The sequence below is a fragment of the Ovis aries genome, chromosome 2 (genome assembly GCF_016772045.2).
Source record: "Ovis aries strain OAR_USU_Benz2616 breed Rambouillet chromosome 2, ARS-UI_Ramb_v3.0, whole genome shotgun sequence".
Taxonomy (NCBI): domain Eukaryota; kingdom Metazoa; phylum Chordata; class Mammalia; order Artiodactyla; family Bovidae; genus Ovis; species Ovis aries.
Genome location: NC_056055.1, coordinates 7,311,660 through 7,888,375, shown reverse-complemented (window position 1 = coordinate 7,888,375; position 576,716 = coordinate 7,311,660). Strand labels below are relative to the sequence as shown.

The window sequence follows — 576,716 nt, the reverse complement described above, 5'->3', positions numbered from 1 at the left end:
ATGTTTTTTATCTCATTTATTGCATTATTCATTATATATTGCCTCTTTTTTATTTCTTCTAGATCCTTGTTAAATCTTTCTTGCATCTTCTCAGTCCTTGTCTCCAGGCTATTTATCTGTGATTCCATTTTTATTTCAAGATTTTGGATTATTTTCGCTATCATTATTTGGAATTCTTTATCAGGTAGATTCCCTATATTTTCCTCTTTTCTTTGGTTTGGTGGGCATTTATCTTGTTCCTTTACCTGCTGGGAATTCCTCTGTCTCTTCATCTTGTTTATATTGCTGCATTTGGGGTGGCCTTTCTGTATTGTGGCAGTTAGTGGAGTTCTCTTTATTGTGGAGTTTCCTCACTGTGGATGGGGTTGTATCAGTGGCTTGTCAAGGTTTCTTGGTTAGGGAAGATTGTGTTGGTGTTCTGGTGGGTGGAGCTGGATTTCTTCTCTCTGGAGTGCAATGAAGTGTCCAGTAATGAGTTATGAGATGTCAGTGGTTTGGAGTAACTTTGGCAGCCTGTGTATTGAAGCTCAGGGCTGTGTGCCCATGTTGCTGGAGAATTTGCTTGGTATGACTTGCTCTGGAACTTGTTGGCCCTTGGGTGGTGCTTGGTTTCAGTGTAGGTATGAAGGCGTTTGATAAGCTCCTATCAATTAATGTTCCCTGGAGTCAGGAGTTCTCTGGTGTTCTCAGGATTTGGACTTAAGCCTCCTGCTTCTGGTTTTCAGTCTTATTTTTGCAGTAGTCTCAAGATTTCTCCTTTTATGCAGCACCATTGATAAAACATCTAGGTTAAAGATGAAAAGTTTCTCCACAGTGAGGGACACCCAAAGAAGTTTACAGAGTTACATGGAGAAGAGAAGAGGGAGGAGGGAGTTAGAGGTGATCCGAATGAGATGAGGTGGAATCAAAAGAGGAGAGAGCAAGCTAGCCAGTAATCACTTCCTTACGTACGCTCCACAGTCTGGACTGCTCAGAGATGTTCACAGAGTTATACAGAGAAGAGAAGAGTGAGGAAGGAGACAGAGGTGGCCAGGAGGATAGAAAGGGGGAATGAAAAGGAGAGAGATCCAGCCAGTAATCAGTTCCCTAAGTGTTCTCCACCATCTGGAACACAGAGAGATTCATAGAGTTGGGTAGAGAAGAGAAGGGGGAGGGAGGAGATAGAGGCGACCTGGTGGAGAAAAAGGAGAGTCCAAAGGAGGAGAGAGCAGTCAAGCCAGTAATCTCGTTCTCAAGTAAAAATGGGTACTGAAGATTGGGTTCTTAAAGGTACAAAATTGATAACAAATACCAAAAGGCAAAGATTAAAAATCGAGAGTAGAGATTGGATTTTCAAAAATACAATATTAAAAAAAGAAGAAAAAAAAGTCACAAAATTATGAAGTTTGCTTTAAAAAATAGGGTCTTTTTTTGAAAAGTAATAGTAGGTTATAAAAATGAAAATTAAAGGAGTAATAGAGGACTTAAAAGTTTTTTTAAGTTTAAAAAAAATGATCGTAAAAATAGTAAAAATATATCTAGGACTTTCTCTGGTGATGTTCTGGGCAGTGTGGGGTCAGTTCATTTTCAGATAGTTCCTTGGTCCGCCTTATATTTCTCAAGATCTATAGGCCCCTTCCTATGTAGTTGGTATTGACTACAGGGTTTTAATCTATTGCACCTGTCACTTCCAAGGCAGTTCCCTCTGTTTTAGCTTCTTCTGTTTGCTGGTCTCTTCAGTGTCCAATTCCCGCCCTGACACAAGAGGAGCTGGTGGTGGACACTTTTTTTAGGCTCACTTGTTCAGTCGCGCTGTGGGGAGGGAGGGATGCTACAAACAAATAACACTGGCATGTGCTCGCAGTGTCTCAGCCACACTGGGCCTGCCCCCGCTCATGGCACATGTGCCCTCCCTGCCCACACTGCTCAGGCTCTAGGTTGCTCTGCCGGGAATCGTCCAGGGCTGGCCCTGGGGCTGCATGCACCTCCCAGGTCTAAGCCACTCAGGTTCAGACACTCGGGTAGTCCTCAGAGGTGCAGACTCCGTTGGGCCTGCATTTTGTGCCCTTCCCAGGTCCGAGCAGCTCAGGTGATGAGGTGTTTGGCAAGCACGGTCGCTGTGACTTATCGCCTCTCCTGTCCCTGCTGCTCGGTTTCCTGGGTGTACAACTGGCGCACCTTCTCAGGCAGATGTTGACTGTCCAGAACCCCAAGAAGTCTTAGTTAGCAAAGAAGCCTGCTTGCAGTTTGGTACATAATGTCTCTCTGGGGCCGCGATTGCCCGCTTCTGGCTCTGGCTGCCTGTCACCGGAAGGGGATGGTCTGCAGCCGGCTATCTCTGTTCAGTCCTTTGTTCTGTGCACAGTCCTGGCGGTGTCTTAGGTTAGAGCTTTTTGCGTGGTAGCTATACCACAGTCTGGTTTGCTAGCCCAAGATAGTTTGCTCTGATTACCCTCGGGGCATTCAGGCCGGATCCTTACTCTAAGCAATGCAGCCCCCGCTTGCTAGTGGCAGATGCAGGCATCTGCACTGCTTCTCTGCTGGGGCAGTTACCATTGATCTTGTAATCTGTGGGTTTAAATTATTTATTTATTTTTCCTCCCTGTTATGTTGCCCTCTGTGTTGCAAGGCTCGCCACAGACTCAGCAGTGAGAGTGTTTCCTGGTGTTTGGAAACTTCTGTCTTTTTAAGACTCCCTTCCTGGGATGGAGCTCTGTCCCTACCTCTTTGGTCTCTTTTTTTGTCTTTTATATTTTTTCCTACCTCTTTTCAAAGGCAATGGGCTGCTTTTCTGGGTGCCTGATGTCCTCTGCCGGCATTCAGAAGTTGTTTTGTGGAATTTACTCAGCGTTTAAATGTTCTTTTGAATTTGTGGGGGAGAAAGTGGTCTCCCCATCGTATTCCTCCGCCATCTTAGGACCGCCTCCTCATTGCTACTTAAACACAGAATTTAGGAAAATAGCAAAGCATAGTGGCTAGAATACAATAACTGCTCAAAAGATGACAATTATGAACAATAATAATTGTTAGACACTAGGAATGTAAACGTCATTAAAATTATATGATTTACCCAGAATTTCATAAGTCTAGGTATTAAACTCTGAGTGCTTCCAGTAAATAGATGGATGTGAAAGTGAAGTCGCTCAGTCATGTCCGACTCTTTGCAACCCATGGACTGTAACCCACCAAGCTACTGTGTCCATGGGATTCTCCAGGCAAGAATACTGGAGTGAATAAATAGATAAAAATAACTCTTAAGCAAACTATGTTCTACATCAGCTCTGTCCATTAGAAATATAAGGTGTACAACATATATTAATTTTCCTAACATCCATATTTATAAAAAAAAAGCTACTGAAATAAGTAACAGTAAATGAGATTATGTTAATAGCATATATTATTAACTCAATACATCTAAAATACTATCATTTCAACACATCAAGTGTTTTGTATTCTTTTTAAAAATACTTTGTCTTTGAAATTTAGGGTATTTACCCTTAAGTAAGGTAAGTAAAGTAATGCTCAAAATTCTGCAAGCCAGGCTTCAGCAATATGTGAACCATGAACTTCCAGATGTTCAAGCTGGTTTTAGAAAAGGCAGAGGAACCAGGGGTCAAATTGCCAACATCTGTTGGATCATTGTAAAAGCAAGAGAGTTCCAGAAAAACATCTATTTCTGCTTTATTGACTATGCCAAAGCCTTTGACTGTGTGGATCACAATAAACTGAGGAAAATTCTGAAAGAGATGGAAATACAGACCACCTGACCTGCCTCTTGAGAAACCTATATGCAGGTCAGGAAGCAACAGTTAGAACTGGACATGGAACAACACTGGTTCCAAATAGGAAAAGGAGTACATCAAGGCTGTATATTTTCACCCTGCTTATTTAACTTATACACAGAGTACATCATGAGTAATGCTGGGCTGGAGGAAGCACAATAGCAATAACCTCAGATAGGCAGATGACACCACCCTTATGGCAGAAAGTGAAGAGGAACTAAAGAGCCTCTTGATGAAAGTGAAAGAGGAGAGTGAAAAAGTTGGCTTAAAGCTCAACATTCAGAAAACGAAGATCATGGCATCTGGTCCCATCACTTAATGGGAAATTGATGGGGAAACAGTGGAAACTGTGTCAGACTTTATTTTGGGGGGTTCCAAAATCACTGCAGATGGTGATTGCAGCCAGGATATTAAAAGACGCTTACTCCTTGGAAGGAAAGTTATGACCAACCTAGATATCGTACTGAAAAGCAGAGATATTACTTTGCCAACTAAGGTCCGTCTAGTCAAGGCTATGGTTTTTCCAGTGGTCATGTATGGATGTGAGAGTTGGACTGTGAAGAAAGCTGAGCTCCAAAGAATTGACGCTTTTGAACTGTGGTGTTGGAGAAGACTCTTGAGTCCCTTGGACTGCAAGGAGATCCAACCAGTCTATCCTAAAGGAGATCAGTCCTGGGTGTTCATTGGAAGGACTGATGCTATAGCTGAAACTCCAACACTTTGGCCACCTCATGCAAAGAGTTGACTCATTGGAAAAGACCCTGATGCTGGGAGGGATTGGGGGCAGGAGGAGAAGGGGACGACAGAGGATGAGATGGCTGGATGGCATCACCGACTTGATGGACATGAGTTTGGGTAAACTCTGGGAGTTGGTGATGGACGAGGAGGCCTGGTGTGCTGTGATTCATGGGGTCGCAAAGAGTCAGACACGACTGAGCAACTGAACTGAACTGAAGGTAATCAAACCATCTGGTTTCTCTAGGACTCTCCAGGTTTTCACTTTGAAAGTCTTTATCCTGGAAAGCTTCTTAGAGGCAGTTGTTTATAGCACATCCTTATTTGAACTCTAAGCTATAATCAGAAATAGCTGATCTATATATTTCATCCAATTCACAGTTGGGAGATTCACAGATCAAAGTTCTTCAAATGTACTGGAAAGTAATTGAATTGAACATCCATTGTTTCATTATAATTACAACTTATAAATGTAGTTCCTCAGTCTTAGTAGCTTTTAGATGTTCAAATAATGCCTACTACATTGGGCAATGCATTTATCTCCCTTTCTTAAAAAATTACACATCAAATAAGCTATGCCTTCTGGAAATTTACCCTTCTAAACTTTTCAAGTACCATCCTGGAACTGAGCAATGGGATTTCTTATTGTACTATATATATATTACTGAGCAGTATTATACATTAATATACAGGACATTACAGAGATGTGAGCACTGCTTTAAAGATGTACTAGTATGCATTGTAATTTTATAAAGTGTTGACTTAAGGAGCATCCCTTTGAAAAGAAAAATGGATGAAATGTGGTGACAAAGGCAGAAATATAAAGCATCAGTAAGTGTAAGTTGTGGGGGAGGTAGGTATAAATAAAGCGTGTGTATATTCATTCATTCTATGATGGAATTACCAACAGCAAGCCAGGTCTCCTGGCTCTGTGATGAGAATGCTAAAGACAAAACTTGGTGTTTTGTTTTGTTTTGTTCTTTCCCCATCTGGTCTGACTTCACACCTCTTGCAATATCATGGACTGAGCCTCGAGAGACCCGCAGTTACTGTGAACACATAGCGACACTGCATTAATTATAACAACAACAGCAGTATACCAATCCGTAGCTTGGATTGAAACTGATGAATTCTAAAGGATAAGAACTGAGATAGATCTAAGCCAAACACGTCTAGTATCCAGTTAATGGTAATGGTGGCTTAGAAAGGGAACAGATAAGCTAGGAGTTGCATTCTCTGTGGAAACGGGAAGTATAGAGTTACACCTGCAGGAACCTGGGAACCTTCTGTGCTGCCTGCTAAGTCGCTTCAGTCGTGTCTGACTCTTTGTGACCCCATGGACTGTAGCCCACCAGGCTCCTCTGTCCATGGGATTCTCCAGACAAGAATACTGGAGTGGGTTACCATGCCCTTCCCCAGGGGGGAACCTTCTGCACTGCACATAAAGTCGGGGCCCTGAAACAATGCTCAATCTATGTAATTAGGGGACAAAGATCTTCCTCTAACTCCAGTAAAGTGGCAAGAGAGCTCATCTTCTGCCTGTGCTCACAGAGGGAAAAGCAAATGCATCTACAGTGAGAATTTGGAAAACCCAGCATGTGCCATGCATGCATTTGAGTCAGGATATATGTTATTCACATGAAATATGGATCACAAGGAGGGAAATAATGCAAAAAAAAAAAAAAAAAAACAGTCTTAAGACCATAAACCTCATGGTTTGGGCAGAAGCAAATAAAATAAACCACGCTGTGAAGATGCTTCCAAAGCCTAGAGGACATGTGCGTCCCATTGACAGAGGGGATAGACTGTGGCGGAAAGACCACCACGAAAAATAAACACATAACCCAAAAATACAAATTACTGGAGGAAATGATCTACTACGTGGGAGATCAACAGAAACAACAAAGCATAAAATTAATACCCCAAGACACTGAAATTACAGAACATAAAAAAGAGGCTATCAAATAAATACATTTTAAATGATTAAAGAGAACATAGATGGAAACAAATTAAAATAAAACAAGAGCTTATCAAAAATGAATAATTAGAATTTGAAAATGTATATTGTAAAAGAAAAATATGTATATAATTTTAAATTTTAAAAAATGTCAGTGTCTGTGCCCAACAGATTAGCCACAGCTGGAGAGAGAAGTAAAGACCTAGAAGATCAAGTTACTAAGATGGAAGTGAAGCAACAATAAATAGAGGTGAATAAAGAAAAAAGAGGTGAAGAATTTGGACCAGAAACTTAGAAGTTTCAATATTTCATACTGGGGATATATTACTAATATTTTGAAGCAGTATGTGGCACATTAAAAGTACTCTAGAAATATTTGCTGAAAGGATGAATGAATAGAAATCCCCGAAAGAGAAGACAGATGCTATGTGCCTAAAGAGTGAAATTAAAGAGATAATAGCTGTGAACTTCTCGGAACTGGAGAGAGTTATAAGATGTAAGTTAAAGAAATTTAGGGAACCCTAAAGAGGAAAAATCATAATCAACATACACTTAAAAACCACAGACACAGTAAAAATCTTATAAAGCAAACAAAGGAAAAAATAATATCAAAAACAGAAGCTAAATGTTTGGTAGAATTACTAGCAACAATAGAGGCTAGAATTAAATAATACACAACATTCCAAACAATAATTTTAAGCCAATTATTCTATAAGACCTCAATGTTATTCAAGATTGGTAATAAATTGAATATAATTTCAGTAAAGGCTGAAGGCTTACAAAACATAAAAAGAAAAGTGCTGGTAAAGGTTCTGTTTCAGAAAGCAGCAAATTGTATATAGAAGGAATTAGAAATGCACATGAAATAATAATAAATTACTTGATACATAGGTAAATCTAAATAAACAAACATAAATAATATTAACTAATGTGAAGTAATGAGAAATAAGGTGAAAACAAAGTATTCCAAAACAATAATATGAAAGATTAGGGTGAAAGATATTCCCATTTGAATGCAGAGTTCCATCAAATACAAAGGAGAAATAAGAAAGCCTTCCTCAGTGATCAGTGAAAAGAAATAGAGGAAAACAATAGAATGGGAAAGATTAGACATCTCTTCAAGAAAATTAGAGATACCGAGGAAACATTTCATGCAAAGATGGGCTCCATAAAGGACAGAAATGGTTGGACCTAACAGAAGCAGAAGATATTAAGAGGTGGCAAGAATACACAGAGGAACTGTTCAAAAAAAAATCTTCACAACCCAGATAATCACAATGGTGGGATCACTCACCTAGAGCCAAACATCTTGGAATGTGAAGTCAAGTAGGCCTTAGGAAACATCACTATGAACAAAGCTAGTGGAGCTGATACAATTCCAGGTGAGTTATTTCAAATTGTAAAAGACAGTGCTGTGAAAGTGCTAGACTCAATACACCAGCAAATTTGGAAAACTCAGCAGTGGCCACAGGACTGGAAAAGGTCAGTTTTCATTCCAATCCCAAAAAAGGCAATGCCAAAGAATGCTCAAACTACCACACAATTGTACTCATCTCACATGCTAGTAAAATAATGCTCAAAATTCTCCAAGCCAGGCTTCAGCAATACATGAGCCATGAACTTCCAAACATTCAAGCTGGTTTTAAAAAAGGCAGAGGAACCAGAGATCAAATTGCCAACATCCGCTAGATCATCAATAAAGCAAGAGAGTTCCAGAAAACATCTATTTCTGCTTTATTGACTATGCCAAAGCCTTTGACTGTGCGGATCACAATAAAGTGTGGAAAATTCTGAAAGAGATGGGATTACTAGAGCACCTGAGCTGCCTCTTGAGAAATCTGTATGCTGGTCAGGTAGCAACAGCTAGAACTGGACGTGGAACAACAGACTGGTTTCAAATAGGAAAAGGAGTACGTCAAGGCTGTATATTGTCACCCTGCTTATTTAACTTATGTGCAGTGTACATCATGAGAAACCCTGAGCTGGATGAAGCACAAGCTGGAATCAGGATTGCCAGGAGAAATATCAATAACCTCTGATATGCAGATGACACCACCCTTATGGCAGAAAGTGAAGAGGAACTAAAGAGCCTCTTGATGAAAGTGAAAGAGGAGAGTGAAAAAGTTGGCTTAAAGCTCAACATTAGGAAAACGAAGATCATGGCATCCGGTCCCATCACTTCATGGGAAATAGACGGGGAAACAGTGGAAACAGTGGCTGACTTTATTTTTCTGGGCTCCAAAATCACTGCAGATGGTGATTGCAGCCATAAATTAAAAGACACTTACTCCTTAGAAGGAAAGTTATGACCAACCTAGACAGCATAAAAGAAGCAGAGACATTATTTTGCCAGCAAAGGTCCATCTCTTCAAGGTTATAGTTTCTCCAGTAGTCATGTATAGATGTGAGAGATGGACTATAAAGAAAGCTGAGCACCAAAACATACTCAAAATATCCAAATGGAGCACTCAGAATCATTTGCACCAGGCTTGGTTATGTTTGATGTGTGGGCTCCACATAAATTAAATGGGAAAAAAAAAAAAAACCCTTCTTGACCATATATCCACATGCAGTAATCTACTGAAACAATGAAAATGTTCCATTTTTAAAACAGATTGTGACAGTAGATAAAAAGTGGATACTGTACAATAACGTGACACAGAAGAGATCGTTGGGCAAGTGAAGTGGACCACTACCAACTGCACCAAAGTCTGATGTTCATCCCAAGAAGCTGACATTTTGTACATGATGGGATTGGAAAGGACTCTGGTAAGAACTCCTTCCAGAAAAACCAGACAATGAGTTCCAACAAGTACTGTTCCCAATTAGACTGACTGAAAATAGCACTCGATGAAAAGTGTGCTGAATTAGTCAACAGAAAATGCATAATCTTCCATCAGCATAATGCAGCACCATGTGTCTCTTTGATGACCAGGCAAAAACTGTGATAGCCTGGTTGGAAAGTTCAGATTCATCCACCATATTCACCAGATGCTGTACTTTTGAATTTCTATTTATTTCAGTCATTACAAAATTCTTTTAGTGGAAAAAAATTTTCAATTCTCCCGAAGACTGTAAAAGGCACTTGGAATAGTTCTTTGCTCAAAAAGTAAAAAGTTTTGGGAAGATAGAGTTATGGAGTTACCTGAAAAATGGCAGAATGTTGGAACGAAACAGTGAATATATTGTTCAATGATGTTCTTGGTGAAAATGAAAAAATTTGGCTTTTATTTTTGTTTAAAAACCAATATTTACACATACATATAGTATATATGTACTTTCACACACATACACCTTCAAAATTATTAGAGGAAATGAAAGAGAATAGACAGAATTTCATCAGTCCAAATGAAGACAGGAAACAGAGACAGAACAAACAAACAAAAAAAACAAAGGAAACACATATCGTAGAACAAATACTACTATAAATACATAGTAGAAAAACAGGTGTGAAGTCGATAATCACCATTTAAAAACATCACAGGGTCGATCAGGGAACTCAGACAAGTTTCAGAGCTGTGTCTGCATCTTGAAGAATTTGACATTTGTTTCATTTCAGATTCTATATAATCCCCAATGTATTTGGCCAGTCTCCCTTTATCTTTTTTAAATCCCAGGTGTAATTTAAGGAAAAGTTGAATTTCTAGATTTAATTCACCAAATGCGATTTTCTATAGGATACTTGATAGCTTTTAAAAACAAACATTAAAATGATTTTTTTTCTTTCCTTTCAAACACCAGAAGGTTATAAATTAATAGATTTTGGTTTGGTTTAAAGAATACAAAGCCTCAATTCTGAGAATTCTAAGTATAGATAAAACATATTTGAGCTTTGTGGGCTGAGATACATATATGCTATCTGCATTTGGATGTGTTTTAGTTTCCATCATTCCCAGCCGACCCCACTCCAACACTTGCCAAATCTGTCTTCAGTTTACAAACAAATAAAACAGTGATACTCCTGAACAGTGAAAACTAATTACAAGTAACATTATTTTAGATCCATGGTTTGTAGAAATCTGTGCTTTAGAAAGTCTTTATATTCTTTTGTGTCTCATAAAAGTTTCTGGGTTAGAATCGTTATTTAGAATTTGTGCTCTAAACTATTTTTCCTATTTAAACTTTGAAATTGACTTTTTTCCTGTGCAGAGTCTTTTATTAATTTGTTGGTGAGAGAAGGTATTCAGGAACTTCAAGGTCCTATTTCAGAAAACAGTGATAACTTAAACAAAATAGTTTTAGATTTATAGAACAAAATAAAAGATAATACAGAGAGCTTGTGTATATCATTGTCTATTTTCTCCTATTAACATATTTTGTGACTAGGATGCATTTGTCACAAGTAAGAAACTTAGTTGGTACCTGACTATTAATTAAATTCTTCCCTTTATTTAGATTTCATCAGTTTTCCTTAATATCCTTTTCCTGTTTGAGAATTCCATCCAGGATACCACATCATGTTTAGTTGGCAAGTCTCTTTAGATGACTCTGTCCTGCGGCAATTTTTCAGACTTTCCTTGTTTATGATGACCTTGACAGTTTTGAGGAATACCACTCAGGCATTTTATGGAATGTCCCTCCATGTGGATTTGCCTGATGTTTTTCTCAGGGTCGAACTGGGGTTTGGGGCATTGGAGAGGACTTCAGAGATGAAGGGCCATTCTCATCACATCACATCAAGGGTGCATGCTGACAACATGATTTATAACTGAGGGTGTTCACCTCAGTGACCCAGCATACATAGTGTTTGCCAGGTTGGAAATGGATTACTTTTCAACAAACTCCTCTTTCTTATTCAGAGAGGCTTTGGGGGAGAGGTTTGTGATGTCTGATCTTGGTTCAGGGAATATAAATTGTTAATCCTGGTCCTGCCATCAATTTCCTGTGTTACTTCGCTTCTTCAGGTCTCAGCTGTCACCTATGGGGTTTAGAGAAAACACCGAAATATCTTAGATTCTGTGTTCTCACCTTTTTTATATATTTTATTTAATTGGAGGATAATTGCTTTACAACTTTGCGTTGATTTCTGCCATTATTTTTATCCCATTTTGTCAGAGTCCTGGTAGAAAGAAAGATGAGTAATTTGAGAATATGGTAAAGAAAGTATTGTCAGAGGTGTGAGTGGGGTGTAGGGGAAAGTCAAGATTTAGCACAGCCCTCTGGGTCCTATGCCAGCAGGGTGCCTACATCGCACCTAGAACTTAAAGAAGGGAGGACAGAGTGCTTCTGGGGTCCATGAGACGCAGATGCTTACACCACAGGGGAAGGCGCCAGAAAGGAGCTGTGCCATCATCCAAAGGACACAGCCTTGCCTATGACAAACCTGTAAGAAGGGAGAACCAATTTCCTGATTTTAGGCTGCTCTCTCTCTCTAATCTGGATGAATCTCACCTAAAGCTAGAAGGCAAGGAAGCCCTGAAAGGTAAGACACATGGGGCACAGGAAAGGGTGGGGAGGAGTAGAAAGTGTACCTGTATCTGGATGACCAAACCAAAGATAGGTTTATTGAACACTGTGAGTTACAACCGAATCAACTCAGCCCAGCAGGTAACATGCCCAGCGGAATTCAGTAGTTTACAATAACTATCACTTAAGTATTTGCAAAGACAAAGGACCCAATGAATTTGCAAACAGCCCATGTTTATGTAATATAGTTCTAATGATTGCAGTTTGCTGTTTAGTTTTCAATCATCTCAGACAAAACGTGTGATTTCTCTTCCCTATCAAAATTTGAAATACATGCAAACAATTCCAATGGGCTATTTCTCCAGCTAGATAGTCCAAGTTTCTTCCAGATGAGGTGGACAATTAGATCAGGTTACACTAAAGAGTCACCCAAGTCTAGGATCTGTAATTCCATGTGAATACAAACCACTTCCTTGGAAAGATTTATATCCCTAAGATCCATTAATGTTGCACTGAGAATTAACATAAGGAGAAGAAGAAATGAACAGAGGTTAAAAAATAGAAGATTAAAAAATAGAAGTTTAATACCTATATCAGGGCAACATCAATCAAAATGGCAAAGGAGAAACTTAAGTCCCCCTTGTGAATTAGGAAACTCAAAATTGCACTAGATAGGCAAGTGTCCATTGCATAGAAATGATTCCACTTTCAATATAATGCTAGGCACAGAAAATGTATAGGTGAAAGAAACTTTGCAAAAGTTGTTTTACATTCAGCAAAGCTTTAATATTTCTTATACCACTTGCATCACTGTAATATAGACATTATTAGGCCCATCTCAATGATGAGGAAAAAGAAGCTCACACATGAAGCACCTGGCCCAAAGTCACAGCGTTCTAGTACAGGGCCAGACATATATTTGACACTCAGCAAGCAAATCTGAAGGAGTAAAGTTTAATTAGCTTAAGTGCTGAGCTAATCTAGAAAGGACTGACCAACATGCGCTACTTTCTGGCACAGTTGCTGCACACAGGGAGAAGTCAGCCAGGGTTCCTCTTCCATGTTCAACCCAAAGAGGCTCATTTGAACCCCTGAATGAAAATAACTTTTATATTCACTAATGACTATAATTCTTTCTATTACTAAATAAATGGGATGAACAAGAGAGTTCTTACGAAGCCAGATAGCATTTGCAAATGGGCTAGTGTGACTTGACGGATGGATCTGGAACCCAACGCCAAGAGCAGAGAGGCTGAAACCTGCAGGTGTCGGCAGAAACTGACTTCTGAGCCATTTCTCTTTCTTTGGAGGGTGATAATCTGGGCTTTTTAAGTGATTAGCAAATCTAAAAGGTGCTCTTGTTTTCTCAGTTTGTGTATAAGAATCAGCTACCTGCTGGAAATTTAGCAGGCCTTTTCTTTCTCCACCTACCTAGCTGTAGTCTCCCTCTTTACTTTGAGGACTGTCAAGCAGACGGATAGAAAGTCATGAAACCTAAGAGATTCAAAGGACTGACTTAGAGAATAGGATCTCTGTTTCTGCTGGGAGCTAGAAAAATGAGAAAAGTCAGAGCAGAACTATTTTTACAAGCTGCGCATTGTTTATACTGCTGAGTATTTTTAAAAGGATTTTGAGTATTTTAAGGAAAGACTGGACGTTTTAACTACTATATCATGGTGGGTACAATGGAAAAAAATCTTGATTTGGAGTTAGTCCTAGGTTTGGTTTTGAACATATCACTTATTTTGGTTTTTAAGCTTTGGGCAATTTTCTTTGTAACCTCTCTATGTCTTATATGAGAAAGAAAATCTGTTTTAAAATGTACCCTTTAGTCCAGTGGTTCTCAATCTTGACTGCTCATTAGAATCTCCTGGGGAGCTTTAAAAACACAGATGCATGAGTCAATTAAATGCTTATATGTGGGACAAAGGTATTAAAAAATACTACCCGAATGTAGATTAAGAGTAAGGGTAGACAAGGAGAGCTTAACCAATCAGAATGAAATGGTCAGTTTCTCAGGGACATAGGAAATTGCAAGGTTTACTCTAAACCCCCGTGAATGGGGAAGTTGAAGCCCAGGAAGATTCCCAAGTTTATATAAAATCACACAATTTAGATTTCAGGTCTTCTGAAATCTGGGTCATAATATTTTCTAAAATATTATAAACTTGGCCTGAGTTGCACATAAGCTACCCAGAGCAGAAAACAGGGTTTGAGACACCTACGCCTTTAATAGTAATAATACTAAGCAACACAAGAGGCAGCTTGGCAATGAGGTTATCCTCTACGATGCCTGCACTCTGATCACCAACGTATCAAACCTTGGATTTGGCTTAAACCAAGAGCCACAGTCTCTCTTGTCCACCAAGTTTAGGCAGGCAACGGACCTGGAACAAGACAGGACAGGTAGATGGAAGCCAGGATGAAGTGGAGGGTCCGCTTTTTGAATTCAAATATTTAACAGATTTCAGAACAAGCAGAACAAATTGGTGACCCGAATTCCCCCTTGTAATGTGCTGGCTTACATCCCTCAGCTTCAGACTCCACCAGTGTGTAACACTGGATGCTAGACTGTAGGAAGAGCCGGACAGCGTGATATGGTTCAGAGTTTTGTCTCTCATCTGATATTGTTGCATCATCTGTTTTCTAGATCCAAGGAAACCAGAGGCTGGGGAGACTGAGTATTGGGCCAAGCTCTCAAGGCCAGACAGATCTGGGGCCACGTGGCCCTGAGCAGCGAACCCTTGGAGGGTGGGGAAGGGGCTGGGGGAAGAGGGTGGGGGAGGGAATGGGGGAGGGGTGGGGGAGGGGATGGGGGAGGGGTGGGGGAGGGGATGGGGGAGGGGTGGCGGCGGCGGCCCCCCTAGCGGGGGCAGGCCTGGAAGGTCCCAGGTTGGGAGAGTGAGAACCAGGACAGAAGCCTTGGTGGTCCCCACCTCATGCTCTTCTGGGCATTGTCAGAGCCTAAGACCTGGAGTTAGAAGAGACAGCAGTTCAAACCCTTGTGACACACGTCCAAGCTAGGAAGCTGTGAGTTACTTTCTCTTTACTAAGTCTTTTTTTTTTTTTTCACTATAAAAATGAGAATGAGAAAACTAGTTACCTCATAATCGTACTGTGGGAATTCAATAAAGTAATGCATGTTAAATGTTTAGCTCAGTGCCAAGTGAAGTTTTTATGGTTTAACTGCTTTTTTGTTATCGTAGTTGCTGTTTTGCTGTGCAGTATCACTTCCCGTTCTGAAGAATGAACGTTCAGAGTGCCCGATGTTTTCAAGGACCAGATAGTTTTAAACTGGTGTTCTCCTCCTGCAGGGGTAGCCTCTTTGCCATCCGCAAGCCAATGTGCTTGAGTTCATCAACTGAGAGTTTCGTATGTGGCACATTCTAACCTGCACCTTGGTGTCTGGAACTAGGGTATCACAGCTTTGGGGCTGACTGCTGTGTGGCTGTGGAGAAGGCAATGGCACCCCACTCCAGTACTCTTGCCTGGAAAATCCCATGGATGGAGGAGCCTGGTAGGCTGCAGTCCACGGGGTTGCGAAGAGTCAGACACGACTGAGCGACTTCACTTTCACTTTTCACTTTCATGCATTGGAGAAGGAAATGGCAACCCACTCCAGTGTTCTTGCCTGGAGAATCCCAGGGATGGGGGAGCCTGGTGGGCTGCTCTCTATGCGGTCGCACAGAGTCAGACACAACTGAAGCGACTTAGCAGCAGCAGCTGTGTGGCTAAGGCCAGGAATTTGCTATATGGCTTCCCTTCCGTCTCCTATTCAGAAGGGTCAGTGCAGTGGTAAACAGGAGGAAGTCTGTGGTCTGGATGAGAAGGAGAAGTGCACTCATTGGACCAAGGAAAGATGATGGGACCAGCAGAGCGGAAGCTGGGGCAGTGGGCTCCACCCCATCCAGTTCATGCAGCTCCTTGGAGAAGGATGAGGTTGGGGAGGGCGGGTGGAGGAGTTTGGTCTCTGTGGCCACCCACCCAATTCCATGTTAGAATGTAGCCATGAGGGGGGAAAAAAGTGCTTTTAAGAAAAAAAAAGCATCAGAAGCTTGAGAATGTTCAGACCTCCTAGACCCTGGAAACAATGACATCCTTTCCCCATAGCCTGAGCGAGAGGACTTTGGCCTGGAAAACTGGCAAATTTCCTTTCCGTCGCTGTCTCCAGTGTCTTGTCCCGGCCTCATCCCATCTGTCATTGTCCTGCAGACATAAGGAAGGGCATGTATGTGTGGAGTGAGGGGCGGACACGTTTTCCAAGCCTCCAGGGCACCCCAGACCATGTTACAAGAGAATACTCTTAGTGTTTCTAAACTGTATGAGGCTTCCAAGGTCCCTGAGACTTGGACTTGAAAGAAAACCCCGATAGCCCATTTATCGGCTCCCCAAGCACTCCCTGCCCTCGGCCCTCGGCTGGCCTGGCTGCTGTGTTGAGACCATCACACAGCCGCCTGCTTGTCCCCAGTGCCGTCCTTGTTGAGAACCACAAGGTGGCATTGCAGATTCAAGTGAAGCCACAAACCTTCCTGCTCCAGGTGAGGCTCCGGCGCTCCACACCTGGGAGTCAAGAGAACATCTGTCCCCATCTGCTCATTCTCCAGATGGTCACGCTGAGGCTCAGAGACAAGGTGTAACCTGCTTGGAGAGTTACGGCATAGAACAGAAGTCTCCCAAAACTGCTCAGGCAGGGAGATGCTTGACCGAGTGTTAGGTACCAAGATAATGAAATGTGTCCCTTCAGTTTAGTGAAGTGTAAAATACATCCATGTGATTCCTAAATAAATAAATAACTTCCTTGATTCAAGTGGGTACAAGAAATTAGAGCATAAATGCCTCAAGGGCAGGGGTTATACCTACTTCACTTGTCACGTTTAAGATCCTGGAACCAGCATTCAGAGTATTGATTTATGGTCCCTAATACATGTTAGATTCTCTCCTTTTGATAGCTTTTTCATCTTCAGACCAGATTTCTAGAAGTGAATGGGGCAGCATTTGCTTTCCCCTTGATCTCTCATCAATTCAGTTAACACATGGTTACTGAGACCCTCCCAGGTCCTCAGACTGGGCTGTGCACCTGCCGGGAGCCTGGCCTTGGGTTTGGCAGTGAGGAGGTGCCCTGCTCTTGTGGGTTTACTGTTGTCTCATGCCCTGACTTAAAGGGTTTGAACAGGGATGTTTTGAATTCTTCCTTCTTTACCCACCTTTGGTTTCTCCCCAGAATTTGGGGTCCAAGCTTTGTTTCTGATTCTTGGGGAAGCAAGGTAATCTCTGAAGTCCAATGGCAGAGTCTATTCCCCTGGATAAGACCTACAGCATCGCTACTGATATGTTACATGGGGATGCCCCTCATTCTCTCACTCTCTGAGGCACCTTGAGAAGATCATTTTTTCTTTCAGTCTCAGGTTCCCTGTGTCTAAAATTTGCTCAAAGCTGAATATGCTATGCTATAGTTCTAGATCATTTAACACCATGCCTTCATGAAACTTGTTAGCAATTGGAACTTCTCCCCCACTGCTTCTGCTTGGGTTCCTTTTCACCAAAACATTGGCTGTCCAATGAGGGGTCCCTGATGACTGAATCTGGAATGTGTATTCTTTGGAAAGCTCTGAGGTTGGGGCTTGAGGGAAAAAGAAATGCCATCATGCTGTTTTAGAGAAATTCTCTTCCATCAGAGGAAAAAGATCAGTGATTCTCAGGAGGAAAAATGAAAAAACATATCATGTACCCAGAGGAAGCTTTGTTGCTGTTGCGTATTTTAATGCTCATGTAAACCAAAGGATCCTGCTTGGGACCCTGCATGTCTTAGAGTGATGTTCAAGGGGAGACAAGAACTGGTGATGTTCAAGAGTAGATCAGATTTTCTAATCCAAAACTTAATAATCCCTACAGGTAAAAATCTCATAGTGTGAAAACTCACCCAAGTTGGAAAGGGTACTAAATTAAATGGTCCATTTACAGATGTGAGTAAAGCATCCTTCCTTCCTTGGACTACACTCTAGGTTAGGTTTCTCCAGGCTCCAGGGAGTTTTGCTGACTGGGTCCCAATGCCGCCTGCCATCCCCACCCCACCTTCCGCTCTCCAAGTTTAGAGTATTTTCCATTCTCTCACTCGTTCCTCGCATGACATGGTTTCCAGGCACAAATCCATCTAACTCCAGGGTCCCCATGTCCTTTCTGAAGCCTGATGGCCAGCACTGTATGGTCCCCTATGACAGCCCCCATGCAACATATTTTGCCCTTTCCTGTGCTAAGCAGGACAGCAGGGAGACGAGGGAGACCTGGCCTGTGTCTTTGAAGAGTACATCGTACAAAACAAAGGTATCATGTATCTGTAAACACAGAAAACAGAAACAAAAAGCAAGAGGCTTAAAGTAGTTTTCCATGGACGGGACAGAAAATAGCCCATATAACAGACACGGAGTTCTTAGCACATCATTTGTATTGTCAAGTTTCTGGATGTTCTTATTCTGTTCCTAATATTTCATTAAAATGGGTGTCTGCATTTATTGCCAATGAGTGTCACCCATATGAATATTAAAGAGAGCTCTGTTCCCAGAGGAGAGGCTAGTTAAATCCTTCCTTTTGTCTGCCTCCTTTTCTTTCTTGTAAGTCAGGGATGGCTCAGTAGTGGGAGCAGAAAATTTGCTTCTCTTATCCCTTTCTTTTGTATGAATTGACACAGCTGGGACTCAGGCAGGAAATGGTGCTTGCCCTCAGCCCAGGATGGACCAACATGCTGGATTCTTCTTGTAGAGGAACTTACCTTTGCAACAATGCTTGTTTCTTTTTTGTGCTGATTGCACTTGTGAGATGGTCAGACTGAGAAATGCAATGCCCTGGAGACAGGGTGTGAATGCTCCTGCTTCATGATGGGCTATCTTTGGTGGCGGAGTCCTGCTGCAGGCTCTTCAAGGCTTTGGTGGAGGGGAGAATAATTCCTCAGCTAATGCAGAGGCCCTGGGCTTTTCTTGTAACTAGAGCAGAGCCCACTCTTTACTGTAAGTTTGTAGGAGATACTGCCAGTTGCAGGGCAAGGCTATAGGCATCTTCTTGATTCCTCCTTATGACAGTCATGCAAGGCAAGGGGGAATATCAGTTTATACTCGCAGAGACTGAACCTGTGTGCCTGTAGGAGGTAAGTCCCAATCAATGCAGGAAAGACCAGGCAGAGAAGGAGAGGCTGTAGTTAAACTCAGAATTTCTGACCTCAGAGCTTCGATAAGTCTTCATGTCCTATATCTGCCCCGTTGTGCATGACGTTACTATTAGCAAAGCTCTAGTCACATAAACCCAGCTCCTTTATTCCTCATAACCGCCATATGGGGTTGAGATGACTATCCCTGATTTTCTTCCCTTCATGCATAGGAGAAATTGGTCAACTGTATAAAATTGAAGGGTGCAGTACTGTCCCTGCTTCTGTCCCTGGAAAAAACTCCTTCTGTTGGCTGTTACTGTCTCAATAGCTTTCCTTCAAGCAAGTTCTTAATTTAAGAAAATAATCATATTGCTGGTGATGGGGCACAACATAAGTGAGAAAGGGCACTTTATTCATTCTATCAGCTCAACCTGTAGTCACTTGTACATGTAAAAATTACAGATGACAGTTTGTCTGTGAGTCTGACACCCTGAATCATAAACAACCCTCTTGGGTTTTGCTGAAACAGCAGGAACAATGTGTGTCCAATTGCTGGACAGGTAAATAGTTGGGGCTGAGACCATTAGTTATCAGCTTAAGTAACATTCACTCCACTCAGCGGGCAGGGCTCCCAGATTTCCCAGAGAACTTATGAAAGTCTGTGTGTGGATGGCATCAGACCCTGTAATTGGAATAAGCTCTTTGAAAAAATATATGAAAATCACCAAAGCATCTCATCCTATATAGTTTGATGGATTCAATAGCATGATATAATTAGATGGGGCCTTAACCATCATCAAATTCAAACATTCCTAGAAAGGGAAATGAATTGCCTAGGATCCCATAGCAGGTTAGTTGCAAGGCTGGATCTCTTGATTCCTAAGGACGACCCTCTTTGAGTTACTAAGTGGAGATGTATTGAACCCCAACACATTTTGGTGTTAAGGATAAAACAAAATTAACTTGTGGACTGCAGTCCAGCTCAAGAAGAAAGCAGGGCAGTAAATAGAATTACAGTACATCCCACAGAGTCTATAATAATATAGAATGATAATAATAGCTAACCCATTTTAAGTGGAATATCTTGTATGGGCCTCAGTACTTGGAACGATCCCAAAAGTGGGTGTATGCTTATTTTAAAGATGTGGAAGTAATCATCTATACAGACACTGAGTATTTACCCAATATTATGTCCAGTAATATATACTCATAATAAATATATTACAAGTGGAGTAAATCATGGAGTAATATATGTACTCGTGCTTCCCTGGTGGCTCAGAGCTTAAAGCGTCTGCCTCCAATGTGGGAGACCCGGGTTCGATCCCTGGGTTGGGAAGATCCCCTGGAGAAGGAAATGGCAATCCACTCCAGCATTCTTGCCTGGAGAATCCCATGGATGGAGAAGCCTAGTAGGTTACAGTTCACGGGGTCACAAAGAGTCGGACACAACTGAGCGACTTCACCTCACCTTAATATATATATATATATATATATATATATATATATATATGTATAATAAAATTACAAGAATATCAAAAACTTTGGATAACCAGAGAAAGAGAAATAACTATATTGACTTAGGAGAAAGGAGTAAGTGATACCTGAACTGAGTTTTCAAGGAAAGCTAGTACTGAGGCAGGTAAAGAAGGGAAAAGGATACTAGAGACTGTGCATTGGTGTAAAAATTATTTGATGGTGACTGTAATAAGGTTAAGAGGCATACTGCTAAACATTAGAGCAAGGGCTAAAGACAATGAAGTGAGTGATATGATGTAGCCAATATTGGAGACGAAAGGTAATCCTAAAAGTCACTCATTAATTCCATGAAAAGGCAGAAAAGGAAAAAAAAAAGTGAAGAGCACATTAGATTCCAACATGATAGACTTAAACCCAAACATATCAATAGTTACATTAAACATGAATGATTTAAAGATAAAAACACTCCAATAAAAAATCAGAGATCATCCATTATATTAGAACATGTCAGATCCAACCAAAATTGCTGACTGTGAGTCCTTAAAGTAACACTTTAAGTCATTTTTAAAAAACATACAGGCTGAAAAGTAAAAGGTAAAAGTATAAGTAAAAAGTATAGAAATATATACAAACACTGACTATAAGAAAACCAAAATGGCTATGTTAATATTAGTCAAAATAGACATTAGAAAAATGGAAATTCTAGAGATAAAGAGGGATGCTTCACCATGGCAGGCAAGTCAGTTAATCTAGAAGACTTAACAGTCCTAAATGTGCATTCATATAATAATAGAGCTTTAAAGTATACTAGATCAACTGATAAAAGTGGAGAAGCATACAAATCCATGTTGGAGACTATAACATTCCTCTTTTAGTAACTGATAGAACATGTAGACAGAAAATCAGTAAGAGCGTAGAAAACTCAAGCAACACTATTAACAGTCATTCTAATTGGCATTTATAGACCACTCCACCCAACAACAGCAGAAAACACATTCTTTTCATGTGTACATAGATGTTCACCAAGATAAGCCATTTACTGGACAATAAAAAAGCATCAGTACCTTTTAAATGACTGGATGAAAACCAAGGGTAGCATTTAGATCTGTGCTTATCTTTACCATAAACTGATCATATCTGCATTATGTCAGTAGAATTAATAAATTAATATTATTGCAATTCAAGCCTGTTATTCTGTTAACACATTGTGTGACTTTTGGCAAATTTCTCTGTATGTCTAAACCTCGATTTTTCCAAAATTATTTGGTATTAACTAGACAATGTTTTCTTAAATTATTCTCTACTTTTTGTTTATGAATCCAGCCCCTTGCACAATGCCTGTCATGTAGAAGGACATCTCGATAAATATTTGTCCAAAAAGAATGAATAAGTGATTATTCTGATTGAAGAGATGTTTGATGGACTCTGCTTCATTTCATCCTTTACTTTTCTGACATTTAAATATGCCTTCTTTCCAAAATGCAGTAGACGGGATTGGAATTCTTGGTCCTTACATAACTACTTACCCCTTGTTAATTTATTGTGAACTATGATGGAGATGCAATTCAAGCGCAGTTTTCAGTTCATGCTTTAGGAGTCACAGTCTGATGTCTTTAGGTAAATGGCAGTAATATAAATGTTTATTGGACCAGTAAATGTAAGTAATGTTTGTGAAATGACAGGTAACAATAATGGAGCTCTAACATTTAGACTCTTGAGAGTCCGTTGGACTGCAAGGAGATCCAACCAGTCCATTCTGAAGGAGATCAGCCCTGGGTGTTCTTTGGAAGGAATGATGCTAAAGCTGAAACTCCAGTACTTTGACTACCTCATGGGAAGAGCTGACTCATTAGAAAAGACTCTGATGCTGGGAGGGGTTGGGGGCAGGAGGAGAAGGGGACGACAGAGGATGAGATGGCTGGATGGCATCACCGACTCGATGGATGTAAGTTTGAGTGAACTCTGTGAGTTGGTGATGGACAGGGAGGCCGGCTGTGCTGCGATTCATGGGGTCACAAAGAGTCAGACACGACTGAGCGACTGAACTGAACTGAACACTTCAGAGTAACAAATTTTACACCTAACAAATTCATTTGTCCCAAGCTATGTAGTATATCTTACAAAGTCTATTTTGCTATTGAAAGCATGAATTCCATAATAATGGGGAAAGTATCACTAACAGTGTACCAGTTGTTTTAGGAATTATAGTAAAATGTTATGACTTTGCAACTATTTTTTTAAACTCAAATGATTATTTTTATTAATAACTGACATTCTTTTTGATAAAACAATGTTGTAATATACATAAATTTTACTATTTAAGCAAAACCTGATACTGTAATATTCTGTCCACCTAAGTAAATTAAAAAATTTAAAGGACAAACTTATATACAGGGTTCACACTATAAAGAGAAATGTAGGTAGGCCTTGGAGAAAGAAGACTGGACCCCTGGACCACCAGTCTGTTTTGAAAAGCTGGTGCAGACCTGAGATAACTTTCTCCCTTAGGTAGACCAACTGGAAAGCCCACTTTACCTGAGTGGATGGCGTGTCAGGCAAGCACAGGGCTTGGTGAGGGAGAGGTCACTGTTTTATGAACTTAGGTTATTTGCAACTGTTTTCGACCTATTCTTGGGGTGAAGAATATTTAACTCAGTATTCTTCAAAGTAAATTCTCCAAAACCATAGTCACATGGGCTGTAAATGTTATAAGGAAAGAAGGAAGGCAAGCACAGCAGTTCTTTTAAAGTTCTGGAAACACTGACTTAAATACTCACAGGATATCAGAGATCTTGAAGTATGTTAACGTGCATTATAAATTTCAAAATGATGAAGAGAGGGGAGCATCTTATAAAGGACTGACTTCCCAAACATTTTACCATGCTTATCAGTGTCCTGTGGCTGCAACAAATTACAAGTGTAGTGGCTCACAGCAATAGGAAATTATTCTCTCACAATTCTGGCATATAAAAGTTTAAAAGCTATGTATCAGCAGAGCCACCTTCCTATGGAACCTGTAGGGGAGAATCCGTCCTCTGCTTCCTCCAGCTTCTGGTGGCTGTTGGTATTCTCTGGTGTGTGGCAACATCACTCCGATCATGCTTTCTGGCCCATTGCTGCCTCCTTTGTCTTTTTTCTCTGTCCCCCTGACTTAAACTCGTATTAAGGATATTGTCACTTTATTTAGGGCCCACCTAGATAACCCAGGATAAGCTACTCTTTTGTCAAACCTTAACTTGCTGTTCAGTTGCTGAGACATGTCCGACTCTTTCATGACCCCGTGGACTGAAGCACACCAGGCTTCCTGTCCTCCTCTATCTTCTGGAGTTTGGGCAAATTCATGCCCATTGAGTCAGTGATGTTATCTAAACATCTCATCCTCTGTCACCTGCTTCTCCTTTTGCCTTCAATCTTTCCCAGCATCAGAGGTTTTTCCAGTGAGTTAGCTCTTCACATCAGGTGGCCAAAGTATTGGAGCTTCAGTATCAGTCCTTCCAATGAGTATTCAGTGTTGACATCCTTTAGGATTAACTGGTTTGATCTCCTTGCTATCAAGGGACACTCAGGAGTCTTCTCCAATGCCAATGGAAAATATTAATTCTTTGATGCTCAGCCTTCTTTATGGTCCCACTCCCACATCTGAGTTACATCTTTTGGGATATATTATAGTATTCATTTTTCTACCTCATAAGGTAATATTCACAGGTTCCAAGGGTTAGGAAGTAAGCATATCCTTTTCAGGGCCACCTTTCAGCCTAGTACACCGTGGAACCGTTTCAAGGAATTATCTTCTGTTCATATATCGCTCAACAAATATTTTGAGCTGCTACCATATGTCAGGAACTATTGTAGGTATCACAGATGTATCAACAAATAAAATTTTAGTAGAATAAATTTTAGAGCACTCTGTGAGGTTAAGAAACATGATTTGAAAATGCTAAAGATTCCTCCAAGCATGTGAAGTGTTACATAAATAATGTAATATATCTTTTCTTTCATTTAGACATTTAGCTAATATTATTGGAATTTCTTATATTTATCAGGCACTGGTATATAGTAGAAGTGGGTGAATACCTTCATGAAGCTTGATGCTACTTGGAAATATAGACATATGCATAAAAGTCATACCCAGAGTAAAAAGAAAATCTATTAGGATCAAAAGCAAGAAAATAAATTCTTTTTTAAAAATTGAGATATCAAGTGGGCAAAATAAAAGAATTGAAATAGAATTCTCAAGATGAGTGAATGGCAGAATGGATAATTAGAGGTGTTGAGCATCTTTTCATATGTTTGTTGGTCATCTGTATGTCTTCCCTGGAGAAATGTTTATTTAGGTCTTCTGCCCACTTTTTCGTTTTTCTTTTTTTTTTTTTAATTGAAGGATAATTGCTTTACAGAATTTTGTTGTTTTCTGTCAAACCTCAACCTGCATCAGCCATAAGTATACATATATCCCCTCCCTTTTGAACTTCTCTCCCATCTCCCTCCCCATTCCACCCCTCTAGGTTGATACAGAGCCCCTGTTTGAGTTTCTTGAGCCACACAGCATATTCCCGTTGGCTGTCTATTTTACATATGGTAATATAAGTTTCCATGTTTCTCTTTTCCTACATCTCACCCTCTCCTCCCCTCTGTCCACGTCCAAAAGTCTATTCTCTATGTCTGTTTCTCCATTGCTGCCCTGTAAATAAATTCTTCAGTACCACTTTTCTAGATTCCGCATATATGCATTCAGTTCAGTTCAGTCGCTCAGTCGTGTCCTACTCTTTGTGACCCCAAGAACCGCAGCATGCCAGGCCTCCCTGTCCATCACCAACTCCTGGTGTTTACCCAAACTCAGGTCCATTGAGTTGGTGATGCCATCCAACCATCTCATCCTCTGTTGGCCCCTTCTCCCCCTGCCCTCAATATTTCCCAGCATCAGGGTCTTTTCAAATGAGTCAGCTCTTCGCATCAGGTGGCCAAAGTATTGGAGTTTCAGCTTCAACATTAGTCCTTCCAATGAATACCCAGGACTGATCTCCTTTAGGATGGACTGGTTGGATCTCCTTGCAGACCAAGGGACTCTTAAGAATCTTCTCTAACATTACAGTTCAAAAGCATCAATTCTTCAGTTCTCAGGTTTCCTTATAGTCCAACTCTCACATCCTTACATGACTAGTGGAAAAACCATAGCCTTGACTAGTTGGACCTTTGTTAACAAAGTAATATGATATTTATCTTTCTCTTTCTGACTTACTTCATTCCTTATAATAGGTTCTAGGTTCATCCACCTCATTCGAAATGTGACTCAAATGTGTTCCTTTTTATGGCGAGTAATATTTCATTGTGTATATATGCCACAACTTCTTTATCCATTCATCTGTCAATGGACATCTAGGTTGCATCCATGTTCTATAAATAGTGCTGTTCTGTAAATAGTGCTATAATGAACAATGGGATACACGTGTCTTTTTAAATTTTGGTTTCCTCAGGATATATGCCTAGAAGTGGGATTGTTGGGTCATATGGTGGTTTTATTCCTTGCTTTATAAGGAACCTCCATAACGTCTTCCATAGTGGCTGTATCAGTTGACATTCCCACCAACAGTGCAAGAACATTCCTTTTTCTCCACATCCTCTCCAATATTTATTGTTTGTAGACTTTTTGCTGATGGCCATTCTGACCACTGTGAGGTGATATCTTATTGTAGTTTTCATCTGCATGTCTCTAATAATGAGAGATGTTGAGCATCTTTCCATGTGTTTGTTAGCCATCTGTATGTCTTCTTTGGAAAAATATCTGTTTAGTTCTTTTTCCCACTTTTTGATTGGGTTGTTTGCTTTCCTGGCATTGAGGTATATGAGGTACTTGTATATTTTGGAAATTAATCCTTTGTCATTTGTTTCATTTGATACTATTTTCTCTTGTTCTGAGGGTTGTCTTTTCATTTTGCTTATAGTTTCATTTGTGGTGCAAAAGCTTTTGAGTTTAATCAGGTCCCACTTGTTTGCTTTTGTTTTTATTTCTCTAGGAGGTGCACCCCACTCCAGTACTCCAGTACTCCAGTACTTCTGCCTGGAAAATCCCATGGACGGAGGAGCCTGGTAGGCTGCAGTCCATGGGGTCGCTGAGGTCGGACATGACTGAGCGACTTCACTTTCACTTTTCCCTTTCATGCATTGGAGAAGGAAATGGCAGCCCACTCCAGTGTTCTTGCCTGGAGAATCCCTGGGATCAGGGAGCCTGGTGGGCTGCCATCTATGGGGTCACACAGAGTCGGACATGACTGAAGTGACTAAGCAGCAACACCAGCAGGAGGAGGTGGGTCACAGAGGATCTTGCTTTGATTTATGTCATCAAGTGTTCTGCCTATGTTTTTATACTTTCTGGTCTTACATTTAGGTCTTTAATCCATTTGAGTTTATATTTGTGTATGGTGTTAGAAAGTGTTCTAATTTCATTCTTTTACATGTAGCTACCTAGTCTACCCAACACCATTTATTGAAGAGGCTGTCTTTGCCCCATTGTATATTCTTGGCTCCTTTGTCAAATATAAAGTACTCATAGGTGCATGGGTTTATTTCTGGGCTTTCTATGTTGCTCCATTGGTCTATGTTTCTGTTTCTGTGCCAGTAGCATACTGTCTTGATGACTGTAGCTTTATAGCTACAGTAGCTTTATATTCAGATTTATAGTATAATCTGAATCAGGAAGGTTGATTCCTCCAGCTCAATTCTTCCTTCTCAAGACTGCTTTGGCTATTTGGGGTCTTCTGTGTTTCCATATGAATTGTGAAATTTTTTGTTCTAGTTCTGTGAAAAATGTCATTGGTAATTTGATAGGGATCACATTGAATCTGTAGATTGCATTGGGTGGTATAGTCATTTTTACAATATTTATTCTTCCTATCCCGGAACATGGAATATCTCTCCATCTGTTTATGTTGTCTTTAGTTTCTTTCATTAGTGTCTTATAATTTTCTATGTACAGTTCTTTTGTCTCCTTAGGTGAGTTTATTCCTAGATATTTAATTCTTTTTGTTGCAATGGTGAATCAGATTGATTTTTTAATTTCTCTTGCTGATTTTTCATTGTTAGTATATAGAAATGCAAGTGGTTTTTGTGTTTTGACTTTGGATCCTGCAACTTTGCTGCTGCTGCTGCTAAGTCACATCAGTCATGTCCAACTCTGTGTGACCCCATAGACGGCAGCCCACCAGGCTTCTCTGTCCCTGAGATTCTCCAGGCAAGAACACTGAAGTGGGTTGCCATTTCCTTCTCCAATGCATGAAAGTGAAAAGTGAAAGTGAAGTCACTCAGTTGTGTCCGACTCTTAGCGACCCCATGGACTGTAGCCTACCAGGCTCCTCCATCCATGGGATTTCCCAGGCAAGAGTACTGGAGTGGGGTGCTATTGCCTTCTCCAGCAACTTTGCTAAATTCACTGATTAGATCTAGTAATTTTCTAATATTATCTTTAGGGTTTTCTATGTACAGTATCATGTCATCTGCAAACAGTGAGATCTTTACTTTTTCTTTTCTGATCTGGATTCCTTTTATTTCTTTTCTTCTCTGATTGCTATAGCTAGGACTTCCAGAATTACGTTAAATAATAGGGGGGAAAGTGGACACCTTTGTCTTGTTTCCTGAGCTTAAGGGATATGCTTTCAGTTTTGTTATTTGGGAGATTTTTGATCACAGCTTCAATTTCAGTGCTTTCAATTGAGTTGTTCATAATTTCTATTTCTTCCTGGTTCAGTCTTGAAAGATTGAATTTTTCTAAGAATCTGTCGATTTTATTGCCATAGAGTTGTTCATAATAGTCTCTTATAATCCTTTGTATTTCTGCATCGTCTGTTATAACCTCTCCTTTTTCATTTCTAATTTTGGTGATTTGATTCTTCTCATTTTTTTTTTTTTTGGATGAGTCTGGCTAAAGGCTTGTCAATTATGTTTATCTTCTCAAAGAACAAGCTTTCAGTTTTATTAATCTTCACTATTATTGCTTTCATTTCTTTTCCACTTATTTCTGCTCATATCTTTATGATTTCTTTCCTTCTACTAATTTTTTTTGGGGGGGTAGAGTTGTTCTTCTTTTTCCAGTTGTTAGGTGTAAAGTTACATTGCCTATTCAATGTTTTTCTTGTTTCTTGAGGTAGGATTGTATTGATATAAACTTCCCACTTAGAACTGCTTTCACTGCATCCCATGGGTTTTGAGTGTTTTCATTGTCATTTTTTTAAAAAGTTTCCCTTTTGATTTCTTCAGTAACCTGTTGGTTATTTAGAAACGTGTTGTTTAATCTCCATGCGTTTGTGTTTCTTACAGTTTTTTTTCTGTAATTGAGATATAGTCTCATAGTGTTGTGGTCTGAGAAGATGCATGATACTATTTCAATTTTCTTACGTTTACTGAGGTTTGATTTGTGACCCAAGATATGCTCCATCCTGGAGAATGTTCCATGTGCACTTGAGAAGAAGGTGTATTCTTCTGCATTTATATGGAATATCCTGACGATATCAATGAGATCCATCTCATCTAATGGATCATTTAAGACTTATGTTTCCTTTTACATTTTCTGTATTGATGATCTGTCCATTGGTGTGAGTGGGGTATTAAGGTCTCCTATTATTTATTGTGTTACTGTCAATTTCTCCTTTTATGTCTGTTAGTGTTTGTCTTATGCATTGAGGTGCTCCTATGTTGGGTGCATCAGTTCAGTTCAGTTCAGTCGCTCAGTCATGTCCGACTCTTTGCAACCCCATGAATCGCGGCACGCCAGGCCTCCCTGTCCATCACCAACTCCTGGAGTTCACTCAGAGTTGCGTCCATTGAGTCCGTGATGCCATCCAGCCATCTCATCCTCAGTCGTCCCCTTCTCCTGCCCCCAATCCCTCCCAGCATCAAAGTCTTTTCCAATGAGTCAACTCTTTGCATGAGGTGGCCAAAGTACTGGAGTTTCAGCTTTAGCATCATTCCTTCCAAAGAAATCCCAGGGTTAATCTCCTTCAGAATGGACTGGTTGGATCTCCTTGTAGTCCAAGGGACTCTCAAGAGTCTTCTCCAACACCACAGTTCAAAAGCATCAATTCTTCAGCACTCAGCCTTCTTCACAGTCCAACTCTCACATCCATACATGACCACTGGAAAAACCATAGCCTTGACTAGACAGACCTTAGTCGGCAAAGTAATGTCTCTGCTTTTGAATATACTATCTAGGTTGGTCATAACTTTCCTTCCAAGGAGTAAGCGTCTTTTAATTTCATGGCTGCAGTCACCATCTGTAGTGATTTTGGAGCCCCCCAAAATAAAGTCTGACACTGTTTCCCCATCATAGATATATACAATTGTTATGTCTTCCTCTTGGATTGATCCCTTGATCATTATGTAGTGTCCTTCCTTATCTCTTGTAATCTTCTTTATGTTAAGGTCTATTTTGCCTGGTATGAGGATTGCTACTCCAGCTTTCTTTTGCTTCCCATTTGCTTGGGATATATTTTTTCCACCCTCTCACTTTCAGTCTCTATGTGTCTTTAGGTCTGAAGTGGGTTTCTTGTAGACAAAATATATATGGGTCTTGCTTTTGTATCCATTCAGCCAGTCTGTGTCTTTTGGCTGGAGCATTTAATCCATTTACATTTAAAGTAATTATTGATATATATATGTTCCTATTGCCATTTTCTTAATTGTTTGGGGTTGATTTTGTAGCTCTTTTTCATTCCCTCATATTTCTTGACTATATAAGTCCCTTTAACATTTGTTGTAAAGCTGGTTTGGTGGTACTGAATTCTCTTAACTTTTGCTTGTCTGAAAAGCTTTTTATTTCTCCATCAATTTTGAATGAGATCCTTGCCAGGTACAGTAATCTTGGTTGTAATTTTTTCACTGTCAGTACTTTAAATATATCCTGCCATTCCCTTCTGGCCTGCAGAGTTTCTGCTGAAAGATCAGCTGTCAAGTGTATGGAGTTTCCTTTGTATATTATTTGTTGTTTTTAATTTGCTGCTTTTAATATTCTTTCTTTGTTTTAGTCTTTGTTAGTCTGATTAGTATGTGTCCTGGTGTCTTTAGTCTTGGGTTTATCCTATATGGGATTCTTTGTGTCTCTTGGACTTGATTGACTATTTCCTTTTCCATGTTGGGTAAATTTTCAATTATAATCTCTTCAAAAATTTTCTCATACCCTTTCTTTCTTTCTTCTTCTTCTGGGACCCCTTAATTCAAATACTGATGCATTCGATACTGTCCCAGAGGCCTCTGAGACTGTCCTCAGCTATTTTCATTCTTTTTACTTTATTCTGTCCTTCAGAAGTTATTTCCACCATTTTATCTTCCAGCTCATTGATTCATTCTTCTGCTTCAGATATTCTGCTATTGATTCCTTCCAGAATATTTTTAATTTCAGTAATTGTGTTGTTTTTCTCTGTATGTTTATTCTTTAATTCTTCTAGGTCTGTGTTCATTGATTCTTGCATTTTCTCCATTTTGTTTTCAAGGTTTTTGTTCATCTTTACTGTCATTATTCTGAATTCTTTTTCAGGTAGTTTGCCTATTTCCTCTTCATTTATTTGGACTTCTGTGTTTCTATTTGTTCCTTCATTTGTGTAGTATTTCTCTGCCTTTTCATTATATATATTTTTAACTTATTGTGTTTGAAGTCTCCTTTGTCCATGTTTCCAAGTTGAATTCTTTCTTCCTTTTGGTTTTTGCCCTCCTAAGGTTGGTCCAGTGGTTTATGTAAGCTTTGTATAGGGTGAGATTTGTGCTGAGTTTTTGTGTGTTTGTTTGTTTTTCCTTTGATGGGCAAGGCTGAGCTAGGTGGTAATCCTGCCTGCTGATGATTGGTTTGTATTTTTGTTTTGTTTGTTATTCAGATGAGGCATCCTGCACAACCACCAGTAGGCATTCTATTGGTGGTTGGGTGCTGCTGGGACTTGTATTCAAGTGGTTTCTTTTGTGTGAGTTCTCACTATTTGATACTCCCTAGGCAGAAGAGCCTGGTAGGCTGCAGTCCATGGGGTCACTAAGAGCTGGCACGACTGAGCGACTTCACTTTCACTTTTCATTTTCATGCATTGGAGAAGGAAATGGCAACCCACTCCAGTGTTCTTGCCTTGAGAATCCCAGGGACGGGGGAGCATTGTGGGTTGCCATCTATGGGGTTGCACAGGGTTGGACATGACTGAAGCGACTTAGCAGCAGCAGCCCACAGCAGCAGGATTAGTTCTTGGAGAAGGAAATGGCAACCCACTCCAGCGTTCTTGCCTAGAGAATCCCAGGGGCAGGGGAGTTTTGTGGGCTGCCGTCTACGGGGTCACACAGAGCTGGCCACAACTGAAGTGATGCAGCAGCAGCAGCAGCAGCAGCAGCAGCAGCAGCAGCAGCAGCAGCAGCAGCAGCAGCAGCAGCAGCGTTAGTTCTCTGGGGGTCTAGGGTCTTGGAGTCAGGGCTCCCACTCCAAAGGCTCAGGGGCTTGATCTCTGGTCAGGAACAAAGATTCCACAAGTGGTCTGTTATGGCATTAAGTGAGATTAAAACAAATACCCCAAAATAAGAAACCAAAGATGAACCCCAGACAAATGGCAGTTACAAAATCAGGCAAATAATAATTAAAATAATGGAATATACACATATACATATACACACATAAGCAATGTCAAAACAGTCCAACTAAAATAAAGTACAGTAGACTGACCTAGCAAACAAAGGCAATCAAAAATTATATTTACCAGTTAAGAACAAAACTAACTAAAGCACAAATCAGAAAACAAAACTAAAGCAAGATGCCAATTGGAGAATAAAGCAATGAAAACAAAACTGACAAATATGTTGAAGAAAGGAAAGGAAGAAAGAATTAGATATGCAGAGTTAAATAGAGGTAGATGAAGAAGATTTATTCCCATAAAGATTAACTGCAAGGGGAAAATAACAGTAGGAAAGGCAAACAAAGAAATAAATATGGAAAGAAGATAATAGGCTTAAAGTTTAAAAATTAAAATTAAAAAAAGAGAGAGAAAAGAAAAAAAAAGGAAGAAGAAAGAAAAAAAAAAAAAGGAAAACTCCACAGAACTGCAAAAGCCCAATGAACAGCCAGAGGTTTAAAACAACAATAAAAAGTGTGACTGAATATACGCATATACATATATACTCATGAGCAAAATCAAAACAGTCCAACAAAAATAAAGTAAAATAGATGGACCCAGCAAAACAAGGAAACCAAAAATTATATCTACCAGAACAAAACTAACTAAGGCACAAACTAGAAAACAAAACTAAAGTAAGGTGCCAGTTGGGGAATAAAGCAATTAAAATAAAACTAAGAAAATGTTGAGAGGAAAGGAAAGAAAGAAAAGAAAGAATAGATATGCAAAGTTAAACAGAAGTAGATGAAGATTTATATACATTAAAGGTTAATTGCAAGGGGAAAAGAACAGTAGGAAAAGTAAACAAAGGAATAAATGTATAAAAAATAATAGATTTAAAAATTTTAAAAAGAGAGACAGAAAAGGAAAACTCCACAGAACTGTAAAAGACCAACATAGAGATGCAGGTTTATAATGAAAATAAAAAGTGTTACTGAATATAGACATACACTTATAAGCAAAATCAAATAGCCCAACAAAAATAAAGTACAATAGATTGACCTGGCAAACAAAGGAAACCAAAAATTATATTTACTAATTAAGAACAAAACTAACTAAAGCACAAACTGAAAAACAAAACTAAAGCAAGGCGCCAACTGGGGAATGAAGCAACGAAAATTAAACTAACAAATATGTTGAGAGGAAAGGAAAGAAAGAAAAGAAAGAATAGATATGCAAAGTTAAATGGAAGTAGATAAAGAAGATTTATGTACATTAAAGATTAAGTGCAAGGGGAAAAGAACAGTAGGAAAAGCAAGCAAGGGAATAAATGTAGAAAAAATAATAATAAGTTTAAAAATTAAAATTTGAAAATAAAGAGAAAAGGGGTGAAAAAAAAAAAAGAGGAAAACTGCAAAGGCCCAACGTAGAACCAGAGGTTTATAACAACAATTAAAAATGTGATTGAGAAAAGAAAAAAAAAGCTTAAAAGTTTTTTTTTTTAATTTTTACTTTATTTTACTTTACAATACTGTATTGGTTTTGCCACACATCAACATGAATCCACCACAGGTGTATGTGAGTTCCCAAACATGAACCCCCCTCCCACCTCCCACCCCATATCATCTCTCTGGATCATCCCGGTGCACCAGCCCCAAGCATCCTGTATCCTGCATCAGACATAGACTGGCGATTCATTTCTTACATGATATTATACATGTTTCAATGCCATTCTCCCAAATCATCCCACCCTCTCCCTCTCCCTCAGAGTCCAAAAGTCCACTCTACACATCTGTGTCTCTTTTGCTGTCTCACATACAGGGTCATCATTACCATCTTTCTAAATTCCATATATATGTGTTAGTAGACTGTATTGGTGTTTTTCTTTCTGGCTTACTTCACTCTGTATAATCAGCTCCAGTTTCATCCATCTCATCAGAACTGATTCAAATGTATTCTTTTTAATGGCTGAGTAATACTCCATTGTGTATATGTACCACAGCTTTCTTATCTGTTCATCTGCTGATGGACATCTAGGTTGTTTCCATGTCCTGTCTATTATAAACAGTGCTGCGATGAACATTGGGGTACATGTGTCTCTTTTATGACCCAGTAATCCCACTTCTGGGCATACACACCGAGAAAGCTTAACAGTTTAATTTGATTTCATACTACTAATAGAATTGATAACTACAACAGAAGAGGGGAAAAAGGAAGCGTGTCCAAAAGAATCTGCAGAACAAGTCAAAACGTATGAATAATAAATGTGTTTTCTTGAGTCACTGCTGTGAATGTCCTTTCCCTCGCTGGGAGTCACAACCCACCTCACTCCCTAGGAGGCCCTCCAACACTGTGCTGGTCTCTGGACCTGCTGTGGGGACAGCTTAGATTCTAATCTGGTCCTACTCCTTTGTCTTGCTTGCCTCCAATGTCCGCAGCTATCGGAACTAGTGAGTTTTCTTTTGTGGGAGCTCTCAATGTCCTTTTATATATTCCATAGACACAGAGTCTGGCTAGTTGATCATGTGGATTTAATCTGCAGCTTGTACAGCTGGTGGGAAGGTTTTGAGTTTTCTTCCTTAACCACACTGCCTCTGGGTTTCAACTGTGGTTTTATTTCTACGGCTGCATGCGGGTCGTCCCCTGGGGATTGCTCCTGAGGCTGCCCTGACAGACTAGGGTTTGCCCCTTTGAGGGCCAGGCATGGAGGTAGTGCAGCTGCTTGGATCACAGGGGTTCTGGCAGCACCAGATACTCAGAGGAGTTGGAGGCTAGGGCAGCAGGAAACATAGTGCTCTAGGAGGGTATGGAACCAGTATTGGCCAGGACGCTCCAGTATTCTTGCCTGGAGAATCCCCCTGACAGAGAAACCTGGCAGCCCACAGTCTATAGGGCCACAGAGAGTTGGACAAGACCGAAGTGGCTCTGCATGAATAGACGCAAGATTTTTTTTGCCTGTGGCAGCTCTGCACCCATGAGAGTCGAGAGTGAAGGTGGCACCGCTGCTGGGCTTTTGGGGACCCTAGCGGTGCAAAATGTTCAAGGACACAGACTGCCTCCAACCCAGGAGTTATGACCCTATCAGAGTCTTTTTTCAAACCTCTTGTAGCTGGCGATCAGGCCTCTTTGGCTAGATTTTCTCCATAGAGAAAACTCTAGCTCTGCCCGTTCAGGCACTTACAGGGCTCCCTTGCCTGGGGTCCTTCTTTGTTACTTGGCGAGTCAGGCGCATAGAAGGGCTCCCCTGACTGGGGTCCTACTCTGTAGATGGGCCCACCAGGCACTTAAAGGGGTACCCTGGGTGGGGTCCCACTCTATATTCAGTGTGTCAGGCATTTGATGGGCCAGCCTCTCTGCTGTTCAGCTGCCAATGCTAGTAGATGGAGAGAGAGAGGCTACGGTGATGACTCCACCCCCTACGCATGACTCAGCAGTATTGCCTGGCTTCTATGACTGCCCAGCTCTCCTCCACAGGCATTTCCTACAGGCATTTCCCACCACAATCTCCTCCCTCACATCCCCATGATCCATCTCTCTGCAGTCAACAGCAGCCCTCACCCTGGGATTGCTCCACAGTCCCTAAACTCCAGCTCCCAGCCATTGTGCCTTTCCAGGGACCTGCGTCCCTGTCCAGGGTATGTATGGCTGTGGCAAGGACTGTGTGATTCTCATTCCATTTAGGCTGCCACAGATCAGTTGTTTCACTCTCAGCCTTAAATGTTTCTCCTCTGACTCAGTTGCCTCAGTGTGGGGATCAGACCCCTACTTCAGTTCCCCCACCTGCTGAGGGCGTGTCCAGTCCTACTAAGACACCTGTTTTTCCCCTTAGTTCCTTCATCCTACTGAATTTTGCATGGTTCTGTATATTTTCTGCTGGTCAGATACTCCTTTCTGCTCTCAGCTGGTGTTCTGCTTGTACTTCTGTGTCTGAAGGTGTATTCCTGATGTATCTGTGGAGAGAGATGTACTCCACATCCACCTACTCCTCCGCCACCTTGTTCTCTTTCCACATTTTGATTATTTTAAAAATATTGAACTGTATAAACTGTTTATATATTTTTGGAAATTAACCCCTTTATGTTCACATCATTTGCAAATATTTTTCACATGCCATAGATTATCTTTTCATTTTCTTTATGGTTTCCTTTGCTGTGTAAAAGCTTTTAAGTTTAATTATGTCTCATTTGTTTATTTTTGTTTTTGTTTCCATTCCACTAGGAAACAGATCCAGTAAAATATTGTTATGATTTATGCTAAAGAGTGTCCTGCCAATGTTCTCTTCTAAGAGTTTTAAGGTGTCAAATCTTATAGTTATGTCTTTAAGTCTTGAGTTTATTTTTGCGTTTGGCATAAGGGTGTGTTCTAACCTCATTGATTTACATGTGGCTGTCCCAGCTTTCCCAACACCACTTGCTGAAGAGACTATCATTTCTCCATTGTATATACTTTCCTTGTTTGCTTAAGAGTAATCGACCATAGATGTGTGGGCTTATTTCTGGGCTCTCGCTTTTGTTCCGTTGATGTATATGTTTGTTTTTGTGCCAATACCATGCTGTTTTGATTACTGTAACTTAATAGTATGGTCTGAAGTCTGGGATGCTTACTCTTCCTGCTTTGTTCTTTTTCCTCAGAATTGCTTTGGTAACTCTGGGTCTTCTGTGATTCCTATAAATTTCAGAACTATTTGTTCTGTTCTGTGAAAACAAATAATCCAGTTTTTAAGGAAGCATTTTATATAGAAAATTCTGAGTGCTAAATAATGTAGATAAAGAAATCAATACAAAGGAGAAGCAAAGAAATAAATAACTCATCATAGTAAAGCACAAGCAAAAACTTCAGAAGAGAGAATTATGTGCATTTCTAGATTAAAAATATATGACTTACAATTAATAGGAAATCAGGTTGAAATCAACATTCTTTATATAGTAGTAGATTCAAGAGGAGAGTGGAGAAGTATTTAGCAGTGTTTTATAAAAAGCGTACGTATATCAAATTCAAATGCAGAAATTAAATAAACAGTCTTAGGTATACAAAGCTTGGAAATTGTAATGCAAAAATAATGTCTTTGAATATACTTTTATAGAATGTATTACAACAAGTAGATAATTATCTGGAGAAGAATTGGGAAACAATATTAATTACTTTAGCAAAAGTTTTTATCTTAATGATATGTCTCTCACAAATAAAAATAGAAGAAAAGGGAAATATATAGGAATTCAGACTAAAACTCAACATGATATAGTGAGGGAGTAGAGAGGGCAAGTTCAAGAAAGAAATGAATGGGTTAAAGTGTTTGTCTTGATCAGAGGAAGATATATACATTGAAATTTTAAGCATTGATGACAAAAAGAAAACAATTATAAATCTTAATAAATTGATTCTAACTATCTGAAAAAATTTCAATAAAATATGTAACTTTCAAAAACAGCAAGATGAAATTTATTCTGGCCATTGGATAGTTTGAAAGGAGAAATGCAAAGGAAAAAAAATGCATGGCAAATATAAAGTACAAAATAAAGTTGCAACATAAATGGCATTGTATCAGTAAAATGATGATACATTAAACGTGTATGGTTTAAATTCATAGCTTAAAAGTCAGAGATTTTTCTGATTGCATTTCTTATGCCAAGATTCAAGATTTTTTATCTTTCAGAGAAAATTTTTTAACAAATGGATGTAAAGAGTGTGCACAAAGATAGAGAAAGAAGTATATGAGGAAGACGTGTACCACAGGAGGCTGAGGTAGCAGTTTCATAATAGATAAAGATAATCTGAGATAAAAGTGGGCATAAGAATTTAATAAAAGCATACTTGAAAGAACAATATATCCAACAGCTACAATGTTTATAAAGATAAATGCACCTAAGATAGACTCAAGATTAATAAAGCAACACTAGCAGTACTCTTGCCTGGGAAATCCCATGGGTGGAGGAGCCTGGTAGGCTGCAGTCCATGGGGTCGCTAAGAGTCGGACACGACTGAGCGACTTCACTTTCACTTTTCACTTTCATGCATTGGAGAAGGAAATGGCAACCCACTCCAGTGTTCTTGCCTGGAGAATCCCAGGGACGGGGTAGCCTGGTGGGCTACCGTCTATGGGGTCGCACAGAGTCGAACATGACTGAAGTGACTTGGCAGCAGCAGCAGCAGCAGCAGCAGCAGCAGCAGCAGCAGCAGCAGCAGCAGCAGCAGCAGCAGCAGAACTATAGGGAGAAATAAATGTGGGGCTACTTTGTAGGTTGAGATTTGTTCACATTCCTCTATTAGATTAAGTAGACTTTAAAAATAGTTTTAAGTTGTTAAAAATATGCTTAATATGTATAAACTGTATGTGTAGATTCTATAGCCAACAAAAAGCATGCATTTTTTTTTCCACGTGTAACAGTATCAAAAATTGTGCTGTGCTATGCTAAGTCACTGCAGTCATGCCCGACTCTGTGACCCTATGGATTATAGCTCATCAGGCTGCTCTGTCCATGGAATTCTCTAGGCAAGAATCCTGGAGTGGGTTGCCATGCCCTTCTCCAGAAGTCAATTGACATATTTATTCATAAAATGTCTGCGGTTGTGGGGAAGTAGAACTAACTTAGATGTCAATTACCAGCAGATTGGATAAATTAAAAAGGAGAGGGTACTCATGATGGAGTAGAGTTAATCAGAAGAAATAAGTTAGATGCCCTTGGAGGAATGAGGTTAGCTATTGAAAGCATAGTATTTATTGAATAAATTAAGAAATACAATACAATAAAATAAGCAGGAAATTCATAATTTTATTTCTGTAAGTGAAAATTGCATACATATAAAATATTTTTCAAGATTGACTCTCTATCTAAGGAAACATCAAATACACTATTTTGTGTGTTTTGGGGAAGAAAGGGAAGAGGAAGGAGAGAAAATAAGTAGAACATAAAATATAAGGTAAAAGAAAGCAAGTGTGGAAAAGAATCAATTATAATTACGATGAAATAAAAAGTGATATTGACTCAATTATATGCCTTATCTGAGGTTGAAAAAAAGCAACACAACACAGGCAAACAAAAAAATCTGAATATAAATTTATATAAGGAGTATGTAAAGAGGAAAAATACACAGATTAAAAGTTAGGAAGAAATAGACCAATAGAGTTATAATATTGTATGTGTATGGCAGGGATGGCTGTGTACGCATGCTTCCAGTTGGTGATATATAGATGTAATATCTTAATTTTTCCTTTATTTTTCACATTTTTTCCATTAAGCCTTTGTTCCTTATATAATCAGGAACAAGAGAAAAAAAAAAGACAAAAAAGAAAAATCTGTGCCTAAGGAACCATAGTCCATTTTGACATGTTGGTTTTTAATGTCATAACATATGAAAGAAACACAAAATGAATTAGAAGAGATCAAACAGACAAAGAAAATAGCTGATGAAATTATTGAACCAAATACTTAAGTCAAAACAAAGTCATAAATTGTTGACATGCATATTCCCCAGTCCTGAAACCAGTGCACAAGCAAACCTGACTACCTCTAAGAGCGAGTTTTTGCTGTGCCATTAGCTTCATCTGTAGCATATATCAAGAAAAACATTTCCCCCACCCTCTTTAGTTTAAGATTTAAGTAAGGAGCCCTTGGTTCTCTCCTGAAGGGGCCTCATCACTGAGGCTAAAGTTTAAAAAGAGTATCATTACTAAGCCTTCAAAAATGGTTGTGCCAGTGATGACATGGAAAAAAACAAAACATGTGGTACTTTCTAAAGAAATAATACTTTGGAAAGAATAATTCCCTGAAGTCAAGTCTCAGCTATTTTTAACTTGCATGAACTATTTAAAAAAAAAATCAGACTTTTGAACCTAAATCAGGATATCCAATTGATACTCTTGCAATTATGCTGCCTTGGGTCACAAAAAGAAAAGCCGTAGCCATCTTGGAATTCTAAGAAATTCACAAGTTTAGAGCACTTCATCCGTAGAGACGTTGACAGGCCTTTTTAAATCATGATGAAAGCAGTCTCATCCCAGTTGTTGTTATGGTATCCTTTAGTACAGATAGAATCCACTAGGACTTTTCTGGGCTGTAAACACTAAGGAATAGTTTCCAGTCATAGTACTTACTTTGTCTCAACAACATGGGTATCACATTTTATGCTCCTTGAAAAACTCTTTACATTTTTCGTCTTTCTTAAACAATTATCCTCTTACTCCTCTTATCCACCTCCGTCTCCCCTTCCTCCTTCTTCCTCTTTTCAAAGAAAACTACCATCAGGGCCAGCACCACTACTGATGTCACTATTTTCATTATTTTAGTGGATAATGTTGAATGTCATCTATTGCCCGTATTGGTTATATCATTTTCATAGACATAGCTAAGGACTTACATGCATCCTGCCCCAAGAGCCTCCCAAGAGCCTCCCAAGACCCACCTAAGATAGATGGGTTTTGAATTTCATATTCAGTATAAATTTCATATGAGGTATGCAATGCTAAATTCTTTACTTACGTAATTCCATAAAATATTAAGAACACCCCATGTGTTACATCTAATTAGACCATGATACAGATGAGATAACTGAGCTTAGAGAATATAAATACATTTCACCTGTTCAAAGAGTTACACAAAGATGCACTCAGGAAGTGAGACAGAATTTGTGCCATGCTGAAGTCAGTATTGCTTCTACTGGATAGTATTGCCTCCAAGAAAAGGCAGGGACCTAAATTAAGTGGCAAGAGCTTGGGTTTAAAATACATTTATGTCAAGTGTAATTGGCTTTCCACTTCAATGCATTGACATTTCTTTGCAATATCATTTCAGCTCACCATGGAATGAGAGATTATTTTTAGCATCCAGACTTTTAAACATTCCCTGTGTATTTCTTCACCTGGACAATATGTGAAGTCTCTGTTATTTGATTTGTGTCTTCCAAGCCTTCGTTAAAAAAATAACTAATTCTTGTGAAGATTCATATGAACTCGTTATAAAATAATGGCTGGAAATTTCTTCCCAGTGGTATGCAGAAGATAACAGTTCAGTTGAAGAAAAGTTTATTGAGTATCTATTTTGATAAAAGCACTGGGAAACCTTTGGGGACAGAGAGGAGAAGAAAATCATCACTGGTCTCAAAAGGAAGAAGCAAACAAAAACAGAATCACAATTAAAATTCAAGAGGTAGGCTCAGGGATCTTTTTTCTTTTTTTAAATTGAAGTATATTTACTTTACAGTGTTGTGTTAATTTCTGCTGTACAGCAAAGGGAATCAGCTATATGTCCATATAAACCTCCTCTTTTGGGGATTTCCTTCCCATTTAGGTCATCGCGGAGTACTGAGTCAGGCTCCCTGTGGTATACCGTCAGTTCTCATCAGTTATATGTTTTATGCATACTAGTATATATATGTCAGTCCCAGCTTCTCATTTCATCCCACCCTCCCCTTCCTCCCTTAGTAGAAATACATTTGTCCTTTATGTCTATGTCTCTATTACTGCTTTGCAAATAAGTTCATCTATAACATTTTCCTAGATTTTATGTGTTAATATGCAATATTTTTTTTTTCTCTTTCTGACTTCACTCTGTGTGACAGTCTCTAGGTTATCCATGTCTCAGCAAATGGCAAAATTTCAGTCCTTTTTATGCCTGAGTAACCTTCCACTATATATATATATATATATATATACATACATACATACCACATCTTATTTATCCATTCCTCTACTAGTGAACGTTTAGATTGCTTCCATGTCCTGGCTATTGTAAATACCGCTCCAACGAGTATTGGGGTGCTTGTATCTTTTTGAATTATGGCTTTCTATGGGTATATGCTCAGAAAGCTCAGGGATCTTTGCCAACACAGTAGAGGAGTTTCTCCCCTACCCTAGATGTGCAGGGTGAGAGAGGATGGTAAATAATTTTCCCTGAACAAAGTTACTGATGCTGGAACTTAAATAACAGGAGAAAGTCAGCTGGGTGAAAAAAAAGAGAGGAAAGTCCTTAAGGGAAGTACTGTTTAAAGAAACACACTGAAAATTTAGAAGGATGTGGCTAGATGGATTGGTCTTGTAGAAGGTTAGTGAGAAATCATATTGAAAATGTAACACAAGGACCTGTAAAAGGTTCTGTCCATGAGACTAAGACACCAGGCCTGAATTCTTTGGACTACTGGAGCAAGGAGCACTGTGATGGGACTGTGGTCTGGAGTCATGAGATCAGTAATGTCCTTCATTATATGGAGGAGGAAATCCCTCTATATGGAGTCCCAGATAGAGTTAGTCTCTTAAGTTTCACATTGATGTCATTGGCAGAGACAAGTCCATAATTCATATTCTGTTGTGTATTCATTTAACCATTCAATAAATAGATATTAAGAATTTATAACAATGGGAAGGATAATGTAAGACACGTGTCTTGCCTTCATAGATGTACCTACCACTCAGTATTTTTAAATCACTGCCATTTATTGAGCTATTATTATGAACCAGAAATGTGAAGAGCCATTTCATTAAACTCTGGCTTTAGCTGCACATCCCCTATTTCCCACTAGAATCTGAATTTGCAAGAGCAGGTAACCTGTCTGTCTTGTTTCACTGAGGGATTTTCAGAGATGAGAACCATTGCTCATGTATAATTGGAGTTTGAGAAATATTTCTAAGTGAAATAAATCACTTTATTCTTTAGTCCTTTTGTTTAGTCCTTTAGCCCTTTCCCTTTTTTTTTTTTTTTTCCTTGAGATAAGGAATTCTGTCAACTCCCATCCAGTCATCCTGGCTTTGGCCATGTCTTCCCTCTTCCTGTTCCCCATTCTATCCCACTCTCTGAGCAGCTGGGGAAATAGCCACAAATATAATCTCATATGCAAAGAGCTTGGTCTTTCCTCCTCTGACACAACGGCCAGATGTGAACGAAGAAAAATGTGTGTCCCAGTGGCCTCTTCTAAGCAGGAAGGCAGGCCGTCATGGCATAGCTGTGCAGGGGCTGTGAATTCCAACACCAAGGAGAGAGGGCTTTAAGGGGATGTGCCATTCTGGGATTCCCACAGGTTCCCAGGGGGCTCTGGAAGAAAGGCTACATGTGCATCTGAGGGCCGTGACATGGGTCCACCTCCCAAAGCTGCAAGTCTGGTATAAAGACTGAGATGTGTGTCCTGGCAGAGTGCATGCTGCTATTTGACCCTCTGTAGGTTTCATCTGGGACCGAAGCCTGCTTTTCCAGGGTTCCAACTCATATTTGAGACCCCTTGACCTCCTCTTCTTTCTCCACCCTTCTCTCCCTGTCTACCAACCCTCCCTGCACCCGTGTTCTCTAACTTCTCATGAAATACGATGTTGAAAATAATAAAACAGACTTTGGAAAGCTGTGGAGTCATAGGGTCATAAAATTGCACAGAATCTAAAAGGTCGCCGAGCCTAATGTCCCTCATAATGCAGGGGAAATGGTCCTTTAAAAGTACTTTAAAACATGGAAAATTGAAGAGACAGGAACAGAATCAGTCATTTATTAATGAAAGGTTTCGTTTTTAATCTCAATGCATGGTCTAGTCATACCTCAGAGTGCAGAGCACCTGGAAACATGCTGGTTAGGTTTTATTAGCCTACAAATATCCAGAGTGATCAATGGGGTGGAGGGTGGAAAAAGAAGAAGCCTTCTCCTTCTTGGTAAACAAACATGGGATAAGCAAAGTTTTTAATTTGACTGTGCTCAGAGCTGGCTGTGGAGTGAATAATTTACAAAGTAAAGGGCAAGACTTTGCAAATAAATGGAAAACTTTAAGTAAACAAAATCACAGTGCCCCCTGACCTCTTTTACCGCAAAAGATTCTGAGGTTTTTTTAAAGTGACTAAAATACACAGGACTCAGAATGATTAGAATCTATTGAATTATCAAAAGAATATGTCCAACTTTTTGATTTTTGATGAGCTGATGAATGTAAAGTGGTCTGTTTTGATGTTGTTATAGATTTTTTTTTCTGTTTTTGTTTTATTTTCCCCTGATTACTGGTGAGGTAGAGCATACTTCCCTAATTTTTAGGCCATTGTTGGTTATTAAGATTTCCTCTTTTGTGAATTGACTATTCATAACCTTTGTCAATCTTAACTGACATTGATTTTTCAAGTTTTTTTTTCTGTGTCTTAGATATAACTCTCTTGTCTGTTTCTGTATGAAATTTTTATAATTAATTATTTTTTAAAGACAGCTGTATCAAGCCCATGGAACCATTTATTGTCCCCTAAAGGGCTTCCCTTGGTGGCTCAGATGGTAAAGAAATCTGCCTGCAATGTGGGAGACCTGGGTTTGACCCCTGGGTTGGGAAGATCCCCTGGAGAAGAGAGAATATCTACCCACTCCAGTATCCTTGCCTGGAGAATTCCATGGGCAGAGGAAACTGGTGGGCTACAGTCCACAGAATCACAGAGTCGAACATGACTGAGCAACTAAGAGGGCTTCCCAGGTGGTGCTAGTGGTAAGGAACCTGCCTGCCAATGCAGGAGACAGACAGACACAGGTTTGATCCCGGTGTCAGGAAGATCCCCTGGAGTAGGGCATGGCAACCCACTGCAGTATTCTCACCTGGAAAATCCCCCAACAGAGAAGCCTGGTGGGATACAGTCCATAGGGTCACAAAGAGTAGGACACGACTGAAGCGACTCAGTACACACACAGGGTGCCTAAGTTCACACAGCTAAAAATCACCGAGGTTAAGGTGAAAAATTCAGATCTCCTAGTTCTAGGTCCTTCTGTCTGCTGAGGGCAGAGGCTGTGTTTTGATGGATTATTGTGTCCTTTGCTTCTGCTGATGCATCAATTCACTAACAGAGCCACACAGTGTCTTCTATGGTATAAATTGTCCTATGGAAACTGTATTAACTTTCCCCCAGCCTTTAAAGGCTGAGAGGATGAGAGCTGTGATTAGTGAATTGTAAGTGCAAGTCTCTATAAACTAATATGATGCAGGAAAGCTCAGATGTGCATATCAATTATTGAAGGCCATTTACATAAGAATCCCTTGCTCAACACAGCTAAGAATGGTCATTTCAATATTAATAATAATGATAATAATAAAGTTTGTATTTTCCCTTCTTCCCTAAATAGCACATATAAGCCGTATTATTTGCTTCCCTCAAACATGTTTTCCCCAAGTGTGTGTGGTGTGTGTGTGTGTGTGTGTGTGTGTGTGTGTGTGTGTGTGTGTGTGTGTTTCTTTTTGGTTTTGTGTTTCTCAGAGTGAAGAGAGCCTCCTGGGATGCTGACAGGAGCAGTAGATGCTTCATTCTGGATTGTGATCTTCCCAGGGACTGTTGCCCAGTCCTCAGCTCTCTGAGGCCCTTGCTCATCCCGGGGCCCGCACATAGCACTGCCCTTAGAACCGGAAGAGAAACTCGCTGCTCAGCCACTTCCTCCTGGCTCCATCCCTCCCAGGTCCCCTCTTCCCAGGATAATAATCCCGTCATTAATTTTTTTTTTTTCACACGGAATGACCCTCCTTTCCATCCCATCGTTGCTTATTGAAATGCCACATGGAGACTTGGCTCAAGTGAAAACTTAATGGCTTTCCCACCTATTGTTCCTTTCCTTCGGAGAAGGCACTGGTGACCCACTCCAGTACTCTCCCCTGAAAACTCCCATGGATAGAGGAGCCTGGTGGGCTGCAGTCCATGGGGGTCACTAAGAGTCAGACACGACTGAGAGACTTCACTTTCACTTTTCACTTTCAGGCATTGGAGAAGGAAATGGCAACCCACTCCAGTGTTCTTGCCTGGAGAATCCCAGGGACAGAGGAGCCTAGTGGGCTGCCGTCTATGGGGTCGCACAGAGTCGGACACGACTGAGGTGACTTAGCAGCAGCAGCACTGTAATCCATGGCAGCCAGCACACCATGGCAGCTACCTGGGAAGGCCTGGCCCACGCTGGTGAGTCTGCAGGCTACGCCCCTGGTAATGGTCTTGTTCCCTCCTTGGTGAGAGTTGTGCTCATATTGCAGAGGATATGCTGTCTTTTCCTACACGCAAGAGATATAGCTTTTGTCCAGGGCTTCAGCCACAGATGATGACCACAAGGGCAGTTTTCCACACCCTTCTCATGACCTCAGCAGGTGGGAAACACTGATCCCAAAGGGAGGGTTATCACAGAGCACACAGGGTAAATTAGTGCTCACTTATCCCACCAACATCTATCAAGCCCCTTCCTGTTACATGGCCAGGAATATGAGGGTCAGGGTGGACCCTGGACTCATGACGCTTACTATTGATGGATATAGTGAGTGAACATAGTCCCTGGCAGGTTGCAAAGAGTCAGGCACAATGTAGTGACTGAACAACAACGAACAGATAATAAACCACATAATTAAGTAAAGTATATAGCGTGTAGGATGGGAGAAGTGTTACACAGAAGAACAAAGCTGGGAAAGCGTAAAAGGATTCTATGGCAATGTTCAATGGAATGGTCGTGATGGACCTGGTTGAGAAGAGGTCTTTTGAGCAGACCCCTGAGGAGGGGGGTAAGTGAACCAGGCATATATCTAGGATATGTTCCCTGTAGCTGAGGAATGACAAGTGCAGAGACCCTGGCATCAAAGCAAGGTGGGGGTGGGGGTGGTGGTGCAAATTGGAGGACAGTCAAGGAGGCCAAGGGAACTGTTGTAGATAAAGAAAAGAAAAGGATATTGAAGTCTAGGGGAGGCTGATCAAAGAGAGCTTTGTAGGTCATTTTGAGGACTGGCTTCTGCTCTGCGTAGGATGGAAAATTTAAGATATTTTTTAAGCTAAGGAGAGATGTCATATGATTTATATCCTAAAAGAGCCACTTCGTCCGCTGAGTTGAAAATAGGGAGACCAAGTGGCAGCAGAGAGACTGGTTAGGAAGCTTCTGTGATGATTTAGCAGGAGAAAATGGCATCGTGGACCATTCTGCAGAATAAAAGCCACAGAAGGAAAAGAAGCGCAGAGATGCTGTATTATCTACGGATGATGCAGTATCTATGCGTGGACTGGATGGGCATGGGGATGGATGGGGAGGGAGGGGAAGATGCAGGGGGAGAAAAGGTGTCAAAACTGGCTCCAGCATCAGCAGACTGGAGCAGTTATTTCCTGAGATGGGGAAAGTGCAGGAGAGAGTGCTTGTGGAACATATATACAGAAGACAGTTTGGTTTTAGTCACGTTATGTGTGTGATACTGGTTGGGCATCCATGTGGAGACAGTGATCAGGCAAGTCTGAAGTCTAGAAAGCAGGTCTGAATTGGAGAAATATGTCTGTGATTCATCGAAATATCTGCCCCACTCCCACCCCCTGCCACCAAAAATTAATAATTGAGTCTGGATGAGAAAATTTCCAAAGACTGAACATTTCAATGTTCAGAAGTTCTAATAAGGAGAACCTAGAAAAGGAGACTGAGAAGATGTGAACATTAATAATGTCAGGAGAGTTTGATATTTCAGAAATAAGCAAAGTTGATATTTCAAGAGGAAGTTATCACAGGGTACTGTGTTAACAAGTTGGTCACGGCTTCTCAAGGAAGTGCAGCTAACCGCTTGGTCACTTAGGACGTCTCCAGAGAGGTTCTACAGGAAACCAGTACAATGCAAAGTAGTCTGTCAAAAGCAAAAAGGAAAAAGGCATTTATCCACTGGCAACCTTCTGTCTTCCATTGAGAAAAGTCCTTCCTGTGGCCATTACCTCTCGGTTGGACTACCCAGCCTATCTGTCTATGAAAACAGAGGCTTTGTGGGGCCTGTCATAGCTTAAGCTCCCAGGGCTCTGAATATGGTGGACCCAATGGAAATCACAGCCGAAACCTGACTCTCACCTGCGGAGAGGCGATAAAATGACTCTGTAACCATAAGGATATTATGAGCCATCAGCAGGACCACTGCATGTGGAAGCAAGCAACTGGCTCAGTGTCAGGAGGCCTTCAGAGCCACGTAGATATGGAATACAGCATAAACTGGGTTACGCATTTTATGAAGGCTTAGAGATTCCTTCGTTAATTCCTGTGTCTTTCTCTCTTCTGCTGACATCAAACTCTTCTTACTCATATTCATACCCAGTCTGTATATCATTTCTTTCAGAAAGCCTTCCCAAACCAGTTCAGCTTTTCTTCCTCTCTTCTTTCTTAGTGACCACACTTGATTTCAGATTCAATACCAAGTTTGGCTCTACCAGCTACCAGCCAGGTGAACCTGATTTGACCGTCTTTCCCCTCTGAGTATCAATTTAATTATGAATAGGCTAGGAAAAATTGTTCACAGTCTCGTTTGGAAAGACTTTATTGAATTACAGCATGTGATAATATTTTGATAAACCATAACATTGTACATTATTATTTTGACTGTTCCATCTTTATTTCATGTGTTTGAGACCTTGAGGCTAAGGATCACACTCTTTCTTTTATCTGTCTCCCCAATTCCCAACACAGTGATAAGCCTCTCAAAGAAAACTTTTGGCCTGACCTGACGTGGAAAAGAAAAAAAAAAAATTACAGATCTTTTGCTTCAGTTCCTTTTTGGAACTCAGCTAACCATAAATAAATAAATAAGCATATGAAAATAAACTACAAACCAAACTACACGCTTTGCCCTGAACTATGTATTTGACTTTATAAATCGAGCCTCCCTCTTTTAAAACTGAAATATGAAACACTGTGTGTGATGTTTTTTCCCCTTTTAAAGACAGAGCTGCGGTTGCAGAAATAGTTTAATATACTTCATTGCATTTCCCCTGCAACTGTGCCAATTCTGATTACATGTTTCCAGATGCTGCTGTGTTGTGGTTCTTCATCACTACCTGGCCAAGGAGCTGAATGGCTTGTCTGTCTCAGCAGCTCTGGCCAGGAGCAGTCCGGTGATATGTGCTCTCGGTGGGAAAAAAAAAAAAAAAAAAGCCTGTGGAGGATTGTCTGCCCTGGGGTCAGTGTTCTGGAAGCCTCTGGGTCCCCACCCTCCGCACCTGTACCTGATGCATGAGAGCCAAGAGACTGGGGGAGATGTTGAACCCACCAAGAGAGGACAGCCAGCCACAATCCTAAAACAGATTGAATAAGAGAACTCATTCCTTTCCACCAAGTTTTCTGTGAGATATTTCATGGGAATTGCTACTTGAGAGGTACACGGAGCCAACCTGGGGCCTGGCCAGCCACAAACAGGGAGCTTAAAACCTTCACGGGCTGACTCCTGGTCTACATGCAGAAAACCCTGAGGAGCAGGGACCTCTTCTAAAGTCCTCCAGCCTCTGGGCTTTCTGCAGAAGTGTGAGAGTGGGCGCAAGAAAGCGCACTGTCTGAGTGCAGGGACTTGAATTATAATTCTACTTCAGCCATCCATCCATGGTTACCTGAGACAAGCTGATTTTTCTCTGTGGAGCTTAGAAGCCCTGTCTGTAAACTGGGGAGACTTGAGTTTCTAAGGCACCCTTTAATTCTTCTCCTGTGAGCCTCCAGTATCGTGCTCTGTGGAGGGGAACAACAGTGTGGTAGGCGGACACAGCTTCCAGGTTGGGGCCACTCACCCTGGATTCTCATCTGCTCTAGTCCTTACCTCCCTCTGGAGCTGAGAAGTCAGCCACGTTGCCCCCTTCCTGAGCCCAAGTTCCCCCAGATGTAGGCTAGAGGAGGAACTGAGGAGACGTACCTCGCTCTGTTTTGGTGTCCTGGCATCCTGTCCCACCACACCTTGTCGTTTTAAAGGAAGGCTGTACCTTACAACCCATCAGCTCCCATACCGCAGGACGAGGAGACCTGTGGAAGCTTCCTTGGGGGACTCAAGGATGCTTTCTTTGAACTTTGTTTTCCCGGATCCTTTTGTGCTTGCTAGAACTTCTACTCCAGAGAGAGAATTCGTCTGCAGTCCTAACCACAGGGATGGAGGGAAAGGGCCTCCTTGAGGTGGATCAGAGTCTGCATCTTCTGTCCTTGGTTTGTCCTTATTGGTGCAGCAGAGGGGTAGCAGGTGGACCCCAGAGGGGGGCTCCAGTCTCAGGACTTACTTTCTGACTCTCCCATTTATAACGTGCTGTCAGATCACGTGTGCGTTCAATGCCCGCTCCCTGCATCACATTTGGAGTTCCAGCCCAAACACACTTGCTCAGATTGCTCTCATTGTCTAGAAAACCTGCGCACCTTGTCCTGCCCCACTGCCTTCAGTGACAGCCAGCCATGACCACGCTGTTGTTCCTACTGCTGCTATAGTAACAATAAACACTCGCACTTGTGAATCATTATGGGAAAGCCAACGCAGTGTGATTTATATCCATATCTCATGTATTCCTCATACCTATTCTGTGGGTAGGTTCTAATTCCTCCCCTCATAGCTCAGTTGGTAAATCATCTGCCTGCAATACAGGAGACCCGGGTTCGATTCCTGGGTCAGGAAGATGCCCTGAAGAAGGAAATGGCAACCCATTCCAGTATTCTTGCCTGGAGAATCCCATGAACAGAGGAGCCTGGCAGGCTATAGTCCATGGGATTGCAAGAGTTGGACATGACTTAGTGACTAAACCAGTACCACCTTTTATGGGTCTAGAAACCAAGGCTGCTGCTGCTGCTGTTGCTGCTGCTAAGTCGCTTCAGTTGTGTCTGACTCTGTGCAACCCCATAGACTGCAGCCTACCAGGCTCCCCCATCCCTGGGATTTTCCAGGCAAGAGTACTGGAGTGGGTTGCCATTGCCTTCTTCAAGAAACCAAGGCAGACGGAGGCAGAGTGATGATGTAGTGGCTGAGATCAGACTTCCTGGTGGGGTCTGAATTGTCTGTCCTGCTCTGCAGTCCTGTGTTTAATGCTTGGAATTTTTGTGTTGCTGCTGATTCACAGAGATAGCTCTTACACCCATGATATTTCCTCAGTTTAAATTCCATGTATAAAAAAAAAAATTCCATGTATAAATGTCTCTGTACCTCTCACCTCAGCTGGTGTCCGGTAAGTAATCAAAAGACAGTAATTCCAGGGGTCTCCTATAATCACCACAGCAGATTGGAGGAAAACAATGTTGAGATGTTAAGAATCTTCTCAAGGTCACACAGCTAATGTAAATGACAGAGCTGGGTTTCAAACAGAAGCCAGCAAGACTATAAATTCCATGTGGTTCTGAGTCAGCACCAAGTACCTGTGTAAACCTCAAGCTTTTTTTTCTTCCCCCTTAAACTTTGGTGGGGAAAGCATAAGGCAGAAATTAGGGCATGGCAAACTAGGAGTAGCAAGAAAAAGCAAGGTGGATCTAGAGGCTTCTGGTGGTTTCCACATAGGCATTTTGTTAGCAGTATTGGAGGGAGCAATGTGCATACAGAGAATTCTTTTCGCATCCAAGTGAACATCCTCTCTCTTTTAAGTATGTATTAATTAGAGTCCAAATACCTCCATTCTATTCATAGCCCAGTGCTTTAATTACAATGGACTCTCGGTTAAACCTTTTGGGTCAGTTCTCTGTTATCCTTTACCCCCCATCCTCTTTTCAACACAGTGAGAAGAATAATGCATTGAAATGACTTTCTCTAAAAGAAAAGAGGGCTTCTCTTGTGACTCAGCTGGTAAAGAATCTGCCTGCAATGTGGGAGACCTGGGTTCGATCCATGCTTTGGGAAGATCCCCTGGAGAAGGGAACAGCTACCCACTCTAGTATCCCGGCCTGGAGAATTCCAGGGGCTGTATAGATGAATATGAACACTGTCATAGTCATATTGAAGTTACAACCTTAATGACCAAGAGAGTCATTTTCCTCGTCAGCCTGGTTCCAAGCACCTAGCTTTAAAAATATTGTTATACACACACACACACACACACACACACACACACACATACATACATACATATGTTTATATATAGATTGTGTGTGTGTGTGTGTGTGTGTGTGTGTGTGTCTGTGTGTAGTCACCCAGTCATGTCTGACTCTTTGCAAGCCCATGGACAGAATACTCCCAGCCAAGAATACTGGAGTGGGTTGCCATTTCCTTCTCCAAGGGGTCTTCCCAACCCAGGGATTGAACCTGAATCTCTTGTGTCTCCTACATTTGCAGGTGGGTTCTCTACCACTGTGCCACCTGGGAAACACAGATGTATATAGTTATAAAGTAATATTAACAACACTAGTCATAATCACTCTTAACCATTTTCTATGTGCCAGATACCATGCTAAAACAAGTATATGCATTATTTTATTAAATGTAATCAACATTCTATTAAAAGGTACTTTTATTATTCCTACTGTTATATAAATCTATAGTTTCTAGGTTTAGAAAAGCAAAGAAATTTGCTCAAGTTTGCAGCTAGTGAGTGAACAAGTCTGGAAACTTTTTGGCCCAGAGGCCAAGTTCGAAATTATTAACATAAACTGATTGTCTTAGTGAAAAAGGGGATGATAATTCATAGCCATAAGATCATAAAGTTGGGCCTCAGCGGAGTTAATCCTATGAAAGTAAACATCCATCCTGTTAGCAGAATAAGAAAATGTGTGTGTGAATGCCTTTGAATTCTCTTTTTTTTAACGAGTTAGGAAGATGCAGGTGGCCTCTCCAGATGTCCTAGAAGTCCACAGCAGACAGTATACCTCAGTGATCCCTGGCAACAGATATTAATGCCTGTTTAATTTCAGTATCACTCCATAGTTATTCTGCAAAGCTCTTCTAATGCCATGGTGTTTTGTGAGGTCGCTCACTCAGACGGGGAGCTTTCCGCATAGAAAGTTCAAACGCCTTGCTTCCAGTCATGGAATTAATAAGCAGCATGGACATACACAGGCTTCCCTGATGGCTCAGTGGTAAAGAATCTGCCTGGCAATGCGGGAGATGCAGGTTCAATCCCTGGGTCAGAAAGATCCCCTGGAGAAGGAAATGGCAACTTACTCCAGTATTCTTGCCTGGGAAATCCCATAGATAGAGAATCCTGGTAGGCCGCAGTTCATAGGGTTACAAAAAGTGTCGGACATAATTCAGAGACTACACAACAACAAACTGACATGGGCACGCTCCCATGTGTAAACAGATAGCTAATGGGAATCTGCTGTATAGCACAGGGTGCCCAGCTCAGTGCTTTGTGGTAATCTAGAGCAGTGGGATGGCGGTAGGGGTGAGAGGGAGGCTCAGGAGGGAGGAGATATATGTATACTTATAGCTGATTCATGTTGTTGTACAGCAGAAATCAGCATAACCTAGTAAATCAATTATCTTCCGATTAAAAATAAATTAACAAAAAACAGCAGCATTCTCAAAAGTGTCAAAGTCCAGTTACAAGTCAAATCCTTACCCTGTATATTTCACCTTATACACTGCTCTATGTCAATTATGTCTCAATAAAAATGGAAAAATGTTTTAAAGTTAAAAACAATAGGCAAAGCCAGGAACTAAATCTTTGTCTTCATGTCGTGGGTACGAGACTCTCTTGTTTTGCAAGTAAGAAAAGAGTTTGAGAGATTTTAAGTGCTTCTTGACCAATATTACAGTCATTTGGTGTCAGAGGCAAAGCTACTTACTAGAGACACTGGGTATAATCAGAGCAAAGCACGGCCTTGAGTAGTTCATCAGGAATATGTTTACACTATCCTGACCTTTCAAGAGAACTGAATGCTGTTTTAGGTACCAAACATCATCAGAGATCTAGATGATGAAACTCTGGTGCAAAGGCTCAGATTATGTAGCTCCTCCTGGATGTAGGGAAAGGATGAAGAATTTCCCCTCCTCATAAATACTCAAAAATGAGATCCCAGGAGATATGAGAGTTAAGATTGTGATCTTGAGCAGTTTTCTCTACAAGATTCTGAGATCCATCACTAAAGCTTTTCATGATGTTAGAGTTGGATTTTAAGTATGAATTCAAAGGGCAGAAACCACTGTTTGTGAGTACATGTACTAACATTTTCAACCCAAGTAGAGTCCAGATCACAGGGGAAGAAGTCTGAGGGGCAGTGATATTTATGCCATAAAGTGTTAGTTGTCTCTCTATTTTATAAATTCCATTCCAGGATGAAACATTCAAGTTGTGGAAATATAAGAGATCAGTTTCTCTTATCAATGACTACTATTGCTAGGCTGAGGCAGGACCTAGGCTGAAGACTTAGTCTTGTCCTGAGCTTTCTTGTGGAAGGTCATTTGGGATGTCAGTTCCAGACTTGTTTGTACCCTAGACAGAGAGAGAGAGAGAGAGAGAGAGAGAGAGAGAGAGAGAGAGTGTATGTTTATTCTATCTTGGTGATTTTTTCCAGAAGCTCATTTGGGATGTCAGTCCCAGGCTTGTCTGTATTGTGCGTGTGTGTGTGTGTTATTTTATCTTGGTGGTTTTTTCTAGACTGATTCCACTAATTGTGATTTCCATAGAGAGAGAGAATAAAATGCCAGCCTCCCTGGCAGCTCAGCTGGTAAAGGGTACACCTGCAATGTGGGAGACCCTGGTTCAATTTCTGGGTCAGGAAGATCCCCTGGAGAAGGGATAGGCTACCCACTTCAGTATTCTTGGGCTTCCCTGGTGGCTCAGACGGTAAAGAATCCACCTGCAATGTGGAGGCCTGGTTCAATCCCTGGGTTGGGATGATCCCCTGGAGAAGAGAATGCCTACCCACTCCAATATTCTTACCTGGAGAATCCCCCGGACATAGAAGCCTGGAGGACTACCGTTCATGGGGTCACAGAGAGTCAGACATGACTGAGCAACTAAGCACAGCAAGTGTGTCATTGGCTGATCTTGTGGAGGGCACGGAAGTGAAGAGGGGTGTGCAATAGCATGGGGATCCTCCGTCTGAGCAGAGGCAGTCAGAGGAGGTGGGCAGGGGAGGCCTTGCGTTGTGGGTCAGTCTCGGCTAGGGCAGTCAAGGTGCCACCCCGTGGTTATTTTCTCCATGTGCCACACAATCTGACTCCTTGCAGCTCCTCATACAACAGGCATGTTTCTACCTCAGGACCTTTGCACCGGCTGCGACCTGTATTTAAAACAACTTTCCCCTAGGATGGCTCCCACACCTCCTTCAACTCTCATGGAAAGGTCATTTTCATTGACTTAATGAAGCTCACACTGACCATCTATTTTTAAAATGAATCTTGCACTCTTCCTCAAAATGTTCTTGGTTTCCCTCAGTACTTACAACTTGCTAACATATCTGTCATCTCTCTCTCTGTCTAGCTATTTCATGAGCCCTTTGACTGAAAGAATGGTTTTTCCCCAGTTCTCAAACCAGAGTGAAATGCTGCACTCAGAACATTGGAAATATTCCGAAATTCCCTGTGTTCTTTCTATCTCATCTTGTGGAGATAGTGTTTGCCAGGAGTCCAGTGGCTATGGTGGAGAAGGAAAGGGCAACCCACTCCAATATTCTTGCCTGGAAAATCCACGGACAGCCCATGGGGTTGCAAGAGTAAGACACAGCCTAACAACTCAACAACAATAATCTACCTACCTACTCCCTGTCTATATGTAAATAAATAAAGGCGTTTGTATATATGTATACATACACAATTGCCTTTAGAAGATGTACTCTGAAAGAGAAAAGAGTTTCAGCTACTTTGTTCACCAATGAATCCCGTACATACAAGATAGGCTTGGCACAGGCTGTAGGCACTCAGACATTTGTCAAAGAAATAATTTACTTTACATTGTTTCCTTCTATTACTTTCCATTATTATGTGAAACCATTATGTTTTTATTATATCTATAAGGTAGTTTTTATTATGCCTTTAAAATGTACCTTTTTTTAAAAAGTCATTGATTTTCAGAACAGGCTCAGGGGATGCGATTGTGCCTTCCCCCAAGTCATTTGCATTTTACAGACACATACTGAGTTGAATCACACAACGCATTTGAGGAGTAAATAAATGTTAAACTGATGTTAAATAATCTTTAAGGAGAAAGAGTGGAAGCAGAGGGGCTTCTTTGCACATATAACTTCCTGGGAGCCAGGCATTGTCTTATACCATTTTGCAAGGAAAAACCTGAAGTTTGGAAAAATTAAGCTTGTTACACAGGTCATACAGCTAGTAAAAAGAAGAGACATCGGATTTGTTATCCCTGACCCCAAAGCCTATGGCTGCCTATACTGCACCATCTTCAAACTACGAATTCTCTAGAGATGGTTCAGTTCAGCTCAGTCACTCAGTCGTGTCCGACTCTTTGCGACCCCATGAATCGCAGCACGCCAGGCCTCCCTGTCCATCCCCAACTCCCGGAGTTCACTCAGACTCACGTCCATTGAGTGAGTCAGTGATATCATCCAGCCATCTCATCCTCGGTTGTCCCCTTCTCCTCCTGCCCCCAATCCCTCCCAGCATCAGAGTTTTTTTCCAATGAGTCAACTCTTCGCATGAGGTGGCCAAAGTACTGGATTTTCAGCTTTAGTATCATTCCTTCCAAAGAAATCCCAGGGATGATCTCCTTCAGAATGGACTGATTGGATCTCCTTGCAGTCCAAGGGATTCTCAAGAGTCTTCTCCAACACCACAATTCAAAAGCATCAACTCTTCGGCGCTCAGCCTTCTTCACAGTCCAACTCTCACATCCATACATGACCACAGGAAAAACCATAGTCTTGACTAGATGGACCTTTGTTGGCAAAGTAATGTCTCTGCTTTTGAACATACTATCTAGGTTGGTCGTATAACTTTTCCTCCAAGGAGTAAGCGTCTTTTAGTTTCATGGCTGCAGTCACCCTCTGCAGTGATGGAGGTCATAGACAGTTGGTGTGGTGCATATGGCAGTGTGCCAGACAGATATTCTCCATTAAAATTAAAGGACTCATGTGCCCAGGTGTTGAGGTTGCCGGTCATTGTCAGCTGTCCAGCTACCAGTGGTCCTCCATGGAAGGGAGCCTCCAAGGTTGCAGGGTGAGGCCACATCCAGAGATTCTTTCATGTGGGGTTCAAAGGCCAGGCCCACTTGCCTCAAGGGGAGTGACTCTGAAGGGTCATCCTAGCTCCAGACTTCCCTGGTGGGGTCAACTGAGGCCTTTGTTTTAACTACATCACAGCCCAGTCTCTCCTCCTGCTCAGTTCTAACACCTTCACTCTCCATAGATTTATCTCCAAAAGCACTTTCTAATAAACTTCTGGACATGGAAACCTCTGCCGGAGTCTGGGTCTGAGGAATTTGATTAGAGTCAGTTCGTTAGTTGGTACTGTTCAGTGCAGAGATTTGCACTAACAGCAGCAGTTGCATTGCATGTCCAGTCATTCAGTTATGTCCAACTCTTAGGGACCCCAAGAGTCCACCAGGTGGACTGTAGCCCACCAGGATCCTCTGTCCATGGGATTTCCATGGGAGTGGGTTGACATGCCCTACTACAGGGGTCTTCCCGCCCCAGGGATGGAACCCACTTGTCCTGCATCTCTCTTGCATTAGTGGGTTGATTCTTTACCACTGAGTCACACAGCACGATTAGCATACTCCTTAAACCCAGTCTCATATAGTAGGGCATAATGGAACCCGTGGTTCTACAAGCTTGAGCCACTCCTCTTAACTCCCAGGAGCATGCTGGAGAAAGCAACTATGGTACACAACTTGGCCCTTGTGAGATCATCTGGTTTTTATTGGCTTGGTGTGAAACATCACCAGTTTGACAGTCAAGACATCCAGTAAGAACTTGCCCCTGAAATATCCTTCAAAAGTAAAGCCCAATGCGTCCTGGGCCTTAAGTTGCATTGGATTTGAGAGAATCAAAATGCATAAACCTAGTTCCTGCTTCTAAGCATCCCTTGGTTTAGAAGGTAAGTTTCTAATGTGGGTACATCAGAACCACTTAAGAACTTGTTAAAAATGCCCAAGATTGACCTTGGATTGAGGACCAAAATTATTCCTACTTAATTTATATATTCTGATACAAATGGTTCATGAGCCCCTTGTGGAGAAACTTGTCCTGAAAATGATGATATAAAACATGCATTGAACATGCATGGTTCTGTCTGTTCCTACTGAGTAACAGGTGCTGCAGTGGCCTCTAAAAGTTGTGTGTGTGTACCCAATAGCCTACTATGGGAGGGTTGACAGATCCCATATATTTCATCATATTTAAAGCTTTGTTAATTAAAATATTTCCCATGGCAATGAACAAGCAATCCTGTGGACGTTGTAATCACTGTTAAAATACTGTGTTTGGACCCTCCTGATTCCCTTCAGTGTACAAACCTGGGGATTAGAAGATAGTAGTAGTAGGAGTTCCTCCTGGTTTGCCTGACTCAACTGAACCGTTTTTGAATTTGGAGAATTTCACAATCATCAGTCAGACTGACCCTGCTAGCAGTTCTCTGGATTTCTAGGAAAATCTCTGTATGTGTCATGGTGAGGAAATGTTCAAACAAGGAAAAGGGTAAATGAAGAATCATAATCATTTAGAAAGAATTCACCAAGAAACAGAGGTCTCCGTGGTGCAAGTGAGGAGTTGCACAATGTGGTGACGGGAAATGCCAGATACATGACAGGTGAGACTGAGTTCTCCGCTCACCCCCGCCACCCCGCCAAGGCAGAGGGCTTGAATCTAGCCCAGCTCCCTTTCCTATAGAGGCAGATGGAAACACAGGATCCTTCTAAAACACTGAGCCCAGACCTCCGTTACCAGCTCATTGTAATCAGTGTGAGAGAGGCTGTCTCATATCCATTCTAGTGCAGCGATTTGGTTTGAGCAATTTGTACAGATTTGGGATTTAGGTCCAGATCTTCAGGCAAGCTCTCTAGGCATCAGTTAATTAGGCTTTCCAGTGGATTACTTCTCTTCTGCATGCCTCTGTGTGTTTATGAAAGTCAACAGTGAGAAAATATAGGATTCAGCACTCACAAAAGGAAATCTGAGCTATTCCTAAATACAAGACCCTCCTCATCATGCCTGCCTCGATCCTGTGCTCCTCTCCCCTCCAGCTGCCCCTGCCCACTGGCCATCTACTTTTCCTTTTTTTTTTTTTAACTATTTTGATCTTCTGTCACTTTTCTGAGTCCTTTCACTCTGTTCCTTCTGTGCTGTGCTACTGTTCCTTCTGCCTGGGCAAGCTTATCCCTACCTTCCTCACCTCATTCTGTCTCCTTTGCCCAAACCCAGGCCACTCATCCCTTGACCACATGATGCACTTCAACTTATTCTTTAGCTTTACTGGTCCTTCCTCTGGGAGTTTTTTCTCTGATGACACCAGTCTGGCTTCGACTATGTTCTTCCATGATTCCCATTAGTACCCTTATCTTGGCACCAGCCTTTGATTTATTTGAGTATAAAGACCATATGCTTGATCGCCATCTTTTGTACAGTGATTTGCATGATGTCAACACACAGTAGGTACTTAATAAACACTTGGAATGAGTGAATATAACAGCAAGCATTTGTTGCTAATAATGAGCAATTATTTTCAAATGAAAACACTTATCATTTGTTTTCGGCATTATCCCATATTTTGTATAATATACACTTATTTAATAAAATTACATATTTAATAAAGTAGAAAAGAATGTAAAGGAAAAAAATGAGAGTTTTGGTCATATGTTTATCCCATTAATATTTACTGAGTATAATCTTTTTAAAAAATCTTTTCAAGTTCCTCTTATTTTATTACAGTTTTTAAAAATTTATTTTTGGTTGCACTGGGTCTTTGATGCTTTGACACAGACTTTCTCTAGATGAAGTGAGTGGGGGCTGTTCTTCATTGCGGTGTGTGGGCTTCTCATTGTCATGGTTTTTTTTTTTTTTTTTTTTGGTTGTGGAGCACGGACTCTAGGCACTCTGGCTTTAGTAGTTGCAGCATGCAGGCTCTGTAGTTGTGATACACAGGCTTACTTGCTTCACAGCATGTAGAATCTTCCTGGACCAGGAATCAAACCAGTGTCTGCTGCATTGGCCGGTGGATTTTTATCCATTGCACCCCCAGGAGAGTCCTAGCATTTACCAAGTATTTTCTAAGTACCAGAAAGTGGAGAAATTAAGTAGAAAATGGCACCATCTCTTCCATCAGGAAATTCAGCCTAGCAGTGGAGACAGACATGAAATGAGTGCTAATCATATGTTCATATTAACTGAATATTTATTATACACCAGACCCTGTTCTTGGCATTGAGATCATGCCTTCGGGAAGCTTCTATTACAGAGTGATAAGCGATGGGTATCTGAAGGGAAAGGACGCATGTAGGAAGAAGCAGGGACTTCTATAAGGAGGTGACATTTTGGGTAACCTGCGTGGAAAAAAAAATACAGTACTAACTTATAAGGATGAAGGCATGCTTATTTAATTATGGGACATCTAATGCAGACATGACTGTAGGAACAGGGTTCCTGGAATCCAGTGGTTGCTTGATAAACGTGCCTTTCTGGATTACTAAGCCAAGACCAAAAATGAGTAAAATGTGGCTCTTTCCACCAAGAATCATGCATTCTAGTGGAAAAGAGGGTGAGGTACGAGGTAGTAAAAGAGAGGAGAAGCTGAGAGAAGAGTTGGACACATTCCTCTCCCCTACCCCCACCCTGCTTGGTCCTGTTCCTTCCTCTGAAAACCAACATTCTTCTTGGGAGTTCTAGTGTATCTGTTTCTTTTGCTGGGTGCTCCACCTTGGCGTCCTCCCAAATACCTCCTGCAAATGTTTATTTTTATAAATGTTGCATACACAAGGGCAGGAGATAGGGAAAGGGGTGAGCCAGAGTCATTTACGAAAGCACTTTGGCACTCTGCTCCGGAAATCATTTCTGCAGGAGGCTGCCCTGGACGGAGTGCACTTATTCTCAGACCTTCTATCCCCATTTCCAAGCAGAATTGCAATTCTTATTTACAGTCAGAAGCTCCATAGGCTTCCGAGCCAAAAGCCTCCTTTCCTGAAAAGCCAATGATGGACTCCAGCATTCCATCCTCACCTTTAACAAGAAAGCTTTCCTGTTTGATCCAAAGAAATAGCCAGGCTCTTGGGCCTGAAGGAGACCTGTAGACCTAACTCATCTCCATCAGTGAGCATTTAATGGGCACCTACTTGTGCAGCTCTTATTCCAGACACTGAGGGTACAAGACATAGGATGCTACAAGGGCAGGAAGGGACTATTTTTTAGGAAGGACATGCCACAGCTTACCATGCTTTACGTACCAGATATCATATAATGTTCATGAAATAGATATTATTATCCCTTTATAGATACAGATCCCTTTATAGACTTTATAGATCAAGGAAAGAAAGAAGGAAGGCAGGGCAGGAGAATGAAAGAAAGGGAGGGAGAGAGGGAAGAAGCAAAGAGGGGAGTAAGGAAGGAGACAGGGAGGGATGAAGAATTTGAAGCTCTATAACTTGTACAACTCCTGACAGCTGGTGAGTAGGCCCACCACCTGTTTTCCCCCATCACCTCTAATCAAGCCTTCATCTCTACCTCTCCATCAAAATTGCTCTTCTCAAGGTTATCACGGACATCCATGGGGCTACACCAAGGAGGAGTTGGTTATCAGCCCTCACTTTGAGCTTCATCACCTATTAGCAACATATATTTTATCATCCCCTCCTCCTAGAACCTGGAGAAGGAAATGGCAACCCACTCCAGTGTTCTTGCCTGGAGAATCCCAGGGATGGCGGAGCCTGGTGGGCTGCCATCTATGGGGTCACACAGGGTCGGACACGACTGAAGCGACTTAGCAGCAGCAGCCACCTCCTAGAAATACTCCCTTCACTTGACTTACAAGCCACCACACACACTGTCCTGGTTTTGCTAGCTCCTCACTGCCAGATCTCTCACTGTCAGCTGACATCTTTTCATTAACTTGATGTCTTGATGTTGGAGTTTCTCGAAACTCAGTCTTTGGACTACCACCTTATGCTGTCTGAATTCACTCCTTGGGTGATTTCATTCTCTCTCATTGCTTCCAATATTATCTGCATACTGACAGCTCTTTTTTCCTTTCATTCTGGATCATTTCTTCATATTGGTACTACAACGAGTATTTGATTTATCTCCTTGCATGTCTCAGACTTTTTTGCAAAATTAAACTCCTTTCCTTTCCCCATCAAACCCAGTCCTGGGATGGACTCCCCAGTCTCAGCTCTGGAGACTCCATCTTTCCCATTGCTCGGAACAAAACACCCTTCCATTTCACTCATAGCATGCACCCAGTCTTACAGGATACCTAGTTTGAGTTATCTTCAAAATACATCCTGGATCCAGCTACTCCTCACCATCTCCATGGCCACAGTCTGATGCAAGCCTCCATCAACTCTTGCTGAGGTCATGTGGTCTCCTTCCCCATTCCCTTTGCCCTGAAAGGTTGGTCTCCATTTGGTGTCCAAGTTGGTCCCCAAAAATGTATCAGTTGTCCCTCTATGACTCTCCAAAGTCTTCTCATCTTACTCAGAGTAAAATCCAAAGTTCTTAAAATAACTGACAGGGTCCTACTCCATCTGGTCTCACGTTCCCGCCCTGAACTCAGCACCTACTCACCCCACTCCGCCCCCACTTTCTCTCCTGTGGTCTTATTGGCTTCCCTGGAATTCTGTCCCCCAGACATCTGTGTGGCTGATTTCCCCACCTTCTTCAGATCTTCACCTCAAGGTAGCTTTTTCAAAAGGGATGTAGTTGACTACTGTACTGAAAATTATAACCCTGCCCCAGCAGCATTTTCTGTCCCCTCCCTTGTTGGTGCTTACCATAATCTTTTATTCCATATATTTTGCTTTGTTGTATTCTTCTCTTTCTCTCTCTCCACTAAGAAACTAAGGCCCTTGAGGGCAGGGCTTTCTGCTGGTTTTCCACTGTTATATAAGAAGCACTTTAGAGAAGTGTGTATAATATACTGGACCTTCAATTAATATTTATTAAGTAAATCAATTCAAGTGAGTAAGGAAAAGGAAGGCATCAGTGAGATTTAGCATGGGCAAGGAAGGCTTCATGGAGAAGGAAGAAACTTCTCTGAGTTCTTACAATGTGCCAAGTACTAAGTTGATATCTTATATCCATTGTCATTAAATTATCCTACAACCCTGAGAATTGTTATATTGTTGTTTCCATTTTACAGAATAGAACACTGTAGTGTCCAAAGGCTAATTCACTTTCTCAGGGTCACTGTAACAATTTTTATAGACACCCTGAAGTCAGTTCTTCTCTCTGGTTCCTGACCATGAGACACAATTTTAGAAATCTGTCTTGGGGATGAGGCTATCCTATTTAAAGGAAGGGGGCAAAAAAAGAAAGAAAATTTTAAAAAAGAAAAAAGTTATTATATTAATGTATTTGTTTATTTTTAAATAGCTGCTATGATTTAATTCTTATAACAACTCTATTTTACTATGCTGTGTCTTTAGGGGAGAAGGATGAACAGAGTATTTCCTGCCCTCGGTGAGATTACAATCTAGGAGAGCTGACACTAACACAAAGATGAAAGTGCTTTGTGCTTTAGAAGCACAGGGGAGGGAGCAATTGACCTGATGAGGATGGACTCAAACAAGGAAGACCTCAGAGAAAGACGACATCTAAACTTAATCCTACAGGATACGGAGGACTTTGTATTCCAAGCAGGGCTGCATCAGGTGCAAAGTAATGTCAGTGTGGGAAAGAGCTTGTTTTTGTTGTCATTTCGTTGAGTTCCTAAGTTGTGTCCAACTCTCTCATGACCACAGGGACTGTAGCCCACCAGGCTCTTCTGTCCATGGGATTTCCCAGGCAGGAATACTGAACTGGGTTGACATTTCCTCCTCCAGGGGATCTTCCTGACCCAAGGATCTAGCCCATGTCTCCTGCATTGGCAGGCTGGTTATTTACCACTGAGCCACCTGGCAAACCACTTGGGAAAGAGCTTAGCAGGTACGACAAAGAGAAGGTGGATCTGCAACTTTTCCCTAGGGCAATAGGAAACTATGGCCAGATTTAAGCTGGACAGTGGTCTTGTCAGATCTGTTCTTTGTTGAGATCACTCTGACACTCATCATGAAGAATGTCTGGCACGGGGAAAAAAAAAAAAAAAAGGGACAGGATGCTAGTCTAAGGGGCCTAGCAAAATATGGGAAGACATGATGGAACCAGTGCTGGAGCAGGAGAAGGGGGAACGGTGCTGCCGCTGCTGCTAAGTCGCTTCAGTCGTGTCCAACTCTGTGCGACCCCATAGACAGCAGCCCACCAGACACCTCCGTCCCTGGGGTTCTCCAAGAATGCTGGAGTGGGTTGCCATTTCCTTCTCCAATGCATGCATGCGTGCGTGCTAAGTCTCAGTCGTGTCCGGCTCTGTGCGACCCTATGGACAGCAGCCCTCCAGGCTCCTCTGTCCACAGGATTCTCTAGGCAAGTTGCCATTTCCTTCTCCAGTGGGAATGATTTGGGTATACATAAAATCAGCAGTTCACTATATCACCTGGGGCAATTAAACTCTTCTGATACTCCAGACACAGCTCAAATTAATTGAATCCGAATTTCTGGGATTTACAATAGGTTATAAAGCTCCCTGGATGATTTCAGTGTATACCCAAGTTGGAGAACCATTGGTTTACAAATTACAGGAATGGATGTCTAATTGGATATGGCCAGGACATAAGAAGGAAAACTGAAAGATAAAGTTTTCCAGCCCACATGACTTAAAGAAAGGCTGATGTTTCAATGTCTTGTCTAAGAAGCAGACTGGCTACAACTGATGCTTGATGAGTAGCCTTGAGCAAATGACCCACTTCTCAGCTGTAGAGAATGGTGAACTTACTTTATGAAACTATCGTGGAGATTAAATAAGATGGTGCTTTTAAAATACATAGCATGGGGTCTTCCCTGGCTGTCCAATAGTTACGACTTTGCTTTTCAATGGAGGGGGTTCAGGTTTGATCCCTGGCTGGGGAACTAAGATCCCACCTGCCTCGGATCCAAAAAACCAAAACCTAAGACAGAAGCAATATTGTAATATGTTCTGTAAAGATTTTAAAAACAGTCCCCATCAAACAAAGAAAACAAAGTAAAACACACAGCGTGGTGCCAGGGATGTGGTGGATGCTCACATTTTTTATTTTTTTATTTATTTAATTCTTATAGGCAAACACGAGTCTCTGGGAAAAGGAATGGTTTCCAGACGAGAGGTACTAAGTTTGGGTCTCAACTGATTGAACTTAGAGGGTTTGTAGAGTTATTGAACAGTCATTTGGAAGTAATATTTTGGTTTTCAAAAGAGAGTTCAGAGCTAGAGGAAGAAATTTGTTACTGTTGGCAGTTGATACTAATTACTGTTGACATATAAGTGTATGTTATTGTTGTCCAGTCGCTAATTCATGTCCAACTCTCTGGGACCCCATGGACTGCAGAAGGTCATGACTGTGGTCATATAAGTACATCATATGTGGAGAGAGAGTATAAGGAAAGGAACGGGAGAATGGCTAGTGTATCACGTAAAGGCGAATCACTCGAAACTTGTTTCCTTCTCTATAAAGTGAAGATAAGAGTAAATCATGCTTCAGAACCTTTCTTGGAGATTTAAATATGATGATACTGGACAAAGCACATTGAAAATGTGGGATATGGGGGGCATCAAAGTACAATAAGCCAGAAGAGAAGAAAGGGAACAGATTTTCAAAAGAGTAGTTTTTCAAGAAACAAGAGAGTCCCAAACTTGAGGAAAAGATCAATTGTGTCAAGTACATAAAATAAATCATTTGGGGCCACAATGTTCTCCTTGGTATAATGAGCCCTTGAATAAAAGGATATTTACATAAATGGTAATTTATTGTCCTACTTTAAATATGAGCTTCCTACCACTGAAAACAGAAGTTAAATCTGTCGTAAGATTCAATACCACTTCTCAAGAGAAAACAGTTATTTGCTGGTGTTAAGGCTGGAATCAGTTCCTTTCTGGGTTGTCACTGAAGAAATCATGTATAATATAATGGAAAGTGTCATCTTCAATATCTCTAAAGTACCTTTAAAAAGTTTTATGGGCCTCCTCCTTGTAAAATCTGTTTCCACTACTCCATAAATGCATATTTGCTTGGGATCAGATGGTGATAATAGTGTCTAATGTTACCATAATCATGAAATCAGCCGTCGCTGAGCAAGCATTTCTTACATGTCAATCAGTGTGTGAAGTGTTTTTACTTGCACTGTTTTCATCTCTCCCCAAAAGAAGGCAGAAAGCAAGTATATCACCCACGTTTTCCATATTGTGAATCTGAGGTTCCAAGAGGTTGGGTGGCCACCCAAGGTCAAACCAGCAATAAATGGTATGGCCAGGAAGTCTACTAACCTCCAAGATTTGTGCTTGTAGTGCTACTCAGCTCCGAGTGCAACCTCCTCTTTCGGAAATATGGTTCGTGATGTGAGTGGTTAAGGTAAGAATCAAGAGGGAAAAGAGGCTCTGTAAAGTGAAATGCTGTCCCTTAGGGCTCCACGAGTCTCTTGATATGAGATGCCATAGGTTCAGAAGGTGCCCCTTCCGGCTAAAACTCTATCCTGTCATGCTCTATCAGATATAATGCTGGTTGACGTGAGCTGAGAACAGAGATTCTTACGTTCCTGCCTTCAGCTGGGCAGAGAATATTTTCAGAAAAGTATTGAAAATGTCAGGCAGATTGGTTTAGTTGCAATTCCTGACTCTTAAGCAATCAAAAAAGGTATTGCTTTCTACTTATTTCTTCTGCACAAAGCACGAATCTTACTCTTCACGTGAGTCGGTGGCCAATGGGAGAAGCCAAGTGGAAGAGTCTTAACCTAGATTGTCTGGTTCAGTGAAGCCCGGTAAGGGCACACCCTCTCCAGGGGAGTGTTGTCAGCCATGCTCCTTGCTCTCACAATTTATGTTCTCTAGGCTTCCTAGGTGACCCTAGTGGTAAAGGACCCGCCTGCCAATGCAGGAAACACACGGGACGCAGGTTTGACCCCTGTGTCAGGAAGATCCGATGGAGAAGGGTATGGCAACTGACTCCAGTGTTCTTGCCTGGAGAATCCCATGGACAGAGGAGCCTGGCAGGCTACAGTTCACGCAGTCGTCCAGAGTCAGACATGACTGAAGCAGCTTAGCACACAGGTACACATCTTCTCCTCGGCTACAAAGACAAACCCCTGAGTACCTCAAGCAACAGAACCCTGCTAATACCCTGCCCTATCTCCATTCAGATGCCAGCCAGACAGCCTCCTGGGTCAAGGTAGCGAGTGAATAAGTCAGCATCCCTTAGAATGCTTCTTTTAATTGACACAGGAAATTGGAATGACTGCCTTTGAGAAACAGGCAGTGATGTAATATAGCATATGGTCTACACCTTTGGGACTTGCTGACAGTCCTGTTTTCAAACCTGGCCCGCTTGTTCACTTGCTGTGTGACCTAGAGCAAGCCCCTTACTCCCTGACTCTCAGATTTCTCGTTTGTAAAAAGGGAAAATTAATTGCACTCATTTCCTCTGATAGGCTTCCCTGGTGGCTCAGATGGTAAAGAATCTGCCTGTCAGTGCAGAAGATATGGGTTCAATCCCTGGGTTAAGAAGATCCCCAGAGGAGGTCATGGAAATCCACTCCAGTATTCTTGTCTGGAGAATCCTGTGGACAGAGGAGCCTGGCAGGTTACCATCCAAAGGATCGCAAAGAGTCAGACGCAACTTAGTGACCAAAACAACAACAATAGCAATTACCTGTGATAGGCGGGAATGTTGGGGAATGTTGTTAAGAGGAAGGGTGTGTGTTTCCATGTGGAAGGAGGCCCACAAACAAACACTTGTAGGGTCTCACCACCGCTCACTTGTCTGACTGGGATGAAGAACTAGGAAGTCATACTTAACCGTGTCCCTTTCCTCTTTGGAATCTTCCTGTCTTCTGAGAACCAATGATCGGGTTTGCCTTCTGTCATGCAATAAACCAGGCTGTTATGGCCCTGCTCGTGCCCAAGAGGCCTGGGGATGTCCAGGGCCTCTCTGACCAGGTGGACACCTCTGTCTAATTCTGAAAGAATGCCACTGCCCCTTCTTAAGCAGCTCTTTCAGTAATAAAGGCTACATTTTCCTCTATCTGCCTAATCCTTTGTGTAACTTGGTTACACAACTTGAGAACTTGGGAGACTCTCTAAACTCCCAGAAGAGTTTAAATAAAACAATGTGAATCAAGTGATGAATATGGCCCTCTTGGTTCTGTTTAAGAGGCAGAGTCTCAAGTACATTTTCTTCTAAGGTGGACTTTGTGTGATCCAAGAGCGAGCATTCTAATCAATGCATCTATTTTCCATTATTAATAATCAATAACTGATTATTGAGAATTTGCCAAATTGTGTTTAGCACTGTGTATAGGACAGTTGTGAGAAAGGGTGAATCTCATCTCGCAGAGATTCGTCAGGCTGTGTGTGTACGACGCTGCTTCAGTTGTGTCTGACTCTGTGATGCTATGGACCGTAGCTGGCCAGGCTCCTCTGTCCATGGGGTTCTCCAGGCAGAAATACTGGAGTGGGTTGCTGTGCCCTTCTCACCAGGCTACTGGTGTGGAAAATGTGTGCATATATACACAACCAGGCAGGAAAACACCACGCTATGATGGAAAGTCAGATGAATTGCTCTGCTGCTGTATAACAGATATTGTTAATTGTATTTATTCAACCAGGAGGCACTTTATTTCATTTTCATTATCATGAAATTGATGTAAGGGTTTGAGCGAGCTCCTTTTGTTGGGGCTAGGTCCCACATCTAAAAATAGAAGAAGCTCATGGAATGACATGTGCCTTAGAGCAGCAGTTCCCCGCCTTTTTGGCACCAGGGACCATTTTCACAGAAGAAATGATTTCAGGATGATTCAAGCGCGTTACATTTAGTGTGCACTTTATTTCTATCATTATTACATGAGCTCCACCTCAGATCGTCAGGCATTAGATTCCGGAGATTGGGGGCCCCTGCCTTAGAGTCTTCCCAGGCAGAACATTAAAATGTTCCAATCCGTTCTTTTCCTCTGTCACAAGGCACTGCAAGGGCAGAAAGTCAGGGATGATCCTTAAATAAACCTCGTGGTGCCTTGGGAGGCTACAAGGCACGGGGCGGAAGAGCCCTGCTTCCTGCCATGTGCCCTCCTTGCCTCAGCACGGTTCCATTTTACCCAAGGTCATTCCCTAGAAGAGTGATACATGTTTCACCTTGGTGACAGTGACACCACCGCCATCCTGGGTACTGTCTTCACTCTGTCTAAAGGCAAAACTAAAACCAGCTTCGAAGAGAAACAGATGTGCCTGTCATTTTGCCTAGGCAAACCATAAGGAGGCAACACCAGATTCTGTCCCCGTCTGCACGCAAGCCAAGAGTCACCAGAAACCCCGAGGGGAGCCCTGCCTGTGGTGCAGAACTTGGCACCTCCAGGCTCCTCACTGGGAGAGGCAGGAGCAGTGGGGTAGAAGGATCACACAGTGGACTCAAAATAGCCCATCCACTCAGGTCAGCAAAGGACTCCCTCGAGTCTGAGGCCAAGGTAGGTTGAGAGAAGGAAGAGACGGGATGATGATCATAGTGATGATTTGCTGAGCGCCTACTACGCACCAGTTCCTGGTTTAAATGCTTTGTTCTTTTGAATTCTTGAAACACTATGAAGCATCAATCGTTACATTATTATCTTAATTTTACACCTGAGGGAACTGGGGGCACACAGAGTTGCAGAACTCATTCAAGGTCACACATCTAGCAAATGGCTGAGCTGAGATGGAATTCTTATCTGTCTCCAAACCCTCTGCTCTGTACTAAGGTTTCATATGACATCCCTCTTATGAGGTCTGTGTGTGACCAGACAACTTTTCTCCACTGGCCTCAGTTTTTCTTATCAAAACAATGGCTCTTTGCCTCAGTAGAAATTTTCTAAATATCTACTTTCTTCTCTCTATCCTGGCAACAGTGCCCATGTCCAAGGCACTTTTCTCTCTCATCGAAAGTAAATATTCTGAAGTTCATCTTCCACAATGAAGCATGTGGGATATTTCTTAAAAGCGAAAACAGTACCGATCTAACCCGTACCTGAACTCCTCAGTGGCGTAGCCCCTTTAAATGTAAAACAAATCTTTTACATTCCAGTCCTGTTTTCCCCTCCAGCCTCACCCCCTTGCTACTTTTTAAATATACTTTATTTACTTCTCAGAATAAGTCTCTTCTGCTTCTATTAAACAGCAAAAATTTCCCTTGACTTTGTAACTAAGCATGTGCTGATCCTTCATTCTGATCATGCTCCATCCCTGACGCAGTCCACCTTGATAATTCCGATAATTCTGCTAATTCCGTTACAGCGAGTACTATGCTTCCCATAATATCCTCTGTCCCTACTTCCATTATATTTGTTGAGTGAATGAAGTAATAAAGAAAGAAACAGACTAGAGAGATTCAGGGTGGTTATCATAGAAGTCAGAATCAAGTCCCGTTGTGACCCTTGTGCTCCAAAGGTTCTTGAAAATTTGAAATACAAAAATGGCTAACAAAGACGGAATTGCAGCTCATATGAAGGTCACCATTGTTCCCACCCCACTTACTGGACTCTCGCCTCCTGAAAACCGAAGTTGTATGCCCGGGTGCAGTGGGACACTGAGCAGGCGTGCTCTGAGCACGTCACACGGCTGGGTGGATTATTAATGCGTTAATTAATAATGCATTAATAATCTACTTTAAAATACCATAAGTATTTTAGATAACAGAAAATAAGCCCTTTTACCCTTGAATGCACTTTGATGTGTACTGAGAGAAGAGTCTCTCTCAAAATCAAGTGGGAAAAAAAAAAAAAACTTCAAAGTTTCTTATATCAGGAAAGATTAGAATTTTCAGACTTCATTTCATTAAAAATACTGTGCAGTTTCCAGTCCTCTGAAGACCCTCACTAAACATTAATTGAATGTGAATTGAATTAAGTAGAAAGCCTATTTATGACTCTTGTCCTTTTTTCCGTCAGAGGAATTTGGTGAGCAGTAATAGCTGCCTATTGCCTTTTGATAATGAAAATTTCTAGATGTCAGACATAGAGAAGGAGGGAAAGACTTGAGATGAGAGATTAGAATTGATTAGATTTGGGTTCAAATCCCAGCTGTGCCTTGTAATGTCTACGTGTCCTCAAAGGACTTATTCAAATGAGTCTTGACTTGATACTTACTTTTAGATATTATGATGTATTCTGAGAATAAAACAAACGAATATGTTAAGCTCTAAGGTAGAGTCTATATTAAAGAAATCGTTCATCTATCCATGCAAGTCGTGTCAATATACTGCCATGCCAACACGCCGACATATTCAGACGTCCCCATCTCTCTCTCTCTCTCTCTGCATTTAAGTACCTTATTAAAAGTCAGTGACTGTTCCAAGATTCTCTTTCTGGACTAGTGTCAGGGAACCAGTGGTTCTATACCAATTTGAAGACTGTTTTTACCTTCTAAATCCTCCAGGTTTCTGAGATCATCAGTTAGTTTCATGAGGGATATCATTCTACCTCTGGACTGCAGGATTCCTGAGATTCGGGACTTTTAGTGATAAAATCAGGAAAGTCCCAGATAAACCAGGATAAGTTGGTCATACTACTTCCTAGCTTTGGCTCAATTGAAAAATAGATTCAAGGGTCCCATAGGAACAAAACCCAATTTAGAGCTCATCACATGGCAGCAAGAGCTGAGAAAAGCAAGCACATCTTAAGATTAAGTGAATTCAAAAGAAAAGGAACTTCCAGACAAGATGGAAACAGCTTTTAGTTGCTAATGTTGAACTCTAGTTGTGCAATAGAATAACAGGGCTCACAGAAGCCAGGCTCTCACTGTCTTATTACTCAGGAAACAAGGGGTTAAGAGGTAAAGAAAATGGGGAAAACGAGTTCAAGAATGAAAGAGGGCCTGGCATTGTTCTCTCTTTGAGATATCCCTTCACCCATCTGTAAGGAGCTAGGAAGTAGAATTCTTGGTTAGGTCATTTATGATTCTTGCAAGTTCATGCATAAGATGAGTTGTGGTGTAAGCATGAATTGGAGACATTAGGAGACTGAGCTTGAATTCTGGCTTCCCATGATCCCCAGCTGTGGGATTTTGGACAAGTCATTTACTTTTTCAAAGTCTTAGATGTTGTAAGGAATTAAATATGTAATCTATTTAAAGGAGCTTTGCAAAGTACTGCATGAACATGTTGGTTCATACTATTTATAACGGTAGTTCTCACCTGGGGTAATTTCACTTTCTTCCCAGTGGACTTTCAGCAACATCTGGAGGCATTTTGGGCTGTCATGCCCTCAGGAAGGGCAGTGTGCTACTGGCATCCAGGAGGCAGAGGGCAGAGATGCTACTCAGCTTTCTGCAATACACAAGGCATCCCCTTCTCACCTCCCAGATTACTGTCCAGACCCAAGTTGCATGAATGGAGATGCCCTCATTTAAATGACAATTTGTAGCAATTGTCTTCTGCTTCAAAGTTTAAAGGTGGTATCAAATAAAAACATTTCAGGATATTTTTCTTCCTACATGACCAACTAGTAACAGCCATCAGCAATTAGATCCATCTCTTATTCTCTTTAGTGTCATCCATATCAGGGGTGAAGATATTTGATTCTTTGATCTAATGGCTTTTCAAAAGGAAACATTTGTTCGTGTGCATGTGTATGTGAGCATCCTGGGTGACTCAGCGGTAAAGAATCCACCTGCCAGGGTAGGACACTTGGGTCAGGAAGATCCCCTGGAGAAGGAAATGACACCAACTCCAGTATTCTTGCCTGGGAAATCATGGACAGAGTAGCCTGCTGGTGCTAGCGTTGGTTGCTTGCTGCCGCTGCTGCCGCTGCTGTTAAGTTGCTTCAGTCGTGTCCGACTCTGTACGACCCCATAGATCACAGCCCACCAGGCTCCGCCGTCCCTGGGATTCTCCAGGCAAGAACACTGGAGTGGGTTGCCATTTCCTTCTCCAGTGCATGAAAGTGAAAAATTAAAGTGAAGTCACTCAGTTGTGTCCAACTCTTAGCAACCCCATGGCTGCAGCTCACCAGGCTCCTCCGTCCATGGGATTTTCCAGGCAAGAGTGCTGGAGTGGGGTGCCATTGCCTTCTCCGGTTGGTTGCTTAGTCATGTCCAACTCTTTGTGACCCCATGGACTGTGGCTCACCAGGCTCCCCTGTCCACGGGATTTTCCAGTAAGAATGCCAGGAGGAGCTGTCATTTCCTTCTCCAGGGGATCTTCTTGACTCAGGGATCGAACCCAGGTCTTCCTCTTTGCAAGCAGATCCTTTACCGTCTGAGCCACAGGAAAGCCACCACTTGCCTGGGAAATCCCATGGACCGAGAAGCCTGGGGGGCTGCAGTCCACAGGGTCACAAAAGAGTCAGACACGACTTCGTGACTAAACAACAACAATATGTGTATATGCATGTACGTGTGTGTTCATTCTCTTTGAGTATTTTCTGGGTTTAACTATAAATAACAACTTGTAAAAGATCATAACAGGCCTACAACTATAGAATAATGCTTTATGCTGGGGAAATGACACTGTCCATATTGCACATTTACCAGAACTCATAGAATTTTCACTTCTCTCCGATAATTTTCACTTATCCTTATTATTAGATGATAATAAAGTAGTATCCCCACTTAAGAAGTAACCGAACTGGTATCCAGGGTTTCTATGACTTTCTTAGAATCACAAAGTTATTAGCTGGTGAAGATTTCTGTGTCTCAACACTAGAAAATTTGCAGGTATTTATATGAAGCCAATATAGATATGCATTCGTGCTAAGACTGATTATTTGTTTTGGCTCAGCATTTCAGTTAAAACCAGCAAATGTTTGTTAAGAACCAACACTAAGTTTGGAGAGACCCAAATGACACAATTCCTGCCATCAAATTTTCAGAGACAAGTAAAAAATTTTATTTACATGTTGTCTGGATATGATAATATTAAATAAAACTGTGTTGATTTCCAACTTACTAGAAGGAACAGATGTTCAAATGAGTTTGCTCGGAAAACTGTCATCACATGAAAAAAAATTAAAAGTTAACATAAATAATTAACTCTTTCCAGCATAGCATATGTTACACGCTCAAATATGCATATATACAAACATATTTTGTATTCTCAGTTGGATTTCAAGGCCCGTGAAAGTAGTGACCCTTGTCATATCATATGTAAGATGTTGCCTAACTTATGTTTGGGCTATAATTTAAAGAAAATGCTTGCAGAGAGAGGGATGGGCAATGGCTGAACATATTGAAAGATAGCTTAGAAAGCCAAGGAAGAACTACATGAAAAAAGTAATAATTATATCTAAAGGGTGTGACGGATTATGATTTTAAGGATTTTCTATGATTAAATGTCACTGTTCCAAATAAGTAGGCTGCTCTTTACTGCACTGAATGTATATATTCTCATTTACAAATTAAATTATCTGTCAACATAGAATGGAGAAGAGCCAGACAAGACAGGCTTGGATTCCAACCCTGTGCTTGGAACTTCCCTCACATTTCCCCTGGGACACTGGAGTAGATTCTTCTCTTTGCCTCACTTATAGGACAGAGTTGTTGTGAAAATCTAATAAGAACTCCTCTGTTCACGCTTAGCCATTGAGCTGACCATGTAGTATCCTAAATTGACCTACGTCTCATCCAATTGCCAGTACATTAAGACTTCTCCAAGAACCGATGAACTCATCCATCAAGAGCATAACCAACTGAGCCGGAAAGCAATTTTAAACAAGCCTCTCTTTAAGAAGGAGACGTAGAAGGAGAAGGCTGGTGGGAAGAGGGGTAAGGGGAGATAAAAACAGACCAGGAAAGGGAGAGAAAACCCCTCCAGTTCTTTGACCCCTCTCCTCTCTCCCTTTCAGGCATGCCCAGGCTTTACTTCCTCTCTATAGCTTTGATTCTTGATGCCCACTTTAAAGGATTCCTTTGTCCATAAACTATTTTCATTTCATTCACCGTGGCACATTTACTGGCCTCTCTGGGAAAGCTCTCCTGAACACAGGCAGAGATCTTCTTTATTTGCCTCTGAATACAACTGCTAAACCCCGGAAGAAGAAATGATTGCCCAGTGCCGAGGGTTGAAGCTACAGTAAGTTTATAGTCCCAAACTCCACTTGAGCCCTCTACACTGAAAGCATTCTTTCATGTTTCCAATCCGCACTGGTACTCTCAGGCCTTCTCCTTTGCAACTGTCTCAACTCCTCCTTTGGGGTCTGGAAGTTCCATCAGTTCTTTCTTGGCTCCCACAGATAAACCCTCCTTTATAATAGGAGGCAGCACTGGGGAATTCCTTCAACATTCTCACACAAGTCTTCAAGATAAGCTGCCTATTCATCCTCTGTTCCTCCTATCACACAAAACATTCATTTATGTCTCTCCCTTCCTATCTAAAGATAATTCCTTAATCAGAGTTCTGGTGAACTCCAGAACTTTGTCCTTTGAGCAATCACCTCCCTATAATGCGTCAGCAACTTCAGCCCTCTTGCTCCCATGAACTGCTCCCATCAGCAGTAGAGTTTAGTTCACTCATGTTAAGATATTTAAATATCTCTCAGATTAACAAGTTACAAAGAAGCCTAAATCTATGTCTCTCTTCAAATACTAACATGTTTTTTCTGTTCTCTGCAACCAAACTTCTATAAAAATTATCTATACTTCTAATCTCTCCCTTTCTCTCCCTCCATTTTCAGTTCTACACACTATACCATCTACCTTCCTTCCCTTCATTCATTTCTCATCTGACTGACATATGCCAATGTGTAATTTGCAAGTCATGAATACTGGCTGATGAATCAAACTTGCTTTGCCCCACCTCTCCACTATCTAATTATCCAGTTCATCAACAACTTCACTGCTGATGAATCCTGTGAACGTTTCTCTTCCTCATATAAATGGTCATTCACAGCATATGATACTGCTGTCACTGTGTCTCCTGACATCCTCTTCTCTTTCTGTAATAGCTCTGTTGAGATACAATTCCTGCATCATAAAATGTACCTTTTAAAAGTACAATTCAGTGTTTTTTAAATATATAAAATATTTTCTGACTAGCCACTATGTCAGAAAAGGCAATGGCAACCCACTCCAGTATTGTTGCCTGGAAAATCCCATGGACAGAGGAGCCTGGTGGGCTGCAGTCCATGGCGTCGCGAAGAGTCAAACACAACTGAGCGACTTCACTTTCACTTTCCACTTTCATGCATTCCCACTCCAGTGTTCTTGCCTGGAGAATCCCAGGGACAGGGGAGCCCGGTGGGCTGCCGTCTATGGGGTCGCACAGAGTCGGACACGACTGAAGTGACGCAGCAGCAGCAGCAGCAGCAGCCGCCACTATCTAATTACTGAACATTTACATCACTTCAAAGAAATTTCATATCCTGTAGCAGTCATTTCTAATTCCCTTCCCCTACCCAGTCCCAGGCAACCACTAAGCTACTTTATTTTACTTTTTTTTTTTTTTTGGTCTATTCTGGACATTTTAAGTAAGTGTAACTATTCAATGTGATATTTGGTTACTGGCTCCTTCAACATAAAATAATACTTTCGAGGCTAATTCATGCTGTAGCATTTCAGTATATCATTCTTTTGTGGCTAAATAATGTTCTGTTTTATGGATATACCACATCTTGCTTATTCATTTATCTGTTGATGGATATTTGTTTTGGCTACTTTTTTTGGCTGCTATGTATAATTATGCTGTGAATATTTGTGTACAAGTTTTTATGCGGTAATATATTATCATTTTTCTTGGGTGTATTCCTAAGAGACAAATGTGCATTCAGATATTTTGCCTGTAAGTTATGTTCTCTGTCTTTTTACTATTGAGTTGTAATAAATTTTTATTTATTTTGGACATAAGTCCTTTATCATAAAAATAATTTTCAAACATTTTCTCCTATTATGTGGATTGTCTTTTCATTTTCTTGATGATGCCCTTGAAGCAAAAAGGTTTTAAACTAGATAAAGTCCAGTTTATCTACTTATTCTCTTTTCATTTATACTTTTGGTGTCATATCTAAGAAAGGTTTGTTTAATTCCAAGGTATGAATATTTAATACTATGTTTACCGACTAAGGTCCCTCTAGTCAAGGCTATGGTTTTTCCAGTGGTCACGTATGGATGTGAGAGTTGGACTGTGAAGAAAGCTGAGAGCCGAAGAATTGATGCTTTTGAACTGTGGTGTTGGAGAAGACTCTTGAGAGTCCCTTGGACTGCAAGGAGATCCAACCAGTCCTTTCTGAAGGAGATCAGCCCTGGGATTTCTTTGGAAGGAATGATGCTAAAGTTGAAACTCCAGTACTTTGGCCACCTCATGCGAAGAGTTGACTCATTGGAAAAGACTCTGATGCTGGGAGGGATTGGGGGCAGGAGGAGAAGGGGACGACAGAGGATGAGATAGCTGGATGGCATCACTGACTTGATGGACGTGAGTCTGAGTGAACTCCGGGAGTTGGTGGAGGACAGGGAGGCCTGGCGTGCTGCGATTCATGGGGTGGCAAAGAGTCAGACACGACTGAGCGACTGAACTGAACTGAACTGAACTGAACTTACTTTCAAGAATTCTGTAGTTTAATTTCTGATCTTCAAGTCTATGATCCAGTTAATTTTTTCATATTGTGAGGGGTCCAACTTCTTTCTTCTCCATGTGTATATCCATTTATCACAGCACTATTTGTTGAAAAGACTATTCTTTTCTTGTGGTTTGTCTGAGCAATCTTATCAACAAATAATTAACTGCTAATATAAGAATTTATTTCTAGGCATTCAATTGCTATAATAAATGAAATTATTTTCTTAATTTTCTTTTTGAAATGTTGATTGTTAGTGTATAGAATACAATTGATTTTTGCATATTGATTCTGTATCCTGTAGCTTTGCTGAACTTACTTTTTAGTTTTAATACTTGTTTGTAGATTCCTTGTGTGTGTGTGTTAGTCATTCAGTTGTGTCTGACTCTTTGCAACCCCATGGACTGTAGCCCACCAGGCTCCTCTGTCCACGTGATTCTCCAGGCAAGAATGCTGGAGTGGGTCGCCATTTCCTTCTCCAGGATTCCTTAGAAATTTCTGTGTAAATAATCATGTCATCCACAAATAGAGATAGTTGCATTTTATTCTTTCTGGTTTGGATGACCTTTTTTCTTTGTTTTGACTAATTGTCCTAATTAGGACCTAGAGCAACAGGTAGAAATAGTGAGAAGGCGTGTCCTTGTTTTTGATCCTAAGATTTCAGTCTTTCACTATTAAGCATGATATTAGCCACGGGTTTTTCTGAAATGCATTTTAAAGTTGAAAAGGTTCTATCTATAGTTTTTGAGTTGTTTTATGATGGAAGAATATCGAATTTTGTCCAGTCATTTAAAAGTTTGTACTGAAATGATAATGTGGGTTTTGTCCTTTATTAATATGGTATGTTATCTTGATTGATTTTTTAGAAATTAAAACAACCTGTATTTCTGGAGCCTTTTGTTGTTCAGTCACTAAGTCGAGTCTCTTGTGACCCCGTGGACTGCAGCACCCCAGGCTTCCCTATCCTTCACTATCCCCCAGAGTTTGCTCAGATTCATGTCCACCTCTTCTCCTTTTGCCTTCAGTCTTTCCCAGCATCAGGGTCTTTTCCAATGAGTCGGCTGTCTTTGGGTCAGGTCACATAAAGACAAGCCCTGCGAATGGGTATTCCAGGGAGCTTCCAGACAAATCAAATAGTAATAATCCTCTGAGAATGGGGCTTTTGGGAGATTCCTAAACTCTGCCTTTTCTGGACTGTGCATTTCGCAGCTATCTTGATTATGAGTCTGTTGGTTTTCATGGCTATGGTTTGGGAAGGAAAAAGATAGCTATGTGGCATGTTAAAATGCCACAAAGCTGCTTACTATTGTTACTGAGGTTCAGCTGTTTTCCTTCAACAAAAACTCTTCAGATTATTGCAAGCTTTTGGTTAATATCTAGCATTCTGCAAATGTTGATTTTGACAATTGTTTCAGTGTTCTTGCTTGGATAGAGGAGTGGATTTTCAGAGGTTCCTGCCTTGCCATTCTGGAAGTAATACTTTTTATAATTTCCTCTTATCTCTCTGGCTTCTCTTAGGAACTTTGAAGGCATTCTTCTTAATATGCCTGACTCATTACTATTTATTTTTTAGAGTTCTGTATTGGATTCTCCTTCCTGCTCTCACATCTTTCATCACTTCCTCAGATGTCCTGAGCCATTGCTTTGGTTTCACTTAGCATTTCCATGCTGGCAGCTTCACATTCTTAACCCCAACTCCAATACCTGTACTGAGCAGCACCCCCATGCCTCTAACTTTCTATCAATATGTTTTGGAAGGCCTATAGACATCTCAAACCCAATCTGTCCCAAACTAAATGCATCACTAACCATTTTCTCCTACCTTATCTCTGTTACTACTACAGACACAGCCAAGAAAATCAAGTCATCCTTGACACCTTCCTTTCTTTAACCCTTCCAGCAAATCAAATGATCTTTTTATCTGGTAATCCCATTTTCATGCTTTTTGGTCATGTTACCTCCTTTCTGCCTCCTTGTTGCCTTTAGAATTGAATCCGAGTGCCTTCCTGGGGTCTACAGAGAACTTCAGGATTTGGAATTCTGTCATCCTCTCTAGTATCATTTCTCCCTATTCTCCCAGGCAGCTTAAATTTTTCTCCCATTGTATTTTACACAGGCTATTGCAAGAGAAACCCTGTGTGCTTTCACTAATTCTCACTTTTTTTTTTTTTGGCTTACACTACCTTGAGTTGAATTCTGTTACTTGCAATCAGAGTATCTTAAATAATGTGCTAAGCTTCTCAGTGTAGCTACAGCATGTTACCTGGCTTTACTTGTTCTTGGAACTTCACTCATCAATGTATCTACACTCTTACTCAGCTGATCAGATTGCTCTGACACCCAGTGTTGGCCACGCTTTTCCGGTCCATCTTCCTGGCAGATTTTACCAGCAAAACTCTTTAATCTCTGCTTATAGTATGCTGAGAGATCAGTACCACCCATTATTTCAACCCCTGAAGAGAGAGTTTCTGTTTCTTTTCTTTCCTCTCCTCAAACAGAATTCCCCTTCTCATTGCTTATCTCAGGAGAAGGGGGAAAAATGAATATTTACTAGTTAAAATGTGTATCTAGTAAATGAAATATATTGTCCTTGAGGCAAAACCCTTTTAGGTACTTTTATCCCTTCTGCATCCAATAGATTATATAACCCCTTTGAACATGTTAGAATCAAGTAGAATATTGATTCTTTATTCCACCTCTGGGGGAGTTTAGATCCTGGGTTCCTTCTTTGTTTAAATCCATGTGAAGCAGTCATGGGGGCATCTCAGGATGTCACACATGGTGGGTCTGGGTCTGACCAGCATGTGCTGTAACCTTCTTTTCCTTTTACTCGCTGATTTGTGACCTTGATACAGTTCTCCAACCACTTAATCTCAGTTTCTTCTTTTTTTTAAATATATATAAAATGGGGGCAAATTCAGTCCAAATTCCAAATGACTGGTAGAGCTAATTGTGTGAATGGATGTGAAAAGTCCAGCCCTGGATCTTGTCAGTGGTAGCCACTCAATAGATGGCTGCTCAGCTTACTAGCATTATCATGACTACCCAGCCTGCACCCTCTGTTCTGTTAACAGATTTCAGCCCTCTAATCTTTTGTTTCTTCATCCTAATCCTTCATTTCCTCTGACTGTTCCTTTTTGGTTCCGAGCAAACAGGCCACTCGTATCTGGATCTGCCAGACTCTGAAATCTCTGCTTGGCTTTGTCAGGCAAGTTCAGGCATGTACAGACATGTCCACAAGTTTCTCAGAAGGTTGACTTTGCCAAAGCCAGAGCATCACTCCCCCTCCCTTCCCACTGGGTTCGGTGCTCCAAGCCATTGGACATCATTTTGTGCTTTCGAAACTCCAATATTTACACAGAGTCTGTGTCTCTGATTTACCCGGTGTCCAGCTGCTGATACTTATCTTGAAATTTCTAAGTGCAAGACTGCAATCAAAGTGTCAGGGCACAGAAATGAACAAATAAAGATGTTTGGGGACTGCCTCCTTTTCTCATGCGATTTGCAAATTTTTCTTGGCTTGCATAATCGGAGGTGGCTGGGACCATGGGCCCCTTTATTCCTTGGCCCAGTGGTACAGCACATGGCAATGTTACAAATACAGGAGCTGGATATGCAGGAGGGGGCCTCACCCCTGCTAGGAAAGCGTCCACCTCTGTGCCTCCCAGACAGCGTTGACGCATTCAGACAAGCTGGACAAAGAACGTACAGTCTACATTCCCTGGCCTTTGAAGGGAAGATGTCGCAATGTACAGGCAATTGGAGTGTTTGCCTAATTCATCAAAACATTCACATTTGCTAGTAATACAATGCATCTATGATGAGAAGGACCCAGGGGGAGCTCTGTGGATTAAGGGTAGAATGGCTCATGTCTCTTAATTTCTACCATTCGGCTCAGCTTTGAAGCAGCCTTCCCTTCATTCAAGAAAGTGTTGCAGTGTTGTTTAAAAGGCATGGGACTTTGGAACCAGATGGATCTGTGGCTCAGACGTGCTAGTTGTGGGATCTTGGGCAATATATGCTTCCTAAATTCTCTTCTCTCATCTGGAAAGTAAAGGCAGTGAAACTAAACTCAGAGCTTTTATGATGATGCTTTGAGATAATGTGTAGTGCTTTAGCAGGGGAGCAGACACAGTGAGTGCTATAAATGAGCTTTTATCATTCGCTTGCTTTTTTAAGTACCTACCATGTACCAAGCACTCTGCTGGGCCCATAGCTTTCTTTTTCCACCTTAGAGATGATTGAAAATCTGAATGATAGTTGGGAAACAAGGAAGCATATTTCAAAAGAGAAAAAGAAGACTTGAGTTTCATGCCAGTATCACCTCTGACTAATCTCCGTGATCTTAGATGAAAGACTTCTCTCTAAACCTCAGCTTCCTCTGCTGTAAAGCGAATTGATTATTCCTATTCAGAAAGCCAATGGGACAATGTAACAACAACAACATTATTATTATTATAACTAGTGTTAATACAGAGCTTGTTATTTTCCTTCCTAAGCAATTTTAATTCACTGCTTTATTTCAACATTACAGCATCTCTGGGAAGACTTATTATACAGCTTTTACAAATGAAAGGACCAAGGGACACAGGATTTAAATGGCTTGTCCGCAGCTAGCAATCAGAAAGCAACTGGTCTGGCTCCAAAGTCTTTTCTTTCAGTCATCATATTTTATATTAGGTAGACTCTAAAACCCTTTATAAATTTGGAGATTTAGGAGAAGGAAATGGCAACCCATTCCAGTGTTCTTGCCTGGAGAATCCCAGGGACGGCAGAGCCTGGTGGGCTGCCATCTATGGGGTCGCACAGAGTCAGACTCGACTGAGCGACTTCACTTTCACTTCTCACTTTCATGCATTGGAGAAGGAAATGGCAACCCACTCCAGAGTTCTTGCCTGGAGAATCCCAGGGATGGCGGAGCCTGGTGGGCTGCAGTCTGTGGGATCGCACAGAGTCGGACACGACTGAAGCGACTTAGCAGCAGCAGCAGCAGTGAAACTACCTGATCTAGATGGTGAACATTTGTGGCTGCTGACACTCAGGCGTTATGGACCTCATCATGGAAGAGCACACACTTCTCAGGAAACAGTTTGCTAAGAAATCAAACTTGAATCTGGTCAGTCTAGGTCAAGCCAGCAGTACAGGAAGTTCGAAAAACAAAGAAACACCTTTGATGACAACATGGAGGTGTAATTAGTGGAAGTCAGACTGTTGGAATTTGTACCAGACAAATGATTCGGTTTCCTTAACAAGTAATTTGCAAGATGAAAAGGAAGGAAGGAAGGAGGACTTCCTTGGTGGTCCAGTGGCTGAGACTCCGTGCTGAGGGCCTAGATTCGATTCCTGGTCAGGGAACCAGATCCCACATGCTGCAACTAAGACCCAGAGCAGTCAAAAAAATAAATAAATATTTAAGAAAGAAGGAAGCAAGGAAAGAAAGAAAGAAAGAAGAAAGACGGAAAGAAAGCAGGTGTTTATAAATTAAACAAGCCTGACAAGCCAAGATGTGCATCAGTTGGAAAGGCTGGGCTTTATCTGGAGCTTGATCCAAACAAGCAAACTGGAAGAGCCAATCAAAAGCATTAGCTTTGTTCTTGATGCTTAAAAGTATTTTCTTAAAAATAAGTTTATTCTCTGTAAACCTTAGTTTCCCCATCTATGTAATAAAGATAGTAAACATAGCCTCAAAAAAAAAAAAAAAAATCAGAGATTTATTACTACCACTCTGGAAAAGTCTATCTAGTGAACTATATTTTGCTTCTGTCATTGTAGGATCCAACATGCTTCTTTTCAAAGAAACTGAAACAATTGCTCTCCAGTGTATTTTCGCCAACATGCTTACATATAGAAACATTGAAATTGTTTACAGTCAACATATATATATATACATCTACCATCTTGATTCTATAGCAAGCGTTTCACTATACTTGCCTTATCACATACATACCTAGCCATCTGTAGACCTCTCTCCCTCTGTCAATCCATCTGGTTCCTGACACATTTTGAAATGATTTGTAGTCATCACTGCAACTTTACTCAAATTCTCCAGTATCCATCAGTTCAGTTCAGTCGCTCAGTCGTGTCCGACTCTTTGCGACCCCATGAATCGCAGCACACCAGGCCTCCCTGTCCATCACTATCTCCTGGAGTTCACTCAGACTCACGTCCATCAAGTCAGTGATGCCATCCAGCCATCTCCTCCTCTGTCGTCCCCTTCTCCTCCTGCCCCCGATCCCTCCCAGCATCAGAGTCTTTTCCAGTGAGTCAACTCTTTGCGTGAGGTGGCCAAAGTACTGGAGCTTCAGCTTTAGCATCATTCCTTCCAAAGAAATCCCAGGGCTGATCTCCTTCGGAATGGACTGGTTGGATCTCCTTGCAGTCCAAGGGACTCTCAAGAGTCTTCTCCAACTACCATTGTTCAAAACTTAATATACTTTATGACTTTTCTTTTCCAAAATGTGTTTTAGGTTCCATAGGTGGGAAGGCTATTCGGCAACCTGAGAAAATCATTAAACTAACATCAAACCATGGGATAGTTTCCTTTTCACAATATTATTGTATCATTGTTGTTGTTGTGACAGCTATCGTTGATTTTCACACCTGCATTTGTAACACTGAGAGCCAGTCTGCTCTGGGGCTGCTTTCTTCCCTGCTCAGACCTTCCACTTCATCCCAGACATAATGACTCCTGCTCAGTTTTTCCCGCTCCCACCCTCACCCTCTTGTGCCCAGATCCAACCACAGTTTGCTCTCTGCCAGACCTCCATATATCCAGTGGCATTCCGATGCTGCCACAGCATTCCACATGGTATCCAAGCATCTGTCTGACCCAGCCAATTATTACAATAACACCTTATATTTAGTTAGTGCTGGTTCGTTATTTCATTCAGTAAGTATTTATCAAAAGCCGATTTAACCAGGTGACCAGGGGAGGGAGAGGCAGAGAGTGGGCCGTGGGCACAGAGTAACAAAGGAATTAAATCAATCAGCACACAGTTATTGCATGACTTCTGTTTACACAGACTCACCATCAAAGAGTTTATCATCAAGTTGAAGGAAGAAAAAACAAAAGCTCAAGAAATAATTGGAGACCAGCTATAGATGGAGAAGCAAGCAAAAGGTGTAAGCACACAGGTAGGTCTTTGAGTGTGAATATCTGCCAAAGAGATGTAGAATAAGGATTTGACTGGGATTTCTGGAGAGAAATGAGGCTGTAAATACATACTGGGTACACCCTGGGCCATGCACTATTGGAGGGATAAAAGAAGGCTTTTTTGAATAGGGATAAGAAATGTGTTGGGCAATTGTTAAAATAGCTTAGAATGTGTAGAGGAGTTGAATGATAATGTCAAATACTTAGAGCTGGAAGGACTTGCCACAAGGAGAGATTCTGTGGCATTAAAAGATTGCCGTGTGGCAGCACCAAGACTTCTTCAGGAACCGTCAGGGCTGAAATTGTTTGGCAACATACAAGAAGCGCTGAAGACAAAGCTGAGGACTGATGTTGAACCTGGCCCTTGATTGGCACAGCCTTTAGCACACATGATTGCTTTAAGTGAATAATTTTTAAAAGAAAGAATAAAACATCCTTTAGAGCAAATTAATTTTTTGAATTAATGTGTGATTTCTTTTAGCAAGTTAAAAACTTACCTCATTTCACCAATCCCAGACACATGACTTGGAGAGCAGAGTGCAAACTGGATTTTGTGTGTGCATTAAAGTTGCCCAGTCATGTCCAACTCTTTACTACCCCATGGACTATAGCGTCCATGAATTCTCCTGGCAAGAATACTGCAGTGGGTTGCCTTTCCCTTCTCCAGGGGATCTTCCTAACTCAGGGATCAAACCCGGGTCTCCCACATTGCAGACGGATTCTTTCCCAGCTGAGCCACCAGGGAAACCCACTTAGATTTTGGCTCCCACTAATACTCACCTTCTCAGCCATGATAGCCCTGTCCATGTTTCCAAACAACATGGCTAGGAGAGAAGAGAGAGAAGTTTATCCTGATACACCAAAAAAGTGGGCTTCCCTGGTGGCTCAGTGGTAAAGAATCCGCCTGCCAAGCGGCAGATGAGGGTTCAGTTCCTGGATCAGGAAGATCCCCTGGAGAAAGAAATGGCAACCTACTCCAGAATTCTTGCTCAGGAAATCCTATGGACAGAAGAGCCTGGTGGGCTACAGTCCATGGGGTTGTGAAGAGTCGGACATAACTGAGCAACTACACAAAAACAAAGTAATATCACCACCAAAAAAGGAGTCAGCCAGTCCCATCAGGGGTATTCAGGGAGTGAAAATGTCTTTCTGGGTGGTTGTGGAGCTAGATGAAGATATTAGGAAACCTCCAGTGCCCTCTCCATCTCTAGGGTTTGGGAGCTGTATTCTATGGTAGCCTCAGTTTTCCCCCACATTACACTATCCTTTGTAAATAAACAGGGTCACATTAATCCCTCCATTCAGTTCAGTCGCTCAGTCATGTCAGATTCTTTGCGACCCTATGGACTGCAGCACACCAGGCTTCCCTGTCCATCACCAACTGCTGGAGCTTGCTGAAACTCATGTCCATTGAGTCAGAGATGCCATCCAAATATCTCATCCTGTCATCCCCTTTTCCTTCTGCCTTCAATCTTTCCCAGCATCAGGGTCTTTTCCAATGAGTTGGCTCTTTGCCTCAGGTGGCCAAAGTATTGGAGCTTCAGCTTCAACATCAGTCCTTCCAATGAATATTCAGGACTTATTTCCTTTAGGATGGACTGGTTGGATCTCCTTGCAGTCCAAGAGACTCTTAAGAGTCTTCTCCAACACCATAGTTCAAAAGCATCAATTCTTCGGGACTCAGCGTTCTTTTGGCCCAACTCTCACATCCATACATGACTCCTAGCTTTGACTAGACAGACCTTTGTTGGTAAAGTGCCATCATGCCCTTCCTGTAATTTCCCAGCACCCCCTCTTTTATGTTGGAAGTTGAGGAATCCACTTGGAGAGGGGATCTTAGCACTTCCAAGGGTTCTGTTGTATGAGTGTGGTCCCGGGACTGGAACTTCCTGATGCTCTGCATTTTCAGACATCTTTGAAATGCCCAGATTTGACTATGATCTCCCCCAGAGAGACGAAGAGCATATTTGCACCCATTCTGTGCCATGTTTCATCTCCTGGGCACTGCGGATGCCCTCTTTGTACTTTTGTGCCTCCTAGAATCTTTGAATAAATAGCTCCTTCAATTTTAGTTCCTGGACCATGCCAGACACATCATAGGCACTGAGTTGTTCTCACCATTCCTCTTTCCCTGCAGCCTTCTCCATTCCACCCCCTCTAACCAGTGCAAACTACGCATATAAATAGACATGCACCCGGCCAGCTCTCCAGACATGTGTGAATCCCAGTGTCAGTCTCAGCTTGGGCTCATATTGCTACATAGTAAATCTATCATGAGTATTTGTGAAATCCTCAGAGGATGTCCAACTGAACTGAGTTCTTGGGATACATTTTAGATGGAAAATCATTGGACCCTGCTGTGCAGAAATGCAGTCAAATAAGGACAAGTTTACTTTTGAAACATAACTTTGAGGGTTTTTTTTTTTGTTGTTGTTGTTGTTATACAAAATAAAACAGTCTCATTTTAAACATTTTAAAATACAAACAAACATGAAGGAAAAATAATGACTGAAAAATCTCACTATCCAAGACAAGATATCTGCTAATTTTTTTATTTGTATCATTCCAGAACTTTTCAGAATTTTTTTAACTAGGTTAGAAGTTTGAGAAGTACAAGTTATTTCTAACATTTTGCCATTGCCAATCATGAACGTTCTTATAATGGTATCTTTGTGGAGATCCATGATTATTACCTTAGAATAAATTTCCAGAAGGGAAATTAGTGCCACAGACCTCCGTGGTAGATCATCTGGCAAGTTATGCCAGCTCTGACATCAAATTTATCCCAAATCCCAGAACTGTTCACCAATTCCACCTCTTCTATTTCACGCCATGTCCCTGTACAGCTGGTCCCCTTCCCCCTAATCCATCTCTCTAGTCCATCAGTCTAGGACAGCTCCCCTTAGTGAACCACTCTAGTTCACCTGCCCCTAATCCACCAGCCTAGTCTGTCTGCCCCTGGTCCATCTCACTGGAACAGCTCTCCCTAATCCAGCAGTCTAGGACAGCGCCCCTTGTGCATCACTCTAGTTGACCTGCCCCCAAATCCATCACCCTAGTCTGTTTCTCCTTGGTCCATTACCCTAGAACATCTCCTCCTAGTCCATCCCCCTCAATTTTATTCCCCTCTGCTCCATCAACCTGGTCTCTCTCCTCCTTAGTCCATCACTCCGGAGTATCTCCCCCTAATTCATCCCCCCAGTTCCCCTGCCCCCTAATCCATCATCCTAGCCTCTCTTCCCCTCGTCCATGCTCCCCCACAGTCCAGCACCCTCATCTGTCTCTCTCTAGTCCATCTCCCTAGAACATCCCTTCTTGTCCATCACCCTAGTCTATCATTTTTCCTCTTTACTGCTACAGTTTGGTACTTGGTTTCCCAGTTTCTGCTTTGAGCACTTTAGATTTTTCCCCTCAGAATAAGAAATCGTATAGATGTAAAGGCAGTTCATGTTAACCTCCTGCACATAGAGCACTTGGGATCAAGTCCCTATCATGGCTTTCAAAGCTTCTAAGTTCTCTAAGGTCTGTGTCTTACTTGTTTCTGTAGGGTCCTACCTGTGTCTCCAGCCGCTCCTTGCTACCCTCTCCTCTCCAGCTTAGTTGGCCCTCCCACTGTTCCCTGAATGCAACATTCCTGCCTCAAGACTCTTTTATCTTCCAGAAACGCTTCATCCAGATCTTTCTAGTAGCCTCTCCATTAATTCACTCCAAAATAGTTCACCACCCATCACTCTTTCCTCCCGTACTTCAGACTCACCCTGTCAACACCCTGCTTTATTTTCACTACAGCATAAGTCCTCTTATTATAGTATAAATGTGCTCTCCTATCATCCCACACTAGAATTTTTAGTTTCATAAACCCTTCATCACTGTGCTCAAAAAAAAAAAAAAACTAGAAATACCTGCCTTCCTAGATGTTCAATAAGTAAACATGAATTGATTGTATAGATGAAAGAATGAATGCATTATTCTATTTAAGTGTATGCAGAAAGTTAAAGCTTTGGATGCCCATTGCCAAACTGGCCTTCCATAAAAAAAGTATATCTTAACCTCTGCTCTCACTAGCTGAAAATTAAAGGGGATAGTTTTAACTTGATGTACCCAGATTATTTTCATAATTATTTTCTTAACATCTCCACAAAATAATGTTCTTAAAAGTGTTGTTGGTTAGGAAAGAAGTATGTCAGATATTTCATCTCGCTATAACTTTCCCTAGAAAATTACTCAAAATAAGTGTAATATAAAACTCTCTGAAGAATAAGCAGATTTTCCTCCATAACTGATCTTCCTTCTTTATGCTTGTAAAGTATTTGTGCATAAAGGGGGCAAATGAAAAGTGAAAAGGGTCGAAGTGGGTAAAGTTTAAGAGAGTCTGTTATATAAGAAAACTCTTGCTGTCTAGAATCAGACCTATCTGAATTCAAATTCTAGGGCCACCATTTACTCACTGAACAACCAGGAAAATTTCTTAATATCTCATTGAAATACAATATCCTCATCCTGTATTATGGAGATAATCATTACTCCCTTTCTGAGTTGTAATTAGATTGAATACAGCACCAGGCAGGGTTATTTCGCTGCGCACGTCTGGAACCGGGTCTCCTGCGCTCCGTACATGGAAGCGATTTTTCATCTACATCCTTGTCATATTGGCGACTTCAGCTGTTCATTATGAAAACTTGAGGGAAGAGGACATCGTGAAGTACAAGAACTGTCCTCCAGCATGCGAAGAGGTTTTTTGTAAAGAAAGGATATTCCTTTAGGAAAGAACTAAAGTTGCAGTTTAACAGACCCTGGGCACTACAGGAACTAGGTCTGTCCAGCGGATAATGAGACGCGTCGTGAAGCAGCGCACCCCTGCAGTCCTCAAGAAAGGGCTCGGATGACACTCATGGGGAAACTTTGACTCTGGATAACGTCACCTCTGATCTGTCCTTGATGCTTGAAGCTCCTCTGCCAATGCACCTCTCTGCTTTGCTTGCCAGTGCCATAGGCATTTTAAGGACGAAGTTTCCTACGGTTTCTAAGACCCTGCCTCTCTCTTTCCGTCTCCACTGATACAGAAACTTGGCGTTGGGCACTCATGGGCAATTATGAGAGAAAATGTACCCCAATATTCTCAGTATCTTTGTTGACAAGGAGTGCGAACTTGCCAGTTTTCTGTAGAAAGCTCTTGTTTACTAATTTGCAGCTCCAAAGTCTACGGCTGTCAGCAAATTACAATAAGAATTAAATCACTTCTTTTATTTTGACACTTGCTAAGGAGATCCAACCCACTGTCCACTCTTTCTCCTTTAACACCTTCCCTTGTGTAGTACTGAAGTCAGAAAGCTAGACAGTTCCCTGGTTGACCACTTAACAGAAATAGAGGACTTACTGGTATCTTCCCATTGAATTGTAGTTTTGTGTTTTCTCCAGAATGGCTTACGTATATCTACACATATACCCTACATTAAAACATCACCAGAGTTTACCTAGCCTTCTCAACCAAAACATGCGATATAGGTCCAGCCCCTATAAAACTCTTGCTTACTGAGTGTCCTTGAGTAAGTTGACTCAATCTCCAAGAATCATGATTAAGAGTTTAGGCTTTTTTTTTTTTTTGGATGCTTTTTAAAAATATTTTAACTTTATTGGGTAGAGCTCATTTGCAATGTTACATCAGTTTCTGGTGTAGAGCAAAATGATTCATTTATACATATACATAGATTTATTCTTTTTTAGATTATTTTCTCATGTAGGTTATCACAGAATATTGAATAGAGTTTGCCATGCTATACAGTAGATCCTTTTGGTTACCTATCTTATATATAGTAGCATATGTGTGTTCCTCTGAGCTCCTAATTTATCCCACCTCCCTCTCCCATGCTTTCCTTTTGGTAACCATAAGTCTGTTTTCAATACCTGTAAGTCTATTTCTGTTTTGTAAATAAGTTCACTTGTATCTTTAAACATTTTTAAATTAGATTCTACATCACGAATGACATCTACATACGAATGATATTTGTCTTTCTCTAAGAATGCAGACTTTGAATTCCACTGACCTGGGTCCAAATCCTGTCTCTACCATGCACTAGTATTGTGACCTCTAATTATTTTCTTAAGCTTTTAGAGTCTGAATTTCTTTCATCCCTAAAATGACTTTTTTGCAGTGTTTATTCTTCATAAAGGCATCATGACCATTAATTGCGATACCATTATATATATAATGCTTAACTGTTGATGGCCACATTACAAGAGCTCAGTAAATGTTCCATTATTATAATAATTAGATAAACATGTCCTAGACCTAGAAAAGTCTTCTGCTGCTGCTGCTAAGTCGCTTCAGTCGTGTCCGACTCTGTGTGACCCCATAGACGGCAGCCCACCAGGCTCCCCCGTCCCTGGAATTCTCCAGGCAAGAACACTGGAGTGGGGTGCCATTTCCTTCTCCAATGCATGAAAGTGAAAAGTGAAAGTGAAGTCGCTCAGTCGTGTCCAACTCCTAGAGACCCCATGGACTGCAGCCCACCAGGCTCCTCCATCCATGGGATTTTCCAGGCAAGAGCACTGGAGTGGGGTGCCATCGCCTTCTCCATCTGTAAATAAGCCAGTATCCTCAATTCTGCATCATTAGTTGAATCCTTGCTACAACATTGCTGTTTTCCCTGTCACCCTAGCCAGAAGTGTTTGTTCGTGAACAAGGGCTCATCAGCGTCCTCTCAGGAGTCGGGCCCTGTGCACATTGTTCCAGGTGTGTCTCTTCCTCTCGTAGTTCTTACAATGTGCAGAATCATCTTGGGGTTCTTCCTCTCTGAAACCCCTCTCCTAGCCAACAAGTGACTAAATTCAATTGATTCTGCTGCCTAAGTACCTCTTAGTTGGACCTGCTCCTCTCTCTCTGTCTCACCCCAAGTCCTCAGTTTTTGTTTCAGCATCTGTTGCCTGTATCACCACGGCAGCAGCTTCCCTCCATCCCAGCCTTACCCTCCTGCCAGCTCCTCCCCACGGTCAGGCTCAGATGTGTCGCTCACAAACAAGTCTCAGCCTGCTCAGAATAAAAGTCAGACTGCTTGACATCTCATATGAGGTCTTTCATCATTTGACTCTGTGTTGACCTCTAGCCTGACTTTTTGGCTGCTTTCCTACACGGGCAGGCTTTGACCCAAGAAGCAACTTAAAATGACCTGAATATGCATTTGCTATTCCACATTTTGGTGTTTCCAAACCTTTGTGTATGCAGTTTGCTCTTTTCAGAAGGCCCTTCCCCTTGCCTACTGGGAAAACTCACTCTTCAATATTTATTTCAAATGTCACCTCTACTGCGACCTATTCTCAGAGAGCTAATTGCTTCCTCTTCAAAACTATCTTTGCACCCCAAGACTACTGCCCTTTTTCCCCTTAATTACTCATCAGTTTTCACATCAGATGTCACCTTCTCAGAGAAGGCTTTCTTGGCCACTCTCTACCCCCAAAGAATCCCAAGGCCATGAATTTCTGTACTAAATTATTTCTCCTATGACTTCCTCAGAGAAGGAAATGGCAATCCACTCCATTACTCTTGCCTGGAGAATCTCATAGACATAAGAGCCTGGTGGGCTGCTGTCCACAGGGTCGCACAGAATTGGACACAACTGAAGCAACTTAGGAGCAGCAGTAGCATGGCTTCCCGGCTGTTTACAAATATAGTTCATTGCATCTTATGGCCAGACTTTTGTGAAACAAACACATAATTATAAAACTAAAAACAATAGCTTTTCTCTTGCTACAAATTAAGAAAAATTATCATGTATTTCTTTTTTCATATAAAAACAAAACAACATTTTCACCATCTCAAGGAAATGTTGGACTAAAAGCATGCTAACTATTCAAACCTTTAAATGTTCCACATTTTACTCCTATGTTAAGACAGATCCCTGGACTGTATTCTTTGAGCCCCTTAAAGAATTGCCATTTGGAATTATGATTTAGCACGATTCTGCCAGCATTCATCCATGCTGTTGCTATTATAAAAAAACAGATGTTTGCAGAACATCTTTTGGATTCTTGATCAAAGTACTACTGAGAACATCTTCCAATGTATTGCTCAGTGTCTTTTGTGACAAGCTCATCTCAGAAGTAGAATCCAGGCCACCATATGTATCTAGGTTTTCTTCTGTTAGATGCCAAGAGATTGATACTCATCCTATTTCTTTCTTTGCTTAGGCTTCCAGGAAACTCAGTGCTCATTGTGACACTAACTGCTGTGATTTAATCAAGATTTTATAGAATATACTTTTATTTTTTATTTTCATTACTACCCTCCTCTGCCTCTTGTCCAGCTGTTTAAAATGTGACCTTTCCCACCTACTAGAAGAATTTATGGCAAAGAGAGCTGTGTGGTAGTAAAAGATGCATGCATTTTAAAGTCATATGGTACTGAGTTTCAAGGTTGGTTCGGTTGGTTATTAGATGTATACCTTTAATTTCCTCTATTCTTAGTCATCTAAACTTGAAAACCAAAACATCATGCTATCTAAGTATGGTTATAAATATTATATATACACACCTACACACACACACACAAACATACCACACACACACACACACACACACACACACACACACACGTATGCATACTTACTGCAGTCCTTGAGATTCAAGAGTCTTTTTCAGTTATGTTTGTTCCTCCCAAAACCCTATTGGAAAATGGAGAATAAATGCATGATGGATGATGAAATGGGGAATAACAAGATTGCCCATGATCACATTTATAACAGATGAGAAGAACTTGATCTTGGATGACTTCATAGAGGAAATAAAATGCTGGAGTTTAAATGATGCAGAGGATTTACACACATGAAGACTACAAAGAGGATTCTCTGGATGGGTGAAACTTTAGTGGAAAAGAGTGAATTGGGAAAAAAAAACAAAAGCAAAAGAGGCTGACCTCACAGTAAATTTATTAACAAAAGCACCAGAGTAAAATTTCTGAAATTCAAAAAGTTCCTGTTTATATCATTGAGAGTCATTAAACATAGAATGAAGAGTTAATTTCTTAGAATATTTGAGGGAAAAACAAGGGTAATACTTGAAGCCTTCCTCCCCCTCCTCAAAGTTTAAACAATTGATGATGTATAAACCATAAGTAGAAGTGTCTGTAGGAACCTCACAATCATCCATTCATTCTTCAGAAGCCAAGACACATATTCAGAGAGTCAGAGAGCAGAGGAGCTGGATTGGGTTCTCAGCATGAACTCGGGCAGCACATCTGAAGAAGAGAAGAGAAGGCTCAAAAATCTCAAAAGAAGACAGAAGTAGAATAGGGACAAAGATTAGAGTTCTCTGACTCTCAGTCCACCCTGGGATTCCTGCTTTGTCTGTCCACCAGGTCCTCTCTGTCTTCAGGTCACTGCAGTCTATCCTATCCCATCTGAGTGTGTGAAAGGGAAGCTTGTTTAAGAAAAGCATACTTTTATCTTGCACCTCTTGAATCTTGATCCATAGGAGTGGCGAATTTTGTGATGATCAATGAGGCTGAAGAGGTCTGCATCACGTTTAGAGCGTGTTCTTGCTCTTGCAGAGGGCTAGCTCTGAAATACCACAGAAAGAGTGTCTTGAGAGACTGTTGTGAGGTTGCCAACTGAGTGTTTGCATTCAGATGAATCTCACGCAACACTTCAAATGGCCTTCAGTTCAGTATCCAAACATTTGGTTTCTTATCTATGCTAATTCCAAATTCTCTACAGTTGCTGAAAGTTTATTGTGGATAAATGCATACATGGCTGGAAAAGTCACAGATGAAGTAGGTTTCACTTGTTGAGTGGGGCTGGGACTTGCCTTCCAAAATGTGTAAGAAAAAAATTGTTTAGGTAGAATGAAGAGAAACAATGACTGGAAATATATATATTTTAATGTCTGGGAAGGATATAAAGATACTCGGTTCTGGAGATGAATAATAGATAGGCAGAGTAGACAGCTGCTCTCTAGTGGGATGTGTTGAGGAATGAGTGAAGCTTCTGATGCTAAATTCTTACATACCATGAAAGAAGGTCACATAGATTGGTAATGTCTGCCAGGAGCATGGAAGATGCTGGTAGCAGCACACGTCAGACATAAACCATTGACCATCTGATCTAATGTAATCACGGTCTCATGTCAGAAAGCAGTGGTGACTAGGCAGGTGTCATCCAGGTGCCAAGCCTAGATTTCTTGGCTTCTCTTATGTAACTTTTTATCATACTAAGATGACTTGAGACCTGCTATCTTCTACTCTGATAAAGAAGAAGAAGAAGCTCTGCCCATCAATTTATCCCTGTGTTTGTTTTATTTATTTTTTTTAATTTGAAGCTAAAACAGAACTATTAGTGAAATAAGGTTTCTTCCCATTAAAAAAAATTCTCAGATGGGGCCCCTAGACCTCCATGTGGCCTTGTCACGGCATCTCAGCACTAGCCACTCCACTGGGAGAACTTTTGGATTCCTCACTGATGTTCTCGAGTTAGAAGGAAAAGCCCAGCCTTGTTTGCAAAGAAAGTAAACAAGATCCAGATTTTTATTCATCTGTGGGGATGTGGGTAGCTGATCCTTTCCCTGAGCCTGCCAGGTTCTATATTACATCAAGGAGGACTTTAGAAGAACCCGCATTAGTGCAGGGAAGCATCAGACATGCTTGCAGCATGTGGGAAAAGGCTGGAGCTGACGTGAGCAGTGTTGGGCAGATGTGTTGAGGAGGGGTGGGTCAGAAACAGAGCTCTCTCCTCCATTTTCTAGTGCTTCCAGATGATCCCACCCAAACAAACCCTGCTTAGTATGTCAGAGCCACAGAGGGACAGACAGCTCCCCATTCAGTCTCGCCCTCCCTACTTTTTCCTTAGTAGACTCTGGACCGAGCGGCTTTAAGCTTTCTCCCACTAATTCATAGCATATTTTAGGTTTCTGGGGAAACACACATCTCCACAAACATGTATGGGCAGAAACAAACATCTAATACAAAAAGCACAAATACTGAATAGCTGGGATTTCGACTCCAACTTCTAGGATCCATTGTGTTTTCTAAGGACGGAAGCCTAGTGTCACGGGATCTGAATAGAAGCCTGTCCTAAAAGTTTAGAACACAAAATTCAGACAGCCGGGAGAGAGCAGCCCAGGGATGTGCCAGACAGGTTGGACTTGACTTTGGAAGATCTGAACACTAACACTATCTAGCCGTCTGCTGTCCCTGTGTCTGTCTGTTTCTGTATGTCTCTGTCTTCTCCCTTCTCCCATGCACACAGGTACATGGTGCATGTCCTTAGGAGAATTGCTGTCTTCTCTGGGTCTGAGCTCCTCCTCTGTAAATGTTTTCTCATCTCCCGATTCCTTGTCTTGTAATAGCAGTTTCTCCTACAGATCTTTGCACTCGGTTCAATTGTCCCATTGTCTCTGCTGCATGAGACTATGAGTTTATGTTTGGTCCGCTAATGTGGGGTTAGAGAGTCTGAGTTTTAAAGCCAGATTTGGATTAAAGTCTTGACTCCACTCCCTCAAGTGTATGACCTTGAGCAAGTCATCTGCCATGCAAAACATGGTGATGATATCTACTCATTAAGTTTCTTTTGAAGGCTAAAAATTAGAGCACATTCAATGTCTTGTAATAACCTATAATTGAAAACAACTTGGAAAAATTTATGTATGTATATATATATATATATATATATAGCTGAATCACTTTGTTCTACAGCTAAAAATAATACAATATTATAATAAATTAACTACAAATTCAGCTTCTTTTTTTTTTCTTTATCCTATAGTTTTATTTTTTTAAATTTTAAAATCTTTAATTCTTACATGCATTCCCAAACATGAACCCCCCTCCCACCTCCCTCCCCATAACATCTTTCTGGGTCATCCCCATGCACCAGCCCCAAGCATGCTGCATCCTGCGTCAGACATAGACTGGGGATTCAATTCACATGATGGTATACATGTTAGAATGTCATTCGCCCAAATCATCCCACCCTCTCCCTCTCCCTCTGAGTCCAAAAGTCCGTTATACACATCTGTGTCTCTTTCCCTGTCTTGCATACAGGGTCGTCATTGCCAGGGCCTTGGGGGTGGGCACAAACTTGCAACTAGTAGATAAAACAAATCTAACCTGATGATTATAGATGACAACGTTGTATTATAAATATAAGAGAGATTGGCTCTTAGTTATTCTCAACTGCAAAAAAGACAGAATTTGTGACCTAATAAGGGTAGTAGCTAAGGCTAATAATGACAGTCACTGCAATGTATAAATGTATCAAATCAACAGGATGTATACTTTAAACTTACATGATGTTATATGTCAGATATATTTCAATGAAAAAAGTCCTCACTGAATCATATGAAACTTATAATTCACAGGAAAACAGCATGTAGGCTTCCAGGTTAAACCTACACTTCTGGACAGGGGATTAAAAAATGTGGATTATCTAAAGAAAAAAAAAATTCTGTTAATTATTCCATTTTTTGAACATCAGTTGAATCACTTGATTCATGTCAAAACAGCTGACAGTGAAACCTATCAGTAGACAAGTTTCACTCGTGTGCATGAGAGTCTCCTGTCAGCTTTTCATGGATCTTTTAAATATGTGTGCTAGTCTATGATGGTTAATTTTATGTGTCAAGTTGACTGGGCTAAGGGATGCCTAGAATGCTGGTAAAGAATTCCTTTATTTCTGGATTTGTCTGTAGTGGTATCTATAGCATAAATTAGCATTTGAATTGGTAGACTGAGCAAATATATATACTACTATGGTATGTGTGTATATATATATATATACACACATATTATATACATATATGTGTGTGTATATATATATATATATATATATATATCTACCTCTGTATGTATGTTTATTTTTACAACAGTATTTTGGTTTATGGTTTTTCCCCTAGAACTAGAATAGATGGAAATACTTTACTCAGATAAGTTCTAATGTCCTTTATTAAAACCTTTGAATTCTGGAACTATATGAATAATTCAATGATAAACATTATAAAATATAGCTATTACAGATAAAAAGTTCATTTCATGTTAAAGCTACATTGTTTTAAATGTGTTTTCACAATAATTCAAAATTAAAGAAATATTTTCAGTCAAAAAATAAAAATAAAAAAAAATAAATTAACTATACTTCAATGTTTAAAAATTAGAGCAATATAAAAATGCCTAGTTATGTATGGTCTTAAGATATAGTAAACTTCAGTTTCCCTTCAGTTTCCTTAACATCTAGTATAAGCCTAGCTTTTGGTAAGTATTCCAAAAATTCCTGTTGGAAAGAAAAAATGAAAGAGAGAAAGAAGAGCGAGGGAGGAAAAGATAAAAGGAAGGAAGGGAGGGAGGGAAAGAAGGATGGAGAGAGAAAGAGAAGAGGAGAAGAGGGAAAAGAGAAAAATAGGAAGGAAGGAAGGAAGGAAGCTGGATAGGGAGAAAGAAGGGTGGGGAGAAAGGAAACAGTGTCAACATGTGCTCTTCAAACTATTCATCCCTAAGGGGCATCTGTGGCATACTCCTATCTCTTCCTTTAATCCCTAGTATTTCCATTAGCATATCATAACCACTCAAGTACTGTTTACTATCCATGTTTTATTAATCTTTAAAATGAGGATAATGTCCTACTTTGTGTAACGCTTCTATGAGCATCAGTTGAAATGTTGAGTGCGAGAGTATAATACTTTTAAATACAGTAAGGGTGCTGATGACACACCTTGGGTCTACTCTAGGGTGCCAAATTGCCCTGCTTGTCTCAAGTCCCTGTATGTATAATCTCATAAATCAGAAATTGAGGAAACTATTTAGGGAAAGTAGATGCAGACACATCTGATGATACTGTGTGTGGAAGGATGAGCAGAGGAGGGACCCAAAACTGGATTATGTAATCCAGCTGGGTAGTGAGTTTGCTGAGAAAGAATGCACCATAAAAGGCGGAGGCTGGAATAACAAGAGGACTCTGGGAGCAGAAGTTGGGCAGAATGGGAAGCTAGCAGCCCTGCTGTGGGACTTCCTCAAGCAGGGGAAGAAGTAATCCGCTGCCTTTTGCAGGAAGGTGCTGCCACATACCACATAGGATTGAGAACGTGGTATACCAGATAACCAAGTGGAGACATGTGCCAAGAAGGTGCCAATGTAGACAGCCTTGTACAAACTCCACGGTGCAGAGGCCAGAGACAATGGTTTATCACATTTCTTTATGGTGGAGACTAAGAGGCTCAAGGTAGGTAGCCAATGCTGATTAATAGACTTAAATTAAACCAGTCAATCCTAAAGAAAATCAGTCCTGAATATTCATTGGAAGGACTGATGCTGAAGCTAAAGCTCCAATATTTTGGCTACCTGATGCAAAGAACTGACTCATTGGACAAGACCCTGATGCTGGGAAAGATTGAAGGCAGGAGGAGAAGGGGATGACAGACGATGATATGGTTGGATGGAGTCACCAACTTGATGTGAATTTGAGCAAGCTCTGGGAGTTGGTGATGGACAGGGAAGTCTGGCGTGCTGTAGCCCATGGGGTTGCAAAGAGCTGGACATGACTGAGCAACTAAACTGAAGACAACCCTTGAAGAAGCCAAAAAATATTGTGGAAGGGAAGAGAGTACAGGGGGAAATGACAGAAGAGACTGATAACTGTTTTCTGATAAGCTTTGCCATATTGGAAGCCAGATTTAGCATAATTGTTTTTCCACTCTGAAGATGCTAAAGAATACAGACAAAGAAGCATGATACATAAACAGCATTGCTGAATTAGATGGTGTAAGTTCACTGACCCAGAGTATATATACTTCTCCGGGTATAGAAGCCATACATAACATTTCATATCTCAGCCAGGCCAGCTGTTTGCCTATTAGTGTGAAGAAAGAATTGTAGGTCGGGTCAGTTCAGTCGCTCAGTCACGTCCAGCTCTTTGCAACCCCATGGACTGCAGCACGCCAGACTTCCCTGCCCATCACCAACTCCCAGAGCTTCCTCTAACTCATGTCACTCACTTACCCATGTTACATCCCAGTGGGGCTAAAGGATGATTCCCTTCCTAGGAAAGTAGTCTATTCTTTTTGGAAATATGGATCCCAGAACATTTTTCCATTTGTAGGTGGTATTTGTCCAAATCAAGAAAAAAAAAAATATATATATATGATATATGTATACCTTTAATTTACAATTGTATAGGTTTTCCCCATGGCATAGTACAGTGTATATTTCTCCAGCAGGGAATTAAAAAGAAGTTTCCTCTTCCTCACCTGCTCTTCCAGAACCAGGATGACCTCAGGAATTATTTCTCATAAGAGATAATACCTTTCTAGGTGTTTCTTACACTTTGTGAAATCCAGCCAAAGGTTGGGGGTGTGGAAGGTCTGGGAGCTAATCTCCTAATGGTGAAGAACCCAAGTCCTGAACATACACACCTGGACTCAGGTCAACCATGTGTCAAGCATCAGATACTCTCTAAAATAAAAGTGGCCATACCTATCTCAACAAGGAAGCATTAAGGCTATGTAAAATAAAACATGCAAAATAATTAGACCAGTACTTAGCAAGAGTAAGTGATGGAGAAGTTGTTAACATCAATACATATTATTATTAGTATGGCTACTGCCACCAGACTTAGGATAGAAATTTGACAGGACCTCAGAGATAATCCCACCCTACTGGAGGACGTGTGTGTGTTAGTTGCTCAGTCGTGTCCGACTCTCAGCAACCCCATGGACTGTAGCCCGCCAAAGCTCCTCTGCCCATGGAATTCTCCAGGCAAGAATACTGGAGTGGGCTGCCATTTCCTTCTCCAGGGGATCTTCCCGACTCAGGGATTAAACCCAGGTATCCTGCATTACATACAGATGCTTTACCGTCTGAGCTACTAGGGAAGTCATCCATTCAATTCACGAAAATTTATGAGCTCTCAGTACTGACAAGGCATTCAGTTCAATTCAATCACTCAGTTGTGTCCAACTCTTTGTGACCCCATGGACTGCAAAACACGAGGCTTCCTTGTTCATCACCAACTCCTGGAGCTTACTCAAACTCATGTCCATCAAGCTGGTGATGTCATCCAACTATCTCATCCTCTGTCATCCCCTTCTCCTCCTTCCTTCAATCTTTCCCAGCATCAGGGCCTTTTCCAATGATTCAGTTCTTCGCATCACGTCTCCAAAGTATTGGAGCTTTATAAGGATTATAAAGAGTTATTATTGAGACTTTCTTGTTTTTTGTTTCAGAAGCTCAACATTCATAGGACAAGAAGACAATGAACAAAACTGTCAGTGAGACAGGGCTAAGAGTAACGACACACGTTTATGCTGAAAACTCTTTCAGGCCTTCAAATGAGGGGATTATTTTACCTAAGGAGGGAATTGGAACAGACTGCAGGAAAGGGAGTTTTTCAACAACCCTGAAAGAAAACATGGGGTTTGAACACACAGATGTGAGTGAAAGAGGATGGATCTTTTAATGTGAAGATGAAGGAAGAACAGAGATGCATAGACTTTATGTGTAACAGGAGGACTGAGAAATGAGGCTGAAAATGTAGGCTAGGGGCACATGGTTAAAGGTCTTCAGAAGTGCTTAACCTTTATAGGGGCAGCATCACATGCCTTTCCTTAAAAAAAAATAAAAAGTATGTATCTGGCCGCGCTGGGTCTTAGTTGTGGCACAGGGGATCTTTTCTGTTGCTGCGTGCAGAATCTTGAGTTGTGGCATGCAGACTCTTCACTGCAGCGTGGGTTAGTTCCCCGAGCAGGGATCAAGCCCAGGCCCCCAAACTAGACCCCCAGGAGATTCTCCTACATGCCTTTCTTGAGAGGACTGTAAATTCTCTGTAGATAAAATATTTAGCTTTGTGTTTGAATTTCTCATGACCTTAATATAATGACTGACAAATAACACTGGGTTATTGCTTTAGTAAATAGTGAGTGATTGGATGAACAGATGAATTAAGTAACAGCTTTGGAAAATGAACACCCATCTGCCTTATACTCATCTGCTTGCTCGTTCATTCATTCATTCAGTATTTAGTAGGTATTAAATAAATTGATATTTCAGAAATTTTGCTGCTTACTGTTTGTGCCTTGAACTTGAGAGCAACTGTCCTCTCTCCATGAGCCCAGGGAAGAACACCTTGCCTACCCTGTGGAAACAGTATAACTTTCTATGTAGGACACTCTACCTAAGGAAGTCAGGTTTCTTAGGTTTTTTTCTTAGTCATTTCTGTTGAATCATTGAGTTGATTTTAATAAGGAGGACAATTCTTTAAAACTTTGGATCCCCCCAAAGCCAATTTTTATGTTTCCCCAAGCACTGAAATTGAGGCTGCTCTGCCTGGCTATTAATACTCTAATGGAACAGTGTGCCCTCTTACAGAGGGGAAGTCAGTCATTGTGCTGAGCTGATTAGAAGTGATGGCATGGAGCTTCTTCCTGAGAACGGAAGTCCTGTAACCTCAAATACCAAGGGCTATAAATCTCAGCAATATATAATGGTAATTGGTTTGAAAGGCCTAATCGACACAGAGAACTGAAGCCAAGAGCAGGATGCTCAAAACTGGAAGCTCCAGGCCTCCGCCTCCTTCCAGAAGGAGAAGTGTCATTTTCTCCCTCAGTGCTGGGAACAGCAATAAAGGGTTTAAAAAGCTAAGCCTCACTAGAGGCCAGACTGGAGGCCCTGCCAGAGAGCCAGTAAGGTCTAAAATGGAAGTCTGTCTGCAGCACATTAAGCTGGGAAGCTGGTAAAAATCCGGATTCCTAGCTGAGATTCTAACCATATTTAATCAGAATCTCTGAATTTGAGCCTAAAGATTAGTGTTTTTGACAAGTTCCTGAGAGAACTTGACTCTCAGCCCCATTGCTTTTTAGCTACAAGAGGTGCAGACAAGTCACTTAGCCTCTCTCAACCTCACCTGTTATCTGTAAAATGGGCACAAACCATCTGCCTCTCAGAGCTATTGTATTAGAGGTATTTTTGTGATGCATTTGAAACTTATGAATACTAACATGTGAGATCAGTAATCATACCCATAGCTGGCTTGAGGTAGAACTGTTAAAGCCTCTCATGACCTTCCTTAGCCATACCCCCATAATTCCCCAGTATTCTCTATCATGAATAATGTGTTATGCAAGCCTCAGGTTCCTAAGTTACCCCTTTCTAAACAGATAGTTACATAAGTGCCCCCACCCCAGAGAAACTATGGAGTCCTGACTCCATAAATATTTATCCACTTATCATATCTGTAACGTGGAGGAGGTTGCTTAACCTATCTAAGCATCACTTTCCTCCTCTACGTAGTCGTCATCCTAACTGTACCTTTATTAATCAGGATGTGTGCTCTGTGCTTAGTTGCTCAGGCATGTCTGACTCTTTTGCTACTCCATTGGACTGTAGGCTGCCAGGCTCCTCTCTCCATGGAATTCTCTGGGAAAGAATATAGGAGTGGGTTGCCATTTCCTTCTCCAGGGGATCTTCCTGATCCAGGGATCAAACCCAAGTCTCCTGTATCTCTTGCATTGCAGGCAGATTCTTTACCTGCTGAGCCATTGGGAAAGTCAATGATTAGTTAGAATGAAAGCGAAAGTGAAAGTCGCTCAGTCGTGTCTGACACTTTGAGACCCATGGACTATACAGTGCACGGAATTCTCCAGGCCAGAATAGTAGGGAGAAGGGAAAGTGGGTAGCCTTTCCCTTCTCCAGGGGATCTTCCCAATCCAGGGAATGAACTCAGGCCTCCCACATTGCAGGCAGATTCTTTACCAGCTGAGCCACAAAGGAAGTCCAAGTATACTGGAGTGGGTAGCCTATCCCTTCTCCAGCAGATCTTCCCCACCCAGGAATCGAACCGGGTTCTCCTGCATTGCAGGCAGATTCTTCACCAATTGAGTTATTGGGAAAGTCGATGGTTAGTTAGAATCAGTGATGCTAAATGTTCTAATAGATAAACCTTGAAATTCCAGTGCATCCTTATTAAAGTGAAGTCAAGTGAAGTCACTCAGTCATGTCCAACTCTTTGCGACCCCATGGACTGTAGCCTACCATGCTCCTCCATCCGTAGGATTCTCCAGGCAAGAATACTGGAGTGGGTTGCCGTTTCCTTCTCCAGGAGATCTTCCCAACCCAGGGATCGAACCCGGATCTCCTGCATTGCAGGCAGACGCTTTACCATCTGAGCCACCTCAGATAAGAATTAGCCAGATTTGGAAGATTTTTATCCATCCAAATTTTCAGGAATCCAGTCTCCTTCCACTTTGTGGTTCCCATCTTCAACACATTGTTGCCACAGTCACTGCAGAAAAAGAAGGGACCCCGTGGAGACAAGTGCCAGACACTCAAGGGCCTCAATGCAGGAGTGACACATCCCTCCTGCTCAGGCTTTGACCAGAACTACTCACTCAGACCCACCTAGATGCAAGGGCAGCTTAAACAAAGCCCCTGGCAGGCAGCTACTTCCCACCATCAACTTTACATTATGAAAGTGAAAGCCACTCAGTCACATCCCACTCCTTGTCACTCCATGGACTTTAGTCCACCTGGCTCCACTGTCCATGGGATTTTCCAGGCAAGAATACTGGAGTGGGTTGCCATTCCCTTCTCCAGGGATCTTCCCAACCCAGGGATCGACCCCAGGTTTCCTGTATTGCAGGCAAATTCTTTACTCTCTGAGCCACCAGAAAATCCCCGTGTGTGTGTGATAGCTGTTCAGTCATGTCCAACTCTTTGCAACCCCATGGACTATGTAGTCTGCCAGCCTCATCTGTCCATGGAATTCTCCAGACAAGAATCCTGGAGTGGATAGCCATTCCCTTCTCCAGGGTATCTTCCTGACCCAGGAATCGAACCTGGGTCTCCCTCATTGCAAGCAGGCCTTCTTTACCTTCTGAGTGATCAGGAAAGCCCCTTACATTATAAAAGAAGAGTACAAACCTCTTCTTAGTAAGTAAGTCATGCAGTTGCTGTGAAGATTGAATGAGAAAGTACACGTCAAATTCTTAGTGCAGAGCCTGGTACAAAGTACCTAATCAATAAATGTTAACTGAAGCCATCATTCTTAATATCACAAGGTTAATTTTCTTGTTTGTAAACACTAGTGGGATCCTTTGGATACTAATGACTTATTTAAACACCAGATTGGCTACCTTGGTGATCTGTCCTGATTTTAGTCTGATTTTCATTAATTCTTTCAACTCATATTTGTTGAATAACTATTGAGTGCCAGCAGTGAACTACACTTTCCCGTTACCCAAGTATTACAAGGAATGGTGGAGAAAAAGGACAGGAACACAATGCAAACACTTACATAAATGGTTGCTTACATTTTAATTGTGATAAGTTACATGACAGAGAAGTACAGAGTCCTAAAAAAGTGCAGACCTAAAGGTCTGGCCTAGGCTGTAGGTCAAACAAGACGTCTCTGAGACCTATGGAATGAATGGAAATTGGCCAAATGAGTAAACAGGGAAAAGATGTTAGGCACAGGGAAAGGACATGAGCCTCTTGTTTCAGATCTCCCTAACCCAGTCCTGGGGATCAGTCAGCTTGGACGGCGGACCTCATGGAATGTTCCAAAGCATCACCAGCTTAAAAAAACACAAATAAATAAAAACATCCTGGTAAATATGTCCACAAGGAACATTAGCAATTTACAAAGAACACACAACATCTAAACACTTTAGCAGCTCTGAGGAACTTACAAATGTTTCTGTGCACTTAGAAACTTCCTTTTCTCGTCTTTGAAATCTTGAAAAGTCTTCTGTCTGTGCATGACTTTTCTCAGATTGATTCCAGTCACTGAAAATGTTCAAAGCCTAAGTGAGAAGGAAAAACAAAAAAGGGGGGAAAAATATATATGTACACACACACACACACACACACACACACACTGCAACAAAGTGAATCAGCTATGTAGCTGAAACTAACACAACGTTGAAAATCAAATATACTCACATAAAAATTAATTTAAAAAATAAAAATACTTTTGTGATCTGTACTGCTGTTGGCTGAATAACCAATCTTCTCCAGTTCTCCCAACACCCCAAAAAATGAAGCATATGATCTCATATTAGATGTTCTTATCATAAACTGATAATAATTATAAATAAGTAAGAAGTGAGGAGGAAACTTTTGAAGGTGATATAGGTTTATGGGTTAGATGGTTGTAATGGTTTCATGGGTGTGTTCTTATCTCCAAACTTGTCAAGTTGTATACATCAATTATGTACAGATTTTTGTATGTGAAAAATGATAACTTCAAAAAGTGAAATAAGAATGGACATGTGGGCTCCTGAGCACGTGAGAACTTGTGGACTCCTAAGCACACACACATACATGCATGCACAGAGTAAGAAAGTATTACAGGGGTGATAGAGAGTTCTATATTAAGTAGACCTAAGGGTTTGGGGCCCTGTTCTGCCATTTGCTGGTTGTATGATCCCAGCTCCATAGCACAGCATTCAAAGCTCCTTGTGGTACCAGAATCTGAGCATCTCCCAGCATTCTTCCCTGCATGTACCCTCAGTTACAACCAGAGCAAGCATCTCCAGGCCCTGATGGATATTGTGCATCCACTATTTTATGCAGAATACGAGCATATGCCCCCTGAGATGCTCTCCATAAGCACGGCCTCTGTCTCCACCCTCTTCCACACACACTCCTGCTAAGTCTTAATATGGATCTCAATCTCTGTCATTAAATTTTTCTTTATCTTGTATTGGTTTTGTTCTCTGTGTTCCCATTGTTGTACTTAAGCTACTGGTAGCAGCTGTGGTATTTTCTGATTATTTATGCACCTTCCTCTCTCACTTTTCTTGTTTGTTGTTGTTCAGTTGCTCAGTCATGTCCCCCTCTTTGCAACCCTATGGACTGCAGCACGCTGGGCTTCCCTGTCCTTCACTATCTCCCAGAGTTTGCTCAAGCTCAGGTCCATTGAGTCGATGATGCCATCCAACCATCTCACTAATCTGTGTAAATTTCCTGACATGGGCAGATTTTGTGTGTGTGTGTGTGTGTTTTCCCAGCGTGTAATGCAACATCTGATACATAATAGATATTCAATGCACGGCTTTTAATCAAATGTCCTTTCTAATCATTTGTCCACACTGAGCCTCAGATTTTTCACCTGTAGAAATGAAAAATAATACCAACTTAGTTCATTCAGCCTCCTATTAAATGAGAACACTTACCTACGGTGTTTAGCAAAGAATCTGCCATAAAGTAAGTGGGAGTGATTAACAAACATTTGAGTGCCTCCCATCTCCTAGATCAGATGTATAAAAATTCTTTGCCAAATATTAAGCACTTTGTGAAACAAGGCATATATTTAATAATCATAATGAGATTATTAGAACATTAAGACAAATACGTGCATGCATCGCTTCTTGTTTAATTATAATAATGATAGTAATATGGATAACCCTGTTCCTGCTTTTGAAGATTAATGAGAAGAGCCAAGAATATGAAGTTTGCAAACACTGGGGTTCTGAGCAAGATGATAATACTTGATGCATAACCAGTTATGAATTCCAGGGTCAGTGAATTTAATACATTTTATATCATTGCAAATGTTTGCTCTACTCCCAGGGAAGATTAAAAAAAAAAGTATTCCTGTGTTTGGCTCTGAAGCTTGCTTCTCTTCTGGCAGTGTGCATCAGACTAAATGTCACTAGAATATTTCAGCATATGTGGGTAAATATTTACACTCATTTTAAACAGATATTCCAAATTCCTTGTTGTTTTTCAGCAGAGGCCTAAACCTGGTGGTAAAAGTCATGAATAGAACTTTTTCATTCTCACTAAGTGAGAAGGGACTTTTCAAGGATCCTTTCCTCCAGGGTGCTCTATTTTTCTTCTCCATTCTCTTAGGGTTGCGTTGTTGGAAGGGAGGACTGGCCCTCTGCCATGGAACTCTCTACCAAGCCACTTCGAATTATTGCTCCATGGTCCCTGAGAGCCAGTAGAGATTCAGCTGTGATCTCAGGGGGAGAAAGAAATATAAAGGAAAGAAATATGAAAGCTGTAATATGAAGAAGTAAACCTTGGAAAAATGCAAAACGCATAGTGTTATGGCCTTGGGTTGCAAACGAGTGGACAAAAACTGAATTTTTGATTTTAAGAGGAATGAGAAATTATGGCTGGCACAAGTCAAAGATTACTTTCGTTCTTTGGAGATGCCGAGAGCCAAAAGGGTACACCAATGGGAGGCTATTGCTGGGCTGACAGGTTGATATCACACAGAGATTGAGCTGTAGACATTTTTGCTCATGTTTGAGTACACTGAAATGGTGTCTCTGTGTGTAAATATATGTGCATTCTCTTAGCAATTTCTCTTGTCTTCTGAAATTCCTCAGTAGCAGATGATTTCATCGTAGAAAAGGCAACAGGACCTCTGATAATAGGATAAAGGAAGAAGCTAGGCAAAATGTCAGCCTTGTCTAATGGGCGACTCGGAAGCATCATTGGTGCCAGAGCTGTCCTATTTGCGGGCAGGGGATCCAGCCTTATGATCCTGTATCAGTTAATTCTTGTGTCCACGGGGATCCAAAGGGGTTGAAGATAAGGACTACCTCCTAGGCTGTCTGAGTAGAGTAACTTACCCTTGGCCAAAGGAACTTGTCTAGCTGTGAGTCCATTGATCTGTTTGTGACTCATAACTGCTGAGGGATAGAAAGGAGCTGTGTGGTCATCAACAGCGACAGCTACATCAGGGTTGAAATCCAGAGAGGGACACGTTAGAATCATAGGATGTTGTGAATTCAGACAGAGGAACCAATCCTTTCATTCTGCAGTGATGAAGCATCCATCCATTCGGCTAGTAATACAGCTAGTTACCAGGAATTGCATCCTAGTATAATCAGGGTAAGAATTATGCCTTAGGATTTAATAAAGGGGGAAGGAAGGACACATAAAGTCCCAATGACAAGACGGCGCTTAAATATATTTGTGCACCTGTGATAAGTGAGCAGTCCTGTGCTTAGTATTATGGAGGCAACAAGGATGCATAAATGTGGATTTCACCTTAGGGAAGGTAATGAGTGAATAGGGCTCCATAAAATACCAGGCATGATGTACTCAGTGTTTCATAAGAAGCAGGAAGTTTAAGTACAGAAGAATCCAGAGGAAAGAGAGATCATCAGCTGGAAATCTAAGAACTGACTTCGGAGCTGGCTCCAAAGGGGAGGCCAACTAGTAGCATATGTCAGCGGGGTATTCCAAATAGAGGGAATGGTTTAAGTACAGGTAGGGAGAAAAAAGTACTTTCACATAAATTGTGCTCATGACTGGCAAATGGTGAAGTGTTGCTAGAGTAGCAGGTTAAAAATAGGGAGACTATAGGGGATGAACGTGGGGAAGTAGGAAGACCTTCAAATCTAGGCAGATAAGGATTTGAGACTGGTCTTCAGAACAACGGGCAGCCATGAATGGATTCTGAAGAGGAAGAAATTCCTAATGAGGGCAGTGGAAGGGTGAATGATGCAGAAGGCATGGACTGAAGCCGGAAAAGCTAGAAGAGACTCAAGCAAACTGCATCATAATTCTGCTTGACAGGCAGTTACCTGTCATGGGGTTGTTAGAACAGAATATTTTAACACACACAGTGAACCCTAATGTAAACTAGGGCCCTTAATTAACAATAATTTATAAATATTGGTGTACCCACGGCAACAAACATACCACAGGAATGTACGATGTTGATAACAAGGGGAAGGCAGGAGTCGGGGGTGGAGAAGAAGAGGAGCTATGTGGAAATTTTCTGTACTTTCTGTTCAAGTTTTATGTAAACCTAAAACTGCTCTTTAAAAAAATTATCAATTTTAAGAAAAAAAATTTAAAAACCCACCACTTTTATTCAGCCCTTTGGCATGGCCAATTCTTACTTCCCAGAATATCTGTATAAGCATCGAGTATTTTTCTCTGTTCCTCTCATAGCTGAGCTCCTTTCTATATGATTTCGTATCACACTGAACTTATTCTTAATTCTATTATTATTGTTGTAAGGTTGATGACTGGGAATATTCTCATTACACTGTGATGTGAGTAAAAATGATTTATTGTATTAATCCACTGAGATTAGTATTTATCATAGTAACTAAAGTTACTTACTCTAATATATGTGTTCAAATATACTGAGCATCTTTTGAATTAGGATTGTATGTGTTTTATTTACCATTAATTTTCTAATGCCTGACAGAGTGCCTGGCTCATAGAAGATATTCAGTAGATATTTACTGATTGCATGTTTCATTACAAATGATTTTTGTGATAGATATGGGATATTGGTTAAGACTATTGTATTGGAAGTAAGACAGTCTTTGGTTTAAGTGTTAGTGTGTTTTTTTTCTTTTTTGCTTTGTGATATTGGCCAATTCATTTTACATCTTTAGGTATTTCTCTGTAAATTGGGAATAAAAATATATCCTATGCCATAGAGTTGCTGTGAGAAGTAAATATGATATTGTATGGTCTTAGCCCAGGTTCCCCAGAAAACAGACCTTGATGCAAGGACTAAGTGCAAATGCTTAATTTCAGCAGATAACCTCCCAGGGTAGGGAGCATGTGAGAAAAGTAAACTGAGGCATGGAGGGATGGACATAAATGCAAGGTGATGCACTACCATGCTGTCTGCTGTTTTATGAGAAATCATGAAGAGACACGACTGTATTAAAAGAGGTGGGTCCACTTTGTCATGGGAGCCATCCCTAGGCAGTTGGTAGAGAGAATCCTTTCCCCAGAGGAGGAAGATGGGGCTTAGCCTCCCCTCTGGCACGTTGTCTCTCAGTTAATAAGCAATGTTTCTGCACTGCTACATCTGGCTCTTTTGACAACTGCTCATAAAATCTGATCTCTCACCCTGTGCTGTGAATTCCATCCAAGTCCGGAAGTAGCAAAGGAAACTTGAAATTCAGGACATGTAGCTAGCTGGTCTTCCCCGGTGGCGCTCGTGATAAAGAACCTGCCTGCCAATACAGGAGACATAAGAGATGCGGGGTCAATCCCTGGGTCAGGAAGATCCCCTGGAGTAGGAAGTGGCAAGCCACTGCAGTATTCTTGCTGGGAAAATCTCATAGACAGAGGAGCCCGGTGGGCTACAGTCCGTGGAGTCGCAGAGAGTCAGACATGACTGAGTGTCTGAATACATCTAGTTGATCAGCCTGGCTTTGCGGAGGCAAACAAGGGGTGGGAGGCTGACCTTCCTGGGGAAGCTGCTATCAGATCCAAGAGGTACGATCCATCCAGACTTAAGCAGAGGTAGCTGGCCACAGAGGCAAGCTTCTGAACTACCCCTTGAAAAGGAGATATAAAAACTGAGATGATACCAGCAGTTTAGAGGCAGGAGAAGGCAACACAAAGAAAGCTCGAGGTGGTGCAGAAGAGTTTGATACAGTAAGCAAAGAATTGATTTCAGGGTCTGGCACATAGCAAACACTTCATAAATGCTAGCTTTTATTTTCTCCTCCTTTATGAAGATTAAAAGTTTATTTGAAATTAGCATCTCTATGCCAAAGAAGATTGATTAAATAGAGACTCAGACTCTCAGCAAACTTCAAATCAGAAAAAAATATTTGAGGATTATAAATTATATTGGTATGAGGGCTATGGGCTTCCCAGGTGGCGCTAGTGGTAAGGAACCCACCTGCCAGTGCAGGAGACATAAGGGCATGGGTTGGATCCCTGCAGGTCCCCTGGAGTAGGAAATGGCAACACACTCCAGTACTCTTGCCAGGAGAATCCCATAGAAAGAGGAGCCTTGTGGGCTACAGTGCATGGGGCCGCAGAGAGGCATACATGGTCAGCAACCAAGCATACATGAAGACTGCATGAGGTCATCTGCATCCATACGCTACATGCACACATACTGTTTAGGGCCGACAGCAAGGGCTGAATAAAGACTGAATTTTATTTGAAATGTTTGTTGAATGAATGGATAAATGAACAATGAAATCAATTTTCTTAGGTCTAGAATTCTGAGAGACTAGACCTAGGAAGGATCACAGAGATTGGCCCATTCCAAATTCTTCTTTTATAGAATACAACATTGAGATTCATGGGGGCAAATTACTTTTCTAAGGTCTAATGGCTACTGGGCAGGCATGCAGTTTGTAATTCCTGCATGCCTTACTCCAGTAACTCCTTACTGATCACACTCTTGCAGTGCAAAGGAATCTGGTAATTATAATAAAGAGAGCTATCTTATTTTTCCTAGAACTCAGAATATGTCAAGCACTTATCATCTCCCTGAGATGCTTATTATCCCTATTAAATACATAAGAGAACCATGGTTTCAAACAATAAAATACCCTGTCCAGTTATTAAACGGTAAAAGTCAGAAACCAAACACAAGTCTTGCTGTTCCCAGTGTTCTTACCTTCTATCACTGCATTGCACAAACTGTGGGGCTTGATGAAGAATTTTTCCTCTTATGAGTCTTACAAGATTCATGGGTGGAAGTTCCATAATACATAACAAGAGACCAGGGCACAGAGGGAAAGAAAGGGGAGCCTTGGACCAGCAGAAAATTTAAAACTGAGACACCCGCCCCCCGCCTTCACTATCTGCGGTATTTGCCATTTTTTTTATAGGAAAAATCCCTTCTGGGAAAGACTCACTCAACTCCAGATCCTTTTCCAAGACATTCTTGGAGCGGAGACTAGCATTTCCAATTTGGCAGCGAGAAGTGTGATTTTAATTAGGCCATTTCCCTCTGGGGGCTGGGGGCTCTGTTGGCTGAACTTCATAAGGAAGCCTGTGGGTGGGCAGCGTGCAAGGAGCTCAGAGGTGAGGAGCCTTCAGAACAAGCCTCCCAAAGGGGCCTGGCTGTCGTGTTGTGGAATTTCCCCTATTCCTTCTTCCTGCTGGAGTAATTGGAAATTGCTACACCCTGGGGGAAGGTGGCCTCCTTCAGACAGGACACAGTTTGGGAGCTCTTGGATCTGAGCCAGCTAATATCCAGTCCATTTGCTTTTCAGCCACAGGGCCCCTGTGTGGATCAGTCACTCAACCCAGACAGGTGGCCACCTGCCTTGGTCCATGGCATCCCTTTGGGTCCCAGCGGGACACTTGTGCCCTTCCCCGGGGGAAAAGTTCATGTTCCTCCTGGTCATGAAATAATATGGTCCCAACCTTCCCTCCTGGGGTGTGACCAGTGATTTACAGCTTTCTGACTTCTCCACTGGAGGACGGTACAGACATAAATTGTTGTCTGCAGACAATGTCTCTTCCAGGCTGGAGAAAGCCAGGGCAGTGCAGCTGGGTTTGTGGGTGGGCTTGGTCACTCAGGAGAGGCTGGCCAAAATTCACCCAGAGGATGGAAACCAAAGAGCTCTTAGAAAAACCGAGACTTGAAGGAGGACCCAGAAGGCACCTCCTGCAAGTCTTCCGTGGTCCTTTAATCCTCCTTTGAGAACTGGATATTCACCTCTGGTTTTCAGAGAACCCGAGGGTTTTTTTCTAAAATGCAAATCAAATCACATCAAGTTTCTGCTTTAAAACACCGCAATGGGTCCCTGCTTGTTAAAGTCTTGGAACTGCGTCAAACTTTCTCTATGTCGGGGTCGCCATATAGTGGAAGCAGTGACAGATTTTATTTTCTTGGGCTCCAAAACCACTGTGGACAGTGATTGCAGCCATGAAATTAAAAGATGCTTGCTCTTTGGAAGGAAAGCTATGACAAACCTAGATTGTGTCTTAAAAAACAGAGACAATTCTTTGCCAATAAAGATTTGCATAGTCAAAGCTCTGGCTTTTCCAATAGTCTTCTATGGATCTGAGAGCTGGACTGAGAAGAAGTCTGAGCATCTAAGGATTGAAACTTTTGAATTGCTGTGCTGGAGAAGACTCTTGCGAGTCCCTTGAACAGCAAAGGAGAGCAAACCAGTTAGTCCTAAAGGAAATCAACCCTGAATATTCACTGGAAAGACTGATGCTGGAACTCCAGTACTTTAGCCACCTGATGCAGAGTGTTGGAAGAAGACCCTGATGCTGGGAAAGATCAAAGGCAAAAGGAAAATGACATGGAAGAAGATGAGGAGGTTAGAGAGCATTGCTGACAATGGACCAATTTGAGCAAACTCTGGGATGTAGTGAAGGACAGGGAGCCTGGCATGCTGCAGTCCGTGGTGTCTCCAAGAGTCAGACATGACTGAGCGACTAAACAGCCACAGCAACCCCACCGAGTCCTCCAGCTTCCCCTACTCTTCCTCCATAGCCCGTACCCTGTAGTTCCCAAACTCAACCATGCCCTTCACACACTCATCCGCACCCTTCCCCTTAAGTGCGGTAACCTTTGCGGCTTCTCCCCAGTCAATGGGCAGCCTTCCTTTCCATCCCAAATCCCTCTTGTCCTTGCTTGGCTAGGTTTTGCTCCTCATTCAAGTTTCCAATTAGAAAATTAGAGGAAGACTTCTCGGAAAAGCCTTCCCCAAATATTCCTTCCAGACTCATTGGCAAAATGGGAACACCTATCTTGACATCTATTTTAAAACTTCACATGCTGTATTATAATTGCCTGCTCAATTTACCTTCCCTGTTCACTGTAAACTGTGAAACTAAAAAACAGGTTACCACTGCTGCTGCTAAGTCACCTCAGTCGTGTCCGACTCTGTGCAACCCCAGAGACGGCAGCCCACCAGGCTCCCCCGTCCCTGGGATTCTCCAGGCAAGAACACTGGAGTGGGTGCCATTGCCTTCTCCGAAAAAACAGGTTAGTGTTTTGCTTATCATTATAATCCTTGTTTGGTGTCAGGCATATTTTTTTGCACTCAACAAATAGTGGTTAAAATAATAAATTAGGCCCCAGAAGGCATCCTGTTAAACCGGTAATGATCCTCATCATTTTTTGAGGATTAAGTACCTGTTAAATGCTTCTCTTGAAAAATGTATAGAACTGGAGGGATTGATCCAGCTTTTCACCAATAATTTATAAGCGGCTAGGAAGGACTGCTGGTAGAAAACAGAGTTTTAAGTTTTCCATAAACACTGAGTTTTGGTAATGTTTTAAAATATTGGTGTGAAGTATGGCAAGAACAAGTGAAGGCCTGCTGTGTGTCCTGTCTATACAGTTTCTCAAAGGGATACATGTGAACGAGCTAATTAACATGGTTGGAGTCTTCGCATTCATGATCCGCAACTAAGGGCTTGGACCTAGGAATGTTGGTAGAGAAGAATGTAGGCATATTCGGGAGGTCATGAGACTGCAAAGAGGGAGACAGCTGTCCTTCTGTGTTTTTCCAGGAGGGAGAGTGCTAAGTCGAGCCTTGAAAATGATTCAGCAAGCCTAAGAACCAAGGAACAGTCAAAAGGAGAGAGAATCTGGCTACAGGAAAGCTTATTTGTAGTTGAAACAAGGCAATAAGAAGAATAACTGAAAGAAAGGAATGTCTCAGATATAAATTTCATAAATGCCTTTCCACTCTGGGCAGCATGCTATGTTTTATGGGGCCCAGACGGACTCTGAAGGTCACAGAGAACCTCAAAGTTGGTTCCTGGCCAGATCATCAGCTTTAGCCAAAGGGATGGCAGAATACACCATGCCATGTTCACATGGAGATGGTTATAGAACTGAAGACTCGTGCAGGAATTTGCAACCATTTGACAGAGGGATGACAGTGGGCTTCCAAGCTCAAATGATCGCCGTGACCTAGGCTATCTCTCTCACTTGCTTCTTTGCTGTTTCATGAGTTTTACATCAGGAAGAAAATTACAACTGGCAGGAATCCCCCAGCACTTCTATTCTTAGGCCCCCCTCATGGCCCCTTAACCTAGCAAAACTGAACAATAGTTCCTCATAAAAATAATGGGCATAACCCTTTCTATTTTCTAATACAGAAATTCCCAAAGTGACTTCCATGGAACATCTGTTCTGAGAAATGTTCATAGAAGCTGAGGGAAAAGCGGTTCCAGGCCAAAAAGTTTGGGAAATTATACACATTCTAGCCCTTGCATAGGTAATCACATTGTGTACATCAGCATATTGAGGACTTTGAGTCCTTTTGAAGAAAACAATCAGATATTCCACAGTTATTAAACGATATTAGTTGTTTATATTCTACTATATATATTCTACGAGGGCGAGTCGGACAAGACTGAAGCGACTTAGCAGCAGTAGCAGGGAAAAAAAAAACTTTAGGGAAACTCTACTACCTCACCTAAGAATTGTGACTATATATACTCAAATGTCTTTACGCACTATTTTGTTTATAAAATAGATACATAATTTGACTATTGATTTATCAAAGTTACATGCTAAACAGCCATCTAGTATTATAAATGTCTGTGATATTTTGTATTGTCTTTGTTGTTTTGGATAAAATATAGTTTCTGTTTTATATTGGGAACTAAAATTTTTCACAAAAATTTATATAATGCTTTATAAGTGTAAGATGTTGAGTTATACAGGCTACAGTAATAATGGTAATCCTGCATATAGTAATGGCTTTATTACAGGGAGCCCTTAAGTATGGATCAAAAACTATATTGGGTACTTTTACATCTATTTTCTCATTTAATACTCCAAATAGTCCTGTAAAGACAATGATATTATTATCTCCATTTTACAGGTGGAGAAACTGAAAACCAGAAAGTTTAATTCCCCAAAGTTATACAGCTAGTAAATGTAAATTATGTAAATTATGTAAATTAGTAAATTATGCAATCTCTCTGATTGCATAATTGGTGCTCTTAACCTTTGACAAACTAGTCTTCTAGATCACAGAAGTGAAGAGTTTATGCACAGTTGGTCTAATTTTTGTTGCTTCTGGGGAACTAGTACTTTTTATTCCATCTAAGATCAGAGTGAATTCTCTGCTCAAGCTAAACAGAACATTAGGGGGTCTCCCAGTATTCATTTAGGAAATAATTTGTAAAAGTGGGATGTAACCCAGACTGTCACTGGCTCCATAGATAAACATTCTCAGATAGCACTCAAGAGAAGAATTCATTGAATGTCTGAGAATATGCAAGCTCTAACCAAGTGGGTTCAGATTTCTAAAATTTGAGGTTGGGCGTGGGGTATAGTAATGAGCCATGGGTATGCACAGTTATAGTAAACATCCTAACATGCATCTGAGAAGATGTTTGTCATTCAGGTTCAGTTCAGACACTCAGTCATGTCCAACTCTTTGTGACCTGATGGACTACTTCACGTCAGGCCTCCCCGTCCATCACCAACTCCTGGCTTTACTCAAACTCATGTCCATTGAGTTGGTGATGTCATGCAACCATCTCATCGTCTCTTGTCCGATTCTCCTCCCACCATCAATCTTTCCCAGCATTAAGGTCTTTTCAAATGAGTCAGTTATTTGCATCAGGTGGCCAAAGTATTGGAGTTTCAGCTTCAACATCAGTCCTTCCAATGAATATTCAGGACTGATCTTTAGGATGGACTGGTTGGATCTCCTTGCAGTCCAAGGGACTCTCAAGAGTCTTCTCCAACACCACAGTTCAAAAGCATCAATTCTTTGGCACTCAGCTTTCTTTACAGTGCAACTTTCACATCCATACATGACTACTAGAAAAACCATAGGCTTGATTAGATGGACCTTTGTTGGCAAAGTAATGTCTCTGCTTTTTAATAAGCTGTCTAGGTTGATCATAGCTTTTCTTCAAAGGAGCAAGTGTCTTTTAATTTCATGGCTACAATCACCATCTGCAGCAATTTTGGAGCCCCCCCAAAATAAAGTTTGTCACTGTTTCCCCATCTATTTGCTATAAAGGGATGGGACCAGATACCATAATCTTAGTTTTCTGAATGTTGAGTTTTAAGCCAACTTTTTCACTCTCCTCTTTCACTTTCATCAAGAGGCTCTTTGGTTCTTCTTCCCTTCCTGCCATAAGGATGGTGTCATCTACATATCTGAGGTTATTGATATTTCTCCCAACAATCTTGATTCCAGCTTGTGCTTCATCCAGTCCAGCATTTTTCATGATGTACTCTGCATATAAGTTAAATAAGCAGAGTGACAATATACAGCCTTGACATACTCCTTTTCCTATTTGGAACCAGTCTGCCGTTCCATGTCCAGTTCTAACTGTTGCTTCCTGGCCTGCATACAGATTTCTCAAGAGGCAGGTTAGGTGGTCTGGTATTCCCATCTCTTTCAGAATTTTCCACAGTTTATTGTGATCCACACAGTCAAAGGCTTTGGGCATAGCTAATAAAGCAGAAATAGATGATTTTCTGGAACTCTTGATTTTTTGATGATCCAACATATGTTGGCAATTTGATCTCTAGTTCCTCTGTCTTTTCTAAAACCAACTTGAACATCTGGAAGTTCATGGTTCACGTATTGCTGAAGCCTGGCTTGGAGAACTTTGAGCACTACTTTGCTAGCATGTGAGATGAGTGCAATTGTGTGGTAGTTTGAGCATTCTTTGGCATGGCCTTTCTTTGGGATTGGAATGAAAACTGACCTTTTCCAGTCCTGTGGCCACTGCTGAGTCTTCCAAACTTGCTGGCATATTGAGTGCAGCACTTTCACAGCATCATCTTTCAGGATTTGAAATAGCTTAACTGGAATTCCATCACTTTCACTAGCTTTGTTCGTAGTAATGCTTCCTAAGGCCCACTTGACTTCACATTCCAGGATGTCTGGCTCTAGGTGAGTGATCACACCATTGTGACTATCTGGGTCATGGTGATCTTTTTTGTACAGTTCTTCTGTGTATTCTTGTCATCGCTTCTTAATATCTTCTGCTTCTGTTAGGTCCATACCATTTCTGTCTTTTATTGTGCCCATCTGTGCCTGAAATGTTCCCTTGATATCTCTTATTTTCTTGAAAAGATCTCTAGTCTTTCCCATTCTATTGTTTCCCTCTATTTCTTTGCATTGATCCCTGAGGAAGGCTTTCTTATCTCTCCTTGCTATTCTTTGGAATTCTGCTTTCAAATGGGTATATCTTTCCTTTTCTCCTTTGCCTTTAGCTTCTCTTCTTTTCATAGCTGTTTGTAAGGCCTCCTCAGACAACCATTTGGCTTTTTTGCATTTGTTTTTCTGGGGGATGGTCTTAACCACTGCCTCCTGTACAATGTCACAAACCTCCATCCATAGTTCTTCAGGCACTCAGTCTATCAGATCTAATCCCATCAATCTGTTTGTCACTTCCACTGTATAGTCATAAAGGATTGATTTAGGTCATACCTAAATGGTCTAGTGGTTTTCCTACTTTGTTCAGTTCAGTTCAGTTCAGTCGCTCAGTCGTGTCCGACTCTTTGCAACCCCATGAATCGCAGCACACCAGACCTCCCTGTCTGTCACCAACTCCTGGAGTTCACTCAGACTCGCTTCCATTGAGTCAGTGATGCCATCCAGCCATCTCATCCTCTGTTGTCCCCTTCTCCTCCTGCCCCCAATCTTAAATCTAAATTTGGCAATAAGGAGTTCATGATCTGAGCCACAGTCAGCTCCTGGTCTTGTTTTTGCTGACTGTATAGAGCTTCTCCATCTTTGCCTGCAGAGAATATAATCAGTCTGATTTCAGTGTTGACCATCTGGTAATGTCCATGTGTAGAGTCTTGTGTTGTTGGAAGAGGGTGTTTGCTATGACCAGTGTGTTCTCTTGGCAAAACTCTGTTAGCCTTTTCCATACTTCATTCTGTATTCCAAGGCCAAAATTTCCCATTACTCCAGGTATTTCTTGACTTCCTGCTTTCGCATTCCAGTCCCCTATGATGAAAAGGACATCTTTTGGGGGGTGTTAGTTCTAGAAGGTCTTGTCAGTCTTCATAGAACTGTTCAACTTCAGCTTCTTCAACATTACTGGTCGGGGCATAGACTTGGATTACTGTGATATTGCATGGTTTGCCTTGGAAACAAACAGAGATCATTCTGTCATTTTTGAGATTCCATCCAAATACTGCATTTCAGACTCTTATCGACTATGATGGCTACTCATCATACTGTCATTCAAAGTCGAAGTAAAATAAGCAAATGAACCCTTGACCAGTTTGTAATTCTGAAAATGAAAGAGATCTTCTTGGGTGCAACACTCTCCAGGGCGTATAAGGAAAATTCCCTCCTTTTCTTTTTTTGGTTTTTTACTAATGGAAGTCCTTTGTGAAGACATTTCAGGACAGGTGAGCTGCTTTTAGATCAGAAATCCTATCTTGAATAGCTACTGCATGTTTCATTCTAAGGTGGACAGAATCAGTAAGACATTATCTAAACTCCCTTCTCCCTCTGTATCCCAGCAGATGGACTTTCTATTGTAGAAAACAATGATCTTGCCGTACTCTTTGCAGAACACTCAATGGCTTACCATCATACTTAGTGTAGTAAATCCCTATTTAAACTTGAGGGCTTACATCAGTGGACCTTTACTTCACCTCTCCAACACTATCTATAGAGGTATAATAGTAAGAAATGTGTCAAGAAAGTCAGACTTTGGATCCTTCTTTAAGGTATGGGAAGCATTTTGAAGTGAAAAAACAGGAGTGACATATTTAGATATTTGACTTGATTTTTTTTGTTTCATTTGTCCTGATGGCATTCTCAGTGACACCAATTATATGCATGTTTTATCTCTTTTGTATGTGTTCAGGAAATATTTTTTCCAATTATTTTTTCAATTGCTTTTACTTTTTTTTTTTAAGCTCGCTTTTCTCAAGCCTACAGGCTTCTATAACTCTAGCATTTCTTCTTCCATAGAGATGGTGCTTTTAATGCAGGTTTAAGTGATAGTTATTTTGTTTTCACTTTTATTTTATTCCTGACCTTTTTGCCTAGTTCATTTATTTTATCATTGTTGTTGCTATTCCTTGAGTTCCTAATATTTTTTGAGCTTTTATTTCATGAGCACGTGTGTTTATACCTTATAAATACAGCAAAATATTTGGTAGCAAATATTTATCTGTGGTAAGATTTTTGAAGGTATTTGGCGGTCATTATTCCTTTGTAAATTTCCCTTTCCCCTCTCTTCTTGCTGGTATTATTTTATATCCTATGATGACTTTTTTTGTATCAACATAATCAGTGAATAAGGTTTGCTTTCCCTTTATTGTGTTTTTGTGGAAAATGAGTAGTGATGGAAGAGAAGTGCTGTTAGTAAGACTCACCAACTCACAGTGTAACTCCTTCCAATATATACCGCGCGTGTGTGTGTAGGGATTTAAATATGAGAAAGAAGTATAAACTTTATTTCTTTTTTGTTTGCTTGTTTTTATTGAATTTTGTTGGTTTTAGAGAAAAGAATAAGATTAAGGTACATATGCCTGCATGCTCAGTCATGTCCAACTCTGTGACCCCATGGACTGTAGCCTTCCAGACTCCTCTGTCCATGTGATTTTGCAGGCAAGAGTACTGGAGTGGGTTGCCATTTCCTCCTCCAGGGGATCTTTCCATCCCAGGGATTGAACCCCAGCCTCCTGGATCTCCTGCATTGCAGGCAGGTTATTTACTGCTGAGCCACCAGGGAGGCCCTGGAGGTAGATTTGATTTTCCTTAAAAAGCAAAGTGAAGCTATGTGTTCTCAAAGATCAGTTTAGCTGCACTGAAGAGATTGAAGGGAAGCACAGAATGAGGTGAAGGAACTATAAGGAGATGATTATAAAATGCATCTCCTAAAGTATGCGATGGTTGGTGGTGGTGGTGATAGACTGAACAGAAGGAAGGTGAAATGGTGATAAGACTTCATGATTGTTCCAGGCTCTGCCCTCAATCGCCTGTGATCATTTCAAAGGCTAGAGATATGCTTACTCCTCTATACACTCCCAAGGAACCAAACCAGACACCAGGTAAATAATAACAAGTACTTAGTACAGCCAGCCAAGAATGCATATTTTAATTCCAATGAATTAAAATATTGTCCTGAATTAAACATTTTACATTGCTCCTTAGAAACCGCAGAGATCACAGCAAAGGAAATTTGTGTTAGACATTCTTCTGGCGGGTGTCTCTGAGATTATATAGCTTTTTCTTGAGCCTTTAATGCTTTGGAAGTAACTGATAAATAATTTATCTCCAAATATCTGTTTCCACATTTTTTAATGGGGATAATAATAATAATGCTACTATAATCTTGATGGGTTCTTCTTGGAATGAGTGAGAAATGTTCAACGTGCCTCTCACAGGCCTGATTTGTTCTAGGTAAGTTCCTACAGAAGCCCCCACTTACTCTTTCTCTCTCCTTTCTGAAAAGGGGTCTCAGGCTTGATTTGCTAATCTCGCCAGTACTGCCTCTCTTTACTGCAGTCCTTTCCACAAAGTTTTCAGGTATCTGTTTATGTGCTTGTACCCCCACTAGACCAAGGATGGTGACATTTTCTCCTCATATCTACTGGCACCTGAATATAAAGCGTCTTCAGTGCATTCTTAATAAAATAATCGGTTCCTAAGGGCAGGTCGTTCCTAACGTGACTGAGGATGCAAATAGTCCTCCATACTTCCTTTCTTAGAAACACAAGGATTAAAGCAAGGCCACCCACAGCCTTTGATCCTTGGGTTTAATAGAGAGGATCAGCTGTAACAGAAACAACCCAAATGTGCCATATTAGAGAGACTATGTTTCTCAGACATATGGGCTTCAGTGAGCAAGAGTCACAAGCTATCATGTTTTGATGAGTCATAAATGGCTTTAGTGTCAACCAGTTCCAGAAGAAAAAAGAGAAAATGGCTTTAGTTCATGAAAGACTACATTCCATCAGAGAAGTTACATATTTCTGAAGCAGAATACAGCATCTTAGGAAAACACAGTCTCTCTCTGTAAACGTATAAAACAAAGCAAACTTATATTACCATCTAAAAGCTAGATTTTTTTTCTCCTTTGAAAGTGTAATTTGTTACTTAGTAAGGCCTTTATTTTTATTTGGGAAGTTGAATACTTGTAACTAACCCAGTGGAATTGTGCTTTGTAAAAGTTGGCCTCGTACAAATCAATTTCACTTCCTTCTCTCTAGCGGTGCCATAGCTCATCCTAGCAAGACAGTCAGTTGGCAATTGTTTTCTGAACTCCTGCAGGGTTCTCAGCAGCGCACTAAATGATGGATGGCTAGAGAGCTGATGACTGAGGATGGAGAGGGGGGTGTCTACTGTTAGTTTAGTCACCATTTTATTGAAGCTGGCAGAAGAACTATTGCTCTTCCTAAAGTCTAGCAACGCTTTTATGAAAACAGCATCTTTGTAAACTAATTTGTTTTTATAGCCAAACTAAATGCTATGAACCAAACTAAAATTCCAACTTGGAATTTTACCCCTTGTTTGTTATGATGAGGGAATAGCTGTGTATTTGTGAAGGCTAACTATGTACTAGGTACTTCTTATGTTCTGCAATTTAACTTTTATGCAAAAAGGTTGAGGGAGGAGGAAAATTTAGCCTAGTCCACAAGAAGTCAGAATTATTTTATTGATTTATTCTATTCTTCTTTAATTAATTTAGAAATTACTGAAAGTATATATTACATATTTTACAAAGACCAAAACATTTTAAAAGGAGATACATAGGCAATGATTCCCTTTTATACCCTAGGTTATCATTGTTAAAAGGGCAGACACATTTAAACATTCTTATCTTTTTTTTTAATTTGGATTATTTTATGGTTACAAACATTTTTAAAAATCTTATCTTTCTTATCAAAGATAAAAATTTATATTTTTTTTATAATTCCATATACAAACACATTCACACACATACTCTAATCATGACCTTCCAAGTATATCACAATAATACCTAAAATACTCTACTAGGTCCCTGGTATACTTACATTTTAAAGATCTTGCCACTGCATCAAACTTCACTATATAGGTTAAAATTGCATGCATACCTATATAGTTGTATCAGTCAGTCAGTCAGTCAGTCATTTCATTTGCCCAGTCATGTCCAACTCTTTGAGACATTCCGGGCCTCCCTGTCTATCACCAACTCCTGGAGTTTATCCAAACCCATGTCCATTGAGTCGATGATGCCATCCAACCATCTCATTCTCTGTCATCCCTTTCTCCTCCTGCCCTCAATCTTTCCCAGCATCAGGGTCTTTTCAAATGAGTCAGCTCTTCGCATCAGGTGGCCAAAGTATTGGAGCTTCAGCTTCAGCATCAGTCCCTCCAATGAATATTCAGGACTGATTTCCTTTAGGATGGGCTGGTTGGATCTCCTTGCAGTCCAGGGGACTCTCAAGAGTCATAGTTAGAGAATTATTGTCCCAGCTGAGCCACCAGTTTTTACATTATGATTACATTTCTGCTTTTGGATAGTTTTTTTGTTTTTATTGGAGTTGATAATTTCCTCCATTTTTAACTTGCTTCATTTCTAACGTGTATGTTTCTACAGTGCCTGCCATTGTGTTAGTCTGTATTTTCATCAGAACTGCAAAGCCCCTTTCAATGTGAACAGCAGTACTTAGTGCAATCAGTTCTAGTTTCTGTTCGGGGGGTTGTTTTTAAGTTGAGTATGACGCTTCTTGTGCTCTCTGTCCCTCAGCTCCTATGTGGAATGCCTGTTTCCCAGGTCTTTTATCTGTCCTCCTGAGACTTTTCACCCTCATTATTCTATCGCTTCCCTTCCCCTCTCTTCTCCTATTTTCTGTCCAAGTCTTCTTGAATTTTTGCCTTCTTCTTCCTTGCTTTACTCCTTCAGGTTTTTTGAGAGCATATCCTCTAACTCTTGGAAAAAAAAAAAAAAAGAATAGGAGAAGACCATGTATGTCTGAATTTTTTTTCACAACAAATAGCATTTATGGATAATTTTCATATAGAAATTTAGGTTACAAGAAAAAGCATAGTAGACCACAAAGCTACAAGGGTGAGGAAAGACCAGATCATTTAGGACCTTCTGAGTCTTGGTAGAAAGTTTGAAACTTATCCTGAATGAGATGGAAAGCCAGTGGACAGTATTAAGTAGCAAAATGACAAGACGTAATTTTAATGTTAATTTTGAAAGTGTTCTTTTGCCATCATATAAAGAAAGACTAGGGGATCAGAAGTAAAGCATAAAGGTCTGTTGAAATTGACTGAAATTATCTAGGTGGAAGAAATTTGTCTTAAACTTGGTTGGCAATGAAGGAAGAGACTAATAAGATGGCATGAGTATGTTGTGAAGAGTGATGCCATTTGATCATATAAAATAGACTGGAAGAGAAATAAGTTGTGGGGGGATAAATGGGTAAAACATAGAGATTTCTTTTAGTACACATTACTTTTTTTTCACTTTCCTTTTTTTTAACCATTTATCATTTATTTATTATTATTATTTTACTTTACAATATTGTATTGGTTTTGCCATACATCAACATGAATCCACCACAGGTATACACGTGTTCCCCATCCTGAACCCCCCTCCCTCCTCCCTCCCCATACCATCCCTTTGGGTCATCCCAGTGCACCAGCCCCAAGCATCCTGTATCCTGCATCAAACCTGGACTGGTGATTCATTTCTTATATGATATTATACATGTTTCAATGCCATTCTCCCAAATCATCCCACCCTCTCCCTCTCCCACAGCACATTACTTTTGAGAGGAGGTGTCAAGTGACAATTTAGATATGTGAATCTGAAACTTAGTTTAGACATGATACTGAAAGCTCAGGGACCAGAAGAGATTATCTAGAATAGGGGTTAGCAAACTATAGCCTGTGGGACAAACCTAGCCACTGCATATTTTTTGTAAAAAGATTTTTTTGAGACACAACCTTGCTCACTTTTTCATGTAATGTCTGTGGCTACTTTCATGCTACAATGGCAGAGTTAAGCAGTAAGCAGAGAACACATGGCCCCCAAACCTAAAATATTTACAGCATGCCCCTTTATAGAAAAACCTTGTTGACCCCCGACGTAGGGAATAAATATAGGTAAAAAGAAAAAGAAGGTCAAGGATGAGCTCTGGCATTTCCCAACATTTAAAAGTTGGGAGGATAAGGGTGATCCAGCAAAAGACACTGAAAAGAACACAAAGAGAAGAAAACCAGGTAAACCTTAGGTCCTAGAAGCCAAGAAAAGACATTGTCATATGAAGGGAGCGTTTACTGATGACACGTTGCTGAGAGGTGAACTAAGATGAGGAGTGAAACCTGACCACTGGGTTTGGCAAGATGAACTGGAGTGTGCCTGCCAAGAATCCTTTGTGTGAAGTACTAACAACTAAGTCTAATGGGAATCTGTCCAAGAGAGAAGGGCAGGTGAAGAAGTGAAACTAGTGACTGTGGGTAGTAAGAACACTTAAGATGAGACCTACCCTCTTTGCAGAATGCTGAGTGTAAAATAAAGTGGTGTTCACTTATAGGCTCGAGGTGATGTAAAATGGTGCAGATGCTGCATAAAACTATATGGGGGCCCTCCAAGAATTAAAGATAGAAATATTATATATTGTAATATAATAGAAATAGCAACCCTATTCCCAGGTTTTTATACAAAATGACTGCAACCAGGATCTCAAAGACATATTTACACTCCCTCTCCATTGCAGCACTGTTTACAATAGAGAAGATATGGGAACAATCTGAATGGCTATTGATACATGGGTGAATAAAGAATATGAGTGGTATTTTGAGTTTTGCTATAAAGATTAGCCAAAAAAAATGAGGTGATACTGAAAGCAGGCAAAGGGTCAAACAAAGTGGAGCATGTTGGTTTGTGAGGAAGTAGACTTGGAGCTAGATTGGCACGCAGAAGGTTTACTAGGTCATACTTTCAGAATCAACGTCTTTGGGAGGGAATGCAAAATTGAACAGAAGGTGAAGAGGGCTGAGATGAAGTCCACCAAAAGTGTTAATCAAATCCAGGGAGAGCTTTGAAGCTGAGATAGGCCTTCAGAGATGCCCTTTGACAAAAGTAGAGGGTCAGGCCTATTTATACCTTCATTGATTAGTCATTGGATGAGGACTGCCCTAGGAAGGAGGGACACTCTTGGTCAAGGTGGCCTTGCCTTACTGAGACAGTTCCTAGAGGGCAATGAAAACTGAGAGCTCTTGGTCAAAATCATTCCCAATGGCTGAGAGAACAAGTTTCTCATTCCCGCAGAGGGATCTGAATGGCACATTCTAGAATTCACTTCAAAAGGGCTTTAAAAGTATGGGACCCCCTGCTATCTTTCTTTGATCTTGTCATCGCCTCTCCCAAATTGTCCATTACAGTTTTGAAAATTACAAACATTACCTCATAACTGAACACTAGTTGGTCCATACCTTATGCCTTGTCTAAAGTCTCTTCCATTAAAAGAAATTGACATGACATTCACATTTACTTGAAGAATTGAGGATTATTGTTTTGGTCCAGAGGAGCTTCTCAAAGACTGCTTGTCCCCTCCCTTTAAAAGTCTAGCATAAAAGAGATTAAGGGTAACATGAAATCAATAGCTGGTACCTTTGACCTTCAGAAATAGAGTTAGGTTTAAAACTAAATGAGAGAGGAAGGAATTTTCATATTGGATGTCTTTTCTTAAATAGTTTCTATTACATTCCTCACATCTAATAAATGTCTCTTATTTATTGGCCTCTTTGTCAAATTGAAATCATAGGTGGAAAGAAACTCGATGAACCTCTGATCTAACCATGTGCCCCATGCAAAGACACCTTCTATAAATGATGTGGCTTGTGCTGTTCATCTCTGCTTGCAGGCATCCAGGAGTGGGCCTTGATACTGGACCTTTCATATGCTGGAGGCTTCAGCTTATGTTTTCTAGTATTAAGTGAAAAATGGTTCTCCTTAAAATGTCCATCCTCCAGTTGTAGCTCTATATTCTCAGGAGGGTTGGTATAATTTTTCCACTGAAGGAGAGCCTTTCAGAGATTTATAGGTAGCTTTTAGCCTTCTTTCTTGACCTACCTACCCTTAATACTTCTCTTCTGATGGCTAAAAGTGTCCTTCATACTCATTTAACTTAGTCAACAAAGCCACATTGAGTCACCTGCCCTAGGCTAGGAACAGGGCTAAATTATATGGGTAAATATGCACCCTAAACACCAGGAAATAATTTCTATTTTTGTCATTCCAGTTGCTCTCTTGTGTCATTTCTAACCTAAAACAGGGTAATTCCTCTTGGTTAAGGATGTATTCCTTGCTCTTCTTTTCTTTCTCATGCTAGATCCTGCCTGTAGAGAAGCTCAGCTAACAGATACCACTTACTCAACACTAACTCCATAACTTGTGCTCTTAGCGACTAGGCTAATCTTATCTCTGATATCATGTCCCCAAGAAACATCCAATGCTTCTTCCCCAAATGGACTTCTGCCCTCTTCAGGTTGAACTGCATCCCCAAGAAAGATATGTTGAAGCCTTAGCTGAAGTTTCACATTCTCAGAATGTGAATTCATTTGGAAATAGGATTTTGCAGATGTAATTAGTTAAGATGAGGTCATACTGGAACGGAGCGGACCCTTAATCAAATATGACTGGTGTTCTTAAGAGAAGAGGAAATTTTGGACATAAGTAGAAGATGCCTATAAAAAGAAAGAAGCTGAGACTGGAGTGATGCTGGCACATACCACGGAATGCCTGGGGCCACCAGAAGCTGGAAGTGGCAGGAGGGGTTCGCTTCTAGAGCCTTCTGATGGAACTCAACCATGCCAATTCCTTGCTTCCAGGATCCCAGCCCCTAGAACTGGGGGAGACAGAAAATTTCGGTTGTTTTAAGCTACCCAGGTTTTTGTACTTTGTTATGGCAGTACTAGGATACTAAATACAATACCTCTAGGCTATGCCTTAGACCCATTTCCATCTGCTCCTCGACATCCTTCTCTGATGCTCTCTAAGGCAGGTAGCATTGGGAATATTGAACATAAATGCAGCATTTTGCCTGCCCTCCTCACTGTGCTTACCTTACAGTGCTCTCTCTGCTCAATTCTCAGTGCCCACCTTCACGTGGTCACTCCCTAAAAGGTCCTCATTGGCTTTTCATCCCTTTTAAGATATCTATTGGGTACCTGCTTAATAGCAGACACTGGGAGAGGTGGCAAGGGCAATAAAGAGAACAGTCCAGGTCGCTGCAGCTGAGCTGGTGCCTATGTAAAGCTCTTCTCAAGGCTTTGCACATATAACCCCATAGATCCCACTTGGCCATCCCAGGAAGTAGGACCAGTAGTCCACACATTTAACAGGTGAGGGAGCTGAGGCACAGAGAAGTTGAGTAACTTGCGTAGAATCACACAGCTTACCACTAGAGGGCTAGGACTTGAACCCAAGCAGTCTGGCTCCAGAGTCTGTGTGCTTAATGACTTGGCTTTCCTGTCTCTTGGGAGGAAGCAGCTCCTGCTTTCAGGGATGATAGAGAATTTTAGAGGAGCTAAAATATTAAAGAGATAATTGTGTGAATGAATATAGTGTTATAAGCTGTGATAAGTGTTATGGAGGAAAATTAAACAGCATTAGGAGAGAGGCTGGAGGATCACATTTCCCTGGAGAAGAGACACTTAGACTGTAATCTGACGGGGGAGTAGCATTTTGCCAAGTAAAGAGCAGAGAAGAGGATTTCATGGCACAAGAGACGGAGTACATAAGGCCTTGTGATGAATCAGCCCAGACCCTGGGGTCCCCCACCTTCACATCCTGGGTTCAGTGGCTCACTGAGTGCTGTTGAATCCATTTCCTAAGCATTTCTCACCTCTCTGCTTTTCCACAATCACTTCTGCCCAACTGCACTGGCCTCCTGACTCCTGTGTGTGTGTCAGTACCTGAGTGACTTGTCAGAAGGACACAGGGCAGCCATTATGATCTTCTGAATGCTTATTTGATTGAACATTTCTCCTGCTGAAAACTTTTCAGTGGAGTCCTCTTGCTTTCAAATAAATTCCCAGATATTTGCCATGGTGCTCTGGGCATCTGAGATTTCAGTGTGTCCCTGAGATTTCTCTCTGTGCAGTGTCCTTCCTCAGCTCCGATGATAGCAGTCTGCACTCCCTACCTTTGCCTTTGAAAAACACCTCCACACCAAACACTTCAAGAGGTTACGGTGGCTCTACCAAAATTCAGGACCTTGTCCTCCAGGCCAGCGGGGTGAGCATATGACTAAGAAGCGATCAGTCATTGTATCCATCTCCTTAGTCACAATGACTTGTCTGAGGCAGTGGTTTTCAAAATTGAGTGTGGATCAGAATTACCTGGAAGGCTTATAAAAACAGATTGCTGGGCTCATCTCAGAGTTTCCAATTCAGTTGGCTTGGGGTGAGGCCTGAGAATTCGGGTTCATAATAGGTTCTAAGGTGATGCTGTTGCCAACACGGAGATGGAAGGTCAAGTACCGGCCAGAGAAAAGCCACAGAAGCTTATGTGCCCTCCGTAAAGCTCTCCCTTTTCTTTGGAATCTATTGCTGCAGAGATGTCTGGTGTCTCCCTCTGAATGGCCAAACCTCTCAATAGCCAAAACCTCTCAATCCCTAACACCTGGAAAGAGTCTGACTTCAGGGTGAGATAATGTGGATAAAATAGATTAAATAGAGAGGAAAACAGACCTGGGAGTTGAAGGAGAGTTTGTGCCACATGACTTTAGACTCTGCATCTAATTATCACCAAAGCTAGTGTTACTTCTATTTTTCTTTTTTAATAGGAACAAAAAACATCCCTTGATAGCCCCAAGCCCCACCCCGCACTCCTGTCCCAAGCACATTTTCTTATTCAAATGAGAATTATGGCATTTTTTTCAAACGCTTGCAACAGATTGGCCCTGATTATAAATGCATGGCCTTCAACACCCTGTCTGGTCTGTTCCCAGCCTATTCTACTCTGCCTCATCCAACTTTGGCAGCCTTTCCAATTTCTTTTGCCTCCCTGAGGACTTTCGCACATCTGTGTGTTTATTCCAGAAGGCTCTCCCCCAACAACAACTCCTGTTTATTCTTGCCTACCTAACTCCTGTTTATTCAGGTCTTCAGGAAGTCTTTTCTCACCAAATAGGTTGGTTTGATAAGCTTGGCCTATGCACTCATAGAACTACCTTTAATGACCATACAGTATCTATGGACTCGTGTAATTAATTTTTGAATTTATGTCTCCTCCACTAGAATGCACATTTCATAAAGGCATAGACCTATGTTTTATTTAAAACTCAATCTGAAAAAAGATACATTGTACCTCATCAGATTTTTTTTTTTAAGTGTGCTTCAAAAGGCACTATGGCAGAGTGAAAGACCATCCACAGAGTGGGAGAAAATATTTGCAAATCATATATCTTACAAGTGGAGTTCTCACAACTGAACCAAAAAGTAAACAACTTAGTTTAAAAACAGGCAAAGGTCTTGAGTAGACATTTGTCCAAGTGTGGTATACAAAGGGCCAGTGAGCACACAAAAAGAAGCTCAATTTCTAATCATCAAGGAAATGCAAATCAAAACCAAAATGAGATACGACAGCATACCCATTCCAATAGCTCTTATATGTTGGAATTCTGGCACACTGCTGGCACAGCTATGGTAGAAAACTGCGGTATTCTTCAAAAAATTAGACATAGAATTATGACCCAGCGACTCCACTTCCGGTTATGCCCCCAAAGAACTGAAAGCAGACTCAAGTAGCTATTTGTACATTCGTGTACACAGCAGCATTATTCACCATAGCCAAAAGGGGGAAGCAACCCACATGTCCATCAGCAAATGAATGGATAAACAAAAGGTAGTATATACATACAGTGAACTATCGTTCTTCCTTAAAAAGGAAAGAAATTCTGATGCATGCTACAACAGGAATGACCTTGAAACCTCATGCTAAGTAAAATAAGCCAGACTCAAAAGGACAAATATTGTATGATTTCACTCACGAGAGTAGTCAAATTCATAGAGACGGAAAACAGAACAATGGTTGCCAGAGGCCAGTGACAGGGAGAGGGAGGAGTTACTGTTCAACTGATGCAGAGTTTTGGTTGAGGAACATGAAAAAATTCTGGAGATGAATGGTGATGATGGTTACACAGCAATGCCTGTGTGCATCATGCCACTGAACTGTACACATACAAATGATTACAATAGAAATTTGATGTTACATATGTTTCACTACAATGAAAAGAAACATGGAGAAGGCAATGGCAACTCACTCCAGTATTCCTGCCTGGGAAATCCCATCGATAGAGGAGCCTGGCAGGCTACGTCCATGGGGTCGCCAAAGAATCAGACATGGCACAGTGGCTAAACAGCACCATGTTAAAAATATTTTCAAGGGTAAAGGATATATTCCTACCTCCATTGTTGCTTTAAAAATAGCATTAAAAATATAAAATTAATATGCCCAAACATTGTTAATAAACGACAAAGTAACTAAAAGTTATTATATATCCATTGCTTCTCTGGGAGACAGACAATATATATTGGCTTCTAATTTAAAATTGTTCATTTTATCAAACATAATTTGACTTTGGTTGGTCTTGTGGTTTATATAAAACAAAGTTGATTTTCCTCAATTTTGTGATTTAAATATTTCCCACATTGAGCAAATAATAAAGTCTGAATTTATAGACACACACAAAAAAAAAAACCAACAGCATCAATCAGTAGTCTACTCGAGTGTGTGGCACATAATAGGTTCTCAATAAACATTATTGAAAAATGAATAAATAGTAAATGGGTAAAAAACAATAAACCAATGATTCTATTAAATAGATGAGAAAGTAAATTTATAAACTTTGACATAGAAGGAAGAACACAACCTCTTTGAAAGCCAAAAATAGTTTATAATTCATTACATACACTAGTGTAATCTTATTTTCCTAAGGGGGGAAAAAATACACTCGAACATACACATAGAAAAAAAAGTCTGTAAGTCCCATCCATTAATTGTGGTTGTTTCTGGAATAGAATTATGGGTGATGGACTTTTAGCTTCTACTTTATGTATTTTAGTACTCCTTGAAGGTTTTAAAATAAGCACAAATTACTTCTTATATTACGAAGTAATCAATACATATACTTTCATTTTGAAAAATAAATGCAGTGTTTGAAATGAAATGCCACACTTTCGGTGTGGTCTGACCAGAGCAGGTTGAAGAGGAACATCACTGGCTGGAGTTTTGGAGGCTGGACTTCTAATTTAAGAGAGATGTATCATATGCCAGGCCCCCAACAAGGCGTTTTCTGGCCCTAGGTTAATTCTGGAAAGGTTAATTACTCCCACAACTTAGCAACCCCACTCTCTGGAGGTTTTTTCTGGACAGAGCATGGTTTTCAATACAAAAGAATGAGGAGATGCCTTACGTCAGAAGACCAAGCTCAGAAGTCACCTTTTGTGGCATGGTTATTTTAACCGTCTTCCCCCATCCCACACATTGCACACAGTTGGTCTAACCAGGAAACCCTACCCAGGAAAAAGTCCAGGCCTCAGGTGGAAAGTAAGAGGTGGCACTCAGCGTGGCAGGAAGGATGTTATTGTTGGTGAGTCATGTCCGGTGGCAGCTTTGGGGAGCTGCTGCGGCACCTCCCTGTTCTTGACACCAGTGGCACTTGAAGTTCACACTGAAGTCATGGATGAGCACCCGGGAGCTGTTTTGGGGAAAATGAGCATGCAGAGAGAGAAGCAGATTCTTCAGCTATGCCCTGACTTTTAGTAAATGCAGAGAGATGACTGGTTGTTTTGGAGGGAACATGGAAGGGGAGATGATTTGGGATGGAAAGAGTCCTCATCTGTCAATCAGATGCCCCAGATACAGCTTCCAGGTCTATCACTAGCTAACTCTGGGATTTAGGACAAATCATGGGATCGCTTAGAATGTCTCTTTCCTCTGTGCAGCCAAGAGTTTGAACCAGGTGATTATCAAGGTAGGACTTAGTGTAGAGGCCACAGCTTGATGGGGTTTCATCTCCCAGCTGTGCCACCTACCATCCGTGTGTCCTACCGTCAACCCTCCTGCCTTGCAAGGTAGGCCAGGAGAGCAGCCTGGTTCACTGCACACGTGTAGGTGCTCACGGCAGTGCCCTTCACGCCACCATGAATGAGATCATATCCCACCCTGCTCACTGCATTTGTTAGTCGCAGTAATTAACGTATGTCTTTGTATACATGGCCCACCCAGATTCTAGTTGGTCATAGAGGTGGCATGTGGACCCACCGGAGTGTGCCACACCTCTTTAGGGATAGTTCTCACTTATCAACTAATGGAAGGGTTAATGAACTTGTCCAAAGGCTTACAGCTAGTCAGTGCAGCCACTGAGACTGGAACCCAGGTTGTCTATTTCCAAACCTCTTGCTCTTCACTTCCATATGACACAGCTCCTCCTGAGTGACATGTCTTAGGAAGCACCTCTTCTTTCCTGTGTGGCACGAATCAATGGTAATTTAACATCTGAAAACACCTTTCAGTTGCCTTGATATTTGCACTTCCCTGGGCCTTTCCAATAAATGCTCACATTCTAGCCACTTTTGAATAATCCTTGCCTGGAGTCTGCATTTAAGAAGGATCAGCTTGAGCCACCGCACACATTTAATGTGCACTTCTGAAAGTGTAGGAGTTTTCGAAATATTCTAAATCACTTCCCTAAGAAAAAAGAGGAAATGAACGAGTCATGCTGATGAATATTTGAACACAAACAAATATTGGGAAAACCTACAGAGAATGTGGGCTGGGAAAATTCCTTTGCCCCGAACAATGTATTGATACTTGTAACCATAGGGATTTGCCTTCCTCTGTATTTCTTGTGTTCCCTCCACTCAGTTTCCCTGCTGTTGCCGCCAGAAGCCTAGATCTGACCTCATCAACAACCTGCTGACTGGTTCCTGCCTTGCTTCTTAGATCAAAGGCATTGCTATTAATTTCTTGCTTCTTGCCACTTATTTATTCCAGAATCAGCCATGGTTCTTCTTTCCCTACTGACACTTAAACTGAGTACTCAAGAGCTTTGTTATCTGACCCCCAAGCCATGGTCCATACATCATGTCCACCTATTTCTCTCCCTTACCTGTCCTTTGCTCCAGCAATACTGACTGCTCCATGTTCACTGAATGTGTTCTCCATCCTTTATGCATTTCTGACTGCCATCGCTTCTGCCTGGAATGTCTCTGTCTTCATCCTCTCTGCCTAATTCTCACCTTTGCTCCAAAACCTAAACTCAGCGTTACCTCTCGGATGGACCCTTGCACTGATTCCATGATGATTTCATCACTCAGTCCTCTGAACCCCAGTCCTCTTGGCTGGTTGCAATGTTATGGCTCTAAGAATGCAAAGTTTGGGTCTTTGAGTGTCCATCTAACTGCAACACCCTTACCTGCCCAGCACAAAGAAAGATCACACTGAATGTTGGGAACTGGCTATAGAACCCAGGTACTTTGACTCCTATTCTTGCAACAAGAATATGATTCAGCATTTATTCAACACATATTTTGAGCTCCAATAATAGTGCTGTGATGAAGGGATCTCATTCAAGGTAAAAGCCTGTGGGGCTTCCCCTGCAGTCCAGTGGTTGAGACTCTGTGTTTCCACTGCAGAGGGCATGGGTTCAAGCCCTTGTAGGGGAAGTTCCACATACTGCACAGTGTGGGGAAAAAAAAGTAAAAGCCTGTGGCTTTGAATGGCCTTTAAAGCCCCTCATAATATGAGCCTTCATCTCCGTTCTAACCCTCCCTCACTTGCATCTACCTCCATAACTTCTTTCCTCTTCTTGAACATGCCCTCACGTCTGTGTTTTGTCTTTGCTCCTCCTTCTGCCCAGGATGATCTTTCTTCTAAACAAACCCGGCTTTTCTTCTTCCTGCTTCAAGTTTTCGCTTAAACATGCCTTCCTCAGTCAGGACACATCCCACTATATAATGTAAAATTGCAGTTACCTCCCACGTTGACTCTTATCCTTTGCTCACTCTACTTTCCTCCATAATGCCTATTGTCCTCAGACTCACTGTATACTTTTTTTTTTCTATTCATGTATCTTTTGGTTCTGTCACTGGAATATTAGGTTTTTTATTTATTGCTGAACATTTCATATGTAGGAAAGTACCTTATGCATGCTAGGAGTTCTATCACTCTTTGTTGAATAAATGAATGAACACAAAGTTGAACAGGACAGGCTGAGCTTTTGCCCTCTTTGTGTCTCATGGACCACCAGAAGAATAGGCTCAATTCATCACCCAGCTGAGACGTGTCCTGGTAGGGAAGTTAGAGACAGCCAACTCAGATGAGGACAGCGGAGGAAAATAAATCATTATCCTTGCCCTAAAAGAGTTATAGATTTCCAGATGAATAAATAGATAAATAAGTAGATATCAAACAATATGAAAATAACTTGGCCAAAGGACAAAATAAACACTCTCTCATGCACTTCTTATCCTTTCTGCTGTTATAAACCCGTTGAGGAGTTGGTTCAGGGCTAATTCATCCATGCATCCTTTTTTTCTTCACACCCCTGGGAACATTGCATCCCAGCCTCGCAGGTACACCATCTGGAGGGAGGGAATATACAAGAAGATGACTGATGGATGAATGAATGGGCCCTGAAACAATATGCAAGCATGTGGTCCCTCTCTGCCTTAAGCAATATAAATGCCAGTGGTGATTTGGCTGAGAGACGATTATATTTTTCTGTTTATCCATTTGGCTGGCACAGTAAGGCGGGGATTTCACAGTCATTCACTGACTGATATATGGCGTTATAAAAGCAGGCATCTGCTTGTGAGGAGCAGTTCTCCATAAAGCTATTCTGAGAAAAACAGGTCCAGTAAAGTGAGCTCACGCCCATTACTGGAGATATCTCCAGATTTATTACTGGAAGCTGTATTAGGAGGAGAGTTAACATAGCTTTCTCCTGGTCAATTTCATCAATGGTGATTTGGAAGGCATGACATCAGCTAAGCCATGGAAGATTTGCTGCCCTCATCCATCCCCTGGAGGGTTAATGCAGGCCGCTGGGACACTTCAGTGTCTGAGGGGACACAGCCTCCCCTAGTGACTCCCTTGTCTTCAGATTATAGTCGAGAAAACTGGGGCCCAGAGTGGGAAGGGATTGGTTCAAATTCAAACAGCTACCTATTTCGGCAGAGCCTGTACTAGAACCTACCATGTAACACATGTTGGCCACCTAATCATTGCTTGCATACTTCCAGTGACAGAATTTAACGACGACTTGAATCTCCTAGATTTTTTTTTATTTTAATATTTTATTTATCTACAGTTGATTTATAATGTTCTTAATTTCTGGTGTACAGCAAATTGGTTCAGTGTATATATTTATAGGCTCCCCAGGTGATGCTAGTGTAAAGAACCTGCCTGCCAGTGCAGGAGACTTAAGAAACTCGGTTTCAGTCCCTGGGTTGGGGAGATCCCCTGGAGGAGGACATGGAAACCCACTCCAGTATTCTTGCCTGAAGAATTCCATGGACAGAGGAACTAGGCAGTCTACAGTCCGTAGGATCGCTCAGAGTCGGACATAACTGGAGTGACTTAGCATGCATATACATATATATGCATTCTTCTTCATTATAGTTTATTATAGGATATTGAATATAGTCTCCTGTGCTCTCCAGTAGGAACTCATTTATCTACTTTGTATATAGTAGTTTATATCTGCTAAACCCAAACTCCTAATTCATCCCTCTCCCATCTCCTTTCCCCTTATGGTAACCATAAAATCATTGCCTATGTCTGAGAGACTGTTTTTGTTTGGTAAATAAGTTCATTTCTATCTCATTTTAGATTTCACATGTAAGTGATATCATATTTACCTTTCTCTGATTTTTTGGTCTGGATTTTTTAAGGTATTTTAAAAAATGTAGTTGCTTTATGCTGCTGTGTCAGTTTCTGCCATACTGCAAAGTGAATCAGCCGCATATATACAAACATCCTCTCTTTTTCCGGATCTCTTTCCTAGATAGGTCACCCCAAAGCGCTGAGTAGAGCTCCTGGTGCTATGCAGTAGATTCTCGTTAGTAATCTGTCTTATACATCAGTTCAGTCAGTTCAGTCACTCAGCCCTGTCTGACTCTTTGCGACCCTATGAATTGCAGCACGCCAGCCCTCCCTGTCCATCACCAGCTCCCAGAGTTCACTCAGATTCACGTCCATCGAGTCAGTGATGCCATCCAGCCATCTCATCCTCAGTCGTCCCCTTCTCCTCCTGCCCCCAATCCCTCCCAGCATCAGAGTCTTTTCCAATGAGTCAACTCTTTGCATGAGGTGGCCAAAGTACTGGAGCTTTAGCTTTAGCATCATTCCTTCCAAAGAAATCCCAGGGCTGATCTCCTTCAGAATGGACTGGTTGGATCTCCTTGCAGCCCAAGGGACTCTCAAGAGTCTTCTCCAACACCACAGTTCAAAAGCATCAATTCTTCGGGGCTCAGCCTTCTTCACAGTCCAACTCTCACATCCATACATGACTACTGGAAAACCATAGCCTTGACTAGATGGACCTTTGTTGGCAAAGTAATGTCTCTGCTTTTGAATATGCTATCTAGGTTGGTCATAACTTTCCTTCCAAGGAGTAAGCGTCTTTTAATATCCTGGCTGCAATCACCATCTGCAGTGATTTTGGAGCTCCCCAAAATAAAGTCCAGTGGTCATGTATGGATGTGAGAGTTGGACTGTGAAGAAGGCTGAGCACTGAAGAATTGATGTATTTGAACTGTGGTGTTGGAGAAGACTCTTGAGAGTCCCTTGGACTGCAAGGAGATCCAACCAGTCCATTCTGAAGGAGATCAGCCCTGGAATTTCTTTGGAAGGAATAATGCTAAAGCTGAAACTCCAGTACCTTGGCCATCTCATGCGAAGAGTTGACTCATTGGAAAAGACTCTGATGCTGGGAGGGATTGGGGGCAGGATGGGAAGGGGATTCATGGGGTCACAAAGAGTCAGACGTGAGTGAGAAACTGAACTGAACTGAAAATAAAGTCTGGCACAGTTTCCACTGTTTCCTCACCTATTTCCCATGAAATGATGGGACCAGATGCCATGATCTTCGTTTTCTGAATGTTGAGCTTTAAGCCAACTTTTTCACTCTCCTCTTTCACTTTCATCAAGAGGCTTTTTAGCTCCTCTTCACTTTCTCCCATAAGGGTGTTGTCATTTGCATATCTGAGGTTATTGAAATTTCTCCCAGCAATCTTGATTCCAGCTTGTGCTTCTTCCAGTCCAGCGTTTCTCATGATGTACTCTGCATATAAGTTAAATAAGCAGGGTGACAATATACAGCCTTGACGTACTCCTTTTCCTATTTGGAACCAGCCTGTTTTTCTGTATCCAGTTCTAACTGTTGCTTCCTGACCTGCATATAGGTTTCTCAAGAGGCAGGTCAGGTGGTCTGTATTCCCATCTCTTTCAGAATTTTCCACAGTTTATTGTGATTCACACAGTCAAAGGTTTTGGCATAGTCAATAAAGCAGAAATAGATATTTTTCTAGAACTCTCTTGCTTTTTCGATGATCCAGCAGATGTTGGCAATTTGATCTCTGGTTCCTCTGCCTTTTCTAAAACCAGCTTGAACATCTGGAAGTTCACGTATTGCTGAAGCCTGGCTTGGAGAACCTTGAACACTACTTTACTAGCGTGTGAGATGAGTGAAACTGTGTGGTAGTTTGAGCATTCTTTGGCATTGCCCTTCTTTGGGATTGGAATGAAAACTGACCTTTTCCAGTCCTGTGGCCACTGCTGAGTTTTCCAAATTTGCTGGCATATTGAGTGGAGCACTTTCACAGAATCATCTTTCAGGATTTGAAATAGCTCAACTGGAATTCCATCACCTCCACTAGCTTTGTTCATAGTGATGCTTTCTAAGGCCCACTTGACTTCACATTCCAGGATGTCTGGCTCTAGGTGAGTGATCATACCATCGTGATTATCTTGGTCATGAAGATCTTTTTTGTACAGTTCTTTCCAACAACACAAGAGAAGACTCTACACATGGACATCACCAGATGGTCAACACCGAAATCAGATTGATTATATTCTTTGCAGCCAAAGATGGAGAAGCTCTACACAGTCAACAAAAACAAGACCTGGAGCTGACTGTGGCTCAGATCATGAACTCCTTATTGCCAAATTCAGACTTAAATTGAAGAAAGTAGGGAAAACCGCTAGACCATTCAGGTCTGACCTAAATCAAATCCCTTATGATTATACAGTGGAAGTGAGAAATAGATTTAAGGGTCTAGATCTGATAGATAGAGTGCCTGATGAACTATGGAATGAGGTTCGTGACATTGTACAGGAGACAGGGATCAAGACCATCCCCATGGAAAAGAAATGCAAAAAAGCAAAATGGCTGTCTGGGGAGGCCTTACAAATAGCTGTGAAAAGAGGAGAGGTGAAAAGCAAAGGAGAAAAGGAAAGATATAAGCATCTGAATGCAGAGTTCCAAAGAATAGCAAGAAGAGATAAGAAAGCCTTCTTCAGTGATCAGTGCAAAGAAATAGAGGGAAACAACAGAATGGGAAAGACTAGAAATCTCTTCAAGAAAATTAGAGATACCAAGGGAACATTTCATGCAAAGATGGGCTCGATAAAGGAAAGAAATGGTCTGGACCTAACAGAAGCAGAAGATATTAAGAAGAGGTGGCAAGAATACACGGAAGAACTACACAAAAAAGATCTTCACAACCCAGATAATCATGATGATGTGATCACTAATCTAGAGCCAGACATCTTGGAATGTGAAGTCAAGTGGGCCTTAGAAAGCATCACTACGAACAAAGTTAGTGGAGGTGATGGAATTCCAGTTGAGCTGTTTCAAATCCTGAAAGATGATGCTATGAAAGTGCTGCACTCAAAATGCCAGCAAATTTGGAAAACTCAGCAGTGGCCACAGGACTGGAAAAGGTCAGTTTTCATTGCAGCTCCAAAGAAAGGCAATGCAAAAGAATGCTCAAATTACCGCACAATTGCATTCATCTCACATGCTAGTAATGTTCAAAATTCTCCAAGCCAGACTTCAGCAATACGTGAACCATGAACTCCCTGATGTTCAAGCTGGTTTTAGAAAATGCAGAGGAACCAGAGATCAAATTGCCAACATCTGCTGGATCATGGAAAAAGCAAGAGAGTTCCAGAAAAACATCTATTTCTGCTTTATTGACTATGCCAAAGCCTTTGACTGTGTGGATCACAATAAACTGTGGAAAATTCTGAAAGAGATGGGAATACCAGACCACCTAACCTGCGTCTTGAGAAATCTGTATGCAGGTCAGGAAGCAACAATTAGAACTGGACATGGAACAACAGACTGGTTCCAAATAGGAAAAGGAGTATGTCAAGGCTGTATATTGTCACCCTGCTTATTTAGCTTATATGCAGAGTACATCATGAGAAACGCTGGACTGGAGGAAACAGAAGCTGGAGTCAAGATTGCTGGGAGAAATATCAGTAACCTTAGATATGCAGATGACACCACCCTTATGGCACAAAGTGAAGAGGAGCTAAAAAGCCTCTTGATGAAAGTGAAGGAGGAGAGTGGAAAAGTTGGCTTAAAGCTCAACATTCAGAAAACGAAGATCATGACATCTGGTCCCATCACTTCATGGGAAATAGATGGGGAAACAGTGGAAACAGTGTCAGACTTCATTTTGGGGGGCTCCAAAATCACTGCAGATGGTGATTGCAGCCATGAAATTAAAAGACGCTTACTCCTTGGAAGAAAAGTGATGACCAACCTAGATAGTATATTCAAAAGCAGAGACATTACTTTGCTGACTAAGGTCCACCTAGTCAAGGCTATGGTTTTTCCTGTGGTCATGTATGGATGTGAGAGTTGGACTGTGAAGAAGGCTGAGTGCTGAAGAATTAATGCTTTTGAACTGTGGTGTTGGAGAAGACTCTTGAAGGTCCCTTGGACTGCAAGGATATCCAACCAGTCCATTCCGAAGGAAATCAACCCTGGGATTTCTTTGGAAGGAAGGATGCTAAAGCTGAAGCTCCAGTACTTTGGACACCTCATGCCAAGAGTTGACTCATTGGAAAAGAGTTTGCTGCTGGGAGGGATTGGGGGCAGGAGGAGAAGGGGACGACCGAGGATGAGATGGCTGGATGGCATCACAGACTTGATCGACGTGAGTCTGAGTGAACTCCGGGAGTTGGTGATGGACAGGGAGGCCTGGTGTGCTGCGATTCATGCGGTCACAAAGAGTCGGACACAACTGAGCGACTGAACTGAACTCTGTGTATTCTTGACACCTCTTCTTAATATGTTCTGCTTCTGTTAGGTCCATACAATTTCTGTCCTTTATTGAGCACATCTTTGCATAAAATGTTCCCCTGGTGTCTCCAAATATCAATCCCAATCTGCCAGTTCATCTCATCCCCCTTTCTCCCTTGGTATCCATAAATTGTTCTCTACGTATGTGTCTCTATTTCTGCTTTACAAACAAGATCTCCTATACCATTTTTCTAGATTCTACCCATATGCATTAATACATGATATCTGCTTTTCTCTTTCTAACTTACTCCACTCTGTATGACAGTCTCTTGGTTCATCCCCAGCTTTGTAAACAGCACAGAATTGTTTCTTTTTATGGCAGAATGATGTTACATTATACAGCACGGCATCTTCCTTATCCATTCCCCTGTTGATGGATACTTAGGTTGCTTCCACACCCTGGCTCTTGTAAATAGTGTTACAGTGAACTTCGGGGAACATGTGTCTTTTTGAACTATGGTTTCCACTGGGTATATGCCCAGGAGTGGGATAGCTGGGTCATATGGTAGTTCTATTTTCAGTTTTTTAAGGAACCTCCACACTCTTCTCCATAGTGGCTGTATTGTGTGTAAGGGGGTTCCTTTTCGACACATCCTGTCCAGCATTTATTGCATGCAGATTTTTTGATGACCATTCTTATCAGTGTGAGGTGATACTTAATTGCAGTTTTGATCTGCATTTCTCTAATAATTAATGATGCTAAGACCTTTTCATGTGCCTCTTGGCCATCTGTATGTGTTCTTTGAAGAAAGGGCTACTTAGATCTTCTGCCCATTTTTTTATTAGATTGTTTGTGATTTTTTTAAATTAAATTGTTTGTATATTTTGAAGATTAATCCATTGTCATTTGCTTCATTTGCAAATATTTTCTCCCATTCCAAGAGTTATCTTTTTGTCTCAGTTATGGTTTTCTTTGCTTTGCTAAAGTTTTTAAGTTTAAAGTCTCACTAGTTTATTTTTGTTTTGATTTTCATTATTCTAGGAGGTGGGTCATAAAAGATCTTGCTGTGATTTATGTCAGAGTGTTCTTCCTATGTTTTCCTCTAAGTGTTTTATAGTGTCCAGTCTTACGTTTAGGTCTTTTATCCATTTTGAACTCATTTTTGTGTATGGTGTTAGGGAGCATTCTGTTAATAATTTCATTCTTTTACGTGTAGCTGTTCCGTTTTCCCAGCATGACTTATTGAAGAAACTGTCTTTTCTTCATTGTATATTGTCACCTCCTCTGTTATAAATTAGGTGACCATAGGTGAGTGACTTTGTCTCTGGGCTGTCTATTCTGTTCTACTGTACATCCTGGCTTGATTAATGTGGCTTTGTAGTATAGTCTGAAGTCAGGGAGCCTGATTCCTCCAGCTCTGTTTTTCTTTCTGAATATTGCTTTAGCTATTCTGGGTCTTTTGGTTTCCATACATACTGTAAATCTTTTTCTTCTAATTCTATGAAAGAATACCATTGGTAATTTGATAGGGATTACATTGAATCTGCATATTGCTTTGGATAGTATAGTCATTTTCATAATATTGCTTCTTCAAGTTCAAGAACATGGTATGTCTCTCCATCTGTTTGTATGAGCTTTGATTTTTTTTTCATCAGTATATCATAGTTTTATGCATTCAGGTCTTTTGCCTCCTTAGTTAAGTTTATTCCTAGGTACTTTATTCTTTTTGTTGTAATAGTAAATGGGTTTGTTTCCTTAATTTCTCGTCCTAATCTTTCATTGTTAGTGTATAAGAATGCAAGAGATTTCTGTGTATTAATTTTGTAGCCTTCAACTTTATTAGAGTAATAGATTAGCTCTTGTAGTTCTCTGGTGGCATCTGTGTAAAGTATCATGTCATCTGCAAACAGTGACAGTTTTATTGTTTTATTTTTTCCAATTTGGATTCCTTTCTTTTTCTTTTCTGATTGCTGTGGCTAGGAATTACAAAACTGTATTGAATGATAGTGGCAAGATTGGGCACCCTTGTCTTGTTCCCTTTCTTAAAGGAAATGCTTGCAGTTTTTCACCGTTGAGAATGTTTGCTGTGGGTTTATCATCTATGGCCTTTATTATGTTGAAATAGGTTCCCTCTGTGCTCACTTTCTGGAGAGCTTTCATCATAAATCCGTGTTGAATTTTGTCAAAAATTTTTCTACATACATGAGATAATCATATGGTTTTTATTCTTCAATCTGTTAATGTGTTGTATCATATTTGATTGATTTGTGGATATTGAAAAATTCTTTCATCTCTGGAATAAATCCCACTTGATCATGACAGATGTCCTATTAATGTATTGCTGGGGTCAGTTTGCTAATAAACATATACCTATAGATTTTTTGGAATTATGTGAGTTTTTTTCCTAACATATTAATTTTAATATGTTGATAGACCTTAAAATGGTACTGTGCCAAAAAATACTTTTAAAAATTAAGTTTTAAAAAAAGCTAACATAGGTTCACATACACTTTCAGGAATGTTCTTTTTAAAGATTCCATGTATTGATTATCTGAAAAAAGTAAACACTTTTTATCAGTAAGTATTTAGATAATATAGTGACCTTTGTAACAACTATATCTAATATGATATCACTAATATATTTGAAGCATATTTTTTTGCTCTTAGTGTGATATTATTTTAATATTTTCTACAAATTGCTTATAATCTTTTCAATATTATAGGTTTTATTTTAATTGTTGACACCTTCAATTGTCTCTATTTATACAGTATAATATTGAGAAAATTCTCAGCAGATACGGAGGTACCCAGGAAGCTCAGAATAAATTATCAACTCTATTTTTCACATTAAATGAATAAATACATCAACTCAAATATTTCTAACAGGGAGTATCTTTTCCCTTCAACTTAGCCAAATGGCTTTTTCAACAAATTTTTTTTATAAGACAAAAACTTATCAAATGTGTTTATCTATGTATGATACTAAATTTAGATGCTGCAAAATTGTATACTTTCTCCATCTCATTCTACTATGGCACAGAATAGAAATCTATCCAATTAACTAAAGGAGCTCCTTTGAAGGAAAGCCACTAAAAATCTAGATTTTCCAAATGGCATTGAACCACTCCTTCTGTCCCTGTTCATATCCAATCAACATCATCTAGCAATCATCTCAAAACAATCTTTAAAAATATTTTGAAATGGATTCAGAAACTCAGTACTTAATTTCTTTTTTAAATATATACTTTCATTTTTTAAAATTGTATTGATAATGAAAGGGTTATTGGAAATGTTTAAAGTATCAACAGAAAATTAAATCAATATATAATTGTAGGTCTACACCATACAATCGATTATAAAAAACCCTGTAGCTGGATGAACTTAGGGTCTGTCATACAGAGTGAAGTAAGTCAGAGAAAGAAAAACAAATATTTATATTAATATGGAATCTAGAAAAATGTACAGATGCAGGGCAGGAATAAAGTAAAGACTGAGACATGGAGAACCAACAGGTGGACAAAGCAGGGGAAGGGGAGAGTGAGACAAATTGAGAGAGTAGCATTGACATGTGTGTGTGTGTCTGTCTGTCTGTCTGTCTGACATGTGTAACATAGATAGCTAGTGGAAAGCTGCTGTATAGCACAGGGAATTCAGCTTGGTGCTCTGTGATGACCTAGCAGGTGGGATGCGAGAGCAAGGGGGGCCAGAGCTGCAAGAGGGAGGGGATAAATGTATACATAAAGCTGATTCATTTTGTTGTACAGCAGAAACTAACACAGCATGGTAAAGCAATTATACTAAAAAAAAAAAAAAAAAAAAAACCCTGTGGCAAGTACAATTCAGAATACTTTCTATTGGAGGGCCACTCAGTCTTTATTTTCCTCAAATGTCTCATGCATACCTCACCTATTTAATTGCTCACTGACCTGCCTGACCATTTCCTTCATCTCATAATCTGCAACAGGGCTCACAGCCTTACTGCATGGTTCACCAAATGGCCAACGCTGTTGAATTGTTTTTCTAGCACCTCTGGACATAGGAAAGATACAGCTTTTCCTAGTGAGTCCTCAAAGGGAAGTGTTGGTTTTATATTTAAGTGTAGAAAAAGTCTGAAAAGTGAGCCACGGATGATTGTCATTTAGCCTTAACTCTAAGTTACAGGAAGACCTCCCTGGGCAGTGTGTCTTACACTCTATTAGATGAGGCCACAATGAGATGGAGAAAAAATATGGATGTCTTCCACACCTTCCCAAACAATTTAAATGCAGCTCTTAGGTGACTGAGATGGTCAAGAATCTGCCTGCAATGCGAGACATCCCAGTTCGATTCCTGCGTTGGGAAGATCCCCTGGAGAAGGGAATGGCTACCCACTCCAGTATTCTTGCCTGGAGAATTCCACAGACAGAGGAGCCTGGTAAGCTACAGTCCATGTCGTCACAGGGTCAAACACAACTGAGGAACTAACACTTACACATTAATAATAAATAACACTTTGCAAACAATGGGAAGATGGTAATCTCTAGGAACGTTTTTTCTCAGGTAAATTGAGTTCCCTGGTCACCTTGCTGTAAGGTGTTTCTGTTAGGGCCGTATTTTTTAAAAATGGTATTTGACTTAAAATCCTAGTTGAAAATAGTATTTTTGACTGGCCTTGAATAGGTAAGAGAGAATTTTAAATTAGTATAGATATCAAGAACTATAAAATATTTGCAATTCAAACCAAAATTAGACCATCTTGCATGTGCATTCTACCTTTGTGAAATCTAGAAGGAAATGGTGACTTCCCTTTCATTGCATGAGTACATTTCAGAGGCTGAAAAACAGATCATGTGCTTCCTTCCAGTGTCTTTTAGTTTGTTTATTGTTTCATTTGGAGGTGGTACTATTATTTTAAGCTGTTTAGAACCCCACAGTGGATGCTCCATATTTTTGAGGTCAGCATTTTAAATTCAACTATATCATCTAGTTGCTGTCTATTACTCTAGGGTTATCACCCTCAAGCTTCTCCGTTATGTTCTTTCTTCCAGCCCAAATACGATAATTTTAATTTCTTGGAACATGTTTCAAGACATGTGACCCTGCATACATTGTTGCCTCTGCCTAAAATTTCCTTTAGCCCTTATCTTTGATTCATTTAGCAAGGATACTAGAATGGGTTGCCATTTCTTCCTCCAGGGGATCTTCCAGACCCAGGGATCGGATTGAACCCATATCTTTTTCATCTACATTGGCAGATGGATTCTTTACCACTAGTGCCACCTGGGAAGCCTTCAAGCCTGTATCTAAATGTGAACTGCTCAGTGAGAATTTCCTAGACCACTGTATAGTTAGTACTTAAAGCATCCAAGTTCCTCATTTGCAGATTCAACCAACCTCAGATCAAAACATCCAAAGGAAAAAAAAATCCCAGAAGGGCCCCAAAAGGAAAACATGACTTTGTCACACAGAGGTAACTATTTTATAGCATTTGCAGTTCATTTACAACTATTTACATAGCGTTTACATTGTATTAGGTATTATAGGTGACCAGGGCTTCCCTGGTGACTCAGACAGTAAAGAATCTGCCTGCCAACGTTCTCCTCTAAGAGTTTTATAGTTTCTGGTCTTACGTTTAGATCTTAAATCCATTTTGAGTTTATTTTTGTGTATGGTGTTAGAAAGTGTTCTAGTTTCATTCTTTTACAAGTGGTTGACCAGTTTTCCCAGCACCACTTGTTAAAGAGATTGTCTTTAATCCATTGTATATTCTTGCCTCCTTTGTCAAAGATAAGGTGTCCATAGGTGTGTGGATGTATCTCTGGGCTTTCTATTTTATTCCATTGATCTATATTTCTGGGATTGCTGTGTCATAAGGCAGTACTGTACTGTCTTGATGACTGTGGCTTTGTAGTAGAGCCTGAAGTCAGGCAGATTGATTCCTGCAGTTCCATTCTTCTTTCTCAAGATTTCTTTGGCTATTTGAGGTTTTTTGTATTTCCATACAAATTGTGAAATTATTTGTTCTGGCTCTGTGAAAAATACCGCTGGTAGCTTGATAGGGATTGCATTGAATCTGTAGATTGCTTTGGGTAGTATACTCATTTTCACTATATTGATTCTTCCGATCCATGAACATGGTATATTTCTCCATCTATTAGTGTCCTCTTTAATTTCTTTCACCAGTGTTTTATGGGCAAAACACTCTCTGACATAAATCACAGAAGGATCCTCTATGACCCACGTCCCAGAATACTGGAAATAAAAGCAAAAATAAACAAATGAGATCTAATTAAAATTAAACGCTTCTGCACAACAAAGGAAACTATAAGCAAGGTGAAAATACAGCCTTCGGAATGGGAGAAAATAATAGCAAATGAAGTAACTGACAAACAACTAATCTCAAAAATATACAAGCAACTCTTGAAGACCAATTCCAGAAAAATAAACGACCCAGTCAAAAAATGGGCCAAAGAACTAAATAGACATTTCTCCAAAGAAGACATATGAATGGCTAACAAACACATGAAAAGATGTTCAACATCACTCATTATCAGAGAAACGCAAATCAAAACCACAATGAGGTACCATTTCACACCAGTCAGAATGGTTGCAATCCAAAAGTCTACAAGCAATAAATGCTGGAGAGGGTGTGGAGAAAAGGGAACCCTCTTACACTGTTGGTGGGAATGCAAACTAGTACAGCCACTATGGAGAACACTGTGGAGATTCCTTAAAAAACTGGAAATAGAACTGCCTTATGACTCAGCAATCCCACTGCTGGGCATACACACTGAGGAAACCAGAATTGAAAGAGACACATGTACCCCAATGTTCATTGCAGCACTGTTTATAATATCCAGGACATGGAAACAACCTAGATGTCCATCAGCAGATGAATGGATAAGAAACCTGTGGTGCTTTCTTATGCACAATGGAGTGCATACTTGATCATCCTTGGATTTTGGTATCTGTGTGGGCCCTAGAACCAATCCCTATAGATACCAAGTGCATACTCAGCCATTAAAAAGAATACATTTGAATCAGTTCTAATGAGGCGGATGAGACTGAGGCCTATTATACAGAGTGAAGTAAGCCAGAAAGAAATACACCAATACAGTATACTAACACATACATATGGAATTTAGAAAGATGGTAATGATAACCCTGTATGCAAGACAGCAAAAGAGACACTGATGTATAGAACAGTCTTTTGGACTCTGTGGGAGAGGGAGAGGGTGGGATGATTTGGGAGAATGACATTGAAACATGTATAATATCATATAAGAAACAAATTGTCAGTCTAGGTTCGATGCAGGACACAGGGTGCTTGGGACTGGTGCACTGGGATGACCCAGAGAGATGGTATGGGGAGGGAGGTGGGAGGGGGGTTCAGGATTGGGAACACGTGTATGCCTGTGGCGGATTCGTGTTAATGTATGGCAGAACCAATACAGTGTTGTAAAGTAAAATAAAGAAAAAAAAAAGAATTTCACTTTTTAAAGATGATATATAGTATAAGGGAGGATGTGTGTAGATTATGTTCAAATATTACACCGTTTCAAATAAAAGACTTGATCATCCTTGGATTTTGCTATCTGTGTGGGCCCTGGAACCAATCCCTATAGATACCAAGGACGGACTCTGTTGACTCCCCTTTCCTCAGTGTACTTTGTCATACCTTGATACTTCCAATCCCTCTTTTCAGAGCATTTTTCAGTTTGTAACTATATACTTATTTGTATGCCTCCCTGTTTATCATCTGTCTTTTCAACTATAAGGCTCCTAATGGCACATAAGCCTATTGTCATCACAACTGTATATCTGGTGCTTAGCATAGTATTCACCATATAGTTGATACTCAACATCTACTTGTGAAAAGTATGAGCTTCAAAGTGCTGTTACAAAACTTGCTACTACTTCCAAGTCTTCCTACAATCTGGAAGTTGGAGACGGGTGATGGAAACCTTGCTATTTCACAGAGAAGGGTGCTAACCCATAAAGGAATGATTAATACCTGGCGATGAATCTGTGAAGAAGCTGTTCTCATCTTCTAAGTTGTATCCCATTATCTGCAACCCCAGGCTGGCTCTCCTGCTCTTTCCAAATGGGAAATAAAGTTAACAAGTGCCTTTAGCATGACTTTGACCAAGGACTTCTCAGGAGACACTTTGAGGGATCTCAAATGCCCACTTGGGCAAGCCGCCTTCAATCAGAAGCAGGCACGTGCTGTAGGCACTGAAAGGGGAAACCTTCTCTGTGTCACAGCTGAAAGCAGCACTCTGGATATTTAAAGCAATCCCTCTTTTAAAAAATTAATGACCTGAAAGGGGAGAGAAGAAGCTGCCTATGTAATGCGGAAAGAGGAGCTAGATGACCGCAGCCCTGGTCCCTCTCCAAATGATGTCATCATCAGTCTAGATAATAAATTTGTAACAACGTGGCTGAAAGAGATGGGACACCATTTTGATATAAGTCAAAGGAGCTGGTGGCAGCAGAATTTAAAGGAAGGAATCTTTAAAATCTGGCTGGCCTACAGTTTTCTCTTTACTGGGTAATTAGATTATCTGGAGAGCAGAGCAGAAACCACCGTGCTCTGGCTCTGCGAGTCTGGATGTCCCCAGCCTATCAGAACAGGCAGAGTGGCCAGCAGGCTCTGCTCTGTTGGGAGTCTTTTGGGCACACCTTTCTACTTTGAAAGAGGAGAAATGGATGAACACTTGATTTATGGGTTTTTTTGGTTTGTTTGTTTGTTTGTTTAATAGAAATCAGTCACTCACTTAACATGTATCCTAAGACATGATCTCAGAGAAGTTTTTCCTCAACCATGTAAGACCGTACCATCTTTTGTGGTGCTACTTTGAGGATCTCTTCCTGGTGACTTGTCCCTGGATTTGGTCTACAGTCTGCCATCCTTTGCCATCTATACATTAACCTTCCTTTCCTTTCCCTTCCTTTCCCATTTCACATATGATCTAAATCACAGTGTCTTGTTTTAAAGTATTTTTCATTTCATCTATGGTGTTAGAATGGCACAAAGCTCAGTTATAGAGGCAAATCTGGTTCCAAGGTCTTATATTATCTATGGTCTAGCATTTTTCACAGATCCTCATAAATGCTTGATAAAAAAAAATAAATGAATGAATTGATGAATGTGTAGGTTTGTAAGCATCACTGGGATGGTTTAATTGTGAAGCACATGTTACTACCTCTTTCATCTCAACTTCAGTGCTTTCCCAGCCCCCAAAATAGACTGGCAGGTGGTGGATTAAGGATTCGGCCATCTCCAAAAAAGACACAGATGTGTATAACGGACTTTTGGACTCAGAGGGAGAGGGAGAGGGTGGGATGATTTGGGAGAATGTCATTCTAACATGTATACTATCATGTAAGAATCGAATCGCCAGTCTATGTCTGACGCAGGATACAGCATGCTTGGGGCTGGTGCATGGGGATGACCCAGAGAGATGTTATGGGGAGGGAGGTGGGAGGGGGTTCACGTTTGGGAACGCATGTAAGAATTAAAGATTTTAAAATTTAAAAAAATAAATAAATAAATAAATAAATAAATAAATAAAAGGATTCGGCCATCTCACCTGGGCCCTTATAAAGGGTAAACTGGCAAGCCCACTTCTCTCTGCTCCCATCTTCATCCAAGCGGCTGTCATTTCTCTCTTACTGCAGTAATCTTATAATCTTTCCCCACATTCATACTTTTCCAGAAGAATTTTAATTTATGCCTAGTATATTCACATGAGATAGAAAAGTTGTCTTTTTTAACTTTCTATTACTCATTTATTTATTTATTTAACTTAAAAAAATTTTTTTAAATTGGAAGCTAATTACTTTACAATATTGTGGTGGTTTTATCATTCATTCATATGAATCACCCATGGGTGTACATGTGTTCCCCATCCTGACCCTCCCTCCCACCTCCCTCCCCATCCATCTCTCATTTGCTTAACTGGATAATGCCAAAAAGTTGTTCTACACAGCTCATCACAAAAGAGGTTTTGTTCTTATCAGGAACAAGTATTTTATATTTATCTATGCCTTTGTTAGGGCTTCCCCAGTGGTTCAGGAGCAAGAAATCTGCTTGCAGTGCAGGAGTCACAAGAGAAGCAGGTTCAATTCCTGGGGCTGGCAGGTCCCCAAGGAGGTCCTGGCAATCCACTCCAGTATTCTTGTCTGGAGAATCTCATGGATAGAGGAGCCTAGTGAGCTACATACAGTCCATAGCATCTCAGAGTTGGACACAACTGAAGCGACTTAACACGTACACACATGCCTTTGTTAAATTAACAGACATTACTGATACCATCTAGTGAAGTGAAGTGAAGTCGCTTAGTCGTGTCCGACTCTTTGCGGCCCCGTGGACTGTAGCTCACCAGGCTCCTTCGTCCATGGGATTCTCCAGGTGAGAATACTGGAGTGGGTTGCCATTTCCTTCTCCAGGGGATCTTCCCCACCCAGGGATACCATCTAAACTAAAAGCAAAATCAGGATTTCAAGTGAATAGACCATCAGTTCAGTATAGTCACTCAACCGTGTCTGACTCTTTGCGACCCCAGCATGCCAGGCCTCCCTGTCCATCACCATCTCCCGGAGTTCACTCAGACTCACGTCCATTGAGTCGGTGATGCCATCCAGCCATCTCATCCTCTGTCATTCTCTTCTCCTCCTGCCCCCAATCCCTCCTAGCATCAGGGTCTTTTCCAATGAGTCAACTCTTCACATAAGTTGGCCTCAGCATCAGTCCTTCCAATGAACACCCAGGACTGATCTCCTTTAGGATGGACTGGTTGGATCTCCTTGCAGTCCAAGGGACTCTCAAGAGTCTTCTCCAACACCACAGTTCAAAACCATCAATTCTTTGGTGCTCAGCTGTCTTCACAGTCCGACTCTCACATCCATACATGACCACTGGAAAAACCATAGCCTTGACTAGATGGACCTTTGTTGGCAAAGTAATATCTCTGCTTTTTAATATGCTATCTAGGTTGGTCATAACTTTCCTTCTAAGGAGTAAGCATCTTTTAATTTCCTGGCTGCAGTCACCATCTGCAGTGATTTTGGAGCCCAAAATAATAAAGTCTGACACTGTTTCCACTGCTTCTCCATCTATTTCCCATGAAGTGATGGGACCAGATGCCATGATCTTTGTTTTCTGAATGTTGAGCTTCAAGCCAACTTTTTCACTCTCCTCTTTCACTTTCATCAAGAGGCTTCTTAGTTCCTCTTCATTTTCTGCCATAAGGGTGGTGTCATCTGCGTATCTGAGGTCACTGATATTTCTCCCAGCAATCTTATTCCAGCTTGTGCTTCTTCCAGCCCAGTGTTTCTCATGATGTACTCTGCATATAAGTTAAATAAGCAGGGTGACAATAGACCATAAACATCACCTAAATAAAGCACCATAATGAAAGCCCCACAGTCATACTCCATCCCCTCTACACGTTTCCATAGCTAGTTCATCTTTAAAAATGCTTTTTGTTTTTGTTACTCTATTTCCCACACAGTTAAATGGTTACCCATTCCTCCATAGATAAGGACCAAAGTCCTTCACTGGATGGCCAACAAAACCCTGTGTAATCTGAGGTCCACCCACTTCTCCCATCTCCCCTTAAAGACTCATGTCTTCCTTGAGCACTTTCTCCAGCCACACTATATCTTCTTCATCATGCCTTGCTCCTTTTCATCTCTTAGTCTTCCTATATACTGCCTCTTCTATCTGAATGCCCACCCATCCTCACTCACACCTGGTTAATTCTCATTCATGCTTAGCTCTCTAGTTACTGCATCCATGAAGTCTTAATCCATTCCCTCAACCAAAATCAATACACATACCCATAGGAGAGCCTTTCTCACAATAACTGGGCAGAACCTTAGCAGCAGAACCTTAGCAGATATTTTCCACTTAGGATAACATTTTCCACTTATAACTGCTAGTTTCTATATGAGCCATTGCTTAACTGAGTGTAAGATGTGAAGGGCACTGTTCACTTTATGAAGTGAAAGTGAAGGTCACTCAGTTGTGTCTGACTCTTTGCAACCCCATGGATAGTCCAGGGAATTCTCCGGGCCATAGTCTCACAAAGTATTGGACATGACTGAAGCGACTTACTTAGTGCGCACATACATGCTTTTGTTATATTAACAAAGGCATTATCGATATCTTTTAAACTAAAAGCAAAATCAAGAACTTGTACATAAGTTCATTTTATGTGCTTTGCTTATTCCCAGAGACTAGGGAGGAGCACATGATTGATGTGATGGTGGTTTAGTTGCTAAATCATGTCCGACTCTCGCAACCCCATGGGCTATAATCTGCCATGCTCCTCTGTCCATGGGACTTCCCAGACAAGGACACTGGAATGGGTTGCCATTTCCTTCTTCAGGGGAACTTCCTGACCCAGACAGCCTCCTGCATTGAAGATGGATTTCTTACCACTGAACCACCAGGGAAGCCCTCATGATCAGTAAAAACTTACAAAATGAATAAAAGACAATTTATCTCACATTTCATGACCCTGAGAAATCAAAGGCATAAGTAAATTCCAAGGAGCCCCAGGACACAGACCATATCCCTTAACAAAGATGACAATGATGGTTATGATGGCGATGATCATGTACCACTATAGAGCCTTAATATGGGGCATTAAACTAAAAGCTTTTTTATATATTCTTCATTCAACTCTCCCAAAAGTGCTGAGGAAACTGAGGTCAGAGAAGTTAAAGGCCTTGCCTGCGGTCATATAGTTTGGATTTAAAGCCAAGTCTGCCCAACTCCATCATCTTTTTCTTTTATGCTTCATGGTAGAACCTCTTCTGATGATGTAGAAGTAGTTTTCTTGCAGCCAGGTCATAAAGCAAGAGTTCAGAGGACATGTTCTGTGGATGTAGCACTGGGGTGTGATTTGTGGACAGAGAGAGTCATGGAAGAGAAATGTTTCACAGAAGAACAGGTGTCCTGTGTGATAGAGTGCGGGAAAGCTTTTCCTTCCCTGGTCGAGGTGTAAAGATGTTTCCCACTGATATATTCCTGACAGTACAAGCTGAGTTATGATGGGATGTTAATATGTAGAAATAGTGGGACACCGAGTGTAAGCTGTAAGGAAAAGCAGGATAGCTCTCTTTGGAGGATCTTGCCAAATGGCTAGTGGAGGAAAGTTTAGCTGCAGTTAAACATCTGGGGAAACTTTCTTCACATCTGTAACTTTCTCCTATCTCCCCCCTCATTCCAGCCTCAATAAAGTTCTTTCTATGGAAATATCTAAAATTGGTAAGAAATCAAGTACTTAAAAAATCAAGTGACAGTCTTGCTTTTTTTTTTTACTTGCTTATGTTCTTCCAAAGCATCTTAAAGAGAACTCTGTGAATTTAGTGTCTTAAAAGTTTGAATAATTATACAATTGCATGAGTAAGAAATACATGTCAATGAATTAAGCTTACCACTACACTCTTTCGAGAGAAAGGATTTGCTTAGCAAATAAATAACTTTGATATCATTGGAAGGAATGTTTAAACACCATAAGAGAACAAGCCTTTCTCAAGCACTTTACATACCAACCCCTGATAAGCTTATTACAAATCACTTGTCTTCATTTACTAAGATATGTCCCTAGAGACACCTACTTGGCAACTCTAGTTTAAATTAATATATTTTCCTTAAAAGATAATCTGCCTTTACTTTAAAAACTGTGTGTAATTCAAAGCATTACAGATTCATACTGATAGATATGTATTAGTCAGAATTAAGAAAGCTTCAGAGTGTTTACATAATGACTTCTATTTAGAAGTCTGTTCAAGGACCACAAAATCTCAAAGTTCTTTTTTTTTTTCCCTCTGTCTCTGTTTCCTCTGTCTCATTTTCTAATGCCTGGCTCTGCTTACTGTAACTGAATGCTTGGATTCAGGAGAGAAAGTGTACAGGGAAAAAACTACATTAGCTGCAAGAACCACCATAAAAACGGAAGTTGCACATTGAATCTTAGAGTCCAGTGTTTGGAGTTCTAAAAAACTGCACAGCATTCTTTTTCTTCTTTTTTGCATCTATCACAATGCAGTGTTAAAATGTCTATTATGTGTGTACCATTCTGTGGCACTGGAAAAATATAAGGATGTTCTAAGTCTTCCAGAGCTTTCTCTAGCTAGGGAAACAGAACCTTGCTATGTATATTGATACAGATCAATATACATATCGCTCCCACCCCTCCAGGACATTTGGCAATGTCAAGAGATGTATCTTGGTCATCACACTTGAGAAGGGTATGACTGGCACCCAGCGCTACAGGCCAGGGATGCTTCCCAGCATCCTAGAGCTGCCAGGACCGTCCCCCAGAGCAGCCACCCAACCAGGAATGTCAGCAGCACCACAACTGAGAAACCCTGACTTGATATCAATTCCCTAAAATATGAGATCCTGAAGTGGAGGGCTCTTGTGGTCTTTATTTCTCTGTCTCCAGTGTCCAGCCAAGAGCCTTGAACATTTCAGCTGGCATTAGATGTTTGACTGTTACATGAATGAATGAGTAAATGATTAGCAGAATTGGGGCATAAGACTGAAAGACCACTAATCTCATTAAAAAAAAACTACATGTGTTAGAGATTTTTTTTTTCATGTAGAAGTTTATTTTCAGACCACTAGTAACACTGATACTTCCAACATGACTACCTTTCATTGGGAGACAAATCTTTGCCTATGTTTTTATCATGTGTCCAGAAATAAAGAAGCCCTGGATAGACAGCAATTCTTCAAATTCCCAGTGATAAAATTAAGACATATATGACCAACTTGAAAATGTTAGTGACTTAGATTAAATAATTAAATATCTACTTATATAGTTTGTTCATTTAAATATATTCAAAATTATTAATATATTAATTTAGAAATGTGCTTTTTTCCTATATTCTTTTATTTTATAGAATAATTTTATTCAAACTTTGGAAAAATGTGTTTTCCAATATTGCTCAGTCATTACATCATCTTTTTAAATTTCTTTCATCTAAGTTGTTTCAAATATAGTAGTTTTTAATATCATATATATTTCTGTTCCTTTGTATTTTTTCCCTCTAAGTCTCATGTATGATTATGAAAAGTTATTTTTTCTTCCTGTAGATTATTACCCAAGACCTTTACAATACAACCACTCAGTGTATTGCTCTTAAAAGTGCTGTTTACAGGGCTTGTTGTTGGTGTTCAGTTGCTCAGTTCAGTTCAGTCACTCAGTTGTGTCTGACTCTTTGCGACCCCATGGACTGCTGCATGCCAGACCTCCCTGTCTATCACCAACTCCCGGAGTTTACTCAAACTCATGTCCATTGAGTCAGTGATGCCATCCAACTATCTCATCCTCTGTCGTTCCCTTCTCCTCCCCACTTTCAATTTTTCCCAGCATCAGGGTCTTTTCAAATAAATGAGTTCTTCTGATCAGGTGGCCAAAGTATTGGAGTTTCAGCTTCAGCATCAGTCCTTCCAATGAATATTCAGGACTGATGTCCTTTAGGATGGACTGGTTGGAACTCCTTGCTGTCCAAGGGATTCTCAAAAGTCCTCTCCAACACCACAGTTCAAAAGCATCAATTCTTCAGCACTCAGCTTTCTTTATAGTCCAACTCTCGCATCCATACATGACTACTGGGAAAACCATAGGTTTGACTAGATGGACCTTTGTTGGCAAACTGATGTCTCTGCTTTTTAATATGCTCTCTAGGTTGGTCATAGCTTTTCTTCCAAGGAGCAAGCATCTTTCAATTTCATGGCTGCAGTCACCATCTGCAGTGATGGTGGAGCCCAAAGAAAAATAAAGTCAGCCACTGTTTCCACTGTTTTTCCACTGGAAAAACAGTGATGGGACCAGATGCCATGATCTTAGTTTTCTGAATGTTGAGCTTTAAGCCAACTTCTTCACCCTCCTCTTTCACTCTCATCATGAGGCTCTGTAATTCTTCCCCACTTTCTGCCATAAGCGTGGCATCCTCTGTATATCTGAGGTTAAGGGTGGTGTCATCTGCATATCTGAGGTTATTGATGTTTCTCCCAGCAATCTTGGTTCCAGCTTGTGCTTCATCCCGCCCAGTGTTTCTCATGATGTACTCTGCATAGAAGTTCAGTTGCTCAGTTATTTCCAACTCTTTGTGACTCCATAGACTTCAATATTCCAGGCTTCCCTGCCCTACATTGTCTTTCTGAGCTTACTCAAACTCACGTTCATTGAGTTGATGATGTCATCCAACCATCTCACTCTGTTGCCCCCTTCTCCTCCTGCCCTCAGTTGTTCCCAGCTTCAGGATCTTTTCCAATGAGTCAGCTCTTTGCATCAGGTGGCCAAAATATTGGAACTTCAGCTTCAGCATCAGTCCTTCCAATGAGTATTCAGGGTTGATTTCCTTTAGGATTGACTGGTTTGATTTTACAGGGTTTGTTCATATGGAGATCTTGCCTAATAAGGCCATCTTCCTTCTCAGCCCCCTCCCCACCCACACTTCACTTCCAGTATGGCACAATTACTAAATATTTGTTACATCTGATTGCTTTCTTTTGGTACTTGCTTTTGTCAGATGATTTCATAAGAATCCAACTCTAGGACTGATCAAAATAGATATAGAAAAAGGTGCCTTCCCCCTTCATGGATAACAACCTTGTCATAGTAAAGGGGCTTGTGTAACCCAGTGATGCTATGAGCCATGCCATGCAGGGCCACCGAAAATGGATGGATCATAGAGGAGAGTTCTGACAAAATGCTGTCCACTGGAGGAGGCAGTGGCAAACCACTCCAGGATTTTTACCACAGGAACTGTTTCCATAAACAGTATGAAAAGGCAATAAAGATAAAATGAGCCCCCCAGGTCAGAAAGTGTCCAATACACTACTGAGGAAGAGTGGAGAAATAGCTCCAGAAAGAATGAAGAGCCTGGGTGAAAGCAGAAACAAGGCTCAGCTGTGGATGTGTCTGGTGGTGAAAGTAAAGTCCAATGCGGTAAAGAATGATATTGCATAGGAATCTAGAACATTAGGTCCACGAATCAAAGTAAATTGGATGTAGTCAAGCAGAAGATGGCAAGAGTGAACATTGATATTTTAGGAATCAGGGAACTAAAATGGATGTGTGCCAACACTCTTCAGTCATATCCAGCTCTTTGCAACTGGATGGACTGTATTCTGCCAGATGCCTCTGTCCATGGGATTCTCTAGGCAACAATACTGGATTGGATTGCCATTTCCTCCTCCAGGGGATCTTCCTGACCCAGAGATCAAACTTGAGTCTCTTACATCTCCTGAATTGGCAAGTGAGTTCTTTACCACTAGCACCACCTGGGGGAAATCCCTAAAATGGATGGGGATGGGCAAATTTAATTCAGATGACCGTTATATCTACCACTGTGGGCAAGAATTCCTTAGAAGGAATGCAGTAGCCCTCATAGTGAACAAAAGGGTCCAAAATGCAGTAGTTGGGTGCAATCTCAAAAATGACAGAATGATCTCAGTTCATTTCCAAGGTAAACCATTCAACATCACAGTAATTCAAATCTATACCCCAACCACTAATGCTGAAGAAGCTGAAAGTGATTGGTTCTATGAAGACCTACAAGACCTTCTAGAACTAACACCAAAAAAAAAAAAAAAAATGGAAAAGATGCCCTTTTCATCATAGGGAACTGGAATGCAAAAGTAGGAAGTCAAGAGATACCTGGAGTAACAGGCAAGCTTGGCCTTGGTGTACAAAATGAAGCAGGGAAAAGGCTAATAAGATTTTGTCAAGAGAACACACTGGCTATAGCAAACACCCTCTTCCAACCGCACAAAAGATGACTCTATACATGGACATCACCAGATGGTCAACACCAAAATCAGATTGATTATATTCTTTACAGCCAAAGATGGAGAAGCTCTAAAAAAGCTTTGAAAAATAAGACCTGGAGTTGACTGCAGCCCAGATCATGAGCTCCTTATTGCAAAATGCAGGCTTATATTGAAGAAAGTATGGAAAACCACTAGACCATTCAGGTATGACCTAAATCAAATCCCTTATGACTATACAGTGGAGATGATAAATGGATTCAAGGGATTAGATCTACTAGAGTGCCTGAAGAATTATGGACTGAGATCCATAATATTGTACATGAGTCAGTGACCAAAACTATCTCAAAGAAAAATAAATGCAAGAAGGCAAAGTGGTTGTCTGAGGAGGTTTTACAAATAGCTGATAAAAGAGAAGCTAAAGGCAATGGAGAAAGGGAAAGATATACCCAACCAAACACAGAGTTTCAGAGAATAGCAAGGAGAGATAGGAAAGCCTTCTTAAGTGAACAATGCAAAGGAATAGAAGAAAACAATAGAATGGGAAAGATTAGAGACCTCTTCAAGAAAATTGGTGACATCAGGAGAACACTTCATGCAAGAATGGGCACAATAAAGGACAGATATGGGAAGGACCTCACAGAAGTAGAAGAGATTAATAAGAGGTAGAAAGAATATACAGAAGAACTGTCCAAATAATGTCTCAATGACCCAGATAACAATAATGGTGTGGTCGTTCACCTAGAGCCAGACATCGTGGAGTGTGAAGTCAAGTAGGCCTTAAGAAACATTATTACAAGCAAAGTTAGCGGAGGTGATGGATTTCCAGCTGAGATAGTTAAACATCCTAAAAGATGATGCTGTTAAAGAACTTCACTCATTATGCCAGCAAATTTGGAAAATTCAGCAGTGGCCATGGGACTGGAAAAGGTCAGTTTTCATTCCAATCCCAAAGGAGGGTAATGCCAAAGAATGCTCAAACTACCTTAAAGTTGAGCTTTATTCACATGCTAACAGGGTAGTGCTCAAAATCCTTCCAGCTAGGGTTCAACAGTACATGAATCAAGAACTTGCATATGTACAAGCTGGGTTTAGAAAAGTCAGAGGAACCAAAGAACAAATTGCCAACATCCACTGGATCGTAGAGAAAGCAAAGGAATTCCAGAGAAAACATCAACTTCTGCTTCATTGACTAAAGCCTTTGACAGTGTGGATCACAACAAACTGGAAAATTCTTAAAGAGATGGGAATACTAGGAGCCTGACCTGTCTCCTGAGAAAACTATATGCAGGTCAAGAAGCAACAGTTAGAACCAGACATGGAGCAATGGACTGGTTCAAAATTGGGAAATGAGTGTGTCAAGGCTGTGTATTGTCACCTTGCTTATTGAACCTTATGGGGTGTACATCCTGGAAAATACCAGGCTGGACAAATCATAAACTAGAATCAAGATTGCTGGGGGAAATATCGACAACCTCAGATATGCAGATGATATCAATCTAATGGCAGAAAGCCAAGAGGACTTAAAGAGTCTCTTGATGAGAGTGAAAGAGGAGAGTGAAAAAGCTGACTTAAAACTCAGCATTCAGAAATCTAAAAGATCATGGCATCTGGTCCCAGCACTTCATGGCAAGTGGAAGGGGAAAAGTGGAAAAGGTGACAGATACTATTTTCTTGGGTTCCAAAACCACTGTGGCTGCATCCATGAAATTAAAAGGCACTTGCTCCTTGGAAGAAAAGCTATGACAAACGTAGACACTGTATTAAAAAACAGAGACATCACTGTGCTGACAAATGTCTGTATAGTCAAAGTTAAGGTTTTCCAGTAGTCATGTACAGATGTGAGAGTTAAACCAGAAAGAAGTCTAAGTGCCAAAGAACTGATACTTTCAAACTGTGGTGCTGGAGAAGACTCTTGAGAGTCCCTTGGACTGCAAGGAGATCAAGCCAGTCCATCCTAAAGGAAATCAGTCCTGAATATTCATTGGAGGGACTGATGCTGAAGCTGAAGCTCCAGTACTTTGACCACCTGATGCAAAGAGCTGACTCACTGGGAAAGACCCTGATGCTGGAAAGATTGAGGGCAGGAGGAGAAGGGGACGACAAAGGATGAGATGGTTGGATGGCTTCACCGACTCAGTGGACATGAGTTTGAGCAAGCTCTGGGAGATAGTGAAGGACCTGGAAGTCTGGCCTGCTGCAGTCCATGAGGTTACAAAGAGTCAGAGAAGATTTGGGGACTAAACAACAACAGCGTGCATTCCCCAAAGTCTGTTATTCAAAATATAGTAACTGAGATAACATTGTAAACTCTCAAGTGAAAGGCAGTTCTCCTTTTTGGGGGTACAATTTTGAGGGAATGAAAACCTTACCTGCTTTTGAGACATTATCAGTGGAACAAACATTCCAAGACTCCAGTGGACGCCAGGAACCACAGATAGCACGGATCCCTGCATACACTGCTTTTCAGTCACTACTCTTGCACTGGGACCACTAAAAAGTAGCATAAGGGTGACTTGAACACAAGCACCGTGATACTGCAGTGGCCAAGCTGATAACCAAGCCAGCTGCTAAGTGACAAACAGGTGGGAAAAGCTGAACAAAGGATGATTCAGGTCCTAGGAAGGACAGCTCGATTTCAGTGTGCTACTCAGAATGAGCATAATGTAAAACCTATAAATCATTTATTTCTGGGATTTTTCACTTATTATTTTCAGACTTCAGTTGACTGTGCATAACTGAAACTCTAGAAAACAAAACCTTGGCTGAGGGGGGACTCATTTTCTCATTAAATCCCAATGGCAACAGTAAGCTTCCTGGTTATTTATATCCCAACCTTATGAAGCTCAGTGTTGTGGCAATACAAGGCCCAGGCCATGTGACTGATAGGAACATGAGCAGAACCCATTCCCAAGTCTCTTAGGCCTCAAAGATGAACTTACTTATCATTCATCGAAACAAATTTTCATGAATGAAACCAACTAAGAAGGTGTTGCAGGGGGAAGGTGGAAACATAAGCAAAGGGGAAGTAAAAATCCCCATGACACTTCTCCTCCTACGTTCAGTTTCCTTCCCAGTTGATGTCTAAGGCATTAACTAAAGTGAGTAATATTTTATTTTGTACATTAGACTTGACTCATTTAACACTTCTTAGAAGTTAAGATTCCAAAGAAAGGTTAATTAAGATCTAGGTACTGAATGCAATCAACCTTTACAGTCAAAATGTGGGGGAAACATTTGTTTTCATTTTAAAACTAAACACACAATACAATTTTAAAACAAATCCAAGAAACTAAGTTATCCTTTTCTTCAGGAGCCTTTGAGTAATTTTTTCCAATGATAAAACTATTTGTTATAGCCTTCCCGAGTGTGATTTGAGTTCTAGGTTTCTTCACCAGTAAAATTCCTAAACCGTCATGCTGGTGTGAGGTTGAAAGGAAGGAACTGTGTGAAGCCCAGCGCGCTGGTTCACAGAAAGCATTCAGCCGAAGTTAGTCCCTCTGACTTTGTTCCATTCTTTTCTTATCACTTCAGCTTTCTGATCAACAGTAATGCTTGAAGGAGAGCAGCAGTAGACATGGAGATGGCAATGGCACCCCACTCCAGTACTCTTGCCTGGAAAATCCATGGATGGAGAAGCCTGGAAGGCTACAGTCCATGGGGTCGCAAAGAGTTGGACACAACTGAGCGACTTCACTTTCACGTTTCACTTTCATGCATTGGAGAAGGAAATAGCAACCCACTCCAGTGTTCTTGCCTGGAGAATCCCAGGGATGGGGGAGCCTGGTGGGCTGCTGTCTATGGGGTCGCACAGAGTCGGACACGACTGAAGCAACTTAGCAGCAGCAGCAGCAGCAGTAGATGAGGCTGAAGATGTTGTGATGGTTATAAATGAGCAACAAGTTAATATGAATATCTTTGGGCACTACAGTTTTTGCATAGTTGTTAATTATTTAAAGAAAATCTTAGGGGGTCAACCAAAAGCCACACTTTACATGCTGAGAAGTTGGAAATACTGTTCCTGAGGCCTTCAGATATTGAGCTGTAAAGCGAAGGAAAGCTTATTTCAATGAGATCAGTGGTACTATGACTTTCTTTTAATTATCAAGAAATTCAAGGTCTGGAGTGTTCAAAAATTTGATTCCAGTCCAGGATCTGACACTCAGTTATGGAACTTCACCATCTTTAAAGCTCCGCTACACCCACTGGATGCGGATTCCCAACCCCATGCTGCTTAAACCTGGCTATAGTCAGCCAGCAGAAGGGAACACAGCTTCCTTTCCAAATCCCACTACAGACTGGCAAGAATGTTACATCTGATGAAGTTCATATCCCTTTGAGGCAATGATAATGAAAGACAAAACAAGACCATTGATTTGGTAGCAAAATGTCCTCAGAAGGATACATCAGTTCCTTAAATGCAATCATATAAATGTTGCCGTTGGTCTCCAGTAATAAAGGAAACACAATGGTGGAAAAGGTCTTAGAGATTATATTTCCAACATAGTTGTCATGCAGATGGAAAAACAGAGGTCAAGGAAGGAGGAATGATTTGTCCAAAGTTTCACAACAAATCAAGACAGAGCAAGAACCAGAATTCTTAACTCTCAGGTCTCTAGTAACTAACTAGGTATCAATATATAGATACATACATGCATAACCATTTCTTAAGAAAGCACTCTTAGGGTGCTCACAATTTCACTTCAACATCTTTGCACAAAGGCCACTGTAGAGTTATGACCTAAATAGGAAAAAAAGTGACATCACTTCTAGGGCATCTGTCCCTGGTAGGTAGCATCAAAGACCCTTGCCAAGGACACCTCCAATCTCCTTGGACATGCTGCTTCAGCTCCTTGTTTGGCTGACATCAGCCTGACTCACAGCTTCAGAAACGGCAAGATGTGCACAGTGAGGAATGAAACAAACTCATGCTCAAAGCTAGGTCAAGTTTGCCAAAATCGTCCCCAAACCCCTTTAGCTAATTGGAAATTGCTACAGAGGGCCTACCTCTCTATTCTACAGCTGAGCAACAAAAATGCCTCCAGTGGAGACTTTACCTCCCAGAGGTGAGCTGAGATCATTTCTGGCAATGTAGCACTCCCTGTTTATTTTTAGACTGGTACAGTAGAACTCACTGGTTGATTGCTGAGCACACAGATAATTTGAAAAAGAGAAAAAGCCTTCTAAATATATGTTCTTTAATCTGTTTCTGTCTGCATTAATAATTCAAAAATGTTGATTGTTATGTCCACTAAGCTATACTTTACTTTCTTATACACATGGATGCATATGTGTCTGTGTGTTGAAGGACCACATGTAGGATAGAGATTGGCCCTGGAAGACATTTAATAATCATCACTTCTTTTCCATTCATAAATTTACTCAGGTTTCTTTAGTAAATAACTATTGTGTTTTACTATGAACATTATCATGAACTGTTAGCTCAAATATAATAATCAATAGAATCATTAAATCATTAAATGAACAAGTGTTTACTGACTGCTTTCTATTTAGTAGGCACTGTACTAAATCCTTGGGTCATCATGCTAAATGAAATAGAGTCCCAGGAACAGAAGGCTCCTCCATCCATTGGATTTTCCATAGTCCTGAGAAAATAACATTCCCTTCTCAAGACCTCCCTTTCCCCTAATAAGATGGCAATTGGATTATGCCTTCTTGTGTGATTCTCAAATTTAGGATTCTAAGAGTGTATTTAGACATGTGTGCAACCTAAGGGATCTCTGTAGATTTGGACTGTTCATTGAAAAATCAGACATTTTGGCCAGATCATGATGGAAACTGTCTATGCAAGAGATAGGTGAACACATACCTTCACAGATACTGACACCCCTCAGTGATTGCAGTAGGTTGCATTATTTATCTACATTTTTTCCTTCACTCCCTTCCTTTCTCTCCTTCTCCAGAAGTATCCTCCCTGAACCCACTGTCTTGGGCCAAATTTTATGACTTACTGGCAGCAATGGAATGTGGGCAGAATTAAAGTATGTCACCATCTACCTGTGACCTAAAGAGGCGCAGCAAATTTATGCCAGCTTTTCAGAGTTCCTTCCCTTGGCCAGCAGATGCAATCTAATTGGCCCCAGAGACTCATTGCTTCTTCAGCCTGGTTATTGCAGTGAAAATCTTGGAGCTGAGCTGAGCCCATCCTGAAGCTTAGAGCCCGGTAAAGCCCAGCCTATGATGGTACACAGTTTTTTGCATATATTGAAGCTGAGTTATTTGCATCAAGCTATCTACCTGTTAGCTTGGAATATATTTTCTTTGCTTTAATGTACAGAGTTTGGGGATTATTTGTCATGCAAGAGCATTATTTCAGCCAAAAGCTTTCTAGTGTGCTGATCCTCTTTGATTAGATTCCATAGATTGCCCTGCAGTCTGTGGAATAATGCACTCTATTAATATCCTGTCACTGCTCTAACAAATGTTACTGGCTTAAGCAACACAGTACTTATCTTATAGTTTTAGAGGTCAGAAGTTTGAAATAAATCTCACGAGGCTAAAATCAAGGTGTTGAAATGGTTGCATTCCTTAGGGCAACTCTAGCTAAGACTCCATCTCCTTGTCTTTTCTAGACTCTAGAGGCTGGCGACCTTCCGTTTGTGGCTCCCTTCTTCCATCTTCAAGGACAGCAATGTCCTTGACACATTGTCATCTCTCTGATTCTCTTTTCCTACCTCTATTTTCAAGTTCTAGAGACCTTTATGATATATTCAGTTCAGTTCAGTTCAGTTCAGTCACTCAGTCATGTCTGACTCTTTGCAACCCCATGAACTGCAGCACGCCAGGCCTCCCTGTCCATCACCAATTCCCGGAGGTCACTCAAATTCACATCCATCAAGTTGGTGATGCCATCCAGCCATCTCATCCTCGGTCATTCTCTTCTCCTCCTGCTCCCAATCCCTCCCAGCATCAGAGTCTTTTCCAATGAGTCAACTCTTCACATGAGGTGGCCAAAGTACTAGACTTTCAGCTTTAGAATCATTCCTTCCAAAGAACACCCAGGACTGATCTCCTTTAGAATGGACTGGTTGGATCTCCTTGCAGTCCAGGGAACTCTCGAGAGTCTTTTCCAACACTACAGTTCAAAAGCATCAATTCTTCAGTGCTCAGCTTTCTTCACAGTCCAACTCTCACATCCATACATGACTACTGGAAAAACCATAGCCTTAGGAACATACAAATAATTCAGGATAATCTTGTCTCAAGGCCAGCTGATTAGCAATCAGAATCTCACCTATAGCATTATTTCCTATTTGCTACATAATCTAACATACAGAAAGTGCAAATGTTAGTCACTCAATTGTGTTTGTCTCTTTGCGAACTCATGGACTATAGCCTGCCAGGCTTCTCTGTCTATGGAATTCTCCAGGCAAGAATACTTGGGTTGGGTTGCCATTCCCTTCTCCAGGGGATCTTCCCAACCCAGAGATCAAACCCCAGTTGCCCACATTACTGGCAAATTCTTTACCATCTGAGCCATAAGGATTCCATGAATTAGGAGGTAAATGTCTTTGAGGGTTTAGGGGACCTTATTCTGCCTGACACAGGAACCATTGCTAATCCTGTACTCCTAAAAAGAAAAGAGGGTTAAAAAGAAATATACAAATGAGCATATTTACAAAACAGAAACAGACTCACAAACTTAGAGAATGAATTTACAGTTACCATGGGGAAACGATGAGCGGAGACGGGATAGTTAGGGAGTTTGGGATTGACATATATACACTGCAATATTTAAAATGAATAACAAGGACCTACCGTGAAGTGCAGGGAACTCCACTTAATGTCATGTAACAACCTAAATGGGAAAAGAATGTGGAAAAGAATAGACACACATATGTGTATTACTAATCATTTTGCTGACACCTGAAACCATCACAACATTATTAATCAACTATATTCCAATATGAAATAAAAAGGTTAAAAAAAAAAAAACACCAGAGTAGAGTGAGCATTTGCCTTGGGGGCTCCTGCTCGTTCCTCCAGTTCAGTTCAGTTCAGTTCCTTTCAGTCGCTCAGTCGTTGCGACCCTGTGAATCGCAGCACACCAGGCCTCCCTGTCCATCACCATCTCCCGGAGTTCACTCAGACTCACATCCATTGAGTCCGTGATGGCATCCAGCCATCTCATCCTCGGTCATCCCCTTCTCCTCCTGCCCCCAATCCCTCCCAGCATCAGAGTCTTTTTCAATGAGTCAGTTCTTCACATGAGGTGGCCAAAGTACTGGAGCTTCAGCTTTAGCATCATTCCTTCCAAAGAAATCCCAGGGTTGATCTCCTTCAGAATGGACTGGTTGGATCTCCTTGCAGTCCAAGGGACTCTCAAGAGTCTTCTCCAACACCACAGTTCAAACGCATCAATTCTTCGATGCTCAGCCTTCTTCACAGTCCGACTCTCACATCCATACATGACCACAGGAAAACCATAGCCTTGACTAGGCAGACCTTAGTTGGCAAAGTAATGTCTCTGCTTTTGAATATACTATCTAGGTTGGTCATCACTTTTCTTCCAAGGAGGAAGAGTCTTTTAATTTCATGGCTGCAATCACCATCTGCAGTGATTTTGGAGCCCAAAAAAATTAAGTCTGACACTGTTTCCACTGTTTCCCCATCTATTTCCCATGAAGTGATGGGACCAGATGCCATGATCTTCGTTTTCTGAATGTTGAGCTTTAAGCCAACTTTTTCGTTCTTCTCTTTCACTTTCATCAAGAGGCTTTTTAGCTCCTCTTCACTTTCTGCCATAAGGGTGGTGTCATCTGCGTATCTGAGGTTATTGATATTTCTCCCAGCAATCTTGATTCCAGCTTGTGTTTCTTCCAGCCCAGCGTTTCTCATGATGTACTCTGCATATAAGTTAAATAAGCAGGGTGACAATATACAGCTTTGACATACTCCTTTTCCTATTTGGAACCAGTCTGTTGTTCTATGTCCAGTTCTAACTGTTGCTTCCTGACCTGCATACAGATTTCTCAAGAGGCAGGTTAGGTGGTCTGGTATTCCCATCTCTTTCAGAATTTTCCACAGTTTCTTGTGATCCACACAGTCAAAGGCTTTGGCATAGTCAATAAAGCAGAAATAGGTGTTTTTCTGGAACTGTCTTGCTTTTTCCATGATCCAGCGGATGTTGGCAATTTGATCTCTGGTTCCTCTGCATTTTCTAAAACCAGCCTGAACATCAGGGAGTTCACGGTTCACATATTGCTGAAGCCTGGCTTGGAGAATGTTGAGCATTACTTTACTAGCATGTGAGATGAGTGCAATTCCACAGCCTAGGTATAGGAAGTGTTTTTGATGCCCAACATATCCCTTTAACCTCTTACCTTACTGTTGCTGTGATGGATAATTATGTATATTTTTGTTTTAACCCATCTCAGGGGTACACTACCAACTTCTACATGTTTCTCCCTACAGCTGCTTTGGAACTACAGAAGCCTGCTCAGCTTCCTATGCAGACACAGCCAGCACTGGTTGGGTGGAAGCTGATAATTAAATGTCCAGCCTTCTGGGAAAACATGGATGGAGGCTCAATTTGCATGGTTTCTAGAAGGGTCTCAGCAGGACCATAACAGTCCTCAACTCATTAACCCCACTGATTAGCTTTCCCTTCTCCCTCTCTCCCAACTCTTTATTCTGCCACCTGGATCACCTCTCAAATGAACTGCCTGACACACAGACCTTACCTCAGACTCTGCTTTTGGAGGAAACCAAGCTGAGACTTCATGTTTGGTGTTGGCTGAACAACCACGCCTCAAGGCTGAAAGAATCCTAACCATTATGCAATGCAACTTGTGTAGAAATGTCTAGAGCAGCTTGTATGATTCAAGAAAGCCCTCTAGTCTGTAACGCCTCTCACGAGAGGCTGTGCTGTCTCTGATTACACACCTCCAGGGATGCAGAGGTCACAGTTTGCTCACGTTGTCCCATGAGGCAAACCCGCCTAATGTAAGACAGCTGTCAGTAAAAATGTGCTTCCTTGAGAAAAGCTCTCATTACTCCTAGTTCAGTCTTTTGTAATGTCACATCTTATAAAAATGCTCAGAGACTTAGAGACCAAAACACTTTCCTTCTTTATATTAAGCCTAGGGCCTTCAACAATACCACACGAACTCAAAATGTCCTTACAGCTGATGGAATCCTCTTTGCCAATATACTTAAATGTTTGTTCATAGTGAAGCAGAACATAGTATTTCATGAGTAAGCAAGGTGAGTTTGTTTAAAAATCTGGGTTCAAAAGTCAGTGATGTTACTTGTTACCTCTGTGTGCATGAGGAAATCAGCATCATTTGCCAAGCTTCAGTTTCTTCATCTGTAAAATGGGGATAATGAGACTCCCCTGAGGGTTGTCATGAGGAGAAAATCTATTAACGCATAAATGATGTGGGGAAAGCTCTGAAACATTGTTGTTACTCATAGAAATGATTCAGTTGTTCAATTTCAGCTCTGCCTCCAATCAAGGAATAGAAGATCTTCACAATAAACATGGAAGTGGAGCCAAGATTATAATGAACTGAGTCTCCACTTTTAAATGACTAAGACATTCTATACTGAAATGACAGAGACCATGGTGAATTGTAGCACTAAATTTCTACTGTGCCTTTGTTTGTTTGGTTACTGATACTGTGAATCAGCTTTATTATATGGGACCAAATATTGTTCCATGTCCTGACACTTTGCAGTCTGCAAATCCTGGTCCTCACCACTTCCCTTTGAAATCTTCTCACAGCAGAGGGAAAATAGAGATTCTGAGGAGGAAGTGAAAGTGAAAATGAAGTCACTCAGTCATGTCCGACTCTTTGCGACCCCGTGGACTGTAGTCCACCAGGCTCCTCCATCCATGGGATTCTCCAGGAAAGAATACTGGAGTGGGTTGCCATTTCCTTCTCCCTCTGAGGAGGAATGGACTTACTGAATCGGTGAATTGGTGTCAGAAAGCCGGTTGAGAATCTGAGGCAGAACCATACTGGCCAGTGGCAAAGAAAGTACAAAGGCCCTGTGGTTAACCTTGGCATGTTCAGAGTAGTACATACACTGATGTGTCTCTGGGGAACTGAGTAAAGGGGGCAGTGGTAATAGATGAGAGCCGAGAGGTAGGCAGGAGTCTGATTATACAGGGCTTTTCAGGATATGGGGAAAAGTTCATAATTTATTTTTAGTAAGATGAGAAATCTTGGGAGGTTTTTGAAGGGGAGTAACATGATCTGGTTTCTGTTTTTTAAATCATGAAGTGTTGATAATTGACTGTGGAAAGGGAGCGTGTCCCAGGGAGACTGGTTAGAAGGCCATTAAGTATTCTATGTGAAAGCTGATGATGGTTTGGAATAGTGTAGTAGTGGTAACAACCCTTGGATTCAGGACATATTTTAAAAGTAATGCAGTTAAGACATGGGCTGAATTGGACATAGATGGTTAGAGAATGAGAGGAGTCAAGAATAACACCTACATTTTTGAGCCTGGACAGATGGGAGCATGACACCTTTTGGTGAAAATGGAAAACTGTGTAGAAGCCATGGGGATGGAGTGCAGGGGAGCCAATGGGAAGCAGGAGCTTTGTTTTGAACATATGACATGGAAAATGTGCATGAGGTATTCAAGTGTTGATATCATTTGTATAAATAAAGTGTGGATCTGCAGATAATCGGTGAGATCACAGTGTGAGGAAAAAAAAAAAATTGTGTCATCGTTATATCCATGGCATTAAACACTCACAACGTCAATAGAACCACCCAATGGTGTTGAGTGTTCCTCAAATAGGAGAGGGCCTGAGACTGAGGCCTAGTCTTCCCAGGTGTGGAAAAGGAAGAGGAACCTGTAAAGGATGCTGAGAGAGGCCAATGAAATAGAAGGAAGCTAAGAGATAGTAGCTACCTGTATGCTAACTGGAGCAAGTATTTCAAGGAGAAAGTGAGGAACAGGGTCAAATGATGCTAATAGAATAAGAATAAAATAAGGTGACTGACAGCCCGCATAATACATATTAGCATATCAGTGTGCCCCCTAAAGACCTCTTTACCTTCATGGAATACATTTCCCAAATTCACTTGCCCAAACCACAGTTTTCTTGTTAATATCAGTTACCACGTGTGGAATACTCAGTTCATAAAATGTTGTAAATACAAGGAAGGGAGAGGAGCTGATCACCTGTGATCCCCCCATTCCCAACTCTGCTGCTTCTTAAGTGAGATCCATTCAAACTGTAAAGAAGGGCAAGATGGCATGCATTCTTATAAGTGTGGGTAGCCTTTTGGTCTGATGTCAGTTGGGCAAGGCCTGGTTTCTTGGGTATGAGAAGACCTCACATATGAAAAGAAAGCCACAAGCAAAATCCAGACCACAGCCTTCAGAGGTTTGCTTGTCACAAGCCAGGTCTGAACGTTGGCAGTGCCACTCTGGAGGACCTGATGCAGTGTGGGCAGGACCTTGCCTGGCCTCAGCACCACCCTCCCTTCCCCGAGTCCCACATTCCAGCCTTACTTAAAGAGAAGTGTCAGAAAAGATTTTTCTTTTCCAGATCATTGGCAAATGTTTGCTCAGATCTATTTTGGGGGCATTAGCTCAACACTGCTGTCTTTTCTTTGCAAGAATTAGAAGAGTGTTTCAAAACCACATTTATTTTCCCTCTCTCTCTGCCCCTTTATCCTTCTGTTCTCCCTATTTTCTTTCCTTGCCCCTCTTTCTGTCCTTCTTTCTTCCTCGACATACTTGAGTTCTGCATGGGTTTTCTCTGTCATGGCACGGAAAGGCTATTGTGGCCCATGGCTGACCCTTGGCTCTCTTAGCATTCATTTACATTGTAAACCAGAGCAGCTGCAAGGGATACAGAAACTTCCATCAACCAACTCAATGTAAAACTGATCTCATCCTACATGTTAGGATCGTTGTTGAAAAAAAGGGAAGAGAGATGGATAACTACGGGAAGTATGAGACACCCACTTTCCTCGCTGATGGCTGTGAAAATATTCTCATTGAATCCTTCCAACTGCTCTGTAAGGGAAGCACCGTTGTACCCATTTTAGTTTATAGTTCGGGACATTAAGACATGCTGAGGGGAAGGGCCTTGCCCACCATCAGTCAGAAGTGGTCCATCAGTCCAGGCCTTCCACTCTCTGTGGCCTAAGGTTTGCACTTGAACTGACTCAATAAGGGGCACAGAGAGAAACAGAAAAGCAATGATTATCTTCCACGAGGAAGGATAATTTATTTAAGAAAGGTAATTTATTTAAGAACACAAGATAAGATGCACTACCCCTACCCTTTTGGTAAAAATCAATTTTAAGAACATCTCTGTTCTTTGTTTTTACATGATTCCTATCTACCAGGCACTGAGCTGGATACTTTGCATGATCCCTGAAAGTCAAAACAAACTTTTAGGTAAAAAGAAAATGCACACGTTTTTCCTTTCTCCTTTCCTTTCTCCCTTTTGTTAAAACTCCCCTCTAACATACTTCTCAGCTCACAGAATATTTTAATGATTATGCTGGCCGTAGAGACACATACCCTAGAAGAGTCATCAGCGTGTACTCCCAAGTTCTTTTCCCAGATTGGAAAAAAGTTATCATTTTTCCCATTTGACATCTTAAAAAACCATATATACTGAGAATGGCATAAAAAGAACCCATCTCATCATCTTAAAACATCTCCAATTTTTCTTTTCCTATTTCTCAGCCAGAAGTTCTCCCTAATTTGGCATCACAAAATGAACAGGAATGTAGGAGGAAGCTTTTATTTCTCTTAGAAAATATGATCTACTCCTGTTTTTGAATCACCTTCAAAAAGCCAGCTATTTGGTCCTACACAGTCATGTTTCAACTGCAAAATATGGTGACATTGACATCTTGGTGAACTGCAGTAAATATTAGATTCTTTCAGCTGTCTTGTTTCTCAGCTCCTACCAGCAGCCTCAGTACTGGACCAGCCCATATTGTAACCCAAGGCATCTATCCACTGTTCCTTCCAGGAGCCCTCTTCGACCTACCCAGAGACAAATGGTGGTGATCATCTTCTGCCCACCCCGCTTTGTGAAGAGCAATGCCCATAGTAGACTTCCCTGGTGGCTCAGCTGGTAAAGAACCCGCATGCAATGTGGGAGACCTGGGTTCCATCCGTGGGTTGGGAAGATCCCCTGGAGAAGGGAAAGGCTACCCACTCCAATATTCTGGCCTGGAGCTATAGTCCATGGGGTCGCAAAGAATCGGACATGACTGAGCAACTTTCGTTCATGCCCTTAGTGAGTGTGTGAAACCCTGGTCTTTCATGCATTTCCTTTTGGCTTCAGAAATGAGGCGAAGGGATCAAATACAACTGCGGCATGAACCTGAAGTGGCAAAAAATACTAATATATATGTACACACACATACTCACACATACATACATCAGCAGTCCAAGTTGTTTTGGTAAGTTGCTTATACCATAGCCATTTATCAAGACATCTATTATGCATACAGCTGGGGAAGAATGAAAGTCATGGGTTTATTCCTTCAGGAGTCCAACTAATCCTTCTTTAATGGTTGGTACAAAGATTTGTTCCTCTCCCAGCAGTTTTGAGCTCTGAAGGGCACTTACGTGTTCCACTGAATTATACCGGATATATCAAATTAATTCTATTAACCAGCTTATCCTCTAAATCTTTAACCAGGCCCTGATACATATGCATTCACTGGTGTAAATGACTTCTAGCAATTTCAGTGCCTGCTCTTTGGAGCTGTAGCTACATTGAAAGGTGATCCAGGCTCTGACCTTACTGCATTCCTCAATATTAAATAATCGGCTAAATGGTTACAGCCCGTTTTCAGAAAGGGGTACTGCATTCTCTTCTTACCCCCTCCCACCCCCATTGCAAGCTTGGAATTTGCCTTCAAACCAATTGCAGGACCCATGAGCTGTAATGGGCAAAAACAAGAGCTGTGAGCAACAAAGTCGCTATTGACGATGGAAGGTAAAGGAAGTCCAGGAGAGTTGTTTCTAAATCCAGACCTTGTCCTTGTTGTTCCCTAGCCCCTACCCATCTACTTGACATATACCCACTTTCCCTCTGCTTTCTGGGAAGTTTTTCCTTCTCACCTACCCACCACAGCTCTACATAAGTGCCTTTTTGCTTCCTTGCAGTATCTTGTTCCCACAATCAAAAATTATCACGATGATAATATAGTAGTGAACATTGAGTCTTTGGGGTTTCCGTGGTGGCTCAGACTGTAAAGAATCTGCCTGCAGTGCAGGAGACCTGAGTTCAATCCCTGGGTCGGGAAGATCCCCTAAAGAAAGGGAATGGCTACCCACTCCAGTATTCTTGCCTGGAGAAGTCTATGGACAGAGGAGCCTAGAGGGCTACAATCCAAGGGGTCGCAAAGAGTCAGACATGACTGAAAGACTAACACTTTCACTTTTCACGTCAACATTGAGTCTTTACTATGTGCCAAACATTTTTCTAAGTTCTTTATAAATATTAACTTACTTAATCCTTGCTATGACCCTGTGAGGCACATATCAGTCTTAACCCAGCTTATGTATGGGACAACTGAGAGGCAGAATGGTTCAGTACTTTGCTCAGGGACACAAAGCTGGTCGGAGGTAGAACTCAGACTAGACCCAGGCAAGTGGTCTGATTCCAGTATAGAAACGAACACTGTTGAGTGCTAGTTATGTGCATATAACACATAACACTTGATGTGAAGAGATAGCTCTTGGAAAAGCCCCTGATGCTGGGAAAGATTGAAGGCAAAAGGAGAAGGAGGCAGCAGATGGTTAGATAGCATCACCAACTCAGTGGACATGAATCTGAGCAAACTCCAGGAGATAGTGAAGGAAGGACAGAGGAGCCTGGCGTGTTGCAGTCCAGGGGGCCGCAAGGAGTCAAGCGTGACTTAATGACTGAGCAACAGCAGCAACATGCGCACATGCTAAGCTGTCTGTGTGCTGTCTTCCGTTTCATTCCTCACGCAGTCATGAGCAGTAGGGACGGTATGCCAGCCCCACTTAACATCAAAGGCACGATGATTTCTTTGAGTCCATACAGTGAGTGAGTGTACACTCAGGATTCAAACACAGGTTCTGTCTATGAAAAGCCCAAACTCTCCATCACTATGCCTTAAAAGACATTTTTATAATTGCTCATTTATTTTCCCATGAGCTTTCCTTGTGTGCAAGCTCAATAAGTTCATTTTTCTGTGCTGACCATCCCCTGCAACAGAATACCTGTGATGTACCTCTTTTTATAAATGTTGGCTATGCTCACAGGACCTGAATATATTTTGAGGCTAGTCCTGTCGCTTTGCATCATCAAAGGACAGAGAACTTCATGAGACAGGAGACTGTGTGTCTTAGCTTTGCCCATGTGTTTTTTAATCCTGCCTTCCTGAAAGCTGGTGAACATGTAGACATCTATAGCCCCTCCTTTCCCATGGAACCTCACAAACTCCATGGAGTATAGCTCCAGTGTACGTAATAGGACTATTCTGGTGTCACTTGACATAGCTACCTCCCAATAACAAGGGTGGTTCATTGTGTGTTATGTCAAAACGGTACCAAGCAGTCCAAGGGATTTACAGGTAATCAGAGTAGAGTTCTGGGCTTCCCTGGTGGCTCAGACAGTAAAGAACCTGCCTGCAATGCAGGACACCTAAGTTTGATCCCTAGGTTGTGAACAGCCCCTGGAGAAGGAAACGACTACCCACTCCAGTAGTCTTGCCTGGAGAATTCCATGGACAGAGGAGCCTGGCAGGCTCCAGTCTATGGGATCGCAAAGAGTCAGACATGACTGAGCAACTAACACTTTCACTTTCAGAGTATGGCAAAAGTTGTAGAGTCAGAAAGTTCTACATTTGAGTCTATCTTGAGGGTATCTTACTTTAGATAAATAACTTTGTTTTGCTTTGATTGTTTATACAGAAAATGAGTTGTACTTACTTTATAATATCCCATGGTGATTAAATGAGATTATATTCATTAAGTACATGACACAGTGCCAGGTACTTCATAAGTTCTCAGTAAGACGTGGGCTTCCCTGGTGGCTCAGAGGTTAAAGCTGTGAGGTCTGCCTCCAATGCAGGAGACCCAGGTTCGATCCCTGGGTCGGGGAGATCCCCTGGAGAAGGAAATGGTAACCCACTCCAGTATTCTTGCCTGGAGAATCCCATGGACAGAGAAGCCTGGTAGGCTACAGTCCATGGGGTTGCAAAAAGTCAGACACGACTGAGCAACTTCACTTCACTTCACTTCAGAAAGAGGCAGCAATTATAACAATTATGCCAGAATATCTTTGCTTTTCTTCTCACCTCCTGGCCAATTTCTTCACCGTCTTATGCCCAGGTGCATTCAGCATGTTGTTGTGTTTGCAGGACATTTATCAATATTGATGAGAAAAGCAAGAAACTTTGAGTAATAACCTTGTATTTACGGAGCCCTTGCTATGTGCCAGGCACTGTGCTGAGCATTTTAACATATGTATTCCTCACCACACCTTATGAGGTAGGCAAAACAGTTTTCCCCATTTTAAAGAAGAGGAAATAAAGGTTTTTAGAGGCTAAGTAGATTACACAAGGTCAGGCAGTCAATAAGTACCAGGAATGGGATCCCAACCGAGGCAGTCTTAACTCTACAGCCCGGTCTCATAACCAACCTGGCATGCTAAAATTTCCTCCACGTAATCCTGAGTTAGGTCTCTTGTTTTTAAAATGGGTGACAAGGAAGAGCAAACACTTGGAAGGTCAAATTTACCCAGCTGTAAGCAACATTTGGAACTTGGCTTGACAGCGTGGAAATGTTTGTTTGCAGGCTTTTATGAGTAGCATTGCTGAGTCCCTTCACTAGCTGTCTTCTGTGTATTCCATACCGATGATCCTTGGTGAACTTTTGGGTTCTGAGAAGCAGCTGGTTGGTTTGCATAACTGCCTTCACCCTCTTCTGGCCCAGATGTCAAGTATTCTTAAATCTGACGCAGATAAAACTCAGGGACTATTGATTAGACTCTTGACACAGTGTGCTCAGGTTTTCCTTCTGTCATATTTTACCGCATTCCATGGTGATGTTGGTGACCTTCTGAGCTTTCTTTGAAACGTTATTGATCATGCAATTAAATGGCCTCTCAGTGTGTGTCAGAAGTCCAATTCAGGTAAAGCTCCTGCTGCCTCGTTCTTGCAGATCCGATCCTTAATTCCAAACAGAGGCCCTTCTCAGACTGTCAGTCATTGTGTTTAAGGTGGATGCGGGTTTTGAAAGGCTGATTTTAGGGTGGATTGGAGTCTGCCTTACAGAAAGCACATACCAGCATGCATCTTCTCATCTGTGTCTCCCACTTCCAGGAAAGCAGTATTCTGACTTTTAATTGTTCCATGTTCAGAAGGCAGTCCAACTGGAACAAGAAACACACATTCCAAAGCAGATCTTGCAACTTCTAAAAGGCATTGGTATTCACTCTATATTGCAGAATGGCTCAGGGGGAGGCCGAGAGAGTTCATGAGCGAGTCGGAGTTTGAAAGATGGTGAATATACATTGTTCTCCCATTAAGTAGATGGGATCTGGGCCACATTTAGGAGATGATATGAGGAGTCAACATTGATGACCCACCATTTAGAGTGCTATCAAAGGCTTTCAAACATGAGATGTGGCAGAGCAGACAAGGAAAAGAGCAGTAGACTAAGATTCGAGAAACTGGAATGGCGGTCTTGCATAATTCCTGCTATAACTTCTGCAAATCCTGCCTCCTCTCTGGGACTCAACTTTATCATCTGTAAATTCAGAACATGAGTCCTGAGATTCCCTTCTGTAGAAACAAGTTTCTTGCTCTGTGTAAAGCCTGCTGGAGACAGTATGTACCAGCCTCCCCACCCCCCGGCCACCCCCACAACCAGAGCAGTTTTCAGGATGCAAAGTCTGTAATAACTATGTGTGAGGAAGAAAGAAATGACTTTCAGCTCTGCTTTCAAGGAGAAAAAACTCACCCCTCATTGGCCCAAGGAGGCAGCCAATATTTCCAGAAGTCTGATGTTAACTGATCTCAAATCTGAACCCTTGTGAATTATAAGGCCAATTTTCCAATCAATTCCGGCTGAAATTTAGAACGCTTGTTGAGATTTAGGGGCTGGTGAGAGGATAGAACTGCAGAATTGCCAGAGATAATTTCTGTTGCCATGTTCTGGCACAAAACAAGTCCTTGTGATGATAATAATAATTTTTTTTAAAAAAAAGACACTGGCAAGGTTGCAGAGTGAAAGTAAGAGTAATCCAATCTGGATATAAGGAATGCATTCAAACCCATTTCCAAATCAGTAACAGGCAGGCAGGATTTAATCCTCAATGTATTTTTAACATCTTACACAAAGCTGTTGCTTTTGGTGTTTTATTCGTTGTCTTTAAAGGCGGGGGGCGGGGGGGGGGGGGGGTGGAATACATGCATCAGCAATGGCAAAATTTTTCCTCCAAACTGGAAATAGGTTAGAGAGGGCTTTCTGATGTCAGTCAGCTAGAAGTTGGTGATTTTGCTCTTATTACCACTGTTTAAGATTAGCATTTAGGAAGTAGGACTCACCCAAATGTTAACTCAGTGTATGGCTATTCAGGGCTATTACCTGGAGGTAAGTACCAACTGTGTGCCTGGAACAGGACTGACCTTTCATTTAGAGTCCTGATGACTTGGGACCCCACAAGGAGCTATCACTCTCCTGTTTTAGAGGAGGAAGCAGACCCTGAGCAGTTAAGAAATGTATCCAAGAGTCTGTGGTTGATCGCTTTGAGATTTGAACTCAGTTCTGTCTGATTTTATAACTCATACTGTTTCTGGAATCCTCTGCCAACGCTATAGGATGCCTGTGACCTATTTTCTGTGACCGTGAACTTGACCTCCTGTACTATTTGAGGCATCTCCCATGGAGCTCACCTTCCACCTAGTCACAGTGCAGAAACAGAATCATCAGCCAGTGGACTGATAAAGACAGCAGTTGAGTGAGGGAAATTATGTTTAATTTTGAACAATTTGAAATGTAGTGTATGAATAATAGTATCTTTCCAGTTATAAAACCAGTTTATGTATATCCATTGTTAAAATTTTGGAAAATCCAAAATGTCACAAAGATGAAAGTAAAAATTACTCCTCATCCTGCGAAAGTGAGAAAACTATGGCTGATGTTCCTTTTTCTGAATTGCGTAATGGTTAAATGATCAAATTCTGTAGCCAGACAGGCTTTGGTTCAAATCTCAGTTCAAGCAATTATTAACTGAATGAATTTGCATATATGTATATGGGCTTCCCTGGTGGCTCGGATGGTAAAGAATCTGCCTACAATGTGGAAGACCTGGGTGTGATCCCTGGCTCAGAAAGATACCCTGGAGAAAGTAATGGCTATCCATTCCAATATTCTTGCCTGGATACTGGAGGAGAGGAGACATAGGAGCCTGGTGGGCTATAATGCATGGAATCACAAAGATTAGGACACAACTCAGAGACTAACTCATATATAAATATATATAAATATATATATGATTCATCTTTTTATTTCAAACTTTGTTTTTAAATAGCTTATGAATTACATCACTAAAAAAATGAAACAAATAGCCAACACTTCTATAACATTGACTTTGTGACAAGTACTGTTCTACAGTTTTACAGAACATTTTAATTGTCATAAAAATCTCTACGAGGTTGTCCCCATTTTACGGGAACTGAAGAGGAAACTGAGACAAATAGAGGTAAAGGATTTCCAAAATCCCATAGCAAGAAAGTGTCAGAGCTGGAATTTGAATCCAGGAGTTCTAACTCCACAGACTGGGTTCTTAACCATTAATCATACTACTTCTGGTATTATTTAGTATTATTATTGTTTCCTTCATAATTTTTTACAAAATTGGAAACATACGGACATATTGTTTTGTTATCTGCTTTCTTCATTTAACAGTATGCCTTGAACTTGCTTCCAAGTCATTAAATACTTTGAGAGAACACAATTTTTTGATGTCTGCGTGGTATTCAATTGAATGTCTGAAATGTAATTAACTTAGCCAAATCTCTATTGTCAGGCATTCCAGATGTTTCTAATTTTTCACTGTAATAAACAATGCTGAGATGAACATCATTGTACATGCATTCTCTAGTTATTTCCTTTGGATAAATTCCTAGAAATAGAATTGCACAGTCAAAAGAGTATGACGCGTTTTATGTGGATATTGGTGCTTTTTGTTTGATTTTTGAGAAATTGCAAATCTCTCTGTAGCCACACCACATCAGGCATACTCCTGTGACAAGGGAACTATTAAAAGTCACAAAACTAGTTAGGACACACACATTACACATAACTCAATATTTATTGTATATAAAACCAATGGTTCATCAGAGCACAATTCTTGCTAATTCATGGTTGCAAAATGTAATAGCTACTTAACCCTACACACTGGACAACCCTACTCCATATTCTGGAGACAATCCTCTTCATAGGGTATGAAGGGAACCGTGATTTATTGAGCAATTAGTACATGTCTGCACTGAACTCAGTCCTGTGGTGACCCTGCATTGGGCAATGAGAAATGCACTTCACAGACAGGGACCTGAAAAGTCATATGCCTCATGCAGTGTTGTAGAGAGAGTGAGAGGCCGTCAGCCTGGAGCACTGGCCCACCAGCCTTTACCCTGCCCCTTCCATATGCCAACACACTACCCCAGAAGTTTAAGATTTCTGGCTCTGAACTTGTCAGGGGAAATGATCTCAGGTTCCTGCAACTAGACTTCGGGTTTGGTCTTAGATCTCTTCTGCATTTGTTAATTTCAACGAGATTGCCTAGCCTCATCCCTCACTGCAGGTGTCTCCAAATTGTCAATCTCTTTCTGTCTCTTCTTTCCTCCCTCCCTCCATCTCTCTCTCTCTCTTTCTCTCTCTCCCTCCCCCCTTTATCTCACTTCTGGAGGCCAATAACTTATTGATTTTTTTAAAAGAACTCTATAAAGACAGTGACTATTCTTCTAAAACAAAATAAAAAAAAAAAAGGAACCAGAAGGCATAAAATAAATCAGAAGTGAGGGTGGGGTATGGAAAGGAGCTGGGAATCCCCTCAGAAAAACTAATAATTGTTGATATGAAACTTGCAAGGGGAGGAAAAGGTAGAACCAAGAGCAAGAACTTCAAACATGTTGACATGGTGAAGGAAGAAAGCTCCCTAAAGACCCTGGAGTACACGGAAGGTGGGTTAGGATCATAGCAGTCACCTCCTTGTGGAGCCTAGCGCAGGCGTCCTCACTCAGCTATAAAGCTGGGTGTGTACCGGGTGATCAAGTCATCTTCCTTTGCAGAAACTTCTCCAGCTGTGGCACAGAGAGTTGTCTCACATTCCAGACAAACCCAGACAGTTGACCACCCTGAGGGGTAACTACACAATAATCCTGGGTCAGACATTCACAGATAGGTTTTCTTAAGAATCACTTAAGCTATTCCTTCATGTTCATTTATTCACTCCATCTTCCATGCCTGGTCACTGTACAGTCATCTGGTACTCATCTTCGTACAAGAGATGAGTACAGATGAGATGAGATGGAGATAGAAGAAAAACTGACTTCCATTCTTCCCTTGGTTAGCTGTTTCCAAGAGGAAAACAACAGAAAATATAATTCCATTGTGGGATAAATGCAACTATACAGACACGGAGCAGGCAGTACAGGGGCACTGAGGTTGGCACCATTTAGGAAGATGAGAAAAGGCTTCCCAGAAATGGGCTCTCTGTACTCAGGACCACAGGTTCTGCAGGACTTGTGCATGGTTAAGGATGGTCCAGGGAGAGGGGACAGCAAGAGCAGTTCAGAGGGAAAGATTTGGTGGGTTTGGGAAGCTATAAAGAATTGAGAAGGATGGGAGGCACGTACAATTATGACTGATTTGCATTGTATAGCAGAAACCAACACAACGTTGTTAAAGCAAAAATTAATTGAATTTAAAAAATAGAAAAACAAAAAGAATTGCTAGAACATTGGAAAAGGGCCCTAGCGTCAGGACCCTAGTCAGAGGCAGAGGGAAACAGAGGAGGGATGTTTGCTGAACAAATTCCCACTCGTTATGGAAAAAAGCTGCATTTGGATAGAGGAGCAGAGATTTAAGACCAGCGCTAATGGAGAAAATGGGCTTCCCTGGTGGCTCAGATGCTAAAGAATCTGCCTGCAGTGTAGGAGACCCAGGTTCGATCCCTGGGTCAGAGAGACCCCCTAGGGCATGACAACCTACTCCCAGTATTCTTGCCTGGGAAATTCTGTGGACAGAGAAGCCTGGTGCGCCACAGTCCGTGGGGTGGCAAAAAGTCGAACGTTACAGAGTAAATAACGCACAATGCAGGAAAAAAAAGTCAAGACCTGGTGTTTAGGGATTTTATTTACAATGTGACAGTCATGGATCATCTGTTCATTTATTCTCTAATCTGTTCACAAATTGGATGTTTATTTAACATCTACTATTTGCCAGAAATTGTTTTAGATGCTGGAAATACAGCAGTGAATAAACACAAGATAAAGTTCCTGCCATCAGGAGTCTCACAAACAACAAATAAATATGTAAGTAAAGGAGTCCACCTCGGCTAGGAACAAATGTAGCACAACAATACACAGCGTAATGTGACAGCAAGGGGCTGAGTAGTCAGTGTAAACTGGGTCGTCAGAGGAGGCGTCTCTGAAGATATGTCACTAGAGATGCAACCAGAAAAAATGAGAAAAATTGGCCGTGCTAAGATAGATTTGGACAAGGGGAACAGCAAGAGTAAGATAACAGGAACCTCAGAAGGCTGGAAACAAAGCTAGTAAAAGTGGAAGCTGGGAAATGAAACAGAGAACAGATAGGATGAAGTTGGACCATATATAATCAGACCTTGCAGAAAGGAAAGTTCCTAGAAGTTTATCAATGAAAGAGAGACATCATTCCAACTAGAGCTTTCTATACACACACACACGCAGCATTATATACATCCCCACAGGCCATCATTCAGTGACCTATAAAGTCATTTAACATACACACCAGGCAAACAGTGGTGAAGAAACAGATATAGTTCTTATCTCCATGGACCCTTGTCTCTCTAATGTTTGGGTTCCTGACCCAAAATAATTCTCAACCTGTAAAGATTATAATGTGCTGAACTCTCAGCAACCCCATGGACTGTAGCCTGCCAGGTTCCCCTGTCCATGGAATTCCTCAGGCAAGAATACTGGAGTGGGTAGCCATTCCCTTCTCCAGGGGATCTTCCTGACCTAGAGGCTGAACCCAGGTCTTCTGCATTGCAGGAGGATTCTTTACCATCTGGGCCACCAGAGAAGCCCGTCAAATAGGATTACAAGACAGAAACACCTCGCCTGGTACACAGAAAAAGACCAGTAAGCACTGAGCACTTTCCCTTCCGTTATGTAATCATTCATGAACCCAGCATGAGGTCTCTTTCTAGATTTGGCTAGTGTTATCTTATCAAACCAGTTAAAATTTCAAGAATATACCACCCCCCACCATGAGGGAAGGGATGATCCTCATTTTGGTATTCTCATTGCTTCTTTGAAGGGCAAGCCCTTTCAAGGGCCACTAATCCATTCCAAACTCCAGCCATGATAACCTTAATTCCTTTTTCTAAAGAATCAATGACAAAGTTAGAAAAACAGGATGACCAAAGGTCAGCATATCACCAGATGTCCCTGGGCCGATGGCCAAAACAGTGGAACACAGGTATGTTCAGGGTAGAAGGCTGTGACCGATGCCAGATGGAGAATCTTTTCAGCTAAGCAATTTTGTTGACGTGGCATCTACTCACTTCATTCACTGGAACCAGCATTATGCAGGGTCATGAGCTATACACGAGCTATCAGGAATGGTTACTTATTACCAGCTCAGCAGGTGACCAGGGCCATGTCATTTCCGAAGGAAGCTGTTTGAAGGCTTTTCCTGCACTTACTTTCCCATGTTCAGAAATTCTTAGAAGAGTGAATGATTGTCAATAGGTTTCAGAATTTCTTTGACTTGAGCAAACTCCAAAGGCATGGGGAAGTTTCTTCAGCCACGCAGGTTCCCAGATCTGAAAGTCTAGCGTCGTCAAACAGTTGCTTTCAACCCCTACTATATGCCAGATGTTGCATGCCAGGAAGTGATTCACAAAAATGATATGAACTAGAATTGTGTCCTCAAGTCATTTATATTCCAGGGAGCATGGCTTCCCACTGCCTCCAGGCTAACACTGAAACTCTCAGCACGCCCCAGGAGGCCCTTGGCAGGCTGCCTCTGCTCCACCTTCACACGTCCTCTGGCCAAATAAAGGAGTTCTCTTTCCCTGGACATGCCTCATACTTTACAGTCACTGCAATCATGCCTCTCTTTAAATTTCTCCCAGATGATTCCCCAGAACCATTTGATGCCGTGAAAAGGACACAAATATCAAAGCCAGGTTCAGACACTCAACTTACTGTGTGTTCTTCTGCAGGTCAGTTTCCCTCTCTGAGCCTCAGTTTCCCTAGCTGTTAAAGGGGTTCAGTTCAGTTCAGTTCAGTCACTCAGTCGTGTCCGACTCTTTGTGACCCCATGAACCGCAGCACGCCAGTGGGGAGGTCTATATCATTTCTCCTCTTCTTTCCATCACTGATAAATCCTAGGATTCTAGAGCTAAGCGTAGAATGAACAGGACACCCCAAGAAATGTTAAAGCATGCCTTTTCAGAGCAAGAAAAAAGAAACAGCTTCCTTCGTGGATTCTATCTGCCCAGAATGGTGAAGATGAGGTCTGCTGAGCTAGTTCAGCACACTATGCATGCTGTTTATCAGCTTCCGTCTCCTGGGAGGCCTCTAATAACACTGATGGAGGGCCCACTTAATGTCATTCATCAGCTATCACATCTTTATACCACTCCTGAGAAGTACGGGTTATTATTTCCATGCTGCATGTGGGTTAACATAGAGGCTCAGGGAGGATCCTTGTCTGAAGTTGTACAGAATCACTGACTAGGTTAGGGAGTCCAGATGCAGATCAGAGCTCAGCCTCTTTCTGGGCCAAAGCCTCCCCTATCCAGCCCATGTCCTGTCTCTGATCCTCATGTCTGGATCTCCTTGCAGAAGCGGCGGTATTGGGAGACAAGCCTTTGAGACTGAGCACTGTGCCAACACACGTGTATACTGACTGGCTTCCCCTCCACGGCAGGCAGAGGCGAGCTCTGTATGTGATATAGGGAAACCACAACAAGGCAATCCCTGCAACTATAAAATCAAATTAAATCAGGGATTCTGGCTGGGGCTTTAAACGTCTTAGCCGCTCTGATTTCTCTGGAGAAGCTGGGAGATGGAGCCAACTGCTGGAATGCACTCTCTCCCCAGTAAGAGTGTGTTTTTTTGCCTCAGGTTCTCAATCTGGTTTAAGTTGGCCGTTTGGAGAGGAGAGAACTTTCTGGGCTTGGGGAGAGCTTTCGTCTGCCAGTGAGTTCTGCTCACCATGCTAGGAAATCTGGGATGCTGGTGGGTAAATAAGGGTAAATAAAAAGAAGATGGGCTCCTGTTCACTGAGCATGGGCCGCCCTCCAGTTAACTCCACACCTGTTAATTCCCATAGCAGGGCCATCACAGCAATACAGGTAGGTAAGGTCCTCATTTCCAATTTAAAGATGAGGGAACCTAGCCTCAGAAAGACAAAGCAACTAGTCCAAGTTTACGCAACTGGTAAAAACGCAGCCGTATTTCAAATTCTGGGACATAGGAACATCTCTTCTTTTAAGCCACACGACAATATCACCTCCACTCCCATCCTGAAGGGAAATTTTAAAAGAACAGTCCAACCTGCCCCATTTGTTGTTGTTCAGTCATTCAGTCGTGTCCGACTCTTTGTGACCCCATGGACTGCAGCATGTCAGGCTTCCCTGTCCATCACCAACTCTCAGACTTTGCTCAAATTCATGTCCACTGAGTCAGTGATGCCATCCAACCATCTCATCCTCTGTCATCCCCTTCTCCTCCTGCCTTCGATGTTTTCCAGCATCAGGGTCTTTTTTAATGAGTCAGGTCTTCGCATCAGATGGCTGAAGTATTGGAGCTTCAGCATCAGTGTTTCCAATGAATATTCAGGACTGATTTCCTTTAGGACTGACTGGTTTGATCTCCTTGCAGTCCAAGGAACTCTCAAGAGTCTCCTCCAACACACAGTTCAAAAGCATCAATTCTTTGGCACTCAGACTTCTTTATGGTCCAACTCTCACATCCATACATGACTACTGGAAAGGCCATAGCTTTGACTAGACAGACCTTTGTTGACAAAGTTGATGTCTCTGTTTTCTTAAATGCTATCTATGTTGGTCATAGGTTTTTGTTTTTGTTTTTTTTTTCAAGAAGCAAGTGTCTTTTAATTTCACCATGGTTATTATCTGGTTAGCAATTACATCTAACCAGAATTTTTTTTTTTTTTTTTGGTGTGTGTGTGGGAGCAACATATATGGGTACTCATGACAAGATTTTACAATGACATTGGCTTTGAAATATATAAAAATCTCAGCACAAATTCTTTGGTAGGAGGAAATGTACAAAGTAGAATTGAAGAGAGGGGAAGAGGAGAAATACAGAGCTATAATGTGTAGTTTATGGGGCTTCCCAGGTGGTGCTAGTGGTAAAGAATCCATCTGCCAGTGCAGGAGACTTATGAGACACAGGTTCAATTCCTGGGTCAGGAAGATCCTCTGGAGGAGGGCATGACAACCCACTGCAGTATTTTTCCTGAGAGAATCCCATGGACTGAGGAGGTTGGCAGACTTCAGTCCATAGTCACACAGAGTCGGACATGACTGAAGTAACTTTGCATGCAGGCACATGCAGTTTATAATTGATAATAATTGATACCACATAATAATTTAGCTTGTAGATTCTAGAGGAGTCTATCAAGATTGGAATCTCAAAAAATCTTAAGGAAATGATTTATTCTCTAATTTTTTCTCTATTTAAAGGAAAATACTAATATTGCTACCTAACTAGGTTGTAGTGAAGTTTAAGGTATTATCTATAATGAGCTTATAGGAACTACTTAACAAAGTTAATGACATATATGCCTGATAGTATTATTATTTTTTTTAATGAAACCTTATTTATCAGCTTTTTTTTTAAAATTTTTATTTTTACTTTATTTTACTTTACAATACTGTATTGGTTTTTAACCAGCATGAAGTGAAGTCGCTCAGTCGTGCCCGACTCTTTGCGATCCTGTGGACAGTAGCCTGCACCAAGCTCCTCAGTCCATGGGATTTTCTAGGCAAGAGTACTGGAGTGGTTTGCCGTTTCCTTCTTCAGGGAATCTTACTGACCCAGGGATCGAACCCAGGTCTCCCGCATTGTAGACAGACACTTTATCATCTGAGCCACCAGTAAAGTCCTGATATATAATTCATATGCCAAGAAATTCACCCATTTAAAGTGTAAAAAAAAACAGTGGTTTTAAGTATTTTCACAGAGTTGTCAAACTAATATTGCAGTCAATTTTAGAACATTTTCATCATCCTAAAAAGAAACCCTGGGTTCATCAGCCATCACTGCCTATTTCCCCAAACTCCTTCACCCTGGATGAAGGGTCCCCAACCTCCAGGATCTAATGCCAGATGATCTGAGGGGGAGCAGATATAATGTTAAGAGAAATAAAGCACACAAGAAGTACAAGGTGCTTGAGTCATCTGAAAACCACCTTCCTCCACCCGGTCCACGGAGAAATTGTCTTCCACGAACCCAGTCCCTGGTGCCAAAACGATTGAGAACTGCTCTCCTAGACAACCATTAATTCAGTCTCTATCTCTACGTATTGGCCTGTGCTGGAGATTTCATTACAATTGAATCATACAATGCATGGTCTTTTATGACCGGCTTCTTTCACTTAGTGTTTTCACAGTTCATCTTGTAGCAGGTATCAGTACTTTATTTCTTTTTATGGCTGAATAATGTTCCATAGATATATGCTATTTTCCGTTTGTCAGCTGAAGGATGAGTCGTTTCCACTTTGTGGCTACTATAAATAATACTGCTATGAATACTTGTGTACAAGGTTTTTTGTGGTCTTGCATATATAGCCAGAAGGGGAATTGCTGGGTCATTACAGTAACTCTATATTTGACTTCCTGTGATGCTACTAGACTGCTGTTCAAAGAAGCTGCGCTATTTTGCACTCTGACCAGCAATCTATGCAGGTTCCAATTTTCACATCCTTGTCAACACTTGTTATTGTCTGCTTATTTTATCCATTTTTGTGAGAAGGAAGTGGTCAGATCAATCCCTTGTCCATTTTTTACTTGGGTTATTTATCCTTTCACTACTGGGTTTTAAGAGCCCCTTATATATTTTAGATATAAATCTCTAATCAGATATATTATTTGCAAATAGTTTATCTTACATCATAAGTTACTGAAAGGAAAGGGGTTCATATTCCTTTGGATTGTGAGCTTTAGAGTCAGTTCTGGGTTTGAACACCTAAGATCACTGATTCCTAGCTGTTTAACTTTGGATTGGCTTCTTAACTTTGCCTCTGTAAACTGGGAACACTAATTCTGATGCTTCAGTTTGTGAGATTCAAATAACTAATACATGTTCATGTATGACACAGTGCTGAGCATATAGGAGGCATGCAACAACCAGGATTTGTTATTATGTGTATTAGGCAGTTCATAGCATTATTGTGATAACTGACTTCTTTTTAAGACAATTGGAATGTATAAAATATTGATTATTTTATTTTATAACCTATATCAGTTGCTTCAGGAGGTTAAGTAACAAGCCCAAGAGACATAGTAATTCCACAACAGATCTAAAGCTCAAACTGCTTTTTCTCAACTTGAAGTTTAATGCTGTATTCAAAGGACTTGGTGAGACACATGATGCCTTTGTGCATAACCAGAGAATGGAAATTTCTGGGAATTGAAACAGCAATCCACGTAGGCAGGTTGCAAGCAAGTAAATTAAAACTAATCAATTAATCAAATATCCTCTGGCTAAAACAGTATCTTTCACCCCAAATTCCATCTTGAAATGTAAGCTTGCCATTCTCTCATTAGGAAATGTTTATTCCCCTTCGTTTAAATCTGAATTGGCCCTTTGATTTGACTTGACCAATGAAATATAGCAGGATAGTATGACACAGTGTAGCTGCTATGAAGTCTAAGTGGTCTGTCAGCCTCTGGCCTGCCTGGTGGCTCAGATGGTAAAGAATCTGCCTGCAGTTCAAGAGACCTGGATTCGATTCCTGGGTTGGGAAGATCCCTGGAGAAGGGAATGGCTACCTACTCCAGTATTCCATGGATGGAGGAGCCTGGCAGAAAAAGTAGGACACAAATGAGTAACTGATACTTTCATCTTGGACTTCCCTGCTGTCTCAAACAGTAAAGAATCTGCCTGCAATACAGGAGACCCAAGTTCAACTTTGGGGTTGGGAAGATCCCTTAGAGATGGAAATGGCTACCCACTCTAGTATTCTTGCCTGGAGAATCCCATGGACAGAGGAGCCTGGTAGGCTCCAGTCAGTGGGGTAGCAAAGAGTCAGACATGACTGGTCAACTAACACACACAAACACACATACACACACTAAGTGGTCACATAGATAGCAACCCACATGGAGGAGACCCTTGACCCTTGGCTGTTAGCCCCAAATTAGCTTCCAGCCAGCAGCCAGCACCAACTGCCAGCCATGTGAGGGAGGCCATTTGGCAAACCCAGCCAATGCCAAGTGAAGCAGAGCAATCACTTAACCAAACCAAACCCAGAATTGTAAGCAAATAAATTATTTCTGTAACAATCCATTAAATTTTAGGACAAATTATCACTTAGTATAATAGGTAGACAAAAACCACTTGAGATTCTCACGTAAGGGGTATCAGAATACTGTTTATATAGTTTGACATAGCTAAAGAAATACATGCATTTTCTACCTTAGTCAACTGTAGGTAAAGTTTTGCTTTACTATATTCCCAGGAATTCCCCTTAAAAGATAAGCATATTCATTTAGCCATGCCTCTTTGTATCCATCCATCCAATAAACATTTAATGAATGTCTATGAATTTTCTGGCATTGGGTTAGACCCTGAGTTTATAGAAATGAATGAATGAGAAAACACAGTTTTCTGCTCTTGTATATGATTAGAGAGGAAACAGACATTGAACAAGTATCTGTAAGCTGACGGGCTGGAAAGAACCAGGTATCAGAAATGCTTATAAGAGAAAGGACTAGGCTTTTCTGTAGCTCAGGGCTAGCTATCTTATCAGGGGCCACTCGGTTGGAGGACTGAGAAGCTGGCTACTTGTATTTCAGTACTAGTGCATCATAAAAACCTCCTCCGCCATATCTCCACACAAATTCGTGGTATAAAACACCAATTTATCATACTCATGAATTCTGTGGGATGGAGCAAAGAGAGGACCAGTTTCAGCTATATATCTATGGCATCATCAGAGCAGAGTCCTAAATCAGGGGTCCCTTGATAGCTGGAGGCTGGAGAAATCTCAGGACACCTTCACCTGCATGTCCTGCATTTGACTTTGGTGTGAGCCAAGATTTCAAATGGGCTGTCAGGCACAACCTCTCCAATGTGGCCTTTCCACGTGCTGTCTCCACATGCGCCAGTTTGGACTTCCTCATAGATGGCAACCCACTCCAGTGTTCTTGCCTGGAGAATCCCAGGGATGGGAGCCTGGTGGTCTGCCGTCTGTGGGGTCACACAGAGTCAGACATGACTGAGCAACTTCACTTTCACTTTTCACTTTCATGCATTGGAGAAGGAAATGGCGACCCACTCCAGTGTTCTTGCCTGGAGAATCCCAGGGACGGCAGAGCCTGGTGGGCTGCCGTCTGTGGGGTCACACAGAGTCAGACATGACTAAAGTGACTTAGCAGCAGCATAGCAGGGCAGCTGGGTGCCAGGAGTAAATACCTCAGAGGAGAGCTAGGTACAAGCCAGGAAACTTGTCTTCCATGACCCTGCCTCAGGTGCTATAGGTATCGCTGTGTCTCGGTGACAAGTCCGCTTAAATTCAAGGGGCGAGCACCTACAGGTCTGCTGCTTTGATCAGAGCAATATCAAAGTTCCATTGTGAGAGGAATTTGTGGAATGGGAGAAATGATTGCAACCATCTTTGGAAAATACAATCTGCCTGAACACGTATCAGAATCAATGTTCTTTTGATATTTAAAGATGGGGAAAAACATTTATAGTCCTTAACTTTAATAGCTACTCATATGCAGAAGAAACACAAAGGTTGAGAGATGCTGCATCTTTAAGATCCAGAGTGTTTCAGTAACAAATTCCAGTCTGGGCATTCATATAGTCCCTTGCAGAGAAAAGGACCAAAGAGCTATATCTCTTCATTCATGAGGAACTGATGGAAAGGTGTAGATGCTTCCAATTGATCACAGATCCTGAAAGAAACAAGCTGCTCAAATTTTTTTTAGAAAGGGGATCCATGAGTAAATATACTTTGAAAAAAATCTCAAAATATATTAGATCAGAGAGGCTAAATGAGTTATCAAGAATTTGAATTATTCAATTCATTCATTAAATTTATCTCCAGGAAAGTCATCTCAGCCTGAGTTAGATGGACTCTCTTCTCTACTGCCCTCTAATCTTGGGATCACCTACCCACCGCCACCCTCCTCATAGTACTTGCTGGATGTATTGAGGTTGCCTGCTAATTTATTTACCTTCCTCATTAGACTATGAACTGTCTGAGACTGGAGACCAGGTCTCAGAAACTGCTGAATCCTCAGCATCTAATTATCTCATAGTAACTGAAATCATAGTAATGTGTCCTATCTCTTGCCAACGGCTTTTCCTGGACCAAACTTCTACAACCCGTGACTACTGGAAACCCAGTGAGAACTTTCTCATTAGGACTACTGAAGTCATATTAGAATTCCAAGGGGAAAAAATTACTGATTCTAGGACAGGAGCAGGAAATATGAAAGATGATCCTGGAGCATTTTGTTTTGTTTTTCTTATTTTTTTAGTTGGTGGAAAATTGTTTTACAACATTGTATTGGTTTCTGCCCTGCAACTATACACACACAAACGCACGCACACACAACACAGCACACACACACACACCATATACACACACACAACACAGAGACACACACACAACACATACACACACACCATACATACACACACCACACACACATACACACATACACACATGCACAACACACACACAACACACACAACACACACATACACAACACATACATATATAACACACAACACACACATACACAACACACACACATACACACATACACACACATACACAATACACACACATACACACATACACATACACACACATACACAACACAACACATACACACCACACACACATACACACACACATACACAACACACATATATAACAACACGCACGTATATGCACCCCGTGCCTCCGGGGCCCCCTCCCTCCCCCTGCCCACCCTCTAGGTCATCACAGAGCGCCAGGCCGGGCTCCCTGTGTTCACAGCAGGCTCTCACCGATGGTCTGTTTCACCCATGATCGTGTCTATCCGTATGTCAGTGCTCCTTTCTCAATTTGTCCCGCCCTCACCTTCTCTGGCTGTGTTCATAAATGCATTCTCTACTAGGTTCCTCAGCACCATTTTCCTATATTCTGTGTCTATGCGTTAGTATATGGTACCTATCTTTCTCTTTCTAACTGACTTCACTCTGTGTAAGAGGCCCTAGGCTCATCCACCTCGCTACTTCTGACTCAGATTCATTCCCTTTTATGGCTAATATCCCATTGCATATACACACCACGTCTCCTTTATCCATTCATCTGCCGTTGGATATCTAGATTGCTACCATGTCCTGGCTATTGTAAACATTGCTGCAGTGAAATTGGGGTACATGTGTCTCTTAGAATTGTGTTTTTTTCGGGGTATATGCTCAGTGATGGGATTTCTGGGTCATATGGTAGATTTATTCCTAGTTTTTAAGGAATCTCTATACTGTTTTCCATTTTGGCTGTATTGCAGGAGGGTTCCCTTTTCTCCCCATTCTCTCCAGCATTTATTGTCTGTACAATTTTTAGAGCATGTTGTAGTGCCAGACAGTAAGGAAGTGCACGAGAAATAAGCAAACAACTGCTACAGTGATGAGAGTATGTCAAGAGGAGCCAACTGAGGGAGACGTGGGTGGCCAAACCAAGAACATTTTGAGCAACAAAATAAATAAGGTGGTAATGGATTATAACCCTAAATATAAAATGAATATTCATGAGTCCATACGAATGTTGAATGAATAAATAAATTGGGGAGAAAGACAAATCCTCCACCGAGAACGATATCAAGTGATTTATGTAGATCACCTCCACCCTCAAGGAAGTTGATCCTGCTTCCCTCTCCTTAAGTGTGGGCTGTACAGAGGGTGCCATTTCCAAAGAGCGCAACAGAGAAAGTGGGTAAACAGAGGGAAACTGGACAGCTGAGAAGCATGACAAGCGCTACCTCAGCGGGCCGACCAAGGTCAACACCCTCAGCGAGAAGTTCCGTTGTTAATATCCACCCTTAACACGGGGCTCCTCTTATGGCTCAGATGGGAAAGAATCCACCTTCACTGCAGGAGGGCCGGGTTTCATCTCTGGGTTCTGAAGATCTCCTGAAGAAGGGAATGGCTACACACTCCAACATTCTTGCCTAGAGAATCCCATGGACAGAGGAACCTGGCAGGTTACAGTCTGTGGGGTCACAAAGAGTCAGACGGGTCAGACTCAGACATGACTGCACAACTAAGCATGTATGCATGTACCCTTAACATGATGGGGCGAACACGGGTCTTCACATCTGTCATTTTTCTCCTTAAAACACACAACCTCAGTCTAATCACACACACACACAAAAGCCTATCAGGCAAAGCCCAACTGAGCTCATTCCACAAAATACCTGACCAGTACTCCTCAAAACTGACAAGGTCACAAAAAACAAGTAAAGTCTGAGAAACTGTCATAGCCAAGAAGAACCTAAAGAGATGTGATACAATCTAGCAGCCTGGATGGGATGTTGGAACAGAGACAAGGACATTAGGTAAGAAGTGAGGAAACTGGAATCAAGTATGGGCTGTCGTTAGTAACAGTGTATCAGTATTGGTTTATTAATTACAGAGATCATACCATTCTAGTATAAGGTGTTAACAATGGAAAAAAACTTGAGATGCAGTATATGGCAATTCCGCACTGTCTCCACAATTTTTCTCTAAGTCTAGACCTGTTCCAAAGTTAAAATTTTTATTTTTAAAAAGTTTCAAGGAAACATGTATAGTTTAAAACCCTGCCTTTCCCAGTTGAAAACAGAACTGATATAAACCACCAAAACAGCAAAGTTAGTAAGTAAAGGACTCAATCTTTCAATGCACTCAACACCAGCAGACTTCACATTCTGATTCTCGTCTTGTTCACGAAACGAGTTGCAGCAGGGGCATTTAGAAGGTGGGCAAGAAAAGGGCTGAAAGCTTTTGCCTCAAGGCCTGGTTCAGAAGATCGTCTGAAGTCTGGAGCAGAAACACTTTCAATCTACGTAAATATCAGGAAATTAAATTCCATATGTTGTGTGCCAGATGATTTCAGCTGCCACAGCTATGTGCCAAACGGTGAGCAGACAGTTTGGATTGTCAAGCAGGCAGAGTGTCATTCTTCACAAAGGAGGAGACTGGCTGCCAGTTGGAGGTCAAGGGGTAATATGTACGAGTGACTTGATTCCAGCAATCTGACAAGTTGAATCACTGGACAGTTGGGAATTCCTTGGGAGGCTTAAAAAGTTGGAAGAACTTGTTAAGGGTGTCATAGTCTTTGGAACCAGAGATTGCCTTTGAAATACACTGTTTATTTTAGAAGCCACATGAAAAAGGCGCATGTATGATAGGGCGAGGATGGCAGGGAGGTTCCCATTATGATTAAATATGAATGGTCATTGGAGCAAAAAAAAAAAAAAGATCATCAAATATAAAAAAATTAAAAGATAATAAAATGTGGTTGTTACAACTAGAATGATACATATGGGATAGCTTTTAAGCTTTCAGCAGGTGTCCCAACCCTCTCTAATGCCTGTCTGTTTGGTTTAAATACTTTTTAAATATGAAGATAGCAAAAAGGCTGGGAGTGACTAAGATTTCAGAAATGAGCGGTAGAGCATAAACATTTAGGGATCAGACATAAGCGATGCACAAACGTTCCAGGTCTAGCCATCTGTGAGAGAATGGGAGGAGAGGAGACCTACGAAAGGGCACATGTCCAGGAAGAACTCTCAGATTCAGGAGATCTGAATTCTGCTTTGAGCTCTTTTGCTAGATTTCTTCCCCCTCTGTCTCCTGGCTGTGAAACACGAAGCAGAGCTGAAGCGTTGGAGTTTAAATCCCTGAATTTGAATTCCCATTCTGTACCTTATTACCTCTGTGATGTTTGAAAAATAACTCCATCTCTCAGTACCTCTGTTTCTTAACCTGTAAAATGGTAGCATGTCTCTCTAGGGTGGTGTTGAGAATTCAGTTAGCTCAATGCCTTTTAAAGACCTTGTATTCCCTGGTGGCTCTAGTGGTCAAGAACCCACCTGCCAATACAGGAGATGCAAGAGACGCGGGCTCAATCCCTGGGTGGGGAAGACCCTCTGGAGAAGGGCATGGCAACCCATTCCAGCATTCGTGCCTGGAGAATCCCATGCACAGAGATGCCTGTCGGGCTGTAATCCGTAGGGTCGCAAAGAGTTGGGCAAAACTGAAGTGATTAGCGTGCAAAGACTTTACCCCAACCTTTGGTTCTTGTTTAATAAACAGTACCTGTTTTTCTTCCAAGGACTTAAGCAGCATTCAGAGTGATCTTGAAAGTCTAGAATGCTAATCTGAAACTAACAGAGAAGGATCTTAAAGGAGTTAGTGTGTGATTGAATTTAATCCAAAATGAATCAGTGGCACAAGGTTGGGATGGTTCTTGGGATTCAGGTATGGATTTGTGGAATGAGACCCGAGTCAAAGTCTCATTTTCAAAGCTCATGCTGTCTGGTTAATCTTAATAGGGTGTCCAATCATTTATTTAGACAGAACACACCAAAAGCTTTGGCTTTAATTCTGAACATCTCATTTTAAGAGGGATTTTGACAATCTAGAATCCCAAAGTAGGCTGCATAAGATCACAAAAAATTCTCAAAATGTTGTTACATGGCACAGTTGCTAAAGAAGTTTTTGGTTTTTTTTTTAAACCATTGCTGTTTTTCAGTTGCTAAGTCGTGTCCCGTTCTTTGCGACCCCAAAGAACCGCAGCACGCCAGACTTCCCTGTCCTTCACTGTCTCCTGGAGTTTGCTTGGATTCATGTCCATTGAGTCAGTGATGTGCCATCCAACCATCTCATCCTCTGTCACCCTCTTCTGCTGCCCTCAGTCTTTCCCAACATCAGGATCTTTTCCAGTGAGTCAGCTCTTCGCGTAAGGTGGCCAAATTATTGGAGCGTCAGCATCAGTCCTTCCAGTGAATATTTGGGTTGATCTCCTCGAAGTTCAAGGGACTGTTTAACCATAGAGAACAGACGATTCTCGAGGTACATGTTAGCCCCCTCCAAATGTTTGGAAAATACCTGTATAGATAACCGTGGGAACCACTTAGCGGCACTTTGAATGACAGGTTTTGAGTCAGCACAGATTCTCCATGTATTATTTTCTCTTGTCTTCTGAAATACCCCATAGCCGCTTCCTCCATCCTCACTCTCAGCTGGCAGCCTTGTTTGCTGTTTCACCAAGAAAATGCAGCCATTCAGATCATGTTCGCAAGCTCCTCCCCTCACATCTATGCCAATCGTCTGTATTCTGATCTACTGCAGACTAGATGTTCGCATATTTCTTAGCCACAACTGAGATTTCTACCTCTTGAACAGACCTATCCTCTCTCCTCTCTCTCCCTCTGTCTCCCTTCCTTTCTCCTGCATCATCAATCCACTCTATCTTCAGGATCTTTCCTTTGTGCGTGTAAAATTGGTGTTATTTCTCCCATTAACCCCTTCAGAAGCTGTTTGACCCTATTTTTTGTCTCTTTGATGCAAAAACTTGAGTTTCTAATTCCTCTCTTTCCATTCTCCCTTGAATTCACTTCAGTCAGACTCTTATCCACACGACATCACCAAACCACCATCCCCAAAGTGATGAGCAATTACTACGTTGCTAATGCCAGTATTCCATTCTTGCTTGACTTAGCAGCAGTATTTGATCCTATCTGTTTCTCTTTCCTCTTTGAAGCTCTTCATTGTCTACCAGGAAATTCCTCTCACAATCTTCTTCCTTCCTCTCTGACCGATCCTTAGTCTCCTTTAAAGATTCTTCCTAATCTGTTCATTTCTAAACATTGACTGTCTAGGACTCAAATCTGGGATGGTGTCTATCTATACATACTCACTGGTTAAGCATTTCCTACTCCAGCCTTTTAAACTGCCATGCCTGTGATAGCTCCCATATTTAACCTGCATCATGGTGTTATAGCCCCTGAACCCTAGATTTTTATAACCAACTGTCAACCCAACATCTTCACACAGACGTATTGTATGGTTTTAAAATGCACTGTCCAGAACTGAACTTGTAATATTTTCCCATCATACCTGTACTAAACCTACCCTACCCATAACATCACTTTCTACATTGTACATTATGAATCATGGAAAGGCCATCTTTTTCTTTTCTAAGGCCTTATTCTCTCTCTCCCTCTCTCCCTTAGCCTCTCCCTCCCTCCCTCCCTTTCTCTCTTTCTCTCCGATCCATCCATGTTTGGCTTTACCTTCTTACCCTTTCTGCTGCTCTCTCCTTGGTCCAAATTTCCATAGCCTTTGACATGGCTTTTTAATAGCCCGTGGTCTGTTTAACCTGTCTCCACTTCTGTTCCCTCCAAAATGTTCTCAATGTAGCAGCTGAAAAAGTCTTTTTAAACTTATATCCATGATATCCCTTATTTAGGTTCCTCCAAAAGTGACCTCTCTCATTCAGAGTGAAAGCCAGTGTCCAAAGCATGGCCAGTTAGGCCCCACATGCTCTGCCCATCTTGTTGTTTCCTTGACCATCCATCCTAACGCTCTTCTTTTTCTTCTTTTTCTTCTCTCCACTTCAGTCACATCAGCCTCCTCAACACATCACGTGTCCTATCACCTTTGAGACTTTGTGTTTGTTGTGCCATCTGCTTTGAACATTCTTCCTCCAGTGGCTTCATGACTCACTTTCCTCCAGGATTAACACAGAGGCATTGTCTAGGTTTGACCCTCTCTGGCCGTTTACTTCTCACACCTCCAACAATTCCTGTCCTCCTTTCTTATTTCATTTTGTTCTCCTTAATCTTTTTTGACAGTAGCGTAGTATTTTGTGTGGGTTTTCCCCTGGACTATGAGTGTCAATGATCTTTATTGTTCACTGACCTATTCTGAGCCCAAGAACAGCCCCTTACACGTAGTACATACTCAACAAATGCTTAATGAATAAATGATTGGTTGGAAGGATGGATAGATAAGCAGGACTTCTTAGGAAGGTGGAAAGCTCCCTGCCACTGGGTGTCTACCATTCAGGGATGCTGAATATAAGACTTATGCATAGGCTTGGCTATTCCCAACTCCATGATTATATGAATGTTACAACTTAAAAGTGGTTTGGAGATTTGGATGTAATTCTGTGGTACTGACAATTATAGAGGAAAAAGCAGCAGGATATAAGGTTTATGCCTTAAATATTCAAGAAATTATACATGGCCTAACTTCATCTTATGGATGAACCACTTGTGTCCCAGAGGTTGCAAATAATCTGTTCTACGTTACATAACTAGTAAGTGGTAGCAGAGAGATCTAATGAAAGTAGCTGTCTCCAATAAACCACACTTAACCCTGGTTTGAAGTCTGGATCTATGCAAAATCTTGTGGGCAATAATCATTCTTCTTTACTTCTGTTACCATAGTTGAAATTTATTTTAAAGAAGACTCACTTTATCTTGATTCTGAGAAAGTTCTCTCTGCATTAGGCACATGTGCTTTTTTACCTATGTAAATTATTTTTTTAAATATTCTTTTACAGCAGCGTTTCTTGAGAAAGAAAAACAACATGGGTCCAAGGGAGTGTCATTCTTCAAGTTATTTATGAAAGCAAGTAGAGCATTTGGAAAGCATTCTGCCTTGCTGTCCTCAGCTAAGACCTGAGAACTAGGCCTCATGCTGTTCCTTTTGCCGAGGGTTGTACATTTGATCCCAGGAAGGTGAGGTAATGAGGCCCAAGGAGGTGATGACTCAGCAGCTGAACCACAAACAGACCCTTACAGACTCCTGAACTGGAGACCAGAGTGCCCACTTTCTTCTGTGGTGACAAGGGAGTGACCTGGGCTTTGCCTTATAAACCCCTCGTCCCCTGGGGCCTTATGGAGACTGCACACAGCAGAGGTCTTTGGGTAGCTGAACCCAAGGACACCAAGAAGGACAGTTCAGTCTTCAGGGGATGGTTCCTCCCCTTAGGTACAAAACACATTTGCCAAAACTTTGAAGTGGAAAGAAAAACCACATCGTCAGCTCCCAAGGCAAATCCATGTTCAGCATCACCAATGGTCATATCCTGGGTGTTCCCCCTCAAGTCTTTTTCGGATTCAACCTAGCCACCTGGCCTCAACTCCAGCCCCCACTTCTCTCTGGCAACATTACTGGTGAAGCTGGCTTGAACTCCTAGTGATAATGTAAAACCCACACCTCCACTCTGCCACCCATGCAGAGAGACTGAGTGGCCTCATCTTGCCCTGCTCTGCTTCCTTTCTTGTTTTCAACCCACATGGAAAACTCTCTCTTCAAAAGGGGAAAATCATGGGCTCCTGACATCATTACCAAAAGCGTGTGGATCAGAGGGTAGGGGTTGTGATACATTTGCTTACAGAAGGTTGGCAGGAATGAGGGGTGTGTATGTGAATCACTCAACACAAGGTGAAAATATTGGTGGAAAAATCCAGCCACCTGATGACTCTGAAATTTATTTAAATATAGTATCCATGACCCATGTTTCCAGGGAATTTAAAACAGTGGTTTCCATTGACCACACAATCCAAATTCCAAAGAATCACATACTTAAGTTTCTTTTATGGACTTGACACCAGAGGAGGAGGAGAAAGGAGAGAAAAGGGATCAAAATAGTTCACAGTGATATGTAAATAGCTTTGCCATGTGCTCTGTGTGTGTGTGGTGTGTATGTGTGTGTGTCTGTCTGTCTGTCTGTGTGTTTGCTTAAGCTTGTTGGCCTAAAGGAGAATACAAAGTATTTGGGGCCTGCCAAGGTATATGGTTTCTTTTACATTACTCTATCATATTAGGAAATCTTTCAGCCTCCCCCAGCATTCAAGACACAAAGAACTCAAGACACACGTTTGCCAACAAAAACTATCGTTTCCAGTCTCACTCCTGTGGGGCCCAGCTCAACACCACTTGTCAAAGTAGCTTCCTGCACAACCATTGTTCACCAAATGTCCTTTGTCTCTTTAACATACTTGGCTCACAGTTTTAGAAGCTAGCACTTTCTAACTGAGGACTTTCCGTTGATGCTGCAGGAGAAAAGGGCAATACGACAAAGGTAGGTTTCCTAAACGATTCTGAACTTTCAGAGTGTAGTGGTCACAAAACCTGGGATGCTTCAGTGATTTTGTGCAACTTTGGAGTCTTACAGAAACCTCTCTTGGCCCTCCTCCAGTGTTCACTCCGTTTTGTGGATGTGGTTGATCTGTGAGGACACATGTTCCCAATTTCCTCTTCTCCCCCTTCTTTGACGAACATCCTTATACTATTTACCTTTGGTATTCACCCCTTGTACGCCATATTGGATCTATGAGACCTTTGATTTTATGGGTTGAACTTCTCAGAATGCATTTCTGTTTTCAGTCAGACTCTATGCTGCCAACTGTGTTTGGCATTTGAAGAACAGTTGAGGTGGGGAAGGTACAAGTGATCTCTCAGAAGAAAAATTCATTCTACCCTGATCTACAAATCTCCATTTGACACCTTTCTTCTGCTCTGTCCACATTTTTCTAGGAAAGTTGATTCCTGATATCCTAAAAAGTATCCTAACTAGCCTTTCCTATAAAGTGGGCTTCCCTCATGGCTCAGACAGTAAGGGCATGGCAACCCACTCCAGTATTCTTGCCTGAAGAATTCCATGGACAGAGGAGCCTGGTGGGCTACAGTCCATGGTGTCGCAAAGAGTCAGACACGACCGAACGACTAACACTTTCACTTTCCTAGAAGGTAAATTAACTATACATAAGCTTCATTCATTCATTCATTCATTCAGTGCCTGTTATGAGTTAATTATTATTTTTTTCCTCCTAGATGGTCCTTCTGCCTTGAACAATTTTATCTCTCAAACTTGCTGCATTTAATAAGTATAAACCATCCCTCCCACCCTGAAGATGATGCATATTGCTAATGAATCAAAATGAGGCTGGTCTCTTCAGTTCAGTTCAGTCACTCAGTCATGTCAGATTCTTTGTGACCCCATGAACCACAGCACACCACGCCTCCCTGTCCATCACCAACTCCCGCAGTTTACACAAACTCATGTCCATTGAGTCCATGATGCCATCCAACCATCTCATCCTCTGTCATCCTCTTCTCCTCCTGCCCTCAATCTTTCCCAGCATCAGGGTCTTTTCAAATGAGTCAGCTCTTCGCATCAGGTGGCCAAAGGATTGGAGTTTTAGCTTCAGCATCAGTCCCTCCAATGAACACCCAGGACTGATCTCCTTTAGGATGGACTGGTTGGATCTCCTTGCAGTCCAAGGGACTCTCAAGAGCCTTCTCCAAGACCACAGTTCAAAAGCATTAATTCTTCTGTGCTCAGCTTTCTTTATAGTCCAACTTTCACATCCATACATGACTCCTGGAAATACCGTAGCCTTGACTAGGCGGACCTTTGTTGGCAAAGTAATGTCTCTGCTTTTTAATATGCTGTCTAGGTTGGTCATAACTTTCCTTCCAAAGAGGAAGCGTCTTTTAATTTCATGGCTGCAATCACCATCTGCAGTGATTTTGGAACCCAGAAAAATAAAGTCTGACACTGTTTCCACTGTTTCCCCATCTATTTCCCATGAAGTGATGGGACCAGATGCCATGATCTTAGTTTTCTGAATGTTGAGCTTTAAGCCAACTTTTTCACTCTCTTCTTTCACTTTCATCAAGAGGCTTTTTAGTTCTTCTCCACTTTCTGCCATAAGGGTGGTGTTGTCTGCATATCTGAGGTTATTGATATTTCTCCCAGCAATCTTGATTCCAGCTTGTGCTTCCTCCAGCCCCAGCGTTTCTCATGATGTACTCTGTATAGAAGTTAAATAAGCAGGGTGACAATATACAGCTTTGACACATTCCTTTTCCTATTTGGAACCAGTCTGTTGTTCCATGTCCAATTCTAACTGTTGCTTCCTGACCTGCATATAGGTTTCTCAAGAGGCAGCTCAGGTGGTCTGGTATTCCCGTCTCTCAGAATTTTCCACAGTTTATTGTGATCCACACAGTCAAAGGCTTTGGCACAGTCAGTAAAGCAGAAGTAGATGTTTCCCTGGAGCTCTCCTGCGCTTCCATGACCCAGCGGGTGCTGGTGATTAACACATAGTAGGTGCACAATAAACCGTAGTGCCCTACACTGTGTGATGCTCTCTCCTTCATAAAATACCTCTGAAGGCTTCACCCTTGCACAGCATTTCTGCTTTTATATGTGGCTAGTAGCTATAAAGTTTGCCGTCTTGCTTATTAAATTTAACTAACACCCCCCTAGAGACGCATAATCAAGTGATTTTGGCATGTGAAATAAAATACAGCAAATGTTATTGCTATGATTATTCAGCTGCCAGAATATTTTATAGTAGTACTCAGATGATGGGTTACATAGGAAACTAGTGTAAATAAAATGGGTTTCTGCAAACTTGTAAATGGTTCATTTAACCTTATTCTTTAGGGAGAGAGACGAAAGACTTTACCTACCTCCCTTTTGAAAGAATGAATGTTAAAATTTTGCACTAGGCAACTCAGGAAATTTTGTTTACATGTATATATATTAAAGCTCTCTTCTCAGCCTCTGGACACATTTACAGACATCAGAAAAAAAATACTGGAATATTTTTATTATCTTTTACAAATCTTACGCCTACTAGAATGTTAGCTTTGGAAAGATAACTATTGTGTGTATATTCTTCAATGTACTAACACTAGCAAACTGAACAGAACTTGACCCTGAATAATTAAGTAAAATAATTCTTGTTAAATATGCTGATATTCTTATGCCAAGTAAGTACTTTAATAAAGCAGTCTTCATTCTAAAAATGTTTTACATGGAATGGGGGGTTGAAATGGGAGGAAAGGACACATATGTATGAGGCTTTCAGCATCTTGTAGAAAAAGACCAAAAAAAAAATTAAAAAGCAAAGTAAAAACTGAATCCCCCAATAGAAGCTCATATTTAACCTACGAAATAGTTCTCAGCTTTCTAACATGGGTATACAGATAGAATTGCTGACGTGAAAGAATGCTAAAAGTACACTTTGATTGAGGAAAAGTATTTACATAATGCCATAACCCATGTTTGTATCTTGAGATGGTGGAAGGTGGATAGTTTTATTCCTTTCCTTTCATTATTCCGTGTAAACTTTATATTTTTAAAAAAATCTTTTTACATGTTATTGATTACAGAAGTCTTTTCCCTCAGGAGAAGAATTCTCTATCTTTTTTTAAAGTGAAGTCGCTCAGTCATGTCCACCTCTTTGCGACCCCATGGACTGTAGCCTACCAGGCTCCTCATTCCATGGAATTTTCCAGGCAAGAGTACTGGAGTGGGTTGCCATTTCCTCCTCCAGGGGATCTTTCCAACCCAGGGATCAAACCCGAGTCTCCTGCATTACAGCCAGATGCTTTACCATCTGAGCCACCAGGGAAGACCCTCTATCTTTTTAGTTTGTTATAAATGTAGTTTTTGCTGTTGGCATTGTCCCACACCAATTACTTCCAAAATGTTTTATTGACAAATACTGTGTTTGACTATCTTACTTGGGCAAGATCTTCGCAAAAACTTCTGAATGTTTTTGTATTAATGATTAGTTATTAGCAATTAGTAATAGAAATTAGGTATTAGTAATCAGTTACATTGAATTTATTTAATATATGTTATTCTCTTTGGAAAACTCAGTTTGAACCCAGGTTAGGAAATGACCTTAAATTTCTGTCTAAAAAAATTCTCTAACTCTTGCTGTCTTCCCACCACAAACCACCCCCATTCTTTAGAATGATGTTGGCATAAAATTCCCATTGCTTCTTTAAACAAAAGAGGAAATTAGCTATTCTTTGGCAGAAAAAAAAAATGTACTCTAAGAAGTATGTTAAATTTATGGTTTGACTATCAGAAGATAAAGAAAAATAAATTTAGGCAATATTTTTGGTAGCAGGAATAAAATGTACCCTTTATTTATTTTACCTTTTTTATGGTAGTATAGTTTATTTATATATGTTTCAGGTATACAACATACTGATTAGACATTTTTATAGATCGCATCCATTATAAAGTCATTATAAAATATTGGCTATATGCCCTGTGCTGTACATTATATCCTTGTATCTTCTTTGTTTCATACCTAGTAGTTTATACCTCTTGATCCCTTTGCTGTTAATGATGCTAATAAAAAAAGTCAATCCCACATTGAATGTGGGGACCTGGAGGCACGTAGGGGCGCACATATCATCACCCTTGTGTTGGTGTACTCTTGCACACCCCGTCCTTCCCGAATCCAGTGTTGCACTGTTTCTTTGATTTGCCTGTCTTAGATTTCTCATAAGTGAAGATGTTTGTCCTTCTGTGCCTGGCCCGTTTCATTTACCATAAGGGTTCCAGGTTCATTCATGATGTCTCATGTGGCAGGATTTTCTTAGCACTGAACGATATCACATTGTACACATAAGCCACATTTTCTTTATCCATCCATCCAAGGACATGGACTGGCTATTTTGAATAAAGCTGCAATGACTCTGAGAGTAGATACCTCTTTGATATCCTGATTTCAGTTCTTCTGGCTATATGCCCATCAATGGTAATTGTATGCTAATTCTATTTTTAATATTTTGAGGAATGGCTGTACTGTTTTTTATTGACGCTACACCATTTTACATTCCCACCAGCCAACAGTGTGCCAGGATTTCAATTTCTCCATATCCTTGTTGACACTTGTTACCTTTTGCTTTTGTTTTGATATTATCTGTCTTAACACAAGTGAAATGATATCTCATTGTGGTTTTTATTTGCATTTTTCCCATCGTTAGTGATATTGAGCATCTTTTCACATACTCATTGGTGATTTGCATGTCTGTTTTAGAGAAATATCTATTCAAGTCCTTGGCCCATTAAAAAAATTTTTTTCTATTGAGTTGTTGAAATTTATTATATATTTTGAGTATTAACCCCTTCTCACAAATATGATTTGCAAATATTTTCTCCCACTTCATAGCTTGTGTTTTTACTGCATTGGTTCCTCCTATGCAGAAGCTTTTTAGTTTGATACAATCTCACTTGTCTATTTTGCTTTTGATGCTTGCGCTTTTGGTGTCATCTCCAAGAAATCATTACCTGGACTAATGTTATGAAATTCCGCTTCCCATGTTTCCCCTTAGGATACTCATGCTGTTAAAGTGAAGTCGCTCAGTCGTGTCCGACTCTTTGCAGCCCCATGGACTGTAGCCTACCAGGCTGCTCTGTCCATGGGATTTTCCAAGCAAGAACTCTGGAGTGGGGTGCCATTTCCTTCTCCAGGGGATCTTCATGTTGTTAGTAACTGTTAAGTGAATCATTTGATCCCAGTTCTGTCCTTGGGTCATTGATGAGCAGCAAGACAGTTAAACCCGGTGGGCCTCCATTTGCACACCTAGGAAATGGGAGGTGCTGTCTGACACACGATTCTCAGGGTTGTAGATAGGATTTAATGAGATGCTGTCTGGAAAACTGCACTGTAAGCTGTGAAACGTTACCACAGCAGTGAGACAGTGCGCCCACATAAAACTAAGCTGTTAGCTTTGTTGAAAGAAACACAGCTTGATCTGAGGATGCTGTTAATTGTGTTAATGGGGATATCATTTCTGACAGTTTTGGGTAGCAAATTAAATCAGTCACTAGCCTCAAGGAGTCCCTCGCCCACAGCCACACTCCATCACCCCACTCGGTTTTCATGCCCACACTTCTCACTGCTTGACGCTTCTTGTCTGTTCTTTTGCTGAGTCTCTTCCTCTGCATTATAACGTGGCTGCCGCGTGAGTGGTGACCCTGTCTATCATATTCAGTAACATATCCTCGGTGCCTGAAATAGCCATGGTCATAGACACCTCATGTGTGATTACGGAATAAATAAACAGACACATGAATAAACAGACTCGAATTTTCTGAGCACTAAGAGAGCTTGAGCGAAAACATGTTTATTTCTATTTCCCAGTTAAGATTTAGGGTGAGTAATTGGCACAAGTGGTTATAAAACAAATCCTGCATTTCCTTCTTTGTCCTTCCACCTACTTCTGCTTCTGCCCAGGTATGTATTAAACTGGAAGATGGAATCTTCTGGAATCTAAGAAGATGAAAGGTAGAAATCTGCGTGTGAACAGGCCCTGCTGGGACCAGATTTTTATTTTTCAATGGCTCTTGAGAGCCAGCGCAGTTCCCTCTCCATTCGTAGTCCTTTGCTGGGTTCCTGAGCCCTGGGGCTGGGCGGGCAGAGCTGTAAAGCTCCCCATCACTGGCTTGAAGGAGTTCAGAGTCCAACCAGGCAGACAATCGGGGAGGAGATAATTGTAACAAAAAGGCGAAAACATGGCACTGAGGAGCATTAGTGAAGGAGCAGGAGAAATCCAAGAAAGCTTCCCAGTGGAGGTGACCTCTGAAAATAGAGACCGTGTGAGCAAAGGCACAGAAGCTTGAAGCAGCGTCACGAGTTATAGCAACATTCAAGGCAGGGAGACAGAGGCACAGGTGGTGGGCGGTGAAACAGAGAAAGGGGATGGGTTTCTCATGGCTATGCTGGCCATTTGAAACTTTCTGCCAACTTCTGCTGTCTTGGTCTGGCTCTAGGATTTCTGAGACACCTAAATCTATCGCTCTCATCAGTCCTACCCATCCTCCTATCTTTTTTCATGTAGAACTCACTACACAACCACAGACTCTCCTTACACAATTCTCAGGTCAGCCCTCCTACACCATTAATGAGGACGTTCTTTGTTCCCACGGAAAGAAAACCACCTTGAATTAGTTTATGCCAAAGGAAGGTGATGTTTGTTTGCTTGTTTTTGTCTGACGTAACTGAGAAGGACAAGAGTTGAACTGGAAAAACTAGAATGGTTTCTCCATGAAACCACTAGCAGCTTTCAGGATCAAATTTTTCCAAGAAAAGAGAGAGTTTTTCCCTCCTGGTTTCAGCTGGAAAACAAAGATCACAGTCAAGAACCCTTGTTGGCTCAGTGTCAGCCAGGCATCGGGCTGAGCGGTGCTTGCTCTGGAGTACACGTTACTGAGAGGAGGAAAGGTGGGAGCTGGGAGGAAGGATGAATGCCAGGATGATAGCTGGGAGGGGAGATGTGGAGGAGAACAGTGTAGACGTGGATCCTACGATGACTGTTAAGGGCCGCGCCGCATGCTCAGTTGTGTGACCTCTTTGTGACCTCACAGACTATAGCCTGTCAGACTTCTCTGTCCATAGAATTTTCGAGGCAAGAATACTGGACTGGGTTGCCATTTCCTACTCCAGAGGATCTTCCCAACCTAGGGATCGAACCCACATCTCCTGTGTCTCCTGTATCAGCAGGTGGATTCTTTAGCTACTGAGCCATCGAGGAATCCTGTCATGGGCTGTGAAGCCATCCAGATTTGTCTCACTGCATCATCCCTTCCTTTTAATTTGTTGTCCAGTCACTAAGTCATGTCCAACTCTTTGCAACCCCAGGAACTGCAGCACATCAGGCGTCCCTGTCCTTCACCACCTCCCGGAGCTTCCTCAAACTCATGTCCATTGAGTCAGTGATGCCATCTATCCATCTTGCCCTCTGCTGTCCCTTTCTCCTCCTGCCTGCAATCTTTCCCAGCGTCAGGGGCTTTTCCAGTGAGTCGACTTTTCACATCAGGCACCTTTTAATACCGTGGTTTCTCATGCAGTGCCTATTGCTAAGTACCAGAATCCTTCTTGAAGCGCAATTATAATGAGAATGAAGGCTGACTATGTAACTCACATGAAATGAGAGAAGACACCAGACTGGATGAGGGAGCAGAAGGGGGATTAGTTGGAGGCAAAGATGGATGAGGGAAGCGAGGAAGAAACCATCACAAAACCAGGACCATCCGATCCCCTTCATGGAAGGAGAACTAGATCTGCATTCCTCAGGGGGATGCTGAGAACATCCGTGTGGGACCAGAAGATTTCTAATGTCTCTGCAAGGCAGACTACTCAGTGAGGCTGAGTAGTCTTTCTCTGCAGTTGCAAGAAAGCATAGCCAGGCAGTCTCTCACCAAGTGTAGGATCATCAGTGGTTCCAATGGTACCCGCCGCCCCCACACACCTACATGGCAAGTAATGAAAGTCAGAGATGCCTTCTCCAAAGGGCAACACAAGGTCCTCCTGGCCCATGCTTGAGTTCAGACCAGGTTTTTGGAGTCAGGTGGGTGTGTGCAGATATTTTTAAGCTACAAGACTCAGTACCACTAAAACAGCCAAACAGCTGAGCCTTTCTTCCAGGCTTCTGAAGACACACGTCAGTGTGCAGGTTTGAGTGAGGAGTATGTTCCCTTGGCGCTCCGCCCAGGCCCCTCTACGTTTCTGCCAGAGGTGGGGGTGAGTGGGAGGACACAGCTCATTGTGGCCAACCTCAGCTCCCCGGCATGTCTGGCTCCAGCAACCACCAAAGGTTAAAATAATTTTAATAAAGTCTTAATGAACAGCTCAAAGCCTCAGAGTTATTCCTAGGTCAGTGGAGTTGAAGTCAGAGTTCTGAGATCAGTCCATTTTGTTAGAACCATTTTATAGTCATTGGTTCATGTCAACCGCTCACCCATTAAACATTGGAAGGGCATTAAAATTTCTATTTATAGTAAGGATAAGAGTTTTGTGCTAAGCACTTTGCAGGCATGATCTCATTTAGTTCTCAAAACAATGCTGGAAGAGCACTCTTAGGATTATCCCTGTTTTATGGATAAGTACACTGAGGCTTAGCAAAGTTAAGTAACTTTCCACAGGGACTGGAAAGTAAATGGCAGTGAGTGGACTCAAAGCCAAGTCTCTCCAACCAAGAGCAAGCCCATGTGCTTTGTATGTTCACTTGGTTTTTGCTATGTCATATGTAGTCCTTGGGCTTCCCAGGTGGCTCAGTGGTAAAGAATCTGTCTGCCAATGCAGGAGATACAGGAGATATGGTTTTGATCCTTGGGTTGGGAAGATGCTCTGGAGAGGGAAATGGCAACCCACTCCAGTGTTCTTTGCTGGAAAATCCCAAGGACAGAGGAGCCTGATGGGCTACAGTCCATGGGGTCACAAAGAGCTGGACATGACTGAGCATGCACACACATCCACAGATGGAGTCCTTACCCATGTGTCAGGCCTCATATTAATTATGGGGCCACAGAGATCAATAAAATCATATTTCTGTCTTCAAATTGCTCGTAGTCTAATAGAATAGATTTTAAAAAATCAATCATTATACTACAGTAGCATATTAAAAAAAATAAATAAAATGTCTTAAGGCAACCCTAGAGAACCTGTCAGAATGCCCCGGGAAGGCAGTTAACCCATTCTGGATCATTAGAGATTTCCTGGTCGGGGTGCTTCTAAGCCAGGTTCTGAAGGATGAGCAAGGCTTGGTCATTTGAACAAAGCAAGGATGGAGCAATCAAATCATAAGAAACCAAGAGTTTGGCGTATTTAGGGAGCTTCCAAGTGCAGTGAAGCTCGCATTTACATTAAGCACACAGAGCCAGTGAAGGAGTTTATTTGGGGAGAACTCGGAGCTGCATCGCAGAAGGCAATGGCACCCCACTCCAGTACTCTTGCCTAGAAAATCCCATGGACGGAGGAGCCTGGTGGGCTGCAGTCCATGGGGTCGCCAAGAGTCAGGCACGACTGAGCGACTTCACTTTCACTTTCACTTTCATGCATTGGAGAAGGAAATGGCACCCCACTCCAGTGTTCTCGCCTGGAGAATCCCAGGGACAGAGGAGCCTAGTGGGCTGCTGTCTATGGGGTCGCACAGAGTCGGACACAACTGAAGCGACTTAGTAGCAGCAGCAGCAGCAGCAGCAGAGCTGCATACAGGGAAGCTCACACTGGCAGCACCTTGGCCCAAGGCTGCAGTAGCAAGCCCAGAGCGGGGACTCCGTTAAATGCCGGCCAGCCACGCATCCTGTGTCTCTTTTTGCATCATTGGGTGCACTGCCTGTGTGAACACTGATGCACGTGGCCAGCACCTTGATCAAAACCCACCTGTTTTCCATCTGCTCGTTTTCACCTTCAAGGGTCCAGCTAGACTCCTGTAGGTCCCTACAAAGTTATTCAGGCACGGAAATTGAAAAAAAAAAAAATCCTGAAGGTTGGTTTTTTGTGGTTGCAGCTGATTAAAACCACATTTGACAGAGTGTAAGGAGGAAAATGCCCTGGTATTTGAAGGCAGTGTGTCAGAGGAGGTGAACAATTAGGTGCCTTCATCTGTGCTATGATATCCTGTGCTGATCCAGGAATTGGCCTGCTGGAATTCTTCTTGAGTCTGGGAATATACAGAAAGATCCTCGAGTCCTGGGACATCTCCCTTCAAAGCTCCTCGGATGGTACAGTTAAGCTGCCTGGCCCGTGAGCCCATGGCTTTCCTCTACAATCCTGTGATTGTGGCAATGTTTCACATCCTGCTTTGCCTCCATTAGGGGAAGAAATACAGTAAATCACCCTCTGGATGAAGAAGAGCTGGTATGATTTATCTATCAAAAAAAGAAAGGTTAAAGGAACTGTGTAGTGCAAAGTTGGATAAAGAATTAAGAAAAACAACAGGAAGGTTTGCAGGTTTGGGGAGCCGCTCTTGGGAGATGTTAGAGGAAGGTGGTGCAGATGATTGGAGACAGAATTCAGAGGAAAAAAGAGACACGAATAGGTGTTGCCTCTCTCCAGATGAGAATTTGTGTGTACACTGATGCACTTAGTGTTCACAGTAATATTGGGAGGTGAGTATTATTTGCTGCCTTAGTGAATCCAACTGCCAAAGCAAGAGGCACAGGGAACACAGGTGTGATCCCTGTGTCAGGAAGAACCTCTGAAGTAGGAAAGTGGCAACCCATCCCAGTATTCTTGCCTGGAATGTTCCGGGACAGAGGCGCCTGGTGGGCTGCAGTCCATGCAGCCACAAAGAGCTGGACACAACTGAGCAATGGAGCACACACAGAGAGGACACTGACACTCAGAGCAGTTGAATTACTAACACAAAAGCAAGCAACACTTAGAACTGGACGTGGAGCAACAGACTGGCTCCAGATAGGAGAAGCAGCACATCAAGGCTGTATATTGTCACCCTGCTTATTTAACTTCTGTGCAGAGTACATCATGAGAAACGCTGGGCTGGAGAAAGCACAAGCTGGAATCAAGATTGCCGGGAGAAATATCAATAACCTCAGATATGCAGATGACACCACCCTTATGGCAGAAAGTGAAGAACTAAAGAGCCTCTTGATGAAAGTGAAAGAGGAGAGTGAAAAAGTTGGCTTCAAGCTCAACATTCAGAAAACGAAGATCATGGCATCCGGTCCCATCACTTCATGCCAAATAGATAGGGAAACGGTGGAAACACTGGCTGACTTTATTTTGGGGGGCTCCAAAATCACTGCAAATGGTGATTGCAGCCATGAAATTAAAAGACGCTTACTCCTTGGAAGGAAAGTTATGACCAACTTAAACAGTATATTATAAAGCAGAGATATTACTTTGTCAACAAAGGTCCATCTAGTCAAGGCTATGGTTTTTCCAGTAGTCATGTATGGATATGAGAGTTGGACTGTAAAGAAAGCTGAGTGCAGAAGAATTGATGCTTTTGAACTGTGGTGTTAGAGAAGACTCTTGAGAGTCCCTTGGACTGCAAGGAGATCCAACCAGCCCACCCTAAAGGAGATCAGTCCTGGGTGTTCATTGGTAGGACTGATGTTGAAGCTGAAACTCCAATACTTTGGCCACTTGATGCAAAGAGCTGACTCACTTGAAAAGACCCTGATGCTGAGAAAGATTGAGGGCAGGAGGAGAAGGGGATGACAGAGGATGAGATGGTTGGATGGCGTCATATCGACTCAATGGACATGAGTTTGTGTAAACTGCGGGAGTTGGTGATGGACAGGGAGGCGTGGTGTGTTGCAGTTCATGGGGTCGCAAAGAGTCTGACATGACTGAATGACTGAACTGAACTGAACACAGTTAGTAAACTATGCGGGTGAGTTTTTTTTTTTTTTTAACTCAAGTCTGTTAGACTACCAACCCCTTGTTCATGAATTTACTACATAAGAAGGGAATCTGTATTTTTTTATAGAAGTATAGTGGATTTGTAATACTATGTTAGTTTCAAGTATACAACCAAGTGATTTAGCTAAATGCATATGTATAAATCTATATTAGCTTTTCAGTTATTTTCCTTTATAGTTTATTATAAGATGTTGAATATAGTTTCTTATGTTATACACTAAAACCTTATTGTTTATTTTATATATAGTAGTATATTTGTTAATCTGCTGCTCCCAATTTATCCCTCCCCCACCTTCCCCTTTGGTAACTGTAAGTTTATTTTCTATGTATGTGAGTCTGTTTCTGGTTTGTAATTTCATTTGTACTAATTTTTAGATATCACATATAAGTAACATCATACAATATTTGTCTTTTTCTGACTTAGGAGTTGGTGATGGACAGGGAGGCCTGGCGTGCTGCAGTTCATCGGGTCACAAAGAGTGGGACACGACTGAGCGACTGAATTGAACTGAACCTCACTCAATATGATAATACTAAGTGATAATCTCTAGGTCCATCCATGAGCCAAACAGCACTATTTCATTCCTTCCTATGGCGAGTATTATTCCATTGTGTACATGGACCACTTGTTATTTATCTGTTGATGGTGCTCAGGTTGCTTCCATGTCTTGAGTATTATAAATAGTGGCACTATGAGTATCGGGTTGCGGGCACCATTTAGAATTAGAACTTTCATCTTTTCTGGATTTATGCCCAGGAGTAGGATTGTTGGGTCATAGGGTAAGTCTGTTTTTAGCTTTTTAAGGAATCTTCATACAGTTTTCCATACTTGCTGTACCAGTTTACTTTCCCACTGGCGGTGCAGGGGAGTTCTCTTTTTTTCATTCTCTCTCCAGTATTTATTACATGAATGCTTTTTGATGGTGGCCATTCTGACCAGTGTGAAGTGACGCTTCACTGTAGTTTTTATTTTCATTTCTCTAATAATTAGTGACATTGAGCATCTTTTCATGTGCCTGTTGACCATCTATCTGTCTTCTCTGGAGAAATGTCTATTTATGTTTTCTACTTTTTGATTAGGTTGTTTGGCTTTTTCATTTCTGAGTTTTATGAGCCGCTTGTGTATTTTGGAAATTAAACCTTTATCAGTCACATCATTTGCAAATATTTTCTCCTACTCTGCAGGTTGTCTTTTCATTTTTTTTATGATTGCCTTTGCTGTGAAGGACTTCCCTGATAGCTCAGTTGGTAAAAAAAAATCCATGTGCAATGCAGGAGATCCCAGTTTGATTCCTGGGTTGGGAATATTCACTGGAGAAGAGATAGGCTACCCACTCCAGTATTCTTGGGCTTTCCTTGTGGCTCAGCTGGTAAAGAATCCGCCTGCAATGTGGGAGACCTGGGTTCAATCCCTGGGTTGTGAAGATTCACTGGAGAAGGGAAAGACTACCCACTCTAGTACCTTGGCCTATACAGTCCATGGTGTCGCAAAGAGTTGGATGCAACTGAGAAACTTTCACTCACTTGATGTGAAAAACCTTTTAAGTTTAATTAGATCCCATTTGCTAATTATTGTTTCCATTTCCATTACTCTAGAAGATGGATCCAAAAAAGTATCCTGCAATTTATGTCAGCGTCCTGCTTATGTTCTCTTCTAGGAATTTCATAATGTCACGTGTCGAATTTAAGTAGCATAGTCATTTTGAGTTTATTTTTGAATATGATGTAATGGAATATTCTAACTTTATGGATTCACATGCCCCTGCCCAGATTTCCCAGTACCACTTTCTGAAGAGACTGTCTTTTCTCCATTGTATATTCTTACCTCCTTTGTCAAAGATCAATTGACTGTAGGTATGTGGGTTTATTTCTGGGCTCTCTTTTCTATTCCATTGATCCATATGCCTGTTTTGTGCAATACCATGCTATTTTGTTTACCGTAGCTTTGTAATATTTTCTGAAATCTGGAAGGGTTATGTCTCCTGCTTTGCTCTTTTTCCTCAGGATTATTTTGGCAGTTCTGGGTCTGTTGTGGTCCTATGCAAATTTTTGAAGAATTTGTTTTGTGAATAATATCATGAGTATTTTGATAGGAATTGCTTTGAATTTGTAGATTGCTTTGGGTAGTATGGCCACTTTAAGTACACTCGTTCAATCTAAGAGCATTGCCTATCTTTCTATTTCCTGTGTCATCTTTGATTTTCTTTATCAATGTTTTATGCAATGTTCTCCGTGTATAAGTTTTCACTTCCTTGGTTAGGTTTATCATTAGATGGGCTTTATGCAATTTTAAGCAGGGTTGCTTTTTAAAATTTCTCTTTCTGATATTTCATGGTAAGTGTAAAGAAAGAGATTTCTGTGTATTAACCTTATATCCTAACACCTTGCTGAATTCATTGATCAGTTCTAATGGTTTTGTATGCAATCTTTGGGCTTTTCATTATAAAGTATCACATCATCGACATATAATGGCAATTTTACCTCTTCCCTTCTGATTTGGATAACTTGTATCTCTTTTTCTTGTCTGATTGCTAGGACTGCCAATGCCACACTGAACACAGGGGTCTTGTTCCAGACTTTAGCAGGAAGGCTTTCATTTCTTTATCATTTCATATTATGTTGACTGTGAAGTTGTCATAAATGGCTTTTATTACATTGTGATATGTTCCCTCTATACCCAGTTTGGCAAGAGTTTTTATCAACAGATACTGAGTTTCACTATGCTTTCCTGCGTCTATTGAGATAATCCATGTGGGTTTTGTCTTTTCTTTTGTTGATATGGTGTATCACATTGATTGATTTGCAAGTATTGAACCATCCTTGTGACCCTGGAATGACTCTAACCTGATTATGGTGTAGGATCCTCTATGTATTGTTGGATTTGTTTTGCTAATATTATTTGCTAAGTATCATGAGCCTCTTTTATGAAGGGTAAATTGACACTCAGAGATTAAATTATTAGTTTGCAAAATAATGCAACTAGTAAATGGGGCAAGGGAGTTTTGTTAGACTCTGAGCCTCTTGTATTTGAACTTACCACATAAGCAGAGAATCTGTATTTTTGAGGTTGGCTGATCAGATGCAGACCTGATAATTTGATCAAGTCTAACTTTAATACTTTAATACAATTCTACATGTGAAACCAGGATTTTAGTCTTTGCTGTATGGTTCAGTGAAATAAAATAAAACATATCATTGAGGAATCAAGTCAATAGGGAAATCAAATCATCTTTCTCAAAGGTTCCAACCCCAAACAATGAAAAACTGTCTTAAAATGGTCATCTCATCTTTCGGAAGAGGAAGTGTGATATAGGGGTTCACAAGGTCATACTGGCCTGAGTTTGAATTATTTATCTTCCCGTTTTCAAGCTGGATGATCTCAATCATGTTCAATCATGTTGTATATATATTTCTCTCTCTCAGCTTAATTATCTCATCTGTAGAATGGAGATGGCCTTTCCTACCTCACAAGTTGGTCGCCAGAATTAAATGGGGGCAGTTTTGTTTAAAAAAAAAAAAAAAGAATGAAAGAAACAGCTAATATAGAGCCCGGCAAACAGCAGGTACTCAGTATATGCCTGGTGGCTTTAAATTGTCAATAGGATGAAATGGTGATGATGCTTTTGCTATGAGTGTTATCACTGTTTCCACGGCTACTGTTATTGTTGCTGCTCTAACGTCTTCCTGCCTCTAAGAAAGAAATTCCCTTGATTACCCCTGATGGAAATTGAGTGTCTAGCTCTGTCTTTGATTCTCCCCTCCCCCATACTCCTTTGGCTTTCTTCCACGGAAACAGAAGGAGACTGTCAGGGAAGAAACGCACACACAGGCACACCAATGCTCGACAGCCAGGATGGCGGATTGCATCTGCCAAAAATCCACAACTTTATGCCAGGGGCAAACATATGACTTTATTTTCCCCCGCTAGGAGGGACTTGTGCTGTCACAGCAAAAATTGATCTTCTGTTTGTGGGAAATTATGCAGAGTTCCCTCTTGTCTGTGCTGGGGAAAATTCAAGTCCAAATCCTCGCTCACAGATTCTGGCAAGTGGCTCTCACTTTATATCTGTTGATTTTTTTTCCCCACAAATATTTACTGAGCACCTATTATGTGCCAGGCACAGGGCTAGTCATGAGGAATATAATGCTGAGCAAAAGTATGCTTAACCCCCTGCCTTTATGAAGTTTTAGTCCAGGGTGTGGAGAGAAGGGGAAGATAAATAGGAATTAAATACTCATAAAAAGGTGATGGCAGCTAAGATGAGAAAGATAAGTAAGACTTGAATAGGTGAAGAGAGAGGAAAATGTGTTCCTAGTCACAGTAAAGTTATCTATTATTCCCCCAGTTATATGCAATATTATAAACCTTAGGGCATAGCAGATCGATGGACTGAGGAGAAGTGTGTATGTGATCTGAGTGTGAAGGGGTCTGGGACTTCGATGTCTGACATGGGGTCCAATCCCAACATTGCTGCTTATGGGTTAACTGAAAAATTCTGAACTTTAGGTTCTAATCTGTTAAATGGGAATAATATTTTTAAGGCCTAAGATAAATAATGCATAGAAGTCTGTTCTCTGTCTTCACAACTTTCCTCACCTCTGCTCTCTGGTTAACTCCTACATACATGTAAGGCTTCATCTTAAACCTTTTTTTCTCAGGAACATCTTCTTTGACCCTCCTAGACTAGGCTAGATCCCTCAATTATATAGCACATACACAGCACCATGGACTTGCACTTGCTACACTGATCATGAAATATATTTTCATGTATGTAACTGTCTTCCCCACTTAACTTTTTGATTGCAGGGGCCACGCATCATCCCCAGGTCTAGGCATATGGCTGAGTCATAGTACATGTTTGGAATAAAGCTGAGTAGTTGAATGTGCTAAGGAGTACACTGGCTCAGACGGTAAAGCGTCTGCCTGCAATGCGGGGGACCGGGGTTCGATTCCTGGGTTGGGAAGATCCCCTGGAGAAGGAAATGGCAATCCACTCCAGCACTCTTGCCTGGAAAATCCCATGGATGGAGGGGCCTGATAGGCTGCAGTCCATGGGGTCGCAAAGAGTCGGACATGACTGAGCAACTTCACTTTACTTCACTTCAAGGAGTACATGCCTGGCAGAGAGTAGGGCTTTAGTAAATGGAGTTCGTAATGGTTATATTGGTGGTACAGAATACTTCTGCGTAATGAAAATTACTGACAATAATAATAAAAGTTAACCATGACTTAGGTTTATGACGATGGTGCCCCTGTTATGTTACAGCTCAAGAGTTTCTGCCTTCACCACCTTCTCGGAGACAAACATCATCTGAACTTCTATCACTTCTACTTTCTTATCCTATCTATCCTTACTTCCCAACTATATTGTACTTAGTATATGCTGAAGTCCCTGAATAAATACAGAATCATCCTATTTATTCTAATGAAAAAGTCCCTGGCTCAGTAAACTTGTGATCCCAAAGCACCACTGATTATAAATTCCTCTAGCCTTGCACTGGATCAGCACTTGCAGCTTCCAAAATACTCATGCTAATCTCTTAACTTAATCCTCCTTATACCCGTTTTGTTGATAAGAGAACTGAGGCTCATTGATGAAAGTGGAGTCCCCATATCCAAGTCTCACTGCAAAAGATTTAAATTAGAAATCTCAAAATAAATGCTCTCCAGGTAGCTGAAAGGAATATAAGCTGGGGGAGGGGCTGGGGGTGGGGAGGACCCACACAGAAAGAGGAGCAGTTCCCATCAATTGTTGGCAGGCAATGTTGCCAGATATTCCATTAAAAAAAAAAAAAACAAAGAGAAATCTGGATTTTTATATGAACCTCACCACTTTTCAATGCTGGCATCTGAACCAAATTCTTTTAAAACACATTGCAGTCCAAATAAAACAGCCACGGGTCAGATTCAGCCCATGGACCACCAATTTACAAGCTATAATTTAAACTTTAGAATCTTCCAAAATAGTTTGGGTTGCCCTTCCCAGAGGGTTGAGTCTCAGAGCTGGGCAGCCCTTGGACCCAGTAGATCTGACTGGTTGGCTCCCAGGTTAGTCCACTGGCTAGGAAAATTAGGATAGAACATAGTGGGCAATTTAATGTCCTGACTTGGCAAAAGTGGAAACATGTTATACTCTGCTCTTGATTTTCCTAAAGTGTACTGGTTTGTGAAATCCAGAAATCTGGAAACAAGTGGCTTAGCACAACCCCCACTTTTTATGGAAGAGAAGACGAAGATTCATGGACGTTAATGATATGAGCCCAAACATCAGGTTCAGGAGGACTCTACTCCTATGCAAGACATCTCACTTTGCACAGCTCCCCAAGTGTTATGGACTCTGTGCCAACAAAACCGTCACCTTCTTATGGTCAAGAGTCCCATCCTCCTTACCACATGTTAGTTATCACAAGGGATGTGCATACAGTAGGTGCTTTTTCAGTACTCGTGGCTCAGATGTCTGCCCCATCTTCTCCTGTGAATTTCTGCTTAAATGTTCACTGTTTTACTGAAAACCCACATCTTCTATAATACAAAAAACCTTCTCAAATCCTGTTGGTTAAAGTATTTTCCTTTCCCTGTGTGCCTATGAAATACGACTGCCTCTCTATCATAATCCTCACTTGTGCTAGAGTTACTTTTGATTTATCCATTTCTGCAGAAAGATTGTGAGCCAGTGGTGGGCAGAGCCCATGTCTTATTCAACTCCACATCCCTCCCACAAAGAAGAGCTCAGGATCTTGTTCATAGAAGGTATTTAACAAGTATCTATTGAAGTGCCTTCCTTTTAATGTCTGAGTGTAGTGCTGGCACATAGCGGGTGCTTAATAAATGTCTTTTGATTGCTGTTCCCTTTTAAAAGTTAACCCAGTGCCCGGAATGTAGTAGGCACTAAAAAAAAAAAAAAATTTTTTTTTTTTAATGAATGAATGGAAAAACGCCCTGTTAAGTTAAATACAGAGACTTTTCTTGAGAAAGTCCAGGGAATTTTCAGAAAATACCACCTGAGTCCAAATACCCCTATTGAGAGGTTTAAGGGGAGTTTGGTGCTGAACTGTCTCAATAGTTGTTGGAGGCAGGGCATGGCCTAGAGCAAATTTCCTGTGATAGAAACTGAAGAAGGTATTTGCTTGTGGGGCTGTGCAAGTCCATGTGATGTCCTTGTGATGGTGGAGTGCGTGCCTGATTTGTCTTGGACTCCCTGCTCCAGCCTGTCTGAGGGGTGTTATTGGCTCCACTATTAGTACTCAGACTACTGTGACAAAGTGGATGATTTAAGCAATAGGAATGTGTCTTCTAATAGTTCTGCAGGCTTGACGTCCCAGACCACAGGGTCAGCAGGTCTGGGGTCTCCCGAGGCCTCTCTCCTGGGCTTGCAGGCAGTTGCCTTCTTGCTGGGTCTTCACACGTTGCTCCTCGGTCTGTGCCCTAATCTCCTTTGCTTACAAGAACATGGGTTATATTGAATAAAGCCCACCCATATGACCTCATTTTACCTTAATTACCTCTTTACAGGTCCTATCCCAAATACAGTCACATGCTACAAACTAAGGGATTAGGACTTAAATGTATGAATTTGGAGGGGGACATAATTCAGCCAATAACAGCCCCCCCACCAGACACCACAGCTAACAACTGGTTTGACTTCTTTGAGTTGTTTTTTTTTTTTACCTTAGGAAATTGAAAATGGTACCAAAGCCATCAATAATGTCCATTAAAAGGTTATGTGGATTTTTATATAACTTAACAGTTCTTGCTCCTGTGAGAGATAACAAAACCCCTTCTTTCTGCCATCCATCTCTGTGCCTTGCCAGCACCTTCTCAGACATCTGTCCTCCACCTATAGTGTCAGGCAAAGAAAATTTACTATGTGCTAGACGTCTCTGTGTATGATATATGAGTTTTTGTGATGTGAACAGGCAGGGAAAGAAGAAAAAGGCCCAGAATCATTTATGTTGCCCATAAAGCACAGTTACAGACAGCACCTAAGTTTAAGTGCCCATAAATTCTTATAAAAAATGATTTAAATTATAACCACTCCAGAAATAACTTTCACTGAGGGATGACAAAATGTTTAATTCACCAGTGGAAGTTGTCTGTGGATCCTGGCAGGTTGAAAGGGACAGAACTATTTGCTTGGATCAACTTTAACTAGGGTAGCTGCTAACTATGCTAAAAATATTTAGGTACACAGACAGAACTGGGAACACTTTGAAGTTAAAGATTTATATAGTTCTATGTAGCTCAGAATATTTCAGAAATATGCTTCCTTAGGACAGGCATTATCACTTGAGTTGTTCAAGTAGCTCTTGGAATCTCCCCCTGTCTTTCTCTTGGAAGCACTGGAATCTGTGCCTCAGCTCCTGTGGACCTGCCACTTTGAGGCAGAAGGATAGATTAGGAGGGCCATAGGGGCAAAAGAAGGGCAAAAAGAGAAAGATATTATTTGGGTAAAGAAGGTTTCTTCATAATGAAGCTGACCAGGACCTGTCAAACCATCCACCTTCAGAGTTAAGCCTCATGATGTGGACATCATGAAGACGTGCTTTCTGAATGACCAAACCACGCAGCCCCCCTGAATCACAGCTTTACTGTACTGTTTTTTAAATCTTGGAATCTCTGTGTCACATTCTGAGCAATATTCCTAAATTTATTTTCTGTTCCATCAATTTAGTTTTCAGTTGTGTCTAAACTGCTGTTTGAAACTCTCTGGCTTTATACAGTTCGGATTCTCAGTTTAGTTTTCAGACTCTAAGCTCTTTTTTGAAAAATCATTTTGCTTATATAGTGAGATGTGTGTGTGTGTGTGTACTGTGTTGGCAAAAAGTTCATTCCAGTTTTTCCATAAGATGCTATGGAAAAATCCAAATGAACTATTGGCCAATCCAATATAATTCAGGTTGTTGTATTAACAGTATCTCACATACCTGGAGTTGCTCCTCTTGCATCTGCTGTCCTTTGTGCTGGGCTATTTCTAGACATACTTGTTGATATTCATCTTTTAAAATCTCATCCTTTGTGGGGGCTTTGTTTGTGTATCCAGGGGGAGAATTCTAATGGTGGTGCTCAGGGCCTAGAGTTCAAGCCTAGCCCTGCTCAAGATTTCCAGCAACAATTTAAAGAAAGTTATCAGGTTTCTAAAATGGAGATTGGATTAGAAGAATAGTTAGCACACTGGACTAGAGTCAGTGTCCCAAGGAGATCCATTGGGTAAAGTTCAGCAAAATATAGGAAGACAACACAGATCCCACATTCTGCCTACAAAAAGCTGTCTGCAGTTTACTGAACTTATCAAATGCTTTTCTCCCTTTGAAATCTGTCACATACTTTTCTGCCCAAACTTCACCTTTCCCTGGCTAACTGTCTGCTACTAATCCTTCAAGTCTAACTCTTAGCCTTTGTCCTTCCATTCTAAATCTCAATCTCTTCCATCATAACTAAACCGTGGGATTTCCCAAGACTGCAATAAAAGCCCTTTCCTTCTACCAGAGTACAATAGTGTCCTATGCTTTCCTCCATTACGGTTCATCCTTGCTCTCTCTCCCATCATTCAGTAATTTCACCATTCACTAAAAATCTTAAGGGTAACAATTATATTTTAAGATAATGATTAAAAAATAGCTGTTCTATTGAGCACTTACCACCTGCCAGAAAGCTAAAATAAGCTTTTCACATATATTTTTATCTTTTACTCTTTACCACAAAGTTATAAATTTAGGCATTTTTATCTCCACATTAAAGATGATGAAAAGGAAGCTCAGAGAGGTCAGGAAACTTTAAGATGATTCAACACCTGAATGGCAGGTACAGGATCCAAATTAAGATCTGTCTCCCCAGGCTTGTATCCTTAACAATGTTCTGTATTACTTTCCCATATCTGTATCCCCATAATCTATAAAGTAGGTATAAAATGCATATTTAGTGAATAAATCCATGTGATTTCCTGGATACTGAAATAACAGAACTTTCCAAAGGAGAAGGGGAAATGCAATGTTCTGGTGATATATTCTGCATACGAAACTTCCCCCCAACCTCAAAAATTAGCTCGTCTATATATCTCATGATAGTGTGGCTTAGAAATTCTGTGCTAACCAGTCTGGCTGAGCAATGCTCCCACTCCATGGGGCATCGCCCAGGGTCACTGGTGGTACTCAGCTGATGGCTCTTCTGGGCTGGAGGACAAATTGATGGAAGAATCTGGAAGGCTGGGCTTAGCTAGGTCCCTGTCTCTCTTCACGAAGTTTCAAGGCATCTCTATGTGGTCTCTCCAATAAAGCAGTTAAATGTCTTACAAGGCAGCTCAAGGCTCTAGGGGACCACGGTGGAATCTGCCAGATCTCTCAGGGCAAGGCTGAGAACTGGCACAGCACGACTTCCCCCACATTCCACTGGTCAGAGCAGTCACAGGCCAGCTCAGATTCCACAAAAAGTGGAAACAGACACCACATCTCAGGGAGGAGTGACAAAGAATTGGTGGCCATCTTTATTTCATTACATACAGTGAATTTAATGACAAAAATAGTACAGTAAAAAAAAAAAAAAAAAAAACTTTGACTTAAGGGTACGTAGTGTTCACCTCTGGGCTGGAGCAGGTCCCTTAGTATCCTCTCCCATAGCACCCTTTGTTCTTGACTGCAAGGTTGTGGGATCTTAGTTCCCTGGGACTCTCCAATGAAAGCAATGAGTCCTAAACAGTGACATGCAAGTCGCTCAGTGGTCTCCAACTTTGCAACCTCGCGGACTATACAGTCCATGGAACTCTCCAGGCCAGAACACTGGAGTGGGTAGCCTTTCCCTTCTCCAGGAGAGCTTCCCAACCCAGGGATCAAACCCAGGTCTTCTGCATTACAGGCAGATTCTCTACCAGCTGAGCCACAAGGGAAGCCCAGTGGGCTGCCAGGGAATTCCCCACCCTAATCTTTTCTTTACACTGTCCTCATCTCAGAGTAATATACATAGATTTTAATCAAAATTGCTTGGCTGAGGTCTGGGTCCTGATCTAGACTGTTCGTTCCTGGGAACAGGTTTGTTCTGCAGAGGGCTGTCACGCAGCCATCAAGAGACACATGGTGAGCACTCAAGAAATACATGTCAGATGGATGGGTAGGTGGGAAGAAGGCTGTGGACATGGTTCTTATACGCCCTGGAGGAGGTGATTAGACCTCAATTCTTCTTTTATCAAGAATGATCTTTGAGATTCCTTCTTACCCTATTTTCCTGTAATTCATCAGCTGAGGCATATAAGATGACTGCAAGGAAAGCAGGGGCCAATAAAAGGATAAGGCTGCCAAGAAAGCTCGGGAGATCTCAGACTCTTATGAATGAAAATTCTGAATCCAAAACAGAGTCTACTGTACAGTGTTCTGGCCTCTAACTGGAAACCACCTCTGCTTCTGGGCATAGTGCTTTCAGAAAGATTTAACAAATTGAAAACTCCCCAGAGGTCACTCTACTGGTGAGCAAAGGGCCTAGATGTCCTAGAGAAGTTGAAGAAACAGGAACACTTTTTTTCCCAGAGAAGAAGAGACTTCAGGCTCATCATAAAGCTATTTAAACATTCGAGTTATATCTTTAAGGCGGAAGAAGTAGACTTGAACTCCTGTGTACCCAGAAGGCAGAACTAGGACCAGTGAATGAAAATTATATGAAAAGAAATTTCAGTTCAGCTGAAATACATTTCTAACCCTAAAGCTACCTGATACATGCCATAAAGTTTGCCCTAAAGTGTAGGGGCTTTCCCGACGGTGCTAGTGGTGAAGAACCCACCTACCAACACAGAAAACTTAAGAAATGCAGGTGTGATCCCTGGGTTGGGAAGATTCCCTGAAGAAGCATGTGGCAACCCACTCCGGTATTCTTGCCTGGGAGAAATGCATGGACAGAGGAGTTTGGTGGGTACAGTCCATAGGGTCACAAAGAGTCAGACAGGACTGAAGTTGACTTAGCACATGGCAGTTGCCTGATAGATGGCATCCAGTTTGCTATAAAGTGTGATGGCACCCACTCCAGTACTCTTGCCTGGAAAATCCCATGGACGGAGGAGCCTGGTGGGCTGCAGTCCACGGGTTCTCTAAGAGTCGGACACAACTGAGCGACTTCACTTTCACTTTTCACTTTCATGCATTGGAGTAGGAAATGGCAACCCATCCCAGTGTTCTTGCCTGGAGAATCCCAGGGACGGGGGAGCCTGGTGGGCTGCCGTCTATGGGGTCGAACAGAGTCGGACACGACTGAAGCGACTTAGCAGCAGCAGCAGCAGTGAGTTTTCTAGTGCCAGAAGTATTCAAGAAAAGATTCTCAATGCCTAAATATACATCTCAAAAAGAGAGTCAAAGCACAGCTAATGACTGGACCCAATGACCTTAACTGCCAAAGAATGCTGGGAGGGTATGGGTGGACTTGGGTCCAGAGGACCAGGGTTCAGATGTCAGCTGTTATCTCTTTGATGTGATGTCAGACATGTGACTGTCTCTTCCAGGAAAGGCTAGTGAGAATTAAATAGGATAATACACCTAAGTACCTAGCATGTCAAATGAGGCGCAGAACACTTCTAACAAATGGCAGTATTTTTTATTATTTCTATACTATTACTTCATGGGGGGAAGAAGACAATGCATATTTTGTGAACATCTGCCTTTAAAAAAAACATACATATATGATACTCTTTATACAGGCATATTTTCTTTCTCATGACCCTATGATGTAATTAGTTGCTAAAACTTCTCTCCTACAAATGAGGAGCCCATTCACCCAAAGTCACATTTCCAAGTGGAGTTCAAATCCAGATCTTCTTACCCCAGAGCTTCATCTTTTAAAATTTATCTCATGTAGCCTTTCCGCAAGTATGCACTCTTATCCTAATGATGTTGTTTTTGTTAAGTATTATGTGAAAAGGGGCTTCCCAGGTGACTCCGTAGTAAAGAATTCATCTGCCAATGCAGGAGACCCATGTTCTGTCCCTGGAAGAGAAAACAGCAAGCCACTCCAGTACTCTTGCCAGGATAATCCTATGGACAGAAAAGCCTGGCAGGTTATAGTCCATGGAGTTGCAAAGAGTAAGACATGACTGAGTAAGCATGCATGTGCATTATGCAAAAAAAAAAAAAAAATTGCATTTTTTTCCTCCACTAAGCCAAAACTTTTGGAGGCTAGGAATTATACTCATGTACTGTTTATACTGTATATTTCTAGCTCAATTCTTGGCACATAAAGGATCTCAGTTTTTCTCATGCACTGTAATTTTGCTGCAAATTTATTTCTGCAGAAGATTATTTCTTATAGTATTTATTTGGGGCTGTTGGAAGCTCAGCACTGAATGCATACAGTCCATGGCCATTAATATTTGAATATTTCTTTTGGATGATCTGACCAGGCAAATGGACCTCCCTGCAAGTTCTTCTGCCTGTGCTTCCAACTCAAGACTTTTGAAATTGCAGGTGATTTAAGGGCCACATGCGTGTCTGTTGATACTTCTGTGGCATTTCATAAGTTATTTAGTAGCTCAAAAACCTCTGTTATTTTATTTGCAAATGATGTATAATAAGCCCTCTCTTGCAACAATTTTGCAGACTTTATATGAGGTAATATAGCAGAAGCAAAACTATGTGTTCAGAAAAATGTTTCATTTTCTGTCTGGAAACATAGTAGCCTCCCCAGCCCCATTATAGCTAAGTGAGGGTGGTTAGTGCTGAAATGTAGGCCAAAGAATGGAGCAGTTGTGATACAGGCCATATCCAGATATAGAGCTTAGAACCTTCTAGTCATGTGTGGCAGGCTGGAGGTAAAGAAAAATCTCATGGGAAACTGAGGTCCTGGAGGAGAGCTGAGATGAAAGGTACCATCAAAGACAGGAATGCTGCTCCAGCCACATTGGAACTGTGATACAAACAGTATGAAAGTGCTTTCCTAGGGATTATTTGTTATGTTACAGCAACTAGTACCACTTGCCCTGACTTATACAACTAATAAATGCACCAAGCATGGACTTTACACGTAATAGCACTCCCTAATAAGCATCAGTTGTTTGCATCTCATTTTCCTTCCCATTTATTTAGCAGTATGCCAAGTAAGGCGTACTTCCCTGACGGCTCAGCCAGTAAAGAATCCACCTGCAGTGCAGGAGCCACAGGAGACTTGGGTTCAATCCCTGGGTCAGGAAGATCCCCCAGGAGAAGGAACTGGCAACCCACTCCAGTATTCTTGCCTGGGAAACCCAATGGACAGAGGATCCTGGTGGGCTAGAGTCCACAGGGTTGCAAAGAGTCAGACATGGCTGAGCACACGAGCAGAAGGACATTTTCAAATATTAATTTCATTATGATTTATAAAGCGTCTCATCTATGTACAAAAATATGCATTTATTTTGAATTTTGCAACTCTCTACAACTGGCAGGTAATTACTGCCTTATTTTACTGTTAATGATTCCAAAAAAGTAGGAATATTCTTCTCATGAGAATTGTCTGAGAGCCTCATTGCTGAGAAAGTACTTCATTTAAAGTCCTCATTCTTGCTAATGCACATTGCTAATACTATTTAAACATTTCAGATGAGGACACTGATACTCAGAGCAGGACCCATATTTGCACAGCATAGTTAGTGATAAAGTTAGAAGTTTAACCTGAGCCAGTGTGTCTTCAGAATCTATGCCCTTTGAACATTCAGACAGTCTAGCTAATCCAAGGTCTACAACAAGCCTACCAGCAGAGCTTATAAGAGACTACAGAAGTGTTGACTCCTAACCCATCTCCTCTTTCACAACCCCATGCTGTCTTCCTGTGCAAAGAATCTACCCAGTCATAAGTAGTTGCCATTGTTGTTCAGTTGCTAAGTTGTGTCCGACTCTTTGTGACCTCATGGAGTGCAGCACACCAGGCTTCCTGTCCTTCACTATCTCCTAGAGTTTGCTCAGACTCATGCCCACTGAGTCAGTGATACCATCCAGCTATCTCATCCTCTGTCATCCCCATCTCTTGCCCTCAGTCTTTCCCAGCATCAAGGTCTTTCCCAATGGGTCAGTGCTTCAGCTTCAGCATCAGTCCTTCCAATGAATATACAGGGTTGATTTCCTTTAGGATTGACTGGTTTGATCTCCTTGCTGTCCAAGGGATTCTCAAGAGTCTTCTCCAGGACCACAATTTGAAAGCATCCATTCTTCGGCTCTCAACCGTCTTCATGGTCCAACTTTCACATCTGTACATGACTGATGGAAAAGCCATAGCTCTGTGGTTACCATAGCCATCTGAAAGATAGGAATCTTTTCCAGCTGCATCTCTTCTCAGTGAAAACATTCGTAGCAGTGGTTGAGTGAATCACTCAGATTTCAAATATTTAGAATTAACTGTGATGACTCCTTTATAAAATCAAATCAACCAAAAGAAATATGCTTTTTACATTCCAATAAATAAATATATCTTCCACAAAGAAAAATATGGGTGCCATTTGCCATTGAGTAATATGGCAACAGATGGAACTCAGCGTGAGACATAGAAATCCATGGGTGTTTCCTGGTGGAGATGTTGTTTGCCAAAAAAAAAAAAAAAAACTGAATTGTGAGACTGTTTTATAGCAATAAAAATAAACAACGTTATTCAAACATAATTAATCTTCCCCAAAATATTCTTCCTTCCTTGGTGTTTTTGTTCTCACCAGTGTTTGGGGAATCTCTACCTAGGTTTGAGTCACCAAATACCTATTTTGATTTTTTTTTTTAACATTTTATGTTTAGAATCAGTTGTGTCATTACCCACTGAGAGCTTAGTCATCCTTTCATGGGGTCACATCAGCGCCTCCACCCATGCCCAGGTTTAGCATTTCAGTCTCAGTTACCTCTGCATCCTTCTGCCCACCTTTGACTGCAGCTCTTCCAGTTGCCAACTGATCCCTGTATATGCCCTGTATTATCCCATCTTTTATCTGTGTCAATCTTCTCTCCCTTCTGGTTTTCTCCCCTTCAGAGCTTCCTTAGAAAGTTTCTCCATCTTTCCACATCCCCCCTTCTTTCTAAAACAAAAATGAAAACTTTTATTTATTTGTGTGTGTGTGTGTTTTTTAATAACCTTTAACTTGCAGTACTGCTGTAGATGTTCATTTAACTTAAGTCTCCAATTCCGTTCGATGTTAACATAAGGAAAAAAAAATAAGGGTGTTTTTTAAGATTTGCTGAGAGAAAAATGGCAAGAATGCAGGAAACCCACATGTTTGGTACACTTGAACTGTGCCTGGCATTATGCCATATACTTTACAGATCTTACCTTATTGAAGGCTCATGACGACCCTGGGAAGGAGACTAGCATGTTCCTATTTAACAATTAAGGAGCGCAAGGAGTTAAAGGAACTTCCCCAAAATTACCCAGCCATGAAATAAGTGGTAGTGTGTCAGATTTAGACACAAAGGAGTCTTGACCCAAATTCAAGGACACAATTATATTCAACTTTTTTTTTTTTTTACTCAGTAAACCAAGAACATAAAGATCAATAGCATCATTAAAGAAGAGAGAAACGTGCATCTTTAACTCTCTAAATCTCAGAAGGAACAACATTAGCTATCCTTAGTTTCATGGAGACTTGGATTCTAATCAGAATTCTAATTCTGACCCATCAGTCCTTGCTTGACAAGCCAAGCTTTCTTTTTTTGTCTCTCTCAATCTGAACCCCCAAAAATGCAAAGGTGGGCTAATTTGATGCCCCTATAGGAAACCTGACCAATTGCTCCTTCTGTCTATCACTTTGGAGTCAAAAAAGATTAAATCTCAAATAAATTCTCAATAATCAAGAAGGAAAAGGAGGGGGAGGGGGAGAAAGAGGAGGATGAGAAGGAAAATTGAAAACGACTGCTCATGTCCTACAAAACACTTTTTAATTCTATTTTTTGTTCCCTGAAATGCTTCACCTGTCAGGAGTGTGGCAGTATCCTCCTTTGGGAAGTAGGAATATTTCTGAAGAAAATAATATTTCATATATTGATTAGGTGTATTTGCTAAGGGGAGAACTCATCACCACTTACACTTTACCAGAGGGGTTGAGCTGAGGCTGAGCAGGCACTGGCATCTTGCAGGAAGGACAGAGGACAGGAAACAGGTTCTTCCGTGCCACGAGTGTGCAGCAAACAAAGTCCAGGCTATGAGACACTCCTCGAAGGCCATGGGTTTTCCCACGGATGAAATGGAAGGGAACTCAAGAGGTAGAAGGTGAACCTATAGATTAAAAGTCTCATCAGTCTTTAAAAAAAAAAATGAGTGAGCAGGGCTAAACTATAATCTCTAAGGATACACACTTGGGAGACAAAACTCTAAAGAAACAGAAGGAAGTTACTAGAAGGATGTCAAATTATTTTGTAGAAGAGAAAGTGAGGGCTGATCTGGTCAGAACACGAAGTAGGGGCTTCTGAAGCAGTAGGCAAAGTTGATGTTCTTGACCTGGGTAGCAGTCACAAAGGTGTTGACTTTATAATGATTAATTAAGCCATACATTTGTTCTCTGTGGTTTTCCTGTATCTGCATTAATAGTTTTCAATTCAAAGAGTAAAATACCTAATTAAGTAGTACCCTGAGGCTCTAACTAGAAAATTGAATATTCATCTTAACTAAGTATTGAATTCAATAATGGGGAGATTTCCTCAATCTATAGAACATTAACAGAAATAAACAAAGCAAGACAACATTTCCTCTCAAGAAATGAATGCATGCCTGGATTCAAAACATTCATTAGATCTTTGATTTTGGTTACCTTTTCACCCTTTTCCTCTCTCAGACACGTAGTTTCCTCATATTAAAATGATGGTAACTATATCATTTGCAAAGACTTTTTATCAGGATTAAATATGATTACATGTAAAAGTAAGTTTTAAAAATGCCTAAAGTAGTGCCCCCCCCCCATGCAGGAAAGCCTCAAATGGCACTTCTGTCTATTGAAGGTAGTTTTAAAATATTGATCTTTTGACTATAAGATGGTTCAGACAGGATGTAAGTTATACATTAGAGCTAGAGATCAGATTGAAATAGTTCAGCTCAGGAAGCAGGTGATGGTCAAGTGGGCTGGTACAGATGCACAGGACAAGCAATAGAAACCCCAAAGAGTTCTCATCAAATGAAAGACAGCCTCAGTATGAGAAAGCCTTGCCCAGTAAAAATGATACAGACCTTGTAGAATAAAACCTAGTTTCCTCTTCTGAAGTAGATGTTTGCATTTTTATCTGGGGGTGCAGAGGGTGAAGGGAGTGTTGAAAGTGCTGCAAGAGGCTGCTTAGCAAGGCATCGAGTTTGATGCTCCTAGAGTCCATGAGCTAGTCAACTCCTCATCAAGTCTGATGTCCCGAGTCTTTCAAACTCTGATAGAGATATATGTCACAGATACATCAGCTCTTATTCAGCTCAGTTCAGTTCAGTCACTCAGTCGTGTCCGACTCTTTGTGACCCCATGAAACCACAGCACGCCAGGCCTCACTGTCCATCACCAACTCCCGGAGTTCACTCAGACTCACGTCCATCAAGTCAGTGATGCCATCCAGCCATCTCATCCTCTGTCGTCCCCTTCTCCTCCTGCCCCCAATCCCTCCCAGCATCAGGGTCTTTTCAAGTGAGTCAGCTCTTCACATGAGGTGGCCAAAGTATTAGAGTTTCAGCTTCAACATCAGTCCTTCCAGTGAACACCCAGGACTGATCTCCTTCAGAATGGGCTGGTTGGATCTCCTTGCAGTCCAAGGGACTCTCAAGAGTCTTCTCCAACACCACAGTTCAAAAGCCTCAGTTCTTCGGTGCTCAGCTTTCTTTGTAGTTCTTGCTCAGTATACACTAAATGCTAGGTGTTGTGCTATATGTTAAATATGCATTATCTATCTTTCACACACATAGACATGACTTAGGAATCAGATATCATGATCCCATTTTCAGTTCAGTTCAGTCAGTTGAGTCGCTCCGTCGTGTCCAACTCTTTGCGACCCCATGAATCGCAGCACACCAGGCCTCCCTGTCCATCACCATCTCCTGGAGTTCACTCAGACTCACGTCCATCGAGTCCAAAATACCATCCAGCCATCTCATCCTCTGTCATCCCCTTCTCCTCCTGCCCCCAATCCCTCCCAGCATCAGAGTCTTTTCCAATGAGTCAACTCTTCGCATGAGGTGGCCAAAGTACTGGAGCTTCAGCTTTAGCACCATTCCTTCCAAAGAAATCCCAGGGTCGATCTCCTTCAGAATGGACTAGTTGGATCTCCATGCAGTCCAAGGGACTCTCAAGAGTCTTCTTCAACACCACAGTTCAAAAGCATCAATTCTTCGGTGCTCAGCCTTCTTCACAGTCCAACTCTCACATCCATACATGACCACAGGAAAAACCATAGCCTTGACTAGACAGACCTTAGCCAGCAAAGTAATGTCTCTGCTTTTGAATATGCTATCTAGGTTGATCATAACTTTTCTTCCAAGGAGTAAGCGTCTTTTAATTTCATGGTTGCAGTCACCATCTGTAGTGATTTTGGAGCCCCCCAAAAATAAAGTCTGACACTGTTTCTACTGTTTCCCATCTATTTCCCATGAAGTAATGGGACCAGATGCCATGATCTTCGTTTTCTGAATGTTGAGCTTTAAGCCAACTTTTTCACTCTCCTCTCGATCCCATTTTAGTTATGAAAAAAAAAAAAAAAAAAAACCTGAGGCTCAAGAAGTTTAGACTACTTGTCCAGAATTTTAGAACTGGCAAACAGGGACTTGAAACCAGATGTTTATGATAATTTCTATTCTAGGTTATACTGCTTAATTTTAAACCTCCAAAAATACATACAGAAATACCTATATATATAATAAAATGTATTCCACATTGAAATATGTTTAACATTTATATATATATATATATATATATATATATATATATATATTAGCCCAAGGCCACCCAACAGCTAGCTAACCAGATGACGGAAACAAAGCTTTGACCCAGGCAGTCTGATTGAAGAGACCTAACCTATATTCACACTACTGTGATGCCTCGAAATAGAACACCCTCTCTTTCCTTGGGAAATCAGAAAAGCCTAACTCCAAACTAGAATAGAGATGACTAAGTAGTGAAAAGAATATCCGGGAGTTCGGCAACCTCAGCTCTTCTTCTGGTTCAGAAACTAAATTTTTGCGTAACTGGGGCAAATCATTCATTCTCTTTATATATATATATAATTATTTTATTCCAAGTCATCCTTTCTTGACTCTGTGTTGTCAGAGATTTTCCCAAATGTTGGGAGAATTCTAGGGAACTCCTGGGCTTCTGTAGGGTCTCTAAAGGGTTAGGGGTGAAACATGTTAGATCATGCCAGGAGAGAGGAGAGGAACTAAAACATCACTTAGTAGGGCCCCCTCCCATTGCTTAGTATCGCATTTCAATTATATTATCTCTTTACCTTTTCAACAGCTCAATGAGGTAGGTATCACTTCCCCATTCTGTAGATTAGATAGGCAAGATTTATGGAAACTGAATAAAAGGATTTGAGATTCAACTCTTGATGACTCTAAAGTCAATTGTTGACCTCCACCACCGCACCACCCCCGCCCCCACATCCCCACCACCATACTCTGGAAGAGGATAATTTCTTTCCAAAGCCTCAGAGGTAGAACAGTCCCAAGTGAGGAAAAACTGAGCCCTAACTCTGCATCAGGGTGATTTCAGGCCCTAGAGTAACAGAACAGTTCCTGGGTCCCACCACAGACCAACCTACCTACAGTAGCCTGGGCTGTATACCAGTGACAGGTGCTTTAATGAGCTTTTTGGATGATACCCTGGGAGAAGGGGAAGGATACTGACTCCACTATTCTGGCAGTCCATGGGGTCACAAAGAGTGGAACACGGCTAAGAGACTTTCAATGTGGGATGGCTCCTCTAGGCCCTCCTGCGCCCTCACAGCCACCACTCCCTGGACATGGGGTTGCCCCTCCGGGCCGCTGCCGCTAGCCTTGGGCGTGGAGTTGCTCCTTCCTGCTGCCGCCCTTGGCCTCAGGCGCCGCCCCTGACCTCGGACGCCGGGTAGCTCCTCTCAGCCACAGGTAGCTCCTCTTGGCCGGCAGGGTAGCTCCTCTTGGCCGTTCCTGCACCGTCGCAGCCTGGCACTCTAGGCCGCTGCCCCTGGCCTCGGACGTGGGGTAGCTCTCGGCCGCGCTTAGTGCGCCGGCCCGCCGCCGCCACCACCTGCTCTTAACGATGGTGTGATCACTTATCTAGAGCCAGACATCCTGGAATGGGAAGTCAAGTGGGCCTTAGAAAGCATCACTACGAACAAAGCTAGTGGAGGTGATGGAATTCCAGTAGAGCTACTTCAAATCCTGAAAGATGATGCTGTGAAAGTCCTGCACTCAATATGCCAGCAAATTTGGAAAACTCAGCAGTGGCCATAGGACTGGAAAAGGTCAGTTTTCATTCCAATCCCAAAGAAAGGCAATGCCAAAGAATGCTCAAACTACTGCACAATTGCACTCATCTCACACACTAGTAAAGTAATGCTCAAAATTCTCCAATCCAGGCTTCAGCAATACGTGAACCGTCAACTTCCTGATGTTCAAGCTGGTTTTAGAAAAGGCAGAGGAACCAGAGATCAAATTGCCAACATCCACTGGATCATTGAAAAAGTTAGAGAGTACCAGAAAAACATCTATTTCTGTTTTATTGACTATGCCAAAGCCTTTGACTGTGTCGATCATAATCAACTGTGGAAAATTCTGAAAGAGATGGGAATACCAGACCACCTAACCTGCCTCTTGAGAAATCTGTATGCAGGCCAGGAAGCAACAGTTAGAACTGAACATGGAACAACAGACTGGTTCCAAATAGGAAAAGGAGTGCGTCAAGGCTGTATATTGCCACCCTGCTTATTTAACTTATCTGCAGAGTACATCATGAGAAACACTGGACTGGAAGAAACACAAGCTGGAATCAAGATTGCCGGGAGAAATATCAATAACCTCAGATATGCAGATGACATCACCCTTATGGCAGAAAGTGAAGAGGAACTAAAAAGCCTCTTGATGAAAGTAAAAGAGGAGAGTGAAAAAGTTGGCTTAAAGCTCAACATTCAGAAAACGAAGATCATGGCATCCGGTCCCATCACTTCATGGGAAATAGATGGGGAAACAGTGGAAACAGTGTCAGACTTTATTTTGGGGGGCTCCAAAATCACTGCAGATGGTGACTGCAGCCATGAAATTAAAAGACGCCTACTCCTCGGAAGAAAAGTTATGACCAACCTAGATAGCATATTCAGAAGTAGAGACATTACTTTGCCTACTGAGGTCCATCTAGTCAAGGCTATGGGTTTTCCTGTGGTCATGTATGGATGTGAGAGTTGGACCGTGAAGAAGGCTGAGCACCGAAGAACTGATGCTTTTGAACTGTGGTGTTGGAGAAGACTCTTGAGAGTCCCTTGGACTGCAAGGAGATCCAACCAGCCCATTCTAAAGGAGATCAGCCCTGGGTGTTCTTCGGAAGGAATGATGCTAAAGCTGAAACTCCACTACTTTGGCCACCTCATGCAAAGAGTTGACTCATTGGAGAAGACTTTGATGCTGGGAGGGATTGGGGGCAGGAGGAGAAGGGGATGACAGAGGATGAGATGGCTGGATGGCATCATGGACTCGATGGACGTGAGTCTGAGTGAAGTCCGGGAGTTGGTGATGGACAAGGAGGCCTGGTGTGCTGCGATTCATGGGGTCGCAAAGATTTGGACACGACTGAGCGACTGAACTGAACTGAAGAGACTTTCACTTCACTTGGATGATGCTTATGAATACTGATCTTGCCAGAGCACTTCGGAAAGGAATAGTGAATGGAGAATGGGTAGCCTGATGCTGTGAACACAAAAGTATCCAAGATGAATGGCTGGGACCATGGAGTAAAGTAGGATGTCAACATACACCTAAGCATGTGTCTGTGTGTATAATCATGTGAGGGGATAGGAATGTGTGTAATATATGTGTGTAATATATGTGTAATATTCCATGAATAGAATAGAACCTTTCTATTCAAAAGCTCGTCTATTGTTATTCTCCATCCCTCTGTTCTGCTTTATTCCTCTCCCTAGTCCTTACCTTATTTTACATTACTTGTACTACTTCCTGATGTATTTCCTTTTTGTCTCTCCTCTGTAGAATGTGAACTGCATGAGGGCAGGCAGGTGGCTTTTGTTCACTGCTCTCCATCATCTTAGCAGGGCTTGGTGCATTGTAGAATCTCAATAAATGCTTTCTGAGTGAGTAAATAATAGACAGCCTTCCAAGGAAGCTTGAGGCAGTAAGTTTGGAAAATCATCTAGAACTGGCCAGAAGGGAAGGGTTAGACAGGCTTCCAGCCAGATCAGTAAGAGCAAGAGGATTCCAGTGGAAGCAGCTCAGTGAAAGAACCGGAATTTCCCAAGATGAAAATAGGGTAGGTAGAGTATCCCAGGGTTTATTCATTACAAAATCCTTTAAACAGACACCTTCTCAGAACTAATATTCCATAGAACATACTTTAAGAAATGCTGAGCTAGACCAGCAGAGAGAAGGGGGTTTTAATGATCCAGACAAATATAGGCTTTGCTCTAGTAAAGGCAAGAGTTTACTAGAGTACTGGAGTGGGTTGCCATTCCCTTCTCCGGGGGATCTTCCCAACCCAAGGATCAAACTCAGGTCTCCCTCATTGCAGGCAAACGCTTTACCCTCTGAGCCATGAGGGAAGCCATCTTTAATGTTGTTGGTCTCTGCATTAAAGGGGGGAAAAAGACAGCTGGTTGGTCTCAAGTTCACCCATTAAATCCCTTGGCATGGAAGAGGCATATATTACTTGACGGTTACAATTCATTGGTCAGGACTAGCCTCATGTCCCACGCGATGACAAGAAGCCTGGAAGCGTAATCCGTCTTTGTGCTGAGAAGGTTTCCCGTACAATATGGTCAGAATTCTTTAGTGAGCAGCAGTAACATCAATCTCAAGGGAAAAGTTTTGAGGGATTTCTCTACCTATTAACCAAGAGCAAGAATCTTGGACAAAGGGATAATGAGAGAGATGGAGTGAAGGATTTCTGAGAACAGTTCAGGAAGGAGATTTCCTTGGGCTCTGATGTTGAAACACTCTTTTCAGGCTTTTCTTTTAAATTTCCTTCTTGGAAAGGACAACAGGGATTACTGGAAATTCTGGGTGGGTCTGAGTTTGGCTTGATATTCTAATTTTTCACCATTTCTCCTCCTTCTCACCTAAGGTCACGTCTCTTTTGGGGGGTGGGAGTTGATTCACTGTGTCCTGAGTCCTCACCTGTGCCACTCTGAGCACTGGAGTGGGTTGAGACCCCTTCTGTTTCATGACCTGTTTCCACTTGATGATCAGCTTTTCCTTTTTCTTGTGGCTTAAGAAGGTTAGCCAAGAATCATCCCATGTGACCTTTGTGGCTTTCACGCCTAGTGTTCTCTTCCTCAGACTTTGGTGCATGCCTTCCAGGAGCCCCACCCCTGACTAGCGGATGGCCTGTCCTGCTGCCTTAGTCCAAGACAACCATCCTGATCAACCCATAGACCTATTTTTTATTTTTTCACTTTTCTTCGGGTAACATGGCATAGTGTTATATACACAGAATGTGGAGCCAGATGTACTGAGTAAAATTCTGGATCTACCACTTCTATCCCTGTGATCTTGGGTGAATTACTTCTCCCCTCATCAATCTTCCTTTCCTCATCTGTAAAATGGGGTCAATGACATCATATACCAGTTGTGACATGTGACAATCTTTGGAAAAGATGGCAGTACCTGAAGATCAGTTCCTAGACCAGTTGAGTATTACTACATACCACACAACATAAAAACTTAGTGTCTGAAAATAAAAACAACATATCATTGCCCCCACTGGGCAACTTATCTATAGATACACTGAGAATTTCTGATCTGGCTAGACTTGGAGAATCTCGGTGAGCTCACACATGTGTTTATATTCTGCAGTTAGGTTCACTGGGGTTGACTAGTCTAGGATTATCACTTATCATTTATCAGTTGGCCAACTGCTGACTTGGACCACAAGGGAGACATGAACATATATCTTTCATCATCTATTTTGTTCTTGTTCCGCCCTTGTCCTCTCGGCAGCCAGCAAAGAACCAAGACAGAAAGCAGAAATGTATAAAACCTGTCTGACGTAAGTTCAAAACTGGCACAAAGTTTCTTCTCCAACAAAGCATGTCCCAAGACTAGCCCAAATTCAAGGGCTGGCGAGGTAATATCCACTCGCCTCCTGATGGGGGAAGCCGTCAGGTAGCATCTCAAAAGCTGCTGGCACAGGAATGCATGGAATATCAGAGCCATTTTTGCAGGCAGTCTACCAGTTCCATCAGGCTTTTTCCCCTCTCAAGTATTTCTTGTCCTGCTCTAGTTCTGGGCTTCCTGATTGTGAGCTTCTTGAAGTCAGGCATGACGTGTTATGCATCTCTATGTCCCACATTTCCTGAGCATCACCTGAGCACTACAACCATTACCACTGAGGACTTCCCTGGTGGCTCAGCAGTAAAGAACCTGGCTGCCAATTCAGGAAGACACAAGTTCCATCCCTGGGTCAGAAAGATCCACTGGAGAAGGAACTGGCAACCCACTCCAGTATCCTTGCCTGGAAGATTTCATGGACAGAGGGGCCTGGCAGGCTACAGGCCGTAGAGTCCTGAGAGTCGGACGTGACTCAGGGACTGAGCGTGCATGCATGCACCCTCATTCCTACCATTTAGCACATGTCGATTTCATTCCAGACTCTGAATAGCTTTTCAACATATCACCTTATCCTTGCAACTATTCTCTTTATAATTGTTGCTCTTCCCTGTCTTAGCCTTCCCACACACTTAGTAGGTACCCAATATCAACCAAAGGAAGCTGTTTTTCCTACTGTAAGTTTTCTCTGGGGTTAACACCTGCTTAGTGTTTCCAGGAGATGGGCCAGAAGTGGGTTGATGAGTCAGTCATTCCCATCTCTGACTTCCAGCACCCACTCTGGTGGCTCACCTGTCTCACCTCGAGTTCACCCCACAGACATGTTATCCTGGGGTGGATTCTGAACTCTTGTAATATTTCCCATGCTCTGCAATGCCCATATTACTCACCTCGCTTCACCCACATGCCTCCTACTCCCCGCCATTCATGTCTTTGCCCACATTGCTCCTAGTCTTTTGCTTATGTGAGTTTATCACAGTTATTTTTCAGAGAGAGATACCATAAACCCTTACATTGAGTCATAAAGGGCAATAAAAATACCAATATCTTTTTATTGCCAAGTACTTGTCCAGACATCTCACTTGATTTCTGGACCCACCTGACTGGATATGAGGCAGGTACAATAGTCCCTATTTACAGGCATCAAAACTGAGATATAGACAGGTTCCATGGCTAGCTCTGGGTCACACAAATACAGTGATGTTCAAGATGGAAAGAAATCCAAGCATTTATGATTTATGGACCAGCAGTAGTTCAATCCTCTTATCATTTACCTTTACCTATTCTGCAGTTTCTCATTTCTCCAGCCTTTCGTACTGTTCTGTAGCAATGCTAACTGACTGTAATCAAGGAAAACCTAATTTGCAAATGAGCTACAGCATCACTTTAACACACACAGTATCAAGAGGGCTAAGTAGAAAGAAGTGAACACAAACCTGCTTGTAAATAAAAAGCGTAGAACAAATACAAGAAAGACGTTGATTTATTTATTATTACATATTGTGGAGCGTGAAACACTAGAGGCAGAGTCTTATAATTTGTCTGGATTCTGACTATATGCCAAGCATAATTCAGAAATGGGAGGCATGGGAAGTCTGTTCACCTTAGGAGAAATCCTGTTGTCTTGTGCCCAAGTGTTCTGCATTTCGGCAGCACAGGTTTTTAATCAAGTTTCTGTCCCTGTCTCATTTTGTGATCTTGAACAAGTTGCATCATATGTTTGATCCTCAGTTTCTTCATCCCGTATGAGTGGGTATTAACCTTCACACCACAGGTTTATTAGGAAGATTAAATGAGATGATGCAGATAGAGCTCTGACACATAGGAGCCTTTCTGCAGGCTATTACTATTGTTGTTGTTGTTGTTGTTAACAAATATGAATGAGGTAAGAATGAGTCATGTTCGTCAATTGCTCAACACTCTCTTGTTCAGTCTTCATCATATTTTTTGTCCCTATTATTCACTCCATGTTTGTTTTCCAGAGGTATGAGCCTTTTCTGTTTTATGTGCCTAATTCCAGGATGACTTTTAGCTCAGAGGGGTAATTTGGAACATAAGTGATGTATTGGTGTCCCTTTAGCGTCTTCATTCTTTTGCAAAGGTGTATATAAGCTAGCAGGAATGGTAATTTAGAAAAATATTAATATCCAAAAAACCTGGGCAGACAAAACTGCGAGTCTGTGATCTCTGGACTGAGTTCCTGAATAGTAAACACATCAACCTTGGCCATCATGTTAAGGAGGTCAGTTAGTTCAAACCTTCATGATCTAAAATCCTGTGAATCAATTTTACATCTATAGTAGCTTTCTTTTTTTTCTTTTTTTTCTTTTTTTTCTTTTTTTTTTTTTTTTTGAGATGTATCACAACCCACAAAAGTTGGGGACAAAAGCCCAGCAAATCATAAGAATCTGCCTCTGGGGTTTCATGCTCCACAACACTGTAGTAACAGGTAAATTGACCTCTGTGCCTTTTTTTGTTTACAAGCAGGTTGTGTTTGCTTCTTTCTCCTTAGCCCTTACAATATGTGTGTGTTAGTGTAAGTGATGCTATAACTCACTTGTAAAACTAGAGGTGAAGAAGTTGGACTCAGAGGGGTAAAGCAGCATACCCAGTTTATCTAATTAAACATCAGAGAGCTGTTGATCACACCTCATGAAGGTCGTCTAAAAAACACAACTAGATGTTGAATGCACTGATGCCAGTGTGCTCACCACCCAGTCCAGCCACCTCTCTGCCCAGTGGCAGTGCTGCAATAAGATAAAATGGCATCAAAGTTGGTCTGATCAAGGCATTTCCTTCTATACTCAACTATGCAGGAACACTTTAAATCATGGCTTTCTTCCTGAGGATCAGATAGTTGGAAACAACTGAATGGAATTATAGAAGACAGATCACTCTGATGAAGAAGCAAGGAAGGGACTGAATAATTCAGTGAAATTTAATGGGCTTTCAGAACATGCCAGCAATCTGTTCCCATTCTCAAACCAGATGCCACCGAGCCAGCACTCTTTCTGTCTGCCTGATCCATTTGAGCAGTCTCATTGGGGGGCAAATGATGGTTTTTCCTAAAAGGTAGAGAAAGGTTGTCTTCTGAGAAGCCCAGGCTTCCCAGGTGGCACTACTGGTCAAGAACCTGTCTGCCAGTTCAGGAGACGTAAAAGACACAGTTTTGATCCTTGGGTTGGGAAGATACCCTGGAGGTGGGCATGGCAACCCACTCCAGTATTCTTGCCTGGAGAATCCCATGGACAGACGAACCTGGTGGGCTGCAGTCCATAGAGTCTTGAGGACTTGCCTCCTTTTGGATCCATCATTATTCACTAGAGAAGCAGAGATGTGCTAGATAGAGATCCCTGACCTTGTCACAACTCGCTCACACCTGGGATGTCACAAAGGTCCATTACTATTCTGCATGAGTCCCAGCTGTAGAACAAGGAGTTTGGGCCCTTGTCCCAGAACATCTTTTAAATCCCCAGATTCCATGGTTTTCAGTCACTTGGTCACATGAGCAGCTTCTGCCAGGGCTCCTTTGGGAGACAGTCTAGTCTTGTCACCAACCTTGAGCAGATTAGTCTAATTGAGCCTTTCCTTCATCTGTGAGAGAAGCATTGTGGTTTTCAGTCTGTCTGCCCTCTGATGGAGAAGGATGAGAGGCTTATGGAAGCTTCCTGATGGAAGAGACTGACTGAGGGAGAAATTGGGTCTTGTTCTGATGGGCGGGGCCATGTTCAGTAAATCTTTAATCCAATTTGCTGTTGGTGGGTGGGGCTGTGTTCCCTCCCAGTTATTTACCTGGGGCCAAACTATGGCAGAAATGGCAACCCACTCCAGTATCCTTGCCTGGAGAATCCCATGGACAGAGGAGCCTGGTAGGCTACAGTCCACAGGGGTCGCAAAGAGTCGGACATGCCTGAGCTAGTGCACTTTCAAACTATGGCAGAAGTAAGAAAGATAGTGGCGACCTCCTTCAAAACATCCCATGCACGCACTGCTGCATCCGGTGCCCTCAACCCTGCAGCAGGCCACCACCCACCCACGACTCCGCTGGAGACTCCTGGACACTCAGGCAACTCTGGGCCAGTCTCTTGTGGGGTAATTGCTCCTTTCTCCTGGGTCCTGGTGCACAAAGTTCTGTTTGTGCCTTCCAAGAGTCTATTTCCCAGTCCTGTGTAAGCTCTGGCAGCTCTACGGTGGGGTTAATGATGACCTCCTCCAAGAGGGCTTATACCATACCCAAGTCTGCTGCACCCAGAGCCATGTCCCTGTGGCAGTCTACTGCTGACTCATACCTCCATAGGAGATGCTCAAACTCAGTGAGTTTTGCCAAGAAAATGCACTGGTCATGGCAAACACCCTCTTCCAACAACACAAGAGAAGACTCTACACATGGACATCACCAGGTGGTCAACACCAAAATCAGATTGATTATATTCTTTGCAGCCAAATATGGAGAAGCTCTATACAGTCAGCAAAAACAAGACCGGGAGCTGACTGTGGCTCAGATCATGAACTCCTTATTGCCAAATTCAGAATTAAATTGAAGAAACTAGGGAAACCCACTAGACCATTCAGGGATGACCTAAATCAAATCACTTACAACTATACAGTGGAAGTGACAAATGGATTCAAGGGATAAGATCTGATAGAGAGAGTGCCTGAAGAACTATGGATAGAGGTTCATGACATTGTACAGGAGGCAGTGATCAAGACCATCCCCCAGAAAAAGAAATGCAAAAAGGTAAAATGGTTGTCGGAGGAGGCCTTACCAACAGCTATGAAAAGAAGAGAAGTGAAAGGCAAAGAAGAAAAAGCAAGACATACCCATTTGAATGCAGAGTTCCAAAGAATAGCAAGGAGAGATAAGAAAGCCTTCCTCAGTGATTAATGCAAATAAATAGAGGAAAACAATAGAATGGGAAAGACTAGCGATCTTTTCAAGAAAATAAGAGATATCAAGGGAAGATTTCACGCAAAGATGGGCACAATAAAGGATAGAAATGGTATGGACCTAACAGAAGCAGAAGATATTAAGAAGAGATGACAAGAATACACAGAAGAACTATGCAAAAAAGATCTTCATGACCCAGATAATTACAATGGTGCGACCACAAACCTACAGCCAGACTTCCTGGAATGTGTAGTCAAGTGGGCCTTAGGAAGCATCACTACAAACAAAGCTAGTGGAGGTGATGGAATTCCAGTTGAGTTATTTCAAATCCTAAAAGATGATGCTGTGAAAGGGCTGCACTCAATATGCCAGCAAATTTGGAAGACTCAGCAGTGGCCACAGGACTGGAAAAGGTCAATTTTCATTCCAATCCCAAAGAAAGGCAATGCCAAAGAGTGCTCAAACTACCGCACAATTGCATTCATCTCACACGTTAGCAAAGTAATGCTCAAAATTCTCCAAACCAGCCTTCAATAGTACATAAACTGTGAACTTCCTGATGTTCAATCTGGATTTAGAAAAGGCGGAGGAACCAGAGATCAAATTGCCAACATTTGTTGGATCAATGAAAAATCAATAGAGTTCCAGAAAATCATTTACTACTGCTTTATTGACTATGTCAAAGCCTTTGACTGTGTGGATCACTACAAGCTGTACAAAATTCGGTGGGAATGCAAACTAGTACAGCTGCTATGGAAAACAGTGTGGAGATTCCCTTAAAAATCGCAAATAGAGCTGCCTTATGACCCAGCAATCCCACTGCTGGGCATACACACCAAGGAAATCAGAATTGAAAGAGGCACATGTACCCCAGTGTTCATCGCAGCACTGTTTATAATAGCCAGGACATGGAAACAACCTAGATGTCCATCAGCAGATGAATGGATAAGAAAGCTGTGGTACATATACACAATGGAGTATTACTCAGCCATTAAAAAGAATACATTTGAACCAGTTCTGATGAGATGGATGAAACTGGAGCTGATTATACAGAGTGAAGTAAGCCAGAAAGAAAAACACCAATACAGTATACTGACACATATATACGGAATTTAGAAAGATGGTAATGATGACACTGGATGCGAGACAGCAAAAGAGACACAGATGTATAGAATGGACTTTTGGACTCTGAGGGAGACGGAGAGGGTGGGATGATTTGGGAGAATGGCATTGAAACATGTATACTATCATGTAAGAAATGAAGTGCCAGTCTATGTTCGATACAGGATACAGGATGCTTGGGGCTGGTGCATGGGGATGATCCAGAGAGATGATATGGGGTGGGAGGTGGGAGGGGGATTCAGGATTGAGAGCTTGTATACACCCATGGTGGATTCATGTCAATGTATGGCAAAACCAATACAGTATTGTAAAGTAAAATAAAGTAAAACTAAAATTTAAAAAAAAAAAAAAAGATGGGAATACCAGACCACCTGACCTGCTTTCTGAGAAATCCGTATGCAGGTCAGGAAGCAACAGTTAGAACTGGACATAGAACAACAGACTGGTTCGAAATAGGAAAAGGAGTACGTTAAGGCTATATATTGTCACCCTGCTGATTTAACTTATATGCAGAGTACATCATGAGAAATGCTGGTCTGAATGAAGCAAAAGCTGAAATCAAGATTCCTGGGAGAAATATCAATAACCTCAGATGCCGATGATACCACCCTTATGGCAGAAAGTGAAGAAGAGCTAAAAACCCTCTTGATAAAAGTGAAAGAGGAGAGTGAAAAAGTTGGCTTAAAGCTCAACATTCAGAAAACTAAGATCATGGCGTTCGGTCCCATCACTTCATAGCAAATGGATGGGGAAACAGTGGAAGCAGTGGCAGACTATTTTTCTGGGCTCCAAAATCACTGCAGATGGTGACTGCAGCCATGAAATTAAAAGACGCTTACTCCTTGGAAGGAAAGTTATGACCAACCTAGACAGCATATTAAAAAGCAGAGACATTACTTTGTCAACAAAGATCCATCTAGTCAAGGGTATCGTTTTTCCATTGGTCATGTATCGATGTGAGACTTGGGCTGTAAAGAAAGCTGAGTGCCAAAGAATTGATGCTTTTGAACTTTGGTATTGGAGAAGACTCTTGAGAGTCCCTTGGACTGCAAGGAGATCCAACCAGTCCATGGTATTCATTGGAAGGACTGATGTTGAAGCCGAAACTCCAATACTGTGGCCACCTGATGCGAACAGCTGACTCATTTAAAAAGACCCTGATGCTGGGAAAGACTGAGGGCAGGAGAAGGGGACAACAGAGGATGAGATGGTTGGATGGCATCACTGACTCAATGGACATGAGTTTGGGTAAACTCCTGGAGTTGCTGATGGACAGGAAGGCCTGGTGTGCTACAGTCCACGGGGTCACAAAGAGTCGGACACGACTGAGCGACTGAACTGAACTGAAGAGAAGCATTGAATGATAGACTTTTGAAAGGATAGAGTCAGTTCTCGCATATAAAATTCTTTATTTCAGAACTTAGCAGCAAGCACTCAAATATTAGCTTCCATTGTTATCATGATTAGCATCATCTTTCTCCTTTTTAAACTAATTTTATTGGCATATAATCAATTGAAAATGTTGTGTTAGATTCCACTCTACAACAGTTAATCGATTATACTTACATCTACTCCTTTTAAGATTCTTTTCCAACATAGATCATTGCAGAGTATTGAGTAGAGTTCTCTGTGCTAGACAGTAGGTTCTTATTAGATATTTAATTTCAATACATGTATTGTAGTGTGTCTATATCAATTTATAATAGCCAGAACATGGAAGCAACCTCAACGTTCCTCAGTGGATGAATGGATAAAGAAGACATGGTACAAACTATACAATGGAACATTGTCTTTCAGTTCAGTTCAGTTCAGTCACTCAGTCGTGTCCAAATCTTTGCGACCCTGTGAATCACAGCATGCCAGGCCTCCCTGTCCATCACCATCAGCCGGAGTTCACTCAGACTCATGTCCATCGAGTCCGTGATGCCATCCAGCCATCTCATCCTTGGTCATCCCCTTCTCCTCCTGCCCCCAATCCCTCCCAGCATCAGAGTCTTTTCCAATGAGTCAGCTCTTCTCATGAGGTGGCCAAAGTACTGGAGCTTCAGCTTTAGCATCATTTTTCCAAAGAAATCCCAGGGTTGATCTCCTTCAGAATGGACTGGTTGGATCTCCTTGCAGTCCAAGGGACTCTCAAGAGTCTTCTCCAACACCACAGTTCAAAAGCATCAATTCTTCAATGCTCAGCCTTCTTCACAGTCCAACTCTCACATCCATACATGACCACTGGAAAAACCATAGCCTTGACTAGATGGACCTTAGTCGGCAAAGTAATGTCTCTGCTTTTGAATATACTATCTAGGTTGGTCATAACTTTTCTTCCAAGGAGCAAGCGTCTTTTAATTTCATGGCTGCAGTCACCATCTGCAGTGATTTTGGAGCCCAAAAAAATAAAGTCTGACATTGTTTCTACTGTTTCCCCATCTATTTCCTGTGAAGTGATGGGACCAGATGCCATGATCTTCGTTTTCTGAATGTTGAGCTTTAAGCCAACTTTTCGCTCTCCTCTTTCACTTTCATCAAGAGGCTTTTAGCTCCTCTTCACTTTCTGCCATAAAGGTGGTGTCATCTGCATATCTGAGGTTATTGATATTTCTCCCACAATCTTGATTCCAGCTTGTGTTTCTTCCAGCCCAGCGTTTCTCATGATGTACTCTGCATAGAAGTTAAATAAACAGGGTGACAATATACACCCTGACACTGACGCACTCCTTTTCCTATTTGGAACCAGTCTGTTGTTCCATGTCCAGTTCTAACTGTTGCTTCCTGACCTGCATATAGGTTTCTCAGAAGGCAGGTCAGGTGGTCTGTATTCCCATCTCTTTCAGAATTTTCCACAGTTTATTGTGATCCACACAGTCAAAGACTTTGGCATAGTCAATAAAGCAGAAATAGATGTAAGGAGATACCCCTCGTCCAAGGTAAGGAGCAGCGGCTGTGCTTTGCTGGAGCAGCTGTGAAGAGATACCCCACGCCAAGGTAAGAGAAACCCAAGTAAGATGGTAGGTGTTGCAAGAGGGCATCAGAGGGCAGACACACTGAAACCATACTCACAGAAAACTAGTCAATCTAATCACACTAGGACCACAGCCTTGTCTAACTCAATGAAACCAAGCCATGCCTGTGGGGCAACCCAAGACGGGCGGGTAATGGTGGAGAGGCCTGAGAAAATGTGGTCCACTGGAGAAGGGAATGGCAAGCCACTTCAATATTCTTGCCTTGAGAACCCCATGAACAGTATGAAAAGGCAAAATGATAGGATACCAAAAGAGGAACTCCCCAGGTCATTAGGTGCCCAATATGCTACTGGAGATCAGTGGAGAAATAACTCCAGAAAGAATGAAGGGATGGAGCCAAAGCAAAAACAGTGTCTTTATTCTTATCAATTAAATCTTTTCTGCTGTCCCATGAGCCTCTGGAGCCAGAGAAAGCTGTGAAGTGAAAGAGCATCCCTATGGACTTCTTGGGCTTCTCTTGTGGCTCAGCTGGTAAAGAATCTGCCTGCAATGTGGGAGACCTGGGTTCGATCCCTGGGTTGGGAAGATCCCCTGAAGAAGGGAAAGGCTACGCACTCCAGTATTCTGGCCTGGAGAATTCCATGGACTGTATAGTCCATGGGGTCGCAGAGAGTCGGACTTCTTGAGCTTTCAAGGAAAATGAACCCACTGTCGGTGCTATCAATTTCCTGTGGAAATCAACTCTCCCAAATAGAGAGCAGTGTTTAATTTCAAGCTTAAGAAAAGAGCAGGAAACAAAGATTAGTCACAGCTTTAAAATGTTCAAATGCCATTGGTGTTATTATCTCAGCAGCCAGGTACCCAGTGCTTCCACAGCTATTTAGCATAATGGATGTTGCTGACAGGCTTCTCCACAGAGCTCTCACTTGCAGGTGTACAACCAGGGTATTAACTGGGACTTTATTTAAACAACATGCTCTTCTCATGCCTAAATGGAAGAGCTTTCACTTTCAGGGCTCAGTGGCTGCTTAATGTGGAAAGGCTGGTTTTCAGCTACTCATAAGTTTCTGCTAGGAGATCCCCCAAGAAGATTTAAGGCCCCCTTCCCTAACATGCTGGGGTGCTAAGTTTTATCAGTTGGAACAGAGTCAAGTCTCTTTCGGTTGGTTTCTCCTTTCATTTTGCAGTATTTTGTCACCAAACAGGCTCAGTTTCTCACTTGCCTCATATTCTTCTATTCAGATGGTAGAAATTGGGAACTGGGACTGTGTGTGTCTCCTTTTTGAATTTGATTATAAACAAAAATCATACTCTGTCAGAAACTTCGAGCAACATAGAAATTTGCCCATGAAAGTGTAAAATTCCCTACCTCAATCTCAACAAGCTCATAACCCCAAACATGGTGACGATTAACAGTATAATGTGTAGCCTTCCACATTTTTGACTATGAATTGACTCTTGCAATTAGATGGGGTGGGAGGAAGCTGCCCTGTTCAGAGGGATTCATTGTATAAAGGACATTCTTTGGGAAATATGTAAGTAAGAAAACAGAAGCCTCTAAGCTGAGTGCCAAAGAATTGATGCTTTTGAACTGTGGTGTTGGAGAAGACTCTTGAAAGTCTCTTGGACTGCAAGGAGATCCAACCAGTCCATTCTGAAGGAGATCAACCCTGGGATTTCTTTGGAAGGAATGATGCTAAAGCTGAAACTCCAGTACTTTGGCCACCTCATGAGAAGAGCTGACTCATTGGAAAAGACTCTGATGCTGGGAGGATTAGGGGCAGGAGGAGAAGGGGATGACAGAGGATGAGATGGCTGGATGGCATCACTGACTTGATGGACGTGAGTTTGAGTGAACTTCGGGAGATGGTGATGGACAGGGAGGCCTGGCGTGCTGCGATTCATGGGGTCGCAAAGAGTCGGACACGACTGAGCAACTGAACTGAACTGAACTGAACTGAATATGGCTACAAGAGTTTGGGAGGAAACGTATAAATGTATAAAGAGGCTGCTCCCCTGAAGGTGGAGGATGGGCTGGAAGAGGGCCGCAGGAAGGAAAGGAGGTGATGCTGAAGCCAGGAAGCCAATCTTGTTTCAATTCTAACCTCTCTGCTCAGTGAGATACTGTAACTCTTTAGCAACCTGAACCCAACACAATAAAAGACTTGGATGTGAGTTGATTCTTGGCTGCTGCTGCTGCTAAGTCGCTTCAGTCATGTCCGACTCTGTGTGACCCCATAGACGGCAGCCCACCAGCCTCCGCCATCCCTGAAATTCTCCAGGCAAGAACACTGGAGTGGGTTGCCATTTCCTTCTGCAATGCATGAAAGTGAAAAGTGAAAGTGAAGTTGCTCAGTCATGTCCGACCCTCAGCGACCCCATGGACTACAGCCTACCAGGCTCCTCCATCTATGAGATTTAGATATAGACAAAAAGATTGAGTTTTGCACCCCAGGTTCAAATGGGGAAGGACGGAAGCAGCATGATACATAGAAGCATGTAGACACATGAGGGGGAAAGTCCTGAAACTTGGAGAAACCATGAGGAAGATTTTTAAATATTAAGAAATAAAATTTAGATTTGGGCCAAGAGTAACTGTGCTTCAGGAATCGAAGCTCTGCAAATAAGATCACTATACCATTTTTCTAGATTCCATATATATGCGTATTCAGTGGGATATTTGTTTTTCTCTTAATGAGAACCTACCATGTAGTACAGGAAACTCTTCAGTGCTCTATAGTGACCTAAATGGAAAGGAAATCCAAGATGGGGGGATGTTTGTATACATAGAGCTGATTCACTTTGCTGTGGAGTTAGAAACCAACACTGTAAAGCAAGTATACTCCAACAAAAATTAACTAAAATTAATAAATAAATCTAGGCTAAAAAAGAATCACTGTTATCAGCTGCTGATGTTCTATATGATTATACATGTTTATATATATTATATATGCATATATATATATATATATATATATACATATGCACATCTATGCATGTATCAGTTCAATTCAGTCACTCAGTCGTGTCTGACTCTTTGCGACCCCATGAACCTCAGCACACCAGGCCTCCCTGTCCATCACCAACTCCCGGAGTCTACCCAAACCCATGTCCATCGAGTCGATGATGCCATCCAACCATCTCATCCTCTGTCGTCCTCTTCTCCTCCTGCCCTCAATCTTTCCCAGCATCAAGATCTCTTGAAATGAGTCAGTTCTTCACATCAGGTGGCCAAAGTATTGGAGTTTCAGCTTCAACATCAGTCCTTCCAACGAACACACAGGACTGATCTCCTTCAGGGTGGACTGGTTGGATCTTCTTGCAGTCCAAGGGACTCTCAAGAGACTTCTCCAATGCCACAGTTCAAAAGCATCAATTCTTTGGTGCTCAGCTTTCTTTATAGTACAATGCTCACATCCATACATGACCACTGGAAAAACCATACCCTTGACTAGATGCACCTTTGTTGGCAAAGTAATGTCCCTGCTTTTTAATATGCTGTCTAGGTTGGTCAAAACTTTCCTTCCAAAGAGTAAGCATCTTTTAATATCATGACTGCAATCACCATCTGCAGTGATTTTGGAGCCTAGAAAAATAAACCCTATGCCTGTATGTGTGCATATAATATGTATATATACATATACATACACACATACAAAGGTATATAGTGTTGGAACTTGCTTTTTCATTCAGAAATAAATTGTGACATTGATTCATTGTATTTCAAAAATATTTAGCAAAAGCCTTCAATGAATCAGGCCCTATGCTACAGACCCTGGAAAACAGCCATGAAGAATCTTACCATGCCTATACTTTCAGATCTATATCATTCTTTTTAATGACCACATCAAATTCCTCAGTGAAAAGCTCTGTTTTGTTTTGTTCTGTTTCATTTTGATAACATGTCCTCTAGTGATAGATATGGAGGTTATTTTTAATCTGAGATATTATACACAGTGATCCAATGTACTGATATGTTTGTGGAAGTATTTATATGCAAATATTTTTGGAGGTGTCTTTCTTAAGGATGATTGGAGAAGTCAAGGCACACGCATATTTTAAAATTAAATCAGCACTGCCTGATTCACTCCAAAAGTGAATGTCATAAAAATTTAGCCTTTAGAATCTCAAAGAACCAAAGACTATTGTAGAAGTAAAATCCTTGTTGGATCCTGTCAAGAATACTGATGATGGCTTAACTGATCATCTTCCTACCATGTACCAGCTTTGGGGCTTCTCATTTGGCACAGTGGCATAGAATCTGCCTGCCAGTTCAAGAAACACAAGAGACATGAGTTCAATCCATGGGTCAGGAAGATCCCCTGAAGAAGGAAATGGCAACCCGCTCCAGTATTCTTGCTTGGAAAATCCCATGGACTGAGGGGGCTAGCGGGCTACAGCCCATGGGGTCGCAAAGAGTCAGACACGACTGACTGGCTGAGCACACAGGCACAAGGCCTTTGGGCGTTTCAAACCTTGGGGCTACTACACGTGAAATAAGGAGGCTCAGAGAAGTAAAAGTAACATGGCTCCTGAATGGCATAGGCAAGAGTTGAGCTCTTTCCTCTCATTCTCCAAAGCCCACTCTTCTTCCAACTGTATATAAGGGTTTGCCAGACACGAGTATTATGTGAGGTGTTCCACTAGGAAAAACTGCTTAATAAATGAAAGGGTTCAGTGGCCAACCAATTTTGGGAAACATTTTATATAGTCTGTATGTTTTTCAAAAATTTACAGTATTTGTGATCTGGCTTACAGCATCCTCTATATTCCCAGAAAGTGAAAGAAAATGAAAGTGAAGTCGTTCAGTCATGTCTGACTCTTTGTGACCCCATGGACTGTAGCCTACCAGGTTCCTCCATTCCCAGAGAAGTCAACAAGTTAAGGAGTGCATGTAGGATGGATGGTCTGGGGGGAAGATATAATGAAGAGTAAAGGATAAACTATAGAAATTATTTTGGTGAATCTCTCAGGAAAGATAAATATCAAGTACACACCAAAAGAAAAGAATTAGAAATGAGAGTAAGAATAGGGTGCGACTAATGTTTTACACGTGTCTCCTCTTTTAAACATAAAAGATACTATCATTCTTAATTTAAACGTACAGAAACTAAGGACTTGAAAAGTCAAAAGACATGTCCAGTTCTAATTAGCCGGTAGGTTACAGAGTCAAGATTTCTGCCTAGGTATATTTGACCCTACAGCCCTGACATTGTTCCGTCACTAAGTCATGCTTGATTCTTTGTGACCCCATAGATTGCAGCATGCTAGGCTTTCCTGCCTTTCACCATCTCCCTGAGTTTGGTCAAACTTATGTTCACTGAGTCGGTAATACCATCCAACCATCTCATCCTCTGTCACCCACTTCTCCTCTTGCTCTCAATCTTTCCCATCATCAGGGTCTTTTCCAGTGAATTGGCTCTTTGCATCAGGTGGCCAAAGTATTGGAGTTTCAGCGTCAGTCCTCCCAGTGAATATTCAGGTGATATCTCTTAAGACTGACTGGTCTGATCTCCTTGCAGTCCGAGGGAGTCTCAAGAGTCTTTTCTGGTATTACAATTTGAAAGCATCAATTCTTTGGCACTCAGCCTTTTTTATCCAACTGTCACATCCATACATGACTACTGGAAAAACCATTGCTTTGACTATACAGACCCTTGTCAGCAAAGTGATGTCTCTGCTTTTTAATACATTGTCTAGGTTTGCGATGGGCTTCCCTGGTGCTCAGATGGTAAAGAATCTGCCTGCAGTGCAGGAGACCCGGGTTCAGTCCCTGGATTGATGGCAGCAGTTACCATCCACAGTGATTTTGGAGCCCATGAAAATAAAATCTGCCACTGTTTCCATCTTTTCCCCATCTACTTGCCATGAAATATCTAAGTATATTTTACCTTACAGCTATAGAAGCAACAGCTAGAACTGGACATGGAATAACAGACTGGTTCCAAATAGGAAAAGGAATACGTCAAGGCTGTATGTTGTCACCCTGCTTATTTAACTTCTATGCAGAGTACATCATCAGAAACGCTGGGCTGGAAGAAGCACAAGCTGGAATCAAGATTGCCAGGAAAAATATCAATAACCGCAGATATGCAGATGACACCACCCTTATGGCAGAAAGTGAAGAGGAACTAAAAGGCCTCTTGATGAAAGTGAAAGAAGAGAGTGAAAAAGTTGGCTTAAAGCTCAACATTCAGAAAATAAAGATCATGGCATCTGGTCCCATCACTTCATGAGAAATAAATGGGGAAACTGGAAACAGTGTCAGACTTTATTTTGGGGGGCTCCAAAATCACTGCAGATGGTGACTGCAGCCATGAAATTAAAAGACGCTTACTCCTTGGAAGAAAAGTTATGACCAACCTAGATAGCATATTCAAAACCAGAGACATTACTTTGCCAACAAAGGTCCATCTAGTCAAGGCTATGGTTTTTCCAGTGGTCATGTATAGATGTGAGAGTTGGACTGTGAAGAAAGCTGAGCACCGAAGAATTGATGCTTTTGAACTGTGGTGTTGGAGAAGACTCTTGAGAGTCCCTTGGACTGCAAGGCGTTCCAACCAGTCCATTCTGAAGGAGTCAGCCCTGAGTGTTCTTTGGAAGGAATGATGCTGAAGCTGAAACTCCAGTACTTTGGCCACTTCATGCGAACTGTTGACTCATTGGAAAAGACTTTGATGCTGGGAGGGATTGGGGGCAGGAGGAGAAGGGGACGACAGAGGATGAGATGGCTGGATGGCATCACTGACTCGATGGTTGTGGGTCTGAGTGAACTCCAGGAGTTGGTGATGGACAGGGAGACCTGGTGTGCTGTGATTCATGGGGTCGCAAAGAGTCAGACACGACTGAGCGACTGAACTGAACAGAGCTGATAGAATTCTATAATTCTAGGGCTTTTTCCTCAAAACTCCTAGGGAAATCCCAATGGTGCTAGGATAGAGTACCGAAACTCAGTGAGCCGAGGGTGGGATGGGGGTGGGGCTGGGCCACAAGACCAACTTACAGAGAGATGAAGCAGCCATGCCTAGTCCTCCGGTAAATCAGCCCTCTTCACAATCTGCCAGAGAGAAACTCTCTCTTCCCCCAGGATGAGTTAATTCTGAAAATCAAAAGCCTTATAGAAAACATGTTGGAGACTTCCAATTAGGCTTCCTTGAACTATGCCTTTGAAATTCCCTTCTTTTATGTCCCTTTTTTTAATTTTACTTTTTAAATTTTAATTGCAGGATGATTGCCTTATAATGTTGCATTCGTTTCTGCCATACACTGATGTAAATCAGCCATGAGTATACACATAGCCCCTCCCTCCTGAGCCCTCTCCCACATCCCATCTTCTCACCCCTCTAGGTCATCCCGGAGCACTGGGCTGAGCTCCCTGTGTTATTCAGCAACTTCCCACTCACTGTCTATTTTACACAGGGGTAGTGTACATCTGTCCATGCTACCGTTTCAGCTCATCTTACTCTCTCCTTCCCCCACTGTGTCCATACTTTCATTCTCTACATCTCTCTTCCTGCCCTGTAAATAGGTTCATCAGAACCATTTTTCCTAGATTGCATATATATGCATTAATTATGAAACTTTTCTCTTCCTGACTTACTTCACTCTGTATAACAGACTCTAAGTTCATCCACCTCAGTTCAACTGACTCAAATCCATTCCTTTTTAATGGCTGAGTAATATTCCATTTCATATATATATATATATACCAAAACTTCTGTATCCATCATCTTCCTATGGATATTTAGGTTGCTTCCATGTTCTAGCTATTGCAAATAATGCTGCAATGAACATTGAGTACATGTGTCTTTTTGAATTACAATTTTCTCAGGGTAAATGCCCATAGTGGGGTTACTATATCATATGGTAATTTTATTCCTGGATTTTTAAGACATCCCCATACTGTTCTCCATAGTGGCTGTATCAATTTACATTCCCAGCAACAGTGCAAGAGGATTTCCTTTTCTCCACACCCTCTCCAGCATTTATTGTCTGTACATTTTTTGAAGATAGTCATTCTGACTGATGTGAAGTGATACCTCACAGTAGTTTTGATTTGCATTTCCCTAGTGATGAGCAATGTTGACCATCTTTTCATGGGCCATCTGTGCATCTTCTTTGGAGAAATGTCTGTTTAGGTCTTCCACCCGTGTTTTGATTGGGTTGTTTCTTTTTCTCATATTGAGTTCCATGAGCTACTTGTCCATTTTGGATATTTATCCTTTGTTAGTTGCTTCACTTGCCATTATTTTCTCCCATTCTGAGGGTTATCTCTTAGTCTTGTTTATAGTTTCCTGAAAATCCCGTGGAGAAGGGATAAGCTACCCACTTCACTACTCGTGGGCTTCCCTTGTGGCTCAGCTGGTGAAGAATCTGCCTGCAGTGCATTTGATCCCTGGGTTGGGAAGATCCCCGGGAAGAGGGAAAGGCTACCCACTCCAGTATTCTGGCCTGGAGAACTCCATGAACTGTGTAATCCATGGGGTCACAAAGAGTCGGACACGACAGAGTGACTTTTGCTTTCACTTTGCTGTGCAGAAGATTAAATTCCTCTGATCCTGGGGTTAACTTTGCGGTGATAAAGAAGGAGATTAACCAGACTTACTAGTACAGTTTTCCTGTATACAGGTTGGGGTTGGCCAAGCTATTTTCATATGAATTTGATGCTATCCGTAATATAAAGGTATCTTATTTATTGATTGTTTATGTGCCGTGCATACCACCCAATGATCAAAAATCATATTTTTCAAGCATTTTAAACATCTTTAAAACAACAGCAACAATGACAGATCACAGAGGGGCAGAAGGAAGCTTTTGGAGGTGACAGGTAAGGTCAGTGTCTTGACTGAGATCAGAATTATCATTCTCACTTTTATCTATAAGGAAACTACAAAACCAAATTGCCCAGATCCCCAGAGTCAATAAAGAGTGGAGCCAAAATTCTAAGCCCAATCTGTCTGAAGTCAAAGCCTCGTTAACCCAATATTCAAGATGAGGCATCTCAGACTGAAATATATTGTAATCTCAGCTTTTAAAAACATAGCCAAAATAAAATTCTGATTTAGTAGGCCGTGGAATCTGCATTTTGACAAGAGCCACCCGATAATTCTGAGCACCATATTTGTGAAGAAAACTTTCTGAGACTACAAAGAGAGCCCTTTCTCTGTATGAATTGTTTCCTTTCCCCAAAATGTGAATGTGAATGGTGTGTCCTAAATAATAATAATGAAGGTGAAAGTGAAGTCGCTCAATCATGTCCAGACTGCAGCCTACCAGGCTCTTCCATCCATGGGATTTTCCAGGCAAGAACACTGGAGTGGGTTGCCATTTCCTTCTCCAGGAGATCTTCCCGACCCAGGGATTGAACCTGGGTCTCCCGCATTGTAGACAGACGCTTTACCATCTGAGCCACCAGGGAAGCCAAATAATAATAATAGTAAAGCTGAAAAACTGACACAGCACCAAAAAAGCTCCATTTCCAGAGAAAAGGAAAGTGAGTAAGGTCGGGACAATGAAGAAAGGATGAAATTATCTTTCCCGAAATATTTGATTTCTAGTTTGGTGCAAACAGTGTGCTTTTATCACAGCGATCTTACTTTTCTCTGTTCTGCTGGCTTCCTGAATTGCCAGTTGGTGCATTCCTTGGACCAGAGACGAGAGAGCATCAGCCCCGAGAAAGAGGAAAGGCAGTGACTGGGCAGGGGCTTGGTGGACAGGTCATTTGCCTCTTCCCTCTTGCGCCCTTCCAGACTCCCGCAACCAAGAGGAGTGTACAGAACTGTGAGCACAAGGGGCCAGCAGGCGAGCGGTTTCCTCTGGGATATGAAGTGTACAACTTACGCATTGCCTGGAAATGCCATAAGGATTTAATATTTGTTACAGAAACAGTGAGGCTGCATTAATATTTTAATGGTGAATGAATATTTAATCCAAAACTCTGAATGGAAAGCGGACAAGATAACCATGGCAGGAACAGTCACACCACCCAGTTGAAGATGTTAATGATTCGCTGGCTCTGGCGGTGGTGATAATGCCACACAGTGTATCCATTATACAATGCCTTTGCAATATTAGTAAGTCACGCCTCAGAATCAAAATTGAAAGAAGCGTTGTTTACTCTTTGAGAAGCAGTATGAAGCATGGGATGGAGCAAATCTTTGGAATGGGAGCCTGGAATGAGTACCAAGTGTATGTTCTGCTGGTCATGCAAGTGGAAAGAAGACCATTCACCTCTTTGAGCTTTATCTCCAAGATGAAATCAGCGCCTCCTTGATGCGATTGTTGGCTGCTTTCGTTTTTGGTTCTCCTTAAGATACGGGAGAAAAAAATTGAAGGTGCTTGCAGTGTCTCTTAATTTAGCCCCTTGTCTACTTCTTGCAGGAAACAATGAAGTTTTCATTTTCTTATTTCTCCTAGATACTTATATCTATCATCATTTTATTTCAGTGGAAATTTTTCTAAGTAGCTGGGGGAAGAAGCTCTAATTAAAAACTCAATTCTATCTATTCAATTTGATCCTTAAATTAAAACACATGGATAATAACTTGTTGTTTAAATGCACTGAGGCAACTTTGTATTGTCCCACTGTTAATGGTCACATTTACAAGATAATTGCAATGTATCAGTAAGTTTCTCCTGGCAGGTAATTGTCCCTCCTGACAGGCTAGACTGTGGCCCTGTGGTGCGGGTTGCCCTTCTCTCCCCTCTGTGGCCCCACTAGACTCTGTTAGCTTCCTTATTTTGTCACTTGGAACTTTCGATAACTTAATAAACACATGGGCTTGAGAGTTCGAGAGCTTTTAGGTACCAGTCTCTGCTTGATTCATTATCTGTAGTGTGATCTTGAGCAAGGTCATCAGTCAGTCCTCTTGTCAAGGGACTTTCATTTGTAAAATTGTGATAGTGACATTTAATCTCATCGCTTCCCAAGCATCTATGAAATATACATATATATATATGTATATATATATATATATATAATATGTGAATGTGGAATATATATATATATATATATATATATATATATATACACACATACACATAAAATGAAATAGTTTGCAGACCATTCCAAAATTTCAAATGAAGAAACTGAGATGCAGAGACCAAATAACTCACTCAAGGTCATTCAGTAAGGACTGGAACATGGTCTTCAGAACAGACTTGAATCTGTATTGTTTGTAATCCATCTTTATAATATACTAAGGCACATTTTTAAATCTAAGGTTGCAGTCAAGCGGGAACAACAGTGCAATACTAAGTACTGTGTCTGAGAGGAATAAACTTCAGTGGCTTTAGGTTGTAATATTTAAATGCAGTGTCGTAATCCTTGCCTCATGACCCAACCTAAAACCCAGCACATTGAACATAATAAGCCCATCATAAAAGCTAGAATTTTCTTTTATTGCTTTTTACAATTTTTTAATGAATTGAGGTGTTATTGATCTTAATTCTTTTTTCTCATATACACTCTAAATGGAAAGTATTCTAGTTTCTTAATTATTTCTCCCAATCTTGATAGCTGTCTTTTTCTGCTGTATGAACCCCAAGACCCTGAATCTTACTTTTCTGATCCTTTAAGGAGTTATGCATAGTGATGGCATCAGGCCCTATTCAATCCTCACTCTCCTAAGAAATGTAATAAATGAGGACATTTAAAAAAAATCAAAATAATTGTCTATGAAGAAAACCCCAGTGACTCTACAAAAGAATTTCTAGAACTTAGATGAGCTTAGCAAGGTTGCAGAATAAAGTCAACAGAAAAAAGTCATATTTCTATAGTCTGGCGATGACTAATTAGAAACCCAAATTAAAAACATAATATTATTTTAATAGTTCTAAAAAATCTGAACTTCCAGGTATAAATCTAACAAACCATGCACAGGATGTCTTCTAATACATAGCTGGAATCTAAAAACTCTCGTAAAATAAATTTTTTTTAAATGCCTTCAATGGAGAAACATACTATATTCATAGACTGGAAAACTCCACAAAGTAAAAATGTCAGTACATCCCAAATTGATCTATGTTGAATGCACTTCCCATCAAATCTTGTGAAGATTTTTGTAGATACAGACAAGCTGATTCCAAAATTTATGTGAAAAGCCCAAGTAACTAGAATAGCTAAAATGATTTCTTAAAAAAAAAAAAAAAAGAATCAAGTTGGAGAAATTACATTACTTGATTTTGAAACTTCATTTATGATTACATTATGAATTGTAGCGCTGATGGAGGGGTAGACATATTGATCAATAGAACAGAATAGAGAAACTAGAAATTGATCAAAGCAAATATGCTCAACTTCTTTTGGAAACAAGTGGAACAGGAATTTCAGAGAAAAGATGTCCTTTTCAACAAATGGTTCTGAACAGTTTGGTATAGGAAAGAAAGAAGGATGGGAGGGAGGGAGGATTCTTGAAGCAAACCTCACATCTTACACAAAAATTTACTCGGATCATAGATCTAAATGCAACTATAAATCTCTGAAAAGAATATATAAATCTCTGTTACCTAAGTCAAGGGAAGAATTCTAAAGTGTGATTCCAAAAGCAGAATCCATACAAGAAAAAAAAAGTTAAATTTAGACTTCATAAAAATTAAAAATGTTAAAGGTACTTTTAAGAGATGGAAAGACAAGCCATAAACTAGGAGACAATATTTGCACATCAATCATCTAACAAGGAATTTGTGCCCAGAATATATAAAAAATACTTTAAACATGAAGATAAGAAAACAAGCCATTCTATTATAAGATGACAAAAAATTCACTCCATTGCCCCACCAAATTGAATATATAGATGCAGATAAGCACATAAAAAGATGTTCAGCATCATTCACCTTTAGAGAAATAAATTAAAATACTGTTATTTCCTGCTTCTGTCAGACCACAAACTACTGTCTTCCTTTAATCTCAGCAGTTCCCTAGTCCCTGTGCCCAGCTGTCATAAAGTTTTTGTGCTCTTTGTATTAAAATGTACTGGTAACTGAACTAACGGTAAGAGCACTGCTCCCTGTCAATAGTGGACCTTTGCCTTTGATAAATCTTCACTGAATGCCGACTAGGTATTATATACAATGTTACAGTACTGCACAATTACACTCATCTCACACACTAGCAGGAGAAGGGAATGGCACCCCACTCCAGTACTCTTGCCTAGAAAATCCCATGGATGGAGGAGCCTGGTAGGCTACAGTCCATGCGATTGGGAAGAGTCGGACATGACTGAGCAACTTCACTTTCATGCATTGGAGAAGGAAATGGCAACCCACTCCAGTGTTCTAGCCTGGAAAACCCCAGAGATGGGGGAGCCTGGCGGGCTGCCGTCTCTGGGATCACACAGAGTCAGACATGGCTGAAGCTACTTAGCATCAGCAGCACATGCTAGCAAAGTAATGCTCAAAATTCTCCAAGCCAGGCTCCAGCAGTATGTGAATCATGAAATTCCGGATGTTCAAGCTGGATTTAGAAAAGGCAGAGGAACCAGAGATCAAATTGCCAACATCTGTTGGATCATCGAAAAAGCAAGAGAGTTCCAGAAAAACATCTATTTCTGCTTCATTGACTATGCCAAAGCCTTGACTGTGTGGATCACAACAAATTGTGGAAAATTCTTAAAGAAATGAGAATACCAGACCACCTGACCTGCCTCTTGGGAAATCTGTGCGCAGGTCAGGAAGCAAGAGTTAGAATTGGACATGGAACAACAGACTTGTTCCAAATTGGGAAAGGAGTATGTCAAGGCTGTATATTGTCACCCTGCTTATTTAACTTATATGCAGAGTAGTACATCATGAGAAATGCTGGACTGGAGGAAGCACAAGCTGGAATCAAGATTGCCGGAAGAAATATCAATAATCTCAGATATGCAGATGATAACACCCTGATGGCAGAAAGCGAAGAAGAACTAAAGAGCCTCTTGATGAGAGTGAAATAGGAGAGTGAAAAAGTTGGCTTAAAACTCAACATTCAGAAAACTAAGATCATGGCATCCGGTCCCATCACTTCATGGCAAACAGATGAGGAAACAATGGAAACAATGACAGACTTTATTTTGGGGGGCTCCCAAATCACTGCAGATGGTGACTGCAACCACGAAATTAAAAATGCTTGCTCTTTGGAAGAAAAGTTATGACCAACCCCCTAGACAGAATACTAAAAGCAGAGACATTACTTTGCTGACAAATGCCCATCTAGTCAAGGCTATGGTTTTTCCAGTAGTCATGTACAGATGTGAGAGTTGGACTGTAAAGAAATCTGAGCCCTGAAGAATTGATGCTTTTGAAGTGTGGTATTGGAGAAGACTCTTGAGAGTCCCTTGGACTTCAAGGAGATCCAACTAGTCCATCCTAAAGGAAATCAGTCCTGAATATTCATTGGAAGGACCAATACTGAAGCTTAAACTCCAATACTTTGGCCACCTGATGTGAAGAACTGACATTTGAAAAGACTCTGATGCTGGGAAAGATTGAGGGCAGGAGGAGAAGGGGACAACAGAGGATGAGATGGTTGGTTGGAATCACTGACTCAATGGCCATGAGTTTGAGTAAACTCTGGGAATTGGTGATGGACAGGGAGGCCTGGCGTGCTACAGTCCATGGGGTCACAAAGAGTCAGACACGACTGAGTGATGGAACTGAACTGAAGTGTGAAGATGATAATAGTGATATTGATGTGTTTATCTAGATGAAGAACCAAGGAAGTGGGATAAGACAGGTCACTAATTATTATTATGCAGAACAGGAAGTCGTTCTTGGCAAGGGGAAAATATATTGCAAAGCATATTCAAAGTAGCAAGAACTTTTAATTCATATATTGGAGTTCTATATAGAATTTCACTGGGGAAAAAAAAAAAAGATGTATCTACTGGCAAGAAACTAAAGGGAAAAAAGAGCAAAGTCCCTTGTGATAGATGATGTCACTAAGCTACAACCGAACTAAAAAGTCATTGTTCTGTGCCTCCTTCTGAACAGAATCAAATCTGTGAGTATTCACCTTTTTGTTTTCCTGGGAGAGTACGTGAGGTATACATGAGAAAGAAGGCAAGATGGATGGACGCAAGATGGAGAAAAAGTCAGCAGCCTGAACTCAGCAATCAGAGTGTGCAGTTCTGAAGAGTTTCTGCTTGGTCAAGGAGGGAAAGAAACCATATGAGTCCCTGCCAGAAGCTATACAGAATGCCTTACATAACTAATTTCATTTGATCCCCACAAGAACTCTAGGATGCAGGACTTAGATCAGCAACAAGTCCCCTCTGCTTGTCTCAAGCATCGGACGATTTCTGAGCAGCAGCCATACAGTCCTCTGCGAGGCTGCACCAGCTATGGGTGCAGACTCTCTCCTAGACATCTCTGCCTCACCTGAGCATCCTTTCTCTCTCATTCCTTCATATCTTAGCCATTCACTCAACCTCCAAACTTCAAGGCAGGAGCATCCAATCAGCCAGAACCAGGTGAAGCTCTCCACACCAGGACACCTAAGAGGATGCACATCCCCATATCGGCTTCCCTACTTCCCTCTAGACTCACAGTGAAGTCCCTAAGATTGGGAACAAGTTTATATCCACAGCAGACCACATGACAAGTACCTACTGTAGGTACTATCATACCAATTTTATAGATGAAAGCACCAAGGCTCAGAGAAGTATACAGTTGGTCCTAAGACTACATAGTGAAGTGAAAGTCGCTCATTCATGTCTGACTCTTTGTGACCCCATGTACTATAAGTCTGTAGAATTCTCCAGCCCAGAACACTGGAGTGGGTAGGCTTTCCCTTCTCCAGTGGATCTTCCCAACCCAGGAATTGAACTGTGGTCTCCTGCACTGCAGGCAGACTCTTTCCCAACGGAGCTACCAGGGAAGACTACATAGCTAGTTTTTTAAAAAACACTTTATTGAGGGATGATTGACATGTAAAAGTTGTACACATTTAGTGTATACAACTCATTGAGTTTGGGGATAAATATACAGCCATGAAATCATCACAGCCATCAAAGCCATAAACATAAGCATCACAATTATGTGACTTTTGCCACAAGAAAAAAATAAATAAAAGAAGAACAACCATCTCCCCCCAAAGTTTCCTTCCATATGATTATTATTATTATATAATTATTGTTCTTATGTTGATAACACGTAACACAAAAGCTACCCTCTTAGAAATGTTAGGAGTACACACTGTATTGTTAACCATAGGATCTATGCTATATAGTAGATCTCCAGAACGTATTACTTATATAACTGAAATTTTGTACCTTTTGACCATCACTTCTCCATTTCCCCCTCCCCCTAGCCCCTGGTAACCACCATTCTACTCTTTGCTTCTGTGCGTTTTGACCATTTAAACCCCACATATAAACGAGATCATTATAGACGTGTCTTTCTATGTCTGGCGTATTTCACTTAGCTTAATGTCCTCTGGGTTCATCCATGCTGTCCTAAATGGCAGGGTTCCCTTCATTTTTAAAGGCTGAATTATGCCTCATCATATATGTGCCCTGTTTTCTTTGTCTGTAGGTGGACATTTGGGTTGCTTCCACTTGCAGACAATTGTGAATGATGCTGTTATGACCATGAAGGTGCAGATAACTATCTGGGTCCTTGTTTTCCATTCTTTTGGATATAAATAAAGAAGTACAATTTCTGAATCAGATGGTAATTCCATTTTTAATGTTTTAAGGAATCACCATAGTAATTTCCACTCTTTACACTCCCTCAACAGTGAGCAAAGTGTCCAATTTCTCTGCATTCTTAACGTGTATTTCTGTTTTGGTTTTGAAAGTAGCCATCCTAATGAGTGAGGTAGATACCACTGGATAATTTTTGGTTCGTGTTCAAAACTGACTCTCAGAGTCCCCTGGTGGTATAAAAAATAATCCCAGTTGCCCAAGCACAGTGGTAACTTGCTTATTGGTTTCTCTCCTTTCCTTGACGAACACATCAACTAGTATTTCCTCAAATTTCCTCCAAATAAACTCCTTGCACTCAAAGTCTTACCTCAGGGGCTGTTTCTGAGGATCCTGAACATGATTGAGATTGTGTTTTGTTTGTTTGTCTGGCTGCAACATATCTTAGCTGCAGCATGCTGGATCTTTGTTGTGGCTTGTGAGATCTTTAGTGATAGCATGCGGGATCTAGTTCCCCGACCAGGGATCGAACCCAGGCCCCCGGCATTGGGAGTCCTGAGTCTTAGCCCCCAGACCACCAGGGAAGCGCCTGAGGTTCTGTTTTATCTCCGATAGTGCATCTTGACAGCAGCACCTACCTTCATCAGTTATGTTAGACTAATTTGCTTCTCAGCCTTAGTTTTACAAAAGATTACCTGTCCCCACGAGCAGTTGGGAAGGAGTAATTTCCTAAATATGACTTAGCTCCATGAACAGAATCTCTGCACACTCTTAAAAATATATAGGATTCATTCAGTCTGTCCCATAGATACGAAATCTTCCTTTCTTTGGTATTGTCAAAACTCCTAAGACGGCACAATTTCAGAGGTGAGTGAGCGCTCACAGATATACAAAGCAGTTGTTTATAAAATGATGCGCCATGGAACTCCCGTGTTTTTTGGACTGTACACATGTTTACCGCTTTTGGTTCAGCACTCTGTTTATAATATCGCTAGTCATCTCAGCTAATTACAAAATATCCAGAATCCCTGAGGCAAGCTTTGTTTTTTTAACATTGTTACAAATATCTGCATATCTCTGTCAATCAGGACTTTATCAGTACTGTGTCACCATAGCATAGCTCCAAATTTCTTGATTTTTCTATTAATCAGACAATGTAAATATGAAATCATTTCCCTGGAAAAAAAATCCATTGCTACTTTTTCTCTTAAGTATATGCTGGGGGTTCCAGTATAGTTTGATTAAACATCAATCAACAACCAGTAAGGTTTCCACAGCCATAAAAGTTTATAAACCATAGATCTAGGTCAAGCCCTCATGCAGTTTATAATTTCCCTCCACGACTTCTTGACACATGTGCTTAAACATGACACGTTAAAGAAAGCTTCTACCTCCCAAAGAAGTCTGCTTTATTTTAAGATACTTCTAATTGCCGTGAAGGTTCCTGTTTCCCCTCTTACTGAAACCTACCTCCCTGCAACTTCCACTCCTCCAGCTAGGAGAAATTTTGTTTGCTGATTTTTTCAAGGCATTCTCAGACCTTGCTGGAGTTACCCAGTGTTCCTACACAAGCATGCAAGAACCCTTGCAAGTATCTGAACTCCTATACCTTTGGCATCCAGCAAGTAGAGGGTACCCCAGTCCTCTGCTTGCTGGCAGCAAACCTCTCCTCTCCAGTCCATCTGTAACATATAGGGAAGTGATGGCAAAGACATGGATTTCACCAAACTTAATCAGAGCCTTAAGTGAATCAGTGGGGTGGGGGTAGGATGGGAGTTAGTGGGTACAGAGGAGGGGGCGGCTAACTTTCCAGCCCCACAACATATGGCAATAGTTTCATTGAAAGCTCAAGGCAGTATTTATTTCGTGTGGTGACATTGCCCCCAAGAAGTGCACAGGCAAAAGTTCTAATACATGAACCTTAAATCCAATGTTTCAGATCTCCTCCTCTTCCTCTAATTCTCCTTCCCCCCACCCCACCCTGCTCATTTTTTTTGAATACTCCATGTTTTCTTTGAAACCTGGGGCAGAATGAATGGAATGTTTTGATTTACTGCAGCCCCCCTTGAATTATATTTTCCCAAATCAATTCATTTCCGCACATTCTGATAACTGAAGGGTAGGGGCAGAGCTGAGGGGGGCAAGGGTTGGGTGGTGAGAGGTGAAGGTATAGCAGGGAGTGAGGCGAGTGGGAGGTGGGAGCTCCCTAGAGGGGGTGGGGCCGGGAGCAGATAAATTACCCCTGTGCTTGGTGTTGAGAGAGAAGGACTGGGAGAGCTTGGTATCTGAGGCTAGCACACATGAGTCCTGGGGGCGGGGGTGGGGGTGGGGGTGGGGTCAGCTGTCAATCAGAGGGTTCAAAAAAATAGAAGGAAAAAAAGCAACTTCATTCTAAGAGAGAGAACTGGAGACTTGGACAGTCTCCCCTACCTCCCCTGCTTTCCCAGGGCCATGATCATGGCTTCCTGCTTGCCCCTTGACCCCTGTAGCTGCATCCCCATCACCAGTGGGCAGTGGTACTTCTCCAGACCAAGTGGTCAAGAATTCTGGTCAGAAAGATGAAAAAAGGAAACTTTTCCATATCCCTTTGTTTCTTTTCAGTCTCTCTCTCTTTTAAAAAAAATTATTTATTTTTAATTGAAGGATGATTTCTTTACAATATTGTGCTGGCTTCTGCCATACATCAGCATGGCCTCTTCAGTCTCTCTTAATTTTCCTCCTTTCTTTCCTCCCTTCCTCCTGCTTCCCATCCCCCCCTTCTTTTCTTTCTTCTTCCTTTCCCCACCCCCGTTCTTTCCCTTGATCACTCTTCCAGACTGTACTGAGCAGTTGATCTGTGGGACAGTCGATGGTAATTAGGCCTTCCCTGGTGGCTCAGCTGGTAAAGAATCCACCTGCAATGTGGGAGACCTGGGTTCAATCCCTGGGTTGGGAGGATCCCCTGGAGAAGGGAAAGGCTACCCACTCCAGTGTTCTGGCCTGGAGAATTCCATGGACTATTCTATGGGGTCACAAAGAGTTGGACACGACTAAGCGACTTTCACTCACTATGTTAATTTGGTAAGACCATAGTTTTAAGTTATCAGACAATTCAGCTGAAAAGACATTCATCAAGAATCTCTGTGCTACATCCTAGAGATACAGGTCGAAAAGGAACGCAGCACCAACTGTGGCCACAAGAAACACACTGAGGCGGTCCAGTGGTTAAGACTGTGCTTTCAATGCAGGGGGCGCAGGTTCAATACAAGGTCAGGGAACTAAGATCCCACGTGCCACGTGGCACAGCCCAAAAGGAAATACATTGCTATGTAGGGGGAGACAGACATATCATTACTCATTTGTTTATTCTCTGAATCCCTTTGTGAGGTGCTGGGACCTTTGACTGGTTTTGAATTTATAACATGTAAGACCATGCCTGGCCTCTAGTTGACATGCAATAAATATTCGATGATGAAAACAAGTACATTTATTAGTACACCTGTGATGTGTCAGATATTTTGCATGCTTTATTGTTAATCCTTCCTCTAACCTCAAAACAAAGCTATGATTAGCCCCATTTTACAGATGAGAAACAGAGGCATAGAGAGATTAAGCAATTTGCCAATGTTAAACACCACTTAGAGGTGAAATAAAATTAAGATGCTAATTTAGGTCTGCCTGATGCCAGTGTAGAATATTTTCCTACTCTTCCATGCCTCTTTCTGCAAAAATTTATGAATAAAAAACCACTAGGTGTTCACGTCAAGTTGATGAGATTAAAACCTTCCTAATTCCAAAAGAGAAATCTTATCATAATTGGTAGGAAATGTAGGTTATAATGTACTTTGCATTTCATGAACCTTTATAAATCATGTACACCCAAATTTTGCTCTTTCAAGCTTCCACCTGCATAATTGTAGGACCCTGTGGCATCTAGCTGAAGTCTCTTTCTAGTTATTTTTAGTATCAACATACGCTCAGTATATCTATATATCTATATATACAGTATATATCTGTATACCTATGGACTTCTCTGGTGGCTCAGATGGTAAAGCATCTGTCTCCAATGCAGGAGACCTGGGTTCCATCCCTGGGTCAGGAAGATCCGCTGGAGAAGGAAATGGCAATCCACTCCAGTACTCTTGCCTGGAAAATCCCATGGACAGAGGAGCCTGGTAGGCCACAGTCCCTGGGGTCGCAAAGAGTCGGACACGACTGAGTGACTTCACTTTCCTTTATGCTCAGTAGTAAGTTAACTCCTGTTCCTCTCTTCCTGTCCCTTCGTTGGTGTCTTCTGCACAAAGTCACTTGGGATGGTTGCTCACCATTAACGTGCCATTCATGATCTCGAATGGGAACAGTGTGGTCCCACTGTGGATGGTATATCTCAGGGTCCTTCAGAATACATCACCCAAGACTGAAGCACTCGTTTCACAAGATGCCCAAGGTGGGTCACCAGGGAGGCGCTGCTCCTGGAGTAACTGACTCATCACATGCTTTCACCACCTTCTCAGCAATACGTAGGAGGAGCCCCTGGAGTTGCCAAACCCTGCTGTTTTGTCTGCAATACACCTTACATCAAAGCCAAGTGTGTTCCAGCTAGAGATGAGGTGGACACGCCACTCTTCACCTCCCCACGCCTCCATCATTTGAGGCCTGAAGGGAGTTTGCTTGTATGCAATAGATTGACTGCCAAGCTTTCACTCCTCACTGCATCTGTGTCCTTTCATGGTAAACCCACTGACTCTGGGTCGGGCCATGTGACTGACTTCGACCCAGAAGATAACGACAGACTTGATGTAAGCAAGCGCCTGCAAGAACACGCCTGGAACGGACTGCTAGAGGAGGAGGCGTGAGAAGCAGAGGCAGTCGGCCCAGCTAAGACTATTGTAGCTTTGCAAACACTCAACTGATCACTTGCGTCCCATGAAGATTGTAAGAGCTTCCCAATCAACTCAGAGACTTGTGAAAAATAACGTATGTTCATTTAAAACCACCACTCTTTTGAAGTGGTTTGTTATATAGTTATAGCTAGTTTATTTACTGTGAGTTATGTCTCATGAATTGTTCATGGAAACGTTGTTTAAGCTCTTGCCACCAACAGTTCTCTCCAAAGGGTCAGAACCCATCTGAGAAAGATGTATCATGCGCTACTTTCCATCTTCTGTATTGCCCTCCCCTCTCCACCTTATCCCCAGAGATCTGCTTACAGAACTAGCCTATGGTGCTATTAGGAAGCAGATGACCTGTGGTCCATTCTGTTCTTCCATTCTCTGCTTTTCTCCCTTCTCCCTGTCTCCTTTGTCCAGGTCTCTCTCTTTCCCATATTCACCAGGGTACCAACCTGTTCACTCATCGAGAAAAAAAGATAAAACACAAAGCTCTCATATAAATTAATTAATGCAAATAGATGCCTATGTGTCTACCAAATCTATCACTTCATTAGGCATATACAGACAAGGCAAAATTCCCTTTAGGCTAAACCAAGAATTCACAACAGAAGAAAGAAATAAGTATAAATATAATTGATATATATGAGTATAAGATGCCTCTGGTGGCTCACACAGTAAAGAATATGCTTGCAACACAGGAGACCTGGGTTTGATCCCTGGGTTGGGAAGATCCCCTGGAGAAGGGAATGACAACCCACTCCAATATTCTTACCTGGAGAATCCATGGACAAAGGAGCCTGGTGGGCTACAGTTCATGGGGTTTGCAAGAATGAGACACAACTTAGTAACTGAACCACCAGCACCACATGAATTTATCCTATACATACACAGAGATACGACTTTTAAGGAATTACACAGACATGGTAAGATTAAATCGATTAAGAATTGGCAAAGGTGACTGTGAAGATTAAAGTCAGAGAAGGCTGCATTATGCAAAACCACATCGTTACCACTAAGAGCAGGTGCATGACTATTTTTGGCCACTATCATATATTGAGTTCACACATACTTTATCACATTTTCTTAATAATTCTACATTAGCAGGATAATACTAAACAGTGGTTTTGTGCCTGCATCTTGCCTTATAATTTTGCCAGCCATGTAGGAGAAGTTTTGACTTCCCAGGAGTCCATTATTGGTACCTCATAAGGGACCAGTGCCACATCGCCCAAGTTATCCTCTGGGCTTCCTTGGTGGCTCAGATGCAAAACGTCTCCCTGCAGTGCACGAAAACTGGGTTCCATCTCTGGGTCGAGAAGATCCCCCGGAGAAGGACCTGGCAACCCGCTCCAGGATTCTTGCTGGAGAATTCCATGGACAGAGGAGCCTGGCAAGCCAGAGTCCATGGGATCACAAAGAGTCGGACACGACTGGTGACTAACACTTTCACTTCCTTTCCCTAGTGGCATCAAGGTCAGTCAGTCGAGGTCATGTTTGCATGTTTCTAGGAAGCTTTGCTTAATTTCCCTGATACCTACAGACAGGTCCTCTTTCCCTTTGACCCATACTTTTGTTTTACCTGTCACAACCCTCAACATCAAGAACATCATGTCTTCCTTCTGTCAGCCAAGAAAATAAAAAAGCCTCTGAATTTCCTGAGCAATTTCATATCACAAGCAATGAGCTTGTGAAATACAAGGAGCAAGTCTGAGCCTGTAAGGGCAGTAAAGGGAGCACTGGGCTAGGAATCGAGAGGCACAGGTTCTAAACACAGCTCTGCCCCAACTTCCTCACTGAACGTGGACAAGTTACTCCAAGTTGGAGTTTAATTTTTTTTTTTTTTTTTTTTTTTGCCTACTTGGCTCTGAAGTGCAAAGTTGTACTGACTGTTCTTTAGAGCTCTAACTTCAAAGACTAAATAAGTTGATCCTGAAGTTCTCAAATGGTGCCACAAAACTCGACCTGCCCTGCTTGAGAGATTAGCTGTTGGGAGTCCATCCCTGGACTGTTAGGCACCATGATCTTTTGCCCGGACCACTGTAGTCAATCTTGAATTAATGTTCCTGCTTTAGCTCTTGTGTTCCTACAATTCATTCCCCAATTAGAGTCCAGAGTGATGTCTACAAACACAAATTAGGTTGTGTTTGTTTTTTTCCACTGAGCTTAGAATAGAATCCAAATATCTGCCAGGCACAATCGGGCCCTTGCCTGAACCCTCAACTTCATCTCCCACCATCCTCCCTGACTGGGACCCAACAAGGACTGTAGCTGCCCAGGCTCCACTGTCCATGGGATTCTCCAGGCAAGAATATTGGAGTGGCTAGCCATTCCCTTCTCCAGGGCCTCTTCCTGACCCAGGGATCGAACCCAGGTCTGCCGCATTACAGGCAGATTCTTTTACCATCTGCGCCACAAGGGAAGCCCAAGAAGGAAAGAGCAACTTCCATCTCTTCCCCCTCCCCCACCCTGGCCACACTGCCCAGAGCTTGTGGGATCCTAAGTTCCCCAACCAGGGATCAAACCTGCGCCCCCTACAGTAGAAGCACAAAGTCCTAACCATTGGACCACCAGGGAAGTCCCAGCAACTTCTGTCTTATGACTACATGTAACTCCATTTTTTTAGGAACTTAAATCAGGCTGGAAGTGGATTCTCAGCCTAGACACCTGAGAAAGAGCACAGCCGTGCTTATATCTGAATTTCCACATTGTGAGACCTTAAACAGGGCCCACTGGACTTTTAGTGAGCCTCAGCCAAGCCAAACTGGACTTGAGACAGAGAGAACTGGGAGATGATACAGTGTGGCTTTGAAAGCCACTGATGGATTAGTTTTGTTGTTGTTGCTGTTTTTTGCAGCAGCGATAGAAGACTAATGCAAGACACAGAGTTCATCCAAGAAGACTCCATGAAGTGATCCTTGATGTTCCTCCATCTCTTACGCCAGGTTTTCCCCTCTTAGAACTTTGGATTCTTCTCTCAAGTAACACAAATCTTAAAATTCAAATTACTCTCAGCTTCTGGATGAAATCTCAGCAGATGTAACTGACCCGTCCTTCTGCACAAAGACAGCAAAATCAAGCTCTTAAATGTACCAGATTAATTTCTCCTGGAGTCTTGGGACCCACTCTTGGTACCACACTTTAAGATGGAAGGAACAGGTGGGACATGTGCAGCCTAAGAAAGAGTCCAAGTATTATAAAAAAAGAAGGAACAGATCATTTAGCCTAGAGAGAAGGGAGCTCAGAGGAAACAAATGTCTGCAGACTCAGGGAGACAAGGAAATACACTTATTTGGGCATCAGGAAAGAACAATTAAACTGATATGTACATATTCTAGAAAGCTTAGTGCCCAGAAAAAAAAAAAAAAGCTAACCATAAAAGTTGTTTGAGACAGCCTTGGGAAGTACTTAGAGCAAAGATGTTGTGCTGGAGAGCTTGCCAAATTGGCTAGAAGCTGGAGCACTTCAGAGTCTTGGGCCAGCATCCTCATTTTATCAATGGGTGAACCAAAGCCCAGGGAGCATGACCTGTTACATGACCTTCAGTCTTCTGCCACGATGAAATTCTCCTTCAGTGATTCCTGTTTTATGGGATGATGAAAGGCCCATGGGAAAGACCATCTCAGAGAGCACGCTGCAGCTCTTCAGGAATTGCTACACCCTCTCATTCTCTCCAGTTTAGATTCGAGATCAGGGTACAGTTACTGTGACCTAATCCTACCGCTCGTACACTAGAAAAAGAAAAACTTACGGGATTTCCAGGTCTTATCTGACCCCGCAAATAAAAATCCCCAGGCTTCAGCTATGTGAGGACTTCTGTATCCTTTTGTGCTGTGTCTTGAAAAGAGATTTGGTCAGCAAATCAAGATGCTTCATCAAGTCCAATCAAGATGTTCAAATCCTGTTTTACCTACAGAACGAGATTCAAACTTTCATTTATTCACTCACCTGAAAACAGGAGTTCCTTCTATGTTAAATGTAGATATGATAGAAATGAACAAGATATGATACTCACCCTCTAGTAGCTCATAGAGAAATGCTATGGCAAGAGACCCCTGTACCATTCTGTGTCATGGTGTTATAGTGTGGGACTCTCGTAGGTGAAGGGAAGAGGAAGTGAGGAGCCCCAAGGCAGCAGGAAAGGTCGCACTGCGTGTACAGTTCAGAGAAGGCAATGGCACCCCACTCCAGAACTCTTGCCTGGAAAATCCCATGGACGGAGGAGCCTGGTAGGCTGCAGTCTATGGGGTTGCAAAGAGTCGGACATGACTGAGCATCTTCACTTTCCCTTTTCACTTTCATGCACTGCAGAAGCAAATGGCAACCCACTCCAGTGTTCTTGCCTGGAGAATCCCAGGGACGGGGGAGCCTGGTGGGCTGCCATCTATGGGGTCGCACAGAGTCGGACACGACTGAAGCGACTTAGCAGCAGCAGCAGCATGTACAGTTTGTTTCATGGGGGCTGAAGGATGGATGGATTAAGAGCAAATGTGGATGGAAAGTTTGTCTGGGACCAGGCATGCCTACAAAGGTCCCTATAGTCAAAGCTATGATTTTTCCCATAGTTGTGTACAGATGTGAGAGCTGGACAATAAAAAAAAAGGCTGAGCGCTGAAGAATTGATGCCTTCAAACTGTGGTGTGAACTGGGGTGCTAGAGAAAACTCTAAAGAGTCCCTTAGAGATCAAGGAGACTAACCAGTCCATCCTAAAGAAATCAGTCCTGAATATTCATTGGAAGGAATGATGCTGAAGCTGAAGCTCCAAAACTTTGGCCACCTGAAGCAAAGAACTGACTCATTGGAAAAAACCTTGATGCTGAGAAAGATTGAAGGCAAGAGGATAAGAGGACGACCGAGGACAAGATGGTTGATGGCATCACTGACTCGTTGGACATGAGTTTGAGTAAACTCTGGGAGACAGTGATGGACAGAGAGGCCTGGCGTGCTGCAGTCCACAGGGTCACAAAGAGTCTGACAGCGGCTGAGCAAATGAACAACAAGGCATGCCATGTTAAGGAACTTGTATTTTATTCTGAAACTAACATGCAGTTGGGAATATTTTTAAAAGAAGGAAAGGATATGGTTTTTTGTTTGTTTGTTTGTTTGTTTTGTAGAAAAAGACTTCTGTTACAATGGGGAAGACAAATTTCCTGAAATCCTCTTGGCAACATTCAATTTTATTTTATGCTAAAAATGATTTCACTCATTATAATATGTTCAAGGGGCTGCTCTTTTGGCTGTATAATGTAAGCTACTAATTTTCAAATAATATATATCAGGGATGGTTAAATAATTTTATAATATTTGCATATTCATATTGTAAGCAGCGTTATTCACAAATGCCAAAACAACCCAAGTATCCATTGACAGACGAATGGATCAACAAAATGGGATAGATATACACACACAAAGAGATAGTATTTAATCTTGAAAGGAAGGGCACTCTGATATATGTTACAGGAGAGACAAACCTTGAAGCCATTATGCTGAGTGAAACAGGCCACTCACAAAAGGACAAACACGGAATGATTCCACCTAGATGAGGTACCTAGAGTCATCAAATTCATAAAGACCAAAAGGAGAATGGTGGTTGCCAGGGGCCGGAGGAGGAGAAGCTGAGAAGCTACTGTTTAATAGATACTGAGTATATCTACCTGGAGGTAGATGCTGGTGATGGCTGTACAGCAATGCCAATGTCCTTAATGCCACAGGACCATACATTTTAAAAATGGCTAAAATGGTAAATTTTGGGTTGTGCATATCTGATCACATTTTAAGGTTCTATGCTGTGTAAGAAGAAGCAAAATTCAAATCCACTTCAGACTTCTAGGGTAAATTTCCAGCCTATCCAACCTGTCAGCCACAGTCATCACTCCATCTTCATCTGGATTACTTCTCAGCTATGTTTCTCCCCTTGGAAAACAATTTACCTGTCCTCTTCTGGCTCATATAGAAACAGAGACCAGTTCTATTCTTCATCAAACCCAAAATGGCAAAAGGTCTGTGAGATCATGTCATACATCCAGGAGACAAAAGTGGGCCAACTCTTGTTCAGTTCATTCTGCTGCATTAGGGAAATTCCATCGCTTTCCTTGCCTGCGATCATACTTGAAGGGCCTCAGGTACACAGACACTCTGCCAGAAGTCTTCCTCATCCTTGGCAAGAGACCAGGAGCTCAGACATCTTCAAAGAGTGGGAGAAGGAAGCAGCCCAGAGACCTGGCTGGACCACTCTTGGTCGGAAACCAGAGAGGATGTTTGCTGCAGAGTAGACTCCAGGAACCTTGTGCCTGCTGACATGGCACCAAAAGACGAGCCAAGGGAATAAATGGGAGGTTAGGTCAGAAACAAACGCCAGGAACAGAAATACAGGAAAGTAGAGCAACCCAAGTGCTGCAGAAAGAGCCCTGAACTAGAGCCCGGTGCCCTGGGTACAAACTGCTCTGTGATTTGAGGCAAATCACTTCACCTCTCTGAGCCTTACTTGGAGACTTACTTGGCAAATGAGCACATTACAGAGTCATATGCATAGTCAATGAGGTGGCAAAACAGGAAGTGTGTGATACGCCATAGGTGGCCACACATGTTAGCTCCCTTCCTTTGGGGATGCTTGGGAAAGGTGGTCCAGCTGTGCGTTATCTGTGGGCCTCTCCTTCACAAACATCTGTGTGTCTCTCCTACAGAAACTGGCATCCCGCCCTCTCCCCACGTATGTCGCCATCTTGCTGAACACCTACTGTGTGCGAGGTGTCGTGCTGACCTCACATCTGAGATCTCATTCCTGCCTTTACTCTTGAATGCATGAATTGCTTTGGGGATTTCCCTCTGATTTCTTCTTATAAGTCCATCTTGTCTTGTAGATCTTGGACCATATGTTGGAAGAAAAATTTCTTTTGGAGTCCTGATTGGGGTTAGCCCCAAAAGTGCTTATAGGTCTCCCAGAGGACTTCCTTTCCTTACTCATTCCTAAGTGGGCTTGCATGTCAGATATCATGCAACTCAGTACGTTTATTTATCTGCTGAGGGCATCATGTCAGACTGGGGACTAGCCAGGGCCTTAACAGTTACACAGGATGATCTCTTCATTTCTCCAGGTGAATTCTGACTCTATCTCAAAGATTTCTTTAAGTGATGCCTTCAAAGATAATTTTTATAATTTGTTTATTTTTGGCCATGCTGGGTCTTTGTTGCTTCATGGACAATGAGCAGGCTTCTCCCTGCCATGTCTTCTCTTGGGAGCATGGGCTCTATCAGTTTGGTTCGGTCTCTCAGTCGTGTCCGCCTCTGTGACCCCACGGACTGCTGCACGCCAGGGCTCTGTGATGCTCTGTGTGGGCTCTGTGGAGCACAGGTGTACTGAGCACGTGCGCTCAGTAGTCGGAGCTCCTGGGCTTCAGAGCACAGGCTCAGTAGTTATGGTGCACAGACTGAGTTGCTCCTTGGCATCTTCCTAGACCAGGGACTGAACACATGTCTCCTACACTGGCAGAAGGATTCTTTACCAATGAGCCACCAGGGAAGCCGCAAAGATAATTTTTAAATGTACGTTTAGAAAATGTTTATTCTTCAAGGGAAAAACTGTCAGTATAATATTTGCTCTTGATTTTGTCCAATAACCAGGGCCTGGCTTTCCCACAGATTTTAAATGTGGAGAGGATCTTTGAGATCACTGGGTCCAGAAGCAATGAACTTAGATGTGCCCCAAGACCGGGAAGGGAAAGTCAAGTATTCAGGCGGTTGTACAACAATGTGATAAGAAAATTAAATGATTCGTTAGAACACCGAGGTGGGGAACATAACCCAGCCTGGTGTTCACAAGAAACCGTCCAAGCCTGAGGAAGAGAGTTACAAAGTGGGTGGTGGATCAATGGATGACACCGAGGACGGTGTTCCCTGGAGTCTGTAACCCAAACCACACATTCCCAAGGGGAAGAGGGACGTTATCATTCAACCATCCCCATGTGGGGCACTTTAATAAATTCTGGCTTTGTGTTTTGGGTAGAGGAAAAACACAGTTTATGTCCAGCCTTCCTGTCATTAAATACACTGAAGAAACTGAAAGCCCATTGGTTGGGGATGGCATTGAAGGAACTCAGTCTCCAAGTGGGGTTCAGAACGTTGTCCTGGTTGACAGCTCTTTGGGAGAACAGACCTCCAAACCAAACCACAGGTGTGTGATGCCCAGCTCTACTACTCACTGGTTGTGTGTTCTTGGCTGAGTTCTTCTTACCCTTTTCTGTGCTTCAGCTTTCTCCTTATAAAATGGGTATCATAATAGTATGTGATTGTAGGGTTGTTGTACAGATTAAACTGTAAAATTTCAGAAAGCACTTAGAACTATGCCTGATACCTGGTATTCATTTAATACAATCACAATTAAAACTACTATAGAGGTGGGGTTCAGTGATCTTTAAAGTGCCTTCCAAATCTGGGATGATGAAAATCCCATGGACGGAGGAGCCTGGTGGGCTGCAATCCATGGGGTCGCTAAGAGTTGGACACGACTGAGCTACTTCACTTTCACTTTTCACTTTCATGCATTGGAGAAGGATGTGGCAACCCACTCCAGTATTCTTGCCTGGAGAACCCCAGGGACGGGGGAGCCTGGTGGGCTGCTGTCTAAGGGGTCGCACAGAGTCAGACACAACTGAAAGCGACTTAGCAGCAGCAGTGATTTCACAGGGAGGTCATGAAGTCAGAGGGAGGGAGAAGGGGAAGAGAGAGGCACATGAAGAAACAGGGAAAGGAAGAGAGAGACAAAGGAGAGCAATGATGAGGATTTCCAGTCTGGAGGCCCACAGCTAGTTTCTTTCATTCACCAACTGGCTTGTGATCGTCTTCTACGTGCCTGGAGTTGTCCTCCATGCAGTGATACAGGAAGGATTAAGAGGCAGAGAGAGCAGTAGATCTAAGGGAAACTGGGAGCGACTGAGGCAGAATGGAAAAGGCATGATCAGTGCCACTCGGGAGGCACTCAGGTCTCTCGTCATTTTTCATCTGAATTCCTGCAGCAGCCTCTCCTGCATCCGCCTCCCGACTGACCCCCTTGCCTCCCACCTTGTCCTTCCTCAGCCAGTCCCATCACTGCCCAGCATAAGCCTCTATGTGATGCAGGTCCATGCCACTCCACGGCTCGCTGGGTGTCACCAGGACCCGCGGGCTCTGCCAGCATCCTCGTCCACTGCTCCTGCTTCGCCTCTTGCCACTCCACCCCTACCCTCACCACCCAGCTTCTTCTGTCTGGTGAGGCTCTCACGAGCTCACCTCCCTCACCTCTAGGCTTCCACCATACTGTTCCTTAGATGGGAACAGTCTTCCCCCGACACGGTCTGGCTAAATCCTTCTCATCCTTCAAGCCTGGGCTTAGATTTCACTTTCTTCAGGAAGATTTCTGGGGGGGCCCTCTGGTTCACACCTATACACACACAGATCTAGAGTAGATGGATGACCTTCCTCTGAGAACCCTCCGTGTCCTGCACCTCCCTACTAAAACACGTATCCTAAGGCATTCGCATGTCCTTTCTCTCCCCTAAATACTAAGCTACACATGTGCCCCTACCACAACTGTCTCATCTGCCACTTGCTCCTAGCATGCCCCAGGGCCTCTAGCACAGAGTCGGTACTCAGAAAATGTTTGGTGCTGTGACTTTCCTTCTAAGAATGACAACCCAAGAGCACGTGAGCCCCCTAGTACCAGCCACTCTGGTACATCCTGCACTGTCCCCACCCCTGATCTCCGGAGAGCCTAACTCCCCTCCACTCTAACCCTCTCCTTCGGTGCTGGCTCCCATCCATTCTGGAATCAGTCTTTGCTGTGCCGGGCTTGTGTTCACTCCGAAGCCATGGCTAAACACGGCCACACAAACTCTGGCATCGCAGCCTCCAGTCGCCCGGATCCTTGGTGACCTGACAACAGAACATCTGGGCAACTGACTCATCTCGGTCTTGTTTTCATGCACGTGGTTTGGCACCAGTGAGGACTGCCTGAAGGTCAGGCACTGGAGCCCTGCTTCCGTGACAATTTTCCTCTGGTCTCTTGAAATCATCAAGGGCTTGTATACATGGACAAGGCTTTTTTAATCAGGGAACAGCTGGTTGTGGTGGGGGATCTATTTGTTGCACCCACTATTAATTAGTAACATTTTAAAAAGGAGAACCAGCAAAGGGAAAAAGGAAAGTTTCTGACCGGGAGGGAGAATTGGAAACCATATGTAAAAGCTGCGGGCTGGATTCACATGGCATGATTGGAGAGTCTCAGGTGAAAAAGATAGATTTTTCTCCTTGAAGACTTTAAAGTTGTGATCAAAAGTTTCAGGGAAGACCATTTTAGACTATCTTTTCAACAAAAATGATTGAATCATAAGATACTCTTCTGTTGTTTTTCAACAAATATTTACCATACACCTTTATATTCTGGGCCAATCCCTCAAAAAGGCATGCGAGGAACAGCTATAAAATAGAATTCTTGCCCTTAAGGAGGTTACAGTGAAACCGAGGAAAACGGACACAAAGCCAGGAGATGTGATGTTTAAGCGCAATGACACAGACGTAACAGAGGACCGAGGCATCTTTCTCAGGTTTCAGACCTGGTACCACCACTGCCTGGTGATGTGACCTTGAGTAAATCTCATAACCTGCCTGGCGTGTTGATAGTGGACCTAATAGGACTTAATACAGGCAACAGCATCTTATAAACTGACAAACGATTTATTGGGGTTAATACCCACCATTAAACTTTCCCAGATTTGCACGGGGTGATCTTATAAGTTGTTGAGCTTCTGGTCATTAGAAGTATTTAAGGAAGCCAGATGACTTCCTGGATAAGGAATGTTTTAAGGGAAATTCCTGAACTGGGGGAAGCCTATAAATGCCTGAGGATCTCTTATTTACAGCACCTTGTTGTAAATAAAATTTGTGAATTTGATTCTGGTTCTAGACCATAGAAAGTGTGTCAAAGTTAGGCTAGCAGCCACCTGGCACTGAAGAACAATATCCACCCCTACTAATGGGATGAAGAGGGCCGCCCCGACCCTGTCCTGACCTTAGCTTCCCGATTAAGAATATTTCATTGTAGACCACCAGCAAGGATGAAAGCCAATTTCCTCTTCATTCTCCAGTGCACCTGATCTACTTCCAAAGTTTCTTTTTTAAAAAAAAAATTTCTGCGATTCTTCCTTCTGTCTCCTCCTTCTCCCATCACCAAGTCCTATTCATTTTACTTCCTAAATAAATTTTTATCATCCTCCATCCAGGCATTACCTGTGTTCAGACCTCATCACCTCTCACATTAGTCCTTTGATGTCTAGTCTTGTCTCTTCACCTCCAGCATCCACAATGTTTTTCAAACAGTAGCCAGAGCTATCCTTTTAAAATGCAAATCTCATAATGCCAGTCCCTTGTATGAAACCATTCATTATCTCCCATTGGCCGCAGGGTCAAGTTCAAGCTTGGTAAACATCCCATAAGGGCTTCTGATCAACTGGTCAACTATGCCCTGGTCAGCCAAACCAATAGCGCATTGCTAATGCTTTGAGATCTTCCATGGGATCTTTGCGCATGCTATTCTCTGCCTGGAAACGTTAGCCCTCTCTGTACGTGTTCAAACTTGTGTTTTCTTCCTCATTCAAACTTTTCCTAACCTTTGCCCTTTTCACTCCTCGTTTAAGTTAGAATTAACCATTTACCCCTTGAGGACTTCAGTACTCCGCTTGCACCTCCACGGGTGCAGTTTTAATGCTTCATTACACTCCTTCCTTTACAAAACTCTCTTTCTCTCTCTACATTGTGAAGTCTTTGAGGGCAAAGACTGTGTTCCCAGTTGCCTGATGTACAGTGTCTTTAAATGAAGAACTGAAACTGCCCAAATTACCCCTTGATGTTAAAAAAATAATCAGCAAATGTATATATTCATTCCTGGGCTTTTTTTCATTTTATAAGAAATTCCAGGCACTGAGCATTGATCCAAAGATAAAATCAAGCAAATTTTAAGATTTACTCTCTTTCTTCAAGTAGCTCACAATCTCCGGACAGGGAGCTGGCTAATTAGACTATATAATTAGTGTCATCATGGAGATCTGAAGAATAATCAAGTGAGGTGAGATTTTTCATTTTCCCGCGCCACCTGTGGACATGGGCAGCATGCCTAACAGGAGCCACACCATGAACAGAACGTTTCTTCAACAAGAGATGTAGCCCCTTTGATATTTCTGTGGGATAAGGGCATACATGAAGGGTGAGATGCCCGTCTCTAACAAAATCTTAACTCGCCCCATCAGAGTTCAGATGGTGGGCAGGTGGGCAATACCCAGCCCTTCCATCTTCCTCTGTGGGAGTTGCAAGCCAGTGGCACTTTGTTCCACCAGAGACCCTATTGTCATGAAGGAGAAGGATTCAAGGAACACATCCAGCTTTCAATGGATCACCATCTGGAGCTGTCAGTCTTCTACCCCCCCAGGAAATAAAGGTGTTGTTAGGAGCTTATTAATCCAGAAAAACAACAAAAGCAAAATACATAATGACCTCAGAATTTTAGCGGGATGGGGTGAGAGTTGGAATACCCACACATAGTCTCTCTGAGCAGGTGACTGTTCATTGAGAAAAATGTGAAGGGCATAACAGCCATTCTGCAAGGACAAGGAATACTAATAAGCGTTTCTTTAAATGGCGTGTTAATCTATGTGGCGACCTTTCTTCTGTGTTGTCGAGATGCGAGACTCCTTGGATGGGCACCACACAATTTGCAAGAGTCGTGGACTTCCTCGTAGTGTCAATATTATGGCCAGCTGGGCTTGTTCATGGTCCTGACTAGGCTTCAAAAGTGTTTCATGAGCATACTCCAAAAAAAAAAAAAAAGATATAGCTGCCTGGCACTACTCACAGGAATTTCAGTAGAGTGGGCTGGACACTTTTTGTAGGATCCTGTCTCAGTAAAACCAATGGTTTGTTGACATTTCCCTTCTTCCTTGACTTTTGATTATCTAAAATGGGCATGGGAGCTATTGGACAGGATAAGTTTCTTTCTAGTTCTGCCTTCCTAGACATCTGCTTCCATGGGTTTTATTAACTCAGTTGTATCTCGCTCAACAATGATAGTATAGTAAAACAGCGTAAGGCAATGTTCAGAGGAATTTCATGAGAACAACCAAATTTTCATACTGGTGAGATCAGGAATATATAGCTCTGAGTCCTATGCATGCAAGCATGCATGCAAGATCACTTCAATGCAAAGTGTCTGACTCTTTGCGATGCTATGGACTGTAGCCCGCCCAGCTCCCTCCCAGGTGGCGCTAGTGGCAAAGAATCCGCCTGCCAGTGCAGGAGACATAAAGAGAGGCAGGATTGATCCCTGGATCAGGAAGATCACCTGGAGAAGGAAATAGGAACCCACTCCAGTATTCTTGCCTGGAGAATCCCTTGGACTGGTACCTGGGCAGAGAGTTTGGGAGCCCTGTTAGTGGACAAATCAAGTTCACAGCTCAAGTTCACTCACTAAGGGGGTGTCTTGGTTTCTTTTCTGTTTTCCCGGCATGCTAGACACACAAGATGTGGTATAGAGAAGACAGCTGGAAATGCAGAATTTATATATTATTTGCATCAAGTTCTAGGTTGCCTGGTCCCTCAGGAGTCTGACATCCAAAAAAAAAAAAGAGAGAGAGAGAGAGAGAGAAAAGAGAAAAAAAGCCAAAATTTTCCAATGAAAAGGAAGAATGTCATTTCTCTTAATTCGCTCTTGAACTATAGACTTGAGAGTGAATGAGTCCATTTGGGATCCCTTGGAGCACATATCTGTGGTTGGAATCACTCCTTTACAAGTTGCGTAATGCTCCGTCTATCATTCCATGGTTCAGCGCGTTGGCAGCGGGCTGGCTGCGGCGTGAGATAGACACCTAAGGCCGACAGCCACATCACTGAGCACGTACTCCGGGCCGGGCTCCGGGCCAAGGGCTTTAGTGTCCTGTCTCATTCGTGCCTCGCAACCCTGCAAAGCAGGCGAATCTAAGCCTATTTCCAGATGAGGAAACGGAGACCCAGGGAGTGGTGAGGTCATTTGCCCAGGGGCATGTATCTTGTAAGGGACAGAGCCAGGAATTAAACCCATACTTGTCATGCTTCAGAGCCTGTTTCCAAGGCAGGAACCTTCTTCAGATCCTTGCATCCTGCTTGGCAAGAGAGGGCATTCATATGACTGCAAAGCTAGAAAGCTGCTTCTGCAGGAGACACTCCCTTGAGCAGGCACTGTGGGTATATCGGATCCACTCGGTTTCATAAGCGCACTTTAAACTGAAGGAGGCATTGTTATTTCCACTTCCCAGATGGTGCAACTGAGGGCCAGATGGTTAGAGTGACCGTCAGAAGAATAACGGTGGGACAGTCGCTCAGGCATTCCAAGCACTTTTCCTCGGGAGTTGGCCTTGGAGGTGAGGCGATGGAGGCCCACTTTCTCCTTCTCATGGCTAACAACGCAAGTGTTAGTGGAGAGAAATTACAGAGCAGCATCTTCAGATCAGTGACTTTGGCTAAAACCCCCTCCCAGCCTCCAGTGAGTCGGTTATCCTCTCGTGGGAAGCCTCAGGCTCCCCATTCAGAAAGTATGACTAAAATGGGCACTGAGAAGATTTCAGGAGTTCAGCCTCAGCAGGATGCAGTGTCTTAGCAAACACTCTAGAAACCTTAGCTGTTTTGTCATGATCCTCGTCACAGTCCTCCTCCTCGTGTTTGATTGTCTAACAGCAGTGGGTACTCACGTTGACCAGCCATGGTGAAGGAAGCTCAAAAATCAAGGTGCACAGAGAAACCGCAGGATCACCACCTCTTAGCTATCTAAACCCATTAGTCACTGGAACCCCTGACCGTCAAGCGCTTCATCTCTAAAGTGGAAATGGTAGAGATCCTGCTGTTCCACCCACCTTGCAGGGAGGCCCCAGACTCGGGATGATAGAAGGGAAAACCGTTTTGCAAGGTCTAAAGCGGACGTGGTGCAGAGTGTATGTTGCTAATTCACCTTTACATATGTTTCTGTGCTTAGTATGTAAAAAATTCATGCACAGATGTATGTCTATTGTAAAATTAGAAGCCAAACAATACAAAAATCCCTTTGACTCATTTCCTATTTGGCTTTTTTGTGTGTTTGTTGGTTTTCTGTTGTTTTTGTTTTGGCTGCTTTAGGCCTTGGGTGCAGCATGTGGAATCTTCAACCTTCATTGCAGTGTGGGGATCTTTAGTGTGGGGTGTAGTTCCTTGACCAGGGATTGAACCAGGGCCCCCTGTATTAGAGTGTGCATTTTTAGCCACTGGGCCATCAGGAAGTCCCTGACTCATTCCAGTCTGCTTGCCCTAGGCTCTCCTATCTCCTCCCCCAGGAGTCACCAACCCAACACACCTCTATCACATTTCTTTTTTTTTTTTTTTCAGTTATTTAATATTTTGCCTTTCCAATGAGATATGTGGCCAAGCAGATGAAGACTAGGTTTTGGACCCAAGCTGCCTAAAAGTTTGAATTGTGACTTCATCATATTCTAATAAAGGGGATAATTGTTATCCTTTCTGGATCTCACTTTCTCCCTCTGCAAAGTGAAGACACTAATGGTACCTCCCTCAGGACGTCCTTGTGAGGACTGAGGAGGCTAACCAACAGACCGACAGGACGCAGCACCTGTGACTTCCAATGCGTGTTGCTTAGTGCTGTTATTGGACAGATAAGCTCACGAAGTCATGGGTCATAGCTGAATCCTTGGCACTTGGTCTGCTGCCTGTACCCAATGAGTGACTGATAAATAGTTCTTAAACTGGTAAGAGAAGACCACGTTCAATTTTATCTGGGATGCTGCCAAGGAGTAGGGAAGCTTCGTAGAAATATTACAAAAATAAGAATAGCTTGCATTACTTAAGCTCTTAATCTGCACCAGACAAGCCCTGTCTGCTTAATACATATTGACTCCTTTAATCCTCACAGAAATCCTAAAGGATAGATCTTACTCTTACTGCCCTCATTTTACTGGTGAGAGAACCCAACAGGTTAAGTCTCCTGTAACACAGTCACACGGGCTTCCCTGATTCAGTGTTAAACTATTCACCTGTCAATGCAGGAGACACAGGTTCGATCCCTGGGTCGGAAAAGGAAATGACAAACCCACTCCAGTATTCTTGCCTGGGAAATCCCATAGACATAGGAGTCTGGTGGGCTACAGCGCATGGGGTCACAAAGAGTCAGACAGTACTTAGCTACTAAATAACAATAACACACAGTTACCCAGTCAAGATGTAAACCCAGCCCACATGGGTCCAGTGTGGGCGCTCTGCACTTCTCTCCAACCTTGTTCCTCTCTCCTAAGGGATTGTTAACTGGCTTCACATGAAGACACTGAGTGACTTTACCCGGCAACCATTCGCCTGGTGGTTTCCTGCTCATCTCTCTGGACTGAAAGTGCTTACTCGTCTCTCCTTAGAATGATGAGCGTAACGACGCAGAACATAAAGATAAGTTAGTACTGCCTTTGAGAACACATGTGTAGAATGGTCCCGACAGTTTCAGAAAGATGCTGAGACCATTTGGTGGGTTCACACCTGGCTGTCTGGGTACGGCCGCTATCCAGAGACCCACCTCTCACCTTACAGCCCATTGGACTTCAAGAGATAGCCCACCACTCTGAACTGTGCCAACAGCAAGGTGGAGTAACTCCACAGTGCCGATGAGAATGAGGGAAGAATTGAGCAGAAAGGATTCTTAAGGGGAACATCATCCAGAGGTCTTAGCGGGATTCCCATTGAGATCAGGATGATGAGCATCAACCCTCTAAGATCACATGTAAATTACCAACACAGAGTAGCAACGGTAGGTCACAGATATCAGCTAATCAGAATGAACACTGGCCCAAGAGAAGGGAACGGATAACGGTCCTAGAGCATGGCTGTGGCCGTGCATATCTGCGGGCTTTCAGCCTGAGGGCTCGGTAATTTTCTACCTCTAACGTTTTCACAGACTCTCAAAAGGAAAAGGAAAAGGATTTGTCTAAGGCAATACAGAAATTCAGTGGCAAAAATGAGAACCCAGCCCAGACCGAGGACTCCCGTAAGAACTCTTTGATCACTCTTGTCTACCCCATGGACATTTCTGAGCAGCAGAGAAACGGGTCCCAGCACAAACTGCTCATTTCTCAGCAGGACACTACACACTAACTTTATACGCACCTTTTCTCTGAAGATCATAAAGCTCTTCACAAATGCTGCTGCTGCTGCTGCTGCGTCGCTTCAGTCATGTCCGACTCTGTGTGACCCCATAGACGGCAGCCCACCAGGCTCCCCTGTCCCTGGGAGTCTCCAGGCAAGAACACTGGAGTGGGTTGCCATTTCCTTCTCCAATGTGTGAAAGTGAAAGTGAAGTCACTCAGTCGTGTCCGACTCTTGGTGACCCCATGGTCTGCAGCCCACCAGGCTCCCCCGTCCCTGGGATTCTCCAGGCAAGAACACTGGAGTGGGGTGCCATCGTCTCCTCCGTCACATATGCTAGGGCCATTGTCCAAAACTATCGTCGTTAGTATCTATGAACTGTCTAAAGTCTATGCTTTCATTTGTGGCCCAAGTCAGTCGATGGTCTGTATTCTCAGGGTGGAGTGGTCTTCTCTCTCAACGCTTGTTTCAGTAGAGCTTCCCATTGACTTCACTGTGGAAGAATGGCCATGGAGGGATCTCTGTATCCGTGGATTTAAGGACAGACTTGGGGTGCTGCATGGCAAATCTCCAGCTGTCTGAAAGGAACTTTTAAATTTCTCCTTGAGGTCATTTCTCCTAAGTGCTGAGTTTTGGAGGCAAGCATACCTGGTTTTTGGCCATTGCAAATTCATGAGTGTTCTCTTTTTCTTTTCTATAAAATGGAAGTACTCATATTACCTGCTTCTTGGAAGTATTACAAAGATTAACTGATGCTATATGTAAACACTCACCACATATAAACAAACAAGACACTTTAACTTTAGAGACAGACAGAAGTAATAGTTTGAGAATGAAAAACTGTGTTAGACAGCTAGCCACACCTTGGCACAGTGCCAGGCACATAATTGATAATAGATAAACAATTGTTGGATGAATAAGTAAATTATCATCATCATCTTACCTCCCCCCACCCCCCTGCCCCCAAAAAAAGTGTTATAGTGGGAAAATATTGGTTTGGGGATGAGAAAACCAGAAAATCATTTCTTTGGGATGGTTTAGATGTCTGAGACTTTGGGAGAATCCCTTCCCTTCTGTATCTTCATCTGCAAAGTGACAGTGCTAGGTTTAACAGGCTGTAATGCACTTTTGGGGACTTCCCTGATGACTCAGGTGGCAAAGAATCCACCTGCAATGCAGGAGAAGCAGGAGACATAGGTTCAATCCCTGGGTTGGGAAGGTCCCCTGGAAGAGTTCATAGCAACTCACTCCAATATTCTTGCCTGGACAATCCTATGGACAGAGGGGCCTGGTGGGCTATAGTCCGTAGGGTTGCAAAGAATTGGACACAACTGAAGAAAGCTGAGCACCCAAGAATTGATGGTTTTGAACTGTGGTGTTGGAGAAGACTCTTGAGAGTCCTTTGGACTGCAAGGAGATCCAACCAGTCCATTCTGAAGGAGATCAACCCTGGGATTTCTTTGGAGGGAATGATGCTGAGGCTGAAACTCCAGTACTTTGGCCACCTCATGTGAAGAGTTGACTCATTGGAAAAGACTCGATGCTGGGAGGGATTGGGGGCAGGAGGAGAAGGGGACAACAGAGGATGAGATGGCTGGATGGCATCACGGACTCGATGGACGTGAGTCTGAGTGAACTCCGGGAGTTGGTGATGGACAGGGAGGCCTGGCGTGCTGTGATTCATGGGGTCGCAAAGAGTCGGACACGACTGAGCAACTGAACTGAATGGCAGTGATTGAGCTATGCACTTTTTAATTTAAACATATATGTATGTCAGTGGGCTGATGCAACACATACCAACATCATCCCATATACCATGGAGGTAGGGTTATGTCCACATGATAAGGTGAGTAGCAATACAAGGTAATGCATGACAGTGCTGACTGAATGGCTTGAAAATGAGACAGGAGAGTCTCAGAGGAGGAGGAGCTTAACTCTGATTGGTGGAGGGCACAAGTAAGGTTTCCTAAAAGAGCTACCGCTTTCTTCAACTGGGTTTTAAGACTTTGAAGGACTTCAGATGCAAGCAGTATCACATATTTGTCTCTCGCAGACTTCACTCACTCAGTCTGTAAGTCTATCCATGTAAAGTGGTAGGTACAGATGAACTTCTTTAAAAACAGAAAGAGTCATAGATATAGAAAACAAACTTATGGTTACTGGGGGGAAGTAGGGAGCAGGATAAGTTGAAAGGATTGACATACACACACTACTATATATGAAATAGATAACGAGAAAAAGACCTATTGTATAGTGCAGGAAAATCTACTCAATACTCTGTAATGGTGTATATGGGAAGCAAGTGGATACACACACACACACACACACACACACACACACACACATCTATATACCTGAAAATAACGCAACATTGTAAATCAAATACACTCCAATAAAATTTAAATAAAAGGCACATGCCAACAAAAATAACAACAAAACCAACAAAGCACAGAATTTGAAGGACTCAAGCTGAGATAAAACGAAAGAAGCAGGGCATTATTCTGGAAGCCACCCAGAGGCAGGAGTTACAGAGGTTTCCAGAGTTCACCCAGTACTCACTGATCCCCTACTCAGCGTAAACCATAGAGTGCTAACCCCATGGAGGATCTCAAAAGGCAGAAAACTCAGGCTCATCTCCAATAAGCTTAAGATCTGTCATGGAAAGCAATACAAGGACATGCATGGAAGAACACAGGACAGGAAACAAAACTAAATAATCCTCTGGGAATGACTTATTTTAATGTTTAATAAAGAATGACGTCATGGAGAAGGTCACACTTCCACTAGGGGGAGAAAAACATGGAGACTGAGTTTGGGTTTGAACACATACCTGCTAGCCAGATGATTTGGGGTAAACTGCTCCCTCTTTCTGAACTTGGGTTTCCTCATCAATTAAAACAAGCAGAGCAAAACCAACCTAATTGAGTAGTCAGAATACATGTCCTCAGGTCCATGCATGGCATACAGAAAGCATTCAACAAGTAATGCTAATCTTAATTGATAAAGACTGGTTTCATCAGAAACCGTTGTTGGATTAGTTTCCCATGAAAAGGTCTTCTTCACTGAACAACAATTAATTGCATGCCTTCAACCTCAACTGATATAAAAAGTGGCTGATTGGATGTGATTCTGCAATTTCTCAAAAAGAAACAGAATTGAAAGCATTGCTCATTATGTGACTCAAGGCCTCTTCTCAAATAAGCCACAAGATACATTTGTTCTGAAATTAAGAGGAAAGGTCATCACACATTTTATTTTCCATTCAACTACAATAACAATTAAACAAAAGGTGAAACACACCAAATGAAGAAAATGCCCACAATTTCCTATTTAAGATTTTTCACAAAGCTTCCTTTTCCTTAAGATTATGGAGATATTCTGACTAAAGTTTAAGACATACAACGATTAAAGTTAGCTTAGAGTAGACACCGCCAAGCAGTTAAGAATATGGACTTTGAAGTGAGACAGACTTGGGTTCAAATGTCATAAAAACCAACCAACTTTATCCAGCTTAATTTTGTTTTTTTAACTTGGAAAATGGGAATAAGAAAAACTACAGATTGTAGTTTTGAGGATGAAACGAAATAGTCTATATAACCACTCAAGATAGCAGCTTATCTCTCATAGTGAATTCTAGCTAATTATTATTTTACTGAAGAAAATAAAAGATAAAACAAAACTCATAAAATTAGATGTTTTTCCACAAATAAAAAAAGCAGTGTCAAGCAGTGATAAGTCAAAGTGAAGTCGCTCAGTCATGTCCAACTCTTTGCAACCCCATGAACTGTAGCCTACCAGGATCCTCTGTCCATGGGATTTTCCAGGCAAAAGTACTGGAGTGGGTTGCCATTTCCTTCTTCAACCTTCAACTAAAAATCTCAGCTTACGTAATGCTTTACACAGTGGAGGTGAATAAAATGAAATTCCTTGTCATGAGCCAGGGACAGGGGTTGGAGTTTAGAAGTTGCTATTTCAGCTTCCTAGTCATAAAACTGCAGAAGACTAGAGGAGGACTCCACTTCATTCCAGGGCCTCCCACTTGGGGACACAAAGTTTCAGGAAATACAGAGGAAAACATTTGGAGCTTGCCAGCTCCACCTCTAGCCAGAGTGGTCCCTAAGCCCCATCTACCCATCCTCATCTCAGGCATAACAGCGTGCTCCCTGGCTCTCTTTCCTTTGTGGCTTTGTAGAACAGGCAATTCTTTTTATTTACTTAAAAAAACTTTTTTGGCTGTGCTGGGTCTTCATTGCATTACACAGGCTTCTCTAGTTGTGCTGGATGGGCTCAGTAGTTACAACTTACGGTCTTAGATCCCCCTTGGCGTGTGGGATCTTAGTTCCCCAAGCAGGGATCAAACCCATGTTCCCTGCATTGGAAGGCTAATTCTTAACCAGTGGGCCACAAGAGAAGTCGCGAACAGGCAATTATTAAAACATGAAATTCAATTTTTTTTTCAGATGGAGCTTGGAGATGCTAAAAAAAAATACTCAGGGCTGAAAATAAAATTTATTTTTTAACATGATTTAAGAAGAGAGAAGGATAGGCAGAAAACTACTGAGCAATTCAGATAAATTAGGTTCAAACTTACCTCCTAGTTTTGTGAAAAGTTAAAAGCTGAGTACAATGCCTAACACATAGCTGGTGCTTAATGCAGATGAGTTGTTATCACTGCTGGCATGAATCTTACGATTGTCAACTTGAGTACATGTGTTAAATTAATATAATTAAACTACTGTACGGGAGGAAGTAAAGAAGCTAATGTTTCTGCAACACCCACTGACATGTGTACTCATCACTATGCAACATGATACTCATCCCCACCGTCTCATTTCATCCCCCAGATAACGCCATGAAATGTCTGAAAGTGAAAAATGAGATTCAAAAGGTTAAGTGATTCTTCCTGGCCCCCAGAGCTAGAACACAGAGCACAAGGTCCAGATTTAGTCTATGTGATTCAGGATTTGGTTTTTTTCTCCTGTAAAATGGGATGATTTTTAAACTTCCTCTGTAGGCTTGTTCCAAGGATTAGGTGGCATCATTCCTCTAAAAAGCATTGAAACATTGCTTGGAACACAGAACATAGTCACTAAATGTAAGGCATGATTAGAATTGTTCTTTAGCAAAGGTAGGATGTGGATTCACTTTCTTTCCCAAAGCCTGAATTCTTCCTAGTAAACCTCCCTTGGGCAGCCAGTGAACCTCAGTACCTTTGTCTGTGTATCCCTACATGCATCATCTGGGAAAGAGGAGACTGGAATCATGCATTTATTAAGAGCCTGATATATTCATAGCACCGGCCAGATTAGCATCATAGCAAAAAGTAAATAAGCATAGAGAAGCAAAATACATTCATACATCTATGCATGTATGTGAATTTATGGATTTGCAAATCAATCTCTATAAATATGTGTGTGTGTTTGTGTGTGTGAGCACGAACACGTCCTAAGTTGCTCAGTTGTGTCCAACTCTTTGCAACCCTATGGACTGTAGCCCACCAGGCTCCTCTGTCCATGGAATTTTCCAGGCAAGAATACTGGAGTGGTTTGCTATTTCCTTCTCCAGGTGATCTTTTCAACTCAGGGATCAAACTCACATTTCTTATGTCTTCTGAATTGAAAGGCAGATTCTTTATCACTAACACCACCTGGGAAGCCTATACACACACACACACACACACACACACACACACACACACACACACACACATGTTCTGAATGAGCAGCTATAATTTTATGCAAAGTGTTGAACCAGGCATTAGGGCAGACACAAATATGAAGGCAACAGACTCTGTCCCACATGAAAAGCAGGGACAAGCAGATATATAATTAAGCCTGATGGTTGGCTTTGGGAAAATACCCAGAGAAATTCAGAGGAAGTTTCATGAGAGCCCAGAGGAGGGAGCCCTTCCGGCTGGGAGGAAAGGGCATGGGGACAGAACTGGCCCTTGAAGAGCCTGGCCTAGATGGGTTCCAGTCTTGCCAACAAACACACCAACAAAACGCATAAATAGGACCCCAGGAACAAAGCAGGATCCTAGCTTACGAAGTTCTGGATTCTACCAGGCAGGCAGTGCTCGCTTTGGAATTCTGAGATAAGAATAACCCTTCTGGTGTGGAGTAAGGAGGTAGAGCTCAGTGTGTAGATGAAAGACGACCAAAGCTCAGAGAGCCATAAAATGTAGATTCCCAGAAAGGAAGACGGAGCTGGTTGATTGAGCTTCCACACTGCATCAGATAGCATAGCACCCTCAGGACAGCTCCATGATAAGGTCATTGAGATCAGAGAAATGAAGTGACTTGCTGGAGGCCGCAGGAACCCATGAGGCTGTGACTCGGAGATGAGTCCTCTGAACCAGACACACTCCTTCAAGCCCTTCCCAAACTTCAGCACACCTCTCCCAGGCTGCCCTCCTGACTTCCAGTAAAGAGATATTGAAGCTTACTGGCTGCCCAAGTGAGGTTTACTAGAATGTAAGCTTTGGGCAAGAAACTGGATCCACATCCTACCTTTGCTAAAGGACAACTCTAAACGTCGAGTCAATGAGTGTGAGCAAACTCCGGGGAGCCTGGCATGGTGCAGTCCATGGGGTCACGCAGATTTGGACACTTCTTAACAACTAAGCAACAGCAACAATTCTAATAACACCTTACATTTATTGAGAATGCACCTTACAACTCCCTGGTAAAATACCCTGCTTCTAGTTATTACCAAATAAAATATTAAAGGAGTATATCCTAAGAGTGGACGAACGGGTCTTTTTGTTCTATCAAAGTAGTTTTTAGAATGAAAATCCTCAGAAACAAAGGACTATTTCGAGGGTAGGGGGGAATTGACCAAATATGGGGTATTTACATGGGAGTTACTGCCATGTTCCAAAAATATGGGGACTCCATTACACTTCAGATTTGGAAGTGATCTTAGGAATCTCCTGACTTGTAATTTTACATAGGAGCAAACTTAGGTCAAAGAGTTGACACAGAGTCAGAACTCAAGTCTCCTAACTCTCAGATGATTGCTCTTTGACCATAAATGTTAAAAGGAGATGGGCCAAATCCATGAGTAATCAAGGGATGGAGTAAAAGAGGGATGGTAGTATTTGACATATTATTTGTTACATATAAATAAATAAGAATGGCATGCATAGCCCAATGATAAGGGTGGGTCATGAACCAAGGGTTAGAATTCATCCAGTTCTAATCACTCAGTTAAAAACAAACACACACATGTGTACATAGATATATACATCCATAAAAGTATGTGTGGCTTCAAGACAGGTGGAATAGAATAATAAATGCACGTTCCATGAAAAGACCAATGAAAAGTCTTTTAAACACATTTTAAACACATTTAAGGGCTAAGTTCCAGAAGCTCAAAGAGCTATGAGACTCAGATCTCTTTATCCCTTCCCCTCATGCCTGTCACAGGACAGGAATGGTGACTTGGCCTCCCAGCTGTTTGCTTATCTTTCAGAACCTAAAAAGTACTTGGTCCTTGACAATATCAGTAGAATAAATGGGTTTATATAGCATTTTTATAGCTTACAAAATATTATATACCCGACAGCATCTTTTAACCTCAAAGCACATTTGTGAAATACATATCCCATTTTAAAGGCTCAGAAGTGCCGGGTTAGCAAAGCGCCTGGCTCAGGGCATGGCACTGATACGTGTTGGGGTGAGTGAGACTTAGAACTATAAGTCCCACATTTTGAGCTTTGGTGGGAGAGCTGACAAAGTCCCAAAAGTCTAGGAATATTCAAAACTATTGTATGCAATGACTTAGAAGCCCTTGGAAGGAATACAGTTTCCAAATGTCTAGTAGCCATAATCGAAATGAATTAGTAGTCAGGTTCCAATTTCTAGTGAAAAAAGAGGGATTCTGTAGGATAGAATATATGGAGTTCAACACAGGTCTTATTAGTATCATTACTAAATGCCAACTTCATGAGTTTTATACTTGACTTGGAGGTGCAGAAAGTGAAAGGTTTGCCTGGGCAAATTCCTTCTCCATGGCATTGTTTCTGGAAATACATTTATGATATAATGCCATTTCCATTTTATAACTGGAGAAGCTGATTTCATCCATTCTGAGCCTAAGACTATATGACAAGTTCTTCCCAAAGCAAGAAGATCTGAATCTGGGATCTCCCGTTTTCAGAACGGTGCCATAATCCCTGCACACCACATGCCGGCTTTTATGGGGGATGTCTGAGTCATTTGCTCATCCTACAAATCCGCATACTTCAACCAGCACATACTCTCCACTAGTGTTCACCCTCCCGAAGCAACCAGGAATGACCCCAGCTCTTAGGCAGGATCCACGGTAGCCCTGAGGACAGGAGACACGGGAGGAAAGTCAAGTTAATCCCCCCGCAGGCTTCCAGCTCACTATCCACATGCAAGCCTCACACAGCATATTTTTATCACTGTTCTATTTGAACAACCCAGTAACTAATAATTTGTAATCTACCACTGCTAACTCATTTTAACTTATTTAACACTTGGAAGGGGGGAAAAAAAAAACAACTGTTTTGCCATAAGGGGGAGCTTTTGAGTTCTACAAAGAGGGGGAAAAAAAAAAGAAAAAAAAATTACATATATGTCCCAGTTCAAAACAGATCTACAAAGCAGCAAATGGTCAGATCCTTACCTGTGACTTTAACAGTGTCAGAAGGACCTGAATTTCTTAGATGGAAAAAAAAGGCAAAATAATAGATGTTTATCTAATTTTTTATATAAAATAAATAATTTCTAACAAATTTAAAAGTATTCAGGAGTATTCAGAGACCTAGTTGTGCTGAGTCTACAGCTTCGGGAAAGCAAATGCCTTTTCTAGTTGCTTCTGATGATTCCTTGAGGACTTTGGGACAACATTTGGACTAGCTGAAGCCAGCAGCACCGCGGCTCAGGAAAGAGGGGGAGACCTTCACCACTGCATAACTTTAAGGAGATTCCAAGAGGGAAAAGGAGAGGGAAGGCAAGAGAAGGGAAAGAAGAAGGGAAAGAAGAAGGGAAAGAGGGAGAGAGAGATACGGAGTGGAAGGAGGGAGAGAAGAGAGTGACGATGAGAAAGGAGAATGAAAGAGGGAGAAAGAGCATTACCAAAAAAAAAAAAAAATCTGAGACTCAAGTTTCAAGACTCTTTATGTGCTATAGAGAAGGATGAGGTTGACCAGCAAAGTGCAAAGGGGATCCTGAGAGAAGAGAGATTTTTCTCCCCTCCAGGAGGGAAAAAAATTAAAAGGTGGGAGGGGGCAGTGAAGGAGGCGAAAAAAAAAAAAAGGCAAGCAAAACAAAACAAAAACAGGAATGCGTGTTTTGAGCAGGAATGAGGAGAGCTGGGAGGACCATAAGGGGGTGTGTACAGAATTTCATTAAATTGTTACTTTAAGATTGTCTTCTTAAAAAAAAAAAAAAAAAGGAGGGGGTGGAGAAGCAGAGAGAAGGAGGCAAACGGGAAGGTGGAGGACGGCTGGGTAGCTCGGCCTCTCCAAACTGATTGATTAGTCATGATCCCCGCAGTTTTAACTAGGACTCATTCAATTGGGGAGGTGGAGCGCTCGGGAGCAGATTAGCATACGGTTGTTTACTCATCTTCTGAGGGATTTTTCCCCCCTCTTTCCTTTCATTTTGTGAAGAAGGAGGGAGGGGAGGGGGACTGGGGTGGGGGGGGAGAAGGGGGCTGTGGCTTGTGTTATAAAGGACGCAAAAAATAAATAAATTAGAGCATCTTTTGGGGGGGAGGGAATTCAGCGGATCAGTGTCTTAGAGGAGCTTTTTTTTTTTTTTAAGAGCGAGAAATCATATAAAATAAAATGAAATAAAACAAGGAGGAAGGCAACCAGCTGTTAGAGGGGGGAATAAGGCAGATAAAGGAGCGGAGAGAGAAATTAATTGCCAACCAGGAGGAGTTGGGCTGTATTTTTTCAAAGGTGGGGGGAGTGGAGCACACACCTTGAGGAGGAAAGCGAGAAAGAAAAGAAAAAAGCAAGTGGAAGGGGGGGCTCGCCCAAGAAGGGTGAAGAAGCGAAGAAAGTCGAGGCGCCGAGGCTCCTAAAGCTGGCAGCTCCGGGCGGCGGTGCAGGGGCGAAGGGGGGGCGGGGGGGACCGTCGGACATGCGGCTCTGGAGTTGGGTGCTGCGCCTGGGGCTGCTGAGCGCCGCGCTGGGCTGCGGGCTGGCCGAGCGCCCCCGCCGGGCCCGGAGAGACCCGCGGGCCGGCCGCCCCCCGCGCCCCGCCGCCGGCCCGGCCACCTGCGCCACCCGGGCGGCCCGCGGCCGCCGCGCCTCGCCGCCGCCGCCGCCGCCGCCGCCGCCGGGCGGTGCCTGGGAAGCCGTGCGCGTCCCCCGGCGGCGGCAGCAGCGGGAGGCAAGGGGCGCCGCGGAGGAGCCGAGCCCGCCGAGCCGGGCGCTCTATTTCAGCGGGCGAGGCGAGCAGCTGCGCCTGCGAGCCGACCTCGAGCTGCCCCGGGACGCGTTCACGCTGCAACTGTGGCTGCGAGCAGAGGGGGGCCAGAGCTCTCCGGCGGTGATCACAGGTAGGCGAGGGCGCCCGGGCGGGCGCTGCACCGGCCCCGCGGCCCCAGGGGTGCGCGGGTGCCTGGGCGCGGGTGGCGGGATGGTCGGGGGGCTGGAGGGTGTGTCTGTGCAGGAGCCGCCGCTCAGCTGGCGGCTCAGAGGCTCCAGGACGAGCCGCGAGCCTCACTTTGCCCCATCTGCGGAATGGGCGCGCTCGGAAGGTGTCTCTGCCTAGCCCCTCGGGAAGAACGCAGGGAGCGCTCCCGGCCACCCCGGAACGCAGTTGGTGAGGGCTGGTCTTGGGGAGCCTAGTGCACATGAATCGTGTTTTGGATGTTCAGGTGGACTGTTTCTGTTCGGGATGGTGGAGAGGATGACCCAGTTGGGATGCATGTGAATAGAAGCTAGGGGCCATTTATTTCTTTGGCTTTTTAATGGAGATGACCCCTGCCCACCCCCGCTTTACTTAGGCCAGTTACCCTGAAAGCCTACAAGGTTGTGATCCTCAGGACTTAAAAGTACTTGAAGTGCCCCAAAGTTGCTCTGTACTTGCTGCCTGCCTCTAGAATTAACCCCCTACCCTCAGACACCCACAGACACGCACACACACTGCCGTCCCGTGTTCTCTCTTTCCAAGCCCCTTGCCTGTCATTCGGAGCTGGGGTGAGACTTTCCGCATGCACACCCAGCCAGTCTTCCCGGGACTAGGCTGCGAAACGGGGCGCTTTTCTCATTTGGGACTTTTACAAGCCCGTAATGAATTTAGGTTCCCCTCCTCACACCCTCCCCTTTCCATAGCAAAACCCACTGTGAAACCGGACACTTGGCGAGGGTTGCAAATCTTAGAAATCCTCCAGCATCCATTTTTCCCCCTCTTAATGAATCTGTGGCAATGTCTTTAATAAAACTGGGGGGCGGAAAGGGAGGGGGCGGCGCTGGAGGAGAGGAGGAAAGTTTTGCCTCTTCTGGCTGGGAGATTCCCTCCCTGCACAAACAATCTTGCCCGGTCCTCGGACGGCTGAGTGAGAGTAGGGGTTCCCCCGTCGCTGCAGCCAGGAAACGTGTTGGAGGCGTTTTGCGATCCCACCCCCTTCCACACACTTTCTTAGAAGGGAGAGAGCTCTGAGTTCTCTCAGCAGTCCGGCTTCTTTCTGTCGTGGCGTGGACCTTCTCAAATGTTGCTAACTCTGTCCTATTTACATCAAGCCCATTTCGGGGACCCAAACTCTGCTGCCGTGCTAAGTAAGCACATACCCGCAAAGCTCCGCTCTCCCGCTACCAAATCCCAAACCGAGAGCTACAAAGTGACTTTCCCCCATGCCTGACGTCATCACATGCTATTTTTTTCTTTTTCTTTCTCTTTTTTTTTTTTTTGCGTCTCAGGAAGTAGAGGGAAACTGAGCTCATTCAGTTTTAGCCCCCAAGCTCCAGTCAGCCAGAGGGGGTTATAATGTAGAGTAGACAAGAGACGGTACTCATAATAGTAATGCTGATGCTTATAATTCAGGGCTGTGGTGTGTTTACTTCTCTTTCGGAACACAGGAAAAACGCAGAGCCTGCTACTTGGAAATTTTTTTTTTTTAATGAGTAGATCTGATTTTTCCCAAGTCTATACCTGTGGTACAGGGGTTTGGAAACCTTCTCCTCCAGAGTGGAGAGCCCAGGGTTATAGAGGTATCATCAATGAAAAGGTAGTAAATGCATTTTTTCAAAACAAGCAAATGCATACATATAGCACCTGAGATTCCACAGGAGCCTGCTTTATAAATGTCTGCAGTTCAGACAAGGAGCCCCCTCTTGACACACACACACTCTCTTGAGCACTCATTCACTCTCTCACACAAAGATTGTGCAGTAAAATACTTTAATTGGATGGGGGACGTTAGGTTATTATTGCTTGTATAAAATGCCTGGTCCATTTTATGTGTGGAAATAACATTCCTCTCAAAACGAGAGAGAAAGAAAAAAGTCACTGCTGCTGTGTAGCCCCAGAAAGCTCAGAGCTTTTCTCCCGAGGATTCTGGTGGATTTTTTTTTTCCCCTCCCCTAGTTGAGTCTGAGCCAGATTTGACGGTGTGTAAACACCTGGCCTTGAGCCAGAAAAGACTCATTCTGCTTATCCTCCACGCGGTACAGGCTGTGGGACTGAAAAGAACCTGCTTCTCCTTGAATTAAAACACAAACAAACAGGGGTTCTTTACAGAAGCACTTCTGCAGCTCCTTCCTCCGTGTCAGTTCAGACTGGGAGAGGCAGGGCCGGCTGAGGTGGGCAATTTGGACAAGGGTGCCAAGCCACGTCCTCCCGCAGCGACCTCGGGTGCCCGGTTGGCCACCTGACCTCTGCTGGCGCTCTCTGGCGGGGCGTCGCCACTTTCCTAGGAATCCCGGGTCACCTATCTTGAGAGAGCAGGCATCTCCCAGCAGGGACCTCACTGCTATTTCAGGCAGAGGGTTGCTGCCTCGCTGTCAGGCCAGGCTGCCTTACATCACTCTTTGCTGCAGGATTCAATTGGGTTTCGTAAAGGTCTAATTTTATGGTGCTGTTAAGCGGGTCTGTCGTCTGGCAGAGGCAGGCCTTGCCGCTGCTGGGAGGCGGGCCATGCTCCCAGATCCGCCTGGGATGCTATTTCTACCCCGGTTCAAACTTCACTGACACCAGTTCAGACAGGCGCTCAGAGAGGCAGAGAAGAGTGAAGGAGCAATTTGCTTCTGAAGCTCAGAAAACATGCCTTTTATTTTTTCCAAAAGGGAAGTGGCGGTGTGGGGTGGGGGGTGGGGGGTGGGGGGGGATATATATATATACATATATACACACATATACACACACATATCTGTACATGTGTGTGTGTGTCAGTTGCTCAGTTGTGTCCAACTCTTTGCAACCCCATGGACTGTAGCCCTCCAGGCTCCTCTGTCCTTGGGATTTCCCAGGCAAGAGTACCAGAGTGGGTTGCCATGCCCTCCTCCAGGGGATCTTCCCATCCCAGGGATTGAACCTGGGTCTCTCATGGTGCAGGCAGATTCTTTATCTTCTGATCCACCAGGGAAGCCCACATATATCTGTGTGTGAGTATTAATAAAAATGAAAAGGCTTATGCAGGCAAAAGCAGGGCTAAAGTTAGAAAGTGCCTGTGTGCAGGAGTCTCTGAATGGCCCACCCACGGTGGATGGTCTGAGGGTTGAAGAGTCCTTTAAGGCTGTTGTGAAAAGGGTCCTTGGAGGTCCCCCAGGCCAGATCTTGTCTCTTAGGCCAAACAAGGAGACAGACGCAGCCAGGGGAGGGGCAGGAACTAGGATTTGAGCCTGGTCATGTCCACTCCCAGGCCTTACCCACTATCCTGCTGAGAAAACCTGTCCAGAAACACCGTCACCTCCCACCCCTCACAGACCCACCACCCAGGCCCTTGGGGCATGGTAACTGGGGTTCCCTTTCAAGTCTGGGGGTGAGGAAGGCTTATTGACACATCCTTTTGCCTTATAGCGTACCAGGCAGGATCCAGACCCCTGCCCCTCATCCCTACCTGCCCTCCCCCACCATACCTCTCCAGTTTGACAGAAAGAGAAAGAAGGGGAAGAAAAAGAAAACAAGACTCAATTTGCTCCAAGGAGCAGAGGCCCTGGGCAGCAGTTAATCTTGTTAAAGTTTCTCTGACCTGCTAGGTAAGTGAAATGTGGAGCCCACAAGTACGGCTACCTCCTCCCGCCCCCATCCCTAGTGACCCAGAATCCCTGCTCACAAGAAGGAAAGGATTTACCTGAATCCCCTCCAGCACCTCCTCCTGCCGTGCTTCTTGCCTTTGTTCTAAATGTTGGACTATTGAGTGGACAGGCTACTGAGAAGAGACTTTTATTTCCTCCCTTCTGCAGCCCACACTTCCCACAATCCACTCAACCCCCCAAAAGCCTTGGCTTTATGGACTGAGGACACTCAGTGGCAGGAAGGAAAGTGACTCTTCCTGGGTGCCTCCCAGGTGCCAGGCACGGAGCTAGGTGCTTGCCTTGTGTCTGCCAGTTTCACCTTCACAGTCACCCTGCAAGGTGGGCACTGTCACCTCTGTTTTCCAAATGAGGAAACAAAGTCTCAGAGGGTGGAAGCTACTTAGTCCAAAGTGGACAGAGCCCAGGTATGAGCTCGAACTGCAAGTGTCCACTTCTTCTTCAGCAGTCCTTTTGGAGAAAGAAGAAATGACCCCCTTTCCTTCTTTAGACCTGCTGCAGACAACTCTTTTCTGCCCCTCTGTGTGGTAACTGTATTCCTGCAGATGAAATGGGATAAAACGTGAATCTAAATCTCCTCGGAACTCTGGACGTGACTCGCATATCTGCATGTTTCTTTTTTCTTTTCCCATCAAACTATCTATCAGACCGACGGGGCTTGGAATTTCTGTTGCTGATGACTTCCTGTGTGGTTTGAGTCAGGTCACTTTGTCTTTCTGTCCCTTTGGCTTCCTCTCTGTAAAAGGGGCATAAGGGTGTCAGGATAATGCAGGGAAATAAGTAGGCAGAAAGTACCTGGCACAGAACCAGCTCATACTGGGTCGCCACCTTGCCTTCAGCCCGTTTATGCCTTGTTCGGGCTTCCCCGCTGGAGTGGCTGGGGAGTCTGTCTAGAGTACACAGTGTATCTTGGGGAACAAACAGTTGGGCCCCTTCAGATCCCTTCCTTGCACTTTGATTTCCTCTTCTTTGACCTACTTGGATGACTCCTTGGTGATAAGGGCCAGAGGAGGGCCACCAGCACAGGACCAATGAGTAGTAAAGCCAGTTAGCACCCAGGGGGGGATACACCCTCAGGAACAGACAGTGGCCGCAGCGCATCCCGGTCACAGCTCTGTGGTCACATGCCTCTCGCTCCTTCCCCAGACACTCCCCTGACTTTCCCGTTGCCCCAGTCAGCACTTTACGTGGCCAGATCGGGTGACTGGAGGCTGCGTCACCCTCGCCCCACTACACCGAGGAGGGCAAACTGGAGGCTAAGAGGTGCAGGGCTCGGGAACATGGGTTCTGCATGGTCAGCCAGGCATGGACTGGGTCCAGCAGCCCATGGAGAAACAGGGAGACTGAGGACCAGCATCACACGGGGGCTGAAAACTGAACTGTATCCATAAGCTGCCCCTCTCAAGGTGGCCTGGGAGACGGTTTGGTTGAGTTGCTCCCATCTCGTAGCGCTGAAAATCACCAGCTTTTAAAACCTCCTGCTGCCCAGCTGCCTCCCAGGGATTCAGAGGTCGAGGGTCTGGCCCTGGCCTGGGCAGCAGTGTTTTCCGAAACCTTCTCAGGAGATGTAGAAGGGCTACCAGCAGGAAGAACCGCTGATCCTGCTTGATGCCTCCCTGCTCTGCAGGTGGAGAAGCTGAGGCCTCGGGCAGGGGCAGGGAGTAGGGCTTCCTGCTCACCCAGCTGGTCGGTGGCAGAGCTTTTAAAGAAGTTCATCTGTTCCAGTTCTGAGTTACCATCAGAAGGGATCCCCTTTCCATTCCCAATTCCACTGTGGTTCCTAGGGACAGGGTGTGTGTGTGTGTGTGTGTGTGTGTGTGTGTGTGTGTGTGTGTACACACACACGCACACTGACATTCCATTTTTTCAAATCTGGTCCTGTATGTGAAGCCACATTCTCACCTTCTGGTACCTCCTTTAAAGAGCAAACACTCCTAAAAAGGGATAATACATGGAGTGCCACACATCTGAGTTCAAGTGGATCTCTCACCATGCTTGAGCAGTGAGGTGTATTTTTTTTCTGAGGAATAAGAGGTGGAAAGGAGGGAAGGAATCCCAGCTGGAAGGCATTCCCCACTTTGCTCAGGGCTAGTCCTTCCTGAAAGAAGGCAAGTGTTCCTATCATCCCAAATCCCCTCACCTTACGATCACTCTGAAACCAGTGCTGGCTGCAGGGTGTCTTAGATGAGAGAGAAGACCCCATATGCAAGCGGCCTGAGCCTCATCTACCTATGGCTGGTCCAGGGCTTAAGAATTCAGTAAGTGCCTGCTTCTCCCCTCACCTGCTGCCCCGTCTCTGGAATTTAATTTCCTTTCCCTCAGTGTCTCTTTTTATCTTTTTTTCTTGCTGCGCTGAGGACTCTGCTTCATGCCTTGATGCACTTACTGGAAACGCTCAACTCAGACCTGACTTGTGGGTCTTGGCCCTTTAGCTCCTTTGAAAACCTGGAACTGAGAGCCAGGAACTCTGGACTCAAGTCCCAGCTTGGCCTCCTCTGAGCTGTGTGACCTGGAGCCTCTGGGGAGAGAGCTGCAGGTGTGATTACAGTCAACACCCCCATCTCACAGGTTGTCACGAGAACCAGGTGAGACAACGGCACGAGGAGCTCTCAGCTGAGATCAGAATCTAGACCACAGGTCCACACTGGTTGGAGGATCCAGAAAGTGAGAGATGTGAGTGCTTTGTAAGATTCACATTCCTGAAAAGGCACCTTTATCATCATTCTTCACACTGCAACAATAAACAGTGATCGAGTTAGCAAACCTTTTCCTGTGTGTGCCCTCACTGGAGTTCTTTGATGTTGGAATTAACAGGTCTGCCTCACTTGCTTTGTGACCCAGACAACTGCTCCTCTCTGCTTCAATGTTCTCAGCATGCGTAGGTGGCGGAGGGGAGGGGTGGGGTGGGGGAGGTGGGTAGCAATGAAACAGGGGCTTTCACACTGTTCCCCACAATCTTAGGAATGCCCTGGGGAGAAGTGATGGAGAAAGAAATGGCAACCTACTCCAGTGTTCTTGCCTGGAGAATCCCAGGGACAGAGGAGCCTGGTGGGCTGCTGTCCATGAGGTCACACAGAGTTGGACACGACTGAAGTGACTGAGCAGCAGCAGCAGCAGGGAAGAGGTGAAGGGAAGCGAAGCATTCTGCTTCCGGCACCTTCCCTTCGCCTATACTGCCTGAATTGTGTGTTTCTACAAGATTTCCTTTGAAGGACTGTGCGAGTTTCTCAGTGACAGAATTCAAATGGACACCGACTGACATTGTTAACTTTGTTAGTCATGATGCCGGTATTGTGATTATATATTTTTAAAGATCTATTCTGTTAGAAATGCGTACTGAAGTATTTATGGGTAAAATGACGTTATGTCTATTTTGTTTGTTTAAAGTGTTCCAGGGAAAAAAAAAATTAGGATGTTGGGGGGAAGAGGGGGTAGATGAAAGATTGGCAGGCTGATGGCCGCTGAAGCCAGGTGACGGGAAACAACGGGCTTCAGTACAGGTTTTGTCTGTCCTCCTGTGCCTGATTGAAGAGTTCCGGCATGAAAAGTTTAAAAGAGTTGGAGAGCCACAGGAGGAGCTGAAGTCTTAGATCCCTGCGTGATCTGTGAGCTGACAGGTTTCCAACTGCATTTCAGCAACTTGGAGCGGGTTAGGGACTCTCCCAAGGTCACACAGAGAGTAACTGAAAGTCAGGGTGCAGACACCGGGAGCTCCCTCGGCCCTTCTTCCTGTACACCTGTGAACCCAGGTGATTGGCTGTCCTGGAGAGCTTGCAAGGAAGACAAGAGATGGGAGGGGCAGGTGGAGCCTTGCAGAGCAATTAGAAATGTCCGTGAGGGCATTCCTTGCTGTATGGAACCATCCCCAGTGTTGGGAAGCATTTTACATCCTTGATTTTGTGCATAAGGATCCCCTAGAATCTCCTAATCATTGTGACAACCCAAAACACACTGCCACCATTCACACACAGGCACGCGCGTGTGCACACACACACACACACTCATTCACGTTTCCATCTACCCCTGTTTCTTTGTTTTTTTTTTTTTTTTGGCTCCTTCTTTCTCTGTGTCTCCCATTGCCCTGGAAGCCTTCTAGAACCTTCTAGAGCCCGGTGGGGATGGAGGAGGAGGATAAACTATAGTTGACTAATCTAAGAAAGAGCTGACACCCTCAGGAAATGGGAGGAAGGAGCATATGTTTACTGAGGACGTATTTTGTAATGATTGATGGTAGAACTCGAGGCAGGTTGCCTGAGTGTGATTGGCTGATTCTCCCACCTGCCAGTTGTGTGACCTAGGGCAAGTTACTTAATATCACCAAGCGTCACTTTTCCCCTCTGTGAAATGCGGATAATACTGGCTCCTACTTCATAGGGTTGTTTTGAAGATTAACTGGGCCTCCATGTGGAAAATGCTTAGTAATGGAATCTAGACCACGGGGAAGCACCCAGTAAACGTTAACTCATGTGGGTTTTATGTGTGTCCGGCCCTTGCTACACACTATTTCTAATTCTCTCAATAACCCTATAAATTAGACATGTTTATCTCCTTTGGCAGAGCTAGGAATTGCCTTTCCCTCCCTCCCCACTCAGGAAAGGCTTGTTCCTGTCATCTTCACATCAAACAAAAACTAAAATGAAGGACAAATAGAATAAACACTTTCTCATTTCCTATCACAGAAGCAGTATGGGCTCATTGCAGAGAACCTGAGAAAAGCAGATTAAAGACAAGGAACAGAGTAAGATGTGTCCCTCCCTGCCCAAGTATTCAACAAGTATTTAATGGGTTTCTTCTGCAGGCCAGGCGCAGTTTTAGGCTGTCAGTACAAAGCAAGGAACAAGAGAAGAAATCTCTGACCTCAGGGAGTTTATATTCTGGAGTCTGGGGTGGGAAGCGAGAAGCAAGAGGAGGCAGAAGACAAATGAGTACGGAAATTCACCTCATCGTGTCGGGTGAATGTTTACGAACACAGACGAATAGGAAAAGGGAGTTGTGTGGGGCTGGGGTGTCAGGAAGAGGAGGGAGGCAGTGCTGAGAAGTCTCTCTGGACCAGAGGCCTCAGAGCAGAGCGGCGCCGGCTGGAGGAGGCTATGGGGCTTGGAGAAGGAAGCGCAAGGGACTAAGGGCAGGGGGGTGGAGGGTGGGGCTCAGGTCCAGACCAGTGCCATCCTCAGCTTGCTGTGTGATAACGCACTTTCCTTCTTGGGGCCCATTTTCCTCATCCGAACAGTGGGGGTAAGCAGGAGCTCATCTTTGTCTGTCTTTGCCCCGGAGGCCCGTCCAGCAGAGGTGCCCTGGGGCCCCGTGACCCTCATCAGGACTGTCCTGAGACTAAACTGCAGTGTTGGCCGGAGTTCCCACGCTCTTCCTTTTTGAGTGAGGCTTCCTCCACTAGGTGGCGCTTGTGCCCCTCGGGGACTAAGTGCCCACACCGACTGCTTCTCTTTCCCAGCTACACTCATCCTTGAAAAAGGACATGGCGCCCCTTCTTGCTCAGATATCATCGACCGACCCCAACTTAGAGTGTGGCTCTTTCATGGACATATATGTTTTAACGTCTCCTCAAAAAGCCTCCTATCCACAAGCAGAGTACCAGTCGGTAGAATTTCCGTCAAAGACTGACTGAAGACATTATGTAGGGAATATTGGTACTTCCCAAGAGCTGGAAGCCATCGCATTAATAATATTGCTAATAATAGCTGCCATAAATATTTTTTTTTTAAACTCACTAAGTGACCTTTTCAGTGATCACATCTTGGCTTATGGCTAGAATACTCAAGTTTCATAATTTCTTACTGTACGAAAGCCATTCCAGGCAAGTTACTGGTCACTGGCGTAGACCACTGGCTTTTTAGTCATGCTTATCATTTTAATCACATCGCTTCATGATTAAAATACTAGAGTGCTGGAGTCTGTAGCCATCTGCTAGTCTATTTTCCTTCTGGGAATCCCCAGCACTGCCATACCAAGGTTTTTCTTCCAACAAGAGAAAGAGAATGTTTTCCAGTATCACTTGTCACAAACCCAGGGACCGTGGAAGAGTAGGAGAGATGGCCGTTTCAGTTTTGGAAAACCTGAGATAGTCCCAGGTTCCAGTCCACTTGGAGGAAACAGAGACAGAAGCTCTAGGAGGTGCAGGGTCGCAGCTTGGGATCTAAGCGCCTGGGTCATTGTTTGGTCGTTCAGTCATGTCCAGCTCTTTCTGTGACCCCATGGACTGTAGCCCGCCGGGCTCCTGTTCATGGGATTTCTCAGGTAAGAATACTGGAGTGGGTTGCCATTTCCTTCCCCAGGGGATCTTCTGAACCTTCATCTCCCGTATTGGGTGTAGCTTCTTTACCACTGAGTCACCTGGGAGGCCCAAGTATGTGGGTGGGGGGAGCATATAACTTGTTACAGATCCCTGAGTGAAGAAACATTCCCGAAAGTGCCGAGAACCAAGGTGTGTGAGAGTCAGCATCAGAGCCGTTCGTTCCCAGGATGGGAACCCAGGGGTGGCGGAAACAGTGACTTGTTCAAACCAGTGACCATTCAGGGTAAGGTCCTCTATCTCTGAGTCTTAGGCCAGGGCTGGGTCTGCTTCCCTCCTCCCTCTGCATCTTTCCCTATCAAAGTACCATCTCTCTGCTGAGGAGCATCATTTATCTCCAGATTCTGCTGGACTCTGGACTCACAGACCCAGCTGTCTGTTGAAAATGTCAGCCTGCATTTCAAACTCAATGTGTCCAAAGCTGAATCCTCTTTTTTCCAAAATTCCTTCTGTCCTCATCTAGTGTCGCCTGCCCTAAATATGTTACCACCATATTTATCCTGTCTGTCCTGCCTTTTTAACATGTTTATAGCCAACCTTCCCCTTTCTTAGCTTAGGCTTTCTTCAGCTCTTGCTTTGACTCTTTCCTTAGTATTGTAAGTGTCCACTTCTCTAAGCCTCAACTCCGGCACCTCCTTCAACCTGTCCTTCAGCTTTCCGCGGTCAAATCTTGCTGCAATGCTAACCTGCCTCTACTGCCTCTAGCTAGAGGCCCTTCAATAGCCCTGCAGTTATTTACAGTCCCCCAGATAAATGCCATAGGCTTCTCCCCATCATTTTCTTTGCTTGACGTACCTCCTACATCCCCTAGATCCTTGACGTACCTTTCTATCCCCACAGAGAAATGTTGCAGGCAGTGTGTTGCAGAGCCCTTAAGCCTCTAGAGGATTCTGCTCAATGTTCCTCTTCTGGGAAACCCTTTCTGACTCTTCCCCAAATACCGCTTGTTTCCCACCTCTCTTATCCATCTGTCTCTATACCCTCTGCACACATTTATCAAAACACCTGGAATTCTTTATCACATTTTATCCTGTGCAAATTAGGGGTCCTCTCAGCTTCTCCACTGCCTGGCCAAGCACCTCACTTATAAGGAAATACAGAGATTTTTTTGTTTAATGAATGCATGAGTGGATAAAGGAACCAGCTACGTTTCTAATGATTCTGGGAGAAAGAGCTTGGGAACCTCAGGCATGTTGTATTACGTAACCAAAACACATGACCTGGCCCGTGCGTCACACTCAGAAACATTACACAGTGGTTAATTCCATTTCCCCTTGAGCAAAGAAGTCAGAAGGGAAAAGATAATCTGGCCTTCCCAAACACGGAGTGGGGGAGGGACAGTGTAGTCAACTCATATCGAGGCCTTTCTAATCCAAGCCCCGGATTAACCTTGGTCTTTCCCACTCTGTCCTTCGCCCGTTTGCGAAGCGTTTGTTCTGTGTGTGCACCGCAGCACATATCCCAAGCTTTGCTGTCTTCTCCGGTTTCCACCCTGGTCCCCCTTCGCAGGTCCTTTTTGGGCCTCGAGTGTCCCAGCTGTCATATCTGTTGCCTGGGTTTTCCCTCCTTTGTGATTGGCGGGCCTCCCATCGGCTGGCCTTGATCTTGTGAGCCCTTGGGGTGACCTTGGGGTCTGGAATCCTCTATCCGCTGTTTATATACCCTTGAGGGAGGAGACGCATTCTCAGTGGTAATAACAGTAATAAAAGCCGCCAGCTCATAATGAGCACTGCCTGTGTGCTGGCCGTGTGCCGAGGGCTGCACGCCGGACCCTCAGAGTTTGGTTTAGAAAGTGACATGACTTGCTGAAGGCCTCACGGCTTAAGGGTCGTGGAACTGGAGCTGAGGCCAGTTTAATTTTCTCTCTATCCACAGGGCCTAGCGCATTGCTTGGAATACAGTAACTGTTCAGTAACTGTTCCGTGAGAGATGAATATATGTGAATGCTAAATAGATGGCTGGCTGGCTGGCTGGCTGGATGGATGAGGCTACCCCCACTAATGCAACCATCTACAGAGACTGCAGAACAGAAGCGAAGGAATAGAGGGAGAGATGGAAGGAAAACTGGAATGAACATTATAAGACTTTAAAGAGATTGGCTAAGAAATCTGTTTGTTATTCAGAATATATTTTATTTGCCAGTAACTTTTGAACAAAAAGGCCATTGATGTCCACCAGAGCATTTCCCATTTTTACGTAGTCTACCAGGAGCTAATAAACTTTCAAAGATTCGCTCTGCCAAACATGTTTCTGGATTCCTCTTTTGGGAATCAGACTTCCCTGATAGCTCAGCTGGTAAAGAATCCACGTGCAATGCAGGAGACCCTGATTCGATTCCTCAGTTAGGAAGATCTGCTGGAGAAGGGATAGGCTATCCACTGTAGTATTCTGGCCTGGAGAATTCCATGGGCTATTGTCCATGGGGTCGCAAAGAATCAGACACGACTGAGCCCCTTTCACTTTTGGGAATCAGGGCCTGAGAAATGTTCCCCCAGGAACATGCTTGGCAGAGATGGTGACCCTCTCACCATCCAACGAGGGAACTGATACATTCAGAGCCAGTTTGGGCCCAATGTAGGTGGTATGCTGTGAGAACCAGGGGTTCTGAGCAGAAGAATGACTCTGGAGTAACAAGGCTGGTTTGTTATATGCTCTCATTGGAGCTGATTAAGCCTCTGTAGAGCCAGTAGTGAGTTCTCAGGATTACTCCTTTACAAAAAACCCCACTGGGCTGATTAGAGCTGATCTGCTAGCAACAAATATGATATCTTGTTCTTCCCTTTCCCAAGACAATAGAGTCTGCTTTATAAAATCTGCTCAGTTTTTAGATGAAGAAACTGAGATCTAGGCAAGTTAACTTGTTAAACTGAGTTGAGTGAGGTTAAGCATACAAACTGGTAGCAAAATTGAAACTAGAACTTGGATCTCTCGACTCCCAAATCAGTGCTTTTTCCACCAGACCACTTTGTTTTCCTTTACAGTGTTAGATGCTGGATTCATCTATGGGTTCACGTTAGTGAGCTTATTAGAAATGTCATACGGCGGTTTATTAACTTAAGTATTTCTTACATGCCAAACCTCTGTCCTAGACATTCTGCAAAGTTGAATGGGAAATGGCAGTTTATTCAGAAAGGTAAGCTTTCCTTCTTTTCTTCCTTCCTTCCATCCATCCATCCACCCATCTATTTGGTAGTTCCTGAGCAACCTTTACGTCTTTGCGTCTTACACATTGAGCTAGGAGATGCAGATTAAAAAGAACAGGGCACAGTTCCATCCCTTGGGGAACTCCCAGTCCTAGTGGCGGAAGCAGACTGGTACACAGCTACAAGACATCATGGTAACTGCTATAACTAAGCAATGAATAGAGTCCTGGAAAAGCTCAGAAGCAGAAAAGCTGTGTTGCTGCACATCTGTCTTGGCTATGGGGGCTAGAAAGTACTCTGGGATTTTGGGGGCTAAAAGAGGTCCCTTCCCCTTGAAGGGCTGGGGACTCTTGAAGTAGGTGGGGTGCGTGTGGAGTGTGCGCCTTGCCCTGCATAAGGATGTATACCGTGCGTGACGTTTCACATGTTGAACTGTAAGTCAAAGTCGAACAATAAACACTTTTTGATTCCTGTCTCCGCTAAGGACATTGACCTAGAGTAGCTTTTAGGAGTATGACACTAGGAAACGATTGGACGATTCAGTCTATCACCACCCGAATCAAACCCAACAGCTCCTTACTGCATTTGTCACGCTGTTGCGATGCTTTCGTACTTGTCTTTCTCCACTCGTGTCCAGGCTGCATCTGAGCAGAGACCATTTCTGTCGATATTGCTGCTTTATTCCTACCTGTCACACAGCGCCAGCCATGCTGGTGGAGCTCAGCCGACTTTGTGAAATGAACGGGAGATGGCTCCGCATAAGGGAGAAAAGAGGACGGCTGAAAGGAAAGGTGCTTTGAGAAATGATGATGAGCCTTCAGAAGGGCCAGGCAATGAGGGCAAACTTGTTGTGAATGATAGCCATTCGACACGGCTCTGGTTTCTCTGAGCTGACCCAATCCCTGTACATATTCCTGCCACCTTTCCCCTGTTACTAAGCCTCCTTTCTTTCTGTTGAGCCAGTATATCATTCTATTGGCTTTAAGTCCTTTTCCCCCTGGCTTTCTCTCAGTTTCTCCTATCCTGTCCCTGGAGAGAGCTGCTAAAGAACCAGCTACCGCAGGGAGGATGTGCCCTGCAAGCCTCCCCTGCGCCCTGGAGACCTCCCAGAGGATGTGAGCGCAGAGTGAGGGCAAGAAGCATGCCTGCCATCTCAGCACACCTTCCCAGAGCTGGCACATTGCTGGGGTTCGGCAGATATGTGAATGAGCTTCTGGACGCATGAATGCTGTAACTTTGCAGCACGTCTGATCTGGTCTCTTCAGTCCACAGGTGGAGAGAATCTGATGTCCAGAGGAGGCAGGGAAATGATTCCAAGTTCTGCTCCAACTCAGAGACAGAGAAGGACAAGAGTCCAGTTCTCCTGACCATTGTTCTCTCCGGTCATATTTTTCTGGGATTTGAGCCCAGCTCACTTGAACTTGGTCATAGAGATTTTAGTTGGGTAGGACCCAAGCTATCCTTTTATAGCTGGGAAATCTGAAGTCCCAAGAGTGGGGGAGATTAAACCACACACCAAAGCTTCCCTAAGACCCTCTATGCATCTCCATAGAGGCAATAAAAATGTAGTATGTGCCCAATACTCTCAGAGGTGCAACGCTGAGAGACAGAGCAGGTCCCTGCCCTCGTGGACTTAGTATTCTTGTGAGGAGAGAAAGACCATACATAGGGAATCAGTTGTAAGGGCTTATACAGTGACCCTTTCATGCATTGGAGAAGGAAACGGCAACCCACTCCAGTGTTCTTGCCTTGAGAGTCCCAGGGGCAGGGAGCCTGGTGGGCTGCTGTCTGGGGGGTCACACAGAGTCGGACACGACTGAAGCGACTTAGCAGCAGCAGCAGCAACAGTGACAGGCACTGAGAGTGGACGCTGTGGAGAGTGACCACAGTAGAAGGGGATTGACGTAGGTGGCCAGGCTGAAGCTTGAGTGACAAGTGAGGAGGAACAAGCCCTATGAAAAGCCAAATGGAGTTCCAGAGAGAGAGAGAGAAAGAGACAGAAGAGCCAGCGCCTAGACCGTGAGGCAGGACAAAGACGATTTAGCAGGCTGAAGAAGCAGGCAGTCAAGCCATTAGGAGACCTATGTTTCTGAAGCTAAACGTAGCCCAGCTTGTGGAATGTGGATTTGGATCTAGATGAACTAGAAAGTTATCAGAGTTTCAACTGAGGAAGTAACAAGGTCTGGTGTTTGTTTTCCAAAGATCAGTTTGACCTCTATGTGAAGAGTGAATCATATGAGACCGAGAGTAGAGGGTCAGTTATGCCATTGTCACGGTTTGAATTAACTATTGGTGTCATTGCTTAGTAATTGTTCAGTTTTTACTTACTATTTTGGTGAACATCATTACCACTTATTTCCTTGCTAATACCAGTACCAACTGAAATATCTGAATAGCACTAATATTTTAAACCAATAGGGGGAAGAGGGGTTCCTTGCATTATGCTCCAGGAGGGCTTGAAGACACTTGTCCTCAAGACATTTTCTGTAAAAATTTGAGACTGTGCACATTTTTCTGGTTGAAAGTTTTCATCACTTTCTAAAAGGGGTCTATGGCCCCCAAATGATGACTTAAATGCCTAAAAGAAGGAGACCTAAGAGGTCATTTCCTGAAGCCTGGTCCCAGCTCTCAAAGCTGAACACTCTAGGAGATCTGTGAAAATGAGAATGTTGATGCTGAGTTGTCATATCAGACTGAGGAATTGCACTTTCCTTCATCTGTACCCTTGTTGGAGTAAATAGAATTGGGGACTTTTTTTCTCTCTGAGGAGAAGTTCGTTTATTCCTTAGAAATATAATCTACAACTTTGTTTATTCAAACTCTGTTCTCTGAGTTTCTCTGAGTTTTAAACTGGGCAAGTTCACTTCCAAAGTGGCCTGAGGTGGTCCTTATCATAATTATTCACTGTGGACTTTACCCAGGAATCTGTGAATCCAAATATCCATCTACTCTTCCATCTCCAAGCATCACCCAACATCCACCCACCTTCCCTCCTTCCCACCCTCCCTTCATCCCCCTTCCATACATTGATCTTTCCACCCTTCCATCAGTCCATGCCCTCAACAATCTGTCCTTCCATCCATGGAGCCTATTTACCAGCCTCTCTGCTTCCCTGGTGACTCAGATAGTAAAGCATCTGCCTGCAGTGTGGGAGACCTGGGTTCTATCTCTGGATTGGGAAGATCCCCAGGAGAAGGGAATGTCTACCCACTCCAGCATTCTTACCTGGAGAATTCCACGGACAGAGGAGCCTGGCAGGCTACAGTCCATGGGGCCAAAAAGAGTCAGATGCAACTGAGTGACTAACACTTTCAGTTTTCACTTTTCTCATGCTAGAGCTAGGACAAGAGTTGCTGCTGCTGCTGCTGCTGCTGCTGCTGCTGCTAAGTCACTTCAGTTGTGTCCGACTCTGAGTGACCCCAGAGACGGCAGCCCACCAGGCTCCCCCGTCCCTGGGACTCTCCAGGCAAGAACACTGGAGTGGGTTGCCATTTCCTTCTCCAATGCATGAAAGTGAAAAATGAAAGTGAAGTTGCTCAGTCGTGTCCGACTCCTAGCGACCCCATGGACTGCAGCCTACCAGGCTCCTCCGTCCATGGGATTTGCCAGGCAAGAGTACTGGAGTGGGGTGCCATTGCCTTCTCCAAGGACAAGAGTTAGGAGACTCCAATTCTTGTCCTCGTACCACGGTGAGTCCTTGACGAAAATCTCCTGAGAAACCTCCACTGAACCGTTCACTTCTACTGGAGCACAGTTAGAAAATCTCACTTCAGAAGTTGAAAACTACTTTGAAAAAGAAATTCAAGTGCTCGTCCTGCTTAGTGACATGGTTTTAAGTATTCCCAGCAGTGCTCTGGATCTGGGTCTAGGTGAATGGAGGCCCCTTTATCAACTCTAATATTTTAGATCAATAACGGCTTCTACCTTGGGTCAGCAGGTGGTGGGAACCCAATAGAGAATGTGAAATAGAGGCAGGGCTGGTGGGGAAAGGGATGGCTGCATAGAGCGGGCAGAGAAGGGAGCTGGTGGTCACTTAGCTTCTGGGACTGTCTTTTGCCCCCAAGCCCTGGTCTAAAGACTCTGAGCCTTCATGATCCGTGTGTGCGCCTGGACACATGATGTAGGAGGAAGCCCTCGTGGCATGAAGTTGTTTCAGTTTCCGAAGCATTTTCGACATGTACCTATCATATTCCCACTCGCCTTGTAAAACAAGCATTTTCATTTAATACAGTGAGGTCTTTGTATTCTCAACAACAAACACACGGTCTAAGGCTCGAGGACACAACCTGCCTTTTTCTTCCACACTCTCCGCTACCCACCCCCACCCCCACCAGACTCTGTCCGCCCTTACAAAGCCCAGCATCAGCAGAAATATCTGTTTACAAACAAGGGCTCCCAGAGAACAGTATCAGTAGCTCGAACAATCCTCTAGAACACGCCCCCAGCTCTGCCCTTGGAATCCCTGTGAGCGGTGTGTGTCACTGGCAGCCGCTTTCGTGGAAGGCTTCCTGCCTTTCCATCTTTCCGTATGGCTTCTCTGTCTTCTTCCACTTATTCATTAAAAATGTGAGGGTCCTGGACTGAAGAGGCAGTTGGATGTGGGCTTGGGATATCTGGAAAACAGAGCCCCGACTCTGTTTGGGGCTTGAGACTCTGAGTGGCTTGAGAACAGCCACACAGACCCACACACATCCCACTTGCCATGTCATCTGAAGCAGAAGCTGATTGAAGGAGGATTATTCATTGAGTGGATATAACAGTCACACGGTGATCATGCACCTCTAGATCATTTTTCTAGCATTAGCAGCAGCCGAAGCGATTCTTTTGTTACTCTCTCAAACTTGAGTCTACTGTAGCTCCCTATTACCTATACCTGGTAAGGATAATAGCTAACATATTTAGCACATAATATGTGCCAGACGCTGTTCTGAGGACTCTGTGTGTATTAACTCTTTAATCTTCACAAGGACCCTCTGCAATAGATACTCTTATAATCCCAATATTCCAGATTGAGAGAGCTGAGGGGTATGGGAAAGTTAAGTGACTTCCCGAAGGTCAAGTACTATATAGAATTAGTCCCAGAGTTCACTACATCCCACTACAAATCCTCTAGGTCAGGCTAGAATTCCTTAGCATCACATTCAACTTCCTCCTCAAGCATTATTTTCTACCATAACATTTCCTAGTTCCTCATATCAGGGGTCCTCAACCTCAGCACAGTGGAGATATTGGAAAGGGTGATTCTCTGTTGTGGGAGTTTGTCCCAGGCACTCTAGGATGTTTAGCAGCATCCCTGTCCTCTGCCCACAAGAAGCAGAAGCAGCCTCCCTTCCCTAGCTGGGTTGATCAAAAATGTCTACAGGAACATTACCACATGTTCACTGGTTGAGAAGAGTTGTCTAACATGGACTTGCCTGATGAAACAGAATTATCTGGTGTTCATAGAACACTATTCCCACCCCCTTGCTTTTTCAGGTTTTGGAATGTTTTTAATGTATGGGAGTATAGTTGCTTTACAGTGATGCGTTAGCTTCTGCTGTGTAGCAAAGAGAGTCACTTACACATGTACCCCCTCTTTTTTAAATAGTAGGTTCCCTTCCCACTTAGGTCACCACAGACCACTGGGTAGAGTTCCCCGTGCTGTACAGACGGTTCTCAGCAGTTATCTGTTTTATACGTAGGCCCTGGGTCAGGAAGGTCACCCGGAAGAGGGCATGGCAACCCAGGATTCTTGCCTGGAGAGTCCCATGGACAGAGGAGCCTGGCGGGCTACAGTCCATAGGGTCGCAGGGAGTCGGACACGAGGACACGACTGAGCGACTAACGCTTTCACTTTCCGCTCTCTACATGCTAGTGTTTATATCTCAGTTCCAGTCTCCCAGTTCATCCCCCTCCCCCTTGGTATCCATAAATTCATTCTCTACATCTGTGTCTCTGTTTCTGCTTTGCAAGTAAGTTCATCTGTACCATTTCTCTAGGTTCCACGTATAAGTGATGTTTACTATTTGTTTTTTTCTTTCTGACTTACTTCACTCTGGTTGACAGTCTGTGGATTCTGTCCACATCTCTGCAGATGGCACGATTTTGCTGCTTTTATGGCTGAATAGTATTCCGCTGTATATATATACACCACATCTTTATCCCCTCCTCTGTTATGGACATTTAGGTTGTTTCCATGCCCTGGCTATTGCAAATAGTGCTGTAATCAACATTTGGATGCATGGATCTTTTTTGGATTATGGTTTTCTCCAGGTATCTGCCCAGGAGTGGGATTTCAGGGTCGTACGGTAGCTCTATTTTTAGTTTTTTAAGGAACCTCCATACTGTTCTCCACAGTGGCTGCACCAGTTCACATTCCCACCAACAGTGGAGGAGGGTTCCCTTCTCTCCACATCCTCTCTAGCATTAACTTCTTTCACATTTGGTTTCCCCTTTGACCTTGCAGGGTCCTAGGCCTCCTCCCCTCAGTCTTTTCTCTGTTCCAGAGTCTTTGAGTTCCTCAACACCTTTTACAGCTAGAGAGGAAACTCTAGCCTGTCTGTGTTATTGATCTGCTTGTTTTTATGCTTTTTTGTTAAAAAAAAAAAAAATGGTCACCTATTTCAAACCTTCTGTTTAAAAATCCGCTAAAGATTCCACAGGAGCTTGAATTAAAAGCTCAGTTCATTTGATGCATTCAGTGAGTATACATCGGCTCTACTTTGTTTCAGGTCCCAGGCTCAGTACTCAGAGTATGAAGTCACAGGTGATACAACACTGCACCTCAAGAGTTTGTGTGATAGATGATCAGAGTTAGGGAACAACTTAGAGATTCAACTCCCCACCCTCTCCTGGTTGAGTAAACGAGAGGACCAAGCCCGGGAAGGTAGATGGTATTTGATCAAGGTCAGCTAGAGAGCAAGCTCAAAGCTGAGCTAGATCATTCTCCACCTAGTGGAATAAAATTCAAAATCTGAAGTCCCAGTGAATGATTAAATACCACCTACCCATCTGGAGTTTTAAAGAGTTCTTTTGATTTGAGTTATAATTTATGATTTTTTACTGGATAGTTAAACAATAGAAAACTCGTATCTGAAAAGTATATCAGCCCTCTTTTCAAAATTTTTGCTTACATCCCATGCCTTTCATTATAAGTCTTTAAGGCTGAAGGGCTCGGGATTGCCCACAGGCACTGGACAGGGTGTCCGGAGAAAGGAGTCTGATTCTTTCAGTTCTGTGACTCTATCAGTAAGAGCATCATGAAATCCCTAGCTGATGATCCCTACCCTGATGGACTCTGTTTCTGAAAACCCACCAGAGTCCCTGTTGTCTATGGAATAAACTTCCAATCTCTCCGTCTGGCATTCCCCACCCTGCACAATCTAGCTATGCCGTTTCCCTCTAAGAGCTCCCTCAGTGCCATCAAAAGCAGATGTCTTCTCCATCTCCAGAGTCACCTTCCAGTGACCACAGCTCTTGACTGCTAGAAAGCTGGTCTGCCCAGCCTCCCACCCCCTACCCCTCCTCTCCCGCCAAATTCCTTATGCAAGCTTAGTTATGTCATTCATCCAAGAAAACTTCCTGGAGCCTTCTTGTCTGAGTCAAGTGTTCCCTCCGCTGAGCTCTTTGGCTTATACCTCCACTAGAACTTACTCTATTATGCTTTATTTATTTATAATTAACTCTCCTTTGTCCTCATGTAGTCAGTTTTCCCCTGACTGGCCAGCCTAATTCAGAACTTAGGAACGTGAACCCTCGAGACCCATTGCCTGGGTTTGAATCCCACCTCTGTCATTTGCGAGTTACTCTGGCTTGGGCTTGTCTGAGTATCAGTTCTCTCATCTATAAAGTGGAGGTAACAGTGCTCCGATATGGTGAAAGGAAACTGACCTGCTCCACACAAGGAGCCAAGCACGGTGCCTGGCACGCGGCGCGCACTTGGCAAACATCCAGTCCCACTGCTGGCCCGCCCTCCCCCCCCCCCCCCCCCCCCCCCCCCCCCTTTGGAGAGTGATTCCAGATGCCCCCAGCCCAGCAAAGCAGGGATCTGCCTGTCTGGCCACATCCCTTTCTCGTCTCTGGCTGCCTGCTCACTCCCCGAAAGGCTCGCCCCTAGCTGTGTGCGCCAGGGTGAGGTGACAGCAGGCCCGCCCCAGAGGAGCTTTTGTGTCCAGAGCGCAGCCCACACTGTCTAGGGTGTGTTTCCACGTAACTTGTTGTGGGCCTCCGCCGGTTAGGAAAGTCACATCACTGGACTCGCCCGTGTGGGAATCCTCTGTATCCCTCCGAGCTCCCTGGATTGGCAAGCAGCAGGCACTCAAAGCCTCCTCCGATGCTATTCTGTAGATGAAGACCCGTCTTCTTAGAGATGGACCCAAGGCCGATTCATCCATTAGCTGCAGTTGACGCAACGCCTGAGGTCCACAGCACTTTTAAGAGGCCCATAAAAATGGCTTCATGTTTCTTTTTTAAATCAGGAGAAAAAAGCTAGCATAATAATACATATATGATAATGAAACCACCCTTCATTATATATATTTAAATATGTAATATAAAGATTATATAAATCTTTACCCTTTACACCCTTCATGTGTATATAAAAAGATTATATACATCTTTATACCAATGCAGTCATAAAGTATAATTATATATATTTAGGGAGAAAGAAAAAGCCTACAGGGTCCATGAAAGTCATGACGCTACCCCAGATGGAAGGAATTTGCACCAGATCAATAGTACCTTAGTGGCAAATCAGGACACAAGTTCATGTCTCGTCACTCCCAATTTAGAAATCTCCCTACATTTGAAGAAAAGCCCCAGAAGCGATTTCACCACGATCTTCTTTCAGAGATGAGAAAAGGAGGCCAGAGAAAGCACGACTTGCCTCGGGTCACACAACTTAGTCGCACTGCAAGCGTCTTTCCTGACCTCTGGTTGCTCTTTTCAGTATTTTACGCAATCGACCTGGTGCCCACCAATGCCAACCTCCTACTCGATGGATAGACATTTGAGGCCCTGGAGACAGAGGGGCTTACTCATTGTCACCAGGATGCCTGCTCTGCCTCCAAGTCAGAACTCTTACTCCAGTACTACAAAGATGAATCCAAACCTCAGAATCCTCCGGTTGAGTTTCTTCACAAGTATTAGGCATTTATTTCATTCATTCAGTCACTGCTCATTCATCTGTTCAACAAATGTTGATTGAGTACTTAGGTCCTCAGCAGCCTCTTAAGGCTCTAAATGCAGAGATGTAAAGAGATGTACTCTTTACCTTCTGAGAGCCTCATTTCCCCCATTTGTGTGAATTGTGAACATAACGTCTTAAAGAGAGTTCTTGGGAGAAGTGAATGAAATAATTAAGGTCCTTTGTACACGTTAAAACTCCAAGGAGTCTTAAGAATGCTTCTTGTGTTGTTATCACCGGCAGAGTGTGTAATTAACATAAGGAAGAGTAAAATGTTGAGTATATGAGAAAATAAGTATTAAGTAAAAAATAATTTCTGCTTATATTTAGCCATAGAAAACTTAAGGCATTGGCTAAGCATCTGGCTTTGGAATCAAAGAGCTGGCACCGAATCCTGTTTGCGTTATTGTTGACCTTTGCCCAGTCAGTCCACCTCTGAGCTTCAGTTTCCTTACCCGTAAACTGGGACCAAGAGAACTTATCCTGTAGAGTAGGTATAGTAATTCAGTGAGCTGATGCACATAAAGGTCTTGGTCTTGTACGTGGCACACCGTCAATAGTGGCTCTGTTGATTTCTCGGGAGGTTCATGCGGCTTGGAGAGCCATTAGGACAAATCAGGTCCTAGGGATAATGTGAGGAGGCAGATGCTGGTGATAGTAGATCTTCCTAATTGCATAGTATCAACTTGTATTGTATCTGTGTTGCCTTAACAGAAGGACTGGCGCTAACATTAAGGATCAGCAGGTCTCTCAGCAGAGGGTATATCTCTATACTTGAATGTCCAGCTGGGTCCTGATACAGTGGATGCCTGGTGACTATGTGTTGAAAGAATTGGTGAATGGACAGATTAATAAATCAGAAAGGACTTGAGGATGTTGATTTAGGGAAAAGAAGAGCCAAGGATAACACAGTGAAAGCCTCAGACAGCTCTAGGGCTCCCTTGGGTAAAGCGCACTGAATAACTCTGTGGGTTCCTGCAGTCCAGATCCCGCACCACTGTGTGGAGAGGAAAGGGAAGCGATTTTGGCTCACTCTGGGTGAGCACTGGGGCTTCCCAGGTGGTGCTAGTAGTAAAGAATTCACTTGCCAATGCACGAAATGAGGGTTTGATCCCTGGTGGAGAAGATCCCCTGGAATAAGGAGTGGCAATCCGCTCCAGTATTCTTGCCTGGGAAATCCCATGGACAGAGGGGCCTGGTGGGCTACAATCCATGGGGTCAGTCAGGCACGGCTGAGCATACTGGTGAGCACCAAGAAATGCCCCAAGGTGCAAAGGCCTTGTTCTCCAGGGGCTCAGAAGTTGTCTGATTCTGGAGATACACAGTCACTTGTAGAGAAGTACAGGTGATTCAGACGGGAGGCTGGGTGTTAAAGGCTGTTGAATGATTTTTGAGGGAGCCTCCAGTCCTGACTGTGCCTGATTCTGTGAATGTGAAGGGTGAGCTTGGGGCTGCTGTGAAGAGTGTGGGCGGCAGGGGGCTTTGGCTTGAGGGTTTTCTGAGAAGCAATGTGATTATCTCTGAAGTTAGTGGGTCTTCATCAAAAAGACCAAAGGTCAGCGCTCTCCTGTGGGGCAGCTTTAATGTCAGCACCCGAGTCCACTGGGGAAACTTTTAAGGGTAAACAGAAGAAAACATGTAACTCTTCCTCCTCCACTCTTCCCCTCCCCTTCATCCTGACTCCTCTTCCCCTCCACCCCTGCCTCCCTTTCTTCCTTATCTTCTTCTCCCTCTCCCCCTCCCACTTCCTTTTTTAAAGCCCTTATGAACCAATTTCAATGACAACGTGTGAAAAAGAGAGTGATGAACAGGTCTCTCTCTTTCAGAGAACAGCCTCAGAAAGGATAAAGTTTAACCACACAGAAGAAGGGGGAAAATGGTCCCAATTTGGAGGAAAAGGCACAGACGTTTATCATTAATACTGATTAAACAGCATAGCTAACATTTATCATGTGCTATGCAGATGAGTATTTGTATTCTCTAACTAAATCCTCAAAATGTCACTGTGCCTTAAGTACTGTTATTATCAGTTTACAGTTGAGAAAACTATCAGGGAGGTGAAGGGATTTTGCCCAAGGCTACAAGCTAACAAGCAGCAGAGCTCGGATTCCAACAGTTAAGTCTCCACAGTACAAATGCTTCAGTTCAGTTCAGTTGCTCAATCATGTCCGACTCTTTGCTACCCCCTGGACTGCAGCACGCCAGGCCTCCCTGTCCATCACCAACTCCCGGAGCTTCCTCAAACTCATGTCCATCGAGTCGGTGATGCCATCCAACCATCACCAGCGCCCATGTGCCAAGTCTGGATACGCTTATTATCTCTTTAGTTCCCCCTCCAACCAGCAGAGGTAGATCGCATCATCCCCTTTTTACAGATGAGAAGACTGATTCTAAGAGAGAGATGCTCTGACTCTCCATGCGTCACGCTCGTGCACGGCAGAGCCAGGAGCTGAACGCATGCTTGCTGGTCTCTAGAACTCTGACCGTGCTATATTCACAGAGCCTGCTTTCATGTGAGTGAAGGAGGCACCCTGGAGAGCCACAGTCTAGAGGGAAACACGGATGCACCTTGAGCCCCTAAAAGCACTTTGCCATCCCCAGTGTGTTATGTAAGTCTGTGTATTAATACAGAAAATGGATTTTTAGGAGCCTTTAGACATACTCTTGTTCACCTTGCCTTACATCCAAATGGCCTTAAACAGTTTACAAGGAAATATGCATCCATTTATCTCCTTTCTCTCTCTCTCAAAAGAAAAAAAAAAAAAAGACCTGTGAAGTATACAGAATGAGACTGTTTAATCCCTGGAATACAAATGGGAAAACAGCCTCAGAGAGTTGAGTGAGCTCATCCAAGGTCACAAGGCTAGTGTAAAAAAAAAGAAGAAGAAAAGTGAGTGGACCGATAATATCAGGGACTTTTTGGGCGATGGTTCCCAGCAGGGAAGAAGACCACAGGCAGGGAGCAGACACAGGCGCTGCCATGGATGCTGGTCACGCTGCTCCGCCTAGACCTGATCTTGACCTTGTGAATTGCCCCAAAGGGTCACTCTTGATATCCCAGCCTCTCACACCCAGAGGGAGAGACAGCCAGAACTCAGCAGAGTGTGGAGAAGCCTCTAGCCAAGTGTGATTTCCTCCAAGCCTTCTCCTTCCACTGAGCCTAAGCGCCATCCTTTGAGCCAAGGTACGCCGGCCTGGAGGAATGGGGATGCTGAAGTCCCTCGGGCACCTGCCTGGTGCTGCTGAGTCCTCCAGGGTCACCCTGGTGGTCCTCCCCCACCACTGAACCAAGTGCAGGGGCCATGGGTATACTTAACCCGAATCTGTCTGTTTTAATCACCCTCCTCTAGACAGATAAAAGCTTTCCATAGGATTGCTCTCTCAAGCATTTCTCTGTGGCTTTGATACCAGCCATTAAACCATGGAAGGGAAAACAAAACAAACAAAAAAAAGGACCAGCTTCAACTTTTAGCTTTTAATTTTTTTTTAGCCTCCTGAAAAACCAGATTGTTGACCTAAATTCCCCCTTTCATCCCCACATCCTCTCACCTCTGCTCGTATTCCACAGCTAGTGGACATCACAGCTAGTGGACATCCTGAAGTTGGAGGGCCTGAAATGGCCTTCTTTTCCCTCCTCCCCACTCCTCCATGACCTTATATTCCCTTCAGTAGGAACTGAGGCAGGGACGTCTGAAAGACCTGAGATCTCAGAGTTACAGAGGGTCTCAGGTGGAAGGGACCTCTGTGGCCGTGTGATACAACCCTCCTATTTCATAGGGGAGGATTTGAAGATGCCCTTGCTGGGGAGACTGCCCACCCATTGACATATAGCAGCAAAGTGGCAGAGCTGGGGCACAAGAACCTTGACTGTGGGCTAAGAGATTTTTTCCCCCTGAAGGAGAGCATCCCAGAAGACAGCTCTGGCTTTAGAGTTAGCCCAAGTGGGATTCTCCCACTCTCTAGCTGAGATCCTTGGAGAGAAGCCAGTTAGCTTCTCTGAACCTGTTCCTTCTCTGTCAAGGAAGATCAGTCAAGCCCACTTCACTGGGTTCTTATGAGCATGGAAGGGGATGTCTGTGCTTAGCCGAGAGACCACTACATTGCCCGTTATTATTATCCTTACAGTTTTCCCTTGGTATCCCCGGTGCATTTGTTCCCAGACCCACCGTAGTTACCAAAAGCTGTGGGATGCTCAAGTCCCCTGTATACAATGGCATAGAATTTGCGTCTGGTCGACACACATCCTCCTGTGTACATCAGCGCTAGGCTACTTAAAATGTCTTATGCGATGTAAGTACCAGCGCATGTCAAGGTCCTCCTAGCGGAGGTCTGGCTCAGCTGTAGGGGAACTGAACTTGAAATCAGGAGTCTTGAATTCCACTCCTTCCTCCCAGTTAGTGGTGTGTGACCTTGGGCAGGTTGACCTCACCCTCTGAGGCTCAGTTTTCTCATCTATAAACAGTGCCTGTTATACAAGGTTGCTTGTGAGGGTCATAGGAGACATCTTGGCCCAGAAGCAGCTAGGCACATGCTCAGTACACAGCAGGGTCTCCAGCTGGAGCGCAGAAGCAGCTCTTTCCTGGGAGGAGCATTTCCTGTGAGGCGACCGCACCAGCCATTTTTATATCCTCGCAGTACTTGCCCTGCCCACAGTAGGAGTTAAGCTGAGACAATGAGTTGTAACCAAGAAGGATACTGAATTGAGTACAAAGCAGCAAATGATTTTAGAGAAACTTCAGGGGGAGAGCTTAAAAAAAACTTGTTGAATGGCAGTATTATAGTTTGCTAGGATTACCACAAACACAGCACCATGACTTACTGGCTTAAACAACAGAGGTCTATTTTGTCACAGCCCTAGAGACTAGGAGTCTGGGATCAAAGTGTCTGCAGGGTTGGACTTTCCAAGTCCTCTGCCCTTGGCCTGTACAGGGCACCTTTTCCATCCCATGTCTTCATGTTGTCTTCCCCTTGTATCTGAATCTCTTCCTCTTAGGACAACCATTATATTGGATTAGGGCCCAACGCAATAACCTCATTGTAGCTTAATTATCTCCTTAAAGACCTATCTCTAGATAAATTCACATTCTGAGGGATGAGGGGCTAGCCTTCCACCTAGGAGTTTTTTGAGGGGAAGACATTTCAGCCCATGCAGATGGAATGGAAGATGGGAGGCAGCCAAGAGCAGGACAGCAGCCTTGAAGGAAAGCTGAAGAACACTGCAATATAGAGCTTGTGCAATGGAGCAAAGCTGAGTCAGAAGCCCATAGGCTAGGAGGCTAGTAATGGAGGTTCAGATGCTGAAGGACAAAACAGGGAGGCACCCCAAACTCCAGATAGGCAGCCAGGCCCGGGCAGGTCTCTGGTCCCAGTAAAGCGAGGCAAGGCAGGCAGAACCGACGAAAAGCTAATTGTAAAGAGCCACTGATTCTTAGTCCAGAATTGAGCACCAGGCAGAAGAATGACATGGAAAGCAGCCTTTTTGTGGTTCAATTCCACTTGCTTGTGCTGGTGCTGTTGAACTTGCAGAAATGCTTCTGGAGGGGGTGGGGCATGTCTTCAGATAGCCCAGGATAATGTGTGCGCCACTTGGCACTTGGTGCAGTAATGTGATTAAGAAGTGGGGTCTGGGACTTATATGGACATGGATTCTAAGCTGTGTTGCTTTGGACAAGCTGCTAACCTTTCTGAGCCTCTGTTTTCTCTGCAGAATGGGCTGCACTGGTAGTTTTGTTGTGAAGACCAAGTGAGAGAATTCATGTAAAGCACATGGCGCTTAGTACGCTCTAAACAAAGTGATTATATTAATCATACGATGGTGCTCTTGTAAGGAACAGAGTGATAGAGAAGTGTCCCCCTGCTTCCCTTCTCTTGCCTTCCTTGTTTGCTCCCTCCCTTCCTTTATTTTATAATTTTAATGATAGACTCTATGCAGCACCTGCAAGGTACCAGATACTGTGTTGGATGTTGGGTGTTTAGAAATGAACCAGAGAGAGATATACTCAGGAAGTAGAATGCGTAATTACCAAACAGATGTCTTTTAGGACAGGGAGGAGCGTGATCAATGTGTGGGAGGAAGACCCATCTACACCTGGGCTGGAGTGGCGTGGTCACACCACACTGCCCTGGCGCGGTGACAGTGCAGGGATCCTGAGAGTGATCCTGACTCCAAAGCCTGGACAACTCACCCCAGGTGGCCTGGGCAGAAGTTTTGGGAAACTCCCTGCAAGCCCTTCTGTGTTTGAACTTGCCCCATTGTGCATGCCCTCTACCTTTGGGGTGAGTTGAGACCAGAAAAAAAAAAGAGAGAGAGAGAGAGACAATAAAAATAAATAAACATCAAGCTTCTGCTGGGCTGTGCAGCCCTTTCACAGCAAATCTGGCTGCCAGAAGATAGGGACGCATTTGAGAGACGAGGGTTCAAGCATCTGATGCTGGTCATGAGACCCAGGGCAGCCTCCTTCCTGGGCCTCTACTTCCTCATCTGTGCAGGTGCCCCGGACGGTCATTGGCTGGTGAATGAATGGGCTCTGGCACTTTCATTGCCTGCTTCTGCCTGCTTACAGCTTTGAGGCAGGCTTATGCTAATTAGGCTTAGATGGTGTGCAGGATTGCCTGTGGCCATTCCATGAGGATGTGTCCCCCGGGATCAACCTCTAGTACCACCCAGATGGCACCGACATTCAGACTGACTCTAACTGTTTCTTTCACTCTGTCTCTATCTTCCTGGAGAACCGCGGGGAAGGATGAGGTGGAGGGGTACTGGCATTCACCCATGTCCTCCAGAGAACACTGTTCCATGTCTGGTATGGAGACATGCAAAGGACGTGTCCTCTAAGCACACAAGAACTGGCAATGATGTGAGGCATCCGATTCAAATCAACACGCATTTTTGAAGCTTCTCCTCCTTACAAGGAACCATTCTCACAGGGAACAAAAGAGCTCTTAAACTGTAGCAGGGAGATCGTTTACCCCCAACTCCTCCTTTCTCAGAAAAGGGAAATAAGGCCTGGCAGCCAAAGGGGCAGGGTGACTTGTCCCTGGCAAGGTCATGCAGCAGACCGGGAGCCCAGACCTCTGGTCCCAGATCTCCAGTTCCAGGCTGGTGAAACAGCGGTGTCTCCCATCCAGCCCTCTGAAATGTGACTGCTGTTGATTACTTCATTTTTGCCCAGAAATAAATCCCATTCACCACTACACCCCATCCCCCCCATCCCTATTGAAATTCAGTGATTTCCTTTCACCACTAACACCCCAGGTAAATATTTCCCTCTGAACTTTTGAAGCCACTGCTTCAAGGTTCTCGTTTCCCTTACTGTGTTTCCTCTTGGTTCCACTGAAACCCTCCCTTTGCCCTTCCTCTCTGCCTCCTGGGGCTAAGCTGCCTCTTGGTCCTCCGCTCCGTGTCGCAGAGTCAAGCCTTTCTCATTGATTCCCTCTTTTCTCTCAACTGCAAACAGAGGTGGCTGAAGCCCATGTACCCCAGTCCCAGGAAGGTCCTGAACTGAGGGCACCCTACAGATATGTACACATTTTGCCTTGCTACCCCAGCCAGCCACCTTCCAAAGGCAACAGCAAAGCCAGGCCTGAGAGCCCCTGGTCAAATAAAAACCTGCAGAGAGAGAGAGAAAGGATCCTGTTTCAGATGTGAATTTTCTTATTAGAAGAATTTTCTGTTTGGGAGGTGTGGGGGGGTGTTAGCCAGAAGAGGAAGAGAAGGTGAGCAGAGAGGTGGGATGTGGTGAGGGCAGGGATGGGGGGGCGGTGGTCAAGGGCAGGGGGGCGGGGGGTGAAGTCCAAAAGCCTGTTCTGTCATACTTCCCATAGCTAGCAGTGAAAGACATAGGGGAGCTCATTCCAAATGTGGAGTCAGAGCTTTGGCCTTGGAGAGGTCAGTGGGGAGGTGGCTTTTAACATGCAAGTCTTATAACAGTAGCAAAGCCAATGAGCGGGGAGGGGGTGTGGGTTATGATTTCTGAGTAGAGTCTGCCAGTAAATTTGAGGAGGACTTGTGCTTTTTTGAGCCCTCATCCTACCAGCTCTTGATACACCAGTCACATCGTCTTTAGGATACCCATTCTCCCTGGTGTTGCTGTATTTTGTTTTTTATCCTTTCCCCCATTTCATCTTTGACATCACTCTGAGATTCTCTAGCATTTTAACAATGTAGTCCCATCTGGACAGCCACGGTGTGCCAAGGATGGTATAGCCACTATGTCTTTTAAGCATGACAACATACGTAAAGAGAGATAGAGAGGAGGGGATTGAGATCCACAGAGGTGAAGCAATTTGCCCCGGATGTACGGCCAATAACTGTTGTCATCAGAATTACCCTGAGTCCAAAGGTCCTGCTGTTTGTATCCGGCCAAGAACACACTCTGTCTTCTGATTCTCTCTGTCCTTTATCCAGGGAGTCATAGATTAGTGCCTCTGATTCTATTTCACCTTTACTCTTCTCCCACGCTGTTCAGAATCATCCATGTGCGCATTTGCGGGACACTTGCTGAGTGCCTGCTGTGTACACCCCATAGTGCAAGATGCTGGACAGGGTAGAGATGACCCAGACAGAGTCATCATTCTCAAAAAGTGTCATGTCTAGGGGAGATTCTAAAACTGGAGAGTAAATGTACAGTTTCCTAAAAGTACAAAGAATTCAGAGGAGAGAGTGATTATTCCTCACAGGACCATTAGGGAAATCTTCCTGGGAGAGGTGGTTTCTGTTTTAGCCTTTGGGAAACCTGGAATCACAGAAAATCCCCCGTGGACCAGGCATATGAGGGAAACCTCATTCATTCCCCTCCTTTGCCCGGGAGAGGACCAAGACCCACCAATACATGGTGTTTCATCAAGGCCTGAGAGCAGGTTGATACTGTAGGAGACCCTGGCCATCACTTGAAAGTTGGTAGAACAGGGAATGCTGATAGGGGAGATGGAGGTGGACTTGGAAGCTTGGCCAAAACTACCATCCATGTCAGCTGCTCACAGATTTACACAAAATCGAAGGCCCCAGTACCCACAGAGAAGTACAAACTGTGTGGGCCTTCTCTATTGATTTTGCTAGACACTCTCTGTGCTCATTTGATGAGTGCTAATGGCAGAGGTACAAAGTTATGGTGACCGCAACAATTCTCCAGCTGAAAGTAGGGACTGTCCTCCTAAATGAGCATCTTTTATTCTTTCTCCTATCCCTGCTCTCTCCTCCCACCTAACCTCATACATCATCGAACGCTTAGAATACATTCTTAATTAGAAAGTCCTCTTCCCCATCCAACTGCTTGCCTGTGCCAAGGACACTGGGTATATTCCATAAAAGCTGGGAACAGGAGTTGATGAGAGTAAAGAGACTTAGATCCAGAAAGAATCTACTTAGTGACTTCCTGGGGTTTCCAGGCTAAGTCTAGAGAAGTCTAGCTTGGAACTTTCCCAAACAGTCAACTGAAATTTGGGACAACCCAGGCAGGTGTTTTTATGCAGATGGACCCTTGGTGACACTGATGGGGTAGAGGGAGGTAAAGTTAGTGCCTAGGACGGTGATCCTAGGCTCTGATGGATCTAGGATCTAGTTACCAGCCAGTTGACCTTAAACTATCCCTCTCTTTACCTCCTTCAATTCCTGTTTCCACCTCTGTTAACTTAATATCATCACCTTGAGGGTGCTACATGGGTTAAGAGAATTAATGCATGTGCAGACCTTAACACAATGCCTCACTTGTGACAGAGGCTTGGTTTTACTTAATGATGGAGTCCCCAGCATCTGTTTATGCTAAGAGGATGCCTTTTACTTTTTAAAATATTAGCATTGATGTTAGAGAAAAGCAGGGTTGAACTGAGTGTCAGGAAATTTGTCAGTGACTGTGTAACCTAACAAAAACCTTCCATTTCCTGAGTCTCAACTCCCTTAACTTTCAAGTGAAGGAGTTGGAATTGGTAATGTTTAAAAACCTTTCCAGCTCAGATAGTAAGTATGCCTGCCTTTCTTTGGGGGTGAATGTCAGAGCTAGTCAGGACTACTGTTACGATAGAAGCTTTGCAGCCCATGACCATCACTTCTCCAGGCAACTTTCCTGGCACTTCACCGCCACTGATCATTGATGAGTGCTGGTGGCTGACACACTCCTAGTTATGGTGACTGTAGTCGGCGCTGTCGGAATGAGCACCTTCTATGGATCATTTTCTCCCTTTGATTCTTCTCTTACCTCCTCCTGTCACCATGTATGTCATTCTACACTTAAAAGACACTTTTAATTAAAAAGTCCTCTTCCCCATCCAACGGTTTTGCAAAATCAAAGATTTTCAGATTTTAATTATTAGTAGTATTACTGTTGTTTCCTTTGGCTCAAGTATGTATTCTGCAAACAATGTCGTTTTTTGTGTGTCCCATACTCAGAACCAATCAAAGTGAAACCACATGGGTTAAAGTTGTGGTCAGAACCTCCCAAAGCCACCTCATCCGTGTTATCCATTCCTGTAGCCCTCACCTTGCCCTCGGGCTGGTCCCAGAGGCTCAGTTAGTCACTGCCAGGAGGCCACTGAGCGCAGTTTGTAAACTTCTTCTTCTAGGACATCCTGATAGGAATTTTATCAGAAAGAAAGAACTGTCCCCTCCTTCCTCCACCCTTTATTTATTCATCTTTTTCTTTTGGGGCTACATAGGGCTCTATGACAAATGTTCTTATGCCTCACGTGACCGAGGATGGGTCGTGGGCATTCACACCGTCAGTGACCAAGGCAACAGAGACCCACGCTACTTTTTCTCCTTGAAGACAGACCGGGCCCGGCAAGTGACCACCATCAATGCCCACCGCAGCTACCTCCCAGGCCAGTGGGTATACCTGGCTGCCACCTACGACGGGCGGCTGATGAAGCTCTACATGAACGGTGCCCAGGTGGCCACCTCCGGGGAGCAGGTGGGCGGGATCTTCAGCCCCCTGACCCAGAAGTGTAAAGTCCTCATGCTGGGAGGCAGCGCCCTGAACCACAACTACCGGGGCTACGTGGAGCGCTTCAGCCTGTGGAAGGTGGCCAGGACGCAGCGCGAGATCCTGCTGGACATGGGGACCCGCAGCCCCCAGGGCCCTCTACCTCAGCTCCTCCTGCAGGAGAACTGGGACAATGTGAAGCGGGCCTGGTCCCCCATGAAGGACGGCAGCAGCCCCCGCGTGGAGGTCAGCGGCGCCCATGGCTCCTTGCTGGACACCAGCCTGGAGCCGCCGCTGTGCGGGCAGACGCTGTGCGACAGCCCCGAGGTCATTGCCAACTACAACCGGCTGCCGCGGCTCCGCCAGCCCAAGGTGGTGCGCTACCGCGTGGTCAACCTCCACGACGACGGCCGGGAGAACCCCACGGTGAGCCGACAGCAGATCGACTTCCAGCACCAGCAGCTGGCCGAGGCCTTCAAGCACTATAACATCTCCTGGGAGCTCGAGGTGCTGGAGGTGAGCAACTCCTCCCTGCGCCGCCGCCTCATCCTGGCCAACTGCGACATCAGCAAGATCGGCGACGAGAACTGCGACCCCGAATGCAACCACACGCTGACCGGCCACGACGGCGGGGACTGCCGACACCTGCGCCACCCCGCCTTCGCCAAGAAGCAGCAGAACGGGGTGTGTGACATGGACTGCAACTACGAGCGCTTCAACTTCGACGGCGGGGAGTGCTGTGACCCCAATATCACCGACGTCACCAAGACCTGTTTCGAGCCGGACAATCTGCACAGGTAAGGGAGTCGAGCTCCTCCCCTTTTTGCCCAGGGGTGTGGCTCCTAATGCCCAATGGGGTTGCGGGAATTTCCCAGTTCACAAGGCAGACTGGACCAAGTAATCACAGGACTGCAGGCAAGGTTGGGCTTCCCAGGTGGCTCTGTGGTAAAGAATCCGCCTGCCAATGCAGGAGAGGCAGGTTGGATCCCTGGGTCAGGAAGACCCCCTGGAGAAGGAAATGGCAACCCACTCCAGTACTCTTGCCTAGAAAATCCTGTGGACAGAGGAGCCTGGCAGCCTGCAGTCCATGGGGTAGCAAGGAGTCCGATACAACTTAGTGACTAAACAAATATGCAGGGTGAGTCCATTACCAAAATATTTCTGCGTCGCCTCCTATGGGCTCAGAGGGAGCTCTCAAGATCCTGCCTTCTCAAAGGGCTCAGAGTCTCAAACTGGACGACCGGGGCTGAGTGCTAACAGCCGCAGTTATAAAGCACTCTGCCGTCCAGTCCAGTGGTCATTAGCCACATGTGACTGGTTTTAAATTAGTGAAGATGAAAATGCAGTTTAAAATCCAGTTCTTCCGTCACACTAGCCACGTTTTCAGAATTCAGTAGCCACCTGGGGCTAGTGGCTACCATACTGGACACAGTCATATGACCACTTCTGTGCTAGCAGAAGGGTCTGTTGGACAGTTCTGGTGGAGCTGGGATGGGCTGGGGTCGGACAGACTTCATGCTTTCTCAGTCACTATGTCATGTCTGAATGTGTGGGACCCTGTGGACTGTAGCCTGCCAGGCTTCTCTGTCCGTGGGATTTTCCAGGCAAGAATCCTGGGTTCGGATCTCTTCCCTTACTTTGTGACCTCTTACAAGCTGTGCCCTCATCTGTACAATGGGAATGACAGTGGCACCTACTTTGTGAAGTTGCTTTGAGGATCAAATGAGGACAGGCAAAGCAAGTCTCTTCTAGGGGCTAGCAGGTGACTACCTCTCAATAAGTGCATCTGCTGTTTCTTGAACAATGAAAGGCAGCATGTAGCATGCATAGGAGGTCAAAGGGGAACAGCTGACTTGCAGCTTGAACATTTTAGGGAAAGCTTAGGTACGGTTTGGACATCAGAGATTGAGTAGATTGAGTTGAGGGAGAAGGAGGATACTCAAGGCAGAGGAGCTTCACATATTGCTGAGAAGAGGGTGGAAAGGGTGGAGGGCAGATTTTCTGTCTAATGCCTGACTTACCCTCTGCCTTGTACTACAACTATGACCAGCAGCCCCCCAAAACACCCAGAGGTGGACCATAGGTGATCGCCATTTGATGTGGGACCCAGGGGGACTAGTTTTAAGTCAGAGAGACTTAAAACTACATCCACTTTCCTGACTTCCCAGATTCATGCTGAGCTTTTCCATTCTCTCCAGCTCACAGAACCCTGGCCTTGCTGATGGCTTGATTGGTTGGCTCATTTGCCAACCTCTGCGGGTTTTCTGCTGACTCTTCTCTTTATGTCTCTCTCACAAGAGCAAGGGCCTCCCATGCACTGACAAAATACCTATGTGCAGAGGAATGACAATGCTGGCAAGAGAATGTCATGCCTGGCTCCAAGCCAGAGAGCACGTCAGCTCAGCCTTCTGGCACCAGGCGGGCCCCTGGACTCTCACCTTGGCTCAGAGATGGGAGCAGCCCATGTAGGTAAAGCCTTGGTGTGTGGCAGGTTCCTTCCAGATCACAATGCACTTTCATCTCTGCTCTAGTTAGGCTTTGATGGCATTTGATGAGAATGACTGAACAGAGTTAGCATTTTGTATTTAACTGATAGGGCCTTCGAGAGTGAAATGACTCAACCAAGGTCCCAGGTCAGGAAAGACATTTGGCTAAATCACAAACGCAGGACTTCTGAGATGAACGTGATGTGTCCTGTCCTGAGCCAGACCCCAGGAGTTCCTGGGGTGCCCAGGGAGAGTGGGCGTGGGAGGATCGATGAAGCGCCAGGAATACTGGAAGCCATTTATCTGTTTGTCCATTTACCCATTCATTCACTCATGCAACAAATGTTTGTTCAGCACGTTCCCAGTGCCAAGCAGGTGAGCACCCGTATCCCTACTTGGTGGAAGGAAATCCAGGCTTCAGAAGAAGGAAGGGACTGACCCCCAGTCACTCAGCTAAGGCATAGAGAGCTTACATTTGAGTCTTGCTCTGTTGACTCCAAAGTTCCCACGGAAGGGAGGTATTTTGAAATCCGAGGAGCAGTGAGAGGCAGAGTCAAAAAGCAGGAGTGACTGGCGAGGTGGCTTTCGTAAAGCCTTTGGGAGAAAACTGCTGAGTATGATTGGGTCAGGACCAAGGGCAGCTGACCTCTGTGGTTGGGGTGCTGGGGCCGTGGGGCCCGAGGTTCCAGAGAGCTGACCATCAGCAGACCGGGCCAGCAGGTGCCAGCGGCCTCCTCTTTTCTAAGTCACGGGACCGCATGTCCAGAATATCCGTGAGCAGCCATTTGGCAGCGCTGTGACCACTCACACCAGGGCCTGTGTGGTTGCTGGCTGGAAAGTGCTGTGCCCCAGGGAGCCCCACCAGGCTTGTTTCACCTCCTGATGAAGCTGGAGGGGCACAGCATTCTGGCTGAATCAGCTCTCCTGTGTGCAGAGAGAAACCTGTGGAAGTTTGCAGAGAAAATACTTGCTTTGTGACTTTAAAAACAAAAGGAGGGAGGGAAGCGGGGAGGAAGACATGAATGAAAAAGGAAAGAAAGAGGAAAGAAGGGGAGAGAGGGAGCTAGGAAAGAAGGATGACACCTGTAATAGAAAATTAGAGTGACATTGTCTTGATGATTTTTAACGAAGAGGTAAACTTGCTTTATACACAAGGTATGCTCCTGCGTTGCCTGCCGCTTCCCAACCTCCCTTTCTCTCATTGGGTAAAAACAATAAAGATAATATTTCAATTACTACGTCTCAGTCTGTGGTAGAGAACCAGTTTTGTTTCCTCTACGTTGCCAACCAATTCTTTTGTAACATACAACAAAAATGAACTGCTGTGAATGAAGTATCCCCAGGAATGGTGAAGCAGTGTCAGAGTTCCCTAAAAGTTTCTAAATGCTGGCTCTCCACTTCTGTACTCATTCTGCCATAGACTAATGAGAAGTGGTTGGTGCATAGCTTACTTAGAGTGGCCCCGAGTAAAATTCATCATCCTGACAGCTTATGTAGCAGTTCCTTCGAGTAAAATAAGATCCAGCAGTGATACAGCAGTGCAGACTCCATCAGAGAATTACCATTTCTTCTAACACATTCGAAGTAATTCTTTACCTACTAATCCTTGGGGCCCCTTAGTCCATGTTCTTAGGAGTTCATATGTTACGAAGAGCATCCAGGCCTAGCAGAAGGCTACAGAAGACATCGAAACGATGTCAGATGTCAGACCTAAAAACAGCCTCAGAGATCAGTGGGTCCAAAGCCTGCTTTCCCCATAGAGAGAAGCTGAGGCCTAAGCTCACACAGTCCATTTGTGGTCAGAGTAAGGTTAAGGATCCTCTAGGTTTCCGAGGCCCAGTCATCTGCTGTGATGCAGCTTCTCAGGACTGTGCTGACGTTCTTGCCTTTCACAGATACCTGCTCCCCTACTCTCTGACCTTGCTCTCTTTTTCTGAGCATTTGGGGTCGTGAAATGCTGACATGAGGGAGTCGGGAAGAGAATCAGATAAGGACTTGGGGTGTCCATGAGCCACTGCAGAACTATTAGAGCTAGCTTGGCCATGGGTTTTCCTTGTGAAGAGGCCAGGATAAGGACACCTGAATGAGGCTATGCACGAATAAGGGGGCTGGGGAGTGGATGTGGGTGAGTGAACAGAACACTGAGGTGTCCACCAAGAGGAAGCAGCCTCAGCAGGGGGTCGGGGGAGGGGTGGGATGAGGAAGGGCTTGTGGAATAAGGAGTCACTCAGTGTTGCTGGGGTCCGGAGCATAAGCAGAAAGGGGTTCAGTTTATCTTGTGAAAAACTCTAGCCTGCCTCCCTCCCTTCTTTCACTTCTTCAGGCCCTCCTTACTTTCTTCCTTCCCTCCCTCCTTCCTTCCTGTTTTGTCTTCTTTTCTCTTTAAACGTTGAATGCTGCCTTTGTGTCAGCCCTGTCCCTGCCCTTTTGGAGCTCACCATCCAGTGGATAATCCTGGCTTCCCTGACGGCTCAGACGGTAAAGCGTCTGCCTGCAATGTGGGAGACCTAGGTTCGATCTCTGGGTCAGAAGATCCCCTGGAGAAGGAAATGACAACCCACTCCAGTATTCTTGCCTAGAAAATCCCATGGATGGAGGAGCCTGGCGGGCTACAGTCCATGGGGTTGCAAAGAGTCAGACACGACTAAGCAGCTTCACTTTCTTTCTTTCTCTTATCCAGTGGATAAGAGAGATGAGCAAACAAGCATCGCGATCCCTGGTGTGAAAGAAGGACCGCCCCCCCCCCCCCCCCGCCCCAGTCTCAGCCAAGAGGGGCTGTCTTGGAGGGGAAGCACAGGTCTTTTTATTGGACTGGTCAGTTATAAAAAGACATTCCAGTGACTTGGTCGCAGAGACAAGCCAGGTAGGCAGGACTTCATTTGCAGCCATTAGAAATGTGTGCAAACAGGTTAGAATGTACTTGGTGTATCTTTTTATAAATGAAATGAGAAACCTGGCTGTTAATAGAAATCCCCGGTGTCAGGAAATCCAGGGGCAGTTGACCCTTTGGGCTGGGCACACTTCATGGTGAGAGGATGTTGCAACACACCCAGCAGGTTCCTGGTGGACCCTCTAGCTGCACGCTCTGGCATCTTTAGGTGAGCTGCGCTTGAACATCTGTTCCTGTGGAGTAGGACAGATAGATGCAAGGAGACCTCCCTGACGATGGCTCCCAGGGAAACCTTCTCTTTGTCTTCTCTGCATTATTATTTTTAATGTAACAAGGGCATTCCCCAGGGGCCATGCTTTGTTTTTTTGGCCCCAAGTGGGTGTTGCTGGAATCTTTGGAAAGGGCTGGAATAAGCCTCGAGGCAGAGTCTACATGACCCCTCTGCTAGTGTCTGTCATCCTCCTCAGTCTCTTCTCCTGCCCCTTATCTGAGGCCAGTAGATGGTTTGCCTTCTAATGAGACCTTTTATTGCGTTGGTTTTTTTTTTTTTACTTCTTTTCTAGAATGATCTCCCAGAGCATGCACTTTCTTCTCTTCGTTCCCTGCATGTCTAACACAGTTGCATGGAATCAGGGACTCTCTGAGTGGTGGAGCGGTCCAGCCCCCGTGCCCATAGATGGGGAGCGGCGAGCTCCCTAAAGGGGCATTGCTGACCCAGGCCTCACAGAGAGAGGGGTCCAAGCAGAGCACAAGTCCTGGGGTCTCGTTTCTCCCTCCCGAGGCATTTCAGTGCCCATTGCCTTGATGTCTTAGCAGCTGGCAACTTGGAAGCACTCTGTTCAGGAAGGCTGTGTTCTTACTCATCATCCATATTTTGGTGAGAGACTTTGATATCCAAGGGACTGTGAGAAATGCCCTAGGGATCGAAGATATGATCCATGTCCTCAAGGTATCTGTATGCTGTGGTTTAATGACATTTTGTTACAGTCATTCAAGAGATGGCAGGAGAGCAGATGATTCACTTCCAAATGAACCAGACAGATGATAAGACTTGCATGAGCTCTGAGAAAAGGCAGATTCATGGCAGTCAGGAGCAATCGGGAAAAGTTTTCTGGCAGAGAAGGTATACAGACAGGCTTCCAGCATTTGTAGGGGCTGGAGTGGAAGAAAAGAGCAAGGCAGGAGCAGAGAGATGGAGGTGGGCAGGTGTGGGGAGGGTATAAGAAACAGGTGGGGTAGATGCTTGAGGCTTCATGCCGGTAGATGTTCTCTCTTGATCATCAGGTTACGAACCTCCCACAACCCAACTTAGAAAGAATGAAAGAAGAATTCAGGGGAAACAGATTCGAGCCCTGACGTGGCAGCTTCTTAGCCATGCAAGTCTCTCAATCCCCTCGGGCCTCCATTTCCACATCTGTCCAAAGGGAAAAATAGCAATAATGGTATTTGACCGCCAGGATCACACAACTGCCTCAAGGGTCACACAAAATAACATCTCAGAAAGAGTTCTGGGAAGAGTTAACCAGCACGCAGATGAAAGAAGGCATTGTTGTTTTTTTCTGTAACTTTGTTCACTCTTTTCCAGTAATCATGTAAGAGAAATTGCTTGGAATTTTATAATCAGAATATCGGAGTTTATTTAACGTGACTAACATTCATTAAAGCAATAACAGCAGTCAAGCCTGGTGGAATGGAGAAATGAGGGGTGTTGGAGACTGACCAGGGCTTGGGTCTTGGTTCCTTGTCTGCCTTGGCCCATCTTGCAATAACAGTGACTTGGATTCTCAACGGTCACAGTTGGGTGTGGCATGTCATGAAATTTAAATGAAGCCATGGTGTGTGAAGCACCTGGGCCAGTGCCTGGCACATAGTAGGTGCTGGGAGGCTTCCCTCCCTGCCCCGAGGCACACGTGGGTTCCTCTTCCACCAGCTTTGTCTTATGGAGACTGCAGGCTCATAAAGAAGGTCTGGCTGAAACTGCAGTGCCCACACTGAGGCCATTTGTTCAGATTACTTCCATTCTTAAAATACGTTTTTTTTTTTTTTTTGAGAACTGACCACAGAATTGGTTTTTTAAATGAAGACCACATAACTTCTATCAAATTCATTGAGCTCACACACTAGTTTACTTTGAAAACACCCCAGATGTCTATGTTAGAGAATACATCTCTGCAACAGGGAACGATCCCCTCAGTGTTGAGGGGGGTCATAGTGGGTGGGTCACTGATTCAGTTGAAGCTCCGAGATTTCTCGACCGTGTCCAGCCCACGTGTATGCCTGAGTGTAGATATGCAAACGCCCCATCCAGGCCCCCTGGTCCACGTGGTCTGGTGCCCTCTGATTCAGTCTGAGATTTCCTCATGCTTTTCTTCTGAACAAAGCCCACCTTGACTCACAGGTTCCGTCTGTGACCCATGAACACCCGTGACTTTGTTCTTTGAGAGCAGACTAGAGGGGTGATAGAGAGAAGGAGGAGGATTGCTTGTGGCCCCTGAAGACATGATTAATAAGATGCTCAAGATATTGCGGAAGAGTGAGGGATCGGGCAGTCCAGAAAATAAATAAGAGCACAAGTTTCAGAGACAGACGGGATGTGGATCAAGCCACTTACTATTTCTGTGACCTTGAACTAGTCTTTTCCATGATCAGAGACTCAGTTTTCTCCTCTGTAAAACCAGGAATGAAAGTAACATTGGGTGGTTTTAGAGGATGTCACACCCTTTGAAACAGCACCTGGGACTTAGTGACCTCTCAAAGTAACAATGGTTGTTTGGAGATTTTCTGTCTCTGGGAAACCTTCTGACCTCTGACATGCACACCCCCAAATTCCTAGCCTCTCTCAGATCCTGAGCCCCCTTGCTAGAACCTCCGGGCTGGACTGGGAGTTGGATGTGACCTATTCACTCCGTACTGCCGAGGGCTCTTGGATTTTGACACCTGTCGATTCTGTTTTTAAAAGATTTCCTTTACTCCCAAAGCCTGGCATGTATGAAGTGCTAATATATTCATTTTCCCAAGAGTTAGGCAGCAGGTCACATAGAGTGTATGCATTCCCACCAAAAAACACAGGCCTGTCGGGGTCCCAGGATCCTACCAAGAAATTCACCTGTGAGCATCCTAGGGAGGGGGCAGGGAGCCAGGCTCTCAGGACCTACTGGGCAGGGTAGGGTGGAGCTGGTCTTCTGCCTGCGCCTGGGGATCTGGCCACAGCACACCCACCTGAGCGTGTACAGGTGAAGGTTGGGCCCTTTCCTCTGAGACACACCTGGGAGGCCCCACAAGGAGGGGGCTGCTCCCTCTCTCACCCTTTCCTAGACGTATGTTTCCACCCACAGTGCCCTGGACAGACAAATGGAGCACGCGGTGCCCTTTTGAGGGCCTCAGTGGGAGGCGGCTGGGTTTTCTGCACCCTGTGCCTGGCTCGGTCAGCACTCTCATTCTCCTTCCTCCATCCGCTGGTGACACTGAGCACTTATGACGGCCTCAGCGCTCAGTCAGACGCCCTTCCAGGTTAGGAGACAGAGCGGCTGGACTGTGAGGAAGGGCTGAACAGACACTGGTATAGTTTGTTTCCGTGAAACACATTTCCCTTGATTGATTTCAGCCCAGCTTGTACCTGCCTGCTTGCAGCTGGCCAGTTTTCCACCTCCTGAGAGGGAACCCCCCCCCCCCACCTCCACTCTCACCTTCTGCAGACACAAAAGCACTGTGTGGACAGCAGCGTGTAGGTCACGGGTTTGTCTGTAGGCATTGAAGAGGCTCCCGTCCCTTCATATTTATGGAGGGGTGTTTGCTTTTTCTCCATCCCTCTCTGCTTCTCTTTCTCCCTCTTTCCCAGAGCCTGTGTCGTTTTGTGGGTCTGGTGATGATGGGTGGAAGGTGAGGGGTTTGTGTCCTCCGTTTCAAGCTTCTGATGTTCGATGATTCCAGCCTTTTTGGAGCTCAGCCAGCCAGCCACAGCTCTCAGACTTGAGCTTGGTGTCTCGCTACTGACCCGTGTTGATGGCCACCGAGGGCAGTGGTGACTGTCACTCCACAAGCCTGGAGTGTCTTAGAATCTTCCAGAGTGGGGGGAAGGCAGACATGAGGGAGTTTGCCTGTGGATGCCAGAGCATGTGGAAGGAACTGACTAGATCCTTCCAAGTAACTTCAAAGCCAGAACGGAGTAAGTCGCTTCTCTGACTTCAAATTCTGCCTCTGTGAAATGGGAGGACTGGGACAGATGAGCTCTGAGAACTGTTGCCTGCTCAGGCATTATAGTCCAGGCTTGTGGGGACTGGGGCTACAGTGAAAAAAAAAAAAAAAAGGAAGGGGAGAGGTGCTGACTATTGAAAAGTACAAACACATTGACACTGGGGACATTCAGGGAAATGAGAGACAGTCCCTACCTTCAAAGTGTCTGCCAGGCCCCATGTCTAATTGAGCACGACACGTAGAGAGCAGCGATGAGGGAACAGTTATACTCTGTGACAAGTTGAAAAAAAACCCCTCCCACTGTCACCCCGGTCCCGGCAGAAGCCTCAAGAAAGAGCTCACCTTGGGCAGTCTGCACCTCTGCTCTTCTCTTTTCCCTCAGGCCCCTAACGAGGCATCCTCTTTCCAAAAATCAGTTTGAATTTAATTCTACTTTCGACAGCCTGACATAGAGTGTCATACTTTCCAGCATTATTTCCCCATGTTTGAACTCTGACTTTCACATGACCCTTGGAGAGCTGTCTCTTTTTTTAATCCCTCAAGAGACCCAAGTTTGTGGAAGTTACTAACTAGGCTTGTGCAGGATCACGCAGGGACGGTATGGATCTCTGAAAGATGACACTCATCTCCCAGAATGACTGGGTAGTTCTTACTTTAGATGTGTCTATGATTTGCCTAAGGTTAGGTGATCTGTCTCTTGTATTGTTGGAAGAGGGGTTTGCTATGACCAACGTGTTCTCTTGGCAAAAATTCTCAGTTAGCCTTTGCCCTGCTTCATTTTGTACTCCAGGGTCAAACTTGCCTGTTACTCCAGGTATCTCTTGACTTTCTACTTTTGCATTCCACTCCCCTATGATAGAAAGGACATCTTTTTTGCTGTTGTTCTAGAAGGTCTTGTAGGTCTTCATAGAACCATTCAGCTTCAGCTGATACTGGGAAAGATTAAGGGCAGGAGGAGAAGGGGGCAACAGAGGATGAGATAGTTGGATGGCCTCACTGACTCAATCAATGGACATGAGTTTGAGCAAACTCCAGGATATGGTGAAGGACAGGGAAGCCTGGCATGCTGCAGTCCATGGGGTCACAGAGAGTCGGACATGACTGAGTGACTGAACAACAACAAGGTGATGTGTATGGGCCCAGACTAACACCCAGAAGCGGCCGTATTGACTCACGTTGAAGATAATGTTTAATTCTTGCTCAGATCTGCCCAACTATAAATGTGTGGGGTCAATCTTCACATCACTTAAATTTTAAATGGTTAAAAATTAGAGTGAAACAACAGTCTAGTGAGATTGCTACCTGTCCTTAGAATTCTGTGGCTGCTACAGCTTGCAACGCAGAGGTGATTTGTCTTTATTTAACTGAACATCAAGTGTAAGGCCAACCACAGGGCTGTCGGCAAGCTGTGTATATCCTTCTCAGTGTGGTCAGTTGTATTATTTATCAATTGTGGTTTTGATCCTCTAAGAAGAAAGTGAGGGGGTGAAGAGAGATAGCTGAGGGCCCTGGAACTGTGCGTTACTGTTATGAGAGCAATGCTTCGACGTGCAATCAACATATGACTGTCCTCCGACTTTTGAACACGCCATCACAGTTCAACTGTTGGTCTTCCTTACAGTTCAGGGGATTCTTCAAGTTTCATGATTTCCCTGAAAATCAGTAAACTCGGAGTCCCTGGGGCTATCAAAGCAGAGATGGTAGAACCCCAGGAGAAGATGTTAGGAGAGTGATGGTTCATGTGTGTGTGAGGTGGTGGGGGCCTTCGGGGGTCATGTCTGCTATGTGCAAGCCCTGTGTGAGGTGCTGGGGTTGCAATGAGCGTTTCACAAGATAGGTGTGATTCTGCCCTCAAGGAATTTCCTGTGGGTAAATAAGTAGCTAGCTGGAGGAGCACTGCTATGGAGAAGTCCAAGGTGCTGAGGGAAGCAAGGGTGGGTACCTGACTCATCAGGGGTCAGAGTCGCTTCTAGGCTGGGTCTGGGAGGATGGGGCGCATTAACCAAGTGAGTGGAGCTGAGCTTGCCAGGAACCAGGTGTCTGACACTCTGCCTTCTGCTCCACAAGTCTCTAGAAGCCTTTTTCAGGGTGAGAAATGAAAAAAAAAAAAGGAGCTGAGTAGTTCTTGATAAAAGGTATTCCTTTTAAATCGGTGTCCTTTATTCTGAGATTATTTTGTTCCTTCCTTTAGAGTCTTACATCAGTACCCGTTATTTTATGATGGGGGACAGCATGTATGGGAGTTCCACCTTTTGAATACTGTATTTATTTTTCAGAATGAGAGATTGCTACTTTCACGCCAGTTTTTAAGATGATCCAGAGATCTGAGAACCTGTCCATTGATCCTCCCTGCCTCTCTGAATCAGCACCCTCCTCTCCTCCTGTCCATATCCTCAGGATTCTCAATCCCACCCATCTCCTGGTTTCATTAGGATCCTATTCTGCAGGCCCGTGATTTTCCTAGGGGTGGACCTTGACCTTCCACGTGACATGACAGCCCCAGAAAAACAGAGCTGGTGGACCTAGAGTTTAGGGCAGCAATGCGGGATGGGATTGGGCGGCTGATATATAGAATCTGAGACTCGTAAAAGGGCAACGCTCCAGCAGACCTCATCAGAACCCGGACCCATCATTTCACCTGCTCTCACTCCTGACCCCACCAAACATCAAATGATCCTTGAGCGTAAATACCTCTCCTTAGACGCGCTCACATCCACCCCGTTTCTGCAAGCCGCTGCCGATGCCTTGACTTTCATCCCTCTTCCAGTCCATCTTCCACATTCCTCCAGAAAGCTCTTTGGAAAACATGAACCAGATTGTTTTGTTCCCTTCCATAAAAGTCTGCCAGGGTCTGCTTAAAGCTTGCAGAACCTTGCCCATCCTCCACAGCCTGGTGTACAAGGCCCTTCCTGATGTGGCCATTGCTGACCCCGCCAGCTGCCTCTTGTGAAATCACTCCCATGGTCCCAGCTTTGAAACCAGAGGACTTGCTGTGTCCTCTTCTTCTTATGTGTTTCCAGGCGCCTTTTGCTCTGTCTCCCACACTTGGTCCAAGGTGTACTCTTCCTGTGAAAACCACAATGGTATCTCCCCGCCGCCTTCCCCTGGGTAAATGCCATCCCTTTGTGCTTCCGTCACACTCAGCGCTCGCTCTGTCATAACACTTATCAGAGGCAAAGGTAAGAGACCGATGGTTAGAGTGTGTGGGATCCAGGAGACTAGCGATTGTATTGTGTGACTTACATCCTGTGAGTGCAAAGGAGGGTCTTGGGAAAGTGGTGTCCCCACCACTGAACCCTGGTTTCTTCCCCTGCAAGTCTGGGAATACTCATACTTCACACATAAGGTTTTTGTAAAGCTTCAAAGAGACAGTTTTAAAAAGGACTTAAGCAGTGCCAGTGTGCATAATAGTAAACTCCCCCAAATGGTAGGTTTTATTAGTATTATCACATCATGTTGTGACCATCCGATAATTTGTCCTGCTTCGTTCGTAAAACTGCTAGCTCTTTGGTAGAGAAGTGTTTCTCATTCGTATTTTATGCCCAACTTCTAGCTTAAAGTATAGTATATGATATAATCTCAATAAGCATTGGCGAATGAAAGAGGAGAAAAAAATGAATCATATGCAAGGAGAAAGGAAGTTAAGCAGGAAAGAATGAAAGCAGGCAGACCGGAAGGGAGGGAGGCTAAAGGATAGATAATGAAAGAATGACTCATTCAATAAAAGAATTTTAAAAATGATCAATTTTCAATTGATCTTTGATTGCTGCTGTTGCATCTTTCTTAGATTGCATGTCAAGCTTCCATATAAGGGTTATTATCTTTGAAACCAATCATTCAGGATTCTGAGAATTTAAATCAACTCTTCAAGTGTTTTCTCTTTACCTCTTCTCACACACAAGAGGGGCAGATTTAGGCATTTCTGACAATGAAACTGAGCAGGAGAATAAAGTCCAGATCATTAGGCCCCTTGGGGTAAAAGTACAACATCCAGGTTTTAGAACTGGTCACAGTTTGGAGAAAGCTTGTTATTTGGAACAAGGATATGGATGCAATAAACATTCTGAGGTTTATCTTGTTTTAATGACTTGCGTTGAGTGGCTTTGATCTTTATATTTGATAATCACTTTCAAATGGTCTGGTGTGTTCTGAAAGTGGAGGAGTGCCTTACGGACTTGAGATCTTCCATGGGAATGATAGGCTGCAATCAGAATTTGGAAATGGGCAGTGTTATAGGACTTTTTCTGTGAGTTGTAGAAATGGGGCAGCTGCCTATGAGGAAGATAAACACATAGGTCCAGTGATGGAACCAGGGTACACTGATGGAAAGGAGACACGATAAACACTGGGATCCAAGACCAGTTTCCTCTAGATCCATAGTGATGGTGGTGGTGTAATTAATAAGTCCTGCCCAGTTCTTGAGATCCCATGGACTATAGCCTGCCAGGCTCCTCTGTTCATGGGATTTCCCAGGCAAGAATACTGGAGTGGGTTCCTTCTCCAGTGGATCTTCCTGACCCAGGGATTGAACCCATGGCTCCTGCCTTGTAGGCAGTCTCCTGCATGGCAGGCAGATGCTTTACCACTGAGCTACCAGGGAAGCCCCTAGCTCCGTGAGCGAGTTAAATAAAATTGCGCATCTTAGGGCCTTTTCATGAGTAGAGCAGTCTTTTAGGGACTTTCTTGTGTATTACCCCTTTGGATTTTTATATTCCCATTTCTAGGTTGAATTTTAAAATCCCCATTTTACAGATAGGGAGATTGAGGTTCAGAGAGATTGAGTGCCTTCTCCAAGGTCACAGGGTCACTTGCTAGAAGAGGGAGGATTTGAACCCTACTCTATCTCTGTCTTAAAATATGGCTTTTTTTTTTTTTTTTCAAAAGAAAAATAAGGCCAGGGATGACAGTAGTTAGGTAGGTCTTGGTGTATCATGCCAGAAGAAAATAGTGAACACAAAAGAAACTAGTGACTACATATGTATGACTTTGACACACGTATACCCCACTGTCATATCGTTGCATGAAGAATAGGTTTAAGTCCTGAACATTTCTATCTAGAAATCCATCCGAGAACATTTAATTAACATGTAATTAACAGAGTTTTACTGTGTAAGACTGTGCTCTACATGGGCTTCAGGAGAATAAGGATCTAAGGTATTCTATTTAAATGTTGTTGCTGTGGTTCAGTCGCTAAGTTGTGTCTGATTCTTTGTGACCCCATGGACTACAGGATGCCAGTCTTCCCTGTCCTTCACTAGCTCCCAGAGTTTGCTCAAATTGTCTCCATTGAGTGGGTAAACATTACGCTGTCATATTTAAAGAAGTTTCACTTTTAAAAAATAGATGAGTTTTTCTGTAGCACTCTGCTGTGCTTCCCCTTACTTTGAAAGAGGCTCTAGCTTGGAAATAGCCTGTTCTCAGCCAGGAGCAGCTCAGACAAACCCTCTTCAAATGGACAGTATTTACAGGTGGGCAGCACCATTCCCGTAAGCTGCCTGTGCCCATCAAGGGCCCAGGGAGCAGGACTTTGGCTTGGCAGTCCTCAAAGAGCTCAGCCATCACTTCTGCGGTTGGGAATCCATTTGCTTTGAGCGGTAATAGAGACACAGTCTTGACCTGAGCTCACTGTACCTTGCCTCTCACCATCTTGAAAATGGGGAAGCTAGTGCCATATGGTCTAGAGTTGGAAAAACTTGATGCTTTCATTGGAGGGATTGCTGTTGTTGTGCATTTTGAATGCAGTTCCCTTTTGCTTCCCATTCAATGAAACAGGCCCTGACAGTCCTCTCATTGAGATTATTACCGAGTTGTACCATCTCAGGCCAGTGCATTTAGGAAATATGTTGTTGGCACTCACGAGCGAGTGAGATGCATAAAGAAAATATTCTAATGACAGTTGAGTTGAGAGGGCTTTGATCTCCCTCCAGGACTGCTCTCATGGCTTTGAAATGTAGTTCTGGCAGAAGGGGAGAAGCCATGAGAACGCCTTGGCCAGGCCTCGTCCTGAAACTGACATTCCAGGGGACCCACAGCCCTCACAGGGGGAGCCAGGTACAAGGGCTGCGCAGGAAGAAAAGAGACACCTAGACACCTCTCTTGACAGGCAGTCGGGAGAGGCTCTGAGCAAGAAGGGACTTTCCAGCTCAGCCCAGCATTTCCCAAGCTCGGTTGGTTGTGCTGTTATTTCATTTTTGGCAAGGGCAGTGGTGGGGTGGGGGAAAAAGGATTATGGTCAAATGTGTTTGGGAATACTTCATACGCTCTCTGTCTTACTCCCATTCTGTATATTAAAGGCTCTGAAAGTTCTTGCAATTAAAAAAATATATGTATTGAAGCTTGTTTCACAGAGCATGTCCTAAAGCCATCTGACTTGGAAACTCATTTTTCCTTTAAATATGCCTCTTCTTCTTGTGGATTTAGCCTCCCATAGACCTCGATTTGGAAAATGCTGGTAGTTCACAAGCTCGCTGAATAGATGCGGACTCAGAGCTGCAACCTAGGCAGCTGAGCATAGTGGGAATGGGCTAGAAATCCAGGCAATCAGGTTCTGCACAGGGGTGTGCAGCTGAAATGGAGAGTGGATGCTACAATCCTCCCCACACTTAACTCTCCACACTGTGCCCCCTTGCAAGGAACTATGGCCCTCCCGCCTCGAAGGGAGAGGTGACTTTATTTGTTGGTACAAAAGTGCTGTCATACGTGGGCTAGTGACTAGAGGCCTTCCACTCCTTACTTGATTGGGCAAGTCACTTCACTTCGCTGACTCCTGGACTTCCTCATCATGTTTTGAAGTTACACAGTTTATGAGTGTATGTGTATATGTGTGTGCTCAGGCACTTAGTCTTGTCTGACTCTTTGCGACTCCATGGACTGCAGCCCACCAGGCTCCTCTGTTCATGGAATTATCCAGGCAAGAATACTGGAGCAGACAGCCCTTTCCTCCTCCAGGAGATCTTCCCGACCCAGGGATGGAACCTGCGTTGTTTGCATTTCTTGTGTTGGCAGGCAGATTCTTTACTGCTGCACCTCTGGGAAGCTTACAAGCTGCTGCTGCTGCTGCTGCTAAGACGCTTCAGTCGTGTCCGACTCTGTGCAACCCCATAGACAGCAGCCCATCAGGCTCCGCCGTCCCTGGGATTCTCCAGGCAAGAACACTGGAGTGGGTTGCCATTTCCTTCTCCAATGCATGAAAGTGAAAAGTGAAAGTGAAGTTGCTCGGTCATGTTTGACTCTTCGCGACCCCATGGACTGCAGCCTACCAGGCTCCTCCGTCCATGGGATTTTCCAGGCAAGAGTACTGGAGTGGGGTGCCATCGCCTTCTCCGAAGCTTACAAGAGAGGTGCTCAAAAGTTGCCAACCAGAGAGAGCTCTGTATCTTGGAGGAAAGGTGTAGGCAATATAGAGAGGATAAAGACGCGGCTTATAAGTTTGAAGCTTATTGCAGACTGATGGAAGGTACAGCGACGATAATCCTGAGCAGGATAATAGAAACTAGAATCAAAATTAGGAGCCTCTGAGGAGGGTGAAATCATTTTCAGCTGATTTTGGTGTTGCTAATAATTGTCCTTGTAATTAATATAATAATAACGCAATGCAAATAGCCTCGGCTAACCAGTGAGTGCCTTCAAATGTGCCAGGCACTGTGGGAGGAACGTTTTCTTCTGCCTCTAGTCCTGCTGACAGCCCTGAAGGGCGGACATCATCTCCCGTCTTACAGGGGAGAGTGGTCAGGAGCCGACACGTGGCACGTAGTGCATGTAAACTGAGCTTAGCAGGGAGGGTAAGAATTTAAAAGGCCGAGATTCAGGGCGAGAGCTTGTAAGGCAGAGGAGAGAGACTGATGGACGTGCTTCAGGAACGGGCATCGCTGGGCAAACCCAGAGGTTCTTGGGATGAGGAAACTGTAAGAATGCGAGTGGGAGGTTGTAGGGGAAAGAAGAAGATTGGGTGGTAGGCCTGAGACACTGCAGGCTGAGACCAGAGTGACCCGGAGGTGGTTTTTCCCACCAGGAGGAAACAAGAGAAATAATAGGAGATCAGAAAATGCAGGGTGGTGGGGGGAGGTCTGAGCCAGGGTGGTGCTGAGCTGGCTCGGTCCAGCCCTCTGGTAGCCCCTGAGCTAGCTGAGACTCAGAGAGGCAAAGCAGCTTGCCTGTGGATCCGGATCTACTGTCCAGCCAAGTAGAACCTGCACATAAATTAATAAACACAGAGTTTGGGATTTAGATGAATTGGGGGGAGGTAGTTTCTTTTTTTAAAGAAATTTGGCCAATTTAGAGCATACATAGGGGACCAACCTCCCCGTGGTAACAAAACGGAGAGCAAGTGGCCCTCAGCAAACCCTTTTCCTCCTCTTAGCACCCATCTCCCTCGACTCTGAACGGTCCTTCTCAGTGTGACCCCTGTGCTCTCTCTTGCATGCATCTGCAAAGGGAATAAGCAAACCTTTTCTTAAAAATTAACTGTTTTCAGCAGTGCAGTCTTCGCTGCTGTGTGCGGGCTTTCTCTAGTTGCGGCAAGTGGGGGCTACCCTTGGTTATGGGGCCGGGGCTTCTCTAGCTGCAGGGCGCAGGCTCCAGGCATGTGGGCTTCAGTAGCTGCGGCTCGTGGGCCCTGGAGCGCAGGCTCGGTGGCTGTGGCGCATGAGCTTAGTTGCTCCGAAGCATGTGGAATCTTCCCGGACCAGGGATCAAACCCGTGTCCCCAGCTCTGACAGGTGGATTCTTACCCACTGTGCCACCAGGGAAGTCCAACAGAGCTTAAAGAGATGGAGTAGGAAGTTAAATACACGGGCTCCTGTCCCCAAGAGTTTCCCCTGATACTTTTGGGAAACACCCAGTTTGGCTCTGAGCTGGTGGGAAGACCTGAGCTAGCAGAAGAAAATCTTTTAACCACGGAACTATTCTCCTTTGCGTGGGTCCCCCAAAATATAACTGGAGAGGAAAGGGGCCATCTCTTTAGGGAATCAGGAGCTTCTCAAAGTGTGAAAAATGAAAACTGGAAAAAAAAAAAACAAAACATATACAAGCAAGGGAGAGTCTGTTTATTTAATTTCCCACATATCTGCCTTGAGCCAGGATGAATACCACCCACCGAAAAGATTGGTTTCTGCAATTATATCAGAATAAACAACCAATTAAAACATCTTCCTGCCCCTGCCCCTGCCCCACCCTTCTCTTCCTCTCTTGAAGCTTTCTCAGCCTGGAGCCGTGGGACAAAGAGGTGACTCTCTCTAATGCCATGTGCGTTCTCTGTGCGAGAGAGCAGTAGATGGAAATGGGCAAATCAATTGAAAAGTAATAAATCGCGTGGGAAGGGCCGACGCAGGGAAGCCTCGGCATCTGGTGTTTTCACTCTGCTCCCACTTGTTGTTTCCTTTCCCTGTGGCCCTGAGGGCCCGGGATTGAGGGTGAGGTTGGGGGAAGAGTTGGACACATGGAGATTTGGACTTGGCCTTGTCAGTATTTATGTGATCTCTGAACCCCTGTTCCTTCATCTGTAGGACCAGGATGAGTACTGGGAATGGCTAAACATTTACCCAGGGTTTCTGCGTGCCAGGTATTATTCTAAGCCCTTTACGCTTCCTTTATTAATGTCCCAAATCCTCAGACCAACTCGATGAGGTGGATACTGTTCGCATCTTTATCTTCTGTATAAAGATTCGGGGACACAGGAAGTTAAGCAAATAACCCAGGGGGACCCAAACATCCAGGGGAAGAGCTGGATTCAAACCCAGGACTTTGGCTTGAGAACAGGTCATCTTACACGCTCTGCCCCGTGGCTTCAGATTCTGCACAGAGGTGAGACAGCACGTATAGCTAGGACAGGGGCTGGCATATAGCAAGAACTTACTGCGTGTTGTCCTTAACCTTCCTCATTCCTACTCGGATCACAGAGAAGCCTCATTCAAACTCCTCACGAGCCTCCTCGGCTCAGAAGCTGAGGGGAGCAGAGGTATAACAGTGAGATTCCAGGTCAATATCTCAGCTTCTGTCCTCGGAATTACAGGTCAGCTCAGCCTAGACACAGGTGTGACCTCTCCAGGCCTTCCCTGTATCTCCAACACATGTGCAACTTTTTTTTTTTTTTTTTGTAATTGAAAAGCTGGAAAAATTATGGTCCCGTGACTAATCATGAGCTCTTGATCACACGTGGGGCTGGGAGGGCACTGTAGGTTTCAGACATATTCTCTTCCCCCAAAGTGGAGGCACAGGTTCGTGACCCACAGAAATGCCCCATGAAGCACTGGGCATCTGTTCCTAAACCCAGTGCATTGATTAGGAAGCTGAAGCCTCATAGAAAGGAAGCTGCAGGTGAGACTGGGGCCTCAGCGGTTTAGATTTTCTCTTTCCCAATGTAATTCCCCTCCATCCAGATCTCCTGAGTGCTTGCCAAGGGTCAAGCCCTGTGCTGAGAACTGGGTGATAAACAGAGATGAATTAGGCACATTCCCTGCCCCCAGGAAGCCACAGACAGTGGTAGGTACAGACCAGCGGAGTATTTGGAGCGGTGTGAGTGCGCGTGCTCATAGGAGGTGGAGGGGTACAGAGATGGTAGAAGAGATAGAGGTGAGGTGGCAATCGGGGATGGCTTCCTGGAGGAGTGATGCCAGCACAGACGTTGGATTCCTTCATCAGAGGAGCTGAGTCCTTGAGAGGAGCAGCGTGAGTTAAGGCGCTGAGGATAATGCATGATGGGGGGACGGGGGAGGAAGATGTTGCCGACAGCACACTGTGGGAAGTTCAGGGGCGGGAGCAGAGTGATACGAGGCTCAAGAGGAAGACAGGGTCCCACAGGCCCCGCTGGGGCCCTCTGACTTTACTGCTTCACATGTGGGGAGCTTCTTCTGTGACCCCAGGAAGAAGAGAGAAAGGTGGCATCATAAGTGTTTTGCTGGCCAGGCTCTGTGCCAGCCCCCACCCCCTCCCCCTACCCTCCAGAGGCAGCGCGGTGGAAAAGGGAAGCGCTTCCAGCTAGCTATGTGACCTAAGCAATGTCTGAAGTTACGCGAGCCTCTTTTTCTTCTTCTGGAAAATGGGGATAACAATACCACCTACCTCAGTGTAATGAAGGTTAGAGGCGTTTATCCATGTAGTGAGGGGCCACAGAGAAGGACCCAGAAAACATTAAACATCACTGTTGGTCTCTCAGTTGTGCCCGGCTCTTGGTGACCCATGGACTATAGCCTGCCAAGCTCCTCTGTCCATGGGATTCTCCAGGCAGGAATATTGAAGTGGGGTGCCATTCCCTTCTCCAGGTGATCTTCCCAATCCCAGGGATTGAACCTGGGTCTCCCAAATTGCAGATTCTTTACCATCTGAACCACTAAAGATCGTTACTCACAGGCTTTATCTCACCTACTACACCAGGCTGACTGCTTGCTTAGTTCATTGATTCATTTCTAACTTTACTCCAAAGATATTTATTGCCTGTTCACAAGTATCCTAAGAGCGAATAGGCACGCGTGTGTGCCAACTCGCTTCAGTCATGTCCAACTCTTTGTGACCTCATGGACTGCAGCCCGCCAGGCTCTAGTATTCTCCAGGCAAGGATGCTGGAGTCGGTAGTCATGCCCTTCTCCAGGGGATCTTCCTGACCCAGGGATCGAACCCGCATCTCCTGCATTGCAGGCGGGTTCTTTACCACTAGCTCCACCTGAAAGAAGCATGACAGAGGGATACGATGCCTCTCTCTATGATCCGCTGAATCTGTGACTGGCCCAAAGCTTTATAATTCCTGTTGTGAAGGGAGAGTCGTACTCCACAAGGGAAGCGTTCTTATTTATTAAGCACCTGGGATATGCCAGTCTCTTTCCAAAGACCATTTTTTCTCTGTCTGACATGTTTGTTCGGTGTGTGAAAGACCTGATGATGAGAGTGTGCAGAATTAATTCACTTTCCAAATGCATCAGTATATATTCTAGGTTTTTGCAGTGATGGCTGCCTCCAATGTGATATATACCTTGGCCTATTTTATGGACAAAGTAATAAAGGCTTACAGAATGCAGAGTCATGTATGGGAGGCAGATAGTGCCCCAGTGAAAAGAACATATATTTCTAAGCCAGACAGACTTGACCTTGAAACCCAGTTCTGCAACTCTGGGCAACCTGTTTAATCACTTTGGACCAAACCCCCTTGCAAGATGGGAATAGAGATGCAAAGCAGGCCTCCTAGTGTAGCTTGCATTTGCCTAATAAATGGTCCGAGGTCCATAGTGAATGAAGTAGAGAAGAAGCCAGGATTAGAACATGTGTGATCTCTTCCATGGTCTCTTCTCGATCTATGTCCGTATTATGTCATCAGTCAATATAGCAGGGCCCCTAGGGACACATTTGTTGCCTTGAGATTGACTGAGGTTCTAAACTGAACGCTGCTATTGTTGATAAGCTGAGAAACCTTTAAGTTTCTCAAACTCACAAGGACATTTTTTTTTTTTTATCTGTACGATGTGATCACCTCACTTACTGTATAATATTTTGGGGAAAGTCAATGAGGTCATGTTTATAAAGTGCTTAGCCAGGTGCCTGGCGCATGGTGTGACTCAGTTAATCTGGGAGTACCTGGTATTTGAATAGTACCCTTTTCTTCGGATGTCAATGACAGCCAAGGTTCTTTTTCTCTTGCAGAGCATACGTGGATGTTAATGAGATGAAGAACATTCTTAGGCTGGATGGATCGACGCACCTCAATATCTTCTTTGCAAACTCCTCAGAGGAGGAATTGGCAGGAGTAGCAACTTGGCCGTGGGACAAGGAGGCCCTGATGCACTTAGGTGAGAACTGGAAACTTCTTCAGGAAGAAGTTGGACTGGGACAGGCAGACATTGAGTAGTGAAGTAGTCACGATTCTGATGGTGATCGTGGTGGTAATGACAATGAACAACTTAGTTATTTATCTCTTTTAATATTGCAAAACGCTTTAGCATTCCTTATCTGTCAGCCATCAAGTGAGGCTCTGAACAATAACACAATACTATTCATTCTGTTCTACCAGTGGAGGAACGAAGATCTGGAGAGTGAATGGGGCCTATCTAAGGTCACACCCAAATCAGAGCCAGAACCACAATTGGAATTTAGGTTTCCAACTCTGTTCACTGGTTGCTTTCTCCTTATACCCCCTGCCTCTTCGTTCATGCAAATATCTTCGCAGCCTAGTAACAACTTTGTGCTGGGCCAGCCAGTGATGGGTTGGCTTGAAAGGAGGAAACAGAGAGTTTGCAAGAACTCCTTGTTCCTCCATGTTCCATCCACTGACACCACCAGGAATTCTTACATTCAAATTATGCATATCTATAAACAAGACATGTGTTTATACAAACCAATCGCCAAAAGTCAGAAATGACAATGGTTTCTGAACCAGGCCCTGTAAGCAAACAGTGTTGTCCTTTAATCTCAGTTTTTCCATGTTCTCTACCAGTACTCATCTGTATGTAGAGATGCATTTTTTAACTTGTGCGTATCTGAAATCATAGCATAGATGCAAATTTGTTCTTTTTTTTTTTTTGCTTAATATTATGCCATCTACTTTTTCTCATGTTGCAACAGTCTTCAAAGTAGCTTCTCATCCAGTTTTTTTTTTTTTTCACTTAACATCACAAGAGAATAGCCTGTCTCTGAGTTATGTCCAGTTCTCTAAAGACCAGGATTTTTTAATGGCCATGTAAAATGCCATTGGGGGCTCCCCTGGTGGCTCAGGAGATGTAGGCTCGATGCCTGGGTCAGGAAGATCCCCTGAAGAAGGAAATGGCAACCCACTCCAGTATTCTTGCCCGAGAAATCCCAGGGACAGAGGAGCCTGGCAGGCTATATAGTCCATGGGGTTGCAAAAGAGTCAGACACAACTTAATGACTAAATACCGACAATATGCCATTGAGTGAGGGCACTGCAATTTATTTAGCTCTTTTGCCTGTGTTAGAATGTTCCTATTATTTACACCAGTGAATAGTAATGACTCAATGGATACCTTTTTCTGAGAATGTTAGGGCTCAGCAGAGTGATAGTGCTGGATCTTTCCTCAGGCCTGTCTGATTTTCCAGTGATACAGCCAGGGTCCAGTAGCTGCTCTAAATCCACAATATCTTAGAGCTGAGGGACTTTGCAACTTCAAACAATAAAGTTGTGTTGAGCCAGCTTCTAGACTTGGTTCACTCCAGAGCACCGTCTTCTGCTAGTTGTTTTTAAGAGAGAGAAACCAGTTTGTACGTCTGTGTGTGTGTGTGCATACACACGTATGTGTGGTTATTTAGAGACAGAGACAATAAACAGCTGGCAGTTCTCAGCTGGAGGATTTTTATGTTCTGGGAGACATCTGACAAGGTCAAGTGAAACTTCTGGATTTCACAAATGCGGCAATGCTACTGGCATCGAGTGGGTAGAGGCCGGCCACGCCGCTGGATCTCCTGTGGTACCCACGTTAAAGAGTTACCCGGCCTCAAATACCAGCAGTGCTGTTGCTCAGAAACCATGAGATAGATGATGGATGGGTAGACAGACAGACCTAGACAGACAGGGACTGGGTGAAAGAGAGTGTGCAGCTGAGGCAAGCTGAAGCTGATTAGCTCATATCACATGCCTACATGATGTATGGGAATCTTGCTGGCCCAAAGCCAACATATAGGCTTGTTCTCAGCTATGACTTCACTTCACAGGATGGCCTTAGGCAAGTCTCTTTCCTTCTCCAGGTCTCAATGTCTTCAGATTTTAAGGGAGTAAGTTAGACTAGAGGGCCTCTGAAGACCCTTCTCAGGACTGAAATTCTCTCCTTTTGAAAAATCAACCAAAAGGGTCATGATTAGAGCCTTAGAATGGTTGAGCAGCAAGTTTCTATAGTGAGAAAGAAATACTCCTGATAATTCCTTGAATTTCAGAGACTGGCTCAGGACCAGGCATACAGAAGGCTATAAATCCACAGCATGTTATAGTATTTCAGGATGATGTCAGCCTCAAGCTATTTCACCTTTTAAGAGAGGCAGTGAAACAGGACTCAAGCTCTGTGCTATCGCTCTGTGAAGAGGGGAGCCTGGGAGACCCAGCCTGGACATCGAGCCTGCAATCCTATCATTATCCCCTGGAAGCACCTATGGGGTCCTGCTAGCACCCCGCCTCCCTTCGTTCTCCATTGACCTCAATATTACAGCTTCACAGAGAGACTGAGAATCTTTGGTGCTCTGCTGCTGCTGCTGCTTATATCAGAACACGCTAGAGGTGCAGAGTTACTTTCTCAAGATCACACAGCCATTGCAAAACAGAATGAAGATTGCAACCCATGTCAGGCTAACTCCAGCCGGCCTCCCAGGCTGCCACCTCTCCGTCCTGAGACATGCTGATCCTGAGCAGTTCCTCTGCAGTAGGCCCAATCAAACCCAATTTATTAGAATCATATATACACACCCTCTTTTCCTGCTGTTACACCATGATCCCTGGAAAAAGCCTTGGGTGGGAAGGGGATTATGTTTCATATTATGATTGACAGAAAATAATTGAGGGAGATTTCCTGTCTCAATTTCTCTTCCTCCCTGCCTCTGCCTGCCGCTTCTCACATATACACGTGCAAGCACACACACCCCCTCATACATCTTTATCTTTGTGCTGGAAGGCTCTGAGCAGCTCAGAATTAATCGACTCCATGAGCCCCATGACTGAGCAAGCTTGCCCTCCCAGCAGTTCAGTCTGAGATAAAACTACCCCCACGCCTGCTCCAGGCTTGCCAGCAGAGAATAGCAAGGGCCTCCCTCCTCACCGTTCTGTAGTGAGCTGCTCTGCACTTACAGCCACTGCTTGCAGATTGCTCAGAGGTGAAGCGTTTTCTGTTTTTTAAGCTTTTTATTTTGTATGGGGGGTAGAGCTGATTAACAATGTTGTGATGGTTTCAGGTGAACAATGAAGAGCCTCTACCATGCATATCCTTCTATCCATCTCCCCTCCCTTCTAGACCGTCACATAACATTGAGCAGACTTGCCTGTGCTGTTCAGTAGGTCCATGTTGGTTATCCACTTTGAATATAGGAGTATGTACATGACCATCCCAAACTCCCTAACTGTTCCTTTCCCCCGGCAACCATATGTACATTCTCTGAAGTCCCCGAGTCTCTTTCTGTTTTGTAAGTTCATTTTGTATCATCTCTTTTTAGATTCCACATATAAAGGCTGTCATACAATATTTCTCCTTCTCTACCTGACTTACTTCACTCAATGTGACAATCTCTAGGTCCATCCAAATGGACCGCAAACGGCATTACTTCTTTTTAATGGCGGAAGAGTATTTCATTGTAAATATGTAACACATCTTCTTTATTCATTCCTCTGTGCTCGGACTTGAAGCTTAACCTTGCCTTAAACACACTCGGATTTTCCAGCTGAAATATCTATCTGCCAATCTGTATGTATTTCTCCAGTAGCTAAATACAAACACAGAACCATGCTGTCCATTGGTTTCCCTGAGATCTGATCCATCTATCTGCCCAAGGGAAGAAACGGTCATTCTTTTAAGATATGTAGGGTGGTTTATCGCTTCTCAAACTAGAACATACAGGCAAGTCATCTGGGGCTGTTGGTAAAAGACTTATTATTATTTTGATTCTTTAGGTCTGGGGTGGGGCCTAAGAGTCTGCATTTCTGATCACCTCCAGGTGAAGCTGATGCTGCTTGTACTTGGGGTACACTTGGGGTAACAAGTGGTTAGACAATAAACAAGGCGCTTACTGGGTGTAAGGTGCTATGCTGGCTACTTACACGTAAGTACTTAGGCCTCACAAAACCTCTTTCACTGTGTTGGCATTCAGCAGATAGTCAACATTTACTTAATGAGATGCCATATTCTGTGCTTGTGGTGGGCATTAGCAGCAGAACTGATTAAGATTCCTGGCTTTGGAATCCAAAGATCTTGGGTTCAGGTCTGAACTCCCCGCTTACTAATTCGATCATGGGCCCATTGTTTCACCTCTCTGTGAGTCAGTGCCCCTCTCAGGGGGTTGTGAGATGATTAAGTGTGCTTATACATATGAAACACTGAATACAAGGCCTGAAAATATGTAATAAATGCTCAGGAAACACTGACTATTATCAATGTTATAATGTGAGTACACCACAGTGCTGGCCTTTATGAACATTCACTCTCATAGGGTACAGAGCTTCGGAAACGGGATTCAGAGACGGCAATCAACTTGCTCAACTTCACAGCGTTAGTGAAGGCAACATGAGAGCTGGAACCAAGGTGTCAGGGCATGAGAGTTTCATTTAAGCAATTTGTGTAGATCAATTTGTGTAGATATTCATAGACTGGGGCATGCCTTACTTACTTCCTAAGAGGTTGCAGCTGAAATCTTTGCCAGTCCAGAAATCGAAGTCCTTGAATTGTAATCATGCCACTACTTCTAAGTAGTTTGACATCCCTTTGAATAAGTTGCCTCACTCCTTTAGGCATCGGTGTTTTCAACTGAAACATGAAGGGATTGCACAAAATGACTTTGAGACTTCTTCCTACTTCATCAGTGATTCATGCCACAAGTCAGAATGGCTCTCAGCCATGGAGTCGTAGGGTGGAGGAGACTGTGGTTACTTTGGGCTGTGCCCCATTCCCCCTTGAGGGATCTGGGGACTCCTGCAGCAGGAAGCAGGGTGCCCTGTTCGCCTAATGCTCTGACTTCCCCTGGCAGGTGGCATCGTCTTGAATCCATCTTTCTACGGCATCCCTGGGCACACCCACACCATGATCCATGAGATTGGGCACAGCCTGGGCCTCTACCACATCTTCCGAGGCATCTCAGAAATCCAGTCTTGCAGTGACCCCTGCATGGAGACAGAGCCCTCCTATGAGACCGGAGACCTCTGCAGTGACACCAACCCAGCTCCGAAACACAAGTTCTGCGGCGACCCGGGGCCAGGGAATGACACATGTGGCTTCAACAGCTTCTTCAACACTCCGTACAACAACTTCATGAGCTATGCAGGTAAGGCCCACACTCAGCAGGCCCACACACTGCACCAGAGTGCCAGAGTGTCAGACGTGGCCTCCTGGCCTGGCTCAAGCAGGCTGCCTGTCTTTCCTAAGATCTCTTCATCCCAACAAGTCCTCATCCCAAGTAATCGAGTACCTGTGCCTTCCATGAGTACCTCAGGGATGCAAGGAAGATATTGTATCTAAAAGCTCCTCAGAAAGATGCTTTGGGAAGCTGACCAGGGCTAAAAGTCAGGAAGCCTGAATAGGAGGTCGGGTTCTGCTGCTAGGTCACCTGCTGCCTTGGGGTCCATCACTTCCCATCTCTGGATCCCACTTTTCTCAAGAAAATGGAAACTCTGGAATTGATCTCTGAGGTTTCTCCTACTTTTGCAGCTATAGTTTTCTAAGCTGGTGATTGTTGAAACTTAAAAAAAACGCACACACAATTTTCACATGCTCTTTTACTGTTTTATTACAGTAAAATAGAATTCTTCTGGTTTTGCAAATCATGAAATTATTACATGAGATGGAGTTGTTTTTTCCCTCACTGCATAGACCCACTCAGAGTCCTTTTTAGTACCATCAATATCAGTGTTAATAACTCATTCTGTGCATTCCAAGATCCCCTGCACTTCCTTTTAGTGTATATCAAGACCAGCTCTAGTCCTTGTAACATCTTTGGAAAATTAGCTATCCTGGGACTGTCCTGGTAGTCCAGTGGTTAAGATTTCAGCTTTCCAATGCAGGGCGTGCAGGTTCAGTCCCTGGTTGGGGAGGTAAGATACCATATTCCTCGTGGCCAGGAAAACCAAAAAACATAAAACAAAAGCAATATACTAACAAATTCAGTAAAGACTTAGAAAAATCTTTAAAAAAAGAAAAAGAACGAATGAGATACCCCTTTCTTGGGATGGTCACGGCCTCACCCCTAGGCCAAGAGACTTTGAGGAAAGCACCAGATGCTGGTGTGTGTTAGCTGAGCATCCAGCTCTATCATAATAGTCAATTTAGGTGTTTCTTTCTACCTCCAAAGCAAGTGAGCTCTATAAAGGCAGAGATTGTCTCTCTAAGACATCACTGTACTCTCCGCACCTAGCAAGCACAGGCCTTGTGTTTTTAAAAATGGTTGCTAAGAAGAAAGGGAGGAAGGAGAAAGAAAGGCAAGTAGGGAAGAATATGAATAAATTATCTAACAACAGGTATATAAAGATTTGTATGGAAATATTTCTACTTACATAAACGTTTACTGTTCACGGGACTTCCCTGGTGGTCTAGTGGTTAAGACTCCATGCTGCCAAGGCAGGAGACGTGGGTTCGATTCCTGGTCAGGAAACTAAGATCCCACATACCATGCAGCATAGCCCAAAGATTTCAAAAAAAATAAAATAAAAAGTTATTGTTCATAAAGGACTTTAACATATGCCATCTTGTTTAACTCTCTCAACGAGCCTCTGGGACTGGAACTACCCCCGTTTCACAGGTGGCTGGTTTTTCTCTTTTCCTCTTGTGCCGCTCTTCCAGTGAGACCTAGCTGATGGCTGAGTGGGATATTGAGCGATCTGGGTGGTTTTCGAGTCTGTGCCAGAGAGATCATTGTCAGGGAGGTGGGGGCACTCTGAGTGGCTGTGTGACTCTGAGCCTCCATTTCTGCTTAAAGCAGGGGAGCCCGCTTCTAGCAGTTTCCATTTCTGATGGGGTTTGCCTCTGATTGCATTCAAAGAGAGGCTGTCCCTCCCGAGATCCAGTGGGTTCCACTACTGCCATTGGGTCTTCCCAGTTTCCCGTTTGGACTGAACGATCTCCGGGGGCATCTCCAGTTTAAGGTTCATACAGTTCACACCCAAGGTCTCGAATGGTCAGCACCCACGCTTGGTGCTATAAACAGCCCCTAGCTTGGGGTCTCTAAAAAAGACCCAAGTGCTAGGGATTTCCTCAAAGGCAGATTCCTACCATGCTCCCATCCCAGCCAAGCCGGCATCCATATCCGGTGTCCCGTCCCCTCCCAGAGCCCTGCTTAAGTTCCATTTCTATAGCACCTTTCCTTGGCCAGCTCAGTGCACATGGGAAATAAACAATAACATGAGTTTGGAAGTTTGCCGGCCTCTTAGGGGCCAGGAGCTGCCACTCGCTACCGGACCCCCATAAACTAAATCTTTTTTTTGTTGTTGTTCCCCTTTGTACAGATCTAAAGGGTGATTGATTTAATGTTGCTTTTCTAAAGGAACCCCTCAGCTCAGTGACCCATTAACAGCAGAACTAATTCACTGAGCTACGATAACAAACTTACACCCGCAAAAGCATATTCAAGGAGACCACGAGCTTTGAAATGTTTGTTTTTCTTAGGATCTCTGATAGATGAGGTGACAAAAGCAGCTGGATAAAATTCAAAATGCAGACCAGGATTGGGTTCTCAGGGCTGGGGAGAGGGACGCACGGGGGCTTTGCAGTCAAGACAAGAGGGTAGAGAGCTTGCTGGGTCTGCTGCTTAGAGTTTCCTTTCGAGTGCTCTGGCTTTTTGCAGAAGTGGGTGTATTCTGTGTTTGTGTCCTCCTGCATGGTAGCCACCAGCCACTTGTTGAGCAAGGAGAGTGAAGCTGAGGACCTGAATTAATTGTTAGTCCTAAGACTGTAATGAATTGAACATGGCTGGTGGCGAGTCTGCAGAAACTACTGAGTGTCTGTGACATACCAGACACTGTGGGCAACGCCCAATGGGCTTGTCTCATTGAATCGTCTAAATAGCCCAATGGGATAAGTGCTATTACTACTGTACCCACTTTACAAATGGAGAAAGCATGGCTTAGGGAACTTGTCACTTTCCCAGGGCCACACAGCAAAAACAAGGCATTCCTTTCATGGCAGAGCCTGCATTTAAGCAACAATTATCTGGCTCCCTTTCTGACACTGGGGGAGTTCGAGAGTGTCCCAACTGCTCAGATTAAGCAGACACCAGGGCAAGTGCTAGGGGCAAGCCTAGTCAAGCACCGGGTGAGTGCGGTCACATTGAGTTGTTGGCTAATCCTCAGGCAGATAGAAAGACGGCAGGTCAGACTCTTACTTCCTGAAGACAGTATGCCATAAGGAACCCACTAAGAGGACCTCCAAGCCCAGGTTCCCCAATAGTGCAGAAACCAGGCCTTCCCCAGCTATGGGAGCAAGCGTCTTGTCACTGCTGTTCTGTGTGTCCCTTTTAATATGCACTTAAGCTTTGACACAGCAGCCCCACCTCTAAGAAGTATGTCTTAAGGAAATAAATCTGTTAACGTGTTTAAAGATTTAGTCCTAAAAATGTTTTTAGCAACATTTTTTTCCTCCACATATTAATTAGGACATTTACTAATTGAAGTGTGTAACAGGCATAGAAGAGAAATGCTTACACGTGTGAAAAATTAGAAGCTTCTTACGAATCCAAAAAGAGAATGGGTTGCTGAAATAAATCACAAGGCACTCATATGACAGAACATCCTGTAATCACTGAAGATGGTGTAGCAGACGGTTGATAGGAACACAGTGGTTCGGAGCGTAAAGTCTAGAGTGTGAGAACCAAGTTGAATGCTCTGTGTGCCAGCCTTTGACTCTGACCTCAGGCAAGTTCCTTCTGTCTAAGCCTGTTACTTTATCGGTTCATGGAGGACAATCACCCTCACCTTGCGTGAGAGTCATACAGGTGAAGGGGTTAGAACTGTCCTTGGTACCAAAACTATTGCTCAGTAAGTGATGATTAGCAGGATTATCTGTTGACTGTTAATTGTGAAAACACTCCAGAACCTAATGTACAGTATAAGACCTGGCACATATATCATATCTCATCACAAGTGTGTGTATGTTTGTGTGTATGTGTGTATATATATGTATATGATGTTTGTGATGAAAAGAATTACAGAAATCCACTATAGATATTCATATCCATCTACGCATACATATATACTAGATATTTTTTTTAATCTCTAGGTAATATTTAGGTTGATGTTTCTTTCTTTGTAACATGTTTGGCACATACCAAGTGTTCTGCGGTGGATATAATCATCTATTGCTGTTACTGTTATTATCATTGTTTTTAAACCAACAAAACCATCAGATATTCACGTGTTAGAAATGGGTGAGCTAGTTGCACGCTTCCCTTGGCTGTAGAAGGCAAGTAGGCTCATGAGTCCCTATTTCACAGTGGGTGAAAACAAGGCTGTCAGGGGTCGGCATTTTGTCTGAGGTCCCACAGGAGGTGGTGGCCTTGAACCTCCCTGCCCTGTGGCCTTCCAGCTGCAGGTGGAAATTGTTCTTGAGAACAACGTTTAGTTTGCAAACTCACAGCACAACATCAACAGCGTGGGGACTGGTGTAGCTTCCCAGAATTCTGAAGTCCCCCATGTCCTTTCTGGTTGGAGGCAGCATGGGGACAGAAGAATAGGATGGGTTGGCTGGTCCTACAGACCAGGATGAAGGGGCCACAGGTGTCAGGAGGGGCAGCCTGTGGAGGCAGGAAGCTAAGAGGGGCCAACTCGAAACATCAGCTAGTTGGGGCAGAGGCTTTATGATCGACAGAAACCCTTTGGTACCTCACCCAAGATCCCGGCAGTGGTTCAGTCTCTAAGTGATCTAGCTCTGGGAGGGATGTTTTTTTACTTCAGTTTTAAAGTTCAGGTACAATTCTGTCCTCCTCCCAGCTTCTGTCACCTACCCATTTTTCAAACTTTTATATTGGCAGACATGGAAATGGCTAATTTTTAAGTTATAAAAGGAAAGTAACTCCTTTGGATGAAGAAAACCAAACAAATCAGAATATAGAGAGGAAAGCAAATTGCTGTTTTTCTCTCTCGTTCATCAAATAAATGCTGTATGTGTCCCAGCTCAAGGAAACCACACCATCACTCTAGGTTGTGGGGTTGATTTAAATGTCCCCAACTTATACACAAGGGGCTGAGTTTTAGAGTTACTTCCTGTTTGGGAAGTGACTGATTAGAATTCTGTTCTGTGCGTGTGCCTTGATGTACAGAGTCCTCCCCCTATTAATAGACAGATGTGTTATTTCTAACGTTTTTTTCTATGTAAATGATATTTCAAAAGATATCCTTGAAACATATGTTTTCCCTCATGTTTGTTCATGAGTATCGCTCCATCGAATTCCTAAACGGCGATGTTGCAAAATCAAAGAGAGTGGTTATTTTACATTCTGGTTTTTTTCCTGCTTCTAGTTTCCTAACACTCACCCACATTAGTGTACGCGTACACACACACATGCACACACGCAAGCACACACACATACAGAGGTGCCTGCACTATCCCAAGACGTGAGGCAGCGAGCATTCTCTGAGCATTGCTCCTGCCTCCTGATGCTACACCTGCCATGACCTTCGGCAGCATTCTGACACCAGCACTCTTGTTATCATCATTATCTCCACTTTACAGGTGGGAAGACTGAGGCACAGTGGTCATGAAATCATTTGACTCCAGATCATTCACCCATGAATCTAACTATATAACCCTTACTTCTTTAGCCAGCATGCCCTTCCCCTGCTTTTAACCCATTTAGTGGCTTTTCCAAAGCTTTCGGGATGAAGTACAAAGTCCTTGGTAACAAAGGAAAATGTACCAGCCCATCCAGTCCTTCTTAGACCACTGGGGGCATTTGGTGTCTTATTTTCCAGGCAAAAGCAACCTGTAGCCTGTTTTGTATCCAAGGAGTTACATGCAAGTATCTGAGCTTGAGAGTGATTTGTGCAACTAGTCATTCTTTGGTGGTGTTCTCCAAAGGACTCCAGGCTCTTCTGCTTCTTCCAAATGTATAAAAGTCTTCCCCAGGGTGCTGGCAAGGAGACCATCAAAAATTGCTAAGGGGATCAGAGGCAGCTTCTGTGTATAACCTCCTCACCCTCCTATCCCTTCCCCAAGCTGGATTCTCAAGGTCATGTCCAACTGCCCAGCACCTGCCTGAACTTATTTTCTGTTTGTTTGATAAGAGAAAGTGAGTTTATACTGTGGAATTCCCGTGGTGGGTTTATTTTAAGATCTGGTGAGCCCCGTTCCCCTCTGTCTGGGGCCCAGCTGCAGAAACCCAGGCCAGGCAGACACCTCTGGGAAGTGGTGTTTTTGGAAACCAAGCCAAAACAGTGCCTTGATCTTTCCCTGGGGCAGCTGAGTAAAGCTGTTGGAGGGAGAGACGGGAGGCAAGCTTCCTCCTTGGCAGGGAAGAGTCTCGGGTCGAGGCCTTCATTCCTCATCCTAGAAAACAGAGGGTAGAATTGAAGGTCATTAGATCTAAAGACATTCAGAGCTGAGATTGTATTCTGGTCCCCTCCGACTCAGGCTCAACTCCTATTTATCAAACACCTGCGGAACACTTTGCCCATACAAGGTCTCATGGACACTCAGAAAAAAGTTCTCATATTGATTAGAAATGTGGCCTTGGAGTCAAGACTGCCTGCGTTCACATCTCAGATCTGCCCCTAGGTCTGTGATCTTTAAAAAGTAGTGAGACCTCTCTCAGCCTCAGGTTCCTCCTCTGTGAAATGGAGCCATCAGAGTATTTATTTACTCCAGAACTAATGGGAGAGTTACACACGCCCAAAGCACAGTATCCCGTGTACGAAGCATGTACTAAGCCCGCAGTCCGTGTCCAGGGACAGCGCGGTGCAGGAGGTGTCGTGCTTGCATTCCAGCCGTGGACACTGGAGGCTGGGTGCTGAGCCTGGACTACTTCCGAGCCTCCCTGTGCTCACTGCCCAGGGCTCATCGCTGCTGTGGTCCTGAGCTGCCCCTTCTCCCATCCCTCATCTTCTTCCCCAGTCTTAACGGTGTAACCTGGTTGACCTCCAGGACCTCCCCCAGAAGCCTCTCCAGTTTATCCATCTTCCTCAACACACGTATCGCCTTGTCGACGGGGACTGGCGTCACAAACTTGAACAGCCTTATAACCACCTTGAGCCACACAGCAAACTGACCTTTGCTCTATAGCTAGACCGGTAGCTCCCCAACGGCAGGAGTGTTGTAGGTTTCCATGGCGCTTGGCTTCGAGCAGAGGGTACAGGATCGATGCTCAGAAGGGTGGTTTGGAAGGCAGCAGTGCTGCATCAGTAAGGGGCAGAATTGATGAAAGAGCCGATGAGCAAATGTGAAGGTGGGAGTGAAGGAACAAGAAAGCATGTGAAAGAATGAGTGAGCAGACAGACGGGACACGAGTGGATGAGTGAGAGTTACTGACTGATTGGCTGGAACTTACTGACCGGTGGATGGGGGCCCATGGAAAGTGGCTCGTCTTGCCCTTGTCCTTTCCCGTGACGTGCCTTTTCAGTCCCATCCGCCCTCCCCCTCCTAATGCTCCCTCTCACCTGTCTGCAGACGTGATGACTGCACTAATTTGTTCACAGACCATTAACTCTTGAGCACTGGAAGAGGCCAGCTCCCAGCTGGCAAGGGCCAGGGTGCTGGCTTCCGGGCCGCCCGGGAGGCATCATCATTCTCTTGCCTGTCCGTCCGTGCGATGAGGTGCTTATCTCTCCCTCTGCCTGCTTGCAGATGACGACTGCACCGACTCCTTCACACCCAATCAAGTAGCCAGAATGCACTGTTACCTGGACCTGGTGTACCAAGGCTGGCAGCCCTCCAGGAAGCCGGCGCCCATCGCCCTCGCCCCCCAGGTCGTGGGCCACACGACCGGCTCTGTGATGCTGGAGTGGTTCCCTCCCATTGACGGCCACGTCTTTGAAAGGTGAGTGTGGCCTGTGAAGTGTTGATCCCTCTCTCTCTCTCCTGCCAAGAAGGGGAAACTTGGAAGGGAAGCAGCCTTGGAGAGGGATTTCTCTGTCTTTTATTGTTGCTCTCGTTTAACAAGTGCCCACAAGTGCCCAGATGGTAAAGAATGGGCCTGCAATGCAGGAGACCCGGCTTCGATCCCTGGGTCAGGAAGATCCCCTGGAGAAGGAAATGGCAACCCACTCCGGTATTCTGGCCTGGAGGATCCCATGGTCAGAGCAGCCTGCCTGGTGGGCTACAGTCCATGGGGTCGCACAGAGTTGAACACGACTCAGGGAATAATACACACACTCAAGGACTAACTGGCTCGGCGACTGCTCCGTACAGACATGTTGTAGATATGGGGGTCAGGGAATCCATAAGTGATTGCTAACAGAAATTGATGAGTAATGATGCATAATTTCTGTGGTGAATATTAAGCTGTATTTTATTGTTAAAAACCTGGAAACTTCTGTCGCCTGAACCTCGTCTGGAATGGAGGTGCTGGTCACATCTCATGAGCTTGGGCGTTTAACCTGCCTCTGGTTAATGAGCTAACACCTTTGTATACACATAGTACAATATAAGAAGGGTACATTATACATGAAGGGTACACTGCATATATATATATATATATATATATATATATATATACATGTATTTTTGTATAATGAGCATCTTTGCCTTTGTTGTTTAATAGAACTGAAGGTAGACTTTTTAGAAGATCAAGGGATGATAAATCAACGCACAAGATGCCTTAGTTGAGCGCCTATCAGTTACTTACTAGCCGTATGGCCTTGGGCAAGTCAGTTTCTCCCCCTGAGTCTTATACTCCACTGAAAGGTGGGTCTAATGATGCCTCAGTGGTCTGAAGGTGGAAACATGAATGAAATCATTTCTTGTGGTGCCTTTCAACATTGGGTCTCCCCAAGGCACTGAAGCTTTAGGGGATTTTAAAGGATCATGAAGATGTACTAAAAGGTTGACATTTAATTTGGTTGGAACTTGGCTATAAATTAGTGTGGATTAGTATTTTTGCCCCCTCCCAGCCCTTCTTGGGAATGTTTTATTCAATAATGATAACATAATATTGACGATGGTGGAAATAATAACCATTCCATTCTGAAGGAGTCAGCCCTGGGATTTCTTTGGAAAGAATGATGCTAAAGCTGAAACTCCAGTACTTTGGCCACCTCATATGAAGAGTTGACTCATTGGAAAAGACTCTGATGCTGGGAGGGATTGGGGGCAGGAGGAGAAGGGGACGACAGAGGATGAGATGGCTGGATGGCATCACTGACTTGATGGACGTGAGTCTGAATGAACTCCGGGAGTTGGTGATGGACAGGGAGGCCTGGTGTGCTGTAATTCATGGGGTCATAAAGAGTTAGACACGACTGAGCAACTGAACTGAACTGAACTGAACTGATGATGAATTAATATTACTCAAGGGTTGTGCATGCTGTTTATCAATTGCTCACTCTGCTCTGGATTCTATACTAAATGCTTGCTGTACGATCTCATTCCATCTCTTCAGTAATTTCTGTAAAAGGGGAATCAACTTCTTCATTTGCCAGCTGAGGAAGGGATTGGAGTTCAAAGAGGCAAAGAGATTTGGCCAGAAGCCCATAGAAAGTGGTGGGAGCCAGGCTCCGACCCACATTTTGCAGTGTCTCATCTCAGGCTCACATGTTCTTTCATTAAGTTTTTCCAAACCTTGAATTATGAGGGAGGTGTTACTCTCCCCTTTATACAGGCCATAAAATGTGGCAAGGAGCTCTCACAAGGATGTGTGTGTGTGCATAATAATATATTAGAGCATGGCACCACTATTACATTTGGGCTCCAGTTTTCCTTCAGTACTATCTGTCCTTGAATCGAGAACCTTCTTTGACAGCTGGATGAATGTGATCATGGAGAAAGGAAAGGCACTCCTTAGATGCTCTGTAGAAACCCCCTTCCTCTGCCCCAGCCGCCCTCACTGGGAGCTCAGAGCTGGGTTTGGGAAACCTTATGTGACACTTCGGAGCAGCCTTTCCAGCAGCCCGTGGATTTATTTATTTTTTCTGTGGCAATGAGAAGTATCAGACTTTTGGTCAAGCCTTAGCCTCGATTCCACTTAAAAATGGAAGTTTTGTAAATGAAGCTTCCTGTGTGTGTATTCAATTTGTATTTCATAAAGCAGTTATTGTCCATTAAATAAATACCATCTGATTGTTGGAAACCTATTGGAGGGTTAATTGTTGTGTAATGAGATATGTCTCTATTACATGGGGCCCTCAGCTTCAATCAGTATGTTTTTAATAACCTATAGTCAGTTGGTACTTGAGGCTCATACAATAGCTATTCTGTTCCGTCTAAGATTTCATAATGGAGTTATCATATGTTAAATTAAAACTGACATTTTAGAAACATATCTAATTAGGGTTAACAGCTATGTAGACTATAGTCTGTGACTGAAGAAAGTAGGTCAGCAAGTTCAATAAATTGTTTTAAAGAAATGAATCTATCCATCTCCCATACACAAGGAAATTGACTTAGTACAAAGTGCACAAGCTTTGACGTCAAGCGGTCTGTATTCCAGACTCTGCTTTACCACTCCCAGCCTAGGGGACCTTGGGTGAGTTGTCTCACCCCTCTGATCCTTTCTGGCCTTCTTGAGTCTTCTTCCATAAAAAGTGCTAACCATACCCACTCCACCTAGCTTCTGTGGGGAATTTAATAAGATGACATCTGTGATATGCCTAGCACACACACTCTGTGCTCAGGAAACACTAGCTCCCATCTTGTACAGAGTTTTTCAGAGCTGTTGAGCTACTTGAAATCCTCTTTTCCTGCAGAATCTCTGATGTTTTCCACTCCATTCATCAATGCCAACCTCTAGCCCCTGGCCATCGTCATGTCCTCCTGCTGTTCCTCACATCTGTGGTCGAAGAGAATACAAGGGTTTTCCTTAAAAAAACATACTCAGATCCTCCCACCGCTGGTGTCCTCACACATGGGCAACTGAATAAATAATTCAAGGCCACCCTTGGCTTTTTTAACTCCTTCATTTTTATCTGTCTTGCAAACATGTGTTGACTGGATGGTTTCAGTTTTCTGAACAATGGGCTGTGGTATATAGTAGAAAGAATGCTGGACTGGGAACCAAGAGATCTGAGTCTGAAGTCTTTGCAACTTCATGTCTTCTTCCTCTTTGGCCTCAGTTTTCTGATCTGTAAACTAAAGGGGAATCTAGGCTTTCTCAGCCAAGGTTCTTTTTCCAAGTCTCAGAACGTAGAAAATGACTTGAGTGACTATTTTCTCAATTCTCCTGAGGATACATAACTAGTACCATTCTAGATGCCTAGGAGAGAGCTTAATTCCTTCTGTACAGTGGATACCTTAGAGAAGCCCAGTAGAACTTTCTGTAATATCCAGTGTGGTGGCCATAAGCCAACTGTGGCTAGGGAGCAGTTGAACTGGGACGAGTGTAACTGAGGAACTGAAATGAATTCTGTATTAATTTTAATTCATTTAGATTTGAATAGCCACATGTTACTAGGGGCTGCTGAAGTAGATGGCACAGATTTGGAGCTTTAAACTTTAATTCTCACGGACCCTGAGTAAGAAAGGTGATCTCTTCCAGTGTTAGCATCCTTTAGCATCCTGTGTTTCTATGATTTCAGTGTGTGTGTGTGTGTGTGTTTCTGTCTGTGTAGGTACAGGTGCGCATTAAAATCAAATAAATGCCAAAGGTTAGAAACACATTTTACATACCCTGAATGTATAGGATATGGCATGGTTTTGGTAAAGTGTGTTTTGACTGTGACTTTCTGAGCTTTGACCTTGGTATAGTTACTCTGTACCCATGATCCTCAGTTTCCTTATCTGTAAAATGGGAACGTCACCCACCATATACAGGATCACACCTTTGCTCTTTATTTCCTGACTTTGCTTTTACCTGTGCTCTTCTTTTCCCAATTGATTCTTCATTCGTCACTCAGGCTGATCTTTTAAAAATGTGGATTGGATCATGTCACCCATGTGATAACCCTCCAGTACCTTCCCATTGCTTTTATGTGTAATCTGCAAGGAGTCTGCAGAGCCTGCCACCCTGTGGTCCTTGCCTGCTCGCCCACTGGCTCTCTTACTGCCCTGTCTTTCATTTCTGACTCTTGCCACTCAAGTTTCCTTCAGGCCCTCCATGGACCAAGGCCGTCCTCCCGCCTCGGTCCTTTCCATACCGTTAGACTGAGCCTGGGCTGCCTCACTCCCGCCGTTGATGTCATTCTTCGTCATACCTGCACTAAGGTCCGCCAGCGTTGCGCCCATCTGAAGCCCTGCACAACCCCTCATTAGTCTCGCTTACATCACCTATCGACTTTCCTTCTAGCAGTGATTCAACCTGTACTTTATACACATTATTTTCCTGCTGGTTTAGGGACTGTTGCCTCTGCTTGGATTGCAGGGTCTGTGAGGGCAGGTCCCACATCAGATCTCCTCTCCCGTGGTTGGTTAATGTCTGGTAGCTGCACAGTGCTAGCAACCAGAATATTCAATGAGTATCCAGTGAATGAACACGGGAACCCATGATTGAGCATGAGGGAATGCACTTTGTGGAACTCTGTGTAAATAAGGCCCATTTACTGTCAGGTGGATGACGTTTTATTAATTCATCAAAGTATTTATAGGGAACCTACAGTTGTCAAGAACTCAGTGAAGTACAGGTGACTACATGCATTTCCTCTAAAGCAAGGCATCTAGAGTAGAAAGCTCAGTTACCATTAAGATCAGTGCAATCTGGATTCATACAAGGATGTTTGTAATCTCATTGTCGTCATAAAGCCAGTCCTGTGACTCTCAGCTGCTATGCGTGGATTGTGGTCATTGTAATGGAACCAGACTGGGTGCTGAGCACCTCTCTCTCCACCCTTCATCCTCTGCCTCCAGGTGCATTTGTATAATCATCATTATTGCTAGTTCAAGAACACCTCATACATACTGAAAAATACAGAGAAAGTTAAGAAAACCAGAAGGAATGGAAGTAGGGAGAGAGGAATCAGCCTGAGTTCCACCACCTAGAAATAGCTGCTGGTAATGTTTTGTCGTGTTACGGTGTTTGAACAGCATTGAGATGCTGCTATAAGGTACAGTTTTGAATATGACTCTTCCCTTAACATTATAGCACATTTTCCATACACTTTAATGATCTTTGAGTGTTTGTACCAACTGCTTACTGTTCCATTGAGCAGATTGACCTTAGATTGTTCAATCATTCTCCTATCACTAAATATTAGTGTGCGTATAAAATTATACCTGTGTATGATTTCATATTTCTGATGATAAAGCTGATGATGCAGAATACGCAATTTGAGGGTCTAGACTAGGTTAGTCATGCGTCTTAGCAACATGTTGGAGTGACTGGTATTTATCCATCTATCCATCCAGCAACTACACATGTTGGTCACCATATTAGCAGATAAGCAGAGGCAGAAAGTATTCAGATTTAGGTTTGGGGATGAGCTCCCTGGCAGCTGGGTGGAGGAGGAACGAGGACCAGCTGCAGACTGTGATGTTAGCAAGCATGTGAGCCCTGGGGCTGTGGAGCTTCTCTGTGAAGCAAAAGCCCTAAGGCTTGAGATAGGGTCCCTCCCTTGTGTCTTTCAGGTTGTTGAAGGGTGGTGATTCTTTTAGGAAGGAGATTTTGGCAGGACCATTGCATTTTGAGAAATAATGGGTTGGGCTATGACCTTTCTTGATATTTTCCCCCTCCGCTTGCTCTGTAGAAGTTGCTCAGATTTTCAGAGTTTTGGGCTTGCTCACCCTAGTACAGGAGAAGATGGCTATTATCCCTCTCTCTTCCTAGCAACTATCTCCTGAACAGGGGCCAAGTCTGGAGAACAAGTAGGATCCCAAAGGCTGTTGTGGTTAAAGGGAGATTGAATCCAGACACATAAGATACTAGCTGATGGGGAAAGCCACTGTCATATTCCACTGCTGGGGTTTGTCCCATTGAGGGATTGGCTTGCCCCTTGGAAAGCTGCTGAAGTGAATTAGATGGCATGGTAAGGAAACTGCTTTTGACTGTAAAATCCAAGAGTGACTCATCTATCCCCTGAATGTCAGAGCTAGAAGGTTCTTTAAGCACTGTCTAGTTCAGCCCAGTCATTTTCAGCTGAAGGAACTTAACCATTCCTTCTTCCTATTTAATACCTAGGATCCTGATAATTCCTGCACGTAGTGGGTACCAGACAGAGGTTGTTAAAAGAATAAAATTTGAGGTCCGATGGGTAAAAGATTTTCTCACAACCGCGTATCAAATCTGCAGTGGAACTTTTAATCATTGATGAAATGAAGAAATAGCGCAGGCAGTAAGCCTTTCACCTGTTGATTCTGGGCTGCTTTAAATTTAAGTGTGTCCACCATCAGAACAGAAGACGCTTAGACCCAAGAAAGGCCCTCCTGGGTGATGGGGAGGAATTTCACTTATGGTCATATTCTGGAAGCTCTGACACAAATAGGGAGGATTTAGTATTGTTGATTAGCCTCTAAGTTGCGTCCGACTCTTTGTGACCTTGCGGACTGTAGCTCGTCAGGCTCCTCTGTCCTCCACTATTTCCTGGAGTTGCTCAATTCATGTCCGTGGAGTCAGTGATGCTGTCTAAGTCTCTCGTTCTCTGCCGGCCCCTTCTTTTGCCTTCAGTCTTGCCCAGCATCAGGATCTTTTCCAATGAGTCTGCTCTTCACGTCAGGTGGTCAAAGTACTGGAGCTTTAGCATCAGTCCTTCTAGTGAATATTCAGGGTTGATTTCCTTTAGGATTGACTGGTTGGATCTCCTCGTAGTCCAGGGGAGAATAAGGACAATAGGGGAGCGGTTGTTGTCACCTACACCTTTGGCTCAGTTGAGTTGGGATCTCATTCAACCGTTCCTAAGTCGGTGCATTTCCTTCTTTCCTTGGCCTCCTAGAGAATTGGGATCAGCATGTGACCTTTGCCTGGAAGGGAGATTCCTGGTGCAGTATGCCTTCAATGCCTCCTCCCCGATGCCCTGCGGCCCATCAGGACACTGGAGTCCTCGGGAAGCAGAAGGTAAGCCGGGCTGGGGGCTCTTTTGCAGGTTGGGTATGCAAAGAACTCTTTCAATGTAGATAGAACTTTGTGATTTTAATAATCTTTCTCATGTACCATCCAGGGAAGGCAGTGGCACCCCACTCCAGTACTCTTGTGTGGAAAATTCTATAGACAGAGGAGCCTGGTGGGCTGCAGTCCATGGGGTCGCTAGGAGTCAGACACGACTGAGAGACTTCACTTTCACTTTTCACTTTCATGCATTGGAGAAAGAAATGGCACCCCACTCCAGTGTTCTTGCCTGGAGAATCCCAGGGATGGGAGAGCCTGATGGGCTGCCGTCTGTGGGGTCGCACAGAATCGGACACGACTGAAGAGACTTAGCAGCAGCATGTACCACCTCATTTGATCTTAAGATTGCCCTGAAAGCCCAGTATTTTTTTTTTCTTTTTAGGTCTCTTTTTTCTGACCCCCCCAAAAATGAATTTTTTCTGAGATATAATTGACTTTTAATATTGTGTAGATTTAAGGTATACAATGTGATGACTGATAGACCCTTGGGTTGGCAAGATCCCCTGGAAGGAAATGACAACCCACTCCAGTATTCTTGCTTGGAGAGTTCCATGGACAGAGGAGACTGGTGGGCTACAGTCTGTGGAGTCGAAGAGAGTCAGACATGACTAAAGTAACTTAGCATGGCAGAGCACATTTATTTTAAAGTCACCGCACCTGTCACTGCACACATTTCTTTCTTTTTTTCTTTTTTTTTTGCAGGGGGGGAAAGCAGTGAGAATGTTTAACATCTAGTTGTTACGCAGTTTTTCAATACAGTATTGTCCACTGTTGTCACCATGCTGTATATTGGAGCTCCAGAATTTGTTCATTGTATTGCTAGGAGCGTGTGCCCTTTCCCCTCCACCAAGGCCAGTATTCATGCATTTGTTGAGCACAAGTCTTTTTGAGCACCTGAACTGTCCTGGGTATGTCATCCCACTTTACATATGAAGAAGCAAAGCCCCTAAGGAATCAAATACCCAAGGCCACATACCTGATAAGACACCGTGTGTGTGTGTGTGTGTGTGTGTGTGTGTGTTTGTGTGTTTGTCTGTGGCCTAGACCTTGACAACTTGTGGGTACAAACAAGCTCACGTCAGAATCAACACGCATACTGGAGGACTTCAGGGCATCACGAGCCTTTGATTCTTCTGCAGTTATTCCTGGGAATACCCAAGGCGGTCTTCCACATGTCGCAGTTTTTCCTCTCGGACTCCTGCCATGTCATTTCCTTGTCAGAATCCGTGTATCAGCAAGGCACTGGAGGGAAGCGCCTCAGGACGGCCATGGTTGTAGACTCCACCCACAGACCTTCCATGCTAGGGGTGGGGCAGTCTCCCAGGCCTCCCTGCAGACCAACAGTCTCTGCTCCCTTACACTCACTGCCACAGCCCCTCAGTTTTCTAGAGAAATTAAGAAAGTGTTTTTCACCCAATGCTTTGTCGCCCTGTCACTTGGCCCTGAAGCAAGACAGCTTGCAACATGGCGAATCTCATGGCCAATTGCCCATTCTGGGTCCTTCTGTGGTGTCTCTTTCTTCAAGGCACAGGTCTAGTCCCTGAAGCCAGGCTGGCAGAAACCCCGCACCCCCTCTCAGCCCTCTGTCTCGCCCTCTGTTGCCCTCGGAGATGTCCACACAGAAGCCCCCCACCCAAATCCCTCTTCATGCTCTGCGGGGTGGCTCAGGCCAACCGTCTTTGGGTAGGGACCCCCAGCTACCTGAGGAAGCAGAATCTGACTCTTCACGGAGGTTCAGTGAGAACTCCCCCATTCTCCTTTATATTTTTAGAAAGAAGGTTGAAAAAGAGAAAGCCAGAGATAGAATAAAGCAACGGAGAAGGATCAGAGAGGAAACTTGAGGGAGAAAAATGGCAGCGCTATGCTCTGATATCTTCTAAAGTAGCTTGAAATAAAAAGGAGGGTCGAACTGGGGAACTCTAAACAGACCCATCAGGAATGGAAAGCCCAAGGGGTGCCTGGGAGGAGCCCTCAGCTCGGCCTCACAGAATCACGGGCTGTCAGACATGGAAGGGATGCCTGGGGTCACCCGGCCCCAGTTCCCACCCTGGGCAGGAATCCCCTTCGTGAGCACCCAGCACCAGCTCATGTATTTCCTTGGTCTCCCCATTCTAGCGCCATCTGCTAGAAAGTTCTTCCTGAAATCTGCAGTGGTGACTTTTTCACCCAAACTGAACCCACGTTGGGTTCTCCCAGAAGAAGCTCTGTGTCTCTTCCATGCAAGGAACAACCCGTCTCCTCTCTGCCCACTGCAGGGACTATGCACCAGGCAGGTACTGTGCTGGGCATGGGGACTCTGCAGAGCTGGCTATCTGATAGGAGAGTCAGATGAGTATCCGGGAGCGTTCTCCATCTGGTGTGATGAAGCTGGTGCTGATAGACCTACAGAGTGTGGGAAGACAAGTAGGAAGTGGGGAACCTCCCCCCAAACTGAGACTTATGCCCTGCCGAGGAACCGTCAGCGTATCAGTCAGCAAGGTGCATTTAAGAATGTGAGAGGAGGTGACTGTTGAGAGCACTGGTTATTTTAGTGTGATCTGGAGAATTAAAGGCCTCCTAAGTCTTCTTAGTGTGTCCTCCAAGGAAAAGATATTTTCATAATGATACTATGACACAGTTTACCTTGTTCACTCGCTTTCTCTCCTGAGTGTCCAGCGGTGCTTCCCAGCGACTGCATGGCATGTGGTGTCTTACTGCTTAGATAGCTAATGGGATGCATGCGTATGTGTCCTGTGTTTTGAAGTCTCTCAGTTTTAATCCACAATATGGTAATGACATAGATACTATGTACAAGAACAGATAATGGGGTAGGAACTTAAACGGGTATGGAGAGAAAGGTATAGGCTAGGAGGCAGTTGAGCTGCAGTGAGATGTGTAATGAGCAGATGAGGATGGGTTTGGACTATTCTGAGGGTCATAAGGAGATGCCACGTGCCTTGGCAGGGGTCTGGGAGATGGTGAGATGTGCCTGTTATAAAAGATCACCTGGTCTGCTCTGTGATGAACAGGTTGGGGGTTGAGTAGACCTGGGGTGGGGCTGGGGGCGGGTGGGAGGAGGGTACATCTAAGTGGCTGTTGTAGGAACCCAGGAGAGGTATGGTGGTGGCCTGGCTGAGGTCAATGGCAGTGAGATTGGAGAAGAGTCAGTGGAATTGAAAGAGATTTGGGAGGACGATGGGGCTTCCCAAGTGGCATAGTGGTAAAGAGTTCTACCTGTCAGTGCAGAACAAGCAAGACGTGTGAGTTTGATCCCTGGGTCAGAAAGATCCCCTGGTGTAGGAAATAGCAACGCGCTCCAGTATTCTTGCCTGGGAAACTCCATGTGCCAAGGAGCCTGGTGTGCTACAGTCCATGGTGTTACAAAGAGTCAGACACGGCTGAACATGCACACGTGCACACTGGGTGGATGGAGTAGCAAGACTACCCTGTGACTTTTCTGGCTAAAATCATCTCAGTTGGTTCTGCCACTTGAATGAATGAAATAATTCCCTGGTATCACCCTGCACCACCATCCAACCAAACTATCAGTTGGTTAGGTCTGCTCCTGGTTCATCCCCGACCCTCTTAAACAGGAGTTGTGGAGCAGAGCCCCCCTGAAGTGTTGAACCACCTGCCCTGTACCCAGAGTTGACTCAGGCCTCCAAGAAAACCCAGCAGCCCTGGGTTTCCTTTAGGATATGCAAATTTAGTACACGCAGGCCAGGAAAAGACACTGTTCTTTTTTTAGAGCATCCTATTACAGGCTCTGTGATCCATTTGGCTCAGACCCTTTTAATATTCTTGAAGAAATAAACTTTTCCATGAGCCAAGCTCTGCAATGTTTTTCTCAACTCATTTTCATCCTATTTATCTTTGCGTGTTTAAGTTTTTGGACTTCTCAAACATAAAACTCCCCAATCTGTGAGCGATGCCAGACGTATCTTTGGGGTAGGGGAAAGAGCATGGGGGTGGGGAGGATGACGGGGTTGGGGTTTTGGTCTGAGCCTGGCCATCAATGAGCTCTGTGCCCTTGAGTGAGTCACTTTGCTTCTATGAAGATAGCATCTTATCAACAGAATGTCCTTTCCAGCTAGGATATTCCACAGAGCCACAACCTCATAGTTTGAACTTCACATTAACAAGACAGAAAATTCTTCACTTAACAAATATTTATGGCATATTCACTATGTTCCACTAACTCCATCTTGTGAACTTCAGGAAAAATATAATCACAGAAATTCTTGCCTTTGGCCACAGAACGTAGTTGTACCAAAAAAAACCCTATTTTCCCTTCTCTTGAGCAAACACTGTACTTCACAGATGAATATTTTCTGAGATATTCAATACCACGATACGCTCATAGCTCAGGAATCAGATAGCTAGATCTGATTGACTCAAATCTCAGTTCAGATCACTTATGCAAGCATATAATACATTGCAACTGCTGGGTTTTCCGTGAGAGGGTAACGAATGGCACTGGCTGTTTTCATTTTTTTCTTACTTGTGTGAATCTTTTCCCCATTTTTGTGCCCAGAATATTTCAGGTGTGCTGAAGTATACATCTAGAAAAAACTTGGCACCGAGTTTTTATAAACAGTGTTTGTGTCAACAGCTGCAGTGTATATACACAAAGATGTGTAATAGACGTCTGTACAGATTGTCATAAATGTAAATTTAAATTAGTGTGGGTTTGTATAAATATATTTCACACACATCTATTGCCTGATCTCTAGTGGATAGCTTATATAAACATGTGACTTTTCATATAAAAAGGTATGTACTTGTAGTGAAGTAACAGTTCCTGTGTACTTTTGTTCCTTGCCCTTTCCTTTCTTTCCTTCCCTCCCACCCTCCCTCCCATTCCCTTCCCTCCCACCCTCCCTCCCATTCCCTTCCCTCTTTTCCCCTCCCCTATCTATCCTCCTCCTCCCCGCCTTTCCTTCCCTTTCCTTTTCTCAACCCTTCTCCCAAATTTGTCACCACCCAGCTTATCAGTCTGCTGGGTGTGTTCCTTTTTCCTCCTTAGGGACTCTGAGGTGTCCGCATGGCCCCTCATGGTCCCTTGGTACAGGCAAGAGTTGTGTGTTATCTGCACTGATACAGTATTTTCTTAACTGATTTCACTAGACTGGAAGCTCCAGGGAATATAACCTAGCCCTGGACGCAGACAGAGGTAGCCATTCTCTGGACGGATGGATGGGTGGGTGGACCGATGGATGGAGGGATGGGTGGAAGGGTGGATGAATGGATGGATAGATGGATGGATGGAGAGTATCTGTGACTCTAAACGTTGGTTTTTCTGAAAGACAACCTTCATTTGGTTGCTTGAAAGTCTTCACTAACTCCCCAGCTGTCTTAGCATGAAGTTCAGTTTCTTTAAAGTGATACACAAGACCCTTCATAATGTGGGCTCAGCTTATTTTGCCGGCCTTCCCACTTACTGCTTTCCCGCTGCACTCAAAACCACAATCATCTTATTTTACTTTCTCTCTTAACTGTTCCCTTTGCTTGGAATATCTTCTCTTCCCAGGCTTTCACTTGTTAATTCTTCCTCATGTGTCGAAGCAGAGCTAATGTATTTGTGAATATGTTCGTCTATTAACTATGTCATCCCATTTGAGTTTTATAGTACCCTTGTGGGTTAGACATCGTCAGAGTAGGTGATATGGTGAGAAGCTGTATAATTGATATTGTAACCCATGTTTTATTCCTTCAAAGTTTGGCATGCTCTCTGGACCCACAGTATCACAAGTATTCTGCTCCCCACCATGGAATTACTTAACCATCTGAGGCTGTTTCCTCTTCCGTAAAATGAGTTTCATAAGACCAACGTCATAGACTTATTGGCAGGATGAAAAGAGTTGAGGCATGTAACATGCCTGGCACAGTGCCCAGCACACAGAGGATGGTCAGTGTGTGAAGCCTCGTGTTATTAAAGGGACTCAGTGCCCCTTGAAACTTTTTTTTTTTTTTACATCTAGAAGTTTGTTCTGATAACCAGACAAGCTCACACTTTGCTAATATTTCTAGTCCTATTTACTTATTTGAGCATAATGATCAAGCTTAGTTTCTTATCCTTTGGAAAGCATTTGGTCTCTCTGTTGATTAACAAGAAACCAGGGATGAAAGTCGGAGCCAAGCGGATTTGTCATCTTTGCTCTCCTGTGGCTTCCCACCACTGAAAGTCATTTTCTCCAAGGAAGGGAGAAAGATCCCTCCATTCCTTGTCAGCTCCAGGAGAACGCATGGTGGGGGACAGCGGGGTGTTCACCTGGAACGTACCATGACCTAGCAGGCTCTCGTAGTCCGTGGATCCTTCTCTTCTTTAACTCTGTATGAACACACTAGGAGAGTCTTCCCTGAAATATCTACCAAGTGTGCGCTGTGCTCCCTGTTGCTGTGCCAGGCACTGTCTAAAGCATTGAGCATGGCAACCGAGAGAAACAGAGCTGCCAAGCAAAGGCAAAAATGACAACCATCTTACAGGATTTTGCTGAGAATCAGATGAATACATTAATGGCTAAGGAATGTGCTTTGTATGCATTGAAACACTGCCCTTGATAAGGCTTTTTGACTGATTACGTGCTACATGAGTACCAAAAGACCCACAAAGTCAAAAGGATTCAGGAGCTCTTTGGGTTGGAGAATTGACAGGAAGAATGACTCCAGCCTTATTTGTGCCTTTGACTTGAACAGCTGGTCTCTTCTATCCAGCATTTGCCTCAGGTAATAAATGAAGTTGGCCAAGGAAAGGTGGAGGGAACCTTGTAGTCGTGTCCATCTCTGCTTGTTCTGATGTGTTGTATCTAAAGAGTCTTTTCAGTTTTCCTTGTCCTTGGCCCCTCCCCTCCTCCTTGCCCATTCTCCCTCCTCTTTTTCTCTGGACATCATCTCTCTACTCCCTTGGCTGGGCAGAGGCAACGGGATTGGAGATGCTTAACAGCTTTCACTGGAATAGCTTTTCCACCCAAAATCAGTTTCTAGTTTTCATACCGTGGTGATTCCTATTAGGCTGCAACACTATCATAAAGCCTTTTCAGGCTAAGATTAATGGGTTTTCTCCCCCTTTTGCTTTTGAAATATCCAGCACCTCCACCCCTATCAACCACTGATTTAAAGGGGGAAAAAAAAATGTGGCTCACAGGACAACCTGAGATCTCCCATCCTCCCCTCACCAGCCGATATGTATCTCTTGCTAGACATCCTTACATAAATCAAAGCCAGTCATTGCACTGAGTCCTGATTACTTTTCTCAGCAGTGCAAAGGAGAGTTCTCTGAGGGTCTAGGACTAATGATCTCAGCCGAGAAAAATTCAGAAGTCACTGCTCAGGCTGAGATCAGTGGGGATGAGGCATCGTCTCCCTGGAGAAAGACTGGAAGACTCTCTCCTTCCTTCTCCCCTCTCCCAAGCAGCTCTCCCCTCCCCGAGTCCGGCTGGACAGGGCTCAGAGAAGCTCCGTGGCATGGAATGACCTCATGTGGAGGAGAGGAGGCAGGAGACAAGATGGCTCCAGGGCTGCGTTCCAGCTCCGCCATTCAGGGTTCTAGACAGTTTCCTCCATGGAAATTCAGCCCAAGAGGCGGGAGCTATCATAACTCACCTCCTCTTCACTGGAGGTTTCTGGTCCTTCTGTCCTTACAAGCAGGTTGTACCAGAGGGAGTCTAGTTTAGTTAGCGGCTCTCGAGTTCAGTCTGGAGAACGAGGAACTTCAGGATGAGACAGAGCTGGGCTCTAGTGCTGACTTTTACACACCAAGCTGTGAGACTCTGGTTAGTTCACTCCACATCTCTAAGCCTTGGTGGCCTCACCTCAGAAATGAGTCCTTGCAAGAATTAAACTGGTTCAGAGGACACAGTGGGTGTTTAGCACGCATCCCTTGTTTCTTTCCATCAAGTGAGAGACGAGGAGGGATAGTTTGGGCAGCGACTCCATCGTAAGCAACTTATTTGAAGGTAATTTTGACCAAACGTCTCGTGATCCAGTTCGTTCAGATCCACGTCACTGGGGTAGGAATGAGCAGGAGTGCTGTGAGTACAGCAGATTCACCAAGACACTGAGAATCTTCCCTCTCTTTTTACCTTCCCTCTGAGTCCTAGTCTGGCCATATCTCCTGAGGGCTGCAGGAAACTCCGAGGACTTTCCAGAGCTCATATCCTCATTTCTTGTCCACAGGTCATCCAGATGTCGAGCAGCCCTGTAAGTCCAGCGTCCGTACCTGGAGCCCCAATTCAGCCGTCAACCCACACACGGTCCCTCCAGCCTGCCCTGAGCCCCAGGGCTGCCACCTTGACCTGAGATTCCGCTACCCCGTGGTCCCCGAGTCTTTGACCGTCTGGGTGACCTTCGTCTCCACCGACTGGGACTCTAGTGGGGCTGTCAATGACATCAAACTCTTGGGTATCAGTGGGAATAACATCTCCCTGGGGCCTCAGAACATCTTCTGTGATGTCCCGCTGACCATCAAGCTCCAGGATGTGAGTGAGGAGGTGTATGGCGTCCAGATCTACACGTTGGATGAGCACCTGGAAATTGACGCGGCCATGCTGACCTCCGTGGCAGACAGCCCACTCTGCCTGGAGTGTAAGCTGCTGCAGTACAAGGTGGTTCGGGATCCTCCTCTCCAGGTGGACGTGGCCTCCACCCTGCACTTCAGTAGAAGGTTCACAGACACGTAAGTGTGCTCTCTGGACAGGGAGATGATCAGGTGGGGAGCGGGGGGTTGCAGAGGGATGTGAGGAGGGTCAGAGTGTTCTGCACTGGAAGGAGGGTGATCACAGAGACTCACCTCTGGGGATTTGTCACTGGCGTTGGGTGAGTTGATATGATGGGGAGGACAGCAGACCAAGAACCTCGAGTCCCGAATGCTGGTGGCAGGTCTAACCTGGGACTCTCAGCCTCTCACCTCTCTTATAGCTTACTTTTCCCAACAGTGAAACGAAGGAGGTTGGATGAGATTAGCAATGAGAAAGTCATTTATTGGTAATGAAAATACAAGAACTAGAGTTTGCTAATGATCTCCTTTTTAGATTACATGGAAGTGTATTCCTGCACTGTGGTTGCTTTTTGAGGAAAGGGTGAAGTTACAGCAGGTTGGCTGGGAACTGGGCATGTTCCCAGATGTTTGCTTAAAAATAATGATGGCTGCTGCTGCTGCTAAGTCACATCAGTCGTGTCTGACTCTGTGCGACCGCATAGACGGCAGCCCACCAGGCTCCCCCGTCCCTGGGATTCTCCAGGCCAGAACACTGGTGTGGGCTGCCATTTCCTTCTCCAATGCGTGAAAGTGAAAAGTGAAAGTGAAGTCGCTCAGTTGTGTCTGACTCCTAGCAACCCCATGGACTGCAGCCTACTAGCCTCCTCCATCCATGGGATTTTTCAGGCAAGAGTGCTGGAGTGGGATAGTGATGGCAGGTGAGCATAACCAGTAACCGTCTTTGTTTTCCAATGTAGAGGAGAGGTTCATACCCATTTGATTCTTCAGCGCCCTCGCAGCTCTAGGTCTCCATTCTTTTTGGGTACTCGTTGCCTGGATGTGAGATAATGTTTGTTCTTAATATTCCTTTCTCAAGCTGTCTATCACTTCTTCCTCACGACAGGCACCCCCTTACTATGAAGCCATTAGTGCTTTTCCTCTCCGCCAAGCCATGGGTTAATGTCTTTGCATCTTTGACTTATTTCATCCTCTCCACAATCGCAGCCCTAGTCTCCTTCTCATTTTACCGAAGGAAACTGTAGCTTAGAGATGTGAAGTCACTTGTCCAGGATCACATACTTAGGAAATGGTGAGATCAGGATTGGAATTCATCCTGGCTCCAAAGCCAGTGCACTTAACCACTGTTCAATTAAAGATGTGATTCCAATTTCTGCTCTAATTTAACAAATGAGAGAGCCTTAGCCTCACCTAGTGTGGATACCAAGAGTCCATGAAGTCATACCTGTTGAACCTCATCTCTTCTATGTGCAAGTGACATAGATAGGGAACATTTTGAGAACTCAAAAAAACAATAGCTCAGGAGTCAGACACCTTGTGTCTAGCCCCAGCTGGTCCACTTACTCATGCTAGATAAATCAGTCAATTTCTTTGAGTTTTGATTTACTGTCTGTCTGATGAAAATGTTGAAGTCGATGGTAACTATGGGCCTTTTGTTGCACTTTCTTTGGTTCTAAGATGATATAAGACACAATCTCTGCTCTGTCTGTTTGAAAATATGTGCTAAGCCAGTTATTAATAGAAACCAAGTTCTGGAGGAAACTTTTAATCTCTTTAAGAGACAGAACCACTTTCAGACACTTTACCAGCACTTCCTTTTACAAGGCCGGCAATTAACGTGCACATTGCAAGCAAATCTTGCCCGTTCATTGACTCAGAGATGAAGAACATCTGTTTAAGAACTCAGACGGAGCCCTTGGTTTGTGTTTGAGGATGTACTTAAAAGACCGTCTTGCCTTGAGAATCCTCCATAACCCTGTCTCTTCCATCTCCTCACTTGTCTAGAATGGTAAAATTCTATAAATATGCATCCACTTAACATTTCTATATAAAACAAGGAAGAGAAGAAATAATAGATGTCTTAAAACCTCAACTTAGACACAGCTCTGTTTTTGTTTTGTTTTGTTTTGTTTTAGCCTGGAGTTGTGAGCCTGTAAGAGCTAGCATGGGTTGATAAGTGAGGGATGGTAGATTGCACTAAAGAAGTAAAAACACATTGCGTTCTCTTCTCAGCTAAGCCACTAACTTGCTGTATGTTCTTAGACTAGTCACTTACCCTTTCTGGACCTCAGAGGCCTTACGTCCATGAGGAGGAGGTTGTGCTAGATGAGGGATTCTCAGACTGAGTGGCACAGTACGAAACTTAAGGACAGTTTAAAATCATCTCCAGCTCATTTACATCCCCAGCTCCTCCTTCCCCCTGGTCCTGCCCCAGATATTGATTTAATAGGAAAATGAGGCATAACCCTTAGGCCTTAAACATCTCACTGGTTGATTCTAACTTGCAGCCAAGTTTAAGAACCTCTGCACCAAAGCAGGCTCTTGAAGTGTGGCCCAGACCAGCAACATCAACAGGATCTGAGAATTTAGAAAGGGCAGGTTCTTAGGCCCCAGCCCAGACTGCTGACTAAGAAACTGTACATACAGGACATCTCCAGATGGTTCTGATGCTGTTTGAAGTTTACTAGTTATTATTCTCACTGATCTCTAAGCCCCAGGAAGCTCTAAGTTCTCTTTACTCATATGACTGACTACTCATTCAATTTGCAAGTATGTATTGAGAACATTCTACATGCCGTAGTCTGTGCTGGGAGTTGTAGATTTCAGAGATGACTCAGTCCTCTTTCCTTAGACACTCACACTGGATTGCTGAAGACCTTAACCACTTGGTAAACGTGCCAAGTCCCAGGCCAATTTGCTTCCCAAATCATTCTTCAGGTCCAGACTGTGTACCATTTGTCCTTTCATCCTCAACAAATGTGTCTTTGGCCCCGACTGTGTTGCAGGCACAAGGGCTAGATTGAGTCCTTCATTGACCTTTTCCTCTTTGTCTTTCTTGAGTCCCAAGGAATTTATTGGAGACCTGGGCTGGGCCAGGCTCCGTTTCCTGACTTGAAAGTTCTCTGAGACTCTGAAAAAATAAAAATATCGTTCCAAGTCAACCTACTATTTCAACTCCTTTATCTCTTGGTAATTCGAGTTCTAAACTCCAACACAAATACCTCTTTGTGTGTGTGTGTGTGTGTGTGTGTGTGTGTGTGTGTGTATGTGTGTTTCACTGCTTTCACATTTTTTCCATATCAAATAAATTGGCTCTTAGACAAGTTCTATATAAAGACTGTTTTGGAGAAAAAGAGGAGCGAGAGAAAAAATGCTTTCTTTTTCTTCCCTGACTCAACCCATTACATGATTCCCTTTGACCTTTGTCTTCATTTTTTTCTCTCAACAAAAATATTTATTCTTTCTGTTATCTATACTGGAGATAGTTTCCCAAGGTATGACATTGATGAAGGGAGAGGCTTCTGTGCTTACCCGATGGACGCTTCTCGTAGACTGATTGCTCTTGGCCAGCCCAAGGCAGAACTGCGGACTGTCTCCCTTAAGTGGAATCTCTCCATTAAATGAGGCCTGACACTGACGGAGGAAAAGGAAACCCACGCTGACTCCACTCCTAACTCACCATGTGACATGAAGGCACGCTGCTTCACCTTTGTTTTTTTTTTTCTTTTCCTACCTATAAAGTGAGGGACAACATATAAAACTTTTCTCTGTGGATAGGAGTTGTTCTTAGGTGATTCATTCTCTTTGGTTGGTTGTTTTTTAATAGTAAAAGGGACTCGGCAGAGACTATTTATCTCTGACTCAGTACCCAGCATGGACCTCACTGGTTCTGCATGTCCTAGTGAAAGGTGTAGTTTGTGGATAATGATAACAATAATAATCTAATAACCACTTACTGAATGTTGACTCTGCTTTAAGTGCCTTTATGAAGCAGGTAGAGCTCAGAAAAAAAGGCCAAAGCTCAGAAGAGTGAATTATCCGACCTAATACAGCTGGTAATGGCAGTAGTTGTTTTTGCTCAGTTGTGTCCAACTCTTTTGCTATATATAGCCCAGCAGGCTCCTCTGGCCATGGGATTTCTCAGGCAGGAATACTGGAGTGGGTTGCTATTTCCTCGTCCAGGGGATCCTCCCAACCAGGGATCAGAACCCATGTCTCTTGCATTAGCAGATTTGTTACCAATGAACCACCAGGGAAGCCTGGTAATGTCAGTGTCAGGTTTAAAACCCAGGTCTAATTCCAAATCTCACCTTCTCAGCCACAGTACTCCACCTGCTGTAATAACGCAGAGGCAGAATTTTAGAGCTCAGACCTGCATCTAAGCTGGCTGAAGTTCAAAATACAGAAAGCAGAAGACAGGATTACAGTTCACAGGCTACCAGCCCCCAGACCATCCCTGAGACCTGCTCTTGGAGTCCAGCAACATGGAATACATGGCCAGGTCTTTTTGTGTCTGGCTGGGAAGGAGTGAGGATACTTCGGTTTCTGACTTGACTGCCAAGTGCTTCTGCGCTGGGCACCATGTTCCTTGGGTCTGTATTGAATCTCCAGTTGTCTCTAATAAATAAAGACTCTGGATAAAAGTAAACCTTTTTGGCTGAGAGAAAGTGAGATATAAAGCAAACCAGGAACAGCAGATAGCAGCTCTTTCATTATTCATCAATTTATCTGTTCACCCATCCATTGTCAATTCAGTGGTTTCTAACCCAAACTTGGAAGAACTGAGCTGTAACTGAGGAATATTAAACTCCTGGAGGACTGGATTTTTGCCTCTTTATCCGCTGGTGCGGTCCAAGTGCCTAGAACAATTCCAGGCACACAGTTGGCATTCAGTAAATATTTTTGAATGATTCTTGAATAAAGAATGGGAAAGGGTTTAGCAGTTGAAGAGAAATGGAGAAGTGGCGATTTAGTAAGTAGCTACTATATGTCAAATACATATACTAAGGTCTTTGCTTAGGTGATCTTATTTGACTTAATCTGCACAACAGCTCCACAAAGTAGGTGGTCCTAGACCCCAAATTACAGATCAGAACCTAAAACTCAAAGTCTACACAGCTATCAAACAGTGTAACTATTGCTGGGGTTTGCACGGAGTTCCATCAACTTCAATGCTAGTGCTATTAATTATTCATTCTCTGGTTGAACAAATTTTTCTGTGTCCCTTATTCTGGTTGTGCCTCTCTGTTCTTAGAATCACTGATTTAGAGCTAGAAATATTCTCAGAAGTTGTTTCTCCCCACCAGCTTATTTGTCCGTCCAGATTAATTAACCTATCAATTCTTCCATATTCAGGCCTATTAAGGTGCCAACACAACCTCTATTTCACCTCACATCCTTGGTATTCTCAATATAAGTCTTGGAGTAAATGATTAATGATAAGGGAAGTATGAACTTTCCCGGTAACTCAGCTGGCAAAGAATCCACCTGCAATGCAGGAGACCCTGGTTTGATTTTGGGTAGGGAAGATCCCCTGGAAAAGGAACAGGCTACCCACTCCGGTATTCATGGGCTTCCCTGGTGGCTTAGACAGTCAAGTATCTGCCTGCAATGCAGGAGACCTGGTTTCAATCCCTGGGTTGGGAAGATCCCCTGGAGGAGGGCATGGCAACCCACTCCAGTATTCTTGCCTGGAGAATCCCCATGGAGAGAGGAGCCTGGAGGGCTACAGTCCATAGGGTCGCAAAGAGCTGGACACAACAGAACGACTAAGGACAGCATAGCACAGCAAGAGAAGGATATATTCCGTATGATCTCGGTGGAAACTGTTGTGAATATGAGTCCACATTTTACAAGTCCAACCCTAAGTCTCTTTCTCTGGATTCCACATACTCAGAACCCCCATCAACAAGCTCAGAAACTTTATAGTTCACTCATTAGTTCATTTTCTGGGAGTGTATTTGTTGATTCCCATCCTGGACCCAAGCACTTTCGAGGCACGAGCAATGCAGTAGTGAACAGAGCAGAGAGGACCCTTGCTTTTACTTGATCCCTGTGGTGTAGTTGGAAGAGATAAACCAGAGATCACTACACAGTACCCCAGTTGGTTAGAATATAGTGATTTTTAGATAGGTTGTCAGGCAAGTCCTCTGTGATAAGGTGACATTTGAACAGAGACCAGAAGGGTCTCCTCGTGACTTATAATAAAGGCTGGGTAACCTGTCATCGTTGAGATCCTACCCTGTTTGGAACAGAAGTGTCTTGTAACATGATCCTTGGTCTTTGATCACTGTCTGACCTATCTTATCTTTAGCTGTGTATGTTTATTCCTCTTACCTGGTTCAGATTCTTAAGTACAAAATTTAGTACGCTTATTTGTAACAGAGTCAGGGTTCCAGGAATGCCTGTCGGGTAAATGAGTGAAGAATGAGTCAGCAGTAGCACAAAGTGAGACCTCTCAGAGGCGAGTTTCTTGCCTCCAGATCTTAGCCATAAGATTGACGTGTGATTCCATATTAAACATCAAGGATTGGGAAATGTTAGACCAAATCAGGGTCACCTGAAACAGGTGGCTCTTCCATGCTGTTTCTGTGACTCTGAGCTGAGTCACCGTTTCATTGTTTTTCTTAGGGCCATTTCTTTTCCTGGTTCTTTCTGTATATCACTCAGTCATATGTGTTTTGTTCTTATATATGTTCCTTTTTTTTTTCTTTCATTCATCAACCAAATAGTGAAAATCTGTGATTCAATTGTGTTTGGTAATAACTCCTATACTCACAGATATTTACTAGGTGTCTTGCTCTGTGCTATGCTCTACACTTGAGCTAGAGAGCCCTGATGCCTGGCCTTATAAGTACACAGTTTAAAGGGGGAAACAGGAAAAAACTCAGGCGATTATGCTGAAGCATGAAAAGTGTGTGGAGTGAGGAGCATAAGAAGGCTGTATAAAACACAAGGAGGGTCTCTAACCCAGCTTGAGATGATTTAGGAAGGTTTCTTAGAAGAAGTTACATCTGTCTAAGTTGAGACCTGAGAGAGGTAAGAATTGATTATTGAAGAAATTTGCCATAGGATGGCTGGTTGGAAAACGGATGCTCGTCAAAAACTGATAAATACCTGAGCGAGTGAGTGAATGGACAGATCTGATGTGCTTTCTGGCAGAGGAGCACGTCCAGTCTCAGATCACATGTAGAGTTTGGAGGAGGGTGTGTAGTCATCTGGACTGTCTATCCACTTTGATCCTTAAATCTACTTGACTCCTTTTAACTGCTAAATAATAGTCCACAGTAGGAATGTGCTGCAGGTTATTTAACTGTACTCATGGTCACGACTACTCGACAAATGGAAGTGTTTTGTCTTTGCCCATTGGATGGTAAAACGCGACTTTTCATTGGTGTTCCTGTGACTGAGCATCTTGAGTGAGCATCTTTTCAGATATTGACTGGCTTTGCATCTCCTCTTCTGTGACTTGTCTATTAACATGTTTAAGTGCTGTCTGATTGTTAATCTTATCATATGTCAGTTTTCCTAGCTGCTAAATTGGGATTTTAATGTCAGCCCTCCTGCATATCCGTCAGTGTTCTCGGAATCTAGGGTAAAATGGGCAGTCAAGGATGAACTAGCATTTATGAAGGAGTTACCCTTAGAAATCATATATTCATTGCTATCTTTCTCAAATGCCCCTTGGATGGGAACCATCCCACCTTTGAGGATACAGTGTTTAATGAAAACCAACCCCGGTTCTGACCTCAGCGGAGTCTAGTCTCTCTGTTAAGCACCATTACATATGCAGGTAGCGTCTAGTAGTACCAGCTTCACTACTCCTAATAGTCACCACGTAGAATATACTTCATATATGCTCAGTCATGTCCAGCTCTTTGCGACCCATGGATTGTAGCCACCAAACTCCTCTGTCCGTGGGATTTTCCAGGCAAGAATACTGGAGTGGGTTGTCATTTCCTTCTCCAGGGGATCTTTCTGACCTAGGAATCGAACCTGGGTCTCCCACATTGCAGGCAGGCTCTTTACCTTCCGAGCCACCAAGGAAACCCCCAGGAAGTACTCCATATATGCTTAGTAATTTTTATAAGCCCACCAATGAGATATAGCTATCCGTATGCTTTATTTTTAGATGCGTAGGTCAGACTCAAAATGATAAAGTCATTCAGTTATTCATTTAAGGTCTTACCGTTAACAGATGCTAGAGTCAAGTTCTACATCTCCTTGCCTGACCCTAACAGACAAGCCTGGCAAACTGTAGAACGTAATCATTGTTATGACAGAAAAAGGATAAGGTGGTATCTTGATGAATGGAGAAAGTAGATGTTAAAACTAGTTTTTCTTGTTTCCAAGAAGCGAGAGAATAAACACACACAAGATAACTTCTTTTCTATCTAATTTTTGAACTTTTAAGCAGATGAGGAAAAGGAGGCTTGACAAAGTGTGGTCATGGTCAGACCAGCAAGGCTTCCAAGAAGCTGTTGCTGAAATGCATGCCTTGCCTGCCTTCTGATGTTCTGTCCACCGGGACAGAGGAGACCATCAGGATTGGTAGCTATTTCTACAAGCCCAGAACAAATACCTCTGCTCCTAGCTCAGGCTAGCAGTGTACATAGTCAGCACAATCTTCCTCTATTTCTGGAAGCTGGGCATTATCCACCTACAGCTCCCTCTCATCCGTCTTAGGCCAAGTATCTCTCACAACAAAATACGGGCTCTGGGAACATTGGGGAAAGCAAGAGGGTTTAGCAAAATCAACAGATCTCCAGGATCAGCAGCAGCCATAGAAGTGCTCTCTGTCTGTAAGTTCCCTCATGATTTTGAAAGTGTGAAGAGCCCCCATTTGGTGCTGATACCATTGAGATCACTCATCTATGGATCAGTCTGATGCATTCCTTGACTTTTAAACCAGGTCGTCATTCTAGTATCTCTTTGACAGATAGTAAGACTCAACCAAAGTTAAGTGTTGAACTCAAGCCTCCGTTGATAAGCATATTCATTCATTTAGTCAGCCTTTTAATACGAAGTAACTTCTGCATGTTAATCTCCACGCTGGCACTATAATTCTGAATCTTATAATTGGATAGGAAGGCTGGTCTGAATAATAGCCCAAATAAAAATATAATTACAGACTGAAGATTATTATTATGAGAGGTTATAATAGAGCATAATTCCCTATTAAACTAAGAGGGGATATACAGAAGACAAGACTGGAGATGCAAGCAAGGGCAGGATGGTGAAGGGAGGTTATGTTATGGAGACTGGATTTGTTTATTGGGAAGTGGAGGGCTAAACCCATCAGATCTGTATTTTTATAAAATTGCTCTTGGTACTCTGTGAAGAAAGGGTTGAGGAAGAGTGAGAAAATCCATTTAGGGACTATTGCTAAAGTGCAAGCCAGAGATGATTATTCGCAGGAGAAGCGGATGAATTGGAGGAATGCTTACAATGTAGAACCAACAGGACTTGCGATGTATTGGCCTCAAGGGTTCTGAGAAGGAGCTGTCCAATGACTCCCAGGTTTCTGGTTTGAGTATCTGGAATGAGGGAAATGTTATTTCCTGACGTGGAGGAATAGATTTTAATTTAGTGTTTTATTACAGGGTGGGGTGGATCAAGCGTTCCCTTGGAAAACAATGAGTTGGTGAAGCTGGGTTGCATGGGGTGTCCTGATGCCACGTGCTTCTCTGTGTACTTGCCACTCTCCCTGTGGGTCAGCAGGATGGGCTGGACTTAGCAGTACAGCACCCATTCCTGATTTTTTAAGAAAACAAATGACTAGGAAAGAGAAGGAGAATAACAGCCGTCAGAGTAATTACAGATGTGGGAAGAATGGAGGAATTTATCTCACACTGGGCATTGGCAAGAGGAGTGGACAAAATCCATTCAGTCTGTGCTCAGAGCCGATGAGAGTCCTCAGGACAGAACTTAATGGGTTTATGTTGTGTCTGTTAGAGCAGGAACCTCAGACATGACTTAGGAGAGGCTGAATTCAGAATCAGGAGATCTGATTCCCAGGCCAGCACACAAGGGCCTTGCTGCGTGACCCTGGCCAGATTCTTTCAATGCTTTTGAGCCTTAGCCCTGATCCCTGGGAAAAAAAACAAAAGGGGGTGCTGATTCCTATCCATACAGTCTCACAAGGGGTATCCTGAAAAACTAATGAGCTAATGGACTTGCAAGAACATGATGCAATCTGGGGGACTATAAAGACTGAAATGTTCATGATTCTTCCTATTGTTTGGTTTTCATTAGGGCTGTTCTTGGCCTGGCCGGAGAGTATTTGTGAAAGATAAACACACAGACACGCACAGACACACAAATGAAACCATTTCCCGGTCACCTCTACCCAGAGTTCAGTGCTGGATTTGGAGGCAGAAAAGATAGTTGCGCTTTAATCTCTGTAGCTGAGCTAAAGAACAAGAGAGAAAACCCATGAAGGGCTGGCCCTGGAATCAGGAGGCCTGACTTGGCAGGGCTGATCTCCTGAGATTGTGATATATTCCTGGCCCATGGCTCCCCAGTTGGGGGCTGGAGTCCCCCACCTCCACCCCTTCTATGAAATGAAGGCCTAGGTGGATGACTCTCAAAGTCATTTCCAGCTCTGACATTCTGTTCAGACCCTCCTGGAGCTCTTACCTGCTCCGAATGTCTAATTCAGGAAGAGAGAAGAAAGCAGGCTGCATGTCCCATGGGAGTTCAGAGACTGGCCATCTGTAAAGAAACCCTTCTGGGGCCCTCGGAACTCCTCCCTGACCTACTCTCTCTCTTTCTCTCTTAAAGTTCTCCAAGCTCTCCATTTGGGACAGTTTCAGAATGCATTGGTGCTTTTTTTTTTTTTCTCCTGTTCCATGACATTTTGGCTTGACAATGAGATACCAGAGATGGGAACTAGGTTGCATTTGAGGCATTATCTTCAGCTTCTCGTACAAGGACAGGCATGAAGCAGATGGCCAATAAACGTAGGTCAGTAAAGGTGTGAATGAATGGGTGAGTAAATGCTTTGGCAGATCAGTAAGTGGTCAGAAATCTGTGATGATACAGATGATACCTGGTATATTGGATGTCTTCCCCTAAACATCTCAACTGGAGCAAAAGGAGTAAAGAAAACCTTACAGCTTGGCCTCTTTCTCCTCTTTGGGCCTCACTGTCCTTATTCCTCAAGTCAACGGATGAAGCCAAGTGATGGAAGTCAGCCTGCCATTCGCTCCGCGGGCACGGATTTAGCGCTGTCCTCGCCCCATGCCGGGCAGTGGAGATCAAAGGAGGAACCATCCCAGTCCTCTGGGAGCTTCATCTCACTAATATGAGAAAGGGGCACCTAAGCGGTAACAAAGTGAGAAAAGTGTTACATTAAGAGAAGCAACAGGGCTAGGAGACCCTCACTTGGCTTAAAAGTCAGCAAGACCCTCTGAGAAAAGGTGGCGTCTTGCCTGGAAGATTCCATGGACAGAGGAGCCTGGTGGGCCACGGTGCATGGGGTCACACAGAGTCGGACACGCTAAACAACTGATCACACAGGCACGTTAAGGCCAGGCCACATAGATGGGGGAGTGGGGGTGGGGGGCTGCGCTGTTTGTGCCTGCTGACGGTGGGGCAGATTTGGAGGAGGGGGAGAGTTTGAGCAAAGAAGCCAGAGAGATTGAGAGGAGGAGGTCTGTAATGATGGTTCTGGAGTGCCAGGCTAAAGCGCCTGGACTTCATCCTGAGCGTGGTGAGGAGCCACTGAAAGTCTTCAGGTAAGAGAGGATCCTGATGAGATTTGGTTTTAAGACCACTCTCTGGCTGTGTGCGGCTGCTGCTGCTGCTGCTAAGTCACTTCAGTCGTGTCCAACTCTGTGCGACCCCCTAGATGGCAGCCCACCAGGCTCCCCCGTCCCTCAGTTCAGTTCAGTCGCTCAGTCGTGTCTGACTCTTTGCGACCCCATGAATTGCAGCACGCCAGGCCTCCCTGTCCATCATCAACTCCCAGAGTTCACTCAGACTCACGTCCATTGAGTTGGTGATGCCATCCAGCCATCTCATCCTCTGTCGTCCCCTTCTCCTCCTGCCCCCAGGCCCTCCCAGCATCAGAGTCTTTTCCAATGAGTCAACTCTTCGCATGAGGTGGCCAAAGTACTGGAGTTTCAGCTGTAGCATCATTCCTTCCAAAGAAATCCCAGGGCTGATCTCCTTCAGAATGGACTGGTTGGATCTCCTTGCAGTCCAAGGGACTCTCAAGAGTCTTCTCCAACACCACAGTTCAAAGCATCAAAGCATCAATTCTTCAGTAGTCAGCCTTCTTCACAGTCTAACTCTCACATCCATACATGACCACAGGAAAAACCATAGCCTTGACTAGATGGACCTTAGTCGGCAAAGTAATGTCTCTGCTTTTAAATATGCTATCTAGGTTGGTCATAACTTTTCTTCCAAGGAGTAAGTGTCTTTTAATTTCATGGCTGCAGTCACCATCTGCAGTGATTTTGGAGCCCCCCAAAATAAAGTCTGACAGTGTTTCCACTGTTTCCTCATCTATTTCCCATGAAGTGATGGGACCGGATGCCATGATCTTCGTTTTCTGAATGTTGAGCTTCAAGCCAACTTTTCACTCTCCTCTTTCACTTTCATCAAGAGGCTTTTTAGTGCCTCTTCACTTTCTGCCATAAGGGTGGTGTCATCTGCATATCTGAAGTTATTGACATTTCTCCCGGCAATCTTGATTCCAGCTTGTGTTTCTTCCAGTCCAGTGTTTCTCATGATGTATTCTGCATAGAAGTAAAATAAGCAGGGTGACAATATACAGCCTTGACGTACTCCTTTTCCTATTTGGAACCAGTCCATGTCCAGTTTTAACTGTTGCTTCCTGACATGCATACAGATTTCTCAAGAGGCGGGTCAGGTGGTCTGGTATTCCCATCTCTCTCAGAATTTTCCACAGTTTATTGTGATCCACACAGTCAAAGGCTTTGGCATAGTCAATAAAGCAGAAATAGATGTTTTTCTGGAACTCTCTTGCTTTTTCCATGATCCAGCGGATGTTGGCAATTTGATCTCTGGTTCCTCTGCCTTTCCTAAAACCAGCTTGAACATCAGGAAGTTCACGGTTCACATATTGTTAAAGCCTGGCTTGGAGAATTTTGAGCATTACTTTACTAGTGTGTGAGATGAGTGCAATTGTGAAATAGTTTGAGCATTCTTTGGCATTGCCTTTCTTTGGGATTGGAATGAAAACTGACCTTTTCCAGTCCTGTGGCCACTGCTGAGTTTTCCCAATTTGCTGGCATATTGAGTGCAGCACTTTCACAGCATCATCTTTCAGGATTTGGAATAGGTCCACTGGAATTCCATCACCTCCACTAGCTTTGTTCATAGTGATGCTTTCTAAGGCCCACTTGACTTCACATTCCAGGATGTCTGGCTCTAGGTAAGTGATCACACCATCGTGATTATCCGGGTCGTGAAGATCTTTTTTGTACAGTTCTTCTGTGTATTCTTGCCACCTCTTCTTAATATCTTCTGCTTCTGTTAGGTCCATACCATTTCTGTCCTTTATTGAGCCCATCTTTGCATGAAATGTTCCCTTGGTATCTCTAATTTTCTTGAAGAGATCTCTAGTCTTTCCCATTCTGTTGTTTTCCTCTATTTCTTTGCATTGATCGCTGAAGAAGGCTTTCTTATCTCTTCTTGCTATTCTTTGGAACTCTGCATTCAGATGCTTATATCTTCCCTTTTCTCCTTTGCTTTTCACTTCTCTTCTTTTCACAGCTATTTGTAAGGCCTCCCCAGACAGCCTGACCGTAAATGGTGAGGGAGGTTAGGCAGTGTTGCCGACAGTGAGGCGGAAGATGGCCCTGATCTAGGGCCATCAGGGCGGGAGCAGAGGGACCTGGGCGGGTGGGGGGGTTGGCAGTGCTGATGGATGGAGGGACCCCACGGTGGTCAGAGGGAGGAGACAAAGGACTGGGTCCTAGAAGTGCCTGTGGTACTGGGGTCACTGAGTCACGTGATGGGAAGACAGAGGGATGTTTGGTTCGGGAGGAGAGGGGGAGGAGGAGAAATGGAAGTGTCTTCCCATTACCAGTCTATGAATCAGTGGCAGGCAGGCAGTTTCAGTTGGCTTTGAACCATGACATTTCTATATATAGATTCAGGCGCAGTGGAGGTGAGCTGGTGCATGTGCGTGCCTGTGTGTATGCACGTATGCATGTGTGTGTGTGTGTGTGTGTGTGTGTGCGTGTGTTTCAAGGGTGGGCAGACAGGACCTGTGAGACTACCTGTTTTCATCATCCAAAGTGTTTGAGAATCCACTTGATTCTCAAAGTGTCGTCCAATGTTCTCAAAGGTCCCCTGGGGGGGTCGTGGGGTTAATCTTCTGTCGCACTAATACCTATAATGTTACAAGGCATGGGCTTTGTTTTCTACCCAGGATTAATCATTCACTCATGGGCTTTAATAGGAGCCAAACACCACCTCACTGTGCCTCATGCAGAGCAACGCCAGTTCCCCCTTCCATCTTAGCCCCAGCGTTCACATTCCTGTTGTCAGAATGGGAAGCAGAGTTTTTTTGCCCCACCTTCAGTATCCTATAAACCAAATGATTTGAAATCTCCCATCCAAGGATGTTAGTCAGAAAACACCAGGAAAGCTGGACTCTGCCATTAATTTTCTGTATGACTTGGGGCAATGAGTTTCCTCCTCGCTGGCCTCAAGTATCCAGCCCACAGTGAGACAGTGAGCATGGGATAGCTGAAGTCTGATTTCTACATGTCTGTGTGTCCTTGTGCAAAGCTACTTGTATCCAAGCTCTGTCCCCAAGTTTTCAGCAGAGAGAATTCTGGGGTACTCACACCTCCTGTCTAGGAATTAGACTCAAAAACTCCTGGACTCTAGAGGAGCGCTGAAGCACTGACCCTCTACAAATGAGAGCCCTGGGCCCAGAGATGGGAGGCCACGTCCTCAGAGGCACACAGCCCTTCGACAGCAGAGTGGGGACTTGAACCTAGGGCTTCCTGATTCCCAGTGCATGTGCTCCTTTCCCCACAACGCAGAGGGCTGGGGTTTGGCCAGACATGGGGATTCAATAGCTTTGAGCTCAACTCTCTCTGATCACGAAGGCGCCTCCGTCGACTCCTCTGCTCGGAGTGAAATCATAGCAGGCGGACGCTGGTGACGTCATGGCAGCTGGTGCTGGTGAGGAGGGGGTGCTATAGGAAATGAGAGAACGCATTTGGCCCAGCTCCGGGTCCACGTGACCCTCCGAGAGCCCTCATTTCAAAACAAACTCAATCTTTTAAGTTCAAGTTCCCCCTCTCGTCAGAAACGTGACTTCCTGCTCCTAAGAAGCCCAGCTTACAAAAGGGGCTCGACAGACTCCGTGGACATCAAATAGCTCTTACAAAATAGCGTTTTGATGAGTTAAGTGTAAATGAATCAGAAACATAAGGATTACATTTTCCCCAAGCGCACATGGGTTTCAAAATTCGAGGGGAAATGTCGTTTGCTAGCTGCACGCCGAGACTTTCACCGAATCCAAAGCATTCTTGAGGAGGGTGAGGGCTGCGGGGGGTGGTGATGGTGGTGTGCAAGGGGGTGGGAGAGAGAAGAAAGAGACGCCCAGCCCCCCAAATGGTTTTAGATGTGGTGCCAAATTCGAAAATGCTGTGGGGCTCACCCTCTGCCAGTAATAAAATCGCTGGCCACCCAGTGAGGCCTAGGGGAGGAGAAAGGAGGCTGCCTTCCGCGCTGGCCCCGAGTCCTCCACAACTGTGTTCCCTTAGCGCCGCTCCATCACCAGCTGTCACCGGTCCCCCTGCTCGGCTCCTGGCCCCAGCGTGGCCTCGCGTTCACACTGCGCCCAGAGCCCTGTTTACCTCCCACCGTATCTGGTGTTTCGGCTCCCGGGGGTCTTGGCGACCGGTCAGCTTGTCACAAGCCCCTGCTCTGTAATCAAGAGCCCTGTCCATCACCAGCACGGGTGTGTGGGAAAGCTGTCACACAGTGCCTTTGGTTGCGTTCAGGAAAAACAAGAGTCCCTTGTAGTCCTTTTCGTCCCTCCTTGCTTTAATGCTGTCCAGGTGTGGCGTTTCCCCCAGACTGGGAAATGTCTTCCCTTCAAATCTCCACCGGACGCAAACAGCCAGCTAGCTCTCAGGCCTGCTGTTACCTTATCCCCGGATTTGAAACTCGGAATCTTTTTCTAATTTCCACGTTGCCCCTCCATTCTTTGTCTTGTATTTTATTGCACTGCACCAAGAAAGTAGAAAATCATTTCAATTGGTGGTAAAAGATGATTAAAACAAAATAACAAAGGCCTTGGCTGCAAACTGTTAGTTTTATTAAATTTGCTACTGTGTTGTAAATTGGTACCAGGGCAAACCTTTGGACAGTTATTTCAAAAGCTGCTGGAATTCATCAGTTGAGTGTATACATCTGTTCCTTTCTGAGGCTTATGCAGAGTCAAGGCAGCGTCGTCAGCATGGAAAGAATGAGTTTGTGTTACCTGTGTAAGAGGGGTGGACCCGAGTCCCATTGGGAGGGATACACATGCCCAGTGGATTCTCAGATCCATTCTCATTCTTTCTCCTTCTTTATTCATTTAATCCAGACCACGAGTTGGAACTCACAGCAGTCACCAAGAGTGGATGGACATTGTAAGACAAAAGTTCATTTTCCCAGACAAAGATTCTTTTCTTGGCTTCAGAATCTCAGTATTCTGAGATGCACAGCCTTAATAAAAGCACACTTGAATGGAAAGAGCCACAGTCTACCAGGTGCTGGTCTGGTAGGAGAGTAGGTGGCGGTGGAGTTAACCCAGCCTGGGTAAAGATCTGGGTGCTGGTTTGATATCTCAACTCCTGTTAAATCATCTACATTCTGACTTATACAGCTGGAGACGGGGGACTTAGGAAATCATTGCATTCAGTCCCCTGCTTTTACACTTGTGAGTTCTCATCGTTCAGTGACTCAGGCCGCAATATCTTCCTCAGAACCTTCCGCCACTTGCCGCACACTCTCGACTGACCATTGCTGTTGAACTTTAGCACTTCCTTTGACTTAGCTGGAAGGCCAGTCTTAATGTGCTATTCTTTCTCTTAAACCCTTTGCCTGTGTCCTGTTCTGTGCAGTTCCTACTGAATACCATGCTCATCATTTATGTCTTGACATTTTCCCTATGTGCACTATCTCAAACTGTTAATTCCTTCAACAGATATTGTTGGAAACCTCGCCTGTGCCAAGCACTCTGCTAGGTACTGAGATGTAGCAATGAAAGGCTAATGTTTCTTTTTGTCCTAAGAACACTTTAATATACACCAGGGAAGACATCTGATTGCAACAAAGGGTGCTGAATTTTATAATCAATTACAGGGGGAGAACGCAATGGCACCCCACTCCAGTACTCTTACCAGGAAACTTCCATGGATCGAGGAGCCTGGTAGGCTGCAGTCCATGGGATCGCAAAGAGTCAGACACAACTAAGCGACTTCCCTTTCACTTTTCACTTTCATGCATTGGAGAGAAATGGCAACCCACTCCAGTGTTCTTGCCTGGAGAATCCCAGGGACGGGGAACCCTGGTGGGCTGCCATCTATGGGGTCGCACAGAGTCGGACACAACTGAAGTGACTTAGCAGCAGCAGCAGCATGGACCCTTAGAGAAGGTATCAACCTAACAGTGTTAGGAGTCTTCCCTTTCTCATCCTTCTAACCGCTCTTGGACCCTCTTTTCTGTTGGTGCTCTATAATTCTTCCTTGAATTGCAGTCAAACTGTATTTGGCTTATCTTCTTTTTTGCCCACTGAACTATTTGAGAACAATGATGTTGCCTTCTTCATCTTTGGAATGACTCCTACCAGAAGCTTCTTACATCCTTTTTATTTGACTTTCACAAGGAAAGCAAGGTTGGGAGAGGAGAATTAATTCATCTAAAATCACAACCAAAGTTAATGGAAGAACCGTAGTCATTTTTCCTGACATGTGGTCCAGGTGACATCCACAGTGATGTCAAAATGCCTTTCGAGTTGTCCCTTCCCAAAGGCAGAAGATATTCTCTGCTTCAGATAATTAACAACTGCCCTCTTCCAATAAAACCTAAGCCCAAAGGACCTCTCAACCTAGAACAAAAATCAAGTGCTCTCATAAAAATTCAGGGTGATACCCAAACAAAATTGGAATTCGGAGTTTATTATTACTGCATACAGGAGGAAAAAACAACTGAGCGTATGAATGTTAAGAAATCCTTTGGAGAAAACCACTCAGCTTCAGGGATTCAGTGAGGAAGGCTATTTTGCTGTAAGTTTTACTTCTCTTTAATCACTTTAGGATATGACAACATCTAGCTCAGTACCCACACTTGATGGGTAGTTTATTCCCACATCATTCATCCCATGGGGAATATTTGGTCTTTCTGCCTTTCCCTCAAACCAGGTATCTCTACTGCTACCAAAGCAGTCTTCTTCAGAACAAAGGTGGTTGCGTCCTTTGCCTCAAAAGCCATTTCTCTCTTCTTCCCCTGGCATGGTTTCTCCTTACGCCTCCTGTCAAGCCAGTATAGCTTCTCTGAGAAGTCTTCTAGACTCTGCCTCTGTGTCTGATACTGCCTGTGCTTGCTATAGACCTGTTATACTCTTTAAGCCATGTGAAATCCATTCATTTTATTGTCTTTTCTTCCCCGCAAGCCTCTGAGTATCCTAAAGGCAGGACTATATTTTATTGATCTTTGAATCCAGAAAACCTAGGAGAAGTTGGGACAACTCAGTGAATGCTATTTGGATGAATGAATGGATCAGCCAGGGAAATGATATACACATATTTTTTCAGGATTTGAAAAAGTGGTCAAAGTCTCATGAAAGTAATGAGATAGCATAAAGCTAACTAGCTGGACTTACTTCTCCTGTTCCCTTTTTTCCATGAACACTGAAGATGAAATGGACTTCCCTGGTGGCTCAGCTGGTAAAGAATCTGCCTGCAATGCAGGAGACCCTGGTTCCATTCTTGGGTAGGGAAGATCTGCTGGAGAAGGGACAGGCTACCTGCTGCAGTATTCTTGGGCTTCCTTTGTGGTTCAGCTGGTAAAGAATCCTCCTGCAATGTGGGAGACCTGGGTTCAGTCCCTGGGTTGGGAAGATCCCCTGGAGAAGGGAAAGGCTACCCACTCCAGTATCCTGGCCTAAAGCATTCCATGGACAGTATAGTCCATGGGGGTGCAAAGAGTTGAACACGACTAACTCTTGCTTCACTTCAAAGATGAAATAGTATTGACGTATTTGTGCACTTACATTCACAGAAAATTGTGTGTGAGTGTGATAATACATAAAAAGATACGTGAAGGGTGCTGACCAGAAGGCTTTTCTTTAAAAACATTGTTTATTTGCTCACTAATGTTTTTTTCCTGGGGTGGGCACTGCCCTGGGTCCTCGTCGCTGCGGGCAGACTTTCTCTAGTCGCGGCAAGCGGAGGCCCCCCTCTGGTTGCAGTGCTCGGGTTTCCCACTGTGGTGGCCTCCCTGGTTGCAGAGCTTGGGCGCCTGGGTGTGCCTGGATTCAATAGGTGTGGCGCACAGGCTTAGTCGCCCTGTAGCAGGTGGGGTCTTTCCGGACCAAGAATGGAACCCATGTCCCCTGCATTGGCAGGCGGATTCTTAGCTCCTAGACCACCAGAGAAGTCTGGAGTATTCTTGATAGCTGCTTCAGTGTGATGGAACTTGATATAATTTTACTTTATTTTAATTATTTTATATAGTGCTTTAATTTGTTAAAGCAAGCATGGGTGATCTTTAAGGTTAGAAAAAAAATAAAGCAGTTGTGATAATGTTACTATCCCTTCTTAATTAAAACAAAAGTCAGCTCTCATTCTAGCAATATGCTAGTGCTTAAGCTATTTGTTCTATAACTCTACGTAAGCAATAAAATCTACGTCAGTTTGAGCTGTAGCTTCCTAAAAGACTCTAGAACTACAAGAGGAGCTTGTCTTCTCTTTAGATATTTGCAGTGGTCTATACTTGATTGGTGATTAATGCACTGCTCACTAGTGTATACTTATCCAAGGAGTCCTCTCAATATCATGGGAATGTCAAGGGTTCTAGAGTCAAATAGCATGATTTAAATTCTGCTTTATAATTATTATCTCCCTGACCTTGGGCAGATCACTGAACTACACTCAACCCCAACTGAACAGTGCAAATGATTTCCATCTTTCAGGTATATATTAGTCATTGTATATGAAAATGTGGACTAGCAAACTAAAAATATTTCTAGTACAAACATCTATCCAGTCATTTGAGATAAAATACAACTGATGTAACTAGCACCCTTCAAAATGCATGACAAATCAGAGAAGCAACAATAAAATAGAACTGAAAACTAGACAGGTTAGCTCTGAATCTAGTTTTATTGATGTAGTTTGGACAAGAGAAAGCCTTCAGTTTGGCAAGTGAGTGGACTGAATATTCTCACTTATTCCAGGAGAGGAGATTTGGCCCTGAATCTCTGAAAAGGGGGAAATTGTATCTAAGGGCTTCAAAATGAAATTAGGACTTCTGAAAGTTACATGCTTAATGAAAGGGTATATTTGGGGGAAAATATCTATGTTTATGTCATATATCTCACAAAGATTTGAGATTTGGGTTTACATTGCTCACTATGGTCTGGGAATGCCTGAACTGAAAAAACTAGCTGGAAGCAAAATGAAAAAGATGAGTTCTAGATGAATAATGTTTCAACGCTACCTAGAAATTATCCTCTGAGAGGGAATGTAGACTTGACCTTGGGAAACACATGATTCCCCACAGATTAAAACCCCATGAACATGAGTTGACACGTCAAAATTTTAAAAACACAAAAAAACATTAAAACTTAAGAATACGGGTCAGAAATCAACATCAGTTTTTATTAAATTTTGACATTGATAATAAGTGTGTGCATTCATATTTTTGTGTAACCAGGAAAAAGAAATAGTAAGAAAGTATAATCTGTAAAAATTAGATGGACTAACTAGGGGTAAAGAGTAAAAATAAAGAGATAAGGAATATCCAAAGGAAGGAAAGAAAGGGAGGAAATAAATAAGCAAGGAAAAAGGATGGAAAGCATAACAAGATGGGATAAATTAATTAATAGTCACCACACTAATCAGATTAAAGTCGACTATGAAGATGTAGATTCTCATGTTGGATTTAATTGAATATAAATTCACTGAAAGATGAAAGGTAAAAAAATGGAAAATATTTGCCAGGAAAAAACTAACCAAAACACACTAATATTAATATCAAGCAAAAGAAATATTAAGACAAAAAAATTTTTTTCTAAGATATAGTGATTACCGTAGAATGATAAATGGAAGTTATATAATGGTTTTGAGCTTGTATACACCAAATATCATGCCCTGAAACTATATAAATTGACTATGACATCTTTGAAAAAAAAGGCAATAAATCCATAGTCTTATTATAATATTTTAACATACTTTCTCAATAATTAATAGACTAAGCAAAAAAAAGAAATAGAATAATAATCTAGTTGACTTTGAACAACATACACAAAAAAAGTGTTTCATCTGACAAAACTATATAGAGCCCTGCTACTGAATTAAGTATAAATGTTTTCTTCTAGAATGCATAGAACATTTTTTTTAATTTATTATGTCCCAGGACACAAAATGACAACAGGAGGTATCAAAGAATAAGCACCACATCGAACAGTATTTCTGTCCACAACACAGCACGTAAATATCTAAGCCAGTAAACAAGCAGACAAGTAAATAAACGCGGAGGGTTAAGACGTCTCTTTGATCAATTAAGTGCACGATCAAAAGAAATCCATACGATACTGTGTGTGCTTAGTCGCTCAGTCGTGTCTGACTCTTTACGACACCGTGGAGTGCAGCCCACCAGGCTCCTCTGTCCCTGGGGATTCTCCAGGCAAGAATACTGGAGTGGGTTGCCATGCCCTCCTCCAGGGAAATCTTCTCAGCCCAGGGATCAAACCCAGGTCTCTCTCACTGCTGGCAGGTTCTTTACCCTCTGAGCCACAAGGGAAGCCCCAAATTACTGAAGTGAGTAGCCTATCCCTTCTCCTGGGGAACTTCTCAACCCAGGAATCAAACTGGGGTCTCCTGCATTGCAGGTGGATTCTTTACCAGCTGAGCTACCCCAGAAGCCCATATAAGATACTAGCAGACCAAATACATCCATGTCTTAAAACCTACAAACTCAAACAAATACATCTACATTGCATCAAGTGGGTTTTCCCAGGATAAAAATGAGATGTTAAAGTTATATGATCTATGAATGTAATTCACAAGACCAGCGTATGAAGATATTTTTTAAATAAAATTGTCTTACTAGATGCAGAATTTTAAAACTCTTAATAAAATCAAGTCCCTTCATGATAAAAAACAAAACCAGTAACACCATTGGTCCTACCTGTCCCAGCTAGGCAAACAAATATCAACAAAATTTCTGAGGACTGAAAAGGGAGAAACTAGACTATCATGACCCTCGTCTATAAAAGACTGCATAGAAAAATTAATAAGAATCAACAAATTAGTGGAACTAATAAAAACAGCTTATGAGGACTGATGAATAGAATATCAATCTATAAATTATTTTTGTCAGCTCTAAGATATGAAGATACAAATATAGATATACATGCAAATATGTTTATATGTGTGGATGGGTAGATAGATTAAAGCTACCATTTACTATAGCACTGACATCATAAAATGCTTAAAGTTAGGAATATATCCCTAATAAAAAGTCATCACAGTTTTTATGAAGAAAGCTTTAAAAACTTTACTGAAATCATAAAATGAGACCTAAATAAATACAAACTATATAGTTAAATGGGAGGATACAATGTCATAAAGAAGTATTTTATCCTCAAATGCATCTATAAATTCAATGAAATTGGAATTAAAATCCCAACAGGCATTTCAGAAAATGAAACTAAAAATTCACTTGAAAGAGTAAAAGGGTCTTTTGATGGAGAAAACCAAAGTATAAAGTGGACTTGTAGATAAATCAAGACTTTTCTAAAAGACAAACTGCTATTGATAATAGGAAAAAAATAAACTAATGAAACAAGACAAATGCTCCCTCCCCCAAAAAAGAAAGCTTATCTAAGTTCTGAATGATATATGGCAAAAGAATATGTCACAATTCAGTAGTGAAAGGATTAAGTTTTACATAAATAATGTCAGACAAATGATTCATCTCTAGTTGGGGGGAAACAATCCTTATCACCATCGTTTTAAAAACTGTTTGTAGTTGATTGAAGCCATACATGTAAAAATTAAAACTTAAAACTATTGGAAGAAAATAAGAGAGACTACTTACTTGCATTTGTGAATACCTTGGAGTAAAGAAACGTTTATTTAACAAGCTATGCAAAGATCAAATCATGAAGGAAATGATTAAAAAATTTTGTTCAACAAAACAACCTAAACAGAATGAAAAAAAAAAAAAATTGCAAAGAATCAGAATCCAGTATCTGTAAATGCATGGCATATCAATAAAGACAAAAGAACCCGATTTAAAATAGGCCAGAGTGATGAACAGCCGGTCAACACAGGCAGAAACATGGTGTCAACAAACACCTGAAATGATACTCAGGCTTGTTAGTAATCAGGGAAAAGCAAAGTAGAATAATACCACCAGGGAAGCCCCTAAGGCATTGGTCTCTCAGTCATTTCTGACTCTTTGTGACCCCATGGACTACAGCCCACCAGGCTCCTCTGTCCATGGGATTCTCCAGGCAAGAGTACTGGAATGGGTTGCCATTTCCTTCTCCAGGGAATCTTTCTGACCCAGAGATTGAAACCACCTCTCCTGCATTGCAGGGAGATTCTTTACCATCTGAGCCACCAGGGAAGCCCAAATATCATTTAATACCCATCAAATTAGCTACAAAGTTACATGTTTGGTAGAACCTAGTGCTGCCAGGGACCTGGAACAATGGAAAATCTGTTGGTAGGTGTGTGAATCGGTACACTTTTGGAGAGTAATTTAGCAATATCTAACTGAATAAAGTTGAAGATGCAATTATCTTCAGCCTAGCAATACCACTTTAGATGTATTTCCTGCAGACACTCATGTTTTAAGTGCAAAGGGACGTGAACATGTATGTTTAAAGCAATGTTATTGGAAATAACAACTAAAAAGATTACCAACGATGATAGTAATTATGACAGAGATATAATCTGGGTGCCTATCAGGAAAAGAATGATCAAAGGAAGTATATTACTGCATTGATCTATATGGTCAATATGTGTGATCTCAAAAACAATGCTGGGTTTAAAAAAAAAAAACAGCTACACAATAATAAATGTAGTAATGAAACACCTAGGAAGTTTAAAACATGCAGAGCAACACATAGGCACAAGAAATATAAAAATACTCCTGGGAAAGAGAAACGGTGGATTGAAAACAAAAAATACAAAACAGTTTATTTTATTTCTTCCCCCCTCCCCTAAAAAGAGGAAGAAAACATGGTAAAATGCTTTAATTGGACAAAGCTGGGTGGTAAGTCTAAGGGGATTTGTTATAATGTTCTTTGTATTTCTCTATATGATTAATACATTTTCTAATTAACACAGTACTAATGGTATGTATAGTGTGCCTGGGCACATCATCTCAGGCTCCAAAAGTGTTTGTTTCCTTCTCTTCCTGTGGCTGGAAGCTAGTGTATGAAGCACCCAGGGATTACCCTCTTATCCTTAGCCCAAGGCAGCCCTGGAATACTTGGGCTCTTCCTGAGCCAGAGGCATCCTAGGTGGTCCCTGCGTACCATGTCTCCCAGCTTAGTCAATCTGGGTGGCAGATTTAGAACTACATCCTTCTCAGGGCAGAATTGTAAGTGCTGAGGCAGCTTCTAGCTTGTAGAAAAGCCTGTGGCAGGAAGATGCAACACCACATTCCTCATTAAATTAGAGCCGCTTGTCACATTCTTCCCAGATTCCCATTTTGTAGATGAAGAAATGGATGATCAGAGGGAAGGAATGGCTTGCCCGTGATGAGTGAGCCATTCGTGGTGTTTAACAGAATGTGTGTCTCTCCTGACTTCTAGAACTTTCCAGCTGGTGTTTGTGTGCAGATGCTACATGATTCAAAAACTTGATCTTTTCACCTCTGCTGTCTGTTCTGATTTATAACAGCCAGGGTCCTCACCTCCAGAGAGCAGTGTCTTGGGATGGAATTAGTCAGATTTGCTTAAGTTCCTGTCCTGAGACAAAAGCAGTGTGACTAAAGGCAGGTAGCTTCACCTCTCTAGGTGTTTGTTTCCTCAGCTAAAACCTTTTCATAGTAAATATTCGAGGGACTGCTGTTCTGCTTAAATGATGTTATTCATATGAAGTGCCAGGCATAGGGCCTGGCATGTGATAAATAGCCAACAAATGGAAACTACAATTGCTATAATTATTGCAGAAGTAGGGTATCAAAAAAAGTATAATACAGTTCAGTTACACAGACTATAGAGAGAGAGTGTATGATAAATGAATGCTATGATATGGAAACAATAGGAGGTCAATAAGGAGGAGTCAAGGGGCTCAGAGAGAATTTCCTGGAGGAAGCCAAATGGGGTATTTTCATTGTGAAATGACGTTCCCCCACCCTCTTTCTCCCACTGTACTTTCGTAGTTCTCATTCTATCTTCACAGTGGCGTGGGACAAGAATCATACATCTTAATTAAAAGGTAGGAAAACAGACTGAGAGGAAGAAAGTGACTTGCTTGTAGATTTCAGAGGGGGGTTTAATTGACCTGTCATGATACTAATTGCACACCAACATGTTAAGAAATTGACATTTTTGCCAAAAGCTTGGTCATGGCGTGTTTAGACTCCTTGATAACATATATTTTCTTAAGACAGTGATTTTATAATCTATAACTAAATTTACTTTCAGGTTGTGCTCCAAATTTGATACACATCACCATCAATACATTTCTGAGGAAAAGTACTGAAAAGTCATACCACTTAGAAATGTCAGTGTTTTTATCTCTAATCGCCAGAGATGCAAACCTAAGGCAGATGTGTCATTTGAGACATTTGTGAAACAATGTTGGTTAAACATGAAAACATTAAAAAAATAAAAACTCATACCAAGGATGCAAAACAAGCCACCCTTCAAAACCAGCCAAACAATCTCATCACATTTAAATACTGCCATTTAAACTTACTAGCCAAAAGCCTGAAATTAATCTGAGATGTGATGCATTAATGATTGAATTCTGGTGGAGGTTAAAAAACTGGCACTCAGAACTCTGTGAGAGGAATCAGAAGTGATGAAACTAATTGTATTTTGGATGAAGTGGTAAAATTTTAGTTTTAAACCAAGAGAAATAGGAAGTTTAAGGTGGAAGCATGTTCCCATCACTGCCCTACATGGGGAGGCTTTGAGCTGGAGAGTAGCTTTGGATCTAAGAATATTCTGATGGTGTTGGCGCGACTGGAAAGCGGAGATGCTCGAGGCAAGAGGGCGAGCCAGAGCTGTCAAGGTTGGGATATAGGTGGTAGCAAGGATGCACAGGGAAAGACATGGGAGCTCTTGGATGGGGGAAGTTGACAAGGCTTAGGGTTTGCCTGGATGTGGGAGACTCAGGAGGGGAAGGGGTCCCAGTGACAGCATTAAGACTTTCCAGATGGTTTTCAGAGCAGCTGAAAGGAACAACCAGACGTAAATGTCCCACGTTGGCTTTAGGCCAACTATGAAATAGGTCCTAACCTCCAGCAAAGCCTTCAGAAGCCATAGCCTGTCCTCAAAAAATTCTCTTCTACCTTAGGCTCTTGAGAAAAGAGCCCCAGTTTAGCATTCATTTAACTTGGAAAAAATATAGTTTTATCACAGGAATTCTTAAGTGGAAAAATCCAATCTTTTTCATAGCATTTCTGCCCTGATTTCCCTTTTCGTCCTTTTAATGAAGGGAAAGGCTTCTAATTTCCTATGTGAAATCTTGGGATAACACCCCCTGCTCCAGAGAGCCACTGTCAGGCTTCTGGGAGATAACTGTGCATGTGCCTTGCCCACACTGTTTGGAAGGAGGGTATTAAGGTTTCTCTACCAATCAGATACTTTCTGTGTACTGCCGGCAGGTAATAAGAAGGACAGGGGTGGAAGTTACTGGGGAATCGATTTTGCCCCAGGGTGAAGACAAACCTTCTGGGATCCAGAAATTTCCACAGTTGAAACAGCCACCTAGAAAGAGAGAGAGAGAGCTGCATGCCCTGAGGCTGTTCTAGCCAAACATTGTGGCAGAAAAGAGACTTTCCATCGAACCATGACTCTCATGATAGATGACTATATTATTCATCTTCTTGAGTTTACCAAACCAAGTTTATATGTAGTTATCTGTCACTCCATTCCTTCTAGTAAAGAGAGCATCGCAAAACTCTCAATGGATGAGGATGTTGATAATTTAGCTTTAACAGTAACAGGTTAGCATTTGTTAACAAGTTATTGTTGGCTGGGCACATAGGTGCTTTATGTGTTCTCACATTCAACCTGTGGGAAGATGCTGTGAAAGCAGGCTTCTGACTAATTTGAAATAGGCTCAGAGCACTGGAAGTGAGCAAATGAGGAAGCCAGGATGGAAACTTGTGTTTGCTCACCTCAAAGTGGTGTTTACTGAGACGGAGGAGGAGGGAGAGGGGAGGAGGCCAGGCAAGGTGGGGGAGAAAACAGTCACAAATATTAGCAGAGCCCCTAAATATCATCAGGCATAAATCATTTGGATGCACACCACAAATGAAAAACACAAGATAGAGATGTAATCTTCACAGTCTCACGCTTTTCCACCCAAGTGCTCCATCTGCTTCAGACAGTGACCATATGCCCCAGTAGCCTGGGAGGTAGCCTGTAGAAATTTTTTAAATTTTATTCCCTAATGGGCCATAATTGTTTAATATAAAACACACCTCATATTTTTTATTTTTATTTCATTTATTTGACGGTGTCGAGTCCTAGTTGAGGCATGCCGGATCTCTGTTACATCACGTGGACCCTTCTGTTTGTAGCACACACACTCTCCTGTTGTGCTGTGTGGGCTCTGAAGTGCACAGGCTCAGTAGTTGCTCTGCATGAACCTAGTTGCCCTGGGGCATGTGGGAGCTTAGTTCCCTGACCAGGGATCAAACCCATGTCCTTGGTATTGCAAGGTGGATTCTTAGCCACTGGACCTCCAGGAAGTCCCAGCCTCCATATTTTAAAGCAAAAATGATGTACAATAGAGCACATGTCATCTTTATCTTGGGCCTTCATGCATCCCCTGGGAAAGCCATTCTTCCCCCTCCCCCAATATTCCAGTTTCAGAAGCACCATTTGAAAATGTATACATTCATTGGTCTAGAGGTGGTTCAAATATCCAATAAACTTTTATAAAAGCCTCTAATTATATCCACAGATTAGCATTCCAGAGGTTTACAAGGCAACCACTATTTGTATAGTTATACATATAATATCTCAAGAGTTTTATGCATCTTGCCTGCTTAGCTTTCATTGAGAGAATGCTGCTAGAATCTGCAGGGACTTCTGGTCTACCCTCAATATTCTGACCTGCTCCAGCAGTGCTAAAACATGCCCTCTATTGGGTCATAAGTCCAGCATTCTCAGAAGGGTCGTGTTCTTCGGGAGCCTTCTTCAGTGCTCATAAACTCTAGCTCGTCATTGTGTTGAGAGTCAGGAGATACTGTCTGTTGTCACTGCACCTGTTGTCTTATTGGCCTTATCCAAACAGCCCCAGCCCGATCAGCAGCTGAAATAACAGATGGGCAGTAGGACTTGAGATTTTTTGACACCATCCTTTTGTTTATGAATCCCCCCTCACCCCAACTCTGGAATCTGATAGGAATTCTCTTCATTGCCATTTTGTACATTCTTTTTTCCTATGACACATTTTTATTATTAAAAAAATAATTAATTGGTGCAGAGGGAGATGAAAGAGAAGAATAGTATTTCCTTTTGAAAATGGTCAAAAAGGAAATGGGGATGGTGATTTGGTCATGTGGATAAATATATCTTTGCCCTGGAAGATAATTGCCAGTATCCAGGTTCCTTCCATGGCAGGGAATTCAAGTAAAGAGCTGAGAAGAGATTAGAAAGGGAGGAAGGTGATCTGGTATAAGGCTGAGTGCCAGGAAAGTGGAACAGGCATTGCTCTGTGGGGTCTTGCGAGCAGAGGAGAAATGCAATCTAGGCAAACTGGAAATCTAGCAGGAACCAAAGCCTGGAGTTTCAATTGCAGAACAAGATTTCGCATTGCAAGGAGTGACATTGTTCAAGCTGACCTGAGCTAGGAATTAGGGAGGCAGAGTGCAGGAAATAATTTAACGCCGTATGGTTGTAAGCAAGATGCTTAATCTCTTTATGCCTCAGACTCATCATCTGTAAAATAAACATGAAAGTACTAGTATGCATCTAGTGGTGTTTTGATTCTCAAATGAGAAAACACACAGAAAGTGCTTAGCCCCAGGCTTGACATTCATTTAATAGCTGCTGCTATTATTATTATTTTAGTCAAGAGTGAGACGCACAGGGCGGAGCACAGGAGTGGCAGGGATAGTCGTTGGGTGTGAGACATAAGGAAAGGGCTTGCTTGCTTCCTTATACGGGGTTTCCACTCAGACCTTAATATGAGGGCAATGATCAGACAGTGCCCACAGCCTGGCGTGGTGCTTTCCCACCTCTGTGCTTTTACTCATCCCATTTATTTTTCCTAGATGGCATTCTCCAAGACATCTTTGTTCTGGGCTATATACCATCCAATTCTTATCCACCAGGGTTATTCTAATGATTAAATTGAAGATAAAAAGTGCTCAGTCGTTCAGTCATGTCCAACTCTTTGCGGCCCCATGGACTGTAGCCCGCCAGGCTCTTCTGTTGGTGGAATTTTCCAGGCAAGAATACTGGAGTGGTTGCTACTTTCTCCTCCAGCCAGGGACCGAACTCACCTCTCTTGTGTCTCCTGCATTGGCAGGCAGATTCTCTTCCACTAGCACCACCTGGTAATGCTCATGGTTGTATGTCAGTTGATGCTACATTTCAGCATTTAGGATAGGTGGGAAAGTGGCTTAATCACGGTAGACATGAAAACTTGCTGGGTAACTAACTTCTGTGTGGACTCTCAAATGTGACGCAAATGAACATTTCACCCAAACAGAAACAGCCTCACAGACATAGAGAACATTCTTGTGGTTGACAAAGGAGAGTGCGGTGAGGGAGGGAAGGATTGCAAACTTGGGATTATCAGATGCCAACTAGTACGTGTAGGATGAGTGAACAAGGTCCTACTGTACAGCCCAGGGAACTGTATTCAATCTCCTGTAACAAACCATAATGGAAAAGAATATGAAAAAGAATGTTTATATGTGTAGAAAGGAGTCACTTTGGTATACAGCAGAAATTAATACAACATTGTAAATCAATTATGCTTCAATAAAATTTATAAAAAACAAATAAAAATTGTTGAATAATTAAATATGCAAGTGGTATCAAAAACAAGCCAGACTACTAGAAACGTACTCAAGGGGATCCATTTTGTCTGTCCCCAGCCTTATATCTGCATAGTTAGTAGTCTTCCTTATGTCTTTATGTTTTCCAGAGATGTACGTCTTGGCAGTAGGTACCAGTACTGGGTCATCGCTATTTCAGGAAGTGAGGAGAGTGAGCCATCACCTGCTGCTATATACATCCACGGAAGCGGGTACTGTGGGGACGGCGTCATTCAGAGGTGAGTAGGTCTAGCTACAGACAGGCGGGGGTAATGCTAATTTGGCCAGAAGGTGGTCAGGGTGCTAAAGAGAAGAGCTTCTGGGCTACCCTTCAGGGTGTGAGCTGTGAGGGAGCCCCAGCAATCTGCAACTCGATTCATCTGCAAGTAGTTTGCAGGCCTCAGAAGAAGAGCAGTGACTCTTTTTTGAGTAAACACAGTTCTCAAATATGTAATAATGTAAGATTTCCACAGAGCTACCATTCTGCACTGACTACCACTGTGCTTTTATTCCTAAGTTGGTCCTGTGTGCTACAAAGATTCTAGTAGTTTTTTCCACCTCAGTCCCCATTCAATTAGTAGGACACAGGACCTACGTGAGAACACTTTTACATTCTTTGCTGGTTACCGTTTACATTTATTAAAACTGAAAGTTTATTATCTCTATTGTGTTATATCAACAAGTTACAAAATGGGTCAGAGTCTCATAAAAACAGCAAAATATTTCAACTCTCTGGAATGTTGAAACCGTAAATAGTAAACAGTCCTCTAGTGTGAACATTGAATATGACTATAAGTACAGGAGGCAAATGAATCAATAAGTGTAAAGATTCCACGCAAGCAGCCAAAAGAAAGGAAAAGTGTGATCAGAAGATATAAAGCTGTGTGTCTAGAAAATGGATTTTATTGGATCATCAGTCCATTCATCCCCTGTCCACAGGGCAAGATGTTACGCAACTGAGAAAGTGGCGAGAAGCCATCAAGACTTTTGTATTGTTGAAAAAAAAAAAAAAAAGGAAATCTGTGGGCTTTTTTTTTCCCTCCAGAGTAAGCACAAAAATGTCTTGTCACTGAATTAAATAGTTTTGGCCCTCAAGATGAAAAAGAGACCAAGATTCATTCACAATTACACTCCTTATTGCTAAATCTGTGTTCTTCATTGCAATCACAGTTACAATCACACTATTGCTAAGGGACTTTAAAAACTATTGGCAGATTTAATAATAAACATTACATATGGAGATGACACTACATGCAATTGGCAAGATTCCTTTGTTAAATGGCACCATTGGGTGTCACAAAGTATCTGTGCACCAGGGAATTGCAATGACTATTTCTGTAGGGGGAAGGGCACTACGAAGAGAATTTATTTCACTGATGTGCAGAACATGAGTTGATTCCTAGGTATAGTTCATATAATGAAAGAAAAGGGCTCAATGGCTGTTTCATTGGTTTATCATTGACATTAGTGCTAGAGGTCAAGAGCAATTTAATTGGATGCTGATGATCTTGTGGTGTGTAATATACACTGGAAAGCTGCTATGGAATGAAAGGACCAGCTAGGCGCACAGCAAGGATAATGCAGGGATGCAGAGAAAGAGTGTGTACATGAATACGCATTCTCACAGACACCCACGATTGGCCAGCAGTTTGCCTTCTGATCATGGCTTAGCACTGAAGGGAAGAGCAGATGTTGAGAATATGATCAGATGCCGGCCAGTGAGTTACATCTGCCCAACTTATTGTGCAAAAGGATAGCAGTATGTGCAAGACACTGCTCCCCTAAACACCCTGGAATAAACCAGCTACTACCAGCAGGGTACTAAGTCAAGTTTTTGAAATATTCAATGACTTTTATTTTTTTTTTTACTGTTAACACTGATAAAGACCAGTATTGCTTATTTGTGCAGTCTCAAGTGATTTGCTGAAGTGATGTAGCTCGGGTGTGTGTGTGTGTGTGTGTGTGTGTGTGTGTGTGTGTGTGTGTGTGTGGGTGTGTATTCACGTCTTAAACGTCCTGGATCTATCATTTCAAAGCTGAATTATCTAGATTTCAATATGGAGGGGGGTAATAATAAGGATTTTTAAGTGTTGAATTATGATGCAAACCACCTGATTGTCAAGAATTTTACTCCTCAAGCATACAGAATAAAACTCCTCACTTGTCAGAGATTGACATTGATGGTGTGCTATTGCATGCATTTAAGATCCGTATCCAAGTGCAACAATCCAACATGAAGATATGGTTTCAGGCACTTAATGTAACAAAAATGGGCAAAGGGAAGATACTCACTGTTTACTTCCACATGAAGACATTGACTTCTAGCTTTTGATACAGCTGTTGTCTGATAGAACCCTGAGCAAGTGAACAGGATCATCTCCAGGGAGAGTGCTGCAGCTTCTGTGGGTCCAAGATTAAGCTACATATCCAGAACATCCAGGAGACAGTCACGGTCATTGCCAACAACCCGTAATTGTGACTTGGGATTTTTTAATTTAGCAAGAGGAATAAAAAAGAAACTCACTACATGTAGGATCTGGTCTACAATTCTGCCTATCCATTTTGGAATCAGATATAGATAGAGCTTCCTTGATGGCTCAGATGGTAAAGAATATTCCCCCAGTCCAGGAGACCCGAGTTCAATCCCTGGGTTGGGAAGATCCCTTGGAATAGGAAATGGCAACCCATTTACTATTCTTGCTTGGAGAATCCCTGGACAGAGGAGTCTAGCAGGCTACAGTCCATGGGATCTCAAAGAGTCAGACAGGACTGAATGACTAACACTTTGACTTTCCATAGATATACTGATAAAACACCGCAAGCAATATTATCACTGACCTAAAACTGCTAGTAGTAGTGGTAATTTAAATATCATTCTGCGCAAAGTTTTTTAGTATTTTATGCCTAGGGTTAATAACCTTCACAGACATCAAATAGGTATTGAATTACCTGCAGGTACCAAATAGTTGTTGACATAGTTGGAAGAAAACTGAATGCAACTTATGAATGATTACCTAAGCAAAAAAATAAAATAAACTTTGAGAGTAAGAAGGGCTGTCATCTTCGCTAATTGGATTTTTCTATGGGATGATACATGCTAATTTGCTGTATCTATGCAAAGGAATTTACGAAGAAATACAGAATAGACTCAACACTCAGTGAGGCCCCTGATGAATAAAAGCCCTGGATGACTACTATAATGATAATTATAAATATTTATGGAGACTCCAGTAGGCGGAAGGCACTGTACTACACGGTCATCTTCCAACAACCACGTGAGACAGGCCTGCTGACCTTACTTCACGAAAGAGACACCTTGCCCCCAAAGATTAAAATGGTTTTCTGAAGCTTACATACCCAGTAAGGAGCAGAACCAAGGTGTAGGCCTAGGACCCACGTTCTCATCTGGATTTACCATTGCCATGCCGTGACCGATGGTGCTGCAAAACCAACAAGTGAAGGGATAGCTCTGTGCTGTTTCCTCTTTCCCAGACACTGCGCCAGGCATCAGGGTGCTAGGATGACAAAGACTCTGTCACCTCCTTTGGCTTCCTAAAGCCTAGGGTGGGGTGCTCTCAAGTAACAGGCAAAGGTAGTTGGTTTGACAAGTGCTGTGATAGATGGAGCCCCTTGTCTTTGGACTCAAAGAAGATGGCCACCCACTCTAGCCCGGGAGGTCAAAGAAGGTTTCTCAGAACTTGTCTATCTAATGATAGATCTGGCATGCCTAGAAGATATTTGTGGTGACCCTAATGTTTTGCTTAAACCAATAGAACATACTGTTTGGGTGGTGAGGGAAGGAGGGTTAGAAGTGTTCTTTGTGGCTTAGGGAAACCAGCCCAGGTTTAAAAAAAAAAAATCTCTCCCCATATAACCTATGAAATAGTTAAGAATCACAAGGCCATCACTAATTTCCAGTGTGCAAGATCTGCTTGAATATGGGCCCAGCTTGGAAGATAGAATTCTTTGCTTAGGGCTTTGCAAGCAGGAGAGAAGTTGGGGGGCTCTTCAAAGATCAATGCAATGTCCTAGTCATCGTAAGCATTGATTACAAGGCCCCATACTGGTACTCTTGACACTTCCTAAAAGCAACAAACGTTTCCCCATGTTAATTGCCCGGGTGAAAGGCAAAGTCTGAGGTCTCTTCCAGGCTGGGCTCCCAGCCGGTCTCTGGGAAAGGAGGGACAACACGCTCTATGGAGACATCCCAGGACAGGTGGGTGGGCGTGGGGACTGTGACTCTCTGTCCACTGTGTGTGGCAAACCTGGCCCGCCCCCTAAAGTTACCTTCCCTGTTTGCACTGAAGCTAAGGAGTAGGTGTAATTATCTCCATTTTAACCCATGAGAAAACTGAAATTCAACATCCAGAACAGCACCGTTCAGGGGATTTTTCTACAATAGTGGAAATAGATTCTGTGCTGTCTGATCCAGTTGCCACTTGCTCCATCCAGCTATCAAGGACTTGAAATGTGCTTACTGTGGCTAAACAGGGGAAAGTTTGTTTCCCATTTTTGTTGGTGTGAATTGTCACAGATAGATCAGAGAGAGATTAACCAGCAGTCCCCCACCGTTTTGGCACAGGGACAGGTTTCATGGAAGACGCTTTTTCCGTGGACGGGGAGGATGGGAGCTGGTTTAGGGATGACTCAAGCTCATTACATTTATTGTGCACTGTATTATTATTGCGTCAGCTCCGCTTCAGGTCATCAGGCATTAGGTGCCAGAGGTTGGAGAGCCCTACTAAGGGCCTTGTCCAAGATCACACAATTAGTTGGGAACACGGGGCTTTAAACCCAAGTTTCTGTGGCTAAAGGGATGGGAATTTTCCAGAAAGTGGTAACATACCCAGTCTGTCTGTTGTTAATCCTCCTTCTCTTCTAGATCTAATTCAGAGACTGTGGCTCATTTTCTGCCCGTCCTAACCACTGCAAAATCATCCTTCGGTGATGGAAATAATTCCTTAAAGTAGGAGGAGGCATTTTAATTTCCTAGCAGCATAGGTCCCAGGCCTTAGAGTTCTCGACAGCATGAAATGACACACCCATGGTCTGAGGAAGATCAAGTCTGACTGTGTGTCGGAGAAAAAACGACCTTCATGTGCACTGGGGTTATGACAGAAGGGCCAGAGCAGGGCCCACGGAAGAACAGCATTCATACCTTAGAAACTCCGAAATCCCCTTCAATCCATCATTTTAGAGTAGAATGGTGATTTCTTAGACATAGTAGCCAAGTCTGGTCCACTGATGCATCCTCTTCTTCCTCCCTTCTGACTTACTAACTTAACAGAGTGAATGAGTCTGAAGCAGGAATTCTGCTTTGTCATGAGAAACACACCGTAGGACACACATAAGCACCTCACAAATTTACATTGTTTGGAAGAAACAGAAACTCAGCCAGGGGAAGGGACTTGTCTGAGACCTAACCAAAAAATTCCTAGCCCCCAGAGGGCTTTTCCATGTCCCAGGTGGGCTTCTGAAGCTAATGTGACAAGCTTTCCTTCCATATCCGTTCTGCAGGAGCCAAGGTGAAGAGTGTGATGACATGAATAAGATCAATGGGGATGGCTGCTCGCTCTTCTGTCGGCAGGAAGCCTCCTTCAATTGTATCGGTAAGTCTTCCCTTTCTCTGGGCCTCGCTGGAGAAATGGACGGTGCCGGATGGCTAGTCAGTTACAAGAATAGCAATGGTTATAACTAAATGAGGATTCACTCCTCTCCTTCACGCGAAGGTATTGAGTGCCTCCTGGGAGCCAGACTCTGTTTTAGGCACTAGTGAATACAGCCATGGAAACAGACAGACAGAGGGCAGGTATTCTGCTCTCCTGGACCTTATGTTCTCATAGATGACGGTGGTAATGGATAACCCTGTGATTTAGCTTCATCTTAAACTTATTGCTCTTCTTCACGCCAACTGTCTGGGATGGTTATTATCTGTATAGACGTTTAAGGCTTTTATTCTTTCTTTAGAGATGAGAAAAGTGTAGAAGCCAGAGAGCTTGTGAAACGGTCCATAGTCACACAGGTTAGGCTTGGAGTCAGAACCAGGACTTGAGCCTGATCTTGTCTGATCCTTGCACACAAGCTCAGTTCGTTTTACTCCACAGCCTCCAGCCAGGATCCAGGCTCTCTGACCTGAGGAAGAGGAATCGCAGACCAGCCCACGTTTAGAAAGCAAATGTCCTTTTCCCACCTTCACGGAGTCAGATGGGAAATTTGTTTTTGGAGTCTGGCTGGTCTTGTTGTTTTAGCCCCACTTGGGAGGCCCCTGGTCAGCCTCGGGGGTTGGTAAACAGACAGGGGTTGGGGGGCAGGGATGGAATTTTGAGCTGGCCCAGATGAGCTCATGCTTCCTTTAAGATGCAAATCGATACCTGAAGATCAAAGGTCCCCTGGCTAATCCCCTGGGCTGGAGGTGAAAACTAATCACAATTCATTTGCAAGTACAAAAGACAGAGGTGCTTCATCTAAGGAAAGGAGGAAACCCTCGGTGGGAAGATTTCCCTCTGAAAGGCAGTTTTCTTGGAGGACTGAAGGGGAGGAAATGTCACTGGTTCTACTGTTCCCAGCACATCACAGAGCAACTTTTAGACCTCCCTTCTCCTGGCATGCTATGAGCGCTTTACCACATATCATTTACGGTGTGTTCCATTCTCAAACACGTTTACTGACCACTTACTTTCTCCTTGGCACCAAGTGAGGACTGAGCAACACAATAGAGGTGCCCCACACTTGTTTGTGGATGGAACAAAAGGAAGATACGGAGGGGGGAAGGACAGCAGACTTCCCAGGCAGAGAAGCGTAGATTTCCAGCCCCCCACTCTTGATCTGAGTGTAATTCATAATAAAATCTTGATATGAACCTAGTGGTATAGTAGAAAGAGCCTTGGATTAAATGTCAGAAAGCCAGGCACTCTGGTCTCAGCTATACTGAGAACATGTTAGTTGAAACTGGTCAAGTCACCTCCCTAGTCTGGACTTCTGATTGACCTCCCATAAATTGAAAGGATTGTATTAGGTGATCTCTAAAAGCCTTACCTGCACTTCTGCTGTGTGGTTTCCAAAGTGTGGGACTATTTCTTATAATCGTGAGCTCTGCTTGAACCATCTCTCACCGTGGGCATCATCTTCATCACACCCAACAGTACACTCAGATCTTGCTGGATGATGCCCACCCATTGTACTAGCATTAAGATGGCATGTGGCTCAAGGGCTTCTGGGCAGAGTTAGAATGTGGTGAAGTTAGGATGGTATGGTCTGTGGAACAGGTCTGCAAGTTACAGTCCATGAGCTGGAACTGGTCTACTGCCTATATTTGTAAATAAAGTTTTCTAGAATGTACCAGGGGCCTCCCTGGTGGCTCAGACTATAAAGAGTCTGCCTGCATTGTGGGAGACCTGAGTTTGATCCCTGGGTTGGGTAGATCCCCTGGAGAAGGAAATGGCAACCCACTCCAGTATTCTTACATGGAGAATCCCATGGACAGAGGAGCCTGGCAACCTACAGTCCATGGAGTCGCAAAGAGTCAGACATGACTCAGCAGCTAATACAGAATGCAACACCATTCACGGATGCTCAGCCTTGTCCGACTCTGTGACCCCATAGACCCCATAGCCCGCCAGGCTCCTCTGTCCATGGCATTCTCCAGACCAGAATATCGGAGAATTCCATACCCTCCTCCAGGGGATCTTCCAGACCCAGGGATCGAACCCATGTCTCTTGCATCTCCTGCATCGGTAGATGGATTCTCTACCACTGCACCCATCTGTTATTATCTGTGGCTGCTTTTTTACTGAGTAGAACTGAGTAGTCGCAACAGAGACCCCAGGGGCTGAAGAGCCTAAAGTATTTATTATCTGGCTCATTACAGATGACATTTGTTGGTCCACAGAGTTTGGGTCTTTGATATTATTGCTTGCTAGAGACTAGTGCAAAGGGGAGATGAACATTATGACATGGTTCACCATTTCTTAGAAAAAATAACTACATTTTATGCCTACAGTAGTGGGGCCTGGGAGACTCTGAGTCTGGTCCTCTCCTGCTTTACCTCTAGAGGCATAGCTTCCCCACCTACACTTTGGCCCGAGTAACTGGAATAGATCCTGATTTTCAAGCTGTGTTCACTGAAATGCTTAAGAGGGCGAAGGGTAAAGATGAGGAAGTTACCAAGAGGATGAGCCTTGGACGCTCCAGATCTGCTTTGCATTGTCATTTTTTGAGAATTCATGTATTCATCCGTTTATGGCTGCGCTGTCTTCGCTGCTGTGTGCGGGCCTCTTCTGTCTATGCCTAGTGGGGGCTGCTCTCTAGCTGCAGCGCACAGGCTACTCACGGCAGTGGCTTCTCTCGGTGCAGAGCGCAGGCTCTAGGCACGCGGGCTTCAGGGGCTGCAGCACATGGACTCAGGAGCTGTGGCTCTCAGGCTTAGTTACTGCCTGGCGTGTGGAATCTTCCTGGACCAAGGGAAACTGTGTCCCCTGCCTTGGCAGATGGATTCTTAGCCACTGTACCACCAGGGAAGGCCCTAGACCTACTTCACATACTATTATCCTCCAGGAGATCCTAAATGTTCTGCTGTTGCTGATGATATGTATTGAGCACCTATCGTATGCCGGACACGTTTCTAAAGTGCCATTCTCCTAACAACTCTTTCAGTACCCTGCATTTACAAACCAGGAAGCTGAGGCGTTGAGGAGGTGAACTAAGGATATGCAGTCAAGTGGTAGAGCTGGGACTTTCACCCAGAGAGTCTGACTCCCGGGCTCACGGTGGTGAGCTTCCTGCAAAATATTTTTTTTTACCAGACAGCTCTTGGTCTGGTAGGGCTTTGGGAGTGTGAGCAAGGAGCATACTGCTATGGAACAGTTCACTTAGTGAATTAATGGAATGGAATACAGAACTGTCAGTGGCGTGGATGGTGTCCAGGGAAGGCTCTGTGTTCCCCCTGCCTGTTGACTGGCTGTGTTAGAGGAGGCACCTCAGTTAGGCGCCCCCACCTCACCATGGAGGAGTCCATCCTAGGGACCCTGAGGGACAGGACATTCCAGGAAGAAAGGAGTCCGTCCAGAGATCCCGGCGCCTAGGAACTACATTCCAAGAACAGACTCCATGGCTTTAGAGGAAGAAAAACATCTTCCTCTAAGAATAATGGAAAAACAGACAGTGAATCTGTGGCTCCCAAAAGATCCAGCTTAGATGAGTCAGAGGAATGGGACTGGAATGTGGGAGGCGTTGCTGGGGTGGAAGTTGTTCTCATCATGACGCATGTCAAGACGGTGGTCAAGGGGGTAGCCAGAAGAACAGGCTTGAATGAGGCTTGGCTTGGGTTGACACCATGACTTAGATATGTGACCTTGGCTGAGCTTCAGTGTTCTCATCCAGAAAATGGGAGCAGGCCTGGGACTTCATTGCTGGAGATATTTACCAATGTTTGTGGACACATTATTTGAATCCCTTTCCCAGATTTAGGAAAGAACTCTCCTTGGTGTAATAACAGTGAGGCAGAGCCCCACTGCAGAAGTTGGTAATGCAGAGACGTCCCTGGTGATCCAGTGGTTAAGACTCTGCCTTCCAGGGCAGAGGGTGTGGGTTCGGTCCCTGGAGGAGACAAGATCCCATATGCCTAGTGGCAGGAAAACCAAAGCATGAAACAGAAGCAATATAGTAACACATTCAATAAAACTTAAAAAAGAAAAGAAGTTAGTAACGGCAGCACCTCTGCCTCCCAGTCCTCCTTGTAGCTGAATGTGGGCATGTAACCTACCCTCTCCCCTGATCAGCAATCAGACTCATCAATCTGAGAATGAATCAGAAGACACAGGGACTCTGATTCATCAAATCAAACCAATTTGATGTAGATGGTGGGAGTGGCCACAACCCATGTGTTTCCAAAGTACCACTGACAGCACCCAGCAGTTGTGTAGCCACAGCTCTGAGATGTCTTCACAAGAACTCAAAATCAGCCTTCAAAACACTTCTCCAGCCCTCCCAGGGAGTCTTCCTTGAGTATCCAATATTCTTGGAATAGATTTTGCTTGTTTGCTTATTTTGCCTGACTTAGCTGAAGTTGGTTTCTGCTGATTGTCACTTGGAAGCCCTACTCAATATTGTCATCTGGTGCGATGAGGTTCAGCCCCATTCCTAGCAAGCTGAGTGTGTTTGATGCACGTTACCCAGTACTTCCCTCAGTGGGCGTTGAGAGGGGGGTGAATATCAGCACTACCCGCCACGTGTGGAAACTCACCAGGTAGCCTGCCCTATGTCATGCACCTTTGTTTAAGATGAGCCGGTGGAGGTGTGTTACATCCAGATGAGGGATCTGAGACCTACCAGGATGCCTGAAGGGGCTTCCCAGGTGGTGTAGTAGAAAAGCATCTGCCTGCCCATGCAGGAGACGCGGGTTTGATCCCTGGGCCAGGAAGATCTCCTGGAGCGGGAAATGGCTACCTGCTCCAGTGTTTTTGCCTGGAAAATCCCATGGACAGAGGAGCCTGGTGGACTGTAGGCCTTGGGGTTTTGTGAAGAGTTCCGACAAGACTGAGTCCAGAGCATACACACAGGATGCCTTCATTTGTCCAAGGTCACTCATCTCAAAGAACTGTGATTCTCTCTCCAGACCAAGTGCAGAGCCTCTCTGCCTTCTGTCTGTGGCAGCTCTGCGTCCCCAGCTGAACGGTCCCTTCGCTCCCTCCTGTCCTTCCTTCTCTCCATGCTTTCTTCGTCCCTTCCTTTCCTCCTCATTTGTTTTCTTGTCCCCGATCATCGATCATCGAGCCGGGCTGATGTTTTCCCTGGCTCTGGTACCAGCAGTGTGAGTGTGGGTGGCAGATTTATGGTGGCATTCTCATTCAGGCTGCAGAAGCCCACACATCCGGAAGTATTCCCAAGGTGCCAATGTGTTATTATGCAACAGCCGGGGACTTCCCTTTCCCACTGTCCCTCCCCCAGAGCCCTCATCCCCAACACATAATAAGTTGCTTGTTAATAGGAACACCACCCACAAGACCTCTTAGGCAATGAGGCTGTGACCCTGCAATGTAGAAATTATCTTGTCCTTTCTCCCCCTTTTCACATATAACATACCCCAGGCCTGAGGTTTTTGGTTAAAAAAATGTGGTATCATCAGTAAACTGATAACTCTCTGCACCCCACCCTGAGCGGCTCTGGCTGGAGGCATTGTTCGCAGAGTTGGGAATTCTGTGTCTAAAGCACTGAGTCATAAACTACAGACAGGCTGCTGATAAAAGCTGAAGGAGGGGAGGTAATGGTCAAATTAGTCAGACAAAATGGGAAGCATCCCCAGACAGGGCTTGTGCTCACTCATATATCTCCAGCGGGTGCTGGAAACGTGCTACCTTCGAAGATGACATTTAAGCCATTATAGGGGTTGTGATTGTAGAAGGCTCTTCATGGCACATTGATTTACCGCCCCGGGTTCTTCAGGAGAGCTGGGGTCTCAGCTCAGACTTGAGAGCCTGGGCTGCAGCTTGGGATCTCCCCTGGGGGGCGTCAGTTTCTCCCTTTGTGAAATGAGAGTGAGCGTGCTGAGGGTCAAAAGGCTCCTTTCCCCTGTCTGACAGTGAGGCATCCTCAATTTGTCAAACATCCATTTAAGGGTTTTGGGGTTTCAAATCCTGCTTGCTGCTGATATATAGCTAAGCAAACAAAGCCAAAGACCCGCACATTGCCTTTTGCAGACACAAACACACAGGCATTCCCAGCCTGGCTCTCCTTCTCACCGCCTGCCCTCCCCCTCCTCTCCCCCACCCCCTGCCATTAGCATCACCGTCTCTGCTCAGGACACAGCATCCCCAGCCCTGTCCTAGAGCCAGGGCCAATAACTAAATTATCTGTGAGCAGATAAGGGGGGGATCAATCCATTTCCCCAGCAGTCCCTGGGAGGGGCGGGGGTCACCGCGTCTTGTGGCCCCTCTGTCAGGCTGCCCTGGCCTGCTCCCAGCCAAGGCGAGAAAGGAAAACAAGAAGATGAATCGCTGTGTCTTCTTGGTGGATATTCTGATGAGAGTTTAGAACAACACTGACTAAAAAGGAAAATAGCATCTGGTAGGGGGAGGGGAAGAGGCGGAAGCATGGGCTCTGCTGGGAGTTGTGTTTATTATTATTTTTCTTTCTAACAACATGAAATCATAATAAATGACCCACCTCTCACCTTACCAAAAAAAAAAAAAAAAATTGAAATAAGAAAAAAATAAAACGTCTCCTGGCCATACATGGTTTTTCAGACCTCCCTCCATGGAAAACACAGTGACTGTCACCAAAATACCTTCTTGAAATAAAAGTTCTTTTAGCTTGAAGACCTGTCTTTAAAAGAAGGAAAGAGAAGTGTTAGTGGTAGTCATGGAGGTTGTGATAATGGTGGTGATCTGTCAGCTAGAATGGGTATCATGCTTATGGGCATGGATTTTGGGTGAGAAGCAAGATCCAAACACATTTTTTCTGTGCCTCAGTTTGCTCATCAGTGAAATGGGTTAGTAATAGTCCCTGCCTCTCACAGTTGTTAAGATAAAATGAGGTTAAGTATGTAAAACATTTTATGAGTGATACCTAGTAGGTGATATGTATGTGCTTGCTAATGCTGCTATTGTTGTCATTGATATCATGAATTTGAAACTTATGTCCATCTTCCCAGGAACCCGATGATATGAATGATGTTGATCCCAGTTGTGTAGAGGTTCGGAGAGGTTAAATAACTTGCCCAAGGTCACATAGCTAAGAAAAGCAGAGATGGGATTCACAGTACCTAAGCAAAGTCTGCACACTTGACTGTGAAGTTATTTCATTTATCAGGCGCCCAACTGGACCAACTTCCGTGCTAGGAGCCCTTTTGTCAAATGATTCCATTTACCCTTCCTGCAACGCTGCTTCCTCAGAATAAGAACACCCATTTTGCTGATGAGGAGACTGTAACGCTGAGAGTGGAGGTGAATTGTTCGAAGTCATACAGCCAACTTGGTCAGAGTAGGAGATTCTAACTCTAGTCCGCCTGTTTTTAAAGACTACGTCCAGCATCCAGGTGAACCCCACCAAAAGCTGTCGAGAGCCTCTCTTTTCCACTATTTCTGCTGTGTTACCACTGACATAGCAGGAAACAAAAGTGAATGCATAGATCCTTCCTGTGCCTTTTTCATGAGTCATGAAAACTACGATCTTCCGTTATTATCACCCTATTTAAGCGTTCCACTGCACAAACCCCAGGCCCTTGACTTGGGGCCATTCTGTGTTTGGGGCTGCATTTTTGTTTTTAATAGCTCACCCTCCATTGAATGCAGCCACATTGTGTTTTAGCCTAGGAAGAGTTTGGCACTTCAGTCCGTTGTCATGGCAATGTCAGGCCAAGGAGCCTGAGTTCAAAGGTCTCACTCTGGGGGGTCATCTTGAGCATCTCCCATCCTCTCTCTGAGTCCCAGTCTTCTGTTCTGGAAAATGGACATAATCAGAACACAGTCATGTTTAGAGAAAGATGGAAGAGAGTCTGTAGAGTGTCTAGCACCGTGCATGGCAATCAGTAGACATGTCTACTATCTCCCCTCACCACCCCCCACCTCCATTTGCCATCTTAGTTGTGAGGGATGCAAAGGCCATAGGTCCCTCTCTGGGATAAATGGTCCTTAGCTGCATCCTGTCATCAGGAGAAGTGACAGAGGCCCCTTGATCTCCATCTCCCCAGCTGTCACGTGATGGGAGTGAGCTAGATGAGCTCCAGGACTCTTCCAACCCTGACTTCCAGAATTTAAATCCCAGATCGTTATTGTTTTTAAACTGTGCATTTTAAAAGAAATGAGGGCTTGGGGAGGAGAAAGGAATTCCTTTAACCCAGAGGGTCAGAGGGGGTCACTGAGGGGACAAAGACAACGGGAAGGGAGGCGATGGGGCGGAAGGCTGCCGTGCAGGGCGGTCTAAAGATCTGAAGTCCTCAACCGGGAGGTCTGATGGATGCATTCACACACCCTCGAGTCAGCACCGGTTAGGATCAAGCCTGCCATCCAGCCCCAGACCGCGGCTTACCACCTCCTTTAGAAGCCCGGGAGGCCTACCCCACAGAGAGGCCAGTCAGGAATGAAAAGAAACAGGATGGCCTCAGATGCCAGAAGGGAGGAATTCTCGCCCTCAGTCCAGGTTGGCCTCATGACTCCCAGGGAGGGGTCAGGCTCCAAAAGGACTCAGAACTTTCCTGAAATCGAGTCATTAAGACCACACTTTGATGTGCGCGTTTGAAACGCAGTCCACATCCAAGACAGGTGAATCTGGGTAGCCAAGAACAAGGGCTTCTCTGTGGCACTTAAAGGGACCAGAAAGCGGACTGCCCCTGCAGGTGCCTTGCTGTGCATCTGTGTGGCCAGCACGCCAGGTCAGAGAGAGCCTGCAGAGGGGGGAGACCTGGGGGCGGGAGTCTTTCCTAGTCCCTGGCTTTCTCTCCTCTTTCTTGGGGACCATGGTGAGTCGGAAGACATTTAATATTCATGAGCTGTGATCTCCACTTGAAGGGAGTGTGCCCTGGGGGAGATTGAAATATTAAGCAAGTGGGGGATATAGGCCTAATTGTATCCTCCTCTTCTTTTTGGGTAGAGAAGTAATGTGCTTAAAATAAAATGATGGATGGGCAGTCAGGATGGTGTGAAACCCCACTGAGATAGTTTGCAGAATGGAGCGGCTGTGGGCGCTAACGTAAGCCAGGCCAAGGATGGTGCAGACCAGCTGCTGGGTCACATCATGCATTTAGTCACACAGTTATTGATGTCTGCTGGTGCCGAACACTGTGCTGGTGGCAGGGGAGATGTCTGTGAACAAGGAAGGCCAGGGAGGTGAAGGAAACAGCTCTGGCAATTATTGAAATGGAATTGTTAGAAATGCCACTGAGTGGAAATGTGTAGGGGTGTGTAAGTGATGGGTCAGGAGAGGCCCCCTTGGAGACAGGACCTTCAAGCTGAGACATGAAGGTTGAAGAGAAAGTGGATAAAGTAGGGAGATAGGGAGCAGGGTGATAGAGCAAGGCTTGCAAGAAGTTCAGACTGCTAAATCCTCGAGGCAGGAAAGAACTTTCAAGGAAGTTGGAGGAAGTCATCGTGGCTGGAGAGCGGTGAGGGGTGGGAGGGAAGAGGTTGGACCCCACAGGGTCTGGGGACCCTGGGGAGGTTGCTGTTCCTGGCAGGGAAAGAAGAGAAGGCAAGTCCTTGGTTTGCAGTCTACACATAGGGACAAGCCCTGCACAGGCGCCCAGGAGACATGTGCATGCTTGCCTAGATCAGGGGTCAGGAAAGTACTGCCCGTGGTCAAACCACACGTGCTGTCTCTTACGGCAGATCAGGTTTGACTGAAACAAAACTGTGCCCCTTGGTTTAGAGATCTGTGACCGCAGAGACGGTCGAGTAGTTCCCAGAGACCCTGTATGGACCACAACGTCAAAATATTTACTGTCTGGCCTTGCAGGGGAGAAGTTGCTGACCAGCTGCTGGCATAGATGGACGAGTCTATAGGTGGGTGGAAGATTAGCCAATCAGGGAGGTCAAGGCAGATGAGAGACAGAGAGGGGAGGGCATGACCCCTTCCATGTCGCCCCTCAGCCTATAGCAGCATAGTTGTAATTCTGTTCACTCCCCTGATTTTTTATTTCCATGTCAGTTTCCCTCACCCTTGAAAGAAGTCATCCTGCCCATCCCCGTGTTTCCAGCATCCAGCTGGAGCCAGACTTTGGCTGATACACTGAGTCAAGTGATACTTGGAAGCAGAAAAGAGTGGCTGGAGATGCTCAGCTCCACCTTAGTACCTAGAGCTTCAGAAAACATCCTGGATCCTCCCTGGGTTGGAGAAGGGGGCAGGTAGACCTTTAATAAGAACCTACTATGGCTGTCTCATTTCAAACCCCCAGCACCCCTGGCATCCAGACATTCTCATCACTGCTTTCCAGATGACAGAGCAGAGTCCCCAGTGTTTAAGTGACTTTTGAGAAAGTGACCTCTCTTCCATAAATATTTATTGAACGGGAAAACCAGCACAAGAGGAAACAAGCTTTCACGAGCGTCACATCCCAGGCCAGGAGTTTGGCCACACACACGGCTCTTCTCTCTCCCCTCTCGATCTTCCCGAGCTGCAGGAAGGCAGGGCCTATTACTCCCATTTTACGCAAGAGGTAACTGAGGCTCCGGGAGATGAAAAAGTTTCTTTAAAGCAGGTGATTTTTAAGTGGCAGAGCTGAGGTTTGAACCAAGATCTGCCCAGCTCCGAAACTCTAGGAGCCAGTGTCCTCCAAAACATCAGATCTTCAGAACCAGTAGAAGTGCTGACATCGATGTCTGTTTTGCCAGCTCTCTTCCATCTCTTCATTTCAAACAATAGTCATAACAGTCAAAACTACTGGTTATGCATGTAATGCTTTCCTCTGTTAACTCCAGTGCTTAATTGTGTTGACCCTATAGATAAGGAAAAAGCATGGAGATGTCAAGGCTCCCCAGTAAGGGATTCCAGCCGTGGAAGTCTGTCTCTTAAACCCTCGAGCTGAACCGCTAATTTATGCTACCTTTGATCATTAAGATTATCTAATAAAAACATGAGCTGAACAGCCTACCAGCAAAGAGATAATGAGAGAGGAAACAAAGCAAGGTGCGAAAGGAATTTCACTTCACACAAGGCTCGGAGGGTCTCTTTAAGACGCAGTCTGGAGTGTTTGTTTACAGATCATTAGCAACTCAACAGAGGGAGAAACTAAATGCGACTTTTTCTTTGCTGCTACTGATTAAGTACCAGGGAGAAATTAAGATAAAGCAAATCTGAAATTATAATAATTATTAAGGGGCTGGATTTTAATTTTAATTTCCAAGAGAGATAAAATACCCCACACTGGGTGTCTGCAGCTCCCCTCCCAAATGCTAGGATTCCCTTCTCTGGTCTCAAGGCAGCAGCCTCAGGGGTTCTGCAAAGATGACGACGGGGAACAAATGTGACCACAGGAGAGATTCACACTGATATTTATCTATATTAAGCACCTGCTGTATACAAAGCTCTGTGCTAGGCAGGAGGCAGATGGCAGTGACAATCTGGGGAAGAAGGAGTCCTTCATGGCAGGGCTCTAGAGGGCAGTGGTCCTTAAAGATGTACAGGCATGGTTTGAGGAGACCCCAGGAGGAGTGGGGAGACCAGTGGTGGGGGTTGGTGAGTCTGTGAAGGCTTCCTGAGCAGTTGGACTCAGTGAAACCACACGCAGGGGTTCTGCTGCTATAAAGGTCCAGAAGGAAGGTTATTTTGCAGTCCTGTGTGCAGACAGGTCCCATCGAAAGCTGCTCCAGGGAGTCAAAGGATGGGTAGGTGGGTAGGTGTGATTCTGTGTCAAACAGTGGTTTCTGGGCAGAAACAAGACAAGCTAGGAGCAGTGCTTTAAGAGGAGACTCCTGCTGTGGGATGCTCTTCAAGGCCAGTGAAGTACTCTTGGCAACTTGACCTGAGGAGAAATCAGAGTGATTTTGGCTTTCAACACCAGTCAGAAGCCCAGCCCAAATGATCCAAAAGATTGAACGGAACTTCCAACTGCTATTGTCAGGATCTTAACTGATTTCTCAGTTCAGGAGTCCAAAACCATGCATTGTAACTCGAGTCCAGCCTCATTGCTTATGAGAGAGGGCTGCACCAGCATCTTCAACCCCCAGAATTTCCCATCAGTCTTTGCGCCTTTTGCCAAAAGAACTCCTAGATGGAGAGAGGGAGAGGAGAGGCCAGTTGACCTGACCCAGCAACATAGGAGCTGCCTGTTCTCCAGACTTGGTCCCCAACCATCTTTTTCCAAATGTGGAGTGTGGCGGGTGAGGTTCCATACTTCGAAGGGTAGCTGTGATATATTCTTTCATGCATTTGTGGATTTATTCATACACATTTGTTCAGCACCTCTTACATGTCAGGTGCATGCTAAGGCCCCGAGAATGCCAGCTGTGCTAGGCTTGGGGCAGCCCCTGTTCTTCAGGAATGATGAATACATATTGATTCTCGTGGCTATTATAGATAATAACCTAGTTCTTACTCACAAGTAGAGAACACCCTGTCTCTGGAAGAGATCAACCAGAAAGTTGAGAGTCGTGATGGAGCAATGAAGGGAGTTCTGTTGGAGAGCGCGATTAAACAGACGTGTGTGCATGCTCAGTTCTCAGTCACGTCTGGCTCTTTTGTGACCCCATGGACTGTAGCCCACCAGGCTTCTCTGTCTATGGGATTCTCCAGGCAAGAACACTGGGTTGGGTTGTCATTTCCTACGCCACAGGATCTTCCTGACCCAGGGGTCAAACCTGCATCTCCCGTGTCTCCTGCAATGGCAGGCAGATTCTTTACCATTGTGCCAAAGAACGATTTTGGGGGGAAGCCAAAAAACAAACATGGAAGTTACCTGATGGCTCAGACAGTAAAGAATCTGCCTGTAATGCAGGAGACCTAGGTTTGATCCCTGGGTCGGGAAGGTTCCCTGGAGAAGGGAATGGCTACCCACTCCAGTATTCTTGCCTGGAGAATCCCATGGACAGAGAAACCTGGTGGTCTACAGTCCATGGGGTCGCAAGAGTCGGACACGACGGAGCGCGAATACTGTTTCAAAAAACAAACATATTCCAGTGTTTTTCTCCTTCCGCTTACCTGGTTCTTTGTTGAACTTCTTAACTTCCAGGGCCTCTGAAATGTTACTTCTCCCAGTTTTCCTCAACCTCTCTGCCCATCCCTACATAGACATGTTATGCCTACCTTTTAAATCTTCTTTCTCCAAAGTTCCATAATGGACTCATTTCCCAATCTCCGCACTCTCTCCCTGACTGCGTCATTCAAAACCAAGGACTACAAAATCTGTGTGCAGTCTGAGGCCTTTATCCTGACCTCTGGACTAGTCTATCTAATGATTCTGTCCGATCCCCCGCAGCCACTCAGACTCAACGCAGGTAATGCAGAGCTTGCCACATTCTCCCCAGAGCTACTGCAGCTCATGTTTTTCTCAGTCTCAATGGCTGGTGCCACTAGCCAGCCAGCTATTGAAGCTAGAAGCTTGGGAAACAATCTCCACTCTTCCCTATTTCCCACATCCAGTCACCATTCTGACCATTTAACTTTGAACACTTATCCTTCCACATCAATCCTACTTCTGTCTCCCTACCTAAGTCTCCAGACCCGCCCCCACATTTAGACTCCTGCCTGAACCACCCTAGGAGAGGTCAGCTAGGTCCCTGCTCCCATCTTTGCTGGCTCCAATCTATCCTCCAGTATAATAAGTATGTGCGTGCATGCTAAGTTGCTTCAGTCATGTTCAACTCTTTGCGACCCCATGGACTATAGCCTACCAGGCTCCTCTGTCCATGGGATTCTCCAGGCAAGAATACTGGAGTGGGTTGCTTTGCCCTCCTCCAGGGGATCTTCCCGACCCAGGGATTGAACCCACATCTCTTCCATCTCCTGCACTGGCAGGTGGGTTCTTACCACTAGTGCCTCCTGGGAAGCCTAAGCTTCCTAAAAGGCAGATGTCATTCTGTCTCTCTCCTTTTAGAAGCATCAGTGGCTCTGCATTGCCCTTGAGATGAGTCTCAGTTCTTACTGTGGCATGCACCTACAACCCCATTTTCCGCTTCCTCCTGCTTGCTCTCAGCCACCCGGCCCCCTGCCTCCTGGAATGTCTGCCTCACCCCAGATTGATTTCTCCTCTCAGAGACTTAGCCCAGATGTTGCCTTCTAAGGGGAGCTCTCAGATCTGGGCAAGATCAGGTTAGGGGGTCTCTTCTCTGTGATCCTACAGCATTTGGATCTGAGCAAAACAGGGTGCAGTTGATAACTTCCTGCCTCTCTCTGCAACCCCTGAGCTCCTGGAGTGCTGAGCCCGGGGTTCATTCATCTCACTTCCCAGCAATCCGTCCAGGACCTAGCACATAATTTGCAGCTCAGTAAATATAGGAGAAATGAGTGAAGGGAGGATATATTTCTTAAGAGACATTTTTATTCCTGAGGCAACAAACTGTGGTGGAGCTTTGTTGGTCTTTAGAGTCGGACAAACCTCAGTTGGACTCACAGCCTCTCCGCTTTCCAGCTATCATCTCAGGCCGGACGTCTCGGTCTGAGGAGCTTAGGATGGAGGTTCTGTGCTCAGGCTCCAGAGCTGGGTTGCTTGGTTCAAATTCCAGTTCTCCCACAAAAAAAAGGGGTGGGGGCCACTTCGGTTTCTTCATCCATGAAAATGGCAGGTTTGCAAGGTTGACAGGCCACAGAGCTAGAAAGCACCATAGTAGCGTTTGCCAGGAATGTTCTTGGAGTTTTATTATACCTTCCCTGCAAAGCTGCGACAGCTGGCCAGGTCACTCCTCTGCTATCTCACAATGCCAACCGTGGTCATAACTCTGATGAGGTCCACACGTTTTAGAACATTAGCAGAAGCAGCGGGCAGTCCAGTAGCTCATGTGAACTCTCTGATAACCCCCGAATTGAGCTGCTTTTCAAAACCAAGTCCCTGCTTCCACTAGCTTCCTTTCTGGGAGGGAGCCTAATTAACTAGTAGCTGGAAAGGACTGCAGGTAGGCCACCCCCCCCCCCCCCACCCCCACCCCCCAGGCAGAGAATTCAAAGGGAAGTGGAGAAACTGTGTAAATAACACTGCTTTAAGGGGCATTTAAGCCAATGGTCTTTGTTAAGGAAATTGATGGCTTTGTAAGTACTGCCTCTGAAGGGAGTACTTGAGTTGATGGTCCCCCATCTCCCCTCGTAAATTCCCTAATGGACTGTGGGCCCAGAGGCTGGGCCCACGCCTGTTCAATCCCTTGCCAACAAAAACTCAGATTCCCCTTAAATTTTTTTTTTTTAAGGTTTAACCAAAATATGAGTTACCGAGCTGGTACAGTTTAACTGGCAGAAAGTAGCAGAGACAGATTGTTTCCTTTAGAGAAGGGGAGGCTCGTGATCCTTTGCAGAATCTTGCAGAATCTTTTTGCATGCTAGGCGCATGCTATGCATTTTCTATACAGCTTCTCATTTTTATCCTCCTAACGTCTGGGAAGAGTCATTATTTCACCAACTGCCAAAGAAGAAACTGGGAATCCAAGATGAAGCATGCTGCTCATCAACACCCAGCTAATTAGTGGAGAGCAGGGATGTGACCGCAGTTCCATGAGACCCCTGAGCCCCCAAGTACCACAGAATGGCAGGGCATCTGAGAGAATCAGATCAGCTCGTCTCATTAGCTCCTCCTCACCCACATCCACACAAAAGACAGGAACTGGGCAGCAGGGGCAGATGGGAGGGTATGGATTTTGGAATCACGCTAATCAGGGTTAGAGCCTTAAAACCTTAGGTAATGCCTTAACCTTTCTGCACATCAATTTCCTTGTCTGTTAAATGGGAATAATAATTGCACCAAATACATAGGGCTCTTCTAGGATTAAATGACGTTGCATATTTAAAAACATTTAAGTATGTCATTCACTTGGCAAATACGCTTATTTCATGGTGGCTTTCATTTTCTGTTTGTTTTTACTGAAGTGTAGCTGATTTACAATGTCGTGTTAATTTCTACTGTACAGCAAAGTGATTTGGTTACACACACACGCATATCGGTAGATATACATTCTTTTTAATGTTCTTTTCCTATGGTTTGCCATAGGATATTGAATACAGTTCTCTGTGCTATAAGATCTTATAGTTTATTCATTCTAGAAAGAATAGCTTACATCTGCATGGTTTGTTGTTGTTCAGTTGCTAAGTTTTGTCCGGCTCTTTGCGACCCCATGGACTGCAGCGTGCCAGGCTTCCCTGTCCTTCACTATCTCCCAGAGTTTGCTGAAACTCATGTCCATTGAGTCAAGGATGCCATCCGATCATCTCATCCTCTGTCACCGTCTTCTCCTCCTGCATGGTAGCTATTATTTTAATTAGAGAAGTTGAGGAATCCTGAGTGGATTGCTAGAGAGATTTTCCAGAGAAATGTCTGGTTAAATATGGATGGAGAATGGAGACTAATAACAAAAAAGCAGGGTTAGGAATTTGAGGTGGGGGGTGGGCTTCTGCACGGCAAGGGTTGGGGAGAGCAAAGGGAATCTGGCCCATTTAGGAGATGGCCATGATCTCAGCCTGCCTAGAGCTGAAACTGCAGTACACTAGAGAGAAGGCTGCAGACGCAGACTGGAACCAGGTTATGCCTCATCAGCTGTTATCAAGCCTCTGTCTCGGTACCTTCTGAGGTAGCCAATTTTCTTCTCAAACCAACTGCAGTTTGTTGGAAGAGTTTTCTGCTGTGTCCCCTCTGAGCCTCCTCTTCTTCAGATTAAGCATCTTCATACCTGTGTGAGCACTGCTTCCTGATGACGCCTGCCTTGGGCCCCATCCACTGACTGTATCCTGGTTCATCAATTCAGTGGTCTAGAGCTGGTCTGTCCAGCTATCTCTAGGACCAGAGGGGGCTTCTCTGACCTCTGCCTTTTTGTCAGTAAGGTAATCTGCAATCTCACATTCTTGTTTGGGCCAACACCTTCTCCAGTTGGTAGAAACGGATCCCAGGGTGACTGCTACTCTTTGAACCTTTCTTTGAGCATGAATAGTTATGCTGACCCTTATCTGTCATCTCGGATCAAAAACAACAGGGGTTTTGATTGATATTTTCAAATATTCCAAGTCAGCTCTTAAGACTGAGGACCAATCGCCCTCCTTTTCTTTCTTTCTTCCTCCTTCCATCTCTTCTTCCCATCTTTCCTTCCTTCTTCCCCCTCTTCTTTCCTTATTGGGAGGAAAGAGACAAAAATATATATACACGTTTCTAGAAAAACAAAATACAGTGCAACGATACACATGAAACGTGTAGATTCAAGGTAACATAACACGAGTGGCCCACTCATCCTGCAAGATAAAGGAAACTTGCCTGAGTGCCGTTCCGCCCCTTGACTGGGCTTCAGTTTGTCAGAGCACTGCAGCACGTATCCTAACCTGGAGATTGAGCAGCTGTGGTTTAAACACCTCATCCTCTTGGTCTTATCTCAATCATATGGCAAGAGGACAGCCTTCAAGGCTGGCTAAACCAACCAGGGCTCAGGGTGGAAGGGGTCCATTTTTGACACTCCAGCTTCTTGCATCGGAACCCTACCAAGAACCTAACACACTGTCTTCACCCTAGTCCCGATTTATGCCAGACTAGGGTGACTGGCTTAGCTTCATGTGGTGCCTTCAGTCCCTCAGCTACTGTTAGCCTAGACTTGTCTAAAAGCCCCTCTTCTCCGGCATCTTGAGGATGCCTTAGAAGACTGATGGGCTGCCTGTTTTGCTGGATTGAAGAATAGATGCGCATGTGTGTGCCTACCAACTTTTATTTGCACTGTTTTGCTTTAGGGTCACATGCATGGATTTCTCACAGTCTGATTCAATTTCTGTTTGATATTGCATATCCCCAATAGTTATATAATGAACCTTAGTTAGCCAGTCAGAACTCTTGGCCTGTAACAATGAACTGTGCAGCATTCAAGGAGAGTTACTTAAACTTTCTGAAACTCAGTTGCTGTATTTGCAAAACAAAGCATGTAGACGCGTTAATTTCAAAAGACTTTTGCAGTGTTAAACCTTTATTCATTCATTCAGCCAACAGGTCATAACTGTCTTCTGTATTCTGAAATTGGAATGCAGTAGTGGGCAAAATAGCGTTTGCTCCTGCTCTCATGGAATAGCCATTTTGTTTTAGAGAGAATGCAATGGTCATTACTAAACTTTGAAGAAGCAATGCAATGTTATGTAGAAAATAAAATAGACCCGTGGAGTGGAGACACTGGAGTGAAGTTAGCATGATTAGGGAAGTCCTCATTAGGCAGGTGATGGTGGAGGGGAGACTGACGTGATGAACTGGAAAAGCCATGTAATGCTTTGGGAGATGCGTTCTAGATTGTACCTGTGCTGATAAAATGTAGAAACAACACCATGCTTGAGTATTTTCCATAACACTATTTGATCATTACAACCACTTTCTGTAATGGGTAGAAAAAGTAATATTGTCATTTTTTAATAAACAAAAAGAATGGAACCCACAATGATGATGTACGTTGCCCTGTACCAAATAATCTGGTGACAAAGCTGAGCTTCAAATTTTCGTTTCCGGTTCCTCTTCCGTATGCTTTTCGTTAGACATTTTCTTCCGTGTTCTCTGGAGAGTTCTTCTGCACTCTTCTTAGTTTCCGTTTTGCTGAACGTACTTCCCCATCTTCAGACTGAAGAGTGGATTTAATAATCAAAAGAAAGTTAAAAAAAATCAAATACACTTTTAGAGTGACTTAGTTGAAGGGAATCATAAAACGGATTTAACTCTTTTTCACTCAAAGGGAAACTGTAGCCCTGAAAGGATTGCCATGGTCAAAGTCGTGGGTACATTAGTGGACGTCGGAAACTCCAGGACTTTGGCCACCTGATGCTAAGAACTGACTCTATGGAAAAGACCCTGATGCTGGGAAAGAGCGAAGGCAGGAGGAGAAGGGGACAGAGGATGAGACGGTTGGATGGCATCACCGACTCAATGGGCATGAGTTTGAGCAAGCTCTGGGAGTTGCTGATGGACAGGGAGGCCTGGCGTGCTGCAGTCCATGGGGTCGCAAAGAGTCAGACAGGACTGAGCGACTGAACTGACTTTAGATATCAGTTCTCTTGACCAGTAAGCTGATCATGAGGAAGTGCTCTCTTTCTTTTTTTTTCTGTCTTCTCTCTCTCCCCCTCTCCTTTCCTCTCCTCTCTCCCCCCTGGGCCCCCTCTTTTGTTTGGACTGATGAGATCACGTTGAAGCCCCTGACACTTCATTCGTACCTTGCTATCTTTTTGTTGTTCTTTTTACTGCTCTCCCTGTTTTTAATTTTATTCATTTTTTAAAAATTAACTTTTTTATTTTAACTGGAGGCTAATTACTTTACAATACAGTAGTGGCTTTTGCCATACATTGACATGAATCAGCCACGGGTGTACATGTGGCCCCCATCCCGAATCCCCCTCCCGCCTCTCTCCCCATGCCATCCCTCTGGGTTGTCCCAGGGCACCGGCTTTCAGTGCCCTGTTTCATGAATCGAACTTGGACTGGTGATCTATTTCACATATGGTAATATATATGTTTCCCTGCTATTCTCTCAAATCATCCCACCCTCACCTTCTCCGACAGAGCCCAAAAGTCTGTTCTTTATATCTGTGTCTCTTTTGCTTGTACTTTGCTATCTTTTATCATCTTTCTTTTCTGTTACCTTTTTTTTTTTCAGACTCTCTGCATATGAATGCTTCAGATTGGTTTTATGCATTTATTATTAGCTTATATCATCCAAAACAAATCTCATTTTGTTATTTCCTGTTCATACTTTTAAAGGCCTTCAGGTCCTGGGTATTACCCTTCTTCCGTCTGTGCTTAGAATGTCTGTCCTATTTCATGACCACTGTGTCACTCACTGCAGTGCTAAATTTTACCCCTTCTTTCATTTATGAGATAGCACTGAAACCCAAAAGAGACTCAGCTGAAAATCATTCAGGGCGTTGAACAACTTTCTCTGTGGGATGTATTGTCATTTATTAGGATCACTATCTTTGATTACAATCTTCTTTAGGCCATTTAAAAAAACTGTAGTAAATTCAAACTGATGTAAATATATCTTCAAGTTCCAATTCATAAGCCCATCAAATCTCTTTATTAAATTTCAGCTTAGTAGGCACCACCTTTTCTATCCAGATAGTCTATTTCTTTGCAGATTCAGTCAAGAAAGAAAATAAAACAATATATAGGACAGATGGTGAGGCAGGAAGTCTCATGGGAAAAAAATAATATGGGATGATTTAGATAGAATTGGATTTTGCCCCTTAATATGTGCTTGATTCATAATATGATACCACTCTAATTAACATTTTCATTTAAAAAATCATTCTATAGTACAGTCTGCAGAACAGATTCAAATCAGGTTTGAGACTTCTTCATTAACAGTCAGTAACAGAGATTCTGAAACTCTAAAAAACATTGTTAATTCATAATTTACTGAGTACCTGCTCCGAGACTGGCATTGTTCTGAGAATTAGAGGTGCAAAAAGAAGTGTGACTGGGATCAGCCCAGAAATATCTCACAATGCAAGAGCGATACATAGTCACTCACTTATTCATTCATTTGTCCTTAAATATCAATTATGTAATATAGGGAGGTGGTTTTCTTGATCCTACAGAAAGAGGCACATGTTGAGTCAGTCTTCCAAGAAACTTATGTTATCTAGAAGAAGGGGAACAATAATAAATATACTTTATTTTTAGATAGTGACTAATGCTGTGAAGAAATAAGGTTGTGTGCTACGTTCTAATGGGGATGGAGGAATAAGATGTGAACTTACTGTAAGAAGGCAGAGGTGTTATTAGAGGAAGTAGTGTGTGAACTGAGCCCTAAGTAATGAAAGGAAACTTCCCTTCCTGGGAGAAGCCACGGTGGGAAAAAGTATTCCAGGTAAAGGAAATAGCAAGTTTGAGTTTTCTGAACACTAGAAAGTTTGGCTTATTTAAGGAACAGGTACTTGTTGAATGATTGGATATGTGGATGGATAGATGGATGAATATCTGAATGGATAGATATATATCAGGATGGAGGAATGGATGAATATCTGGATTAATGGATGGATGGGGGGTTGACGAATGGGAGCTAATAAACAAGAAGGATAATAGTGGAAAATGGTTAGATGAAGTGGTGCCTTGCTGGGAGGCAGTCTTTGCATTTTGTTCGGTGTGGCATGGGAAGCCCCTGAAGTGTTCATGGAGAGTGGCTGATGTGGCTTACATTGTTGGAAGAGCCCTCAGGCTGTGCGCTAGAGGGGGGAAGTCTGGGAAGCAGACACGGGAGAGAAACTGGTTAAATAAATAAGTGATGCCACAGTGATGGTGGCTTGGATTAAGGGTGTTGGTGATTGGACAGCAGTGGATCTTTTTGGAATATCCTGAGATGAAAGAATCTACAGGATGTGTTCATGAACTGTATGTGGTATTAGAGGATGGACGGAAAAGAAATAACAGGAGAGATGACTCAGAAGATTTTTAGTTTGTCCATTGTTGGGCAATGTTATCATTTACTAAGATGGGAAAAAAAGAAATTTGGGGAGAAGCCATTACTTGTGTTTTAGACCTGTTGATTTACTGATGACTTTAAATAGGTATTTAAGTAGAGATGTCATTGCAGGGGGCTGGGACTCAGAGGTCATATCTAAAGAGATGTTTGAGTCATTGGTGCATCAATCGTTTACGTTTTTATTTAAATATTGGGACTAGATGAGACAATGTAGACAGATAGGAAAAGGGAGCCCAAGACCTTGCCCTGAAAACTGGCAGCATTTAGCAGAGGAAAGCAGAGGTAGCAGATGAGTCTGTGTGGGAAGGTCTGACAGCTAGAGGGGGACTAGGATGCATGTTGTCATGGAATCCAGGAGAAATGCTTTGGGAAGGAAGGAATGGATGACTTCTTCATGTTTCAGGACTGTTGGATATTGTAGTTGGTTTTGGCAACATTGAGTCAGTGGTGATCTTGACAAGACCATTTTCTGTGTGTGTATGTCTGTGTGTGTGTGTGTGTGTGTGTGTGTGTGTGTGTGTGAGTGAGATGAGTTCAGAAGCCAGATGGGAGAGAACTGAAGAGTGAATTATCAGAGAGAAAGTGGAAAATGCAAGTTTAGATAGTCCTACGTCAATTTCATTATGAATCATGGGAAGGGAAATGTGACCAAAAGGGGGGGGTGGTATTTAAAGAAAAAAATTTTTTTATGTACATTGCTTACTTTTTTAATTAAAAATTTGCCTAGGCAATATCCTGCTTTGCTGGTTTGGAAATAGAGAATCATAACTCAGGGAACAGAGTGAAATAGTTTTTGCTGGACAGCAGTGATGCGGAAGCATGACAGATGAGGCTTCATGGACCTGAAGATATTAGGATTAGACCTTGACAGGAGACTTGTAGGCAGGGACTAGCCTTTCATGCTAAGGAGATAAGATGGGAGTGGGCAGCTCTGAGGTGTGCGTTCTGGAGAGGAGCTCTATGCTTTTAGAGTAGAGGTGAGGTTGGAAACGAGAGCAGATGGGGAGGTTGGAGCTGGATGACAAAAGGGCTTGAGCACTAGATGGGGAGGCTCAGATTTTGCAGGAGTCAATTGGGAATTTCAAACTGGACCAGCTTTACATTCCAGATGAATCACTGTAGGCTGCTTTGTGAGAAGGTGTTGGAGTGAGGAGGACCCGAAGCCACGGTGAGAGGGTCGTAAGTGGTGAGTGGTTCCCTGGAAGATGCTCTCTGTGACCGTGGAGGCGGAGTGATCGTGGGAGACCCCACCCAGATTCGCTCTTCTCCTGCTAGCGCTTGAGATTGGCTCAGTGGTGCCTGGCAGGGAAATGCAGAAAGGGATTTCTGGCCTACTTTGGCAGATGGCCAACCCTGAAAGGAACCAGAAACCCACTTAAGCTCCTCAGAGTCAGTAGACCTAATCGGCATCTGAAGCTTGTTAGCGGGTTCATGGTTCTTTAGAAGCCCTTCACCACCCTGACTTTTGTACTCCAAACAGCCTGATCTGGTGGTGGAAGTTAAGAAAAAACCTAGGTTTGAATAGAATGAAGTGAGGTCAGTGATGTGGGTTTGACTTGAAGTCTTTAAAATATAGGCAATGTAAAGTCCAGATATTTTTGTTCCAGAGGAAACATTTGCCAGGATAGCCACCAGACCATCGCAAGCTTCCCCTTTATAAACCTTTGGGGGTTAATTACTCCATCCAGTTTCCTCCATTCCAAGAAGATATTATTTGGACACAAAGATTGTGCATTTTTTGGTCTCTTTTTGTTGTTGTTTGGATGAACTGTTATGTGGCATGAAGCTTGTTGTGGTTGGACCCATCCCTAAACAAACAGCTGAACTTAAAAAAGAAAATAATATTTTTTCTGAAAAAAATAGTCATCATTGGACTGACAGAGAATATCCTGATGCCAATCCTGTTTCCTCAGCTGGAAATGGAAACAGATGCTAATTTCTCAAAAGTTGACCCATCTTCAGACATGGGAAGTTGGGAAAGACGGGTAAATCTACCCATCATTTGGAAGGTAGGCCACCAAAAAAGGTGTGCGTTCAAATCCCTGTGTCTTCATTGAGACCTAAGTCAAATCTGTCATCCGTCTCCTATTGCTTGTAACTCTCATTTCTCCATCTGCAGGTAGTTCTTGTGTTTTGTTTTTTTTTTCCCCCTTATTGGACTGTTGATTTAGTAATCCCAATAGCTTCAGGCTTACTAAGCCAGTACCAGGGGCTATTGTGAAAACAGAAACCAGAGATTCTCAAAAGTGATAGTGAACTTGGATAAAGATACCCTTTGGATGCCATAATTATATACTGAAAACTTGATATAATAAGGTAGCATGGCACAGTAGAAAAGGAATTGTATTATGGGCTTAAGAACTAATGTTCTAGTCTTCTATCTCCCAGAAACTTTGTCTGAAGCCTTCAGAAAATGACTTCAACTTTATGAGCCTCGGTTTTCCCATACATAAAATGAAATAATTGCTTTCGGCTCCACAGTCATCAGCATCATGATCACCATGATCAGAGGCCATTTTTCAATCACGTTTTATGCTTTAAGTGCTTTCCTTGTGTTTACCACTAGTCTGTAAGTTTTGTGGGGATCTCAAGGAGTCTACTGATCTAATAAATTACCAAAGTTTCTAATCAAGCTAAGTTAATTAACATTCTCCAGCTGGATTGAAATAGTTCTGGTCTAAGTAATTATTCTCTTTTTCCTTAGGTTATTACTTCCCCCACCCTTTTTTGTTTGTTTTAGTTGACTTTGTTTCTGGCTATTTAAATTGAAAATAGCCCATACGCTCTCTTCAATCATTTCTATTCCTGGAGATGCCCTAGGATCTAGGGCTGTGTAAATAAAAAGTAGACATTTCAGAAATTTGAGCAAACTCTGGGAGATAGTGAAGGACAGGGGAGCCTGGCACGCTGCAGTCCATGGGATCGAAAAGAGTAGGACACGACTTAGTGACTGGATACCAAATTTCTAATTAAGAAGACTTCTCCAACCCCTACCTCACCCCAGTATCATCATGGTTAAGAATAAGCCCTGTGCCTTTAAGACTTGCATCCCTTTCCATTGGTGTCCATTATGCTGTTTGAGTATACCCAGCACTTTGTCGAGGCAGTCTAAAAGGTAATCTTGTTTTCCTTTTCCATATGGGGAAACTGAGGCATGGGGAGGTGAAATACCAAGCCCATGTTCACCCAGGAATCAGGGACAGATAAGGAGCTTAAATCAGGGTTTCTGACTTCAAGGATGAGAGCTTTTAACAATAGTTCAGATAACAGCCTTTGCTTATACTTAAAAGTAAATTTGTCTCATTTCTCTGAGACCTGGCTTGTTAAGGTTTCCATTAGGTATGACAGTCCCTGCTTATCTTAAATAGTGTCCTTCAGACATGCTTCAGGGGAACAGAGGCAAGGGAGTTCATCTTGATGCTCCAGACTGATGGGAATTGAAAATTAAGTCAGTGAGAAGCAGCATCAGCTGTGTCTGTCCACTTACAGAGCGTCCATCTGTGGGCTCCTGGAGCTGAGCTCACCCCTGTCAACTGAAAACTCAGCCAGGGAAGAGAGACTTGGCTGTGTCTCCCCTGCTACATCAAGTCTCCTAGCTGGCTAGAGCAGATTCCTAAGTCTGTCACTACGTGAAAGGAAGGGAATCTGAAGTGGAGAGTTGCCTGGTGTCACAGGAAGATGGGGTGAGATGGAGTAATCAGACTGCCCACTGGAATTCCACTGTAAGCAAGTCACTCTCCCATCCCTTCACCCCGAGACCCAGTCGAAAGAAACGCTTCACAGTGCACAGAGCCTCAACTATATTGGGACAAGAATATGTGCATTGAGGGTACTGAATTTTCCTCATTCATTCATTCATCTAGCCAGTATTTGTTTTCAGAATACCCCTCCCGATGGGATGTATTATCACCAATGCCACGTAGCTACTACTGGAGAAGACAGAGGGGCAGGGCGATCATTTGACCTTGGTATTGACTTCAAACTCTTTTTCCCTGCAACCTGCTCAGCTCCCTGCAGAAAGCATTCAAGAAGCACTGAGGAAATTGGGGTCATGAAAGCAGGAAGGCGGGTTTTGTTTGATTGGTTTGTTGCTGCCTTTGTTTTTCCTGGCCCACACGTTTGTATGCCATTCCTCACCCCGCTTTCTTCGGCACTGGGGGCATGGGAGTAGAGAGGGAGAGAGAATTCCCTAGATGAAGACTGGCGGACGCAGCTGAAGGGCCCCTGGGATGCTCGTAGCAAGAGATACTGCATAGCAGAGTGCAGGGATGTTATTCAAAAAAAGGGACTCTCAGTAGCTTTGTCAGCGGAATCTTGAGGGGGAAAACAAGTCCCTTTCTCTCTCCCCTCCTCCCTCCCCCGTCCCTCCCTCTCCCCCATCTCTCAGTCTCTCGTCCTCCCAGCTTTAGCCTCATTTCCTCTCTCTCTTTTAAGGCTCCCTCTGCCTATCTATCTACTATCCTGCTAGGAACCACTGCCTATCTAAGTGCATATTGCCCTACCTGTGTCTGCCTCTGCCTCTCCTCCAGAGCCTGCAGGACGCACTAGCTCTAAGCAGACAGACAGATTGAGGTCTTCCACATAGTCAGGAAGGAACCAGCCTTCATAAGAACTCAACTCTAGCTCCAATTTCTGCCACGGTGCAGTCTCTTTGAGGAAATAAATCAGTGTACCCTAGAAAGCAGATCATATGCAATCTTCCCATCATAATCGCACCCTATTTGTCTTCATATTCGAGGAGAAGGGAGGTGGTACCAAGAGTCAGACAACCTCATGACGTTATGCTCAAGGGGGTGTGCCTTCTGATCCTGTAGATGAGATGTGCAGGGGAAGATCTCTCTGCTTGATATAGAAAGTCCAGGCTCCTGCTTCTAGGCCTCCACCAACTGGCTCTGTTGTCTGGAGGCAAATACATGCCTTGCCTCTTTGCTCCTACGGTTTTTAGTTTCCCATTCAATAAGATGGGGGAAGGGTCTGGGATGGAACACCTCACCACATGGAGCCGTTGCAACAACACTGGATAGATATTATTGTCTATTCTTTTTGAAGTTCAGAGAGCTTAGGTTATTTAAGCCCTATGGCACTTGTGTGTGGCAGGATTAGCACTTGAAGCTAGCTTCGTTGTTGTTCAATCGCAAAGTCATGTCCGACTCTTTGTGACCCCATAGACTGCAGCACGCCAAGTTTCCCTGTCCTTCACTATCTCCCAGAGATGCCTCAGACTCATGTCTATTGAGTTGAAGATGCCATCCAACCATCTCATCCTCTGTCACCTCCTTTTGCTCTTGCCTTCAATCTTTTCCTAGCATCAGGGTCTTTTCCAGTGAGTAGGCTCTTCACATCAGGTGGCCAAAGTATTGGAGCTTCAGTATCAATTCTTCCAATATATTCAGAGTTGATTTCCTTCAGGATTGACTAGTTTGATGTCCTTGCCGTCAAGGGACTCTCAAGAGTCTTGAACCTGGCTTTGCCTGATGCCCAAAACCTATGCCCTATGCAGTTCCCTTAATTGGGAGGAAAGTCTGGACGGATGACTTGCTACTCTCAGATCAGGGTGAGTTTTATTATTTGTGAGTTGGCCACATTGACCAAGAAGTTGGAGCTACTGAGAAGTGCTGAGCCTGTATTCTTTCTGTACTTGAACTGCCAGGCATGCTACTGGTCACTGGAGTCCTCAGCTGGCTTAAACTCATCCTTAAATAATTGAATTATAATGGATTGATTTATTCTGGCTCTTTTGATAGTATTTCACTATGTAAACTGTTTGCAGAAATAAACAAGGGATTTTGGAGCTTGGAAGGGGCTCAAAATTCTGCTGCCCCTAAATTCAGTGATTCCTTTTTTCAGATAGTCAGCATCACAGAAATTCAAGTCCTAGTTCTACTTGACCCAGGCTCTTTCCATTTGAAGGAATGCCTCTTGAAAGTGTTTCAAATGAATACTGATTTTACAAGCTGATTCAATTCAGCCACTTAGGAATAAATTAAACCCTTACGAGAAGAGTATTTTTTTCTCTTGACCATTATTTTAAGATATACACTGTGTGTTTATGTCCATTTCTTATTAAAGTTGTATGGCTATCTTGAGAGGTTGTCCTTGCTGGTTTCTGTACTACAGATAGGAAGCCAGAGGGTGAGAACTGAAGCTGATTGTGCAAAGTTACATACCTAATATGAGTTTCCCTGGTGGCTCAGACAGCAAAGGATTTGCTTGCAGTGCAGGAGAACTGGGTTCGATCCCTGGGTTGGGAAGATCCCCCGGAGAAGGGAATAGCAGCCCATTCCAGTATTCTTGCCTGAGAAATCCCATGGACAGAGGAAACTGGCAGGCCGCCGTCTATGGAGTAAGGAAGAGTCGGACACAGCTGAGCAACACGCACACACACACCCCTCCCGAGTATGAGGGGCGGAAAGCAAACCCTGGTTTTAAATGAGGCTTCACTCTCTATTCTTTCAGAGTGAGCCAAGGAAGAATGTTCTAGACCAAGCGGCATTCTCAGGGTGACCGTAAGCTCTGTGATATCTAGATTTTCTCAGGAGAGGTGCCTCTTGCCTGGGCAGAATTTATGCTAACATTCTCTCCCACTCTCCAAGAGTGCTGTTTGAAGGAGCTGCTACATGAAAGTGTGACGGCAATACAGCGGGATGAGTATTAAGATGGTGAAGTGAAGTGAAAGTCGCTCAGTCGTGTCCAACTTTTTGCGATCCCATGGACTGTAAAGTCTATGGAGTTCTCAAGGCCAGAATACGAGAGTGGGCAGCCTTTCCCTTCACCAGGGGATCTTCCCAACCCAGGGACAAACGCAGGTGTCCCGCGTTGCAGGCAGATTCAGACTAATTGCAGGCAGATTATGATGGGGATCTTTGTAAAATAGGAATCCACACAGAAGAGAGTACTTAGCTTTCCTAGAGGAACTGGGAAGGTGTACCTGGCAAGAGGATCGCTTTTGGACAGCTACCTCCAGATTTCTCCTTGTGTTATTCTATTCTGAAACACCAAGAAGCATGTACTGTATAGGTCCCACCTGCTTAGAAGGCATCCAGCTGTACATGTATATGTATAGCTGTTCACCTGAAACTATCAACACTGTTAATCGACTATGTTGTTGTTCAGTTGTTAGCTCACGTCTGACTCTGTGATCCTATGGACTGCAGTGCGCCAGGCTTCCCTGTCCTTCACTATCTCCCAGAGTTTGCTCAAACTCACATCCATTGAGTCAGTGATGCCATCCAACTACCTCATTCTCTGTCATCCCCTTCTCCTCCTGCCCTCAATCTTTCCCAGCATCAGGGTCTTTTCCACTGGATTGACTATAGCCCAATAAAAGTTAAAAGTTAAAAAAAAAATTTTTTAAAAGAAGGCATCCAGCTAACTCTGTTTCCCTTGAGTTTTGTTCTTGCAGCTCAGTGAGAGTCATTGCAGCCAGCTGCAGCTTTAAACTGTCCCAAGCAGAACTCCTGGCTGTGATTTGAGTTACATAGGAGCTTGAGAACTCACTTGGCCTTTAACTGAAATACCTAAGATATCCAGCAAATATCTAGAAGATAGCACCTTAGACAGGAAGGGCTCCTGGAGTTTCAGCAGTTTCACCCCCTTCACTGATGACTGAGCCCAGAGGAGGGAAAGAGATTTGTCTAAAGGAACAGAGCAATTCAGTTACAGACCTGGGGCTGATGCCAGAGGCTCTCATATAACAGTTCACTCTATGTCAGCCTGTAATCCTATTTACAGTTAAATAGTCAAAATAGTCAGTTTAAGACTACGAAGTGCTGCGGTGGCAGATAATGTACCTAGAACTCGGACAGTGAAAGCCCGAGTTTAAAATCAGGATCCGGCATGAACACATTTCATGACTTTGGGCAAGTTATTTAAGACATGCAGGATTGCAGTTTCCCAATGTAGAAAACTAAACCAATAATATCTTTCTCACAAAGGTACTGTGGGGCTCACAAGAGGTATGAAGGTGGAAGTCTTTGTTAATGTGCATGTATGTTATGTAGTAAAAATCACATAATACAAGATCTACCCTCTTAAAATTGTAAGTGTACATACAGCTTTTTTTAATCTATCGTCACAGTATTGTCCCTCAGATCGCTAAAACTTATTCATCTTGCATAACAAAGCTTTATACCGTTTGAACAGTGGATTTGAAATCTCAGCCCCCCTCCTTCCAGGCCCTGGCAGTCGCCATTCTACTCTCTCCTTCTGTGAGTTTGCTTTATATGCATCATGTAAGTGGAATCGTACAGTGTTTCTCCTTCGTGTAATGTCCTCCAGATTCACCAGAGTTGCCTCCTATGGCAAGATCTCCATTGTAAATAACAGTCAGTGGTGACCATCAGTGACTCACAGCCTGAGTAACAGTCAGTGGTGACCATCAGTGGTGGGCTTGACTGTGCTGATGATTCTGTGTATCTGATTCCATAACTGCTGGTGGCAGCCAGGGCCAAAGAACAAACACTGATCTGTTCTGTCCCTTCTGTGTCTGTCTCCCGCAGATGAACCCAGCCGGTGCTATTTCCATGATGGTGATGGGGTATGTGAGGAGTTTGAACAAAAAACCAGCATCAAGGACTGTGGTGTCTACACGCCCCAGGGGTTCCTGGATCAGTGGGCATCCAATGCTACAGTGTCCCACCAAGATCAGCAGTGCCCAGGCTGGGTCATCATCGGCCAACCAGCAGCGTCCCAGGTAAGTGCCCAGCCGTGCATGACATTTCCTGCAGACATTCCAAATCGCTGCTCTGCCCCTCAAGCTTGCCCATCACAAGGGCAGTGTCACTGGACATGGCCACTTGACCATACCTCCGTTGTGGTTCAATCGCTAGGTTGTGTCTGACTCTTTCAATACAGCACTCCAGGCTTCCCTGACTTTCGCTATCTCCCAAAGTTTGTTTGAATTCGTATCCATTGAGTCCATGATACTATCCAACCATCTCATCCTCTGTCATCCTCTGTCCCCTTCTCCTTTTGCCTTCAATCTCTCCCAGCATCAGGGTCTTTTCCAATGAGTCAGCTCACTGCATCACGTGGCCAAAGTGTTGGTGCTTCAACATCAGTCCTTCCAATGGAGATTCGGGGTTGGTTTCCTTTAGGAAGGACTGATTTGATCTCCTAGAAAGCTTTGACAAACCTGGACAGCACACGATAATCTCTAGGTCCATCCGTGTCGCAGCCAATAGCCAAAGGTCATTCTGAGGTCTCATGAGACTTGTTTGTCAGCAATTGAATTTGGAGTTTTTAAGGGCAAGAAACGTTAGCATAGCAGGGGTAATGACTGTCCTGTGTCTCCTACTAGAAGTCATATTTGGGGAAAGCACTCCATTTTGGATATACCACTGGCCGTCAATGGGATAAGAACGAATCCTCAGGGAGAGTCTCACTTTTGACAGAGGAGGGTGTCAAGTCACGTCCTCCTCTAGCACGCTCTCCTGAATATGGCATCTCCATCATGAATGCTCTGTGTGGCTGGGGACTAGCCTTCCCACTTCTCCGGGCCCCATTTTCCCCATCTTTAAATTAGAGAGTAGTTGAACTGGATGATCTCCAAGGACCTTCCCAACACTCAAAAGCTGTGACTCATTCCTCATTCCCGAATGCACTATTTATGTCCCAGGGTTCTTCCCCAAGGGACTATCAGCTTAGTTGAGGGAGCGAGAGCACTGGGGCCACCAGAGCTTCTGTGATTCTAGGGATGGCCCTGCTGTCCCCAGAGTCCCCTTTCCAATTATCCTGCTCAGTGTGCACCTGCCTTCTTCCGAGACTCCCGTTTCCCAGAGACACGCCCATGCTTCCTACTGCCCAGCCCCGCAGCCGTTTCAGAGGCTGGCCTCCCACCTGGCCTTGCAGGAGAGCCATTATTTCTCCCCATTCTTCTCCAACATTGCTTCTCTGACTCATGGTCAGTGGAGGGCTGGGGCGAGGGTGGAGGGGCCTGGTTTCTAGGTGAAAGAGACACGGGACCTTCTTCTGGGGCCCAGGGAGAATCACTGGAAGAGGGACAAAGAACCTAACCTCGCTTATAGTGTTTATTTGATCATTCGTTCACTTATCTGATTGTGTTTACCTGCATCAGATTCTTTGTGTAAGCGTTTGTCTCTGTTTCTGGGGAGGATGGAAAGAAATGTAAGCGAGGGATTCCGTAATGTCCTGTGCAGTGCTAGCCGGGTGCGTGAATGAATGAACCTGCCTACGCTCGTACTTGCTGGGTTCATGTTGGGTGACACCCATACTCTGAACTCTAATTACCTGTTTCCATGTCTGGCTTCCCCCTTAGGCTGCTAATTTTGTGAAAAGAGTTTTAAGGTTTTATTTACTTTGTTCCCCATCTTCAAGCACAGATGTAGATAAGATCAGGAGTTCGAGCGATGTGTGTTTAATTGATTGTAGATAAACACATACATCGATACCTTTCTCATAAGGAGTGCCCTGCTTTAGGCTGGCTAGTGATAGAGCCAGGCATTCCAGATGCAACACCGCCATCCAGTCTCTAGAAATGTTTTAAAAACATCGTTCAAACAAGGGTATTATTAACGCACTCAGAATCTCACGTGACCAAGTGTTGAGGTAACAGCTGTGCTTAAAAGCCACCAAAGGTTATTGCTACTAATGTGAGAAAAGGAGAGAAAGAATTTTCCAGTCTTAGCATTTGAAAAGAGACTTCACCCAGGCAATTATTCCAGTCTGGGAAGGGGGCGGTGGGGGGGGGGGGTGCTGTCAGGAATCATGGGTGATTATCTCTTCCTAAACAACAATCCAATTTAAAAAAATCATTATAAATACTCGCTCTTCGATCTACAAAGAGGAGATGAGGAAACAAAATCATCCTATTGAATTATTCATTGTAACCAATTTTATTTTAATGAAATCGACTAGGTTCCATTACTCTGGGCTTGGACATAATCTTTGTTACAAGGAGACTTCAGCTGTAACTAAATTTGCCATAATGAGATCAGCTCACTGGAGGATACAGGGTCAGGGGTGGGGAGGTGTGTGCCGCCTGGGTGCAGGGCCGGACAAGGGGTCTGGGGGCTGGCAGAACAAAAGTCCCCCCAGTTCCCTGTCTCAAAGCGAGTGCCTGGAAGCCATTCCCATACCAACCCCATCATGCACGGGCCAACATGTGCACGCACACAGACACGACACGCACAGCCTGCACGACTGAGTCAAGCCTCTTCCTGGAGTGTAGACACGGCTCCCTTCTGACAGCAGAGAAGAGGAGGACGTGTAACTGTGGCCGTCATCACCCTGCGCGGTGACTAGAGGAGGCTGGTGGTTAATTTTCACCCTGTCAGGGCCTCCAGGCAAGAGGTTGATGGCCTGAAAGAGGGAGTTGTGGGCTTCTTAGATGCACTGTGAGCACCTTCCCTTCCCTTAACCCAATTATACATTCCTCCTCCACTTTCCTCCTCCTCTCTCTCTCTCTGTCTCTTACACACACACAGACAGGCACGCACACGCAAGCATCCTACAGGAACAGGCCGGGCAGATGCAGGAGCCCAGGCCTTGCAGATGCAGCGATCCCGAAGCACAGGGAAGAGAGTGGGGAGGGAACCAGCTGTGTCGAGGTCCACCAGCCACGAATCTGGGCCCTCATACATGCTTCATAACCAACCCCCTCGCCATTCTTCAAGGGAAGAATTACTAATTACCTTGTAGAAACTGAGACGTGGAGTGGTTTCCGCAAGGTCGCACAGCCCGTGATGGGAAATTTAGGATGGAAAGTTTCTCCTGGAAGGCGACACTGGGAGTGTGGGAATGTGTGGTCTTGTTCAGGAGCTGGGAGTAGCCGGGTTCCTGAAAAATGTCACTGCGGATCAGGTGGAAAGAGCCATGGATGGATAGATCTTTCGTTGGTGGTACCATGCACATTCCATGAGGTGCTTGAGGAGGAACTAAAGAGCCCCTTGACAAGGGTAAAAGAGGAGAATGAAAAAGCTGGCTGAAAACTCAACATTCAAAAAGCTTAAGATCATAGCATCTGATCTCATTAATTCATGACAAATGGAAGGGTAAAGTGGAAGCAGTGACTGATTTTATTTTCTTGGGCTCCGAAAATCACTGCAGACAGTGACTTCAGCCATGAAATGAAAGATGCATGCTCCTTGGGAGGAAAGCTATGACAAACCTAGATAGCAGATTACAAAGCAGAGAAACCACTTTGCTGACAAAGGTCTGTCTAGTCAAAGCTATGGTTTTTCCAGTAGTTTTGTACGTATGTGAGAGTTGGACCATCAGGAAGGCTGAGCACCGAAGAATTGATGCTTTCAAACCATGGTGCTGGAGAAAACTCTTGAGAGTCTCTTGGTTGGCAGGGGAATCAAACCAGTCAATCCTGAAGGAAATCAACCCTGAGTATTCGTTGGAAGGACTGATGCTGAAGCTGAAGCTCCAATTCTTTGGCCGCCTGATGCGAAGAGCCGACTCATTAGAAAAGACCCTGATGCTGGGAAAGACTGAGGGCAGGAGGAGAAGGGGGCAATGGAGGATGAGATGGTTGGATGGCATCACCACCTCAATGGACATGAGTTTCAGCAAACTCCAGGAGGTTGTGAAGGACAGGGAAGCCTGGTATTCTACAGTCCATGGGGTCACAAAGAGTCAGACACAACTTAGCTGATGAACAACGACAGCAAAAATCTTCCAGGCACTGCTCACAGCTTGAGCTCAGGCTGCTCCCACTCTGTCTAGGCGTCCCTGTTGCTGGTACCCTGGTGTTCACTGGAACACTCTGTCCACTTGGAGAGCGATGAAATGACCACAGTGATGTCCGTTTCTTCTTTATAAGTCAGTATTGTCCTAGTCTCTGTATTTCCCCTGATGCTGCAAAAATGATAAATGCAGGTGTTTATTGGAGTTATGTCCCTGGTTCTGTGCTGGAGCCCATGGAAGAAACCAAAGAAGAAGGAGACCCAAACTTGACCTTATGAATGTGTAAGACCATAATGTGAGGATGCTCTCTAGAGGCATGGCCCTGTCGGAGTCAGCAGGCAGGCTGTCACTGTGGCTACTGCGGAGACCCCACCCTCTCTGTGCTAGATGAGTCTAGAAAATGATTAAAATTTTCATTTCCATTTTTGCGTGAACCCTCCACTTCTCAAAGTCCCCGGTCTTGCTTGTCCATCCCCCTCAAACAAGATGCCCAAATTTGGTTAGCACTGATGCTGGGAGGGATGGGGGCAGGAGGAGAAGGGGACGACAGAGGATGAGATGGCTGGATGGCATCACTGACTCGATGGACGTGAGTCTGAGTGAACTCCGGGAGTTGGTGATGGACAGGGAGGCCTGGCATGCTGCGATTCATGTTGTCGCAAAGAGTCGGACACGACTGAGCACTGAACTGAGCTGAACTGAAGTTCCTCCGCCTGAACATTGAGTCTTATATCCAAATGTTATCAGAAGCATCAAACCTCCCTGGCTGTGTGCATCAGGCTGAACATCCTATAATAAGAGACATTCTTGGGATGTTTTGGCCGTGCACCTTCCCGGCCCTGCTGGAATTCAAGAGGTCCCTGAGACAGAACAAAAATGGAACAGATTGAAAGTACAGAGTTATCTCTCTTCTGGGAAACTCAGCACAGCTTGGTTTAAGTGTTTGCAAAGATCCCGTCTTGTTCTCATTTGGTCTCCAGGTCTCACATTTCTCTGTGCTTTACACCACAGGCTGCCAAAGAGAGCTGCAGAGATTCCTTCATCCTGCCCCCCACCCCGCCCCCGACTGCATTTCTTCCCAAGCCAGGTTCCTCCTGTCCAAACAGTCCCCTTCCTCCTCCCGCACAGGAGGTGGTGGAGATGCAAAGGCTATCGGAATGCGCAGTGCTCTCCCAGGGATTATGGACCTGCAGTCAACCAACCAATTTATTTGGTTGATCCTTTGAGGGTAACATTTAAACTAAGCATTTCCAGGGCTGTAGTTTCAGAGCCAAAGTAAAGACAACCTTGCTTAGAACAAATGCTATCCGCAATGAGAAGGAGTGCCTGTGATGCAGTAAGCTGCCATCACAAGGCACTCAGGCTGAGCTGGTGGTCACACAGGAAGCCCTGGGCATCTCGCCTTTCTTTGTGACTGATTCTGACTTTGCATCCACTGACCCATGATTAGACATATCGATCCTTTGCCACCTCACTGAGAATCGCACTGTCCCTTGGCATATCCAGAACATGGTGTGCCTCTATTAAAATGCAAATCATAATTTGTCTTGATGGATTTGTTGACTTATGCATTTGACTAAATGGGCAAATGAAGGGGTCCTGCCCTGAGGAATGTAAGCAGGTAGAAAACACAGACATCCGTGGGGTCAAGTGGAAGTCGTGCAAAGGTGGCCCTGCCTGCATAGCTTTTCTTTTTATTTGGGAATTTTGAGCCAGTTATTCCTCCAGGAACCTCAGTTTTCTCTTCTGGAAAGAGAGAATGGTGGCATCGGTTTGGTGGGGATTAAGGGAGTGAATGCAGAGAAAAAGCTTAGCACTGTTTGTCATGGTGGTGGTTTTGTTCGTTTCCCATGTATCGGGTAGCGCGTGTTAATTCCGTCTTCGGTTCATGTCAGGCCTCCTCTCTGCACCCTCATTCTAGTGAGCCACACAGCACAGAAGCTTAGTCAGTGTTTGGTTGGGTGAATAAGCACCGTTGCATTAACAAATGTTTCCTGCACACTCGGGGCTAGAGCAGGCACTTTGCGAAACTCCGGAGAAGCGCTGGTCCTTTTGTAGCCCTCACAGTGCTCACTATTCCATGGGAGGGGTGTGTCCAGCTAGAAATAGCAGCCAAGACCCAAGAGTCTGAGATTCAGAGGGAGTTTCCCTGAGGAAGAAACCGCACTGCTATCAGCTTACTCAGCCAGCAGGGATGAAAGCCAGCATGTAGGGATGGAAAAGTCCTTTGCCCACTTTCAGAAGGTCCTGGACAAATTATAAAAATAATATTTTCCAAGTTCAGCTAGGCTCCGCATCAAATTCCTTGAATCCGACTTAAGCTACTGCAAAAGTAGGAATTGCTGCTCTCATCTGACAGATTGGGACAGTAAGGCTCTGAGAGCCGAGAGACTGACTAGTTTGGCGGGGTGCGCCCTTCTAAGAGACCGCGGCAGAACCAGGATTCAGGTCGCGGGGTTCGTCACAGGAGCCTGGGTGCAGGACAAGTCAGCTCATGCCCGCTTCCGTGGCTGACACAGGAGAACAGACGAGGAAGCCTGCCATTTGCGTGTTTTCTTGCCTAGCGCGCATTCTAGTTCCTCGAGGAAAGTGGGAACCCCCTCTCTAGGACCCCCAGTATGGGCCCACTATTTGTGCCATGCCACCAACATCTCTACCTAGGGGCAGTCATTCTTTCACGTTAAGTGTTGCCCGTTCTAGAAAGTCACTTAAAACACGTTTATGAAAATATGGGAGAAGCTCAGGAAATGTTTCAAGTTGCTGAACCCTGAGTGTAGATTTTTGGCTCCATGGCTAATTATTAATGGATTGTGGGAAAGAACATGAAGCAAAACACCAGCAGGACAATTGTAGATGGAAGGGGAAACTTGGCTGCGTTTGCGGGTTTGTCACGAAAGCCTGTGTTCTACCTGAGAAGCCTTGAGATGCTGGTAAGGGACTTGCAAGAGGTGCGCGCTCCCTGGTGCCACCGAGTTGTAGGCCCAGAATGCAGGGACCATTCATCTGCGTCTCCTGCGTCCTTGTGTCCAGAGGAAGGGAGCAGAAATCCACTGGGCTCTCTGACATAAGGACAAAAGATCTTTCCACTGGCACCCATGGTGCAGGGTAGGACGTGCTGGGACCGAGGAGTCAAGGGGAGGGTGGGTGAATATTTCCTCTGGGTGTGATTGCTGAGCTGTGACGGGAAGGATAATCTGGGGTAGTAGAGGGGTGTTGAAAGGAAGATCATGTCAGAGAGACAGAGAGACAGGGAGACAGGCATCCAAAAAAGGTCAATAAGAAATTCAGGGGGAAATGAAAAATGAGATCCAGGGGATGTCAAGAGAGATGGGCTATGAAAATGACGTGGCAGCCGCCTTCAGATGCTTGAAATTTAGACTTCACTGTTTATTTATGGGCTGCTCGAGGTCTCAGCTGTGGCCCCCAGGATGCTGGGTCATTATTGGGACGTGCAGGATCTTTAGTTGTGCACACAAACTCTTAGCGGCGTGGAAGACCTAGCTCCCTGGCCAGGGATTGAACTCAGGCCCCCTGCCATGGGCACGTGAAGTCTTAACCACTGGACAAGGGAAGTCCCTGCACTTTATCCCAAGTGCAGTGAGGAGCTTCTCTGAGGTTCTGAGCTGGGCACCAACAGATCAGATGCTTATTTGAGGATGAGGACTGACCTCTAGGAGCACCGCCTGAAAGACCGGTTTGAAGCACCTTATGAAACGCAAGTTTTGCTTCTCATCTCAGAATGAAGAGCTGCCTTCCGTGCGTGCGGGAGGCGGACGTCCTTGCCTGTGCCACGCTTTCTCCTGCTTCCTTCTCTCCTTGCACCAGCTACTGGTATTGCACTGAAACAGCCCCATGTGGACATTTTGCCTGGATGAGCCGTTCTCTGCTGATGCTCGTATTGGCAAAGGGCTGGGGAGGGGGGCAACTGTGGGCTCAGTACCCAGTGCTGAGGCCCCTGCTGAGACGTATCCCTTCACCAGTGTGGTCAGCTCGTCTCGCTGGTGAAATGGGACAGCATCCGCTGGTGGTGGGGGAAGCGGGAGGCCAAAGGGATGCGCCAAAATGTCAGAGAGGATTCCAAGCAGTTTTCCCAAGTACCCAAGGGATCTGCTTTCTTCTGGTGGTTTCTGAATAATTTCTCAAGAGCACATGTGTGAGTCATCTAAGGAGACAAAACAGCTAGTCCTATGGTCTGTTAGTTACAGTCTGTCCCGTTGGTGTGGGGCACCCCAAAATCCCTCCAGAAGACTAAAAGCCAGTTTCTGCATCAGAAAGGACCCCTTTGCCCTGGTGGTTATAACATCCTGGACTTGATATGGAAATGTGGATTGGGGGGGCGGACTTTAAATCTATCAAATTTTTCATGACCCCAGCGAAGGTCTCCACCAGACTCTCCTCCACCCCTCTTCTTTGCTCCCTTCTTAAGTCATTTGCTGTTTCAAGCTTTATTCAAACCAATAAATGCTAGACACTATGACTGTGCCTTCCCAACTTTGAGTGATGAGAGTTTTATAGAAAAAAAATGAGGTTTAGGATCAGCTCAACCTGGCTTCTGATTCTAGGGTCACCAATTACTGACTCTGTCTCTCCAAGCAAGCCAGTTCTCCTTGCCTCTGCCCCATCTGTAAAACAGGAGTGGCAGCATTCCTATGGCAGGCGTTGGTCAAGGATGAGACAGTGGGTCCACAGATGTAGGTTTCCTTCTGCTAGCAACTTAAACCTTTTTAAAGAAGTGCTTCTTTCTATCCATGGAGTTTTAGCAACTGAGGGATCCAATGAGGAAATATTGAGTTCTGTGTTGTTATTTTTAAAGAAACAGTCTTTAGGACTACAGAAATCTAAGCAGAGAGAGACTTTGAGAGTCTGTTGGTCTTATTTCACTTAAGATTTGGCTGTGATGAAATAACTTCCCTAAACCCCTCAATCCCTATCTGTTAGAAAGCAATTCTGATATTTGGATTTAAAACCCACTATAGTCTTATTGTGAACCTACTATGTTTCCATTCAGTTCAGTTCAGTCGTGTCCAACTCTTTGCGACCCCATGGACTGCAGCACACTAGGCTTCCCTGTCCGTCACCAACCCCCGGAGCTTGCTCAGACTCATGTCCGTGGAGTCGGTGATGCCATCCAACCATCCCATCCTCTGCTGTTCCCTTCTCCTCCCGCCTTCAATCTTTCACTGTGTCTAGAACATCCTTTTCGGCAGGGAGTCGAGGCTGAGAGGAAGTGTTCAACCACTACCCTCAAGTCATCTGTAGTGTCCTTGGAGGACAGGGCGCCCTGACACAGGTACTTCTAAGAAGGAAAGAAAAACTTGGGCAAACCACTGTGGTGTGCAGGCACGTGGAGTTATTCTTAGAGACACGTGCATTGACAGGGGAGGGTGTGCTGGCCTGCGCAGCAGACACGCACGGGTTACCAGGAAGGTGCTTCATGGAGCAGAGAAAGCTCTTGCTTGCCAGTCGACTCCTGTCTTGCAGCCCAAGAGCAAGCCAGGCTTTGTGGTTTGGGGCAGCTTCCACTGGTTCTCTGCAGAGAGCAGACACGGCCGGGCCAGTTCACACCACAGCCCCTCCTGCGAGATCCCTAGGCCTTTGTCTTTCTTGCATCTCTCAGCCCACTCCTCTCCCATCTTGTTGTCTGTATTCTCCGCGTCGTCCCTCCCTCCTCATCCCTTCAGGACCAGGCCCCTTCCCTCCTTCCTTGCCGTCTACTCAGGCTCCCGTAAGACCCAATTCCATCCTTGTCTTTCATTTTCTCTTCTTTTTATTTTTTTAAAATTATTGTTCTTTTAAGTGGGGGCACCGGTGTTTAGCCAGCGTCGTCTTTGCTGTATAATTTAGTTTCACGTCCTGTGCCCAAGAAACATGTCAAATATGTAAACAGCGTTCGCTCTCCGAGACCATAATACGCTTAGGAAGCAGCAGCCGGTTGAGCCTGCTGAGCCCGCGGCTTCGGCGGTATTGGAGTCTGCCCCCAAAACCACATGCTCGTTTCTCCAAGTCTGGAAGTAAACTTTCTCAAGCCAGGCCCGAAGGATGGGGTTCTGGGGAGAGCTGGATGTCGGTGGTGCACAGCATTTTGCTTCTAGGGGGTGTGTGTGTTCATTTGTTTGTTTTGTAGCCCCCAACTCTCCACCGCAACATCCTTACTTTTAAAAAGTAACCTAGGCAGTCTACAGAAGCCGCATGCTCTGTCTCTCAGTTGTGTCTGACTCTTTGCGACCCCATGGACTGTAGCCCGCAGGCTCCTCTGTCCATGAAATTTCTCAGGCAAGAATACTGGAGTGGATTAGTGGGTTGCCATTTCCTTCTCCAGGGCATCTTCCCAAAGCAGGGATCAAATGTCTCTTGTGTCTCCTGCACTGGCAGGATTCTTTCCCCCCCCCCGTGCCACCTGGGAAGCCCGTTATCTATAGAAGCAGACCAAAAAGAGCTTTCTACCCTCTTCACCACCCCAGACACAGATTTTTTAAAACTCACCTAATTCTTTGGCCAGATCCATGTGCCAGGATATATTTGTAGCATGTTCATTTTTGAGGGAGAAATGGACTCAGAGAGGCACATGACAGGTACCCATGCTGAGGGGCAAGCTTCTGTGCCAGGGTGGTCCAGCAAAGTCTTCCCTGGGGGGGCTCCTGCCCGCCCTGAGACCTTTTCCAAACTGGACCCATACATCCAGCTGGTGGAAGGGGATGCTTGCCTGAAGCCTGCATTTGTCTCCATCTTGGGAAAGAGACGTGAGTTTGGGAGAGATCTGGCCTGCTGGCAGGATACTGCTCTCAGGAACTGTGGCTACTGCCAGGGTGATGCCCAGGTCTGCAACACAGCTGCCTGGGGCAAGGGGTCTGGGAAGAGAAAAGTAATTCAGAGCCATGCAGGAAGGAGAGAAACTGACACACACTGGGGAGCTGTGGTCAGTTCATGTGCCGGGGAAGGCAGAACTGGGTCAGTGTAGAGAGCCGGCCTCCGGATCCGTTCTCTGATAGGACTTTTGGTGACAGTGGGGGTGCCTACTGCCCCTCCTGGCGCTACTGCCCCTTGCCACCTATTGTACTGAACCCTGGAGATGTGGCTCAGGGCACTAAGGAACTGAACTTCTGATGAATTTAAAATTAAATAGCCACAGGCAGACACTGAGCCCCCCTGCTGGAGCTGTTCTGGTCTAGCACGTCCTCGTGCGGCCACCTGTAGTGAGACCCAGGGCGACCATAGTCTCTTTCTGCCTCAGTCTCCTCATCTGTAAAACAGGGAGATGGACTGGCAGTTGCGAGTATTCTAGAAAACGGCACACAAAGAGCACGTGGAGCATTGCTTGGCATGTAATAACTGGGGTCTACACGGGTTCACTTTGGTGATGGCATTAAATCCTTATAATCTAGTAAGAACTGTGTTCTCATTTCACAGATGGGGAAGCAAAAGAACCCTTCCTCCAAATGGTGGAACAGGAGTGAGACCAATGCTTTCAGGCTCCACAGCCCACATGCTTTCCAGCAGACACGCTTCTCCCAAGAATTTTTTTTTTTTTTTAGAATAACCCTTCTTTTGTTCCTAAAGTGAAATATGACATACTTATCTCATCTTAAATCATTAAGCCTGCACGTATCTTTATTGGAGGATTTTTCCTTTTGTAGTACCTTTTCCATCATTCACAATAAATATTGGTCTCAGGGATCTCTCGCTTGTGAAAGATCTCTATTTATTTATATTTATGCACTGTGTTCCCCACGGCGTATAAAATCCGAGTCTTAGCACGTATGGCCTTCCACGGTCTGTTTGCCTCGGCTTTTCCTCACAGCCTGTTGTCTAACAGGTTTATTAGATAGGAACCTTCCAGACAGAATGGACCCATCTGCAATCCCCAGACAGACCTTGGAGTTTCCATTTCTTCTACATGGAAACACCATCCTTCATTCATCCACCTTTAAAAAAAATTCATGTATTTTTGGCTGTGCTGGGTCTTCATTGCTCTGCACAGGCTTTCTCTAGGTGAGCAGGGGCTACTCTTCATTGCGGTGTTCAGGCTGCCCATTGCAGTGTCTTCTCTGGTTGTGGAACATGGGCTCTAGAGAGGGCGGGCTTCAGTACTTGCAACGTGCAGGCTCGGTACTTACAGAACCCCAGCCCTGGGGCATGGGCTTCAGTAATTGTGGCTGGCAGTTGTGATTCACAGCACAGCTGCTCCACGGCATGTCGGATCTTCCTGGCCCAGGGGTGGAACCCGTGTCTCCCACATGGGCAGGTGATTCTCAACCTCTGGACCACCAGGGAAGTCCTCTCATTTAAAGCTTAACTATCTTTCAAGGTCTGCTTCAACCAGCTCCTCTTTCACGTGGCGTCTCTTGATCATCCCAGCCCGTGTGGAGCCCTCACTCTCTGATACCACATAGCACTTCTGGAACCATCCGTGGCCCGGCATAAGTGGCCTTTTATCAGCACTTTGCATCGGCCTTTGTCTATGACTTTCCATACCACATGTCCCATGAACTGCCGAGTATCTGGGCTCCATCTTACACCTTGAGGTACGCCAGGTCTAGAACAGAGTTTGCTACCTGAAAAGCCGAGTTGCACAGTGTTACAACACGTATGCAGCCGCCAACCCCTCTAAGAGATAGTGACTAACTTTCACTGGTTGCCGAGGACTAAGCTGAGACTCACGAAGGTTGCTTGACAATAAAAATGAGAGGACAGATGCAGAGGAATGACTAAATAATAATAAATGACAGTAATCACCAAGGACACAGTAGTAATAGCGATAGCTGGTGGTGATAGCAACATAAAAGGTCTGGCTTTCTGCCCGATTACTCCATGTCAGGACCTCTACCCAGAGTTTCACTCCGTTGTTAGCACATTTATACCCGCCAGCCGCTTTGGGAAGTAGGGACTAACTTTCACTGGTTTACAAAGGACTAAATTGGGACTTAACAAAGGTGAAGTATTAATAACTTACCCAAGTTTCTACAGTCAGCTAAGGGTGAGGCAGGGAAATCTGGAATTCATGCCCAGGACTGTCTTCTTCTAGAACCAGGAAAAAAGAAGTGTGAAGGGACAACAGAGGGGAATGTTAAGCGTGTTTCTGGCCTGCAGGGCTATGTGTCCGTACTTGCAAGGGATCTTTTAACCCTGGGACAACCCTCCAAAGTAGATCTCGTCATTTGATTTTTCAGTGGAGGAACTGAGGCATCTTAGAGCATTCAGTCATGATATCAGTGAGTTCTGGCCCACATCTCTCGGATGTGTGTGACTTCCACTGCTCATGGAAAGTTCAGGCAAGCGGCAGGTGTAGGATTGTTGAGAAAATCATATCGTGGATCCCAGATCGTGCTGGGATGGTTCCCATGGACCATGTCTCAAAACAGCTGCTTCAACACCCTGCTCTTCTGCAGATGTGTGCTGCCTCGTCCAAGGGCCCCCTGGGAGAGAGCACCACTGCAGATGGCCTCTTTCCCCCAGAGGGCTCTGCGGCTGGGGTGGTGGACATGGGCGTCAGCAGCGCCCATTGGACATTTGATGGGCAAAGCCCCCAATTTGCATGTCACTGTCCCTCCTGCTGAAACCTGGAGAGGAAGGCCAGAGAGAGATGCCACCCTCGTCCTTCAGAATGTGAGCCCTTCTTTGAGCCGGAAGGTCAACATATGCTGATAAAAGCATATGCCAGCCCTGTCCTTGGGTCGTTGCACACATCAGAGCATGGCATCCTTCAGAGCCTCTTCCTTGGAGAAATCGAGCTGGAGCAGCCCTGCCAAGAGGACTGCTGCTCTTCAAAAGCAAAGAGGAGAGGCACGCACGCGGCGCTTTCCAGAGCTTTCTCCCAGGGTGATCAGAGGGGATCAGAAAACCCTGAGGTTTGTGGTGAAGGGCAGAACCCAAGACAAGGTGCTCTGAGTGGCCTGGGCACCAGTTGGGCCTCCCTGCAGGCAGTGGCCTGGGCACCGAGCAGGGGCTCCCTGCAGGCAGTGGCCTGGGCACTGAGCGGGGCCTCCCTGCAGGCAGTGGCCTGGGCACCGAGCAGGGGCTCCCTGCAGGCAGTGGCCTGGGCACTGAGCGGGGCCTCCCTGCAGGCAGTGGCCTGAGCACCAGTGGGGCTCCCTGCAGGCAGTGGCCTGGGCACCAGCGGGGCTCCCTGCAGGCAGTGGCCTGAGCACCAGTGGGGCTCCCTGCAGGCAGTGGCCTGAGCACCGAGCGGGGCTCCCTGCAGGCAGTGGCCTGAGCACCAGCGGGGCTCCCTGCAGGCAGTGTGACTCGTCCGTCATCCTGGTCACAGCTTGGGGCACACACATTTTATTAGGAAAGGAGGAGACGGCAAAGAAGGGGCAGGGAGAAAACAACACAAAGACAACCTGGAAACTCCTAGTTTTATGAACTTGAGAAAGTCTTGTTCTTTTAACGCACAGCTGTTTTTAAGTGAAAAATCACTCCCTTGACCTTTCTCGAATAGGCCAGTGTGGTCAAGACTGCCATTAACCACTGCTCAACTATGCTTGACCAAGGGTTTCAGTGACCGGGCACCGAGTTTGGACACGGTCACCATTTCCCTGATTAACCCATGCACATCTCAGGGATCCCAGAGTAGGCGAAGGAGCAGTCTGGAGGCTTCCTCGGACAGCCTGCGTGAGTCCGAGTGGCTCTGAGCTGTGCTTTGCTCCTCAGTTGGCCGTGTCTTCCAGTTCCACCCCGAGCCTGTAGACAGGGCATTTCAGAGTAAAGCTCACTGGATCTGTGTTCTCCGTCTTTGGTGTCTGATTTTCTGACACAGGCATTTGGGGGTACTGGATTTAGAGCAGACGGTATTGCTTGGCCCTGTTACTAGAATGACAGTACCCTGGTATTCTGGTCTTGAACTGGAAGTGTTTCCATACTCAAAGTCCTGTTTTAAAACTGACGGTGCCCCCAAACTCTGAAATACATGTTGGATTCATATTGCTTCAGGATTCATATTGGAGACTGGTGATGCCTCTGAATTTTCACCTCACGCTGCCAGTATCTCTGGGTTTCAATCCAGATTTGAGTGCAAATTCTAGTTGAAGATAACAGCACCATCTTGGTCTCTTCCAGAGTCTAGGCTGCTTGTATTCTGACCTAGAATTCATGAAATGTCATTCATTGCTTTCAGTACAATTTTTTTTTAAAGAGATTTGGAAACACATAAAGTTAGCAATGTGACTTTTAAAAAGAATACGAATGTCCTCAGAATTGTGTTTGCAGCAAAATTCTACATCTCGAACTTTATCCTTCATGCTTCTGCTATTGACATCATCTGGGAAACTGGGTTTGTCATGGCTCAGCTGTGGCCCAGTTTTTCTCCTTCTCTCGCTTTTTTTCCTCCAGCCCTTGCTCTCCAGCCTCTTGATATTAAGATTCGTCATTTCAGGCCTGATGCTTGGGCACAGATTGTTTGGGAACTTCTTTTTTCCCAGTTCCTCTCGGCCTGCACAAACCTTGAGCAAAGAGCCCACCACGTTGTTGGATGGGTGCTTGCTGGCATCATCATTTAGCCCCCGCCCCCGCCTCCACTTGGGTCTGGGACCTCTTTTGGGGAAGGGATTTTATCTTTATGGCCTTTTTTCCCCTTCTCTGGGATCCATTTTCCTTAGATATCATGAGATAAAGAACCTAACTCGTAATAAGTGTCATGTCAGTGTATATTGAATGAGTGTATGAGTGAGTGAATGAGAGAGAAATATAAGAAGTATGTGAGCTTTGGCCAGAGCAAAATTTGAGTGTTCCAAAAGAAGACTGAGATCTCTGGAAGCACCCCCAAGCCCCCTTCCCTCACCCCTAAACAGTTTTAAGAAGGTCCTGCAACCCACTCTTCTAACCCTGTCAGCATCTTAACTGCCGGAGGAGACACATGTACTGTGAAGTCACCCACGGACCATCTGGCTGGGGATCCCGTGTCCCTCCTCGGCTTCGGGAGATTACGTAAACTGGACAGCAGCCTCCAGATGTTAGCAGTTTCTGCTCATTTTTTTCCCCTCCCTCTTCAACAACAATAATAATAATTAAAACAAACATGGGCCTCATCCCCTACCCACACCCCTGAAATTACAAACAGGTGGGTCCAGATGCCCTCCCCATCCCAAGGCATAGTGTCTGAGCTGAGTCCCGAGCCTTGGGGAGACCTGTCCTGCCCCAAGCCAGCCAGCCAGGCCAGCTGCCCTGTGACTCCGGCCCCAGGCCCCAGAGCAGGCCCATGGCCATGTCATGAGAAGGGCCTCTGCTGGACTTTCCCTCTCTCTGGCTCCCACCCCCGAAGCCTTGGCCTCCAACTTAAATGGATGTATTTTGGAGGACTAGGTGGCTTAAGAGATTAGTAATGAGATCCCAAGTCTTTCAGTGCCGGGTCAGGAGTTCAGAGGCGGGCCTGGGTGACTGGTGAATGGCGTAATTACGGAGCCGAGAGCGGGCCTGCGGAGGGCCCCTGTGAAATGAGCCCGGCCCAGCCTCTAAAGGGACAAGTTGTCAGCTGCACAAAAGCCGACCGCCACATCCGACACTAATCACTCTCCCTTGTTAGAGGATTTACTAGCTGGAGGAGCCCGAGCCCCCTGCCCAGCGCCTCCTCGAAACGGGTGGGTGGGTTCCGGTGCTGAGCACGCCCAAGGCCCAGCTCTGCTGTCTGGGAGATGGGAGATGGTGCTGACCCCGAGGGTCAGCGTGGTGAGAACCCCCATGTCGTACAAAGTCGGTGGCTGACCTGTGTCCTTTTGTTAACTAGCACTCCCACCGCCACGGTGATTATTTCTTCCTCCTCCTTGGCCTCAGTTTTCCCACCTGAAAATGTGTAATAGGACTCTTCCTTTCGCAGTGAGACGAGGATGGAGTTGATGGCGGTGAGAGCAGGTGAGTGCTCACCATCACTGCCGTCATCGTCGCTTCTCTGCGAATCACCATTTACCCTAGGTGGGTCCCGGTTTCCTCATCTGTGTCAAAGGAGGCAGACTTGAAGTACCACCAGTGGGAATCAGACCTGGACTTCACAGTCCTGATTAATGTGGCTTAAGGATGCCGTTGGTCCCCTTTGAAACTCAGGCTCCCTACCTGGAGAGCAGATGAGGATGGCAATTCCTGCCTTACTCAGGAAGGAGAGGATCTGTGCTTGGGACATAGTTGCTGGTTGAGGTGTTGGCAAAAAAAGTGTGTTTTGTCTTTGCCATTGATCATGGACACCTTCTGAGGCCCCTTGCATAAACACTTCCTTTAGAAGAAGGTTGGGGCATCCAATTTCTGTCCCTTAGAAGTCCTGAGTGTCTGTCTGTCTGTAAAATTAGGCCATTGAGTGAGTGGTTCCCAAGAATCAATTCTGTGACTCTGAACCATTTCCTTTCTAAGAAAGTTGGTTTCCTCACCTGTGAAAATGTCAGGATGCTGTGTGACACTGGTGTTTTAAGTGACGTCTTTGCACTTGAGAGCCTAGGCGTCTTTTCTAGGACCATTTGATCAGACCGGGGGCTTGTGCCCCAAACCATAGCATTCCAGACACATGTGGGAGGGGTGGGCCAGGAGGATATTAGACCCCTAAGGAGTGTGAAATGCCTAATGTGTTAGGGACAGACTCTGGGGGGCAACAAGGTACTAGCCACCCTGGAGCTGAGCCCCAAGGCTGGAGGGCATCTGATGCCAGGTTACCTTATCTGCGAGGGTCTCCTGGGTGGGGAGGCCCTGAGGTCTGCCGAGTGGAGGAGGTAACTCTACACCCCAGGCACCCTCCCTATACACAGGAAATGCTTCTTTGCTCGATTGTCCACGACAAATAATAAATCCTGAAATTGAAAGAAAGGCAATCCAGCCTTCCCACTCCCCTTTCAGTCTTTTTAAGGCAGGTTTCAAGGGGGGACGCTGTTCTGAGGGCTGGCGCGGGGGGGTGGGGGGCAGTGAGCACTGTTTCTGGTGATCAGGAAAGAAAGCCTGGCTTCCCCCCCTTTCTGTCTCTCTGTCTCTGTCTCTCTCTCCCTAGTTGTAGTAGTAGTTTAGTCGCTCAGTCGTGTCCGACTCTTTGTGACCGCCTGAACTCTTTCACTAGTAAGTGTGTAAAATGGAGACTGGAGGAGGAAATTTAAAACGTGTTAACGGAAGTCGGGTGAGGGGATTGAAATTGTGTGTGTGTGTGTATCGTGTAATGTTAACCACGGTGATGGATACCTTTTAAGATATTTTGTGCGTCATACTCAGAGGGTCAGTTTGGAGGAAGGAGCACAGGAAGACAATCAGGAGGGGCAGAACAGTGAGTGGGGAACCGGACCCAGGCGGGAGAGGACCACCGCGTTCCGCAGCCAGTGAACGCCGACCTGAGCCTGAGTCGGCACCTCTGGTCTCCATGCCACCTTCATGGAGACCAGGCATGCGGAGCTCATGTTAGACGCCTGATACGTATTAAGGACCAATAACATCCCTGTGACTGGTGTCAGTTCATTCTTTATTCAACTAGCTTAGTGCTTACTTTAGGCTTTCCCCTGGTAGCAAATCTGCCTGCAGTGCAGGAGACTCGGGTTCAATCCCTGAGACAGAATGATCCCCTAGAGAAGGGCATGGCCACCCACTCCAGGATCCTTGCCTGGAAAATCCCGTGGACAGAGGAGCCTGGCAAGCTACAGTCCGCAGGGTCGCAAGAGTCGGATACATCTCAGCGACTAAACCGCCTGTGCTTACTATTAAAGAGGTAGCAAGTAAGGCCTCATGCTTGCCCTCAGTGAGCGAACAGCCAAGTGCAGGGGCTGCAGATAGGCCCACCTCCTGGGCCAGTCCTGAGCCAGGGCGAGTCTGCAGTCAGGGAGGCAGCAGGCCTGGGCTAAGGATGGCTGTCCTGGGCAGGAGGTGGGGGAGCGGCCGCCCTGACCCCACATGTGGGCCTCGAGTGCTCTGCTGGGCTCAAGGGCCGTTGCGCCTCCTTGGGGTGTCTCAGGTTCTCACAGGGTGGCTTTAGGGAGTAAGGGAAGCAGTGGAATCAACCAGGCTCTGGAGTGCATTATGCTAATGAGAGAGACGGCTGTGAGTACCATTTCTTTTGTCATCGGCCTGCTCACAGGACGTCAGTGCTGGGTGAGCCTGGGTGGTAGCCGGATGCGGCTGCCAGACGTACTGGTGCTCCTGAACGGATGCTGGGTCTCTGGTGTCTTCCTGCATCCAGGGGTCATCATCACTTCCCAGCGCTGGTTGAGGCCCCCAGAGACCCGGGCTTCTGGGTCAGATGTTGTCAGCTCTGAACCGCATGTGCGGCCTTGCAAAAGCCGCATCATCTCAACAAAGGCCATGTTCAAGGAGCCCTGCCCAGTGACCTGTACTGCACACCAATGAAAAGGAGAGATCAATTAGGCGTGGGCAGTGTCCTCGAAGCTCATGCGTGGGGACAGATGGGCGAGAAACCACAGCACAGCGTGTTACACAAAGGCTGTGACGAAGTGTCCTCGGCTCGTCCAGCCACAGGATGAGGAGAGAACGGACGTTGAGTCAGACCGCTTGGCTTTGACCTCTACGTCCCAGGGGAGCAGCCAGTGCCTTCCAAACCTCAGAGCCCTTATCTCTCCAGGAGGGACACACACACACACAAAACGGTCATTCCTCAGCGTTATTGTGAGGGTCAGAGGAGGTAATACATGGGGCAGCATCAGTCCTGGGGGGCCATCCTTAAGAGCCAGTCCCCTGTCTCTCCCCAACAGGAGCTCTGAGGAGGGAGCAGCATGTTCTCAAAGGAACAGCCAAGCCAGCTTTATAGAGGCAGCTTTATTTCACATTGACGAGTCTGTGTCCGCTCTCCCAAGGCCCGTTACAGCCTGCAGTCTTCAGAGCAAGGACCCCTGCCCGCCTCTGCAGCCTTGCAGTTCTTGGGGAAATGGCTTGGCTTGGGGCCTGTAAACCTGAGGTTAACATGTGGCCTGAGTAGAAATATTCTGAACCTCTGCCTGGGGAGTGTGTATGTGTGTGTGTGTGTGTGTGTGTGTGTGTGTGCGCGCGCGCACAAGTGCTTGTTGTACACACACTTCTGTGCTTACACGCAGTTATTGTCAGCATGCTCCCCTCCCCCTCCCTATTCCTTTTCCTCTCTTTTTCCATGAGGCCCTTTCCCAGGTCCCTTTGGACTGAAAGAGGAAATTGGAGAAGATGGGCTCGAGGTTTGACGAGCACTTCCTCCATCCTGTGATTGACAAAAGGGCATGTAAATCTGTAAAAGTGAAATTCAGGAGAAACCTCCTGGCATCTCCCTTGTGTGGGAAAATGCCAGAACGCCCACTCCCCCTCCTCTCTCTCCATCCCTGCCTTTGTGTACATCGTGTGTGGGTGGAAGATAAACTGGATTTAAAAAACCCTTTGAAAGCAAGACATCGTTAACTCCTCTAATTGGAAGCAGTCTTCTGCGAGGGAGGAGGTCTGGAGGCGGGTGCTGGGTGTTGGGGCTGGCAGTGCCTGGTGTGGGTGAAAGTCCCCAGGCCCTAGGGCCACGGAGGCCTCGCTTCTGTCGGCTGAGAGCCAGCCCGGAGGACCACTGTAGCACTGTCCTGCTCCCCACTGGGCTCTGTCCCCCACCTGTCCGTCAGGTGTGATGGCTGGGGTCAGATCTCTGAGGACTTTCCCAACTCAAACACCCGACGATCTCAAAGCTCTGGGAGAAGAACTTCCGGCTCTTTTGCAGCACACACAAAAAGAAAAGAACAAGAAAACAGAAAACACGTTGCTGGAATGACTGCAGTAAAATTTTAGGTTACTTCTGCAGTTGCCTTAGAAATGCTGGCTGTGATAGGAGTTAGCTTTTGGCCTCAGGGTATCAGAGACACGGGATCCCTGAGCCAACTCAGACCTACAGGAGCGTCAGATTTCACTGCAGAATCGATACTTTGGCTGGAAGGAACTGGACATCAAAAGGTGGCAGAGTGTCAGAACAGAAAAGCCCTTTGGGGTTCCATGTTACTCCATCCCTCTACGAGCCGGAACTATGAATGTCAGAGAAAGTTGGCAACTGAGTTGGTTCTAGGAGGCAGGTCCCGGAGCCTGGCAGCGTGGGGCTCCTTGAACCACACAGCTCCATCCCAGAACAGGCCTGGAAGGTCCTGCTTTTGTCTGCTGAACCATTCAGCAGACCAGGAGAAACAACCAGTAAAAAACCCCAAGCCCTTTATCTATAACAGCCCTGAGCCATATGCAGACAAGCTCTCTTCAAATTATATCTACGGTTAAGAGTCGGGGCTGAGTTTGCGCCTAGATTTGAGTTTTGGTTCTACTAACTAGTTGTGTGACCTTCAGTGAACTTTGCTGTTGTTCAGTCGCTAAATTGTGTCCGACTCTTTGCGACCCCATGGACTGCAGCACGCCAGGCTTCCCTGTCCCTTGCTAGCCCAGAGTTTGCCCAAGTTCATGTCAGTGAATTACTGGGCTTCAATTTCCTTATAGATTAAAGGGGTATAATAATAGCACCTATCTTACCTAGCCATCATTGAAGACTGCATGCTTTCATACGTATAGAGTCCTGAAAGCAGTGCCCAGCAGACAGCGGGCATTCCACATACCCTGCTGGCATAATTGGTATTCACTGGGCACCTCTTGTGTCCTGTCTGCTGGGCAATTTGCTGGGATTTATTTGAGGGTAAATGAAACATAGTTCTCACCTTGGAAGCCTTCAGAGTTTAAAGGGATAAGACTGAGCTCTAAACAACTATAATCCAACCTGACAAGTGATGTAACGGAGGCATATATAAAGAACTATATGGACACATAAGAGGGAGCAATTAATTCTGCCTGGGGGGTGAGCAAAGGCTTTCAGAGGAGGGGTGATATTTGAGACTGGCTTTGAAGTATGTGTCGTGTTTCACGAAATGGGCCATCATTGAGTGCCATGGAGGGAGGTGGGGGTGGGGCGGGGGAAGGGAACTGGGCACAAGCCTCTCGACGGTGGAGTCTGTGGCACGCGGGAGGAAGGGTGGTCCAGTGGGAAGGGGGCACCCACGTGCGCCTGCGTGGATGGAGCGCAGCTGGCTCTGCACCTGGGGATGAGCCCAAACCAGCTCCCAAGGCCCTTGTAAGCTGCATCTAGGGAAGTTTCCATCCTGTGGTCCAGGGGCAGCCACGGATGGGGTGAGAACTAGCAGGGCGGTATGATGCATTCTCCATTGTGAAAGCGAATTATGGGAACCTCCAGAGCAGGGACGGAGCAGTGGTGGTGAATCTGCCTACCGGTGAAGGAGGCGCGGGTTTGACCCCTGGGTTGGGATGATCCCCTGGAGTAGAAAAGGACAACCCACTCCAGTTTTCTTGCCTAGAGAATCCCATGGACAGAGGAGTCTGGTAGGCTACAGTCCATAGGGTTGCAAAGAGCAGGACAAGACAGTGCGCACACACACACAGGAGCAGGGAGAGGATAGGCGTGACTGGAGGTGAGGAGAGTGGTCCTCAGTATCTACTTCTCCATCAGAGGAAGCAGAGGTTTTAATCAAAACAGCAATTGAGCTGCCATGTGACTGAGTCCAGAATCCTGCTGTTATGCACAATTGGACGTGTGAGCTTGAAAGAGTCATTGAAAGCTTCCGGGCCCCCTTGCCTCATCAGAAAAATGGGATAATTCCAGCCTCCCTGAATAAGTGAGAGGATTAAATGATGCTGTGCCCATGAGACCTTGGGGGATAGTATTTCTGTGGGTGTTCTTAAGCTGCTGGGGCACCACTGCACTTCACAGATGGAGAGACAGGCTGGGAGAGATGTCCAGCCGATCAGTGGCAGACAGAACTGGCCCACGTCCCCTGTGTCTCTTGGTTTCTGTTTTTAAAGTGAACATAGATATCTCTGAAGATGACAGAGAGTCTGAGGCAGTGTGCTAAAGATGAGACTTTCCCCTTCAAGGTCAAGGGGAAAGGGGGTTGTTCACCCCCTTGGTTCCTGCACTAAGATGAGGTTGAAAGGCAGTGAGTTGCCCAGCTTCCATCAGAGACATAGAGCTGAGCTTCCTGCAGAAGCAAGTGACATGGACACCGGGATGGCTGCTATGCATCCTTGGGGAAGGGGAGAAATCTCACCAGGGATGGTTCTGCGTAAGGGAGCGGGGCTTCAGCGAGTATAGAACACGGGAGAGGACAGGCATCGGTTCTGGGGCCAGAAAGGCATTGTTGTCATATCAGGTTTGCCACTTACTTGCTGTGATGTATTGTGCAAGACACCTGCCCTCCCTCGACCACTGGAAAAGAAATGCTCCCAGTTGATAACCTACTTAAGTCCCGCTAATTCTAAAGCTCTAACATGTGGAAGCTTATGAGTGTTGCTGCTTAGAGAAAAGAGTAGAAAAAAGCACAGCTAGACATCTTCCCCTAGCTGTTGGGAAGAATCTCCCCAGAGGTAAGCTGGGCTGTTTATGAATGGAAGAGAGTCCCCCATCTGTGAAGCAATCAAGAAGATGCTGGGTAAGATGATACCACCGTTATGGCAGAAAGTGAAGAGGAACTAAAAAGCCTCTTGATGAAAGTGAAAGAGGAGAGTGAAAAAGTTGGCTTAAAGCTCAACAATCAGAAAACGAAGATCATGGCATCCAGTCCCATCACTTCATGGGAAATAGATGGGAAACAGTGGAAACAGTGTCAGACTTTATTTTTTTGAGCTCCAAAATCACTGCAGATGGTGACTGCAGCCATGAAATTAAAAGACACTTACTCCTTGGAAGAAAAGTTATGACCAACCTAGATAGTATATTCAAAAGCAGAGACATTACTTTGCCGACTAAGGTCCGTCTAGTCAAGGCTATGGTTTTTCCAGTGGTCATGTATGGATGTGAGGGTTGGACTGTGAAGAAGGCTGAGCGCCGAAGAATTGATGCGTTTGAACTGTGGTGTTGGAGAAGACTCTTGAGAGTCCCTTGGACTGCAAGGAGATCCAACCAGTCCATTCTGAAGGAGATCAGCCCTGGGATTTCTTTGGAAGGAATGATGCTAAAGCTTAAGTTCCAGTACTTTGGCCACCTGATGCGAAGAGTTGACTCATTGGAAAAGACCCTGATGCTGGGAGGGATTGGGGGCAGGAGGAGAAGAGGACGACCGAGGATGAGATGGCTGGATGGCATCACAGACTCGATGGACGTGAGTCTGAGTGAACTCTGGGAGATGGTGATGGACAGGGAGGCCTGGCATGTTGTGATTCATGGGGTCGCAAAGAGTTGGACATGACTGAGCAACTGAACTGAACTGAACTGAACTGAACTGAATTCCTTCTCTTACCCTGAAAAGACTTAAGCCACATCTGCTCTTTGCATAACATCATTACATGAATTTCTCTTCCCCCACTTCACTGGATCATATATTTCTTACTGTATTCAGTCATTTATTAATTGATTGATTGATTGATTCAATCACTTATTTATTCAGTCACTTAACCATTTGTTAATTATTCATTCATTCTGTGAATATCAATGTCAATCATTCAAAATAATATCTGTTTTATTTCCGTTTATTGTGATGAGAACACTTAAAAAGAAATCTACCCTCTTAAGTTTTTATGGGCACAATAGAAAATAATATTGACTATGTTGCTGTGGTTTAGTCTCTAATTGTGTCCGACTCTTTATGACCTCGTGGACTGTAGCCCACCGGGCTCCTCTGTCCACGGGATTTCCCAGGCAAGAATACTGGAGTGGGTTGCCATTTCCTTCTCCAGGGGATCTTCCTGACTCAGGGATTACACCCACATCTCTTGCAAGTCTCCTGCAATGCGTGTGAATTCTTTACCACTGAGCTACCTAGGAAGCCCCATTATTGATTATAAGTATAGTGTTATACAGTAGATCTATTAAAATTTTAATCAACTTGCTTAACTGAGACGTCATTGTTGATTTATACGTTGATTTATAAACTTATAGCAACCCCTTTGTCCCTTTCCTTGCTGCCCCTGGCAGCTCCCATTCCACTCTTCAATTCTGTGGGTTGAGCTATGTTGGATACCTCATGTAAATGGAATCGTGCAGTAACTGTCTCTTAGTGACTACCTAGGTGCACTTAGAATAACCTTGAGGTTCCTCTGTGTAGCCGAATGTGGCAGTATTTCCTTCTCTTTTCAGGGTTAATGCTGTTCTATTGTGTGTACCCACCGCATTTAGTTTATCCATTTATCTGTTGATGACATTTAGGTTGTTCTCACCTCTTGGCTGTTGCAAATAATGCTGCATGAACATGGGCGTAAACAATGCAGCAAGATCACTGTCAACTAGAGGAGACCCTCTCCTCTTCTCTCCAGAAGAGCCTAGAGACTGCGATGCTTCTAGAGCCTCCATGATGTATCCCACAAACCAGTGAGTGATGTGAAGGAAGGGAGGAGAGTTTGTTCATACCAGTAGGACAGAGAGAGTCAAAAGGTTGCTGGGTTCACCTCCCTGCCATCACGGGGTCTTGGTCATCTCTTGACCAAGGGGGCAATCTCGAATCCTTGGCATCATGTGAAGGATTTGTGTCTAGAGACCAGGAGGGAGAGCAGAATGACTCTGCTTGGGATTGAAGAGAGGTGGAGATTGGGAAGGGAGAGGGGGTGAGAGAGGTTGGGAAGGTTGCTGAAGACCCTGGTTGGAGAGAGAGGATGAGTAAACAGCGGCCTGGGGCGACGATGGGAGACCATGAGCCCCCACGAGTGAGTAGTGTCACCCCCTGCTCGCTCCCCCACCACATGCCCAGGAAAGTCTACACTGCTCAGTAAGGCTTTGTGGGATTGGATTTGCCTTTTCAGAAGGTACAAAACATGGGTGGATGAAAGCAGAGCGCCTGCATAGAATCAGGTATCTTGGGGATCACACTTAGATATGTGCCCCTCCTTTTGCCCAAGGGCAAGGCTCTTCTCCTCTCAGAGAGAGCCTGGTGGGCCATCCCCCATCCATCCATGGCTGCGGAATGAGCCCCACCCAGCCGCTTCCTCTGTAGCCTTCCCCCACCTCCCCAGGAACAGAGATGATTTTAACATCGGCTGGGGCTTCGGGCAAGGGTTCAGCTACATTTGTTTGCTCCTCTCTGATCTGCTTTGACTGTCCATGGTCAGGATCACAGCCAGCCCGAAACAAACACAGCACTAAATGGGAAACCAGGAGAATAAAATAACAGCACCACATCCCTCTAAGCCCTGTCTGGTGCTGATAGGGTTGATGAGATAAGAGGAAATTGTGTTTAAGCAGTAAGAGGGCTCTGTTCGCGTCCGAGACTTCTCTGACCCTGCATGAGATAAGCCCCGGGCTCAGCACTCCAGAGATGCGCTCCACCACGCTCTGCTGGGGGACAGGCAGCTAAGAACACAAGGGGAAAGAATTCCAGAAGGATACGTGTCTAATCGCTGGCCTGGATTTCAAATGCCATAGATAGTTTGTGCGCGCACTGTTGTAAAATGTAACCCAATCCCCTGGTGGATCTGCCTGAGCCCAGTCTCCATTGTTTTTGAGAAAAACAAATAAACTTGAAAAAGTCTGCCAGCCCATTAAATCGGCTATGTTTTGCCCACAGCCTCCTCGGTATTAGGCTTCTAGGGATTTGAATAGCTGAAGTCATCATTTCTGGCCGATGAGACGGTTGATTCTTGCTTTTCTCTCCTTATGAAGTTACCTGTGACATTCAGGAGACTAATACTGTATTCGCAAGACCCACTGACACCTTGGGGAAGGGTGAGGGGAACTTTGGCAGTGAACACGGTTCAGTACTTCTCTGTGTTTTAAAGCAATGAAGCTCTCAAATGAAACAATGCAAGGCATCCTGATATATAAAACAGATGGGTGAAGATGCTTTGGTTGAAACAGTGGAGCAGAGGCTAAACACACCTTCCCCATCCTGATGCCCAGGCTGACACCTCCAAGCAACCCTAGGAATCCATAGGTGACACCTTGAAAGGCCATGACCTAATCCAACATTCAGATGTGAAAGATAGCCTGAGGTCCAAAGATGGGAGACAGCGAGTCGCAATTACACATCAAATGTTGAGGGAGCTGGTATCTCAACCAGGTATCTTAACCCAGCTCACCATTGCAGGAACTCCCTGGGTGACGGTGTGATTCTCCAAAGTTGGTTAAGACACTTTTTCTTCTTCTATCTGATATTTCAAGAATGAACTGAAGACGTTAACTTTAAGGGAAATTGGGTGAAGCATATATGGAACTCTTGGTATTTCTTCCTTTGCAAGTTTCCTGTAAATATGAAGTTATTCCAAAACAAAACGTCTATTTTCAAAGAAAGCGTGGCAGCTTGCAGTTGTGGATTACAGTGTGACCATGTGTTTTAGCTTGACTTTGATTAGTGAATCTGATGTGCAACTTTCCACGCTATTTTTAATTCTTCACTCATCTGTGTGACTCCCTGGGTATAGTCTAACTTCGTTTGATTTTAATAAATAGAATCCTAATGCACTTATCCACTTATACCTCGTTCTGTATTCATTCCACGTTACGCTTTTGCAATCCCTCTATGTTGTCATCTATGAACTCACAAATGGGGCTTCCATTTTTCTTGGCCAGGGTCCATATTGAATCAGGTGTCAAATATTCTCAGGATCATCCCCACATGTGAATCTCTTTCAGTCCTCTTAATATTCTTTCACTTGTGGAATCCTAACATGTGAATGCATCATCTTTACTCACCCCTTCTTTGACAGGGGAGCATATAAACTGTCCCTGATCTGTTTTTAATTGATTTGTTTTTTATTGAAGGGTAATTGCTTTACAAGATTGTGTTGATTTCTACCAAACATCAACATGAGTCCGCTATAGGTTTACCCTTGTCCCCTCCCACTTGAACATCCCTCCCACCTCCTTCCCCATCCCCACACTTCTAGGTTATTACAGAGCCCTGGTTTGAATCCCCTGAGTCATACAGCACATGCCTTTTGGCTATCTGTTTTACATATGGTAGTGGAGAAGGCAGTGGCACCCCACTCCAGTACTCTTGCCTGGCAAATCCCAAGGACGGAGGAGCCTGTCGCTGAGGGTCGGACACAACTGAGCGACTTCACTTTTCACTTTCATGCGTTGGAGAAGGAAATGGCAACCCACTCCAGTGTTCTTGCCTGGAGAGTCCCAGGGACGAGGGAGCCTGGTGGGCTGCCGTCTATGGAGTCGCACAGAGTCGGACACGACTGAAGTGACTTAGCAGCAGCAGCAGTGTATGTTTCCATGTTACTCTCCATACATCCCACCCTCTCCTTCCTGACTCCATAGCCGTGTCTGTACGTCTGTTCTCTGTCTGTGTCTCCATTGCTACTCTGCATATAGGCTCATCCGTGCCATCTGTCTGACTCATATACAGGCGTTAATACACAATCTTTGTTTGTCTCTTTCTGACTTACTTGACTCTTTATAATTAGCTCTAGGTTCATCCACCTCATTAGGACTGACTCAAATGCATCCCCTTTTATGGCTGAGGAATATTTCATTGTGTATCTGAACCACGGCTTCTTTATCCATTCATCTGTCAGTGGACATCTAGGTGGCTTCCGTGTTCTAGCTATTGTAAATAGAGCTGCAGCAAGCACTGGAGTACAGGTGTCTTTCAGTTTTGGTTTCCTCAGGGTGTATGCCTAGTGGTGGGATTGCTGGGTCATATGATGGTTTTATTCCTAGTGTTTTACGGACTCTCCATACTGTTCTCCATAGTGGCTGTATCAATTTACATTCCCACCCACAGTGTAAAAGGGTTCCCTTTTCTCCACACCTTTTCTTAGCATTTATTGTTTGTAGGTTTTTTGATGGTGGCATATCCCTGATCTTTTGCTACTTTAAATATTGCTGGAATGGATAGTTTTGATCCTTGTATACATATTTTTTTTTCCTTTCCTTTTTTTTTTTTTGTTTTACGTGTGTATGTTTGTTTGTGTAATTGACATTAGATCATCTCACTTTTTTTCTCATAGCTTTTAAGACCTTAGAGTTCTCTCGGTTAGCCTTACTTTTTAGGCAAGTCACCCGAGACCCACAGGTCTGGAATGACAGGCCCAAATTCCCAGAGAATATTGAGAAAGGGGTCACCATAGAGATGCAAGGAAAAACACTGACTGGGGATGCCCTTTGGCAAAGAGCCTGACGTAGCTCAAGAGTGCCATAGCTGCTCCTCTCCTCGTCCGTCGTGGCTCTTTTCTGGTCTCCAGCGGACAGCTGTGCAGGCAAATGTGATTCCTCGATGAGTGCCTGCACACACTGTCACCCCGGGCTCCTCCCACGGTCTCCGTTGTCTGGTGTCTGGTCCCAGAGTATTTGACCAATTGCAGTTACTCAATAAATAGTGTTGGAATGAGTGATTGAACCAGTGGGATGAAATGACATCGGGGCAGGAAATTCCTCAGTTTGAAGAATTCTGCTCATCTCTACATGCTTCATGTTTCTTGGAATGTCACTTGGTATATCTGTCATTGAGACCGAGGGGCTGTGTGTATGTGTAGATACACACACACACACCCAAACGGTGGAGCCAATATTCTTTGGGGAGAACAGGTGCTGACGCTGTTCCAATCTGTGTCATTAATCTGGCTCTGAGCACAATTTACAGATCTGTCCTGAAGGGATGCTTGGTATTCAGCGTCCGTGACAGATAAAGGCCCTCAGGCCTGCTTTTGCTGCCGCTTTCCCCAGGTTCTGATTATACCAGGCAGCTCGTCATCCTGGGCTTCTGCTTTCCTCTGAGCCTTCACTTCTCTTCCTTCCATGGGCAATACCCTTCCGTCTGCAGCCACCCTATTCTTCCAGACCCGAGTCAAGTGTCAACTCCTCCAGGACCTGTCCCTACAAGAACTTATCTGACATCTCTACCACCCAAATGTGTTACCCCTCCTCTCCTGAATACCACTGAGGATTTTCTCATCTGCATTATTAGACTGTGGGCACCTGAAACAGACTCTTGTCTGTTCATCACTGTTTCTCCCTGCGGTGTCAAGAACACAATAGGTGGACAGTGAGGTGTTGTCGAGTTGAATTTAATTCAACCTCCAAGACCCTCTAAGACATTTGTTTCCCTTTATTTATTTTTTTTCAGGTGTGTCGGACCAAGGTGATCGATCTCAGCGAAGGCATTTCCCAGCACGCCTGGTACCCATGCACCATCAGCTACCCGTATTCCCAGCTGGCTCAGACCACTTTCTGGGTCCGGGTAAGTCAAAGCTTTGAGAGCCTCAGACTGTCCGGCAGAGGCTCCCAGGAAGCATTGTCTCCCTTGGCCCTTTCTCAGGCTGGTTTTGTCTACCCGCTGAGGGTGTTAACGGCAAGGACAGCAAACAAAACAGCAGGATGCTTCCTGGAATCAGTTCAGTTCAGTCGCTCAGTCGTGTCCGACTCTTTGCGACCCCATGAGTCGCAGCACGCCAGGCCTCCCTGTCCATCACCATCTCCCGGAGTTCACTCAGACTCACGTCCATCGAGTCGGTGATGCCATCCAGCCATCTCATCCTGTGTCGTCCGCTTCTCCTTCTGCTCCCAATCCCTCCCAATATCAGAGTCTTTTCCAATGAGTCAACTCTTCACATGAGGTGGCCAAAGTCCCTTAATTGCTCATGGGATGCCTTCAGTCAGTCTTGTTTTGACTGAGAGTTTAGATATCGTTTAGATGCCGTTCTTTTAAACTGCCTTGCCTCGAAGTCTTCACTGAGCGCTACAGGGAGAAGGAACTGTCCTTTCCCTTCCAGCCCTCCACGGGTGGTCCTCTGTTGGATGGCACTCGTCATGTGCCATGGTATCCTGTAGCTGTCCGCAGGCCCATCTTCCTGACTGTGGACTGGGATCGTTTCAAGTGTTGGTAGTGCGTTTCGCTTACCTACGTTGAACTCCGCCGTCTATAGCAATCAAAGGCACACCTTATTTACCTTTGTCCCCTCGATGCCTAGTCCAGAGACTGGTCAGCACAGAGCAGTGATGAATAATAAGCCTCATTTCATGTGGCTTTAGTGCATGCTGGACCTCTTAGTATCTTCCCGGAGCCTCCCAGGCAGCCTGTGATGTATCTATTTACAGATCCGTGACTTGGAGGTGAAGGAATTTAGGCTCAGAGTGGCTCAGCCATCAGTGGGCATCACACAGCTTGAAAAGAGCAGGGCCAAGATTGGAACAGTCTCTGACCTCAGAGGCTATGCTCTTTGCTCTGAGGTTTTGCTGCCTCCCATGGTCCTTCCCACCATGGACCGTGATAAGTAGTCCAGCTCCCGAAATGGAAGATTCTTCTCAAAACCCCTGCCCCGGGGCTGCCGCACCACTGCAGGCCTAGCTACATGGCTGAGCCTCCTATGTCTCCTGCATTTCAGGTGTACTTTTCTCAACCAATGGTCGCTACAGCCGTCATTGTGCACCTGGTGACTGATGGGACCTACTATGGGGACCAGAAGCAGGAAACCATCAGTGTCCAGCTGCTTGATACCAACGAACAGATCCACGATCTAGGTGAGCGTATGGCTTGCCCTTGCTACCTGCCTCCCCGTCTGCCCGTGGGTGGTTTGTAAGGATCGGCTGAGAATGAGTTCTCGCTTCCCGTCGCCTCTTCTTAGGGCTTTGTTTCCCATCAGGTTGTCTTCAGATCAGGATGAGTATGTGTATACATCTAGAGAAGCCCGAATCAGATGGGGATGAGGGTAAGAGATTCAGGTCAAAGTCCTCTTCTCAGTAGGTCCCTTCTCCCACAGTGCCTTCACCCTCAGGCATCCCAGGAGATCTCAGAGGACCCTGGGAAGGAGACTGAGTAGAGATGCTTTTCCATTATATGTATCATCACCTGAGACCCAAAGAGACACGTTGAGAGGCCCGGGTCACTGGCCAGAGCCAGTCAGCAAGCAGGGAAGCCAGGCTTTCAGAATCATCGCCCACTGCCCTTCACCCCGTAACCAGGAGCGTCCGTGATAGCAAATGAGCTCTCACTTGAGATGTGGTGACCTGTGCTGAGCACAAGACCCCACACTCAGAAAGCCCCACCATCCCCTCCCACGCTGCCCAGACAGCCTGCCCAGTCTACTCTGGAATTCCAGGCCAGTGCAGAAGTCCCGGCTTCAAAGCTGTGCCCATACGATTCCACAAGGAGCTCGTTTCAAAGCCCCGTAGGAAGTAAGCTCGCCAGGGGTTACGTCAGGGTCAAGCCGCAGCTCAGGCAGTGGGGAGGGGTTTTGTTTTGTTTTTATGTTTACTTATTTGGTCAGTTTTCAAGGCAAGGGGGAAATGCATTAATAAGGAAGGGAAAGGAAACCCCTCTGGATTTATCCAGATTCCTGGGAAATGTCCCTAAGCGAGAAGCAAATATTTTCATAGCTGTCCTGGCATCGCAAAGGGCTCTGTGGAGAGTTTTTCAGAGGAATGGGAAAGACTCGGGCTCCAGCAGAGATCCTTGGATCCTGCTATTTGATGCCCGAGTGTCCGTCTGTCCCTCCCCATCGGCTCCCCTGTCCTGCATCCTCAGCACCCTGGCATTCCCATGGAGGCTCTGCGGCTCTATGCCAGTGGACCACAGATGCAGACCTGCTCGACTGGGAGCCTCACGCCCTAGCAGAGCAGGACTCCCAGCGCTTGGTCAAGATGATCTGACTTTTTAGAGGCAGACACTGAGTGTTAGGGGCTTGGTGGACTCACACAGTAAAGAAGTGAATATCTGTTATCTGCGTCAGTTGCTCAATCGTGTCCGACTCTTCACAACCCCATGTACTGTAACCCACAAGGTTTTCCTGTCCGTGGGATTCCCCAGGCAAGAATACTGGAATGGGCAGTCATTCCCTTCTCCAGGGGATCTTCCCAATCCAGGAATCAAACCTAGGTCTCCTGCATAGCAGGCAGACTCTACCGCTTGAGCTGTCAGGGAGACCTACTAAACCAAGAACTGATGTCCATCAAACACCAAAGCCAGCTTTGGTTTTCCCAACTCCAACCCACCCCATCATTCTCTTCCCTTTCCTTATGTATCTTTTCTCCCTGCCCCACTCACTCCCCACCACTTTTCAAAGCCTGGGGACTTCTAGAACGAACTGAGAGCTTCTGGGTGAAGCTGTTTGGATTCTCCTTGGACTCTGTGTGGCACACTGTTCTGAGTCCCCCTGGAAAGCCACCTCCTGCCACGTTTCTGCCTCTCCTCTCTGCTAAATGGATGCAGAGGTCCTTACCGCACAGGGTTGGTCCCAGCTTCCTAGCTTAAAAATGAGAGGAGGCTCTTTTTTTACCCCCAACAATGACCTATTTCTGTGAATTGTTTCCCTCATCTTGATGACTGCCTGAAAACTAGCAGCTCAGACCAGCCAAGCCCTCACGCAAGGTGGGAGGGAAGTGAGTGCCAGCGAGGCTTGGCCCAGGGGTGGCCCTTTGGAGGGGAGGGAGGGGCCGTGGGCGCTAGGTGAAGGGAGAGCTTAGGGAGCGGCGAGGCGAGGGGATTGGAAAGATTTGGAGCCAAGAGAAAAAGGCAGACAAAGAAACTTTCAATCAAACTCAAAATCCCCACTGGCCACCCAATGGTGCTTTTGTGCAGTGACATGAAAGGGTCTGGGGGCTTCGGGAAGGGCCCGTTGGGGAGGGCGTGACTGGCCTTGAGTAATGAGCCTGGCCCCCCGGCCCTCTGTCTCCCCTGACAGGCTTCCACGTCCTGAGCTGCCGGAACAATCCCCTGATTATCCCTGTGGTCCATGACCTCAGCCAGCCCTTCTACCACAGCCAGGCGGTACGCGTGAGCTTCAGTTCACCCCTGGTCGCCATCTCGGGGGTGGCCCTCCGCTCCTTCGACAACTTTGACCCCGTCACCCTGAGCAGCTGCCAGAGAGGGGAGACCTACAGCTCTGCCGAGCAGAGGTAAGACACCCCGGGTCTGCGCGCCGGGGTGGACCCTGGAGCCGGGCAGCCGTGGGTGCTGCAGGAAACAGTCTGTGTGTTTCTCGCTTCTCCATTGTCTGGCCTCTGGCCGGCTCTGCCTTGGGGCTTGGGAGGACCCCACGCCTGTGAGTTCCAGGGGTGCGGGAGGGCAGTAGAGACGTGGCTACAGAAGGAGGACCCCTTTCACCTTGTTCGAGGTCCCAGTGCTGACGGCGACCTGCAGGGTGACCTTGGGAGCGTCACTTTACCTCTCTGGACTCAGCATCCTCATTTGAATGAAGTGAGGGGTGGTGGATTAGCTGTCTTCCAGCTCTGAAATACTGGAACATTCTGCTTCCTAAGTAGCACAGGCAAGAGGCATAACCCTCCTTGGAGATACCCGCAGTGGTCGTGGGGTCTGTCTTTTAACCACATGGTTCTGGGTGCCTTTGATCTGTGTCTGTTAATATACCCAGTGTGGAGCTAGGAGAGGGGGATCCTTCCTGGAAAAAATGTGAGCTCTAGGGACACTCTGATCTGGGTTTGAATCTGCCCACTCCACTTTGGTGAGTGTCAGTTGTCTCCTTTGGAGTAATATCTACCCAGCAGGGCGGTCGTGAGAATTAAATGGTGTGCCGCAGATGCCAAGTGCTCCTGCAAACTCTCAGGCACTGTGCAAAGATAATGTGTTCATAGTGTTTATCAGCACTTGCTGATGCGATGCTGATGCTTTTCTGTGCAGAATTCCACAGAAAGTTCTTAGACTTGAGCTGGAAGAAGCCTCGGGGCTCATCTAGTATATCCGCATTGTCCAAACTTCCATGTTACCCTCTGGGTTTTCAGAATGGGAAGGGCTGGTCCAGAGTCACACAGCATCTCTGACATTTGTTTAAAGAGTTGGGGGTCTCAGTGGGGTCCCCCAAAGCAAGGCCCTCTGAAGGGCAGTTCAGCCCTGCCCTGTATACCTGGGAGCAGGAGAGAAAAGAGTCGGGAGAGGGGACCCAGCCTTTCCCACGCCCCTGCTACCAGAGGACACAAAAGGTGGTTGCAAAACCCACATTGTTCTGCACCCACCGTCTCTAGCTTCTGTTGTGCAAAGTCTGTCGCAATCCTTCAGAGGCAAAAGAGCTCCTTAAATATCATTCATTGTTGTACTTCACCCTGAGAGGGCTTTTTCATCCCTGCCTCTCCAGACTATAAAAATAAGTTAATTCTCAGAACCCAGGGAAACAATGTCGACGGAAAATGCAAATCCATCAGACCCTCTCTGCCAACACTTTCCCGTCCCTAACCGGCCACCAAGACCATCCCCAAGTTGACTGAGGCCAGTGCTGGCTTCTTTGAATCCTTCATTAGCAGTTCCCATGTCCCAAGTAAACAGTAAGAAGTGTTTAACCTTGAAAACAAGTCCATCAATAAGTATGTGTTGAGTCCTTTGACCTCTCATGGAAACACACAGAGCTGGGGCAGGTGTTGCCCTGTCTCTGGCTGGTGGTGGGATGAGGAGCCCGACCCCTTTCTTCTCTGGGCCTGTCTCCCCACGTGTGAAACGACAGCAGTGGCGGATCTGTGTTCTGCGTGGTTCCTTCCACTTGGAACAGTCTGTGATTCCCAAGAGATAGCAGCAGTGAGAGGGACGAGGAGGGGACCCACGCTGATTTCATTATCTTATTTCATTATCTCACCTGTCTGGTGAGGTATGGACAGAGTGACTGAGCCAAGACTGTCCAGGGAGTGGGAGGTAGGATCTCTCTTTGTCCGCCCCTAAGAGCCACACTCTGCTCACCAGGACCAGGCTCATCCAGGAGAGAAGAGAGCTTCCCAGGGCTCCTCCCTTGTGCGCACTCGTCAGTGAGACGGAGTGGAGCGTTGGAGGCGCAGCTCCCAGGGCTGGCTGGCTGGACCTTGAGCTCCCTGTGTCTAAGAGAGGCTGCTCCTCCTGAATGCCAGGGCTGTGGGGTGGGAGTGGGGCAGGGAGTCGGGGAGGACCACAGCTGCTCCTGGGTCACTGAAGAGGGATTTACCTAACAGACAGGACTGTGCAAATGTGCAAATGCATTAAAATAAACTAGGAGGAAAGAAAAGAAAAATAAGCAACAACTGTAAAAAGCCACGGGATGTTTTTCTTCATTCTTGAAACACCAAGGTAAATAGCATCCCTTTTTATAGCTCAGCTGCTCTAGTGGAAATGGCCCACTTGACTCTCAGCTGCTTCCCAGGTAGTAAAGTGTGGCCCCTACCCGCCCCCCAACACACCCCTTTCCTCTCCCCACTCAGAGTCCCACTCCCATCTCCTGCCCATCTGTTCTCCTCTGGCTTTCTCTCCTCCCTCCTGCTCCTCTGTCTCTTCCCCTTTCTCCTCTCTCACCCCCTTTTCCTTCCTCGCTTTCTTTCTCTTCTCCTGAGGGCAGCGTGATAGCTAGTGAGCTGCAATGGGAGAAACCTCATCACGGCAAAATCAGTCCAGGGTGTGTGTTCTGACCCAGATTCAAGGGTCTCTGTCCCCGTCTGGAACTTGGGAGTAAATTCAGACACCCAGGACAACAGGATCCGGTTCCAAAGGAGAGGTCCAGTGGTGGAATTCTAGCTGAGTTCCAGCTCCGCACCAAGAAGGGGAAGCGGGAAGGACGGGGGGCCTCATGATGGCTGGAGGGAAGCTATGAGGCTTCTTCAATGAGAAAAGGGACCGTCAGGAGCTGAGGCTTCAGGAGCTGGACACACACACGCACGCACGCACGCACCATTGTCCAGCCTGTCATTCTAAACAGAGATTGAGCAGTTTAGTATAGCATTCAGTGGCCGTGTGTTTAGAAAAGTGGCTTCTTCCCTTCCCTCCGCTCTTTCCTTCCTCCCTTCTTCCCCTCCCTCTCATGTTTTGCATTCTCTTCCTTTCTCTACCTCAAACTTTTCCCTCTTTTTCCATGTCAGAGCATCCAGAGAGAGGCAGCTCTGATTGACAGCTAGCCTTTCGAGGATCAGCCTTCAGTTCAGTTCAGTTCAGTCGCTCAGTCATGTCCGACTCTTTGCAACCCCATGAACCACAGCACGCCAGGCTTCCCTTGTCCATCACCAACTCCCAGAGCTTACCCAAACTCATGTCCGTTGAGTCAGTGATGCCATCCAACCATCTCATCCTCTGTTGACCCTTCTTCTCCTGCCCTCAATCTTTCCCAGCATCTGGGTCTTTTCCAATGAGTCAGCTCTTCACATCAGGTGGCCAAAGGATTGGAGTTTCAGCTTCAGCACCAGTCCTTCCAATGAATATTTAGGACTGATTTCCTTTAGGATGGACTGGTTGGATCTCCTTGCAGTCCAAGGGACTCTCAAGAGTCTTCTCCAACACCACAGTTCAAAAGCGTCAATTCTTTGGCCCTCAGCCTTCTTCACAGTCCAACTCTCACATCCATCCATGGCCACTGGAAAAACCATAGCCTTGACTAGATGGACCTTTGTTGACAAAATAATCTCTCTGCTTTTTAATATGCTGTCGAGGTTGGTCATAACTTTCCTCCCTAGGGGACAATAAATTCTTTGTGTGACTAGACTCACTCCTCGCAGCCAGAGTGAACTTAGTCTGGTAGTTATTGGTAGTGGTGGCATCAGAGCGGGTGCCTACAGGCTGGAACCAAGAGACCCTGGAGTCTGTGCCCTGACTGGGGGCTCTCTAGGAATCTGTCTGGAAGATTGGGAGCACAGAAAGAAGCTTCTCACGGCCGGACGGCCCAGGCCTCAGGTTGCTGCCTCCAGGTTCACCCCGTGTCGCCACCCTCGAATGGATCAGCACCTCGTGGAACATCTGTTGGGAGCGGCTAGACTGGGGGGGCTGTGCCTGCAAATGGAACTTCTGCGCCTAAGCACGCGCCCGTCTCACCCATATGGATATGCCTGATTGTTGCCCAACCCACGCTCCAGCCCCGGCCTGCCTGTCAGAATCCCTGTTCCTCCATATCCTTGTCAAGACGTGGCATTATCAAAGCCTACTTGTTCCCCTTCCAGCGGGCTCCGAAATACGTCTCCACGGTTTTGTCCACACCCTGACTTGACCCCTGGAAGCTAGGAGGCGTGAAGAGATTCTTTAGTTCCTTACCCTCATTCAAGGATGGACCGCCTAAGGTCCAGGCGGGGAAAGTGTTTCCCAAAGTCACCCCAGTGGGTTAGGATGCAGAACCACATGGCATTGGAATCCAGGTCTTGGGACTTCCAGGGCAAAGCTCTCCCCACCCCATCTCCCCCATCATCAGAGGTATCAAAACAGCTGTCCCAGAGGCCCCAGCAACTTGTGGTTTTTTTGGCCCTTGTGTGACTTGTTTTTAAATTACTTGTAACAGTTAACTATCAGGAGAGTACAGAGTAAAGGCCAGAATCCTTTCCGCTCTTAAACACATCACAAGATTTGGAACATCGGGCCCACTCAGATCCTGGGACTTGAGACCCAGCTCTGGTGAGCAGGTGGCCTCCCACTGGGCACCTCCCACTCAGCTCACCTGGCCATTCAGACGGTCGGCCAGACCCTATAGCTGCTGACCCTGCCTCCCAATGCCTCACCCACCACACCACTGGCTCACTTCTAGAATTCCAGGGAAGAAGAGCCTGTTTGGATCGCTTCCTACGGTAGCCTCATCGCTGGGCAGAAAAGCGAGCCCTGCCTTGCTGACTCTCAGTGTTACTTCTCAAGCGATCCCGTGGTGCTCGTGCCGAGAGCATCTCCCCCTCCGTCTTCCAGTGCTGCACACGCTGTCTCTTTGGGTGTCCCCCGCCGAGCCACTCAGCATGATTTATAAAGCAGCTGCCTGTTTACTGCCCTCGCTGCCCCATGGCATAATTGCAGCTAAGTAACCACAGGAGTTAAGCCATGGGTCAAGGGGCAGCCGGGAGGGGAGCCCTCACCAGGCCTTCGACCTCTGGCCTCCTCTCTCCCAGCTGAGGGGTACACAGGTATCCCACGTTATGCACAATCGGGGGCCCTTTCAGCTGACTGCGGGGGGTGAAAATTGGAGGACTGTCGGGTCCCTTAAGGATCTGCCTCCTTATGGAACGTGAGTCTCTACGTGAATAACTTACGTAGCTGTAAGAAGAACAGACAGTTCATAAGTATCTGATTATCTTTGCATAGGGCAGGGAGGGTGCCTCATGTCACCTTTGCCCCAGTGTGAGAATTTTATTGGTAAAATTACCTATATCCCTTCCCCCATTGGGATCAACCACTCTCCTCCCATCTGAGAAGTGGCTTCCTTTTCTTTTTCCCCCTTCTTTTGTTATTTTATGACAGCGCATCGCTGGTATGAAATCCCTCCCCCCTCCTTTTCTTCTTTAATGAAGGCAGAGGCTTTTGTTTTGTTTTCCTTGTTTTGATTTTTGTTTTGTGTTTCAGAAATGACAGAGCTGTGTCAGGGAGTTATTTGGGAGGGGCCGCTGGGGCGATGTTTATCATTTTGGGGCAATGTGTTCACACAGCCCTTTCCAGCTAATAGGACAATGAAGGGAAGAGCAGGGACTCAGGGTCAGGGAGGCAGATCCTCGCCGGAATCCTGTCCATGCCGAGTGCCTTTGGGCAAGTGATTTAAGCTCGCTTAGTTGCAGTCTCTTCTTCTCACGAATGGGAATAATCACCCTACCTCATGGAATTACAGTGAGGATGCGGATAAGATGATGTAGGTAAAACACAGCTGCCAAGACCTGGGGCGTAGTGCTTTCTCATCCCCTTTCTTTCCTGTCCTCAAGCCTATAAGCCAGGTGCAGACGAGTGTCCTGAAAATGCAGGGACACCGCATTCCCTAAGATACATTCCAGAGGACCTAGTCCTAAGAAACATGCCACGGGGAAAGGCTGTCAGAGCTTGGGAAGTTATGCATGCATTAGTCCCTCTGGAAACCCAGCATATGCATTAGAATTCTAGGTTCTGAGAAGTCCTGCAATGGAGGAAGTTGACTGGTCATCGGCTCTCCCCATTTGAACAAAGACTTTTTTTGGTCAGGCAGCCCATGTGGATAGGGGATGCTTTCCTTCTGTAGTAGGAGGAGCCAGAGGAGAGGGACCCCCTTCTCACGGTACATCACAGTTTCCATAGCATTTCTCATGCACCGGCCTTTCTGTTCTGCAAACACGCCGAGCTCCAACCTGTCCTGGACCTTTGCACATGCCCTTCGCTCTGCCTGGAATTCCCTCTGCTCCAAACCTTCCCGTGGCTGATCCCCTCCGTTTCATCTGAGTCTTAGTCAGGTGTCCCGGGAGGAGGCTCCCCGACCCCTCTGTGCAGTGTGCCCCTCCTACCCTCCCCCAGGTGCCGCCCTCTGTAGTTTCACCTGGGGTTAGTGCCCCTACTGTATGCGATTCACTGCCTAAAACTGGCTTATTTATGACTTATCTTTGGCACACGCCCTCCCTCCTCAGACCCACATAGTGTTTACAATTGTCTGCCGTGCAGTGAGATCCCCAGGCCAGTGTCTTGAATAGATGACATATCACCTTGTTTTGACCGTCTTGAGAGATGGATCACTTCATGGCCTCCACTCAACAGAGGAGGAAACTGAGGCTCAGGTTGTTACATGACTTTCCAAGATCAAACAACTGATAAATGGTGAGCCTGGGCTAGAGTCCAGATCTGCCCACCTGCTAAGCTGTAGGTCCTTCCTGTTCGACGAAATCAAGTTTTTTAGTTTCTCCTTTTCCTACGATGGAGAACCTTAATGTGCCCAGAAGGAGGGAGAGCAAGTTTTTTTTTTTTAACCTTAATGGCCACACAGCGCAGAGAAGCCCAGAGCCCTTGTCTTTCAAAAAGGGTTCCCAGAGGCCCCCCAGTCCATCATCAGATGGGAGACCAGGGGCCTCCTGGGTGCGCAGAGCGAGAATGGTCAAACTGCAGGCAAAGGTCGAAGACCCACTTAGAGGCTGGTAGCTTACAGACTTAAACCTAGTTAAATTGGAACCATGTGGCTCTTTCCCCCAGCTCTTATACATCGTGAACAGATGCATTGTTTGGTGTCAAAGACCTCGTGTTGACTCCGCAGCTACAGTCTTCCGGGTGGCGCAGCGCAGAGGCTGTCAGAGCAGAGAAAAGGGCAGGGCATCAGAAAGTCTCAGCGAGTGTCGCTTCATCCAAACTCATCCTGCGCTTGTAAAGGGGAGGCGGGTATGTGGAAGCTACACAGCATGCATCCGTGTGGGCGTGAGACCTGAATCGAACACTTGCCTTTGTCCCAGTATTTTAAAAGTGAGTTTGTTTGTGCTAAGTGCTGGAGATGTTTGTTCCTCACCGCCCCCCTCAGTTATCCCACTTTCTCACTGCACTTTTGAGTGGGGGATACAGAGTGGGGATGAGTACCACATTCCTATAAAACCCTCAGTGTGGGGTGTCTGAAACCAACACCAAGCGGAAAGTTGAGAGTTCCTTCTTAAGTTGGTTTGACCCCTACCCCGCTCCGTGTGTCCTCGATAGAAACAGGAAAACAAACACTTTAAGGCTCTGAATGGCAACCCAGCTATCTGTGTATGTCATATGGCAGGGGTTGGGATAGACAGGGCCAGAGGGGCAACATTAGAGAGAATTGCCTCCTAGAAATGTTCAAATTCAATCTTCCGATGTTTGCAGAACACTGAGAGCTGTTGCAAGACACTGCCACCATTTGTTCCTTGCTAGTTAGGAAACATCTATCTCATCCAAGGCATTTTCATTGGCAATGCAAAGGACACCGAAATGAAACAGGCATTATCTCTACCCTCAGGGAAGTTCCAGTCCAGGTGTGGGGTGAGGTTAATAAGGGGGACTTTGGAGTCACACATCTGGATGGGGACTTAAACAAGTAACTCGATCTCGCCGCTCCCCGACTTTCCAACAGTAAAATGAGTAACACTTAGCTCATAGGGTCGCCGCGAGGATGGGTGAGCTCATGTATATAAGCAGTTGGTGAATAGTCGCTAATGTTATTAAGCGTCTGCGTGACGGTAACATGAGGGGAAAGATCATCTAAGCGTGGGGGTTTTCTGTTGTTTCCATTTCCTGAAGGGTTAGCATGTATTCCAGCACATGGCAGGCACCCCAGACCTGTGATCAGTGCATGGAACAAGAGGCCAGGGCATGAGAGAAAGGAGGGCCCAGTGCTGCAGGGAGCTTGCCTGGGGACACGAGAAAGCTTCCTGTAGACTCCTTCATGGAGCTCAGACTTGAACAAGTAAATTCCTATTTGGCAGGAAGGTGGCGACGGCAGCTACAGTAAGATGCACGTCATGATCTCTGCGCAACTTTATGAACCATTCTGAAGTCACTTTACAGTTTATAAAAGACTTCTACCTTCAGGACCTCAGTTGAATCTCATGGAGCTATGGGTTAGCCGAATCTGGGAGTACACTGAAACTCAGAGAGGTGATGGACCTTGCCCAAAGTTAGACAGCTTGTAGGTAATAGAGCATAGATTTATCCATACCTTAGTGCCCTTATGTGCCAGGAATTCCACTCCATGCTTTGGCTCAACTATCTGATTTAATTCTCACAACGACCCCTGGAAGTGAGTGCTGTTATAAAATATGAAAAGGCTTTCATTCAGCTCAGTGCCTGGCAGATAAGAGACTCAACAAACACTTGCTGTAATCATAATAATTCCTGTTTTGCAGATGAGAAAATGAAGGTTCTACAGCATCTGCAGATTTGTAATTTGTGAGGCTTTTAAGATGTAGGATTTGGGCCCTGCTCTGTTTCCATAAACTGTGCTCTTAGTGATAAACTCTGGCCACTGCTCCTCCGGAGTCCTGTCCACTCTGTGTGTCTCCTGTGTCGGCCTCCTGAAATTTGGAGCGGAAGCCCATTAGCCTTTATCTTCCGGCTGGAGTGCATCGGTCCTGCGAGAAAGCGCCCCCTCACCCTCTTGTTCCCTTTCTCCTCAGCTGTGTGCACTTCGCATGTGAGGCTGCGGACTGCCCAACGCTGGCTGTGGAGAACGCTTCGCTCAACTGCTCCAGCAGTGACGGCTACCACGGTGCCCAGTGCACTGTGCGCTGCCGGACGGGCTACGTGCTGCAGATACAGCGGGATGACGAGCTCATCAAAAGCCAGGTGTGTGTGGGTGCTGGGCTCAGAGCCCCTCTCCAGCCCACGAAAGGCTGAGCGGCTGCCGAACCTGTTCTCTGCTGAATCCTCAGCATTTGAAGCACTGCTGCCACATAGTAGGTGCTCAATAAAGAGGTGTGGGTTGAGTGAAAGACTGCCTCAATCTGGGATTTCTGAGACAATCGTTCCTGTGCAGAGTAGTGATTCATACAAGAGGTACCAGCGTCCCCCATGTAGGTTGAAAATGAAAACTATGGGCTGAGCATGACTTTTGAACTGAAACCCTCACAGTCAGAACCCTGCTACAATTGAGTGGGCCGGTTTCAGAAGAGGTGAGCCCCCTGTCAGTGGGATGCTCATTCATTCATTCAAACCTCTGTGCACTGGGAACCAGATGCTGTACTGTGTGTGTGCTTAGTCGCTCAGTCGTGTCCAACTCTTTGTGACCCCATGGACTGCAGCCCGCGAGACTCCTCTTTCCATGGGGATTCTCCAGGCAAGAATACTGGAGTGGGTTGCCATTCCTTTCTCCAGGGGACCTTCCCAACCCAGGGATCGAACCCAGGTCTCCTGCATTGCAGGCAGATTCTTTACTGTCTGAGTCGCCAGGTATGCTGTACTAGGTGCTAGAGAAAAAATTCACTAAGATGAGCCTAGTTTTTCCTCTTAAGGAGCTTAGTGACTAGTGACCGGGAGCAGACAATGAGTGGGTAGTGGCCGTACTGTGTGATAAACATTGTGAAGGTAAGTGGGGGGTGTTGTGGAAGCACAGGGGCAGTCAAGGAAAGCTCCCTGGAAGAGGTGACATGAAAACTGAGAACTGGAGAGATAGGCAGAGGTCGCGCATTGCAGGGAGGGAAGGAGGCAGGCTCTGGGCATGGACAGGAATGTGTGGATGCCTGTTGGTGAGAAGGAGGGTACCACAGACAGACGTTTGTTTTACTGAACTTACCTAAGGAGTGAGGCTGGAGAGGCAAGCAAGGTGTGCATGGCCCTCCTAGCTTGGTCAGGGAGTGGGAGGGTCCTCTTTAGGGCAGCAGGGAGCTATTGAAGGAAGTGACGTGGTCAGATCATGGGTGATGAAGGTCCTTCCAGCAGCCCACATGGGTGTGGCTTGGAGTCCAGCCACGGGGGAGCCTTGGGAAGAGGGCTGAGTCCTGCACGAACATAGTGCCCTTGCGTGGACTTAGCTGTGCTGTAATGGTGCTTTCAGCCAATGTGGCTGTGGGGTCTCAGGTGGGTGTGGGGAGGAGCAGGGAATTAAGCCCTGAAATTTGGGGATTCCATGTACAGCCTCTTGTGGGACCCTGCCAACAGACTCCCCCTTCATGCTCTGGGGTCAAGGGCACATTCCTTATTGCTGGGAATGCCTGTTTGCACAGAGCTTCTGGACTTGCAAAGAGTCCCACCGAGGAGCTCCAGGGCCCTCAGTTGCTTAGACACCTGCTTCTGTGTGTCAGACACGGCAGGTCTGAACTCCTGTGAAAGCAATTAAGCTGGCTTTGGCAGTGAGGGACCTTTCATCCCTTTGATGGGTGCTGAAGAGGGGAACAGTATCCCATGCTTTTAAAATCCCAGCTCAACATCTGGCATCCTCGAATGCCTGGGATGTGGTGGCTTCCTCCTTGAATGGAGGCCCCCAGGGCTGGGCTGCCATGGACAGACCCTGCCTTAGCCCTACAGCCTGAACTTGCCCTCCTACCCCCAGCCAGGCTGTCTTCTAATTTGTGTCGAATCCCTGTTGACCCTTTCGTTTGCCTAGCCTCCTTCCTTCTTCACGCCCACCTCTCCCAGCTGTTGAAGCATCATATGTTGGAGCAGGGAGTGGCTCTTAGAGCAATGCTTGGCTTTGATGCCAAAAGGATAGCTCAAGTGAGGAAGGGGACTTGCCCACGATCTTGCAGCAGCCAGAACCAAATCCCATGCTCCCATCCCCCCAGGGTGATGCCCACTCTGTGCCAAGCATAATCCCCTCCTCTCTCCTAGGGCCAGGAAAAGATACAAAGGTTAACATCCAGCATCCCACTCTTGTGCTGTGTTTCAGAGGCTATTTTATGAAAGAAGTCCTCTGGCCCTGAGAAGTCTGAGCCTTAAGATTCACAGCAACACGATGGAAATAACTATCTGGGAGACTCTCCAGACAGCCGTGTGGAGCTGTGTCTTTGGGCTCGATTCCCACTTAGCCTTTGTCCAGCTTTGAAACTTGGAGCTAGTCATTTAATGTCTCCGAGCCTCAGTTTCAGCAGCTGTAAAGTGGGAACTGAAGTACCTCTTTCAAACAGTTGCTGGGATCCCGGAAAGGGAGCTAAATGTCAAGCATAGATCTCCGGGTGCTGTAGCCCAGGGGAGAAGGGTTTTCCCCATGGGTGGGTTTCCGCCTGCGGCATCTCACAGTGCCCGCCTCCATCTTCCAGGCAGGACCCAGCGTCACGGTGACCTGCACGGAGGGCAAGTGGAACAAACAGGTGGCGTGCGAGCCAGTGGACTGCGGCATCCCGGATCAGCACCACGTCTATGCCGCCTCATTCTCCTGCCTCGAGGGCACCACCTTTGGCAGCAAGTGCTCCTTCCAGTGCCGCCACCCGGCGCAGTTGAAAGGTACGAGACCCAGCGGCCACTTCCAGGTCCTCCCGTGGGGACTCAACACCAGGGCTTGGACAGGGTGTTATCTTTGCTTCTGATCCCTCCCACCTGTTCTATGCAACCCATCCATGCAAACTGCCTTGTTGTGCAGCTGGGGAGAGAGTAGAGTGTGGACAAGCATGGCCGCTGCTGCTGCTGCTGCTGTGTCGCTTCAGTCGTGTCTGACTCTGTGCGACCCCAGAGACGGCAGCCCACCAGGCTCACCCGTCCGTGGGATTCTCCAGGCAGGAACACTGGAGTGGGTTGCCATTTCCTTCTCCAGTGCATGAAAGTGAAAAGTGAAAGTGAAGTCCCTCAGTTGTGTCCAACTCTTAGTGACCCCATGGACTGCAGCCTACCAGGCTCCTCTGTCCATGGGATTTTCCAGGCAAGAGTACTGGAGTGGGTTGCCATTGCCTTCTCCGATGGTGTCTCTAAGATCTTCCAAATCTGGCAAAAGAGGAAAGAGAAACGCAGGAAGGGAGGGAAAGTAGAAGGAAAGAGGAGATTCTAAGAAAATAGCATCTGGAACTGATGTGACTAGTTCATTGGGTGGTGAGAGTCCAGTAAGTCTAAGAGGAAAGTATTATTATTATTTTAATTTCACGGAGGAGAAACTCAAGGTTCAGAGTTGAAAGAACTTGTCCAAGGCCATGCTTTCCCTGGAGGGCTCTGCCACGGGGCCCAGGTCTGTCTTTCTCCAAAGCCCACTGCTGCCCCTTAGGAAGGGCTAGCTCCAAAGGGAGTCACTCTAGGAGGTAAGAGCTAATGGGCATCTCCTGGGCTAGGTGCTGGGATATTCAGGCAAGCAGACATAGTCTGGCAAACTGGAGAAGAGGACTCATGTTGGAATGAGTGAGAGGCTGACCTGGGCGACCTAGACTCTCAAGATTAAAAGGGCTTTTCAACTAGGCAGGAGTAACTGCTTATTGGAAAGATGATGAACCTGAGAGCCAGTGATAGGGAGGTGGGAACTTGCACAGAATCACAGGGCAAGTTAGCAGCAGCATCAGAACTACACTCTTGGCTTCTAGTTGAGTGTTAGGTTTGGGCATTATACCCAGTTCTCAGAGGTACCAGGACTTTCCTTTGCTTGGTTTATTGGAGGAAACATTGCCCCTTCATCAGATAACCGAAATGATATCTCACTAAGCATGGGTCCTACCTTGGGATCCATCATGCTATACAGTGGGAATGAGCGGACTTCTGTGTGTTGTGTGGGGGTTTGGAGGTAGGTCTGTAAATTCCCTTCAACTTAGATGTCATATTGGAGAAGGAAATGGCAATCCACTCCAGTATTCTTGCCTGGAGAATTCCATGGGCGGAGGAGCCTGGTAGGCTACAGTCCATGGGGTTGCAAAGAGTCGGACACGACTGAGCAACTTCAGTTTCACTTAGATGTCATATTACAAATTCATGAGTTCCAGGCATTTGGATGATTGGAGAGGGTTGATAGTGTCTCTAAGTTTTCAATAAGATTTAGAACTTCAAAAGATTACTACACATAGTAAGACTCAATCTCAATAAAGTGTATAGACTGGGCAGCGGAATGCATTGATGAAAGTAAAACCACAAGAAATGTTTCTTTTAAGAAATGAGTGAAGGACCCAGCTATCTCACTAAACTGCCCCAGAAGAGAAGCAGAAAACACTTCCGCAATACATCCTTTCCTATTGTTCAGTTGCTCAGTCGTGTCTGACTCTTTGCGACCCCATGGACTGCAGCACGCCAGGCTTCCCTGTCCATCACCAACTCCCGGAGCTTGCTCAGACTCACATCCATTGAGTTGGTGATGCTATCCAACCATCTCATCTTGTCTCCCCCTTCTTCTCTTGCCCTCAATCTTTCCCAGCACCAATGTCTTTTCCAATGAGTCGGCTCTCTGCATCAAGTAACCAAAGTCCCCTCAAATTTTTAGCCAAGAAGATTTGAGTGTAAAAGTTGTAGACATTTTATTCGAGCTGCCCTAAAGATTGAGATCTGAGAGAGATGAAGAGACAAGTAGAAATTGCAAACCCTCCACCTTATCTGAGCCTGTTCCTGGCCCCATCTGCTCAGACACGGAGCTTATTAATAACTCCAGACTAGGATATCACACTTCCCCTCTGAGTCAGAGGTCATTGGGAAAGGGAGGTGTATAAATCAGCGTTGATTATTAGCCACAATGAGGGCTGCAATAGTAATCCTTTATCAAAGTGGTTCTCTTTCATTGCTTCTCTGCTGACTGTGGTGAAGGGGCGACCTCACTGTGGAGATGTGACCCTAGGACTGTCATTCTGATGGTGTTGATCCCCACTTTGCTAATCCCTTGAGAATACAGGGCAGCACCTCTCCAGTGGCCGCATTGACCCACTAGGCCCGCTGCCATACCATGCCCTTGGTTCTCAGCATCGTCGGATGCTCAGATTCCAGGCCCAATACTTTGGCTTGGGTCTGCTGCCAGCAAAGGCTGGGCAGAGGTCCTGGTCCTCTCTCTTGAGCTTGTTAATAATTCCTTGCTTCTTAAGCCAAAAGATAAAGTGAAAGTGTTAGTCGCTCAGTCATGTCCGACTCTTTGTGACTCCATGGACTATATAGCCTTCCAGGCTCTCTGCGCATGGAATTCTCCAGACAGGAATACTGGAGTGGATAGCCATTCTCTTCTCCAGGGGATCTTCCCAACCCAGGGACTGAACCTGCATCTCTAGTGTTTCCTGCATTGGCAGGCAGGTTCTTTACCATCTGGGCCACCAGGGAAGCCCAAAGTGAAAGTGTTAGTCCCCCAGCCATGTCCGACTCTGGGACCCCACGGACTGTAGCCCACCAGGCTCCTCTGTCCATGAAATTTTCCAGGCAAGAATACTAGAGTGAGTTGCCATTCCCTTCCGCAGGGAATTTTCCCAACCCAGGGATCGAACCCGGGTCTCCTGCACTGCAGGCAGATTCTTAACTGTCTGAACCACTAGGGGTGATCAAAACAAAATATTCCCCCATTTCTTGTTTGCTCCCCTTTACGCCCTGTGTTTTTCCTTCCCCACAGCAAGAGTTAAGCAAAAGGAGTGTGAGCTTTCATCTTTCATCAGATATAGAGGGATTGAACTCTTGGTTCTGCCCCAGCTGTCTGATCTCAGGAGATGAATTTCACATTGGGAGATGTTAGTAGATCCTGGAAGAGCAATTTCACATCCTTGAGCCTCAGTACTCTCATTCGTAAAATGGGTATAAAAGCATCCATGTTGATGGGTCATCAGTTCAGTTCAGTTCAGTTCAGTCGCTCAGTCGTGTCCGACTCTTTGCAATCCCATGAATTGCAGCATACCAGGCCTCCCTGTCCATCACCAACTCCTGGAGTTCACTCAGACTGAAGTCCATCGAGTCAGTGATGCCATCCAGCCATCTCATCCTCTGTCGTCCCCTTCTCCTCCTGCCCCCAATCCCTCATGAGGATTAAAAGAGATGGTATGAATAAAATTGCCAGGACCAGAGTAAGTACTTAGTAAATACTCATCTCCAAGAGGCAGTCCTGTGAGAATTAAGCAGTGGCTGCCCTCTTGGTCCCTGACCTCTTTATCCCATGGAGGTCTTAGTCCTGGGACCTGTGGAAACTTGCTCCATCCTCCACATTCCACTCAGGACCTAGAGGTTAATGTGCTTGGACCAGAAGCTTCCACCCAGGAGAAGCACTGAGTGTGGCCCCAAGACCAGTGTAACGCAGGTGTCAATAGCACCGCAAACACATCAGTCCCTTAGAATCCGGGCAAACTTTTCTCGAATATCCTGACTTCCTCTTAAGTTCTGAGCCTTCATCAAGGCACCCTGCAAGCCCACAGCTCTGGAGTCATTCCTGCCAGGGCCCTTTATCACATGGGTACTAACAGCACCCACTGCACCTACACACATGCACGAGGGAAAAAGTCCTCAAGTTTAAAAGAAAGGGCCTCAGTCTCAGAATCATAAATATTTAACTCAGTGGCTAAAAATGCATCGTTGCATCCTTGACCTTGTCAATTTCAACTCAACCGCATGAGGTGCACTGGCTGTTGATTCTGGAGTAGGGGTTCTAAAGCAAGCATGCCCTCTTCCCACAAAGATCTTTCCCGGGACTTTCCTGGTGGCCCAGCGGCTTAGACTCCATGCTTCCGCTGCAGGGGTGGGGGTGGGTTTGGTCCCTGGTTAGGGAACTAAGATTCCATATGCCATGCAGCTCAGCCAAAAAGAAAAAAAGTCTTTCTAAAAGGCCCACGGTCTACTTCTATCTAAGGCCCAAGATTTAAACTCAGTCAATTCACTAGTTTCCAGAAGACACTCTATACCGTGGAGCATTTTCTGATTTCTTAGACTCTACTGATGAGCGGAATGGCATGTCCTTCAGTGTCCAGCAGGTAACCTTCCTGCCAGCCCCCCACTCTCTTCCTCGCCCCTTACCTTCTCCCTCAGAGTCCTGTCCTGATCTTTGTCCCTCTAGGATTTTCACATCCTCTCTCAGGCAGAGACCCTTTCATCTTTCTCAGAAGCAGATAGCCAGACCTGGAGGATTCAACTTTATCCTCAGGGTCTCATCAAGGCATCTTTCCCACAAAAACAGGGTTACTGCCAAAGAGGACTTCTCACATCACTCCTAAGAGAAGCCTACTCTCCTCATCTTATGATCCTAGTATTTTGGAGATAGCAGGGGCTAGAATGTCTTCGGGTCGCAGCCCCGACTAGGTGTTAATGGTAAGTGGTAATTGCTCAGCCGTGTCTGACCCTTTGCGACCCCATGGACTATACTGTCCAGGGAATCCTCCAGGCAAGAATACTGGAGTAGGTTGTCATTTCCTACTCCAATAGTGGTTAATGTAAACCACTACCCAGTCCTTCCTGGGGACAGAGGAGCACCATGGAAAAGAAAACTTGCTCAAGATGCTAATGACGAAGTGATTAAGTGGCAAGAGGAAGCAACAGATTCCTTTTTCCTCTTAGATAATTCTTCTGTCTCCCTCATCCCCCACCTCCACCTTCACTTCACTCTGAACAGTGCTCAGGTTTCAAAAAATCAAGCGTATTCTCACCTCAGGGTTCTTAGCTGCTGCTCCAGAATTCCTTTGACCTTTTCTGAGCCGTGCCTCTCAACCTAGCTGTTGCTGTTCAGTGGCTAAGTCGTGTCTGACTCTTTGTGTCCCCATGGACTGCAGCACGCCCGGCTTCCCTGTCCTTCACCATCTCCTGGACTTTGCTCAAACTCATGTCCACTGAGTCAGTGATACCATCCAACCATCTTATCCCCTCTTGCCCCCTCCTCCTCCTGCCCTCAATCTTTCCCGGCATCAGGGTCTTTTCCAGTGAGTCGGCTCTTTGCATCAAGTGGCCAAAGTATTGGAGCTTCTCCAGCCAGAGCTGGGAGAAGCCAGAAGTCATCGTTTCATTTTGCCATGCAGAAACTGAGGTCCAAGAGAGGAAGACATTCATGCAAGGTCATGCATGCATTACCATGAGCACTGGGGCCAGAAATTGACCCAGGGGTCCCGACTCTAGAAGAGGTGCTCTCTGGCTAGGCATGCCGCTCCCAGCAATCTTGTGAAGTCATCTGACTTGCACATTCCCAGCCCTTCTGTTATGGCAGGTGTCCAACCCTCCAGGCTCTTTTCTGTCTCTAGGACAGTACCCATCCGTTATCCCTTACTGTGACTGCATCTTAGCACATTCTTCTCCTTTGTGTCTAACATGTGGGGCCTTTCAGCAAAGAAATTTGGAAGTGAGAGACACCATTCTGGACAGTGGGGACAGGAGGGCTGGTGAAATTACATGACTAGTTTTGCTTTTGAGATACTCCACACATTCATGTTTCTGGTTCCGTGAGGCTGTTCTCTAGACAGCAGTTCCTCTGTGGCCACGCACTTGGGTAAAAGCTCTGTAGTGTGGTCAAGAGGGCACTCAGGAGCCAGACACACCTGGGGTGAGTGCCAGCTCTAGTTTGAGAAGCTCACTTTTCCACTCGGGGTCTCAGTGTTCCCACCTGGAAAATGAGATTAAGGACACATTGGGTCACTAGAAGGATCAGGGATCAGGGAGCCGGGGCCGGTCATTCTTCCTGTGCCTACCGCAGGGACTCTACAAATGTGATCTGTCCTTACCCCAGCCCGGCAAGCTGTGTTTTTACTTTCTTAATTCACTGGCCAGTATTCTTCCACATCCTAAAGTATTAGAACTGGACAAGAACTTAAAGATGTCTTTGGTCTAGGGCCAGAGAAGTCAGGTGACTTGTTCAAGGTCACAGTAAATTCATAATGCTCCCAGCTTCCCCGGTAGCTCAGTGGTAAAGAACCTGCCTGCATTGCAGGGGACTTGAAGGAGATTCAGTCCCTGGGTTGGGAAGATCCCATGGAGAAGGAAATGGCAGCCTGCTCCAGTGTTCTCACCTAGAGATCCCCTTGGACAGAGGAGCCTGAGGGGCTATAGACCAAGAAGTCGCAGCGTCGGATAGCGCTGAGTGGCCAAACAACAGTGTACACTCAACAAATGGAAACGTAGGACTTCCCGTATGCTTGGCTGGAGAAGGAAATGGCAGCCCACTCGAGTATTCTTGCCTGGAGAATCCCATGGACAGAGGAGCCTGGTGGGCTACAGTCCATGGGGTCACACAGAGTCAGACACAACTGTAGCGACTTAGCATGCATGCAAGCATGTCTGCTTGGCACTAGGGTAGGTCCTGGGAATAAAAGAATGAGCAAGCTGCAGTCCCAGCCCTTAGGATGTGGGCGATGCCAGCACGGTCGACGAGGCATTAAGAAAACAGACCTAGATCTCCCGTCATTTCCCTCCTTTGATTCTGCTCTAGGTTAGTTTCACTCTTAAAGGTATTCTCAAAGAGATGTGATCTTCTGGGCTCTCTTTACAGCAAAATAATAAAAGTAGATATATTTCTTTTGATAGTACATTTGGAATCATGTTAATACTCACTGGAGATTGAAATTCCCTTAGCCACATTTGTAGACAGTCTGAGCAAGATTTGTTTCCTTGACTTTGAAAGATGAACAAACAAAAGAACAGGGGCATATCACTCTCTGAAACCTAGTCTCCGCCCTCAGCATCCTTACCCTCAGCCAGGGACTGCAGGCTCAGAAATGCCTTCACCACGTGTGCAGAGTCACGCTCCCCCAAGAAGCAGAGGGAGACGTGGAGACGATAGAAGCATCAGGGCTTCTCTGAAGCCACTGCCCTGTGGACAGCTGGACTCAGTCCCTCTGGGAAGCATGGGAACCGGGGCAGGATTAGTCCTCTGAGTTCCTGTAGTGCGGGCAGTTGTTGTGTTAATGCACCAGCCCCTTCACTGGTTTGGGCGCTGCTTCTGTGAGCATTGACACCTCAGCGCTGTGAGCCTGCCTTGCATGCGGACCAAACACCGCTGATCAGAGCGAAAGACCTCCAGCATAAACAGCTGCGGGGGCATTAGGCGTCCTTCAGCATATAGAGGTCAGGGCCAAGGGCACGAGGGAAGGGCGTGGACAGCTGCGTCCTACCCTGCTTTCCTCAGAGCCACATGGAGGCTGCAGGGTGGGGGCACAGCTAGGGCCTGGAAATGCTGATTCTGCGCACTTGAGGGTCTGCCGTGGTGTGGGGCATGTCCATGGTCCTGAATCGCCAGTTCTTGTGTTAGCCTTCTTCTGACTGCGGTGCTCAGCTAACTCCTATTTACCCTGTCAAAGAATGTACATTTCTAGTCTGCATTTTCTCTCTTGCTTAACCTGTTACGATTTTTCTCTTAGCTCACCACCAGGGAACCACACTGTCCACTTCACAGTCTAGGGTTTGCATAGCTGATAGGGTGTACTTGTAAAGCATCTCGACCCTTTTTCCAGAGGTGTTTTATCCTTCCTAGGAAATTGAAAGAGGGTATGCTCCCCTTATCTTTTGTGGCTCCCGGTCCCCACTAAGCTCTTGCTAAACCCAGGCACTCCAACACGGCCTTCATCATAAGACCATGCAAAAATAATAATAATAATAATAGTAATCCAGTTTACAATCTCTGGTGTGCTGGAGCCGTCTCTGCTTCTGTAGAAACCAAATGAGTCCCTCTTCCACACCCTTTATTCTTTTTACTCGAGGTAGAGATATCTGTGGTGTGCAGTGTCCCAGCTCGTCACATGGAGTCCTCTGTGTGGCTTACAGACCCTAAGTTGTCTTGGGCTCCCCAGGAGACTCACACAGATACGAGAGGAGGAGGAGGAAAGTGAGCAGGGAAAGAAGCAGCAGAGGAGCCTACATAGGCTCTCATCTTTCTTCTTTTTCCTGTTTTATTTCTCTCCATAGTTCTTTCCACCTTCTACACACCAAATAGTTTGCTGTTTTAAAAAGGTAATTTCTTCTCCATATCCCACTAGAATATAAGCTCCAAGAGGGCAGGGTTTGGGGTTTGTTTTGTTCATTGCCTTGCCTCGACATAGACAAAAGTAGCTGGCGCATCAGTTCAGTTCAGTTCAGTTCAGTTGCTCAGTCGGGTCCGACTCTTTGCGACCCCATGAATCACAGCACGCCAGGCCTCCCTGTCCATCACCAACTCCCAGAGTTCACTCAGACTTGCGTCCATCGAGTCAGCGATGCCATCTCATCCTCTGTCATCCCTTAATCCCCTCCTGCCTCCAATCCCTCTCAGCATCAGAGTCTTTTCCAATGAGTCAACATAGTAAGCACTAAATAGATGCTTGTGGAATGAATAGAGTGTGTGTGTGCTAAGTCACTTCAGTCGTGTCTGACTCTTTGCAACCCTATGGACTGTAGTCCACCAGGTTCCTCTGTCCATGGTGATTCTCCAGGCAAGAATACTGGAGTGGGTTGCCATGCCCTCCTCCAGGGGATCTTCCCAACCCAGGGATCGAACCCACATCTCTTACATCTCCTACATTGGCAGGTGGGTTCTTTACCACTAGCATCATCTGGGAAGCCCCGAATGAATGGAGGTTCTCATGCAACTCCTGTGATCCTTTCAGAGCTGCTCCTAAAGGCAGAGATTTAGAGAAGGGAGAGAGGAAGGAGAGAGAAGGAAACATGGGAGGGAGGGAAGAGCATCAAGGAAATCGGTAGCATTTTCCCGAGCACTATTCATCCACATTGTTTCATTTCATCTTCTCATCACCCTGAAAGGCAGGAGCAATTGCTTTCTTTCTATAGATAGGAGATTTGGGGTTTGGCTGTCTCAGAACAGAAAACAGAGTCTCTGCTAAGCAGGTTTAGCCAACTTTCCACTAAAAACGACAGCCGTCTTTGTAGTTACACAAAACCAGCTTTAAACTCCACTCTTGTCTTTTATTAACCAGAGAACCTGGTCAAGTCACTTGCCTCTCTAAGTCTCTGCTTTCAAATACAAGTTGTCGCCCTACTAAGAGCACTGTGTGAGGATAAATGAGATCACACAGCAGAAGTGCTTGGTTGTAACTGATCAGTAAATGTCAGTCTCACCCTGATCACCCCTCTGATTCCTAATCCCCGAGCTTCCCATGGGTTGGAGGCAACCCACTCCAGTATTCTGGCCTGGAGAATCCCCATGAACAGAAGAGCCTAGTGGGCCACAGACCATGGGGTTGCAAAGAGTCGGACACAACTGAGCAACTAAGCACACAAGCTTCTATCAGAGTCGACCAGGAGCTCTGATTTCAGGGTGCTGTGTGACCTGCAGCTGCAGGAAGGAGCTCCTCCTCACCCCTCCTCCTCCACGGGAGCCTCCCTCCTCCAGCCCTGGTTGTCAACACCTGTCAGGAATAACTGGGAGGAAGAGGGTTTGGTTGGGAGCCCCAAGTTTCAGGTCCGTCTCCAGTTGTCTTGGGGAGATTCTGGGCAGGCTGTGTGTGTCAATAACATAGGAAAAAGGGAAAAACATAGGGAAAAACCTGACTCTCCGTGTTTCACTTTTATTTGTGACATCTCACACCAGGCCAGCTTCCCCGTGGCAGTCAGCATGCCTCCTAGAGCTGGCATGGGCTGTGGAGAAGTGCTCAGCTCTCAGCTGCTTTGGCAAAGCTTCACTGGATACTGGGGCCTGAGAAGAAAGTCCAGCCTCCAGACACCACGAGGCTGCCACTTCCAGGCATGCGGGGGCTCAGTCAAATACAGGGACGCAGGGCCCAGAGAGGGAGTGGCAGCTGCAGGTCACACAGCACCCTGAAATCAGAGCTCCTGATCGACTCTGATAGAAGCTTGCGTGCTTAGTTGCTCAGTTGTGTCCGACTCTTTGCAACCCCATGGTCTGTGGCCCACTAGGCTCTTCTGTTCATGGGGATTCTCCAGGCCAGAATACTGGAGTGGGTTGCCATGCCCTCCTCCAGGGGATCTTCCCAACCCAGGGATCGAACCCAGGTCTCCTGCATTGCGGGCAAATTCTTTACCAACTGAGCCACCAGGGAAGCCCAAGAATACTGGAATGGGTAGCCCATCCCTTCTCCAGGGGAACTTCCTGATCCAGGAATCAAACCAGGGTCTCCTGCACTGCAGGCGGAATCTTTACCAGCTGAGCTATCAGGGAAGCTTACTCTGCCAATTACTGGAAAGCAAGTTTCTTCATCTCTGGACCCAGATGCAAAGCAGGGAGGATGAAGGGTGGACTAAAAAGATGTGCAAAGTGAGAGCTGCAAGTTAAGTTTTATTGGAGGCAAAATGAGGATGGCAGCCTGGGAGGCAGTGCTTCAGAGAGCTCTGAGGGACTGCTCCAAAGAGACAATGGGGAAGGTTAATATATAAGATTTTGGTGAAGGGGGAGTTCAATGTAATCAAGTTCTTACTTTATAAAAGGTTTTCTGTTAGTCATGAGGAACTGATGTCATCATGAAGGGATTTAGTGATTTACTAGGTATGAAGACATCCAAGGATTGGGATCATGAAATCAGTTCCTGAAAATATCTAACTATCTAAAGACCTGTTCCACCAGTTTCTTTGGAGCACAGAGTGCCTCACCCTCCTCCCTGAGTCCCCCTTGGGGTGTGTTGAAGGTCAGGTCGGCGGCTGCAAGAGCATAGGGTTCAGTCTCTGCCCAGGCAGGTGGCAGATGCCTTGTTGTCCAGTCGCTGGCACATACTCGTGCCAAGTGCCCATTGGTAGTTGACAAGGATCGTGAAGGTCCCTTGTCTATGTGATATAAGAGGTTTCAGAATCAGAAGTCAGGAGCCTTGACTTGGATTCACTGTAGACATGGCGTACATCGCTCCCCACATTGTGTCTCCCCCTTTTTTTTTTCTTTTCTCTTCTATTTTGTGGCAGCTCTTTCTTCTCCCTAGACTCCTCAGCCGAAGGTGGAAGGGTCTGGAATTACACGTGCAAGTGTCTCTGATTCTTCAAGCTGGCTTGAGTCGAGGCAGCACGTGGATTAGCTGGCCAATCAGAGCCTCCCCACCTCCTACCTCCACTAACCCTGCCTGCCTGTGTCCTATAGGCAACAACAGCCTCCTGACCTGCATGGAGGATGGCCTGTGGTCCTTCCCGGAGGCCCTGTGCGAGCTCATGTGCCTGGCTCCACCGCCGGTGCCCAACGCCGACCTCCAGACGGCCCGGTGCCGCGAGAACAAGCACAAGGTGGGCTCCTTCTGCAAGTACAAGTGCAGGCCTGGATACCACGTGCCCGGCTCCTCCCGGAAGTCAAAGAAGTAAGTGCGGCTGCAGAGGCGAGCTCCCGGCGGCTGGAGCCAGCGGGGGGACAGGGAGAGCCAGGTCTATCTAGTTAGAAGAAGTGCTCACTGCTCTGCCCACCATTCATCGCGTGCTCTTCCCTGGGAATCTGGAGGGACATTGTCATCAGCTGCTTGCTGACTGTGTGACTTCTCAGGGCCTCTACTGTTGAGCGATACGATGGGGAGGATGGTAACAGTCACTGCGTAAGATGGTTGTGAAGGATGAATGAGGGTGCCTGGTGCACAGCAAATGGAGGGTATCCATGCCATCCCTGTGTCAGCCCCATCAGCGCCCCTGGAAGGAAGTCGGGGGAAACGGGCCAGCAGGGCTTGATTTTATTTCAGTCCACGTGAAACTCTTGCTCGGCCCTGGGAAAAGGGTTCTGTGAACGTTTACCTTAACCCCTCCTCACTCCCTCCGCCACGCAATAGGATGAGCAGGGACTCAGGAATCAGAAAGGTACGTGTGAGGCCAGCTGGCTCCAGAGACCGTGGCTGTTTGGGTAGAGCGTGGCTGCAGCCGTTTGGTCCTTGAGATGTCTCTACTTTTCTCTCTTCCTGAAAGACGGGCCTTCAAGACCCAGTGTACCCAGGATGGCAGCTGGCAGGAGGGAGCTTGTGTTCCTGTGACGTGTGACCCTCCTCCACCGAAATTCCATGGGCTGTACCAGTGCACCAACGGCTTCCAGTTCAACAGCGAGTGCAGGATCAACTGTGAAGACAGTGATGCCACCCAGGTGAGGCTCCTTGAATTTGGGGTCATCGCTTAGACCCCTTTCCCCTCTGTTTACTAAAGACCAGCCAGGATTTGAGAACCACATCCTCCAGAGACTCCATGTGGATGCCAGAATTGTGTAATAGCGGTATCACCCATGCAGAAGTTTAGGAGCTGGGTTCTCACCATCTTTCTTTGTAATCTCTCTGAACCTCATGGTCCTACCCATCACACTGCATATTATTGGCTCAGAGATTCTTAGCTTCGAAAAAAAAAAATCTCAGTATCAGGAACCTTATGAAAGAAATCATAAGTGAAATCCTGATGTCTGAACTTGATCCAAGGTAGGGAGTGACTGAGACTGTTTTGTTGACTTTTTACCACCATCGCCAGTTACATTGCTCTGAAATATGTAGAATCATGATTTCCACTACCTGGAGCCATCAGTAGCTCCTCAAGTATTTGGAGAGAGGGAGCCATGTTTAGACTAGATGTACAGTTTTGAGACTATTAAAGAAGGATGGAAGGAGATGGAGGGGACTGAATCTTATTTCAATCCATGTGTAACTGAGACAGAGTCCAGCGCTCCCACTAGCCCTGCTGAGGCAGTTCTGTGAATGGCATTTCCTTAATCTTTACACACACCCACCTCCACCCACTAAGACAGGTAGGGAATCAAGAATGGGAAAGAGAATGAGGAACCAGCTGGCTCCAAGGAAGACTTAGGTCCACAGGGAGCTCCAGCCCTGAGAGAACCCACCACTTAGGGTGGATGCCTCAAGCCCCATGACTCAGAGGTGGGCAAGGATCTTTACTCAGGTGAGGCCAGAGTTCAGCCAACTGGGCCCCAGTGGAAGGATCACCCTCTTGTCAGTCCTTATTGGGTATTTAGTTCAGTTCAGTTCAGTTCAGTAGCTCAGTTGTGTGCAACTCTTTGCAACCCCATGAACTGCAGCATACCAGGCCTCCTGTCCATCCCCAACTCCCTGAGTTTATCCAGACTCATGTCCATTGAGTCCGTGGTGCCATCCAACCATCTCATCCTCTGTCATCCCATTCTTTTCCTGCCTTCAATCTTTCCCAGCATCAGGGTCTTTTCAAATGAGTCAGCTCTTCGCATCAGGTGGCCAAAGGATTGGAGTTTCAGCTTCAGCATCAGTCCTTCCAATGAACACCCAGGACTGATCTCCTTTAGGATGGACTGGTTGGATCTCCTTGCAGTCCAAGGGACTCTCAAGAGTCTCCTCCAACACCACAGTTCAAAAGCATCAATTCTTCAGCGCTCAGCTTTCTTTATAGTCCAACTCTCACAACCATGCATGACTACTGGAAAAACATCTAGCAAATACTAGACACTGTCGGAGCAGCATCCTCAACTCTTTTTACTCACATTCCCACGTGCAGATAGCCGCTGACTTCTGTCCATTCCGAACTCCTGAACTGCCCTTATCTATGTCCAAGGCCACCAGCCTAACTCAGGCCAGGAGCACCAGCCTCCCGGCCTGCGTGCAGCTTCCCGACCGCCCCCCTGCCCTCTCCTTGCCACTCCAGCGTACTGTCCACATCGCAGCTAGAGCGGCTTGTTGAGAGCACACATGTGACCGTGACAGTTCCCCTGCTCAAAGTCCTTTGTGAACCAGCGACCCCATCTCCCTTAGAGTAAGTCTCACCTCTGCATTCAGCTTATCTCCCCATCACAGTAAGACAGATCTTCCCCTTCACCTGGGTGTTCTCTGTGAAAGAAGCCCTGCCACCTTTTCCAGCCTAACTGTCCTTCACCGTTCAGCCCACACACCCCTTCTTCCAGGAACCTTTTCCTGCCCCTCCCACTGTGGGCTCAGTGCCCCTCCCTCACAGCACTGGCCGCGCTGCATTGTAATTCATTTCACGCTCCCCCACTAGATTTTGGGGCTTCCCAGGTGGCTCAGACGGTAAAGTGTCTGCCTGCAATGCGGGAGATCTGGGTTCGATCCCTGGGTTGGTGAGATCCCCTGGAGGAGGAAATGGCAACCCACTCCAGTACTCTTGCCTGGAAAATTCCATGGACGGAGGAGCCTGGTGGGCTGCAGTCCAAGGGGTTGCAAAGAGTCAGACATGACTGGGCGACTTCCCTTTCGCTTTCACTAGGTTTTGAGATCCCTGACCACAGCTTTGCTCTTCCCTGTGTTTTCAGCACTGGGGGCAGTGCCGAGCACCTAGTAGGTGCTCAGGAAGTGACAGGGCTTGACCCCTGCCATGGATATCCAGGCCGCTCTCCTCATTTTCCAGTTGAGACAGTCACTCAGCCATCCAAGGTGATGCAGCTGGTGTCGGCTGAATCAGAATCGGAACCTGGTCCCCCAACTGTGGACAGTGGGCAGACCCAGTCCAGGAGGCAGTCCCTGTAGGGCAGGCATGCTCAGGACTCCTGTCTGTGGACTCGGGTCCTTCCCTTCCTCGGCTGCCAGGGAGGCAGAAGCCCGGCCGGAACGAGCAAAGGCCAGAGATTACCACGGCCCTGCGCAGCTGATCAACTTCCCTCTCACTCGCTTACATAAAGCTGTTGCTAACAGTTACCCAAACTGCTGAGCCAGATGCTATTCTGGCTGTGGTCATGTTATCAAACTGAAACCCAGTCTGCCTGGGGCCTGCCAAGTACCTTTCATGGCCAGTTTGTATTTAAAGGAGAGGAAAATGTAAATTTATCAGACGACTCAAGCAGTCCTGTTTGGCAACTGGCGGGGAGGCCAGACGCTAAGGAGCAGGGTATTGCTTGCCGGCTAAGGAATGAGGGAGCGCGTGCCAAATGGGCTCCTAATACAATTGACGTTTCTAGTTTGTACTGCAAATGAATTTCCTCTACCCTCAGACCGGGGGCCTGGGAGCCAAATCTAGTATTCACCTCAGATCCCCTCTCGCTGCCTGTAAACACAGTCGAAGTGTACGGCGCAGAGTATCTTGAATCGAACAGCGTTTATATAGAGCGGGAATTCTTTGCTTTCCAAACAAGCTCCAGATCCTGGCAGGGGAGGACAGGGGCTGTTGTAGGGGAGGTTCACATACTCCTTCTCACTGCCACTAAAAGCAAATGAACAAATCAAACCTCAACTTCATACATTCCTAGGGAGCCCCTGTGATGCTGGATCCAGACTCTGAGTTTGAATCTTGGCTTTACCACTTACTAGCTGGGGGACTTGGGCAAGTTATTTAACTCTTTAAGCTTCAGTTTCCTTAGGCGTAAAGTGGAGGAGGGGAAGTAACTCTGGCTACCTCTTAGTTTATTTGTGAGGATTAACTGAGGCAGTGGAAGTAGGGTAGGCCTGTGGAATTGTGCAGTGCACAACCTGTGCACACCTCCCATACGTATAATGCCTTCCCAAGCAGGGGCAGCTTCTAGGTTCAGGATCATCACATGCTTGCCCAAGGATGCAAGGCTTCCTAGAGGAAGTCCCAAGCCCGTATGATATTAGAGGTAGGCTGGACCTCAGGGTTTTCCCATTGCAACCTGCTTATTTTATAGGTAGGACCACTGAAGCTCAGAGAGGGGAAACACCAAACCCAAGGTCACACAGCAAGTTGGTAGGAGAGTCAGGTCTCCTAGCCAAGTCATTGCACAAACAACTTTTTCTGCCCAGCCCTACTCCTACAGCTGCGTGGCTACACGTCACCCCTGTATCTCACTGGGAGGAAGCAAAATGCACGTGAGGCCTTTGACCAGACAAAGAGGCAGGTAATAAACAACAGCTGCGATTTATTGAGCGTGTACTCTATGCAAGTCTGGGCTAAGTGCTTTGTATGGACATTTAAGCCCCACAGTGTCTGGCATTGCTGTCCATTTTGCAGGTGAGGAAGGTGTGGTTCAGGGAGCTGAGGTGTCTTGCCCACCTCATACAACTAGGAGGAAGTCCAGGCAGAACTGAGGTCACTGTTATCAGGTCAGCCGCCTCCTTTGTATCTTGTGGTTCACTGTGTAGATGGTTGGATGGCATCACCCGCTCAGTGGACCTGAACCTGAGCAAAGTCCGGGAGACGGTGAAGAACACGGAAGCCTGGCGTGCTGCAGTCTGTGGGGTCGCAGAGTCGGACACGACTGAACAACTGAGCTGAATTGCTCCGTTGCTGTCATATTCTCTCTGCCACTGTTTTATTTCCATTTCTGCTAACTAGAAGTCTGGGTCTCCCTTTCTGCGCATCTCCCAGCCTCTCCTCCCCATCTCCGCTCCCCTGTACTGTAGGAAAGCACAGAGGCTTACGGGGAAAAGCCTGGCTCCGGCCCTGCTGCCTCTCTATTCTGGCAGCTGCCATTACTCAAATGCGGGTAATGCTTGGGCTGATGCTAAAGTTCCCTTTGAGACAGTGCAAGAGAGTGGTTAAGAGCTCAGCTAAACTTTAGAGAGCCTGATCTGTGTGTTAAGCTATAAATGCTTCACATAGCCTAACTCACTGATCCCCATGATGACTTTCTCAGGCAGTGAATTCCAGGCTCATTTAACAGGAAACCAAAGCATAGAGACGTTAAGGAACTTCCCCAAGTCTACACAGTGGGAAGGTTGCAGAGATGGAATTGGAACCTGGGAAGTTTAACTGAAGTCCAAACTCTTAACCATCACACCAGCATCATTTAAAACCTCACCTTTTCACTTCCTAGCTGAGCCTCAGTTTTCACAGCTGTAAAAAGGGCATGATTTCCACACTAACTGCACTGTTAACAGCATTTTTAACTGTGTGTAAAACACTGGCACGTAGCAGATATTTGACACTGTATTATATGCCTGTGGCTTTGGGGGGACCCGTGTAGTTAAAGAGGAGAAAGCGTAGTATGTTGAGAAAGCATAGTATGCTCCTTTTACATTTGTGTTTATTTATTCATTTGGGGCTGTGCTTGCCTTTCGTCGCTGCACGGGCTTTCCTCCAGCTGCGGCGAGGTGGGGGCGCCCTCCAGTCGCGGTGCACAGCTCTCAGCAGCCCCTCTTGTGCAGAGCAGGGGCTTAGGGCACTCGGGCTTCGGTAGTTGCAGCCCAGGCTCCAGAGCACAGGCTCCCTCGTTGCGGTGCATGGGCTCAGTTGCTCCGTGGCACGTGGGATCTTCCTGGATCAGGAACCGAACCTGTGTCTCCTGCATTGGCAGGCAGATTCTTTACCACGGAGCCACCAGGGCAGCCCCACACAGTATGCTTTTCTGCAGATGGAGGCACAGGCACAGAGAGACAAGACCCTTTGCTGAGAGGTGCTCAGCCCTCTGGTGATAAACTTCACCCTAGCACGCAGCACTGCGCATTCTGAGATGCACAGTGGGTCCCCCGGCCTCCGGTCTTCCCAGGTTGGATCCTCAGTGTCAGTGGGTCCAGTGGGTCCCCAGGGCGCTAGTCTTCCCAGATTGGATCCTGTGCGTTAGGCCTTCTGTGGTCACACTGGGCTCAGCAGCATGGCTCTGCTCCGAGCATCTGCACCCAGGTGATAGGCAGCCCTAAGTGCACAAAAATCTTTTCCCAAAGGAGGACATGAAATCCAGAGAGGCTCCGGGAAGTCTGCCATGTAGAAGGCACTGCAGGGCGAAAGGTGTGGGGGTGGGAATCAAAAGAAGTGTGCAGGAGAGACAGATGACCACAGACTCAAAGGAAGGTTGTGTGCAGAGCAAGAGAAGGGGCTGGGCGTGCCATCTGGGTCCCATGGTAGAAGCCCTGGCTGGTGGCCCTCCAGCAAGCCTGAATTGAAAGTGCAAGGTATCTTATCAGAAGGACTCTATCCTTCAGTCAGCAGCAGAAAGTGCCAGATGAGCTGGGCAGGAGGGAGAGAGACCAGATGCAGCAAGACCAGAGCGCCTTTATGCTTCCCTTTTCTGTAGTGGCGCCTCCCCGGCGTGAAATTCCCTGCGCAGATTCCAGCCGGTCCTAATACATTCTCTGTTGCAAACCCAGCTCCCAGCCAGCTCTGGCCCACGCAGTGCTGAGGTCTGCAGCCCTTCAGGGGCTGGAGGCCAAGTGCACCATAGGCCAAGGCTCCAGGAAATTGGGGTCAATTTCCTACTCCCCCGAGGGCCCAGCAGAATCACGGGGCCTGGGGCTCTGGGAGGGAGAGTCGGGGTTCTCTGAAGCCATAGAAAGTGGCCTAAACTTTCCCCGCGCTCACACGGAACCTCTGGGTGGACTCAGCAATCACCCCACAGCTGTGGGCGTGGGATGGGCCACCCTTCTCCGTGGCCACAGAGGTTTCCACCGCCACCAGATCCTCCTCATGCTGGCCCACGTGAGGCCCAGAGAGGGGCCCCTTTCTCTCTAAATCCCAGCTCCTTACAGCTGTTTTCTCAGGGCAGCTCCAGCCTGCGTCAGCCCTTTCCAAAGTTTGTTTTCTCACGCGTGCACTTGCTCATTTATTCATGTATTCACTCATTTCTTCATTTACTCATTTATTTCCTCACCCATGCATTTCTCTTCTTACTTTTTAAACAAATTCATTCCGCATCTCTGTACTTACTCATTCCATCTTTTGTTAAACTGTTCCTGAGTGAACGAAAATACCTATTGGGTGATGTGTGAATGGGCCATGTAGCTGGGACCTGTTAAGTACTGTGGAAGGCCCCCAGGGGTGCAGGGGTGACCCAAGAGGGTACCATTCAGGAGGGAACAGATGATTAAGAGGCAGCGGGTGTCAGAGACCTTCGGCTAGTACAATGGGCAGGCCTGGGGCTGGCATTAGGACGGGATGCTTCTGCCAGAAAGTTCTGTGCCTGTGTTTGGATAAGGGGGTTGGGGGAGGAGACAGAGCAGACAGAAGGTGCAACTTGTGCAGAAGAAGCCTGGCCAGGTGAACCCTCACGTGGGGCATTTGAGAATGCAGGCAGTGGACGATGCTCAGGGTTGGCAGTCGTGCTGTGGGGAGCAGGGAGCTGGAGAACTGGGCGGAGCTGAGGCTGTGAGGGCTCGGGAGGCCTGAATGGGGGCTGAAGGGCTGGAGAGGAGTCGTTCCACAGGTCTTTTTGCTGGTGGGGCACAGTCAGCTCCTCTGGTCTTATGTAGAGTTTCCTTTTTTTTTTTAATCATAAACTTAAAAGAAGGGGACAATATACAGCTTGTTCTCAGATAGGTGGACTCTCTGTGCAGAAACTATTAATGTCTGTGGTTCTCCATTTCCCAGGAGGTAGAGCCCAAACTTCATAAGTGGATGTTTAAGGCCCCTACCTGCCTGACAAGCTCATCCTGCCCCATGACCTCCTGCTCAAACTTTCTCATGCCCTTTGGCTTCCACAGATGTTTTGTTTTGCCTGATTCTGCATACACACCCTTGAAAACTCTTTTCCATCTATCACCTCCTCTCAGAAGCCTTCCCTGCTTGCCCCTCACATCCCGTTTCCCTCCCCGTGTGCACACAAGCATGGTCACTGGGCACGGTCATACGGATGTTGGTGGCAGCTCACGACTCTCTGGCCATCTCTCTGGGGCAATTACTGGCTGACTTCACATCTGGGCCTCACCTGGAATGGACGCTAAGGAATGGTCTTTGGATTTGGGGATGGTTCTGAAACTTCAGCAAAGCTGGACCTTCTGTTAGAAAGTTAGTGGAAAGTGGCTCGTTTGTGCATGGCTTTGTGGAAGACTGAGAGATGGGATATTGCCAACTGTAAAGACTCGGAGGGAGGGAGCATATAGAAGCATCCTCATGCTACCCTCTCGGTGTCATTATTGCTGGAATGGAATGGAGTGGAAGGAAGGAAGGACGGAGGGAGGGGAAGGGAGGGGAAGGGATGCTCTGGAAGAGAAAGCTTCTCAGGGGGCTGGGGCCTGGGATTTTTTCTCATTGACTGAGATGAAGCAAGCTTTGGAGTATGCCTGGGGTGAAAGTGGAAAGTGATAGTTGGCTCAGTTGTGTCCGACTCTTTGTGACCCCATGAACTCTAGCCTGCAAGGCTCTTCTGTTCATGGGATTTTCCAGGCAAGAACACTGGATTGGATAGCCATTCCTTTCTCCAGGGGATCTTCCCGACACAGGGATGAAACCTAGGTCTTCTGCGTTGCAGGCAGATCCTTTAGCCTCTGAGCCTTGGTGTGTGACTGCTTCCTGACAAATGGCTCCAAGACCCATGCTTACTCACTGTATACGTCGGGGTACACGTGGTCCCCTGCGTTCTAAATCACAAAAATAACAAGCCAAACAAGTTCGTCTGATTGGACTCTCTGAAAGAACACTACTTGGATGTAGGAAATCTGGGCATTAAACTCTCCAAAATGCTTTGAGCAAGTTTCTTCCCCAACTGAGTCCTCAGTGTCCCCATCTGTAAAATGGAGACATTGCAGTGACTCTGTTGGAGGCTGATTGGGTTTCCACCATGGTGAAGAACTTGTTTTGGAATACTTTCAGGGTGCTGCGGAGATGAAACATTGGGAGGCTTCTTCAGAGGGTGGGGTCTCTCTCGGTCCTGACTGTGTCTCTGTGGCGTGCAGGGCCGCGGGAACAACGTCATCCACTGCCGGAAAGATGGCACCTGGAGCGGCTCCTTCCACGTCTGCCAGGAGATGCAAGGCGAGTGCTCGGCCCCAGACCAGCTCAACAGCAACCTCAAGCTGCAGTGCCCTGAGGGCTATGCCATAGGTACGATGGGCGTGGGTAGTGAGCTATGCATGGGTGAGGGGGGTGCGCATCCTCCCCAGAACTTGGAGCCTGTGTCCTGCTGGGATAATGGGCCCCTCTCTCAGCACAAGGCACTGGGGAAATGAAGAGGAATGAGACCAGACCCTGTCCTCCCAGGAAGAGAATTCAGGGCACAGATGTCGGCGAAGCAATGTTAGGTGGGTGTGTGGGATTACACTGGAGGACAGAAGCATTGACTGGTGCCTTCAGGGACACAGAAGGCTCCTAGAGGAAGGGCTGCTTACATAGGGATTGGCCAGAGCTCATTGGGCAAGAAGTGGCATTCCAGACAGAAGGGATCAACATGGCAAAGGGAGGGAGGTATGAAAATCCACATCCAATTTAGGGAAGCAGTGACCTAGTGTGGCTGCCTTTGTTGGTAATCTTAAAATATGTGTGATGCTGATCATTCATAATACTGGCCGTGGGTCAGCACTATACCCTGCTCTCTAGAGATGTGATCTCTTATCCTCTCAAGAACCTTGAAAAGACGAGGAAATTGAAACTCAAAGCAATGATAGAACATGCCTGAATCCTGAGACCACTCCTCCAAAGCCCGAGTTCTTTCCATGACATTTCAGTTGTCTCCAAAATAAGGAGAAACAGCTTTTTCAAAATATTCTTTGCGTGGTGATAGGCTAGCTCGCCAAGTGAAGGGAGACAACCTGGGGTCTGATGCCAGGGCTTGGCCTGGTGGAGACCAGGCGTCTGGACAGATACATTCATCACAGGCCCATGGCTTTTGGGGGAGCTGGGCGTGCATGGAGTCTGACTTCAGTGGAGGGCAGTGCTGCTGACCTCTTGGGCGGATTCCTTAATTGACCATGATGAAAAGCCCAGGGAATTGGATGTCCTTTCTCGTGGCCAGTGTGATTTATGGGACGATCACCAGGGATGTCTGGAGCAGAGGGTTATCTGTGCAGACACTCACTCCCAGCCACACAGAGTCAATGTGTTCCTCACCCTCACGTGGTTATCATTTCACATCCAGAAGGGAGACCCGCAGCTGGGGAGCAGAGGGGTGAGGGGGCCTGACCACTTCCTTTGAAAGATGGAAATGCAGAGCCTCGCACAGAGGTTCTTCAGCTGAGCTTAGAGTAGGGATCAGCCCTCCCGCGTTAGTGCAGCGTGGCTCAGAAAACACCCAAGGGCATGGTTCCCCTCCCTGCTGATTCCCAAGGTACTTTAAGATTTAATGGAGCCACCGGTCCAAAGGACCCTAAGCAGGAGGCTTGCAGAAGGCGGGGGTCTCATCGGGTGTGCCAGTATAGGCCTATAGAAAGTTGGGGCAACAGGTAGAGTTGTGGCCAGTAGCGCTGGCTGCTCCATCCCAAGGCCAAAGCTTTCTCCATCATTCCTGAGGGGTGTGCATGGCTCTGGACACTTCTGTCTGTGATGGGGCCCCTGCCCCTGACTCAGTCAGGACACGTACATGAATACTCCGTCACACTCGTGCCTGGCATTGAGCAACCCTAGGAGAAAAAAAAATCCTGATTAAAACCAGAACTCCTGCATATCTGCATCCACTGATGCTTTCAAGCACATACAAACGAGCGTGCATGCTTCACAACCAGACGCAAAGACACCCATCGTGTGGTAAGCTCATGCCTAGCACGGACGCATCAGCCAGACACCACCCAGATACACCACCCGTAAACCTACGTGTAGCTCACACACACACGTGGCAGACACACCACGTGGCCGCTTTGTACCTGTTGTGCTTGCAAGTCGCAGACACACGCAAACGAGCCAGCATGCCTGGCTCTCTGCTCGCCAGCAGACTGGCCGAGAGCGGCTGGGGGGTGGAGGGGGTGGCGTAGTGGTGACAGTAGCGTTTCCTTCACCCCTTGAGCTTTCTCGTGGTCAGAGCAGAGAGGGAAGGCTGTCTGTCTGACGTTGAAGCCGGAATCCCCTTCCCCGCCTCTCTACCCCCTGTTCACATTGCCATGCCGATGTGGTTTTATGAGCACAGTCATCTGGGGTGGGGGTGGAGTGCTGGAGGGGGCTGAGAGAGTAAAAGCCCCCCTCCCCGGGGCCTCTGAAGGAGATGCTGAAGCAGAGAGGGGCAAAGCTTCCCCCTACCTGCCCAACACTCCTGCTTGTTCTCCTTCCGCCCACCCCCTGGGCTGAGCCCTCCCGGGGTAGACGTCCCTCAAGGAGAGGGGCCCCAGCCAGAGGCCTCCTAAGCGAGGTGGGCAGCCGGCTTGGGGGCTGGGACCCCCTTTCTGGAGCCACTCTGAGCATCTGCCTCCAGGCCCTCCCCAAGCAGCCTGGGGAGGTCTGTGTCCCCTTCCAGAAGCTCCCAGAAAGTTGTGACAGCCACCGAGGCCGCTGCCACCTCCCTGCTCCTCCCGGGAGGGGGAGGCGGGGGCCTGGTGAGATCAGTGCTCTGTAATGATGCCAATTAGGGCTCATACATCACAACACACCGCCTGGTCCCAAGGCCTGGCGCTGTGGCAGGGGGAGGGCAGAGTGGAGCCCGCCGCCGGGAGAGAGGGACTGAGCCATGTCTGCTGCACAGGGCAGCCGTGGCCTCCTGGGTGGACTAGGTTTATTTCTTCCCCCTTTTGGGGTGAACAGCCTTTGTCTGTTTCTCAGAGGTGGCGTCTTATTTCTCCAAAAAGATTTTCCCATCACAGCCTGGCTCCGTGAAATCTTTTCAGTTGATCTCCTGATACACACACACACCACGGAGTCTCTCTGAGGGCCAAGGGACCCCCACCTCGGACTCTCATCTCTTCTTTTTGTGTCTTTCTGCGTGCTTCTTTTCTCTCTGCTCACGCTTCCCCTCTCTCTGTCCCCTTCCACGGCCGCCGCCTTCTCTTCTCTCCCTTCTGTGTCTCCACTGTATGTCACGGGGTTTGGAAGCCGGAAAGGCATGGGCTTTCATTCACGGCCCCCTCCTCACCAGCTCTGGAACTCAAGCTCTGCACCCTTCACCCTCTCACCCCCAAGATGGGTGTGAAGACTGCAGTCTCAAGGGCTGAGTGTGCAGGGGGGTGAGTGGCAGGTGAAAGCCAGCTGACCAGACCAGAAATACCTCCCACCCCTGCCTTCTGGGCTCAGGGGCCCTGTGTTTAAAGAGATTCTAAAGATTGTCCCGGACCTGCCATTCCTCCGCGGTCCCTCTTCAGACTTTGTGACTTGCTTAGATTGAAGAGAATGATAAGATGGCAACAGAAGGGCCCTGATAAACTGTATGTACACACATATATATATATATATATATATATATGCACATATATTTATTTCCTTTATGCATATACATATATGCATTCTGTTTATATACATACACACATTTGGAAGGGAGCCTTTGGACTGGCTAACAGTAGAGGATATTTTTCAAGAAAAATATTTTGACTCTCATAAACCATTCAGTGTTCAAGGGTGGTCTTGACTCTAAGGCAGGGAAATGACCTCCCTAGGGCCCCAGTCAGATTCTGACATGTCCGTTCTTTGTCCATATGAATGAGGACCTTTCTGGAGTCCTGGGGACATCCCATGGGATACGCTTGGTTTTAAGGAGACTTCAGAATCACTGAGGTCAGGACAGAGAATGAATCAGTCAACTTTCAATCGTCTTGCCCGCCCGCAGCTTGAAGGTCCGCTGGAGCAGCACCTGGCCCGAGGGCTTCCGTGGTGGCCCTGGTGCCTTCAGCGACTCACTGCCTGATTCATGTTTTCAGTCCTTTAGCCACTTATTCAGTCATTTATCCATGCTCGCTCCTTTACGTGCCCACTTCCTGCTCTCTGGGATACCTAAATGCCTGCTGATCCCTCATTCATGGTGCGCTTCATTCATTCACTCATTCATTTCTTCAACCATCTGTGTAGTTGCTCACTCTTGTCTCTTTCACTCACTCCACAAATATTTACCAAGTGCCTGCCCTCCACCATGCACAGTGCCAGGCTCTGAGCATAGAAAGGGGCACAGATAGCACCGGCCTCATGGAGTTAACAGGCGAGCAGATAAGAGAACTTTTGACGCAACAGTGACAAAGTCTGTGACAGGCGCCTGTGAGAGGGTGTGGACTGTCAGGAGTGGAGGTCTTCTCCAAGCAAGGGCACTTGGATTAAGGTTTGAAAGATCGTTGATTGTCATGCACCCATTGAAGAGAGCGGGGGGGAAAGATCTTGAGAGCACAGAGGAGGCTGTGAACATCAGCCCTGGGGGAGGAGAGTGTGGTTAAGACGCTGATGCGGCATTCACATGCTCACCCTTCACTTGGCTGATGCCTGCAGAGCAAATCTTGTGTGTCAGGTGCTGGGTTAGGCTCAGAGAGGACTTGACCCCATCCTTGCCCTCCTAGGGCATTACTGTCACTGTGGAAAGGAGGGACAGGGGGGCAGGGCCAGCACTGGAGTGGGATTCACCAATGGCAAACGCTGCTCTCACTCAGCTGCAGAAATCAGAGCAAGCTTCTTGGAGGATCTGACCTGGGCTTTGAAGAGCTGGTAGGATTTGACCTTGAGAAGGCCAATCAGTGGGACAGTTCAGGAGAAAGGATACACAGGGGCAAGAGTTTAGAGGCTGTGTTATGGGGGATTCCGGTGGAAAACCAAGCGCAGTCCAGTTGGTGGGAGTGTGTGAGGTGGTTCACGGGAGACGAGGTTGACCAGACCATGGGGGGCCATGGATGCTGGACAAAGGGGTTTGTTTTGCACTTTGTCCTGGATGTGGGCAACCCTGGAAGGGTTTCTGAGCAGAGGAGGAGTCAGACCAAACTGGACTCAGGGCTGATGAGCGTGGCGGTGGGTGTCAGCTGGCCTGGGGACGAGAGAGTCGTCAGGGAGACCAGAGGTGGCCCTACTGGAGGTGAGGGATTCTCTCTTTCCCACTGCCCCTAAGGGATGGCCCAGGTCAATGGGGTCCAGCGAGCAGCTGGGTCCATTCCAGTGTGGGGAGGGGCGGCCTCGGCATCAGGAGACAGGGGTTGAGCTGCTGCCTCCCTCTCTGCTTCCCCGCAGGGTCAGAGTGCACCACCTCCTGCCTGGACCACAACAGTGAGTCCATCGTCCTGCCAGTGAACGTGACCGTCCGTGACATCCCACACTGGCTGAACCCCACACGGGTACAGGTGAGTGACCGGGAGGAAAATGACCTCGTTGACCATTCACACGCCCTGGTCCTGCATTAATCCCTCTCCATACGTGAAAGCATCTGATGGCCGCACTTGCTCCATGGGGGGCGGGGGGGGGGGCACTGGTTCACCGTAATTTCTCCAAGCTTTAAGCATTTAGTCCTTCCCCCCAGCAGCCCCCGTGCTAAGGCTGTTATGTAGCATCCCACTGAATCCCCATGACGGCCAGGGAGTAAAAGGACAAAGCACCTCATTTACAGATGAGGAGACTGAGGCTCCAAGAACAGCTGGGGTGAAGGAGCAGAGAAGACCCCAAAGCTGCGTCTGCCTGGCGGGAACGTCCTCGCTCGTCGGGGCAGGGCTCATGGCTTCTCTGGTAGAAGCTCTTGGACACCCCATAGGCAGGTCTTCTGGTATCTTTCTCATGCTTCACTTGGGTGGTGGAAAGCAATTAATATGTGATATGGGGACCTAGTAATACCGATTGTCTATGAAGCACCTCCCGTGTTTGCGCACCCAGCACTTAGCACAGAGGTCTGTTTAGACCTCAGGAGAGTCCCGGGGAGCGAGGGCCACTGTCTGCATCCTCTCCTCATGGACACTAGACCTCGGGGGTGGGCGGCGGTCCGGTAGGAGGGTTCGACCCCAAGCCTGAGTCCAAGGGCTGTGCTCACCCCATGGCGCCAGGCAGGTGTGGAAGGCCAAGTTCCCATCAGAATTGGCCAGCCCTGTGTTCCTACGTGTCACCTGATCAATCGGGGCCCCCAGAGCCGATGTAGGCCCCACTTGTGTCCCCCGGGGCAGCGAGATCCCTGGCGCCACGTGTCAGCCCTGGTGTGTTGGCTCCACACACCGGAGGGAGTGAGAGATGGAGACAGGGCTCCGGGAAGGTTCAGCTGTGTCTCTCCACTAGCCTTTATACTGAGGCGCTGGGAGGGCTCCAGTCTGCCCACCTGCCCATTGCAGATCCTGCTCGGAGAGCTAGCAGAACCTGATAGCAGATGTACTGTTTCCCAGACAAGCTGAGGGCCTGATGGCGAGGCCTCATTCAGCACTCCCTGCTGGCTGGCCTGCCAGCCCCTCTGCTGCCCCCTGCACCCCGAGGCTGCCGCCCCTCTCTCCTCCCCTCTTCTGCCGCCACTCTCTGCCCATCTCCAACTTAGTGCCCCTTTTCCTGCCTCTGTTTTCTTCTTCTTTTTTTTTTTTTTTAAGAGTTGTGAGTGAGGTTTTATTTGGGGCAAATGAGGACTATAGCCCGGGAGATAGCATCTTAGATAGCTCTGAGAAACCGCTCCCAAGAGGTAAGGGCAAGGTCAGGATAGATGTGATTTTGGTGAAGACAGAGAACACGCAACCAAGCACATATTTCTGCAGAAGGTCCTGCTAGTCTCATGAATGTACCACTCGTCAAGAGGAGCAGATGTCACCACGAAGGATTTTCTGGATGCAGGGAGATACAAGAATTGCCTGCCTCCGTTTCCACTGTTTCTCTCTTCCTTCTCCTGAGAGCTCTATACCTCTTTCCACCTCCTTCCTGCCCACCTTCTCGGCCTCCATCCCTGTTGTCCTGTCTGTCTCTCTGCTTGACTCTCGCACACATCCAAGAGACCAATCTGTGTCCCTGACCTTGGGCTCCTTCATCTGGTTTTCACACTCAGCATGCTTTTCCCCACTCCCCACCCAGAGCTCCGCAGAGCTCCACGCTCCCAGAGCGTCCCGTGTACACACCCAGGTGCCCACACAGAGACCGTATGTCAATCTCAAGGCAGATGGAGATCATCAACACACGCCCCCCTCACTGTCCAGATGGAGAAACAGGATCAGAGAGGGGAGGGGGCTGGGCCAGGGTCACACAGGAAGCAGCGCCAGGCTGTGACTGAGAGCTCCTTCTAAGCCACCCCACTGTCCCTTAGCACCCTTCCCCCCCCCACCACCGCCTCTCATGCACCAAAGTCAGGGGACCTACCTCTGCACAGAGCGGACACCAGAGACCTCTCTCACATCCTAAGGCCAGAGGTCTTCTTTGCCTGGGACCCAGACCAGGGGCCCCCACCCCTCTTCCCTCTGCCTGTTGGCTGAATTCCACCCTTCCCTCCATGAGCCCCGGGCACTAAAGAGTTCAGTTATAATTCATGGTGAAATAAATCCAGGGATTTGAAAGTCTGCAAAGCCCCCCTCCTCAGTCGCCCACCCGCCGCCTGCCCACCCCCACCCCTGCCCAGGTCCCCGGTCCGCCGGCCCTTATTGATGCCGGCCTACCCGGAGAGCTGTAACGAGGTTCAGACCTCCACTGGTCTCCGGAGGCCTCATTATCCAGAAGGAAAAAAAAACGTGGTAGAAAAAGGGAGGAGGGCGAAGGGCAGAGATTGATGATTTCCAGGAATCAGGCAGAAACGCTGGCCTCTGCTGCACCCTTGCCCCCGGTGTGGCAAGAGCTGCAGACACAGAGCTGCAGGGCTGGTAGGGCTGGGCCAAGCTGGCCCTGATCACCCCTCTGCTTTCAGAGGGCTTGCTCCGAACCCCAGCACGAGGTGGATGTCAGGGCAAGGCTTTGCACCAACCACTGTCCCCATGTAAGAAAGTGAGAGGTGAGCACTGATGTGTAATTGACACCCGCTGTGAACCCGACCTGGATCAGACACCTTCCCGGCTTCATTTGCACTCCTGCCCCCACCACACACACACACACACACACACACACACACACACACACACACACACGTACACACGCACAACCCATGAGATAGGAATTAGTCTCCCTTTTGCCAGTAGAGGAAATGGCATCTCATATGTAGAAATCTTTTCCCTACAAGGAACTGAAGAGGGATCCAGGTCACTCTGATGCTGCTGTTAACTCTAGCTGCCTACAACCTCCATGATAATAATAATAAAGGGGAAATGGTTACTATCGCTTAAGTAGCTGACAGCCAGCTCTCCCCACAGATACACCCTCTGATGTGTAGCACTTGCCCATTGCTGTGGTGTAAATATTCCCACCACAGCAGGCTGCCGATACTCCAAGTGACTGTTGCTAAACACAAGTCAGAAGAGATGGGCACCATTGCCTCTCATGAGCCCCTGGGAGCCAGCTGCAGCTCACCCCAGGTGCTCACCACATAGCAGGCTCTGTTTTAAGCGTTAGACATAGGTTGGCACATATGACAAGACCAAGGACACCTAGGTAACCTGGAATATCGACACTGAGCTCATGTGCAGGGTGAGCAACCGTTGTGAAGGCAGGCCCATGCTCACCGTGTTGACCCTGGTGAGCCCTTTGGGGCCCAGGGCACAGCAGATGCTCCTGTTTACAGTGGCTGAGTCATGGGACCAAGGTTCAAGACAGCCCAGGCACTTGCTTGCTGTGTGAGCCAGAGTTTCCCCTTCTGTGAAGCGAGAGCTAGACTGGAATCAACAGTCACAGACTCAAAAACCCATGGGAACCAGGCAGGTGGGATAAATGGGTGAAGCAGGCCAAGCGTGTCACTTTGTATTCTAAATACTGAAGGGTCGTAGTTGTAGTAGTATAGATACATCAGACAGGCTGAAATAAAACAGATGCCCGTGTACGTACTACCCAACCTAAGAAATAAAGTATTGCAAATGCAGTCACTTTCTTATTGAGATAAAGCTCACATGCTAATCTTAAGCATAAGGCTTGGTCAATTTGCAGGCTATGTCCACTCGTGAGGTCCAGATCAGGGTGGGGACCTTTACAGCTTCTCAGACACATTTTCACGCCGGGCAGTGCCTCTACTGCCAAGGTCTCTTCTGTTGGATTTGCTTACTTTTGAACTTCATGTAGCTGGAATCTTAGCATAAATACCCAAAGAAATTCTCTTGTAGCCATATGTTTTACCTTCAGAGAAAAACACTCTGTCCTGTCCTTTCCTTAAAGCTCTCTCCCTTTTCCAGCCTCCTCCCACACATGCGCTTTGCAAAGCAGTGAAGATACAGAGAAACCTTCCTCTGATGTAGTCAATAGGACAGTGCAAACTCTCTGTGATAGATGCAAATACCCCTCCGGCTCAAGGCTGGAGAGGCTGCAGGGAATGGTGGGGACTGTGGTCAACTGAGAAACACACTCTGGCTGTCAAAGGGGGAGCCGCCAGCTGAGTGTGACAGCGCGGAAATGTGGGCTCCGTGTGGCCAGAGTTTCCTTGTTTCCTTGGGCATAAGAAATCTGAAGTCTTTAAAATATGAAGTCTCTCATGTTTAAAATATGGGGTTCTGAAGGAGATCAGCCCTGGGATTTCTTTGGAAGGAATGATGCTAAAGCTGAAGCTCCAGTACTCTGGCCACCTCATGCGAAGAGTTGACTCATTGGAAGACTGATGCTGGGAGGGATTGGGGGCAGGAGGAGAAGGGGACAACCGAGGATGAGATGGCTGGATGGCATCATGGACTCGATAGACGTGAGTCTGAGTGAACTCCGGGAGCTGGTGATGGATAGGGAGGCCTGGCGTGCCGCAATTCATGGGGTGGCAAAGAGTCGGACACGACTGAGCGACTGAACTGAATTGAACTGAACTGAATTTTGACTTTGACTGAGCGCTTTGTGTGCCATGCCAGACATTTCTGTGGGCTGTGTAGCCTGGAAGCTGTTGGCTGGCTACCTCTGGATGAGACACTCTTTGAGGCTGGACCTTCAGAATTCAGGGGGCAGCCCCTCCTGCCTCAGCCCCTAAGGAGCACCTCCAGTCTGCCCTGCAGTCCCCCTGCTTAGGGCCGAGAAAGCTCCCCGATAGGAAGTGCAGCCCACAACCTCAGAGGGGCATAATGCCTCTGGGTAGCTAGGATCACACCACTGACACAAGAGACATGAGTCTGAGCAAACTCCAGGAGATGGTGAAGGACAGGGAAGCCTGGCGCGCTGCAGTCCGTGGGGTCACAAAGAGTCCAACACGACTGAGCGACTGGACAACAGCAACAACAGCTGGGATCTTGGCTTCTTTAAGAGCTTCTGGGAAAAGGATGGAAGGAGGAAAGGAAAGAGAAGGGGAGAGAGGAAAGGAGGGTTGAGGAGGAGGAAAGAGAGGGAGTTAAGGAAAGGGAAAGCACCACGTCCTGACCCTCTGTTGTGCCACGATGGGCACTTTTTGTGAGGAATTCACTGCACTCCAGTGAGATCAATATTATCACCACTTTACAGAGGAAGAGGCTGAAGTTCTCAGAGGTTGTCACCGCCCAATGCACATAACTTGTGTGATGGAATCAGGATTAGCACCCAGGACTAAGGCCGATGCATTCTGTCCTACAAGACCACCACCTTATGCGGTATAAGTAATAAACAAGTGAAATACATTAGACAAAGGGTGCACCATTCATTCCCGGAAGAGAAGGCATCAGACTCGGAAGGTCAGAGGTAGAATGGTTCTGAGTGAAGACAAAGTCCAGTCTGTGTTTGTTCTGAGTGAAGACAAAGTCCAGTCTACCCAGCGTGTAGAAGGAGACACCCTGTGCCCTGCAGGGAAGCCCGGAGGTGGGGAGATGTGTTCGGAGACCAGCCATTTCTCACTCACTCTGGGATGTACTTATACATTCAGTTGGTAATTTATTCAGTAACTCTTTCAATGAACATAGATTAGCTACCTCAAAATGGAAGGCGTTCTTCAAACAAGGGGTACAGGGTGGAAACTACCTAGGTTAAAAAAAAAACAAACTTACGCAGAAGAAAGCCAGAAGCTCAGTAACTGATAAAAAAGGAAAAACAAATAGCCTATGCAGCTGACCCACAGAAGGTCCTATAAATAAGGAAAAATAAAGAAGAAAGGAGGACTTGTCCCAGAAGACATCAGAGAGGGTATGAGGTCTGGGCTTGGAACAACGGGTTTCTTCTAAGACTCTTTCTCACGTCTTTGGCTCTGCTCGGGTCCATCCTCTCCGGGGTTGAGCTTCTAAACACTCTGCTTCTGCTGCATTTGTCTCGAAGCCCCTCCACCTTTCTGAACCTTGGTCTTTCCATCTGAACCTTGGTCTTTCCATCTGTCAAAACAGTGAGTGTTTTCATGCTTACCGGTTTGGGAGCAAGAGGGTTTTGAAGGAGAATGTAGTTTTCAAATTATAAATCTGGAAATAGGACAGATATGAGTTTAATTCCTGACTGTCGTTACCTATGTGTATGATTTGGGACAGGTTATTTAACTTCTCTCTCTCTCAGTTTCCTCTTGCGTAAACCAGCATCAAAAATTGTACATAACTATTGTATGATATCACATATATGTGAAATCTAGAAACCATATAGATGAATCTATATACAGAAAAGAAATGGACTCACAGATATAGAAAACAACTATAGTTACAAAAGGGGAGAGGGAGGGAGGCAAGGACATACAGGAGTATGAGGTTAATAGATACAAACTACTATATATAAAATAAATAAGCAATAAGGATTTAGTATATAGCATAGGGAATTATGAGGCGGGAATGGCAACCCACTCAGTATTCTTGCCTGGGGAATCCCATGGACAGAGGAGCCTAGTGGGCTGCAGTCCACAGGGTCGCAGAGTCAGACACGACTGAAGCGACTTATCACAAGCACACAGGGAGTTATACTCAGTATAATAAGCTACATTAGAATATAAGCTGAAAAGATAACTGAATCATTTTGCTGTATGCATGAAAAAAGTACCTATATCATATATATATGATATAGTAACTCATATCATAGTTATGGTAAATAAATGAAAATTCTGAGCACAAGGTTTGGAGCATAACATGTGCTTAAAGAGAGGGTTTTGTGTTGAGGAGGCGAGGGAGAACCACGATGGAGCTGTTGGTGGTCCTGTGCTGATGCCGTGGTGCTGGTGCTATTGCTGCTGCTGATGGTAGTGGGGCTGTGGTGAAGATGATGGTGCTGGTGTCATGGATGATGACGGTGGAGGCATTGGCAGTGGTGCTGGCCACTGCAGCCAAGAAGAGACAGTCTGTCCTTCCTACGGAGCAAGGCAGGAAAGAAAGCTGTCTCACAAAGCCTAGTCTGAAAGGGCTCTGACTGGGCTGGAGGTCTCACTGGCATCAAGACGAGCAAGGCTGGCCTCTGTGGGGACCCATCTGGGGTCTCCCAGCACATGGTGTAAACAGCCGAGTCTTTCCTTCAGCTCCTGCTGCCTCCCCTTTCCCACTCCTCCTGGCAGACAGAGGGGCCCTGTAGGGCGACAGGTGGGGCATGCAGCCCTGAGGAATAGTGGAAAATCCAGAAGACTTGGAAACATAAATAGGCTCACGCAGATAGTATAAAAGTCCTTTTTCTGAACTCACGTCAGGTAAACCTCAACTGACAGAAACTTGTACAACCACACTGAGACACTCCCACGGATGGATTAAATTAGGTCTCAAATAAATAGGGGGTGGGGATGGGCATCAAATCCCTTGTGGATCCTGACCCTGCTGTTTTCTACTACTTGAGTTTGGTTCAGTCGCTTAGTCGTGTCCAACTCTTTGCGCTTATTTTTTTTTTGAATGTTGACCCATAGCCTAAATGTTCCTTCAACATCCCTGAATGTTGGCCGGGAACAGACGCTCAGACCCAGAGATGGAAGTCTGGTTAAAACTTGCCAGATGATGAAAGTAGGTGGTCCCCTCCTCTTCTGGCCCCCAGGGTTAGGAAGCAGAGGGGTGAGAAAGTAGCTGAACTGGAAGGAAGGGACTAGACTTCTCACATTTTTTCACTGGATCAACATGCATTTGTTTGGTATGCTCCATCCTGAACCTCGGGGGTGGGGATGAGGGTGGGCAGAGATGTCTAAAACCAGGGCCTGCCCTCTTACCCGCAGCTGTTAGTCTTGGATTAACCATTTCCACAAACTTTCTCTTAATGCATCTTCACAAGCCTGTGACATTTTCAGGACCCATTGTGCAGATGGGAAAACCTAACCTCAGGGGAAATTTCAAGTCAAAAATGCACCCATGTCTGCCAGGCCTCGGTGCTCAATCTTGCCCACACATCACCTTGTGTTTTAGGAGAAGGCAGCCAGTGTCAACAGGGGCAGGAGGGGCTAACGAGTAGATTTCTCATTGTGAGACTGTAGTTGGCAGATCCCAAGTTAGGTTGTTTGTCCGAGATCTGTAATTAATTCAGTGTACGCTAAACTGGTCCTCTAAGCTAGACACTCTGCTGGGCTTTCCAAATGCTTTTCTGCTGCTCTGGAAGAAAAAATGAAAGTATTAGTTGCTCAGCCATGTCCGACTCTTTGCAACCACATGGACTGTAGCCCACCAGGCTCCTTTCTTCATGAAATTCTCTGGAGAATACTGGAGTGGGTAGCCATTTGGGGTGGGTAGCCATTTTCTTCTCCGTGGGATCTTCCCAACCCCGGGATCAAACCTGGGTCTCCCACATTGAAGACAGTTTCTTTACTGTCTGAGCCACCAGAGATGCCCAGGAAGACAAGTAAAGAAAACAACAAGTGTCCCTTGGTAAAATCATCTCTATTTTGAGATGGATCCATTCATATATAACATAAATATTGACTGCTCATCCTCCATGTACTAGGCACCATTCTAGGCACAGAAGCCCCAGAGTGAACCAGAGAAATGGGACAGAGAAGCAAGGCACCCAGTCCAACCTCAGCCAAATCCTGGAGTCATGTGATCCCACGCTCACTAGGAAACCTAATCCCAGCTTTGCTCCCATATAGGTCTGCCCTTGGGGAGAGAATGGGCTGGTCACATGGATTTTCCACAGTCTGACCCTTGTGACTGCTCATTTCTTAATTAAAATTAATCAACTGGCACTCTGCTGAGACCTGACCATGGAGATTTCAGTGGCTGCTCCCTGACACAAAGTTACCTGTCATGACCAAGCTAAGCATTTGCCTCCAGGTTATTTTAATTAATTTTTAAAAAATAAATCACTGTAGGATCTCCCTGGCGTCCCGTGGTTAAGACTCTGTGCTTCTAATACAGGAGGCATAAATTTGATCGATATTCAGAAAGCTAAGATCCCAGATGCTGCATGGCATGGCTAAAAGATTAAAAATAGATAAATAGATAAACAAATCATTGTAATCTGGCATGAAAAGTAGGGCATCTATGGCAGAATAGAAAAGGGAGCTTCTGGGATTGTTGCCTTAGCCTCAGTCCTGATGCTGTTTTATTTTCCTAGTTGTGTTTCTCTTTATTTTTTTCACCTCCTTAAAAAATTACTGTGTTGGATTTTATGTTATGAGCCACCTTAAATCATTCCTAAAAAATATGCTTAGTTTCATATGTTGGTTTCTTCACTTAACAGCTGTGGAGCTTGGGGAATTTCTCCTCCTTATGACACAAGATTAATGCCCACCCCCACCCCCTGCATGCTGGTGAGAAATAAATAAGAAAATGAATAAAGTAAATAGCACCATAAATGCACTCAATACATTTCAGTTGTCATTACAATAATAATTTTATTCAGGGTGGCTATAAGTAAATGTATATACATATACCTTTAAGTTCTGCCTGAGGGGGTTGGGGAAATCATCACAAAGGAAGGTAGTCTTTTGTTTTTTTAAATTCTAAATTTATATGCTATTTATTTATTTTATTGGAAGAGAAGGAGGTGACAGAGAATGAGATGGTTTGATGATGTCACCGATTCAATGGACTTGAGTTTCAACAAATTCCAGGAGATAATGAAGGACAGGGCTGGAGTCCATGGGGTTGCGAAGAGTTAGACGCGACTTAGCCACCAAATAACAACATAGTTAATTTATAATGTGTTAGTTTCAGACCTACAGCAAAGTGAATCAGTCACACATACATCCACTTCCCAGGTGGCGCTAATGGTAAAGAACCCTCCTGCCAATGTAAGACATAAAAGACATGGGTTTCATCCCTGGCCGGGAAGATCCCCTGGAGGAGAGCATGGCAACCCACTCCAGTACTCTTGATTGGAGAATTCCATGGACAGAGGAGCCTGGTGGGCTGCAGTCCATGGGGTCACAAAGAATTGGCCACGACTGAAGCGACTTAGCACACCCAGCACTCTTCTTTAGATAGTTTCCCCACACAGGCCATTACAGAGTTTCGAGGAAGGTAGTCTTGCACAGAAACATAAAAGAAACTAAAGATTCTCCAGGTGACAAGATGAGGAAGGGCCTGCCGTGAAGGGGAGCAGCAGGGCCAAAGTCACAGAGATGGGAGCGCGGGCGCCTCGGGAGTGGTGGTGGTGGTTTAGTCGCTCAGTCGTGTCCGGCTCTTGCGACCCCAAATGGTGAGCTGGCCTGTATGGTGGCAGCAGGTGGAAGCAGAAAGGGTTTTCTGCCTGTCCAGGGTTCCAAAACCAAAGGTGCATTCATGCATCTTCCAGCCCGCCACTCTCAAACTGTAGTGTGTATCAGAATCATCTGGGAAAGCTTGTTTTTAAAACACAAGAGTCCCACGTCCTGGCTTCAGGGATTCAGATGCCCTAGACCTTAGGCAGTGAAGAGGCTGCCGTTTCAGCAGTCGTGATTAGGGTGGTCCTCAGCGCCGACTTTGGGCAGCCCTGCTCCATGCCTTGCTCCATCTCCCTGCTGCAGCCATGCACTTGGACATGCCTGTGCTCACATGTGCAAGTGCACACGTGTGCACACACAGACACACACACACTCTACCCTTCTTCCCACCTTATCCCCAATTCTGTCCATGGGGCAAACAGCCAGCAATTTCCTGAAGTGCCTTTCCGATCATGTCCCCGTCCTGCAGGCCCGCTTCTCCTCCTCTCACACTCCTGCCAGAGAAATACAGAATCATGACCCCTACAGTGAACACAAATGTTATTTTAATCTTGTGGCTCCAGTTCAGGCAGGTACCTGGGCAGATTCTCCATGTAAACGCTACGGTGAGGTCAGGACTCAGAAGATCCAAGAAGGGAACAGGGGCATTGAATGCGATTCCGGTGAAGAGACGGCTCCCTCGCCGCCACAAGCCCATCTAACCTCTTTCTCCCTCTCTCTGCAGAGAGTTGTCTGCACGGCTGGTCTCAAGTGGTATCCTCACCCTGCTCTGATTCACTGTGTCAAAGGTTGTGAGGTGAGTTCCTCAAAATGGTCCCACTGTGGTTATCACTCCTATTGTTAATCATGGTAACATTTCCTATGCCTGCTAAGTGCTTTAAATACCCCTTTAACAGACTTCTTGGATAGGAGTCAGCAGTCCTGTTTTACAGCTCGTGAAACTGATGCACAGAGAGGGCAACAAACACATTCAGACACACACTGGATGGCTAACAGAGTCAGGGTTCCAGACCAGGTATTTCTGGCTCAATATACTGTTGCCTCTGAAAGGGAGACTGGGAGTGAGAGAGTCCATGATTTAGCAGCTCTGATACACCAGACATTTTCCAGCATCGACTCATTTAACTTTTCAGAACCACGTGAGGCAGGTTTCTTTTTTTTAATTTCTACTTTTTCTGACACCATTAGCTGCAGATCGCTTCCTTCTGCCTCACATCTTTGTCATTCATGTGTTCATCAACTCCAAAGGAGACAGGGGCACCTTATCCCAACTGCTTAGAGCTGGAGGCAGAACAGCTCCTCTGACCCTTCAGAGAAGCCATCCCTTGGAACTTGGCATTTTGGAGCTCTGTCCCTGGGTATCAGTGATAAGCTTGGGGAGGGGCAGGGCCAGGGTATGTGGCCTGCCACCTGTGTTCTCAAGGGGTTGCTGTCCTTGGAGGTCAGAGACATTCTGTGCACCTCTGTGCCCACCTGAGTCTTTTCGGCTGGCATCCAAAAGGAAGCCCCAGATCCCATCCAGGTGGATGCCCGTATCTCTGTGGTCCCCTCAAACCCCTCTCAGGAAAAGCCAGGTGGAAAGGACTAGACTGCTCTAGGAAACTTTGTGTTTGATGGAATTCTTAAAATGTCACAACCAGAATGCTCTTCTAAATGATAGGGAGACAGAGACCTAGCTAGCAGCCAGCTCTAACGTTCGATGGAGTGCCAAACTGGAATGGCTCTTAATGTGATCTAGCCTCCTCATTTGTTGGGTAGACTGGAAGAGGGCTGGAGGGGGGATGGAGCAGTCCAAGGTTGCACAGCGTAATAGACATAGAGCGGAAGCATGAACCCAGGTCTCCTGACTTCCAGGCCTGTGAATTTTCTCCTCCGCTGTCCACTCCTGCCCACAGACCACCCCCTGACCTGTCAGTGTCACAGGACAGTCCCCGGGTCATATTTCTTTCTGTGTATGGGTTAGAGGCCTCCCATGGCATCTTAAGGCAGAGGACACTGTAGTTTTTAAGAACTCCCTTTCTCCCAAGATTCAGCAGAAATGGCAGAACTGAAGCCAAGGACCCGAGACAGTTGCATCCTGCCATCTCTCTGGATCAGTCCAGCATTTCAGAAAAAGGAAGCTTGGGTTACCTGGGCATGCCTTCTGCCGAGTCGGCAGTCTGGGCGACCAGTGTGACAGCAGAATTCGATCCCTCCTTTGACTCAGCACTAAGGCCGTGGAGACCCTCACCTGCCCGGCTCTGAGCTCTGCCAAGTGATGCTTATCGCCTTTGCCCTTGCAGCTGCCCCCTTGTCCCCTTGCCTTCTAATAGTTTGTCTCTTATCTGGGCTGAAAAGTATGCTTAGAAAAGACACAAGTGCTGGGTCCAGGGAGGAGCTATCATCCTGGAATATCTACAGGAGCCAAGATTGATAAATGGTTTGGGAACCTTGAGCCCCCCTACCCTCTGCCCCAAGCTGTGTCTAAATTAGTAATTTAATTGCTTGTCTGTCAAAGCTTCACTGGGGGCCTATTCTGTGCCCAGCACTAGTCTAGGTTCCGAGAGTGCAATGGTTTTAGTCATGTGAGAACAGTAACTAAGCTCTCTTGACTCATCTAGCTATCTTCTTACCTTTCCTCCATGCAACCGTCTGCCCTTTTACTGATCATTTTACAAGATAAACATTTAAGGAAAATATATTTGATAAAGGTTTGCTCAAATTGCCAGCATTTTGCTAGGAAATCTAAGATATAAAAATGGATGACATACATTCCCTGTCCCTAAGGATAAAGAAGATGAAGAAGATAAGGATAAAGAAGAATTCTAAACTGATATACCAAGAGCTATCAGCAAAGCAGGCACAGGAAGCCACAGAAGCACATGGAGCCCCAGGGGCTATAGGGAAGGCATTTTGGAAGAGTGATGTTTGAGCTCTGTCTTGAAGGATGAATTGTTTTCCAGAACACACCGTCAGTAGAAGTAGCAGCGTGAGAAACACCAGAAAGAGAAGAAACCTCCAAGTTGTAGAGTTTCTCACACGTGATTCTCTCTCTATAGAAAGCCTCCCTTCTCCACCCCCTGATTAATCTCCCATCTGATTAACTCCTACCCATCTTATGATCTTAGCCGAAACAATTATTTCCTCGGAGACTCCTTCATAGAGTTCTCTGATTAGGTCAGATCTTCCTGCTCTTAATTCTAACATCGTCATGTACCTTTCCTCCCAAGCTCTTATCAAAGTTAAAATCAGCAATTAGATAAGTGAGCCTTTGAACAAAGTCTGCCTCTTCACTGCAGTGTAAGGCCTAGAGGAGGGGCTCTATTGGGATGGCCAAAAAGTTCATTCAGGTTAGTCTATAACCTTGAAGGGAAAATCCAAATAACGTTTTGGCCAACCCAATACATCGACTCATTATTACATCCTTCTTTTTTTTTTTTAAACCACAATGTGTGCCTCTTAGTTGGTGTCAACAGATAGGATTGAATCGAAGATGAATGGATGAATAGATAGATGGTTGGGTGGGTAGGTGGATGGATATGGCAGCAAGAAAGGGTACATAGTAGGGAGTAGCTAGTAATGAGACTGGAGATACTTTTCAGTGGCCCAATTAAAAAAAAAAAACCACTTTTATTTTATTTTTATTTTATTTTTCTTTTTCTTCCTCCTCTTCTTCTCCAGCTACTCCTTTACCAAGCCAGTTCTTTTTATTTTATGAAAAGGACATTTGGTTTCTGTGATTAGTCCTTATATATGATATAAGAAAGAACATAGGAAAGAGAGCCCCCAGACAGATCTCCTAAGGCTCAGAAAAGAGCAAAGGGCTTATCCTTTGTGGTTGGTGCCTCTGCTCCAATATGAATGTGGCTAATGTATCCGTTATGGCAGTCACAGGGCAGAGTCCCACCTGAGTTCACAGCCTTGCGTATGTGCGCACACCGTTGAGCACAGCTCTCTGTGTTCTTGGCTTTGCCTTGCCAAGATCTTTTCTAGACCCTAATAGGGTGGTGATGAAATGGAATCAGGCCTCAAGAGTTGGTGGCACAAAGACTCTGTGACTCTCAAGCACACTTGCAAGAGACAAGGATGCCACACAGGCTGGGCTCCTTGTGAATTTGCTTCTCCCCAGAGCAAGCCCACAAGAAGTCAGGATAGGAGGGAGAGACGGCTGGATCACAGAGGTTGTGCTGGGATGCAGGGCCTTAGCCACCTATTGACATCTTCTTTCTCATCAACAAGTCGCTGAGCATCAGAGACTCCCAACCCGAATGTTAATCAGAGAAGTTTCACTTTCATTTCCTTTCTATGTTAAAGGGTTACACAGTATTACGTCTGATGAGGGGAGGGGAATGTTCATTGCTTTGAGAAAACAGTGGTCTAATCCTGCCTCTATTTTACCACTGGGAGCCCTGAGGCCTAGACACAATAAGCCACTTACTCAAAATGACCGAATAGCCAGCCAGGTTAGACAGTATGCTAAGTGTTCATGTGGGAAATGCAACTGCTGGGGGTTGCAGAGACCCCTGCCTCTGCCCTAAGCTGATTCTGGGTTCACATCAGTAATAACTCCATCATCTTTTCCTCATCTTTCAAGCATCACAGAGTTGGAGAAACACAGGGAAGAAAAGAGAGAAATCGGCATATTCTAGATATAACCTAGAAGGGTAAAGAAAAATGAGATGTCAGCTTAGATTGAAATCTCTGCTCTGCCTCTGACAGTTTGCTCGTGGCCAAGTCCCTTTCTTGCTCTGAGCCTCAAGGTCTTAATGTGTAAAGTGGGAAGAGCAATGCCTACCTCACATGTGTTTTTGAGAACAAGAGGAAAACAAACATGGAAACTGCGTGACGTCCAGTATATCTATACTCTCGTGTTAGAGGAGAAAGTGCCCGCAATCACACACCAACCGTTGTGCCAAATCCCAATGAACTCTTAGGTTCAGTCTCTAGTTCTTTGTTAGTTTACATTCAGCTTCCCAGTGTATTTGCATATATTTTTATTGTAAATTATGGTTGTAAATATCTACTTCCAGGAAAGTAGGGGAGGGGTCAGATTTTCTTATTTCTCCAAGTGAAAGGAGCCCTATGCTTCAGGAGGACAGAGTGGTCTCTCCTGTGCTTTTGCGCACCCAGCCTATAAGTGTGTGTCTCCTAGCATAACTGTAGTTGAGTGGGGAAAGATCTTGGCTAGTTAAGAGTCTTTAAAAATGGCAGACGTGATGATTTGTCCAAAAGGGTGGAGGGATTTGAAGCTAGGTAGGCTGACTCAGAGGTTTGTGAGAAGAAGAGAGACAGCTGAATATTTACAGGAGCCAGTCGCCGCTCATTGCAGGATGCTAATGAGGCCTCCCTTCTTCCTGCCTCTCTCCAGCCCTTCATGGGAGACAATTACTGTGATGCCATCAACAACCGCGCCTTCTGCAACTATGACGGTGGAGATTGCTGTGCTTCTACAGTGAAGACCAAAAAGGTAGGTAGGCCAGGGCGCCCTCTCTGCAGCCACCCCTGCAGGTGTCTCCAACTTACTGGCCCAGGATCACCCCTGGGTGTTGGACAGTGCATTGTCCTGGGTGTGTCAGCACTCCCCTACAGGCTTCACTGTGTTCTATCACACTGTATTTTTCATTCTTTTGTTCAGTGGTGGTGGAGGTTTAGTCCTAAGTCGTGTCTGACTCTCGCGACCCCGTGCACTGTAGCCCCTCAGGGCTCCTCCGTCTTTGGGATTCTCCAGGCAAGGACACTGGAGCGGGGTGCCATGCCCTCCTCCATTGTACTCAGTACTTGAGCTCATATCATGTGCTGAGCCCTGAACGAGGTGTGGAGCTGCATGGATGATCTTTGTAGATGGTCCCTTAACCTCGCAGCTTAGAGTCAGGTACGGAAGCTGGCAAGTTGAAGAGCAATGCTTTTTAAAGGAAAGGGCAGCGTTCCCTGAGGGCCCAGGCAAAGGGTTGGAGAAGACTGCGGAGGGATCTTCATCAATGCACAATGAGAATCAATGCATCAATGAGAAGGGGCAGGGAGGTGGCCAGGAGAAGTGTCTGGGGCAGGAGGCTGGCATGCAAAATCCTAGAGAGCACACACGTTTAGGGAATATGGCTAAAGCCTAGGGGAAGACGCAAGACGAGACGTTCCTGACAAGGTAAGTTATGATCTTTAAGCACTGAATAATCTCTTTCATTGTTCACACCTGGAAAATTAGCGGGTGTGCTCTTGGTCACCATTTTCTTCCTTAGCACACTAGGATGTAGCGGGAGTGATTCAAGTGTTTATGGTAAAACTGGGGCATCCAGGTGAGCTGTGGTGGCATCCACCCAGAGAGGAGGGGCCACCTCCACTTTCCTCCTGGTGAGAGCTGGAACCACAGCTTGGGGCCTGAGCCAAGAGTTGGGAGAGAGGTGACCAGCCTGGCCCAGTGTGAGTTAAAAAGTCTTCCTGTGATGAATGAGTTCATCGGGAACAGTTTCTATCTTCATGCTCATCTGTATTCTCAGCTGAAAAATCATTGCCCCTCTCTCATTTTAAAGAGGGGAAACTGCTCTTGAGAGAGGAGGGGGCACAGACTTGTGGTCATTTCGGCTACAGAGCCCTCTGTGATGATGTGGTCCAGACTTGGCATTTCCTTAATGGGGGTTCTGAGACCCATGAAGGAGGGATGATTTGTCCAAGGAAGACTAGTGAGTGATGGAGCACAGTTCCTGGCTCTATCCTCATCCCTTTGTATTGCAGTGTCCTTAAGACAAATTGCTCCTTCAAGAAAGATGCTCGGATTCTAAATGAAGGGGTAAACAGGGCAAGACCCAAGAAACACTCAAGTTGGAGACTTCTTAACTGCGTCTCTCGGTTGGCGCCAGGCTTATCTGATTGCGTTTGCTTTGCTGTGTATTGTTAGTATACTTAGTATATGGTTGTGATGTACAATAATTTATGAAACTATTTATCTCCAATGAAACTATTTATCTCCAACTTTTGATTTTAACTTTTAGGTGACTTCATTTTCTCACAATGATAATGATGCTAATGAACATTTTTGCATAGAAATATTCTATAGCTCTAATTATTCATTTACAACTGATTCTTGGAATTGACCTGAGTAGGATATAAGATGTGAGCGTTTTTAATATTTTAATCTTATTGGCATGTGTTTGGTTTTTGGAGTGTTAGTTTCAGGTGTACAGTAAAGTGATCCAGTTATACATGTAATCTTCTTTTGTAAGACTCTTCCCTCATATAGATTATCACGGATACTGCATAGAGTTCCCTGTACTATACAGTACAGCCTTCTTGATTATCTGTCTTACATATGTTAGTGTGTGTGTGTGTGTTTATCCCAAGCTCTTGATTTATCCCTCCCCTGCCATGTTTCCCGTCTGGTGACATAAGTTTGTTTTTGATATCTGTAAATCTGTTCCTGTTTTATGAATAAGTTCATTGGTATCTTTTTAAAAATTAGATTCCAAAACCATATTGAATGGAAGTGGTGACAGTGGGTTTCCTTGCCTTGTTCCTATCTTAAAGGAAATGCTTTTGGCCCTTTGCCATTAAGAATGATGTTAGCTGTGGGTTTGTCTTATATAGCTTTGATTATCTTGAGTTAAATCCCCACTTTCTGGGGGGCTTTTATCATAAATAGATGCTGAATTTTGTCAGAAGCTTTGTGTCTACTGAGATGCTCATATGGTTTTTATTCTTCAGTTTGTTAATGTCGTGTATCACATTGATTGATTTGCACATATTAAAGGATCTTTGCATCCCTAGGATAAATCCCGCTTGATCATAATGTATGATCCTTTTAATGTATTGTTGGGTTTGATTTGCTAGTGGTTTTGCATCTATGTTCATCAGTGATAATGGCCAGTAATTTTCTTTGTGTGTGTGTGGTGTATTTTGTCTGGTTTTGGCATCAGGATTATGATGGCCTCATAAAATGAGTTGAGAGTGTTCCCTCCTCTGCAGTTCTGGAAGATTTTTGAAATGATAAGTGTTAACTCTTCTCTAAATGTTTGATAGAGTTTGCTGTGAAGCCGTCTGGTCCTGAACTTTTGTTTGTTGGAAGTTTTTTAATCTGTGTTTAAATTTCAGTACTTGTGATTGGTCTCTTCATATTTTCTATGTCTTCCTGATTCGGTCTTGAACGGTTGTATCCTTTAAGCATTTGTCCATTTTTTCCTGGGTTGTCCAATTTATTGGCATGTGGTTGCTTCTGGTAGTCTCTCCTGGCCATTTGCGTCTTTGAAACTTCTTTTTCATTTCTAATTTTATGGATTTGAGGCCTCTCCCTTTTTTTCTTGATGAGTGTGCCTAAAGGTTTATCAATTTGCTTGTCTTCTCAAAGAATCAGCTTTAAGTTTCATTGTTCTTTGCTGCATTTCTGTTTCATTAATTTCTGCTCTGATCTTTATGATTTCTTTCCTTCTGCTAACTTGGGACTTTGTTCCTCTTTAGTTGTTTTAGGTACAAGACTAGGTTGTTTACTGAAATTTTTCTTGTCTCCTGAGGTAGGATTGTATTGCGATAAACTTCCCTCTTAGAAATGGTTTGCTGCATCCCAATGGTTTTGGATAGTTATGTTTTCATTGTCATTTGTCTCTAGGTACTTTTTTTCCCTTGATTTTTTCAGTGGTCCATTGGTTGTTTAGTAACATATTGTTGAATCTCCATGCGTTCGTGTTTTTAAAGTTTTTTTCCCCTAGTAATTGATGTCTAACTCCTAACATTGTGGTTGGAAAAGATGTTTAATTTCAATTTTCTAAAATTTACCAAGGCTTGATTTGTGGCCCAAGATGTGATCCATCGTAGAGACTGTTCCACATGCGCTTGAGAAAAAAGTGTATTCTGCTGCTTTCAGATAGAATGTTCTATAAATATCAGTTAAGGCCTGTGTTTCCTTCTTGGTTTTCTGCCTGGATGCTCTGTCCATGTGTGAGAGTAGTGTGTTAGCCTCACCCATTGTTATTGTGTCTATTTCTCGTTTTCTGGCTGTTAGCACTTGCCTTATACATTAAGGGGCTCCTATGTTGGGTGCATATATATGTACAATTGTTATATCTTCTTGGATTGATCTCTTGATCATTATGTAGAGTCCTTCTTTGTCTCTTTATTTTAAATTCTGTTTTGTCTGACATGAGTGTTGCTATGGAATACCTTTTTCCATTCCCTCTCTTTCAGTCTGTATAGGGCCCTAGATCTGAAGTTAGTCTCTTGTAGACAGTATATACCTAGGTTTTGTTTTTATATCCATTCAGACAATTTGTGTTTTTTGGTTAGAGCATTTAATCCATTTACAGTTAAGGCGATTATCAATATGAATATTTCTTATTGCCGTTTTGTTCATTGCTTTGGGTATTTTTGAAGGTCCTTTTTCCCCTTCTCCTGTGACTTGATGCCTGTCTTTAGTAATGTGTTTGGATTGCTTTTTCTGTGTATCCACTGTAGATTTTTGGTTTGTGCTCCCATTAGATTTTGATATAGCAGTCTATATATGTGCCAGATTTTCAGTTGCTGATCTCTCAAACACATTGCCAGTATCCTGTGCCTGTACTCCTCTTCTCGTGATTGCTGGCTTTGACATATTCGTGTGTGGGTGATTTCCTAACTGTATCTGTGCCTTTACTGGTGAGGTCCCTGTTTGTAATTTTCTTGAATCTTGTTGTGGCCTTGTCTTTCCTACCTCGAGAAGTTCCTTTAGGATGTGTGGTACTGAATTCTCTTAGCTTTGGCTTGTCTGTAAAACTTTTGATTCCTCTGTTGAATCTGAATGAGGGCCTTACTGGGCTGAGCAGTCCTGATTGTAGTGTATGTGAGCCTGTGTGTGTCCTGCAAGAGTGAAACCTGTCATTTCCCCCAGTCCCGAGAAGCTCCCACACTCGAGCCAGATGCTTTGGGGTTTCTTCTTCCTGATGCCTTGCCCTCAGGCTGGGGAGACTGACATGGGGCTCAGGACACTCACTCTTGCGGGAGAACCTCTGCGATATAGTTATCTTCCAGTTTGCAGGTCGCCCACCCAGCAGCTGTGGGGTCTGATTAGGTCAGGAAAGCACCCTTCCTCTTGCGCTCTTATCGTGGCTTCTTCTTAGTCTGTAAAATCTCTGTGTTGGTAGGCTCCAGGCTTTCCTATGATGGTTGTCAGCAGTTAGCTGTGATCTCGTGTTTTCCTGGGAGGAGCTGAGCTCAACTCCTTCTACTGTGCCGTCTTTTCCGGGATCGAGGGCTGTTTCTATAGTTCGGATGCTTGCTGCTCCTTTCTTCACCAGGTACTGGCCGTCCTCCCCTTGCTATGGGGTGTGCCGCTACGGTGGCCCTTTGCAGGCTCCTGGAACAGCAGGGTTGGGGCCTGGCACCTACTCCCAGGTCTCGTGGCATCGGCCTGTGCCCACGGTGGCGGTAGGACCAATGCCTGCTCACAGAGCTCCTGTAGCTGGAGTCCTGGTGTCTGGGAGCACGCACAGGGAAAGAAGCCCTGATGGTGGTCCCACCCCTCTCCTCACACACCCCTCATAACAGCGCCTTGGCGCTGCGGGGCCCAGGCTTCTTCCAGGTACACCCTTGGTGCCGCAGTCTAGTCTGTTCCGGCTCTTCCGTGCAGCCGACCGCGTTCTTCTCCCTGGGTCTGACCTCTGAAGCCTCATCTTCTGTACCCGGCTCGCCCTGCACTGACCTAGGAATGTGCCGGACTGGGGAGCACAGGGGGCTGCTGGGCCCTGTCTTCCTGGCTGCTGGGCTCTCCTTGCAGCTCCTCTTCCATCCAGCGGACGTTCCCACGGGTGAGGAGACGCCCCTGGGTGCAGAAACCTTCCCTCCCTGGGGCGCAGGCTCCGTTCAGATTCCTTCCTTTTCTTTTTCCTTTTGTCCTACCTGGTTACAAGGAGGTTTCCTTGTCTCTTTGGAAGTCTGAGCAATTCTGTCAGCATTCACTAGCTGTTCTGGGTGAATGGTTCTCCTTGAAGATGTATTTGTAGTGTTTGGTGGGAGAAGGTGAGCTCCATGTCCTACTCATCCTCCATTTCAATCCCCCCTCCAGGTGTGAGCGTTTTGAAGGCTCTCGATTCCTGATGCCAAATGAATACAGTGTGTCTCTTTCACTCCCTTGGAGTCAGCCACTTTGACAGTGAATAGACAATGAAGCTTGTGTAGAATTATGACATGTGATTCATCTGACACCATCAGCTAGACAAACAGCAGCTCTGATTAAAAGAATTTTCCTACCAACTATAACTTAAGTACTAAAACATTAAAATATAAAACTAATATATTAAAATATAAAAACTAATTTTATTGGGAAACTTTCTTAAATGGATTGTTATTTCTACAGAGCGCATGGTAGGGACATGCAGTCGTAATTCAGGCTCAGGTGCAGATTCCAGGTGGTTACAGTCACTGGAATATATAGATGTACATCTCAGGTGGTCATTTTGACCCTGTCTTCCTATACTACGTTCAGCTGCAGCAGTTTCAGGCTCCAGGGCTCAGAGATGAGTGTTGTCCCTCGAGTCAAGGACCCAGAGTCTGTTTTCTAGCTAGTTCTGAATATGTTTCCTAGTCCTTTTTTCCCCTTTTCTATCTACATTGTGAATGTAATTTTAGCCTTTTGTGCTAAAAGACTACCTTCCTCCACTTTTTCACTTCTTCCTGTTGGCCAAGGCAATGGAATGTAGGTGAGCAGGCTTCCTCCATGACAGGGGATGTGTGTTCATGGAGCATCGCTATGGGCTGACCACTGGACCAGGCTGGGCACACGGCAGAGTCCAGGCGCCACACCTGCCCTTGTCTGTAAGGGCAGGTCTGTAAGGGGAGCCAGATTATAAGCAGTGAGGTATGTTGCTGTTGTTAGTCACTCAGTTGCATCTGACCCTTTTGCAACCCCATGGACTGTAGTCCACCAAGCTCCTCTATCCATGGGGACTCTCCAGGCAAGAGTACTGGAGTGGGTTGCCATTTCCTTCTCCAGGGGATCATCTGAAACCCAGGGATCGAACCCACATCTCCTGCTTGGCAGGTGGATTCTTTACCACTGAGCCACCAGGAAAGCCCCACTGAGGTATATAGCTATGTATCTAGTGACCTTTGCAGAAGAGACAGTAAAGGGAAGGTGGGGGGGTCATTTGAAGAACAGTATGAAGGTCAGAGAAAGCGTTCCCAAGGTCTCCCGCATTGTAGACAGACGCTTTACCGTCTGAGCCACCAGGGAAGTCTAAGGGAGATTCACACTGAGACCTGAAGAATGAGTAGGAACTTTCCTGGTGCAGGTGAATGGTGGTTGGGAGAAGAATGGGGAGAGCTGTGGGAACTCTGTGTGACCTTCACCTGTGGATTAGAGAGCCTGACGGCCTCTGTCATAGTGAGGTGGCTTTACCGTAGTTATTCTGTGCACGGAAGTGTCTGGACATCTCTTCAGATGCGAGACTCCTGAAGTCTGACTTCTGGAGAACCAAGGTGATTCAAATTAAAGTCATACTCCTACAGTTTAAATTCCCCAACCTAACTTCTACATAAACTCCAACTTCTTGAAACCCTTCTACTCTCTCATCTCCAGCCAACTGAGCTTGCAGTGGCTGCTTTATAGAGACAGAAGATAATAAGACAGGATGCCTATTAGTGAACTGCCGCACGCAGACTTGCATCCTCCCTTACCTTCTTTCATCCTCATGTCAACCCTGGCAGGGCACTGGGAACCAGTTTGGGCTTGTGTGTTAGTCACTCAGTCAAGTCTGACTTTCCAACCCCATGGGCTGTAGCCTGTAGCTTACCAGGCACCCCAGTCTGTGGAATTCTCCAGGCAAGAATACTGGAGTGGGTAGCCATTCCCTTCTCCAGGGGATCTTCCCAGCCCAGGGATCAAACCCAGGTCTCCGCATTGCAGGCAGATTCTTTACCAGCTGAGCCAGCAGGGAAGCACTTAAGTTCGGGCTTAGCGAGTACTTACAGGACTTGAGTTTACTGGCTGCAAGTGCCATGAGCCAGAGTCAAAGCCAATTCCGTCTAAGTCCAAAGCCCAGCTTGTTCTTCTGCAGGGGCTGCGCCACAGAAGAGGGAAGCGGGGGCGGGGGGTTGCAGAGCCTGTCCTCAGTGCACCTGGGCATGACCCTACCTGGTCCAGCTGGAGACATTTCGCTGTGGACCCAGAATGCCAGGGAGCCTTGGGTGTGGGACCCCTGCTCACTCACTTTGACAAGGCAAGAGCAGCTTTCCCCAGGGTGGGGAATAGCGGAGACTCCCAGCCCTGCCAGTCATCCTTGACTGCCCAGACAGGAGCTTCCCCTGGGCACAAAAAAGTCCTGCCTTTCCGTCTCCAGCTTCCACAGCAGGAAGCCTCTTGGGGCAGGAGAGGGACCAGAGGCTGGCTTTCTCCCCCCCATACCCCTCCCATCTTACCTGCCGGCCTATTTCACTCCCACCTGTACTCATGGCCCCAGCTCCATCTCATGGCAAGTCCTCTGCCCATAAACTCCCAGCCTGGTGCTCAGAACCTCATTGACAGCGGAGACTGACTCCCTGCACTTTCCAAAATGACCGTAATTGAGCACTTACAGGTGCTTGGCCGTGGGATAGCATCTCTGTGCGTATTATTCCGTTTAGACTCTAGAACCGGAACTGTCCAACAAAGCCCACATTTGAGACTCAGAGGTGGAATCACTCATACAAGGGGGCAGATCTCTGTGTAGGATTTAGGATTTCCTTACACCAAGCAAATGACAGATAGTAGCTACTGTGTTTCGAGAGCTTACTGTCTACCAAGCACAGCGTCCCCTTTTCTTCCATGTGTCGTTTTATTTCATCAGCGCAGCAGCCCCACTGTAGGCACGGTATTTTTTAGCCCCACTTTACAGATGGTACAACTGAGGCTTAGACGGGTTGCAATCACACAGCTGGTAAGTGGTAGACCTGAGACACAAACCATGTGATTCCAAGTCACACAGCACCTGCTTCTGACCCTTGTTCTGAACATCCGCTTGCTCTGGGCTTGTGCCATGCCCTCCTGGAGTCCCTTTCCTCTTGCTTCCTGGCTCTGCTGGACTGGGGTCCTGGGTAGGAACTCCAGGAGCAGGGTGAAGCGCTCCGTGGCTTCTCCTGCACTTCCTTCCTCCTTAGTTCAGTTCAGTCGCTCAGTCGTGTCTGACTGTTTGCAACCCCATGAACCGCAGCACGCCAGGCCTCCTCTGTCCATTACCAATTCCGGGAGTTCACCCAAACCCGTGTCCATTGAGTCGGTGATGCCATCCAACTACCTCATCCTCTGTCATCCCCTTCTCTCCTGCCCTCAATCTTTCCCAGCATCAGGGTCTCTGCAAATGAGTCAGCTCTTTGCATCAGGTGGCCAAAGTATTGGAGTTTCAGCTTCAACATCAGTCCACCCAGGACTGATCTCCTTTAGGTTGGACTGGTTGATCTCCTTGCAGTCCAAGGGACTCTCAAGAGTCTTCTCCAGCACCACAGTTAAAAGCATCAATTCTTTGGCGCTCAGCTTTCTTTATAGTCCAACTCTCACATCCATACATGACCACTGGAAAAACCATAGCCTTGACTAGACAGACCTTTGTTGGAAAAGTAATGTCTCTGCTTTTGAATATGCTGTCTAGGTTGGTCATAACTTTTCTTCCAAGGAGTAAATGTCTTTTAATTTCATGGCTGCAATCACCATCTGCAGTGATTTTGGAGCCCCGAAAAATAAAGTCAGACACTGTTTCCACTGTTTCCCCATCTATTTACCATGCAGTGATGGGACCAGATGCCATGATCTTAGTTTTCTGAATGCTGAGCTTTAAGCCAGCTTTTTAACCTTTTGAATGCAGAGTTCCAAAGAATAGCAAGGAGAGATAAGAAAGCCTTCCTCAGCGATCAATGCAAAGAAATAGAGGAAAACAATAGAATGGGAAAGACTAGAGCTCTTTTCAAGAAAATTAGAGATACCAAGGGAACATTTTATGCAAAGATGGACTCCACAAAGGACAGAAATGGTATGGACCTAACAGAAGCAGAAGATATTAAGAAGAGGTGGCAAGAATACACAGCAGAACTGTACAAAAAGATCTTCACAACCCAGATAATCACGAAGGTGTGATCACTCACCTAAAGCTAGACATCCTGGAATGTGAAGTCAAGTGAGCCTTAAAAAGCATCACTACGAACAAAGCTAGTGGAGGCGATGTGGAATTCCAGTGGAGCTATTTCAAATCCTGAAAGATGATGCTGTGAAAGTACTGCACTCAATATGCCAGCAAATGTGGAAAACTCAGCAGTGGCCGCAGGACTGGAAAAGGTCGGTTTTCATTCCAATCCCAAAGAAAGGCTATGCCAAAGAATGCTCAAACTAACGCACAATTGTACTCATCTCATACACTGGTAAAGTAATGCTTTAGTAATGCTCAAAATTCTCCAAGCCAGGCTTCAGCAATATGTGAACCATGAATTTCCAGATGTTCAAGCTGGTTTTAGAAAAGGCAGAAGAACCAGAGATCAAATTGCCAACATCTGCTGGATTATCAAAAAAGCAAGAGAGTTCCAGAAAAACATCTATTTATGCCTTATTGACTATGCCAAAGCCTTTGACTGTGTGGATCCTTCCTCCTACTTTCCACCTAAAACCTCTTTCTGGTCCCTGAAGCTGAGACCTCCCTGTCACTTAAGCCAGAATGATGTCTGTCTGTTCCCTCCAGCCTTCCCCCCTCGCTTGTCTGTGCAGACCCCAGCTGTTCCCCTCATCTGCCTCGTGGGGTGACCTGGGCCCTGCTGGAAGACGAGACAGGACAGTGCAGGACTGTCTGAGGAAACTACCTGCCAGGCATGCCCAGCCTCCTGCCCAGGCACCTGTGTGCACTGCAAGGCAGACAGGAAGAGGTGGGGCTCAGTATTTTCTTATCGGAGCCAAGAGGAGTCCAGAACACAGAGCAGATTTCCAGAATGGTTGCTTCAACAGCTTCCCCCTATACCAACAGCGAACGATCATTATTTCTAATTGGACTCATTCTAGGTCCGCATGTGTGGCAGGGTGTAAGGGAGGAAGGAGAAGTAACCTTCAAGTATTTGACATACCAGTGTTTTCCAAGGCGCGGGGCCTGGAACAATGGTGGCGGTCATGTTTCAGTTGGCTGCTAAGAGACTGGCTCTGGAAGATGTCTGGGGAGCTGCGGTGTGGCCCCAACTCTACAGCTCAGTTCTGCGGCCTTAGCCAGGCCAGGCTTGCCTTGAGTTTTTATCTCCTGATGTTCGGATTAGATTCATGTCTAAGGACTCTCCACGTGGCTTCCTGAGTGAGGTGGTCCTTGAACAGGAACTTGAAGGCTAATCAGGGTCAGGGGACCAGGGAAGAGTTAAAAATTGGCCCCAGGAGCGTGTCTCGGCACAGAATGACATGCCCAACTGATAAAATGAAGTGTAGGCCTGCCACCTGTATTTGCTCAAATCTAAGTGAAAACCTGCTTTCTTGGGAAAGGGTATTGAAACCCCAGTGGAGCTCATTGGTCTAAGGAGGCTAGTGATTCTGTAAGATAGGGGAAGACAGTCAGGAGCTTTAGATGGGAAGCAGTCATCTCAGCAGAGCTGATAGAGGGTTGTTTGCAGAGTTGGAGGTGCAGGTCAACAGCTCTAACGTCTCAGCTTAGCAACCTGAATGGTCCTCTGAAAAGGAGTCAGGATGGCATCGCATCTCTGCACACAGCTCTCTGTGCCTCTCCACTTCCCCAGAGTGAACACTGGTCCTCCCAGCAGCCTGCAAGGCCCTGAGTGCTCTGCCCACCCCAAGACCTCACCAACCCCCCCACTATTGGTGCCTTCCTCCACTTCTCTCCAGCCCTCGGGACTCCTTGCCACCTTGCACACAGGCCAGGCACCCTCCTACCTTCCAGCCTTCACCACGAGCTGTTCTTTTGGCCAAGAACATTCTTCTCCATTCATCCTTATGACTCACTCCAGGTCTCTTGCCCAAGTTCTGTGTGTTCAACGTGCCCCACCCTGACCACCCGCCTTCCATCACCTCTGGCCCTTCTGCACCGTTGACCTCGGCTTCCGTGTCTTCCTTCCTTTCATAACACGCATCACTTTGGCACATACTGTGAGAATGTATGTATTATTCGTTGCCTGGCTATTTCGATACCTCTTGCTGTTGGAAGAAAAATTTCATGAGAGTGAGAAGGTGCATTTATTTTCGTCATTGTTATATCCCAAGTTCCCATGTCCCCTACTGCTGAGAACCTGCTATGTGATAGCGACTGTGCTAGGCCATGAGCAGAGGGGCCAGGCCCAGCCATGAGGTCATGGGGACCCATGGGCAGGCGCTGAGAGGCCAGGAAATGCTAATGGAGACCCAACAACTGAGGCCAATCACCAGAGCTCCTCAGAGAAGACCATGTTAGAGGTGAGGCGGGGAAGTCGCAGCAGGTCTTACCCAGGTAAAAGTAGTGAGGGGAAGGCCAGAGAGACAGATGAGAGAGAAGCATGTTCCTGGCAGAGTGCAGAGTCTGTGCAAAGCCCAGAACAAGGGAACACAGTCAGGAAACTCTGATTCCCTGAAAAGGGCCAGAGCACAGTGCAAGAGGTGAAGGCATGAGAGGTGAATCTGGGGCACGAGCAAGGCTTCTATAAGCCACACTGGGGAGTCTGAACTTTATCTAGGGAGCGATGGGAGTATTCGATGATTTTAAAGACTGCACCAGCCGAGAGAATCCTAGAAGGCTTCCTGGAAGAGGGAACACATGTGCTCAACTTGGAAGATTAGAAAGACAGTAGGCAAATGACTAAGCCAAATAGACTAATTCTTCCACCCACTGGTTTCTGGAGTGTTAGGATTTCCCCCACTTGGGGTGTAACTTTGACTTTTTTTTTTCCTGTGGGTGAATTCAACACTCATTTCAAACTTGATCCTATGAAAAGAACCAGGCCTTTCTATCCCCCTAGAATGACGATCATCACAACCATCATCAATGGCATTACCACATCATCACCACTGTCACCGACATCATTTAGTGAGCACGAATTCTACACCAGGCCTTATGCAAGTGTTGCCCTTGATTTTATACTTTATCCAAAACACTTCTGCATGGCAGGACTGTTATTTCCTCTGTCTTATAGATAGGCAGACCGAATCCCCCTCCCTGCAAAGAAGTCTGCCTGCTAGCATTTCGCGGCCTTACACTGCTCCACTGCTAACAACACATGGACTCAGACCAGGTCTCCTTGTCTAACTGGGGGCACTCCTCCACATTACCCAGACTTCGCGCTTTCTCCTCCACTTACCCGCGTCTAAACAAGCTTTGGCATTCCCTGACTGCTGCATGCCCCGTGCCAGGCACAGATCTGCACAGTCCCAAGGGAGCTATAGAGGAGCCCCAGCATCAGGCCTTGGTCTGCTTGAGGTCACTAAGTCTTTCCATCAACACTGTGGCGACCCAGAGACTCATGGTAGTGAAGCGAGTCGCCCAGGGCCCCGCGTGGGCGGGTGGACAGTCAGGCTTTCTGACCTTCACTGCAGCACGCCTCCCTCTCCCCCACGCCGCCCACCCTCTGCTGTGACCGCCCTGTTGAGTGAGTCAGAAGCCAACCTCAGACAGCCCTTCCGCCAGGCCCCCGTGGCGTTGGCCAGGCTGCATTCCTGAGCCGCTCACACACACGTGGGTGGAGGTGTTACCCTGGGCAGCTCACCCATGGGTTGAAACCCCTGTGCTGAGCACGGTCTCCAGCCTAGAGGAAAAAGCGAGAACCTTGGCCTTCCATCACCGACCTGGGCTTGTTGACAGAATCCCAGAGTGGGTGGCCAAGCCGTTTATGGGACAGCCTAGCTGCACAATGCTGGGAATCCCAAATGTAAACTGGCCGCCGAGGCCTTGATGCCGTGGGTGGTAGGTTTGCTTGGGAGGCCATCCGGGGGAGAAGGTGGAAAGCTGCTCGGGGAACCCGGGCATCTGGGAGTCAGGCTTGGAGCCAGCTTTATTGGGATGGGACTCGTTCTCTACCAGACCTCAGCTTCTTCTTCTGTGAAAGGGGACCCTGCCTCCTGGGGGAACAGTGCCGGGGAGCAGTTACAAATTGGGGCGCAGGTCCAAGGCGCCCTGCCAGACAAATGACTCACCTCTTCGCATCTTCGTTTCCTCTAAGATGTAAAACGAGGATTGTGGGAATAGCTGCCTTATGAAAGCTGCTGGGAAGGGTGAGTAACGGGGTGCCAGGTACCATAAGAGGTAGGAGGTAGGAGGCGAATGATCATTAAACACGCCCCATAGCACTAGGCCGGGATGGGGGACGGAGCGCTGCCTTCCCCCTCTTGTTTGGGCTTGCCGATAAGTTCTTCGTGTCCAGAGTGGGGGCTTAATATCCTGCAGCATCTACCAGGTTGACAAGTAGTGAGTTCCAGGGCAGGTCTGAGACAGGCCGAGGCCTCTATTTTACCATCTGTAAGCTGGGTAGCTAAAGGACAGCAGCCTCTCGAGCCTGGGTGGAGCCACGTGGGAACCATCCTGCACGGTGGCCTCAGGCAGTGGCTGTGTGTGTGTGCACACAGCCGTGGACCGGACCTGGGCATGTCTCTTCCAGGTCAGACCAGGGGACACCTGCGGGAGTGGGTGGGGCAGGCAGACTCCACCTTCTCTTATGAGTTGTAGATGCCCAGTCAGTAAGGATGCCTGTGAGCAGAGACCCCCGAGGCAGGCTCTGAACAGGCAGGTCATGGAGAGGCGAGAAGAAGGGTGAGATACCATGCTTGTCCTCCACACCGGGACCTCTGCGGGCTGGTATGGAGGTGGCATTGCTCCTCACCAGATCCCTTGTCTCACCGATGGGGAGTCCAGCTCCACAGGTACCTACCTGCCGAAGGTCGAGCAAGGTGCTCCCAGGGCCCTAGCAAGGGCTCCGTTGATGCGCCTGCATTTACAAGCATTGAAGGGTACAGGGAGCATCCCCGATCGTCCCCCTGAGACCAAACCTTCTAGACCTTGTTGTGTTCCGACTAAGGTTCCTGCCCTGCGGATCCAGACCCCGTCTTTAGGGGAACGCTGAAACTGCCTGGGCCGGGCCAGGAGGAAAGCACGTGAACACATCAGGCCCCACACAGCCAGGGTGCCCGCACGGACCTGAGAAGCTCCCTGGCATCATAGGGCCCTGCTGGCTGATAACTCTGGAGAAGCCCCTGGGACTGGAGTGGCAGAAAGGGGGATGTGCAAGGCACAAGCTGTGGAGAAGGGCAGCATTTCCTGGTCTTTTCTGCCCAGGGCATCGCCTTCCACCTTTCTGGGGCTGAGAAGGAGTCTCAGACAGAAGGGAAGGTAGAGATCATTAAAATCATTTCAGTGTACAGATAGGGAACCTGAAGCCCGAGAAGGGAGGTGACTTGTATGGTTACGCAGCGCAGGAGTGCAAGAGCAGAGGCCCCCTGACTGGCGTTGTCCCTGGCGATTTGTGCTTTCATATGTCCCTCCAGTCATGGGTCCTTTGAATGCCTGCCACGCGGTAGATGAAGAGGTCAGCCACAGACACGGGGACTTCCCTGGTGGTCCAATGGCTCAGATTCCACGCTCTCAATGCAGGGGGCCTGGATGCTATCCCCGGTCAGGGAACTAGATGCCACGTGCCACAACTAAACAATCTCACATACCGCGGCTAAGACCCAGCACGGCCAAATATGTATTTTAAAAAGCAACAACACAGACATGGCCCCTGCCCTACAGCACAGGCATACAGGCGCAGACGTGACTCCGTCCAAGAATGGCGTAGGGATAGAATGCTAGGGTATGGGAGGAGCGTGATGGTCCCATCTTAGGTCAGGCTAAGGAGGCAGGAGGCAGGGCTTGCAGTAAGACCTGGTGGATGAAGAGGAGCTGGCCGGGAAAGCACAGGAGCAGGGAGGAACAGGAACAGCTGAAGACTTAAACCCAAGAAAACACCTGGAGGCTTTGAGGAAACAGGAAACAAACAAGCCGCAGAGAGCGAGGGGATGAAGGGAACCAGATGAGGTCTAAGAAGGGTGTGGAGATCAGGCAAGGCCTGGAACTCTCACTAAGGACTTTGTGTCTTATCCTAAGAGACAGAATCTGTTGCACGTTTGCCTGGGTGAGGTGCAGCAGGAAGCAGGAGAGAGAAACCATATGTGAGGCTGTCCCGAAAGAATCGTGGAGCCCAGTGGGAAGAGTGAGAGAACACACCGTGCAGAAGACAGGAGCGGTCACCGGGTCATCCTAACACTAGAACGCGGGCAAGGGGATGGAACGGGCCCGGGGGAAACCAAGGCCGCTCACGTGGGGGAGGAGGAAGGCAGGAAGGGGGTCACAAGCAGGAAGTACAAGCCTGCGGGAAGCCAACTCAGCATTGAGCGACCCGGGTGTTAGACCGCGTTCTGGGAGGTTTTGCATCTTTTCTGTTGAATCCTTGCAACCGTCTGAACTACAGTAGAGGAAGTCCCCTACATACGAACCTTCAAGGTGCAAACTTGCAAAGATGGGAACGTGCATCTGGTTCCAGCGAGGAACCAGAACCTGTGCCATCGACGTCGGGCGTGAGTGGGATTGCAGCTTGCCTCTTCCTCTGTCTCCGATCACTGATGATCCTTCAGTTTTTCCTCCAGGCAGTAACTCTTCTTGCCTGTTCACTCCGTGCCAGCCCCTGTATGCCAGTCATTGAACTATGGTACTTTTCAAGTTTCTGTACTGTAGGATTAAAAATGTTTTCTTTTTGTGTTTGTTTCTTATGTATGAATTGTGCAGAAAGTATTAGAAACCTGTTACTGTACAGTACTGTATAGACGATTGTCTATATAGTACTAGAGACAATTGTTAGTTGGGTACCTAGGCTAATTTTGTTGGACTTAGGGTCACACTAGACTTAACAAACGTGCTCTGGGAATGGAACTCTTTCGTATGGAGAGGACTTGCTGTATTTTTTTTTTTTTTCATCATCGTTTTCTAGATACACAAATTCAGGGTGATGGCAGTGAAGGGGTTTTTCCCACAGTTGTTCAGCGAGTATGAGGCCTTACTGAAGTCTTCAGCAAGTAAGGATGCTAATCCAGGCCTCTCTGCTCACAGGGTCTCCCCACTGGACCTCAGCTATTAGATCTGGACCTGGCTCTGCCCTCAGTCTCCCCACTTTGGAGGATTTTCTCTAGGTCTCTCCCAAGTCTAACATTCTCTGCTTCTTAGGGCGGTGAAGAAGTTGTGGAAGAACATGTAAGATGGGACGGTACAGCCCCTGCACACGCATGGAGGCTAGGGAGTGTCCTGGAATCAGGGCACCGTGAGCAGCTGAACGCAGCAAGGCTCTGCATGGAAGGGGTAGCTGTAGGGGTGCTCACCAGGGCATCCCAGACCTGTGAGCTGGAACTGAAGAGGGAAACGAGGAGTTGCACTAGCCATACTGCAGTGAGAGTCAGAGAGAGGGAGAAGAGAACAGACCTGCACCCGTATTCTGCAGCTTAGATGCTGGGGACACAAGAGTGAGCAAGGCTGACACAGTCCCCGCCTTGCTTACCGAGAAAGAGGCACACCCGGCAGGCGGCAAGCATTGCTTGCTACGCTCATTTTATCAGCTAGTTCATTACCCCTTGTCACAGCCACTGGAGGGGCATGCTTTCGCCTCTCCCCTTTTAGGAAAGATCACTGAGGCTCAGAGAAATTGTCACCTATTCAAGGTCACACCTCAATTAGGTGAGAGAGCTGGGGCTTCAACTTCAATCTTCTGGTTCATTCTTACACTTTTAAATTATTGAAAAGTTGCAGGATGGAGAGAGGTTGGGGAGGCAAAGAGGGAAGAAAGAAGGACACAGAGCAGGGAGAAAAAGTGTTCAGGAGAACGAGCCCACAGCCAGAGGGACAAAGATGCTCTCTGAGCCTTGTGAGCACTCGAGACCCTGCCCAGGCAGGAGGTGAATGAGGCCATTACATCCATCTGCGCAGATGGGGTCCCTCTGGGGAAAGCTCTATGCAAATGTCATGATGCAATGAGGTGAAATCCACTTGCGTCAGCCCAGGCTGGGGCTCAGGCAGGGACCACTCTGTGCTCTTTGCAAAGACAGATCCTTTGCCGTGTTGGGAGGACGTTCACTCTGCTGGGCTCTTTCTCACAGTTTCTAGAAAGGAAAGCCAGCCCAAGATCACAAAGCATGTGAAGGGATGGACTGGGAAATGAAATTTAGGCCTCTTATTTTTTCTCTTTTTCCCCAATTTTATGATCTATATATATATCAAATTGTCACGTCATGCACTGCTCACTTTTTCTTATGCTAAAATCTGCTCCTAGGACTGACCCCTCAACCTAGTTTTCTGTAAAAAAATTCTCTCTGTGAAATGTTCCCCTCCAGGATTTCAGGCGCTCTAGAACAGGGGTCCCCAACCTCTGGGATCTAATGCCTGATGATCTGAGGTGGAGCTGATGTAATAATAATGGAAATGAAGTGCACATTAAATGTAATGCATTTGCATCATCCCCAAACCATCCCCCACCACCCAGGACCATGGAAAAACTGTCTTCAACGAAACTGGTCCCTGGTCCCAGAAAGGTTGGGGATCATTGTCCTAGAAGGTGGTCGGAGCTTGCTGGCAAAAGCTTTTGCCCTTTTCATAATCCCCAAATCAAAATTACCAATATGTGCAAAGAGGTAGGTTTTCCTAAAGGACATTATCGCATTGTTTATATCAGTGGATCACCACAACAGTCCTAGAAATTAGATATTCCATTGTACAAATCTCTTAACCAACTCTCATGTGGTACATGACAACTTTTCACCCATGATTTCATTCAACCCTCAGAGTCCACACTGCAAGGCAGGTCTTATTCTACTGACTTCACAGCTAGGAGGAACCTGAGGCTTGGGGAGAGGTTGCTTCAGTCAGTTCAGTTCAGTTCAGTTCAGCTGCTCAGTCGTGTCCGACTCTTTGCGACCCCATGAATCGCAGCACGCCAGGCCTCCCTGTCCATCACCAACTCGCAGAGTTCACCCAAACTCACGTCCATCGAGTCAGTGATGCCATCCAGCCATCTCATCCTCAGTCATCCCCTTCTCTTCCTGCCCCCAATCCCTCCCAGCATCTGAGTCTTTTCCAATGAGTCAACTCTTCGCATGAGGTGGCCAAAGTATTGGAGTTTCAGCTTCAGCATCAGTCCTTCCAAAGAACACCCAGGGCTGATCTCCTTTAGGATGGACTGGTTGGATCTCCTTGCAGTCCAGGGGACTCTCAAGAGTCTTCTCCAACACCACAGTTTAAAAGCATCAGTTCTTCGGTGCTCAGCTTTCTTCACAGTCCAACTCTCACATCCATACATGAATACTGGAAAACCATAGCCTTGACTGGATGGACCTTGGTTGGCAAAGTGATGTCTCTGCTTTTGAATGTGCTGTCCAGGCTGGTCGTAGCTTTAGAGGTTGCTTGCCTTACTTTAAATACTGGGTTTGTCACTTATTGGTTTGGGCTTCCCTGGTGGCTCAGAGATAAAGAACCTACCTGCCAATGCAGGAGCCGCAGGAGATGGTTTGATTTCTGGGTTGGGAAGATCCCCTGGAGGAGGAAATGGCAACCCACTCCAGTATTCTTACCTGAGAAATCCCATGAACAGTGGAGTCTGGTGGGCTCCTATGGAGTCCATAGGGTCGCAAAAAGTTGGACACGACTGAAGCAACTAACCACCACCACCACCACTTTGGGCAAATGCCTGCCGCTTTCTGAGCCTCCGTTTCCCCACCTGTAAAAGTGCGGTTGTTCTAGTGCCTATCTTACAGAGGTGGACTTCCCCGGTGGCTCAGATAGTAAAGCGTCTGCCTACAATGCAGGAGACCTGGGTTCAACCCCTGGGTCAGGAAGATCTCCTGGAAAAGGAAATGGCAACCCACTCCAGTATTCTTGCCTGGAAAACCCCATGGACGGAGGAGTCTGATAGGCTATAGTCCATGGGGTTGCAAAGAGTCGGACACGACTGAGCGACTTCACTTTCACTTTACAGAGTTGTTGAAGAATTCAGTTCTTTCCTGGTTGTAAAGCATTTAGCACATTGCCTGGCCTGTAATACATGGCCCTGAAAACGTAAACAGCTATGATAATGCCCATGGGATCCTGATAGACCTTATCATAAGGCTAGCAAGAAGCGGAGGCAGGACTTGGACTTGAATCTGCTGCCCCAACATCTGCCCTGCACTGCTTCTCTAGAAGTTTCTGTTTCAGCCCCAAGCACCTGACTCATCTCTTCTGCCTTTCTCTCTGCAGGTCACACCCTTCCCCATGTCTTGTGACCTACAGGGTGACTGTGCTTGCCGGGACCCCCAGGCCCAAGAACACACCCGGAAAGACCTCCGAGGATACAGCCATGGCTAAGGAAGGACAAGGAGTTGTCAAAGAATTCCCAACGCCAGGACCCGCATCCCTTTGGTATTGATTTCACAGTCAGCTGCTCCACGGAATGGCCTCTCCACACCAGGGATCCTTAGCACCCAACCGGTCTGCCTTTAATTTCACCCAGGAAGGACTCGGAGTACAGGCGTGTGAACCAAGTCTCGCCATGTTGAATGATGGAATGGAATCCCATCTCAAAGTCTTAGAAAGGTTGCACGTACAGCGTGCAGTCCCTGAGCCTCCTAAAATTCTAACCATTTGTCACACGACTGCCGCGAGAAACATATTCTGTACCTAGGAGTGTGCCTATCTGTGGTTAGTAGGCATGCATGCATACGCAGACCCATGCAGACACCCGTGGGAGGGCAGTTTTGGAGACTGAGCAGAGAGAGACTGGGCCAGACTCAATCCTTTCTCTCCCAGGCTCCAAACCAGCACTGTCCTTGGGAGAAAGAGAGTTACAGAAACTGCTAAGACCAAGTGTTAAATGCCAACATAGCTCACAGCCTGAGGCTTAGAATATGTAAGGTGTGCTTGAGTGCGCAGTCCTCTGGGATTGGAGGTGAAATGGTCTCTGATCACCTCCCTTCTAGGGAAGTAGGACCTGAGGAAGAGGTAAAGAATCCAAGGTATGCGAAGCCCCCAGGGTTCGAGGCCAAGCTGGAAATGGCTTAGGATTGCAATGTCAAGGTATTATAACAGCCCCCGGCTTGAGGCCATAATATCCCCCACATCCCCCACATCTTGCCTTGGGACCACACTTGCTGCTACGTTCCCGGCTGCTCTGTCCTATACATGGAGTACCCCAAGGTGGTAGGACTAGGTGAGGAAAAACCCCCACACAACCAAACTGTCTGCCTTAAAAGTGACCCACATTTTCCCACAGCTCCTCACTTCTTAGTCTTTCTGCGAGGGAAAACCCCTCATTGGCCCGCGTGGTGAGAAGTGAAGGCCCCCTGGGTGGGCTTCTCATCCTGGAAGGGAACTGAGGGGCTTCAGATGCTGGGACCCTCACCGAGAGTCCAGAATGTCTAAGCCAGTGTTAGATTTTATAAGCAAGAGGAGCAGTGTTACGTGTCTATGATGCCGGAACCCTCCGGAGACTGTTGGGACGGCAGGGGCTCTTGGGTTAGCATCCTTATCCAAGTCTTCCTGCCCCTCCAAGGCGAGAGCAGGCTTTGGGCCTGAGGACCTCATCGTGCCCTGAGTAGCAATAGTTCTGGAGCAGAGAAGCATCTCGGATGGGATCCACACCTGGCCTGTGGCTCTAGCGGGGCCTCCGGGGGCAGCCCAGGGGTTCCCAGCCTCGGTCCCTAATCACCCAGCATGGCCGTCATGCCTTCCACACAGCCTTTGGCTCCCATACTCCCGTCCACCTCTGTCCTAGGGTGGCCCTTCCCTCTCTCCCATGTTCAGCCTCCGAAAGTTGAGAGGAAATTAGCCAGATGCTCACAGAAGCCCCCACCTCTTTGGGGCCCTCTTTGTTCAGCCGGTTACCTGTCCACTCCTTTTGAAATTAGTCAGGGAGGTGAGGAATACAGAATGAGGTGGAAAGAAGGCTGACATTTAACCTGATCTCTGAAACTGAGAAAGTAAGATGAAGGGAGGGTCTAAGGTAGAGATATTGCATAAATATTGCCACAGATCATCTCAAATCTAGTGAAGACAACCGACCAAAAAACAAATAGCATAGAAATGGAAGATACCAAGCACGTAGGCTGACTCTCCTCATTCCTGCAATCCAACACAGGCGCTGTTCATCAACTAGAGCCCCCCTTTTTTTTTTCCAATGGGGACCAAAAATAACTTCAGAAACCTTCCTACTGTTCTGTCTCCCAGCAGCAGCTAGCTGCTGACCAAGAGCATTTGAGAAGACGTCTGTTGGCCATCTGTGGTCTGTTACATTAATAAATATATCAAGGTGCTTTTCACACAGCTGCCCACAAATAAGGACGCAGTGCTTAGATAGTTTTGTGTGGCTTATTCCATGCTACAGTCTCTGAGATTGGGTTGCAGGCATGCCATTGTTAAGGCCTGACTCAGATCCATTATATTCCCTTCTTACAAACTTGTATCTCATTTATACTGAGGGCATGTTTTGTTTTTTTTTTTTTCCTTTAATTACCAGGGCCAATCTTTGGCAAGAGAATAATAATTGTATAAGCATCGATTCCATTTTGTACCCCTCTCCAGTATCTTAGAACTCTTGCCAACTCTTCAAGTCCCCTCATGCCCTTGCTGAGTTATCAACCTGAGTGGTGCTAGATGGGAAGGAACAAATGAGGTAAGATGTTAACAGAGTTGGCTCTCCCAGTTGCTTTTTTTAACATCAGTAAGGAGCGCAAAGAGCCTGGGAGACCTAAAGACAACATTCCCGATGGAGGGGTGGCAGGAACCAGAGCAGAACCTCACCAGCTTCCTTCCAGTCCACCCTAAAGCTCTTTCCTCCTCCATTCACACACATTCTGCAGCTGGCTTCTACCTTCAGAGTCTCAGATTGATCAAGCCCTTCTCAGCAAAGTGTTTTTCAGTCTCCTCCTCACCATCATTCAAACCTGCTACTCACAAATTCCTATTTGCCAGGGATATTAGGTAGGAGAGGCTGCCTGATGGGTGGGCAGCCTCAGTCCCACGTACAAGGTGTCACTAACAGGTCCTTCTCACACCTTAGCGGAGGAAGTCAGCTCTGGGTATGCAGTGCACTTGTACTAGGCTTCAATTTCTTTCTGGGTATAAACTCATCCTCTCACCCCTTTATCAGCTCCAGTTTAGGACAGTGGAGTACTCACAGGAGGAGGCTCTGAAGCACTATTGTCTATCAGCAGCTCAGAGGTCCTAAAGCACTTGGCGGTTCTGAAGATGGATTCACTTCTTCAGAACTTTCTTCAGAACGTGGAGGTTCTGAAGAAGGATTAGCCTGTTAACAGCAAGAAAGAAAAGATAAGGTGGACAGTTCACCAAGCCTTCTCTTAGGAAGACTTTCTGAGCCACAGCCCTGCTAGCTGCCACAGGACCTGTGTTAGCCCCTAGATTCTGTGCCAACCACCTCTTAAGGGAAGACGACCCTTGGGAAGTCCGTTCTGGAGGCTGAATGGGGGGTGTTATGAAAGGGGGAGATGAGCGTTTGTAACTAGCAGGGCTCTGAGGATGGAGGGTATCAGCTGCTTCTCCGGGCTTCAGCATGCTGAGTCACTGCCTAGACAGTGCTCTTGGTCTCCTTCCCACTTTGGCCAATGTTTCGATGCTATTTGTTGAAAATAATTCTTTGAGACAGATTCTGGCTACCTCCCTTCCAGGTTTGGTTTAACTTGGTTCTGTCAGTTTGTTATAGGTCTTACCTGTGTTGAGAAAGGAAAGAAAGAGAGGAAGAAAAAGAGAAAAAAAAAAGGGGAAAAGAGGGAAGGAAGAAAGGAAACCATAAATCCAGGTTAACAGATTTGAAGTTTTTGTGTTGTGTGTGTGTGTGTTTTTTTTTTTCTCCTCAAACTACTTCAAAGTAGGGAAAATATAAAAGGAGAAATGGATGGTGACAACGCTGCACAGACAGAGGTTAATAGAAGACAAGGAGATTAAAAAGTGAAGCATGAGTAAAAATAAGAATTTGGAGAAAACCTATTTTTGTGATTCCTGAAGAACATTCTTTATTCTACAGACTGAGCAGGTAGACACAGTCTAAAGATTTCCCTAGCAGGAGTAGAGTGAGGTTTTGTATCGCTCTCTGTTCTTTTCTGTACATTGTGGTAGGTTCAGGAAATAAGGCATCTTTCCCCTTAATCTGTAGTTGATATTGTTGGGGGGGGGGGGCAGTGCATTTTGTCTATTTGTTTGGTTGTCAATCAGTAATAGTAGGGAGTGGGGAGGGCTTGAAATTGTTGTGGGGTTTTTTTTGTTTTTTTTTTCCCAATATTAAGGGGACGTGCTGTGTTGCGCTTTTCACATTATAAAGTGTTTGTATTTGCCGTTAGAGCACTGGGCTTTATGAAGTCTGCACTTAGAATCACACTGCACAGTCCACTTTCCTAGGGAGCTGCTACATGACCAGACAGGTAATTCCCATGGTTTTCGAGAAACAGAATTAACCAAGCAAACAACAGGCATGAAACTAAACAGCAAACGAATCAAAGCCTATTCTTGGCAATCTGCTCACGTTTCGCCAAATTCCTCCCAACTGTTTGATCTTGAAGAGCAATGTGTAATAGCCAAGAGAGGAATTATGTCCCCCGAGCGAGAACGCAGAATTCTTGACTTCAGGCAGCAGTTTGCTCAGTGACCTTGAACAAGCAATGACATCGCCTCTCCATTTGCCTCAGTTTCTCCAGCTGCAAAATGGGGATAATAATACTTAACCTACCTCACAGTGGGAGGGCAGGGGATTGTGAGGCCCTGAGGCTTCTAAGGGGCTGTGGCAATCTACGAGAGCCAATCTGTGACAGCCTGACGCAGAGTCGATGGGTTATTTTTCAAGAATGCACAGGCCCACCGGCCACTTAAGAAAGACAGGGAGTGCTCATTCGGTATTTCAAGGAATGGGAGTGAGCTCCTAGATTAGAACCCACCTTGAGAGAGGCTTGCATTTGAGAATATTTTACTTGCAGATAAGTTGGACTTTCTCCCCCTTATTCGGGCCTTTAGCAGTTCTGTAATTTGATTGAAAACAAAAACAAAAAACTAGTGACTTCCTACAGTGTAAAAGTCAGTTTACTGTTTATTCAAGACTTCCAGGCCACTTCCAACTTTACAGAGGAAGGGAGTCCCTTAGTTCTCTTTTTCTTCTCAGACTTAAAATTCCACATTGAGTGTTCCTTTAAAAGAAGATACGGCATTCTGAGTACAAACTCGGGGCTTCTTAAATTCTACACCAGCAGTCAGTGAGGAGAAGTTTGAACAATTAATTGACTTGCTTTCTTGGGTCTCTATAATCAATAACCTGTCCGCAGATATCTATCTATATAAAGATATTATATATAAATATAAATTTACATATATATGCACATGTATATATAGTTGTACATATATGTGTGTATATATATACTTAAATGTAATATTTACAAAATAAAACTGTGATCTCGTCTAGAGAAAATGTATTCATATTACAAGCGGCTCTTCCATATTTATGTATCATATTATACTTTTTATTATTGTTATAATTATTATGGGTATTTCTAATGATGATGATGTTGAAATCTGTTTGGCATCTTCTGGAAACTACCAAAAAATGACTCTCCATTGACATGCTTAAAAATCTGTTCTCAAGAAAATTCTACTGGCCTACTATTAAAAAAAAAAGAGAAAAGAAAAAAAAAAAATCTAATCACCAAAAACAAAACACAACTCCAATCCTTTTTCTGTACCTCACGCGCATAAATTTGCTGCTCCTTTTTTGGGTTTTATTTTTTCCTGTTTATGTGTTTTTATGGATCTAAGTTAAGTCTTTCAGCAATATATAAAAAATGTAAATAGTAAACTTTATTTATTAAGAATGTCATCTTTTTTAATTTATATTTACACAATTGTGCATCTAATTTATTTTTTCTATACGGTTTTAAATACGCAGACATATTTTGCTGTTCATGATATTTTTATCCTGTTCTCCTGGATTTGTTTCTCCATACTGTTTTCTCTGGTCTTAATTACAGGTTGGATCTCACGAAAAAATAATGTCAAAGACAGAAATATTTTGCCACTGTTGATTACTATACCTTAAAATTCTATATTATGAAAATATATAATAGCTTGTATGCTTCAAAAATAGTGGTGTGGTTGTTGTCTGTTGTGGAAATCTACAAGAGTCTCACAAATACACACTAGCATAATCTAAAAGACTCGCATATACACAGAAACACAGAATCGAATACCAGGGCCTAGAATTATAAGATCAATGGTAGCATGAATTTGAATCTAATATACACCCTCTCTCCTACAGAAATAATTCCTGAAAGCACCTATACTTTACATATACAATTGGAAACATTCTTACATGTTACAAGAAAGTTCAGTTTTCATATCACTTCTAGTTGTATCTAGTTTTTTGGATGCTATATTCAATGATATCCTTCAGTATATTCACTATTTTCATTTTTTTCTTCATAACTGGACACTCAGTCATCCAACTTTCAGAACTGGAAGCTGAAACCAAAGTTCTGCTCTTTTCAGTCTGCCCATGGGATCTCGTTTTTTTGGTCTCATCACCACGTTGTAGCTATGTGATCTTTGGAAAGGTATTTAATTGCTTTAAGATTTAGTTTTCCTATCTATACAATGGAAATAATCAAAGTACCCACCCATGAAGTTGTTATTAGAATGAGCTAAGATAAATATCAAAGATTATAGAGCTGTGCCAGACATGGTTTATATTAACTCTTGTTATGATTATTATGAGACACGGCTGCTTATGACAAGTATCAATAAATGAACTGACTTTTCTAATATCTAAAAGCATAAAAACAAGGTTCGTAAAAGCACTCAAGTGCTTGCACAGGCAATGTATGGACTGTATTCTGAGCTGTAGACTGGCAGTGCCACCATAACATAGGTTTATCTGCGGCTACTTGAACTGCTGAGTTCTGCACAGAAGAGTCGTTTAGGGACACCAGTGTTAATGCCGTAGAAGGGCACAGAGAGAAGCCAAGAGCTACCCATGGCAGGTGTTTTGGACTCTTTTACAGGCACAGTCTGCTGGGAGACATGAGACAGCGCTCCAAATAATTTAACAAGAGTCACTGCTGAATTCTATCAGATAACTGTTTCCAAAGTGAGATAAATTATTAAAGAGAATGTTTTACTCGGTTCTGTTCAACTCACTGTCAAGACTGAAATAAGACTTAAAGAATAGATTCATGAAAAGAGGCAGATATTTCCCGAAGAGATCAAGGGAGAACGCGTGTGTGTGTCCGTGTGCACGTGCCGACATCATGTGCCCTTTTAGTTAGTGTAGTTGCAGGCAGGCAGTGGTTTTCAAACACTTGGACCGTGCCATCCATTTTTTAAGCACAATATTTTGTGAAATACAAACAAGTGGAAGAGTTTCTGTAATCAAAGAGGGGATGAGGGACCTTCCTGGTTATCCCATCTCTGTCTTCTCGAACAAAACCAGGATCATTGCAGCGCCAATTCCCTAGAGTTTGGGGTTCTAACGAGCATGATGTAAAAGCAACCAATCTAATATTTTTTTTACAGATGGGGAAATTGACAGAAGCTCAGTTAGAACTTGAATTTGTCCCTTGCCCAGAACCCCTAAGCAGGGGGCAGGTAACACTGCTGACTGACTTGCCATGATGCAAATGGTATCTGGGATCTTCAGAAACAGTGATCTATGGGGTTTCGAAAGACTACACTGCATGCCTAGAGATGAAATCAAGGGGGACTGGAGGCAGCAAAGGCCCATCATTTTTTGAGATTCTGTTTTTTCTCTGCTTGACACATAGCCAGCCATGGTCCATCCTGAGAGTAAGAGGTTTCTTCCCGTATAGCACTCTGAGGCTGCACCATACAGAATCCAACCCAAGCTACCTGCCTAACTGCTTTCATTTCTCTCTTTAACCCATGGCTTTTCAAGCAAAGAAGAACTCTCAGAGGCTGCAGAGATGGTAACCATGTCCTTTCAACCACCTCTGGGGGTCAACTTGCTGAAACCACAGTATAAATAGATCCTTCCATATGTACATCATTTACTATATTTATTAACCTTTAAATATATTCATTTACCCAATTACATGTTGAAGAATGGTTTGTTGAGCAGTACTATATGTAGTGCATTAGATTAAGTAGAGATAAAAACGATGGCCCAGAGAGACAGCCACAGTCACAGCCCTCACAGGGCGTAGTATCCAGGTACAGAGAGAGACAAGCAACTCTCTCATTAGTGTACAGAGTCATAAATAGGAGAATCCATCCCAGAGGGATAATGGTAAGTGTTGCAGGCACAGTTAGTGCCACATGCACAGACCAAGAGGGTGAAATAGGACACGACCGTCTGGGGGAATGGCAAGGGTTCCGGTCATTGGAGTTGGATTGGTTATAAGAATAATCAAGGAACCACTCTGGGGAAGAAAGGTGTCATCTGATACCAGAGAGTTATACAGATACTCAGTTGCCAAGGGCTTTGCAACTGTGTGTCTTAGTCTGTGTTGCTTCAGAAGCACACCCCTAGGCAAGTAGTCTATCATATAATGATTTCAGTTGCCACAGACAGAGAAGAGGGGATGTGAAACAGAGATGGAAAGGTAACCAAGAGAGGATGTATTGTCAAACATGTTACTACTGTGAGCAACTACAGTTTAATCTCCTTAAAAACTCTGAGCCAGTGGAGAACACACTCTCCAGAGTTGCCCGACCTGAGATGCTGCAGAACTGGGATAGAGTCACTCCCTGGAGGGCTGCCCCTGGACCATTTATCCTTCACCACATGTGTATTTCATGCTTATGGGAAGAAGACACTCAGGGCATCAGAAAGGACTCTCAGGCAAAGAGATGTGGATACTGACCATGGGGATTTGGACCAGAATACTCTCTAAGCTCAGAGAAGTGGGCAGGGATTCCCTGGACTCTGCTGTAGCACTCAAGAGTTTGAACATCATTCTGAAGATGATGGACAGACATGCTCCACATTTTTAGGGAAAGGGAGTAAGAAACAAAATTGAAATTGTGAGGTAGACTGCTTTGTGGAGAACAAGGGTAATGGGGAGAACTAGGATCTGCTGAGACCAAATGGGAACTGGAGCAATGGTCCAGGTGAGAAATGATCAGGTTGTGATGGGCAATAATGGAAAAAAAGCAGCTGGGATGAAGAGAGCAGCAGGTAGTAGGACAGCAAGCAGGCATGCTCAGTCACTTCAGCCGTGTCTGACTCTCTGCGACCCCATGGACTGTAGCCCGTCAGATTCCTCCGTCCATGGGATTTCCCAGGCAAGAATACTAGAGTGGGTTCCCATGCTCTCCTCCAGGCGATCTTCCCAACCCAGGGATTGAACGAACTTGGTCTCCTGCACTGCATCCAGATTCTTTACCCACTGAGTCACCTAGGAAGCCCAAGGAGGATAACATAAGTGATTAATTTGATACTAATGACTAGAGGGGAGAAGTGGCATGATTTACCTAGAATGCACACACTTCACATGGAGACAACTGGAGAATCCAGGGTGTTTAGGGGCCAGATGTAGTCAGAAAAGGTATAAAGGCCATGAGGGGTCAAATAAGTAGCAATCAAGTTTTCCTGGGAAAGAAGCACTGAGCGCTGGGGCTACGTGTCATGACGGACACGTGTTGCATACTTTTCTTGTAACAGTTTAAATCCACAGAAAACTGCTCCCCTAATTAGCCTCCCTCGCTGAGTAAGAACATTCTGTCCACAGTTCGCGATGTCCTCGAGTTCCAGTGAAGTTAGGGTCATGTGAGCATAACATCCTAGGAACTGTGGCCTTTTCATCGCGATGGTCCAACCCTCTTTTTCAGACCTGCAGAACTCAAACTTCAGCATGCATCAGAACCCCCTAAAAGCCTTACTAAGATTTTACTTCAGAGTTTCTGATTCAGCGCTGGAGTAGGGCCCAAGAATCTGTACTTCTGAAAACTTTCTATGAGATACGGTTGCTGCTGATCAAGGGGTCACATTTGGAGAACCATAGATCCAACCTCTCAACTGTCCATGTGCGCACACACCTAACTCTGCTAGGTAATGAGGATCCTGAAAGTTATGAGAGTTGTGGCTTGGTTGATAAAGAATCTGCCCACCATGTGGGAGATCTGGGTTTGATCCCTGGGTCAGGAAGATCCCCTGGAAAAGGACATGGCAACCCATTCCAATATTCTTGCCTGGAGAATTCCATGGACAGAGGAGCCTGGCAAGCTACAGTCCATGGGGTCGCAAAGAGTTGGACATGACTTAGGTGATTATCCTAAATGGGTAAAATAAACACCATATGGCCCTCAGGGAGTTTTCTGTCTATTGGTAAAGACATTCCACACCTGTTTTATAATATCAAAGGCCAAGCCTGAGAGGGACTCAGACTTAAGGATACAAAAGTGAAATCATGTAGAGTCTTTGTGACGCTGTGAGCTGTAGCCCACCAGGCTCTCTGTTCATGGAATTCTCCAGGCAAGAATACTGGAGTGGGTAGCTGTTCCCTTCTCCAGAGATCTTCCCAGCTCAGGGATCGAACCCAGGTCTCCTGCATTGTAGGCAGATTCTTTACCATCTGAGTCACCAGGGAAGAAGGCAATGATCACACGGAGTTTTGAACACTGAGGAGGAGTGAGACAGACCAAGAAGGGAGAGAAGGGCGTCCCAGGCAGAGGGAGGAGCCTGGGTAAGAGCATGATGGTGGGAGAATGCATGGTGAGGAATTTAGGTCGGAATACTGTCAATGCATGAGCAAGCAGAGGAGATGCGGCTGGAAAGGTGCCTGGAGGCTTCCTCGAGGAGCCTGGAGATGAGCCTTGAAGAACAAGCAGGGCTTTAGGAGAGAGAAGGAAGGGTAGTCTGGCTGGGAAAACCTCAGGTCTGTCTGACTTTGGGGACCCAGTGCTGCCTCCCTTATTTCCTCTTCCTTTTTCAAATAGGGAGCACACACATGTTGTCCTTTGACAGAAGTTCATCTAGGAGGTGGGGTCTTGCCCTATGGCCCCTCTCAGGAACCTGTCTGGGCTTCACAAGGAAAAGCAGCAGCTCATTCTCCTTGATACCTTTGCACTGTACAAACATTCCTTTCCAGGATTAAAGCCTGCCAAGTAACACAGACCCTGTTTAGGACAAGACATAACCAGATGTCTCACTTTCTCCAGTTCCTGGATAGACATGGGGTGTCCATCCTAGCATCCATTCATCTGTACACACATACACACATACACACACACACTCACACACACACCCTTTCTACCAGTACAGGCCAGGGAGGCAGAATTCCCAAGGACCAATTTCAAAACCTCTTCCCAAGCAGCCAAAGAGAAAACTTAGTTTCCAGACATTCAGTACACCATCCAAGACCCAAACCCAAAACCTTGATATTTCCCTTCCGCTAGGGGAATGGCTTTCTGTCAAGTCATTGCTAATTTTTCTCTGCGCTGATATTTTTAAAAAAATATTTTCCACGAAGCTCCCTGCCAAAGGCTTTCATCTCAAACATCTGTGGTTCTCTTGTAACTCATGTTAACACATACAAAGCATCAGTTGTTGGGACTCTGTTCACCTGTAAATTTGTCTCCAGAGCCTGAGATTTGGAAATAGGCTGACTTCTCAAGGACACAGCAGCCCGAAGTTTCAGATTCCGCCTACCGTGCAAGACTTGTCTTCTGCTCCCAACCCCGCTGCCACCTACCCACCCCTCACTTTATGCTCCAGCCAAACTGAACTCTCTTTGGTTCCTGTAACATATCATGTCCTCCTCTCTAACCAGCCCATCCTAAAGGAAATCAACCCTGAATATTCATTAGAAGAATTGATGCTGAGGCTGAAGTTCGGATACTTTGGCCACCTGATGCAAAGAGCCAACTCATTGGAGAAGACCCGATGCTGGGAAAGACTGAGGGCAGGAGAAGGGGCAACACAGGATGAGAGGGTTGGATGGCATCACCGACCCAATGGAGGTGAGCTTGAGCAAACTCGAGGAGATAGTGAAGGACAGGGAAGCCTGGCATGCTGCAGTCCATGGGGTCACAGAGCTGGACACGATTGAGTGACTGAAAAAAACAAAATGTTCACTGAGATCTGAGCTTCGGACTCGAGCTCTGTACTCCCTGGAACACTCTCCTCTGACTACACAGAGCTCATTCCCATCCATCCTTTAGGCCTCAACTTAGATAAGTATATTAATATGTATTAGTATCGCTTGCACTGATCACAGGCTCACTATATGCCCGACACGATATTCTCATTTTGTACATGAGGACTTGAGGCAAGACATTTTCAATAACGTTCCCAAGGTCATAAGACCATTGAGGGGTGAAATCTGAATGTGAACCCCCAACATAACTATGCCCAGTGATGCTCCTGGAAGTCTTACCCAAGCTCAACCAAGCCTAGAAGACCTGCGAGTCCCCACTAGCCTGTTTCCTCCAAAACACCTCAGACTATACTAACTGTCCATTTACTTCTTCTGTTTCTCAGAACACACAAGCTCATATCTCCTGGCTCACCATTGGTCTTCTGTGTTTGTTTGAGGAGGATAGGAATAAATTTGGACAGAGCATGTGTTAAGTGCCACTCATGATGCTAATCCAATTAGTGTTGTAAAACTCCAGGCTGTAACTAATTCAATTAAGAAAACATTTTTTCAGCACTTTGGTGAAGTATACAAACACACACACACACACACACACACACACACATATCACATGTTAATTACCAAGTTTTTTCATTTTTTTCATTAAAGGTGCCCCAAAGACTTTCGATTGCTAAGGCTTAAGTAAGACAAGCATGTAGTTAGAGACAGAAAAGACGATTTTAAGAAATAATCAGTAATTCCAACACTTAGCACAGCCTGATTACCTGTGTCTTAATAAATACAGTCAAATATGGATAATGAAGTAGAAGTCTATGTTTAAAGTGTTGATGGTAGGTGGCATGCTCAGCTGCTTCAAATGTGTCCAACACTTTGTGACCCCATGGACTGCGGCCCTTCAGGCTCCTCTGTTTGTGGCATTCTGCAGGTAAGAACACTAGAGTGGGTTGCCATTTCCTCTTCCAGGGGATCTTCCTGACGCAGGGATTGAACCCAAGTCTTCTGTGTCTCTTGCATTGGCAGGAGGGTCCTTTACCACTCGCGCCCCCTGGGAAGCCTGATGATAGGTGGGGAAATGGGTAAACAAAAGGAAATCTGAGCACCTGAGAAGGGGTTGTTATAATCAAAACTAGCCCACCTATCCAGGAGGTCTAGTGAGTTTTGGTTGAAAAATGGGTCTCGGCCCTCAGAGGCTCAGATGTGAGGGAGTGTCAAGCTTCTGTGCCCCAGGCTGGGGTGGGTTCTGCAAACTGGACCACCAGGTAGCAGCCAGGAGAATGAGACGGCTTCCTGGGCTGACCTGCCTTCCCGCTCTTGACATCCTCAGGTTCTGAATGAGAGGGTTGGTGGTTCTCAGGTAGTTAGCAGAGCTGACCACTGACTCGACACCTAGGCTGTGACGTCTCATTGTGTGAGCAAGATCTCCCAGACATCTGACCTCTCAACCACCACCTGTTTAGGTCAGCTGGATATTTGGTTCTATTCTTTTTCATTTCCCCATGTTTTCTAATAAGGCCACACACACGCTTTTTCCTTCCCATCCAAAGCTGGCCATTCTTCCCTCTTCCTTTCTTCTGCCTTTTGCTTCTCTCCTTTGAGCTTCCTAGTCCAAGGCAATTGGTCAGAAATGTAAAGATAACAGGCTATCCTGCTACCAGAATGATATTAATATATAAAAGTCTCACTGCACTTATGCTATAGCCCAGCCTCCACTGATGCCCCAGACAGCTTCGCATGACCTAACTTTGGCAGCGTCCAGCACAGTAGTCACTAGCACACGTGTCTACTGAGCACTGAAAGAAACACGGCTAGCTTGAATTGAGATGTGCTGCAAGTGGAAGGAACACACTGGATATTAATGGCTTAGGACCAAAGAAGAAATACTGAGAATTGTTTATATTGATCATATGTTGATAGGATAATATTAATAATATATTGTATTAAAGAACACAGACACACCTTCCGTGATTTATGCTGTGGTTACATCTCTATAAACCCATCATCAGCTGCAAATGTCATCGTAAATTGGAGATGCATTTAATACAGCTAACCTAGTGGACATCACAGGAGAAGGCGATGGCACCCCACTCCAGGACTCTTGCCTGGAATCCCATGGACGGCGGAGCCTGGTGGGCTGCAGTCCATGGGGTCGCTGAGAGTTGGACACGACTCAGTGACTTTACTTTCACTTTTCACTTTCATGCATTGGAGAAGGAAATGGCAACCCACTCCAGTGTTCTTGCCTGGAGAATCCCAAGGGCAGTGGAGCCTGGTGGGCTGCCGTCTATGGGGTCGCACAGAGTCGGACACGACTGAAGCGACTTCGCAGCAGCAGCAGCAGCAGCAGTGGACATCATGCGCTTCCCTGAGGGCTCAGAGGGTAAAGAATCCACCTACCAATGCAGCAGATGCAGGTTCAGCCCCTGGGGCGGGAAGATCCCCTGGAGAAGGAACGGGCAACCCACTCCAGTATTCTTGCTTGGAGAATCCCACAGACAAAGGAGCCTGGTGGGCTACAGTCCACGGGGTCACAGAGTCAGACACATCACAGCTTAGCCGAGCCTACCTTAAATGTGATCTGAACAGTGACATCAGCCTACAGGTGGGCAAAATCGTCTAACACTAAGCCTATCTTATAACAAAGTATTGAATATCTCATATCTTTGAATACTGTGTTGAAAGTGGGAAGCAGAATGGGTGCCTGGGTCCAGAATGGTTTAAGTGTATGGGCTGTCTCCCCTCTTGATCGTATACCTGACTGGGAGCTGGGGCTGCCACTGCCCAGCATCATAAAAGAGGGTCTTACAGCAAATGGCTGGCCTGAGAGAAGATCAGCATTCAAAATTCAAAGTATGGTTTCTACTGAAATGTCTATCACTTTTGAAAAAAGTGGAAGTGTTAGTCACTCAGTCATGTTCAACTTTTTGCGACCTCCTGGTTGGTAGTCAGTCAGGCTCCTCTGTCCATGGATTTCTCCAGGCAAGAACACTGAAGTGGCTAACCATTCCCTTCTCCAGGGGCTCTTCCCAACCCAGGGATAGAACCTGGGTCTCCTGCATTGCAGGCAGGTTCTTCACTGTGCGAGTCACATGGTAAAGTTGAAAAATTGTAAGTCAGGGACCATCTGCATTATTAAATTTAAATTCATTCATTGCTTTTGAACTCTTTAAATATGGCTCCCCTGATAGCTCAGCTGGTAAAGAATCCACCTTCAATGCAGGAGACCCTGGTTCAGTTCCTAGGTTGGGAAGATCCGCTGGAGAAGGGACAGGCTACCAACAACCTAGAGAGCATATTAAAAAGCAGAGATATTACTTTTCCGACAAAGGTCCATCTAGTCAAAGCTTTGGTTTTTCCAGTAGTCATGTATGGATGTGAAAGTTGGACTATAAAGAAAGCTGAGCACTGAAGAATTGATGCTTTTGAACTGTGGTGATGGAGAAGACTCTTGAGAGTCCCTTGGACTGCAAGGAGATCCAACCAGTCCATCCTAAAGGAAATCAGTCCTGGGTGTTCACTGGAAGGATTGATGTTGAAGCTGAAACTCCAATATTTTGGCCACCTGATGGGAAGAACTGACTCATTTGAAAAGATCCTGAGCCTGGGAAAGATTGAAGGCAGAAGAAGGGGACGACAGAGGATGAGATGGTTGGATGGCGTCACTGACTCAATGGACATGAGTTTGAGTAAGCTCCAGGAGTTGGTGAGGGACAGGGAGGCCTGGCGTGCTGCAGTCCATGAGGTCGCAAAAAGTCAGACATGACTGAGCGACTGAACTGAACTGAGGAGCCTGATGGGCTACAATCCATGAGGTTGCAAAGAGGTGGATAGGACTGAGCGAATTTCACTTTCACTAGAAATTTTAAAATCACGTATATGATCGACACTGTATTTCTATTGGGTGACACTGTTCTAATGGATACTTACCATTCAGCCTCAATTCTTGCTGTGCTCCCTACCACAATCCATGCTCCTGAACTCATCTCAGGCCGTCTACCCTTGAACATCTTCTATCTCTACCCAGCCTTTATTTATCTGGAACATTTTTTCAATTCATTTACTCATCTTTTGGGCCAGAGCTCAGATATTATTTCCTTGGAGAATGTGGCACGTGTTAAACCTTCCAAATTTGGGTTTAAGGGCCTATTTCTCTGACCCCATGACTCCTTTTCTCTCGATCCATCACAGCACTTGCCAGGGCGCTCTGAGTCTTTCTATCCCACTAGTCTGTAAGCAACAAGAGTGAAGCAACTGCTGCTATTCATGGGGCAGATTAGGTGTTCGAGAAATGCTTAAGGGATGAAAAAAGGAGGGACATCTGATCATACTGCCTCAAGAGAACCCAAAACCCTGCAGCAGGGATCAGCAAACTTCAGCCCATAGGACATATCTAGCCTGCCTCCAATTTTGTAAGTAATTTTTGGAGGAATAGAGCTGTGCTTGTTCATTGATGTATTCTCTATGTCTACCTTTGAAGCAGAGTTGAGTAGTTGCAATGGAAATTGTATGGCCCACAAAGTGTAAAATATTTACTGTATGACCCTTTAAATAAAGTCTGCTGAACTCAACCTCATCAGATAATGCACAGCTCTTGAGGACACAGGACGGTTTACCTGTCCAGCCTTATCGGATGGTGCCCCATCTACAATACCTGTTTCAGGTGTGTTGAACTACTGGCAGTGCCAGTAACACTTCCACTCATGTTCTTCCACTCTAGCCCCAGGGCACACTATGGTGGTGGTGGCGGTTTAGTCGTTAAGTCGTGCCCGACTCTTGCAACCCCACAGACTGTAGGCTTCCAGGCTCCTCTGTCCCTGGGATTCTCCAGGCAAGAACACTGGAGTGGGTTGCCATTTCCTTCTCCAATGCATGAAAGTGAAAAGCCAAAGTGAAGTCGCTCAGTCGTGTCCGATCCTCAGCGACCCCATGGACTGCAGCCCACCTGGCTCCCCCACCCTTGGGATTCTCCAGGCAAGAACACTGGAATAAGTTGCCATTTCCTTTTCCAAAGCATGAAAGTGAAAAATGAGAGTGAAGTTGCTCAGTCGTGTCTGACCCTTAGTGACCCCATGGACTGCAGCCTGCCAGGCTCCTCCATCCATGGGATTTTCCAGGCAAGACTACTGGCGTGGGGTGCCATTGCCTTCTCCACGGTAGACTACAACTCTCAACATTCCTATATATGTGTGTGTATGTCTATGTATGTGCATATGTATATAAATATGTGTGTGTGTGTATACACACATAGATTAATTATATATTATAAAAATGAGTATAAATTTAAAGTTTTTTTCCTCCAGACTGTGAACCACACAAAGGCAGGAACAGCACACTCACCCAACACCGTGTATTAAACACCTAACATGTTTTGGGAGCTGGAGATAGTCTTGAGGTTCAAGGCACTTACATGACCAGTGAGCTGGGTGCTGAGACAACTCTTCCTGAACCCTGGTCCCCATTGTCCAACTCAGGAACAGACATGTTATAGTTGCCCAGCACATATTTGAGTGAATGAATGAATGCCTCCCAGCAGACTGGCACTTTTCTCTTTATACAATGCTACCAACATCGAAGTGAAATTAGGAGTCAGGCCTGTTTCTCTGCCCTGCTTTGATAGGCAGGCAGGCATGGAATAGTGGTTTAGAACATAGATTTTGGAGGCAAACTGTCTGGGCTTGAATCTTGGCTCTGCCACGGGCTTTCTGTGTGATCTTGGGCCAACTGCTAAACCCTGGTGTGATTCATTCTCCTTGTCTGGAAAGTGAGGATAAAACCCATCTTGCAGAAATTCCATGGAGGCTCAATAGTGAATACTGTGTAGGCAAACACACAGCCCAGGGCCTGGCCTGTTCCGAGTGCTTTCGAAGCATTGGTTTTCCTTACTACCATCGTCATCACTATCGTCACTACTGTCTAAGCAGGGGCATGTGACAACTTTAGGGGAGTCACTGGTCACAAGGGTGATGTTTGCTCTGCCCACTTTTCTGTGTGAGTCTGATTACAGATAACAGTGAAAGGCCTTCACAACCTGTGTGGTGCTCTCCAGATGTGGGCCCCGGTGACAATGATCTTCCAGAAACATGGGCAAAGCCATCAGGGGCACAGATGCCAGGAGTGAACAGCTGGAGGCCTGGCCTTCCATCATCTCAGTCTCTGCCTCCCTTTCCCCTGCTCTCGTTCTTCCCTCTCAAAGTCCCTTCTCCCACCCAGAGGCGGCTTGCCAGTTCCAGGGTTGGAGAAAGAAGAATAACATTCCTCTGTTCTCTGCCCAAGGTGGAAATTCCATCTCTTTGCAATTTCCATCATGTCAGAGTTGCACTGAAGTCCATTAAGGCTTCTTGGGTAAAGACAGAAGGGTGTGGAGAGAGGGGGAATGGGAATCCCTTTCACTGGGATTTTTACTAGAACGCCTAGATGAAATCTTTCCATCCAGTCACCAAAGCCCTCAGTGGGTCATGGCTACCACTAGAATGTGATTTAAAAAAAAAACCAGACCAACAGCAAATGAGCTCTTCATTGAACTGAAGCACACACCCACTGCAGGATTTTTCTCTCAAAGTTTTTTTTTCCCTCTTTGCTTTCCGAAATACAACACAGTCTGTTAGTTCTCAAAGATATTTTGGACTTAAGGCTGAGACTGCTCTGTAGGGAGTCCCCCAGAGTAAGTCAGTTCTGTTCCATCCCCATTATTGAGCATCAAGGATGCTCCGGGTACCATTCCAGGACCTTAGAGGCCCCGAGGTGAATGAAGCACTATCCGGCTCCTGATAATCACACAGCCTGGAGGGGAGACAGTCATAAAACCTAGAGCTCTCTGTCCTGCTGTGGTAGGGCTAACATAGATGTGATCTCTGTTTATTTGGAGAATCTCAAAGGAGGGGGCAGGTACCTAGCTTGTGTGTTGCCTGAGCAATGCACAGAATCAAGCACGTCATAGGTAAGGGACAAGGAAGCCTGGCGTGCTGCGGTCCATGGGGTCCCGAAGAGTCGGACACAACTAAATGACTGAATAACAGCACCAGGTCCCACAAGAAGATCACGAATAAATACATGAGCCCTATATCAGAGTTCAAGGAAGGCTTCCCGAGGAAAACACTCATGCATCGTGGTAGAATATTAGTGCCAGGGTTCATAGGCTGCAAGCGGCAGCAACAGAATTGGACACAGAGAGAAGTGAACACGAGCATCTGGGGGAGCTTGGCTCCCAGGCTTCCACCAGGGTGGGAAGGAAGGCTGGAGGACAAGACTTGAAAGAGTGAGAAAGCCAGGGACTCAGTAGCAGGAAGAGCTCAAAAATCTCCTCCAGGCTCTCCAGCCAAACAGACCCCCAGTGTTTCTTTCTTGAATCACTCTGCTTAAGACCCAAGAGTCCTGAGAGCGAGGCCTGGTTGGCACCTCTGCCTGGATAATGAGAGAAATCAGCTGCAGTGGGAGAGCCTAACACAGTGGTTTACATTCCCTCAGGACCATACCCGATGGGGAGCTTCCCGCCCTCTCCTCCCATCCGGGGAGTGCTGAGGAGGAGACCATGTGTGCTAAGTCACTTCAATTGTGTCCGACTCTTTGCGACCCCAGGGACTGTAGCCCACCAGGCTCCTCTGTCCATGGGATTCTCCAGGCAAGAATACAGGAGTGGGTTGTCTTGCCCTTCTCCAGGGGATCTTCCTGATCCAGGGATCAAACCTGTGTCGCCTGTAGCTCCTGGACTGCAGGCAAATTCTTTACCGCTGAGCCAACCGGGGAAGCCCCAAGCTCCCTGACCAGGGATCAAGAAGGAGTAACTAGCCAAACAGCCAAAAAAGACGCTGCAACTGCCTAACAAACTTAGGGCTTCCCTGGAGGCTCAGATGGTAAAGAATCCGCCTGCAATGCAGACGACTTGGGTGTGATCCCTGGGTCGGGAAGATCCCTGGAGAAGAAAATGGCAACCCACTCCAGTATTCTTGCCTGGAGAATCCCATGGACAGAGGAGCCTGGCGGGCTACAGTCCATGGGATCACAAAGAATCGGCCAGGACTTAGTGACTAAACTAAGGCAGACAGAGACAACCAGAGTATGCAGGCTTATGGAAGCAGAATGAGCAAAGTTGTGGAGGTCTAGGGAAAGTAAGGGATGGGTCAGGAATTGCAAGCACCTTGGCATTTATAAGTGTTAGTTGCTCAGGGGTGTCTGACTCTTCACGGCCCCATAGACTGTAGCCTGCTGGGGTCCTCTGTCCATGGAATTCTCCAGGCAGGGATACTGGAGTGGGTAACTATTCCCTTTTCCAGGGGAATCTTCCTGACCCAGGGATCGAACCCAGGTCTCCTGCATTGTGGGCAGATTCTTTACCGTCTGAGTCACCAGGGAAGCCCACTTGGGTATATAGGGCATGAGACAAAAAGCGACTGGTTACTGTCATGCCAGGGGTGAAACACGGTGATTCTTAGACTTGAAATTGCACCATGGAGTGATTAGGATGATGGAGGAGGCTAGGGAACACCGCTCTTGCCTATGTCCCTGCTGCCTGGAGATAAGACGTTGTCTGTGCCCAGTGTCAAGGGCCAAAGTGTGTTCTGTGACTGTTATATCCCACTGATGCTGGGACAAATAGACTAAACAAGTCCAAAACCCATTAAACCCATTACAGATGTGCTGAGCAGGCCCTGAGCTTGGCCCAGCCCCAACTGGAAGTTTCACTTGAATATTTAAAAAGAATAAGGGCAAAACATATTTTCATCAGCAGCCCACACCCCATGCCCTCAGCCAGCTACAGAAACCTCTGTCGTCCAGTAATCATGCCGTGTTCTGTTTTTGTTTGTTGATTTTGTATTTAGCACAAGCCCCGGTTTCTTACGTAATAGAACATGTGGTCGGGTGAGCAGCTCTCTCTCCCCGAAGTTAGGTTTTCCTGGAACTAAGAGTGGAGCCAAAGGAATGAGCAAGTGGAAACTAAATGAAAGTCAGACCACAGGCCTTCCTTGAGCACCTACTGTGTGCTGGGTTCTACACCAGGCCCTTTGTTATTTATTTATGTTTTCCCTACAATGTCCCAGTGAGACAGCTGAATCTGGTGGCACCTATTTTTCTGCTGAGAAAATCTAGCCTTGGGTCTGTACAATCCCCATGCTTGGTGAAGCTGGACTTTAAGTTTATTGACTCCAAAGATACATCCTCTTCATTCTTCATTCCTTGGAATGACTCTCTCTCTTAACAGCTCTTTCTGTGGTTATTTGCCCCTTACCACAGAGACCTGATCCTCAACTCAGCTGACTCTCATTTTGTACCTGCCTAGTGATGGGAAGCTCACCACCTCACAGAAAAAGCAGCCATCCATATGGAGACAAAACCAACCTGTCTGGGCAAACTTCTCGTCTCCACTCTGTTCTCCTAAACCCCAATAAGAGAGCCCATTCCTGGGGCCTCCCTAGTGGTTCAGTAGTAAAGAATCAACCTGCTAATGAAGGAGACATGGGTTCAATCCCTGATCCGGGAAGATCCCACATGCCATGAGGATGTGGGCTACAACTGCTGAGCCCGTGCTCGGCAACAAGAGGAGACACCAGATTAAGAGACCCGTACGCTGCAACAAGGAGCAGCGCCCACTCGCCACAACGAGACACAGCCTGCGTGCAGCTGGAAGGCCCAGAGCAGCCAAAAATAAATAAACAAACAAAAAGTTTTTAAAAGAGTCCATTCTTTCAGCTGCATGCCTACTATTACTATATCGAAAGACAAGCCTGGGACTCTGTGAATCCTGCATGGAAAGCTATAGACTCTGTGCTCAGGTTGGAAGGCTCTTGGAAATCATCCAGATCTGTGTTTCTTATATGGCATGCCTCAAAGTCACCCCGGGAGATGTAAAAATACAGATTCCCAGGTCTCCCCCAAGACTTACTTCATTGGAACCTCAACGAGTGGGGACTAAAAACCTGCATTTCCCCTAAACTGTCATTCAAAGTTTCAACCCAATTCTCCGAATTACGTTACAAGGGGGATCACGATGCAAAGAGGAGAGGACATGTGCCCAGGGCCCCATGGCCGATGAGTCCTGTTTTACTTTCCGATCAGGCAGCCCCTCTAAACACACAGCTCTTGGTCTGCCCTGGGAAGCCTGTGCCTGTGAGTTGTGAGTTGAACAGCTTGCAAGTGAGTGAAGAAACTACGTCACCCCCGATCATAAAACCCGATGAACCGCAACCAGGCTGGTATTTGGACCACGAAACCGCCTGGGGAGGCCGAGCTGGCTTGGCAAGGGCCTTGCTCCTTCAACAGAGGTAAGGCCTTCTTCTCTGCCCCTCCCCACCCGCCCAGACGTCAGGAAAGGGGATGGGCCTGAGGTTACCAAGGGGTCAGAAAAGCACTGGAGATAAGATCGGAATATTCCACACTCGATTCCGTCAGCCACATGGCCTGGGACAGGCACCACTTCTTTTATGGCCCTCAGGCTTCCCCTTGATAGGTTGGGAGCATCAGCCTGTGGCGGTTTCGAGAACAGAGCTGCAGAGTTACCATGTCTCCAGGCAGACCGCACCCCAGCTCCTTAGGAACGGTGTGACCCAGGCACATCCCGTGACCTCCCTGAGCCTCAGGACGTGTTCTGCAAAATGGGGGTGCTGGCAGCCACCTCCTGGCATGACAACTAAATGAGACGGTGCAGCTGATGTGCAACAGACCCTGGCTCCAGCAAAGTGAAAGTCGCTCTCTTGTGTCCGACTCTTTGCCACCCCAACCTCAGCCCACCAGATTCTTCTGTCCATGGGGATTCTCCAAGCAAGAATCCTGGAGTGAGTAGCTGGGCCCTTCTCCAGGGAATCTTCCCAAACCAGGGATCAAACCCAGGTGGATTCTTTACCATCTGAGCCACCAGGCAAGCCCTGGCCCTGGAAAGCACTTGACAGAAGTTAATTACTGCTCCTGTGTTGTCAAAGTTTGTCATCTCTGATCTGAATCCCCCAGAGACCAGCCTGCTCTGTCCTGTGTAACACAAACCCAGCCTCGGTTTCCTTATCTAAAGAGCAGAGCAGGACTCCCCTGGTGGTCCAGGGGTTAAGACGCCAAGATCCCAACGCAGGGGGCACAGGGCTCGATTCCTGGTCAGGGAACTAAGATTCCACGGGCTGCAAGATGGGACCACATTCATGAATTAATTACATGTGCAGATTTTGTAGCCTTGTCCTCGAAGAGTCACATAAACACAGCTTCGCAACCACGTAGAGCTGCCTGAGCACACAGTTTCTGGGCCCCTGCCATGTGGACTGACCAGTCTTGGGCACAGAAGACATGAAGCCTGGCCCCATGAAAGAGTTCGCACACATGAGGAGGAAACAGAACCCTAAAGGCACAATTAGAACTCAGTGGGCTGAGTAGGCAGCATCATAGAAGTGTGGAGATTGTGAGAAGCTAAAGGGGAGCCCCCATCTTGAATTTGGGAGTCAGAGTCAGAGCAGCTTTCTTGGAATAAGGAACACTTCTCTGGGGGGTGTGACTTCTAAATAACAGCATCTTGAACAAATACAAAGGACTGTTGACTCTCTCCAATCCAGTGTGGGCCCTGAGGGCTGGAGAACCTGGAACGTTAGAGCTGAAGGATTCCTCAGGGACATGCTAGTTGGAACAATGTGTTTATGAAAAGACACCCAAGGCAAGACTGGGGAGGGACTGGCCTGGGTGCCCCAGCTTATTAGTGTCGGAGCTGGGTCTAGGGTCTGAATCCTTAATGTTCCATCTGGGGCACTGGGTGCTAACGGAGTCAACAGCCTCCTCACCAGCCTCCTCATTACACACACACACACACACACACACACACACACACACACATCCAGCACACACACACACACAGACACACACACACACACACACACGTCCAGCAGAGCACACCTATGGCTGGCCCCTCGCCCTACCCTCTGCCAACTCCAGTGAAACAGGAAAACAGAGCGGTTTAGCTTCGGCTGTAACATGGACAGACACACGCAGCAGG

General features: G+C 44.7%; 1 protein-coding gene and 1 long non-coding RNA gene across 3 annotated transcripts; one reads left to right on the top strand and one right to left on the bottom strand.

Moving 5' to 3' along the window:
• Positions 1 to 104,755: 104,755 nt before the first annotated feature.
• Positions 104,756 to 111,896, bottom strand: LOC121818526 (uncharacterized). 2 transcript variants are annotated; one of them, XR_006058494.2, is made up of 4 exons: positions 111,822 to 111,896; positions 110,306 to 110,412; positions 105,154 to 105,267; positions 104,756 to 105,039 (listed from the first exon to the last, which is right to left on the bottom strand). It is a non-coding gene; the product is annotated as an uncharacterized LOC121818526 (long non-coding RNA). The 2 variants fall into 2 exon arrangements; XR_006058495.2 differs by lacking the exon at positions 110,306 to 110,412.
• Positions 111,897 to 295,545: 183,649 nt separating this feature from the next.
• On the top strand, positions 295,546 to 558,792 carry PAPPA (pappalysin 1). Its single transcript, XM_015092957.4, has 22 exons — positions 295,546 to 295,973; positions 328,937 to 329,999; positions 351,400 to 351,545; positions 356,428 to 356,721; positions 364,221 to 364,413; positions 371,387 to 371,508; positions 379,714 to 380,212; positions 410,596 to 410,724; positions 416,003 to 416,094; positions 446,034 to 446,227; positions 476,136 to 476,249; positions 477,394 to 477,529; positions 479,689 to 479,902; positions 488,780 to 488,948; positions 491,357 to 491,540; positions 502,942 to 503,152; positions 503,742 to 503,913; positions 512,309 to 512,456; positions 517,464 to 517,573; positions 528,494 to 528,565; positions 533,117 to 533,215; positions 552,918 to 558,792. Exons 1-22 carry the CDS (start codon positions 295,553 to 295,555, stop codon positions 553,023 to 553,025), a joined length of 4,890 nt encoding a protein of 1,629 aa, XP_014948443.2. The 5' UTR covers positions 295,546 to 295,552; the 3' UTR covers positions 553,026 to 558,792.
• The last annotated feature ends 17,924 nt before the right edge of the window (positions 558,793 to 576,716 follow it).

Bases quoted from the DNA above. Each gene is read 5' to 3' on its own strand.
- PAPPA (XM_015092957.4), top strand. From the start codon at position 295,553: ATGCGGCTCTGGAGTTGGGTGCTGCGCCTGGGGCTGCTGAGCGCCGCG. The intron at 371,509-379,713 runs GTAAGCCGGGCT...TCTTGTCCACAG, and splicing joins GAGTCCTCGGGAAGCAGAAG to GTCATCCAGATGTCGAGCAG. The intron at 416,095-446,033 runs GTAAGTCTTCCC...TGTCTCCCGCAG, and splicing joins AGCCTCCTTCAATTGTATCG to ATGAACCCAGCCGGTGCTAT.